The 525,563-nt window shown below is 41.9% G+C and overlaps 5 protein-coding genes across 12 annotated transcripts; 1 reads left to right on the top strand and 4 right to left on the bottom strand.

Moving 5' to 3' along the window:
• Nucleotides 1-4,723: 4,723 nt before the first annotated feature.
• CAP2 (cyclase associated actin cytoskeleton regulatory protein 2) lies at nucleotides 4,724-73,049 on the bottom strand. Of its 2 annotated transcripts, XM_082278007.1 has the most exons (14): nucleotides 72,891-72,971; nucleotides 64,111-64,182; nucleotides 61,026-61,150; nucleotides 57,310-57,410; nucleotides 40,175-40,252; nucleotides 27,820-27,963; nucleotides 27,542-27,627; nucleotides 25,713-25,818; nucleotides 13,230-13,419; nucleotides 12,192-12,367; nucleotides 10,847-10,970; nucleotides 10,541-10,623; nucleotides 7,832-7,972; nucleotides 4,724-6,260 (listed from the first exon to the last, which is right to left on the bottom strand). In XM_082278007.1, the coding sequence occupies exons 3-14, from the start codon at nucleotides 61,147-61,149 to the stop codon at nucleotides 6,177-6,179; spliced, it is 1,437 nt and encodes a 478-aa protein (XP_082134133.1). In that variant the 5' UTR covers nucleotide 61,150; nucleotides 64,111-64,182; nucleotides 72,891-72,971; the 3' UTR covers nucleotides 4,724-6,176. The 2 variants fall into 2 exon arrangements, with proteins under 2 accessions (XP_082134133.1, XP_082134132.1); XM_082278006.1 differs by lacking the exon at nucleotides 64,111-64,182 and having other exon boundaries at nucleotides 72,891-73,049.
• A 27,039-nt stretch (nucleotides 73,050-100,088) lies between these two features.
• RBM24 (RNA binding motif protein 24) lies at nucleotides 100,089-112,471 on the bottom strand. The gene is made up of 4 exons (XM_082292445.1): nucleotides 110,471-112,471; nucleotides 109,831-109,954; nucleotides 108,668-108,722; nucleotides 100,089-102,195 (listed from the first exon to the last, which is right to left on the bottom strand). Exons 1-4 carry the CDS (start codon nucleotides 110,636-110,638, stop codon nucleotides 101,865-101,867), a joined length of 678 nt encoding a protein of 225 aa, XP_082148571.1. The 5' UTR covers nucleotides 110,639-112,471; the 3' UTR covers nucleotides 100,089-101,864.
• Nucleotides 112,472-141,222: 28,751 nt separating this feature from the next.
• Nucleotides 141,223-148,690, bottom strand: STMND1 (stathmin domain containing 1; the record flags this gene model as incomplete). The annotated part of the gene is given in 4 exon segments (XM_082279638.1): nucleotides 141,223-141,357; nucleotides 145,257-145,295; nucleotides 145,299-145,405; nucleotides 148,570-148,690. Coding segments are annotated over 4 exon segments (402 nt in total).
• A 110,172-nt stretch (nucleotides 148,691-258,862) lies between these two features.
• On the top strand, nucleotides 258,863-481,089 carry ATXN1 (ataxin 1). Of its 7 annotated transcripts, none has more exons than XM_082291365.1 (7): nucleotides 258,863-259,040; nucleotides 265,414-265,532; nucleotides 287,469-287,567; nucleotides 319,591-319,713; nucleotides 388,593-388,716; nucleotides 463,157-465,197; nucleotides 472,583-481,089. In XM_082291365.1, the coding sequence occupies exons 6-7, from the start codon at nucleotides 463,317-463,319 to the stop codon at nucleotides 473,111-473,113; spliced, it is 2,412 nt and encodes an 803-aa protein (XP_082147491.1). In that variant the 5' UTR covers nucleotides 258,863-259,040; nucleotides 265,414-265,532; nucleotides 287,469-287,567; nucleotides 319,591-319,713; nucleotides 388,593-388,716; nucleotides 463,157-463,316; the 3' UTR covers nucleotides 473,114-481,089. The 7 variants fall into 7 exon arrangements, with proteins under 7 accessions (XP_082147491.1, XP_082147489.1, XP_082147492.1 ...); XM_082291364.1 differs by lacking the exons at nucleotides 258,863-259,040; nucleotides 287,469-287,567 and adding exons at nucleotides 260,006-260,097; nucleotides 369,184-369,287; XM_082291363.1 differs by lacking the exon at nucleotides 287,469-287,567.
• Nucleotides 481,090-481,352: 263 nt separating this feature from the next.
• Nucleotides 481,353-523,726, bottom strand: GMPR (guanosine monophosphate reductase). Its single transcript, XM_082291423.1, has 9 exons — nucleotides 523,339-523,726; nucleotides 519,222-519,341; nucleotides 518,554-518,637; nucleotides 516,767-516,940; nucleotides 509,026-509,107; nucleotides 506,635-506,741; nucleotides 501,043-501,085; nucleotides 494,783-494,942; nucleotides 481,353-486,255 (listed from the first exon to the last, which is right to left on the bottom strand). Exons 1-9 carry the CDS (start codon nucleotides 523,423-523,425, stop codon nucleotides 486,075-486,077), a joined length of 1,038 nt encoding a protein of 345 aa, XP_082147549.1. The 5' UTR covers nucleotides 523,426-523,726; the 3' UTR covers nucleotides 481,353-486,074.
• Nucleotides 523,727-525,563: the final 1,837 nt, after the last annotated feature.

Genomic DNA, 525,563 nt, shown 5'->3' with positions numbered 1-525,563 from the left:
GGGAGAGACTCTTGGGCAGCTCATTGTACCAGCTGATGAAAATAAGTCCTTTAATGCCTTGGCAGTAAAATATCCTCTTCCCTAGAAATGAGATTAGGCAAGAGGAAATGTTTTGAACTACATCAAAAGAAGAAGGTAAGCACCTAAAAGCTGGGATCTTAACAGTTAAGGTTTAAGGGGAATCTGGAATCCCACCTTAAGCTCTTTACGTATAGGTAATGCTGAAAAACCTCATCAGTCACTCTTGAGAGGGGAATCCTTCATAGTCAATAGGAAGTAACAGAACACCGGTGCACTGTAAATGTGGCTGCTGTACAGAGCTACAGACATGTATCTTTGCTCATTTTTGATATGCCTTCTAGCATCTTGTTTCAAGGATTTTAAGCCACTTTTAAAACTGAGGAATCACTGAGGTGTTGAAGTTCAGTTCTTTGCTTGTGGAATAACAGATCACATATCCTGCATCATGCTCAAATATTCTAATAATAGGAGCTCTTCTAAAGAGTCCTTGGATGAGAGTTGTTGGCCATTAATCAACAAGGTCTTGTCATTCCAAAGTGGTTAATTATTGTTGGGCCCAACAGCTACAATTCATGTTATTTAGACATTTGTATCGAGTATTTATGTTCATGTACAGAGTGAAATTAAATGCAAATGATGGTTAAAGAGATTCTTCATCACTGAAACTATTACAGAGTCACCGAAGAGTGAGAACCTTCCCCCTTGGGGCAAGCAGCCAGATACAGAACATGAAACTTGAGCAAAAAAACATATGTATGCACTTACATAACGACAATGTAAAACATTACACATTTACTGTGTGGAAAATGGTACAACTGTCTCCCAAATTAAATCAATTTAGCCTTTCACTCTGAAACTGATCTGTCACATCCATCTAAGGAATTTGAAGGAGAGATTGGTTCTAAAACCTTACACAGTTGACTGAGGCAACTTGTTTCTAATAGATGCAACTTCAAGTGTAATACAGAGAAAACAGAATCCTGGTGGTCACAGTTGATAAAAAGGTCATAGCAAATCAGCTGGAGAAAAAACCAAAAAACTTTTCCACTTTTATCTTAGGGTACACAAGTTTTTAGTGTGGCTGCCTGTTTATTCGTACTGTCTGGTTTAGGAGTTGTGCATAAACACCTTTATTTGCCTTTTACCTTGGCCTTGTTTGAAGGAAGATTAACAACAAAACAGCTTTACTCAGGAACGTGGCACTGGGAAGCCTTACCAGTTACCTAACTCCCTATCACATTCCCTTCTCTTCCCAGGGAGGAAATATGATGGTGCCTCTGCTGAAGCAGCAGTGCAATTAGGACTTTGGAGACTTAGAGTCTTTGGTGGTCAGTGGTGATCGGGTAGGGGCCTCAGCATGCAGCAAGACCTAGGGAAGAAAGGTTACGCCAAGGAAATTACCAGTGAGTTTTGGGTGGTGGAGTAGGGAATATTCTCTGTTCTTCTACAAAACTTTTGGCACACACAAAGATTTTTCAGCATCATTTCAACCATAAAGACAGAGCAGGTTCTTGTTTTCTGGTAGTCAGAACATTCCTTGGGGAGCATTATTTATGATTTTATCTAGGAACAGGGGGATTATATTGTAAGTCAGGGGCCTGTTTATAGGCATCTTCTGAGGGCAGCAGCTACTTCTGGACAATATTTTCACAGCATTTGGGCCCAGATCACCTCCAGAATGAAAACTGAATCTGCTTTCTGTGTACTTGGTAACTTCTGTGCTTGCTAGAATATCGTATAATTGACTGAACGTTACGTCCATTTGTCTGGAAGCAGCTGCTTCCACATTTTAGAAGCAGCCCAGTTGAACAGCACATCAGGAGAGTGCACTAAGGGCGCAGACTGAATTGACCCCCGGAAGGATTCCAAATGGACAAATGCTTAATCTCTTGGAAAGATATGTGAGGCACAGGGTGATGAACACATAGTGCAGTAATATTGAAGGAATTCATGCAGATCCAGATATGTTGAGGATTCAGGAAAGAGTAAGAACAAGAATGATTTGTCTGGAAAATAACTATGGCACTGGGAAGCCTTAGCAAGTTCCCAATTACCTAGCACATGGAAAAGATTTCTAGTTTTCAAACACAGATTTGAAATTACTTACTCCTTTACCTTCAATGGCTCTATTAAATATTACTTTTAAGTTCAATCAGGTATTTTTTTAAATGGAGATATGCTTAGCAGTGTTTAAAAAAAAAAAAAAAAGGGAAAAAAAAAAGAAAAACAACCCAAAAGATCAATTTAATGATTGGTAACAAGTAGTTATTTTTGATTCTTCCTTGTTCATCCCACTCAAACCTTTACCTTTTACCAAGACGATGTTTTAAGATCAAAGTAATATTAAGTGTTTTTACAGTAACTTTTAGAGGGCAGAATTCCCCAGCTGTTTGGCAAACAGCATCCACGTCCTTTGTAAACGCTGCAGTCCTGCAATTTATCATTAAAAGCTTGCGAAGGCCTGGCCTCGGCTGTTTCCTGCCATCTGGTGGGTACTTGGAGTCACTACCTCGATGTGTCTAATCTTCAATGGGTTCTTAGTGACCAATATTCTAAACAACTAAGCAAGTGTCACAGAACACAGAAGGGCTGAGGTTGGCAGGGACCTCTGCAGTCCACCTGGCCCCCTGCCCAAGCAGGGCCACCTAGGGCCGGTTGCGCAGGACCAGGCCCATGGGACTTCCGAATATCTCCAAGGATGGAGACTCCACCGCCTCTCTGAGCAACCTGTGTCCGTGCTGGTCACTTGCACATGAAAACAGCGCTTCCTGACGTACAAGGGAACCTCCTGTGTTGCAGTGTGTGCCCACTGTCTCTGGTGCTGTCACTGGATACCACTGCAGAGAGCCTGTCTCCCTCCTCTTTGCACCCTATTCTATTTAAGAAAGTATGGCATCCATTGAAGATTTTCACAGGAAAAAAAGCTCTTTACATTTAGACAAATTAAAAGCTCGCCTTCTCTTTTACATGTATTTTACTGGCTGATTGACAGCATCTGTACTAGTGAATATTTGACCCATGCAGGTTTATAGAAATGAATTGGCTAATTACACCATACACATTTTTTCCATATCAATATATGAACCAAATTCACTGTCTTCTGTTTTGACAGTGGCACTGATTTTAGGGCATGACCACAGTATTAGTGTAGCATAATGCAGAAATCCAGGGATATATCTTGTGTGACAGCATGCAGTAAAAAAAGGATCAATGGGACCTTAGAGGGATCCTCAGCACTTAGTAGTTCATTCCTTGCTGGAATCAACCATCAAACACAGATCAGTCTTGCTGCTGAAAACTTGGTGGATGCAACTGTTCATGGTTGAGATGATTCATCAAATCATCATTCTGCAGTTTGTGGACTATTTCTATCTTAAGATAAACTTGATTTTTCAAAAAATGAGGTTTTAACCTTTAATTGTACACAAATTCATGTAAAGTAGAAGAAGAACTTTGTTTATTTAGCACTCCTTTGTAATTCTGCATTTAATGACAGGTTGCAGGAAAAGAACAGTCCAACCTACCAGAAATGTGTAACAAGTATTTTTTATGATGACAAAACTGAACTGACAAAAGGTAGTTATAGATTTTTTGTAGTTGTTGTTATGTGGCTGACTAAGAGTACTGGATAAAACCTATTTTGGAAGTCTCTCTCCTACTTTTCTGGTGTCCAGCAATGCATTGACTTGGCATCCTTTTCTTCAGTTGAAGCAATTGCCTTGGGTCTGTCCATACAAGGCCTTCTTCCTTTGTCTTTAAACTTCTGCCCTCTGACAAAGGTCTGAGGTGAGCTCAGACTGCCAGGCATGAGCTGTTACTGCACAAGACCTTTTTCTGCTAAGAAACCAGTCAAAGCAATGTACTTGGGTCTTGCTTGTTGCAGGACCATGAATGCTAGGGTGAAGGTCTAGCCACAAAGGAGTTTGCCGTCCAATGTTTAAAAGAAGAATCAGATCAGCCTTTGTATTTGATGGGGGAGTTAAATCCCTCAGAAGAACTGTAAGAATTTGCCTGTGTACTGATTCAGAGCTGTCTCGCTGCTTTCTGCTTATCATCAAGATTTGATACTTGGTTTGTATCTTACCTCCAAAGCAGTAAGTGGCATCCTGCTGCTGCATAATGCCTTGTCCCCTCTTTGATGCTGTATGAAAGAAAGAGTCGGTATCTCAGGCCAGAATGCTCCAGAATGAGATTATTTTGTAGAACACATTATGATTATGATTTAAGGATTAAACAACCCTTCAATGATCCTTTTATCCTGACAAGTATGCGGAGGCCGTTTTTCAGAGATGAGGCACATCCAAGTGACATACAGAGTGGACCACCTGTGATCTGAAGCCATAAGAAGAAACAACAGGAAAAGCTAAAAATAGAAGGCAAACCTTACCAACTTGCACCAGGTCATGATCACCTCCCTAGACATAATCCCTGGAAGATACAGGTGTATCTAGAAGTGAGAATCATGAAAAGCTCAATTTGCTGGCTGTCACCAAAGTTATGTGCATGACACTTCAGGTTTTATCTTCTGGCATGCAGAATATCCTCTACTCACTGTCAGGTGGATTATGGCAGCAGAAGTGATAATACTTCAGTGAAATGGGACGAGGAGCTACTTTTTCTCACTCCAGCTTTTGAAACAGGGTTTAAGGAAGAGAAAGCCCTATAGGACAAGCAATGGAGCAAGCACAACTTTGTTTTTAAACAAGTATGTTTTCTTTTTTATTTCATAAGAAGTTTACTGTTGAAAAAATGATATATATTAAAGCAAACACATGATACACATAGGTTAAACACTGGATAGCAAAACCGTATGGAATGAGCACTACTGGTTATATTGTATAGGGTTTACAATCAAAGATATACTTAAAAACCCTTAAGAGTTAATATACTTTCAAGGTAAGTTAGGCACAAAATTTAGCTTGTAACTAGCTCTGCAAGCATCTCACTGTGATGTCACTGATACAAATTATTACAAGTGATCAAAAACACAAGCTTTTAAAATTTTTAGAATTTTATTTGCACTATGTGCTGAAATAATACAAATGTATATAATACTCCACTTTTGTTAAAAAAGCATGTAAAGTAGGGACTGTAAAGTAGAGTCACATGGCTAAACGGGAAATTACCCCTTTATTTGGGCTCAGAATCAGTATGGCATAAATCTATGGCTTTGCTTCGTGGACGTATTTGAAACTGAGTAAATCCTACAAATGTGGGGAAAACCTCCCAGGATGGTACTTCTAATGAGCATGATAAGCTACAGTACAAATATTTTAATGGAACTGTATTAGTAAGGAAAACTAGCTGGTACCACATGTATATGTCCTTGGTTTTCTGTATAAGATGCAAGATACAATGTGAAGTTTTAAAAGTGAGAGGTTGTGTCACCAAAAAAGACAAAAAGGAAAAAAAAATCCATGGAGTAAAAACCTTCAAGTCATTTCCAGCAAGGTTTTAGCATTGATGAGGCTCTAGCTTAGAACTACTGATTTGCAAGAAATCAGAGAGCAACAGCAAGTCTGTGAATCATAATAAAATCTTACCTCCCAGAAAACTGTGGGATCTTCTAAATATGCATATTAGAAAACATTTTTGATTAAATTGCCAGATTTTTTTTTAGATTTTCAGTTAGCAAAATGTATTGCAGTGCTGAGAGTTGTCCTTCTTTGCTTGTTTAAAACAAAACACATTATGATTGCCACAGAACTGCAAGAAACTGCATACTTTCTACGGATACATTTTTACTGCATCATACAGGAATTGCTTAATAGGCAAAAATAAACACCTTAACATCTCAATGCTGTTTTTGATTAGCAGAAACACAAAAAGGAATGCACTGAAGCAAGATGATAAAAAAAGAGTATCATGCAGTATGTTGGCTTAATGTATTTCAAACCAATGATGTGACGGGAGGGTGCGGGGTTTAACCTAATACATTCCCATTCATAATTAAAATTGTATGTGAAGGCAAACTGTGTGGAGATGTGACCAGTACCGGGATGCCTAACCAAACTGTTCCTAGCATGCAGAGCTAATGCCTGAAGGCCTATGACAGCAGCATGAACTCCTGCTACTTCTAGTTCTTTACATTACTGCTTTGCGTGTGCTGGCCACAGTCTGGCCGTGGTCAGCAAGTGCTCTATGGCGTGAGGAAGTCAACCCACAATCTCTGCAGGTTCAGTGACCAACTTAGATCCATCCCATGCTGTCTTGAACTGTTCAGGAACCGGAAATTCTTTCTGGTAGGAAACAAAAGCAACAATGATGGTTAAACAAACAGGGGATATCTCATGAAAACTGGTGGAGTACTATTAGTGCTACATGACTGCGAAAGCATTGATAGCTCAGACATGCCAGGATTAGAGAGAAGCCTTCTTCATTACCCTAGCAAGCTATTTTACAATGCCACACAGGAAAAAGCCTGATTGCTACCCAGTTTCAAATAGCCTTGGTATGGTACTACTTTGCAATAATCCCTCTCAACACCATTATCTGCATCAACTAAGTAAATAAGCCTCATGTCAGAAATGACTTCAGATTCCATTGGTGTCTGGGTTGGAAGACAGTAGAAAGGATTTAGATGCCGAGATTAAGCCAGGAGTCCAATTTTAAGGACAAAAGGAATATTATAATATGAAAGAATAAAATAAAATAAAAAAACCCCAATCATTTTAAGTGTGATACACTTCAAAATACTCAGTATCCTTTGTGGGGTACACAAAACAAAGCAGAACTTCAAGTAAGTGTCCTTCTATTCTACAAATTCAGTGAAATGATGGGAGATATTGTTGGTTGAGTGTTTCTCTGTACCCAGCAACAAAAACTATGTGAAAAGAAGGCCTTTTCATTCAGACCTCATAGAGGTATTTTGATAGCTAGTAATTTCTGATGTTATGGTGATTCTGAGGTGAGACTGACCAAAAGGACTCTTTTTCAAAAAGAAACAGGTGAATATGCACCCGCTGAAAATCATTCCCTTTTTAGTTATCTAAAGCTGGGCATCCAGCAGTCACTTTTGGAAATGTGGAGCACAAAAATTCTCATTACACATTTTATTTTAGAAAGCCTAAACCCCTGTAACAAATTCCAGCCCAAAAGAGTCACAAGAAATTTAAGTTCTGGCTATGGCCATGCACTGCAATTTCATTTCTGCTCTGTTGAGGACACCAGGGAACATGTTTTGCCTGCTTGTGTGAAGTGATCCCTTGGTTGTTTCTGAAGTGACAGAGCATGACTTTACTAGAAATGCCACTGGGCATAGTATGAAATTTTTTCTAGAACAGGAAAGGAACTGGGAAAATACACCTGTTTAAGTGGCTTTTAAGGACACAGCTTGAAAATACTAGAAGGTACTACAGCACCTACCCATGTATCAATAGCTTTAGAAAAAAAACAAGTATATTATACTGTATTATTTCACCTGTAGTAGTATTATATTTATCTTAGTTTCAGTCTCATCAGCTTCAGACTTAAGTGCACTTCTGTGCACTTAAGTGCAATTCTGTGAAGTGAATTTCTTTGGAAGATTATCTTTAGATATCAAAAAAGATCAAATGGACAGGAGATGAAGCCATTATCCATCAGAATGGAAAGAGAGAACATAATTTCTGATTTTTGAAATTACTTTGTGCCCCAGAAAATAAGGAATTCTCTCTCCTGAGATACAAGCACATAGAAATTCAATTGTTTTGGATAATTTTTTGGTGACACAAGGTGTGTTACGTCAGTTTCTTTCCTAGCAGCTCAAGTGCTATTAGCTGCCAAGACTAGTATGGAACAGAGAGGAAAACTTAAAAAATATCTCACTCACATAATCACCATCTTGGGGGATGAGAATGTTCATCTCAGATGACTTGGCACTCACGATCTCACAATCCAATGACTCCTCACTGAGGTAGACGTGGCAGCCTTCTGTTTTGTTAATAGAAATTGTTGGCACTTTCCCCATCACCTGCAAAATAAAACCTACTTAGCATCAAATCTTAAAAAGCAGAGATACCATTAAAAAAATCCTCATTGCCTTCCAGGTCTAATTTTGACCACCAGTATCTGATCTATGTGTCACCTGTCTGTATGATGCCATGATGCCTTAATTTGATTTGTTGGACACTGAAAATTCTTGGTGGTGGTAACAAAGACCTATACACAACAGCAAACCTGTAATATACAGCAAGCTTTTAATATACAGTTTGATGAAAGTACTTCTCGGATTCTCTCTAATTTCAGTTACACTTTTGTGCTGATATTTAGGCAGTGTTCACCTTGTTCATCAGTGAGAACTGGCTAAGAAATGAAACATGTCAACTTCAACACAGTAAGAGCAAAGGAAAGACCCCAGCATACAGTAGTACTCAGCAAGGGATTTGTAATATGCTCTGAAGACTTCAAAGCTCTTCCAGCATGCAACAGGAAAGGGTTTTTATCCCCTTCAGGCAAGCTACAGTTCTACATAAGTACTAAGATCAATTTAATTAAATCTCTAAAACTATTTCTTATGTCTCTTTAAAAGCAAGCACAGGATTTACTTGAGGCGAGAAAGGGAAATCTTCTCTTGTTTACAATTTTAAAGATTGAAAGATTTCTTGATGGCTAACAGTCTGACTCACTGGTTGTCAGTAAAAATTCCTCCTCCTGCCCTCTCTAGCAAGGACAGCAATATACTCTGGAAAATGCATCGAAACAGCAGAGACTATCCTGAGCCATAGAACAGTGACAGCATGTGACAGAGATGTACTTGTTAATGAGAGTTCTGCCATCACTTAATTAAAGAATATCTTTCAACTTCAGTTCCTTAAATGTGACAGTAAACAAACTGGTCTGTCCTTTTGCATCCCACCCTTATCCTGAAGTCTCATCTACACAGTGGATTAATGCATCTTAAAGTTCCTTTTCTTAAATGGGTTCATATGCAATGGAGAACAGAAGGAAGGGGTGTTTAAAAAATTTTGCCAACATCTGGCAAGAAAAAAAGATACTGAGATAAAGGAGAGCCAAGCAATATGGCACTGAAGTAACTATAGCAAAATCTCTAGTATTAATTTACTGAAATCTGTTGCATTAACATATCATGTATTTGGAAATTATGAACTCGGGTCTTCACGTTACTCAGAAAACGGAGGTGCTTAGCACTTGGCTACACCAGCTCTGCGGGAACGGCCTGATTCGAGCAGCATACTGCGTATAACCAGGCCCTGCCCTCTTAAGTGGATCCCCACTCTGCTCCATGACATGCATAGAAGCCTTATGCAATATTCATAGAACACGATTAATTTTGATTCTAACAATTTTGATTCTTCTAAAAGGTATTTCCACTTTATTTGAGTATTAGCAAGCCGTGGTTTTGATATTCATTACATACAAATTTTTCAGTTTTCATGAATAGTTTAAGAGGTAATGATTAAAAATAATATAATTATTTTAAAACTGCTCAAATAAATGCCTGGGATCCTTAACTAACTGCCTCTGCTGTAAAAATACATAGTGATCACAAATAAAACTGATTGTTACAGTTCAGAAGATGATGCACAGTTGGTAGCAATGTCAGTCACTTGCACAAGGTTCAAAATATAAAACCCCCATTTTGCTCCTATTCCCTGTGGTGGCTGTGACCATTATTTCTGAAGCATGGAGCAGGACTACCTATATTTAATGTCATACAGCAGGCACAGCCTTTTAAGCAAAAGACCTCACTTTGAAGAGTGGCACTTTAATATAATAGTTATCATTTCTTTTTCACTTAAAATAATACATCCTGAAGTCCATTCTTGAGATTACATTGTGTGTGTCAGACACAACCCAGTATTAGAGCCCGTAGTTAGACTTCTTTGGAATGGGATGCCTGAAGTGCTGAAAATATCAGGCAGACTGTATATTTTGAGCAGGACAAGTGTCCCCAATAGAGAGGGCAATGTATACATTTAAAATACATGTATTTTTTTTCATGAGAATCACAAGGAAGATGATCTCTGATGAAGCTTTTTGAAGGCAAATAAGTACATTACTTACTTATATAAAGTGTCACATCACTGGCCAGGGAGATTTTTTGAAATCCCAGCACCTACTTTTACATCATAGCATTTAGCTGTCCTTTTGACAGTCTTATTTGAACATTTCCATTGAGATGATAAGAAAAGAAAAAAATCTTTGCACTTGGAAATCAATTAGCTAACTGCTAGAGTTTGTTCTGTAAGCACCACTGAACTTTCAAGTGCTGGGAGCTGTTTAGCATGAAAGCAAGCAGATCAGGGACAGAAGTTAACAGTTCTGCCAGTGTACAGATCTCTCAGCTTCACCAGAACCAGAAGGCACTGGGCTATGGGAGGTTTGTTCAGTGATAGTAAATAGTTTTCACAGGCATTTTCTAAAAACATCAGCAGAATTTTAGTGCATATAAAGATCCATTTGGGTATTTCTTACTTTTGTTGTGCTTCTTGAGTTTTTAAAATCTCTTGTAGCTACATGTTGGGCTTCCCCCCGCCGCCCCTTGTTCTCTGTCTTTGTCTCTCAATTAGATATTTACCTGAATCTGAATATCCCTGGAGTTGATCACTTCCACGATTCCCACAACATTGTCAAACACAAGGCCAAACTTTTTACAGTTGTCTAAAATAAAAGCAATCATAAATAAGAAAGGCAAGACAAAAGCAAATACATGCACACCTGCTACATTAACTACGAAAATTCCCAGTCCTGCACTGCATAGCTGAGTGACTTTACTCACGTGATCAATCATTAAAGTGAATGGAATGATTCAGGTGCATTATTAATCACGTAAGTCAGTTTTTTCAAGATTGTCACTTAAAGCCCAGCTGAGCTACCCACTCACCAATAGTAATTGAGTTGATTTTTCCTTTTATCTGAAGTGTAGATTTGTTACACTTAAAAATGTAGGCCACTTGCTTGAGTTCAGTGTTGTTAATGACCAGGTCATTCTTATCCTCTTGATATTCCTGTTTCAAAAGAAAGTTTATTTAATTGGTTGTCTTTAACTAGCTAACAGTCAGACAGAGTTTAGTACAATTTATCCTCGAGTCATTGCATCTTCAGTTACAACAGACAATATCCTTCCTGTGGTTTAAAATCCTAATCTGCTTGATCAGATATCTCACCTAACTGACCCTTAGATGACACTGTATCTTTCAGAGCTGCAGAACTGAAGAAGTTAGCACAGACCATGATAAAATCCATTAATTTTGCAGCGAAAATATTACACTCACAACAATTTAAAAAGGCATTCACAAAACTGCTGTTTGGCTCCCATCTGATTCAGCCTGAAGAACGCAGCAGGTTTTCCTTCCCCAAATGTTATATAATGTTTGATACATCATATTGTGAACAGGCATTACCATATACAATAAAGATGTAATAGGCAAAGAAATTTCTTTCCATTAGGTGTGAAAGAAAAATTACACTCCATGGATGTCCAGGAAAGGCTACGGCTCCACAAGGAAAGTTCCAAGTAGTAGAACCATAAGGCAACATAACACAGGCAAATGGTGACTGCACCTTATGCAAACTGGACTCCACTGTAATAAACACTGACTGTGTATATAACCTTCTGCATGACTAAACTGCATATTCTTTCTGCTCTCTCTTAACTAACACAGTCACAAAAATTTTCATTCATAGATTCTTTGGTATATGCCTATATAAATTAACACCCAAACTTTAAACAAATCTCCTTTTTCCATCTGTAGACTGGGCAAAAGGAAAACACTCCTCTACTTTCAAGCATGGAAGACATGCTTGCATGGATGGGCAAAGAAAAATAAATGTGTAATTCCACTGGTTAGGGTAACAGGAGAAAGTGGTCTGTGATGACTGTTCTCTCTCATTTACGGGTCTGCAAAAAAGGATTTTAATAGGTCTTCTCTACTGGACTTGTTTCTGGGGCATTGTCTGATTTTGCAAGTACTTTACATGCTGGTTCTGATGTTCTCCAGTGAGATGAATTAGCAAGTGATTCTCAGAGACAAATGAATTAGCTTAAGATCCTGCAGAACAGTAAAAGTTGAACTGCAGCAATGCAGAGAAATGGAGGACTCCGCCCATTTTAGTTGCAACTTTGTTTTGTTGCATGTTAATGACAGACCTCCTTTTGCAAGATGTTTCAGTGCTCCACCTGGTTTGCAATGCGCAAGGTGCACTTCAGAGATGTGACTGGAACTCACCACTCTCCACTTCTTTCCCTCTAGCTCGAAGACAGGGGCATGGTTCTGCTGTGGGGAATTCTTGGGAGAGGTAGGACTTGGAGTATGGCTTTTTGTTGGAGAACGCACAGATGGACCTTGGGCACGTAGGCTGGGGTTCTTGTGAGTCTTCTGGTCATCAGAGACATGCCGAAGCCCTAAAAAAAAAGGATGCTTGTGAAGGAGACTCTATTTTCCAATCCTAAAAGTACTCATATTGAAGCATGAAAGGTTTGTTTTGTAATTGTGTTATCTTATTCTCGGAAATTACATTTTTTTATTTCCTCAAGGTTTTCCTGGGTAATGACCTAAAGTGTAACTTCTGACATACTTTTAGCAGCTCATATAAAACCTCTTCTACTGTGGATGGGCTATCTTAGTACCTTCAACAGAAAATACCACAATGTCTTCTAGGTCCCTCTCTGTCTGTAGCAAGCTCTGAGAGCTTGTTGTATAATGTTTTTCCATCCATAAAATAGGTTTCTTTTTCTAATTTAAGACAATATTTGACATATCCCTACAGCATTAAATGTAAATATATCAATCATATGTATTTAAATTCACAGACATACTTAAATTACAACTGTCCAATATTAATACAAAAAGCTTTATTATTGACTCCACACTGATCTATGAGCCATACCTTTTCACTGACATGTAACACATTTTGACACAGGTTTGTACACTCAATGTGAGTCAGAAAGAGGAATAAAACTTTATAGCAATTGCAACTTAAGAGGTCACCAGCTACTGAAGATATCCAGCTTGGCTGCTTTAAAATTAAAAGGATACCTCTAAATAAATGGTGTGGATGTCAGGTATGCTGAACTTCTTTGGGTGCTGTGGCTTCTAAAGGAGATTTTGGTATACACCCGTCTCCAAGGGACCACTGCAAGCCTCAGAAGGATCTGAGCTGCTAGAATGTAACTTTAAAATGCTGTGAAAGCTACATTAATACATGTAACAGCTCTTGATGTAGTTCCGAGTCATGGATCACAATTCGGTTTCTTTTCTCCTGACCTTTGGTAATTGCCTCTCCCTGGTTAAGCTGTGCAAAGAGGGCTGAGCGAGATGCAGTTCCTTCGTCCTTTGCGGTTTCCGTATCGAAGATTGGGGGCGGTCCCGGGGGCGGCGGCGGGGGAGGCGGCGGGGAAAGGCAGGAGCCGCTGGTTAGAACAGATCGCATGGACAAGGGGGATGCAACAGGACCCTGTTTGAGACAGAGGGAAAATATTTTACATATAGTGTTTCAAGGAACATTGTATCACAATAGTTCTTGTTTATTAATATCCTTGGATGCTGTTAGTTCGGGTGACTCTAGAAAACCACAGGCTAAGGAGAATTTCTGGCTCCATAATCGAATGCAATCCTATGAATCCTTCCCTGCACCTGAGCAAGCACAGCTGGAAAGACAGACAGCCCACACTGCTACCCCTACTGCAGAACTACTCCACCTAAAATATTTGTCTCAAAAACTTTTGAGGACTGATGTTAAAAGTCTTTAACAGTAACAATTCTGTAATTTATTCCAGTGTTCACTTTCATAAAAAGGAAAATGTCTCCTTTTGTTAATAGATACCAAATTCAGTTAACCATACCTCAGTGTGCATTCAGAAACATAAAGAAAATGTTTTGATACAACACAAATAACTGAGAGGGTAATGAACTGTCAGTTATACATAGGGAACATGATACATTGTATGCAAGATGTAAAATGCTATTCTTTGAACTGTTAAAGTTATCTGTAAAGATTCAAATACCACAGAATGTAAAACTATGGTGATTCAAGTCTCTTGACTCTGAAATTAAATTTTTGAGGTTTTAGTTCAATTTCTCACATTCTTTTTTCCTTTTTTTTTCAGTTGCAGGAGATCACAGCACACAAGTTATGAGTGAAGGGGGCCTTGGCAAAGTAAGTAACACAATCTTCCAGTTTGCACAATCAAAAGTACATGTTTTGGTCTGAATTATGATGCTAGCATAGAATATTATCAAACAGACAGAAAATACTAATAACAATCTGAATAAAATTTTATAATAATGCCCTAACATCCTAAAAATCGATGCTAGACAGAATCTGAGAATCACTTTTACTGTCCTGCCACTGAGTGTCACTCTGATCCTACCTCTCTGCAGCACAGAAGGGACTTTTAAAAGAACTATTGAGAAAATTAGATTGGTTCTGATGAGTTCAGCTAGCTACAGAGATACTGTGCATTGCAGCAGCAAATATTAACAGGTGGGCAGATACAACGGGAAAATTACAGCAACTTATGGAGTCACAGCTCCTCTAACTGTCTCCCATTGTTAAGAGATACAGGCTGTTAGTGCGCCCCTGGTAGTCCATACTGGAAACAGATACTGCTTAGCTGGCCTCTGAGGGTATTTTTAACCATTTATGGTACTACTCCTTCTGCATTCCACTAAACTGAAACAGCAAAGTATTGATCTGGTTCATGCATCTCATGGGAGTGAAAACTATAGCTATTTTTTTAAAAGTAAAACTTGTTCTGGCCTGTAATCCCAAACTGGTAACAGGAAAAGAGCTGAGGTCCACATGCTCCTTTTTTACTTACCCTTCAGATATACTTTAAAAACAAAATAAAAATCCAAGCTCTTTTAAGGGAATAAGCTCTCTTCTTAGCTATTAAAGCTATAAAATATTTTTGATTAAATGTAAACAAATGAGAAGATTCTCCTTTTGGAACTGATTAGCATTTATTGTCAAGATATACTGGAACTGACGTCGACTGCTTTTAGAGACATTCCATTGTTGCATGGATACATTTAACTCAGAGCTTCTGCTTACATACTTCCTCATCACAGGTTAGTGTTTTAGGCTGTGAACAACTTCTACACTGGGCCCTCAATTTATAGTGCCTGTTCCTTGCCTCTGTTAATGCCAGTGAAGTTACCTGCAGCAGTGTCAGCAGAACTGTGAATTATTGTAATTAAAAAAAAAAGTAAGTGGATTTAGTGGCACAATCAGTTATTGCTGCCTGAGGTGCAATTCAGATCTTCCCTTTCTGTTGCCTGCAACCATAGCAACTGAATCCACTATGCCCTGGTTATCCAGAATTATGAACATTGCATTTGCAGGGCTTTTTAAAATACTCAGATACCCAGAAATGGCACTCACCATTCACAGTGTGAACATCCAGTTATGAATTATGTATGCTTTATGAAAGGCAATTAATAGCAGCAGTGGTAGTGGCTAATAACTTTTAGTCTGAGATGAAAATCCACTTGCCAAATTCCAGACTGACATCTGATTTCTCAAAAAGAGCTACTGCTTCCACCTGCCTATCACTACAGTGCTGTGATTTTCCAGAAACTTGTGTAAGACTCACACATCCATTTAGAATTGACACCATCTAAATTGTGCAAAGGCTGCAAAGATGCATTAGAGAAAAAAGTTCTGGAAGTTATCTGTGTATTCTGCATACATCACAGAGTGGTGGGTCACTCTGGAAGTCTCTTCACCTCAAGTATCAAACTCGAGGCCATAACAGATCATGCAGGACAATCCTGGCTCGAATAATGCTGCTGAATAGTGCATCAAAGGCAGTTTCCCAAATGGCAGCTGAAGTATGGGAATATCCATGTAATGAGACGGAAGTAAAACTCAGAGGGGTTTATCTGTGGAAGTGGATAATCTCTCTCCCAGAACTCTGAAAGAATTATCTTGTCAAAGTACAGATAAAAGGAAGGATTTTAAATACACCACTTAAGTTTGGACATGGTTTTGTATGACTGGAGGTTGTTGTCATACTTTTCAAGAAAGAGAAGACGCAGGAAAGGATCTGGGAAACTAGGAGCTTTTTTCCTTCTAGAGCAGGAGTGATGAAAAAAACAAGTCTACTCAAAAATCTCAATTCTTGACCTGAGGAGCAAAGACATTCTAGTCCTTTAAGTGGGTTTCAAAAGTAAGAAAAAAATGTATTAATTGCACTCATGCAATGCCTCTTCTTTTTTTTACAAGCCTGGTCCCTCCACCAAAATCAGTGGTTATCTCCACTGAGCACAAAAGATTTTGACTTAGATCTAAGAACATAGAAGCTGTCACAAGGTGAAGATATCTGAGGTTCTGTCACCCTTCCCACTTTTCCTCTTAATTTTGTGCAGTCACAGAAATAAAATACAGACTGAACCCTGGTTGTCAACTTTTCTCCTGCATGGCAAATCTTGTCTCGTTTAAGACCTGAGTTACACCTACACAAGCTAACTGATATTGTAGCATGCTATTTTCAACATCCAGGGCCATTCTGGAAACTGCAAACAATTTTAATAATAAATTAGGCCAGGCAAAACTGAAGGACAAATCACAGGAATAAAGGTCACTAAAGTACAGGGCTTAATTGCTCCACTGTAGATCTCCCATCTTACAGCACGGACTCCTCCAGTAGGACCATCCCCCACTGAAATAAAATGGCATGGAAAAGAGAGACAAGTCTCACTAAGGAGAGGGCACACAGACCTGCTGGGAAGAGGGCTACAGTCTTACTCTGGCTACACTCTTGTTTTCTTTGCCATTTTGATGTACCCAACTGAAATCAAACAAACATTCAAGTGAGGTGAAATTCTTTGTGGGAGAGTGGCTCAGCGATACTCTCAAAAGGGGGCAAAAAGCACAAAAATGAACCGGAAATGCAGAAAACACATTTCACTGCTTGCATTCCCTGCATGCCAGGAAGATGGGACCTGTGCTGCACTCAAACACACTGACGTACAGCACAGCTTAAAAATCAGCCAAGCGAAGTAATTCCAGAAACTTTTTTAAAAATTCATTTTGCCATCTATTCATAAATAAACCTCCCAAGTTACCAACCTCAGTCACTGGCAATTACTTTGCTTTCCTTAGTTACTCTTCTAAGACCACTTGAATCCTCAGGCTCTAGAATATTTCTGAACCAGGCTCTTAAACTGTTCTGGTATCTGGTAATACTTGTGTATAGTCCTATCCAATTTCAACAAAGTGCCCTTCACAAAGTCCATTCATTTCTGTTCTGTATAGGGTGGTGTTTGTAAGAGCTGCTGGGAATAAAATAGCATGTTACATGCCCACAAAAGTTCATCTATCCTAAAGCAGCAGGTGCTCAGCAGCTTTGCTATTTGCAAACAACTCTTCAGATTAACTTCACGCAGATGTTAACAACAGTGTGTCTTTACACAAAGAGTATTAGGAGCCATTTGGACCAGTAAAGGCAGTTGTTTGCAAGCTGCCTTTCTTCCTCTTTAATTTCAGCTGTTTGCCTCGGCAACAGCTGCTGTTCTCAGTGCTGTGGTGTCTACAGACACCACGTCAAGTTATACTGATAGCTGACTGCCCCCATTAACATGTTGGTGTGGTCATTTTTCCACCATTTACAAATATGCCCCTAGTAAGAATTATCAGGGGAACAGATAGAGTCGTCCTTACTTCGTGAAAATGTAACACAAAAGTAAGCCATAACTTCTAACCTGTTAGCTTGCATCACAGTGAACTTGACGTGCTTTAAACTTGTTCCTGGAGCTTTTTGAAATGGAGGAAAATGTAGTTCTCTGAGTAAGGTCCTATCAGGAATAGGAGATGCAGGCTCTTTGACCATGTACTAAGAGCTCTGTAGGGGATAAAACATTCCTGAAATTTCCTCTTAAGGAAAAATAAATTGTCTTCAGCCTCCAACCATTGCTCTAAATGGGGTGACAGGAATGGGTCAGGATTTGCTCCTTGCTGGATAGCCCCAAGCCATGTGCAGAGAGGCCCAAGGGTCTCCCACTGACTGTAGCAGAGAAGCTTCTTCTAGTGACAGTGCCTGATGCTGCTGACAGCGCTCGGTCTGATAAATGCGTTGTCACTGTGCAAGGGTTTGCAGCACTGTGGCACAGCCTCAAAACATATTGTATTTCTACCTTCATCTTGTACAACTTGCAGAAGAGTGAGGTACACTTCTTTTTGTCACCTAACTGGCTCACTGGAAGAAAGAAATGTTGAGATAGCTGCCTTGTTGAAACTCCTCGATCTCAAATCTCATGTAATTCCCTGGAAATTACAGTAGAGCTGAGTGACGCTCTTTGCTTTTGAGAAGCTGGGCCTTGTTAAGCACATTTCTCCTAAAGGCTTCCTTTCCCCAGAGCACAGGGCAAAGCCAATCTTATTAGAGAAATAAAATGCTGTTCATATATAACACAAGTGCTCTGGATGCCATACTGTCACTAATTTTTGGTGGCCATGTGCAGTTTGATGTGTCTGAACCCAGCTACTGAGAGACAGTAAGAATTTCTTTTTATGCCTTATCGCAGATGTTACTATTTCCTGAGCTGTTCTTGCTGAACAGCTCCCTAGGTTAGCCTTCCATGTCACTGTTACTATATTTGTAGTACTGCAGCAGCAAGGAGCCCTAGTCAGAGGCTCCTATCTCTGGGGATATGAGGGGCTTATGTGCCAGACCCTGTACAAACACCCGTGACGTTCCTCTGTGTTTATCCAGCTTTCAGCTGATACAGTGCAGCATGGAAACTGAGAGGAACAAAGTTCTTGTGCTGGGAACCTGCTGTGGAGCATCTGAACAATGCATTTCTTGTAGCTGCAATGGTTGATTTTACTCAGAACCAGAAGATTATGAACATCTATATAATGCATATAAATAAATGATACATGCATGTGTATGATATATAGTACCTATTTCGTTAGTCATTCCTATTAAGAGGTAAGTATCTATTTGCAGCTGAAGCAACAGGTGGCTTAGAGATAGGTCATGAAATCCCTCCCTTAATTTATTGAAAAGCCTTCTTTTCATGGCAGCAGACAAACAGGAATCCTAATAGGGAATAATACATTCTTCTCCAACAAAAAAAAAAAAAAGAAAAAAAAAAAGGGAAGGATATCCCTGCTTTCTCCCCCTTTATAGTAATCTTAGTTTCACACCTAAAATGATTACAGCATTCTGCATTGTTCTTTCCATACATATGCACAGCCAAAGACAAGAATTGTGAAGCTCAGAATATCACATATCAACCTCTGGGAACAGGTGGACTGTGACTCAGGGGCACAGAGCTCTTGTTAAGGTGTTTTTGTGTAAAAGTAGCTTAGCACAACAGTTCTATTACCTACCCTGTTTAAGCCACCTGTCTTCAAGGGGTTATGCTGCCCTGAGAGCTGCAATTTACTGGATGAAACAGCTGACTTACAGGGCCTGTAATCTTTGTTAGTTAAAACACAAAACAACAAAAACCAGGCCAGGTTCTTTTCTTGTTACTGAGTCTCAGCAGAATTATTTATCTGTAGTTTTCAAGCTTTGCAGCCCCCTGTAATACACTTTTGCTGTTCATCACCTGTTCAGGATTTAAAAATGATGTTTACATCTTCAGAGTTACCCAACCAGAAATGTTTTACACAGCCATGGTCTTCTAAGTCATTTGAGAACTGTATGATAATGTAATTGCCAACAAGTAATGTGCTCTACCAGGCAGATTGGACCATCTTTTATTTATATAAAAAATCAGTTAAAAAGAAGACCAATCCCTTTAGGAAAATAGTAACATTTTAATAGATGTACCTTTCCTTTTCTCTCTCTTACTTTCAATTTTCTTTTTCCTTTCCCTTTTCCACTGGAACTAGGCTGCATGCCTCGCCCAGGTTTTCCCTTAATGTGTCTGAATGGTGCTTGGTCAAAATTAAGAGAACACTATCAATATATAGTAAAGACAAATATTTTCAGCCACTGTTGGAATAAGAGAGTAAAAATACTTTCTTTCAAAGGGACAGGGATGTAATTGAGGCAGTCTCCACCATGGAGGCAACTATTGTAGAGCTGCCAGGACGGCCAGTTTTTAAATTGATCCTGTACCAAAAACCAGAACATTGTCTATTCTCTGAGAGAGAAACACTTGCAACTAAAGGATGCAATTTTTTCCACAAAAAAGTATAAGGGAATAGGGAAGGGGAAGGATAGAGAAAGGAATGGAAGGTATACAGAAAAAGAGAGAAAAGGCTATCAGAGAAAAACTGAGCACTGTGGAAATGGCTACATCTTATCCAAGATACAGGCATTTAAATTGGTGTATCTATGCTGCCCTTGCTTCTATCTGAATAAGGCCTCTGGGATTGCAGTTGTGGCTGTGGCTGGAATTTGGCACTACAGTTTTGACCTTTAGCTTTAGTGAAGTGGCTCAGACGATGGCTGCTTGATAAGTAGGTCAAACTAAACACAGCATAGAAGAGATACTGGACAGATAATAGGAGGCTTTTGCCTGCAGAAGTTGGTCTTTGCAGCTCGTTCACATCAATATGTACAGAGATGATATACTACAGGAAAGTGCTTTGATAGAACAGGAGAGAGGCAGGGCCAAAATATCTGGAGTTTATTTTAGACTATAATAAAATGCCCAAAGTTTGCACTGAGACTAGTGTAATTGCACCCAATTAGGCAAATGTAGGAATTACGATGGTACTTCTCGATGTGGAGATTGCGGAGAATTTCAGCTTTTAAAGAATGTTTTTAGAGTACTATCGAAGGAGTAATGAATGTTTTCTAAAATGCTATTTCAGGGAAAAAAAAGAGACTTGAAGATACTGGCTTCAATGGAAACAGGATTTAAATAAACCTCAACTGCTTTTAAAGATGTACAGACTTCATCCTAAGTTGCTTTGATTTGTAAAGGGGGGGGAGGGAGGATTTCACTCATCACTTGAGTGAAGTTCTGTATTAGAAACTAAATACTGTAATGAAATTCAGTACTAGTTTGTAAATATTTCCTGTTTGTAAATCAACCTGCTGGTAAAATCTGTCCTAAAATACAATTGTACGCAAAGAACAAAAAGTTAAGTACGGATCCACCTGCAACTGAAACATTCAAGACAATTATTCTTGAGCAAGATTTGTGTCTTAACACTTATTTGATATATGGAAAACTACAGCACTTTCATTATTACTGGTTGTTTTCTTGCTGCAAGGTTAACCTGCAGAAACAGGAGCAGAAGTTTCACTTCCCCCGATTACTCATGCAGGCCTTGTAGCAAACAAACTTTTTATTAGGCATTCTTGTGAGCTTGTATTACAGCTGTTCATTTATTTGCATCACCAAAAAAAGTGGAGGGTAGGAAGAGGCATGCTTCAATAGAACCCCTTCTTTAAGAAAAAAAAAGGAAAAGAAGACACTTGCTCTTTATCAGAGAGAACTGAAAAAAGACAGGTCACTATTACAGCCATGGATTGCTTGTTAAAGACAGAAAACTGAGCAAGCAAAAATGACAATTACTGCATAGGTTAAATGCTACCCTGGGTATTAAAATATTTCATTGTAACAACAGCTTTTTCCTAGGAATCACTGACATCTGAGTGTCATCTCTGGTAGCAAATTAAAAAAAAAACTCCATTAGGCTGATAATTGCCATTGTTCCCATTGTCAAGATGGCTAAATTGAGATGCTTTGAGTATAGTGAACGGCCACTCACCACAGGGTGTAGGAGGCAGAATGATACTTTGCATTTAAGATAATGAACTACAAAATTACACTTTTAAGGAAATACTGCAGGTCCATCTGACTTGCACTGAAAAGCATATTTTCTCTGACATATGCACAGTCAATCAATGAAAATGACTATATCAGATCATGGTGAAAATACATGGAACTTTTTACTCTCTGGGATAATCCTGCTCACAAACATACATATTTTAAATACGTACTTTTCTTCTCTGAGCACATTACAACAAATATCCTAACCATATTCATCATGCCTTGAAATGCCCATTTACATAGTCCAGTCTAATTTTGTACCACCACTCCACATGAGTAGCAAAACGGGTTCACATGCACAAAATCTAAAGGTCCTTAACTACACTATTTCCTTCTAAGTGTATTCTTAAATACACAATATTCTTCACTATTTCCTTGGCTTTTTCCTCACACAGTCCCGCACATTTCAATAGGGTGCCCTTATGAAGTAAAATATTGTCACACATCTTGGCAGAACCAAAGTGAGTAAGAGAGAACTGTGTTAGATCCAAAAATCCATAAACATCTGTTTTCATCACAAACTTTTTAAAAAGCAGATAAAGATAACTGTTATTGTCAGAAATGACTGCTTGGACATTATTTCGACCTTTTTCACCTGTTTCTGTGTCTGTCTTCTAATTTATTACGACATTTCTTTCTCTTTGATCTGAAGTGTCTGCCTGTATGCTTGCTGCCAGAGTCAGGAACACTTTGCTGTATGCACTAGTGATCTGTTCCAAGGCTGGCTGCAGCTGCCCTGTGCAGCTTGATGGAAGGGTACAAGGGGCTCGAAATGGGACAACTTTGGGATATTGCATGGCCATAAATGTGCACACCACAGTATACAGCACCCATACCTTAGGGGCCAAGTGCCAACAAAAAAAACCTGTTCCCTTCTTTTTGGAAACCCAAGCATAGGAAACCCTCTGATCTAGGCTGATGCTCCTGGGGTTTTGTTGGAGTTCAAGCTATGAGCATACAGTTGGGAGAGAAGCAGTAGTTAAGATTCTTCCTGACTCTTCACTCTCGTTAGAAATATCCAAATGTGCTACTTAAGAGCTTTTTATAGAAACTTCATGCATTGCTTTGTTGATTTGTGCAGATATGAAGGGTAAATTATCGGTATAATACACTTTTAAATCTGTACTTACACGCCCCAAGACATTTCTCTCTTTCTCTCTCCCTCTATAATAAAACACCATTCCTACACCAATGTCTACCTTTCATAAATGTTCCACTTTGTTAACACCTTGCCAAACTACTGCTTTTTCCTTTTTTCCTTTTATGCATCTAAGTGGAAGCTGCTGTGTGCAAGGATTAACAACTGTGTCTGCAATACATCTACAGCTTTTATAGATATCCTATTTCTGTCTAGACCCTGATTCTGCAGACCTTTATGCTTAACTTCACACAACGTGAATCTGTGAGTTTCATTCTCACTTTAAAATGTATAACAAAAATGAAAATATCACTTGAGCAACTCATTGCTTTCTGGAATGTATTTGTTACCAAGCTTCATAGAAATATTTAAATAACATTTAAGCTATTTAAACAACCTGCTAACTTACTGGATTCTAATTTTCTTACATTCACATTTAGTAAAACTTAAAAAAATATATGCATCCATAAAAATAAGTTTACAATATAATCTCTCAGACTGATATCACATAAAGGATAATTTAAATGAGCCATACTTCCAAGACAACTTCCAGATATCAGCGATATCCAAAGTGAAATGAAATCAGTACTTCAGATGCAATGATGGGCTCATCACTCATTATGGAATGAGCACTGTTGGCAGGAAACTACGCTTAATATGAATAAACAAGTCACACCTAGATTTTAGCAATTTCTTGGACAGCTGAAGACAGAGAAATATAAATACATGATGGCTGAGTTACTGGTTTTAGGACCAGTCAAACATAATCTGCAACAGCTACACTTCTGAGTAAGATTACCAGTACTCACCAGCACTGACAGCCCTTCCTGGTTGATCAAATGGCTGTAACAAACCTTTACCTTATAACACCATTTCCATACTTGTGGAGTTCTATTAAAAGTGAAGATTTTTCTTTTTCTGTATTAACAGAACAAATTTTGTCCCAGATTCTCCGGCTAATTCAGCTAATGCAGTACTACAATTCCTTTTTGTTATGTAATAATAATTTTGAAATCATTAGCTCATCTCACATTCACTGATCATAACAGAATAGGATGCGGCAAGTGTGAAATTTTGTACTGCATAAAGGAATCATATTTAATGTTTAAAATTTTTTCTATAGAAACCTACAAAGTAGCAAATAATCACAGTCTTCTAATTGATCATGTTCAAACATTTTTGCACTGCTTCAGACTAAGAACTACGTGCAGATCATGGCTCTCTCCCGTGTTTGAGCTTGCACTTGAATACTTGAGGACTGAAAGGCCTGGTACGATGTCTCATGAAGGGTATGAAGAGAAAGCTGCAGTCTGTTGCTGAACACAAGTAACATACATTCTCTTACATGGTTATAACTTCCACAGAGGGAGAGACAAACCAACTTTTCCACATTCCATGGAATCACAGAAAGGTTTGTATTGGAAGGGACCTTAAAGATCATCCAGATCCAACCCTCTGCCATGGGCAGGGACAACTTTCATAGACCACACTGATGAGAGTCCCATGCAACCTGGCCTTCAACACCTCCAGGGATGGGGCATCTACAGCTTCTCTGGGCAACCTGTGCCAGTGTCTCATCACCCTCATAGTAAAGAATTTCTTCCTTATATTCAGTCTTTCAATTTAAAACTATTTCCCCCTCTCCTGTCACTACAAGCCTTAGTCATGTCTTTCTCAGTCTTTCTCACAAGCCCACTGTATATACTGGTAGGTTGCAAAAAGGTCTCTATCAAGCCTGCTCTTCTCCAGGCTGAAAAAATCCCAATGCTCTTAGCCTGTCCTCACAGGAAAGGTGTTCCAGCTCTTATTCCAAGTTAAACTACATTTCATAGAATCACAAAATGGTTTGGATTGGAAGGCCATTAATCTGAAAGTTCTCCGCCACTTCCCTGTGTTCCCAAGTTCTTAAAATTGTTTGTTTTGAGAACTAAATGGTGGCCTGTCTTAGTCCTCTGAATAGTCATTCAATTAAAAATAATGATATTTGTGTACACAGAAGAAATTATAAATTTGGCGTGAAAGACTGCATGTGCAAGTATATGGTAGGTTTAGGAGATGATCCCAGTAAAGAGCAGGCTGATTACATTTTTAGTATATTTCCGCAGTTCTCCTAATCCAATAATAAACATGAGCACATTATTAAAATAATACAGAACACTGCGTCAGTGTAGACAGTGGACATAAACTCTTACATTTATACCCAACAGAAAATTAATTGTTCGTGTTTATACCTCTCTTAGAGAAAAATATTCATTGCTATCATCTTTCTATGCATCTCAGATGTAACACACAGAAGCAGCTTATAAAAGCAGCATAAATAATTAGGCATGCAGCTATATTTGCTCTCTCTCTGTATTTCACAAGTTATTCCTGTATGTCTAATATAACAGCTTTATAAAGCTAGACATCTACGAAGTAATAAATTGTTATGAATCCCTTGTTTTTCTCTTTCCTGTTATTAAATCTCTCTCTTTGTTCAGATTCTTCCCACCATTCTTCTCCTTTCCATGCCATGTTCTCTCAGTTTTCCTTTAGTCTGACATGTCCTTCGATTTTTTGCATTTTGTCTTGTTCCTACCTTCTACAGGCATGGAGAATTGTGTCTGCCTCTCCTCACCATCTGCAGCCGAGGGTTATGGCTATAATCATCCCAAATAATTCTTCCCTCTTCCTCCAAACCTGTACCACAGTGGCCTGAACATCTCCACCTATATTTCAAACTTTTATTGGCTTGGTTGGGAAATCCATGGACCATGACTTCTGTTCCTGGCCTAGGTATATTTTTTTCTAAGCTAATGACCCGCATTAAAAGACAATCTGGTTACTGTCATTTTATGGTTCTTCCTGAAGAAAGAAAGAGTACTTACAGTTTTACTCCAGGTGAGACCTGTGGTGTGATGCTCTTTGATATAAGCTTGAAGCTCAGACCAGATGTTCAGATATGACTTCACCCAATCAACATGGCGTGTGTCACTGTAAAAACAGACAATGTTTATGTGTGAATGTACTTAGAAAGCACTGCTGCTCTTGCTTAAAGCAGGTAAAGCCCAATGTCTGCCTTAAAGCCATGGACAAATCAGTTAGCAGGCAGCCAACCAGTCCTGTGCTGCAAAGACTGAAGCCTACTACACTAGAAAGCTTCTAGATCCTTCCAGAGGACAAACAACGGCAAAGGATGCCTCTAGCAGAGCGTGCTTCCTGCTAGAAGTGTGTGTCACCATTCTGCTCAGGCTCAAAGTCATCTGAAGAAGCACTAAAGGCATATTGAGCTGTGCAGCAGGTACCCAGACTCAGTTTCAGGGTGCTGAACTTTAGAAAATTAAATATCCGTGGGTTCTGTAAGATATTCTGGCTGCCATGTTCAAATGTGGTCAGGGCAATACTGGATCATGTTACAGTCATCAGACTAAAATATTTATATATCAAGAATTTTTAAAGTACAAGTCACAAGTTGGCTTTAGAATTGTTATTGTTAGTCCTCCAATGGGACTATAAATGAAACCAGGAAATATGTAGAGAGAAGCTGCTTGTAAGATGAAGTCCTCAGTTATAATAAATTATTAGTGAATAGTGATGGCTATGGACTGGATGCTTACAAGGATTGCTGTGTCTACCTTCTGTTTATTTCCTTTGGAATTTGATCCTTAATAATGCGGAAGACCTGGGTCAACAGGTTTAATCCAATGCCTACTGAAGTCAAGGGAGAGCCTTCCATACTTTGGAAGACATTGTGGTCTGATTCAGTGAAAAATAAGAAAAGAATTCCTCATTAAAGGACGAAGTAAATACCTAAATAATGTACTCTGCTTAACCATCACATGAGACATTTCTTTCTCCAGTATAAATACTGATGCTGTGTTGTAAAAATCATCAGTTACCCCAGCATCAGTTACTACCTTCAGCAGGTAAACTAAGGCTTTTAGGAATAATATATAATATATATAAAATAACATATTATATATAGCATATAGTATGTATTTATACATGTACAAGAAATATAAATACATGCCAAAGGTTTTAATATTTAAAGCTTTCCTCACTAAAGAGGAAAAATTCAATAACGAATGCTGTTCTTCATTGGGATATAAAAACCAAGAGCGAAAATCTGGCCTTCAAAAGCACCAAATCAACAGGATTTATACATGACTTTTCAAAGAGGGCATAGGAAGGAGCTGTATGTTTTTCTCTTTCTCCATCAGTTCACAGATATCATTCAGGGAACTTTTATTGTGAATTCCTTGTGCTCTTTAAGAACAGTGCAGTGGTACAGAGAAAAATCAAATTAAGAGCTATGGAATTTGAAGCTGTATATATCTACCACCTAAATACACATTTTGAAGCCAAGAGCAAGAACAGCAACAGTATGAGAGCACAAAGGAGAGGAGGATGCACAGCAGCCAGCTAGCCACACGTTGCTATGTAAATAGGTATTTGCATATAAGCTCATGATGCTGGAATGCCAGAAAAATTAAAGATAATCTTAAAATGTGCATGGAGTGAAAACCAGCACTGCTAATGCTGCTGCCATTCTCACTGCAGCATGCTGCAGGTCAGAGGCGAGGAGGGGAAACTATACTACTGCAAGAAGGTTTTATTTTTAGTTTACAAAACACTTTCCTTGATAGCACTGTGAACCCTACTGGTATGGTTAATGCTCTGTTCTCTGGCCAGTGGATACTGGAGCTTGGCAACATACCTGTTCTTGTAGTCCTTTAATACCCTGTTAGTATAAAAGGTAGCAGCATCATTCATCTCCTTGACATAAGGGCCTGGTTTAGGAGACTAGGACCATCACCCCATGGTAGCAGGAAACAACAGAAGGAGAAAGGAAGTAAAACATTAGTCAGACACCTCCCCTGACATACTAGGTTTATTACCTTATTGGGTGTAGTACTGCAAGATTTGGAGCTATCCTGGCCTGCACCATCCAGAAACCTATTTACAGCCCTCCCAACCATTCCATGTGTCACTTACCACTGCTATCCACCCAAGGGCAGGGATGCTCTCACTGACGGCTGAGAGGTGGTTGAACATTTTACTTCCTCTGTTCCTTTCTCTGAAGTTCTGGATTTCCTGAATCTTGTCTGATATGGGCTTGAGAAGCATTGCCACCTCACTCTGGAAAAAAAAGGGGAATGAGAGGAGAGAGGAAGGGAGGGAAGGAAGAGGGAGAGGGAGAAGGAGAGGGAGAGGAGAGGAGACTGCTGTTAATACTGGGTGGCCCAAAAGCACCATATGGTTTAATATTGTCCTCCTTGCCTACTGACTTAACATCCAGAAAGAAAGGTCATCATAAATTTCTACATTACAGTACCGATTTAATTACCCTCCTATGGTTGCAGTGATAAAATGCACAGACATTGAATACTAATAATATGTTGTAGCAAAAATTGTTCTCAGCACTGGCAGCATTTTCACATGCTGCCCAGATTAAGAACCGTATCAACCCCATAGCTCAGAGTTAGCAGAATGCTTGTGATTTTCATCGGATATCCCTGGAACTTCTTCAGATGCTTGAGTTTTTCATGCTATTAACCAAGTTCTTCTTAAGAAACTATTGTTAGTGGCTTGTTATCATCTGGCAACAAGACTGAGAAAGTAATACACTGAAGGCAATATCAATTTTACCTTCCATTATTGGTACATTTTAATGTTTTGGCTGCAAGTAATGCAGGAAGATTTCATGGGAAACATACTGCCTGCAAGCCATGGTTTGGGGAAGTTCTTCTGGGCTAATCAGAAACGAGTGGTACCCAGGGGAATGACTGCTGAGTGGAAGGAATAGTGTCTGGAGTGAAGAGAAAAGCAAAATGAATTCAAAATCTATCCAAGCTCTTTCCTGTGCAAAGTGAATGCAAATCACACTGGTCCAGTGTCTCAGAAAAACTAATTTAGACCACTGATTCACTGGGAAAAATTCTTCCACTTAGAAAACAGCAGATTGAGGGACATGGAGTCATCATCTTACAAGCAAAACAACTGCGGTACCTTGCAACCCTGTAATATTGCAAAAGTAAGCTCACAGAACCCATACATGTCCCACCAAAGACAGTGCACCACTCTGATTCTCCCTGGCACTTCACTTGGAAATCACTGAGGATCAAGTAGGAGAACTCTGCATTTTTTCTCACCTTTTTCAGGTGAAGCACTTGTTATGTGCTTGCTGGAGACAACTAGCTCTCATGATCTTGAGGACTAATGCTGCCATGACACACACAAGATGATGGTCACATATGTCCTGCTTAATCTCTTTCATTTTAAAGTCTTTCTTTTCACCCTTCCAGAAGACCTCAGCATTACAGAATTTTATGTCACCTTAGAATAAGCACGTTTGCTACGGATCAACACAGGTCAAAAGACACTTCAAAAACATGTCAAAAAGAGATTCTGCATTTTGAAAAGAACTTTGACCCACCTATGGAGCCTCAACATTTTAGTGGTAGTGTAATTTTGAGAAAGGCCTATGCATCTGAAATACATGGGGATATGTGATCTTGCCCTACAACAAAACGGGTTGGGAGAAAACAAATATTTACAGTATTACTGGGAAATGAAAAGATTTTTTGTTGATGACTTAATGACCAGCGTAAGTCATTAAGCCTGAAAAAGCCCTGAAACCTCCATGATTTGTGGTTCTTAAAATATGATTTTGTTGCCATAACATGACAAAGTCTGCAGAAATTCTCCTTTCTAATTTTTGCTTGTTTACAACACGCTGCAGCTGGTTGGTTCTTTCTTATTTTTCAGGGAAATCTTTCAAGTATGACAGTAGTTAACAAAACTGAAATTTTAAAAAGTGCTTGTTCTGCTTTGATATTATGCCAGTTTTCCTCCCATAGTCTGAGGGATATTTACAGTCCTTAGCTTACTGTGAATCTTCATGGCCCAGTTCCAGCCAAAGAGAATATCAGGGCTAAAAATACAGCTCCATGGATGCCTGGTATATCTAGACAGCACTGGGAGGCAGCACATTTCTGTGGATAGGGCACAGAAGTGGGAGTCCTTAAATGGGGGTTCTCTTTGCAGCTCTCCCACCAAATTGTCATCAGGTTCCAGGAAAGCTGCGTTAGCTTTCTGTGCTTCGATTTCCTCCATATGAAATGATGTTAACATAGCTGTTTTATTTTGTAGAATACTTTGATATATATAGATAAGAAGGCAAAATTAGGGTCAAACATTTTTCTGAATGACCCACAGTGACCCACACCTCCTCCTATTCCTCCCAGAAAAGCTCCCAGCCACTTCTTTGAGGATCTTCTGTCAGTGGTACAAAGATTATTTCTGTCCCTCAGAACACAGGACTTAATCTATCCAATGAACAAATATTTATAAGAAATGTTTATAAAAATGTGGTGGATTTATTTAATTTCACAGAACCTGTGCAAGTTTTAAAGGTGAAGTATATACTGCTAAGGAAAGTTGCTCAAAGTAATCATTCCCTTGGCACTGCAATGTGGGCTTGAGGCTTTGCTCAGCTCTGTCCCATGTGAGAGGTCCTGGCAGAGAAGCACGGTCTGCCTTCCCTCCACTCTGCACTCATCCTGTTCTGCAATGGCTGCACAAAATGTGTGTTTGTGGAAGCTTCCTGTCATCTGGGTTTCTGTGTACAGGTTAGACACAGGAACACAAGCCTGCAAGGAGTCACTTAATTGAGTTCTGTCTCAGTTCTAAATCTTTAGTTAGTGATTAAATTGCAGATGAATTACAGTGTATATGGCATATGGGTATAGAATGGCTCATTAATTCTGGCAGTAATCAGTCTTGTTTGGCTTTACAATGCAGAAACAGTTGTGCTGAGGGTTCTAGAAGAATAATCTCTTTATTGCATTGAATATTAAAACAGCTGACTTAATAAAATTATTGTCTATATTGTACCTCTAAGAAAACTGAATTCCAGAAGACGAATCAGAACTGTTGGAAAAATCTTCAGCATGCCTTTGGCATGTGCTAGATAAAATTTCTTGTCATTCAAGACACAGAACAGTTGTTTAACAGAAATTTAAGAGTCTCTGTACAAATACCATTCCTATTATACTATCAGTTTTGCTGAAATGTTTAAAAATGCAACATGGGCACAACTGATGAAAATCAGAAGTAATTCCCAGTATCCTTTATTTCATTTTTAAATAATGATTAAAACCATATTGTCTTTTTAAATACAAATAACTAAACAACCAGCCAGTCTATAATATTTTATAATACTTATTAGAAAATCAAGAGTAGTAAGACTCTTGCCATGATTAGCCAAAACACTCCAAAAAAGTTCCAGCTTGCAACAAGAACTGCCTTAGGCTTTGGCTTCAGAGACTTAACAGTCTCAGCCGAGTCTCATAAAGTGGCCTGGAATACCAGTATTCCAACAGACCACACTGCACAGACTTTCTTCTCCTTCACATATTTGCATTACCCACACAAGAAATTCCCCAGATGACAGGCTTAATAGGACTGGGACACAGGGACACTCAGTTCAGGAGAATAGCAAAAGTTTTGGGTTTTGTGATGTTTAAAATTTGCCTGTAAAGTCACACTAAACTGAATGGCTTGCTTAAATTTTGGCTGCTCAAGTCAGTGATTACTTGAAATCTCAGCTTTAATTTTGAAAAATGGGTATTTTCTCAGGACCACTGTTGTCCAGAAACCTGCCAGCATGAACCACAAGGCACAAAACACAGCAGGTAAATAAAAATGTAGTTTTTAAAGGTCTTATGTATTTTTAAGCTAATCTTACATGGTTTTGAGGGGTGAGATTGTTTACTAAAGGATTTTTATGTTGATGGGTGGCAACACAATTCAGGCCTCACTATTACAGTGTTTAAATCAACCTGACCTATTATGAAAAAAACATGTCAAGAGAACAAATACCCTTTAAAGTTATGCAAAATGAGGGAATGGCAACCTTTGGTACAGGAGCAGTAAAAAAAACCTGAGAGAATTTGGGATTAACAGCCCCTTCATTTTACTCAGCTGCAACCTGAACAGCATGACTACAACCTCTGTTCCATGGTGTACAGTTTTGTTATTCTCTCCTTCATGATTACATAAAATCTCCATCATACTTACTTTGTATTTTTAAGAGGCAAGTTTGAAACATGGAGTTGATTCGAATCAGGTGTTTTTGTATGTGTTGGCAAGCAGTGCAGCCTAATAGGAGTGGTTCTGCAGAGCAAAAGAGCTGGTGCTGAGGCCCTGACATGCACTGTATACATGCTGGGGAGGGCTATTTTGGACTAGCTGTAAATTGTGGCTTAGAGGCTGTTTAGGAGTGTATCTTTCACTTCATCAGAAGGATACCCACTTTGTACACCTTAAGACTGCTCTATAATGTGAAATGTGACATAGTAAACAGGGCTGATTTGAAGGAGAAATACAGTCCCTCTGTGAGTTAAAATACTAATGTAGACACAGCCATTATCTCTGCAAGCAGCCTAGTACAGTCCCATTCCACATTTCATCCTTTCAAGGGATGAAAGATGTCATGGATAGCAACTGCTACACTCAGTTGTAACAATTTAACAGGCAGGCATCTGCCCTCAGCTGAGACTTGATTCCCTCTACTGTAAATGAAGAAAGAGATGTCCGTGAGGAATCTTTCCACATATTAATATATATTAGATGACTATATGTTAGAAGACATTAATAAATGTGAAGAAATGGACTCTAGAGGTGCTGGCCATTCCTGTAAAGACAGCCTAGAAGGACACCTTACACAACATTCCTACCTTGGCAGTTAAAAGCTGATGAGCAGGAAGCCCATCCTGTGTCTACAGGAATAAGATCACCAGTGAGATGCATTTCTGCTGTGAGTGGCTGTGATTCTAGAACTGAAGTAGTTTTTGATTAACTGTAATTTCCCACATTTTGTACTTTCAAAATCTGTAAAGAAGTGTTTAAAGTGTAAGGTTTCCCTTTTTTTTTTTTTGTGTATATGCAGTTTAAGAAAGGCCTTTTTTCTGTAACTGTTTATTCAAAGTCTGGATAGAATCAGTGCTCAGATTAGTCTGAGAAATAATCTCTTTATTTAAGAATATATAAAGTATAATTTTTTTACCCTGCACCTTAATCCAGTGTTTTCTCTGCAAGTATTTTCTGCTTGGCAGTAGAGACCATTAGTGAGATTTTTCTCTGATATCACTACATTTATGTCCCTCTAGTATTCTGATATTTTCAGGATTCAAACCTCTCCTCCTACCTAACTACAGAAAGACATTAATTTATTATGGCCTAGTTTTCTTAGACTGTAAATCTTCAACATAGTGGTGTAACAAGTATTTGGCCTGTTGGTCAACAGTATAGGTTTTGCCACTTCAACTCACTGCTGTGCAGCAGCAGAGCTATGACACAGAGAGACAAATCTGCAGAACTGTCTGGTCAGCTTCATCAGCACAGAAGCATAGACACATTTGTGTGCTTCCAAAATGAATTAATTGGTATTTGGCTTTTATTCCTCTTAGATAGCACAAAAATTTTCAATCTAACAGTCAATATGAGCTGTAGCAATTTTGTCCTTTGTGGGAAAAAAACCAGGGAATACCAAACCATAACTCCACATGACAAATTACTACTTTAGTCATTTGTGGGTTTATTTTTAAATGTAAACTCTGAGGCAGGACAAATGGAGAGGAATGTGAAAGACAAATCACTTCTAACCAGTGGAGAAATCCAGAGCCTGATATGAATTGCATGCATCAGTTTACAACAGTGCAGAATCACACCCACTGCCTTTGGCTGGGACTGGCTGGTTTTTAAATGGACTTGAATGTTCTATGTTTCGTATTCTTGTCCACTACAGCTTTCCGTGGGCAGTATTTTCAACAAGGAAGGGTTCTCCTGCTTTAGGCACAAATTAATCAACAAGAACAATTACACTAATAATCTGCTTTCAACCTTTTGATTTACTACTCCTCAAACCTGCTGCTGTGATTGTAGTCCATGTCAGTGGGGTCCAGGGCATTCCAGGTAGCAAGGTTCTGTCAGGAGATAGTGTTCTGTTAAGCCACAGTTGTTTTGTTCACAACATCTGAGATACCATGAATCTTTGCTAAGGGCAATTGCCTTTCACAGGCGCATGTCCCAGGAAAGGGATGTTAGATGTTGCAGGTTTCCATCCTTGGACAAACTGTAAGACTGCCAGGTTCATTGAGCAGTCCTGGAACTGACATAACTTTTGGAATTCACAAATCATTGGTTGTGACCTGATTTAGACCAACGTAAAATTTGTGGGGGGAAAAAAAAGAACAAACCTGTGAATCAAAAAGCCCTGCTTTTCAGTCACCTGTACCCCCCATGTTTTCCTTTTTAGAGGGTTATCTGCATAAATCTCAGGAAAGAATTGTGTAACACAGAGAAAGGAGAGTACTACTTTAGATTTGTGTTTAGCAGAAACAAAGAATATGGTACTTAATGGGAGAGGGAGTGTCCTATCAGCTTAGCTCAGTCGGGTCTCACATGGCACAGTTTGAATATACACATTGGTACAGGGACTGAAAACTAGCCTGGTGATTTTAGGACATTATGTTACAAACAGCAGAATTCCAGTGATGGGTTACAGATCCCCAGAATTGCTTAGCAGGTATGTCAAATGAGGATCTAGAGTACACAAGTACACTGGAGGTCACAAGTGCAAGAAGCCTCTGGTTGCTGGAGCCTGATTCTTGCACAGAATGTGAACTGCTGGCAAGTCCATGCCCAGGGATGTTGGTGTGAGCCAGCGTAGAGCTGCCACTGATGTGAATCTCTGCGTCTGTTCTGTACAGGTTGGGTGATGTTGAACTGATCACAGCCCTTCTGTATTCCCTGGATCCCTAAGTGTCTCTGGGCCTTCTTACTGCTGAGTGCACTGCCTCTGGGGCAGAAGTGAATCTCAAATGCATCCACCTTTTATTGACCTGTGAGTTTTGGCAAACACAAGTGAAGAAAGTGAAATGGTACAAGGATACCTAGAGAAGTTAACTAAAAGAAAGACACTGAGGTGGTGGAGTGTGTCCAGAGAAGGGCAATGAAGCTGGTGAAGGATCTAGAGAGTAAGTCCTATGAGTGGCCAATTAGGGAGCTGGGGGTGTTAAGCCTGGAAAAAAAGGAGCCTCAGGGAGACCTTACTGCTCTCTACCACTACCTGAAAGGAAGTTGTGGTGAGGTGAGGGTCAGTTTCCACACCCAGGTAACAAGTGACAGGACAAAAGAAAATGGCCTCAAGTTGCAACAGGGGAGGTTTAGATTGGAGCTTAGGAAAAATTTCTTCACTGAAAGGGTTGTCAAGTAATGGAACAACCTGCCCAGGGAAGTGGTTGAGCTACCATCCCTGAAGGTATTTAAAAGATGTATATGTGATGCTTAGAGACATGGTTTAGTGGTGGAGCTGGCAGTGCTGGGTTTATGATTGGACTTGACAACCTTAAAGATCTTTTCCAACCTAAACGATTCTATGAGCTGAAAGTATAATGACTATGAGGCTGATAAAATGTAGACGAGTGATTTTGAGACAGAATTATGAGATAACAGGTGTCAGGGGCTATCTGGATGTGAAACAGAGTTTGCAACAATATCCAAAAACAAGCCTGTGAACTCTGCACTGCAGCAGGTCAGCGACTGGAAACTGTTGGTCCATCCCTGCGGCTGTGACCACACGTCACATGCAGTTGTAGGCTTGCTGATAACAGAAATATGCCAACAGTTTGGCAAGATTTCAGAGAACAGGACTGGGGGAAGGGGTTCCCTTTCGAGCTCAGGATTCTCAGGCTCTGTCCATGTCACTCTTGGCACCTTCTGTGAGTTTGGGGCCTGAGGACCTTAAAAGGATTGAACCAAATTCTTCCATAAGCTATTTCTAGATACGGAGGACCAGGTTTGCAGCAGACAATCAGCTGAGAGAATGGCAGCAAAACTCAGCTCAAACTCTGTTGCATAAGAAAGTAATAAATTAACAAGGTGAGGAGCATCCTACTGTTCATATGTTTGGAAAACAGTAAGCATGATCCCAGTAAGCATGAGGAAAAGTAGGGGGAAATGGAATGACAAAAGCAAGTCAGGGTAATTAGAAAACAAATTCTGCTAGAATGCAGAGTAATAAGTCCCAGGAGTCCTGTTATTGAAGTACTGTAAAATAGAAAGAGAAAAAACCTAGCAATCCTGCACTGACAAAGGGTAGGGAACTGTAAATCTTCATCTTTTGATTTCTACATAAAAATTCTGAGAATGAGTCCTTTATTCAACCTTAATTCAAAGATTTTGCCACAACTATTCTAATCCTACAATAGATTTTTTTTTTTTTTTTTTTTTTTTTTTTTGTGACTTGGACATAAAAAATAAAAATGGAAGGATTTGTTCTCATGGCTCTAAGTCCAAATTCAAATACAGTTTCTTGGGTTTCTGTGAGATGGAGTGGGGAGGGGATGTCCCTTTTTTTAAAGGAAAGCTCTCCTTTACCTCTCACTTTTTTTCCACTCCTCTCCTCCCACCTGTGTGCAGGATCTGGATATTTAAGTTAGGTATTTAATTGGAATGTTTGTCTGCACAATGTTAGTAATTAAATCCATCAGCTTTGGCAGTCATATGAACTCAGCATTCTTTTCTAATGAGAAATTATGTAATCATTTATAGTCTGAACTGCATCTGTCACTTAAATCTGTAGTAGTATTTACCATGAACATGCTCATCCTGCATATGCTTATATTGATTCACAAAAATAATAATCTCATTAACTTGTTCTCAGTATAGGAACAATGGATCTCTCATGCCCTCAAATCAACTCTTAAAACTGTTTGAACTCTTAAAGTGAAATATAGTAATTCATAAAGAGAAGACAGTATATGAGTCACCACTCACAAAGAATTTAGTGCAGCGACTTTGAGCAGCGATTAGTATTCATGATCACAAATTTTAAAAAGTTGTTAAACAGATAAATTTGCTCAGGAACACTAATAACGAAATTATTATATAATGAAATAAAAAACAAGTTTCAGTCAGAACTGTATTTGGCTTAGACTGTGGGAAATAGAAAATTCAGATCCAAACTATTTCAGAATGCTTTGTGAAGGTTTATGTTAAAACCTGTCTTCTGAATTGCCAAGCAACATGCAAACATATGCTCTCAAAATACCTTTTTAAACAACTTCTCACAGATTACAGCAATATTCTAATTTATTTTCCCTTCTCCATCTTCTCTGTACTCACTTATACACTCTTCTATATTCTCTTACACTATTTATAGTAATAAACAATTTATAACAGACTTTTTTTGTTTTAATGCTTGAAGTTTGGCATCAGATAATTTCTAATAAGTGGATGAACTGAAAAATCCCATCTTACTGAATGAGTCTGTATCTAGCAACCATTAGCTGGGACATACACAAACAGGAATATCAACTGGTGGTTTTGTCATGTGATCTCTTCCACTGCACACACAAATATAGAACATGACCATAAAAAGTAACAGAACATGCTCTCTGCAAAGTAATTTATTGCAGTTGATGCTAGATTGGTATGCCAGCTGGAATTACCTTCCTGGCTCCTACTATTTTTGCATATACAGATAATAAAGGCTGTGTACTGCAACAGATTCCAAATGAAAAAAGTAACACTATTAACAAGAGGCAAAGCTCCAAAAAAGCAACTTTAGCACGCCTGACTGAAAATGTTTGCTAGTGACTCATAGCACGAGTTAAAGAGCTAAATGAATTTTAGGACTTCGCCATTTTCATAGAGAGAAAAAAATACCACTTTTTGTATGATATCTGTTTCTCTCTTTGCTGAGCACAAAAATATCCAAGGATCATTATAGATATAGGACCTTTCTTTTTGTTTTAATTCCTTATTCATTAGTTTGTAAGCTGCAAGAGCTGAGCTAATTTATTTTTCCAGCACATTTTCCTCTCCCTCTTTTTTTTTTTAAAGGCACCATGTATGACATCCCAACATGACAGGAACTCAGTAAATCCCCTCAGTCTCCACACCGCTGTCTCTGAATGTCTACAAAGCTACTATGCCATAATCGCAACTCACTGGCTCATTCACAGCTTTACATTATAAAGCAAACAGTCTAGACAGCTGAATGACAGAATTACTCTCTTTTCTCTTGCATTTATAGATATGCTGTCATCTTCATTTGCTTTTCTCTAGTCTGTGCATTCTGATACACTAATGATCAGCTTTCCTGTTTGGATTCCACACTGACTCCATGGCTCTAGGCTATAAATACAACCAGAGCCAAGATGACATCACATCAATAAGGTCCTGGGGGAGCAGGGGGCAGGACCCCTATTTCTTTCCTTCTCCTGGGTTAGCTGGTGATTACCAGCTTTTTCAAAATGGTTAACCAACATGACTTTACAACAGAAATTTTCTTCCTCATTGAGATGGAGATATAAAAAACCTAATGCCTGGAACCATCACTCCCTGCAGTGGGAAAAAAATATTCAATTTGTACAGATTAGGCAGCCTTCAATTATTTTCACATCTGTCCATATTATAATTGAGTGTATCTATGCAAAAAGTATATGCAAAAACCAGAAAAAGAATGAACAACAATATGTGTTTCGATGTCTATAAAAATGTGTAGCTAACAATCTTTAAAAAAACTTAAGTAACTGGACTGGGCTTGTTCTCACTGATAAAGAAACTTTAGTCTGTAACATTCCTGGTATTTTAACTTTGGAATGATGTGTACACACACATCATGTGGCACTTCCTCTGTGCTAAAAGACAGTTAAATGATAAAATTGTACTTTCTTGCCTTCAACAAGCTGCAGAAATCTATGCAAGCCTGATAATGTGCAACTAAGACATATGGATATGGATGGCCAGCTCTGGTGATATTTAAGACAAGGTTTTTATTACTTGTTGCTTTTCTTAATGCTTCTGTAACCATCATTCTGTATTGCTGGAGAATCTTTTCACCTCTACTCTCTTTTTTTTTGTTTTAGCGTGTCTCATTGACATTTTTACATGAAAATTTCTAAACCTTGCAGTTGAAAAAAAATCTCAAACTTGACCTCTGACCTGAGGTCAGAAGGTTGTAAGCATAAGAGTAGGGAGAAGTCACTGCCATTCTCACTGGAAAAGCAGAGAAAATCCTACTGAGAGCACATGAGCACAGGAGGCCAAACCAGGACCCACAGCTTATTCTTGTACCAGAGCTGGGACAATCCCAACACTTCAGAACACTGCATTACATTATGGGCCATTGGAAACTGTTCACTGGGGAATATTTTACCTATGAACATGCAGAATTTTGTGGGCCACTGGGTGCAATTGTATTCACAGCCAATATAAATGACTGCTTGAGGCCTGTACCAATGGGAATTTTGCCTGTTCTGTGTGAGCCATGACCCACTTTTACTCACTGAGATCAGGGACAGCTGGAAAAACAGCTGATCCCTTCTTGCTTGGAACTCTAGTCTCGCCTGGAATATCTATGCTTTTTTTTTCTTTTCCTTGAGTACCCTTGCCATTAAAACAAACTGATAAGAAAAACTTCTAATTTGTGTCTTTAAGAACAATAGTGACAGCAAAACTTCAGTAAATTCTACCATGTGCAGAGAGTTCTGATTTGCAAAAATGGGAGTTTAATGAATGCACTTTGGAGCAGAAACTAGTGGAAAAAGGCAGAACTGAAGGCCATGATGAGACACTGCAAGGGAAGACACCATTCTCTGCATACCCCGAGGAGGAAGGTTCAAGGGTGGTCCCACAGAAGAGCTATGTGATTGCTATTCCCAGGAATGATACAGTGCTATTGGCCCTGAGCCTTCTAGAAACTACAAATGAGATTCATAGCAACTCCACAGCTTCCCTGAGCTTTCTAGTGAGGGGAGGATTTAAATAGTTGTCACTAAAACAAGTATATAAATCAACTTGATAAAAGTTGATTTTTCATTTTCTTGACAAAATGCTTTGCCTTCCTTCCAGAATTGGCCTAACCTGGACCTCAGTTTGGGGAATACTGAGTGTATGGGCCAATTACAGTTTTCCTCTCACTAGCTTATATCCTGACTTCAATGTCTACCATGCAGCATCCCTGGGGGCCTGGCAAATAGCCATTCTATTCCATGGCATTTCCAGCTTCCAGAGAAAGACTGATCCCACTTACAGCTGTAAAGTGGAAACCTCCTTCGCTTTCTTTAATGATCTTATATGTATTAGTGCAGAAAAGGTTCTTAACCCTGGACCACGGCTTTCTGATTATTACAGCACCATGCTTATAAAAGTGAAAGCAAGCCTCTAAGTGCACTGTATACCTAAAGGAACAAACAAAAGCAAATGCAGGATCAATAACATATGGGAACACAGGCTTTTTCATACACTGCCTCTTGAAACTCCAGGTCACTTTCCTTACCTCTTGAGGCTCTTGACATTGAGATGCTAACACCAAGAAAGATCTCTGCGCTTGGAAAGCAGCACGTACCATCTCTGCCTGTAACAAAAGGAGGAATATAAATTAAACCTTAGCCTGTAACCTCCAATGCCCCTTCGTTGCAGCTGAAAGTCAAGTGTGAGAGCTCAAATCTTCCTTGCTGCTTCTCATCTAAATCACAGCAACACTGACTGGAAGAAATGTATTAAAGTACTAGCTTAGCCGTACTTTTTTTTTTACGCCTAAGGTTAAATTCCCTATCATCTTCAGAGAGGAAATAAAATGCGTTGTTAAGCAGGCTTTTAGTTATAATTCCTACGCTTAGTCACAGGAGGACTTAATTTTAACACTTCACAGAACATCTAGGCATTTTAATCGTGGGGCTTATACCCAAGAGCATGGCAAGAACTTATTACCCCTGGGAACAGCAACCTGCAAGCTTTGAGATGAACTGCAGCTTAGGCTGTGGTGATGTTTAGGATGAGTTGAGCTTGGCACATTTGCTGAGGGACTATGTTGTAATTCATTCCTTCCCTGTGATCTGTGGGCAGACTCTTAAGATCGATGGCCATGAGAGATGGTGGCTGAAGTTTTTTGGGCAGTTTTCCACTCACAGAGCTCTAGAATTTGGGTTAAAGCTGCACCTGACAGCACGCTGACATGTTACCAGTGTGGATGGGTGATAAATTTCTACACTCCTCGGTGTTTCCTAATGTTCAAATTTCTGGTCTTTTTTGTTTATCTGAACCCTACACATTTTCTGTACATTCTGAATGATATACATTGATTAGAATCGGTATTTCAGTGTCACCTCTACCTCCTCCAGGTGGATGAGTAGTGACTAAGAGAAAGCATTACTGGTATAGAAAATAATTATTCATAACCAGTATATATTGCTAAATAAAAAACAAACCAAACCAAATGCTGTTAAGTTAATCTAATATGAATAGGTACATTTATGATCACTTTGTGAAAGGGTGGGGAAGCTCACACTGGTTTTCCTTGAGGTTTTTTCAATCTAAAAAGAAAACAAGGAAATGATATATGCAGGTTTATGTGGATGCAACTTAAAATACATAAAAGTCAGGAAATTTTATGTTATAGCAAAGTAAACCAGCCAAATTGTGTTTATTCATCTTAAAATGTGATGGCACGAATAAAACATAATCTGTTAGGATGAAAGTCACTGCAAGGAAGATTGTAAAAGAGACCCAGCTTGGACAGTATTTGGGGAGAATGGGATAATATGGTCTGACAGGCTGAGATTTGGAAAGCTGTAATCATCTCTATAAATAGATAAAGAAATAAATAATAGGGGAAATTTAAATTTTCCAGAGACATAAATACCATCAATAATAGCAAGGTTTAGATATTCTCAGACATTTCAGATGACTGTTTTTTTGGTACAAAAATTCATAAGACAACAAAGTGTGGGTTATTTTAAGCTTAGGGGTTTTTTTGTGAGTGTGAGGAGAACCTTGTAAAACAGCTGAAAAAAACCTGATGTTCCTGAGGAGGAAGTGATTATGAATGAATTCAGTGCTTCTTAAATTGCAAGATGGAAGAAAATAGATCTGTAACTAAGGCTTGGTATAAGGCAAACTTTTAGAAAATAGAAAAATCAGTGAAAGAAGATGATTGGCCTAAGGAACTTAATGATCTGAATGCAGGAGAGAATGGACTTACATTGAGAATGGAAATAATCTGTGTGCACTGGGCAGGAGGGAGAAATTGTAGGAGAGGGTCAGAATCTCTAAATGAACAAATAATGAAAGCAATGTACTAAGAATAGGTACAAAACCCTCAAAGAGTGAGAGGAGGCCTGGATTATCAAGCAGAACTTCTTTTCGGGCCTTATAACACATACAAGTAACGGAATGATGGATAAAGGCTTTGTTGAACCGTACCTTGCACGGGAAAGTAAAACAAAGACATATTTTTTAGCTACTAGAATAACAAAGAAATAAAGCAATGAAGTGAGGCCCTGACACTGCTCTGAAGGGCAAGTAGGGCATATCTATACTATTTCTGATGTATAGATTATCTGTTGCTGAATAAAATGCTCTTCCCCAATTTCAAGGAAGTTGATGTACATGAAGATATCGAAAGGACAGCTAAGGAGAATGATGGCAAATCAATGGGAATTACATCATTTGAAAAGGAAGTCAAATACACGTAGCTCAGTGTGACAGAATCACTGGGTCCATATTATCTTTTTTCTAGACTACTGAAGATGCTGGCAGATGGAAGCACAAGCAGAAAAGATTTTAAATATATATCGTTTGGAGATAGTACTAGATGACAGAAATATGCAATGACAGATTGGGCAAATATGCCCAAGAAGAGGGAGGGAAGTTATGTCAACTGATATCACGACTGTTAGCTTGACTTCAGCACCATGAACATTTAAATGAGATTTGAAACAAGTGATTAAAACACATGAAAATTAAAACCAGAAGAAATTACAATGGGATTACCTGTGGTTGAAATCCTTACTTTGTTTCTTAGACAAGGATAATGTGCTGGATCTAGTATATTTGGGTATCATATAAAAATGCTTATTATGGGTCCTCACAGGAAACTCCTACTTTGAGTGGAAGTAACACAAACTAGTATTAAAATTCTTCAGTTGGATAAGAAGCTGGAAAAGCAGAAGCAATAATAAAGTATATTACAGATGGTGTTACTTGAGAGGAGGAAACTTGCTGGTTGTGTTTCTCAGAGATTAGTTTTAGGGGCAGTCAATAGGTTTATTTAGTATCATAAGAGCAAGAACTAGCTGTGCCCTCATAAATTTAATGGGCAACCAAAGTTAGGCGGTTTTAACATGATCAAGAAGGACTCATTCATCACTTGAGAAGAGTAAGACAATTTTGTTGGCACAGATAATATGGACTGGACAAAATTTTGCTGCTGCCCCTTTAAAACAATGCATAATTCTGGGTGAAACATGAAATTGATTAATTGGAAATGCTGAAGACTGAAAAATACAAGTATAAAAGCCAGGAAGGCAGCTTTTGAAAAGAGCTTATGCAGTTCTACAATGGATGTGGCAAAGTATTTTTAGTAGATCTACAGAAGTGTTAGTACCATTGGAGAGAACCTCCTCTGGAATTCTGTGCACAGAATTAACACGGTCACCTGTGTTAAAAAAGACGATCTTAAATCAGAGTTGATGCTGAGACAACCTACTTGGATTTTTAAAGCAATGAATATCTGTCCTACAAAGATAGAATTTGAGTTTCACTTATTTTTCTTAGCAAGACAGTGGCTGAGGAATATGACAATTCTTTCTCATAGACAATGCAAATAATAGAGAATGAAGAAAATGTAGTGTCAGCACATAATCACAGGTCTGAAAACTGGGCCAGGAGTAAACATGGTCTCAAATTTATAAGATTTCCAACAATCCAAAAAGTGAAGTTCAGAAGGAATCTTTCAAATTCCTCTAAAGAGGAAGCACTATTTTAAGACAAAGTTTTAAATGCTGATCAAACAGAGCACAAACATGAGCAAGAGTCCTTAGATACAGAAAGTTAAGATTGTTTATTGAGTTCTTGAACACATACTGAGCTGTAACAGCAACGAGGTTTGAAAAATGTGTCTGTCTGGCACTTTGTCTGCACTGCATTACATACACACTTTTGAGATCCCAGTGGTCACTATGGAGGCTGAAGAGGATTTTTTTCTCCACTCTGAGTACAAAGTAACAACTGGTTTCTTGTCTCATTGTTAACTTCTTTTTGATGAAGCACTGGAATTTGATCAGAGGTGGAGACAGACTGTTGGATGATACACACTGATGTTCCTAAAAGACTGACATTCCTTGACAATGCCTCATATGTGTGAGAAAACTGTTGTTGGATGTGGAGCCAGGATTCATTTCTCCTCCAGAATTGTATCACTCCTCCTTCTCTACTGCAGAGGGTGGCCAAGGCCACTTTCTCAAAATGTCTGGGAACTGTCTTTAAGAAATGTTGTGCTATTGAGGACACACAAGCCATAGGTAACATTCTTTTGAGTTACCTGTGCTACATTTAAACGGTGGATTTTTGCATTTTTTTATTATCCAAAATTTATTTCAAGATGTTTGAAATATTCAGTTGTCAGTGGACTATATATTGATGGCAAGGCTTGTGCTATGTGTCCAAAATTTATCCAGTCACAAAAGCTTTTAATTGTGTAGGGAGCAGAGCAGCCAGATCTCTCACCTTTGAATGTAAATCTCAATCAAAGGATTGTGCTAACACAGTATTTGCATTTTACAAGATGAATTTTATATGAATTCTGCCACAGTGACTTCCTTCTTTCTGCAACAGCATTAAAAGCAGCTTTCAGAGTTTTACTGCTTCTGAGCATGCCGTACTTCTTTCCCTGCACCCCTTCAAAGCAATAGAAGAGCTTCTTCTCATTAAGAATGCATTAGTTCAGTCTATCACCATTCCGATTTTTTCTTGTAGCCTTTCAAATGTGACACTTCCTTGTTACCTTCCTGTGCTTAGTAGTGAAGCTGTGTAACTAAGCAGGCAGCACTACACTTACAGAGACAAGTAACTCTTTCATGAGACCCCCCCCAAAACCAGTGAAGACTAATGAGTGAAAATGCACCAGAGGGGATCTTTCTCAACAACCTGCGCGGCTCAGACAAAAGACTATCATAGAACAAATCAGCTGAAACTCTTTCAGTTATATTCAATTATAGTAATGAAGCCTGAGTGTCAAAAATAGATAGGAATCCTGAGTAAATTTATCAGAGTAGAGTACACCACCAACTTGCACACATCTATCTGCAGACAAAACCATTTTGGAGCAACAAATAATTGACATCTAAAAACTTTGGGTAATCCTTTTGGCATTCTTGGGATTATACACAGACACATCAATCATCAGACAGGTTCCTCAGCTGAGGTGAATATTTTGAAGGAATCAGGTTCCTCAAAGTATTTCCTACTCTGCTTTTAGCAATTTGTTCTAGAGGCTGGAGGAGACGGCTGTGACTTCGGACCTGAATGCCAGGACCATGAGGCATTCCATTCACCACCCCAATTTCCCCACTGGTAAAATGTGGAACAAGGCATCTTAATCCTTCACCTCAGGCGTGTTTGACAGCTGACTCAGGTGACTGATATGGCTGGAAGAGCAGAAGTTTGACGTGTAATGCCACGACAGCCCAATTCCATGCTTGCGGAAACCCATGGCTGACTACAGTGAGTGACCTCTCTGTTACCACTGCAGTAACAGCATGGACTGGCCTCTTCTCAATTAAGCCTGCAGAAGTTAATGGAGGAATCATGTGTGTTTAGAAATAGTATTTTAAATAGCAACTGGTTTAACCTTCTCTGTCATAACATAATACCAACTTCTGATATTTGTCAGAAGCCACTGCTTCAAAAATTGCCAGAGGCTCTGTGAGAGATGTCTAATGAAGACAACGCTGCTGACCTGTGTGAAGGAGCATGAGTACAAATTCCACTCAAACTTGCACTGTTTCAAACTGAGTAGATGTAGATGAACTGGACCTGAATTTTAAACTACCAGTTTACTTTGGCAAAGTTCAGTTCTACAGAGCACATCTGGTTTTAGGATCTGCCTCGTTCTCATTTTAAATGTTCTGTTCAATCTAAGTTGACCATCACTCTGGTTTCCAAGTACCGATAAATGCAAACATTATTTATGTGCCAAGCAAGCTACAAGAACAAATAGGCATATGGACTCAGATCTCAAGTTACAAGTAAATTCACTAGTTGAAAAAAAATAATAAAACTAAATAGAAGTAAGAGAAACAAACATAGGATTTCCTAATGAAATTTAGTCACTAAAATTACCCTACTGACTTTATAATATTAAATTTGTAAAATGCTATTGTATTTAATACCATATTTCCTCAGAGTCATAACATTTAAAAGCACACTGTAAATATCAGAATCCACTGGACTTCTGTTGTTGGAGAATATTACTCATCTGCATATATATACATGCTAACATTAATAGAGATGATTAGCAAATCAAAATACACTTCTAGATAGTAAAGAGGACACAAGGGAAAAGAAATGGGATTTAGTGGTCCTGAGTTCAAAATGCAGTTTCTGCAGAAATAATTATGGGTCTCTTGTATCTAGCAAAAGACAAAATGACTGAAAGCAAATGACAACTACAGATGGAGCTTCATTGACCCCAACCTTTCTCTAAAATGGACAGCACTGCCAGAGGAAGAGACACAGTTTGTCTTTTACATATTGCTTTCAAAAGCCTCTTCAAAGTGAAGTGGTGAAGTGGCTGGTGGTTTGAAGGGAGAGGAAAGAAATGGAAAAAGAACGGAGTTTAAATTAAGATGGGGCTGCCATAGAAACTATCCAGGCCAGCTAAAGAGACAGTATTTATTTTGAACAGATAATTGGCTGATACAGATTTTTTAAAAACTGGACAACTGCTAAGGAGTCACTGGCAGTTGTCCAAATAAAGCACTTTTTATTCTGGAAAATGAAAAGTAAAAAAAGAAAAAAACTGTCACCTTCCTCTTACTGGTCCCTGAAGAAAACGGGGTTGAAATTCAAGTCAAAACTGAAGTCAGTGGGAGATTTGCCATTGGTTTTGACAGAACCAGACACCACCTGAGATATTTTCTTTTCTATTTTCAGACAGATACATTGACTACCACCAATCAGCTGTCCCCTATACTGGGGTTTTTTGGTGTTCTTCAGCCTTCATGGCTATGTCTATATTAGGGAATTTTTGTTAAAATTTCTCAGCATTGCTATTGCCTGTACAGTATCAACCAGTGCTATCAATTGTTTTGGTGCTGGTCTCTCTGGGTGTTTATATCTGCCAGTGTATTAAACACTGTGTCATGTAACTGTGCACAGTACTGGTCAATATTACTTGTCTCAGAGTAGCATCAGTATTTCAGTTCATTAACTTTACTTTTTAGTAAGCTTTGCTGTGACTGAAACCACTCAGAGCTCTTACCTCTGGTGGAGCTCAAACCATACTGTTCTTAAAGATCTTCCAGTGCTAATTAATGATGTAAGACAGATGGAATTGTTTAGGGTAAATTGTTGCTGCCATTTTATTTCTCCATTTGAAACACGAACTGTACAGATGAACTGGAGTAAAGGGAACTGGAGTAAAGCCACCACAGTTGTTTTCACACTAATTACAATATAGTTGCCTTGGGTGAAGAATATACATGTTCTGCACCTTTTGCATCAATAAAGTATGCTACAGTGTTCCAGAATTTCCTCTGAACGCTCTCAATTTTGAATGACATGTGTCTCTCTGACCGATTTCAAGGGACTGTTAACTTTAAAACCTAATGAATACTATTTAAATGTCAGATTTGTTAATTAATTATTAATATTAGCAGCAGAAACAGTCAATTATTTTGTTCATCTGTCACTGTTTCGAACAGATATAAATATTTTGCTTTATGACCATTGCAGCTACTTATTACTGCCAAGTGAAGCAATAGGAGATCATATTCTCCAAAAACGTCTCAAATAACCTTTGCCACCCATAAGAGAGGAAGAACAAGGCCAGATCAAAGCTGCTGACTAGGTGATGCTCTCCTAAAGCTCAGGCTGCCTTTTGTCTTCCAGATTCACAGATTCTTCAAGAACCTCCTTGACAACAGCCAAAAATCTGCAACTCTCTTGACGTCTGTTAATTTCAACATTTACACAGAATGTCCAAAAAGAGATGTAATGTACTGATAGTTAGTGATTCCAGAAGATTTGGCATAGAAAATGATGCAAATTGTGTGCAAAAATAAAAAGTCCACTCATTACTCCAGGTGTGGTCTATTTACAGATTAAAGTGTTAGGGGTTTTTCAACACCTTTTTTTTTTCTGAGCAGGTTTGAAAATGTTCAAGAATTCAAGTCTGCCATTCCCATTGCGGACAGCTGTCTTCTGCAAAGGGCCAAGTCACCTACTGGAGATTTCCAAGCCAGCTCACTGCACAGTACACAGTCATGATCTATATTTAAAGGCCTCCTCATCAGTAGAAGTTGCTGTTGTCACATTGCAGCACCTGATCTAGGTGTAATCACCTGATCCCTGGTGCTTCTCTATAGACTGGACACAGCCACAGAATTATTTATCAGCTGTGTGGGATTTGAGCTCTCATTCTCTGCCTCTGTAATATGCAATTAGTGATCATCACAGAAACAAACAATGGACAAAAAGAGCCAAACATTTTTAAAACAAGTATAATACCACCATAAGAAAAAATGGCTTCTCTCCAGTGCAGAGGAAACATCATTAAAATCTATACCAGGCCACCATTGTTGGCTGGAGCTTCTAATAACCAAGGACTATATTTTATGCACGTTAGGGTATGAGTAACAGCAATCAGTGATAAGCGGGATTTGACCTGCCTCAAACTTGTTAAATAACCTAGGACTCCTTAAGTAAAAGGCTTTTCCAGGGGGAATACATTTAAGTAAAAACATTACATGAATATTCTTTGTATCACATGTCAAAGGTTATGCCATAACAAAATGGCAATTTTTTTGGGTAACCTGCATTAGGGAGAGTAGACAGAAAGCACCCCAACCTGCATAGGGAGGAAGTTGGCCACAGAGTTCCTGAGAGAGCTCTTACAGCTCTTCATCCTGACTAGCCTACCAAAACAAGCAGGTTTTTCCAAAAGATATGGCAAAGGGAAAACAGCTCAGTTCAGGATTTCACTGAAGAACAGAAAGTGGGGTACATCGGAGTTTCGCAGCCCTTCGAAGCTTCTAGTTTCTTCTGTTACCTTGAGCTACATTATGCATCTCTGAAAATGTGCATTACTTCTTTAAATAAACAGGAACTACATACAAGGTCTGAAGTGATGAAGTCCTAACTTTGTTTTTATCAAGATGAACAGTTTTTAAAATTCAGGTGCCTTTTTTTTCCCCATGAACATCTGAGCTCAGAATCCTTTGGAGAACCCTCTTGCCAGTGTTGAAGAACTATTTGTGGAAAGACCTCACTTCCCTGAGGAAAAGCAAACCTTCATTTCCTCCATGGAACATATCCTGTAAGCCAGCACATGAGAGAACCGCAGAGATCTTGGGGCGTGCAGGTCTCATTGTGATCTGCACAAACATGCTTTTGCTGCGCTGGTTGCAGGCACTCTGCTTATTTCTCTGATGGACTGTTTTGCCCCTGAGGCTGCTGCTAAGCAGCCCCACTCTCTATCCACAGCTATTCTGTCAGAAGCCCTTCTCAGTGAAGGCGCAAATCCATACTAAGGAAATTTCAGGAAAGACTACAATTTCACAGGCCTTAGGATGTCATTCATGTGTCCCTGATTTAACAAATACAAGTTCTAGGAAGTTCAGAAGTTCCTCTCTGTAAACTAAAAAGGTTACAGCACTTCTTGAGGTATTACTTAATAAACATTCCTCTAGCAGTGTTCAATGACCACCCTTCTGAAGAACTGATTTCTTGACTTTCTCTGTCTGACAAATACCAAGTTGCCTAATAAAGACTGGAGACCCACTAATTTCTAAGAAATCTATCTTTAGAGAGAAAGCTTGGAAAAATAGGTTCTTTTATTGAAAAGAATTTTTGTATGTTCTGCCTCTCATGCGCTTCAAGACATTGCCCACATACCTCACTCTGCAAGTAGTCCCACTGAGCTCCCTGCAAGCAACTCAAAGGCTGAAAGTGAACTTGTCTCCTTGTAAATTCACTTCCACTTTTATCACCTTGAAAGAATCACAGGCCCCCAACCAAAATTTGCTAACATGGAAGTAAGTTCAAAACCTAAAGCTCAAACATCCATAATGATATTTAATATTTCTTCCCACCTGAACCATATTTTCCTTTTCAGAGGTGCTAAATAACAAAAGCCTACATGGACTTGGAGAGGGAGCCTCAGCCTCTCTGAAAGGCAAGGATATGATTGTAAAACAGATCTGAACTAAGATTCTGTTTTTTAAATAGAACATGTATTAAAGCAACATGAAAGAGGTATTTCAGCCCCAAAGTTCTACATAAAGATCCTAAATGAGTCTTTTTACTGTGTCTCTGGGATTTAAAGTAAAACACATAATTGAACTTATGAAACTATGCACCGATACTTAAACTGCTTTGCAGTTCAGATTAAATGTGGAAATATATAGTTCAATTTACGGGTGTCAGTAGACGAAAAGAAGTTAGCAGTGACAGTGACATGGTTTAATCTATCCTAATGGATTCTTCAGCATTCAGAAATGTGACCATATTGATCATGCAATTCATACTGGATAAAAAGAGGCAATGCACATTTGTGGCCACATTATACCCTCATCACTCCTGACAGCACTCCCAGCTTATTTAAAACAACATTCAAACCGCACACTGGTTTCCCTTGTGGCTTAATTCTCATTATTCACTGAACTCCTTTTTACTAGAAACTGACTGAAGAGCCAGATTCTGAGCTCATTGTTTGGTTTTTTGCTGACGACAATGAACGGCTTTCTCAGTTTCCAAGCCCAGCATTTCTATACACTCAAAACAGTTGCAACCACCAACTAGCAAAATAAAAGCAGGTCAGGGCTGGGGAGGCAGATGAGTGAAAAGAGTGTACACGTGCTCTTCAGAAAGAATGAGACGGAAAATTAATAAAAGACTTACTCATAGCCTGTACCAACAAATGACATCATTCAAGCATATGTCCCAAAACAGAAAAAAATGGGGAAAAAAAAAAGCTTTCATGGATGTCTATTTCTCAACTTGAAACAAATGGGTTTAAATTACGTTACTACTCCAACTCAGAATTTTCACCAGAGAAATAAGAACTACGAGCACCAGTAAAAAGAATTTTTGGTCACAAAAGGTTCATGCTGATGACAACAGCAAGGATGCTGTCTTGGTTTTTCTGATGGATCAAGATAGTGTAACTTGGCAGTGGTTCACTAGAAATTACTGCTGTGAGAACCACACACCTCACTGTTGCGAGGCTGAGTGCCTGAGATGACTGCCACCTATACCCTCTAGATCCTGGACTGCTTTAAAACAGAGAGAAAAGTCTGATTACCTTACCAAGGCTTCCTCATGGACCTCAGGTCTGTGCCAGCTCCGCATTTCCCTAACCCTCCCTAATAAGTTTTCTCCTGACTTTACACTAGCAAGTGTCCTAGGCAATGGCTTTGCAACAGGCTCGTGGAAACACGCTCACACTGTATTTGTGGCTGTGAGTGCAGGTGGTTCACACTCTAAAGCTATCAGTGATTTAGCTCGCTCTTTTAGCCATGTAATTTTATCACCTTATGATTTCTGGTTAAGCTGACGCAGTGGTTTTCAACTTGTGGAACACTTATGCCTCTGGTCTGTACACTGCTTCTCCTGGAAAACCACCAAGAAAAACTGTATTCCTGCCAGTTGACTCAAACACTCTCTTAAAGGGCTTCAATGAAAAAAATTTACAGAGGATAGCAAAATCAGCATGAGCTAAAGCATATGATCAGTTCTGACTTTGACTTCAAATGGCCAAAAATATAATGTATGCCTTGATTAATTGCTCCACTCATTAAGTAAATTGATTGGTAAAACATGGACCTTATATCTAGCCTGAACACTGAATATTATTCTGAATTCATCTGGTCAATTACAGAACCTTTTATGACCAGATATTTTTTTCTTAAGAGCAACTTATCTAACATTTTCTTGGGCAAACATGATGGATTTTTCTTTGTTTTTGCACTGCATATAAAGTTTCCCACTCAAATATTTCTGAAACCTTTTTCTAGCATCCTTGGGAGATCAGAAAAACCCGTTGTACTGGGTAACCATACACACATAATAGTCCTTTTTAGGGGGCAATAGTTTTAGACCTTGCTCTAAAATGGTCCATAATGGTCCCTGATCAGCTGCCCTACTTTGAAATCAACTGCTTATGGATTAAGTCAGGAACTACTCCATATGCAAAGAAATCCCATGAAAACTGGTTATGACTAACTCTTGACAGCCTTGAGTGTTTGTATTTCTGCTTTCTTATGTTTCTGAGGAAATGCCATAAGGAATGTTCTCATTATATATTCCCACCACCCTCCCTCCTAAATTTACAGGTGCATGTTTCTTGTGCCAGCAATACACAACTAAATGCCCAGTACTGGCCACCATGGCATTTATTTTTTGATACTGTCTGTTTGACTTTTGTCTCTTCCTTGCCTTTTTAAACAATAAGAAGAACAGGTGGTATATACTTCAATGTCAGTGTCAAGAAACTAACAGCCTGAACCAGGTCCCATCAAAATTATTGGAAAAACTTCCACTCCTTCAGGGGGTGTTGTTCTAGACAGGGAATGGACAGGTCCTTCATGCTCAGGAGCCATCTTTATTCCCAAACAGGTGTCTTACAGCCCAACAGGTGCAAACATGTCTGCACACCACTGCACCTGACTCAATAAATCCTTGTTTTGAAAGCCAGATTCACTCCCTAGCCCATATGGGAAGTTGTCCTCCGGAACAGAGCAATCAAAGATTGTAAAACTCTTAGAAATGTCAGGTTTTTTCTAAATTAACCTTCAAATTAGTCTCTTGGCTAGACTGTATATATTGCATTTCCATCTTTCTTCTCCTATTAAAGTGAACATTCTTTATTGCTTATGTTATGAAGTATCCTGTAGTACATATATAGGGTGAGAATCACAGCTGAATTAGCATTACAAAATCAACTTTAACATTGACAGATTTCCAAGGTTGATGATTTGATTTGATTTGATTTGAGTTGGCTTTCCCTTCTGATGGACAGCACTACCATTTTCTACACTTAAGACTCTTTCTCTCAGCTGAGTGCACTTTGTATGCTGTCAAAAATATCTGTCTTTTTATACTTTTTTATGTATTCCATTTTTCCCAGTCCTGCAGCAGCACCTTGGTTTGGTGTTTATTCCATGTGGCAGAAAATACCTCTCACAGAAATGCAAAGGCAGCCTGACAGCAAGCTTCTCTTTGGGCATGTTGACATCATCCTCCTCTCTGAGCTCTAATTCAACTTTCAACACAATGCCTAAAACCGCACAGCCTCTGAGCACAAAAGATGAACACGAGAATACACTTGTGGATTCTGTTGCCCTGTAAGCAAATTGCCTTGTTAATGAGGAATCAGTCAAATAATGGGTTTGATAGTCTGCATTTAGATTAGCTAAGATAAAGTGCAAAAGTGGTTTTTTTTGGTGTAGCACAGACAGCAGCACATCCTGTTCAAAGTTCAGGGCTATGAACATCATCGACTAATTCTTCAGCATCTCTTACACGAAAAGACAACATGCAGCTATTTCATGTGTCATAACTACTCTTTGGAAAAAAAAAGAGGAAGGCAGGATTTTTTAACTTCACTGACAGTCCAAACCAGAGTGGCACTTTGCAAAGCACATACATACCTCATAAAACATATCTCCTGCTTTCAGCTCTTTGTTTATATTTACGTGGACTTTACTGGGAAGAAGAAGAGAAGAATGTCACTGCTTTCATGTAATAGATAAGGAAAAGAAACTCTCTGAGTACATGCATACGACATTCATAGAGTGGACATTGCTTTCTCTGCTCACCATGATAAGAAACCAGTGCATGCACACAGAGAACTCCTGCAGATTGGATAACGTGCTGCGAATTACTTCTCTGTGCTACCTTGTTCATACAATCATACATGTAATGGATTGCATCTAAACTCTCTTCCAATAAGGAGCAAGTGAACCAACAACCACTTCATTTCTGAATGCTCCAAACTGTTTGAGACCCTGTCTTGAGCTCTGCATTTCAGCAGCTGGAAGCTGATGGAAGAGAGGAGGGAAAAGGCATCCATATTTTCATAGTTTTCCTTTCCAAGATAAATATCTTGGATGAGAGAAGAGGGAACATAAATGAATCACACAGACAATCTGTTCTTTCAACTGGCGGGGTTGGGAGGTTAAAAGATTTTTACAAATACACATTTTAAAAAAAGGCAAGTATTAGCTTATGTGTTTGACAGAAGGCTGTAATTATGCTCTGCTCTGTACCACATAAAATACTAAAATATGGAAATGTGAGGTTATCTATCCTTCTCTTGTAGAACCAGTACATTCTCTTCCTATCGTGATGTCTCATCTGGTACATTATTCAAACTCAAGCCAAAGTACTCCACCACTTGAGATAGCGCATAAACAAAAAAAACGTGAAAAAGCTCATAATAAACACATTACAAAAAGCTTGCTTCTTGGCCTTCTAAAGCCTTGCTTGTTTTGCTTTGACAAGGCAAAGAGCCCATCAAACCTGCCTGACCAGCTTCCTCACTGGGACACAATCTAAAGGTAGACTATGTCTTCCACAAGCAGCTCTTTGTCATCCTTAACACATTTTCTGCAGTGCTGGATTCATGGCCTATGCTGTAGAGTCACAATCTGTTTTATACTGATTTTGAATTTCCCTCATTCTGACAGAAGGATGGTTTGGTGTTGGCACATATCGTGAGTCAGCTTCAGGACTGCTATAACCTGTAATAGTTGGTGACAGCCTCCAAGACACTGGTATGTCAGGCCAAAGACAACTGGTCGGTAGCAGTCCTGGCCACACTCACTCTCTCCCTGACTTCACATGCTCTACAGTTATGACATGAACAGCAGAAACTGGTTTCATAAAATCTGTGCCTGTAGGGGACTTTGCATTTCATAGAAATATCCATATAATCACCAGATCTTTATTCCACAGAGACAGAACAGGGAAAAGATCTTAGCTTAGATGTTAAGGGTAATTTGTTTTAAATAGAGTATGTAAAAGTCTAACCATTCTCCCTGTCTTTTAAAAAGTGGTTCATTTCTTCAGTGCAGTTGACCTCAGAGATTCGCCATGATGTGTACTGTAATTTGAATGAGAAATATGTTGCTTTCAAGATTGAGCCTAAGCAGAACTCTGATAAACTAATCTTTGTAAAATCCACTGTGCTGCTGTGCTTAACAGAGCCAGAAGCTAGCTATTAGTTCTTTTTTATGGTTTGTTTTGTTCTCTTTCAACAGACTTTTTAGAGTACAGCATGCTGAAAAAATAGGAATGGGGCTGCCCAACAGATACCAGCTATGTCTGTATTCTTCCTTTTGCCAGGCACACAAACCACACAATCGTTACAGCCATCAGCACAAAACACATCATGTTAAATCCCTCATTTCTTTAGCATAATATGAAGTCTCTCCTTCTCTCATATTACCATTCTGGTCTGTCAGGTATGTGAGGTTTTTCAAGGCAGCAGGTGTTTTTTGAAATAAAATACAACCTTCCCTTCAGCTCGTTATGGGAAAGAGACAGCAGCTGCAAGTATAATGCTGAGGACACATGGTCTATAAGACACCCAGAAGAAAAATACTCCTTGTTCCACTTGTTAAGGTAAACCACAGATGTTGCTTCAGTGATAAGCATGAGCATAAGGTAACCACAGTCTGCTCCATGTTGTAAATTCAGAATCTAAGATTTCAGAATATTTAGTAGGCTGCAATCAGAATCACCAGTTTCTTTATGTAAGGAAAGCTAATGCAATGTCTAAGCTCATAGCACTAACAAATACTCAGTATCACAGCTTGCATTACGCTATCAACAATATGCTAGGGACTGTCCACAGACTGGGCTGACAAATTATTAATAATCTTTTATATGGGCTCAATTATGAGTATGAAATAGTGACAAATGCATAAATTAATACACTTACAGATTTAATTATTTAAACATTTACAGATAGTGTACATTAAAAAGGGTTTAGCAATTTAGAATGTTAAATGCAATCCCTTTCCCTGCTTAGTACTGGTAGCAAGGCTATTTTTGTATGACTCAGATCTAAAATGTTGAGAAGCCAGCTGCAAAATAATGATGCTTAATGAATGTAAAAACCAAGCTAGAATCAATCCAGGGAGCAATTCTCTGGTTAGGCTAGGTTCATAATTCTTCCTCCAACCCCCCGACATCCCATTTATTAATTTTCCCCTAGTTTCTCTGAAGAACAAAGTACATATATTGTAGCTTACAGTATAATTGTCTAGGCTTTTTCAAATAAAAAGGGAGTACAGCATTTCCTTAGAAACACAAAGATCCTCCAGAATTGCTTGGTCTCCTTACTCCCTCCTGTTTTCTAGGCCTAACTAGGTCAGAAACTGTGTCCTACAAACCAGAACATGTAACACCACAGAAAAAAACAAAGATCATGGAATAATCCAGTCATCTTTCTCTGTAAGTAGACTGGTTGCTTTGGTTGTCCTGAAGAATATTTATGTTGGCCTTGCAACATGAATCTCAGTAGCTTGTAGGACTGCATGTTTTTCTGGCTGCAGTGTTTGTTACATAGAGCAGCAATCAACTGGGAACCGTACACACAGAGGAAGGCCTGATGGCATGGAACTACTAGAAAAGTCAAATGCTTCACACTCCTTCAGATCCAGCCCACAGTGACCCCAGCTTTTTGTGTGGGGGATATGGTTTTGGTTTTTTCCCCCTAATGTATATTGGAAAGCTGTTGGCAAGATGAGTCCATACTTTGTCAATTCTATCACCACCCATTTTAGGGAAGACCGGCTTAAAAAAATAAAATGACACAAATAAGTTCTGATCACAAGGTTAAGATCATAAGGTTAGAAAGTATTGTCATCATGAAAATGTACTTCCTTGCTATAACATATGTTTTTCAAAAAGGAGCATTTAAATGGCTGAATCATTTTTTAGTTTGCTACATTGTTACAAATGAAAGAGACGTGAGTAATAAAAACAACCAATCAGAAAAAAAATCTCTATATTAATTGGAATGATGACACACTAGAAAACAACTACAGGAAGTTATCACTGCTTGGGCCCACCTGTTGTTTGCTACTAATTTGTTGGCACATGTTCTTAACTGTGTTCCTGTCCTGCAAAGAGCTCAGCAGCCAACAAAACTATTCAAATTACTTGTGAATGAGAATATTTATAGTTTGCATTCTATGGTGCTCAAATTTGGTGCTTAGAAGGCAGGCAATCTCTTCTTATGAATCCATACAACCTTGTGCCCTTCCCAAACCAACTGTACGCAGTGTGTTATGCCAGGCTATCACTACTACAAGATTCTCCTCTACTCAGAAATCAAGGCTGATCACACAGATTCCAAGAATTGTACACTGGTATCATCATGGGAAAATCTGAGTAAATACTTACATGTGTCTTCACATCACCTTCAAGAATTTTGCTGTACCTGAGAAACTCAGCAACACTTCCATTCAGCAGCCTATCAAAGGCTTCAACATACGGTGCTATGCCTGTAGAAGAAGAACATTCCATTATAATGGGTTCATAAAGTACATAATGCATAGGACATTCCTGTGTAGCAGATGGAGGAGACGTATCATAGAAACTAAGGAGATTGCTGTAACTTCATTTCTGATTTATGAATCAGTGAAAAGGATCTATAATTATTTTTGTCCTAGATAGAAAGAAAAGAAAAAAATCCTGCTCTTGGTAGAACTTGAATAGGAACTTGAAGAGAATTTCCTGTGTATAATGTAATGGGAAGCCTCTTTTGTCTTAAAATAACGTGCTAAAATGAATATCTCTCAGCCCTTCAAAGGAGTGACCTGAGAAGTCCAACTTTCTTAACAAAATTCCCCTGTTGTACCTTAACCAAATATTATCCCCTAAAAAGAACCTGCACTGTACTTAACAACTACTTTTATACTACCCACCCATTCCTGAAGATCTCTGTGTTGTTTGGTGGCTTTTAATAGTAACCAATTCCATTTTCAGTAAGAGACTCTTTGGAATGGGTTGACAGTAGATTTATTCAGCGAGATGTGGCTTTGTAATCTCCTCATTTTGTTGTCTCACCTTGTGAAACTGTCACTGGATAAAGAAAGCTCAAACAAGTGTTCCAGATGATGTATCCTATTGACTATATATATGATATACATTACAAAAGAGGAAATAAGCTGCTATTTTCTATATGGTACACAGAGAAGTTTCCTGATAAAGTGTACAATCAGAAAATGCAGGTGGGGCTCCGTTTCTTAAGGACCTGGCTTCTACATGGGTCTATGTGGTACCTGTTATGATAGGAAAAATAATCTTTCCTTGGATGCTTTCCAGCCCTCCCTTTACTCCATCATGTCTCGTCTATGCCTCAGAACCTTTGCCAGATCCAGCATGAATGACACATGTGAATCTATGACATATGTAGGATCTGAGAGAACAAGGTTAAAATTCTTTCCTGCCTCTCTCCCTCATTAATGAAGCCTGAGGATTGCTCTGAAAAGGTACCAGGCTTTCCCCAGAGAACTTGCTTTAACCTTTTGGCACTATATGACAATTGTGTCCAAATTCATAATCGTGAAAGCCCTCTTTGTTCCACAAGAGTCATCTGGCTCCATGACAGAAAAAGACAGGCTCTGGCAACTAGAGTTTGCAGTGGCCTATGTGGAAAAGAAAATTTAGTTAGTCAGCTAGGTGGGATTTCAAGGCTCCTTTTGTTCTCATGATACCATTCACCTATAATTCTGAGGAATTTCTGGGCTTTCTTCCATATTAAGTGTTTGTGTGTAAACCCCTCAAATGACCTAATGCACAAAAGGTCTTAGCTGTGGAGATGCTTTCCAAAGCCCATTTATGTTCTTTGTCAAAGTCTGTGTGTGTCTCCAAAAGAATCATTGTAACATTTTCCTTTAGAGCAGAGTTTTACATAACAGTTCACCAAATTGTCTTATGCAGAACTAGAAAGCAACTATGCTATTTTTTACTATTCAATGCAGCTCACTCCCAGGAGCATTTACTAGAATTTGCTGTGAGCGTGCAGAGCAACTGCACGATTTATTTGCAATCCTGCCATTGTAATGCCATTTAGGAAAATGGTAAAGGTACAGATCTCCCACACTCTTTGTCATTTTGTTGTTTCTGAAAATGTATTAATTGAAAAGCCAAGGTTGTTTTTTTTTTTTAATAATTATGGAATGGTCTTTTAGGGAGCAGGGGCCATGGTTGAAGAAAGCAATACACCTCCATTTTCACTGGAGATTTAAAAAAGGTCACACTGGCTCGAGCGTCAGTTTTAAAGGAGAAAAAGAAAGAAGAGATCGGTAAGACTGTTTCCTCTGCAGTGGCTGTGGCAGGTACGTGAACCTCTGCAGAGGTACAGTGACACAGGCACACAGTTTGGGGCACTGTAGGCATAACAGTCACACAAACTGAAGACCTTCCCAACTGCACCAGCAAAAGTGAATTCCTGAGTCCTTGTGTGAGACAGCTCTGCCTGGAGACGTCGTGCAGCCTGGCAAGCACCCCATGGTGCTGCTCATCTCAGCTTCTTACCGCAGTCTCCCAGTGGGTGTGTTTCATAATCACACTTCAACAAGACTTCTCAGTTGGTTTCTTCTAGGGATCTGTTGGGGCGTTAAAGCTCTGCTTCCCCGGAGGGTGAATCTTTTCACCTGACTGAGCTCTTAGATAAGGTCAAGAATAAAAAGAAGTTTTCATGGAAGTACCTGGCATGCTGCATTATCTCCTGCTCTGAAAGCAGCCCTGGTTCTGCAGTACCGTGCTCTGGATAAACAAGAGATTCATCTAAATGGACTCATTACAAGACTGAATTCTGTATCGTTGAGAATTGCACAGTTCCTAGTAGTGATTGATTTATTTGTCAGTTTGTACATGAATCGTACTTCTCCATGACTTTGCTATGGTTTACTAGCTGTCAAGGTTTTATCTGGACTGCAAGCACCTTTTTACTGAAGCTTCTGTGACCGGTTAACTCATCTGCCATGGAAGCCTGCTGGCAGATGCTCCCCTCCTGCCACAGAAACACACTGTTCTCAGTCAGCTGCTCCACAGCAGCTGCCAGTGTGCAGACCCAAGGCACACGGGAGTGCAGGGAAGGTCCCTTGCATGCGTTGTTGGTTCAGGGCTGGCAGAGCAGACAATACAGCAGCTCACACACTTCACTTGCTGCTGTGTCAGTAAAACAAGCTGCCTGCAACTTTCTGTGTGTCCTGCAGCTTCTGTACAGCAGCTGAGTCCATGCTGGGATGTGCTCTTCTCCGGAAAATGCAAGAAAGGGCAAGGAATACAGCAAAGAACATGAAACTAATAAAGAGATGTATGTTGGGGATCTGGATGAAAAAACAAGTTTTGGAGAAAGGAAAGGGCACTTCTGTTCAATCAGATTTAGAACTACCACATATATAAATTATTTACCTTGTAACTTTCAGGTGCTACAAAAATTAAGGCATGAAAAGATATGATTCGATGATATGATGCGAATAAATGAAGAATAGACTTTTTTTGGTATATTCTCCACTGTAGCGCTTCAGAGAGACACTTGAGCAAAGAGAGCTCAAGAGATAACAATGTAAGGCCATGGATATATAACAGTCCTTAGTGAGCAAATGCTTCCAAACAAACTCATATTTGATTAAGGGTGTTAAATAATTAAATTAAGTGGGTCTGCACTGTGAAATTCAGAGAGAGCTGGCAAATCAACAGTGTTTATATTGGTGACTTCTATAAGAATAATTATGCTGTACATTTAGGGGATGTCTCACTTCTTCTGCTAATTGGGCTCAAGCAGACACTTTCACCTGCTGAGTTATTTACAACAATATAAGTGATAAAATGGAAAGAGTGATAAAGCTTGAGACATGGACAGTATATTTAAGAAACATATACTTATATTTAAGTAAAATCTTGAATTTTCTAGGCCATATTAGTTTAGAATTGTATGTGCTACTAAGTTTGTCACGTGACATTTCTAAATAAATTTTAAAAAAAGATTTTGTTTTGATACAGAATTTGTAAGGGGTGGGATCGCATTCCTTCGTAGAAGATAAACATATACATTGCTTGTAATTTTTTAATAACAGAGAGATGGTACTTCAAAATAACATACTTACTTCCATTGACTCCATTGATGCCACCACATTCCATTTCACCAGATCTGTGTGAATCTGAAAATAACGATTCAAGTCGAGTCACTGCTTTCTCCAATCTCTCCATCAAGCCATGCGTCTCTGCCATTCTGAAAAAATCATTATGGACAGAAACAGTGTTAGACCCCTCTCAGTAAAGTCCTTGCTTCATGCTACAGTTCTGTTCACCCTGTGGCTTTGTCTTTTATGGTTAAAACTCTCATTTTTTAAGCATTGTCTTTCTGACACATAAGCAGTTGCAGCGAAGCGGCTGACATAGGTTAACTTGCTTCTTTGTCAGCAGGGAATCAGATCAGTACTCAGCTCTGGCTTTTCCTTCTAAGTAGCAGATTCCAACCACTGCTAGCGTAGCTTTTGATAGTCTGCATGTGAACAATTTACGACAAAATGTGTGAGTGTGCTCCCAATCAGATACTGAGATGACTGGAATAGTGATAGAAGTAATTGGTAAAATCTTATGCCTATGATGATTTGAATCAGCATTTACAGAGGCTAAAATACAGACCCAATTAATACTCTCTGATTTCTGAAAAGGTTCATTCTGAAATTTGCCTTGGTCTTTCATGCTTTGTAGTAGGACTCAGCCACCTGACTGAAGCCTACACAAAAATCAAAGAAGGTCTTCTGTTTATTCTTCTGATATGATTTACCATCACTTTTTTTCTTACAGAAGTACCTGACATGAACCAGTGTCTACCAAGCTTTTACAATCAAATACTAATTAACATTTTAATAGCAAAAAACATCCAGAGGCCGGCTTGTCCAGTACTGCTACAGTGGTTTTGATTTAAGATTAAATAGAAATTAGGTTACATTTTTAACAACTCACACATTGCCTTCTTTCCTCACAATGTGATTATCTGCTCTCTTACACATGAGGCAGTGTAGGCATTGACATTTTTGAATACTGGCCAACCTCTCAGGGAAAAAAAGTGCTATATACAATTCAGAATGAGGAAGAGTTATATAAGCAAAGGCAGAGCTATGTTTAAATCCCCTATCATTTAATAGAGCGAGTTTAATGTATATGTTCCTCACTTAAGGTTGTGAGTGTTTGATTCTGGTAAGTGACGTTTGGCAAGGGGCGTGTGTGATGATGATGGCTCTTGACCAACATGATCCCTGTGGCCAGTTCCAGCCCAGCCCCCACACTAGGCTGCCCAGCACTGGGGTGTGCAAAAACGGGAGCAACAGGGGGAATGCACACCCTCAGCTGGGGCAAGCATGGAGTCGGAGGCTCTCTGGGGCCGCCACCCTGTGGTGTTCTGCCACAAGACACTGATTCCTGTATGGCTTGTAGACTAGAATGGTTAGGCAGACATGGAACAAATGTGTAAATGCATTAGTTCCCAAAGAACAGCCTACTATTGAAGCCTAATAGTAGATTCCAATAAACTGTGCAACACTATGCAACAGCTAGCAACCAAACCAAACATTGCTGCTTCAGTGTCCCCACAGCCAGTGGAGAATGTCTAAATGTTATAATTAAAAAGTAAAGTAGCATGGAAAGAAATGCTTTAATTTACAAACTAGTACTACTAATTCTTATTAATATAATAATATTTTTCTTCTAAAAATTTAAGTGTGAGAGGAAATTAGCTACTAGGACTGTGGAAACACATGCAGAGAGCTCCTGTGCTCTGAGTCATGCGGCCTGTCAAACAAGGTGGGACCTTCAGACTTTACCCTATAAATGTAATGAGGTTTGTGTTTGACCTAAAAGTGAAACATAAGATTTTACAGTAAGAAACCCTTGGGAGAATCATTCTTGTGAGAAAGTTTTGTCTGGAATTTATGGGTTTTTCCTACTCACATGAAATAAAAAAGCAAACCCCCAAAACAGGATGACATTAGACAGCATGCATATGAACAGTGGAAAAATTCAGAGGTGCTCTCTTGTCTTATCACAGGATGGGTCAGGTTGGAAGAGACCTCAGAGAGGTCAACTGGCCCAACCTCCCTGCTCAAGCAGTGTCATCCCAGAACACATGGCACAGGATTGCATCTAGGTGGTTCCTGAATATCACCAGTGAAAGAGACTCCACGCCCTCTTTGGGCAACCAGTTCAGTGCTCAGCCACCTGCACAGTAAAGAAGTTCTTCCTCATTTTCTGGTGGAACTTCCTTTGCATCAGGCATCAGGTTCTGCCCATTGTCTCTTGTCCTATTGCTTGGTACCACCAAGAAGAGCCTGGGTCTGTCCTCTTGGCACCCTCCCTTCAGATATTGACAGACATTGATGAGGTGCCCTCTCAGTTGCCTCTTCTTGAGGCTGAACAGGCCCAGCTCCCTCAGCCTTTCCTCAAAAGAGAGAGGCTCCAGTCCCTTCATCAGCTTTGTGTCCCTCCACTGAACCTGCTCCAGGAGCTCCATGTCTCCCTTGTACTGAGGAACCCAGAGATGGACACAGCACTCCAGGGGCAGCCTCACCAGGACTAAGCAGAGGGATGGGATCACCTCCCTTGACCTGCTGGCAATGTACTTTCTGAAAATACACACTACTCGGTTTGGAAAATCAATTCACTTAAAAAAAACCCCACACCTTAAATTTTTTGTAAGGTTACAAATATCTTGGCAAGAATGAGATGAATGTATCAGGGGAGCTTCTAAAATATTCAGACTTTCAGAATATTAAACCTTTTCTTAAAACAAAACACTATTAATCTTAAAAAATATTATGAATACATTCTTTTCATATTTTACGCTACTTCATAGAAGCCTAAAATGGTGTCTATTTTAAAAGTTCTGTTTTCAACCAGACTGCTGAAGTCTAGTGTAACATAGCATACTAACAGTCAACTAATTTCATCAGTATTCTAAAACATATTTTCAGTAGAGTTCCTATTTGTCTTTATTTGAAGATACAGTCTAGTAGGCTGGGGTTTTTTTCATTTGCCTTAAAATTTTCCTTGATGATGTCATAAAATGCCACAAAAATTATGCACAAAATTCTATGGAAGACCTGTTACTTTTTAGCCTCTTCAGTCTGATTTTGTCTGTGAAAGAATCCAATTGTTTGATTACAAACTAAGTAATTTGAGTGCACATACCTGGAGGTCTGAGGAATCTCACAATGAGCAGACTGGTAATGTTCTACCCAATAACTTCCCTTCTGTAAGACACTAAGAATACATATTACAGTGTCAGAAGCTCAGGGGAATAACCCAGCTCAATAATCTGAAGGATCCTTTTATGCAACACTCTCCTGCTGCAACAGTCTTTTGCTCACTATATTCTTCACAGCTCTATTCTATTCCCATTAGTTGGAGATCTACAGTGTTGTTCTTATAAAAGCAGGCATCACCACCAATCACAGAATAATATATTGTTACAGTCTTTAAACAAAAGTAGAAACTATTTTTACCCTAAAATTAGGGATACCAGGTTTCCATTCTTTTTATATAGAACATTACACGTAATAATCATCATGTTTACACTATGTCTACCTTTTTATCTGTACATTTATATATCCATAAGTGCATGCTATTTTCATCTATAGATACATATATATTCGTACATGTACATCATGCACATAAGAATACACACAGTTATGCCTGTCATGTATGAATGAAGTGCAAGAACACTTCTGTGACTACTGTATGTCACACTAAAAGAGCAAATCAGTTGTACATATACTGACCTTACACTTACACCTCGCTTTACCATTAAATGACACTGTGTTATTTACCTTACAAACAACACAGAAATTAATGTTACTGTTCTGAACATTCCCCGAATAGCATGAAAACTCTCTTCATCCATTCTCAATCTAAACATTGGCATCTTTGCCTCTATATTGGGATTTACATATTTGGCTCATATCATGACAAACTTCAGCATTTTCTTGGCCTATATTCAGCTGTTTATCTGATTACTTTTTCCACACTGCACTCTGCATGGCCAAACAGATGCCACAAAGCCACAGTTCAAAAGGAGCCAGAACACAAATGGTACAGCTTGACTCTGTGAAGATATTATCTGCCATAATATAGCATCAGAGCTTATATTATAAATAAATAATGACTGGTCTACTTACAGTGTCCAATTAAATCTCTGCACGTTAATGAAAAGTAAAGAGGATGTAAATATGTCTATAGTGTACTTCCACTCCCATAAAGCATGTTTTTACATCGACAGACTCTCTATCTCACCTGTTAGGATTTTAATTAAAGCTTTGATCTTGAAATGATTATCAGGGTTAATCATGTATCTTTTCCTTAAGTTGATGCTGACCACCTATAAGGAGTTAAAAATAACGATGCTTCAACTCCCATGTAATCCTGTATCCAGTTGCTCTCTTGGTGGTGAAGTACACTGTCCTTCATTGAAAAAAGGGTCACCTATGAGTCAGGAAAGGTGTTAACACACATCTATCAACAAATAATTTAAACACTGACAGTGGTAACTGTCTCTTGTGCAAAAAATCAACACAGAGGATCCACAGCTCTGCCCTGTTTACTGTTAGTGGTATCTTTTTTGGGAGTGCTAAAGGCATGTGGTAATACTACCATCTGTCATTTCTTCCACAAAAGACGTAAAGTCAAAACCAGGTAGAACAAGGCATGCTGAAGCCAAAAAAGCAGATTTATTTTTACAGACAGGCCTTGGGACATCACTGCTTTTCTCCCCAGCTGTCTCAAAGCATCACTTATCTATTATCAAGGCAAAAAACTTGGCTGTAGACTAAAATGTCCTGATATACTGATCCCAAACAGCAAACTGTAAGCCAAAACACACCTGTGCTATTCTGGTTACTATTGTATGTGACTTATGACAGAGGACAATATTGCTCCATCCTCAAGAAGAAACAAGCTTTAATGAATGCACAGGGAAAAGCAGTACAGTAGCATAAGGGGGGAAATAAACATATGATGACCTATCAGGCATGTAAAAATGGGGGTTTTGAACACAGGAATGGTGCCACTTTGTAAAGTACAAAATGATTCTCACAAATATCAGCAAGAGATGGAGTACACAGTTCCACAGTTTACTTCCTAGCACTCTATTAATTTGAAAGGAAAAGAAATGACCTGTTAATTTATTTGCTTTCCTCCCCTGCCCCCACTCAGTACCAGTTCTTCCAAATTCATCTAGCATCTGAAAATTGATGCCAGGTCTCACTCATGCTCATCATCTGAGATGCTACATGTCAGATTTGGATTTCCCCTCTATGCCAAAAAAAGGCAGATGCCTAAACCAGAATACAGGCAGTAATGTAGTATTTAAATTGCATTTACCATTGCTGCACTGCTTGAAAAATCACCCTGCCACTAGAAGTACAGCACCTTGCACATGTGCTTTCTATCTCAGTCTTTTAATAAATTGCTATCAAGATATGAAATAAAATACACAAACCCTCAGATTGCCAGTTGGTACTATCAGAGAGCCAGTCATGAACATTTTATAGATCCAAAGCACTGTGTCCTCTTGAAAGTTCCTCTGTACAATATATGTCAACGTACATCAAGGGAGAAGAAATGCATACACATTCCTGAACATCGCTTCAAATTACAGAAGCATCTTACAGCACTTAATTTCTGAAAAAAACACAGCCTGGGTCTGAAACGGCTGGTTTTCCTGTATCACCATTCCAACACCTACAAATCCAAGCTGTGTTGAGCAAGCAGTCTCTTTGCCACCTTTGGCATGAGACCCAAATTCCTACTGCATCCCATTCTGGTTCAGACAGTAAAAACCCACTGGCTTGCGGCCTTGGGAGTTGCTCATTCCCAGACAGAGCTTGGAAGCAGCTCAGTACTGGCTGAGCGCTAAGGAGGAGCACCTGAAGCTCTTTGGGTTACTATCATAAAAGATTCTGGGTGGGGAACGCAAAACAGTGGTGAGAAGAAAGTATGTGTTGGTAGACCAATAGGAACATTACCTTGTATGGTTTGTGTTTGTTTTCCATTAGCTGTAGGGGAGGAATGTAAACAGAGGCTTCTCAAACTGATTTCAATTTGGATAAAACCAGAAGACCTCTCAGTAAGGCCCTGTGTGAGAAGAATGATTTGAGTTTCAAATCAGAGCCTTTTTCATTGTTTTTCCCCTAAATCTACTACGAGATCATTTGGGAGTAATTTATTCTTAGATATAGAGAATTATTTTACTTTTAAACCTAGTTAAAAGAGATAGTTTTGTATATCAAACAGTATTAGAATTTTGACTCCTTTTTTTTTTTTGTAAAGATGGAGAGTTATACCTGAAATAGCAAAAAGACAAAAATGTCTGTACAACTTCTGCTTTTTGTGGATGGATGTGCCATTTGGACTAATAAGTTGATCTGAAGTCTTGGCTGACTCTAGTATACTCATCATAAAATAGTTCTGTCTGTAGCTCAGTGTGTGTGTTAAACTAATATGCTATGAATGAGTCCCTTATGGCTGTGCATAAGAGTATGCTACCTCAATTATTGTGTGTGTGGACTTCTCTCCTTGGCATAACCTCTGTGTTTTTAAAGGGCTACTTTTTATAAGCAAAGAAAAAAATTGTGCAGAAGAGGTAAAAGCAGGTTCATGTTGAACCTCTTCCATTTCAACCCAAGTGTTTTCCTTTGTCTGGCCCTATGTTGTTGGTACCACAAAGCATACTTTTCTGTTTGCATCCTGGCTCCTCCTCTGCTTCTCTCCCTCTCTTTGTGATCAGGCTGCTGCCTACAAAAACACACAGAAAAAGAACAGAGGCCTTTTTTCATCCCACTGTTCAAAAAAACCTGTAAAATTTGCTTCGTAAAACAATCTCTATTTTGACAAATATGCCTAAGACTGTTGATGCATTTTAGATTTCTTGCCACATCTCAGTTTAATCCCATAATTATAGGTGAGCAATTCCACACATCAAGCTGTATGTCTACAAGTCAATGTAATAATAACATGGACTGCAATTAGGTCTCTGATAATTTAATATGAATTCTTTAAAACACGTCATGTGTTCATGTATGTGCTTAGTATCTCCTGGATATCAGTTCACTTTCTAATTATCTGGAAGTTCTGTGAAGAGCTTCTATCCCTTGCTGATTAATTTTGACTGTCATGAATTTTGTGATCACAAAGAGCAAGTTCATTATTTAATGATATACTGAAGCAGTCAAGAGTTGACAGTCTGTGTAAGCATGATTGACTTAAAATAACCAAGGCAACCCAGTTTCTAAGTACATTCTCCTATTCCTTTTATGCTCCCTTTTCATGTCACCACTGCTCATAATCTTTTGTCTTGGTTTTATTTTCTTCTCCCTCTCCAATGAAGTGTACGAGTTTTAGTATCTCTCCAATCAACAAAAATGCAGTGTTCTTAGCCACCTCATTTACTATAAATTAGTGTGGGGCTCTTCATGTAATCAAGCATCCTAAAGGCCTTACAAGCTATTTAATTACCTGTCACAAGTCCAATTACTGTATGCAAGCAGACTGCCTTGCTGAACCGAGAAAATACTGCATGCAGGCATTGATTTTATTAAAGTGCTTCAGTTCAGTTCATAATAACTGAACAGTAAAATCCTTCATGCTTTGGTTCCAAACAAATTGAATCGGAACTCTCTGAAAGGGTAAGTTCCACACAGTACAAATCCTTATGAAATGTTTCAATACTTCTGGGATGTGAAAGGAAAAAAGCAAAGGAGGAAGTTAAAACTCAGGGAAAAGTATTGCAAGCTCTTAAAACAGAAACTGTGAAATTACTTCTGAAGAAAAGATGAGACTAGAGTTATTCAGTACCAAGGTTAGTAACAGTTTTATTTGCTGTGCTGGTGGCCTTTCACGAGGCTTCCACACCCTACTTCTCATGCACATCCATATTATGCTGAAGCCTGAATGGTTGGGCTTGATTTCGGCCAAGTTAGCAAGCGTTCCTGTTCTTACCAGAACATCCTGCTGCAATCTGTGTCTGACGGTCTCAGGCTCATTGTGGCTGCTCTACTCAGCCTGCAGCCAGTGGCTCTTCCTCTAGCACAGCAGCAGCCAGGAAGGCTTAAGCAAACTTTCTGCCATATGAGTACTCCCTCTGCTCTGTAGTTGGATTGGGATCTTTACTGGTCACGAAAACTCAAGATCTTCATGCATCTCCCATTCTAAAATTCATCCCACTGACTCTGCCATACTGCTAGCATTGCAATGGGTTGTGCCTTTGCTTCTGATTCAGGATGAAATGGGCCACCTGCTACTAAAAAAGACCTATTTCCTGATATAACCTGGTTACTACTTAAGAGGTCCTAAGCTTTAATGATAATTCACGCAATTTGCTCACATAGAAGATCTCAGACATTTAATTATTTATCCCTCCTCTGTTTCAGTGTGAGGTCTTGAGAAACCCAGGGAAATCAAACTGGACCTACCCCAGAAGCATGTAAAAATTAGCCTTTTTGAGGATGGCTGTTGCTTTACAGGACCCAGAGCTGTTAAGTGAATCAGTCTGCTGTTTCTAAACAATGACGGATTACACACAGGAATGTATATGATTCTTTGCATTCCTTCCAAAAAGCAATTAATTAAATATTAAACTAATACAAAACATAGCTTAATGCTTAGGATCTGAGCATGTCTTCCTGTAAAAACGTGCCACTATTTAATTATATAATTGAGCATTTATATTTTTTTGTTTTGTTTTTTTTTATATAGGCTACAAAAGCATTAAGGCCTTAATTCCCAGCATACTATTACTGGTATTTTGAATTCTACAGACAATCTCTTTGGCTTGCTGTTCTCTGAAAAACTGTGGGTCAGACAAAGCATGGGTCAGACAAAGCAATTTCCATTAGCATATACTCAGGAAAGTAGTCTCAATGGGACCTTTTAAATAAGGAAAAAGTCCCTGAAATTGACAGTCAGAATACCTTAAGGACACAGCTGGAATTAAGACAGCAGTAGGCAGTATGTGTATAGACTATAGTGGTGTCTATGCCATAAAGCCTTGCAAAATGGTGACAGAGGTCACAAACACTTAAGAAGCCCCAAACTCCCGACTCTTGATGAAGCAACTGAATCAGCATCATCATTGCTATAGATGCAGCTGTGCTCATGCAAGCTTTTGTCACTTCAGTGTACAATGCTTAGTAAAGGTGTTGCTATTCTGGTATAGTTCTTAGCAGTGACACTCTGAAGACAAACCAAGTCTAATTTAGAGTTCGAAATATTTTGTATTATGTAAGCAACTGGAGTGGACTCTGCACCACATGAAAATTACAGGTTCCCAATTGTCCCCCTACTGCAAAAGACGCACCTAAATTTTTAGAAAAAGGAATTTAAATTATTTATATATATCAGGAGTGCTTCATCAAGCAAAATCTTTTAACCAGTTCATAACAAAGCGGCTGTCTGAGTAACTGTGAAAATGTATGCCTTATTTATTGTAAGTGTTTCTTTGGTTTTGTCCCAATAAGCACAATAAGCAAAGAATGTTCTCTTTCATGTAGTCAGGTGTTTCAGTAGGCAGCAACTGCAGCTACTGAGTTTGCTGCTGTTGCATGTGATGTTAGAACTCGTTAAGAACCACTAAGAATATTCTTTAACATATTTGGCAGTTCATCATTTCTCTCCCTAGAGTTCAAACCAACTGAAACCTTATTGCTACTGACAGGCCACAGATTAAAGCATAAATTATCTGACTTTGTCCAGGTGATGTTGAAAGTCAACATCCAGGTTGAGAGATGAATGCAACTCGTCTGGTTTCCAGCCCTCCTCACTCACTCTGTTTTTCCAGCACCTGCTAATTCAGATTACCATGAATTTTAGACCTGGGTAAATTTCAATTCCGTCTATTTTTTTTTTCTTTAACTTAGGGTGCCCAATGTATTTTGCATGGTTAATAAAAATTACACAGTGGGATCAGAAATTCTCATGATGAGAGGGGATTTAATACATGTAATCTTAGTACCCTTTCTCCTTATGGTATACCAAGAAGCACTTTTCTCCACTAAAGTGAGAGCCACAGCTGACAAAGAATAATGAAGACATGTCAGAAGTTGGTTCTACTGTAATAGTAAATAATGCACATCCTCCTCATTTTTATTTAATTGAGAAAACATATTTTATTCATTAAGTTTGGAGTTGTGCCTGTCCACCTTCCACATGTGAGCAGCATTCAAGGGGGAAGACACAAAGGAATCATGGGAGTATTCAGAAGACTTGCATTTTTGTTAAACCCAAAACCAAAAAGACCATTTTGTTGTATGTGACTGGCTTTGTTACAGAAGGTAGATTGCTTTTGTTCTCGCGCAAATTTGCTCAAAATAGAGCCGGTGTTATGAAATCCTGGTGCTGAAAATACATAAAACCAGAACAAAAAGTTCATTATCATTTTTATAAGAAGTAATTAAAAGGAAATGCTAGGATCAAATTTGCATAAGAATTAAGAGTATCTGGCTCACAGTAATGTCTTAAAAGGCCAGCTTTGAAAGTACTGTACTGAGTTCCAACTCATTTCATCTACCACTTTACTACTCTAAATAATTTTTAAAGTCACTTTTCTCAATATGTACGATGAGTTTTCTGATTACAATTTCACAAAGCAATGAAACACAGTAGTCCATAAACCACTGCCACTTTTGCCTGGCTTAGAAACAAATTGATAAAATCTGCAGGTTTATCCCACTCAGACCCCCTGCTAAACAGATCACGTCTAACTATTTCCTAACGGACTGGTCTCTGTGTAGGGCCTTTTTTCTGACATCTTCTATCACTCAGAAACAAACACATTTAGGTAAGGTATATAAAGAAAGCTCTCTTCCCCAGTTGTTAAGACTGCTCCTACACATTATGAAATCTGAAGTCTACTTGATAAAAATCCTCATTGTCGATGCTGTAATGCTAAGATAAAAATCTACAGCAATCCCCAAAGCAAAGGACAGACTGCACATTTTCAGGTGAGGTCATGACAAGTTCTCCTCGGCTTTGTGCTGGCTGCGTCTCTGGGGGAGTGTTCCTGATGTCAAGTTACTTCAAAATGCAGGACCTCGGCTTCACGGTTCTTCATTTCTGCTTTCCTCTTGCCCCTTCTGAAAGCTACCTTGTATTTGAAGTATCCTTTATATATTTTTATGTAAAGGTATGTATTATGCCTTAAGGTCGCACACCCTAAGATGCTATTTAACCCTTTCCTCTGGGCTAAACCTGCAGGCTCTTCTGCCACCTCCACCACACGTACACCTCCGGCTCCAAGGGCGGGGGGATCCAAGGACTCGGCTCCCCACTACCCACCGGCACTACAACCGCCTGCCTCAGAATTAGATCATCTTACGCTGATTAAGAGAGTTCCAAGACCGGCACCGCTTGACAGCCAGTCTGCACAAACAAGCCGAGGGCATTTTTAATAATCCCTCGGCTGCCGGAACCCGGGGCGGGGGCTGGGGCACAGCCGAAAGCACCCCCGGAGTCGCACCCGGCGCTGACGGGGGGCTCGGCGGAGATCTGGCTTCGGCCCCAAAGAGGATCCTTCGTCTGCCGTGGTATTTCGCTCGGGTCTCCCCTCTCCCAGCCCAGATTACTCCCTTCCCACTTAGCACTGTGGAGAAGGGAGGGAAGGAGAGAGGGGGAGGCTTTCGTGCGCAGCCCGGCGCAGGTGACAGGAGGGAAGTCGAGGGGCAGCGCGGGTCCCTGACCGAAATAGCTCCGGAGACCTGCCCGCCCAAGGAATAACTCTGCCGCCGTGCCGCCCCCGGCCGAGCCCGGAGTCGTCCCCTCATCACTTTCCCCCATCCCCAAGATGTCCGCTGTGGCTGCTCCTGCCGCCGCCGCCGCCGGCGGGAGCGCACCCACGGCCCCGGCCGCGCCTGCCCGGGGCCGGGGGGGTCGGGCCGCTCCTGGCATCCCGCCCCTCCCGCCGCCTCCTGCTCTTGAGTTACCTGTTTTGATGACCCGCGTAGCCTTTTTTTTCCCCCTTCCTCTCTGCAATGAAAATCCGCGGCCGGTCACTCGCTCCCCTCCTCCCTCGCCTCGCCGCTGCTCTCCTTCCTCCTCCTCCTCTTCCTCCTCCTTCTCCTCCTCCTCCTCAGCGGGAGCCGGTGTCAGTCAGTCACATCAGCTGCCCGGGCAGGCAGGGAGAGCAATGCCCAGCAGCTTCCGGGAGTGCCAAATAAAGACAAGTCCAGAAAGGGAGAGAGACGGTGGCAGAGATGGAGAAAGAAAGCAAAAAGTGGGTGGAGTGTGAAAATGGAGAGAGAGGGAGAGGGAGAGGTGTCTCACGGCAGCGGCTGGGAATCTGTGGGGAAATGGCAGTGGTGGAGCATCACAAAGGAGCAGGAGAGAGTGCAGGCAACCCAGGGTGAGGGCACCCATGGCCGCTGATATGGTGACCCCGCTTTTGCCCATCAGGCACAGCTTGGGAGAGTTGGAAGTGAGCACCCCGTGCCACACTGGCCTGGTCCACAGTGGGGAAGAAGAACAGGGCCCGTGTGGAAACCATCAGACCCCTCACCTCACATGGCAGGGAGCCTCGAGGGCAGCCTCATGTACACCCAGATACTTCATCGCCTACTCTGTGCTGGACTAAACTGTGCCAGCCTGACCACAGCTGTAGCTGGGCCCACGGTGGGGCTGCTGCCTTCATTCAGTGGCCATGAAATTAGGACTTCTCCCAGTGGGCAGACCCTCGTGCCTAGGCCTCATTTGTCAGGCTCTCTGGGCTTCACACCAGTCCGTACCCCATGCCAAATGGAATCATGAGTGTTCTGCAATTGTGTGGTGCTTGTCACCATAAGGTCCCAAGGGCCATCCACCTGAAGTCTGCTTCTCGTGCTTGTTTTAAATGAGCTGGCTTTCTGTACAGAAGTGTTGAGAGATGACCATGAATTCACAGCCTCTAGAGAAACAGTTGGCTCTTGAATGGAAAAAAGAAGGCATTAGATGGTGATAGTAAAAAAGACCACATATATTTTTCAAGTCAACCATGTAGTCATGCAAAAACTGGTAGCACATTTTTCTGTCAAATATATAGCTTATTTTAGAAGACTTTATGTTTCATTTCTGATGGTCTGACAACACTGCTATAAAACATAGAACATAAGGATTTGTTTTAATTGTGCAGCAGCTAAATGTGGGCTGAGGAAAATCATATTTTAACAAGAATGCCATGGTTAATAGCAGCTCACAGACCTCACATGCCTAAAGTCGGCATTAAGCAAAAGCAAGCAGACTGCAAGGATCTGTCTGGGATCCAAGCTCAGTAGTGCAGACAATGTAATTGGCATTGGAAATTGCAAAAAAATCACTGGCGCAGTTTCCTGTACAAAGTGAAACGAACTAGTTCTCCTTGGCATGTATAAGCAGCCAGCTGAAATCAACAGAACAGCACATGTTTTAAACCCGAGGGTCTTGCCAAACCTTCCAAAAGGGTAAAGGTAGTATGGAATTGAAGACCTGATTGAAAAAATGCACAGAACACAGAAACTGCTTAAGGGAAGAGAGAAACAAGCCCTGAAGATCTCCTTCTGGAAGGAAAACCCAGAATGATTAAGAAACAGTGAAACTACTATACTTAGAGTAAAGCTCCAGGTCTGTATTTCTTACAACTCAGAGAAAAAAAAAAATCTGAACACTTGTGCAGTATCATCATGATAAGTTGAAAGTTTAGGATGATAAATGCAATAGAATTTCTGTAGAATGTCAATTTAATTTGAGAAAATGTAGTTAAGAGATGAAAAGTTTTATAAGCTCTTATTGTAAGAGCTCAGTTGAGCACTTCACATCATCCTTTTACATAATAGGCATGCAGAAAAGGAGAACCTAGGAGGCATTTCCATGGAAAGTTTTATGAGGCTACCAAACCACCAGATGCCCTACATGTCTAAAACACATCTATAATGCATCTCTGCTCCTGTCTTCTATTGCTTTCTTCACAAAACAGTCAAGTTATTTTTTCTTATCCCAAGGAGAATTTTGGCAAACCTAAGAGGCCAAATCTAAGGTAAAAGGAACAACAAGAAGTAATAAATTTAGTAAGAAGAGAAAAAAGGGAGATTCAGTAAGTGTAAAGTGACCTCATAAAAGGCAGGAAACCCAATGGCAAGCAAAGATATAAGATGTTGTACCTGAAAATACTAGAGAAGAAAGCCTTGTGGTTTGTATAATAAATAAAGGTAACCTGAGAGGGCAGTTCTATTAAAGAACTTCATAGTTTTCAATTCAGGCTAAGCAACATCCACCTAAAACAAAGAAAGAGAGATGTGCAAATTTTGGACTTCGCAAAATTTTGTATGTGCAAAAATACTGACTAGATGACATGCATTTGTTCCATCCCATCAGGAAAAAGGCTTGGACAGCATTAAAGAGTTTTGAAAGTGGTATTGGAATTGGCATCAAGTGAAACACTGAGCAAGGAATGACTGGAATATCAGACCTTGGGGCTGAGCACTTTGCCCTCTATCTTACAATACATTCGGATATACAGAAAATACATTGATGCCTGTAATTGAAACATGAGCAGTTAAAGATTTTTACCTATGTACTTTTTATAGCGAGGACAGGGTCACCAACTTCTGGATCAAAACATTCCAAAAAAGCCCTAAAATTCCAACTTAGGCCATAGTCATCTTGAAATATTGAGGAGCTCTTCCTAAGCAAGAAGTGCAGTAATACCCCTCTTGCAGGAAGTTACCCAGTTAAAATGTAGCAGCTCATGGAATGTAGTGGATTGGATTTAATATAACTTTATGGTTATTTTTTCATTTTACTTACTGACTTTGCTGCTGCAGACAATCTGTGCCAAGCCTGGCATGTTTTATTCCCTTTTATAGAAGAGTATATTTCTAAAGTTGTACAGGGATCCCAAAGTACACATCAGAAGCTGTAGAGATAGGCTATCAAAATCTCTGTAGAATGACAGCATTGTAACCTACTTAAAAGAAAAAACTCTGGTGCATCTTTTATTTGCATACATGTTTTTTTCACAGAAGAAGACTTAAAAATGTTAATTTTTACTTTCCTAGTGTGTGTTGAAAATGGACTTTCAATGTATATGATAGTAAAATTTCTCTGTTGATGAAAGTTGCATCTAAATGGTTCATAGACAAGTCTGGAGAAAACCACAAATATTGTTGCTCATTGACTTGATTTCGTACAGTCTGTCTTTGTTGGGGCAATGCAGAAAATATGGATTAAAACTGCAGAAGCACTTACTGATGTGAAAATAAATTGGAATATCATGTCAAAATCTTGGTAGTGTGATTTTCTAGATCTGCTTAAATAATATTGGAGTGCATTCAGGACTTGTCAAGATGGCTTTTGCTTACCAAATCTTCTGTTTAGTCTACAGAATTTGAAAAAAAACATGTAGCTAATTAACAAAATGGATCTGTGAAGAGCCCTTTGTCTTCTACAGATCAAGTGTCCAAACATGCAGGAAGAAATAAAGGGAAGATTCTGCCAGAGAAGTGGACTGTTTTTCCTCTTTCAAACTGGGGTGAAATCTGTCATCATTCAAACTGTTCACCTGTAAAATATGCAGGCAGATTCAAGTTACATTTAATTTCATAGCTGTCACTCTACTGCTTTTTTATCTCTTCTCTGTGTTCTCTTTTATGCAGTAAGCTCTGGGGGTGCGGGCTCTCATAATTATACATTAATTAGTTGCATGTTTCTTTTTAGACATGGCAATGTAACAAGTTAAGTAATAAGCACGTGCTTATCATTAAGTATGTGAGTAATGGCATCCCTGTGTAGCAGAGCACTTAAGCATTTCCATTGTATTTAAGTAGCTTGTCACATAGGGATGGAATTACTCAGTTGTTTATAATTCAGTATATCTTTAAGGACTGTGCTGAATCCAAGGGGAGATTGTTCTGATCTCACAAATACTAATATTTGTGACTACTTTTACTAGTGGTGGTTCTGTGGTTTAATTCAGTTCTGTGGGGGTTTTGGGAAATCTCTTCAGTAGATCTGGTAGGCTTGGGCCTCAGTTCTGCTAAGTATTTACATTGCCTTGTCTGTTGATGATCATGGGATATAGGCTCATGTTGTGTTTTTGCTAAACAACCTGTTTTCTACAGTACTGCATTTTGATATGGACTTCAAGTGAAGTTTTGTGTTTTTCATTTAATTACAGGCAGAAATTTGCAAAGAACTTTTAGTGAGGATGATTTAATTTAGCAAATCTTCCAAGTATGTGAGTTTAGTGTTACTGTGCCACCTTGAACTACTCTCTTGCTGTGTATGAAACCTATGGAACCGGTAGTCAGAAGGATACTCATTGGTCAATGTTAGTTTTCCCATTTTAGAATCTTAGCATTTCTGTTTAAACTTCCTGGTTCTGTTTTCACCTTCCTTTCAATCTGGGATGCAGGGGCTCCTTTAAGAGACTGACAGTGTTCTCTAGTGAGACACCAGTATAACTAAACAAAGCAAGGTACTTCTTCCAGCTTAGTAGTTGAATGCACAGTTCTGCATTGACAGAGTTTCAGGACAGCTTTACCATGATGATGGCTTACTGTTCCAGACCCAGATGTGAGCTGTGAAGCATCTTAGTAGGATAATTGCAGCTGGTTAAATGTCCATGTTCAACACCTAGTCTTTGCCAGTGCTTTGTAATCCATCTGCAGCAGAGGAAAATGCAAGTGTACCCAAACACAGCCAGAAGTCAAAACCAACTGAAAGTGTTTCGTGGTCATCTTCATGCCACAGCTTCTTTGACTCATTCCAAGTGTCCCAACATCCTTGAAGCTCCAGTCACTTTCAGAATGTGCAAATGGGTCAGGCATGCAAGTCTGGTGTTTTAATCTGTGTATTCTTGCAGCTGCATTTTTTTCTTAGTAGGTGACATTTTTTTCCTTGTTGTCTTCTGCTGTGTTTCTTTCATCACCATGTGTATGATGGCATCACTGTCATGATCAGAGCTTATCAAGACTTGCTGTGTCTACATCATCAGTAAAATGCGTCAGTCTTCTTCATGTACTACTGGCAGTTAAAATCCGTCATTTAGTGATCAGTCAAAGTCATTTTTGCTTATTGCTGAGGAAGTTCTGACACGACTTCCTTTTTTTTCTCTCAGTAAATCCAGGCTGTAGTTTGTTGGTTTTTTTCTGTCTCCTAGAAGTAGAAAGCATAGAGTCGGCTCTAAACTTTTTCCTGGGAAGGCTTACAAATGATTCCCTGAGATCGATATTCTTGTTACATAGGAAAGCCCAGACAGCTTGGGCAGCAGAGGTACAGAAAAATCCAGACACACAGAAAATAAGATTTTTTCTCCTGAAAAGCTGGGGATATTTGAGATACTTTTTGTTCATGAATTCAAGGTTTACTATGCAAACCACTGGGCTAGAAACATTTTTTGTTTTGTTTTGTTTAAAATACAGAATCACCTATTCTAGGGAATGGTGCTTTACAGAAAACACCTAATTGTGCAAAATTTGTGGTAAAATCACACTACTTGATAACTTAGTAAGATTTTTTTACAGCGAGAACACTTCATAGGATATAATAAAATAGCAATGTGAGCAGATAACCAATCTGTGTTCTGAAAGTTATAAATTTAGTGTTGTTCCAGGAATTTAAATAGACTGTGGCCTTATTTAAAGTGGCTCCTAAGTAGTGTAAGCCCAGTTGTGGTCATTACAGGCCTAGTAAGTCAAAGAAAAAGCCCCTTAGAGACAGAATTCCTCTGTTCTTTCACAACAGTTAATAAGCTACCTGGTGACATTTGCTACCCCCTTCTCCCAATGCTGTACTTAGTTGGTTTTGTCCATCTCCAAGCTCCTTTGCACTATGTGGGTGAGGGGAAAGCAAGAAAAGCGCTTAGTCCCTGTTAGATCAGTTCACTCAGGCAGAAATAAAGACCTTTACCTCAACATAGTCATTGTGCTTGGTTTTCTCCTGTAAGAACCCATTTAGCTATTGACAGGTATCTTCTGTAAGTACACTTACTACCCCAATATAGAATAGAGGGGGCAAACCCACGAGTTTTGAATGTGAATCTTTGAAATACTTTACCTAGTTCTTGAAAGAATCTCAAGTGATTTATGCTTTTCCAATACAGAACTGGAATACCAGGCATGACAGCAACGTGAATTTTCTTCTGCTCTTTCAACCTCTCCCTCAACCAAGGACTTGAAGAGTAAGGATATCTGAGTTTTATATCCTCCTGCAAAATGACACCACTGGCAAGGATCCCTAGGTACAGTACATTACTTACATTATTATGCAGTTTTGTCAGCTTAAATTATTATTTTGCAATTTATGACTACCTAGATTAGGGACACAGAGCTGATCAGGCACAGTAGCACAGAGCCTAGAACAGTCATTTACTCCAACTTTTATATTCTTCATGGCAAACGGAGTGGCATCTTTTTATTTTTCAATATTCTGAGAGCTTTTTAATACCAGACACCTTTTCTGAAATCTGTCCTTCTCAATAAATGATTTCCCTATGTATCTGTGGCAGAAGTATTTCCTCTGTTGAATAAAGAAGGGTTTACTTCGGAAGTATAAAGCCAAAAAAGGTTTTAGGATTAATCAAGCCAGGAAATAGAATAGAATAGAATAGAATAGAATAGAATAGAATAGAATAGAATATTTCAGTTGGAAAGGACCTACAGCAGTCATCTAGTCCAAACAGCCACATTGCCATCCCATTTTTTTTTCCCCAAGAAAGGGAGAAGGAGCAAAGTAAAGTAACAAAACATAAAGAAAAGTAACAAAACATATTTAAATTTAATACCTAAAATGGATTGAAAGAACTATAAATATTTCACACTGATGGGATGTAATCCTGGTTCTTCTCAAGTTAGTGAGTGTTTTTTCACTGGCTAACAGGGTCAACATTTCCCCCTACATGTCTGAATGAATGTTTTCCTTGAATAAATGTAGTCCAATCATTTAGGTATCAGAAATAATATTTTTGTTTCAAACCCAGTAATTTATTTCATTCTTATTTTCTTGCTTCTCTTTGTAGCTACAAAGGCTCTGCATATACTGCACTGTATTTCTAAAAGCTATCATTTTCTTTAGAAAATAATATTGTTTGCTCTCTTGAATAATTCATCTTGGAGTTCTCTTTTAATCCCTCGTCAAATCTGCCATTCTTGTATTTTCATAAAGGAAAAAAAGGAAAACAACACTCCAAGGCTGATTTATGAATTAGACCATGAACATTAAAAATATATAAAGCCTTGGTATAAATAAGGACTTCAGTTTTGATTCTAATTCAGTTATATCAGTACCTCTGGAACAATACTATTGGTTATATACAGATTTCCATTATTATAACTGACTTACCAAAAAATATGAAAAAAATGAGCATGAAAGATAAATATGATGAAGATTTGATATTTAACCTTGAGCTAATAAGGCTAACAATATATGTAGGTTTTGAAAGGAAAAAGAAATACTTAGAGTACGATATAAATTAAACCGTGAATAGCATGCAATTTATAATATTTTTGAAACAAATCATTGATAAAAGGGCTTTTAATCCAAGCTCCTATATATCTCATTTGGTTGAAATATAAGTAGTTTAGATGCAAAGAAAAGAACCTAGAAGCACCTTCATAGACAGTCTGTGGCCTACAGATGGTTGTTACTAGATTACTGTTGTTCATTTGATGTGCACATCAGCTTAGCAAGAGACCTATCAGCATCCCAGTGAAGTTCAAGTCTATCTTGTCCCTCTGATCTATAGGAGATCATCTACCTCTACTGCCCAGCTGCTGAGCTGAGACATCTCCAACTCATTTCCCCAGTATAAGATAGACTCAGGCTCTGCAGATTGTAAAGTCTGTTTAAAGCATCAAAACTGTATCTTGTGGTATTTATAAAAGGTTAAATTGTTTCAATGCAAATAGTTGGGTATTGCCATGAAGAATGTATTTACAAAGTCAAACCAGTATTAAAGGCACTCATCTCTGCCGTGGCTTATAAAGGGTTGGTCCATGTATCTGAGCTGACCAATCCTGAAATGTCAGCCTCTTCCAGCCACCAGCTTCATTGAGCCCATAATAATCAGCTAAACCTGTTCTTCTTACCTGTGGTTGGCTGCCTCAGCGTGGTTGAGTGGTTTGTTTGTGGCTTCTGTCACCTCCTGTGTCTGTACCTTAGAGATGAGCAAAGTTAGGGGCTATGCTGGGGGACATCAAGGTCGGCAGCAGCAGGGACCAAATTGCTGAGAGTTCTTTTGCAAACCACTTAATAAAAAGAAAATAAAATGTGTCAGAGGAACAATGGAGTGAAATCTTTTGAGGAAGCAGAAGATAAGATGGTCCCCACATTAACATTCTTGGAACCACAGGCTGATCTACATCATCAGCTGTGGTGAACAACACATTGAATCCTTTTCCCAAGTCATTCATCAGCATTTATAAGGGTTCATCAGCATTAACATTATAAAATTTAAGAAGTTTAAATATTTCTGAAGTGCAACTTTTCCAGGAATCCCTGTGGTATTCATAACTTACCTTCCTTAAAATGTTCATTTTAGTGTTACTGAATGAATTTGGTAGAGAACCTGATGTGCTCCACATATGGAGTTGCTGGAGATTGATTATCCTGATTATTGTGTGATACAGATCCCAGCCTAAAGGTTGTATGTATATCTTCTGTGGTAATTTACTGTTCAATGAAGAAAAGCAGAATAGAAGGGACTATTGTTATTTTGCAATTTCTAGTTATTTTGATATTTCTTACTAGATTTTTCCACTTTCCTGTTGTCACTTTGGATGTCAGTTCTGTAACATAAATCTCAACCTTTTTAATGTTTTCATTTTCTGAAATGCAAATAGTAATTTTCAAGAATACAACCAAAACTCCAAAGTTACAATGTCACATTTCTGACTGTTGGCTGAGTGCTAACAAATAACAAGCATTAGACTCCTTTAGTATAGGTGAAAATACACTTATATATTCATGCTTCCTGATACTGTGCAGGAGGAGAATGATGAGCAAAAGGTCAGCTCCTCAGAGGTGTTTAGGTCTTCTACAAAAGTACATTTCAGTACAGAGACTTGATAGATGATGGGCAATGCATCTGTACATATCCAGGGGCTGTTTTTAGTAGTTGGAAGTTCATACTGGAGCCTTTCTGAGCTAAACACCTGCTGACTTTAGTCCATTTTTGTTTGAGGGAGAGCCTCAGGTTTAAAGGTTTGTTTGTTCCAGGGTGATTTAAGTCAGCACAAGTTTAGTCGTTGTTTTGAGAGAGCGGGTGGCAGCTCTTAGGGCTCCACTCCTGTTCCAGCCGAAGTCAACTTGAGTAGCTACCATTATTTAATAGAAGATAGCTCTAATTCAGGAAATAATGAGTAAAGTTGTCCTTAAACCCTTGTGCAGCTGAATCAGTTCACCTTTGAAAAAGCCTCTTTCCTTCAGATGGTAGGGCTATTGACAGGAACAGCAGTAGCAGCTGCTGTGTGGGAGTGTGTGTGTGTCTTGCCCGGCAACTTCATTCACTGACTGTGGATTTCACTTCCCACGCTCCACCTGCGAAGGCCATGACTACTCAGTTTCTATCCAGCAGCAGTGGATGCAGCCTGGTGTTAATACTTGGTTGGAAAGCAGTTGCAGTCTCCCTTTTTCAAAATTTTTGCATGCTGGAACTTCACATCCATCCCTCCACCAAGTGCAAATTCATGACCTTCAGAATAGGTGGAAAGGTGTGATTGCACGGAGAATGATAAATAGACAGGAACCAGCATTCTGCTGGGACTGGTTTGTCATGTATGTGTATGTATATGTGTATAGACACATACGAGTGATCTATTTGTATAAGGAATTGCAGTACTAACAGTCATGGTGGCTGCTCCTCTGTTGTCACTATACACATTGAATTGGAGACTGTGTTGTTAAAATACCCCATCAAGAACACAGAAACATCTATTTTTCTCTCTTACTTTTTTTTTTTTTGCTAATACTTCTTTAGTTTGTAACTTTAAGAAGAATGGTCCCATTAGCTTTTCTTTAATTTTATTCCGTTTTATTTGCATGATAGAATATATAAAATACAATGCATAATAATTACATAACATGTAATGAAAGTATAACATATTTAATATTCATTAATATTTATAAGTAGAATGAAATAGATGGTTTATGCAATTTATAAGGTATATAACATATAATATAAAAAAAATACCTATCAGAGAATAACAGATTTTTTTATGTTGGAAGGGACTTCTTGAGGTCATCTTATCCATTGGCCCATAAATTATCTTATTTTCCCAAAAAAAAGCAACTTTTTCATTCCAGCAAGAGTAGTTTCATACAGCTTCTTCTGTTTTATTTAAACCATTTATTTGATTCATCTTTTTAAAAAAGAAACCAAAGATAAGGATATAAATTATATAAAGTATAGAAGAGAAATGCACTTTTTAGAAAATTACAAATAATTTAATGTAGAAGAATGATCACAAAGTTCAGCAGTGTAAGCAGCTATTGCTCCTTTGGAATTAATAATAATATGATGATTTTTTAAAAGCATCTACAACTCCATATCTGACTTATTCTATGATTCTTTAAAATAATCATTCTAATTGTGGAGGTTTTACCTCTTTAAAAACTGGTTTGTTCATTCCATGTGTGAGCCACACCCTGAAAAGCCGAAAGCCTTTGCACATGCCTAACTTAAGATTTAGCCTAGTATCAGTGTTAAACCTGTTTCAGTCCATCATTCTCTTGCTTAAAATGCTGTGTAACTCAAGGGTTTCTATCTGCTCTTTTAGCAAATAAATTTATTATAATCTGCCATGGCTTACAACTTCATTCCTGCAGCCTAAGGTGCAAAGTGTTCTATTATTCCACTGAAAATAATTGGGGGAAAAATTCCCTGCCTTTTAATTTTGTTTTTCATTGCATTGAATGTAACAAGAAGACCCAGCTTGATAGCACTGTAAGCTAAACGCTCATAATTGTGCTCAGGGCAGACAACAGACAATCAGACCACCTCACACAGACACAGAAACCTTTGGCCTTTCACCTACGTGCAGCTGGTTTTGTGTGTTCTTACAGCACTTTTCAGCAATCTCTCAGTTGCTGATCACCAAGAACTGGAGTGGTATCACTCCTGATTGCTCCTGCTTCTGAAAAGATTTTGTGAGAATTTAAAAAACAAAAAAGGTTTATTAATTCATGTTGCTTTAGGCTAGCATGATGCTATAGTCTAAAAGATCCGTAGCTTTACAGCTGCAGAATCCCTGGGAAGTTCAGGAACCTGACTCTGCGGTGACCTTTTCTGAAAGAAAGGTCAGCGAGCCACAGGCAGACTTGCCAAGTCAACTGCTTTTCCCTGTAGTCTAAAGCTTTGTGGTCTTATCCGTGGATCTGTTAGGAAACTTGGCCAAGCTACTGCTTTTGTTGTCTCAGGCACAATAAGTGTGTCGAATGAAGTTTCATACTAAGTGAGAGTGATTTCAGTAAATGGAAGTAAATTTAGTGTTGAAAGAGCTCAAAATATATACTGTGGCTTCATATATGTTACTTCCAACTTATTACAGTTTTAATGATTTCCTAGATTCATTCACAGAATGTGTTTTTGTACAAATCTCACTCCTATTTTCATGCTTGTTTTTTTGTTCTCTCGAAGTTGAGAGGGATGGAACTTATTTGGCACATTAGGGAATAATCTTCCAACTGTTTGGATTATCTTGGGATGAAAAAATAAGCTCATTATTGCCACTGTCACCTCATTATTGTTAACTCATTGTTTCCTATGCCAAAGACCTTTTAAACACTGGAGTTTCATTCCTTTATTTTAGGGGATCTTTATAGGGATACAAAACCTGGACAGGCCATTACCAGTTATTTTAAACACAGTCATAGAAATGTTTTGACAGTTGGAGGTGGCTTGGGGTTGCAGTTTTGCTTTGACAGTGTCGTGGGGCTTTTTAGTTTTCACTGAAGATTAAATTTGGACTATGATGAATGTGTGATCTTCCCTCCTCTTCCTTCAAACTTTTTTTTGTGAGTAGTGGCCCTTAATACTGAAAAGGCTATAAAAGCTAAAGATTTTATTGTATTGAATCTCTCCAGTATAATATTTTCCCCTCTTTTACTTTATCTCTGTTCATTTGCATCTTAGATTAGGGTACCTGTTTAAGGCAAGAACTGTGTGTTCAAGTAGTATTAATTAGCCAATGTATCTTTGGAGACAAATTCAGTAAATTTTTCTATTAATATTTTAGAAGTGGACTCTTACCTATAACAGCTATTTTAAAGCTATTTGAAGCTATTACACTTCAGATTAGATGCTCAGTTCTTCTAGGTCCCCAGACCTTACAGAAAGCTCAGAGATCTGCTGGTTTATAGCCAATGCACATCTGACCCAGTGTCCATGCAGTTATTTCACTGAAATACAATCTGAAACTAGGAACATGTGTGCTGTTAAGGATTTAAAACTTTGTTTATGTGACAGGTGTAGCAAAAATATATGTCAATCAAAAGGGGCTTCTATATTGAATATTTTTAGGTCATTGTCCAGTCATGCCCACACAGACTCCCTAACAGACCTAGAATTCAGGTGGTGGGAAGTGGGAGCTCTGAAATGTTTACAGGGATCAGTGAATCATGGACTGATATCAGTCAAATATGTTACCTCTCTTAATTTTTTTATTAACCTTAGAAGCCTCAGTCAAGGTACCTATAGCAAAGTATGAATATGTCAAATTCCCGTGTGAGTCACAGACCAGATCCTGTGGCTCAAAAGCTCAGTGGCTGAACATTGCACTGGGCTTTATAAGAATAACTTGCACTCAAGAGTTCCAGTGATACTGTCAGTATCCAGTATACCAGTTCCTGTCACTGCTGCAGGGTCTGGGTTCAGCACAAATACGCTCACCTCGAATTTGTTATGTGCTCTAAGGAATAGCTTATCATCAAACCTGCATACCAGTAACTATATATGCAGTGAATAAAGATAGGTTGTTCCTGTCTATGGCAAAAGGCAGGGGGATATACGTCAGTTGGCAGTTTAGGGTTTTTATGATTCAGTTGGCTCAATTGACTCAAATCAAGTTTTATGATAATTTGCCCATCAAGTTCCATCTGTTTCAGAAGGATGACAGATCTGAATTTGTGGGACTCTGTCCTTTTGTATTATCAGGAGGACATAGTGACATATTTTGAGTCTGGCAGCACCACTGGCTATTTTGGCTGGTGTTGTGCAGGATGAGGTGGGATTGGCTATTACCAGCTCCATGTTGTAACAGCAAACATTTGGTTGGCTCTACGAGTTGTAACTACTGACACTAGACTTGTGATGCTGTCCAAAAAAGAGGAGAGATAGTAGTGGTAATGCATAAGATAATGCTCAAATTTATACAATCACTGTTTCAGTCATTGAGGGAATGTTGCATTTTATAGCATGTCCCTGATCAGTTCTGAAATTCTGATGCAGCTGTGTGAAGAAATGAAACTTTCTATTATAATTTTGCATATATGACACAGCTTTTTACACTTTTTCACAGCTTCTTAGCCCATCTTTTTAAAGTTATGGGTTTGCTATGACTACTTATTCATAAAATGCCTGCTACCTTCTTTTGTTTGAAGAGAAGTCATTTAACAAATAGACACATGGTATTGATTCACTGTCTTGGCTAGGTAGAAATGGCCATTCAAACCACAACTCCAGCTCAAATATTTTGAAATAACTTGTATAATCCCCCCTTCTCTTTTTAATGTTAAAAAAAAAAAAAAAAAGCTGCATTTTTCTAGCAGGGATTTTGTTTGGGTTTGTTTGTTTGTTTTTAACAACAGCCACAACAGAATGTCATAAGATAAACACGGGGAAAGCTACACAAGGACAAAACCTAGCCCATAGACACAGAGTTTATTTGAAATTCATGCACACAGTCATCTGAGGTATTTGTGTTTGCAGCTTTGTACCATCCCACCTGTGCTAGTTACCTGGCAAGCACATCTTTGGGGTTCCACATGTTGTCTGACTCTCAGTCCACATACAGATGCATGTGTGTTCACAGCGCAGTGAGCAAAAGTGATCAAACACAGCCGACACACTGAGCAACAAAACAAAGTAGAAATGTCGAGGAAAAGGCTACATAGAAAAGACTTCTGACTTTTACCCGACTGTGTTTGGCTATATCTGTGTAAGGGAAAACCAGCAACTTTGTGTCAGCAGTAAAATAATTTGTTGATCAAAAGAAAATAACCAATATCTAAAAAATACATGTTGTATGCTTAAAGTAAATGTGTTACATGAATGTTTGGTATTCCACAGCATACGTGAGATAAATTCAATATGCAATTATGAGATATTTATTACTATATTTGATTCATTCTTTCATACCTTACTATTTGAAGATAGGGATTCAAATCTGTGGCATCTGTTCTTAACTTACAGTCTGGCTTTTAGAGAATTACAAATGTTCATTTTCAAAAGCTACATGGAAATACATATCACATGTAATGTAAACATTGTGCAGCATCCCTGCTGTGACCGCTTTATTAACTAGATGCTGAACTAGTTTACTAGAATAACCAAATCAAAAATACAGTCCTCTCCAAGCACTTGGAGATCACTGTGCCCTTCCATTTGCTCTCATAAAAGAACATTTAATTGGACTACATACTTACAGAATTCTGGTATAATGATTTTCTTCCAGAGAAAACTTTGTTTCAAATGATGAAAAGTGTGGTGCTATATGTTCCTTCCATTTTCACATTTTTTTTTTCTATAAAGAACTGTGTACTGGAGACGCCACTTTTTGATATCATAGTTAAGGGTCTATCATGCTGATAGTGAGTTAACAGTAGAGTTGCTGTTGATAAAATACATTCATAATTTGTTGTGGTTTTGTATTGCTTTTATGATTGTCTTTAGGAACTGTCTTTAGGATTTAATTGAGTATTAATCAGAGAGACAAAGCTAGGCAATCCCTGTCTTGTATTTCTATTTGAAAAACAAAAAATCAGCAGAAAACCTTTTACATAGAGAAAATAACACTACAGAAGCAAAGCTTTACCTTAGATGAGCTAGTCCCCCTTGCATTCTTTTACAAGCAGGAGAAAGAGGTGCCTTCTGACAGTAATTCAAAGGATCTATGTGTCTCTTGACCATAGAGCAGGACTAGGGAGATTTTTTCTGGAGTAAAGTTAAGCCTGTGGAAATGACTCAATTTTTTCCATTTTTGTGCTTTGCACCAGACTACAGTACTCAGTGCTGATAAAATGTAAGATAGAGAATCATAGGATTTGGCATTATCTGCGAGTGCTTGTCTAATTAATGACAGGAACAGGAGGATGTATACTCTATTTGAATTTTTTTTGTTGGGTTTTTTTAAGAGGGAAAGTACTTAAACACATTCTTGTCATTTAATGATGCAGCCTAGATATAGAAAGTGATTCTGTGTTTTGTATACTGAATATGTAATCCCATTCTCATTTCTCACTGTCAAAGATATCTAGTGATCTCATGTGGAAAGTTCAGAGTGCTGTGTCATGGTCAGCATATTTGGTTTCTTTGGAACTAGGCAACCCCAACTTTGTCTATTCTAAATAACAACAGTTCTTATTGATAGGGTTCTTTTTAGAGTATTGATAGTACTTGGCAGGAAAATGGAGAACTGTGTGTGCTAGATGATGGCCTAGTTAATTGTGGAATTTGGTTCTCCTTTATTTCATGATCTGACTTGCAAATTCCTTCTCTTTGTACTAGAGAAGCATTTTGCAAGCATTAAAAACCAAACTGGGAAGGAACCTGGGATTTTTGTTGTTATGTCTGGTAACAATTTTATGTCTTATAAAGATCTCACAGCTCTTGTGACTTTAGAAGTGTTTAAAAAAAATCTGTTAATGCACTTTATTAAAACCATCTAATTTGAAGACAAGACCCAACACAAAGTCGTCTGAAGGTATCTGGAGAGCTCTCCATAATTTCACTGTGCTGTGGAGAAGACCACTAGACCTTTACAAGGAAAACTGTTTTCAGACAGCATGAAAATGTCTGTGTAGTGACCTAACTGGTTCTTAAAATCAAGCTGCGAGCTCCTCTTGTTTTTCAAGGCCTCATGATAAAGTTCCTTTCTCCCTTTAACAATGTTAGAATGAGCACACAGATCCAGAATTCCTTTTTCTCTTCCTGTGTGTCCTGGTTTTGGCTGGTTAGTCGCCAGTTAGGATTAAACTGTGGCGCTGTGCTACGAGTTTCAGAGAGGAGAATGGAAGAAGAAGAGCAGAGGATCCTTCCTCTGCAGTGGTAGAGGAGGGTTCCTTTCTCAGACACTTCCAAACATGTGCCTTGTTCTACAGCCTGGCACAATGTTTATAAATGGATTTTCTGAGTTCATGACCTATTTCAAAACAAGTGCTGGAAGCCAACACATTTTGTCCTGGCTCATCTGGGTATAGTGGGCACCTGTTGCACAGAAGATTCTTCACCCAGGCCTCTCCTGTGGCTAAATCTGAGCTTCTATCTGGATAAGAAAAGGTCTTGAATAAAAAGGAACAGCCCTGAGGGAATTACATAGAAACTTAAATGATGTGCAGATAAGATCTTTGGGATTTTTAAAATTATCATTATTTTCTGAACGTTCAAGCATGTTTATTCAAATGGCATTGCTAAAATCCAGTTAGGATTCCATAATTTCTAAGTGCCTCACATGACCAGATTTCATTTTACTTTTGCCCAAATATGGAAAAAAGGGAAGACAAATAGCTTTAAAATTTTATTTTGAGTAAATTTAATTAGATGGCAGTTAGAGTTCCCTATAACCATACAAGTTTGGGACAAAATTTTACAAACCATTCTACATGAAAGCACTACCTGCTTTTTAAAGTGCAAAAGAATGCATGATAATCACCACCAGGTGTGTCTAAACAGTCTCTTACGCAGTTAAGAGGAATCTGTGTATAAATTTTTTTCTTGACTATGAAAGTCAAAGGATTCACATGTACCAAATACGTTTCTTAAATACACATAGAGCCTTCTGCATGTCAGTTCCAGAGGCTGCAGTCTGCAGGAGTAGCGTAAGGATTTGGGATGCTGTTGGGTTAGTGATTCCAAATTGTGAGCTGAAATGACCTGAAATTTCTTCTAAATTCCAGAGGTGTTGCATACAGTGTGGGAGATTGGACAGGTTCTATGAGAAGAGAGAACCAAGATACATGAGATCTGTGAAACAGCAAGAGGTGAGATTTGATTTTCTGGTCATAGATCATTGTATTTTTACCACTTTGGTGATTTAGCACCATGCTCTCCTCCTCCTCCTCTCAGCTTCCCAGCATTCACCAACAGCAAAAAATAAAAATTTCAGTTTGGTGCATGAAAATCTCAAAAGGACTCAGATGAGATTCCTATTAGGGTGGAAATAAGTTTAGAAATCTGCTGTCATCCCATCAGCCCACAGAAACACTCCAAAATACCATATTCTGGGGGAGAGAATGGAAACTATCCAGAGCACCAAATGTGGCAGCTGGAAACAATTTTTAAAAAATTGGGTAGGCCAGTCGTGTTATGAGGGGTAAGAGAGGCAGCTGGGAGATTTAAAAGGGAAGGCCTGGGAGCAGCTGAAAGGTGCCAGTAGTCTGTTAGTGAGAGCATCTGAGAGCTAAATGGCTGCATGTGATGAGAAAACATGCCAAAATCATAAGAAAAACAGCTGGAGAAAAACAAAATTTCAAAGCCTCTGAAACAGGGATGGATATGCAAATTCTGCTAACTATTGAATCAGTAAATGAATTACTTGGGGTTTTTTTTCCTCTCTGCTCTCCTAAGTTCCTCTTGTTTTCACATATCTTTCTGCAGAATCTGCAGGTGGCCTTTTCTGCTGTTTCTTCTTCCTCTTGACCTTCTGATTCTTGGTTGTTTCTTCCACAGAAAATCAGTACTTCCGAACAATACTTTTCACTTGTTTGTAGTCTGTTAGGCCAGTATTTTAACTGCTCATTTTTCTATTTCTTCACCTTATTAAGACTTTCCCTGCCTATTATTCTGAATATGAAAACCTCTTGGTGGAACATCATTTTCTGTGAAGGAAATGCACAGGTAGCAGTTGATTTTAATAGCTCCAAGTGTCATTTTGGGTAGGACCTGTAAGATTTAGATAGCTTTGTATTACAGAGGTCTAGCTGGAGGAGTTGGCAGGCTTGACAGGTCTGATGAGTTGCCTCTAGAGTGTGGCAGGGTCTAAACCAAGTTTGAAGTGAGAACATGGTGACTTTTGAAAGTAAGCTCAAAAAATACACAGATTTCCAAGGTTTTATGCATTACACTTGCAAGTTTATTTTTGTATGTGTTTTACCATACATATAATTTATAATTTACTTGTATCTGATCACATATTTGAATCTAGTCTAGGTGTGTGCATCACTGATGTAAAGACATATGCCCATATCTGATACAATAGCATGTTCTTTACCTTTGAAACTGTGTCTGCTATTTTCAGCTGTGAAAGCAAGAGACAGTATGTGTGTACTTTCTCCCCATAGATCATAAGGAACAAAGAGCTCATGTGAGAAAAAGAGTGCAGGAGAAGATCTTAATAGATTCTGTCCCATCAAAAACTGAAATACAGCAACATGAAAAGAGCAAACATGCTGTCTAGCTTCTCTGAAGCTGTTTGCTAATGACCTCCAATGAACTAGAAAATGTTAGAGAGCATAGTCTCAGCTTGAAGCCTGAGAGGAGAAAAAATAACGGAGTGAGAGAAGAATGCAAAGCAAGTGAAAGAGAATGGAGATAGTTAATAATTATTTTACAACAACAAAGCCATAATCAGGCATCAAATTCTTGATATCTTTCATGCTGCCTGAATCATACTGTTGTGTCCAGGAAGAGCAGCAGCAGTTTTGGAGGCCATGAAAATAGACTCACAGAAGAATAAAATAATAGAGCAAATTGAAAGGGAGAGAGAGTATAAAACTGCATATTAAAATATACTAGAATGAGCCTTTTTTAAAGACATCTGAATTATTACCACCTATTACTGTTGAAATGTAATTCATTATGCACCTTATACTAAAATTTTAATTAAAGAAAATAATAGTTTCAGGTCAAAGGATTACAATCACATCCGATAAAATACTAAATGAGCTAGAAAGCACAGGAAGCACTTTTCCTTTTCCAGTTATGGAAAGTTATGCTTGTCTGGCAAAGAGAAAAATACTTGGACTGAGTGAAAAAACATGTTCATGGTGCAAATTAATTGTTTTCAAAGAAAGCATTTAAATTAAATTTTCAGTCACCTGAAAGCCTTTGAATGTGTCTTTTAAAATAAGATCTGTTGTTTTGGAAGCCTTTGACATTATATACCTCTAACAGGAACAATTAAACAAAGCATAAACTTGCAAGGAATTCTGTATGTAAGATGTGGTGTTGCATGTTTTATGCTTGTGTAAATTATTCTCTTGGAATAAGAAATTTCATCTTCCTTTTCTTATTTTCTCCATTATTAGAAGCAGACTGGGCAATTTATTATTCTCCATTCTGGTGCAAATAGGGATGGCCTCTGCTTTAAAAAAAAAAGAAGTTTGAGAAATGAGTGCAGGTGGGCATATCTGAAAAGAAGTGATAGTGGATTTGAGAAATAATGGGGGAGGCACTGTCCAGCTACGTTTTTTCAATGCATTGCTTTTGGTAGTTGAAATAACTGCCTTCTGCACATCCTGCTTTCCAGCCTGGAGCTTAAGAAGGTCTTTGTCAGTGGCTTGCACCACCTTGTGACTTATGAGAATTTCCCCCCCAGGAAAGCTACCCAGGGTCACATAGCTGTAGATCTTGAGAAAGAAGGATTCCAGGTACAGAAGGAAAAATGGTCTGGTCAGTTATATTTTTAATTAAAATGAGGCAGTGGTGGAGAGACTGAATTTGCAGGACCTCCTACAGCAGGAGCATGAACCTTTTTATCCAGACAAGCTGCTGTGAAATCTAAATTTTATGTGCTTAGGCAGCTCCATTTAAATGGATTACGATACTTCCATTTTGTAGTTGGCATGGCTCCCCCACATTCTGCTCTTTGAGTGATCTAACTCAAAACTTACTGTTTCTCTAACAATCCCAAGATGAGGTGCTTTCTACCACTCCTCAAGAACGAGAGCAGCATGTGAAAGTTCACCACTGATGATTTGCTTCAATCTCTGGGAAATAAACTGAGCATCACTTAAATGTTTCTTTTTCCACTCCTCTACACCAAGTCATTATCTGAAGAGGACCCAAAATTCATCACAAACATGAACATGTTCCTGCCTTTTTCTTCTTTCTAGCACATCAAATTGAACAGCAGAATTGTTCTTCCACTAAACCCACACAGGTGTTAAGAGTTGTTCCCATCCTACAAATTTGAGAGCCAGTCAGTGACTGGCAGAACACAGAGCTGCTTGAAGGGTTTACATGCAGCTTGCTCTGCTCAACAACAAGGCCTTCATGAGTTGTTCTCTGGAACAAATAGTCTGCAAACACCAATAATCTTCTGAATACCAGGATAAGTGAGAGTGCAGTTAAATAGTTCTTTTCTTGAGATCATTGCTAAATGAGGAATTAAAAGTCAGTATCATTAGATCTTTTGCCTGTGTGACTGACAGAACCTCAGACTTTGCAGGTAAACCTGCTTAGATTGAAGAACATCACACCAAGAAACAATTTCTTTTCATGTTGGCACATTTATGATTTTGCCCTCAGGGGTCAACAAATGGGCAATAACTACCCTTGTTCTCAGCCAGTTAAGACCTGGAGTATCTCCTCTTAGTTTTTAATCTCCAGACAATCATACCATCCTCATAATCACATTAAACACCACAATAAATGTTGAGAATCCATTAAAATCTTCTCATGTTTGCAATTAGTAGCACTTTCACCACCACCAAGCAGACTGTGCTTTTTACCCCTTTGGAGCAAAACTCTCTGGTCTCCTGCAGTTCTCTCAGGGCATATTCATGCAGTTCTGTTTTCAGTCTGGGCCCTGGCTGGATATCAAGCTCATCTTGATTGTGTCCAAAGCTTGCTATTCTATTCTCTCTGCAGCAATGGCTGTGGCAGTAAGCATCCCAGCTGTCCTGCTGAAACAAGGGATCATTAATACAATGCAGCCACATTTCAAATAAACTGTATCTTAAATGCAATAGAGACAGTGCCTGCTTCTGCCTAATACTGTCATTCCCCAGATTTAGGAAAGCTGGATTCCTTGAGGCTCCTCCACATAGTGTTTGTATCTCTGCCAACCTGTATTCTTAGAGGACTGCTGGCAAACACCACTGCCGTTGTCGGGATTAGGCCAAGGCGCTCCCTACAGTTTGCATTATTTTGAAGACAAGACACAAGATCTTTGAAGACAGCTTCATTCTTGAAGTTCTAGTGGGCACCAAGACCTTCTTCCCCAGAAAGATGCTACAGTGCTGCTTATTTTGCTCTTTGACTAACTTTAACTAAGCTAAACTGATGCACCCACTCAAAGAAAGCCTTTCAGCCATGGTGTGCCCTTCTCAGGTGCTCGCTCAGCTGAGCTACTGCAGCCACATCACAGGCAGCTCCCTGCTGACTCCAGCCCTCTGAAGGCTGGTGGGCACGCTTCTGTTTTCACACTCAGCTGCTGTTCTCAGAACTCTATGTTAGATTCTGATTTCTTTTGGCAAGATCCCAGGTGTTGTTAGAGTAGACAGGAAAATAGCCCTTCTTGATAAGGTCAGAGGAAAACCAGTTTCAAGACACAGTAGTGTACATGGAACTGATGACATTTATGGAAGAATAAAGCCTAGAGATCTCTTTACGTTCTCTTACATAAAAATGAGTATAAATGATGATGGCACTCAGGTTAGTGAAAGGATTCACTTTACAGAAAATGAGAAAAGAGTTTAGTTGATAAAGCAGTTCTCTAATGGAGAAAAAGCCAATACTGATGAAAATCAAGAAAATTGATGCATAAACTTACATACTGTGATGCCTTAGCCTTGGTTAATGAAGAACAGATTTTCCTTAAATAGTTCTCATAATATAAATCTATATAAAAGAATGCACACTACTCCATAACCATATATTGAAAAAGAAATTGCAAACATTCTTTATTCCACTAATTGTGCTACATCCAATGTGCAATGTGCTAATGTCCGTCTTCCAAGGCTAGGTAGAGAGCATACTGGACAAAGAGAGCAGCCCACTTTTAAGGTCCTTCATTGCTATTGTGATGAAGAAATTACATTTTAATCGAGACTGTTGATTAAAACCTTTGGCCATTATATGAAAAAAAACTTGTGCTTCAGCTTTGTTATGCTTGGGTTGCTCTTCCCCATGTTTACTTGTCTGCATAAAACAGTACGGTTAAACTTGCTGATCTTAAAATTTTTTACCTAACCTACCTGATTCTGTGATTCCCAAACTGTCCAACTACCCTCAGTGAAAACAAGGTTTTCCTCTAGATTTCCATTATTTCTATCTTCATTCAGAAATATTACTAGTGATCAAATTAGGAGATGAATTCCAGCGGTTTGAACAAGTAGCCAGGGAATCTCAATTTTTGGCAACATCATAGTATCCACAGCCTTGAGCAAGTAATCAGTCTTCCCTTTGAAGCAGTTGGAAAATGCAGTGGTGTGTTTTTTGAAAGCCGTTCAATTCTACTGGTTCTTGTCAGGAAAAAACAAAAACAATCTACTCTGTTACTTCTAAGTGCAGGGATATTTTGCTTTTAAGCAATTTATGATTTTTAAAAATAGGGGGGTTTAATAATCTAAAATGTTTTTTAAATTACCCAATTTTATTTTTCTGGGAGACAGTTTTGTTTACTGCAGGGTTTTAAACTTTAGCTTATTTTTGTCATCACTACAAATCCAAACAACAACAACAAATTCCAAATTTTTCACAGGGTGGCAAAATCCCTTACCTGCATTACTGGATAAAAATGTTTTCTGTTCTTAAAGTGTGTTGTAATGATTGATTAATGTCCTTGCAAGTGCAATGAAAAAACTCTTTTAACCTAGCCTAATGACAGGTGATGGATTCACTGAGCTTTGCTAATGACCTACCTCTTGTCAGTTTTGGTATTTTAACATCTTTTGCTCAGGTTCAAATGGAGTCATGAAATTCAGAAGAAGGTGAGCTGTAGATAGAAAGAGCTCTTTTATAAAGACTTTTGCATATTTTGTAAATTTTGAGGTGAAAGACAATGGGGGTTTCTTATTTTATCTAGTTTAAGTCTTAAGAAGGAAGTGAATGGGCAACTGCAAGAGCCCTTGCACTGTAAAGGAGTGGGGAGCACATCACCCACAATAGTCACACGTAGAGAACAGAGAAGAAGCAGGAGGCATAATGAAGTCTGGTCCAAAGATTAATGTGAGGATACTAAGCTAAGGATTATATATATGTCAGAGAACTGTCACCAATTAATTTGGATACCATCTTTCAGATGTTTGGTGATAAAACAGACTTTGGTGGGTTCCTCCCTATCCCCAGACTGTTTAGGTCAAAAATAATGATAGTGTAAGCTAGCCCAAATTCATGGCTTAACTCAGCAAAATTGGCACATAGAATTGGGAAACATTCCAGATCTAATTTACTTTATGTTGAGAAAAGCTCATAATTGCTCTGTGTGCACATCTGCCTGTTTGAATGCTGTCATGGCTGTAGTTTTCTCCTTATTCTTTGACACTATGTCAAACTTACTGTTTTTTCTCATAATTTTACCCTGCACTTTGGAGGGATAAAAGTATCTGCAAACAAGCCTCCAAGCCCAATCATCAGTCATAGTAAGCATTTTGTAAATTCACACATAACCATGTTATTTTTAAACATATGCAGGCTGTTTAGAACAAAACATAGGTTCAAAATAGAATGATTTTTCACACAAGGGTTTGAGCACAAGGGAATTGCTCAGTTTAAAATGGGTAAGCATCTGATGAACAAGACTAAGGGGTGCTTCGAGTGGTTGCATCATTATTTTCATCCTAGTGTAGTCCTTCTATGTGTTTGAAAAATCCAAGAAAAATTAGAACCAATGAAGTCTAGCAATGCCAAGTTATGTTCACTACTTAATAGGAAAATAAATATACTAGGAAAAACTGCAATTCTAGCAGCCAGGTCATCAATGTAACCTTTCAAGGTATTACACCTTTTTTAATCTACACATTCCTTAGCAATGTTTCCTAGTTTCAACTTCTCCCTCCCTCTGCAAGAAACTCAGCACTGGTCACTTTTCAGTATAGAAACTCTTCTTAAGATTTTGGAAACTCATCTGGAAATTGTACTGTGAGCAATTTCTTGCATATATGCCATCTCTCAAGTAAAATGCTAACATTTTTTCTGAGTATTCACATATTTCCTAATTATGTGCTGCTATTTCTCAGTTATTTTATTTTGGTCCTAGTAATGTGAACTGTTGGCATTTCATGTATGTGAGGTGCTACTGAGATGTATTTTATGTACAAAGGTCTGTTCAGCTACTCATTTATCAAAACAAGCATTAGTGTTCATGTTGTGTGCCCAAAGCTAAGTTTGGTAGTGGAGCTCACACATTTACGTTTTTGCTGACATTATTTCTTCTGTCAAGTTAGAGCCAGCATGCAATTGACCTTTATAAGCTGAGTCATAAACTTTTATTCTGTTCCCATAGTGGCTTACCACAACATAGACCCCTCCAGGGCAGCAAGCATTCCCCTTCACACCACTCCCTGGGGGTGTCTGTCACCTCCAGACCGAGGCAGGGGAAGGCCCAAGGACATTGTCAGGGGTGTCCATCAGTAGGGAAAAGATGCTTTCTTCATCCCTTATCAAATAGAAGGTTAGTGAGCCATCAGTGTGCTCTGCCTTTCTCTCTGAGGGACTTCTGGTTTTGATTCCTACTTGATACCATGTCTTGCAGGCAAGTCCCTTGGAACAAGACCAGGGTAAGGAAATAGAAGAACAGAGTAGAAAATGGCATTTATTGTTTTCTACTCACCTCCCTGCTGGGTGTTTACATGCTTCTTAGCAGAAAGAGCACTACAATGCGTTCTGCAAGGTCGCAGATCTTAAGGTCAGATCGCAAAAGGCAGTTCAGCAACACTTCTCAGCAGCCAGGCTCAAAGCACTTCTTAAGAACCATGACAGCATCAGGCCAGGATGTTAGTGAGTGTTCCAGTTCTGGAGTTTCATAATCATCCATAGTGAAATGAAGTCTGATCCCAAGACCAGGAAAAACATCTTTTCTATCACTTCAATTTCCCTACTCCCCTCTTTCGCAGAGGAAAAAGACCCTTTCTGTGGATGAAAGAGCAGCTCGAATTCTGCAGTCAAGCCTGTGCTTCTGCTGAAGTCACAGTAGGAGTGACAGCTGCAGTGGTGAACTTCAGTATGAAGATTATATGAACATCCTCCCATTCCTCTAAGAGCTAGCTAAGACTGCCATGCATTTCACAGTCTTCTTTCAGACATCAGGTAGCAACTCCTTTTGGTTGTTAGTGGCTTGAACTGACATTGAAATGTTAAGTAGTCCAAAAGATTACAAATCCATCATCAACAGCATCTGGGCAGCTACTTCACTGCTTCCCACTTCAATCACTATATTTGAAAAGGTGTCCTGGTCTTTAGGTTTTTAGTAACATCACTTTGCTTGTAGGAAGGGTTCAAGGACCAAAAAAACTTCCAGGTATGGAAGGGGATTGATTCAGGCACCTCTTGAGGAAGCTCAATCCACATAAACCTGATGGGCTGCACCCAAGGTTGTTGTCATTCTGAGGCTGCTTACTATCGTCACTGAAAGGTCATGGAGACTGGGGAGGTCTTCTGTGACTGCAGAAAGGCCGATGATGCACCCATCTTCAGAAAGGGCATGCAGGACAATCTAGGGAAATACTGAACAATCACGGAGTGAGCCATCTTGGCAGAAGTTTTCAGGCACATGAAGGAGAATGTGGTGATTTGGAACAGCCAGCATGGATTCACAAGAGTAAATCATGCCAGACCAACTTAATTGTCTCTTGTGATGAGGTGACTTTATCTGTCAAAGAGGCAAAACCAGACAATGTCATCTACCTTGAGTTTAGCAAGGCTTTCCATGTAGTCTCCCACAGAATCCTTGCATCCCAATAATGGATAGCTAGGGAGAAAAACTAACTGAATCATTGGTCAAAAGGGCTTATGCTCTGTCTCCACTGGTTACAGTGGAGTTTCTTTGGGGTCTGGCTGGTCTGATATCTTTATCAATGACTTGGACGAAGAGATAGGATGCAGTACTGTCAGGTCTGTGGACTGATTATACTTAATGGAGAGTGTACTTGATATGCTAGAGATCAGGCCTGCCATTCAGAGAGATTTACACTTGCCAGAGGACTAGGCCAACAGGAACATCATGAAGGTCAGTCAGGACAAACAGAGAGTTCTTTATCTCAGATGGACTAACCCCCATGGCTTAGTTAGCTACTTTGCTGAAAAGGACATGGGAGGTGTGGGGCAGGCTGAACAGGAGTCAGTGGTAAACTCTGGCAGCAGTGAGAGTGCATCAGACTATCAACAGGAGCACAGATGGCAGATCAAGGAGATTGATTATTCCATTTTACTCAGCACTCATTAGACCACAGCTGGCATAGTGGGTCCAGTCTAGAGGCTCCCAGTACATGACAGCTGCTGGCAGCTTTGAACGACTCCATTGGAGGGTCAGCAGGACGGATGGAGGTTGAAGCATGAGAACTGTGAGGAGAGGGTGAGGCATTGGGGTTTGTTCAGCCTATGGAAGAGAACAGCAATTTTCCAGTTCCTAAGAGAAGGTTACCGAGAAGATAGGGCTGGGCTTTCTGCCAAAGAATGAGAGACAAAGGCTGTAACACGCAGGGGAGGCGCTGGTTAGATAGAAGGGAGAAAAAAACGACACAACGGGAATAATTAGGTAGTGGAATAGATTACCCAGACGGGTTGTGCAGTTCTCCACATGGGGATTTTTTAAGACCTGACTGGACAAACACATAAGGGACCTCAGACCTCCCAAAGTCCCTTCCATTCTGAATTATTTTATGATAAACCTCAGAATGGGCCTTCTCCATCTCCTCTGCAGAATTTCCTCCATGTAATACAGTTCCATCTATCTGGGTATCTGAAGTCAGTGTATATGCAGCTATTCACCCCACAGAGCAGGAAAACTACATAAAAGGTTGCCCCTCTAGTTTTAACTAAACAAGAACTAAGACAATTTGGGCAAGAACAACACTAGACAGGATGAGACAACATTTTTTTATTGTTTAATACGAGTGACTAAAGAGATCTGAAATGCTGTAAAGCAATATACATACTGAATAAATAATATGCACAAGAGTCATGTCTACATTGTAACACTGGCTAGTATTCAGAATACTTCAAATAAATCCAGTGACATTGGATAAAGTCCATAAAAATGCTATCCTGTCTTCCCTTGTATGAAATTATTCAAGTATAAAAAAATCCAATACAGTGTAAAATATTAAATTCCATTTCGGTCAAGAATAAAAACTGCAAGTATTGTAGTTTCACAGGACAACGTAAAGCAGCATTTTCTAGCAAAGGGAAAAATAGTCAGTCTACATACAGATGAGTGAGAAAACAGCACTAATGTATTTGAGAAGTCTACATGAATAACTAGTAGAGGGAAAAAGAATGAACTAGCAATATTTTATGTAAAAACCTAAAAAAGTGTTAATTTAAGAGTACCCTCATACAGTGCACATACTGAATTTAAATAAATCCAAGTCAACATCCTTAGTTAATTAGGTTAATATTTAATATGCTACATCTAAGCCTACTAAATAATTTATACCATGAGATGAATACATAATTTTACAGTGTCACATCTAAAGTTGCTGTCTTTAGAGCGCAGCATAGTAAAACTTTCAAAATAAATATTTCTTTTTAAATAGCATAACAATTAAGGCACAGTATAAATCACATACCATTAACCCTTGAAGAACTGCAGTCTTGGTAACAAAAAGTCGCCTTGTGTATTGTATGTTTGCTAATAAATATTTTAAATATAATCCTGAAATAGATATTAAAATTGTACAAATGGTTTCAGAAAAGAAAATTCCCTTAAAACAGTTCTTAAAAGGTTTTAATTCATTAGGCTCCTTCCTGCCTTTATTCACAAGTTACGAACAGATGCAATAAATAGAAAGAGAAGGCTGTTGTAGTAAAGGGCTGATCCTATTTTAGAATCAGAATAGCTGACACCAGCAGTTAAAGTTTCCCAAAAGTGAAACGGGATGGGGCGAGGGATTAGGATGTGACAAGCTCATCATATGAGCATGAGTGATGTGTTCTGTCCAGAACTGTCTGTGTTATTGATTGTCTCTACAGCTGTTGCACCCCTTACTTCCACATCACTTGCTCCATAGTTCCACTCATCCAGAGGACAGAGAAGAAAATAACTTTGGTGCCTGTCCGCCATCTTACTAGCCAGCCATCTTCCTTGGGTTGTTCGGTGCCTGTCAGTGAGACAGTGACAAGGTCCTGTCTCACAAAGACAACTTCTGAAAGCTAGAAAGGACAATCAGTGCTTTAAGCTTGTTTCCTCTTAAAATGGATAAAGGTTACATATTGCTGACTCAAGTTTTTTCCCTGGTTCAAGCTTTTCAAATACCATTTTCTTACTTACAAAAGGCAGTTTTGCTTCCCTGATACTGTAGAAAGTACATCTTTGCTTTTTTTTGGTTCTTTTTTGTTTGTTTGAAAATATGAAGTCCCATTGCTACTGCTGCCACTCTTTCATGACAGTACAGTATTTTTCCCCCCATTTTCTTCTGGCTTGATACTCGAAACTAGACATGCCGCACTACCCTTCCCCTCTACCAACATGATTTGGATGTATACTGTATGAAGACAGTGGAATAAAAATCTTTAGTTTCGCAATAGCATCGCTTTCCTTAAAGCTCCTTAGTTACTATCAATTGTCTCTGTTAACTACTTATACTGGAAGGCTGAGAAGAGGAAGAGAGAGCGTGAGCTTCCTTCAGTAGTCCATCTGCTATTGCATGCGGTCTGTCTGCAGCTGTTGGGGCTGGTACTGGCCGAAAGCCGCCGCGGCCGCTGCGGCCGTGCCGGGTGCCGCTGCGGTGAGGGGCTGCTGCACGGCATAGCCGTAGCCCCCGGCTGCCACGTAGCCGGCGGCAGCAGCTGGTGAGGCGGCGTATGGGTACTGCTCATAGGCAGCCGCTGCCGCCGAGTACTGCGCGTACGCCGCTCCGGTGTAGTCGATGTAGGGTGTGGTGGAAGCAGCGGCTGCTGCGGGCTGCACGTGGGGAATTACCACTCCGGGCTGCACAAAAGCCTGTGGATAGACATAGTGAGCGGGTATCCTGTTGAAAGATGGGAGAGGGAGTTAGAGTTGGTACGCGAGTCAGCGCCTAAGTCTCATATCCATACTCCGAACTAAAACAAACTCAATTTAGTTGTTGTTATGTGCATAGGGTTGCCACAATAACTTGACTCAATGGACCAATTATCAGTTCACTGGCCCGAAGAGATGCATCACTCCAAAGCACAGTGTTGTAGCTGAGTTAAGTCAGGGTGTTCAGTGTTCCTTGAGGATATCTTTAATGCCATTCAAATCTTTAGAAGGACCAACATTACTGATGTCTGTCTTAAGACAACTCTGAAGGATTAAGCTTGATTATTCCATCTGGAAAATTGCACTACTTGTTTTTCAAATCACCTGTAAGTCATTTTTATTACCCCGCTTTGCTCTTAACTACTTGACTCTCAGTAAAATTATTTCCTGCAATACTTTTATTATTAGTAACTGAGCAGTTTGACAGCATCACTATACTGAGTTTGACAACAGCCAATAAGGCAATAAAATGGTTGAACCCTGACTTTATGTCAAGTCTTCCCAGGAAGGCGTGTTAAGCGCGTATTGTGGCAACCCTACTTAAGTTGCTATGCAGACTCAGCACACATTAATTTCTCTGCAACCTCAGTCACCCTTATTAAAAATAAGAAAAAAAACCAACACAGGCGACAAAGGAGTTTAAATAGAGTTCACAAGTGTGGTAAACACAGCAAGAATCACACTTTCCAAACGAACGATAGTGCAGCTCACTCCGTCACAAGAGGCCATTGAGGGGAAGCTACATAGATGCTATTAAAATCCATAACAGTGCCTCCTAAGTACATGTGCATCACACTTTTATAAAAGTTTGCAAGGACACAAGGGTCAAACCTGTTTGATTATCAGGTCACTGATGTCCTGTTTTGTGCCAGCTTGTTTATTTCTATGCAAGACATACAGCATAGAGTTTTTTGGGAGGTGGGCATAAGATTAAGTGTAAAGAGATCTGGTGCTTAACAAAAGCAAAAAACCCACAAATTTACAGTTTAAGAAATAACCTTTCTGAATGGATGAGTACACACTTTCCCATCTTCTCCAAGTCACAAAATCTGCTTTCTTGGCTTGTTTACTTAGCCCTTTAATTTTAAAAACTGGTCATATAATTGTCTTAGCACACAAGTGTACATACATGTTAATCTCATGGTTGGATTTTATCATATAATACGATTTTTAAAAAATACTCTGTATAATTCTCATTTTACATTCATAATCCTGTCTTGCATCTGAATTTCCAAAGAGAAGTCCTTCATGTATGCAACTCCTTCCCAGCCAGTGAATCTCTATAAATGCGTGAAAAACTTCTTGCGCAGATTCACTACTATTTCATACTGAACTTTACCTTTACAGACAACTCTAAAGACTGCACCAACCTTTTAACACGCTTTAAGCACAGAGAAAAATTGCAATGCTAAGAAGTGTCCTCTGTTCTCCAAATTCAAGATTTCAAGAAAAGGGTTTGCTGGGGTTTGTTTGTTTCATTTTTAAAATAGTTTTAAGATGTACTTAAGTGGTCAACAAGGAAACATTTGCAATCAGAAGGGACACTGTCAACTGGAATCATAGCAAAACATAGTTTAAAATAAGTGATAGACTTTAAAAAAGCTTAGTTTTCTTTTTCAGAAAAAAAGACATCAGTTGCTTGAATAGGAGTATTAGCAGAGAGAAATGTTCAGTTGCCGTGTTTAAGACATGAACACCACAATCATAAAAACCCAACATGTCACTGAAATTAATTTCCTACTGTGGGAAGGAAAAATGAAAAAACAATAACAAAAAAAAAAAGTGACAAATAGGGAGGGATTGGGAAGGGAAAGAAAACATAAAACAAAACCATAAGTTGGGTTTTTAACACTCACCTAATTTATGAAGTGATTAGCCAGAAGTGCATTTGAAGCATACTTAAGCTGGCTCTGTGCATTTAGATACACATCATTACCTGAGCTCTCCATATGCATGAGCATAAGCAAGCATTTTGTATTGGTCACGAACCAAGTACAATTCTAATAAACATAATACCGTATTTCTTAAGCATTTAAGGAAAAAGGTATAAAAACAAATTTGAAGTCACTGAGAGCCTCTTTTCCATCATGAAGAGTCCCTTTAACACCACATCAAAGGAATCTTTACATTCAGCACTTATGGAAGAGAGTAATTCTAACAGAAGAGACAGTAAGCAAGCTTATCAGGCTGCTTGTGTTGAGTTGAACTGACGTTACTAAGATTTTCTTGAAGACACTTGGACACTCGGCCATATCCTTGAACCAGACAGAAAGATACATGTGCTTCCACTTAAGCTCTTGTGACTTGGTTTATTCAAGCCAAGAAACTAACAGGTGGTGAAGTTATGAAACATTATCTGTTTGCCACATCTTACCCTACAATAAACATAAACCCTGTGCAGGCTCCTCTCCACCATGCCATTTAACACATGATGATTGACAGCATAAGCTGCAGTGGGGCTATTTTTGATCATCTGTCATGCTACAACTGTTTTGAGTCAAGTAAAATGGCTTTATATGGCCAAAGTAAATTTCTACCTACTGCAGAGGCCAGGACATGAAGATCTCAGCCATTCAGAACCCAACTGCTTTTCATGCTCTGCCAGGTCAAAAGCTGAAAAAGCAATTCCCAGTTACACTGGAAATCCTTTATATCCTTAATTTTAAATAAAAGCTGCTGCTGTACTTTTCGGAGTGATAGTGTAAGAAATGCATAGGATTTAAGCTCTCTTTCCTGGCAGAAGTTTTGAATGTGTATTTACTGTTTTACGCTTTTGCAATAAAGGACAATAGAAGGTGTGTTTAGCAGTAACTGTAGCTTTGAGATACTCAAAATTCAATGACCTACATCCCTGCCACGTGCCTTAAGACTTTCTCTGTTGTTATAACAGAAGATTTATGTTTAACTAAACACCTCAAAAATAATCCTATAGGCAACAATAAAGTGGCCGATAATTTCAAAGGAAAGAAGGGACTTTTCAGACTAATGCAGAGAGCTGTGGCATAGAGAAATTCAGCAGTAATAGTGCATCTTTAACTCTCAGCATTACATTCTCACAAAAGCAGGTATTTAACTTTAAACAAAATGTTTTGCTTCGGCCCTTGCATGGCATCGTCTGCTTTTGTAAGCATAATTGAAGAGGAGATTTTCACCAATGAACAGCTTTCCTTTTAACAGAAATAGGTTACATGAACATTAAACATACAAGACCCTTCCTATGTTTTCTTTTATCTGATAACCACTAAGGGGACATAACAGCAGGCTAACTTCTGACTGTTCCAGCTTCATTCCCTCTTTTCAGACTATCTGTAGTCTAGTATTATACAGGTCTTTTGATCACAAACTCAAGAGGGGGCTTTTCCTTCTCTCTTAAGAAAGGCAGATTTGCCTAACTCTTGGAAGATATCAAGCATGTAGTATCAGCTAACCATTTGATAATGGACTTAGTAACTTTGGATTTAACTCTGGTCTTACTGAAAACAGTGGGAATGTTTTCATTTTGATCGAAGTACAGGTTTCAGACAAAAAATAAAGAAAAAAATCTCCACACAACAGTTACGTCCTACATCAACACCTTTGTATAACCCCAAATTTTCCCACCAATATTAAAGAAGAAATTACATTAGCAAAACAAGGAAAGCTATCTTGGGAAGCAAAGTCATCTTCCCCCTCCATAAATTCCTGTTGAATTCAGAGACAGTATTTTAATAAACAATCCTGAAAACAACGCTGTATAAATAACCAGTCCTGTGATCAAACACCTTTCTACGAAACACACCAACAGTTAAGATAGATGCTGAATGTAAAAAGCAGGAAGAAATGTTATTTGGTGGATGAACTGATCTCTGCAGCACTGAATAAAAAAAACATTCCCTGCATTTTAATTGCATCATGCCTTGAAGTTAATCTAGTTTCTGTCTCCCTCCACCACAACAGTGTTGTACTTAAATCAGAATATTGAAGTTCTGCATCTTCTTGGTAAAAGTAATGTAACATAATCAAATTATTTTATGGGGAAACCATATGTTGTGGATGCCCCATCTCTGAAAATGTTCAAGGCCAGGTTGGATGGAGCTCTGAGCAACATGGTCTAGGGAAAGGTGTCCCTGTCCATGGCAGGGGTTGGAACAACATGATTTTTAAGGTCTCTTCCAACCCAGGCCATTCTATGATTCTGTGATTCCAAAACACAGCTGACCGTACCAAAATATGGCAGCACCTCACTGATATGCACTCTGTTAGGAAAAAACCCCCAAACCCAACCACAAAACATTTGAAGCTTTTGTGTATGGATTAGCTGAGTATTGGAGTGAATCACCACTACAGCCTGTTTCACACAGCGTATTAGTGAAGTGGATTTCCGAAGTGCAACTGCACAGGAAGAACAAAGCTTTAAGGTGACCATGTATTTCAGTGCAATCCATGCAGCAACCTCCTAAGAGTGAACTCTTCAACAGAAGGAGATTGAAATAAGCACTGAAACGTGTCCTCTTACTGTCAGTGATGTGAATGAAGATGTTCATTCATCCTAATGAATGCTGTTCTTCTTAATCTGAACTACATACTTTAGATAAAGGTACAGGTCACTGGAAATTTTGAGAAGGAAGCAGGATTAGTAATGTCCATTGTTTACACGTAGTAAAAGAAATGCAAGAGCCAAGGATGAAAAATTACCAATTTCATATATACATGACTACAACCAACACTTCTTCAGATTTATGTGCAATGCATTAGAAATACAACCTTATTCTTGCTGGAAGGATTTCCCTGACCTAAATATGGTTCATGTCATCTATAGTTGGCTCTGGGTAAGGAAAGCAAGAAAGACTCCTGCATTTGCACAGTCCTTTAAGCAAGGGACTGCCACAGGTCCTCCTTTTCTGTTGTGCTCAGCAAATACTCAGTCTCTCCACAGCTGATCCCTCCACAATTCAGTAGTTCCCTTTTCCACAAGTGTTTTAACAGCTCTGGAGACAAGGTGTTCTGCTTCCTGCCTACCTTATTGCAGGCATCATATACTGATCACCGCATACACACTCTGTCATCTCCTTACACTTCAAAGAAGCAAGCAAAATACAGTGAAGCATAATCATAAGAAGGTAAAAAAAGTTTTTTACAGCCTCCCCACTCTCAGAAGAATTAACATGCTCTTTTAAAATTACATGAAGTTTCTAGGAAAACTTTTTCCTGTGGTTTTCAGGATAGGAATTGTTTCCTTCCATTCTGTCAAATCAAATTACCAAGAAGCTATTGTTGCTTAATAACAGATAGGTATGATATTCTAAAGCTATTCCAATCAAATAAGCAAAATACATTTGTGACACATTTTCCCTACTTTATTGTTAGCTTATGCATTAGTTAGCAAAATGCACTATTTCACAATGAGTTTCTCAGTCAGTGTGCATTAGTGAAGTGACACTGTGGAAAGCTTAAAGCAGACTTCACCTCCTAATGATATGCCTATAAAAAGCAAGAGTTAGATCCACTTAGGAATAGTTTATACTCAAATTCAGGAGAAATGCACTACATATTAAAGACAGATTGAAGAAAATAACCCCTCAAATTAGAAAGCCCAAATGGACGCACATCGTTAATAAGGAGCTCCACACCCTTCCCAAGAACAACGCCCCCAAAAATTATGAACATGCAAGCAATATGTTGATTTACTTAAAAATCAAGAAGTCACACAATTTAGCACTCACTACAAAATATGGTTAAAAAAGTCACAGGCTACAGCTTGAAAGCAAGGAAAAAAAAAGGCCCTTTGCTCCCCATGGCAAAGTCACTCCTCAACAACAAAACCAAAATTAAAAAAACCCCCCCAAAAAACTTTCACTACAGCTCTTTCAATTAAATAAAAGCACACAGTTTAGCTATCAACACCACTTCATTACTGTAATAAATAAAAAAAAAAAGCACACGGAGGTCTATTGACTATATGAAAAAACATACATGCATCGTTAATCACCATTTTAGCTTGTTTGTGTTTGAGTCTACTGGTTACAGAGTTTAATTCCAAACAGAACTATTCCACCTCTTATCATCATATCCTTCTGATCAGTTATCTTAACTGTAAACGATCCCTGTCAGATTAGAAAGAGATAAATAACATTGAGTCAAGCTGAAAAAAGAGAAATGGGGCACAGCAATCTCGCATCAAGTCATACCTCCTTGTTTTACCATAGGGTCATGTGGGACTGGACTGCTTAGTCGGAAGGGCCATGTCCCACACAACTTGACTCAGCTGTGGCATTTAGAACATGACCGACAAGGTGAGTGCATTTATGGGTATACATTTATAAATCTGAGAGCTTCAGCATTGCTGGCCAGGTTTAAGGATGCTACTGCAAGAGGCCTTCAACGATCATACTTTTTCCTTTTTTTTTTTTTTAAAAACATTTTTTTCCTCCCCTGTTTGAGGTCCCATTGAACAGACTTACCCGAAAGGCCGCTGTATGAGAGCTGGATGAAGCTGCTGGACACCAAAGGCAAAACCTACCAACAAAAACACATCATGTTCTCTGTATGGGTGGTTTTTTGGCCACTTATTTATGCTATATATATATACACACACACACACACACAAAAAAAACGCAGAGTAAGAGCCTTCACTAACAGCCTGCAGTAACAACATCTCAAAGGCTGTAGAACCAAAAATTAGCAAAATGTATCAGTCCACACACACACACACACACACACACACAGAACTTAAACCAGTAAAGCACACACTTTCCTAGAGATGTTTAGGAAAATGACTTTTTCTAAACAAGCACAGGGTTTTCGTTCACAGTTTACATGGTGCTCCATTCTGATCCCTAATTTTAGCATCTGAAGGATTAGATGATACTTTCCATTCATCTGTGTATTTGTGTAATTTCTACAGACATAAAATTTCAGTCACCCCTACTCATGAGGACTTAGCACAGGGGGTCAAATCCCAACTTCATTTCTGTTCTTCAAACACCCTAGTATAAACCCTGTCTTTCCTTGGCAGGCAGTTAATTACTCACACAAGTGTTCATCAGGCTAAACAAGGGGGAATTCAGAATGGCCTCCTTTAGAGGACAAACGTGCACACACTCCACACTCCTCTCACTCTTGCTGCAAAGCAGCAGTCTGGGAAGTGGCTAGGACATCAGACTGTCTCAGATGTGGTCTTAGGAAGAGCCATTTCATTTTAAAATCTGCATAATAGCTCCCATCTGCTTGAGAAGTTTGCATTAAAATATTGTTTGTATTAATAAGACCGCACACATTGGAAGCAATTCACTCCTAGGCCAATCTTACCCTGCAACGATACTGTAAATGGTCAGCGCCACCACATTCCCAGCAGCAGGAATAACCAATGAAGTGTTTGAGCTGTGGAAGTCTTCCTGGGGAACTCCAGATTATTTTATCTCTGATCGCTTTTGTTTTTAAATAAGGCACATGTGCAAAATAGCCAGAAAGTTACTACACACTGCATTTAAAAATCAAAACGAAAGCACGCCCAACTGTATGCGTACTTCAGGAAGGTGGAGGGCAGCACTACCTTTTTTGAAGTTTTACTCTCTTCAGAAACCTGAGGTACGGACAGAAAAGCCATTCGGGGCTGCTTCCTCACCTGGCTGCATTATCCGCGGCTTGGCACCCAAGTACGCCAGGTTCACGTTGGCTTTCCTGCCATCGATGATGGGGTTGGGATCCTTACAAGCCCTTTCAGCAGCAGCTCTGTCAGCCATGGTGACCTTAACGGGCGATGCCGCGCATTAGATCCCTTTCCGCGGGGAACGAGAAGCCTCCCGCCCACAGCAGCCACCCGGCCGTACCCGCGGGCGGCGCCGGGGCGGCGAGGGGCCCCCGTCCGGACCCCGGCCCCGGCGCGCCCGCCGAGCGGAGCGGGGCGCCGGGAGCCGCGGCGGGCGCAGGGCGGAGGGCGCGGGCCGAGCTCCGCCGCCGGCAGATAAACCCCGCAGCGGCCGTATCAGCGAGCAACAGGCGCGCTGGCGGCGTGCGAGGAATTGGGCAATTCCCCCCTCAATCTCCTTTTTCAGTAATCCCCCCCCTCCTGCCTCTATCCAAACTCCCCAGCAGGGAGAGAGAAAAATAAAAACAGAGAGAAAAGCAGAAAGCCGGACGCCCGGCACCCCCTCCCGCCCCCTGAGCTCTCACAGCGGCCCCCGCGGAACTTTCCCCGCGATGTCCCCCCGCAGCCGCCCACCTGCCCCGCCGCCCCCCGCCCTGCCCCGCGCCCCGGCACTTACAAAGCCGTATCCCCGGGACTTGCCCGTCTGCCGGTCGGTGATGACCACCGCCTCCTCGATGTCCCCGAAGACCTCGAAGTACTTGCGCAGGCTGGAGTCGGTGGTGTGGTAGGGCAAACCCCCGACGAAGATCTTGGTGTAAGTGGTGTCTTTCTGCGTCGTGTGCATCTTCCGCCCAGCCCTGCGCGCCGCGCCGCGATCTGCACCCACGCGTGGCCGCCGGGGCGTGCGGGTCCTGGGCGGCGAAACCCGCTTCCAGACTCAGCCCCGCTCTTTTTTTCCCTTTTATTTATTTATTTTTTCTCCTCTCTTCCCCCGCCCCCCGTTTTCCCCCCGCCACCCAGCTACAATGCAATTCCCTTCTGCCTTTGCAGACCCAGCTTCCTCCTCCTTCAAGAGCGGAGCCTCGCAGCCTCCGGCGGTTTTGAGCTAGGTACCGGCAAAAGGAGGAGGGGAGGCCGGGCAGCAGCCAGCCTGGCGGCCGTAGCGCTGGAAACGAGCAGAAGCAGCAATTGGAAGAGGAGTGCAAGGCCTGGCCTCTAACAACTGAGTGGCCTCCCCCCCTAAAAGCCACCGGGTCGGGCACTCTCGGTTCCTCCTCCTCCTCGCAGGGGCGGGGACGGCGGCGGGGCGGACCCCGCACTCGGCCGCGGCGCAGCCGGGGCCGACACACAGCTGTTGCCAACAGCTGGATGCCCCCCGTGCGGCGGCAGCCGGGCCTCGGGGCCGCCAGGCAAAGGGGCGGCCTCAGAGGTGCCCCTCGGGGAGGTCCGGTGCCCTTCGAGGCAGGTTTGCTCCAAATAGCAAGTGCCAGGAGACAGGGTCCCGTGGGGTCAGCGGTGCCCGGCTGGCCAGAGAGCCCGCGGGCAGAGCCGGCTCACTGGTTGCTGGCGGTCCTCAAATGCTTGGATCCCTCCCGGAAGGCTTGTGGTCAAACCCCTGCAACCTTCACTTACTGCTCTCTCCAGGCTAGCAAAACTACGAAGCTGCAACACATCCATTTTTATTGTGGTGGTGCTGGTGGTTGTGGTTCTTGGTGTTCGTTTGGTCACAAGATGAAAAAAAATGGTAAAGCTGTTTCCCTTGTTTTTATCTTCTCTTGCTGCCTCTGCCCAATGCTGGGATTGGGAAGGATGAAGAGAAACATAAAGAAAGGAATGTCTGTGTGACATGAAGAGACGGAGGACTGTGGGAGTTGGGGGGAAGGGAGACTCACAGGGAGACCGGACGGATGGGAGGAAGGTTAAAGATTGGGGAAAACAGATGTGCATATGTGTATAGACTTCTAAACCATCCCCTTGCCATCCCAAGTTCTTGATAAGTACTGTATGTCTCTTTTTCCTCTTTCACTTTCTTCCTCTGTCTGCCAGGCTTTTCCCTATGAAGGCATCATTTGCAGGACAGACTTTCACAAAGTTCTTCAGCCCCTCAAGTACCAAACACTAACCATAATGAGAGCACTTAGCCCTAACCTCAGCCCCTGCTTGCCCATATCGAACCTTAGCTCCATTTGATTTTTTCATCAGTAGTTTTCCTAGTTCTAATGGCTTATACAATACTAAGCCATGCTGTCACTAAACCCTACTTGATCCTTCAGACTCTCCAGATTAAATTTGATTTAACATGTTAAGAATAACTCAGGTGAAATCTAGCAACCCCAGCAGGATGAGACATAAATGTTGCTTTTCAACTGGTATTATGACAAGCCCTTAACCTTCACCTGAATTCAGTTACACATCTAACTCTGTCCCCAAATGTCTTCCAGCTTGGCTTCATGTTGGTCTGAAACATTGTGTTAAACCTGACACTCCATCCACTTCTGTTCTGAGGGCTAATCGTAACTTTAAACTCTGGCCCAGTGACCTGAACTTAAATACTAGCCCAGCTAAGGGTGTCAGTGCTCAATGGAGCCTGCAGCTCCATTGCTCAATGGAGCTGCAGCACACAGCCCACTTAGGAGTGCATTTAACTTCTCAGACCCCTGTGGACCTGGAAGATGAACTTCACCTAAAACCAGATGTAGTCCACCCCATCACATTTCCTTTCCTTTGCTGTGCCCAGCACTCCTGAGTGTCTTGTGGTGTCTGCAGGAAGGGTGAATTAGCCTGGCTTTGCAGTCATTACACAAACTCCTGTATTAAGGCCAGAAAAGCAACACTTGGCTGTCCCAGAACTACTTGCAGATGTATTTAGGAGTTCACCTTTTCCAGCCCAAGTGGAAGACCAATGACTTTGACAGACCCAAACCCAAAACCTAGCTTTTTGGTCTAGCAGCAGCCTGGTCTAGCGGGTCTTCCAGGATTCAGAAAAAACCCTAACTTTCCACATCTATGTCTCAACAAAAGACAAATTTCTTGCATTTAGGTAGGTCATGCAGCCCTTGTTCATATTGCTGATTCAAAGTATCTGCAGTACAGTTTTCAACCTACTCTGACAGGCTAACATATCCTCTTTTGTAAAACCAGAAGTGACTCTGGCCATTAACAGATCAAAATATATCCTGTAAGCTATGTAGAACAACTGTTCTACTACTGTATTAGCACTCTCAATTTAAGATGGCAATCCCAGTAAAATTCAGGAATAAATGCAATTCTCCAGCTGAATTGTATGAACTGTATCTCTGAACTGTATCACTAACACTATCACAGGAAAACAACCCCTACTATTGAAGGATAACTCTTCAAAACTCAGTTTTACCTTATATCCCTTCGAGCATCAGACCTTTTCTGCTTTGGTGGTCCTGAGAGAATCTAGGGTATGATTTTCTGGCCTTAGGATTCCTAGGAATCCTTACCTAAATCCCAGAAAAGTGATACCTTGTCGCTTGCAACTTCCTCTAGTGCATTCAGTCCACTGTCAACACAAGCCTTTATTTTTGCGTGGCATAACCTCTGAAAAACAAACACAGGCCTCCAGCTCTTGGATTCATGATCTTATGCCCAAACTGTGGCTGATTTGATTCTACTAGTGACAGGCTATCTAATCCTTCAGCAGCCCTCAGAAATAAAAGTATTTCCAACTGTATCTCAGTCTTAATAATCACTTTAGGTTTATCCAAAGAGAAAGGTGACCTCTATCATATGGACATTAATTAAAGACCATTTGAACACTTTAGTGATCAGGAATATATTGTATACTTCTCTCCTATACCACATGTTAACTCCACATTTTGGGCTAATCTTAACCCAAAGGAGGTTACCACAAACAGCCTAGGAAGGGAGTTCTATCAGATGACACCCATTGTGAAAATGTGCTGGCCTGACTGGGGCTTGTGTCTTTGTGGAAACCTAGCTGGGGCTAGGTTTCCACAAAGCTTGAAGAGCGAGGTTCATCTATGGAACCTGTACGTACCACAGAAAACTGATGAGTCTGGATGAATTGAGATGAGGATTACCCTGGAGTTAGCTTGAGTTGATGGGGCAGTGTTTACCTGGCCATGCTGGATGTCTGGCTAAGTTTGCAGTCAGACTAAAGGATTTTTAGAATTAAAGGCATGGAATGTACAGCATTTACTGTGCTGAAGGGAAGTGCCATTTTCCCAGTTGCTTGAAATAATATGTATTTTGTGTTTTGAGATGGGTCAGCTGGATGACTTACTGCTAGGGATCTGATTGTGGCTTTGGAATGCAAGTGCAGCAGAAAGAAATGTATTCCTACATGCTGCAAATTTTGCAGGAGTGATGCCACTGGTGAAACTGTGACCATTCAGGCAAGAAGTGAGCACATGTGGAAAGAGGAGTGTATAGGTAGAGCACTCCTGGGAGAGATGTGAAACTAAGGTTCCTAAACGCATGGAAATTTGGTAATCGAACCAGGGTCACCCCTGTTCTGGTGAGTACCACAAACAGTAGATCACTGTAAAAGAGCAGTATTGGTCCTGTAGGCAGCTATTTTGGCCTTTTCAGGATCTCAGTTTTGAATCAAAGTAGAATATAGGCACCTAGGTCCTGCTGCAGTCTTTTACATTGCTGGGAATCTCTCCTAGGTTTGGAGGTATTGTTGCTGAAGGGTATTGTAGCTGACAATTACCTTCTATGTAATTTTAATGGCTTTAAAATATATATCTGATTCTATAAATGAGAAAGTGATCTAGTGTTTCATTTGGAACCTAATAATATGGCTTAATGGGAGGAAACCCCAAAGCTATCAGTCACAATTGATTGGTTTTACTCAGAGATTTTGTGTTTTTGCTGTCAAGGTAGGATAGAATAGACAGCTTTCCAGTTTACCAAATGTTGCCACTCAGTGGTATCAGCGTAACTGTAATATCACGCTTTTTATTTATTTACGAGCACCATATGCCTGTCATGTCGGAAACCAATGGATGTTATGTGTTCATTCATTAGGTTTCTGGAAACAACAAAGACCTCTGATTATATTGCACACCAGTCATTCTTCCTAGTGCTTTATTTCAGTAAATAATTGTGGTCTTCAGAACATTCACTCCACTGTCAATTAAATGCGTCTGGAATATCTCTATATATCAACATATACATATACTTACATGCACATTTTATTTGCTAACACTATTATTAGAGTGCCTGGGCCCTGAACCCCCATGATTTGTAAAGTAATTCTTTATCTGTTAACCTAGTGAGACCATCAGGTTGGTCAGTGAGATATTTCTGCTGAAGTTTCATAATGCCATAGCTCCATGAAAGCATTCAGCTAATAACATTAGGCACGGCTTTGTCTGCTAATCTGTGCACTTCCACCAACCACAGCCCATTACAGAGAGGAGGAGAATGTCTAACCTCTGCTCTGCTCAGTGTCTGTTACATGGGTGATAGTTTGGCTTTGTCTAGGGATGCATAAAGTAGGTATTACACTCATGTTCCAACAGATCACAGTGTGAGAAACTTGGAAACTTCATCATCTTCTCACTCTTCTTGCTGATCTACAATCTTTATCTAGGATAAGTTCTTAAATTGTGAATTTCTGCTAAAAGTTTCCTAACCGGGAAGCTTCCACCACCTCTCTCCTGATAGTGCCCCCATTATAACAGATTTCATCATAGGATTCTTTTTTCTCCCTGAAACCTATTAATATTGCCATATTCCAAAGTCCCTTTTGTTACAGTATCTGAGCTCTAAGCCACATGATCTTCTATGATCTTCTACTGTGATAATGTCCTTATTCCCAATTAAATCACCAAATATCGACCACCAGGGGTAGTTTCTGATGGGAGTATTTTTCCCTTTAAAGGGCGGTGGAAGAGGTGACACAGAATTTCAGCAATCCAGCAAACAAAATTCAAAGCTTGTGGAACTGTAAATTTAAGACACATTGCCTGTCTGTAGGAAAATAATAGGCGTGTCAGGTAAAGCAGGGGTGAATGATGAGTGAAGCCAGAAGGTTGAATGCATCCATAGAAGTTACAATGAGCGTGTCATATTGGTAGGAGAACACGAGGAAAAGGTATGTTAGAAAAAAACCCAAGGGAAAGGGTTTATGAATACCAAGTCATGAGTGCTATACTGAATAGTGCTGTCCAGTGCTAGAACAGGTCAGAAGGTAGAACGAGGCTGGTGCCTGGCATGAACTGAAGTTGTCCTATGATGCTGTGATGGAGGCAGCGCTGATGCCAGAGGCTGAACCTGCAAAATCACAAAGCTCTCACACCCACCACATGACACATTCAGGGTTAGAACAATGATTCTTAATGTTGACAACAAGCAAGGCAGTTGTGCCAGGGAGGGAATAAATCAGGATTTGCAGACTAGCTAAAGTTTAGAAATTGGAGTGTGAAACACCTGACTCTCATACTTACCTGCCCTGGTCACAGGCAACTAAGAGACAGACATTTAACAAATCTCCAAAATCCCACTGATGTTCTGTGTGGCATAACAGCTGAATGACTGTCTACAAAGCACACTCTGTGCATCTTTAAAATGTTGTACACCCACCCCACCACAATACCCAATGGGAAAACCAGTGCTTGGAGCTGTCTGCTGAGCCATATACACATAGCCTGGACTGATACAGCCACATAACTCATTACTTGTTTGTGTTTTGTATGCAAAACAAGAAGTCCTGGTACAAAGAATATTGTTGAGAAAAAATTCTCAACCAGTCTGAACTGGTGAAGCACTGCTAAAAACAGTGAAATTAAACCAAACTTCATCAGGTTTCATCTGACTGGCAGTCAAATAAGCTGCAAAAAAACTAAGGAAACAGAAATATGGGGATGGTGGTGAAAGACAGCCACTAAACCCTTGCCAGTTATTATTACAAGGGATTAAACTGGCAGTCGACAAGCTGTATGCCAGACATCAGCCTCATAGAACACTGCACATCTCTTAGCAGAAGTAGGTTAGTAGAAAAGTAATGTGGATACATGAATAGAAATGCAGAGAAGAGCTCATTCAAACACATTTCAGCCCCTTAGTCCTTAGTGAGAAACTGATGACATGAATACTGTAGTACTGCAGCTCTGGATTCAGGAATAGACATGTCAGTGGCCCTGTGCACTCTCAGCCCTCCAGAAGAGTGACTTGCACTTTCCTGTCAGAGAGCTGGAAGGTTTTAATTTATGGCCAGAAAATACCACATCCTCATTTGGTAAGTTCAACCCAACCCAATTTTTTTTTTTTAAGGACTTAGTCCTTCTTGTATTGCTTGTACTGGGGAAACTGAGTTTGCAAGAAAATCTGCTTTCACCTCACTGCTGAAGCAATTAGAGTCCAAAATATTCCCTTGACTACTTTTTCATTAAGAGAAAAAGAGAAGTTTCAGTGTTCCTCACCCCTCACCCAGGGGTATGTCTGCTAATCACAGCATGAGCAAAGAAGAGAGAGAACTGCTCCACAGAACTGTCCTCTCCTTTCCTTTGGAGGTATCTGGGGCACAAAGGCACATAGAGAAAAAGCAGATGAATTAAATTTGTACTCCATCTTCTTCTCACAGCATCTTTTGCTAGGGATGTGGAGGAGTTCTTCTTGTGACTTGGACAATCAGACTCGAGCTCGAGACTTTCTCTGCAAGGGCTAAAGAGAGGATTTAGGAGGAAAGATGGAATTTAGTCAGAGGCCATCGCATTTATGCACTGTCCTCTCTCTGGATAGACAGTGTATTGCCAGTCTCACCCATACTGTGCTCATTAGTTGTATTATAGGAGAATGTAGCTTGTTTACTAGCTCAACCATGTTTTCTGATCCAAAGATATCATGTTGCTGTCAAGTATTTTTAGTCTGAGCTTCTTACTATCCAGTTTACTTTGCAGTCTTGGTTTCTTCAACTAAAAATAGCCCCAATACAACAATAGCTTTTAGGTGGTTTCACTTGTTGGATTAGATGTGATTTGTTAAAAAAAAATAGCAGCATGTGATGGTTGTTCGGTGCCTTCATTCCAGAAGGACCTTGGAGAGATTTACTACCCTGAGCTGAGTCTCACCACCTGCTGCTGTGGTACAGACAGCGCTCCTCTGTAACACAGCATTCCTCCTCTTCAAGGACTGTCAGACCACATTATCTTTGCTGGTTCAGAGATATTTCTTTTCCTGTCGTGGTTGGTTTTTTTTTGTTTGTTTGGTTGGTTTTTTTCTTCTTCTTTTTTTTTCTTTTTTGGTAGGTAGAAACGAGGTAAGTTAGAATTTGGCCCAAACACTAAAGTGGAATAACCCTCCATCTGCAGAAGATCGTGGAGGCCTTCTTCACACCCTGCCAAAAGGTCAGGATCTCTGTAGTATGATCCCTTGGTAAGGTGACACACTGCTCCCATCTTCCTGTGATATGCAAGCAGAAGTGACTCAGAAGGGAGGAGCTCTACCTGCACTGAGTCACCATTGCTTTCTATATTTATCCTACAAATTTGAAAGTCAAATTCTGTCAAAAATTTACCTGTAAGTTTAACCTGTAAGATTCTAGCCCCAAGGGCTACAGCTTCAAAACTATGCAGCAGGTTGGTTTTTTTTTGTTTTGTTTTGCAGTACAAGTGGAAGTTTGAGCATGTTACCACTTGAGTAGCGGGAGTTTCATCAGTGTAGCATCTACATACTCATTGCTGCAACCCAGTAAGGTAATGTGGGGTTTCTAAGCATTCTTACAGCCTTTATTGTCCTCAGTTGGAAAAGGCATGACTTTTGCCTTTAAAAAGAAGTAAAAAAACCCAACCAACCAAACTCAGGCTTTGTCATGAGAATAAAAATAGTACTGTTTGGCTGGTTTGTCATGTTTGTCCCTTAGTCTTAAGTTTCACAGTTCATATAAGGTGTGAGGTTATGAAGTAGGACACAGAAAGCACGTTGTGCTCCAATGCCTCCATTTTCACCTCTAGAAAGGACCTTTGCTGGCAAAATACAGCCGTGAGTGTGTTAACAGTGCTGTAGAAAAGATACTACATTGTCCTTTGGTTAGTCATGTACAAGGATCAAATTGGATTTAATTCTACCATAGAATTCTTATGGCTTTTAAAAATGGACCCAGTCAACACAAAACAGTTAAAATTTCTATTAACTGCATGTAAGGATCAGGTATAGTGCTTGGATTTTTTAAGACACAAAATGTAGACTGTATTTTGTGACCTAAGATAAGCATCCTGCCTATCATTTGTCAAAGTCTGTTAATTTTCACTGAGGTTTATCAGTTTTTTAAAATTAGAGTCTGAGCAATAAATTTTCTGAGATTTGCTCAATTTACCAAGATCTATCATGGAGTACAACCAAGTGACATAAAGAGAATCAGCTCACTTGCTGACCTGATACTGCACATTGTCTTTTCACTGGGAGCTGCAAGTATCTTGCCATGCACTGTTTCCCTAGGGCATTTGGGAAAAGGTAAGAATATTGCATCTGCTGCAGGCGAGTGCCTGGGACCTCAGTTGAGCTGTGCAAAACTGACCTGCTGTCTGATCTGTACATATTCTACCATTTGAATAAGGCTAGACTAGGCAGGATTGCCTCACTTCAAAGCACATCAGTCATTTAGGGGCCTAAATGCAATATCATTAAATCAGAATTAGGAGAAATTGCATTCCTGCACATTGGTTTTACTATGCTGTCTTGCTGTCTACTCTCATACACAGATTGTCATGCATTCCATATTAAAAGCAGGTCTATTAAATGAAATAATGAGACACCAACACCTTCGTATTAAAGCATATTTTTTTAAGCTCCCTGGGAAAATTAGTGGTCATTTCAGTCTATCAGCTATTTTCTTGGTACTTATTTTTCTCTTTTCATCTTTGAAACTCAATAAGGAAATAAAATACCAACATAAATAAATGAAGAAGAAGGTTTCTCAACACCAATAAGCTAGACAAAAGAAACAGAACACTAGAGAATGTTTATTTATTCATGACATCTTCATGAATACCATACTTTGGAGGGAATGGGAGATTTTTGTCCATGTTTGACTCTCAAGCGTGTTAACAGGTTTTATTAAAATGGAGGGGTGGAGGGGAGGCAGCTGGCTTGAAAAAAATAGAGACCCTAAATGCAACCCGATTAGAAGTTCACGAGAAATACTAGTGAGTAAGAAGAATAATTTAAATTTGATATTATATGCAGAGGATAGGAAAATATTTTCATAGTCTTATTTAAATGGAGGAAATATTTATGAAAGGATGCATAGTTGTGTGGTGGAAATACAGTTGGTTCTGGAGGATTTGTTTTGTTCTCTTCCCTGTTCTGTAAAAGCATCCTTTGTAAGTTAAGTAGTTTTGTCTATGCTGTCATTCTAATAGGCATCTTCTGAAACATGTGAAAAGGTCCTTAGAAAATAACAGAGTTCCTTTTAATAAGTTCAGTATATGCATAAGTGTTTTCAAGATCTCAGAGTATCTCTGCGGTTGAGATCCATACCGCCTGTCTCTCTCTGTGACTGTTTTGAGTTAGCATGTAGCACAGGGAGTTCTGGCTTGGGGAGTCTCTGTACTGCTGTGACTCTGAATGTGTCAAGAAAACAGTCCTAAAAGTGAAATTCAGGAATTACATGATAGTTTTCTCATCTCACTAAGAATTGACAGCAAAGTATGAGAAGATAGAAGCAGGGAAAAATACCTCCTTGGACTAGCAAGGATATAAATTAAAATTTTGGATCAGTCCCCAAGACGTGAAATTTCTCAGAGCCCCATCTTTGCAATATATTGTGTAACTTCTCTTACCACAGAAGCTTAGGGACTCAGGTGGTGTCTAGCAACCTTAAAGTCTATGTGTAGCACAGCCACGCCTCACCTCAGATCAGATTCAAGAAAACAGTCACTAGAGTCTGTTTGCTGTTTGTATGGTCTAACGTCATTTCAAGTTATCTGATAGCAGTTCTTAAAATGCTGGCAGTTTCCATGCTCTTAGGCAAATGAGGCTTAGAAGAATTAACATATATATATGGTCAGTGACACAATACAGAGCAATATGCAAGCTTGTCATTAAGTGGTTTTTTTGTAAATATTTTTCTGTCCTCAGGATTCCTTTGCATTTATTTACATTTTCATTATTCTTTTTGAAACAGCATGTGCATTAGAAAACAAATGTCAGATCAGATAACCCTACATTGCAGTTGTCACCCCCCATTAACAAACAGCCACATTGAGGGTGGGGGTACCCTCTCAATGCAGACAAAAAGGACCTCAGATTTTCATTAATTCCTCACCCATGCACAGGGGGACATGAAGACATTCTTTAATATAGGACAAATCTAGTAGCATTTAATTTTACTAGGAATGTTTGCTTTAAGACACTGTATTAGTAAAGAAGATAAAATTATGCCAAAAATCCAGCTGCATGTTCCCAGAGAAGCCTGGGCTAATGCGCTGGTACTGCTGCCGTGGGTGCTAATGTGGGTGAGAGGTCATCAGTTTCCTTTGCTCTCTTTGCTGTGCCTAGAACGTGAGTTGTGTCAGGAGGGGCTTGAAAGCCAAAGATCAGAGGGAACGTAGTAATGTAAGCTCCAAGTATTTTGTTGGTGATTTTCTAAATACCTTATTTCAGCTATAGCTCCTTTGCTAGCGTGAATTTCCTGCATTGATGAAAGAGAAGGAAAACAAACACCAAAGTTTGCAAGTCAGAGGCTCATGGAGCATATCCTTTGCTCCAGCATCTCTGTATGGCGTTGCTGCTGTTTTGGTTGCGTGAAGGGTGTGGCTTGAACTTTACAAACCTAATGCCTCTCTTGCATAAATAGATTTCTCTTCTCCAAAATATCACATGATAATTATGATAAATAAATAAGTGAATAAATCTACATTGGAGAGTGACCTCAGTCTAAAACCTCTTGTCTGAGCTGGCACAGGTAACTGTGAAGAGGTATTTAAAGATGAATATTAACAATTTAACCACTGATGTAAGATTGGCAAGGTCAGGCACACTGGGAGTTACAAAGGCTGATTTCATAAGGAGCCATGATTTATATTGGTGTCTAAAAAGGCTGTCAGCTCCCACTGAACCTTCTGCCTTGAGCAGGGCAATCAGAAGCATGGGTACTCTTTTGCCTCTTGCCCCAGTGCTAACACAGATTCTTGCACAGCTGACAAGACAATGAACAAACTTTTCTGACAGTCATGGCATGGAAAAGATCACTTCTCTCTACCAAAGAACTGTTTTTGTGAAAGCTGTACAATCTTAATAATCTCTGAGGACTGACCTCCTTTGCTGCATTTGATTGACACTGCCAATGGATTTGGTGGTTTTTAAGCAAAGGAAGAAACAGCTGGACTGACTACATACCTTTGAGGACACTGTTTATAAAAAAACCCAGGAATGTAAAACCAGAGAGGAAATATACACCTCTCCTGGAAATGCCCTCTCATATGGCAATGGACAAGATTGGTGTTTGAAACTATTTTTGAAATGTTGTTTTATGTACTCAAGGGGAAAAAAAAAAAAAGAGCAAGCAAACTCAAACAATTCCTTGGTGTCTTTAAGCTCCACCAAAGTGCAGATAAGTTCACAAAGCCCTGAGATATCTACAACCTATCAAAGACTCAATCCACAAAGCATGAAATTTGCAAAACTCCAAGGAGGCTGTGGCCATGTTGGCAAGTTCAGAGACTATGCACAGACATGACCTGGACATTTCCAGCATGTACTGCATGTAGGGCCTAACTTTTGTGATTGACATGGCCAGAAGAATATTTTGCAGGTGGGGTCTGGTGAAGTGTGAGCACCTTTTATTTTCTGTTTTTGTTTAATATGGACACAGGAGTGAGCCAGCGCTGCCTGTTGGAAACAGCTATTTGGTTTGTGGCTTCATTTCTTTCTAACCTTGCTTTCAGCTGCTGTTGGTAGTGAAGGGATCACTTTAATATCTGAATTCAGAGTTGGAGCCTCTGAAATTTCTCAGTGTAGCAGAGGCTCACTCTGTACCAGGGAGGCCGGAGGGCAGTCAGAAAGTGGGAAAACAATTGATTCCCTTTTCAAGTTCCTAATAATTTTTTAACTAGTGTAAAATACTTCTGAAAAGGGACTTTCGTCTAAAATACTTCCATTTATTGTTTTACTCTGTAAGAACACATTTAATACAAACAGGCAAACAAGAAAAGCCTGACAACTTTTGCCATTGTTAGGAACATGGGGACGCCATTGCTGATTAGAAGCAAAACTACATCCAGAAAATATTTGTTGCCATGGTGACCATATTTCGATGAGTCCTTTTTCTGCTGTACAGATCTGATTTAATTATTTCAGATATTTATAAATAGCTTCCCATGGGGCCAAAACTAATGGCTACAAAGTAAAGTTGCACAGACATTGGATGTGCAGCTCAGTATGGTCAGATGGAGACCCCAATTCAGCAAAGCAGTCAATGCGAGCACATGGTTTTAGGCACTGCATCTCTTTCCAAAGAACTGCACGTGTGCTTAAAATCATACATGTGCTGAAATAGTCTGCTGCAGCTCACAGCAGATAGTGAACATTTCTATTTTAAACTGTGTGGTTTGTTTTGATTTAACTTTCATAAACTTCAGTAGAAATAAGTCCTTAAGTAGTTACATCATTAGTCATACCAGGAGTGGCCATTTGCTCACTCGGCTGTGAGCATTAGAGAAAATAAGGGCATATACATCTTTCATGGTTTCATGTTCCTTTCACTAATCCCCAGCCTCTGTGAATCGTCCTCTGCAGCTCTCTTCTCCTTATTTTTGTTTATACTAGTGCCAGGGAAATGGTTGAAACACATGCATTTTACAATTGCCTAAAAGGGAATTTTTCTGTAAGTGTGCAAGTTGAGTATGCAGTATGTGTAATCTCCAATAGTTCATGTCCCTTCAGGAGGAAATTCTCTTGAAAGCTTCATCATACTCAGGTGCCAAAAGTCTTGCAGCTACTCTTCATTGTTTGCTTAGAATATGAATTCCACATCCTTTGACCTTGTATTGTCTCAGGTGCTAATTCTGCCTTTTAAGTGCAATCACAGTCAGTTTGTGTGAGAAAGAGGAAAGAGGAAAAAGGTTAAACATTTACCTTTCCTGCTGCTTTTCAGAGGTTTCATCCCCTCCAGTAAAGCATGGCATATGCAACTGGTTCTCTCCACATTTGGCACATCACAGGGCATTAGCATGCAGTCCAGCAAAAGGATAGCAAGGGACAGCTGAACCTGGAGGAACAGAAACAGAAAATTCCAGAAGCAGCTTAAAAATTAAACTGACACAAATTGCCATCTGCGAAGACAAATAATCAGAAAACTAGTTAATGCCTCTAACATCATCTTTATCCATACTCCTTCCACATATTTTCAGAACATAGTTTGTATCAGACATTTGACACCTTTCCGAGCCTTCTGCACTCAGACTTTCCTAAAATATGCAAATTTGCATTGCAAATCTGTTTTTGTCAGAATCCAGGTGCCATCTTTGCAAAAAAAGTCAGGTTTGGTTTTTAGTTTTTAATGCTTCTCAGCTTCCCTGGGTGCCAGCTACACTTCCTCCCTCCAGAAGTTACATGGTCTTTGCAGTTTTTTTAGACTTACGAGGAGTCAGACTCCACGTCCCTCAGAATACATATAAAGAGAGGACCACATGTTCAGAATTCATTCTTTCACCTTCTCTGTTAATCCACAGGAAACAGTCAAGATATCCTGAGACAGTATCTGAAGACATCCCATGGCAACACCTGGTCTGCAACATCCCTCTTGAAGCTGTGCTGCTGGACAGGAGAAAGGTCTCCTCCTGTGACATTTATTTTGGAATATTCATCAGCTAAGGACGCCTGGTATCTACTTTCTGCACTTACCATGCGTATTTGTGGGCAGCTTGCCCTGTGTTTTACCCCGCTGAAATAGTCTAGGATGTGTTACTATGGTCCTTTTCCATGGAGTGGCTTTTCAGGAGGAACAGCAGTCTTCCCAGAGCTGGGGTTAAGGCTAGAAAGGAGTGCTACAGCTCTCAGTGTTCTGGTCCTTCTGTCTCATGAGATCAAGGGCAACAGTGTCTCCTACAGCAGTAGATTTCCTGGGATAATTAGTTGATAATTGTGAGCATTTCTGTTCAGCAGTTCTCACTGTAGTTTTGTCTCAGTACAACTGCATTGAACTTAGTGGGGGATTGTTCAAATAAATAGGAAGTGTCTCAGATTTTAAACCAGTAAGTTCCTGTTTTAGAGCAGTGATGTCATGACAAAGAGATGCTTTTGTTCTGATGCATATTTAGCAGAGGTTTGGAACTTTTACATCCCAAACATATGCAATTAGTGTGGAAAGGAAAAGCCCTCTTCTATGCATCTCACAACACCTCTGGGTGAGGAAGGGCCATTTTGTGTCAGAAGCTGAAATAGGCAGAATCAAGTAAAGGAGGCAGGGAGAGGCATTCCTCTGCCTTGGCAAAACCAGAAAAGGAGATGGGGGAGAACCCCTCGGAGGAGGACTCAGACAAGCACAGAAGGATTAGTCTGTGATATACTGTACAAGGTAACCAGAGCTGAGCCTGGCAACAGGCAGCCCTGTGAAGCACGGCCCCAGTGCTCTGTGTGCAAGGGGCTGTTGTCCATCAGCTCCAGCATGACCCTGTGCAGGCTGTTATCACAGCTGTTGGAAACTGTTATGTCAGTGTACCCTTTCAGTCTCCTCAGGAATAGAAGATGCTGTGCTCTTTTGGATTTCTTAATGCCCTGCTTAGTCTGGATCACAAGTTAGTGAGACATTGATAATTTTAACCATGTACTATACAAGCCTATATGTTTGTATTCCTGGGATGTGGTTTTTGTTTCCGGCGAGTATTTCCAAAGAAGTTTGTCCAGAAAGGAGCTGGAATAATTTCTCTTTCCTTACACCTTTATCTTTTTCTGCTAAACATTTTTTTAAAAGAAACTTCTCTGTATGAAGTTTCCTTTCGGCACTGTGTAATATTTTTTCCCAATAATTTTGTAAGGGACAGTGTCAGTTTGGGTTTTACCTTCATTAAAAATGCACTACAATTTGTGCTCTCAACTTTCACAAATACACTGTAATGCCAGCTTTACAATTGTATTCCCTGCTTTTCTATCCCTGCTGCTGCTTGATTTTCAGAGAGAAACAGAGAAGCTAAATATTTATACAAGGGAAATTGTATTTATATAATCAATACATGGAAAAAACAGAGAAATAATTCCACCTCTGCTCTTTAAGTTTCAGTAATGCTGCACATAGGCTGTTTCAAAAAGAAGTTGTACCCTTGTCCCAGCTTCAGCAGACATCCCTTTAACTGCTTGTACTCCTTTTAGCCTCCTTTGCATAAAAGAAAAACTCTCATTGTGTCTCAGAAATTCAATATGATATGGAAACCAGATAGGTTGGGTTGGTTTTTTTTTAAATAAATGTCTTCTGCCCAACTTTAGTATGGCAAGGAAATTTGATTATCACTTGTTGACAGGTATGCAGGTCATGTCAAGTGTTTCTGACATGTCTATTTTAAGTTAAGCCACAATTTGTATTTTGATTACGACAGAGTAAAAATACTTGGACAACAGATAGTCTTTCCCTGTGAATGAAAATTGCAACATGCAAGTTGTGGTCAGACAGGCTTCTGTTGGGGAGATGAGGCTTTGATTGGGTCACTGCCCAGAGGTGCTAATTAAAAATAAGGAAAGAAACAAAACTCCATACCACCCCCACTCTCTTTGAAACAGGAAAACATCAGAGCAACACAGGAGAAATAACATGAAATGACTTGTGAAAGGCAACTGGAGATTTTCTGCTTGCCCATTTTGGTCAAGTGATAAAGTATCCATCTCCTCCTGCTTAACTGTTTCATTCCACAAGCCTGCATTTCTGCAGCATTGCAAGATGTTTTAAGAGTGAAATACCCTCTGGGTCCTGGCTCTTTTGGCTCACAGCAGTGACTAACTCAGTCAGAGTCAGCAGCTGACACCCAGAAGGAAGCTGGTGTGAAGTCAGGAGCAGGGGTCCTAGCTGGCTTGTCAGCATGCTGGAATCAGTTGTCCCTTAGATGCCTTTGAGACTCAGTAGCAATAGGATCACTGCACAGCCCTCTGCAAGCCCCAGGTCTGAAACTATGGGTTGTGTCTCTGTGTGGGGTCTGTAATGTTAGGAGCAAAATAAAGAGCCCGGTTAGAGGCCATTTATCTATGCCAATATCTGGGGACACAGGCTCACAAGAAGTGGAGTCCCAACTTGGCTAACAAGGGCTCTAGACTTGAGAGTAGTCCTCAATAGAACAAACTTTAAGTGTTGCTTTCCAAGCAGTTGTCATGCAAAGTCTGGAAGCAAGGACTGTGTTGGTCAGCATTCAGCTCTCTCTTTGGAAGCAGACTGGTTCTTGGAAGAAAAAAGTTGTCAGAGGATGTGAATGTTTCTGAAGAGGGGGTTGCTGAAATTTTGCTGGATTCAGTGTCTGTTTGGTCTTTATCCAGCTCTGAGCTCAAAGGCAACACTTGTGATAATACATTTTCTTCACCATAGAGACAAATGCACCTCCTGAGGGAAAAAACACTTGCTTTGACATTTCAGCCTGGGAAACCTGTCCTTGACACATGCACAGGCCCTGATGCATGGTGTCTTGGCTTCGCATGCTTACGGCTGTCTGGGAGGTTGGCACCGTCCCTGTTCAAAGGCAATGGCATGCCAGCACTGCGGTGGCGAGGTCCCCAGTGGAGATGTTTGCACTGGCAAGGCAGCAGAGCATGGCAAATGCCATCTCTATCACAGGAGAGGAAGTTCTCTGCATTAGCCATGGCGTTGTGCACTTGCTCACCCGTGGTAACGTATTTATGTTAGCAAAAGCTCCAATGAGACAGGGGAGAAAAGAAATGGAGCTTATGTTATGTTGTGGCTGCCAGCAGTCACAAACTGCACTGTGGCAGGAAGCTGAGTGTAAGAATCAACTGTTTTCAGACTTTTTCTAGGAGCTGTACTCTTGATTTGCAGAGCTGCCAAAGACCCGCAGTGCTTATGCTTTCAGCTGGATGGGGAAGTCATTCTGGAAATCTGTCCAAGAGATTTAAAAATCAAGCCCCTGGATAGTAACAGCACTGCATGACTAAATACTGGTGTCCAAAGGAACAGATAGCACAGAAAAAGTGACTGGGCACAGAGGTGACCAGGCTGGAACATAAATCATTAATATGAGAGAAAAGGTGAAGCACAAATAAGGGGAATATTCGTATTCTACAGTATTGCTCCTGTGGTTCTGCAGCCATAGTCACCCTTTCATAACACTGGCTGGCCAAGGCTCTGTAAAAACTCAACCCAAACAAATGTACTCTTGGCTTCAGTGGTGAGGCTCTGATAGTTTTGGAGAGTTCAATAGAGCCAGCTTTACTGCCTGTTTGTGTTTCTTCACCACTGTAGTTCTTCAGCAGAATAAGTGCTTACTATCTGATTATAGAGTTGAGGTTATAGGCCCATAAAACTAGAGGACACTAAGAGATAATCTCTACGTGTGACAGCAAGATGAGCAATCACATCCAAACACAAACTATGCCATTAGTATTACTTACTTTTAAAGCACCATTATCCCTGCATTTTTCTCTCTCATTAACAATTAGTCATTCAGACTCTTGAGAACTTTAATATGATAATCCCTACAAGCTCATAAGGCAAATCTCACACGGTCGCGATGTTCCATGCAAGATTTATAAGATGGAACTGGCTGGATGCGAATGTGGGAGTAACGGTCCATAAGCAAATGTGACATAAAAAGAAGTCAGCCAGGAATGCTCCCTACTGAACTCAGAAAGCCTGGCTGTAGTGGGAGATGCTGTTATTTCAAAATGGCTTTCATCTATCGGGGTGGAAGGGAGTCATTTTATCATGGAGAAGAAGCAACTGCATAATGTCCATGGTATTTACACACTGGTCAGTGAAAGTCAGCCCCTGGTTTTGAAATTGTGTAGCTGTATGCATTTTCTATTTGAATGCTCTGTTAGGAGAGCCTGTGCTCCTCCACTCCCTCCCCCTTCTTTCCCTTCTTTTCAGCAAAAAGAGACCTCACCAACAAAGAGAAAATAGATTGAAAGCTCTTGCATCCAGACTCTTTCAAGCAAAGCTTGGGAGAGACTTTGGCACATAATGTCTCTAACATTATGTTCACTGCCCTTAGAAAGCAATAACCTAATACATTCTGCTGGCAGTTAGCAAGTGCAGCGATTTCAACACAGATGAGAGAAGAGAGGACAAAGAAAGAATATGCTTAGAGCATCCCTTTCACTATGAACCTAGGGGCCAGCTGGAGTGTTTACAAAGCTCTAAGGCCAGCCAGCAGGGAGTTGCAATAATCTAATTTTAATTATGTGACAAAAGCATGAAGAATCATTTCAAGGGCTAACAGAGGAAAATGGTTGCAGCCTGCCAATATTCCTTAGATGGTAAAAGAAGACAAGTTAACTCACAGAATTTAGTTGTTTCTCAAAAGACTAAGTGGGATCTATCACAACTCCCCGCCTGCTGTTGTTAGAGAACAAACTGGTTGCCAGAAAAAGGCTTTAGATGTCAAAGAAAGTTCCCAAGAGGCATGTAGGAAAAGCTGCAATACCTATGCTCCTCTTATTAAATAAAAGTTATACCCTACCAGCAGGAAAACAAAATCCCATAATCACGTTAAACTGGCTGATACAAAATGCTGTGTATACAAATACATGTATACTATACATATGTATAATAGGTATAAACTGATAGACCTGCAGTCTGAGTTCTCCAGGATCACACTAACAAAACAGCTGTTTTGCTGTCCTAAGAAAAGCACAGAAAAGAAAGGAGAGGGAAAGGAAAGGAGAGGGGAAGGGGAGGGGAGGGGAAGGGGGAAGAGGTAACGTGCAAGGGGGAAAGGGCAAGGCCCAAGTCTTCCTGCTTTGCACACATCCCAGCTTTTTGGCAGAAAGAGAGTGCTGTCTGTTGACAATAAGAGAACAGAGTTCACAGCAATGAGCCAAATAATTTTGACTCCACTGCACAGAGGGTCATAGTGACAATGTGGGGAAACCAGTAACATTTCATGCTAGCAGAAGATGAATCCATAGGTACTATTGTAGGATTTTCTTTCTGGATGAAGACTGAATCCAAACACTTAATACAAGATTATCCTTAATTTTATTTTTCAATAATACCTTACGCTCTCCTCATTCCCTTTAATCTGCTGTTGCATAGGGATTTCGTGCTTTGATTTTATTATTGCTTGAGACATCTAGTAGGGAACAAAATTTCAGTCTTTTGCAAAGGAATTATTGGAAATACTGCATTTTCAAGCAATTCACATTCAATAATTTAACAGTCACTGGGGCTTCATGGGAACTTTCACATAATGGCATAGCTTGTTTCAGAGCTTAGTGATGCGCTTGAGCTGTTCCCCTTGCCACAGCATCACTTTGATGACAATGATACACAGGATGCCAGAAAGTGCAGGTAGCCTGGTTTTGCTTCTACTCTTCATTGTCCCATTAAGTGGAATAACATGCTGCTAAATAAATGCCTGGCTTTCAAGTTCAAGAAATGTTTATAAATGGTAAAATCTTTAGTTAAAGTACCTTATTATAATTCAGAACAACTGTCATTTGAAATAGGAGCATACTGCAATAATACGTATATTTTAGGCAAATTCAGAGTACTCACTATTTTAGGATAGTCCTGTTTACATCTGGGTCTACAGTTTTGCAGAGACAGTGTATTGTCTCCTGTATAGCCAACAGAAAAGCACGTGAAAGTGATGCAATATTTATTGTGCATATCCTCAAAATCAGTGTGGTTCTCTCCATAGAATCAATTAGGTCTCTCTGTAGAGGGACTTTTATAATGAAGGCCTCTACACAAATACAAATGATGACTAATAAGGCATTATACAAATCCTCATTAATAAAGTAACAAACAAAACTAAAATTCTCTGCTAACATCCTATACTCTTTTCTTCTTTAAAACAGTCTCAGTGATAATCATTACTAAATTGAACCTCCAAGTAATTATTCACAGCAATCCTGCCAGCGGATATTGCCATGTGCAAATTACTTTTCCCCATTATGTGACAGTAATGTTCTTGTTCCTGATCAATATTGTCATTCATATTTGCATAACTTGAGGTCTTTTCCTGTCAATTTAGCCACTCTTGCTTGGGTTTTCCTTCCAACACCAAGTGCTTTTGGCTCAGGTTAATAGTGTCTTTTTGCATTTCTCAGGAGTAGGATTTTAAGGTGTGATTTAGCATTCCTTTGCTTATTTTCAGCCTTTTCCTGGCCCAGGTTTTAACGCTAACATCTTGCATACACTTTGAAAATAAGGGTGCTGTCACATGTTGACATGTTCTGCCATCACACCTTGAATCAGGACCAGCTTCAGGCACAGATAAAGCAGGCAATCTCCTGTCTCCAGTTGTCCATCCTCCTCAGTGACTGCCTGTGGTACCTGTGCTGGAGGAGATAAGAATGAGCCATTTGACCACTCTTTGCTGTTTGGGCATCAATTCTTGTTACCGGTGACTGAAGGGGAACAAGGTGAACAACACAGTAATTACTGTTTGTGTGGGCTGGGCTTGGCTCTCCCTTGCAGCTAAAGTCACTGATGCATCTCTTGAGAGGTGCTACTGAGGCTATTGAGAGATGTAGCAGGATGCTACATTGGGTCTTAAAATGTAAAATAAATTGTTTTTGCAGCTAAACAACAACCACTAGCCTGTCAATGCTTGAATTCAGCTAAATGCCAAGTTTACATGAGTAAATGAAACTTATTTTTGAGTCCTTCTAACCAAGCTGTAAGCTGTTCCTGCCTCCTTGGTGCACATCTTAGGCATTAAGTCGGATGGATGAATTCTGGGCAAATCATTGGATTCATTTAGGAAGCGCGTTAGAGAAGGGAAGAGTGGGGGAAAAAATTAGGAGAAGAATTCGGGGTTGTCATCAGCTTTCTGGTGATATAAATGTTTGTATAAAGGTTTATGACTAACTGCTGACATGAATAATTCTTCAAATAGCTCTCACGCAAACATGATATACTCTACTGTTATTTTCTTAGTAATCTGGTGAGGGACATCTGCAGTTTCTGGAAAACTGAAGTAATTTGCCATGAAACTGGCAAACTAGGGCAGGTTTTGATAAACAGTCCAGAGGGAAAAAAACAAGGACAGGTAAGGCCTTAAAACAATTGTTATTTTCAAAACAATCCATTTAACTTTTCATTTTAGAAGTGACCCTCTTTCATTTTTACAGTGAATTTTCAAATGTAGGGTCTTGAAGCTAGATTGAATAACTCCATATGCAACCCACAGGATTTTTTTTCTCTTATTTGATGCAGAGCCTGAAGTGAAAAGTCCATTATTCAATCAGTTCCAAAGGGTGTGAGTTTCAGAAGCCAGAACAGGTTACTGAGATGGGAGGGCAGGGCAGAGTGGAGGGAGTGATAAGCTCAACACTAGCTGTTGGTTGACATGACAAAGATTGTTTTTGTCAAGGGAAGAGGTGGAAATATTCCCTCCCCTTTTCTATTTTTTGTTCTTTAAAGAAAGCTGAAGTCCACACTGGCATTCCCAAATGCTTAAAAGCTATTCACTTTGGCATTCCTCTTTCCCTCCAAGTTACCCTAAGAATCATGAGACTGTTTCCTAACAATATGCTTTTTCCTTTCCAACAAGATAACTTTTTCTTCCACTGGGAAAATGCCTGAAACCCAGACCAGATGCCTTGTGAAAATTTCTCCCCCTTCATATACATTTTGAGTTGTCTAATGTTAGGGACACCCTATATTGGGAATCTTCAAACACCAAGGAAGACCAGAATCTTTGTGCACTCTCAGCTATGAAAAAGCTGTGATATTTTTGTAAGGCAGACAAGGTGTAATGCACTATGCATAATTAAAAAGGTCTGGTTTTGATTTTGTTGACTGAAGTCCTCAGCAGTCAAATGGTAAGTGGGATACTGTGGACTTACAGATCCTTAATGAAAAACTTCAAAAAGAATGCATATTAGTCAAAACTGTTAGACAAAGAATGTACAAAAATCTAAGAATATATCTAAGAATGTGGCCCCCAGTTATCCATCAGTATTAATTGCACTGAATCCAAAGAGCCATGTAATACAGCCCAATGTTTCAGCCCTACCCAAGGCACACTTGCGTCTTCACAAAGTACTGACCTGGCATCAGCTTGTCAGCTCAGATTCCAAGAGGGCTATCTGGTAACTTCATGGATTGAATGTAAGCAGGGAGAGAGTCCAGACGTTTACCCACTGCTCCATCTAGTGCTTGTTTTCAGTATCCTATAGGATCGTGAAATATCTTTTTCTTTTGAAGGCTGATATGGATATGCCTAGGAGCAGCTTAGTTGCTGGGGAGCACTTGTAGTCCACTGACTTCCTAGCTCATGAGGGCTATCCACCAGAAAGTTTTCTCTTTAGTGGCCTTTTTTTTTTTTTTTTTTTTTTTTTTTTTGCCTGTCAGCCAGCAAGTGTCCCCAAAGAATGCTTGAACTGCCTTTGCAAAGTGGTGATCTTCCAGGAACTCTTATGGGAAAAAGAATATGGTAAAGTATGACACTTACTGATAAATTGCTAGAGCTGGTGGTAACAACCAGTATTTGTGACAAGCAGACTGGGTACAGGTTAATGAGTTTCATATTTAATATGACTGTTTATTAACTAATGTAGCCTGTTTCTAACAGGTCAGTATTAAATCATGGGATAATTATAAGTATTTTGGTAGTATAGATCAAAGGCACATAATATAGAGGATAGAGGAAGGAGTACTACACTGGTCAGAAATGTGAGGAAAACATTGTTTCAGACAGATGGTGCTCACTCCAGTAATTTAAAGCGTCAAGGAAGATTTCTGAGGATTAACAAACTTGTCATGAGTTCAGTTGTCCGAACAGCCTCTGGAAGTTGTTACATTGGCCAGCTAGCACTGTCCCAACAGCTCCAAGGCACAATTCAGAAGATACTCTGGATCAAGGACCATTTAATAGGCTATATGTTGGCATTCCATGCCACTTGATCCCAGGAATGTTTAATTTCCCACTGTAGAGGAAGTCACAGTGTAACATAGTCTGTTACTGAGGATTGTGATCCCTTGTAGTCCCAGACTGAGAGCTTTGGCTCAGTAATTCCAACTCTAATAGCTCATTTTTTTAGCTCTAGGCATCCAGGGAGTGTAACAGGAAAGGTAATGGCTCTCAGAACTGAGACCACAACTTCAGATGGAAGTTTTTAGTTCCAGCTGGACTTTCTGCAGCAGGATCTTACTTGATTTTTAAGCATGACTCTAGTCTAAACAGCTCTCAGAGATGCCATCACCAATAACCATTACCTTCTATATCACCAGTTGGCTTTAGTATCTTCCAGAATATAAACAGAATGAAAATAATGGAAGCAGTCATATCAACATACTATAGTAGCCAGTCACTATGTATTGCCATAGCACACTAAATGCTCTCATGTGGAGGAGAGAGGTTTCCCAGTGCTGTCTTTGCAAATATTTTTCTGAATTTGTTTATGTTTACCTTATTAATTTTCTTTCCCCACTTTCCTCCAAAACAAAACAATTCTTATGCTAAAACTTCCAGAGAAGAAGAATAGATCTAGCACCTGCCAGAGATACTCAAATATTAAAAATAAAAGATGGCCTGTTAAACACAGAACAGAGAAGGAACAAGAGAAAACTGAATATAAGGGGAGTGGAAAAGTGGTGATAGTGGGCAAGTTTATTCTGCTATTTATATATCAGTCAGGTCTCTATTTCAGAACAAACCACTCCACAGAATTAAATCCCAGGCAGAAGGGTTAATGGGGTAGCTGTGAGTGAGGGCACACAGGGGTCACACACTTGGGTAGGACATTCTAACTCATCCCTGTCCTCACTCTCTTGGAGATAGTGTCAATCAGCTGGAAACACATCTCCAGAGCTGGCTGCTTCATGGTAAGGAGAGGCTGTGACCAGAGCTTATGTATGGTATCTTTGCAGGAGAGCTCTGTTAATATCTCTGACAGGATCTCTTTATCCTGTGCCTTCCTAATCTGCAAGTCAACAGGAAAAGAGAGGGAGTTCAATATGTTAAATTGAGTTCTTGCTGTGTGTGATTGATACTGGCTTTACTTTGTAAACTAAAGTTGCCTCTTTGTTTTATCAAAACTTTGTGTTTTGTTTTGTTTTCCTTTGTTTTTCAAAAGGAGGAGGGAAATACTTTTGGCATTGCCATTCTGGGACTTTTCTATCCTAAAGCACCCTGGTGCTTTCTATCCTAAACCACCCTCTCTCCTTATTAATCCTGCCCCTTCCCTATGCCCACTGCTCCCAAAGCTTCCCCTGCACATTAAGACCTGGGCGTCTTACACCAACTGGGATATTTTCAGTAATTGCTTCTACAGTCACTGAAGTCTCTTTTCAGTACTTGCTGACTCTGTGCTGGGAAAACATGGTTTCTCTTGATGTGCTGCCTGAAACAAGAACTTTTGGCTCCTCAAAGGAAACCAGCACTTCTGACAGAAGTTGAAAAGAGGACAAGTTGTTTTGAAATGTAAAGTTAACATTGAAAAACAAAGGGAGGTTGAAGGCTCCTGGTTAATTTTTTTTCATTTACAATCCTTCTGTACCCTTAGTACCTCAGTCTGTAATTAAATGTAAAGTTCTGTATATATAGGAAGTTATTACATTATTTACTGACCCTTTCTGGCATTAAGTTTCTTGAAATCATGCCAAAGCATCACATTGTGTAGCACAATTGTGCCTCCACCATTCAGTATTTTGGCTTGGTCTGAAGTGCACTGACAGAGGCAGGCAGCTAACGCAAAGCTCTAAGGAACAAATTTAGTTTCATCATTCTGGATAATATTAGAAGTGAGAACAGAGCAATTTAGGAAACAGTGCAGCTTCACAAGAGAGAGCTCCCGAGAGCTGCTGCAGCACACTGTCTCAGCACTACAGGCTGTTTATAAAACAGAGACTTACGCAACATAAAACCATTTGGATGTTGAGTTCAAATGCTTCAAAATGGGAGACAGTTCCTGCCAGCTACTCCAGTCTATTGAATATTAGGGACTTATTTAAGAATTTGGTCTAGGTGTGTATTTTATGTCTTCCCGAAGATGAAGGGCATAGTGGTCAACTGTGTCTTGCTTTTTGTGAGAAAAACGTTTGTTCTAGCTGTTCAGACATTGTTTTGAAATGGGAGGATTTTGGTGGTCCAGCAGCAAGGACTGATATTTTAAATGGAACATTTTTCTTCAATGTATAAAGAACTGCAGTGCAGCAAGGACAGGAAAAAGCCTAGTGGCTCCTCTGCATGCTGGAGAGAAGACAAACTGGGTCATAAGGAACAGTTATCAGAGGAACAGATGAACAAAAAGAGAAAGAGACAAAATCAATATGAGGGGAGAAGAAACACAGACTCACGAAGGGAGGAACTCTGACCATATCCCACAGGGACCTCCAGCAGCACTCGCACCTGCCCAGGAATGAGCTCGAGGGACAAACATGAATGTCAGGCTCAAGCAAAGGGGCCTGACCCTGCGAGCTCCCACCAGCACAGGATCCCGGCTATTGCCTTTCCTTCAGACAGATGCAAACCCCCATAAAAGCAAAACCAGCCCCGACCCACTGATTATTTTGAGTATTTATTTCCCTTCCTTTGAACTCTTCATTTCAGCATCACACAGAACATTTCCTTTCAGTAGAGGTGACTCTTGTAGGAAAAAGCTGTGAGGAGGATGGCTGGCATTGCTTCCTGTGGCAGAGTTGCCTCTGGAGTAAGAGAAAAAGCAAACTGATAGTACATGCATAATTTTACTTCCCTTGAACTTGTCTTTCTGTATTCTTGGAACTCTATTTTTTCTCCCGTTTTTCTTCCTGGTGACAGCATGAACGAATAGTTATTCACATCCTTCTTTTAGCCGGGTATCTTAGGAAACTGACTTTAAAGGGACGGCGGCATAAATACAGCACGCACGGAATATTCTCCCTTCCTGTTCAGAAACTCAGGGGGAGAAAAAAAAAAGCAGGAATAAACACCTGACCTCCCCAGTGGCAGTGCTGGGGCGGGGAGCGGCGCCGGGAGAGAGTTCCGTGGGGCAGGGTGACCCCTGCCGGGGGCGCTTTGTGCTGGAATTCCAGCGAAAATCCCAGCGCAGGAGCAGCAAGCTGCACTCAACCCTGTGCTCAGAGGAGCTTGACTACGTGTTACAGCATCGTGCACCGACCATTTCTTCGTCATGCAAGCAGGAGGCTCCAAAAGGCCTCCCCACACACATTACCTGAGGTAAGGGCTCGCTGCCTCTCACAGGGCGTCCGTGGTTTAGAGCAGACTGAGGGGTTATCCCCAAACAGCAGGGGTAGGAATCCTCTGGCCTGCACCTAAGCTGCGCACCAGTGATGCTGATGCACTCAAATATCTGTAGCTCCGACACTGTTCACCTGGTTGCTCAGCCAGTTCGAGTTCAGTCTCAGAAAGTTGGCTGCCCTCTGGTAAAGCTCAAGGGAGTAAATTCAGGCAAATTACTCCTATGGAAACAGGTCCAGGTTGTGTCTGAGGAGGGCGAGCCCTGGCATCTGCTCAAGTCACCCTTGCCTATACTTGTGTGTCTCCTTCCATTCACAGGTAGCAGAGAGAGATCACCACTGACAGGGAGACCAGTGCTCTCTTCCACAGTTGCTATGGTGGTGTGGGCTCCTATTGCTTAGCTGATGCCTTTTCAACCTGTCAAGGGACAGGGAGTAGTGCAAATGTGACTGTGACACAAGTCTGTGGTGCTTAGTCATGGGAGTTGTTGAACTGTGCCCTGAGGGTTTTGGTAAGACACCCAGCAGTCCAGCAGGAGAAAATTTAATACTTGAAGGCATTTTAAAAGCAGACACCTGGCACCCATTTGCTGTCCTGCTTTTTTTGTGCAGTTAGCCATGGCTAGGAGCCCTGCAGTTGTCAGCTACATCTCAGTGTAATTTTACACACAGGAATATTCACAATGTACTGTTCCTTTGAACTACGTCAAAACAGCAAGCTGTTTCTTTGCTCAGAAATGTAACTTAGTTCTCCCTGCTTAGCTACTCTCATAAGCATCAAGAGACAAGTCCAACATCCACTGAAAGTAATGGAAAGACATGGATGGTTTTCAGTGGGAGTTAGATCAGTATTCAGTTAAATACACAATTCAGTAAGACAGGCCTTAACTGCTTCTCTTATTAATAACACTAAAATTAGTTTACTCAACAGAGACATTTGGTCTTTATTTTAAAATTATTTCCAAATCCAGAAAATATTTAAACTGTGTGCTCAGCCAAGAGTTTGTATTTTCTGTTGAAGAAGGATGCTCAGAAACTTGTGTCAAAAAGCATGAAATTGTGGGTTTCAGCAGATCCTCCTAATAGAGGCAATAATTAAAGTTGTTGTAAAGATTGTAAAAGGATAAATCCATGCGCCTTTTTTTCTGAAGTTTCCTTCCACTACTTCTACACAATGTTCAGCCTCTTCCAAAAAGCATCCTAGAAAGCCTCAGAATGTTACTCCCCCTGGTCTAACGGGGTCAACAACCCCTTCACAAAGCATGTACCAGGCTACTGACCTTTAACACCCACCCTGCCCCATTCCAGATGCATGTGGAAGTTACCTACTCTGGGCTTAAGTTCTTGGATGTGCACAGGAGGAAGAATTGAGTGTTTCACTTCTGAAACAGATTTGTGCTCTCCCCAAGTAAAGCTGACAAGCTAGACAGCATCACTTCTCAGCCCACCAGCTGAACTACACTGTGCCCCAGCTTCATCTCAAATCTTTGATTCTAGGAAGTTTTTCTGGGGTAGACTGCTATTAGTCCTACACTTGCAAAGGCCCTCTTGTTTCTTGTTGCTTTTTTCAGGGCATCTTTGCGGCATGGTTGATTTGAGAGATTAACAATCACGTGTGGCACACAGATGAGCCAGGCAGAATCACATGAGTGGTCCTGTTACGAAAAGGCACCTTTCCTGATGCTGTGCTTTTCTCAGGGGTTTATCAGGCTTTGTGCTGCAGGGAGCTAAAATTCTTGCCCAGGAAATAATGGAAGAAATGGCATTGGCTGCAAACAGATGATCGTTTGCCCTTCTGAAACTATGAGAAGGTGCTGGGAGACTACTAGCACTCGAGTAACTTCATTGCCAGGGCAGGCAAATTACTCTAACTTGGTGGAACAGTCTATATGGATGCATGTATATACATATATCAGTTCTTATTCCACACCTGGCCAGGTAGCCTTAGCTGAAAGTGCCTAAGAAATAAAATTCAGGCAACAGCTTGGGTTTACCATAGTGAGAATGTACCCTCAGATCTCTTAATTTTCCTATTTGCCAGATTTGTTGGAAAATTTTGAACCAGCTGAGTAAAGTTTCTCTATTTTCTAAAGGGTTTTTTCTTACTTTCCTGTTTCTTCGTTGCTCTTTCCAGGCAACATAGGGTGATGTTCAGGTTTTCTTCTCTATTGCTAAAAGAATTTTTTTGCAAAACATGCCAACCGAACCAGGCCTGGAGGTAGGCTGAAAGAATAGGCTCTATCTTATGGGCTGCTTTTCTCAGCTTCTCAGGTGGGATCCCAGCTGCTTAGGAAACAAGATAATCTCTTGCTCCTCCCCTTAGTGATTTAGTACAAGTCTGTCAAGAGAAGAGAAGAGAAAGCAGGAAAGCTTTTTTTATTCCTGAGAGTGATAGGAGAACTGCCATAAAGCTGTAAAAATAGGGGCTGTCTTTTAATTTGTTCTGCAGTGCTTGGCCTGTGATTTGAGAGAAGAGTGGTCCTGTGCTGCAGCTGGATTTCCTTGGCTGGGAAAGTGGAAAGGAAGAATGTGTCACCTGTAGCTGGAGGTAAGAAAGTAAAAAGCCAGGCTAGGAGCAGAGGTGAGCATGGTGTGGGTTTAGTGAGGAAGGGAGGTGGGCAGGGCCAGTGGCCCAAATGGTAGTGGGTATGGACTAGGAGGTGGTGGCAGGGCTGATAGCAGGGAGACTGCAAATGAAACAGTTGCTTTACTTGTTTTTTGAAAGAGCTGGCAATGTTTTATGCCCATTGGAGGTAGGGCATAGAGGATGCCAAAGTCAGGAGACAGACCAGACACACAACTCTGTAACAGAAACAGTCATCTCCTTCCAGCTCACCTGTGCTTTGTATATCTCAGCCCATTTGTTGTTTTCTCCATTATACTTTTGGTACTTGTTCTGTCTTTCCCTCATATGCTCAATGCTTGTCAAAGAGATGTTCTTGGGGCCTGTTGTTGCCTTACTGTCTGAAGGTCTCACCTCTCTGCCAGTCTCTCTGCACAGTAAGTTAAAATTCTTAGGGTCCCAACATGTTCTTCTACTATCCTGAATGCCTGCTGCTCGCAGCTTTTTCCTTGAGTGCTCCTGCTTTTGTGTATTCCTCTGTGTATACAATGTGTTTCCAACCTCCTGATCCTTAGGGAAAGGGAATCTTTTCATTGAGCCATTAAAGAAGTTAGATAAATTTAATAATATAATAATAGTAAATTAAATTTGATAGAATAATGATAATGTGTGTGTGCTTGAATTTAGTGACTGGCTTGTTACTAATTTGCCTCTTCCTGGTTCCTCTCAGTTGTTTCTTCTAATTAATGTGTTGTTACACACAGATTAGATACCTTTTCCCAGGTGAGATAGGTACCAGCAAGGCTCAGCTGTGCCCTGCGATAAATCATTTACTTATGCCCTCAAGAAAGACATTTGCAGGGAACAGAGGAGTTCTTCATATTTGCAAGACAGATCCAGATCGATTCATAGATGCAGCTGTACGTTATCAAGAGTCAATGACAGAGTCCTCAGTATAATTGTTTGTGTGTCAACTGCAGTTGTTTTCCACAGCAGCACCCCTGGCTCAGCATCTAAAAGTAAGGGCTGAAGGTGTCTGTACCTCCTTGACTTTCAAAACCTGGGCAGTCCTTTTCAGTCTGTTTCCTTGTGGTTTGGTGAACAGTTTCTGGGGGGAAAAAATGATGTGATGTGTTGTGGCATTTTGTTCAGTTCCTCTTCTCTAACCTAGAACAAAACAACAAAATGAGCAATGCTCTGTAATGAGGGATGGAGGTAGGTATATGTCAAAAACATGCAGCAGTTCTTTCTGTCTTTTTATCCAAATGTAGTCAGAAGATTATCACTGAATTTAGTCAATTTGTTCTGGTGTCCATGGACTATGAATCTTTTGCTATAGGAACAAAAAAAGACTGCTCCAGAAGTTTCCTCTCTTACGAATATTTTTAGAGTAATCTTCCAGGCTTTCAGCAAAAATAAACCTGGACTTGCAACATCTATGAGATAAATATAAGAGCCACTGTACTGAAGTTAATCAGGTTTTGCTAGTAGGCTGTACACAAAGTGTCTGCATTGGCTTGATTTATAAGAAAGTAGAGGGTTTCGGGTGATAAAGCAAACACTGGAAAAATACACAGCAGAATTAGATGACCTGTTTCTTTCCTTCAGCAGAAGGCTTCATGTCCTTCACTGTAAAATGACCCACTTCCTCATTTCCAAACTGATTTTTTTCCAGCCTAGCTGGGGGTTTCTTCAGTGTCTTTTGCAGGACATCTTTCTAGATGTAGAAACATTAAAAGCTTTCAGCATGGTATATTTTATTGTTGGGATGACACATTGCTGCTTGCCTACTGCTTTTTTTTTTCTTCATGCATGGAGGTGATGGACTCCAATACCAGTGAAAGCCTAGAAATAATGATGTGCTAATAACCTCAGTGCTCACTCATGAGGGAGGGTTGTCTGCAGTGAGAATTCCCCTTTGCTGGTGAGTGATGTGTCTGTGAAGCTTGTGGTGTTGCTGTACACCCAGCAGACGTGGGGATTTGGTAATGAGGTCCTGAGGATTTAGAGAAGTTACTTTATTACTGCTGAAGAGATTTAAGAATGGTTTTGTTAAAGCTTCATAATCATAATACTGGTCTCTGCTGCATACAAATGAGAAGCCCAATCCTACAGCCCTGCTGCTGAGGGCGGCACTTAGTCCTGAAAGATGTGGTGATTATGTGATTAGCCAGGAGGCTGAATTCTGCCATTTCTATGTGAGGTTTAGCAGCGTTAAACCCACACTGAGGACCTAGGGTTGAGGTAATCACTATCCTGTTACCAGTTTCCTGAGTTATCTGCTCCTCAGCCTTTTATTGCCATAAATAACTCTAGAAGTCAGGCCTCACTGCCAGAAGTGTTAAGTGCTGCAAATAGTATAGAAGATGACTCATGAAGTGAGATGAAGGTGGAGCATGAATCAGTAGCAAGAAAACCGATATACAAAGGAGACATTCTGAATGCAGATGACACAAAAAATCTGAACAAAGAAATGTTCAATCATCATAAAAATGAATCAAAAGGGTTTTTTTTCCAAAAGAAAAAAGAAACTCTTCTATTTAATGAGAAAGACCATTCCAGCAAAAGCCCAAAGCACGAAGGTGTTGCATACTGACCATGCTATTCCTTAGCCAAGATAAACTGTGGACTGTATAGAAAGAGATGGTTGGGAAATTCTTCCTGGTTTGTCCAAACAAAGCAGAGCATTCAGCAAGCAGGTTGCTTTCCAGATTGTTCTGTGTCTATACAAGCTAAGAAAAGAACTTGTCTTTGAGCTAAACAGTTTTGGAGATTAAGAGTCCTCATAGCTTCAATGAACCCACACTGAAAGCTAACAGCAATAGAAACACTAAAATAACCTGAGTGCATTCCCTGTAAATGATAATGCATGATAAGAAGATAAAATTCCCACAGACTGTTCCATTTGAAATGACCACTTTTGGTCCTTTTGCTTACCCTCCAAAAGCTTGCACATGTAGGAGTGTCTTTAAAAGTAGACTTGGAAAAAAGGTACCTGATAGATGATGTCCTACAGCTGTTGGTACACTAATGAACTAAAGGGTCCTGTTCTGCCTGCAATTCAACTCCTGCTATTTCCTGGGAGGAGGGCTGTTTATTAGGAGTTTAATGTAACTCCTCAGAGGTTAAACATTTTCATGTTTGACATCAGCTACGATACTTTAGAAATTAGAAGAAGGTTCCTTGTTGAGGGGGTGGTCAGGCACTGGAACAGGCACCTCAGGGAAGTGGTCATGGCACTAGGCCCGTCAGAGTTTAGCAAGCATCTGAATGGCACTTAGTCATGTGGTCCAGTTTTTGGTAGTCCTGCGAAGAGCAGGAATCTGGACTCAAGGTTTCTTATGGGTCCCTTCCAACTTGAGATATCCCATGACATACAATCTCTTTGAAGCAATAAAGGGTAAAAGCAACTTCCAGCAGGTGCTAAAATGCAATAATGGAAAGAAGCCTACCTGTGTCTTAGGTGAAAGCTTTGTCCCTGCTACCATTTTTAGTAAGAGCCACTGTTAAAATTGTAGAGGCTGGTTTATCCCATGGTGTGTATGGCTCTTTCTTGGCTTTGTTATGCTAGGTGCATAAAATGTTGCTCTCAAAGGTACTGCTCCTTTAGAGCAGTAATCCTTAGAAACAAGTGTGACAAGACATCCTAACATGTACTGCTTTAAGTTCCTTCATTCAGGATAAAGTAAGGGATAGTCAGAAGACCGAACACTTCTAATGTAGCTGTTTCACAGTGTTGGCCATGGCAGGAAATCTGGAGAAGATGGGTAATGCTGCCAAGGCTTCAGGGACGCAGATACTTACGTGAAGCAGAACTATGCACAGGAAGGGAAAGCTCTAGCAAGGTTCTCTCTCTCTCCAATGTTACTGTAAAAATAATCTCAAACCTGGTTGTACTCATCTTTTATAGGGTTGTGAGGGACATGAGTTCATTTCTTCATTGAAGCTAGTGCTAGGAATGAAATTTGGCATAAATTCGTACTTATTCCTGGTCAGTTCCAAAATTTCAGATGTGAATTTACCTGTGTGTTAATGAGCAAAATCCAGAACTGCATGTTGTAATTTGCAATAAGTCTGGGTACTACACCTTTTCTACTGTTTCTGTGTTAAATGCATTTAATCTGTCGATTCATAGGAAATCTGCTGGATTTGAGCTTTAATGGAATAAGTTATCCTTAAGGAAAGAAGCACAGGCTGAGTTTTCTGTTGCTGCTAAGGGAGAGCTGATAGTTAACAGCTAGTGACAGATTTATGTTTTCACTTGTAGGCTATCCAGCAGTGGGCCCAGCTCAAATATAAAGTATCACTTGGAAAAGTTGGCTTTGTTAGTGAAAAATATGAGGTTCATTTAAAAATCTGTACTCATTTTAAGACTGAAAAAAAGTACCTTCTTCCTGTTGGGAGAATAGAAATTCTCTAAGGAGAAATAGCAGAGACTGAGTTTCTGTCAATAAAAGGATCTGTGTAATTTAATACCAGACAGCTTTTAAATACAATAGGAAAAAAAGAGCAGACGCTCGCCTGTGTTATGAAGGGGAAAAATACAAAAACCTGCCTGCAGTATGTTACCTAAACTTAGCCACAGAGGGGCCAATCCTCTTGGATACTCAAAAATCTGTCTGAAAGAATTAAGTAAAGGCTACAGAGAAGCTGTACTTGGAGACCCTCTATCCCCATTTTCCAAAGTGCTGGCAATAGGAAATGTGTTAGGCAGCACCAGTGGCCAGACTGTAAGGCAGCCCTTGCTTGTTTAGTCCTTCTTGCGCAGAATCACAGAATATGAAATTTTCTGTTTGATTTTTCAGTAACGTAAGTGGCTGAGGTCAGAGATGCATGAATGGCTTCCCTTTAAATGATAAAGCTACTCAGACATCCTTGGTTTGAGCTTGAATTGTTCAGGTGTTCAAGCAGTGGAGGGATCATGCTTTGGAAAATGCATATCCATAAACGTGTTAAACTTCTTACAGATGTCCTGCAGACCTCCTCCTTCCTGACATCTGTACTTGAAAGCCTTTATAGAACAGGCATCTGGTCCTTAACACAATGCTTGACAACAGAAGAAAAAACTTGAGTTCAGAAACTGAAATAAATCTCAGGTTATCATTCAGAATGCAAAGAAAATGGACACTAGCTTCTTAGTCAAATAGCAGTTCTATAATTTTTCATAGTTTTTTTACATCAATTTTGTAATGGTTTCTTAGGCTGAGATCAGATATGAATTGTAGACTTCTCAGCAGTGTCGATATCTGGGATTGCTGATGTCTTAATTTTAGTGTAATTTTAAGTCCTGACAGCAGCATTTCTTCTAGTTTCATGGGCCTGAGAAACAAATTTGTATCCCCTACTGGCACGCAACTTCCAGTGAGTTTTTCAAAGAGCAAGTTATTTCCTTTGTCCATATTTGAAACAAGCCCAGAAACGGTAAACAACTGGAAACCATTGCCAACTTCTATTGTATTAACACCCCTACAGTGCAGTTCTCTGTTGTTAAACAACTTGCTTCTAAAGTCTAAGAGGATGTATGCTTGGATGTTTATTGTGTACAGAAGCTGCATCTCAGGGTGCTCACAGCAGAGTCAGAGCTGTAGCAGGAGTCCTGTTTCATATGACACTTACCTTGTTCTCATATGCTTCTCCAGTTCTGGCAGTGGTACTTCAGCTCTTGATTATTCCCTGCATCCTTAGCTCTTCAAGAATGATGATTTTTGCCTCTGTTTCCTCTAAGGGTGATGATTTACTGATGAACTCATTGGTGAGCAGTGTGTCTTCAAAAGATGAAAACATTAAAACTTTATACTTGTACAGCACTTGGCATTCAAACAATGCTTCATTGATGTATTTCCAATGCCAGAGTTATTGTTTTAAGAGGTTACATACTGAGACTCTCCAGTGGAGAAGGGCCAGCTGGAGCCTCTCTTCACTGCTCAAAGTTTGCAGTAAACATTTTAGTGGCCTGAAGAATGGTGCAGGCACCTAGTCCAGTTACACCCAGAGGGGCACATTCAGGAAACCATGGAAGCATATGTTGAAGACCTGTGAAGTCAATTTTTGAGCATGTTCCCAAAGAGGGTCCATAGGAGCTCTTGATAATTTGAATTCTTAAGGGTTCTGTGATCTAGTTGGAGAAAGCCAGGCTAGGATGGTACAGTACAAGCCTACTAATGGCCATATTGTAAAGATCCCTATGTTCGTCTGTTAAATAAACCCAAACTTTCACGTGTTTGTGTGGTATGTGATTTTTTGTTGTAACAGCATTGCTACATTTGAGTCTGATCATAAGCATTTCAACAATTATATATTTATAAACAGCATTAGGACTAAAAACCAAGTTATTTGATAACTCTTCTGAGTGTCTGTTTAGTTTCCACATATTAGACATGAATAAACAATGAGCAGCTTTCAGGCCAAGACCCGTTGGGTTTTGCAGTCCTCAGCTGACAGTTCTACCATCTGCCCAATCTCTATTGGCAGAAGTGAGAGCTCTTGTATGAAAAATGCTTGGACCAAATCAAAATTGCAGATACTTGACATCTGCCAGTCTTCAAGAGCAGAGTGAGTATTACAATGTTGTCTTATTTTTCAGTTGTAAAACAAAAATACAGAACATCTACCACCCTGTAGCTGACTCCGTACTGCTCCTAAAATAACCGAACCAGTTACCCAAAAAGCACTGGGGTTCAGCTGTCAGTCAGAACATGCAAATGTCAGAAGCCAGTATACAGCAAAACACATCCTGGCAAAAAATAAAAGTAGGATGAGTGGGCAACACTGACAAGTGATGTGAATTTGTATTGGTTTCACTAATCCATTCAGGAGAAAAATGTAGTTGAAGTATCTTGGTATGATATGTCTTTTTTGGTCTTGAAAAAGAAGATTGAAGCATGATTTCAAAACTTTCTGTTCAGAAATTTCCTGTGAAGTTATCCTCTAGAAAGTGGGAAGAAAAGGAGCTTAAAATTAAATGAAACCATTTCAGAGCAAGCAAATAATTTTGTTCAATATGAACTGAAATCCTTTCATCACGTCCTTCTGTGGTATTGGGAGTTAAGTCCTCTTTAACAAATAGCAAACACCACTAATTACTATTTTTGCGTCCAATTCGAAATACTTTATTACAAGTCTAGTTTATTATAAAGAGTAAACAACCACTTTAGATATTCCACTTAGCATATTTGTTAAATGTAGTATGTTCACAGCACTTGAAAAATACAAGAGTTAAACTTTGAAGTTAGGGGGTTTAAATAAACCAAAAAATGGTGCTGCTTTTCCATTAGCAACTCGTACTGCAATGGTATCCTAAGATTATAGAAAAGTTTAAGTGCTCACTTGCACTTGAAAGAAAAAAAATTCTTCGCACACCTTTGCTTGTTGTCATGATGATTTCTGGAGTTTTTATCTTTTTTTTTCCATATTATAACTGGCCTTGCAACTTCTGGTTGCAAACGTGAAGAAATAACAGGGTATTGGGTGTTTACGTCCTATCTCTACTTGCTGCTTGTCAGGGCATTGTATTGACTGTGGTAAAAACTAGCTCATTGTAACACCAGACTGAGAGGCCTCCTGTGGGCAACCTCCCTTCCCAATGTACTGTAATCCCAGTTAGAGAGGGCTGCCCCTGGGGACAAGGCTGGGTTTGTTCTCTTGGTCTATTCCAGGCATCTGCCAAGGAAAGTATTGATCCTCCTTCCTCTTCTGGTAGTGAGGTTGAGTCATGCTGAAGAACATAATTATCAGCTACTCTGTGCTACTATGTCACAGTTTTAAACCAGTGCTAGGAGCTCAGTCTGTGTGGTGTCACAGCATGAACGTTTCTGAGTATGGAAACTGGCTGTAGCAGTAGACTTTCAAGATTATTTCCTCCTAGGTCTGTGTTTGTGGAGCTGTTGTGAACTTCAGTTATTGTTTACCTGTGCTTTGGGAGTTGCTGCTTATCTGAAAAGATGTAAAGCTTCATGGTGATTCCTTGGGGAAGATTTCCTCACTGGTCTCATCTTCAAGTTTGGCTCCATCCTTTGAAGTCCCTGTCGGTCAAGCTGCCCCAACCTGTGAAGGTCTGTCTCTCTTCCATCAATGCTGTCATTTCTAGTCTACAGCAAGATGAAGAAACAAATGAGAAAAGCTACTTGGGCTTCTAGACATTTAAAAGGCTGTCTAGAGTAGCCCTATAGAATTGGGAAGTTCAGAGTGCAGTGGAAGACAGGTATTCCTGATACTGTATCCATGTTCTATCACAGGTGGATGGTGAGTGAAGGTCTCTTGGACCATTTCAAAATTCTTTTTTCATTTTCCCTTTTCAAAACAAGGCAATAACTTTAAGGTTAAATGTGTCCATAATCCATTTGACTCTACTGGAGTATTGTTTCAGTACTCTAAGTGCCTTCTGTATGCAGAACATTTGTTAGAAATTTAAAACTGAGTTTTAAATTAGCACTTGGTAAGGTGTTAAACTGTGCACCTTCTAAACAATAGCTTTGAACCTCCACATAATACAGGATTAGAGCCTAGATGTATTCTTGTCTCTTCTCTGTATGTTTGGGCTTAAGCCAACTCAACTCTGTAAGCTTCACAAAGTGGCTTCGCATATATAATATTTATATGTATACAAGCCCCCTGCCTCAAAATAACTTTTTGAGGCAAAATCCACCTTGCTGCAGTGTTGTAATCCATCACTGGTGTGGGAGATGAGTGCCTATAATTGTCTTTAATGAGGCAAGTGGGACAGACTGTGAAAAGCAACTTCTCAGGTGCTGTGAAATCAGATCATGCATGTGGCCAAATGGTGAATCTGCCTCCCCTGTACCAGAAGGATTGTATTAAGCTGAATGAGTGATAGCCCTTCTCTTAAAGAGCTACCCCTAACATCAGCAAAACCATGTCTCTGTGTGTGTATGTCCTCCTGGTACACTCGTGTGCTAAGGCATCTCCTAACATACTTCAGACGGAGTCTGTGGGGAAGAGGTCACCACCTGGCTTTTAACTCCCTGGTTGTTCTGTAGCCGCTCAGAAGGCAGCTGTGCAACTGCAGCCTGGATAGAAATATTGCAGCCCATGGTGAAATTGTGAGCATCTGCTCCTTGCTGCAAGTCCAGGGAGCAGGAATGCCCAATTCTCTTCCTTGAGAGCTTGCTTATTTGTTATCACCAGGGAGTCTTAACTGTTGCCAGGGCCTGTTACTACAATAAATAACTCCACAGAAAGCTTTTTTCTTATGTCCTGGTGTACAGACATCATTGTCCTTGTCCAGACACTCTTCTCATAAGTTGAGAGGGAGTATGTTTCATCTGTGGAGCTGGGACGCTGGTCTGGGAGTACCAAGTCTGCATAGGCCATCCAGGGTGTTAGTGAACCTCCTGTGGGAACTCAAGCTGTTAGATGAACAAGATACTGTCATGTAAAATACACACATTTCAGTGTCTGGTTGAATTTGTTAAGTATACTTCAACACCATTAGCCATGGGAAAAGATCAGTTCTAAATCTGGAATTCCAGGCAGTAAGGCAAGCTTCTAAATGGGAGAAAATGTCATCAGGAGACAGGGACAGGCTGTGACTAGGGAAAATGTTTTAAGCATCCTTTGAGATCACTGTACAATTTCTTGATTGCTGTTTGAGTCTGTTCACATCCTTAGAAGTAGATGTCTGTAGGAGATTTTAAAAAAAGGAAAAAAAGCAGCCATAGCTTATACTTTCAAGAGGTTGTTATAAAAGATAGCAGAGAAATGTTAAGTCTGCTTTCAGTTGAAGATCATGTCTTGGGTCACTTGTGCTGACATCATCAGCTAGTTATAGTTAAAAGTAGATTTTCTTTTCCCCCCCAAAATATTTACATGAAACAGGCTCTTTGTATGAAATAAGGATTCAAAACCTTTTGAAGGAGAGAACAAGCTCGAGTAATTGTTAATAATGACGAGGATTTTTTTTTTTAAGTTGTTTTTTTTTAACTTCCTGAGACCCTGGTAACGAATGTCACTTTTCTGACCTTACCCTGACTTGTAGTGGCAACATTTCTTTAAAACTTGTCAAATTTTCTGTGTGTATATGAGAAACGGAGATGTTTACGTTACTAATGTCTCTTTTAAATAGTAAGACCAATGGCCTTTCAGAATCAAATGAACCCCACTGCTGAGACACTGTGACTCCAGCTTAAGCGATCGCTCTGGCTGGCTGGCTGCAGGCAGCCTCTTGCGTTCCTCTTGTGTCCAGTCCAAGCCCTCAGCTGGTCTGGTTGGAAAGCTGAATAAACTCATTCGCATGGCAGGGAGCCTAAAGCGATCTTCCCTGCCCCAGGGTGCCTTGCTTGACTGTGCAAGGCGCTGCCTTAAGGATCCTGTACGGCTTCCAGGTTCTCTCTAGTGAGTGCCTCTACCGAGCTCGGAGCGTGTGTGTGACTGTACCTACCCGTGCTGGCATCCTGGTGCTGCAAGGCACTATCAAATGTGCACCTGCTGTTTCTTGAGAAACAGCTGTCTTCCAAGACATCTTGTTCTTTTTTCATCCCTGATCAACAGGGACCTGACTCTTGTGTTCAGTCTGAATTCACACAGAATGCAAGTCAAGTAACCTTTCGGTGTGTGGGTATTTTGTTGTTGTTGTTCTGTTTTCTCTCTTTAGCAGATGTTTGCAGGTTGCATGTGGTAATGCTGAAATATGATTGATGCTTGATGTAGGGCAGAACAGGATGTACAGGTTGAGCTTCTTGTTTGTATTTTTGATTAAATGCTTACTGTGATGGTACAGTTCTAAAACTTGGTTTTAAGTAAACAATGAGTGAAATTTTAATCCTTTTCAAAGAGGTGATTTTTATTTGTTCCCTCAAACACACATAAGGTGATAAAATGGAAATAATGTCACTTATCAAAGCAAGGAAATTGATTAAATGTAAAATCATAGGCTTTAGCATAGTCAAAAACTAGGTAAGCTTTATGATTTATGCTTTACAAATTGATTATTGGCACATAAAAGACAAGACAAGTGATAGTTTGAAGAAATAAGAGTACATGGGATGTAACAAGTGGCATGAAATTGGCCTCCATTAATATTTATGGCAAAGAACTTTCTCGGATCTCAACAGGATTTGTGCACTTAGAGCCTGAACTTTTAATATCTGACGCACATGATTAAATTGACGTGGTGAACAGTATGTTTTTGAACAATCAGAGCTACAGGCTTTCAAGAGCAGACTGCTCTCATGCTGATGCTGACTGACGATAGAAAATCCTTTCTCTCATTTTAGCAGCTTTTCATTAATATGTAACATTAAAAATAAGCAAGTTTCAGTACAGTCAAGGCACCAGGATGTGTGGTATGTGAAAAAATAGAGGATTTTCATAAATACAAATTAAGATATTTGCCTTTAAGAAAACACATGGAATGGAGCTTATGTGAAGCACAACATGGAAACTAGAGAGAAAGAGGAGCTGTGAGAAGGCTAGTAATGGTGAAAAGAGGAAAAAATGCAGGTCTCTCTATGCCTTATCTTGTGAGAATGAAAACAAAAGCCAGTCACAGGGATGTGCATGCTGGGGAATAATCACTACAAAATCAGAAAGCTGTTTCTGTAATTGCTAGTGGTATGTGGAGGAAATTGAAATGTATGAGTATTTTAAAATGAGGAGAGTTGTTTTCAAAACTTCCAAATCTGAAGCTGTTTGATGGCTTGCAGGATGCTTGGCAAAATTAAATGGGAGGCAGGACATCTTGGTATCTGTGACCTTATCAGCTGTCTCTGATTTATACACCTAAATTAGTGAGCTGCTGCAGAGAGGGGAGAAAAGTACTATCCATGGAATGGCGTTTCTGCTATACAGCAAGGCTTTGCTGGTCCCGCTAAGTGACCGATTTCCATTTAGTATCACCACCCTGACATGTATGCAGATAAAAGGCATTCTCCTAAGGTTTGGAAGCTGACTGCAGTTATTAACAAAACAAAGCTTGGCTGATTTGAAAGGGAGAGGCAAATTTCTGACATTTTTAGTCTGGTAACAGTCCTGTTGGCTTCGAACAATAGAAAGTGATGGTGGATTTTTAAGGGACTCTGAGTCGCCATATTTCTCTTTGAAAACAGGACTGAATAGTCTGGTGGCTAAAGAGGAAATGCCCTGACAACTGGTGAGCACAGGGTAGTCATTTGGGGGGGGGGAAGGAGTTTGAAGCCAGAAAGACTGCAAGACTGCAGCCCATACTGTGCCTGAAGAAGGAAACGGGTACCCATTTTCGCTGTCTGCTAGACACATGGGTGATGGAGTGGAGGGGAAAAATCCACCCTGGGAGAGGGGGACTGCAGCTGGGACTGAGTCTGGAGGCTGGTGGGGGCAGTAGGCAAGAAATGAGCTGGCTCGTGGAATGGGCAGAAGGAAGGGACAGAGAAAGAGATGAGGAGGTGGGATGAGATAGGGTGACTGGAAACCAAAGGTGTTGGACATGGACCAAAACTAAGCATTTTTGCAACTGAAGTCAAAGCCTCTACAGACTGTACAAGAACTGCTGCACTTCAGTGACTGACTGCTTAGCTAAATCCAAACAGGCTTTCACACGCAGGCACTACATGATGTTTCTTGCCCTGCAGTTTTCTTCTGTTCTCAACTTGAAATCTTACCTGGGTAGTGGTAGATCAATTTGTGAGTGCTTCCATCTCTGTCTTGTTCATGTCATGTCAGGCTCCAGGTACTCCCAGGTGGACTAAACAGCTTGCAGAGCCTGAATTTTGACACATAGCTTAATATTTGTAAGACTGGGGTGATGGCTAAAATGGTGGCTGTAGTCAGTGGAGACCTGACTTGGTTGTGCTTTGCTAAACCAGCTCCATGGCTGGCACTCGTGTATGTGTGTTGTATTTCAGTGCTGTATGTCATCCAAATGCTGTACGTAATCTCTCCATGGTGACTGCACAGTATTTGTTTCTATTTAAGGAGAGAAAGAGGTCTGGGTTTTCTGCCAGAATTCCCACTCAGGTAATTACACTTCTGCCTGCAGAATTTCCCCATAGCTTCAATTGTAGTAGTTGTTCTTCGCTCCTGCTACTAATAAGTGTGACCATAGACCTGCTGCTGTGTTTTGGGAACACAGCAGTGGCTGCTTTGCTGAGGCAAGTGAAGTGACCCTGCTATGTATCCTTTATGCTAGACTTGTCCCTAGTAAAGACTGCTGCATCCAGTCATGCCACTCTGCAGCTCTCATCTTTCTGAGCCTGACTCTGGCATAACAAGTTGGTCTTGATAGTGAGACAGCCAGCTGGAAGCCAATGAAAAGATGATTAAGAGCCAAGAGAAAGCCATATGGAGAGAGAGAGGGATTTCTCTTTACAGAGTTATAAGTAAAAGTGTTTATGTCTTTGGATCCCTCTAGCTGTTTTTTTCCCTTATTTGCATCAGTTTTATGGGTGGGAAGTGGTTGCAGTTGATTAGCAAATTCTACCAAATCTCTTTAGCTAGAACAAATGTTGTAAACAGTAGATATTTCAGGCAGCTCTGTCAATACTAAAAATCAACACGCCAACATTGTAATGGTAATAGCACATATGTCATCATTATTATGCTACTGTTAACTACAATACTATATATGATACCAACATTATGAAAAAAGTATTGTTTTGCAAAATATAAGAGATATTGAATGAAGGGCCTCTTGCCTCAAATTTACCTGATGTAGAGATTTATTTTTTTCTGAACTTATGACAGCAGAGCTAATAAAGTCCAGCTCAGTCTGGAAAACTCTTCTGCAGATGCTTAATTATCTTTGAAGTCAAAGTAAACACAGACCTTGTTCACTTGGAGCCTTATGCAGAGATTTAAAACAGAGGATGTCCAACATTAAGAAGTTAAGACTCATCAAACATAGTGTAGATAGTAAACAGAACCAAGACAATTGAACCAAATTATTGATTCATGGAATTCATTCTTTCTGTTCACAGAATGTTCACATGCAGATTGTGTTCTCTTGAATGCAGTTCTTATTCAGATTTACTAAATGAATGTTATGGTGAGTGTGTGGGTTTAAAGAAAAAAAATTCTGTTAACTAATTCTGTATAGATCATATTCTCAAGATTCAAGCTGTTTCACATATGTTATTGTTTCACTTTCCCTGACTGACTGAATGCTATTCAAGTGAATAGCACTGAAACCTTGCTTGAATTGCTACTAGGAGTCGGGGTGCTCAGAGTGTTCTCTTTGGAGTTGCAAGCTTCTCATGAACATGGAATAGTTTAAGGAAAGTCTGGCAAATAGGAGATGGGAATTTCTGTTACCACTTGCTGTTTTCCTTCCTGTCCAGCAAGAAGAAGTTAATTCTGCTAATTACTAGTAGAGTCAAGAACTGCTGCTTAGTTGAGAGCAGGGGATGTGTGTGAGAGCAGTTTTCTTACTGTAATTTTCAAGGCAACTTTTGCGCAGTGCTCTCTTGAACAAGGATTCAGGCTAGCTTCTCATGATTTTAGTTGTAATATGGTGAAGTACTGATTGTGTGTGTGTGTAGATGAGGGACACACTGATTGTAAGTTTTGAAGGACTGATCTTCATAGTGTTCAGAACCTTTGTGTTGTGTCCCACCTTTGCATCCAATCCTCTGCAGAACATAGCTTGCCTGAGAGGTTCAAGACCTTTTTCTTTCCTATCCAACTAGAAAAAACATCATAAGCTGAAGGGTGGTGCTTATCTGAAGTGCATCTGCATCTCTCTTTATGCTTTTTCCCCCTCCCAAGCAACAGCAAAAACTTCCTGCTCCTCTCTCAAGTTGATCTCGGTGAAAGCTCCTTATGTCTGTTTTAGATCCTTTTGCTTTCAGTCCAAATACACCAGGCCTTTTCCATCTTGCTAAAATTGCCTATGAGTCTTTTGAGTATGTCTGCTGGGATCCTATCTGAATTGGTGGATGTCACTGTCTTCTGAGAAAGCTTGTGTTTCTGCCACCAAAGAGTCCTTGCAGACTTCATACCATGCAGGTATGAAATAACTCATAATGGCATCTGTTCTCCAGAAACAGTCAATGCACATTAATTGGGTGGGTTGGGAATAGTTCAGAAGTCTTGCATCACTTTGGACTGAGTTGGCCTTTTCCCCAGGCCTTTTCAGACCCATACCATTTTACCTGAACATGTGATGCCAGGTTTGATATGAGATTTTAAGCCAATGAGTAAGTTCTCAAGGTACAGTAGAAATTGCCAGGTTTTTCCTCCTAAGCTGTTGAACTGAGCTGAAATACACTTTCCTAAGGGAATACAGGAACCTGGAAGTGCAAACCCCTACAGAGAGGCAAACCAAAGCCCTGTCAGAATAGGGAACGCTCTTAGAATCATAGAATGTTAAGGTCTGGAGAGGACCTTAAAGATAATTTAGTCCAAATACATCTGCAATGGACAGGGACACCTCTCACTGGACCAGGTTGTCCAAGGCCTTAGCCAACCTGGTGTTGAACATTGCCAGAGTGGAGGTATCCACAGTTTCTCTGGGTAACCTGTTTCAGTATCTCACCATCCTCACAGTAAGGAATTTCTTCCTAATCTCTAACCTAAATTTCCCCTCTTTCAGTTTGTACCCATTAGTATTTGTCCTATTACTACAGTTCCTGACAAAGAGTCCCTCTTTGGTTTCCCTGTAGACCCACTTCAGATACTGGAAGGTTTCTATGAGGTATCCACACAACCTTCTCTTCTCTAGGCTGAACAGTCCCAACATTCTCAGCCTGTCTTCATAGGTTGCCTCTTACCAACTTTGCGGACTCGCTCCAACAGTTTCATGTCCTTATTATTTTGGGGACCCCAGAGCTGGATGCAGCACTCTGGGTGGGGCCTCACCAGAGCAGAGTACAGGGGCAGAATCCCCTCCCTTGCCCTGCTGGCCATGTTGCTTTGGATGCAGCCCAGGATTCCTTTGGATTTCTGGGCTGTGAGTGTGCACGGTGCTCATGTGGGTTTTTCATCAACCATCACCCCAAGTCTTTCTCTGCAGGGCTGCTCTCAATCACTTTTCTGGCCAACCTGCAGATGTGCCCACATGTGTGGTCAGAAGGATATGTAACAAGAGAATCACTTGGCAATATTTCTCCAGTCCTGGCTACAAGCTACAGGAGATGCTGTGCTAATGGAGGAGGACATGTGGATGTACAGATAGCTTCACCTTGAGATTCTGCTCATTGCTGGGATAAGACTGTGGTTAGGAGTAAGTTACTGTAAAGCGAATGAAATTGGCCTGTGATCCCAAGCACTTGTAGTTGCTGGAATGGACCAGGAATATTCTAGGCATCAGCCGTGCTTTGTTGTGAAGTGATGCTAGAGCTCCTTTTGTGGGACAGGACAGCTCTGCTCCTGGAAAAGTGCTGTCCCACGAGAGCACCACCTGGCTCTGAAGTGACCCAGGTTGGTGGACAGCTCTGAAGTGAAGCCTGGGTGAGCTGGTGTCCTTGGTTGTCCTGACTGCAGTTTGGGCTTTGTGGAAGGGCTCAAGAGAAATGCTGTTGTTTGGAATCTACATTATCTGGCATGCAGTCAAGTCAGTCTCCCTTTGTAACTTTCCTACACTAGGGGTGAAGGAGATTTGTGAAGTTAATTAGACTCCAGATTTGAACTTTCCTCATGGGTGTTGGAAACTGGCATTCTCCTTTCAACTGATATGCATATAGAGCTGCTACACATTGGACTTGGGATGCTCCTGGAATGAGAAATGGAGTGTATGACATATCTATCTGCTTTCCAGGGACTGCCTTGTCAGAGTCTGTGATTCAGCTCTTTGCCTTATGGATTAACTGGGAGTATTCATGTAGTTTTAAAATTTCTTTTAAAACATTTTGCTGAGATGAAGTCTGTGCAGTTAATTAGAGCTCTGCCACTGTTCACAGAATGCTGCCTGTGCTGAGCAAAGCTCTTCAAACACCTTTTTCCTGAATTTGAACAGGCAAAGCACTGGGCTCTCACGCTTTCTTGGCAGGCAGAAGTGGTGAGGTAAGGAGCTACTTGTTCCTGGTGGCATTTCTGTGCTGCTGGGAGCCTGGCTGTGCTGTGAGTGAGGTGGAGCCAGCACTCCTCATCTCCTGGGTCTGGTAGAAGCATGGGGCAGAGAGCGGCTTATTGCTTTGCCAAATGCAGTCTGTCCGTACTGGGAGCAACACATGAGAGATGTCCCTTTGGCACAGTGGTCAAATACCATTTTAGCAGATGTTTAATGCAAAATTGTCAGAGCTTCTAAGGATGCTGTGCCACAGCTTTGTTCCTCTGCTCAACAGAAAATTCCTTCGGACTCCCGGGCTCTTTTATCTGGTTCATAGTCCTGTATCCATATTTTAACTCTTTGTGATCACTTCTTCTATCCCTTGATTCAGCGTGTCCTTTCCCTTTGCCAGGGAGCATCCCTTCAGCTTCTGTCCTCCTCTGAGTGAGCGGACGTCATGCTTTGCCTATCCTTGCCCAGAGCCAATTCTGTTCAGAAATAGATTGATTCAGTTTTTCCATCTAAATGTGGAATGGTTCAGATTTGTATGTGAGAGCTGAGATCAAAAACTTGTTGTTTGCTTCTACTTAAACAAAATATGTTTTTTAAAAAAAATAATCTGAAGATGTTCCAAAATTTCTCCTGAAACATTTTTCACTTTCTTCTATTTCAAAAAAGATTAGCAGAAACATGGAACTGCTTTGGCAGTTGTGGAAATAAAATTAAAAAAACATGAGTTAAAATGCAACTGCTCAAGCTTGGGGGGGCGGAGGCCGAAGAGTGTTTACAAGAAACATACTTGCTGTGTGGCTGGGACAGCTTTTTGTTTGGGGAAATATTGCAAATCTATTCATTTTACATATGGGCAAGTGGTGATATATCAGTGTGCTGCGTATCGTGCATGTACCCCGAGTACAGAAATGCCTTGTTCTCAGGAAGCTTCCATCTCTGGAGTGAAAGGCAGCAGCTATTTATAGTAGTGTGCTGCAGCATTGCACAGGAGAGCACAGGATGATGCTGTTTCCCCAGCTCACTTCATGGATGACTTTACTAATTTACTAAGTGAGGACTGATGACAAATCAGTACCACCAGAGGAGCACAGACACAGCTTCATGCTTTTTTGAAAGAAGTCAGCAAGGTTGTGCTGGGGAGCACTCAAAACAACTAGAATTATTTCATTGGAGAAGAGCTCATAAAGCTATGCCCTGTAACTGTAAATGCTTCAAATTCCAGCTTTAGAAAAAAGCATTACAATGCAAACCTGGGCTGTTTCTGTCAGGTGCCCAGAAGAGTGGGCACAGAGATGTAGAAGCTGGTAGTCAGGATGGAAAATGTCCCCTGTGTAAAGAGACAGCAAGACACTTGAATCTTTACTCCTGCTCAAACCCCTTTCCTGGAGATTTAACAGATTCTTAGACTAGGTGCTGTCCCCTTTGTATGCATGAGATGTATGCTGCATTCCTAGGTGGTAGCAACAATCCCACACTTTTCTGACATGTGTGATCAACTGGAGATGAAATCCTAACATGAAACCTTACAATAAAAGGTTGCAGTGGGCTTATGCAGTCTTGTCAGGTTGCTGGAGTTCCAAAGTCAGCATTTTGCTTGGGTGATGACGCCAGGACCATCACATTTACTCTTCTGTTGACAGCTGCTCTGCTGATTTCCCTCTGCAAATGGCTTTGGGTTTTGCAAGTGTAACCAGTGAAGAGCCATGTGAGTGCAACAGAACCGTTTGTTACTGCAGTAGATGGAAAAAGCAAAATGCAAACACACAGAAGTCTTGCCTCCTGTATTTCAATTGCTCATTTTTTTAGAAAAACGGTGTGGCTGATGTTTGGTGGAATTTTAATACCTTTTCCTAGTGTGCATTTGTGTATTTCTTCACTCCAGACTAGCTTCATTATTGTAAAAAAGAAGTTAGTGTGCCCAAGAACCTGCTGTTGTTGAGGGTGATAACGTGGAATTTGATGAGTTAGCTACAACAGAACATTATTTCAGCAGTTATCAGAGATAGATACGTGAAATGTAAAACTGTTTAAACTTGGCAAGAGCATCCAAGATCTGCATTTTCCTGATTAGAAGTGCTAGAGTTATTGTAAAAGCAAAGCATAATTGCACCTTACTCTGCTGGCCTGTTTTTCTTCAAAACTGAAATATACAGAGAAAAACATTTGAAAATTAAGGATTTCAATGCAGTTTGAAGACCTGTGAAGAACCAGCCTTTATGAATTTTACAAAAGCCTTGCTGGGAATGTTTTAGCAATTTGTACTGGTGCATTTATAACAACGCATAGTGGTGCATAGTGGGAGTGGAAATCATGTTTTGCTGTGCATTTGTGAGCAAGGATTTTCAGTTGTATTCACTTTATAAAGATGAAAAACACTGATAAAGTAATTCAGTCATGTTCTGAGCTCTGGAACTTGCATTCTTGCAAAGGAATACTACAAATTGATTTCAGACCATTTGAGGCTGTGATTTGGTTTGTATTACCTGTCACCATAGATCTTCAGTGGTGTACACAGTTTAACATACAAGCAACATAATGGTACTAGTAATGTTTCTCTTCAGATTAAGTTAAGCAAATGTTCAGCCTTTAAATATCTATTATAATTTCTCCTGTTGTTTATAAGGGACTCCCATTGTGACCATTAAAGGAAAACATAAGGCTTATTGATACAATATCAGCTTCTCAAGGTATTTCACACTGTGCCTGTTCTAGAACTGACGGTTATCTGATATGCACTCTGGAAAAAATAGATGCCAAAACCAGTTCCCAGGTGAGAGCCTCACAGCCAGAAAGAAATAAAAAGTGCCCTCTGGCCTTCCACCATCAATTACCTCCCCTATCCCCATGCCTTTCTTCTAAGATATATTGATTTATATTTAGCTTCCTCTGAAAGGAATTTCAAGCTTTTAATGCAGTTTGTCATTTTATGCAAACCTTTACAACACAGTTTGCCTTTAGTTAGAGGGTGTCCATGCTGGGTGGTGAAAGAGTAAGCACTCTGTCCTTCATAAACTTCATGACAGCCTTTAAAATAATAGTGCTAGAATAAATTTCAAAGTGTGGCCTTAGTAGTTTTCTCTAAGAGCTCTGACAGGTAAGAACTGGCAGGGTTTGCTGTAATCTTTTATAGCCATATATTCTTGCATACAGCCTCATACTTTTGTCATAAGCTGCCTGTGAAGGCTACATAAAAGAGCAGTATTTTTCCATTCCTATTACAGGAGCAGTAACCTCTGGCTGAAAGCAAAGCGGAGAAGGAAGAGGGTGCAATTTGGATTTACCATGGCTAAATTCAGGAGTGCCTGTTTAACGGATTTTTAAACTTTTTGTTGGGTCATTCTGGATGTGTATGAATTTTTTGGTTTGTTTCTTTAATAGTTGCTGTCTCTAAATGCTCAGCATAATTCCGATTTGCTTACCTAAAGCAGAGTCTTCCTTCTGAAGTCCGGGAAGTTGTTGCAGTCTAATCCTGGCCTGAATCTGGAATCCATATTGGCATGCTTAATGGAAAATATCTCAGGGCTTCAATAACTAAACTGTAAAGATCTTCCTTCTTGTTACTCACTCTAATTTAAAAAAAAAAAAAAAAAAAAAAAAAAAAAGAAGAAGAAAAAAGGAAGAGCAACACATTGGTAGGGTTATACTGTATTTTATTGACATGGATATTCTGGTGTCAAAGCTGCTGTTTCATGTGATGAGGGGACCTCTTTTGTGTGGCTGGTTCAAACATACAAGTAGATGTGCCTGCCAGGGCTGCAGGCATTCTGGCACAGGTGATACAAGCCAGATGAATCATCAGCTCCAGCCCAGCTGCAGAACTGAAATGAAGTCCATGTGTGTCAACCACCAGTTTGTCGTGGTACAGCCTTGGCAGAAGGGCTGTGTTCTGTATCAGGGGAGCCCCAGCCTAGTGGTGTGGGGGTCACCTTGCTTAGCCTTTTGGACCAAATGATCATCAAAATCAGCCTTAAGACAGGATTCAGATGTTTTACTGAAGGAAAGAGGTTGGTTTTGTTTTGTTTGGGGTTGGGGGTTGTTGTTGTTTTGCTTGGTTTTTGGTGTATGGTGTTTTGTTTGGCTGCTTTTTTTAACGTCCTGCCTTACAGTCAGGTCAACACATGAGACCTGGAATGGTGCTAAGGTTCTGGACTGCTGGCAAGTAGTCTGCACCAAGGAAAAACAGTTTTCCAGAAGCGCTGGCTCTCCCAGGACCCAATCAAACTCTACTTTTGTTGCAGAGTACCTGCAATACAGCTTTGAGGGCTGGTTCCTGTAAAACTGTCAGACTCAGCTGAGGTTAGCAGAATGCAAACTTTTGTCTGTATTCCTGTTCCTGATCCAAGTCTGCCCTGAAGTGATCATATCTAGGGCTAGGAGAAGAGTTTAGCTTGTCCTGTCTTTAGTACATTCATCCTTGGAATACTCCTCTAGCTGTTCCAGCGTACTGCTGAATCTCTAGTACAGAGCTGGGCAACTGATCACCAAAGAAACCTGTGTGAGAGGTAAGCCTCAAGCCAAAGACAATCCCCTAGGTGTAGGGGTGGCCTTCCTTGCTTTGCCAGTCTTCACTGTTCTTGCCAAACCCGCCAGTGGCAAGCTGTGGGTTAAAAATGCTCACTTCTGGAAAGCCCCACTCACAGCCCAGCTGAGAAGCAGTTCAAAGATTGTTTTCATGCTTAGCATGTTTCACTCCTGCCTCTTCAGAGATCATGTTAATATTATCACCTCTCATCAAACATTAATCTGTACATCATTTGCCAATTGAAGCATGAGTAGGTTGCACAGATTTATTCAGCAAGCAGCAATTGCTGCCTAGACTCTGTGGTCTGGTTGTTAACAGCTGGCTGTTTGGGTTGTGTTTTTGTTAAGTGGGGAGTCTATTTATAGGCAGCAAAACACATGCACATCCTTGTCTGTGCTACTGCAGATCCTGGTTAATCTCCTCTGGTACAAAAGCCTAGTCTACCAGCTCGCATAATGTGTACTCAAATCAGCGTGGGAGACTTAGAGGTGTTGGTTTTTCTTGGTTTCTTTTCCTCTTTCTATCACTATCTTGAAGCTTTGGAGCAGACTGATAGCACAGGGGACAGGCTGCCTGAAAACTGGGGGCAAATGTTTCCCAAGATGCAGAGAAAGCAATCTATGGTGGTGTCTGACAGAAAATGTCATTAAAAATATTCTTGTGTCAAAGGATCTGATTTTAAACAAGGTATTTAATGTGTGTGTGTGTGTGTGTGTGTATCACACCCCATTCTTTACCCAGAGGAAGGCAAAGTTAGCTTTTGTTTGCTTCCTGAAAATTAGATGGCAGGCAAGGTATCTGTGGTGACAGGAGCCTGGGAGCTGTGTCATTCCTTCTCAAGGGCTGGAGCAGAAGAGGGTGTTGGCTAACACCCAGCAGAGGAAAACCTATCTGTGTCTGCACACTTGACACCATCAGTGGGATGGGGAGGTATGGCCTGGTGCTCCTGAGCACCCAGGAGTTTGTCTGTAGCACTCTGCTATTTAGAGGTGCTGCTTGCCTGAGTCACTCTTAAACACTGTTCATGCTGAAAATGAAACACTGTGATTCTAGCAGAGCACACAATGAACTGCTAATTACAAAACTGAAAACAAAGTTAAAGAGAAAAATGAGTACAGCATAATTTTACATCATGCTAAATAGTGTTTTTTTCCCCCCTTGGTTGCTTTAGTCTCCCTACTATGAGGTATTATGGCAGAGTGGGGAAACCTGGTTTCTCCCTGCAACACACTTGCGTCTTCCAGAGTTCACACACCTCAGAGCTGCTTTTCTCTCAATTTGTTCAAGAAGGATTTCCCATAATCTTGGACATCATTCTACTGCTCTCATCTTTCTGCAGTGCTCTCTTCCCAACTCATACTTCATATGTAGGAAGTAATATTTTAATTCCATCCCAGCAATTATCTATCTGTGTGGGAAAAAAAAGTCCACCAGCTGCTGTTCTGTATTGTGACGAACACACAGCAACCTGGTTTGTCTGTCCCTTCTCTCCCAGTCCCTTGTCACATGAGAGTTTGGAAATAGTTTCAATAGGTGCCTGTGAAGCAGGAGAATGAAGACTTCTGCAGGGCGCTGGAGTGAGCACAAGCACAGACTGGACTCGAGTTAGAATGATGAGTGTGCACTCCAGTCTGCACACTTGCTTCTCACAGTAAGGTCCTTAAGTGAGCAGCCTAAGAGACAAGTATGAACTTTTAAATTGTTTCAGACACTCATCTGTTTATACCTCTCCTCAGGGAGTAGGTACTTCGGTAAGTACTATATACATCCATCTGCATTTCATATTCAGGCACACAGGCATAAATACTGATGCACTAATTCAAATATAGATGAGTAGCATGCATGATGTCACAAGGATTTCTTTATAGCATCACAGTACAGCATCCCCCGAGCATCACCTATGAGGAACACAGGAATATACTGGTGGTGTGTTCTACCCTGACTGGCAATCCACTCCTAGCCAAGGATGCAAATGGATAGGCTCCAGTGCTTTCCGTAAGGAGCTGTGCCAGCATGATACAGATGATGGGAAGAGCTGAACAGATACTTAACATCTCTGTGTATATCCTCCCCATTCTGTCACAAGAGTACCTCATATAAATAAATAAAAGGGATGCTGTTAAGTCATGCCAGTCAAAAAAAAGTCTGAAGACAGACTCTGGCTGCCTGCCCGGTTGTGCTAGGTTTTCGAGGCTATGAAGCATACACTTGTGTCTGAGAAAGTATTTAACTGGTGATCCATGAACTGCTGGAGACTTAGGGTGATTTCTGAAGGAGACAATACATGTAAATAAGAGAAGAAAGACTCTTGTAATGGGACTTCAGTCTACTCTGCAGGAATCAGCACCTCAGTTAAAAAGTGCTGAGGTCTTGTAAGTTATAAAAAGTTGACACCTATTTTCTCATTTACATAAAACTTCAAGAATGCTGTAGGGCACTTGATGCCAAGGTAGCTCTGCCTTTTCTCTGTCACACTGATATTGGTGGGACTTTGGTTAGTAAACCTGCAGCTCCCACTGTCAGTTAGACTTGAGTTCAGTGTTTGGGTTTTCTTGGGGGGGGGGGGGGGGGATGTTCCTTTCTCTCCACCTAGGGCTAGTAACAGGTCACTATTTCCTCAGTTAAGTAACTTCCTGTGGTTGGGATTTGGAAATCAATAGAACTTTTTGTATTGCTTTATTCTGCTGTCCTTGAATCTCTTTGAGGAAGTCAGTGTCACTGAACCACCTCTAGAGTAATTGGAGGGCAAACATTCTGTGAGGTTTGTGCTTGTTTAAACAGTAAATTAAATTGCAGGGAAGCTGTACTCGCTCACGGATATGATGATTAGGATGTTAAAATGGTATTGGTAGGCCCACGCCTCCAGTGCCACGGGAGTCCTTAATGGGCTATAACATCACTGACCCTGTGCGATGCGACCTTGGGGTGATGCAGGGGAAACACCAAGCTGCTGCAACCTTCCCCCTCCCACACTCCAGTGTGGAGAGTTTCAGTGAAGAAGGCAAATGGTGCTAATTTTTGCTGAGGAGAAAGCACGGGCAAATCTGGGAATGTTTCTAGAGCAAAAGCAAGCACCTGACGGCTTTCAAATGTGTGTAATTTTAAAATGAAAATTAGAAATGAGCCCAAGCTGAATTTCAATTATCGTAAGATATAAATTAGAGTTGAAGCTTCAGATTAAAATGTTCATTTTTGACTATGTGGTTTCGACTTTGCTACATGAGCTTTTCTTGTGTTTTGATGTTGTCAAAATCACTTTACAGCAACAGATCCCAGTAGATTATAATAATATCTTGTAATATTTTAGTTTGTTAAATTAAAGGTTTATGGCAGCAGGATATGGTCTGAAAATCACGCTTCCACGAGTCTGGGAGCGGGGAGGAGGAACTGGGCTGTTGGTTCCCAGTGGTAAAGGAGGGGCAGGGCAGGGGTGTTGTGGTGTGTCTTATTGTCACATTCGGTGCCAGTCTGTGACTGGGAGCGGCGGCAGAAGCGCAGGACGGCGCAAATCCTGCTGGCGCTACAGCTGCAGCCCAGAAAACATTAATTCCCCCTTTCTGGGTGTGAATTCAAGCCATCCCAGGTGTGCAACATCTTCCCCTTCTCTGCTCCTCTGTCCTCACAGCCCATTATGCTTCGCTTCCCTTCTGACCACCCCTCTTTACCCTCGTCGGAGTTCGAACTCGGCACAGCGCGGGCTCTAAGGTGTTTTCCCCTTAGCCTCCGCCGTGGTTTGGGGAGGGGAGGACCGTCCATGGGACCGTTTGCTCTTTGACCACCTCCTCCTCCTCCTCCTCGCCAGGGCCGCGCCGGCTTAGTGCCGCTGCTGGCGGCCTGTGTTGGGTTTGTGCTGGGAGTCACTGCGGCTTTCCCGCTTCAGCCGCTCCGGCCCCGCTCGCCCCCAGTCGCGCGGCGGGTCCCGGGCTGTGGCGGTTGGGCGATGTCCTGTGCGGCCACCGCGCCAGGGCCGACAGCGCGTGCCCCGTCGCGTGCCCTGTCTCGCGCTATCTCTCGTGCAGGTGCGCGTGCCCTGTCTCGCGCTATCTCTCGTGCAGGTGCGCGTGCCCTGCCTCGTGCCCTGTCTCGCGCTATCTCTCGTGCAGGTGCGCGTGCCCTGCCTCGTGCCCTGTCTCGCGCTATCTCTCGTGCAGGTGCGCGTGCCCTGCCTCGTGCCCTGTCTCGCGCTCTGTCTCGCGCTATCTCTCGTGCAGGTGCGCGTGCCCTGCCTCGTGCCCTGTCTCGCGCTATCTCTCGTGCAGGTGCGCGTGCCCTGCCTCGTGCCCTGTCTCGTGCCCTGTCTCGCGCTATCTCTCGTGCAGGTGCACGTGCCCGGTCTCGCGCTCTTTCTCGTGCAGGTGCGCGTGCCCTGCCTCGCGCTCTGTCTCGCGCTCTTTCTCGTGCAGGTGCGCGTGCCCTGTCTCGCACCCTGTCTCGTGCCTGCCTCTCGCGCAAGTGCCCGGGCCTCGTGCCCCGTCACGTGGTGACTCTCGCGCAAGTGCGCATGCCCTGTCGCGTGGCCGAAGCTCGCGTGTTGTCTCGCGGCCGGATCTCGTGGCCGGTCTTGACCCATGTCTCGTGCCCTGTCACGTGCTATGTCTCGCTCAGGTGCGCGTGCCTTGTCACGTGCCTGGGCTCGTGCTGGTGCCTCGTGCCCTTTTGCGCGCCGAGTCTCGCGCGCGATCCTGCCGGTGCCGGTCACGGCCTCCAGGGGGCGCGCAGCTCCCGCCACCCACCCAGAGCTTCGCCGCGTGCCACAGGTCGCGGCTCTGAGGGGCTCAGGGAGCTCCCGGCACCACAGCGGACACATCCAGTGCAATCTCCTGCGTGTAATTCTAGATGAAGGTTAATTCAACCCCCCCAGTTTCTGTAGTTTTTAAAGCTGTTTTAACCTTTTCCCTACGCCCTTGACACGGTAGCGGGGAGCAGCGCCCCGTGTGCCATTCCCCGTTGGTCGGTTGCCCCGAGGCCCCCCTGCGCCGCTGCTCGCGGCGATCCGGCCGCGCGCTGCCGCTCGGGCCGGGGGCACGGGGGACAGATGCCGGCGACGGGGCGCGGAACGGGCGGGTTCCGGGCCGGCGCGCGGGCCCCCAGGGGCTGATGTGCCGCCGCAGCTGGGCCGCGCGAGAGGCCGGATCGCTGGATGGGGGCAATAAGGAGCCGGGCGGTAATTGCCTGTTTGACGTTTCCGAGATGCGAAGCGCGGCTGAACGGCAAGCCTGGAGTGCCCTTCAGGAGGTCATCCTCTACGTCACCAGCTTTTAGACAGGATCTGCACTTAACCTCTCTGAACAGAGGAGTTTCTAACTTAAGCTCCTCCAACGAGGAGGATACCACGATCCCCTGGATTCTACTGTGTAATATACCTACAGCTGGAAAGGCTCTCCTCCTAATATTTAACTCAATCCTCTCTACTGAAAATGGCATTCACGGTAGTATGTGTGCAAAGGGTCACATACAATCTGTTAGTATCTGAAAGCCCAACTTTTTACACTTTGGAAATCTATTATCATATTTCATCTCTTTTTTTCTTTGACTAAACAAACAAGTGTTTTAACCTTTCCTACTCATTAATGTTTTCCTAAACCTTTCAGTCTTTCTTCCTTTCCTTGTATTCTCTCCTGTTTAGCCACGTGTTCCGTAATTTGCCACACGAAAGTGAATGCAAGTACTGTGTAGTTGCCAACGTAACATGTAGTGATCACATCTACTCTGAGTGCCTGCAGTGTGCATTTATGAAATCTCTGGGAGCATTTCTACATTTATTGTAGCGTAGGGGGTTTTTTCTAGGCTGGAATCCTTACAGCAGTGGTTTGTATTGGAGGAAAAAATAGCTGAGCTTTTATCCCTAGGTAAAGCCTTTTCCTCAATCACCTGATTTTGAGTAACTAGCTAATAAAATTAAAGTGAATTTGTATCCTCCATGTGCCATGAAGCATTGCTTAGGGCTTGGACGAGGCTGTTTCTGTTTAATTAGTCTCTAGCATGTTAAAAAGGGAATTCTGAAATTTTTTTTTTTTGGTCCTGCATTAATAAAAGTTTCAGCAAGATTTCTCAAAGCGAAGGTTATAGCATCACATAACTTTGATGTGCTTGTTTCTTTGGAATTCACTTTGCTTGTAAGCAATGTGAGCCTTGGGTCTGATTGGGTTCCTCCTGGTTGTTCCCCCACTGTCCAGATTGAGGATTCAAAATACCTCTTAGAGATCCTTCAGTCCATTCCATTGATCATGTCTCTCACAAAGCAAAAGCATCCATGTGCTGTGAGGGGAATTAAATTCCCTCAGTCAGGGTTGGTGGATGTCAAGTTGGCATGTTTGCCTTGAAGGTCTACCTTGTCTTGCACAGTGAGGACGTTAATTGGGTTGTAACTGGACTTTAGGGTCCTCTGACAAGTGACTTCTGCTCTTCTAGGGCAGAACAAGCAGCCTGTGTAAATCTGTAATTGCTGAGAAGGGGAGGCTGACAGCTACAAATGTGATCTGCCACTTGGTTCCTCCTGCTCTTGGCTGCCCTGCATGCTCATTCTCTGTGAGAGGGTGGACCTTGTTTGCAAGCTGGACTTTAGCTCAGGCAGAGCCCCTTGATCCCTGGGAGCTCTTAAGGTTGAGCAGTGGGGAAGAACATTGGCACTAGACTGTGCTGAAGCCGGAGGGGATGGGAATACAAAATGCATCTGCCTCTTCAGCCTCCCAGGCTGGGTTAAACATTTCCTGGGGGCAGTTAAAAATGTGCTTTCTGGTCTGTCCCTTGAGTGTATAATGGAATTTCCCCCCGGTTCTGTGGCTGTGAGAGCGCTGCAGCAGGTGCAGCACAAAGCAATGCGCACGATCAGCCACGTGTTGCCTCCATGTGCACAAAAGGGATCACACGTGAACATGCACACAGCCCTTAACTGTGCTTTCTCTCTGGGTCCCCTGCTGGTATTTTGTGCTGCTTTGGCCACCTCTACCATCCCTCTGGCATTGGGCCTGGGCTGGTTGCGCCCAGGAGTGCACTGGCAGCATCTCTGATCACTCTGTGTCCAGGATGCTCTTTGGACTGCTGGTGGTTGATGTACAGAGTTAAGGTACTTGCCCTAAAGCGGGTCGGATGTGTCTCTGTATTTTTCTGGGAATTTTGTTTAGCATGTCCTTTTACTACATGCCAAGCCTTTCCTTGATGTTTGTAGCATCCCAGATGTTTGGATGATTTTTTTTTTCCTGTGGCATATTGCTGTGTAGCCCAGCAGGCGCAACACTTGATCTTCCTCTGCAGCTTAAAGTCTCTTGTCTTTGTAGACCTTCAGAGTAGTGACACATCTGCCTGTTATATTCTCTCACTACTTATACCTTGTGCTTTGCTTTGGGTTGCAGTATCTTATTTTAGCAAGCATAGATGCTGCAATGGGGAAATGGCTTGTTACTAGCAATGGATTTTATTCTGGCACTGCAGCTGGTTGGTTTGGTTATGTTTTTTTTTACTTAAGGAAAAGGGCTGGAATTTGCCCCTTAAAGGTGCTGTTTAGAGCAGCAGTGCTGTGCAGGGGAAGAGTGGAGATGAAAGAACAAAGAGAAATGGATGCTTGACAGTTCCCAAAGAGGGTTGTTTCCTGTAATGTCAAGTTCACTTTTTACCTGAATGTGTTCCTCAACCACAACATTTTAGGAAGTAATCCAGAGAGACAGGAAAGATTAAAAAAACCAAAACAAAACATATATGGGGGGGTGTGTGGGTATGTGTCCTGAGGCTCCATTTTTCCTGTTAGCTCTCTAAAGCATGAACTCTAAAACTCAGTTTGTTCAAGTTAATGGAAATCTGCAAACCACATTGGGTCATAGAATGGTTTGTGTTGGAAGGGGACCTAAAAGATCATCTCATTCCAGCCCCTCTGCCGTGGACAGGGACACCTCTCACTAGACCAGGTTGCTCCATGCCCCATCCAGCCTGGCCTTGAACACTGCCAGGGATGGGGCATCCACAGCTTCTCTGGGCAACCTGTTCTGGTGCCTCACCACCCTCACAGTAAAGAATTATGTGATTAAGTAAAGGTGTGAGACCTTGTACAGTTTTTAAGCTAACTAATTATATAAAATATGGTGTTGAAATTAATACATTGTGAATACAGCAGCAAAATCTCTTTGAGTAGTTTCAGAGAAAATCCTCAACTTTACCAATCCTGTACAGATTCTTGGTGTACATAATTAACCACTTAGAATGCTTTCCAAATAATTGAATGAACTATGTAGCATGTTTTTTCCTGAAAGTGCAACTTTCCCCTCTGATCTGTGTGGGAACCACATAACAGAATAAAGTACCTTACATGATCTTCTCGTTTGAGATGACAGTGAAACACAGAAAAATTCTCTGCTTGTTTCACCACAGAATGCACTTGAAGCACAGAGGTGCTTAGTGGATGACAGACTGAAAGATGTCTACTGAAGAGAAATTATTTGACTGTATGTGTGTCTATGTACATTGCTAATTTTGAGATTAAGTAGCTGGGTTGTGATGATGAACAGTTGTTGGCTACAGTTGTATGTGGTCAGCTTGTGATTTTTGCACAAAAATATGGACAGCATGAAATGTACCTGTTGTTATTACTTTTTTCAAAGGTAGTGTCTAATTAGCAGACTTAATTATTTTGCGTCTATTGAAAGCAACAGTAAGGCTTCCAATATATTGCCTTTGAGGTTTTTTCAGTAGTCATTACAGTGTTTCCTGGCATTCATCAACACTTCTAAATTACTGGGAAGAGTGTAATTAATCATTCACTTCCTTATGCTTCCTACTAGACAAACACAGATTATTGCAGGCAAGTTGAAGTAAGTAATTTCAGATTTTCAAAACATGCTGCAGCTAGTGGAATCTTGGGGTAAGCACCACTTTAAACACTCTTATCAACAGATTACAGCACAAAAGGTAGCTGAGTGCCTGACTGTAACAGGGTTTGATGACAAACTGTTTATGAGTTGTCTTTGAGGAAGGATTTCTCTGTCACTAAGTCAATAAAAATTCAAGGAAGAAGTTTATGGAATTCATTTTCAGTCCAGCCCAAGTACATCTCAAAGCAACTTGAGAAAATAGAGTTCAAGTGTTAGAAGCCTCAAATTCTGAGCCAAACCTTGTCAGCTGACAGTTTTTTCATTGGGATTAATTTAGGTTTGCTGTATTAAATCAGAAGTCATATACATAAAAGTTCTGTTTAGGCCAAAAAGGAAAAGTAAACCAAGTAGACAAGTTCAGACTACAAAGATCAGAGTTTTTATCTTTATTCTGCAAATATGGAACATTTGGAAAGCATTGCGTAAACGGAACTTATGCCAAGTTTTCTGAAATAGTTACCATCTGATTTGTCTGCATGATATTTACTTGGTAAAAATGCATATTGCTCTGTTTCTGGAAGTGAGAGCTTACCCAGGAACTGCAACCTGTAGCGACATAAAGTATGTTCTTAAGTGGTTTGTCAGCAAAAGTTTAAATCTGCTCCTGTCCCTACCCACCCAAGCTGCTTCCCAAACTCACATCACCGCTGGAATGAAAGCACTCGTGGCACTCGGAGAACAGCGGCCAAATGTGTTTAACGTGCTGCCCCGTGAGGCGGGGAGGGAACAAGCTGGCCAAGAACGAGTACAAGTACGTAGCCCAATTTCTTCTGAAAGAATGAAACAATCCTTTTATGTCCTTGTAGGAAAGTAACAGCTTTCTGTTCTCCCTCTGCAGGCTCTTTTTCTAGAAAACCGTTCTTCAAAAGAGCAGAGTGCAGCGGCATGCTTCAGCCTCCAAGATTCATACTGCTAGATTTAGGAAGTACAACTACTTTTGAATTATTGCTTAGATGAATGATAATAATAAAAGCTCACTAGCTTAAAGGAAAAAAAAAAGGACTTTTGAGCATTGTCATGTAACTAATGATAACAATGATTATTATGTTTATCTTGCCAGTTTTAACCTCATCATCAATTCCCACATTTCACCCTAGATTCCGGTCTCTAAGAAATCCATGCTACAATGAGCATTTGTTTCAGCGAAGCTTTCAACTGAATGTAAACCACAAAGGGTTTCTTTTAAGTTGGATATGAGTGGTGGTTTTTTTTTCTTCCTCCCTTCTTCTGAAGGGGAGAAGAGAAGTTCTGGAAGCCTGGTTCCTGGTCTAAAACATTAATAGCATGAAGCCTCTTCAGTGTTTTTGTGTTTAACGCTGTTTTAGAGCCTTTGCTACATAAGGGATTTAGTTGCTGAATACTTACCTAAGACCCATGTTCCCAGTTAAACATAAGAATTGACCTTACTATGTATGGAGTATATCAACAGCTTTGTTTGTTTATTTTGTTTTTTGTCTGATTAGTCTTGTCTTATTAATGCTTATTATACAGTGTGTTTAGGTTTTGGAGGGGTAAAACCTGCCATGGTAATGGAAGTAAAAGCAATCAGATAAAGGAGAGTGTCCTCGCCTGCAGACTGTGGGAAGCATTTGAGCCTGCTTCAGGCTGTGGTGCCTGGACTCCGCTTGTTGAAGGCGCTTGGCCAGAGACCGTCTCACACCTGCGCTGTGAAGGCTACAAAGGCTCGCCGGGGGAGTGACAGGACACGTAGGTGCTTCGTTTAGTCCTGTTACAGCTGTAGCCCAAGTATATTATTTTTATTCACCTTCCCCTTTAGAGTTAAATCTTGTTCCTTTATATACCTGGTAGTAAAGGAACTTAAGTGTTTTAAGTACTGCAAGAGTCCTAGAAGTAGATCCGAGTGGATTTCCATATGAGGGAATTACAAGGAGTGGGTCCTGTGGGCTTTTAGAAAGGGAAAGGAAAGAAGGGGGGGATGTAATTACCACACTGGCAATGATTCCAGTCCCTGGAGGAATGACTATTGTGTGAGGACTGCCTATCGGATGAAGTGAGTTTGTACTCTGTTTGTAGTGGCAAATTCTATGCTTGGCTCATTATGATACCTCAGTCTGAGTTAATTATAGTTTGGGATTGGGGGTGAGGAGAAAGACAGGAATGAAAGCCTCTCTCAGAAAACCTAATCCAAAGGAGAGCAGAGTGCAATTCAGTACCTTTTCTTCTGTCTGACACTTCAGCTGCTGAGAGCGCCGCACCCTTATTCACACAGACAGTGCCGTCTGTGGAAGGTCCTGTCATAAGAACCATGTGAAGCAGCCTATTGTTGGGTGCTGCTCTGAGCTGGGTACACTTCAGGGTTATAAATACTACTGAGATGTTCCAGCATTACTTATTTTCAGATCACTCTCATATTGATGCATTCCCTTGCATGTTTTCTGTTTGTGACCTATTTTTGATGCATTTCACATCTGCTTTAGCAGCTCTTTGACAACCAGAAAACAGGGCTGTTTACTGAGTTCACAGCTGCTGCTAATATCTGTATAACTAGCCAGAACTGACTGTTTTCTTGCTTAGCTCATCCTGTTGAATGAACCTCTCCGCAGGGTTTGTTACAAGTTTGTTTCAACTGGAATGCTATCAAAAGTTTCCACACATTTATGAAATTCTCATACTTCAGCCTTCCTAGAAACCCAGAAACATATGCACCCTCACTAATTCCAGTAACTTTCTTCTGTTTCCCATGGTTTAACTACATCAGCTTTTCACAGATAGTGAAAACAGCCTGTATAAATGGGATGAAATTCCTGCTGTCATTTGTTAACACTAGTGCTACTGACAGCTTTGCACTTGAACGGGGTCTTTAAGGACATGAGTCTTCTCATCTAGTTTAAGGACACTGTTACCTATCGCTTCATATTGCAGTGTTTCATTATGGTAGCTCAATTACCTTATTTTTCACATAGTTTTTTTGTATACAGATGACGTTTGAAGAGGGGTAGGAATGTAAATTAATCCTGCAGCATTTCCTCGTATCACCTTTAGCGAGTGGCTTGCTCACGGTGCATCATCTCTCAATGAGGCTGCATCCTGTAAGGCTGAATTCCTACCTGTGCCATCATCTGAGTGTTCATGAGTGGTTTGGTACTCTTGCAGTTCATTGTGCTATGGATTAGTTACCTTCAGGACACTTGTTCCCACCAAAGAAAGAGATTATTGGACCTTTGTGGTTTAGGTGCAAGAAGTCACAGCTGTGTGAGGTCTGAACAGTTTGCTTTTGTTGTTGTTTGGTCAATGCTTAGGCATTGATTAAACACACAATATTGCCAGCAGTCGGTGTGTGTGCTTCTGGAAGTGAACAGAGGTCCCAGTCTCCATGAAGCAATTAAGGTGGGGACACACTTCTTCAGTTCCAGCTGTTTGAGCCTTTCCTGATTTTAAAATACTGTTCAGAGCTGTTATTGATCATCTCCCAAGTGTTCACGTTTTTAATAATTGTGTTTCCTAAGCCACATCGTGGATCTCAACTTTCAAGCCTTTCTGTATCCTCGTGGGGTAAATGTTACCAGGTTAGCTGTGATCTGAATTACAGATGTGGATACAGAGGCACAAAGGGTATAAAAGATCTGCCAAAGTCATTTCAGTGCATCAGAGACAAAATTAGGCAAAAAGATTTCTGACTCCCACCTGTGTCCTACTCTTCCAAGCAATTTTCATGCTTCATTCAATTTTGGAGCTTTTGCTGTCACGGTATCTCACAGGTAGCTTTCATTTCTTAATGGTTTTGAAGATTGATTTTCACCACTCCCACCCCCAGTCCATTTCCAGTTGTTAATGAAGTATATATTGAATTTTCTTTGGTCCATTGTGAAGCTCCTGATGGTGACTCTGAAGTATTTTCAGATTCCTACGTGCTTGTTCTTAGACAATGACAGAAAATGTGGTGACGAGCCTCTACTCTCATTTTACCAGCTACAGCCAACAGGAGATACAAGACCATTTGTTTGGGCTCCTTGTAGATGCACTAAGATATTTAATTGCTGATAGGCTTTTCAGTGTGCGTTGTTCCCCTTCAGATGACCAGTGTTGTGGGGTAGCTTAAAAATATTTCTTGTGGTAGTTAACTAAACTTGGAAAATACTTGTTTGTAGTGTTGTGACAATGACAAGGTGACTGCCTATCATAAGAGCTCATAAACCAGTTTTTGGTACCTAGAAGTTGTTGTCCACTGATGTTAAAGGAAACCTAGATGCACAGCAACCTTCTCTGAACCTCTGTTTCTTTCACCTGTCTCAGATAGTCACTCTGGGAAGGGAAATCTTGGTTTTCTGAGATATCTGCTTGTTTTGATTTGTTCTAAGGGGAGCCTGGGTGAGTAGCTGATACTACGTACTTAAACTTGAGATGGCTAAATCTGTCCAACCAAAATCCCACCTTAGTTTAAGGCAAAACATAATAGTGGTGGCATAAATGGATTGAGAGTGGGCATTGTGCACTTGAAAGTGGGAAGTGAAGTGCCTTCTGTTATTTTACACAAGTCTCAGCATTGCTTTGCTGCACTGGGAGGTAGGGACTACCAGAAATTAATCCAGTCAACAAAGCTGTTTGTGGAGGTCATGGTAAGAACACAACTCGTTGACTCATAGATTCCTTGCCAAAACATCACCTCTTCTACATCTGTGAGTCTCCTCCAATCTTTCTGCATCAAACCTCATCTTTGTTCCTTTAGCTTTTTTTTGCTCTCTGTGAATTCATTCAGCTGGAGAGACGGCAGGTATTCATCAAGGCAGCTCCCTGCTTCCTACCCAGGTGATTCTGATGAACCCTTAGCACCCTTCCATATAGTCAGGAAAATTTCTTTCTAGGGCTTTGCTGATGTATCATTTTCCAGCTGCAGTAGGGCAGTGTATGGATTGGTAAGCTGACACCTGTGGACTTGACCTGTATAGGCTCATTAGGTCCCTGGGAGGTTCCTGGAGAAGACTGTGGAAAAGTGCAGGCAGAACAAATGCTAAAATACAGCAAACATATTCCTCCATGGAGAAATTCATCCAGTTGCGAAGTAGCTGAGGTGAAAAGAGACCACTGGAAATAGTCCACACCCAGTGCTCAGGTACCTTGTCCAGTCACGTTCTGTGCATCTTCAAAGATGGAGACTCCACACCCTCTCTGGGCAACCTGTGCCAGTGTCCAATCATGCCAGCAGTAAAAGTTTTATCTATAAAGGGCATTTAAATGGAGTTCCCTGTATTTCAAATTGTGCCCACCGCGATTCGAAAGGAAGAGGCAGTTGTGTAGGTGGGTTTTAGCAGAGTCAGGAGAAAGGAAACAAAGCATTAGACTGCGGTAAAACAGGGAATTCGGTAGCAAAAATGACGAATTTCCACGGCACAGTGCACATCAGCACATTCTAAAGATTGGAAGAGGGAAATCCTTCCAGCACCAACTGAGATAGATGAGGTAGTTCACACCTTTCAGAATTACAGTTTGAGGCAGCCTGAAACACGATGGAGAGTGAGCTATGTCAGCATATGCTTGGAGCATGTTCTCAATTTTATCTGTACATGTGAGCACAAGAAAATTCTCCTGTTTTTCAGAGCCGAGCAGGATTTCTCTAGCACAATTCTGTGGCAGTGGGCAAATTCCACAGGAAAGCTTTACAGCCACAGAACATATAAAGTCTGGAACATGGATAAACTGGTTAGGATAAAATAGAAACCAGCAAAACCCTCTGCCAAAATCTGAAGTGAAATGAATAGAGGTTCAAAAAAAGTTCATTCAGTATGCCTGGCTCCTTGTTTCCATAATTTAGGAATAATTACATTTTTGTCACTAACATTGTTTTTAAATGTCAATAGAAACCAGACAAGTATATTTGTAAACCCAGCCCTGTCACATTGAATATATTAGGTTTTCCAGTACCAGCCTCTTTTAAGTAAGAGGCTGAGGAAACATTAAAAGCTCTGTAACTCTCAAGTGTTAGGAAGCTATTGAAAGAGCTTGTTAGGCCTTATGACAAGCAGGTTGAAATATAGGCCTCGAGCTTTGTGAAGGAGCTGGAAAGCTGTGGTTGAAGAGAGGACAGTGTCCAAGAGTTTGTAGACCAGATGATTTGTGCAAAGGGGATATTGGAAGGTTCAAGGCAAGATACACAAATGGGGCTACCCAGAGGGACAGTGTTAAACTGAGACCAAAGTGCTTCCCTAGCTTGGTTTCTAAACATCAGTTAGTCTGTCTAACCAAAGAAGGCATTTTCAGTTAAAGTTTCTTCCTGTCCACGCTCAGGCCAAGGAGCCATTTTCTGTTACCTAATTGACTACATTTGTTCTGACCCAACTTCCCTTAGCCTTTTACTTAGTGAGACTGTGGGTCTTTCTGCTAATCCAGAACAGCACATGATTCTCTTCTGACAGTCCTAGATGGGTTTAGTTAACCCTGTCCTTCCCTCCTGGTTCTGTTCTTATCCCTCTGCTTTGGTATTGTGCTTAAATAGGCCACCTTCTTTACACCTACCATTCATTTTCTGGAGAAGCTTTTTGGTTCTGTCGTCTTCTACTAGACCAGCTTGGGTTCCTAGGAAATTTAAGTTAGCCTCTGGCAAGATAGATCCTACTAACAAAACATATATTTTCCATGTTCTTGGATCCACTGCCATGGCACAAGCAACAAGAAAAAATAAATGAATAAAGGTTGTTCCTAGCATTTATAGTTTTGAATGCAAATTTGAAGATGTGAGCTGAGCACAGTGATAACTTATGTGACTTGCAGGCCTCTTTGAGCTATAACTTGGAGGTGTGTACCTAGTCTTGTTCATATCACCATGGGATTGAGAGCTCCCCAGGAATATTCTTTTTAAAAAAACCCTTGATCTTCAATGAAGATGCATAGTAAAGAAAATGTAACTCTACAGAGACAGCTTGTAAGAATCACTGCATCCATTTCATGGGGTTTAATTGTATGTAATTCATAGTCCTGTCAAAATGTAACTGAGCTAAAGTTATCTGCCACTTTAAAACTAGGTTCTAGAGGCCCTCAGCATAGGTATCATCATTAGGCTATGTCAGCTCAAGAATGAGTTCCTCGAAAAGTGGATCAGGAAACTGTTACAGCTAAGCAGTTGTATGGCTGTTGACGGCTAGCTAGAGAATATTACATTACACTAACTCAATTTTTTTCCCAAAGGATAGGAATTTTTTACGCTTATTTCCTTTTTTACAGATATGACAGATCTGGGATATGTAAAACAGAAGAGAATAGGGAAGCAGGAACATTAAAAAAAACCCCCAGTGGTTTGAAATCCTAGCTTTCTAATACCTTTTTGAGTTATATATATGTTCTCTCTCTTTTACATAACATAGCTGGTTGGGAAAAAAAATCTTTCCAGTTAAGGTTGTAATCTGCCAGTATTTGTTGCTAAACTTTCCAGATCATCCCTTGTCAACCTAAGATTATTTTCCCTAATCCCTGCTGCACCTTAAACACATCACCAGGCATTCACCAAAGAAAGGTTAGTCCCAACTGCCTCTGCAAACACAACATCTCTGAGTCACTACAGACATTCTTCGTGTAATCCCATGGTCCCTGAGCAGTTCCAAACAGGCCACTCATTCCAGCCTTACCAACATATTTCTCACTGAGTCAGGAAGGACACAGAGCCTTTGCGTAACCCTGCTGTCATGCAGAAATGTCACTGTCTGTGAACAATACCAGATTACACCAGACAAAACCCAGTCTGAAGAGTGAAGTGAATTTCGTCATTAAAAACCAGAACAAAACTAAATGATAACACTCTCTACTCAGAGTACCTGACAGATACTGGGTATATAAACCTACATTCCTCCAAAGTCACATACTTGGGGGTGTATGGAACCATCCTGAGCAACAGTGCATGGCCACACCACAAAACAAGGGCAAATTTCTTCACTCCATGTTTATTTATATCACATCTCTTTGGACATTTTCCTCTTACTGAGTGCAGTAGCTGGAACCTGTTCTTCCAGCTTCATTATATGAAGGTAAAAGTCTCAGCTTTAGAAACCAGCATTGCTGGGCTTGAAAAACATTATCTTCTCCCATTTCATGGCTCAGGAATTCATACTCTGCTACTCACCAGCTCAATGACTTTCCTGTAGCTGAAGTTTTGTTACGGTAAGTTGAAGAATTCTGTGAAAATCTAGAATTATCTCTTCTTTTTCACATTATGTATTTTCTAGGGGTTCTTTATTTTACCAGAGGGATAATGAAGTAATCCCTGAAGAGCATCTTATTTGCTGATTGTGTTGTAATCATCATATGCCTAATACAAAGTGTGGATTCCTCATCTTAATAATATTCTCCTGGAGGGGAGGCTGGAGTCAGGGAAAACTCCTGTGTAGCTAACCTTGGCAGTATTCAGTGTGTCTAGCAGATGCCAAGTGCAATGTTCTGGAATAAATCATTGCTAGCTAAATCTTAGGTAATATAACAAGTTAAATATATGAATGTGTTATTTTAGCAAATGCATGCTGTCAGCTCTAATCCTGGGTTTCCAGCCTCTAAAAATGCAGGTGGTGCATATTAGTGATGAAGTGAACAGTTTGAGGAGGAAGGAATTTAAAAGTATCCTGAATTCAAATTACTTGATGTAGAAAGTTGAAACGCTTATATCCATGGGAAAATTTTCCTTTTTCCTTTTTTTTTGTAAACCACTCAAGTGCAGATACACTTCCTCTTTTACTACCACTTGTTTGCGGGGAGCAGGAGGTTTTGGAAATTTGAGAAAATAACTTGTAATTCTGTAGAACTTTCACTAGCTCTGTTTGGGCTGTAATTTGCAGCCTGAAAGACATAGATATAAAGAAAACACTACCAGGAAATAATGTGGCTTAGATTAATTGATGTTGCTGCACATGTTTAAGTCAATTACTCAGAGGAAACACAAAAATTCTTAACTGTTTATGGTACCTAAAACCAGTATAAATAAAGCACTGCTCTCCAAAACTTAGAGAATTTTTTATCTTAGGAGGATTAAGTGACTTCACTTATTTTCTTTAAAGAAAACAAAACTAGTATTCTGTCTCTTTTCTAATATTTTTCAGCATAATTTTTTTTCTTTATAAAAAGAAAATGAATGAACACAGTTGATACTAAAGATTAAAGTATCTTTCTACATTTGCTGAGCAGTAATTTGTTTATTTTTCACACTGATAAATTTTGAGGTAAAATTATTAATCTGTCCACTTTCTATTATTAGGTATATTCAACAGTAAAAAATGTAGTGGAAAGGACTTAAGAAAGGCTCGTGGGGGCAGATGGGAGAAAAAATTAAGTGAACTTTAAGGTCAGTGTCATAAAGTTACCAACCTAACCTGATTATTTTCTGCCCTCTGGAGAGGGGAGAATCTTACACAACTGCATTAAAGTTGAGAAAAATGAGAAGCTGAAGAGGAAATTGTATTACTCACTGAGGTAGATTATGTTGTACAGTTAACAAATGATGGCTAGTTAGATTCCTTAAAAAAAAGGCACTGAAGTCATGTAACTGAACAAAGAAAAGGTAACTATAAAAATCTTGCACCTTAGCTGTGAAAGTGAGGTGAATATCCCTTAGTATACACCTGGCTTCTCTTTTGTAGGCAGCCAAAGGCTTTCCACTAAGAGGAATACATTGTTTACAGGTTTGGAAAGGTCCATTCTGTATCCCAACAGTCATCTTTTTATGATGGCATGGCAAAATCTAGATAGTGTCCTACTGTTTTCACTGACTCTGCAGCTTCACTTTCCTGAGCCACCAAGGTTATTTCTAGGTGGAGGTGCGTTTCTGCAAAGAGAAATTGTGAGGGAACTGAAGAGCGGATCTCTCTCGTATGTACCCTGCATCATCCATGTGAGCTGCAGGGCTGTGTCAGTCAGGGGAGAAGAGCACTAGGGATGCTGTGACTCTGTCTTACTGGCTGGTGGCTCAGCCTGTGCCTTCCTGCTGTCAGGCAGTATGTAGACTTTTGGATTGGGGTGATGGGGTGCTGAGCACTGAGTGTTGGAAAATGGAAGAATCAAGGGAACGCACCTTCACCTGACCTTCGTCATGATGGCTAAGGACAAAGGGATCTCAACTCTTTGATTTTTCTGTGGTAATGGGCTTTTTAATCTTGAGTGGCCTACCTGTATGTGAAGCCTCTATCCTTGTACTTTATTCAGAAAGCACAAGATGTTTTTTGATTGATTCAAACTGAAGTGCTCACATTGAAAACATTTCCAGAGTTACACAGTCTAGAAGAAATACAAAATTAAAGTCCTTCAGTGTAGAAGTATACATGAAATGATGGATATTTCTGTAGCTTTGAAAACCGGGTTGTCCTTCAACTCCTACTTCAAATTCATTTTGGGAAACTTTTTCAGTAAATGAACACTGTTAAAACTCAGTCTCTTTTCTGGGTAGAAGGGCCAGCAACATTTTTACGAGCTGTCTCACAGATGAAATGTGCTTATTAACAGCACTTAAGTTGCTTGCCTGTTGCAAAGTAAAATTAGGTGCCTTTAATCAAACAATTTTTCATGCACTAAATGCCCTATTTTGACTTTTATCTATGCCTGGACTTCAAATGCAAAATTGTACAAGGTGCTAATTTTGGCACATTTATTTGAGAAATAGCATGTACATTTCTGATATGTACATTAAATTTTATGTCTATTAGTTAGTGTATATATTTTCCTTAGTTATTAGAGGGGCAGGCCAAGAGATATCCTGGACTCAGTAACATGGGTGCTAATGCTCTGATTGGGTGCACTGACAGAGTAATAATACTGTTGTATTTCTTGAAAGTGTTTTTGGTGCAGAGTACTTGAAAATAAATGGAATAGAAATATTACTGTACAACACACCATAATCTTTTAGCTAAGCCTGATATAAAGAGAAATGAGTTGTTTGCTGCACTGCTTTGAAATGCAAGAACTTAAAATAGAGGCATTGGTTTATTCTGCCTTTTGTTACACTCAGAGCTTTGGAAATGTGCAGAGCAGGGAACACAGACTTATTTTTTTCCCCCTCTTTTAACAACCGAGGGTTTAGAGTGGCTGCTGGCGCAGGAGGAAATGCCATTAGATAGATACAAGAAAAGCCAATATTCCGTGTTATTCGTGCAGACAACTAACATTTGAAACTTGCACGAACTGCTTCCACTTAAAAGCTGTCAGTCACATTGGTTATAAAAAGCCCAGAGCACTCAGGGACTGTCAATCAGTTCTTAGGAGAAAGAGCTGACATCTTAACATTTACTTTGCCAGTATTTACCAGATGCAGAAAACCAAAGGGTGAAAATTCAAATGAAAACACACATTCTCGCTGATCATATAATACAAGGGAAACATTTAGATCAGTTACTGTAGCTGCTCACCTAGGAGCCTCCAATCCCGAGAAGGTTTTTCTCTCTTGCTCTATGAATAGATCTGTTGCAGGCTGGCTCCGCAGTGTTGCAGGGAAAAGGCTTTTGCAGACACTGTCTGCGGAGGGCTGTCACGTCAGGTGAGGAAACAGTTTAACTCTGGCCCATTAAGTCTAGAGGAGTAGCATGAAATGTGCAGAGGACTTGGAAAGGGCACATAAAGGGCATCTACCTTGCTTTTTTTCTTATGGTAATAGGTATGTGGGTGTTGTAATTATCAGGCTGATGACATGTTCTCGTGCAAGAAGGGGATTGGCAAGGAAAGGAAGAGGAGGAACCAGTTAATTCAAATACGTCTTCTGATCTTTTTCTGTATGTTTCTAGATCTAGTTATCCCTGGATTACCCTGATATTTTAGATACTGATCCTGGTGCTTCAGTGGGCCTGCAGCTGTTCGTAGCACTGTGAATTCAGCAGCTGTGACCTCTAGTCAGAACCACTGTTGTTGTCACAGAGCAGGAGGTATAGGTGCAGCTGTGAGCAAGGTGCAGAGCTGGTGTTCACGTATTGCAAGCTTATACACGTGCTGCTCTACTGAAGGTAAAAGGAGTGTTGTCTCTGAGGGTGCCTCCAGCAGTTCCCTGGACCTGAGTGCCCAGTATTGCATTCCCACAGCTGCATGCATCTGAAGGCATCCATGGGACTCTTGGTCCATCTTTGACCAGACTGCCAGTCTAAGTTGGCATGGCCAAACACGACAACTATGGAAATGTTCAGAACCCTGCTTTAAATAAAGTCATTCATGTGGGTGCCTTTTTACCAGAGTCTTCTGGAAGCAAGCACCTTCCAGTGTTTATGTCTCTTGGAGTGGTGCAGCCAACATCTGCAGTGAGTTGTTCACCAATGATCCCAGAGGTTTTGTTCATGTGTGCATCTAAATGTTAAGTCTCACAATCCTAATGCAGTCTTTGGTTCTGTGGAGTCTTCCACATCTTCCATGTGGAATTCCTCCTGCCATATGGAGCAGAATTTTGTCCCAGATCAAACCTCTAGATAAGGTTTTTGGAAAACTATTGTAACTGTAGATACTTATGTATAAACAACTAGAACCAAAGTCATGTTCTCATTCAGTTTCCATTGTAGTCAATGGAAGTTAAATCAACTTATTATGGAATTAGTAAGTTTATGGAATCAAGTGATTTGGTTTACCTTGGAGTAGACACATCTCAGCTGTCAGCAGAATAGTCCTATAAACTTCATTGACTATATTGAGTAGATCTCCTTTGATGGTAGTAGGAATTCATACGCTTATTGCATATTAAGTGCCTTAATCTTGAACCAAATCCCACCCTTGCAGCCAGCTGCTTAAGTGACTCTGCCAATTGGGAGGACTTCCCTACTGGGATTATAGCCTTGTCTTGAAACTTGTGTTCCCACAAACATGGAGCTGCCATATTTTCTTTCATAGCAGGGCTGTCTGACATGATATATACACACTTTAACCTTTCAGTTGTCTTTAACTTGCATGCAGACAGCCCTACAGCTGTGGCAGCCCAAAGCCCACTGTGGCTAAGCAGACCAAGTATTTACCAGTTACTCCAGATCTTTCTCTGTGTATTTGTGTGTCAGGTTTATATATTAACCAGTGGTATGAAGAATACCAATTCAGGTTATAGAATATGGGTAAACTAATTACATGACAATTAACAAGGTCTTGCTGCTGTAAGTGTGTATAGGTGCAAGGAAACTATGTTATCTGTCACAGATTACTGTAGGGTTCAGGTAGTACAATAGGATCAAACAATGTGTTTGGGGACTTGATTGGAGATAAAAGCTTCCTCTTTTCCCCTTGGAAGGGGGGAAAAACTGGAGCAGTATACACCACTGCTTGTGACCTTTAGTTACCAAGGGAAAAAGCATTTTCCCATTGTTCCTTACATGTCTGTCTGTTTATACATGGGCCAGGCCTGTATTCTCTAGTGCTTTATTTTTGTGTTAGGAAGTTGTTTCTTCCCCTTGGGAGACTCTTCATCCTCCTTTTGAGGGTAAATAATGAATGCTATTCACCATAACAATAAGTCTAGAAAAGTAACAGAAAACAAAATGTCCCTGTATACATTTTGAATAGCTGAAAGTTGATTACATCAATGCTCTGTTAATCATCTTCAGATTTTAATGCCAGAAACCAGAAGGCTGTGATTTGTATGAACCAGAGGTTGGGACTAAGAGAAAGATCAATAGGTTAATGTAAGAAAATGTAGGCTGAATGTGTCTTGAGTAATTTCCTAATAGAAGTAACCGCTGGTATGCAGAACAGACTACTGTGGTCCACAGAGGATGTAAAATAAAATGTGTATTTTTTTTTTTATTTCTCAAAATACTACAGAAGTTATATGTGAAAAATACAGAGCAGAAGAAAGAACTTGTGTTATATCCTCATGTCCTCTGTGTCCTGTGGTCCATGTCCTAGGGGTCCTTTATTGTACAACATCTAAGATACAGAGCACATGGGGTCAGGAAAACAGTTAATGAACTCCTGTATGTACTGGTTATCCCTTTGCTCCCCTCCTCTGATGATGCAGAAAGTCAGAAAACTCTTGATGATGTAACCTGGAGCTCTACCAGACAAAGAGGAGATTGTAATAGAGAGAGTCTAAGACTTGCCTTCCTGGGCAAGATATGGCATTCCCAGAAGTGCCAATTCCTTGTCTGCAGATCATGAGCTGGAGACCTGTTCCCGTGCTGTGCAAGTTACTGCTACTGGCTGAATGCCAGCCTGTAGTATGGGGGATCCCCTTGTGAAATTTCTTCCAAGAACTAAATATAAATTCCGTTAATTCACTCTTACCTGAGAACATTGGAGTTAACTAGTTATGTGCATTAACTTTTAAAAATCCAGTCTGAGGTAGTTCAAAGAGCTCTTAACAGTGAAATAAAAATAAAGTCCTCTTCACCTCAAATATAGTGGTTTTAGGGTAAACTTCAGGTATTGAATCATCCCTTCCTTTGCAAAAGTGAATGATTCTAAATTGTTGGAGCAGTTTCCCTCTTTTCATCTAGTGATCATAGCAGCATACAAGAGGAATTCCATTAATATTATCCAGGTGAAGGAAAATAGGAACTGACCTAAAGTAATGTAATGTTGGGTAAATCATTGGCTAACAAGGCAGCATGTACTTCAGACGGCTTCTTTCTCTGAACAACATCCAGAATTTTAGACATAACTTTAAAGATAAGAAAATGGCTTCTGAAATGGTTGTTTTACTGGATGCTTGTTGAGAATGAACAGAGTTTTACACCTTTTGGAAGTCCCTTTTACTTAAAGCAGCTGTGACTGTCAGTCATTGGCAATGCTCATAATGTTTTGGGAAAAGTGATTATAATTCTTACATGTGCAGATATTAAAAGGAGGCAGAGTTTTCCCTGCTGTCAAAAGCTAATTTTGTTTTAAAGTGACAAATAAAATGAAATTCTAATACATGTGGGAATTTGAGAAAACCAAACATATTATTAAAAAATCGTCGGAAAAAGACACAAGGCAAATGTGAGTATTCCATTTGCAAATTTCAAATTACTTCTTAGACTGTTGCAGTAAAACAAAGTTAGTATTGCTAATGTAAAGGTATGACATGTTATGAGCTTGGCTTTTAAAAAAGTTGTGGTAATTTCTTGTTTTATGTTGCCTTTTGATTTCTCCGCTTTTTTTTAATCTCTGGACTTCACACTTTCAAGTTTTTTCCACAACAGCAAGGCCTGTGTATTTTATAAGAATTATATATGTATGTATATATTTGGTAAAATATATGATTATTGGAAAACTAAGTGACTTGAGGAAAAGGGCCTTCAAGAGAAACATCAAATACTCTGAGATTCATAATAAAGTCTTAGGAGCTGGCAGCATAAAATGAGGGAGTATTTGCAAAGGCTCTATAGCAGTGAATAGAGAGAAGGCCTCTGGGACAGTTAGGTTGGGCTTCTGTTTTGGATGACCTTGTTCTCCATTGGGGTCACTTCTCCACTGCCTGTAGAAAGAAACATGGTCTCACCAGGCTGGAGATGGCTTTTGTGAACAGCTCTTAAAGGGAACATGAAAGGAGACTTTTAATGTAACAAGCTGCACTTCTAATCCCACGTGTCTTGTAGTGATCTCAGGATACATGAGGGCTGTAATTCTGTCCTGAATGAGATGTGCTGGTCCAGCCTACTAGAGAGCTAACACCTACCGTGTGCATAGATCTGTACTGAATAGTTGCTGCTGGATACCTGCCGGAGTTTGGGAAAGGGTGATAAACATGTTTGTGACAGCCCGTTTGATACACTGTGACACTAATAGCTGGAAAGAGTGCTCGGTAGGTAGGGAACCGCTGTGTGGAATTAGTCAGTCACCAATCTGCTCACAGCGCCGTACCAGGAGTAGGCTGCGAATTTGAGCCAGACAGTTGGTGCTTTCCTGTAGGCATCCAGACAAGCCCGTTCCGAGATGACATTTGCTATGCTACAGATATGTCATGGATCATTTTTCACAGCCCTGTTGAAGTGGCTTATTTATTATCATCTGTTCTGGTGTTACATCCTGGACAAGGGAGAACTGTTTACCACAGTGCCAGGAATTACTTGTTACTGCAATCTGATTCCAGGAGAAGGCTTAGGATAAGGCTCATTGCTTTCCTCAAGGCTGCCACTGCTACTGCAAGGCACTCCAGACTGAACCACTGAGTCAAATCCCAGGAGTTACAGCTGGAATTAGTGGTTTGATATTTAAGTGAATGACCTCTAAGTGAAGAAGTACTGGATTCGTCATCATTCCACTTGCCTCAGCTTTAGAAATCAAATACCAAAATTGTTGCCAGCAGAAAAATTTGACCTTGGGGGTAGGCAGCTCTGTCCACTCAAGATTTGCTGAAGTCAAATTATCAAGAGCAGTGATTCTCAGCTATGCTTCACAGATTGCTAGCGGCTTGCAAAGCCATGCTGCCTTAAAAGGTTGGTGTTACAAGGCAGTGTGATAGCCCAGAGTGCATTCAGAAAGTTGACAGTGATCCATGAACAGGATGCCAAGGAATTGCTGCCATTACTGTGCTAGAGCATGGGGAGTTTTCAGTGTTGCTTTTCACAGGGAGAGGAGCTAATGACTTTCAGAAATGGTAACAGGACATGGTGGTTGTGTTTTCTAGACTTAGTGTGTTATTCTTACAATTTTCTTTCCTTGCCCTGTCTCAGAATAACACTTGCTACTGTTAAATACTGTAAAAACACATTTCTGGGCAAGTCACTCACTTTTCTCTGGGTCTGCTTGTCCAGTTTGATTTGTGTTGCTCTCCTAGAATATTATTTCCCAAAATTTCTACCATTATGGTTAATTAATTCATTGGCTAATACCTGTCATCCAAGATGACTCTGTTGTTATTAGGAAGGAATCAGATTGATCTTCATGGGAAGGAGGCTAGTGCAAATGGTAGTTACCGTGGGTAAAAGTGCGCTGCTGTATGTGCTGCAGGAAATCCCACTGAATCTACTGGAGAACACTTATATTCAGTGCACAGGTTTTAAAGCGACCCAGCATAAGAATGCCTTTTCTTCCAGTTGTTGTTATTGTTGTCTGTATGAGGGTGGGACTGGGAGACTCCAAACAATAACATGGCCCCATTGCACCAGGTGTTGGTGACCATTGGAAGAGTGTTATGATGGAAACAGCAGATAAAAGCAGTCATCTTCAGTCTGCAGCTGGAAGGTAGGATAGATGGTTTGCCTGAGACGGCATGGAGGTGAACCCACCCCTGTTTTCCTTAAGTACAGAGATTGAGCCATTTCCTTCTTCCTGTTACAGCCCAGCCTAGGACTGGAACAACACAAGATGGGACCTGCTGGGGAGGAAGCTTCCCATGAATTGCCTGCTGGCTTCCAACTGGTGAAATGAAGGGCCAGCAACCCACGTGATTAAGGACAGAAGGTGAGCAGGCTGCCTGGGGGAGTTTGTGTTCTTAGGAGCCCTGAGGTCAGACCAGGAGAGGGTGCCTGTTTGCCCCAGCAGCTGAGCACCTGCTGGGGTGTGACAGCACAAGTTCCCCCAGTTCACAGTTAGGAGAAGCTGCATGCCTGGGACTGGCTTCCCTGCTTTCACAGGAGACATCAGTGGTGCCCTGACCAGCAAGGTGGCTTTCAGGGCAAGTGAAGGTGCAGTCTGTTGTGTCAGGAGAGGGCTCATAAAGCTTTTTTTTAAACATCGTCACATCTTGGTTATCTGTTGGCAATAACAGGTTTTCCTGTCAGGACAGTCAATGCAGAGGTAGAAACAATAATTCAGCTAACTAGCTAGAATAAATGATCTGGGGCCTGTGGCAATGCAGTGGTATAAAGTGTTAAAAAATGGGCTGAAGACAACTTCTGAAGAAGTGTTGTCATTTACTGAGAAATTTACTTTGCCAGCTAGTTAAGTCCAAATATTAAACTTGTTAAGATTTTTATTTTTTTTAAAGCAACTGTAGCATGAAGGAAAAAATTATAGATGTTGAGACTTTGTTCTTTTTTTAAAATGGAGCCTTGTTACTGAGCCAGAACATGAAAAGTGTCTAGAAAGAGAACGCAAACAAATTAATCCGTTCTAATCCAATAGAATACAAAAGTAGGCATAAAACAATGGCTGAACAAAATGAACTCAGATTTATAATTCTTTTACTATAATGTAGCAGTAGTCAGTAACAAAGAAAATTCATTTTGCGTTGTTCACTTTGTGATGTTTGTTAGATTGGCAATGTCCTGTGAAAATGCTGTACCTCAGACAGCAGAATACAGCTTTTTCTAGGATATATATAAAAATATTCTTATTTTTTGTGTGCTTCTAAAAAGGGAAAATTAAGACATGCTATACTGTACTCCCAGTTCTAACCTGCTATTTCAGATGTTTTAATTTGCCAGACACAAGTGAGGACTCATTCAAAGATTTAATATGTGCTGCCCCCATCGTTTGTGATAAACATGCATTCTTGCCTGCTAGTCAGAGAATTGCAGTGCTTAGGTGGTGTGTATATGTCAGTCTGGTTTGGTGCTTCAGGTTATTTTTCACTGTTGCTAAGGTTAACTGGTGAATCAGAGTGATTCTGTGCTCACAGCTATATAACCAGAAGCATAAGTTGGCCCGTAAATAGTTGTTAACAGAGCAGGAACATGTTTATATATTTTTGTTAGACCTGCCTCCTAGTGAAAAAAGTCATTATGCATTAGGACAGATTGTATTAATTGTTTATCTCTCCTTCCACATGGTGAAACCAATCTTTCATGAACTCACAGAATGTTTCAATCAAATTTGACAGTGGCCTAGGCTTTATTTAAGTGTCTTAAGTTCTCAAAAGCAGGTGGTCAGGTGGAAGGGAGAAGGCAGCAAGAAGGTTTCCAGGCTTCAGGACTCAGAACTTGGATCCTATCAGACCTCTGAGTGCCCACGGTGGAAGGAAGCCCTGAGATGCAGGTGCTCGTGGAATCTGCTGCTCACAGAGCTACTTGTCTGTAAGGAAGACAAAAAGTGCTTACCAGTCCTGATAAATTCTGCTTCTGCTCATGATTCTAAATACTTTTACATTTTAAAAATATCTGCTGCTTTTGGTTAGAGGGAGAGAGAAAGAACACTTAGGACTTTGCACACACCAGTGCTATGGTTTTGTAAATGTCTGCGCTAACAATAGCAGTGTGCTATCCACAATGGGAAGTCCCCATTCCTGGCCTTCCCTCTGCTGCTTTCCACCACCCCTGTCCTGGCTGCAGCAAACTGTTTTCGTGTGAACTCTGGCTCTCAACACCTTTCCAACCTCTTTGTTTTATCTGGGCTCTTTTTTCTGCAGATTAGCGAGTTGAACCAGCACACAGAGATAGGAATCAGTGTCCTTACTACACACTTCCAATTTCACAGTCTGTTCCCAGTCCCCAGCATGGTAAGACATATGAATGTCTTAATTCAGACCCCTCTGCTGGCCTAGGAATGGGAAGCAGAAACAACCTAGTTGGGATATTGTAAGGTCTGGTTTTGCAGCTATGTCTCACAGTTAGTTTGAACAGAATCCAGCTGAACAGGAACTCTGAGGGTGTTTTCTTCGCTACCTCCTCATTCTTTAGCAATGATTGCTATAACCTGCAGCACTGGTGGAAATTACTCAGGTCCTCCAATGACCTCAGAAAGGGGACAGGGATTAACTGAAGCACTAACAGCTGAAATGGCTACTCCACCAAGCAGAAACAATAAGAGACATAGAAAATGACCTTGGTTTCTGTGTGCTCTGTGTCTCACAGCTTAAAAAGGATCTCAGTGCTGGTTGTAAGATGCTGAAGTAAGTAACAGTGCTATCTGCTGTGACCTCACAGGGGTTCTCAAACAAAACCTGGATGTACACATTTTGCTATTTGTGTGATGTCTGCATGCATGATAGTTGTCTTGGCAAAGCAGAGAATGCTTTCTTTAAATCTGTTACTTTTGAATTCATTTTTCAATTAATTGCCTTTGTGCAGCAAATTGCAGTACCTTTCTCTTGTATTCAGGGAGCAATATACTGCTTGTGGCTAATTTTAACATCTCTGTTCCCGTGCACAGAAAGCTGAAAGATTCTGCTTTCTTGGCAGAAAACAGCAGCAACTTCAAATCTTGTTAAATTGAGTCAGTAGAGTGATTTCTATTGCAATGGGAGAAGCATTCGGAGGTAGCAATTGTACCAAGCTCACACCTAAGGCAAAGAAAAAAGACTGGCTACTAAAAGATCCTGACTGAGACATTTTCAAAAGTGCCTTAATCTCCTGGGTGTCCAGCAAACACTGGGCATCTGCAAGTGAGGTCTTGACATGTGGAGCTCATTATAGCTTTGGGATGGGATGAAATTAAGTCTAGAGCTGCCGTTCAGCCCTTCAGCTCTGTATGTAGGGATGCCGAACCCATGGTCTGGGTGCCATATCTGCTGTCTGTACACAGCCTCCTGCTGTGTTTTTTGAGGGTCTCATAGGTCTGTCAGTGTCACCTTACGAGGAATTCTCTTGGTCCTGGTGACCCAACTACAGCAAGTGGCTTGTTTTGCAGCACCAGCCTTACCACCCAGTTTCCCACCCACCCTACCATCTTTCCAAGAGTGTGCCCACCATGTAGTTCACAGACAAAAAAGCTACAGTATCAACTGCAAGGACGTTTTAAGTAAACACTTGGCTTCACTAATGCAGAGTTTTGAACAATGTACACTGACAGTGCAAAGACTAGCCACCACAGCTGAAACTTGTGTACTTTGTCTTTTATCACTTTCTGCAGTGGCTCTAAGTAAGGTTGTTCTCACAGTCCTGCCTCAAAGCTTGTGTTTACTTCATAGGGCATGGAAGCATGTCACAAATTGATTTTGATGGAAATAAGGGGACAAAAAAGTACATGTTCTCATGTTGTATCTCTTTGCTCTGGCACTATGCTAATTCACTCACTTTTCCGTGCTTCTGTTTTGTAATGTATTCCCTGTCCTCTGTTTTCCTGGCTGGCCCACCTTTGTTAAACATCCATATTCAATCAACAAGTAAACCATCAAATGAGGAGTCCTGCAGTTCAAATATGAAACTCTGATTCATATGGGAAGTGGGTTTTTTGAATTTGCTTTAATGAAAGCAGTCTCAGCAGCTCACAGACACAAAAAAACCCCCACACATGGAAAATATGCGTAAGCTGTTATTGCTTCAGCTTTGAGGAAAATGTTTATGTTGTGCCGTGGTTAATACAAATTAAATTATTGTTGTTAAATCCCCAAATGATTTTGTTTTGTTTTGTTTGGGATAGGCCCATGCCTTTCTTTATTTGTAGGAACAAGCAGAAGACAGAAAATGATCTTACTGAAATGATTTATTGTTTTGGTTTACAGCCATGAAAGGGAATGGCATTTTCAAGGCTGTATGTGTGCCCAGCTGTTGGCAGCTCACATTTCTATGGTCAGAGGATAAGATTATTCACAGAAAAAAAATATTGATTTATCTTCTATCACACTTTAAATGCTCATTAGAAGTTAGCTCCCAGCACTACTAGTCAGGCTTTGTTGTTTTGCGAGTGTGAAAGTGGCTGAGGTGCACGTGCAACTTCTCTTTTCTAAAACCTGATCATCGTAAGCATACTTGAACACATTTCTGCCCTGTTTTCCATAAAGTTTCTAACATTTATGTTGAATTTCTGAGTGAACAGAATAAGAATCATACACAATTTAGTTTAAGTACGGTCTACCTGTATTGCTTCCAAAACTATTACTATTGCTTAAAAGAATAGCAGTTTCCAGATTTAAAACACTGACAGAGGTTGAAACATTAACATACCATTTTTCCCCTTTTGCTTTGTGAATTCCGAATTCAATTATGCTTTCTGGAGACTGAGTACAGTCACATTTTAAATTCAAAGGCACAAGTACAATTTATATGGGCTGACTGGTTGCTGATCGGAAGAGAAGGATACCATTTCTAAGTGTAGTTTTCATTTTATTCTTCACAGTTACTAGCTTCTACTGTGGCTTTGGAAAGAAAATGTTAGCAGCAGTATCAATATGAAAAATGGAGGAAATAGCATTATTGGGAACAGAGTAATCTGGTTTCCTTCCTACCTCTACTGTCCATCTGCCATGGGCTAGAAGAAATTATTGGTGATAAGGAAAATTATACCAAGAGAAATTTAAGTGCCTCTCTTTATGGGGCATATAGAAGTCAAGCTGAGTGCCAGGTCACTTCTAGATAAATAAAGAATGAATAAAACCTGCAATACTAAAGTGACAGTAGGAGCAAGCCTTGTCACTGTCCTTACCTTTTGCCATAAACATGTGTGAGTCAGGGGAGGTAGGTAAACTTCATAGCATGACCTGCAGGGTCTTTGGGGCCAGCATAGAATATTAGTTCTGAAACCATGGAAGAATCTCTCTGTAGCTACTTCTTTGTCCTTCATTTTGTAGCAGTTTGCTGAACAACAGCTCAAAAATCATGAGCTTTTCCTAAATTTTTCAGAATTGTGTGTATGTGTTAAAAAGTTACTTGTTTTGTTCTTTGTTACTTCTAGCTCTCAATTTCCTCTACAAACAGAAATAATAAAATTTTCCTTTTTAGTAAGGTCCCTGAAATTTTTCTATCAGTGCAGTAACTTATGATCTGGAAAAAATTTAGACTTGTTTAAAATTTCAGTTTTGCAAGAAACAGAAACAGACTCCTTAGACTTTGGGGTTTATTAATGTCAGAAAAAAAAAAATCAAAACTTCAGTTAGTGTTTTGGAAATATGTTTGATAGTGTTTGATTTTAAAAAAATCATTATTAAAATAAGCCATCGTTTTCAGGGCATGCAGGATTTTATAGTGTAATAATTTGAGAAATTAATTTGGGAAATTAATTTTCATTCCAGTGAAGTTTAAAATCAGCAATTAAGGGTTGAGCATACAAACTAAGCAACACCATGGAAAATATGGAAGGCTTACAATTTGCTTTGTATTATCTGCTGCACATGTGGAGCTAGGAGACTGCAGATCACAAGGGGTAGTGAATTCAGTTGTTGCTTCTAAAAAGGACTTCTGATTCTCTAAAGAGATGTGCTTTTGTCTGAGAGAACCCTTGGCATCTGCATGATGTACTGGAATGTATCGCCTTACTTGCAAAGCTGGAACTGTGTGTTATGTTCAAGAATTTATTTAATAATATTTTTTCCATGCTAGTTTTCTGGAAGCTTCAACTTTACATGTTTATTTACAGATTAATTGAAAATAGCCTTGTATACCTTTTCATCCATGTATCATCTCCTTCAGCGTTTTAAGGGAACTTAAGTATTCTTATTTGGTTTTATTATCTTTTTCCTTTTTTCCCCCTTTCTTTTTTGTTCTTTTCCTGGACTCAGGTAGTCTTTTCTTAAATGAGAAGAAAGTTGTTTTGATTTCCTCTGTTTTCTTTCCCTTCCTTCTCCCTGTCTATACCTCTCCATGGAATTTGACTAGCAGAACCAAGATTTTTGTCTCTGTAATCATACATTGTCAACAATGACAAGAGGTGTAATTAGGTTCATAACCAGATTTATATAATAGAATCACAATCTCTCAAATGTTTAATTCCATTGGCTGAGTGTCCAGACAGCTGACCATAATTGCCAAGTTACATAAATGTTTGCAGGTCTGTTACTGGTTGCCATAAACTTAAGTAAGACTGATTTGTAAAAAAAGTGATATTCTCCTGGCCTAGATTTTAAATAGACATCTTTCTATGGCAAAGATTCAGTCCTTCTAAAATCGTCATATATGCAAGTATCAGCCTCAGATTTCAATAGGGAAGGATTCTTAATTTTTAGACTTGTCCCGGGGTAAGTTCTCAGTCTGCAAAGTTAAAAGTTCTGTCACTTAAAAGGCAAGAGAGCATGGAGGAACATAGCTTACTGGACTCATCTGAACAAGGCTGAGTGGACTGGAGAAAGCCTAATGAATTAAACACGCTTTTGAAATCGCTGGTATTTTAAATAGCAACTTTGGGCCAGGTCACTTGCTCCAAAGACTTTAAGTGGTGTGGTAGGCCACTGTTGGAGGCTGTAGTTCTTAAGAGTTAGGGTGAAATGCGGGTGCCATGGAAATGAATAACAAAAGCCCCAGATCTCAGAAAGGGGCCATGATTTAACTCAGCATCCAGCTTTTTCCCCCTTGCCAAAGAAGACACTAAAATGCAAAGCAATTTCAAGAGAGAGCAAAGGAGAGGAGAAACTTTCCATGCAAACAGGCATTGATCAAGCAGGCCATTTTATAAAGAAAGACATATAATGAGGGCTTACTCACAGTTAAGGGAATTTTTATGTCCCAGGGTTTTTCCAGTTTTGCCAGATGGTAAGTCAAAAACAAGGCAGGAGCAAGAAGGTGGCCATAGAAAGAAATACTTTGGCTACTTGTACATTGCAGAGAATCAAGTTCTTGTGCTAGTTTTTAAGTATTATATGTCCAGAGGGGAATAGCAGAAAGAAACACAGAATTGTAATGAAAGTATAAGTAGACCCAGACCAACGGGAAGCTCAGTGTGACTCTGACAAGCTTTAATTTGCCAAAACGTTGCTTGTGCTGCAGTAGTTTCCCTTTATCCCCATAGTGCAGATGTCTTTAAGAGTAGGAGGCATGCTCCTCCCATTCCAGTTTCCTAGAAATGGATGAAAGCTTAAATATTTCCACATGCAGAGAGTTATTTATTTATTTATTTATTTATTTTCCTCACGCCAGCAGACCTATTTCTCAATCATAATTTTTCATTTCTCTCTCTTTGCCAAAGTCTTTTACAGTTCCTTGCCACTGGGGGCGATCCAACACAGATATTGCCGTGGCCAGTCCTTGTGCTTTGCAAGCACAGTCCTGGGGAGCTCGTGACAGTTCAACCAGCTAACTTGAAGAAAGAAATGAATACAGTCAGGCCACATAAAAACAACATCTACTGTGTTTCACTAGAAAATGAGATATTTATCTCTGAGGAAGAAGGAAAGATGATAGCGACTTTAAGATTTAAATTGATCCAAGTATATGATGCTAAAGATCCTAAATGGTTTCAAATTGCGGAAGATTATATTGTAATTTGTATATATTGCTTCCGTAGGCTGCTGAGGAAGCTAATTGCTATACATCCTGTGGTTAAGTTATCATCTTTCTCAATGACTGAAGATCATAATTTTATCTTTAGGTGAGTTTATTGCTATCTGTCTGTTATGTTCATTTGTATGCTGGAGCAGTGCTGACAAGCGTCCAGTTGTTCCCTGCACAATTTGTGTCAGCCAACCAGGTTAGTGAAAGAGTCACCTCTGGGAAACTGCTGTAGAGGAAATAAGCCCAGTCCCCTGAGAGAGCAAGTTTTCTTTTTCTTTTTTCTTTTTTTTTCCTCCCCTAGCAGGACCAGTGAGTAGAGGCTGAGGCTGGAAACAGGGTCTTGGGCTGGGTTCATGTGCATTCCAATCGAACTGACTGCACATTCACAAACAACAAAGTGTGCAATATCAAAGCAGGTGTTTAATAACTGTACAGCTGTAAGTGGAGATGAGATATCCCCGTGGTGTTGGAAGAAGCTGGTGGTTTTGTTGAGCAGCTTTCACCCTGATGTACAGTGACTCCATGATAAGATAGGATGAGTGCTGGGAAGATGGGATTGCTGTTTGCCCCCATTTGCCCTCACCTCAGCCATGGGAGTGCTGGCACCTGGAGGAGCAGTCACACACCACCAGCTTTGTTCAGTCTTATTTTTATTCTGTAACTGGTGTACTAAATGCAGATCAGAGAGACTGCTAAGGAAACTTTTGTTTCCTTAAGCAGAAAGGTAAATGAAACAGTGGAAGGATTTATTAATTGCCAAATGAATTTATTCTTGTGATACACAGCGTGAAAGACTATGCATGTGGAAAGAATTCTGCATGTGGAGCAGCCTGTTAAATGGTTGGGGACTGATGGTAGAGACAATAGGCTCTTTTGCTACCTTGTCTGCTTTTCCTTTTGAAATGTTCTCATAGTCTTCTTTTTCTAGCACAAATTTGGATCTCTTGCATGTAAGAGTCTTTTCTTAGCTTGCTAAAGAGAAAAGCACATTAAGAATGACAAAGGGAAGATGCACATAACTACGAAGAAAGGGTAGGAACATATGAATGCCAACTGTTAAAAAGACACATTGGTTTGCAAAAAAAACCCCAAAACCTAAACAGAAGACCACAATCAAACCCCAAGACAAAAAAGAGAATAAAGTAAATGTGTATCTTTGGTTTTTTGTATTTCTCATTGACCCAAATGAGACAATTCTTCAGAGAGTGCTCTGTAAGGAGTGAAATCTGAGGAAAAAATGCTAGAATAAAAAGAAAAACATATCTTAGCACTCTTGGGTGCAGAATCAGTTTACAGGGGAAGTGAAGTCAAACCCCTGCATCTGAGTACAGCCTCCAGAAATGTTAAGGAGTATTCAGTTTGGGTTTAGGCCTAACTTCAGATTAGATGAAACTCCAGGTTTTCTCCCAAAGTTTACCATTATTCATGATAATTAAAGGTAAATTCCAGGGGTTGTTGTCTGTATTCATCAAGACAAGATGAAGTGAAGGAAGCTCTTCTTGATGCTCTCCTTAAAGTCAATAATGAGATTTGATGTCAACACACTCAAGCAAATGTTGTATTTAGAGATTAGGGTGGGAACATAGCTGGGCATCAAGCTGTGGGAATTAGGCTGGATAAGAGGCAGTTTCCAGTGAAGGTGGCCAGATGTTTGGGCTGCTGGTTGAGGAGGTGTGGGCTGGAGATGGATGTGGGATAAAAAGAGGGGAGGTGACTTAAGAGGTGTTAATTCTTGGCACAGATAGTGGCTGGGCATGGCACCACTGTTGGACAGCTTGTTGATGGGAATCATGAGACATGTTGGGAGAAAAGATGTCAGATAAAACAACTGCTTATGTTTCTGAACCTCTGAATAGGTTTGGGGTTTTTATGAATGTTGATGGTGACTTGGCTCTACAACAATTCTTGCTTTTGAAACATTGAAATGTAAGACTGTGTCACTTTCTGCTAATACACTGAATTTTAAGTAACCTTTACAAATAAATAGGTATGCTAATATGTGTGTGAATAACAACTTCCCACACTGGCCAGCCCTCCAGGCAGAGAGAGGAAAGCATGGGAGAGACTGTCCGTCCTCACAGATGGGATTCAGTTAATGTAAATGGGTGACGCTGACAGACGTACATTAGTTTGGCTAAAACTTTGGAAGCTACCTCTGAAATCTGAGTGTCAAGGTTAATCCTGTGAAATGTGAGATATCTGCAAAAAACAGAAGCGAGCTGTTTCTCAGCCAATTTCTATCAATATTCACATCCTGGGCTGGATGGAATGGCTGCAGACAGATTTCTATCTAGTTGAAAAGTCTGGACAAGCTCGTGCATTCCAGCTCTGCTTGCCCTAGGAAGCTGTACAGCATTTTTCTACATGCACAGCATGGTAGCTGATCCAAGGAGTAACCAGAGCAGCTCCTGCGTTGATTAAACCAAAGGGTCCAAGGGCTTGCAAAGGCTTAAGCGAAACCTCACTGCACAATGTATTGGGATGGCAAAAACTTGGAGCCTTTCAGCTTTGGAATGAAAATGCTTCTGACGTGGCTGTCTTGCTCACTGGCTGTAGCAAGGAGCGGGTTGTTAGGTGCCCTCCTGCCTTTGCTGCGCCGTTTGGGTTGCGACACGCCTGGGCCGTGGTTGGAGGGGAAGGAAGCCGAGCGCCCTGTCTCTGACTTTGCACCACATGTTTCAGAGCGCGGTCGTTCACTCTCACATTTTACAAAATCAATTTCCATTCTGTCATGGTATTTCACACATTTGCGTTCTGAATAAGTTAGAGAATATTCTACAACTTACAAAAATAACTTCAGTTTTAATTTTTCCTGTTACATGAAGAAACCTATCCATACTTTATCTGTTACAGATGGAAAAACTACATATGGAGAAGTCAGATCTATTAATTAGTTTATAGGCACAAAGTCCCCTAAAGAGTGCCATGAATCCATGTGTTATTCTTAAGAGCTGTCTGAAGTACTTGCACTGAATAATTTATTTCAATTTAGCCCTGTTTCTGCTGTTAATTATCCAAGATCAGATTTTGCTTTTTGGAATTTTATTGTTTTGGGGTTTTTTTCTTAACAATTTTCCCCATTTACCTAAATTCACTGAAATGCTCTCTGAATATATTTCAGCCTACTGAGGTATTCAAGCCGTCAACACTCATTGAGTGTGTTGTTCTGTTTTTTCTAGTTCGTGATAGGATGATTATTAACTTCTGTTGTTTTTAATCTTTCAGCCATTATTTAAATCCTAGGAGAATGAAGAAAGGGTGAGGAAAGCAGAAGAATCGGAAAATCAGCCACATGAGAACTCCAAACTGTATTACTGTCTATTTCATCTTTGAGGACTCTTTCAGGACCCTAGCTAAGAATGTGGCTCTGTTGCTCTAGGAAAAGAGGGCCAAATAGCATCTTCCTAATGCTCTGTAGCTCTGTGGTGTTGGAGAGAGTTAGACTCAGGTAGGCAGGAGCATGTAGTGGGACCAGGAAGCACTTATTTCCATGCTCAGCCCTGATTACTGTTTCCTGAATTCAGCAACTTTAGGCTCCACTGTGAGATTCTTTCAGCATGAGAGACAAGAAGGGCCAGGGCAATAGGTTGGGAAAGAGTTGGGCAAAAAAGGGTGCAGTAGAAGAGTGGCAGTAGTTTGAGGGTTTTGGTTTTCGTTGTGGATTATTTTACATATGAGGTTTTACTTGGCCTGTTTATAAAATAAAACCAGCAAAATGTATGGCCTAGTTAAACCTTCATACAACAACATAACAGGGTAATGTAATCTGTACCCTCATTGAATTGCTGTTAATTTTGCTTGCTAAATTAGAATTATTCACGCACTCTGTGCAAAAATGCTTTTTCAGCATTTTTTGGTGCATCTGCTCTTGTGTGGTGTAGCTGTAGTAGCAGTAATGGAACAGCTATCCTGAAAAATTAGATTAAACTCTACTGAAATCTTTACCACTGTATCTTTTATTCTTCTAACATTGCCCTGTGAACACACCAGCAGCCCTGTGTTAGGTAATGTACATGGTGGGCACTCATCATCCCAGAGCACAGAGCCAGATCTGGTGAGGATCTGCAGACACTTGGAGATAGGATATATTTGCTATTGTTCTCAAGGGCAAAATGAAGTAACTGATGGGATTGGCAAGAGCACTGGTTGCAGCTTTAGCATCAGAATACCTTCTAAAACCTGTCCCTGATCCTAGATAGACAAGAACATCAAAGAGGACTGGAGAAAAATGTGTGTAACTGTGTCTTTCCCAGAGGACCTCAAAGGAGAAAGTAACTTCCCCAGAATTAGCCAGAGAATCTGAAGCAGTGTTGGACTTCGGACCCAGATCTTGCAGTATGTTGCCATAAACACAGAACATAGAAATGCTTTTGGACAGTGAATGGGGAAAAGGGTCAAAATTCAAAGTAGTTCACAACTGTGTCTGAGAAAATATTTGCAGATACATCCTCTTACTCATTCCTCTGTCAGTTAGTAGTAAGTGTTGCATTTGGGGCTCTGTAAGAGCTGAAAGATTTATTTGGCTGTATATGATTTATTTATTCAGGTAACTCCCTCTGGTACTATTTATGTAGTTGTGCATTTTCATATTCGAGTAACTTAGTGAAATGCAACGTGTTGATGTACAACTGGAATGTTAAGCAAATAAACAGTGTGTTGGGCCCCACTTTTGTTGATTAGGTCATGCTTTAATTAGGTTTTCTGTATGAATTCATATCTCTTGCTGGATATTAGGACAGGCAGCAGGCTCTTAATGCTGCCACAACTTGGCACTGGGACTTCTGGGTTACCGCCAGTCTTTGTACACAAAACCTGTGTTGATAGAATGGTGATAAGGGCTCGGGGGAGATAAGGGCTGTGTTTCGGCCCAATGGCTTGACCTTGCTCTTGTTGATCCAACAGCAAGAGTCCTATCGATTTCAGAGTGTTTGGGACACATGAATACATTTTCATTCTGGAGAGCTGCATGCAGGCAGATGGGAAGAACTGCTGGTGCTGATGCAGAGTGCAGTTTGTTGATACACAGGTGCCTGTTCTTGCGCGAATCAGTCCTTCCTTTGGCACGGCAGCTTTATGTATCCGTGTTTTGTGTGTGAACGCAATGTTTGTCAGGCACTTGTTTGGCAGTCCTGGAGACAGAAGTTCTCTGTGCGCTGGGTGTCTGCCTTGGTGGTGCTAATTCACAAGCTGTGTTGCAATGCATGCCTGGGTATCAGAAGGCAGGTCCGAGACACTGGTGACTGTTCACCAGGCCTGTTAACCCCATCAGGCTGTAGCCACACACTTGAGTTTGGTATTCTCATCACCTAAATTCCTAAATGTACTTCTAAGGCACACTCCCTTCTAACACAAGCTGCCCAAACATCTGTGGCGAGACTAAGGAAAACATGGAGAAAAAGACCCGAAGATGAATATTTCAGCAGAAACGTGGGAAGGAATGCAATGTAGCTCACGCAAAACCTTCTGTAGTGTATGCCATAAATTAACACAATATAAATTTATACATATTTACACCACATAGACTAAAATATATAAATCCTCAATACTCAGCCTTCTGTAGTAGGTGTAAGCAAGCAGTCCATATGTTTAGCTGATTTCTGAGGAGCTCTAGGGAACAAAATGTATCTTTGTGGAACTTGTGATATTAAGGAGATTATAAACTAGGGTAATCAGTGCAGTTCTCAAAAAGGGTTGGCTTTTCTGCAGGCTGAAAACAAGCAGCCATCTCCTGATTTGCTGTCTGAGGCTTTAATTCAGCCAGGTGCTAAAATACACATGGAATATTTAAATGCATGAACAGTCCTATTGATGTTGAAGGCCCAGAGATCAATCCCCACTCGCTGGATTTTCCTGGCTTTAGGCTGCATGAGTCCATTTTCCTCTTACATTTGTGTACTTTCATTGCAAATACAAGCTTTTAACATCTCATTAGGTACCAGGTGTTTCCTTTTCCACCATATCATACTGACTATTCTAAGCCAGTAACATATTAGCCCCCTTTTGTACAGCTGTGCAGCAGAGAACTGGTTATCTAACATTTGTTCTGTCTCTTGGTTTTTTAAACAAGAAGAGAAAAAATTTTGGTACGTTTAAGATATGACATCTGAAGTCTAAATGTCAGGATTTTCTTCCCAACTATACCTAGTTTCCAGGAATTAAGAGGAATCATGTGATTCATGAGTAATCTTTTGTGGTTTGTATGTCTGAAATGCTGGGAAACCCTCCTTTTAACAGGGAAGAGCGGGAGAATGCAGGAAAATGGGGCGAAGAAAATGGAGACATTGTCTGTAGGTTTTATGATAAACTGTCCTGCCACTTGTTCTTTAGCAGAGAGACAGGTTATTGGCAGCCTCTCACTTTGGCCACCTCCTCATACCAGTGCCTATGATAGCCTAGAAAGTCTCTAGAGATGGAAAGGAGCCCTTCCAAAGCACAGTTTTCTGGTGCTGCTGTACCAGCACAGTTTTCACCTTACACGAATGTTCTACTTCCCCATTAAAAAACGCCTCCAAAAGTATCTGATCAGGCCCAGCATCTCCAAGCCACACCACCAAGCTGGCGTTCTAGCAACACATGATAGTGTGCAAGGTATCAGCACAGAGGGGTGCAGCCAGGGCCTAGTGGGGATTAAGACTTCATGTATGTGCAATGACTGTGTCCTGCTTTGTGGCTCTGGTACTGGGAAAATCTCTTAGTAGAAATATGAGCAGATACCAGCAAAACTAGAAGAGGCTGGGTTCATGCCAGCTGCTGTATGATGCTAGTTTAAACTTCTAAAAATATCAAAAGCTATGTACATTAAAGAAAGTCTCAGAACCTAACCTGCACTGGGCCATTTCAAAAGGCACGTCAGTATTTCCTGCAGCTGTATACCTCCTTCGGCAGGGCTGCAGACAACAAGCTTCTCATCACCTGTGGCTCTCTGCAGTCAGGGATACGGATCCAAGACCCAGATATCCTTCTCAGTCACTTTGGGAATAGACGCAGACAGGGACCAAATGGAGGGGATGCTCTTCATAGGTCAGAGCATCCTGCCCTGCCTTTCTTTCCAGGCTGCGGAGAAACCGTGAAATGTGTGAGCAACAAAGACTGCCTTTCCAGCATACCACAGGAGTGCAGCCCTAGTGAGTGTCATAAGGTGTCATCTCCTCCTGATGGAAGGTAGGGTGATGGGAGAGAAGCAAAGGCAAGTGGACTTTGATGTGGATGATATTGCAAGGAGTACCTGGCAGTCAGAAGCTAAGCATCATTTAAATTTTGGGCCTTGAGGGAAAGAAGTAGTCCCTATTTTATTACAGAAGGTGAAAACCATGGCCAGTATGCTGAAGAGAATCACAAGCCTTTTTTTTTGCAAAGCACTAGGAGCCAGTGTCACTCTACATTACAACAAATCTAATTTTCTGTGTTGCTGATGGCCAGTCATAGGATATGTGACTGCAGCACTCAGCACTGCTCTGTCACCTCCCAAAATATCTTTTTTTTCCTTTTCCTATTTGTCTATATGTAAGAACATACCCCCCTATCCTTTGGCACATGTTCATGTACAGACCAGTTATTATGGCTGCACTGTCCACACAAACTGAGATGACTAAATGTGCTCTTCTGACTTTGAGGATTTGGACCTTGTTGGGACAAGGCTGATTATGCAGCAGAAGTGAAAAACTCCTTTTGCACAGACCTCTCTTCTCTTCCTTGCTTATATCCATTAGCTCAGTAAAGTACAAGACATTTCAACAGGGCTGGGAGAAATAAGGCTTCTAGTTGCTCTCTCCTTATGCCAGTGTTGAGTAAAAACACAAGTCATTTGCTCTTTCATAAATATATGGGCACACAACCTTTAATTGAATGCTTTGGTTCTCCTGGTCCTTTATGTGGACATAAGTGCTTTGCTTTAACTGGGAAGGAATCAACTAGATGGGTGAGAAGACCGTTCAGTCATTTGTTTACTTTAGGTCATCCTATCTGCAAAATTATATTGGGCCACCTTTGTGCTATCTGAACACTCCTAGTCTGGTGTCATCAGCCTTTGACCTCCAGTAGAACTGCTAGCAAAGATGGTCACGACTTGGAAATTATTGTGAGGCAGAGATTTTATCCCTGCCAGCTGGACTAATGTCAGCACCTGAATGAGGCGTGCTTGCTAACCTCTTTTGGTAAGAGTCTGACCGATAGAGATCAATAAAGTATGCTTATTTACCCATCATCTTATGAATCTGTGATAGGAGAGGATCAGTTTGATGCTTCATGTCTAAGTGGATGCAACCTCCTTGAAGAAAAGCAAGCAGCACCCAATGAAAATGCAAAAGAGAAGGCTAGTGTGGTATATCCTTTAAGGCATTAAGGCAAAGTAGTTAACTCTTTTTTTTTTTTTTTTTTTTTTTTTTTTTTTTTTTTTTTCCCCTCGAAGAAATATCTTTGGTGTCATTTCAGGGGTACTAATGGAGTCCCAGAGGCACTAATTTCAACCCTGCAGTCTCAAGAGTTGGGCTTCCAGCTGGCTGTGTACAGATATACTTAATCTAAGTGTTGTCCTTACTGGAACAAACTCCCCTTGGAGTGATTCCCATCTAGTCCATAGGGAGAACCCAACGTCCAAGTGTGTTCCCACAACATTGACCCAACATTAAGTGTCAAAAGATAAGACCCAGCAGTGTTCAGAAACTCTCACCCACACACATTTCCCTTCTGCTGCCCATCCCTTGCCAAAACCTAAGTGCTTCAGCATGATTCTGTTACCTGTGTTTAGTTATGATTTGCTGTTCTGTTCTGAGGGAGATTGGTAAGCAGCATGAGTTTACATGGAAAAAATGATTTTTTACATTTTTTTCCTTTAGCAGCGTTTCTCCCCTTTGTTCTGCTCTGTACAATTATTATGGTATTGTTTGATTACATTGCCCTTTTTTAATCCCTCTGTGCAGACCAAGCATGCTGAAAATGAAAGGGAGCATGTAACCTTCTGAAGTCACTAATTGTAGTGCTGCAGGTGAGTTGAATAACAGACTGGTAAATTTTGCTCTGAAGTTCTTTACTGAAGTTTAAATTGGACAACAGCAGGACAGAGAACAAAAGCTATTTCCTACCTGATGTTCTTGAAACCTGTTCCCAGTTCATCATGGAGGACTGCTGCTGTACTTGAATTTATTAAAATATGGACACATGAATGACACTGATACTCTGCAGTGGAAATAGCTGAGCCTTTTGTATTTTTACCATTGTATGAGACTTATGATAATCTGCTTCCGTCTCTAAATGGAAACCCTCCAGGGAAGTTTTGTGTACTCTAAATAGCATCTCTGTGTGATCAGAGACTTGGCTTCATGTGCATGTAATGCATAATAGATAAAGATACAACAATATAAATGCAGATTAGAGGTTATTCAGTCAAGGCAATCATGTTTTGGGGGTGGGAGGCAAATTATAAAAATGCCAAACAATACAGTATTGCTGCTATCCTTTCTGGCAAATCCTCATATTTTGCCAAAACGTTGTTATAATTCTTAGCAGCAAACAGGATCTATCTCATAAGTACATACGTCTAAACCACTTACTGTTTGTATGTGTACACTCAGCAGATAATCACATTGACTTTTCCCTAGCCTTGTTGCATTGAATATCATATAGCTATTTTGAAGTGATCTCAGTGCTGAAAATAGTCTACCAGCAGATATGGATATAAACTTTCATAAGAATATTTACATCCTTGAAACAATGCATAAACATCAGTTGATCAAACCCATTAGAAGCCCTGGAATATGAGTAAGTAGTATTAATCTGTTTTCTAGAGTCACACAGAGAAAAGGCCCCCAGCCGTCTCAGCACAAAGAGATAGGTCTCAGCTTTGACTTCAGCAGAGCCAGCAGCTTCTTAGTTGGGTAAATAAACTCCATTATTCTAGTTGTTCAAGAGATGATCAGAAAATTTTCTTTGCATTGGGGTTGTCTACATAAAAAAGTTAGTGTTTATGGTGCTCAGATGGAAACTGATAGCACATTAGCTGTGTGGACTAATTCTTTCTGTAAATTCAGTGATAACTCCCTTTTTAGTGGTAAGAAGGTGATCTCAAACTAATGCTCTTAGAGGAGCATCTCTGTCATCTTACTGCTATTTCTGTCTTTTTGTGAAAATGACTTTTTATCTCTGTAAACTGTATGATGGAAGAATCAATGATACACTTCACATATGGTCATACTGTAATGAGTATGGAGGAATAAAGGTAATTTCCTCTCCTTAGATGAAAATTATGGTACAGTTGCTAAAAAAAAAGATGAGGGAGAGAAGCTTGCTTATTACTATCCTTAAACACTTCCCTTTTGATCCAGTTGATGTTTTAGAGGGAATCAGTGGTTACAGCAAGAAACCACTTCCTATTTCTGGGTAGGAGGCTCTGTAATAGGAAAAGAAGTTGTTTTATGACCAATTGCAAGGGAACACACATCCATTCCTGCAGCAACAGCAGATAGACATGTTTTGTTTGACCCTAACTACATGATACAGATTCAGGCAAGAAGTGAACTTAACAGTATTCTCTAGGGATACCTCACACTAAGCTCCCATTATGATATCCTAGGCCTGGAAAAGTGTAAGTCCCAGCATTAAGTGTAACCAAGGACCTGCCTGTATGTGCACAGTGGACTGGCTATAGGGAGATAAGTAAGTGGCTGTGAGGTTTTGCTGTTTAAAAAACTTTTGTAGTTTGTAATCTCAAAAAATACACCTTTTTTTTTTTCCAGTTGAAATTCTTTTTGGCTTTGTTAGGGATCTTGCTGCAGAAGAAAACATAGGCACGTCGACCTCAAAGCTTTGTCCAAGTCAGGATCTCATCACAGGCTGAATTTCAGATTTTCTTCCATTCTGTAAAAGGCTTTGCATTCTTAGCTTTTTACCAATTCTACCATGCTATTAGGCATTGCTAGATGAAATGGTACATTATCTTTTTCAAATTTACATAAACAAACTTTAGTGGAACAAGAACAGAACGTTAAACACACATCCTTGGGCCACTGGCTCAGCTGTCATTTTCTGTGTTTCTTGCCCTTTAGCCCAAGAAGCAGTTAAATGTTTACAAGTAGCTAAAACAAGAGGCTTTACTAGAGCTTTGGATTCTGCTACTTAGAGCAGAGGCAGAAAAGTGAACTGGTGAGAGACTAAAGCAAGTTGATGGTTAGGGCTCTCCTCTGCTAGTGAATGTGTATTTGCACAAAGTAGAGGGGAGTTTGAGGGTACCCAGCACAGTGGCAACAGATGGTAGGTTAGTAGCAAAGGGATGCTCCCAAATAAGGAGTCTCCTGTTCTTAGGCAGAGAAATGAATTGTCCTAAGTGCTTGGGTATTTTATAAGTGGGGTAAGTATAAGTAACAGTTTTGTGAATAGTTTACTGAAATAGGATACCCATAGCTAGATGAAACTGCCTGATGAGCTCAGCATACATTTACATACAGTTTGCAATAATCCAAGCTACACTCATTGGCTAAATTTGTTATTTGCTGAATTTTGCGCCTAATTCATGTTTCACCCCACTTTATGGTAATTTTGTGTGTTGTAATATTTTGCCCTTCTCTGTCAAAGTCGTTTAAAAATGAAAGCAGGGATCCAGAATGGCTTTTAAAGCCCTTCATACATGCAGAGCCTACTTCCAGTGTATGTGGGGGGCCAAGTTCTGCCTTAAACCACAGGTTTTTTTCTGGCCTCTATAGGAGTCTAGGACTTTTATCTTGGAGGAGAATTTACCAGTGAATAACCACCTCAGTCATGCCCCCTGAGGTTGCAACAGGTGTGTGTAGTCACCACAACTTACAGCTTCGTGGGAAACCAGGAGCAGATAAATGAATGCAAGCCTGGTTTGCCACTTAGAGAGGCCAGACCAAGAGTAGGGTGAGTTTGAGTTAAGAGGCTCTTAGCACTAGGGCAACCTTGAATGTTAAAGATAATTACAAAAGCAGGGTTCATTCATGCGGGTGCAATTGCTGTGTGCTTAAATCAGTTTTGAAGGTGGAACTTTAGCTTCTAGATCTTGTCAGAAATTTTTGAAAGAACCTACCTCTCTGAGCTACTGCCAGTTTCCTATTGTGTGCATATACAAAAATCTCATTTTGAGTCTTGATAAGCTCTTGGCTTTAATAATGTCTCCAGACTGCAGGTTTCCTAGCTTATTTATCATGCACTGAGTAAAAAAAAATTCCTTTTGTTGTTGGTAAATTCACTGCCTTTCAGTTTCCTTGAGTATCAGCTTGCTTTGTATTGTCTGAGGAGATAAAGGGGAACACCCCACTTAACCTCTCAACATCATTCTCTGCTTCCTTTTCAAGTAATTTTTGTATGCCTGTAATACTGTATAACTTGTATAAATGCTACCTTTTAAAAGAAAATAATGAAATCTCTCCATATCCATATAATGAACTCTCTCTGTTACATTTCGCTCCCTAATAACATTGTGGTTTTTTCCATTGAGGGATGCCTTATTCAGTGGTTCTGACAAACTGCTGTTGTCTCGTAGCAAAATTGTTCAACATAGTGTTTTTACTGTTTTGTCAATAAGCAAAGGAAATAAAAACCTTATGGGATTTGAACAAGAACATTCACACTCCGTATGTGAGCTGCGTTTGAATTGGAGAGTGGTGGGAAAGCAGAGTATAGTATGCAACCTGTTTACTGAAGTGCATGCCAGCAAGTGAGATTTCATTCCCGTTTGCTAGGATCTCACTTTAGACCCATTTTCTCTCTCTTTTCCTTTGCACTGCTCCCTTACAATATCTGATGCTAGCTTTTTAAATTGCTAGTTTTGGACAAAAGTATTTAATTTTTTTTTTTTTAAGGGCTTATCCTTACACTGGACTTCCAAGATCAAATTATGCAGTATTGTTATTTGTTATGCTGTAACATGCTGTAACAAAATGATCTAGTAAGGCCTGCTGTTCCTCGGGGCATTATCAGTCAATTGGGAGCTCAGCAGCAGGACAGAGGTGGATGTATCTCTGAGCTGAGTACTTGAAATCTCTCTGAATTTAGGCCCTGTCTATAACTGAATTTCAGCTTTTTGATGATGAATTAACGAATGGTATAAAATTGTGAATTGGAACTATTCATATTTTTCTAATCACATGAGGGAAAGATTGAATGCGGGAAACCTGAAGTTGATTCAAGTGGCGCAGTATTATATAATATATATTAAGCCTGTGGAAGGCATTGCCATGAGCTATCCACAGATGCTTCTGAGCATATAAAGATCATCCAGAAGTGCCTTAGATAAGATTTAAACTGTTTCAGGGGACTGTGAGTTCAAAATGGAATAAGCCTTTCATCAATTATCTGCTGTTCCTATGTGCCAATTATTCATTAACTGACCACGTCAGGTAATATTACTTGCTTGTTTCTGGCCCCTCATTGGAAGCACGGAATCAAATGGAATAGATTTTATGCCAGTTGTCTGCTCTGATGCTGCAGTTTCTGTGTTTGCTATCAATCGTGAGTTTAGACAGGTTCAAATTATGTTAATTAGTCTATTTTGATGTCAGTGTTCCTTATCTGTTGAGACTGACACAGCTCCACCCACCTATTAATGAATATGTTAATTAACTCAGACACCTAAATATGGCTCTGGAGCCAGGGGAATAGTGACAGCTGATGGCCCTTCAGGGCATAAATGGTTTCTCACTACGATCAATATTCTCCACTGCTGAAAACGCTTCTTACTTTTTTGGACTTCCACTCACTTAAATCTCCCTCTGGCAGTTGTTTACAATACTGAAGTGCAACCAGGAGTTCAAGCAGAGTAGCCTTAAAAGCTGTCTTACTGACATCTATAGAAAAATCATCCAACTCAGCTTTCATCTTCAGACAGAAGGTCAGAGCTCACAGATTTTGTCATTTGGCTGCTTCCATTTTGACCCCCTTTCCCCCTCCCCACCCCATCTAGCCAGTGGGTTAAAAGGCTGCTTAAAACACCCAGTTTATTTCTTGGTGCATCAGAAGTCCCAGATACTCTGGAGATCAAGAAAGTACAAAAACAATGTTTTAGCGTTCTCAGTTCCAGATGGACCTGTTTGCTAAAGCTGTTTGCTTGGTTTCATGGGGAGGAACAAGCCCTGTTTGGAGCCGGTATTTATGCTTGGCTCAGAAAGGGACAGGCAGGATTTGGGGTTAAAGTGATTTCACCAAGAAGACTTCTGGGTGGGCTCTGGATTAGCTCACCACAGGTGTGGGCACAGACAGAAGGTGGGCTGTGCTTCAGGCTGCTGTCTCTCCAGGCATGTGGTCCTGTTTCTGCTGGGTACAGTGGTATTCCCTCTGACTGAAAGAAACCTGGAAAGGAGGCCATAGCACACATCTTGTTCCCTTTCCCCTACATCACAAAAGTACAGGAAAACAAATATAGCCAGGGCAAGGTGGGCATCATTCTGGCCAGAACCTGTGTGGGAATTTTTGCTGATTTGATTGAACTCTGGTGATCTCGTTGAAAAGTTTTCTGACGTATTTACATGTCTTGGACTCAGAATTTTTGTTTTCAGAGATGCATTAGGCATGATGGAGCTCAAGACCCACTGGACAGGGAGATATAGACTAAATTTTTATCCTTGTTGTTATACAGATCTGATTTTTCAAGAATGCTGCACGCACAATATCTAGCTCCAGAAACTTTAGCTGTAAGGATGCCTATGTAAAATCATATGCCATGTGCAGCAAACCAGCTATAGCTGTCCCACCTCTGGGTCCCAGAGTCCTTCTCTCTGCTTTGTGCTTCCTTTATGCAGTCAGTTCTTAGTATCTATTAAGACTCTAAATCCTTCATGTAACTGTAAAAAAGTCTGCGGAGCAACAGGACTCATTAGGGTATAACTGGGATATCCTGGCACAACTGTGATACAAATACCATCTTGGAGATACGTAGGAGATAAACAGTAGTTTTCCTGGATGTTTCTATACGGGAAAGTTATAGGACTGGCAGCACTGAGGTTATTTACTCATTACAAGCTACACTACTCAACTGTGTTTAGTGTAGCCTGAAGCAACTGCTCTGTCATGGGAAAAGAGGTGTTAATTCCCTTCCTGTGCCACAGCAGCCCAGGCTTTGAACAAAGACACTGTGTACACTGAACTGTGGAAACTTACGGACTTGTAATCATATGTTACACTATTGACAGTGATTTGGGGGGGGGGGGGGGGCAAGGGGGAGGTGCAGAAGGGGATGAGTGGGGGGTTTGTTATCTGGTTTGGATGAGGCAAACCTGTAAATATGAAAGTTAATTGGTAACTGAGAAAAGGACCCAGATATGTGAGTTTTTAAAGTCTGTCAGTGAACTTGATGGACACAGGAGTTTTGGTCATTTTGTGTGAAGCTGACCTTATGTCTGAACTGACAGCTAAAGGTGAAGGAGCTGCAGAACCATATAATGTGTAATAAGAAAGATGATTCATTCAGGACACTTGGAAGTCAAGGAGTGCCAGTAAAAGGAGCCAGGCTTTCTTGGCGGGTACAGGCGCATTAACCGAGGAATATGTGTTTGCTTTAGGGCATGACCAGTCAGACTTCAAGTAACACATGATTTCTCATTTGGAGGAAGAAGGAATAGCATTAAATGTTCTTCACAGAGGACAATGGAAACCCTTGTTCTTGTGTCAGACCACGGTGGTATTGTTTAGAGCAGGGAAATGTAAAGACATTTTTATATCTGTACACTCTTGACGTTAAGCTCTGGGGCGTTCTGTGTGGGAGTTGCTTTTGGTGCCAGGGAGCAGGCAGTGATTTCAAGATTTTGGCTAAATAGACCTATCTGGTGAAAAGAGACTGAAAAAGGACATAAGATGAGATGATTGCAGTACTAGGAGGAAGAGAGAGACTGTGAGTCCTGTGTGGATTACAGCAGAAGTAGGGCTTTCATAATCCAGTAAATATGTGGGCTGAGTATTTCTAGCAACAATTGTTTCTGCTTTGGTGCTTCCAGCAAAAATTTCAATACTTTGTGGTTAAAACAGCAAAGCAGAATGGAAGAAACCTGTATGCTGCTCTTTGGAGAAACTGATGGGATGGCATTGTTTCTCTGTGTACTGATCAGGTTTTGGCTTAAAAATGCCAGCAGTCAGAGCAAAAGGCATCAGTCACGCTGCAGCATTAAGTCAAGAAAGATGCAGCAGTCTGAATACCTGACCAAGGACACTAATGTTTGATCTTTCCTACAACAGAGGGAGAGAGTGAGTCAATATAGATCAGGTGGCCAAGCAGCACCCAAGCTTTGTCAAAGCCAAATTACACATAGTGAGGATCTACCTGGTAGAGAAAGACTGTAGAGCACTATTTGTACACAGCAGAGAGTCTCACAAAGGCAAATATTAATTCATTTAGTTATTTTTTTATTGTGACTAAGAAGTTCCAGACCAGCTGATGGCTTTGTTCAGAGAGTTTTACAATACCTCTGACCACATTTAAAGTTTTTGTAAAAGAATGCACATAAAATCCTAGAGACATGTCCCGTCTCCATGTGGGGTATGTAAAGCCGGAAGAGGGTGACATTTTAAAGACATTCCAAAATAAATAAAGAGCCTAGATATAAAAATATTCTGTAAAAGGATCTGTATTAACTTAGAATGTGAGAACTTCCATTTCTATCTATAAGGATGTGTGCATTATTCTTGATACCCAGTTCTCTGTGTCCTGTTGAATCAGCCGTATAGGCAGTTATAACTTGGAGGAGTTCTTTGTAATGCATTTCTCTTTGCAGCCAATCCTATATCCTTAATGAAGGCATCTAAAGGGGAAAGGAGAATTTGTGATGAAGTCAAAAATCTCCTCAGACTGGAAAGATATAAAAATCCTTTCTGTATAAAAACAAGTTTATAACATACTCTCTGTGTGTGGCTCATGCTTTAAAATAGAATGATTGTAAAAACTGTGTTTGCATCAGATAATCAGATAATCCACCTATTCTGAAAAGAGCTACTGTAAGGTTTTTAACAGAGATACTGGTATGAGTCTTGAAGAGAAAACTCAGGCAAAAGATTGTCAGATGCAGAGAGCACTTGCATTGAAAGCAAAATCTGTGTTTTGTATCTCTTTATTTTAGATTTGACCAAAAGTTTGGATGCATGCAAAACTGAAGATTTTTTATAAGTTTATCATCTTGAGTCTTGCAGATTCTGTTCAATGAATAGTCAGATTTACACGTGCATAGAGGTAGGTCAGAATAATTTTTTTGACTTCTTTTGAATGTGTCTGGGAATCAGGGTGAGATTCTTCAAAGTGCTTAAAGAAGTATTTGTTAGTAAGGAAAGTAGCAATTCCAAACAGAATGAATTATGCTCCATTTTTCTTTGTCTCCAGAAACCACTTCCTTTCCTGAAAGCATCAAAACAGCCAAAAGGCACTAGTGACCAAACAGCATAATTGCAAGTAGAACTAATTACACAAATTAATCTTCTGAGACCTATTGTAGACATGGGGAATACATATGAAGTTAAAATTTGTACTCCCAAAGTTTGGATATGTTTGAGTCTCTGGTTTTGGCATAGGCCTGTCCTACTTCCAACTAACTAGTTTGCTCATGTTTTCTTTGGATATTTTTCCCAAGTGTGCTTCTTCACTGTGACTCATGCAGGATAAAGCAGACAAGGTTGGAGTGTGTGAAAGCAAGCTTCCGGAAGAGTAACAAGTCACACTATAAAAATCCTACACATACGAAAATCCTGTTGTCTTTGCAAGCCCATAGAGACATTCTCTGGATGGAGCAATGCCTACAACTTACAATTGTTTGGGTGGATTTTGTTGGGTTTTTTTTCTTCTTCTTCTTTTGGGATCTCATTAGACAATTTATTCTGCATTGCAGAGAAGGGTGGCTTGGAAAAGAACTGAGAGAAATACAGTCCAGTGGTTAAAAACTAAATGAATCAGGAAGGTGGGAAAACTGGAAATTTTTTAATAACCCTCTTGAAACTATTATGTTTTTTTCTTTTTTTCAACTAGTAGGGGAAATTTATGGTGGCATGCAAAATAAGCCCATAACTGAACATTTTAATGGGCAACAAAATGGAATTTCATTGGCTTTTGATGCCTGGTTTTGATTTTGTGTTATTCTAAATGGTGAATGCCATATAAATTTTTTTTTGTATCTTTTAATTGTTAGGTAGTGATCAGATGTTTTATCAAGAAAATATTAGTGATATTTTAAATTTTCGTTTACAACTTAAGGAGCTGCAATGCTCCAATCCTGCTATAAGCATCTCTTAAATTCACCAATGACATCTTAAAACTTGGTGTCAAATTACATTTAGGTGCTGGGGTTTTGGGGAGGAAAAATGTGTATATTTTTATTAAAAGTATATTGATGTAGTGTTTGTGGCTAAGTAAAGCCTGTAAAAAACACTGGTGATTTTATCCTGTTCTACTGTACCAAATCCACCAATGACACAGCTATTAGACTACGAAGTTTTCCCTTTATTTTGAAAATACATCATGCCCTTCTCTCTCTCTCTGTGGGATAATCAGGTGTTACGGCTTCTGCATTTGTTGGTATTCCTATAATTTTGGGAGTGTCCTCCCACTTATTCGAATGCCTTCTAGCAGTACATGTCCAGTGGAAGAAGAAAACACAATTATTAGAAGTGATTCTTGAAGTCTTTGTTGCATTTTCCTTAAAGGTTGTACCATCTGGGATTGTGGGACCAAGGAAAAAGAGCAATGAATTAAAACTTGGGGGGGAAAAAGGCAGTTTTTAGTCCCTGTGATTCTGCTGAAAAAGCTGTGAAACTCTAATGCTTCAAAATGCAGGGGGCAAAAAAATCCACAACTCAAAAAAAGCCCCAAACTACTTCTGATTTAAACCAATCTCATTATTTGAGTCTGTGTGTAACTCGTGCTTGTTAAGTGCTTCAGATTACTGTTTCTGAGGTTTCCTAGGTTGTATTTTTCAGTTGTATTTATGCTATGAATTACTTTATAGCTTGTTGGGGTTTTTGGAGGTGGGAGGTTGTGTTGTTTACATTTGTGGATTGATTGAGAACAGTTTCCCAGAGAATATTCAATATCTGAAATCTCAGCTGGGTTGATTAGCTGTGAATGCTCACATATGTTGTGTGGCTTTGTTCCAGTTCCTGGATTCAATGAGCATAACAACTGTGGCAGTCTGGATTTTGAGAAGTACTGATGGTATCTGGAAGGCATCAGTTTTCTCCATTTTGCCCATTGGCAAAGACAGAGAGAGGGATAGGTCCCATTCTGGAACAGGACATAAGGACTCTAATGACACTTCCCTCTACTTTCCCAGGTAGCTGTATACACTCTCCCAAATACAGGCTCCTTTATGACCTTCAGCAGCAAAAGGGGTTGGTGCTGCCACTTGCTACTTTTTTTCCAAGGCTTACTCAGCTGTCAGAGATGAAGCTCCAAGACTGAATTTAAGCAGAAGCAAAGTGGGATGTAGTGGAACTAAGGAGAAATGCTGTAATGAACACAGATTTCTGCAGATAAAAATTATACTTCAAGCCCTTTAAGCACATGTTATTCTTTGAACATAAAGGGCTGTGTTTGTTAATTTTCTTTCTTTGACATGATTGGCAGCCTATCTATTGAGACAAGACAGAATAACAGCCAGGGAGAGGTTTGGTGGGTCAGAAGAGTAAGCAAGCAAATCTGTCCAGCATATGGAAATCTGAATGTTGCAGCACACAGCCTGGGCACTGGTCTCTTATCTTCCCAGAAATACAAAAATCAGTGCCATTCCTTCAGTCCAAAGGAAAAGACATTTGGCCTAAATGGGTGGGACCGAACAACAGTAATCAGACTTTTTGCGGGTGTATTTCCTTTTCTGAAGCTTACAAGCACAAGTGTTCATAAAGGGTCTAAATGGTAAGTAAGCATGTTCTAAGAGAGGGCAACCAAGAGCTTCGTATTAGAATCAGCAATGTTCGCCTTATTTCAGTGCAGAGCTAGTTGCATTTTCTTTTGTTCTTTCAACAGGTTAGTAATTACTGTTGCAGTAATTAGGCTTGATGGAGAGTATATAAGACAATAAATGGTTATTCTGTGCAGTAGTGGGGGATATTTGGTGCCAAGCTTATTATTTTCAGTCAAAGCTAATTATCTCTATTATAATACATGACTCTCTTCCTTGAATTATGAGTGGGAAACTGCTGAATAGATTTTATTTTTTTTTTCAAAGTGCCCTGAACCATGGAGAGAAATGAAAATTAAAAACAACGAAAAGCTTGTTAGACAATGAGACGACTCATCTATAAAGCTATTTCTGATAGTTTTTTTTCCCCCTTCTCTCTCATCTGCAGTTATATAAATATCAAATGCTTATCAGGAAACAAATTGTTGCATTACACGTGGTATGGGTATAAAAGTTTAGTTCAGACATCAGAGAAACCACTGTGGATTCAGTGGATGGCAGGCAGAGAGCTGCACGGCCGGTCGGGAGCGTTGGCACTGGCTGAGGGGAGCTGTGAGGTTGCCCCTGGAGCCAGATGTGCTGCCCTCAGCCTGGCCGGCCTCCGTGAGCAAGGGATTTGCAGATGTTCCTATCAAGCGCCTTTGAAAAAGACTGGCCGCCCAGAACTGGCGTTTGTTTTGGTTGTGTTTAGGGCCTGGCCTGGAAATCTGAGCAGGGAAGCAATGTCAGAAGGGATTATACCCTCTGGGTGGCTTACCTCGAGTGAAAAGGCCGGCAGAGAGCGTGACTTTGACTGGTAGAGTTTGTCTGCTCGGCACATGCTACTCTGTCATTGATTAATAATGCAGCCGTCCCTGCTCCCCTTACATCATGGTTTCAATTTGTAGCAGTGACAAGGCTGATCACCTTTCCAGTCTTAGCCGGCTTACAACATACCCTGGGTCTGCTTTGCCCCACACATCTGAACCATGCTGTAACTTGACTCCCTGACTGGTGAAACCCGTAGTAGAGCTGCAGCTCACTGGCAGCGCCGGCGGCCGCAGCTCAGCCAGCTCCCTTGCACCCCTGCTCCCAGCCCTTCCGACCGCGTGCCCGAATTGCCTTCCCGTGGGAATTGGGGAGCGAGTCTGAGTGGGAGGAGGCGATACACAACCACGCTTTGTCTGAATGCACTGACAGCCACCGATAGCGTGGACAGCTGGACCCAAGAGCTGGGAAGCGCTTCTGGGTTCTGCGTTCGCAAAGCAGTTATTGAAATACCCTCGTCAGGCTCTGTGGGGTGATTGATGGGGCAGTGGGAAAGGCAGCTGGTTGCTGTTGCTGTTTGCTGTTGAATGTAAATACTCTTGTGTTAAGAGGGCATGGGGCAGGGAAGTGTATGTATGTGTGTGTGTGCAGAGTGCTGCCATTTCCTGCTTTTCACACAAACTTTTCCTAATTTTAAAAATTTTGGTTTTAATTGAATTCCCTACAGAAGAGAATCAGTAAAGCTTTCCTGCAAATTTGCAAGGCATCTTTCCTTAGCAATTCTGTAGCATGCTTTTGCATGTGCTACACAACAGATGTTTGAAGCTGATCGGTGTCATGTGTTGCATTTTGCGGTACTTTAATACGTGCTTTTGAGAGACAAGCAGTACAAAGAGGAACTGAGACTCTAAGATGGATATAATTTTCACAGTGCTGTCTTTGGTTACTCCAGTAAAACCACATCAAACTATCACTGTGCTGCTCATCTGCAGTCTTGACTAAAAGCTGCTTGACACCTGTCAGAAATTTCATCCTTTACCTGCACACTAATTTTTCCAGCAGTCCCTTGCACCACACAAAAGCTCTGTTTATTGACTTCATAGATTTTCATACTTCTCATAAAACTGCAAATCAGACTTTCTCAGTTTTCTTTAGTAGTGCCATTATTAAACAGAGGTGATATCACTGGACTGCTGTTTTGATGATGTAGGTTTTAGTTATTTAAATTTATGGTGCAATACAAATTGTCTTTCTCAAATTAAACATGATCTTTTGACGTCTCTGCAGTGAACTTACGCAGAAGATTACTGTGTCTGATGTTCATCATTGCGCTACCCCAAATCTTAGTTCAGGTCAGTGATGGCATTTTGAGAGCTGCCTTTTAGGAGTGGCTAAGCTGAGCCATAGCAAAGATACCTTCCTAATTCGCTTTCTTGGTGTCACTGAATGTCCAGTTTGATGAAAATCAAAGGTGCTTACCACCAAACTGTTTACAGATCCTGTAAGGCTGTAGCCATACATTCAATAGGAGTGGCAGAGAATTAAAAAAGAATAATGAAAGCAGATGCTATTCAAAGGTGGTGCTTCAGTTTTTTTTCATAATGTCCCTATCAATTAACGTAGTCAGTGGGTGAGGAAGAATTCACATGTATTAGCATTCAATAATGCTTATTTATATGAAAGAGGGTTTTAAGATAGGGCCCTGGAGTGGCTAAAGGCTAATAGAGGCTGTGTAAGAGCTACTAAGAAAGCATTAGTATGTATAGTTAAGACAACACAGTCAGCTGTTCTTTAAGTTGCATCTAAATGGGGATATAAAATATTTATGTGAGATGCAAGAGAAGCGTAAGGCTCTTGACTTTCACAAGGCAAATGTATCTATAGCACAAACAGATGAAAATAGAGATAGTTTTCACATAATCAAATGTGTAGCACTCAGTCCTTCATTCCTTGGCCTGAGAATCCAAAATTTAGTAGCTAACAAGTAAATATTGTAAAACATAGTATTAGCTGATTAGATCTGGCAAGAAACAAAACTCCAGACTAGGAACCTGCAGTACCAGAGAAGAAGAAAATCCATTAAATATACACAACAGTAACTCATAATGATAATCTTGTGGAGATGTGTCTGCAAACTGTAACTCAGAAAGCCAAACTAACCCATTTATGGCTTCCGACACCTCAACAGAATACCCTTAGATGCTATTAGCCTATTTTTGTTTTATGTCTCTTTTGTGGTGGCAACTTAACTGTTTTAAAGTGTCTCTCTGTGGGAATTGATTTATTATGTGTGTTTTTGTACTATAAGAAAGAGGATGATCGATTTTGTTTATGCTTATGCTGGTTGTTGTTGTTTGGCTGTGAGACAAGGTTGCTATCAACAGAAGAGATGAAGCATGAGGTAATGACTACAGCTTAAATGAGAACACTTGTCTTACCTGCTTTTTGCTTGGACAACTGATCATCAGGTATCAGGGCATAGTCAAATGCCATGTCTGTTTTCTTCCATATTTACAAACTGGCAAGCTTAATGGCATTAATGACATTTCTTAACAGTTTTCTTTGCCCTTGAAATCCAAGCTACTAGTAGTGTGCTAAACTATTTAGGACCTGCTGAGAGTCAGTGGAACAGTTTATATGTCCAGTTTGCTTAAGTATTCCTTGACCTGATTCTCCTCTGCTAAGGGTGTATTTCCCTTGTTCAAGCCTTTCTCCATAGTCTCTAGGACCTGAGATTCCTGAAGGCCAGTCCTGCTATAAGATGAAGGCAGTGTTCGGTACTTTGGCCTTTTCCATATCCTGTGTCACTGGGTCCCCAGTCTTGCTGAATAATAGGCTCACATTTTCCCTAGCCTACCTTTTGTCACACATGTACTTATAGAAGCCCTTCTTGTTGTCTTTGATATCCTTCACCATATTCAATTAAATTTGGGTTTTGCTGTAACTAACTTTGTCCCTGGTACTCAGCCAATGTCTTCATATTCCTCCCAGGTTGTCTTCCACCCTCTGTATCCTTCGTTTTTGTGTTTGAGTTTGTCTAGGACTTATTCTTTCATCCATGCAGGCCTCCTGACATTTTTTGAAATTGTTGGGATGGACCTCTTTTGTTCTTGGAGGAGATGATCCTGTAATATTATCCAGCTTTCTTACACCTCTCTTCCCTCCAGTGCATTGTCTCGTGGGACTCTTCTGAGCAGATCTTCAAAGAGGACAAAGTCTGCTCTCCTGAAGTATCCAGTTGAGCTTGATTTTCACCCTCCTCTCTGCCCTCAGGATCCTGAACTCCCCCATCTCATGTTCTCTTCAGCCAAGGCTGACCTTAATCTTCACATTCCTGATGAATAGCTCCTTGTTGGTGGGCATGAGGTCCAGCAGAACATTTCTCCTCATTGGCTCTCTAGAAACGTCCTGGGTTGCTTACTGTCCTGCTGTGTTGTCCCTCCAGCAGATATTGGGGTGGTATAAGTCCCTCAGGAGGTCCAGGCCTGCAAATGTGATGATAAAGTTGCTTAAACTGTTAGGGCAATCCAGTGATGGAATGGAAAGAACCATACTGATGATAGAGAATATTTATGTTAGTGCAGAACCGTGGAAATACGTTCTGTCTTGCAAACCGCCAGATGAAAAGGTTACTACAGATATCCCTCTCTATACTGGAGACTTATTACCCACACTAGAGGTTACTGTCCCCTCTGACCTGTGGCTCAGTGTCATGAGGACCACTTAAACCTGTTCACATCAGAAAAAAACCTGAGTGAACTAAGACTAAATATTTAAACATTTTCAGCCAACTTCACTCATTTTGCCTGAAGCACACTTGCTCCCTAGCAGGTCAGCTTGCTGTAACCTCTGGCAAGGGTGAGAGGCAGCTGGGAGGATCATCATCTTCAGCTGGCATAGCTAGGTCTGTAAAAGGACTTCTATCTTTGGCTTTTCTCCACTCTAGACATACTCTGCATATGACTAATTTGTTTTTTAAAAGAAACCCACAGAACACTTACCCAGAGAATTCCGCTGCCACAGCATTCCTGCTGCGAGGCAGACTGAGCTATGGTCTTGTCTTGGTCTGGGAGGTGAGAATCTGATGGTCTTTGCAGTTATGGGTCTAACCTGGAGTGGAATGGCCAGTCAAGAATTATACAAAGAATGAGAGAAATGCTGCTCAGAAATGAGACCTTCAGCATTTACTTATACCCTTGAACCTGCCTGAGTGTTGAGCAGTGGAATCATGAGGAAGAGACACCATTTGAAGGAGATAGAAACTAAAAAAGAGAGAGAAAATACTGAATAAACTGGAGTCTGTCAAATGCAAACATGAGAACGCAAATGCTTTGCAAAAGGGTCTTAAACTTTTGCTCTTTTCTTTGACTGACAAGAAGTGCCACCATGACCTAAAAACTTTATTTCTTGACCCATGTGGACCAGAAGTTCTAGTTTCTTCTTCTAACTTCTTGGCTAGCTGCAGTTTGCTGGGTTTTGCCTAAAGTTCTTATAAATTGTATAAATTTTAATTTAGGAAAGAGTTGGACTCCATTGGTGCGACCACATCTCAAGAAGGATTGATAAAAATAGACTCAGCTACAGGAGAACTCCTTCTCATGTTTAAAGCAACACCTGGTACTGCTACACCAGTGGCTGGATGGACAGGGACTTCCTGAGGAGTCTGCAAAATCTGGTGTAAAGAGCTAAACTTCTCTGGCAGAGATCCACGACAAATTGCCAGAGATGAGAAGAGAACCACCTGGGTATGTTCAAGCTCTGCCCTCCAGGCAACTGAATACAGGGCTCTCGCTTCCAAAATGAACTATTGAAGAGGGAAAAAGTCCTTCAGCCTCTGACATCTGTGACAAACTAGGCACAGTCTGACATCCTAGCAGCCATACTCCCCCCTCTTTGCTCTTCTGCTTCATCTTTTGTGGATTGTGAATGCCACAGGCCTCAGAAGTTCACTTGCAGTTTCCATTGTGCTCCCACCACTGTCACCCCTACATCTTTCAAGGCTGAATGTTGTTTCAAGGTTTCCTGAAATTCTGTATTGTAAGTCAGAGACTGGTATGCTTTTTTTCATAATCCAAATTTTCCTAAGTTTCATAAGCAACTGGGTCTTAATTCCACACTGTAAGTCAAACATGCAGACTGGTAACAGTAGGTGAGGAGGTGCCTTAGCACACCCATTAGATGCAGAAATCAGATTATTTCAGAGTTGGAAGTTGCTTTTTAATAGATTCATGTGGTAGTACTAATGATGGATGTTGTTGCAGTTATTAAATACACATTCTATAATAATGGAAAATAAGCATAAACGGGGTCTGATGTGAACCCAAGAGCCAATGTCATTACAAGAGTGAGGAATAAAGGGAGAAGCAATGAGTATTAAGGACTTGTAATAACTCAAGCAACTGAGTTGTGCATTTCTGGATGTGTTGGAGATTTTCCACAGATATTTCCTATGGAAAGAATTTATGAATCAAAGCATAAGAGTTGTCCAGGGAAGATTGGTCCCACATGGATACTGTTGCTGTTTTAACTCATCCAAATCTTCAAAACTATTCACTATGAACAGATTGTATTCATAAGTACAGGAAGCATTTGCATTTAGCATAGCTAAATTAGCAGAAGCAGAAATGAACACACTCCATGTAATGTTTAACCAGAAAATAGAACAGTTGTATGGTCAGAGTGAGACATTTAGAGGGGGAAGATAGAGCAAGCCAAATTTTTCTCCTGGCTGGGGTTATCATAGGATTGCAGCAACATTGTTCATAGCAAAACATGGCTGGATTAATTTGCTTTCTACTTGCATTGGCATTCCTGCCAGTTATTATTTCCTACTTATGCAGAAGGGGAGCTGAAACCTCCATTTTTAGCATCATGGAAAATGGCTAAGACTATTTACTCTGAAGGGACCTATCTAGTATATATTTGAGGAAGGAGATAGATCATTTATCATATTTTACTTTAAATAATACTACCTGGGTAGCATTATGTATCATCAGTACATTTCCCTTCTGTCTTTCCTCTTCAAAAACACCAAAGCAATACCATTCTTAGAACAACTTTTGACTCAAGACTGTGAGGTTACGAATCACCTCGACTCTTGTAGAAGTAAGTAGGGTTAGAAAGGTTTGTGGATACCTTTGCATTCTCAGACAGTTAGCAATTCACATCACTCAAACTTGAGATTTAAAAAAAAGGCCCTGGAGTTCTCTTTTAATTATCTTTCCTGGAATAAAAATTTTGCAAGCAGCTTATCTGTATTAAAAAGGTTGTACATCTTTAAGTTTATTAGATAACACACCTACACTTGCAAGAAGATTAAGGATGGGCAGAAATATTACCAAAGTTTTATAATGCTTATGCAAATATTTTTCATCCAGAAATATCCTGAGTACTAGGATCCCTATTGCTTCCCAGCTTCATCCTGGACAGATTCAGTGAAGCACATCATATTTATGACCAAACCTTTGGAAATGCAAATATACTTCAGGTTAGAATTCTAGGAGTTAAACTAAACTTGTTTAGTTTGTTTGAATCAGTATTCCCATCATTACAAAGTTTACTGTTTGTTGTCAAGAGATGTAGAGAATTGCACTGAAAGGTTCAAAGTTGAAGTCTTCCTGGGGTAGAAGCAAATGTGGTTCTCTGATGCTGTTTAGCTCTGGTGGGTGTGTCAGTCACATTTTTAGTACACCATTTGTCCAACACTCAGGACTGAATATGCCACAGGCTTTTACTGGCCAGGTCATCTTGAACCGTCTGGAGCTATATGGATCTAAGCATATGCTAGTGTCACATTAGGAGGACTCAGGGGAGCATATCCCTGCCCTGGTTCCTCCCTTCCTACAATCCCTCTTGCACTGTGATTTTCATGCCCACCATGTGAGCTAGAAGAGAGTGGCAGTGCCCAGTTTCCCTTGATCTGGAAAACAAGGTGACTGGGACTGAAAAGAGCACTGCAGTGTGTGCTCCCACAGTCCACCACCTCGTGTTCAGAGTGGCTTTTCGCAGTGAAGTTCTTGCATGCTGACGCAGTGTCATGAAGTGTTTACTGCTGTTGCAATATGTTCTCTAAGACACAGGATATCATCCAGTTCCATGGGTTTGTCACTCCAGCATCTCTCCAAGAGGAAAACCTGAAAGTCTGATATGGCAGTATTCAATTATTCTTACTGTACAAGGTACAAGCAAAACATCTACTGTTAATCATGGATGTTTTAAAACCATAAACTCATTGTCCGTATTCTTTAACAGTTGGGGAAGGAAGTTGATCTTTCCTGAAAATATTGAAGCAGATGGGAGCGGTGTATATGCCAGAATAACCCTACAAATTCTACTAACAGGAAACCTTTTTGGACAGTTCAGAACATCTGGAGTGAATATGGGAGTGGGAAATGAAAAATTTCTTGAATGTACTTAAAGGCTGAAGTAGAATTACAGTGGCACAGACATGCAGAAACTGAATGAAATACACACATGGATATGGCAGAAGGCTTAAAAGGAAGTCAGCCTGCTAGGAGCTGAACTATTTTTAGTCTCCTAATGAAGAAAGCAGCTGTATTTGAGAAAGCTACTCACTGCTTGGAAAATCAGCTGGAACTCTTTCTGGGTCCTGGTGTTCTGGTTGTGAGAGGAAAATCTTATGTGTAAGCTCTTTCAGCCCTGGAGAGCCTTAAATGGCAGTCATCTTGGCTTTTGAAGCACAGTTGGGAGCTTCTTGGGAACAGATTCACAGACTTCTGTTGGAGCCCATGGTCACTTTGTGGTGTTCAACCATTCTTCATTCTTGGAATGAGTGTTCTTCAGGAGACAGCAAGGATATGGCAAAGTCCTCTGAGATGTGCACTGAATATAACATTGAATTCTGCCTTTTTTTTTTTTTTTTTTTCTGTGCTGTGCAGTTTGTTATACAACATTTATTTCCATTCTTAATTTCCCCAAAGCTTTGCTGGGGTGCAGCAGGCTGTCCAGTTTGTTGTAAAAGCCCAGTTTCCTTGTCTGTGTACTGCTTGCGTTAGGTATGGGAATGGAAGAGATCCACTTTATTTTACTGCTCTAGTGAAACTTGAATTGTGAAAAATTGTGTCTCTGATCTTAATGTACCATCTTCTTTGTATAGAATAAGCCCTTTTGTAAGGTTTCTTTGGTATAAAAGAGAGAGATGTCTTTTTCTGTTACATTGCTGAATTAAACAATCAAACTGAGTTGTGTGTGTCCTGGCTGTGACAAGAATGGACAATAGTTATCACCATGTCAAAACCATTGAATGTGCTTGCTGGAAGTAAAAGAGACAGCTTGATTTTTCTGCTGGCTTGAGGAACCATTTCTGAACTAGTTAAAGTAGATGCATCATAAAAGGAGGAATTGAGAGAAAAGGGATTTTTGCTTCAAGCCAGTGTCCGGGAAGCCTGACCAGAGCCATCTGCCTGAGATGGCCTGGCATTTTTCAATGAGAGGATGAGATTAGTGAGGAGGGCAGCATGGGTTTGGAAACCTACTTCTGCAAGTGATCAATCCATTTCAGTCAATGGTCACCTGCCCATTCCCACATCAGGATTTGAACAAGATCTTAAAGGTGGGAGGAAGGCAGGGTATGGAAGAAGAAATGCCATTGAGACGGAGCTGGGATCTGGGCTTCATGAGTATCCCAGCCCCTGGGCAGGTTTCCCAGGCTTCTTCAGTCCCTTTCAGCTCCCAGCCTTGCATTTGGTCTCTTTAGAAATATGATTTTTCTTGTCTGTCACATGCCTTAATACATGAAGTGTCTTATACAGTGGGGAATCATCATGTATGTAGGTACTTGAATCCTCAAAAATTGGAAGGAGAGAAGGGGTTGTATGCACCTGATCTTCTTTTATAGTAAGAAGATATAATAGTAAGAAGATATACTATGACCTGGGGAAGAAGTTGATGCTGTCCGCCTCTTCCCATTTGCTTATCACCTGCCACGTGTTTGCAGAAGACTATCCCTCTTTGATTTCCTAGCACAGTTTCTTGTGCCTAAATCTGTTTCTGCTTGAGCAATATAGTTTTAAAAAATAACCTCAAAGTATTGAAAAGCAGGAAGATCATCAACTGAATTGCATAAGGGGCAATTATATGGGTATTTATTCTGGCATCAATCAGGCAGCTTGGGGAAAGTGACCAGCAGCTAGAGAGGGAGCTGAAGCCTCCTTGCCTAACTCGAGGGCAGTCACTGCAGGTCTGACCACAGCCTTTGCTTTCTGACACAAATACCTGAAATTCTTAGATGGTTTCAGTAGAGCCTGTTTTGCATAAACCATTTCTATTTTCCCATTACTCATATGTCCCTTTGTTAATAACATAATGTAAATAATTCTGTGCTGGATTTGGCATTCATTTAAACAGGTGTAGCACTAAAGGAGTCGTAATTGGTTTCGGTGTTCCCAGCCTTCTCTCCGGCTGCAGTTTCCAAAGGAGTTTACTTGTTTTTGCTTTTGAAGGTTCATTATTACCATAATTCACTCATCAGTCTGCTGCTTTTCATGTTAATTCACTTTTATAACCTGGTAGGAGGCAAGATGAAATGTTTTAGGCTGCATTCTAAGGTTATTCTTTGAGTGGCCGGTGTTTTAAATGGTTGGGATGGGCATTGGCAAGAAGAGGTTTGTGGTATTTACAGTCTTCAAGAATCTGTGTAAAAGTAAAAAAAATGCTTATCCTGATTCTGTATTAATACCACATCCAAAGCACACCTGTCTTCTGACATGTGGGCCAGCTAATTGGTTTTTGATCTATTTTTACTGTTCTTAGCTGAAAGGCAGTTTTTTTGTTAAGTTTCACAGAAAGCTCTAGAGCTGTTTTAGGGGTTTGTTGCTGTGAAAAATAGCCATGGTTCTGTTTTTTTAAAAAGCATTCTCAATGAATAATTACAATGATTGAGAATGCTCCTTAGAAAAAAACAGAAGCATGTACATTTTTCATAGCTACACATCTCTAAATGTCTTTGTGGGTTTCTCCACATAGTCAGGAAACTTTTAAAAATAAAAAGGAGCAAATCTATCTCTGAGCTTGGCAACAGCTGAAGTTTATATTTCACAAGTATCTGAAAATGGGTTCCTCCCCATTTGCAGACACAGATGCCAAAGTTTTAAACTGACAGTGCAAAGTTTATATCGTCAGCTTTGTAAAGGCACAAAGCAGCATTTTTCTGCTCTGTGCCAGTCCTGCACTTATGCATGGCTGGGATGAGGCCTTGTTGGACAGTTATTATTATTATTATTGTTTATGAATTCCTAGCCTTGCAGTCGTGCAGAACAGCAAGTTGGCATTGTTGAATTGGGAACTGTAGACATGAAAATAGCAAAAAGATTGCCCCTGCTGCTAAACTTTTGGCACTATTTTGTATTCCATTCTTGTCTGTATTAAAACACAGAATGTAGTGAATGGGCCAAGCCCTGAAATCCTTATTTGGTTATTATGAAAAGAGAGAGAAAAGGCTGTGATTCATTAGGAGAGAGATGAATAAGAGACTGTAGAAAAGGTCTGTGCAAGGTAGCCCAGAAGCTTCATTTCCCTTGTGTTACAACCCAGCAACACAAGGGTTGTCTGAGCACAGCAAATAGTGGCTCTATCAGAAGTAATGCTTTAAATAGTCCTCATGCTGGGGCAAACAGAGGAGTGATGTAAGGAGATGCCTGCTCCTTATGTGATATGTCTAAGCATGTGTGTGCAGGGTCAGTTGGAAAAGCTGGGTAAATGCATGGCCCTGCAAAGATGTCTCAGGTGGAAACCATTGCATGGGATGCTCCTTCTACTTCGAAAGATTAATACAGAGATTTTTAAATTTTTTTTTTCTTTTTTTGTTACTGGGAGCACAAAATACCTGGGGTTACCTATTATCTCAAACAAAAGGGGTACTGGAAAGGGAGAAAAACCTGTTGTTCCAGCAGCAGAGCAGTTTCTAAGTGGCAGGTCACTAATCCCGCTTCAGTATATTGCTGGGAGCAGCAGGAGTTACAGATGTTTGATTGCATCATCACAGTATATTCTCTGATGATGGTGGTTTGGGTTGTTATAATCCCACTGAAATTATACTTTGGCTTCAATGCTTTGGCCTGCCTGAGCATGACTGATCGTTATCTGCTCTTCAAGATTAGCTGAAAGTGCCTAGCTAAATGCTCTGAACTTTGTGTCAGAAGAGCATGAATTTAGGGGCCAGGTCTGTGAAAATGTAGCACAAAAAAGGCTGCTGTGTTGACTCCCTTGTGCTCCCCAGCGTAAGTGGGAAAAGGAGAGCAGTGCAGAGCTCAGCCTGTCTGCTTGGGACACATTCAGCTACTTAACTCATGGCACAGGCCACTACAACCATGGTAGTCTGCATTTCAGCAAAGGCGAGAGGGTGTTGTAAATAATACTGGGATGTGAGGTTTTGTTCCTTTCTCCCCACTTTTTACGTCAGATGCTGAACGAATTGCACGTGCAGGCTTGTGAGAGGGGTGGCTCAGCTGCTCTGCCTCATGCTTCCCAGCCCTCCCTGATTTTGTGTCCCAGAGAATCTCAAAGATAATTTTAGTAAAAGGCTGTTCTGGGTGCCCTTTGGCTCATCTGTTTACAAAGTCACAAAGTCTCTTCTCATTATTTTTCAGGGATCAGAAGGGGCAAAAGTTTAAATATTAGCTCAGTTATTTAAACCCTGTGGCAATGCCAGTCTGCTTGGCACATAGTGTTGAATCTAGTGATAAGATATTCAGTCGACTGATGACCCTTGAAGCGCTGTAAGAAATATGCTGATTAATTTTCTGTGAGGGATAGGAGGGACAAAGCGTCTTCCATGTTTTATGACAATTGCTAATCAAAAAATCTGCCAAAAACGTGGGCTTAGAGATCTATGCTGTTGCCCTCCAGCAAACCCTGATTTCCCAGAGTCTTCTAGAGTGTTCCTAGATAAGCAGTACTGCAGATGAATAACGAAATAAAAAAAGAGTTCTCCAGTAAAAGCTTTGTGCTTCAAAATATTTTCTGGTATATGATTACATTTTTGTCCACTAGATGGCTTTTCTCTCCCTGCCTGCAACTTGATAGAGCAATTGGAATTAACTAAATGTAACCTATCTAAAATGGTATTACTTACAGCTGAATTCAGATATTTGTAGCACTTTGGTCAAAATTTTCTGTTTACATAGAGCATGCAGGGCATGTATATCCTGTGATGTAAATTTTCCTACGTGGAATAAATCTTCTGTTGGCACAGAGAAAAATGCAAGTTAAGATGTTTTACCAAATTGTTTGCCAACAAACATTGTTTGCTTATTATATGAAATTATTAAAGACCACAGGGCACATCCTGTGGTTATTAAGTCTCTAGCAGTGACACTGAAAAAATAATGTAAAATCTTCCAGACCTTGTTTTGGTTTGATTGGGGGTTTTTGGGAATCAGAAACAGAGGAGTTCCTCCCCTTACCCACCCAGTCTGTAGTATAATATTAATTAAGGATGTTCGGAAGCAAATTTAGGTTCTGCAATCATTATAATTAAGTAGGACAGATGGACAGAACTCTGCATTATGTGGCTTAAGCCAAGTCAAATGGCTTGCCAAAAAAAATTGTGCTATTTACATTGAGAAAAGTCTCAGTTTTAGTGATTGTGTGAGTTCCTCTGACCACTGATGAGATATTAGCCTTTCCTGTTGACTTTACTACATGGATGAGATAGTGGTCAAGAGAAGAGTACCCTGAATAAGTAAAATATGTGGTATTCAGGTTATGATAACAAAAATATAATAACACATCCCAACAAGCATTTTATTATTATTTTATAATATTTACTCTCTTAAAAAACATAACACGGTAAAATTAAAAGTAATCACCAGGCTGATGTTCACCATTTCATTGACGAAAATAAAAGAGAAGGTACAATTTTGTATTAAAAAATTGTTCTTAAGAAACATGCTTATACCAACAAGTCTGATGCAGGTAAACAAACTAGATGAAGACAAGTGAACCAGCACTTGGGATTTGGGGGATTTCTGCAAGAAAGTTACTGCAGGAGCCTGCTTGGAGATGCAGTTCTTCCTTTATAGCTAGTAAGTATTTGTTCAGTGGGAAACTCTCATTTTTAGCTGTTGAAGCAGAGCAGCTTGTTTTTTTTCCCTGTCAACTTCCTGATAGTCACGGGAGGAAAAAAGAAGTAGTGTTCTCATTTCAGCATCCCTAGCCCTCCTCCTTGCTTCTCTGGAAGATGAAGCAAGCAAGCTATTTCTGTTACTCATCTTTTCCTTCAGCATCCTTCCTTCAGGATCTTTCTCTCTTGTGAATCATTCCAGTGCCCATTCCTGTCCCCAAGTCTAGCTTTTTTAAGCTTCAGCTTAGGGGGCTGTTGGGTTTTCCCTGCACAGCATGGAGAATAGGCTGGGATCTTGGTAATCTCCATCAGTAGGTGCTGGTGGAGTCCAGTCCACTGGGATGGAGGAGCTGAACAACCACTGAAGTTATTTCTCTATGATTTGGGAAGCCAGTGTTGCTACAGTTTGCACTCAGTTTAAGCTTGGAAAGGCAGTTTTTGCTGCCATGAAGTTTGGTTTCTATTTCTCTTTTTCTTAACAAAAGCTTAGATTCTGTGAGAATCCATGACTGAGACCAGTGTACATACTTGCCAGGGAAATCTTGCAACTGCAAAGCATATGAGTGGATTTTTAAGCCCCATTTGACTAATACCAGAAGGATTGGTGTGCTATTTTATTTGATGCCAACACAAGAAAAATGCCATGTGCTTTAAACTGAAGGGTTACATTTACTTGGGTGGTGCTAAGCTAAGGTGAGTCACTGTGTTAAAAGCCCTGGTATGGTCATGGCCCTGGGTCATGGAGGTCTTCAGGCTGAGCCAGCTATTGTGCTACCTGTCATAAATGAACGAGGTGGAGGAGCAGCTCTTTGGGCTCGGGAGAGAGCTGACATTGTGAGTGCAGGAAGTGTGAAGCACTTGCTAATCCAGTGGAGGTTAGCTAAGCACTTTGGTCAGAAATGGTCGGGGTAACACACAAGCTTAGATCTTTGAGCCTCTAAGCTACCTTCTGACATCAGTTGCAGCAGTATAAACCCATTGACTTCCCTAGTATTACTGCACCAGGCTTACTCCAGTGCTCCCAACAGCAGAGTTGAGGCAACACTAGGGCGGAGAAAGAGGTGAACAGAACAAAACTGTGCTCTGCAATTTTGACTATGCACACTTTCAACCATTTGTCTTAGAAGAGGATGTTCTTTCTGGCCACCAAGAATGGTGAGGCCACAGTGAAGCCTCAGTAGCACTTCTTCAGGCTCATCAATGCTGACATGGAAACCCTTCTCTAGTGTGCGAGTATGTGCATGCTACTGAATATGCAATAGTAACAATCCCATTTTTTAGCTCCACCATACTCCAGTCTAGCTATCTGCTGATCATAGCCAGAAGAGACCATGTGAAATCCTTCAAGCCTAACTAAAACATTCCAGAAACCATATTAAAAGTAATTAAACAGTAGAAATGCTTTAGCTCCGTTTAAAAATTGTCTGGGAGGTGATGTGTGGTGTTCCTGTCCCTGACACAGTGGGTATCTGGAACGCTGTGAGGCCACAGCTTTTGCCAAGTGCAAAGGTAACTGGGAAGAGCCAGGTCATGCTAGTCTTCAGACTTACTGCAGCAGCAGATCCAAAAGGCAATAAATAATAGCTCAGTCTTACCTGTGCTGATCTTAGGGAACTTGGGATAAGGAAGCAAAGGTTGACTGAAGTCACCTTTAATCCATCTTCAATCTTAGCATTGCCCGAAGATTTCCTTTAACCAGCACCAGTCCATTAGAGTTCTGCAGCACTTGTTCCAAAAAAATCCCAAACTCTGTCAGCAAGTACTCAGCTGGAGGCAGGCAGGTCGTATACAAATCAGCTATGTTAGCTCACAGTTCTTCTGTGCCGCTGTGCACCTCTGTAAAGACCATGCTGAGGTCCTTTCAACTTCTTCACTGGGCCTTTGATCTCTGCTAGCTTTGTGCATTCCTCTCTCCATGTCAAAGAAAAATGGTTTTTATGACCGAGGAAATCTGTAAAAGAGATGTTACTAACTCAAACACCTCCACTCTGTGAAGGAAATGTAGATTTGATGACTTTTGTGCATCTGAAATGCTGTTGCCAAACCTGTGCTATGAAAAGTGAGGGAAAACATAGAAAGCTAATAAAAAATAATTGGTGTCACCCGAGCAAGAAGATGTGCATGTCACAGATAATAAATTTGGATCTACACTGAACATAAAAGGGGTTGCCAAAGGTTTTGTCTGTCTTTTCAATTCAGGCAAAGGTTTATGTTGAAAGTTGCCATCCAGGTTTGATCTCAGGTTGGCCTGAATGTGGAATAATGACTCTGCTGACCTGTCCAAGCACAGGAGCTTGGCTAGGCCTCAGGACTGATTTTTCTCTGACTAACCCAAGAGACCACCCCCCTCTTGACACAAAGATTTCAGATACACAGGACTTGCTGTGGCTGCCCTGCAGTATTGGATCAGCTTCCTCAACACAGTATCACCTTGCTGTTGTTTCCTTTTAAACCTGCAGAAAGATTACAGCGTTTGTTCTCTGGGTTTGATGTGATCTGGTTTTGCTTACACCCTAATGATCAACCATGAAAAAACTGAGTGACATATACTTGTTATGAATTAGTATATGCTGTTAGTTAAGCTTTTAAATGTGTGTTTAATTTTCAGGTGGATGCATAATTACTCTATGACCTGTTTAGTACTGGAGACTCATTCCTTTCAAAGACTGAAGAAAAAAAGAGGTTATATCCAAGCTAAAATGAAAAATATGAAGGACTTTTTTTCTGAATCACTTTTAAAAGATTTTCTTTCAAAGTAGTTTGCTCTCAGTCCTAAGATGACAACTGCCAGCAGCTGGCTGGGAAAAAGCACAAGTTAGTCTGAAAAGTAATAAAACTCACATGACCTGAAATTGTACAATACTGAGAGCATTTGTAACCACAGCTAGAGTTATTTGTCATTCTGGAAAAAACTGTGAAGTGTCTGGGGGTTTTCTTTGTTACAATTTTTCTTAAAAGGGATTTTCTTTTCCAGAGGCAGCAGCAGAAGGGATTTTTATTGGTTACTTTTTTTCCAAAGCTTAGTGATAACAAACAAGCAATGTGATTTTGGCAGGAAAGTATCGCATCCCGTGTTAGAGAATAAATTGTTCCCTTGATGATGTACTGAGTGATTACCCTTCTTGGATTTATGGATTTTTCTGTATATTTGCATAGAAAATCATGACAGCACCCTTTTAGCTGATAACAGTAGCACATTATGGCATGTTTCTGCATGTCTTAAAACTCCCTGGACAAGCTATTGATCAGGTAGGTCACTTCCGGTGGAGCAGTCAGTCATTCTGTGCACTCTTTCTTGGATGGGAGATAAGTCTTTTTGCTAGTCTTCAGGGTCCTGTCTCCCCTTTCTCTTTGCATAGAGTATGGTAGCTTCAGAAATCTCTCGTCCTTTTTGTTTAAGATTTCTAGTCTGACACATCACAGGGAAAGCAAGAGAAAAAGGAAAAAGCACAGTTTTTTAAATGGAGGAAGGTCAGGCCTCTTACTTGCCAGATTAAAAAAAAAAAGCAATGCTTGTCCAGCTCTGCTGCTTCAGTGTTGATTTCAGAGCTAAAAATGATGCATGCCTGTTATATTGGAGTGGATTTCTCCAGAGAGCATACTTTCATTCAGATTCATGTAACTATTGACCAGGAACAAGGTTAAATTGAGCCTGTTTAAAAATTAACCTGTTAACAAAAAAAAAAAAAAAAAAAAAATTACATAACGCAGTGGCGCTCTTCAGGCAATCCTTTAGCTTTCTAGCATCCAGTCATCTGTGTCATGGTGTGCAGGCTGTGTTTAAAGGCATTGCGTTCCCAGCACTTCCTATGCCTGGGAAGTTCTGTGCTGTTGCTTGAAACTGGTAATTCTCTGATGATTTTTATATTGTTATAGTGTGGAAACAAGTATGCACACTCATTTCTGCACTTATTTTCCTGGACACCATTTTTCAAAAATATACCTTTAAATGTGCCCGTTCCTAATTTCATGCCCCTAAAACAGCTCAAGCAAAGGATACAGGGAAATGCAGGAAACTGTAAATGCTTTAGGAATCCTCTCTGTCAACACAGCTACCTTCAAGGCTGTGTTTTGACTGTCAGAGCAGGGGCAGGTGACGGAAGCACATTAGGAAGCAGTAATCCAAAGCTCGTAGTAAATTTAAATCCCCTCGTTCAGAATTAGCTGATTCCTGCTGTCAGGAAAATAGAGCTCAGTAAAGGTTAGATCTCATCTCCTACTGTATTTTCATTCAGGTTAATGTTTAAGCCGTGCCAGTGGCTGTGTCCAGGGGAACAGTGGGTGCTTGTACAGCTGTAAATGGCGAGAGGCTGGGTGTGTGGGAGCCCGCCCGTCAGCTGTTTGAGCCCGGCGAGCACCTTGGCTGCAGCTGGCCCCAACCCTGGCATCCTGCGAGCGCTCGGCTCCCCGCTTTGCACCAGCTCGCTCATTGGTCGCAGCTATCGCCCTCCTCTCAGCCACTGCTGCTGACAGGGTATCTCTCTTCGGCTGAGATTACTGCGTATGACCTACTTTGAAAATGGTGTGAACCAAGGTTCACAAATTGTCTTGGAAGGGTGCCACGAGGTTGGTGTGCAAACATGCGCGGTCTGGGAGGCTTCTGGCGGAGCAGAACTGGCTGTCTCCGTGTCCTTCCAGATGCAGCGTGCGTTCCTTTGCCAGCCCTGGCTTCACAATCCATCTTTGTGCTCTTGAGTGCGGCATATTGATTTCCCAGGCAGGCCTGCTAGGTTAGAGAGCCTCTGGCCAATAAGTCCTCCATGCCTTTTTGCTCTCAAAACAGCTGAAGCAGTAATAAAGATGAATAAAGGGTTTCAGGCTGAGCTGTCAGCTGAAGCCTAGCAGTAGCAGTAGTAGTTGTAGTAAAAGAAGTAGTAGTGGTATCAGAATACAAGTCACAAAGGAGAGCTAAGCAGTGACATTTTATTTACACAGTTCATCTGTTTACTCTAATCCGATTGTTTATAGTATAATGTAAACTTACAATTACCAAAGCTGCTTTCCCTGCCAGATGAACAGTTTAACCTGTATGCCATTCCAAAATACTGATAGAGGAGAAAATTCCACAGAAAGGAACAGCCTGTAGAATTGCAGTCTGAAAGCTGTACAGGTCTGGGATTTTTTAAGATTGTGTTTTTTATTCATTGTCTGCCTTATATAAGCTCTGTGCTGCAGAGGAAAGTTTCCACAGACTTAGATCATATACAGTTGCAAATCTACTTGAAAGATAAGGCTTTTTTTTTTTTTTTTTTTTAATCCCCTTCCCAAGGCTGATATATTACATACCTACTCAGCACAGGGCTGCCTGTTATCTGATAAGATAATTAGCATCAGACACGAGAAGAAGCATACGTACTTTTAAAAGGAACATTACTGAATGTTCACAGAGAGTTAAAGAGCACACTTATCAGAGCTTTTCCATGCAGAAGACTTGTGCTAGTATTTGACTTTGGGTCAAGAAGTCCTTTAATAAATTAGCAATGCAAATGTGTTTTACTTTATACATGTGGAATTTAAGTGTTTGGGACAGCCACAATAGAGCACTTTGGGGCTTTTTACACATTTGACTGGGCCAAGAGTTCTAACTCAGACTCTGAGTATTTTTTGTTTGGTTTTTTTTTATCCTCTGTAAAGACATCTGTTCTACATGGCTCTCCACCTTGGCTGCAGTTCAATTTTCACTGGCTTCCATGAACTCCATTATGAAACCCAAGTGCAGTCCTCTCTTTGCACCAGGATCAGCCTGTGACTCCTGAACACAGATCTGGAGCTTACAGATGCCCTCAGCCACCTCTCCCAAAGCACATGGCTATGGTGAGCAGCCACCACCTTGAGGAAAGTACACCTCATCCTCTAGCTTGCCCCTCCCCTGCTGATTGAGTCACAAGCCCTTGAAGCCATGCTTTAGTACTTTAAATATAAAGGAAGCTGAGACAAAGATCTCTATCAGCTCTAAAAGCTGAACAACCACTGATGCTTACCTTATGTGAGGTGGTCTTTGCCAGTTGCTAAACAGCTAAAATGATCCATTGATCCATGGTGATTGAAAGGGAAGAGGCAGGACCTGAAATGAGAACCTGACATCTGACATTTGTTGGTCCTGTTTTTGAAGCAGCTGGCCCAAAGGCAGGAGCTCCTGTCTGAGCATGCCTGATTGATCTGCTGCAGCAAACCCTTCTGGCCTGACAGTAGTAATAATAAATCCCATAAATGAGCTGACATTTTGGCCTGGCAGGGCCTTTCATAAGCATCAGCTGGGAAAAATTATTTAATGAAAAATTTTAATAGATTAATAGTTTGCCATTGAGTTGTTACTTGTAGCATAGAAGGCACTGGGGTTTTTTTAGTGGTGGTTGTTTTAATAGCATATGTGGAGCTTTCTGGGGCATGTGGCAGTGTTCCTCACCTAAAAAGAGGGGATGGGACTCTGAAACATGTGTGGTGTAATTGTCACTTCCATCATTTGGTGTGACTGTGCAAGATGTGATGACACCAGGGGAAACTGCAGCCAAAACAGGGGTTCAGTTCTGGTCCCTGTGACAGGGCTGCTGGCGAAGGATAAGTGTTTTCAGCCTACCCCAAAGGAGGCACAGGTTGTAGCAGATAGGAACATCAACTGCATGGGAAATGCTTCTCCTCAGAATGTTTTTCCAATTAATTTCAAATGAAGAAATGGTCACTGATGCAGGGACAAGGAAAACCCTTCCTACCTGATAAGTCTCCTTAGTCTGATGGAAATACCTGATGCATCAGCTTGTCATGCTTTGCTGTCTAAGCTATCAGCCATTCTGTTGAAGAAGCAGATTGTAAAAAAGCATGTGATTGGAGTGGTACAAAGCAGGCCAACCCAACATTTCTTTTGTGCTGCCTATGGTTTTAGAAAACTTTTTTGGAATAAGAGAACATATCAGGGAGACAGAAATGCAGCTACTGCCAGGCATGCTCAGCCTTCAGCTCCTGCTCTTCTGTCTTCTCCCAGTTCATCCCAGAAATAAGGGAAGGCTTGAGCAGAAGACCTGAAAGACAGTCAGTGAGTACCAGTGGCAGAAATATTGCTTGACACAGACATAGATGCAAAGTACTGCAATGTACCTTGCCACTGCCAGAGGCCTACTCATCTGACATTGCAGAAGGAGCTTAATGTTGCTTTATTTACCTCGTCTGACACTACTCACTTTGTCACATCTTTTGTATGAAGTGGTTTTTTTCACAAAAATCATCGCTGTGAAACATCCCAGCCACTCAAGCTAAACTGGGAGAAGAAATGTAACACGGTCTTTCCAGGTTTGAGCAAATGGACATGGCAATGGGGTATTTGGGGCTTCAGTAAATGGAGGTTGTGATCTCCCCCTTTGACTTGCATCTTCCATCTAATCTTCCAGCTAATGTGTGGTCTGGTAAGATTCATTCATGGATCGGTCTTTCAAAGAGTGAGATCCTACAGCTACCTCCCAAACTTTAGCTATCCTCTGCTAATCAAGTTGACAAAAATTAATCTCTAACATCAGCAGTGAGGCAGCCAGTAACTTGATCCCCATTACTGAAGTTTCAAGGTAGCTCAGGGTACTGATACTGCCCTTGTAACTTTTGCCAGTGAAAAATGGTAGTGCATAATTTTTTGTTGGATCACTCTTGATATTTGATACTGTAGATCATCAAATGCTGCTAACATGTATGGAAGAACTGTGCATATAACTGGAAGCTCCTTGAAAGCATTCTGTTCCTTCTCCTAAGGTGGAGCCAGAGGAGTTACAAGAAGCAGTTGTTTTCCTGTCTCCAAACTCCTCATCTCTGGAAGCTGACAAGGCTTCTTCCATAAGCATGTGAAACCATTGGAGAGCTGAGGAGATCACATAGTGAACTACAGTGCCTGCTTTTCTGTAGATGTTATCTAAGTTTTCATATTCATTATTGCAAGCATAATTACTGCCTTCCTGTAACTATCTCAGTGGCTGCCTGAAACTGACATTGCACTGCAGAACAAGTGGCCAGAAGTGAACCAGACAAGTCAAAGATATCAGTTGTGTTAAACAGCTGTATCAGTGTTGCTTAAAAATCACATGTAAACCAAATTGATTTTACTAGATAAAGACCATCTTATTTGCAAATACAAAATCAATTCCTAAAAGATTTAAGCTTAAACCAAACCAGACATGGTTTAGCACTGAAATATGAGAATGTCCGTGTCTTCTACACTGGTTTAACCAAAATGGATTTAAAATTATGCCTTTAGAAAAACCAGGATACTTCTTCCTAGCAGTTTAGACCTAGATGATGACAGTAGAAGCAGAGGAGTGCTTTGAAATTCTTCCTTTCATAACTATTCCAGGTGCTGAGGGCCTTTGTTTGACATTTGTTGCACCTCTGTGAACTTTTGGGCTTTAGTATTTGCCTACGGACTATGCACCGAAATAGGAAGACTCCATCTCCATTTCACGAGGACTAGACTGTTGTCTTTGCTCTGATGGGTGCAGTGCAGCTGTGATGGTCCACATAAAATGATAACTGCATTTGCAATCACGTGCTTGGAAAACTGGAACAAATGGGAGCAGGCTGTCCATTTACCATGCACACATTGTCATGGGTCTGTTCATAAATATCTCCCCATTTTTTTCCTCCCTGCTAGGCATGGAGGTTCTGCTTCATTGCATGGAGTCCTGGGTAGGTTTTCAAATTTGATCCTGGAAGGCTTCCAAGGAAATGGCCTTCATTGTTTCTGAGACTGGGCCACCCTTTATGATCATGAGTGGATTTCACAGAAGCAATGAAACTGTCAAGCAAAAGAAGGAATCTTCTGGACACAGGACTTTTGAGAAGTTTTATCTAGACTGAATGATTTCTGCAAAGAGTAAGATGTCTGTAGACATCATCACTTCCCGAAAATGTCAAACTTGCTCTGTAAGTTACAGAAACACACAAGTGCAAGTGTAACCCCTACAGATTTAATCAAGCTCTTTCTCCTATGGGGTGCTAAGGAAGGAAAAGTGGGAGAAATTATTGTTGCTATTTTTACATGCTTGGGAGCTGCTAAGCGATTATAATAATGGGAGTCATAAATTACTTCACCAATGCATTTGGAGATGAGACAGTGAACTGACTCCTTGAAGGAATACAGGATATGTAATCTGAATGGCAGATGCTGCAAGGGAAAGGACTCAGGCACTGAGAAGGGAAAACTATGGGTGAAATTTGATTTCTGTTCTGTTCTGCTTTAATTAGTTTGTGTTGCAAGCAAAGCAGGCACTGCACTTGCAATCTGCAAGTTTAGTGAAAGCCTTTGCACCTGCTACCTGAAGGATGGTTCAGCAAAAGAAATTCAAAAGTTTATTCAGTGGATTCTTTTTTCCTTTTGCTGTTCCCAAAAAAGAAGCTCATTCATATGCACTTGACAGTGAGAGGTAAATTTTCTGTGCAGCACAAGGTGACTTAACCACATGATTCTCAGGAACAGTAGTGGGAATGCTGCAGCAAAAGCCTCATGCCAAGGCATGTGAAAACATCTGTAGATGAATCCACTGCCCTGTGGCAATGGGAATCCTTGTCAATGAATTTCGTTGTGAGTGCTGAAACAAATAAAGTCCATGACACAAATCTCCTGTCTGCAGCACTGTGATTCTCTGTCTTTGAGATTCTGTGCAGACTTCTTCCTGGTGCATTGCATTAATATTAAATTAACAACACGCTACTCACATGGAACTTACATTCTAAAAAAAGCTCACATTATGCTGTAAGCCTTTATTACAAAATAATAGCAGTCGTGAGGTTAAAGTTTGTTCATACAGTTTTCTATAGAACATCTGTACATTTTTTATGGAGGATAAAAGCTACGTTCCACGTGTAGCTTAGTCATATGAATATAGATAATGAGTAGTTTATTGAATTTCCTTTTAGATTTTACCAATCACTTATATTCGTATAAAGCATGCAAAACATACCAGATTTTCATAAGTGGTACTTGCTTTTCAGAAACTCAAATTTCTCTGTCAGTGTTCTGCAGAGGATGTGACCTGATATGAAAAGGACCTATTCCTGTAGGATTTAGCTTGTAGCTAGAGGCATAAATCAGAGATTCTCTGAAGTCTATTGTAATCCACACTGGAGAGAATAAAGAGGAATCACTAGGTCCATATGGAGCAGGACCTTGAAAAGCTTTATGAGGACCACATTCACTGGAACAGTTACCCAGCATCCAAACCATGGAAGCCCACACAGGCTTCAAAACCAAAATATTTCAGGGCTTTTGTGGCCTTCCATGATGCAGAAGCTGGACAGGATTTTTATTGAATCTGGCCTTAAATAAGCAAAAGAATTTTGTAATCAGTGCATGGTTTAACAGGAAGACAGAAAAATTCTTTTAATATTGGAATGATATGGTGGGAAAGCTTAGCCCTAGATACAGTCCTGGCTGCTGAGCTTAAAAAAAATTTGCCTGCAAGCAAAACTATCTGGGAGTACAGTAAACTCCTAATTAACCTGAATTGGAAAAGGTATGTATTGCAATGTTGGGTTTTTATTCATGTGTATATAAGCCATACCTTACTTTTCAAATGCTGACCCCTCACCCCACAAAAATGTTTTCAAGACCTTAAACAGACCTGATCCTTGAACCCTGATCACCCTTCTCTTTTTCCCATATTATAGAAGCACTTTCAATTATTGGTAGAGAACTCTGGATACAGTGCCAGAGCTCCTTAATGCCACTCCAGGTGTCAAACAGCAGGGACTATAAGAAAGCAATATGTAGCAATCCTCAGCCCTGATGGTGTTTCAGCATCGATCCTGAAGCAGTTGCTTGCTGTATTGCCAGAAGTCTTAAAATTTTGGTAGAATGCATGTGAAGCAGCAGATAAGTGACCACTGCATGATGACTGTAGATTCAAAAGGGATTACTACATTATGCTGTGCTGTGAACTTGAAATTATCCCAGTGTTCCCCAGTGAGACGTGTGCCATGGTGGAGCCAGCAGGAGGGACAGGTAGTCTAACTGTAATTGTTTTTTCTCACCTTGAAGTTCTGTTTTCATGTTACAGATGCAGAGATTTGGGTGGCATTCAAAAATGTCCAAAGGAACATTAACCAACATCTGAGAGCATTGTGGAGACTGAGATAAGTGGACAGGGCTCATTTGGGGTCTAGATGAGTGGATCTGAGCTCATTTCTTTAGCTTCAGAGTATACCTGTAAGTGATGATGATTTCACCTGGAGCAGCGTGTAAGCATTTCCATAAACAGGGTTTGCATTGTGTAGCAAAATCAAAGCTATACAGTAATGACTACCCTGCAGCTAAATGGATGCTTTTTCCACAGCTGAATCCTTAGAGGGATGATGTAGTTTTTAGTCATTCATTGCCATGTGACTTATTAAAACAATTAACAGTCCAAAAAAAGTGGTTCTTTTGAGTGGTTTGGCAAAGGCTATGCAGCATGAAGTTCAAGCAGAGTGAGTTTCTACCTCTGTTGGTAGCAGTGTGTGAAGTGGCCAGGGCTGTGGTTCTCTTCTTAGCTCACCCTCTAACTCACTGTTTGACCTTGGAAAAGTCTCCTGGCCACTTTGTGTTTTCAAGTCATTATGAGCTCAAAACTTGTATCAGCTTCTCTAAAAGATTTGCGGGCTCTCCAGGCAAGCCTGGTTCCAACTCCAGGTTTGGGCCTGATAGGTTTATGATCTGAGCCCTGTGTACACAAGGTTTGAGGTTTTGACATGTAACCAGATGAAACATAATGGTTTCAGCTGAGTTTTGCTTTGAATTCTTGGATTCAGCTGCACTCCTCACTTAAAAAGAAGGCCCAAACGTGGCAGACCTAAGTGAAGAAACTGTCCACTGAGGGCTTCTAGGAGACAACTGGATAGTTTCACTTAGTCTGATCTAAAATTAAAGCTCTAGGTGTGTAGTTAACTGTGGTTGTATATCCAGTGCAATCGCCTGTACCCTGTTCCAGGAGGAGATTATGACACACAGGTGCATAACATTTAAAACCCGCACAATGAAAGAACAGCAGAGAAACCTGGAAACCTTGTGAGTACAACACAGATTTTCCCTTTTTGAATTGCCTTGCCTTGCCTTGCCTCTATTTCTTCCCTCCCAACCATTCCAACAGTACTGTTCAAACGTAACTTGTGATTTTAACAGTGAGCTACCACCCTAGGACTTGGAGGATGAGTCTTTTAGATTTCTTGCAGGATGGTATATTGATCCTTTGTTAGTCTGGTCACAGCTTCACTCAAAATGCACCTCATGTCCATTGTCAAGGTTTCTGTGTTTAGATCCTACTTTGCTAGAGCTGTGTGTCTCTGTCTGGCCCTGTAGCTGTACTCTCGACCTGCAGATGTTTTTGAGATCTGTGAAGCCAGTGGAGCCTGACATCAGCTCTAGTTTGTCAGTGATTTAAACTCATTTCCATGCTGTAGTGCTGTGGACACTCCAGCTTATAGCCCACGCCTTGGCACACAGTTAATGTAGATAGCTAAATAATGCAGGCTTAGCAGAAGAGCTTTTCACAAACAATTGTTATTTTCTTAGGCAACATATTTCAAGGACATGAAGGCTGGGTGAGCTCTGGGTCACAATTTGCTCAGGCTGTATTTGCACCACAAGCATGGAATCAATTGCCAGTGCTAGATTTAGCTGGCCACACCATGGGCTGTGTCCCAGCTCAGAGGAAACTGGGGTACTTCCCCCTAGGCTCCCGTGCTGGAGGGACCCTCAAGGGCTGGGCTGGCTTGGGCTGGTGTCACAGCCCTGGTTCGCATAGCCACTGTGCAGGGGAAAGGAGCACGGGACCTTCAGGGCCAGCTGGCTCATGGGGATGTAGCTGCTCCCCAGCACTCAGGGGGAAACTTCAGAGGGCAGAGTCTGGCACTGCATTGTGTAACTTTATTTTAAAGAACTAACTGTGATTTTTATATGGAGTGCTTGTGTGCCAAAAATGCAGCTCTTTTTTATTTAGTGAAATATCGTTTGGAAAACTGTAAAATCATGACAGGTTTTTGTATTTATTTTACATTCAGTTCAGGATTATACACCATCAGCTTTAGGGCCTTGTAGGAGCCAAGAGAATATAAAGGTTGTCAGAAAATTGGAGGCTTTATACCAGGCTGTTCTGATTTAACTGGCAGACCATTTAAAGTTACTGAGATCTGAGGAGAAGCAGAGCTTTTCAGAATTGTCAGTCTTCTGAGTGCTGCAGTTTCTGACTGGCACCCACTCTCCAAAGTACTGACCTCAGCACCGACAGGAGAACGGCATCAGCATCTTTAAGCTGTATTTTGTTATTATTGTTCAGAAGTTTTGCTGTTTCTGAGTAGATAAGTTTCCCCTGGAGATGTAGTAGCATCTGGGCTTTCTTGCAGCTGAGTTTAAAGCTGCCTGTTCCCTGAAATGAAGTGACAGCTTTTAGTCTTCGACAGGAACGTGTGAATGTATTCGGGTTAATTTATAACACACAGAGAAGAAAATTTATATTAGGGGGGAAAAGAAGGAAAAAAAAAAAAAAAAACAACGAAAGAGAAAAAATCTTTGAGGGCTTCATCTGCCCAGGGAGGTAGTATAATGCATCCACATACTTCAGTCCATGTGAGCAGAGTAATAATGGGATACACACGCGCACACACACACACACACAAGCTGGGATCCTTTTCAGTCAGTCAAATTATTCTTTTGGTCAAAGGTATTTTCTTAGTTCTAATAATAAACACTGAAATCTTGGGTTAGTGCAACATACAAAGATAGACTTTAATATACACAATGCCTGTTACGTAGAACTGTTTCCAGTACACAATGGCCACATTGTTTCTCTTCTTTTTTTTTTGTTTCCACAAAAGTATAAAAGAGCATCATGCTACAGACAGCACATTTTAGTCTGAAGTGGAACTGGCAGAGGATTTCAATGGAAAGTTGATTTATTTCAAGGGATTATGGGAGTCCAGGGATAAAGCTGGCACCCGGCCACAGGGAGAGCCCTTGACCTAGAAGCAGGAACAGTTTTCAAAGCTGTACATGTACATAACTGAGCAGAACACTTTAATTTAGTGCAGAGCATAACCTGAATTCCTTCTCTGAGGGAAGATGAAAGAAAGAAATTTTACTTCTTAGTAGGACGTTGGAAGCTATATCCAAAGCTCTTTGCCTATTTTACATCTTATTCTGCAGCATTGCAGGAAGCAATTGTTTGTGACAAAAGGCCACTTTCTTCCCTGCTTAACTGGGAAAGCAAATTGAGCTGCCGCTCATAAAACCAACTGGATACAGAATTAATTTGCTTTTCCTGATAGATGAAACGGGTTAACAGACCACTACAGGTTACTCTCTAAATCAACATATGAAACATAATTTCATTGTCTTTCCTCCCCCCTTACTCCAGGCCTTGAGCAGTAATTATAAAGACTTTAAATCTCCCTAGTGATATCAGCTGGTTAAAAAATTTGGATCACAGGAATAATGTAACCCAGAGTCTGCTTTCAGCAGCGTTGTTCACACTCCAGAGAAGGCAATTCTATACAAAATACTCTTCCATAACTATGCTCTATTAATTTTAGTAGTAGTTTTCAGTAAGCTTCACATTGGGATCCACATCATCAGGCCTATTCCTTAGTCAGAAGGTACAAAGCATAACAGCAACAAGACTTTAAACGTGTCTTTAAAACACTACTTTGGAGCATTTTGTGAAGACTGTGTATTATATCAAACATGCCGTAGTAATTACATTTACTAAAACTTCCTAAGCGATAATAGGCTTCTAGCTTGGCTGCCCTTAGAATCTGTCATAAACTTCAGCCACCTAATTAAGTGCTTTATTCTGCAGCTTCCAGTCTGGCCAAACAACCACAGGCATCTGTAGGTATCTGACCTGAATCAAGGACTCTGCGTGTGAGCCCTGTGTTTCCAGACAGTGCGTCTGACTGATACTGCAAAACCACAAAATGCCAGATGGTTTCAACATATTACACAGCTCTCTGTATGGGCATCCAGCGACAGTGTGTGCCTTCCTGCAAAATTTCACATGCTGAAACAACTTCTTGCAGTGTGGAGACAACACTGTGCCTGAAAACAAAGATTTAACGACATTGGCATTGCTCAGCCTCTTGTCAACTTCTGGTCTGGGAAAAACTGTCAGCGGTTCTAAAATTAGAAGATGACATAACATTGGCTAGAATAGGGCATAGGCTAGGTAGGCTTCTTCATTATCAGCGTCCTTGTTGAACTTTAATCCTTATTTTATGACCCTTCTGCTTGTTTGGGTATAGCTTGCATCATGGGCACAAACTGCCCATCATGGCATATTTGCATAGTGAGTTTGTTCTGTGCATTAAGATGAGACTGGTCAGCTGTAACAAGTGGGGACTGAGAGGCTTTCCCACCATCCAAACTGTGGCTGGGTTGGATCCCACATTAGGAGGCCCTTTTGCTATGTTACCTAAAGCAATCTTCACTGAGACCACCAAATCCCCCTGCATGCTAACTAGTCTGCTGGTTTCCTCCTAACTTGCGAACAAATACCCTGGATCACTAGGGAGATGAGAAAGAACCATGGAGCCAGCTCTGTGCAACAGAGGGAGCCTCCTTCCTCAGTGTATACGTACACCCTTTTGTCAGGCTCTGGAGGGCAGGCCCTGACCCTTTGCATTTCCTGAGCTAAGTCTTTCAATGCTGTGAAGTTCTTTAAGCACGCAAAATATGCCTCTGGGTGTACTCTGAGCTGGCATCTGCAAAACTGATGGGGTTGGTGCTTCACTGCTTAATCTGTGAAGGAGGAAGAAGGCAAATTTGGCTCTCAGAGGAGAGAGGGACATTCAGCTAGTCCTGCTTCTTTAACACATGCTGTCAAGACGTAGATAAGGTACCCATGTGTACCTAGCTCCAGGTAAAAGGAATGCTTTATTTTTTGAACTTTAAAAAAAAAAAAAAATCTTTGTGCATTGAATGCTTCTTGCAGCCAGGTTACCAGGGACATTCTGTGAAGAAAACTATGCTTAAACTAATTTTCAGCTTATGTTGTAACACCTCTCCTTGGCATTAGTACCAGTAAGTTTATAATCAGATACATGGCAGCTGCACCACTGGGCCATCAAGGTCACTTTTAATTCACAGTCCTGTCTGTGGTTTGGTGGAGAAAAAATAATTATGAAATCCCTTGGGAAAGGGCTGTCTTGATGTGGCCAGGCACATACCAGTAGTAAGCATTTCTATAGCATCTTTTCTACTGATAGTAATTAACAAAAAGGAAGAGCAGAAACATTTTATGTAGCTTTTCCATAGCAAGAAAACATGTAACTGATTTTATTGTGTGTTGCTTATAATTACGCTCTTTCGTATCTACCAATTACAGCAAAAAACAGGAGAACTCTAATGACAGTAATGTTAACTGAATAAAATTTTAGTTACTTTAGCTTTAGTGAATAATTTGTCTTCCTCAACCTGATTTACTAATATCTTAGTTGACAAGGCTCCCCATTCTGTGTATTCATTTTGTAGTTAGAGAGGGATTGTTTATAATTTACAGTTTAAGTCTGAGTGCTGTTATTTTGCACTGTCAAAGAGCATCTGTTACAGTAGATAGCTCTTCATATGCTAGTGCCACAAAAAATAAAGCATACCAGCCATGTTAGCAGCCAGTTTATGAGCACCCAGTAATGTTCAGCTGTGTAAAGGGGAATTTCTTTTGAAAGGGCAGAAAATAGAATTGCATAAGTGAATTCTGTGCAGAAATCTACAGTGGGATGAGCTTGTGCAGGACTCATTCACACCAGCTGTGTGATCCAGGTTCAACACTCTGGTTCTCTTTGTGGGGTAAAATCCAGCTAAAATTTGTTTGTAGGCATTTGATTGTTACCTGATCATCCCTACAGACTTCCCAGTGTTTTAACCACAAGTTTTCCAGAAGATAGCCTACATACTTCCTGATTCTGTAAGGAGAATGTATCTAGAAGATCTGATTTAGCTACAACCATACACAGGCAAATTCTAGCATAGTTTTCATGGTTGGCTTTGTCAGTACAGACAAAGTAATTCCATAGCACATTGGAATTAATGCCGTTTGCCTTGTGACAAAACCCCAAACCTTTTCAATGAACCCTAGCAAGAGACTTGTATTTAGGGCTGGTTATGAAGCTTTACTTCTTTTAAACTTGATTATATGTCTTTATTTCTGTCTGTTTGTTTTCCTGCAGAGAAAAGTAAATGCTGTAGTTTATGAGGCTTCTTTGTACTGTACCTTGGTGAAGGCAAGCAAGGGCTCTCGACAGTGAGCTGGCAGCTCTCATCTCATTTGCCCAAATGGTACTATACAAGGTTTGACCACTGCTGATAAGATCCTAACCCTTGTTCAGTCGTGCTTTGAACTCATAGATCATACCATCACCACAAGTATTATTCTTCTCTCTACAGAAGCCTTAGTTGTGACTTCATAGATCAAATCAAACCATATAGTGATTATAAGTGCAAAACTGTGTTTACTATGGGCTTCCTGTGCACCTAAAATTTCAGCCTAGCCAGCTTTAATGGAGCTCTTTATTTCAGAGTAAAGTTGATCATCTAAAGCCCAGAATATGAGTAGCCCATCTCGATCTCGGCTGTGGTTGTGGATCCTCACAATTTTATGAAATCAGGTCTCACGTTACCTGTTAGAGACCACACAGCCAGTCAGTGACATGTGTTGTACTTTTTCCAGCTACTCATAGGCTCATGAAAGTATGAGGTTTAAAAGAACATGAAAAAATGTCTTCAAATGTAATAACAACAAAGAATTGCACATTGCTAGTTACATCAAGCACTTATTGTTCCCCTCTACCTTATGTTTCCTTTGATCTGCTTTAAAGTAATTGCAAACTTTGTTAAAATCCAAATTCCACAATCTTTCCCCCTGCCCCCCAAAGTGTCCTTTTGCCTTGGACTCATATTTTGAGAAGCCTACTTCTTTTGTGTTACTAAAATGCCAAGATTGTAATGGAATGCTTTATTAGGTTTCCAAATGCTTCTGGCCAATAACAAGCAAAGTTCAGCTCAGTAGTTTTAATCTCACAAACATCAAATCTGTTTTCCCTGCATGTGAGAAGAGCCATGCAGCTCTTAAGAAGATTACAGCTATAAATTCTAACATTACAAGGGCCAATACTTTCACAGTCCAGATCAGGATGGGTTATTTTATGCAAGTTTGTCCTCATGTGAATTTCTAATACTATTCCTTGAGTTTTGACTAGGCTTCCCCCTCTTCTTATCCTGCTGTATACTAAGGTATGCTACTTGTAGAAGGTGAATATATTTCTTTTTCTTTTATTCTGCCTTTCTACTTTATTTTAATGTTAAGAGGCAAATTATATCATTTGCATTATCAATGCAGCTCAGAAAACCATCTGTTGCTCAAAGACATCAGGATCATCAGTCAGCCATCCTCAAAGTAAGCAGCTGTAAATCCAGAGTGACTATACTTTCTAAATGCAGAGAGGCTTTTACATTAATCTCCTGGACTTGCTGAGTAGCTGGTACAGTGCCCAAACGCAAGTAAACTCCATTAGTAAAAATAGACATGATGTGGCACTTCAATATACGGCATTTAAATGTGTTCTACAGAGCAGAAGTACTCGGTTCAAGTCCCAGATACGCTGTTGTTCTGTTCTGCACATATGATTCAGTTATTTTCCTGGTTGTCAAATACCTTGTAAAAAGCAATAGCAGTGTTTTATTTTCACAAAGATGCAGTACTGCTGTCATTTACACAGGTGTAGATCAGGAGAAACTCAGTTGACTTGTTAGGACTCTGGAAGTTCAGCAACTCTGAAAAATTACACTTTACACCTGTCACTGGAAAGCTACTGTGCAAACCAGCTGTAATGTTCATGTGTTTTGTATGTGCAGAATTACATGAAGCATACTATTACAAGCAGATAAACGTTTGCAAGAAACATACTTTTTGGAGCTTTGCTCTTCATAACAGGGTGCGTCTAGGTACATTAATTTGCAGCCTAAGACTATGGGCAAGTTTCCTTCTTTACCTCCTTTAGCAATATAGCAGGCTGCACCTCTTTTTTTATGGCAAGCTGATCAAAGTCAATTTATTCAAGTGCAAGTTCTCTAAGATCCCTGTGCTCCACTGTGTAACAGAAGGGCTTAGATCTGGGTGTGGTGTTCTTGACCTTCTAGTCTTTTGTCTTTCCAGCCTGTTTTGCTTCCTCTGTCTGCCCAGTTTTAGCCAGGAGAGTGATCTAAAGAGACCCTGTTTGTTTTCTGTGCACATTATGATAGGCTGCCATTGTATAACGACATACAGTATGCAGGATAAACCACCCTGCTTATTATAGTGTAGTTAAAAGGCCTGTCACTATTTCCATTTCAAATTCCTATTTTCAGGAGTTTACTACTGAGCCGTAACAAATTGCAGGCAGTAAACTTGGCAGTCACATTCCCAGCCTAAGAGCAAATGCTTTTACCAAGTTTAAATAAATAAATTAATTAATATTAATGGCATGTGCTTCCAGCATGCAAAATAAAGGAGGTTTTGTTATTGTTTTGTTTGTTTTATCCTTGAAACAAAAGATGATAATTAAGAAGAGTATTTACATACCAACCACCGTTACACAAGAGTGATACACCAGACCAGGAGCAGTGTTACCAAATGATGGAGATGAGTATCTAGTGGTCATTCCTAACTCTCCTAAAAGGAATACCAATGAGGAAGGGCTATTAATCAGTGCATAAAAGGTATTAATTCTTGGGAAGAGCAAAAGAGAGTTGTATATCATAAATACTTAAAATGCTAACAAACCACAGCTTGATACCCATGGTGGGTGAGAGTGAAATTCTTTGGGGTTAGCTTAAAAGGAAAAAACATCAAAGAAAACAAAATAGTAACACTGCAGAGTTGAAGAGTTTGAAGTAGAATAACCAACAGGTGAAACATTTTAAGGGTAAATGTATTTTCAGTATATTTTAACAATCCAGATTTTAATTATACAGCCAGATATTCAGAATTCGAAGTCTTGAAATAATTAAAAACCAATTTTTGGTCTGTTGTCCAGACAGCAGGGATTTCAAGCTGGGAAATTCTTCACACTTATCTTTCTGTTCATTGAAGATTTGAGTACTAGAGGGAATCTAGGAACTAGTGACCATAAACTACACTAATTCAATGTGCTACTAAAGGAAAGTGCCACTTTAAGAGTAACAGATTCAGACAAAGCAATATACTGGAACTTAAGTCATCCATTACTTGGCTAGTAAGACGCATTAAAAATGTGAACATGTAGAAGGCAAATCCTCAGAAAGCAAAATAAAGAGGGAGTAGCAGATTCTTCAAGAGTAAAAGTGGCTTGGTGGTTGTTGGAATTTTTTGTTTTGTTTTGTTTTCAGGAAATTATAATTTTTGTAGGTTGAAATAAGAAAACACTGTTATTTCACCTTTGGAGAAATCCACCTTTTTGCCCCACTTATTGTTTGCCATTTCTGAAAAATCAGCTGGCCTCAAAACCGCAGTCTTTTCTCAGAACGTAACTGTTCTGAGAGATATATCACATAATGGAGTATTTCACTGCATCATTTACTCCAGACAGCATAACCTGTGTGCCTGTGCTGTAAACTGCCTGGGGACTTGAGCCTCTAGTTTGAACAGGAAAGGGGTGCTGATCCTCATTTAGGGATCTGAGGGATTATTAGAATATAAAATAAAAAATATTTTAGAAAATCACCAAAGGAAAAACTTTCATTTCCAGCTACAAGGAGATTTTGTGATCTCATTGGAGAGACCTTAAATGTGTGCAAGGTTGAGATAAATGGGTCTTGGTTCACATAAATGTTTGTGGAGGCCAGACAGTGACTCTTGTACAAGTTGAGCCTTTTAGGGCTTTAGTTGTAGAGCCTGCAAGCTCCTCTTCTGCAATTTTCAGGATGATTGCTACAAGGGACTCGAAGAAACTGTTCAACTTGGCAGTGACTCATGCTGAGCTTAAAGCTTCTGGGAATGTTCCTGGGAACCTCTGATACTCTGAAGAGACTCTAGCAAGAGACAACACTGGTGCTGGGATGCTTGCCCAGATGATAAACTATACAGGAATTTCTGTACAGCTGATAAACTCTGCTCAGGACCCTATGAAGTATATATGTTGTGTAACAATACCTGTAGGCTCTCAGAAATACCCTTGGGGGCAGCAGCCACTGGTATTCAGTACTCACAAGGTCTGTCCCCTCTGCTGCCTCCTCCCAAAGTGGGTACCTGGTTTGACTCAGAATTGTTTGAGGAATTGCTTGCCGTTTCCTACCCTCCCTGCTCCCCCCTGTTATGCATTTTTAACCAGCAGGGGGAAACAGGAGGGTTCAAGAATTAGAGGACTTATATATATGTGACACATGATGAAGACACTGCAAAGAATATATCCTGTCATATAAACATGAAAAAAAAAGGCTGAAGTCATAACGCAAGAGTGGCAAGGTCTTTTAAATATGACTTCAGTTTGGAAGATTCTGGGGTATGGTTTGAGCTCTGTCTGGAGATGGATCACTTTGGAGATGAAGGAGGTGGTGGTGCCTCTATATGCAACCATCATGTTTACTTCAAAAGGAGCAGCATTCAGGGAATAGCAGGAAGAGCAGAAGTGATCCTGGCTGAGTCTCTCTCCGGACTAACTAGCTTTGCATTTACCAGCAGGCAAAGGGTGTTCATCTGTGCAGTTATTGCAGAGTAGCTGGTGTCCTGTAAATCCACGCCCTTGAATGCCTCACTATAACATGTTCATGAGGCCATGCCCTCAAGCACAAAGCTCACTTTAAATGTATGATTCAGAACCATTATGAGGATGGGACAACTTGTACACCTTAAATTAGACACCAAGTTTACACACCTAGCTGAAGATGGGCCAAGTAAGGGAGGGAAATGACTTAATATATATGTCCTAAGAAATGAGATATATCATGGAAAAGGGAGAGACAGATTAAATGGCAGGAAAGCCATCTGGTACTCCCACTTTTATAACATGTCATATTTTTCAGACCTGTTATGTATATACGTGTGTGAAATAATCTGAGATTGGTGGGAGATGTCCCATCAATTCTGATTTTTTACACTGGAATGGACTGGTTGACAGAGGTAGTTTACAAAATGGGAAGGGTTTTAGTCAGTCTGTGTTGCTAAACAAGTATGAAGAAAATGTAGATAGAACCATGGGTTTCTTTTTGTTTACACTGATACTGTTTTCTCTTGTCCTTGATATGTGGAATTGTTGCTTTTCTGAGTCCTTGGGTAAGCCTTGGGAAAAGACAGCCCTCTGTATTGCTTTTATAGTAATAATACTTGTAGTTCACTGTCTCACCACTGTTCTGTGGAATAAAAGGACAATTTTTACTATTGCTTTTCTACAGGCAGAAGAACAGAGGGAGTGAACATGTCTCAGGACTAAGACCAAGACAGAGGGACTCAAAACCAGGTAAGAATTGCAGCAGAAGCAATGAAGACTCTAACAGACTGGTTTTGGAACATTTCCAGCTTGGAAGAAGGGGGAATATGATAGATGGCTGCAAAGATCAATGTAGCATTGAGAGTATGGGTAGGGACTGGCCATTCCCTGTCTCAGTGCAGGAGCTAGGAACACTGAATGAAGCAGGCAGGATGAGGGGATTCTTCCTGCATCAGGGACTCGACCTGTGCAACGTGACCTAGCACATAGCTACAATTCACACATGCTGGTGGAGAAGACTGTACAAATCTTGGGAGATAAATCCATTGAGGGTCACTAAATGGGCAGAAACCACATTCTGCTCAGGAGGTACCTTAAGCTGAATATAGTGGGAGCCTGGAAAGTATGTGGAGAAAGTAGTATATAATGCCCATGTCTCCCTAAGCATTTGCTTATGACCACTGTTGTCCTATGGCCACTGTGTGGCCATTCTTATGTCCTCTTGCACAAAGATGATGAGAAGACTCCCAAGACAAGAAGAAATGGCTTCAAGTTGCACCAGGGGAGGTTTAGAATTGGACATTAGGAAAGATTTTTTTCCTGAAAGTGTTGAAAGAATTGGAACAGACTGCCAAGGGATGTGGTGCAGTCACTATAGCTGGAAAGCATTCAAAAAATGTATGGCTATGGCATTGAGGACATGGTTTAATGGTGAACATGGTGGTGGTGCTGGGCTGATGATTTGGACTTGATGATCTTAAAAGTCTTTTCCAACCTTAATGATTCTATGAGAGTATAAATTGTGAAAACTCTATAGTGAGATATGTTTCAGAACTAGGGTCTCTTGAGTAGGAAAGCTGGTCGTGAGATGGTCCCTAGGTGTCCACTCCATTCTCTTGGCTATACTTGACCCCATGACAAAACAGTCCATGCATGAGCAAATCTATCCATGTGATAGAACCTACACTTCACAAGAGTTTGAATTTTATGATCTTTGAAGAGGCCCTGAGGCAAAAACCCACCCACTTTAGGAGAAGACTAGAGATGGGCTTTCAGCAGACAGGTGTTTCTGGTCTACCTGGTTGCCCAGGTAAGTTCCTTTTGATAAAACTTCTTTCATACTGTTGCGTTTTGCTTGTAATTGCTGTGTCTCAGGGCTGCTAGAGCTTTGAATGGGTATCCTTCATTACCTTAAATATAAATAAATTGATAATATCATATGAGGATGATATGAGAGCAGACCAATGACAGATAAAGCAGAGTAAGACAGGCATAAATGGGAGCTCTTCTGTGGAAAAACTGGGTAGGGTGAAAGAGAGAGACATGATATGACATCTCAGTCAATATGAGAACCTTTATTGCCGTTAGTAGAAAGGACTCTGCTGAAGGGTAAAGAGAGAACATGAGGATCTGGCAGATCTCTGAGGGAAAGATGCTGCCTCTGTGCAGTAAGAAGTCAAAAGTTATGCCAGTCTAGTTATAAAATGGCCTGCACAAGCTGAAATAACTCTGATTTAAAGTAATATCCTCCCTCAGGCCTCCTGTGACTTTTCCCAGGACATTTTATTTTAAACTATGTATTCTTAGGGTTCTGTATGCATATACCTGTCACCTTGCAGAAGAAACATGAAAATACCCTCCCAGCTTTTAATTGGATGAATTAAAGGTTAAATGTTTACCATGCTCACTTAGGTTGTTGGTCAAAGCCTTGCAGGCTGAGGACTTCCTACCCTCCAGGCAATACCCTGTGATGCCTGTTGTCCATCTCTGCCTGGTGATTTCCCAACTATGAGTCAAATATAAGGGGATACAGCAATTATTTCATACCAAAATTATCCCATTTAAATTTTTGTTTGATGTTCAGGAACCGTTCAAAGTCTTCATTCCTGTGCATCAGGTGACTGCATTTTTTTTGCTGTGTAATATCTTTTGAAAACAAAGAAATACATCTCTTTCCTGTGTGAATGATGCCTATATTTCAGAACCGTTACTATCTTTCTGGTTAATACTGTATTAGTTATTAGTTTTCTTTTTGAAGAAAATATAGATACAAACTAACTTTGGTCTTGAACATTAAGCAGCTTGCACTTCTCACTGTCTTGAAACCGAGGCATGCACCCAAACTTACCCATATTGGATGACTTTGGTAAACCAGACTTCTGAATTTGCATGACAGCTTTGGGGCAAAGGCCCATGTGTATATATTTTGTGAAGAGGTAGAGACAGTGAGAGTAGAAAATAGCTGTCATTCATAAGCTGTGCCTTTTCTCAACACAACATGGAAGATTTTTAGCATGTGAACAAAAAGAGCAGACTTGGCAGCAGGATTGAGCACAGTGGCTTGGGAGGTTTGGTAGGTCAGTGATCCACGAGGTAGGAGGGATTCATTCAGTAGACCAGAAAAGCTCAGCTGGGGCCATTAAAGGATTTAGGAGTCAAAAATCCATGTTTTCAATTTCTATGTCTGTTCAAACAGGTAACCAGTCCATTCTAGCTCATTCCCCTCCTCCCATAAAAACTCACTGCACTTATCAAAGCTTGTATAGCATTGATCAGAGAGACTAAGAGGTTTTGGGAACCACACTGCCTTATATGCAGGTAAGATGTTTTAAGAAAGGTCAAGAGATATTTCCCAACTCTAAGTGTTTACAGAGTAGATGCTAATCTAATCTGTCTAGACCATAACGCCCTTAAGAGACAGAAAAAACCCTGGTAAGTGAACTCCCAGGTAAGTCTCAGTACCAGGTATGATTTTAAGGGACAGGACAACATGTGTCTCTTACAAGGGCATGTGGTCTCTGGCTGCTCCCTGCTAGCACCTGAGAGCCCTCTCCCAGACAATGGCTGGCAAATTCTCCTGAGGCTGGTTGAATGTTAATTCTTGTTAACCGCACTGCCTTGACATGCCTGGAAACAAAGCATTTCTGCAGTGCAGAGCTTCCCTTCTGTGCTCTGCTGGTGTACTTTAACCCCAAGATGAAGTGATCACTTCTAGGAATAAGACAGTTTAGTTTCCCTTTGTGCTTGGCCCTTCTGTTCACACCAGCAATGTGGGTAGCTGCAATGTCAGGGGAGATACATGGAAGCCAGGACACAGATTGAGACCTCAGATGGATGAAGAACACTGGCCATAAAGCACCTAACAGGATATAATAATTATTATGTGATAGGTGTCTAGACCAGTTAAGCACACCTAGAGAAGGGCTGAGCACTTTTATTTTCCACTGGTTGCAACATCTTGGGGCTAGCTGTGGCTGTGGTCCATCCTGGTGTGGTCACTGGTAGGTTAACTGATCTTTCCTTCTGAGCAGTGACTTGTAACTGACTGACCTCTTATTCAAAAGACTAAATCAGGCTCGATTTTAAGACTTTAGAAGAGTGTTCTGTTTTCTTAATTCCCCGATGAATTGCTTTGCCCAGTTTTAAGAAAGCAACAACAAAAAGACAGCATCTCATTTCAGATCTCCATCTAAGGACCTATTGTTACTTTAAAGCCATTGAAGCTATTGTTATTTAAAGAGAACTTGATTGCTCTTTGAAAAAATCAAGACAATGATAAGGTAAACATTTTTTTAACCTAAATATCCCATTACCTAAACAGTAAGGCATGACCAATAATGATTTTTTCATCACTCGACAACACCTACCTAGCCACAGTGTGGTAAAATAAAAAATTTAAGGGCAGCCTTTCCTTTGAATTCACTTGCAAAGAACCACCATTTTAGACGATAAGATTTTTCTCTTTAAATCACAGTGTAGTACTACATACTTGCTTGGTTTTCATGAATGCTTTGCTTTCCTTTCACTAAATGTTAATTTGCATTAGATACTTGTGGTTTTAAAGAGACAGCATTGGCTCTCTGTGTCTACCAATCTAAATTCCTTGCATTTGAAGACAATCACAGAGTTTGAAGACAATCACAGAGAGAACATCATCAACAGCTCTGTTTTGACAGGGGGTACACTCATTTCTATGTGAATACACAAAAATTAAAGACATTAGTCATATTTTGTTACGTTCACACAAGTGGCACTTAAAGAATATAATCCAAACACATTATTGTTCAGATCGTGTATATTTTTAACTTTTCTAAGGAAAGCATACCTTAATTAGCCAGCTGTAATCCAAATTATAGTTTCTCATTTGTTAAAGCTGTTAAAATACCTTAAATCAGCTGCATATGTCTGAAATAATAATGAAAATAACTGCATTAGCAAAAATTTTCTGAATGTGAGAGGGCTATAAATAGATAGGAGGTGAATTGGACAGTCGGCGGATTCTGAGTTGGATTAAAAACATCTTACTTAAGCCAAAAACATGGCAACCAATATTTTCTGTTATAAAAATATTTGAGATTAATTTAGTTTTATGAAAGCTGTCAGAAGCTGAAATGAATAGCAGAACTTCTCTGTGTATTTACAAGCCAATGCTAATACCTGAAGTGTAAAGCAAGGCACCTTACGAGCAATGACAGCAAACCTATGATTGTATTCAAAATTCCTTTTTGCTGGTGGATAAGAATGAACTGGATGTTCATGTTCTCTCGGAGTAACCTCTGCCTTGATAATGCTTGTCATTAGAGCAAATAGTATGACAGGTCTCTGAGGTGGATTACTACTGTCCACTAGAGGCTGTAATGAGACCAACAATGTCATTTTATGACAGATTGAAGACTTGAAATGTAACAATCAATAATTGTGAGATTACTTTTCACACTCAATACACTGTCAATCACTGCATTTCCCTGAATGCTAGTGTTTTACAAAAAAAAAAAAAAAAAAAAAAAAAAAAAAAAATCCAACTTATTATGCCTCTTATTCTCCCATTTTTTATAGATACTATTAATTGTATAAAACATGCTGGGTAGATGGCACATTACAACTAGTGAATTGAAAACCAGCTTCTTCTAGACAGTGTGCATCTTGCACGTCAAATTGTTTAGTATCTTTTGGTCAGTACTATATTCTCCTGGGAGTCCTATCACTTTCAGCACATCACCAGCAGTAAATAAAAACGCTTGAGTCTGTGTAGGTTCTTGTGTCCCACTCACTTGCCTTCATCATCACCTTGATGTTTTGTGGAATCCTTTGTGGAGGGAATATATTGAGGCCCAGTGTAGGCGCTTGGCAGGGGAGCTGCAGAAGCACAAGGATGTCTTATGACATGGTTGTATATCCCGTGTGTTAGGCCATGTTCATAGAGGCATGGTCCCCTCATCCCTCATGTGTTAATGCAACCAACATGTATTAAGTCAGAACAGAGGTGAGAGTGGCTCATGAACCTGACATGGCTGGTGGCAGTTGTGGCACTTCCCAGAGCCGTGGGTTAAGTGCCTGCTGGCTCAGGAAAGCACTGTTGCTTTAATTTACAATGGACTTACATTTTGTGGGTCTCTTTTCTACTCTGAAGCAGAAACACAGACAAAGATATAAAAGCCTAGAGCATGGAGTGTGGCAAAAAATGAGGGCCCTGAGGCAAACACCATAGCCACAGAGTGGAGCAACACACAAGCCTCTTACATGAGCCTGCTGCAGAAGGGAAAGTTGCCCAAAGCTTGCTTCGGCATGAATGTGGCTTCTCTTTCTCTTCGTGTGCCACACCTCTTGGCAAGGTGAATGTTTGAGAAGGAAAGATTCCTTTCTTCTGAGGTAACACTCTGTACTACTGGAATAAAAAGGGTGGCAGACAGAATGCCTTGTACTCTGAATTGAACCTTGATGATGGGCTTTCAGCTTCTCCAGGGCTTTCACTTGATTTTCAGTAATCTCCAGACTTTTTCCTCTTGGTTCCTTTTATTAAATCAATGAACCTTACATTAGCTGGGTGAATATAATTTTGCTATCCGCTTTGCTGCTGTAGATTCACTCTCTCGTAGTACTGAGCGGCATGTTTGTCCAGATATCTTGGCTTGTTGCTGCTTCTGTCTCCACATCACTGCTAGAACAGAAAATCATACTGATTTTCATAGTGAAGCCAAACTAAAGATACAGGAGGTGCTGTGGTAAAAGATCCTTGTGTTTCATAAAGCTAGTCTGTATTACAGTATCAACTCTAAATCCAGAACACTGCAGCTTACAAGGTTATTACTATGTTCTTTAGCAATTACAGTGAGCTAGTACAGTCCTTTATAGAAGGGACTACTTTGCTGATCTTCATTACAGCAGGTTGAGTCCTAGGGTACTTGGCATCTAGACTCTGAAATTTGCAGCTAAAGCCCAATGCTAATATATAACAGACACACAGGAGGTATACCTGCTAGAAACCTGGTACCTTGGAGCTTACTGTTATGGCAAATTGGTACAAGCTGCAATAAACAGATTGATCTGGATGGCCATGTTACATGGAGCGCACATCTCAGGCCTTTCTGAGGCCAGGGACCCCACAGTGTCCAGCTCCTTGGAGCTGGCATGTAACAGGCTTTGGTATTTATGCAACATTTTTTTGCAATGTCCTTGGGGTGGGGAGAGGCCTTCTCTGTGCTCTACTTCTCTTCCTGATGCCAAAGCAGAGAGTGAATGGCTTCTCATGGACCACTGACGGGTTGCATGCAAACATACCATCCCCCTATCCTTTGGCTGCATTCATCCCATTCATTGCTTTCATAATTCGTTTCATTTCTCTAAATTGTACCTTATGTACCTAATTGTACCCAATTATTTTTGGGGGTATGGGGGGCTTGTTTGTTTGTTTTAAAAATTTTTTTAACATGAAGACCAGACTGAGACATTCCAGAAGGAGGATATTTTCTCTGGTCTCTGTTCTGCATCTGTGCTTGTTACTTGCCCATCACTGCAGTTTATGGCACTTGCAGACACCTGCGCTGAGAGAAGTAAGAGAGTAACACACTGACGCTGGAGTGCCAGGGAAGTGTAAGTTGCCATAGTTGGTGGGGGGTGAGGGGGGGGGAAGTTCGGGAGAAGTGGTCTGCATACAACTGGGAGAGATGCAAAGGGATCTTTGATGAAACCAGTGCTGAGGAATCCAGAGGGAGTTAGTACCCAAACATGCGTGGTTCAGCCCTGCCTGTCTTGTAGTTCAGTGACGGTATGAGTCAGAGCCTCTTTGGTCTGAATGAAGTGGAAGGTACTTTCTACAAAGCAGCTCAAGCATATGCCAAGGATCCGGATAAATAAAACTAATTCAGAAAAAGGGAGTGGGATGCAGGCTCTTGCTCTAAATCACTTCACAGTTCTCCTCAGCGAAATGCAATATGGCATCTTAAATAAAATCACCCTCTTCTGACTCTCGCAGAGGCTGCTTCAGAGCATTCCCTGGTTTCCAGCACAGTTTTATTTCCTCCCTTAGAGAGACAGACCAGCCTTGACTGAGCAACTGATTTTCATGCATCCTTTAAACCAGCATTCCCTGCCATTTCTGAAGGACAGCACACGTCGCTAGCTGTTTCTTCCCCCTTAAACAATATAGGTTTGGGGTTGGGTTGTTTTTTTTTTTTTTTTTTCTTTTTCCCCTCCCCATCTCATTTCTTTCCGCCTGCAAAGTGATTTGAGAGCCCCGCGACGCAGCCTGCTACAGGAGCGGGGATTTCTCTGGAACATTGGCGTGCGCAGGGATTAATCCCACCGTAGAGAGCCAGCCTGGCCTTTGAAGTGTTACAAGGGGACGGAGGAGGTAAGTGTCGAGGCGAGCCCCCAGCCCCCCTCCCCGCCCCCGGGCAGCGTGCGGCGGCCCGCAAAGGGTTAAAGGCCGCCTTGGCCCGGCGGTGCCGTGCGTATGCAATAATCTGTGTGGCTCTCTTGGCCGACTGCCAGAGTGTTGCCTTGCCTCCTCCTCCTCCTCCTCCCTTCTCTCCCCCCCCTCCCCCCCCGCCTTTTGCATGAAGTAGGATCCTTGAGCTGTTACAGAGGCAGCCAACTGCTCCATATTTGGCTTCTATTACCCATTTACATGCTGGAGAGCGGAGAGGGAGCGAGCGCTGTACCGCAGACATCATTTCTACTACAGTGGTGGAGACATCCCGGACCTGTGTCACTGCAGGGGGAAGGAAAAAAGCCAAACAAACAAAAAGCAGACCCAAGCCCCGTGATCAGCTAGGAAGACATTTGTGTGCGAGTCTCTCTCTGACCCCCCACCCCCGCCAACCCCACCTCCACTGACACTTTACAGTAAGTGGTTTTTTTTTTCCTCCTCTGCTTTCTGCCTCCCCCCCCACCCGCCCCCGGCTTCTTCCCTTGTTTAGACTGAAAACCGCCGGCGATTTCCAGCTGGAAAAACACGGGGCTGAGGGGGAAGGGGAGCACTCTGCCCACCCCGCCACGGGGCTGCAGCCCGTTTCGCTGTGGCCGCCCCCGGCCCGCCGCGGGCCCGGCCCTGAGGGGAGAGGGAGGCAGGGAGGGAGAAGGGGGCGGCCGCGAAATGGCCGAGGGCGCCGCTCAGGGAGCGGAGTGGGGATGCGGGGACACGGGAGGGAGCGGGGGGCCGGGGCGGCCCCGCGGCGGGAGCCGCTCGTACAGCCCTACCCCCCCCTGCCCCGCTCCTTCCTCCTTCCTCACCCCCCCTCCCGCTTCCCCCTGGCCCAGGCGGGGTGTGGGTGGCCGCGGGGACGGTGGACATTTTGCGAGTCGCAGCTGCCCCCGGTGCGGCGGCGGCCTCGGGGTGTGTGAGACTGCGCGTGTGCTTGTGTATGCGGGGGGGGGGGGGGGGGGGGGTGCGGTGCCGGTGCGTGTGTGGTGTGTAGGGTGTGTGTGTGCGTGGGGGCTGCGGTGCGTGCGTGTTTGCGTGCGTGTGTGCGGTGCCGGTGCGTGTGTGTGGGTACCGTGCCGTGCCGTGCCGTGTGTGTGTGTGTGCGTGCGGGGGGTGCGAGGCCGGTGCGGTGCGTGTGTGTGGGTACCGTGCCGTGTGTCTGTGGCGGAGGGTGCGGTGCCGGTGCGGTGCCGTGTGTGTGCGTGCGCGGTCGGCGCGGCGCGGTGCGGGGGGGCCGTGCGGGGCGCGTACGCCGGGCGGACCCGGCGGGGCGCAGCGCGGGGCCGGTCACCGGCAGGGCCGGTCGCCGCCGCCGCACGGCGTATGTAGTACGGGGCTGGGCGGCTGCCGGAGGGTGAATGAAGCGAGGAGGAGGCGGCGGCGGCGGCGGCGGGGGAGGCGGCGCTGGCGCTGGGATGTGCCCGGCAGCAGCCCCGCTCCGCTTTACTCAGGGCCCAGACCGGCTGCAGACGCCACCCGGTACTGCCGGGAGGGACGGGGCGGGAGGGATGGGGGAAGGGGGCGCCGGGGCGCCGCCGCCCCACTGCCCGCCCGCGACTGTGGGGTCCGGCCGGCGGCGTCCCGAGGGGAAGCGGGGCTGGAGTTCCCCGCCGCCGCCGCCCCGGGGCTTCGTTCGTCTCCAGCGGCGGCCGCTGCCCTCCTGCCGCTCACCGATCCCCCGTCGCCTCCGGGTTTGCTTGGGTCGGCTGGGGGTGGTTGGGTTGCGGGGGGTTTGGGGTTGGTTGGTTGTGGTTTGGTTTTTTTCTTGGTTTTTTTTTTTTGGTTTTTTTTTTTTCTTTTTTTTTTTGTACCCTAAGGCATCGTAATTTACCGGTAGAAAAACAAATAAATGACCCCGTGTACGGTTGTGGGTGCTGAATCCGTCAATGTGATTCCTGAGAATATTAAAGTCTAAATTAAAGCGTGCTGGAAAAGCGTTAGCTCCCACTGTAATAGTAATAGCGATAATAATAAAATGACAGAATTGGGAGCGATTTACATGTTATTGAAGAGGAGGAATTACTGAAGAGTAATAATAGAAAAGAAAACAAGTCGGAAGCCCGTTATATAATGCACTGTGTAGACAACGAGAGCGACGGGCTATTTTTATTTTGTTTACCGTATGCTGTGTAATAGGGTCTCCTCCGAGCAGCATCTCTCCCCTATAAGCCCGAACTCCAGATAGAATTGGGGAAAAATTTTAAGCATTTCTTTCACGACCAGACGAAGAAATCTAGGTTTGTAAAACCTTCCTTTTTACATATGATTTCTGTGTACAGATCGGGAAGGGTGTGCAGGTAGATGACCTTTGCCGGAGACCTTTTCCCTTTCATATGGTAAAGAAATTCATATTTTGTAACACAGCTTACACTTTAACCTTTAACGCTCATGGTTATGTATTTTATGCAGTAATGGTTACTTTACGTGTCAGATACGGTCAGGCATAGTGAGTTACTCTGCTGACACACTGGTAAGTCAAGGACTTTTAATTTCAGTTTCGAATGAAACCGTCCCCTAAAGGAAAATCCTGGTTTCATGTTAATCTCTTTCTGTTAGGGTGATAGAGACGGTGCAGTTTTGTCATATGGAGCAATGGTTATGAATGGGGGAGAGGGAAATTGAGAATGGCCAGGGAAAATATTGCGCCGTAGTTATTTTTGTGATGCTGCAAGATAATAGTAGTAATTGTACGTTATGGCACCTAATGTATTCGTGAAACTGGCCCGGTATTTTACGGGCAGCAGCTATTTTGAAAGGGTGGCTGTAATCTCCTCACTTTTTACGTAAGGCAGAGGTCGATAGGTTTTCCTCCGTGCTCGGCTGTCTGTCTGTCTCTCTCATCATGTAGCGACATGTCAGCGGTGCGGGCTTTCAGCGCGCTTACTCCAGCCCTGATCAGTCATGTAATTAGATCAGGCTGCCATGGTAACAGACGGGATTCACCGTATTCACCGGCCAGCCAGGTGCGTGAGTGGCTGGCGGGCGACCCCGCGGGCTACCGCCAGCCCTGCGTGTGCCGCGTTGGTGGCGTACGGCCGGCGCGGCCACCGCCTCGAGCTTTCCGAAAATTGAAAAATGCCGATGGTGGGTTCCTAATGGCCGAACTTCTCGGGAAGGGGTTTTTTTCCCCACTGGAGTGTCAGGCAGATGGGATTGTACGTGGCACACTTAGCAGGTCAGCCAAATCGTCAATTCCACTTGCGTGTATTATTAGCAAATTAATGAAGGTGTGGTACTTTGTAAAAATCCTTTTGGCTTATACAAGCTTGCATGAAAGTTTCTTCAGAGTTTGCCTTCCCCCCCCCCCCTTCCCCCCCGCCGTCTGTCTGATTTAACTGTTTGGTGGCTGTGGCAGTGTTTGTTAACAGTTGGCATTCCAGCATTTTCACTATAGGCCACAGGCTTGTCACTCTCCACCCCTGTACTGTACTTTACACCCTCTGTCTGGTAAGATGAAAATCGGTGATACTTTATGTCAGTATTGTCGCTCTAGGTTTGCTAAGCCTCCTCATAGTTCTTAGCAAGGTCTAGGCCCTTTTGTGTGGTAGGTGAAAGCTGACTGCAGTTTCTCATGATAAAATCCTAAGTATATACTATTCAAAACGAATTTTGCCTCAGCAAACACTTTGTTTCTGGTGTAAGTGGTTCTTTTGCATTCATGCTCATCAAAATATTATAGCCACAGAGCAGAAGACTTTCTAACACAGTTTATAATACTGTCAAAGGATATGCAATATAATTAGCTTTGAACTGCATGTTGCTCTTAAAAACATGTTTCACCAAGCAATGTATATTTGTCTTCATTCTCAGTGTTTGGACATCACTCTTTTTAGTCACTCTGCCACAAATGTAGGTATAATTTTTTAAAACCACCAGATTTGTCACTGTGTTTTAATGTCATAAATCTGGAGCAACTCTAGGGGATGGGATTGTGAGCCACTTACATGGGTGTATATCTTGAATAACTCCATTTATTGGACTTAATCCAGGCATGTAGTAGAGTAACTGAGCTCAGAAAGTGATCTGCTGCGTATCACTGTTATGTTCTGTATATTGCTTCTCATGGCAAAAAGCACTGTGAGCTTAAATAGGATTTTTGCCTGATTAACGAGCTGCATTAAGTATCTCTAGAAGTGGGTAACACCCCTATTCCAGTCACTAATCTTGGGTGCACTTACACTAATATTGAACTTGGCCCGGAGGATTTTGTGTCTCAGTGATGAGAAATCATCAGCACCCACCGCTCCTGAGTGTTTGTAGTACCAGGCTGGAACATAAAGCAATCCAGAAATATCTCAGTAAAATAGATATTTTAATCACTCTGATGGTAAAGCACTGGAGCTGGAGGAGGAGGCAGTGAGAAATGTCTGTTGGTGGTTCAGCTCTTGTGGTGACAGGCAGCTGGCGGTCTTGGGTTTGGTGTGATGAGTTTGCAGGTCTCAGCCTGCCTGTCGAGCAGGAGTGTTTCTTCTTGGAGGGATGAGGGGACAGGGTATTTGCAGGCAATTTCCTGCATTGAAGTGCAACTTCTCAGTGCCTCAACTAGCTTGCCCTTCTGGTTAGGAGAGAATATCCTCCACTCAGTTTTGGGCCTCCAATTCTGAGGAGGTGGCTTGAAATAGAAGAGCTTGTTAGGAGGTCTGGCTGGAGAGAGTGGAATAGTCACGAGCAGGATGACTCCTGTAGTGTGAGCCTTTGTGTGCCACATGCTGCTTATACATATTTTATTGTAAGACAAATTACCTGTGTGACTAAGAGTGTTAGAAAGTAATTATTTTCAAAAAGGCCATATATACATAGTTAAAAAAACTTTTCTGAAAAAACCCCAGTGTAACTTTGCTTTTCTAGCCTGATTGAATTTATTTAGAAAGATTGAAAAAAACTAGTTTTGTTTTAAAAGACATTTACAAGACACCTGGAATTTCACTTAACAAATTTTTTTTATGTAATAGATCCAGTGGCCTAGTTTCCCATTAATTAAGAAAATAGACACTTGAATGCAGTCACCTGAAAAGCAACTAAGGATTTAAACATTAGAATTTAAAAATAATTGTGTTAGTAATGTGGCTAGTAAAACAAAATCAAGGCCTAATTTTCGCCTTGCTGAAGTTTAGTAGCACATCTTAGCAGATGACAGTCAGGATTATCATTGTCATTGTTCATACGCACACTGCTTTTGTTGTGGTGTACTAATTGAGGGGGAAATGCAATAAAGAAGTATGGCAGGCTGTAAAGGAAGTGCTTGTCAGGATTGCATAGATGGTCTGAAGCACTGGCTGGCTGCAAACCTACTCCAGCGTGCGAGGCAGCTGACGCTGGTGATGCTTGAGAGAAGCTGGGCTGTGTGACAGCCTCAGCTATAACCACACAGGTTGTGAGTGATTTGGCTGTTCTGGAGAACTGTATGGGTATGATGTGTACAATTCAGAGAGTGCAGATAACAGATTTAGTTGTAGGTCTCTTCTGAGACTGCTGTAACCAACTCTGCGTTAAAGATAAAATTAGAACAAGGAACAGAAATATGGCAGGCTTGGCACAGGTAAATATTTCATTGCAAAGAAGAACTGACTTGCTATACTCCAGTGACTTCAATAGCCTAAGTTTTGCAAATTGAAAATCCTCACTTATCCTTTCATTTTACTTTTAAGCAAGACTCTAAGTGTGATAAATAAATAAATAGGTATTTGGATGAAGACACTGTATTTTGAAGTCTTATTCAGTGGTTTACATTCCTTATATGAGAAAGTTGAAGATTTTTACATGGTTTTGGCTGAGGTGATGCATGACTAACATTTTAAAATGTAAGAAACTTTGTAGGTTCCTGATTTTTGCAAAAAGACAAAAACTAGATCCATGACCATAACTCCTTTTTGATCTCAGTGCATGCATTGAGAATGTAATGCTTCATGGTTTTTTTTTTCCTCTCAAAGCTGTAGTCTGAAGTGGTTGTACAACACAAGCAAATCTGTATGTGTGCATTGGTCCCAGTCTGCAGAGTTACTTTAGTACGTGTCCCAGTGAGGGTTTTGCTGAATGAGAATTGATTAAAGAACCTATCTAGAGTTAAGTATGCGTGTAAATCCTTGCCTAAATAGGAACAAGTAAGTATGCTCATAAACTGAAACAACAGAAATTATTCTCAGTGAGGGAGAAATGGTCCCACTAAATCCTTTTATTGTACCAAGAGTGATAAAAATATTTGGTGAGATTCCAAGTGAAAAACCCAAACGTATTTTGTTTAATAGGTGATGTCAGCAGAAGTTCAGTGCTGGCTCGTCATGATTTTGCTGAGAAAAACTACAGAAATAATTTAAAAACCACATTGGTAGAGTTCTTCTTTGTTTATATTATTTGGGAATTTACAGTAATAGGCATTGACTGTAGCATGCCACCTTTAGCAATAAAATAGTGTACAAGGTAAAGTCACATTCCAATAGGTGAATTTTTTTCACCTAGTAGTAGTAGTTGCAGCACTATATTTTCAGGATGCTATTGCTTCTCAAATAAAATATGTTCTGTTGACAGTGAAGACAGTCATCTCCACTCACTTATGATTCTTCACCTCATTAAGATCACATTTAGGAAAGGAACACTGAATAAATGGGCTCTGCTCTCTACTGTATGAGCTCTGTCTACGGGATTAAATCTATAGTTTATTTGTGCTTGAGTAATAGTAAAAGCAGCCTCTCTCAGTCTTCATTGGGATGTCTTAGTGTGTTGTAAATGGTTTGACTCTTAACTGTGTTTTTTCTCTCTTTATTTTGGTTTCCATCTCCTCAACACCTGAACCAACAGTCACATTGCAGGCCAAGCCAGATGGGCAAGCAATACAAGCTGTGAATTTATTCTGACCCCATAGGACAGTGACCACCGTCATTTTTGTCTTCACCGTACAGTTATGCACTGCCAATAAGGTGAGAATGCAATGCTTTTTATTTCCTTCAGCAAGTGTATACTGTCTGCTCCAGGCTTTAGGCAAAGTGGACACCTTCCCAGTGTCTGTGTGATTCCTTACCCGTGATAGGTTTGTACTTCCCTTGCCTGGCAGTAGAGGTCCTTGAGAAACTCTGCTCAGAAAAATTCCTTTAACTCTGGTGACTCAGTTTGGTGACTTAGAGAACAAGTGTGTTCCACGTGAGTGGTTTTATGCTCACCTGAGGTCAGAGTATATTCAGTTACTGGAATATGTTAGTATGAATGGAAAAGTTGGCAGACGTTGATTTTTGTTACAAAATGCCATGTGTAAAATGGTATAAACGCTTCCTTCACTTCTATGAACATTTTCAGGATACTTGTTGCTTGCTGCTGGCTTGGCTTTTCCACTGTCTCGAGTTTCTTCTGCACATTAAACTTTGTATGGCATTAGAATAGTTCTCAGGATAATTAGTCACTACTGTGTGTCTTTTGCACTGTTTTGAAGAATACTTTCAGTTCTTCCGATTTTCCTCCCTGAAATGCTGTGGCCAGACAAGATGTAAAAGTGCACGTGTATCAGTCTGCTGCTGTCCATTTCCTCTCTCTCTCCTCCTCATATGGTTGTGGAAAATAACTTGAAAAGAACAAGTCCCAAGACTCAACAATCATACTGCCAATAAAAAGAACATAAATTTTTATTTTATTTCTTTAATCTGATTGTCATTAAGCCAGCCTGTTTTTTTGGACCTGTTCTATGATTTTTAAGTGCTTGGGATTGGCAATACTGATAATGCTTTAAGAAAAAAAAGATAAAGGGTCATAATAAAATTGCATGTGTCTTTAAATAAAAGAAAATGAAATATAATGATTGCTTGCAGAAAATCAAAGGGTTGGTTTCTTTTTTAAATTTACAATCAGAAAGCTTAATTTATGCAGGGTTGATCAGAAAGTCTCCATTGCAGAATAACTTTTTAATGTATACAGCATGTAATAGAAAAGTATGCAGCACATCATTTGCATTTTTTTGTGGCTGTGGGGTAGGGTCCTGTGTTTTAGAGGGAGGTTGCCCAGGCAAGTAGTTACATGCAAGGACATGCCTGTTACAGTCTCCAAATGAGCTTGAATGGTGGGGGTGGATGGTAACCACTGTAACTTCAGAGCAGTAAGAGTTTCTTGAGAGTGAAAAACCACACAAAGTGCCCGTGCGCTGACACACTTCGGCTTTCCGTTTTGGAAGAAAACTGACTTGGTAGCAGCTATTGGCTTGGGACATTGAATAGAAGGAATTTTTTTGCTATGACACTATCATTTCCAGAAAGCACTTAATTTTTTTCAGGATTAGCTTGGGTTGTATGAAAATGTGGTTATTTGAAGAAGTGATTACTGCTGGAAAAGCTTATATCTCTTAATTAGAAGAAGTAATTGTTTATAGGGCATTGATCAAATCCTATGAATAATCAGATTGTGTTGCCCACAATGTATTGCTAAGTCACTTTGGATATTTTAGCATCTGGTATTTTCTGCAATTACATGAGAGAGAATATATTCGATGTTAAGCAAACACTGGATAAAAAATGTAACCTAGTTAAGTCTGGTGCAGAAGCATGACAGGAATATAGTACTAAAATGCTGTTTTTTCTATACCAGCTCAGCTTGAAGTATAGTATTGTATTTGTGGGCGTTAGATTAGGTTAGATTTGGTTTAACTTCTTGTTGTTGGACATTTTAGTCACTGAGTTGGGGGTACCTCTGTTGGTCTCATTAGTTAGTTCTCATTTTCTCTATGGAACAATCAAAATCAGGCCAACTGTATAACTAAATAAGTTAAATAAAAGTTATTGGGCTAGACACTGCGTGCTTACAAATGTTCTCTGTCACTGTAGGAAACAGACAGAAGCTCACAGTAGTAACACGTGAAAGAAACATGACCTGGCACTGTGCAGGGAGCAGCCACAGATAGAGCACTTCATACTCACACCCATCGTCTTTCTGGCTTTTGCATTTGTTTCGGGGTGAAGGTGGCAACAGCCCTGCTCCATTCTAGGCAGACCTGGGTTATGACCCTGGAGTCCGTCAGAGGGACGGAACATGGGACATGTTTGAAGGCATCCAAAATGGATCTCAGAAACTGTACTTGAGGCCTAATGTCCCTACATGTGCATTCATGCCTTCACTTGTGTGAGGAATTGGGTGACTTCAGCGGGTGACATCTCTGTTGTGTCAGCTCTCCAGGTGCTTACCCTTCCAATTCAAGCAGCGTTTTCTGCAGAGCCTGCTAAGCATCTTGCCTGGATAAGGACATCGGTATTAGTAAAACTAAAATGAAAATAAATAAATAGATACAGCTTTTCTTTCTTTCTTTCTTTTTTATTTTTAGTTAATTTTAGCCTGCTCTCCAAAACATAGAGTTATTGTTATTTGTTCAGAGTGTGCACTGCCTCCTTCCACGTAGGCAAATGACTCAATGCTTTCTTTTATACAGTTGTCTTGAGAGGATTTTGCATGAGATACTGGACATTTTAACAATTAAAGAGTTCTTTTTAATATTTTCTGCTGTTGAATCACTTGATATTTATTAATCATCTTATAGTACTGGGATGAATTTACAGCTGCAGCCCATTTGTAAGAAATTTTTTTTGGCTGAATTTTCAGTAAGTATGTCTGTATACTACCTAATATAGCTTATCTTTTATGTAAGAAATAATTTCTGGTTTATGCAGACTTCTGGCTACTGCTCTCTGTAAACAGGCAAAAGTCTGCCCTTTTAAAATACTTAATAGTGAACATAAAAATAACTAATCTGTCTCTGTATTACTGTGTGCAGTGGTAGGTTTTTGGCTGTCATATCAGTGTCCTTTTATCGTAGCTGGTTTTATTTCTTCCCTCATGCTGTTTATGAAGGTTTACAATAGCTGCAGGGCTAAAAGAAGGTAGGCAATGGAGACTTCTAATATGTTAACAGCACAAGTGAAACGGAGCTGTGAACTAGGTATAATTGGATAGTAATTAGGAATTATTTTAATTTTTTGAATTGTTTATGTATGAGCAACTAAAAGGTAAATTAAATTACATGATGTGAGTGCTGACATGTGTCTTAAAAATGAGGCTTTGTGGTCCCCTCACCTCAGCCATAACCTTTCATGTTTTTGCTCTGTTGTTCCTCCAGCGGATGCTGAAGATCTGCTGTCTTTCTGCTAGAAAGTTTCATAACACGGTCTGAAGTGTAAATGGAGTTGAGCGTAGCGGTATGCCTACATAAAAACACAAGGCTGACATTCATAATGTGATATAAGGCACTATCTGAGGTTTGATTCACCTTCCAACTTGGTGTTTTTAAAAAGTGTATCTGCTAATGGAATGAGACTTGGTGTCCCACGCACTGCAACTTGTTAGCATTCCTTTAAAAGTGTGGGCTTTTGGATGTTAGTGTGAGTATGAGTAGATGGAGAACTTCCGTGTGCTGGGGGCCGAGAAGTGCTGAGATGCCTGGATGTGATGTGCAGTTGTGTGCAAGCCTGAGCATCTGTGTGTACCCTCCTGCTGACCTCTCCTTTGGCTGTGTGTGTTGGGCAGGGGTGTGCTGGTGAGGTTTGCTTTGCCTTGAAACCAGGGCTGTGCTTTTGAAAGAAAGTTAGCCCTCATTACCAGGGGTATAATTTTGGTCTGAAGTTAGCCCAGGTGGCAGCATCTGTATTTAAATGTGTTGGCTGAGGGGTTTCTCATGGTGAGACACTGTGATGGAGGCAAACCCCAAATTTGATAATTGCCTCTTTATTTTCTCATCAGTTACTTATTTTGGAACTAGCTGTAAACCTGACTTTAGGATTTATTGAGTTACTCCTTGCTCTATGAAAAGTACAAATGTCAAAGTCTTTCTCACCTGTATTGGAGTGTGGTTGTGACTGTTACCACATTATTGTTTGTCAGGTCCCCACGTGTGAAGGCCTTTGTAGTTTTGTACAGATAATATTTCTGTGAGGCCAGCTACTTGAAAGAAAGTCAGGCTTTAATGGTAAAGGATAATTATGAAAAGCAGGCTTAATCCTCCTTTACGGTGCTCAGAATTTTTGTGCTACTGAATATTTTCTCATTGGTGTGGTTCCTTTTCAGTGGCATATGTAGCAGCTGACTGGAAAGTGATATTTTCAAATGTACATAATAGTAAATGCATTTCGCCTCTTCTGTAGCCCCTGAACATATTTGCTGCTTGGTACTGTGCTGTATTCAGAGCTTTCTCAAGGTAGTCTGACAGCAAGTAGATCCAGACTGGTTTGAAAATTCAATATATTTTAGGGAAAAAAAATCCCAGTAGGTTATTATGGTAGAAGAAGTTGTAACTTTATTCTGCGTGTACCACTAGCAGTTAAAAACCCATTGCACTAATCATATGTACTGAAATTTTATTTACAGATTAGTTGGCTCTACTTTGACATATGACTAGCAGGGAAGCCCCTCCCTTTAACAGTTGTATGTCATCTGCTTCAGAGAACTAATTACTTGGCAATTCCCATTTGATAATTCCCTCTTTATTTTCTGATGAGTTACTTAACAGTGATGAGCTTGTTGAGCAGAATACCGTGCTTAATCTGTGCTTCAGAAACTACAGCGTGGGCCTGGGGATATAATTGTTTTTGAAATGCTGTTTAGCCTTGCCATAGGAGCATTGAAACCACACGAAGGTACGTGAACGGTTCACAGTTAACGAAAAGCTGAATGTGAGTGATGCACAGCATTTGCCAAAAAATAAAAGAAGGGTTTAGATTACTGTTGCACTGCAAGCAGAATGTTAAATACATAATTTCTCAAAAAACCCCCAAACATGAAACCTAATGTAATTTAGATGCGCAGAAGCTTGTGTCAGAGATATACCTTCTATATATCATTGCTCCTCTCCACTGAAATAATCAATTTAATCGACTTTTTTTTCTAAAAAACCCCAGTGTTTATTGTAATACCTATTTGACAGTTCAGCTGATTCCTGGTGGTTGTTGTGCTCTTTTAATACGAGATACTTTAGTAAGTTTTTACTGTGTTTTCTTTGCTGTTACCTGTCTTATTCATTCTTCTCCACTCCCTTTTCACATTCTTTTACTCTAGTGGCCACAGCAACCCTTGTTCCTGGCTGGGGAATGCATTACAAGTCTAACTGCTAATTACAGCATCGCAGTGTTTCTAGAGGGGGTACCTAAGTTCAGCAGTGCTTAGCTACAGCACCAGGAGAGGGAATTTATGGGGTGAAACGACATCAGCCTGCTCATGGCAGTCATGGTAAGGTCAAAGTGAGTCTCTCTTGCAGATCAGGAGTCAGATGGGTCCTGTTAAGTCTCACTGTCTCTGAAATTCAACCGAATAAAATTTTTTTACTGGTTTCAGTAGAGAAAGGTTTGTGAATCATCTACAGTCACTTTAGACTAGATGGTGGCATTATTCCACTGATACTGATACCTGAAGATTTCCATTGTAGCTGAGCCAGTGCTATAAGCTTAGAATTGGGCTATATTTTCCTTTACTGGAATAAAAAGTACAGTATTTTGTGTATTAGCTCACATGATGTTACATTATCAGGTTTGCTGATTTATTAGATATTCACAATGATATCTCTTGCCCAGTACTGGAAGCTGTGTAACAGGATTGTTTTATCAATGAGAAAAACTCATACATAGTTTGAGTTACATGTGTTTTTGTAAAATTAATCAGAGGAACAGTAATTTTATGAAACATATAATTCAGAACAGATTAATCTACTTTGTGTTTGTGAAGTACACCAGCTATAAAATCTTTTGAAAGGAATATTAATCAAGTTGATCAAAGGTGGTTTGAAGTACAGAATTCAAATATGAACACAATTACAGCAAATATACAGACAGATAGAAAGTAGCTTGGGAGATTATTCTTTAAAAATTTAATAGAAAAATAAGTCCTATTTTCCTTTTTGGATTTATTTTTTAAGAATATGTCATGTTTTAGAAGCAAAGATAAAGAAGAAAAAACAAACACAATTTGAGATTTTATAAAATGCAGTGAATAGGCATTTTAAATAGCATAACAACACAAGGAGTCAAAACCTCACAAAAGGTCATTAAATCATATTTCAATTTTTTAAAACCTATTTTTTATCCTATTTAAGTTTTTAATGACTCACGGTGTCTCAGGTAGTGCTATATAGGCATTGGCGAAAATAGGAATCCTCTGTAAGGATCAGAAAAGAAATATGACTTTCTTAGGGTGCCCCACCTGTGATATGAAAAGTTTGCTTACACTGACAGGACCTGTCCCTTGAGAAGTCCTTCTACAAACCATTACAGCCGCATCCTGACCCATGGTATCATATTTATTTTTCCAGAGGCGGCCAAAGAGTTATTTGATGTTGATTTAGACAGATCTTTATCTGCCTGCTTCAGAGGTGTCTAAGATTGAACTTTAAAGTGTTTGGCCCCAGACACACTGATGCACACCAATACTATTTCTATCAATAGTTATGCAAGTAAAACATCAACATACGAATATTGTGAACATGATCTTCAGTTAACACAAGATTTTAATTGCATGCTAATGTATTAAGATTGGACTCTGGTTGAAAACAAAGAAAACCCAACTCACTAACGTACAGTGGAGATTTCTCTCTTGACCACTGCTGTTCTCTCCCTGGCACCCAAAAGAAATGGTACCTTCCATCTTCTAATTTATTACAATTGAGAAACTGATACATTCCTAGATACTGTGTTTCTTTCCTCTGGATCCTCTTTGCTCTTTTCCCGCCATCTACCCTCGTAGCATCACTCTTCTGTGAGTAATACTTGCTGATGGACTAGCCAAGGATGACCTGGTTGATCTGGTCAAACAATTTGTGTTTGCAGCTTCTTGTTTACAGAACTGAGAAGCTGCTGCACCTCTCTGCTTAGGACTTGTCTGCCTTTCGTTGAATCAGGGTTGAGTTTCATGTTTCCTTCTTGCCACTCTTGCTAAGCTTTCTTGGATCTCTGCTGTGATCTGGCCTGATATTTTTGTTGTTAATGACAGTCTTGGAAATCACTTGTGATTTCCTTTGTGAACCTGACAGTTGATTAATTAAACTGGGGGAGGTAAGTACCATGTCAGTATATGTAACACATCTGTGTCTTATTTTACAAGGAAGGAGGATGATGGTGGAACTCACAGACCAATAATCTATAGTTTAAAATTGTACTATATGTATGTTTGGATAGCTCACAAATGCATTAGATAGTGTCATAAAACAGATGTGATACTGCAATATTGGAAGGACTGACGGACTAAAAGTCTGCATTTTGTTCCATATTTGCACAAGATGACAGAATAACTCATTCTTGGTTTATGGTCTTCAGGTGTGAGAGTGACGCAAACCAGCACATGTGCATCCTGCCATTTGTTTGTCACCACTGGTTTATTTTGATTGCACTTCAGTAGGATATTCAGAGGGAATATGGTGTGTACTGACTGAGCAAATTAAAGTAATTCCTGAGTGAAAGCATGACATTTGTTACATGAGGCTACTATCCAGATGTTGTTATTTGTCAGTGTACAGTGAGAAAGAGCCCTAAGGAAAATTGAGATGGGGTAGAAGGCAAGCATCTGAAATACATTAAACATCAGCAGTCAAGTGCACCCCTGTTACCTAAGGAGTCAGTCTTGGTGAATGTCATGTTGGCTGTATGGAATGGGAGAAATGCAAACTAAGACACACTTCTGCTGTGTGTGCAGCTCTGCTATGAAGTGCGCTCATCTGAGCTGTCAGCTGGCTGGCTGCAGTGTTTGGTGCTGTTTATACAGCTCAGCCAGAGTGTCTTTATGAAACCAGTAGTGCTGTGCAACCTAAGCTGCAGCAACCAGTGGTTTTATGCTGCTCTTCTTATTTAACATGAAATGTGTTGCACATTGCACCAGGGTGCTCAGCCAAAGGCTGTGGTGAAATAAGGGGTCAGGTTCCCGCTTCTGTTACTTGGATGGTTTCAATGGAGCCACGTGGGTGTAAATGTGGTGTGATAGAGTCTGGGGCCATTGGGGTGTGTCTGGGCCCTCTGGGCTCAGAGCTGTCGAAGACAGCTCAGCACTGCTGATCAGATAATGTTTGTTTGATGGGAGTAGAGCAGTCACTTGGCTTTTCCTTCAAGTGGAGAGGGAGTGAAAGTTGTTCCTCAGTCAAATGTCATCAGTCTTTTTTCCTTCCCATGCTTCAGGTGGATGTGTTAGTGAATAAGACTAATCTTTCTTTACATAGTGTTTTGCCTTTTTATCCTTCTGTCCTGTTTTAACTATTTCCAGACTTCTTTCTCTTGTTGCTGGCCAATTAGTTTTTCTCCTCACTGCCTTCTCTACCAAGATTCTCATGTGCTCAGCAGTTCTTGCTGCTGCGTATCTGACCTACTTGTACACAGCTCCCTCACTGGCTTTGTTACCTGCACAGTACTTAGATTTTATGTAGACCCTTTCTTTTGTTTGAATTGTGTATGTTTCTATGTGTCTCAAATGCACTTCTGCTTAGAGTGTTTCAATACCTCAGTAGTTTTCCGCAGAAATGCAAATTTGAATGTTGTTTCATCTACCTCTCTTCCTTCCTAATTAGTCATAGCTGGATTCTGAGCTTTGCAACCCCAATGATCTGCCTGGACAAGCCTTTCACTCCATGCAGCCTTCCGCTTCTAGCCATGGGAAAAGACCATTATTTCTTCTCTGAAGCTTCTCTGTGGGTACCTGTTTCCCTCACTGAATGTTGGATTTTCAGTCCGTGTGCCCCTGCCAGTCTTCCCTGGCTTCCAGCTGCAGTGTATCTTCAGCAGACGTCTTGCTTTTTAGGCTTGTCAGCTGATCTCTAACAAATCAGTAGCATATATTTGTTTGTAAAATGTTACATGCTGGCATTTTTAAAAATACAAAAACAATGATAGACCACAAACCCAAAACTCATTCAGTTATTTTCTCTGTACCTGAGCATGAACTAGGAGCCATACTCTTTGGGTCATTTGCTCATAAAATAAAGGAGTCACTATTACTTTATTATCGTATTGTGTGATCTTCTAATCAAAGGATTTTTTTACTGTATTAATAGCAGTAATTCAAATTGTTAATGTAAATTTGAAAAAATACAGTACCATTTTCACGTGTCATACTGATGGGACAAAAGTAGCAGCTTGGGCACTTTTCTTTGGGCTTCTTCATCATCACTTCTTCTCATACCATGACTCTGCTCCAGTGATAAAGTTCTATAGTAATAGGTTGCAAAATGTAGCTTAAACCCAAAAAGAATTTTTGAAAAGCACTTCATTCAGAAAAAGAAAATAAATTTGACATAGTATGCATTTTGAATAAGGTTCTTCAGAGAGGGAAAAATTCCTGGACTGCTATGGAGAAGTACAGGAATGAAGCACCCACCAAATGAGTGAAGTTCACTTAAGGTGTGAAGTGGAAATATGTAAGAGGGTTTTTTAAAATTTTTTTTTTGTGTGTATCAGCATGCTTTTGCCAAGAACTGACTATTGGAATGATATTGTGGTTGTAGTAGATTTAAAAAAACCCAAACAATTTAATAAGTATTTTGGTTGGTAATTCTGGAGTTGGTATGTTTTCTCAAAAAGGAGGCTTTTGACTAAACAGAAAACCATCAAAAATAATTCCTAGCTGGAAATTGAGGACCCTTCTTGTTATAAGTAACAACAAAAAGATACAGACTAAGGGATTAGAGGAAAATACACATTTTCCATATTGATTTACTCAGTGAATTTAACAATAGCTTGAGTATAGTTAATTTCACTTTTCCTGTATGTAGGCAGTTTTTCGAGGTGAGAGAAACATCTGAAAAAAACCCCCAGCCACATGGTTTTAAGATTATAAAAACTGGTGCAGGGAGCTTGGAGGTGTGAGTTACTACTTTTAAAGTCCTCTGTTAAAAACAAGGCTAGACTCCATATTGATGGAGTGCTTTTAAAGGCAGTGCCCTTTTAATCAGCAAACAGGTCCTCTGTGCATCAAATAATTAAAAATAGAGCAAAGTTTCTGAACAAGGCGTCTGGCAGAAGCGTCTGTACTTCCATCTGTGCATGATTAGCAGAATGTTTCATGATATTTAAATAGCACAAGCTTTGCTCTCTTTTTTATTATTTGTTGTGCTGAAGACCTGTTTGCTTGTTAAGTGGTCTTTTTTGAATAGTTACTGGCAAGGAATCAGGAAAGTGTATGAAGACATCTTGTACACACTGCAAATGCCAAATTGTCCCTTTTTTCAGAGACACTGCCCTGACTATTTTTTTTGATTGGAGTTTTACTACGTCCCTCACTTGGTGTTCAAATTTTCTTAAGGACCAGTTCATTTCAGAGGGAGTTGAGCATGTATTCATGGTGGCTGCCTGGAGACTGCAGTCTCACTGCTCATGGCTGTTATTTCCAGGGCAGTGGCCCTTGGAGACGCGTTGCCGTGTGAGTACACACCAGGGTGCACTTGCAGAGTACGTGTGTCGGCTCAGCTCTGCAGCTCCTGCTGGCACTGCTGGGAGCCCTGCTCTAATCTGCTGTGCACACTGCTCTGGAGCCTTACCCTTTCATGGGGACGTAATCAGCCAGGCAACAGCTTTCCAAGCGCTTTTGAGGCCTTAAGCTGGGACTCCTCCTTGCTGGCAGTCTTTCAGCATTGGACTGCGTGCTCTTCATCTCTGGCTAGCAACACGGCGCTTTGCAATTGTAGCCACTGATTTCCCTCCATACTAGTAAAGTTTTTGTGTGTGTGTTTTACAAAGGTTGTACAAGAAGGTATGGAATGAAAAGAAGCCACTGTCTGGATGCTAAGTGCATTGCTGTAGCTGGCTGAGGGCAGTTCTGTTATGTGCAAGTGCCCTGTTGTTGGGAGCCGGCAGGTTGGCAGGGAGCTGAGACACTCGGATGGGCCCAGAGGTCCTTTGTGGAGAGCCAGTGTTCAGTCTTAGGACAATCTGTGGTCTTGGATGGGCATGGAAAATAAGAGCTTTTGTGGTGTGTGTAAGTGGTGTTTACTCTGTAGCTGGGCTTTTTGTTGCTGGGTTTTTCTTCTTGTGTTTGAGAAAAGCTGTGGTGTGTGATGTGTGAATACTGACCTGGGTCATCTCTTAGCTTCAGCTAAAAACTTCAAAAGAAATTGTGGTTACTACTGAGAGCAAAGCTGCTAACCTGTCAACATAAATGTATAAACTCTGTGTGTTTGCACCTTAGAAAAAACCACTGAAACACCTTGGTTGTGAAGAAAGAGCGTGCTGTAAGCCTCCACACAGTGTTCACCTCACCTTACCTGGTTAGTGCTGTGTTACTGGTGTCCATCAAGCTGTTTCTGGCCCAGGTTCTGCAGACCAGAGTGCTCTGCAGTCACAGAGCAAGTTCTCTTCAGCAGGTTTATATCTTATGTGCTGAAGTTGTTGAAATTCAGGGGGGCAGTGGTAGGACCACTTTGCAAATACCTCGCATCATTCGGTGTCTGGTTCAGGGAAGATGAGTGAGTAGATACAGAGAAGTCCTGGAAAGGCAAGAGAAGGAACAAACACGTTTCTCTGTAAAAATCGAGGGTAACATGTATGCCCTTCAGCTAAATCTCTCAACTAATGCATGAAGCAGTTGCACTCACATTTTACCCACATTGCTCTTAAAAATCAGTTCCCTTAATAATTGATTTCTTCAGAAATAATTACTTCTAGAATTGATTCTTGATCAGTGCAGCTTGGTAGGCCTAATATTAACATCGTTCCAGGAGCAGGAAGGAGCGAAATGACTCGGGTTCATTTTAGAAAGATTAATGAAATTGTGTTGGTAGGTTGGTTAAACTAAGCCAAGTTTTGTGTTTTGCTCCTAGTATTTGTTCTCAAAATACACCATAATGCTTTTTTGGAATAGTGTCAGCTTATGTTGTGAATGTGAATTAATTAACGTCAGTATGAATTTCATATTGTCCAAGAGAATTTTTCTGTGTCTTCTGTCATGCTCAAGGTGCTTCAAGCACTTTAAAATAATGAGTTCAGTTATAACAGTGCTGAGGCTCTGTATACAAACAGCCATTCTTCTGAGTGCAAGGAGATCAAATTCAAGGATGGTTTTTTTGGTAGGAATGGGAAGAATACTGCTTGTGATGCTAGTATTACCCCTGGTATTTTTTCAAAAGCATTTGTGACAGGCTCCTTATTTTGGTAGACCAGATTTTGCTTTTTATTACTAGATTTATAATTCTCAATGCACTGCAAACAAAGTGAAGAAGAATTTCAGGGCACAGTATTCAGAAGCTGTTGTTCAAACCTAATTGTTGCATTTCTAGCCCTGATTATTTGACGTGATGACATACTACATGAAAAATCTGGTAGCCCTTGATTTCCTGAAACAAAACCAAAGCTTCCTTTTATAGCCCTGCAAAAGTACATTGTATCAAAGCAGGTAAACTGGAATTCAGCCTAAGATGGTAGGATCCTCTTGATTTGTGTGAAAAATTATGGTTCTGTTAGTTGTCTGCAGGTCTCTGGAGGAGAGGGAGGGCCTTGTATCACTAAAAAACAATTCCTTTCGGCTGGCTGGAGAGAAGTATGGATAGCATCCAACGTACAGACATCTCCAAGTACAAAGATTATAATAGACATGTTGATGACCAGTCAGTATTGATATATTAGGAAGTATTTACATAACTCAGAGTTGCTGACTACTGTAGAAATGTTGTTTCAGGCCCTGTTCCCACTGGCGTTCCTCCTGTTGACTTTTGGAGTGTTAAGATCAGACCCCTTTAGCTCAAATTTGGAGTGAATTAAGACTGAAGGAAGCATGCATGTCCTGTAGTTGCCTTCCACTTTTGGAGGGGAGAATGGAGGAAATAACTGACCTGTGCAATGGTACCAAAGTACTTTATGGCATCATCAAGCCATACACTGAAAATAAAGCTTTCCTTAAGCTATTTGAGATATTTCATTTTCATCTATAGCCTAAAGTGTTCCCTGTTAATGGAAGGCTTGATGTGGTTTTTATGCTTTCCTCCTGAAGCTGTTCTTTGACAAGGAGAAGAATGTATCTAATTAACATGCACCTTTCTGTATGTGGATTATTATGCATTTATTATTTTAAGTTGGTGCTATTATATGAAAGTTTCTCCAGAACTCTGGCACCTTGGTAGAAAGGAGTGACAGTTTAGTGCATTCTCAGCTGTGCAGCTCTAAAATATGTTGGCTTTTAAAGGCACCTAAGTGTTACAATAAAAATACCCTTATAGCCAAAGATCTGTGACCACAGTCTAGGTAACTGCAAAAGAAAGAGATTCAACTAAATACTGAAACGGGGGGGGGGGGGGGAAAAGGCAAAAATTTTTTTAAGAGCAGTAGAAATGATGAAAGACAGAATTATTATTCTCTAAATATTACCCCTCCCAACCCCCAAAACCCCAAAAAGCTCAAGAGTTCCTTATATGTAAAAGCCCCTATCAGTTAGGGAATATATGTGGAATGAAAGTCTGAAATACTAAATTCTATACATTTGATTGATATTCAGGGCTCAGTTGTACTCAAGAAAAAGACTAAATGTGTATCTTTGCTAGAAACAACAAAAGACAACTTGGGGAAATGCAGAAGTACTGCTAGAAAAGCTGAATGATACATTTCTATGTAAAATGCCATGTGACTAGTATAAGTGCTGTTCTGTCCCAGATAGGGCTGCTGAAATTGTAAGCAGGTAGCAAAAATTTACTGTTACATATTTCATAGATAATAATTGTTCTGAATGCTTTAAATAGTACAGGAAATGTAGTGTCACAAACTTGACATTTGAATATTAATATTGATACTGAAACAGTTCACCACAAAGAGTGCCAGGGCTGCAGGAGGAAGGATAGCATTTTGATCAGATAAAGACAGAAAAGCTCTAAAACCCTTCATTATACATTGAAGAAAAGGCCTTGTGAAAACTGAGACAAAATTACATTTCAGGATTGGACATTTTATATTCTGTTTTGGTAATACCTCTGCAGGTAAAGTTGGAAGCAAAGGGATGTCTTTGCCATTTCTGTCTTCCCCCTTCCTCCCCCACTTGCAGTTTGATGAAGACTGTTTCAAAAAAGGGAAGAGCACAGGGCTGTGAAGTGTTTTGGACTCACTTCTACAAATACATGCGTGGATGTGGGCTCAAGAAAAGACAAATGGGCATGTGACTGGTGGCCAGTCTCAAACTTGCTTGAGATGCACTGTAAGTTATCCTCTGTAAAGCTGAGATTTGACAACTTTAACAGGTTGTCAAAGTGACAGGTTACTTTATTGAAGAGAGACTCTTCTTTTCTAAACATAAAGCAGTGCTGACAGTCCCTTTTTTTTAACAGGCAAGCTTGGTCTCCCACATCTGTGTGCACATGGGTGTGTGCACAATCCCTTACTATGAATGTGTTAATGGCTTGCTCAATTTTTGTAGTTATGTGTGGTGAGACCAGGAGAATATGGCCCTTCATGTACAAGTACACAGTAAGTTTCAGCCTACCTACATGATGGGGCCCAAGGACTGTGTCCTCTTTTCCTTCACAGTGGAACAAACATCCCTCAAAGAGGATGCAAAATAAAGATGTAGACTGGTGAAAAACTGGTGATACTTTGCAAGCAGAAGAGGCCAGCCCAAGCCAAGCCCCCTGAAGGAAAAGGAATGTTTCTGTTCTGTCGCTCTCTGCAGTGCAGTGCTGGTGTGGATGTGCCCCATTGTTGATAAATCTCTTAGTGGCTTTTGGCAATTGTTGTTATGTAGATAATTTGGTAAGTCACTTAGCTGGTGGTAGTACTGATAGGTACATTGCTTTCCAAAATTCCTTGTCAGTGGAGTATGTAGAGTACATTTTTGGCTTTGTACTGGTAGTACAGGTTGCACCAGTTTGATTTTAACTGTTTAGCTATATGCAAACTAGTTAAAGGAGTTTTATTTTTTGGGACAGGAAGGAAAAGTTTGTCAGCCTCCTTTCTGAAAGTGTTTTGGTAGCTGTGACCGCTTTTTCCATTCAAAAATATATCTTGTGCTTTCAGACTCTCTTTTTTTTCAGGTGTGATTAATGGAAATTTTTATCTTTAGAATGCAAATGGAATTTTAGCATACTTTTGCACTGTATAATGCTTCTTTCTGCAAAAACTGCTTACCAGACAAATTATAAGGACAGGTATGTATTTAAAAACCAACCAACCAAAACCAAAGTGCACTTTACCTTCTGAAGTATTTATATACTTGTAGTTGTAGGTGCTGCAACCTATTACACCAAAGTGACACCATTCTGCTTTGCCAAGTGTGAGCAGCTCCCTTTAGCTGCGTGTTGCCACTGTAGGCAGGAGGAAATGTTGGGCAGTTCGCTGGAATGACAAAAGCCTTTGTGTCTCAGTGGGTGTAACCTACATGGGAGCAACCCCTCTGAGGTACCTTTTGCACGGGGATGTTGGGGAATCACAGATCCCTGGCAGTCCTTGGCATTCCTGTAAAAAGGGTGGAACAACAGCACTTATATTAAGAAATGCAGATCCCCTGCTGCCATGTACAAACTCGGCAGACTCCTGACCCCTGGGTGATGCCAATGGCATTTTAGCCTGCCCCAGTGAGTTGTTAAATTTGTTAGGCACAATCTCATTTTCACGAAGGAGACCTGGACTAAGATAGTAATGCATTGGAGATCTTACTCTCCAGGGCTGTGCTGTTTGTAAGGTGAATTCACAGCATGTACAGAGGGAATGGAAAATGTTGTCTTGGAAGCATTCCAGTGTGTTCTTATTTCAAAGTCATTTTGCCCAGGCACAAATGTGGGTGATTGTATGGGAGCCTCTAGAGCTACAGGGTGGAAGGTGTACCTAGTTAGGTATATAACTAGTTAGGCTATAACTAGTAAATGATATTTTATTCTGTGGCCAGCTATTCACCTGACTATTCAGACCTCTGTTCTAAATAAAACCCAAGAAAATAAAATACTTGTGAGACTTTGGCCGGTTACAAGATGAGTTGCTGCTGCAGATGGTTATATAGATCTATTTTATTGGCTGCTCCCCATGCCAAAATGTAGAAAAGTGTCTTGATTTTGAACTGCCCAGAAAGACAGCCCAAAATGAGAGTAATCATAATGAAACAAATTACTTTTTTTACACCCTATATTTCCTCTATTTCTTCAGCTGTTTCCCAGAATATTGGCTACTTCTACTGCCAGTGATAGAATAATAGGTTAAATTAATTTAAAAAAAATTATAGTATAGTTGCTCAAAGGAACACAGAAGTAAATTGCTAAGATAGCATTTATCTTCTGATTTAGTGTCTGAACCTGCTTCCTTGATGTTAGTGCAAATTAATGAAATTAGGATCATACCTTTAAAGAAATAAGAAAAATAAAAAACCCCTAAACCCCAAGAGTAGTATGTTTGAGCTGATCAACACAAAAGTGTGACTGAAAAATTGTGACATAAGCCTAAATGTCAGCTAATTGTCATGGTGAATGGAATAATCCTCCATGGAGCTGTGAGTGGCCAACATGTTATTGTGCATGAGGGCCCTATTAATCCATAGATTATTGACAGAGCATATGGTAACTGCTCCAAAGCATGCCATGTATGACATGCTTTTTGTATTGTTGTTTAAACTGCATTCTAATGTATAACTGGGGGAAAAGGTACTCTTAAAAAAAACCATTTTGCATGGTGGTATTTGCTAGCAATATGGTATATGGCCAGGACGTTCAGTAGATAACTCAAATTCAGTATGCTGCAGAATTTCTGATTTTGCATTTTAAAATACTTATCATTTCTGGAAGTACCCTGGGGTGTAATTGACCACAACCTTCCTCTTCTAGATAATTATTAAATGTTTGCTTTCAAAGATGAATCTTTAGCCCTTTGGAGTGTGAATTTCATAGCTAGTGATTTTAAAATCTTATAGTCAGGACTGTGACCCAGAATATTTTTTTACCATTCTTACTGTCCTGTTGATTAATATATGTGAAGTACCAAAGCCCATTACCTGAATGCTGTGTCCCCTTGAGTGCAGTTCATTACCCTGCCTTTTGGAAAAATTGAGGAACAGCTAGGAAGAGACGCAGGCAGGACCAGAGAGCCTTATGCAGTTCAATCCAGAGATAATTTCACCTGGCATCACTTGGCTAAGGAGAGAGAAATTGCTCATGCCTCTGGTCAGAGCTGTGTAGTTACATATGAACCCTTGGGAGTAGGGAATTCAAACCTGGCAGATGTCTTTCCTGGGAGGACATTTTGGAGGCTCTGGGGGTAGATTATGGGAGTGCTGGGGCTCTTTAACCTCAAACTGTGGAAGCTAGGGCCTGTATGCTGTTCGGAGATGGGCAACTGCCTGGGTGCAGGTGACCAGATTTTAATTTTTCCCATCTGCCCCTGCAGCAGCTGCTCTTCGTGGGTTTTTTTTCTGCTGCTCTGTGCTGCTGCAGGGTCAGTTTTATCCTGAGAGCATATGCTTGTGGGTGCTCCATGCCAGTGGTGCAGCTGGGGCCTGGGGCTGAAAGAGGAGTGAGGGATGTGGGGACTGCCTGTGAGCCTGATCACCTTCTCCACAGTTTCAGGAGACCTGGAAAATAAGGCAGTTAATTGCTAAGCCCGGCGTTTGTTTAAATACAACTCAAATGTTGCATAATGTCTATTACCTAAACTTTTCTATCCTTTTGGAAAGTTGCCCCTTAGGGATAACCGGATACAAGAGTGTTGCACTGCGTGTGCATAAAGGCGGGAATGTTCCTTCAGGATGTTGCGGCCCTCACTGGAGGTTGTGAGCAGCAGAGTGTTCGTTTGCAGTGTACTTGTGGTTTTTAGTTTGTACTCTGTGGTGGCAGTAGTGACCATGACTGTGGTCTGTGAACCTGTTGACTTGGAGCCTGCCTCTGAAGAGCAGGGACTCAGGAAAGCAAAGCTGGCTGTCAGCTGGTGCAGTTGTTCTATGGTGGGCTTCACTTTTATCAGAAAAATCTTAAGGGCCTTGCAAGTGGAAGAAGATTGAAAGCTTGCTTGGCCTTTCTGCAGGTGAAGAGAGATCATAAAAGTTATCTTTTCGGTACGCCAATTGTTTTTTAGAATATTAATTATATTTTTTCATTTTAGTGTCATTTTCCTTGTTTTTTCCCCTGCCCATTTTGAGTCAGTTAGCGCCGCTTTCTCTTTGACTATATGTGCAGTTGTTGATAGCCAAAATTCCTTACTGATCCAATAAAGTAGTTAAATGAGCTGCCTTTGAAAACACAGCAGGATAGATAAGTAAATCTATATAAAAATTAATGTTTAACAGAGAGCATCTTTGATAAAGTTACCAAACATTCTGCAGGCAGTGTTATAGTTATGGCTGTTTTCAAAGAACTTGAAAGCTTTCTGGAAAACTCATCCTTTGGAGTAAAATGTTTTCTGCTTGTTTCTGTTATGAAAGGGAATAAAGTGTTACTGTTGGTATTTGTCAGAATCCATTCATTTCTTGTACCTTGTAGTAAATGATAACACTCCCTTCCTATTTTTGAGATACTGAAGCATGGAAGTGAAAAATGCCTTATTTCATTATTTTAGATATAGGCAAATAATCCTTTTTTTTTCCCCCTTCTCTTGAACTATTTCTGACTGCTCTTTAAAACTTCCATTGTACTCCTGGTAGATGGGCCTGAAACGGGAGAAACCATTCCTGAAAGTTCAGCCTCGTTCATATCTGAGCATGCTGCTTCTCTTGCTTCATTGTGAATCCACATCAGCCCACTGGTGTGATAACAGGGAATGAGCTGCAGAGTCATCCATACCTTTGCTTCATCTTGAGCAGTCAGGCTGGCAAGACAGTGGAAAATGCTCCTCAGCAGCAGGTTTGATGCTTAGAAAACCTGATTTGGGAGTAAATTCTGGCTCAGATGGGGACAGCCTTGCTCCTGTCCTGTGCTATTGGTGCCGTGGTACAGGGTGACAGAGGAGGAGCAGCAGGCCGTGCCAGGCTGGGTGCCACTGGCATGGGCCTTGCCCACATGTGGTTGCAGGGAGGGGCCTGACAGGGGGTTTGCTCAGGCAGAGCTCTTCATGCTGGGACTCATGGAACCTTGCTGGAATTCAACTGAACAGTATAATTACTATCATTTTAGCTCCCAGTCAGCTGTAATAGGTACCAGAAAGCTGTTTCTCTTTGCATAACTTATTAGAAAAGATACTTTACTTTCCTACATGTATGCCTTATATGGAAGAACAGGCGGTGTGGTGTTTTGTCAGGAGACAGCATGAACTCTATTTTCCGGTGTCACAACTGGCAACTGTGAAATCTGCATCAAAATGCTTTTACCAAAGCATCCTTTAGGCCAGGGAAAAATACTGCTGGGTGCCCAGGGTGCTCATACCTGAGCTCAGGGCAGATGCCTACTCTGGTCCTCACTGGCATCAAGGGAGTTAGTGGTTGAACTGGGGAAGCTGATCTGGGCAATCTTCCAGCCTGAAGGATGCGAGGCAGAAACGGATGGGAGGAACTGTAAGTGATATAAGGGAAGCAGTAGGCTAGAAGAAGAAGGGTCCAATAAAATCAAGTAATAAAACATATCCATAAAACGGCAAGACTTGAAGTTTGAAACAGTAGCTCTATGCTTACATGCCTGGCACAACTTTCATTTCTAATTTGTCTGCTTCCTTCAGGCTTCCTCTTGCCAGAGAGGTGGTCTGTGTGCTCACTGTCTGCAGCTGGAGAGTCCCTGGTCTGCTCATGCCAGTGGTGGTAGAGTACCACAGGTAGATAGGAGTTTTCCCTGTAGCAGTCGTTGCTCTTGGGTGGGTGTGCTTGGCTGGTTTTCCAGATCATAGACTTCAGGCAGTAAGGCATTAGAAATATTATAGTCTATTAAATATACTGTGGAGCATTTGGCTGCACTAACTGCTGCTTTTAATAGAGTTCAGATCTGACATTTTTGGGACTGAGAGGGTTTGGACGTAAACTTTGTTAAATTGGTTTTGAAAAAGGAAGTTCTTTCATGCTTTGAAGGCAAAAAAAATATGAAGACAGAACTGCAAGTCTCTTCCTTAAATCAAAGTTTTCTGCCTGAAACGGGAACAGCTCAGCAGAACAGTTTGAGTAAACATGGCTATAACTGCTTATCTGAGACATTGGCATCCTCTCTTCTTACTGTGTTACTTTTTTGTGGTATCCTGACATCCCTCAGTCACTGATGTGTTTGTTCTCACAGCACCTCCTTTGTAGGCATATACTTTTGTGTCCATTTGATAGTTGCCACCAAGATTTGAGGCTTTATCTGAAGAGCTTGCTCCAGGAGTTTCTACACCTCTGCAGATGAGATTTTGGAATTGCTGTCTGAAAAGTCCTTCCTGCCTCCAGCTCTGAATTTCTCTCTGTCTCTGTTGTGGCTTCTTTACTTATTAAGTGGGGAAAAACCAGAGGCAACTGTTTCTGAGTCATCCCAAGTCAGTGTTCAGCCCAGAACAGGATAAAATCTAGGCCAGTGATGGCTGGTGTATAGTTGTAGCCTATGTGGGGGGGTCAGTGAATGTATTATAAACACTGGGAGATTTCCTGAAAATCACATATGTATGTGAGAGTGCAAGGAATTAGGTACCATACTCTAAAGCTGGTGCCTGAGTACGGGATTGTGATTCTTCTCCTAGGTAGGAAAGATGCACCATATTGCGAGAATGACTTACTGATACCTAACATTACAGCTTGGGTGAGTTTTGCCTGTGTGTGTTCAAATAATGTAGACTCACACTGGGTCTTTTATCCAGGAAGCATTGCCACATGCAAGTAACTTTTGTGCACTTCAAGTGCTTCCACTGTACATTGCTTGAAACTTCATTATTAAAATTAATTTTTAAGTTAATACTTTGCTCTTAAGGCCAGCTTCTAAAGAAACAAATATAATTTGTACATGAACAACAAGAAAAATATTTTAGTTATTGAATGTAGGATTGTAATGTATTTGATAGGTCTAGTAAAGTAAAAAATTTAGTGATGTTTCATAGAGTACTTCTGTGTGTTCTATAACATGTTCTTCAAAGTAATGGAAGAATAAGAAATGAGAAGTGAGAGAAGCTTCTTGTTTTTTCATGGGAATTAGTGTGTCTGTAGATTTTTTAGGCTCTAGTATATGTTCTTCCTCATTTTGGTTAGGTTACGAGGAATAAAATCAATTAAAAGATGAAAAAGAGAAAAAGAAGACTGTGTCTTTCTTGCTAGTTTTGTTGTGATTCAGGCAACAGTGCATCAGGACATGGGAAGTGATCTCAGCCATATTTTTAGTTATAGTTTAAAAATGATGAAATAGTGTCCAGAATTTTAAAGCTAGTGCACATGCAGATGTAAGTATATTCCACTGCCTGTGCCAATCTAGTACATAAAGAGCTTCACCACTGTTTGGATCTGCTCTTCTTTCCTAATGGGCTGCAACTTGTTTACTAATGCTTGAAAGCATGTACACATCAAATAAATCTCTGGTATTTGGGCCATAGTGTACCAGCATTATGCAAAGGGAAGATTAACCACACTCAGTATTAAGCTACGATCCACTTCACTCTTGATTCCTCGCCATAGTAAATCAACCAAACCATCAAAGAACAGAATTAGTGGAAGGGTTCCTCGGACAATAGATTTATTTCCATGTTTATTTGTGTTATTGTTAAGAAAAGGGAAATCAGCAGAGCAAATCTGCCTGGGGCTCAGGGCATTACAAATTAATCCAAAGACATGAAGTGAGCTTTTGGGTGTGGAAAACCAGCACCAGATGCAAATGCTACATAGCTGCATCATATGGTGTGTATGGTGTTGCTGCAACAGCTGAGAGGCAACACGCCTGCTTTGACTGCTGCTGCTCTTAATAGGTAGTCTTTAGCAAGCAGTATATTGACAAATCTGACATAGAGTGAATTTGCAACATTGACTCAGAAGACTTTTCCTAACATGAAGCATCTTTAATGCGTATCATTTTAGCTCTTTCCTGTTTTTACTCTGCTCTCTTTCAGTGAAAAGGTCAAGAAAAGCAGTAGCTCAGTGGCTGAATTTTTCTGAAGTGCTTTACAGCAGGGAAAGTGGGGAAACCTCTTAAAGTGGTGTCTTACTCAGTAAGTTAAGCCTTTTTTCCTTCAGTTAATTAATTTATTTTTCTTTGATTTTTTAAAAATCTTATGTGTCAGAATAATTATAGTGACTTAGAAGGTATCCCCAGGCAAGTGTGAAGCTCCTCATCCCCACCTTGGCTTTCCCCCTCCCCCAGAAGTAGTCTTTGCCATATGAAACCTGTTAGCCCACTTTGGCAGATGTGGAAGTGCGCAGCTGACTCAAACACTACCTTAACATGGCTGTTCCTCTGCCCCAACTGGGGCTGGCTGCTGCACTCATGTTCAGAGATCTACGCTGCAGAGTGCACGCCTCTTTCTTCAGCACTTGCCCTGCATGTGTGTGTGTGTGCACCCACACACTTCAACAATGCCCCCCCTTTGTCTTTGCACTCGGAAAGCCACCAGCTGCATTAATGAGAGATTTTTCAGAGACCAAGAAGGGAACTTTTTGGGTTTTCCCCTACAGCAGTAGGATAGGTATATTTGATATTGCTATCACTATCACTTTAAGGAATAAAAGAGAGAGGACTGTATCAATTTCTTTACAATAACAGATATGGGAACTCGGGAAGATTTTCTTTAACATAAGTAGAGGTTCAGTTAGTGCTGCTGCCTTATGTTGATTGCAATAGAAGGTCAGAGCTGTAAAAAGTTAAGTGTTGAATATTCAAATTTAATTTGTAGCATCAATTTAGGATGGCTTCTAAGTTTAATTAGTCTTAAGCGTGCTAAGTACTTCCAGCTGAGGCCAGAAGGACTTTCAGCTGGTCAGCAGTTCTTGTGATTTGGCCTGATACTACTTACTATCATTTTCTTGCACACCTGATACTTCAGCATTTTTTGCAGGTATGAGTTTCTTTGCTCACATCCTTTTATGCCTCATTTGCTAGCTCTTCTGTTCTGGAAAATTGGCAGGATGACAGCAAGCAACTCCCTCATCCTTTTGTGTTAGGACTAATCCTCAGGGTCCTTTCTGATGTGTCTCCAGAAATACGTATTCAGCTTAGGCTGAATGCTGATTTGATTTGTAATACTAAAATGTGAACAGTGCAGATCACTTTCTGTCTCTTAAAAAAAAAAAGAGATCCTGGTTGAGGTGTACATGAACAGTTCCAGAGTTTTAAACTCAGTCACATAAAATATGTTTCTAAAATACAGATGTACTTTGGCACATGGCAGAGTACTTTGCTGAATCTGTATGTTTGTTTTGTAAACTTGGAACTTTACAATTAACAATTAGATGACCGATCACTTAACAGGTTATAGTATTTTATGCTCTGAATTGTGCTTTGGCATGATAGATGGATTTTTATTTTGATTTCAGATTATATGTCTTGTTTTTACTTTTTTTTGCTTAACATATGATTTAATTAAAGTTTTGTTGCAGTGATTGACAGTTGCTTTATTTGATACCTGTTTATAGACATTTATTCATTACTTTTTCAGTGTACTGATATTTGTCAGAAGAGAATAGTATTATTTCTTTTGTCAATGATAATGAGGCTATAAATTACTGTAATTTTGGGATACTTTTCTGGTATGAGCAAACAGTATTCCCTTGGTGAGTTTTCTGCTGTGGAAAACTAGGTTATGCATGATGTATTTTAGAAAAGACCTGTATTCCTCTGAAGATGAATGGCATTATGTAACTCCTGGAAACAGAGAAGAATCTAAATGTATGTATATTCTTACTCAAAGTACGGCAGCATCTGCAGTGTTGTTCCTCCTTGTCCATCGGGGGGACAAGAAATGATTGGTTGTGGGTTCTGTTTGTGATTTTATTTATTTATTTTTTAACCCCTCTTTTGTAGGACATGGGATGAAGGGTTCAGCTGGAACACCTCAGTGCAGTCACCTGCCAGGTTCTTCCCAGAGCCACCCTGCGCTTGCCACTGGTGCAGCTTTGTTAGGTCCCAAGGTGACAATACCCACAGTCACCAAAGATCAAAATGAAAGTCACACAGATGTGTGGCTTTGTATTTTACTGACACGTACAAGAGGATTTTGCAACATTACGGCTCCAGTAAGCTGTGGGAGTAGGGAGGATATGATGTATTCTTCCCTGCTAAAATCAGTGTTAACATTCTTGGCACTGTAACTGAACTCCGCAGTAACTTGTGGTGTACATTTTAAAAATGCACCAAACAGCACACACTGTTTAATTCTGTGTTCTGTTACGCAACAGAGTGCGATTGCCTCAGTGAAGCACATCTGCATTGCGAGAGTAAACTCTCCTGGGAAGCAAGCGCATCTTCCACAGAAGTAGGAGTGAGGCGTGGGCTGGGCATTGCTATTTTGGCAAGCAGAGGGAGCCAGCGTTGGAAAGCTGCCTCACCTTTCACTTTCCATGGAACTTACCCTTTCTCCCCGTTTCAGGCACCAGCCACTGCCACTTGCTTCTCCTAGTGGTGGCACGGGGCTGGGGATGTTTTCTGTGGTTGATTAAAGCATTTATCAGGGTTTTGGGAACCATGGTCTTTGTTATCTGTCTGGTTTGTTTGTGATCTCTGAGCAGAATAGGCTGTTAGGGAGCAGTAAACAATGCAATTTGAAAAAACATCTGGAAGAGCTAAGAAAATGTTTTGGTTTTACTAAAAAAGCCAAACTAAACCACACCTGTGTGATAGTATTTTCTTTAACAGTTAAGTCGTCAGCAGTTGATGGAAGGCACAAAATTCCTGTAATTTTTATACTGCGTTTCAGTTTGCTTCTTCAAGTCTTTCCTTTGCTGGAAGCTAAGTGAGGCTCCTGCTGTCTCAGTTCTGGTGAAGTTCTTCCTGTCATCCTAAAGGTTGGTTATCAACCCTCCTTTTCCTCTTATCAGCATGCATTACATTTTTATGGCAGTGCTTAGCAAAGACTTTCCAGCGGTGCCTATGACAGTGTAATTGGACCCCTCTGTCTGACAGAAATTACTCCCTCTTTGATGGGGGGCTCTGGCTGCTTTTTAACACAGCATTCTTTGAGGCAGGCTGGGTGTGTAGTTAGCTGGCCTGTAATGTGGGTGCACAGCATTTCACCAGGCACTAGTCAAAGTAGTTATTCATGGTTTGCTGTAAACTTCAAGACGGGAGTGAGTGAGATTCCCCAGGGGTCTGTCCTGGCTTTGGTAATACTCACTGTTTTCATTATTGAAATGATTGATGGAGCAGAGAGAGCAGTTGTTAAATTTACATAGGATAAGAAGTGTGAAGGGGGGCTGCAGGCTTGCTGGAAGGCAGGATGAAAGTTTTGAGCTGCCCTAGCTAACTGGAGGAATAGTTTGGGAAAAAAAACCTGAAAAACAGCTAGGATACAAACATAAAAGTGCTATAGAGAGGTAGAAATATCCAGTTGCATGAGACAGAATGGGGCTGACTCAGTAATGGTTCTACAGAAGAAGGTCTGTGAGCTGGTATTGGGCCGTGTTGGAGTTGCAGTTTGGCCTGGTTTGGTTGAATAGGGTGGTAAAAAAATCACAGCTGGTTCCCAGACTACCAAGAAAACCAATCTGTGATGTGTCCTTCTCTCTTCTCCCCTGGGACCTGGGCTGCCTGTGCTCTTCTGAGTGGGCAGCTTTTTTTTTTGATCCCCTGCCCACTTTGGTTCTGACCCTGAGATGGTGACCATGCCTGTAGGGAAGTGTCCCAGCTCAGATCCTCCCAGGCTGTGTGCGCAGGACAGTGCATCTGAGAGGGAAAGGGATCGCAGACCTGAGACCGTAGGTGTCATGCAGTCATACAAGGAACAAGGGTTCCCCATCCATGTTCCTCAAAAAAGCACTGTCTTAGGGTGTGTAAAGAAAAGGCACAAAATAACCCGCCCACTCCACTCAGTGTTTGAAATGGCTTAATACCTAGTTTGGGGCACAGCACACTCAAGAGCCAGCTGGATGGTGTCCAGGGAGAAGGCAGGAAAAATGATGAAAGATTTGGAAAACATGACCTGGGAAAGAAGATGAAAGAATGGGGATTGTTTAGTCTACAGGGGACAAGGCCAGTAACAGACATGATAGTAGTGTTCAAGTATGTGGAAGGTTCCTACGAGGAGGAGGGGAATAAACTGTATTGCCTGACTGCTTGGGTTACAACTAAAAGAAATGAGCTGAATATGAAGGTGGCAAGACTTAGGTAAACATTTAAGAAGGCTTTGAAATTATAAGGGTATTTTGGTGCTGCAGTTATTTGCCTTTGAGAAAGCTGTGGAAGCATCATCACTGGAGGTTTTTATAAAACAGACAAACCTCCTACAGGAATATTTTGGGCATTGCTTTGGGTAAGGAGGTGGAATACATGCTTCTGAAGGTCGTTTCCCAGGAAATAATGAAGAATTTTTTTTTTTTTTTTTTTTTTTGATTCCCTGAACTTAGGTAATCTAATAACCTAGCAAATACCCCACAAGATAGTGGCAATTCATTATTGCAACATACCAGTGGTAAATAGACAGCTGATTTATGCACAAAACCCAATGATGATGATACCCTTCTGTTCTCTGTTCTAGTTTAAAAAAAAAATCTGAGTAAGCTAATTTTACTGGAGCGTTTCAAAAGGCTGTTCCTGTAAATATCTTACTCTGTACAGAAATAGAGGAAGTGATGTTGGTTGGCTTTGCTTATTGAAATAGCGTGCAAACACTATCAGTACCTGTTATTGATTGTACATAGCATGGCCATAGTAAAGCCAGCAGTACTCTGTGAGGCACGGGAGTTTTACAGTGGAGCATGATGTTGTGTTTTCAGTCTTGATGTTTGTGCACTTGTGTGCTTCTTTCATGTGGAGTAGGGAGCAAGCTGGGAAGAACTAAGCTTTAATTACCTCATTGCTGTCTATATCCGAGTTACTCTCCGTTGTCTTGTTACATTGAGTGCCTTGAGAAATGGATTTTGGTGTCCCCATGGACACTTTAATCCTTTTTTTCCTCACTGGAGGATCACTTCTATGACTTTGAAAGTTTCTGCAGGTCCCCTGAAGTCTTTCAACTCTGCTTCTGCTATAGAACAAAAATGTACTTTTCTTTTTGAAACACAGCTTCCCCTGTTCTTGTCGCTATGCATGACAGGGAAGAGGAGGTCTCATGTGGTGCTATAATCCATGAGAACAAGCTGGGTTGATGGAGTTGTTACAGGACACCCTTAGGAGAGCTCCCCGAGTTGTGAGAGCCGGTTTGCCTCCAGATGAGAGCAGCCAAGCTCCTTGTGTCCTGCTCAGCGCAGCCTCTGGCTTGACAGCCCTGAGGGATGTTTTGTCACCCTCATCCTGGGCCTAGGAGCACTGACAGAGGACAGTGCAGAGTCACCATGTGCCCAGCATGGATTTAGCAAGGCTTATTGTAATCCGGGCAGTATCCACACTAACCCCGAGCGGTCAGACATCACCACGCATTCATGTCCCCGGCCCTGCAGCTCTGGCCTTGCACTGCTGTGCATATGCCAAGAGGACCTGCTGCTGAGCCACTCCTGGTGCTCCTGCCACCTGGAAGGGCTGCCCTGAGCACTCAAGAATTGCTGCTCCTTTACCTCTTGGCAAAAGCTTCCTCTTCCTAGTCTGCTGCTATGCAGGTCTGTGTCCTGATCGAGTGTGATAACAAAATGAGGACATGTATTCACATGTGCACATACGTGCATATATTTTAGTCTCTTGCCTTTTTAAAATACAGAATAGTAGTGTGCACTTGTCTTTGTCCCAGCGTATCTGCTTTGCATCAGAAAACTAACGTTCTTCATGATCTTGAGTGTCCCATCTCATGAGAAACAAATCAGCACTGCTCTTCCTGTGGAAGTTCTTCAGGGGATTTAAATTGCTGATTTCAATTGTGACTAAAATCAGCAATCAGGAGAGCTTTACAGAAATCATCAGCTTCTAAATCTTGCTTTGCATTTACTCTTTTTGGTTATAGTCCTTAAACAAGAGAATGCTTTCAGTACTTGAAATTATTTCATATATCTTTTTTTAAACTTGTACTACATTTTATTTCTACAGATGTTCTACCAGTAATCTGCTCCAACATAGATTTATGTGGGCCTCTAATTTTTCTATTTTTTTTTTTAATCAGTGGTGTGCGAATTTCTGTTCACTGTTTACTAGATTAGATTTTTGCATGCAACTTGTATCAGGCTATATTCACATTAAAATAAACCTTCAGCAAAAATGCCCTAAAAGGAGATTCTGAAACATTTCTGTCAAACTTAACTGAATGCTTCCTTAAAATAGGAGGGGAGAAGAGAAAAAAATTCAACTTGTTTTGCCTTAAAATTAAGTAATTTTTAAAAGGAACAGTTAATTGTAGTTATTAAGTCAAATTTGGTTTTTTGGTCACAGTATCTTAGATAAGAGTTTTGGGAATCATAGATCTTGAACTCTTGCATATCACTACTGTTAAGAAATTATTTTAACTCCTATTTTCTTACATGTACAACTTCCAGTTTCTTTCTTTTGTTTGAGCCAGCTGTGTAACTCCGCCTGCTTAATGAAAGGCATGACAGATACCCTCCCTGGCCTGGCAGAAGACTCTGCTGCTGCAAGCTTCTGCAGGCTGTCTGGCAGTCCTGGTTTAAAAAGTGTAGTCAGTAACTGATAGCAGTTTTGAGGTTTGACTTTCTTTGTGACTTCAGCAGGAAACACAGCCTTCTCTAAATGTTGCTCGAACAACAACCCCGAATTCTAACAGTTTCAATAGATAAAGCATTTGAATGTAATATACATTTTCATAACCTAGTTTAGAATATGTCTTAATTTACATACATAAATGCATGAGAAAGAAATCACTTACATATATTAGCCTGTATGCAGAAGGTGGTGACCCATCTCCACTGTGCCCAGAGGGGGAGAAGAGGGTTGTGTAGCAGACTGAGGAGAACAGAGCTTGAGGCTTTGCTGTTATGTTCCCAGTCATATTCTTGGATCTTGCAAAGGTGACTCTGTCTTTCAGATTCATCCAGCTGTAAATGAGGAACTGAGGCTGAGGATTGTTGAGAGATTTTAGGAATAAAGTTAGTAATTTTGTTTTCTGATATGCTACATAATCTCTTTCAGGAAAAGGCAGTGATGGCTGTTGGTCCCATGGGGGGCAGCGAGCTCAAGGCACATATGGATCAAGTGTGATAACACTGATCACTTGTGGAATCTGGCAGTTTTGTTCTCGGAGAGCTTTGCAAATACCAGCTGGAAGTAAAGATACTGGAAAAACTAATTTTCTTTCTCTAGTGTGTATAGGAAAGTCAGTTCTTGGAAACTGGGGAAGGAATCAACAATGTGGTGCTGAGATAAATCTTAAGAGATGGGCATGGGGGGAGGATTGGGTGACTGCCTCTCTTCTAATCTCCCTTAGCCATGATTTGGCTGCACACTCATCCCAGCATTGCTCCTGGTCAGAGTTCACACATGGGAAGAAGTTGCTGCTCCTGGCATGTACTGTGCTGGTTAACTCTTAGCATCATAAGCTCTGTGCTCCCTCACTTGTACCTTTCCCTTCTCTTCTCCTAGCTTGGTGCTCATCCTCAGCTCCCTCTGATGCAGGGACCCTTGCCTAACTGCGTCTTGCAGCTCAGCTTAGAGGGATGAGTGCATCTGATGGGTCCTTTAGAAAGGCGATGCTCAGAAGTGTGTGTATTGCCAGGGGCTGTGGCTGAGAGATGAGGAACCTTTTTGCAGAACTCTGTCATGATTTGTCATCCATTTGTCACTGTTGAGCAGTTTCTGCACTGGGGGCCTGAGAGCCCTGTGGTGGGAGTTACATAGGTGCAGCACTGTCTGCAGGCTGAGGACAAGGGAGTCCTCACTGAGTCTGCATCTGAGTTCTGATCACGGTTTGTCACTAACTGTGATGAGGTTAGTCGACACTGTATGTCCACATGCAAATGGCACACTGATTTCAGGAACCATCTGCAGAATAAATAGAAGCACTTGCATCATGAGTTCAAAGCAGATCAGTAAGTGTGAAACCCAGCAGTGCAATGTGCATGAGGGTGTTTCAGCATGGCCAAGACCCTTCAAGGGGTAATGGAAAGACTAAACTGGGGGAAAAACTGTGCATCAGCTTCCATGAATCCTGTGCATTTATCTTTTGGTTTTGGGGGTTTTTTTGCCTTTTTTTTTTTTAGCAGATTGCCAGTGGATGCTATAATCAGGAGTATGTTTGTTTGTAGACTTACAAGGGGAAGGCCAACACAACAATTTGTGGTTGCAGACTGATTCACTGGCTGCTACAGCCTTCGAATGGTGGGCAGGGCAGGGTGGATTCCAGGAGCACAGACACTTAACTGCAGGCCACTAAGGGGGACCTTCTGTGAGTGAGTAACAAAAGGAATTTCACTGCACGCAGGCCAGAAAAATATCAGCTAATGAAGCTTCTAAGATAAGATTTAAACTGACAGGAAATGAAAACTAACTTTACTATTTTTCATACAGGCTGACCACCCTCCCCCTTCACTAATGCTCCTGATGACTGTAGGGGAGCAGTTCCTCTACCTACTTCTTGGAATACACACACTTGGGTTAGAAAAGTGCATGACCAAAGTGCATAGCCAAGCTCTGCTGTCAGTGGGGCTGCAGTGAGCCTTGGCTCTCAGTCCAGCTGTATTTTAGACAAGTCCTTGCTGTCGTTATCTCCATAAAGCTGCATTTGAAAGCAAGGACGTCTGTAAAGAAGGAAAGTACAACACTTTCCTGTCTCTCTCTCTCTCTGCCTGTAATCTGTTACAACAGATCTGTTGCTGTGGCAGAGTGTGTTCGGCTCAGCAACTGCTCTTCCTTGGTGTACCTGCCAAATTTTGAAATCTATAAATAAGGATGTTTGGAGCAGGGGGAATAGACACACCTTCTAACTCCATTGAAATGCTTGGACATAACATGCTTATTTTGGCAGAACAGATTGGGAAAAACAATCTCTCTCTCTCTCTCTCTCTCTATATATATATATATAGCTAAAATATAGGGACTATCCCAAATAAAACAGCTGGTGTATCTATGTGGCTAAAGCAGATTTCCTTAGATTTATGCTAGTCATGCTATGAGCTGCACTAAAAGAAAATTATATGTCATGTTTCACCCCCTTCAGCTGCAGACCTTTGCCAAAGTTTGTTTCTTAGAAATTAGATGAACCTGATGAAGCAGGACCTTGTGTCTAAAAATAGAGCATTTTACTTTCCATCTTGCCCCTTACAGGCAGGGTATAATTTTACTTCATCCAAGAAGTGAGATGAGAGGTGATTTGAGCTTTGCCTTATGTCTTTATCCTCTTCTGAGCTTGTGACAGAGGACCTTCATCTTTCCTGGCCAGGTTCAGAAGTGGAAGGATCCTGACAGTGAGGAACCACCATTGCAGGTTGTTTATGTGGTCAGGGCAGCATTTGCATTTTGCAGGTAATGTGGCCTTGCATATGACTGTATGGCTTTTGCTGCTCATGAACGTGGGGCTAAGTGTTCTGCTCTTGCAGCAAAACAGGGTTTGCAACCCTGAACAAAAGGATGGAGCTTTAAACCCGAGTTTTGCCACCCGAGCTGGAGTGTAGCTCTGCAAATAGCCCCGGCTGCCCTTTCAGCTTCTTGAGACACGTACGAGCTGTGCAGCTGCAGCTGCCTCCGGGCTCTGCGGGTGCATGCAGGGGAGCCGGAACCGGGCTGGGGGGGATACTGCAGCCGCCTGCCCTCGGCACCTACCAGGAAGGCCAAGTCTGACAAGCAGGGATGGAAAAGCTGGCTGTCGGCCAGGTTGAATGCCATGATCCCAGCGACAGCTTCCTTCCCCTCTTCTCTTCCTCCCCACCCCGCTGCCTGAGTGGTTTGGAGGGTGGTGTCCCAGGCACTCATAAGGGTGTGTGAGTGCTGGGGCGGTGCTGTTGCTTTGCTTTCTGTGCTTTTTTTTGCATGTGGATCTGTCTGCAGCTGTTTGCCTGCTGCTTTTCTAACCATGCGTGGCGTTCTTTGATTCACAGGATCGCAAGTGTATGAGCCAGCGTGTGGCAGCTTGGCACCACCGTTTCATTAGAGGAAAGAAGGTCTGTGTCCTGCAGGGTGGTTTTAGTAAAGACATGTCCCATCTGCTGCTTCTTATCACCCTTTTTATCGGTGCTGCTGACTCATTCAGTGTGGTCTTCTCAGCTCTCCACTGCAGTCACATCACACTTTGAGTTACCTTTACTATGAGTCACGTTTGCTTTTTCACGCAATGGCAAGTGTTAAGCTAAAAACAACCCAGTCTTGTCCCTTTCTTGTGTATTGTGTCCTTTTCCTACCCTTTACCTCCAAGTCTTGTCTCTCTGTGATCTTCTCCTTTCCCTCAAGTGAAATATTTGTACCTAATTTTTAAGCTGTGTAATTTTGTCTTTCATAGCATCTCTGCACTGTGCACCTCAGGCTAGTGAGATTGCCAGCCTGTGCTACAATATGGTAGTTCGTCTAAGTTGCCATCACAGTTATGTTTGGTGGAGAATATTTTTTTGTTTCCTCTGTTTAAAGAAAAAGCATGTTTATTGGTGTTTTGGTGTGAAATTTTGCACTGGGATGTGTGCATCTTTGTATTTTGATATGTAGCGTATGCACGTGGATCCAAAACCCCTTGACTCCAATTTTTGTGTGCACTTTCAAGCCTCTGTGTTGAGCTAATGAGACCATAGCTTGAAACAACTTGTGCTGAGGTTTCCCTTGCTTGCTTTTGGCCTATACTTTCAGAGCCAGCTTGTAGACCAAGGTGTGCATCCTGTGTGGGCATCGGTAACTCAATTTCACCTAGCTTGAAATCCCCATTTAAAGTGCTAGTGCACTGTTTCCAGGCTAAAAAGAATGACTGAGTAGTGCTACCGAAGACTTGGTATTTCCTTGTTTCAGTTGAGGGGAATTTTGCCAGTGATTTCTTTGTGGACAGATTTGTGTGCATTTGGCCCTTTTCAGCGCTGGGATCCCTGAATCTGTTTCAAAGGAGAGCTTGGTCCATGTTTCACTGAGGACAGATGATTGGCAGAGGTTGCTGTACAGTTTAACTGATGCTGAGTTCTGTATCTTACTGTCCTGAGTCCTTGGTCATACCAAACTTCTGCAAAACTGGCAATCTGGTTGAGGTCTGCCCTGAATAAACCTTGGAGAGTTGTGCTTTTATAGTGCTGTTGTGATAACTACTTGGATATCATAAAAATTGGCCTAGAAATGAAAGAGAGATATTCTTGGAAGAAGTTTTAGAACAGGAAGGGAGGGTAATGCAAGACTTTTTATTTAAAAGAAAAAAAGTTGTCCTCATATTCTTCTAGCAAATACGAGGCAGGTTTAGATTGCTGTGCCAGATTTTCTTTTCTAGGAACAAAGTTAGACTTCTTTTTTACTTCAGGGTGCATGCAACAGATGAGAACACACGTCTGTCTCTTTTAGACTTGTGCATAGAAAACGTTTTTTTTCAGTGTTAAACAGGCAACGCTTGTTATAGACCAAGCTGCTTAAAACTATTGCAAAGGCTAAGTGATTTATCTGTGCCAGTGGACATAGTCTTTGAAGCAGCACCACCTGATCAGTCTCTCTAGTCCCATTTCAGCCCTCTGAGATGGAGACAAGTCCTTTCCGTACCCAATCAGCAGGGTTAAAGACTTGGTAGCTCCTTCCTGTGGAAGGCACCAGACTGTGTTTCAACATTTCCTTCATAGTGTGTGTGCTAAACAATGTCTTGGATAGAGTGGGGCCTTTGCTGCTATCAGTTTAGCTTGAAAATACCAGGGGATATGTGGTAAGTGCAGGAGCTTTACCTTTCCAAGATTATGGGATAGCCAGCTTCTGTCTTTGGGCAAGTATGTCATGTCCTCTCCAGTTCCCATCTCTCTTTCCTGTTTAGCTTGAAAACTTCATGATTCTTTGAATTTGCTGTCGCTGGGTGTCCCTGGCAGTGTGCTGCCAAGCTTTGTTGGTCCCTGGTGTAAATAAACAGGGCTAATGATGATCACAAGCGAAAATATTCCATTGTTTCTGAGAAGCATCTCGTTCTCTTGTAAGCCTAAACTCATGCACTCCATTAACTCCAAACCATGAATGTAGGGCCCTCCTGCTCAGCATGTGGCATCTGACTAGGAGACAGGCATTGCTCATGGGAGTCCTTGACCCTTGGAGATTTTGCTTTTCAAAGCCCATGACCACGGATTTTATATATATACATGGTGCTGTCCCTGACTTGCTGCTAATGGTGCTGAGGTATGTCATGGGCACACGATATGGAGCAAAGAAAATCAGTGCTTATTGACAGGGATTCTTGTGCCTCACAGACATAGGCTGCACCCTTGGGAAGATGGTGGCATGTAGAAATGTCTCTGTGTTCTGTTTTCCCTCGTGGTGGGAGGAGGAAAGCGTGGGTCTGCACATGGCCAGTGCTGAGCCCTCCTGCTCACTACTGCAGGGCGGCTCTCCCTCAGCAGGAGCAGGGCAGTGCTTCCTGCCTTGGGACACAGGCTTAGGTTCACTTTGCGGCTCGTTTTACCCATGTGCAAAATAGATGTGTAATGATACCTGCCTTTGATGTGGAAGCCAGTCTTAATTAATTAATTAATTGATGTTCCCTAAATGCCTTGAGATCTGAGAATCGCTGTATATGCTCCAGAGCAGCAACAGTACTTGTAGGTTGGAGAACCATCTTTGCTCCCATGATGAGGTTTCCCAACAGGAGAGACTCCAGCCCCTCCTTTCCCAGCTCCTCTCCTGGTTTTTTTTTTTGGATGAAGTGATACTGTGCTGTGCATTAATTGTATGGCTTGCTCCCTCTGACATCTGCCTAAATAAATAAATAAATAAACTGATGTGCTGAATGCAGTCAGCACGTAGGGTGCTTGCCAAAGAATTTCACAAAGCAGCAGAGCTGGGTTGCCAAATGTCATGTCTTTTATATAAAGCATTCTTCAGGAAGCAAAGTTGCGCAGGGGAAAAAAAAAAAAAAGAAGAAAATGTTATAAAAACTCTTACTGCTGTAAGAAACATTGTCTTCCCCCACAGGGAGAATGTCTGGGCCATGTCATGGTGGGATCAAGGGATCCTATTTTTATTTCCTCTCAAAGGCCCCTCTCTCATTTCTTTTCTGCACTCCCCCTCCCAAAGAGTAGCTCTTTACTGTGCTGGCTGGGGCAAGTGGATTTCAATTAGCATTCAAAAGCAGGGTTATGGGATGGTCAGCTTATATGTGGATTTTGCCAGTGGATTTTGGGTGGAGAAGAAGTTGTTTAAACAGTGTCACTGTCAGAATATTTATTAGTATAATATGATTAATGATTGAAGAAAGCCAACGGAAATTTTTTAAAATATTTTATTTCAGGGAGCGTGGGGGAGGTAACAAAACTTCAACATCAAAACATAAGGCTGTATGTTGTAAATGCACGCAGATCTGTTTTTACTGAGAAAGCTTATATGTACCATTGATATGTTTAGTTGTCTGTGTTTAGGAGTGCATTGTGTCACCTCAGCAAGTGTGAGCTGCAGCGATTTGACCCTGGGTTTTCCCTGACAGGTGGAGTTTGCTGTGGGATCTGCTACAAGAGGGATCAAACCCCTCTTGTAGTGCAACCCATAATTTGCTGTGGGCTTGTGAGAGCCAAAGGTGCCCTGGGGTGAGGCAGCACTTACTGTGTTTTTCCAGAGGTAAAGGATGCCAGAGGGTGCGAGTGGGTGACAAGCTGGATTGGGCATTTTGGGGGTCAACATTGTGTCCCATGGGCTGTGGACTGGGCGTGGATGTCCTGGGTAGCTGGGCTGAGCAGGGAGCAGGGTTTTGCCCTGTTTTGGGGCCCTGTAGGGGTCCCTGACAGCAACTGGCTGCTGCTGCTCAGCTCTCCCGGCTGCTTTTTGGTAAAGATGTGGGAGGATGAGTTTTGGAAATCACTCTGTGTAGGCTCATAGCATTGCTTCTGCTTATTTGTGTACTCCCAGTTCCCATCTCTGGGTGGTTCTTACAACTCCAGAGGCCAGTATTTTTTCCTCTAAATTAAAGCTTTGTTTTGGCAATGTGTTGTCTGTAAGTGTCTGCGGGTCCTCCGGTGCTCTCAGTGTTGTGCACTCACTGGTTGACTTCTTAAGACTGGTGTGGATTTGCAATATAAATTTGGTCCACTGAATTGGTATCAGTAACAGAGAGTTAGAGCTGTACTGAAGTTTACAAAACAGGGTTGAAATTGATTTTCTGAACTTCAGTCCTCTACAGTGTTTTATCTCACAGGAGTATTTAATCTGGTAGCATAATGTGTGATCATTTAGGCAGTAGTGCAGCCTTGCAACTCAGTTCTCCCATGCTGTAGCTGCGAACGACTGAATGCAAATTTAAGCTATATATACTACTGTTTGCTTCTGTATCTGTCACAATTCCTTTGAACTTCCATCAGGGTTACTACATGGCACTGCCGAATAATTAACGCAGTATGCATTAGCAGTATGTTCATTTGTCCTATATTTTGTAAGGAACAAATCAGCACCAATAATACATGATAGGCAGCAAGAGGTTCTGCTTTTGGATTCTTAATGCCTGTATCGAAATAATGCAGTAAGTCAATGGTAATGAGTCTTTTTCAGTTAGTAGAGTTAAATAATTTTAAAATGTTGTAAAAAACCCATCTGTACTCCTTCTCCTTCATTTTTCCAGGAGGAAAACTGAAATTCTGTGTGATGAAAAATCCATATCTCTGGGTATGGTGTCAGTAGGGAAGTCCTCACGATACAATTAATTGTGACAAGTGCTTCTTCTGAGATGTGCTGTGTCAGAAACAGGGACTCTTTCAATTGTGCTTCTTTCTTCCTGTAGTTACACAGTTCTGCAGTCCTGCTTCTCTCCCTGGGTTGCAAGCACTGAAATTTTCACTGCTTCTGAGTCCTCTGCCACGTGTCTTGTGTTATGTGTGATCTTACAATGAGGGAAAGAAGACCAATTAATAGGCTAGTGCTCAATTTTACAAATTTTTTACAAAAGCCTTTACATTTAGGGTGCAAGTGTTGTAACATAATTCCCAGATAGGAGAAAAGCATTCTGAATAACAGTTGTTGTATGTGTTTGTGTGACTAGTGCAGTAAGCTTGTGAATTAATATGGTATGTATTATATAGGCATAATTTTAGATTAATTTCTGAATGAATAAGTTATATAGTCCTTGGAATACATGAAAGTGAAAATGATATTTGCATGAAGAAAGAGAGCATGATAGATAACCCTTCTATTTATACTTAAGCATAGATGGTACAGTATGGTGATGAGAATGAGAAGAGCCTGCATCGGTTTGAGTTATACTGACCTAAGTTTGCCATGTGCCCTTCCCTCTCACATTCCCTCTAGATTTTTTTTACATTCTTTCTTTTTCATCAGGGAATTATCTCTCTTCTTCTCTCTTCTTCTCTCTTCTTCTCTCTTCTTCTCTCTTCTTCTCTCTTCTTCTCTCTTCTTCTCTCTTCTTCTCTCTTCTTCTCTCTTCTTCTCTCTTCTTCTCTCTTCTTCTCTCTTCTTCTCTCTTCTTCTCTCTTCTTCTCTCTTCTTCTCTCTTCTTCTCTCTTCTTCTCTCTTCTTCTCTCTTCTTCTCTCTTCTTCTCTCTTCTTCTCTCTTCTTCTCTCTTCTTCTCTCTTCTTCTCTCTTCTTCTCTCTTCTTCTCTCTTCTTCTCTCTTCTTCTCTCTTCTTCTCTCTTCTTCTCTCTTCTTCTCTCTTCTTCTCTCTTCTTCTCTCTTCTTCTCTCTTCTTCTCTCTTCTTCTCTCTTCTTCTCTCTTCTTCTCTCTTCTTCTCTCTTCTTCTCTCTTCTTCTCTCTTCATTGTCAATATAGCAGTGTTTGTTCAGGAGAGGTATTTAATTTTGCAGCTGACATTTATTTACAGGGTCATCCTCTAGTCCCTGTGTTGGATTTCCATTCCTTGGTGAGCAACATTTCACGGGCAACGTAACCTACTGTCTAAGAGATTCCATAGAAAACCATCTCTTTCTCTGAGTCCCCAGTAAAAGGCAGATGAAGGCATGCTTTGGGCATTATGTTAACACTTTGTGGGAGCTTATATTGTTCTTTGAGACATAATAAGCCTCCAAGATCACACCAGGTCAAAGGGTTTCTAGCAGTGTACTACTGCTGCCAAAGCCTGTAGCTCAGTTTGTGTGGATAATTTTTGAATGGTCGGGTTTCAGCAACATAATCCAGTGAAGATGTCTCTGCACATGGCAGGGGAGATTCTGTGATTCTATTGATCTCTGGGAAGTTTCTGCTTTTATTCTTCTCCAGTGCAATGATCATTTCTGCATTTTCTCAGCAGTTACTCCTTTACTACTAGGAGCAGAGGGTACTCTGTCTTTGAATGTTTTGACACTCGCTGCTTTAGTTCTTGACTCACAACTTACGTAAGTCTCTTGAGTAGGTTTCAGGTTGCTATTTAGAGGTGATGATATTCTTGTGGAGAAAGCATGGAGGCGAGGAGCCTTTAGACAATTGTCTTGCTTTCCTTGTCCTTTTCTCATGATTTTTGGTATGTTTTTTGGTTTGTATGAATAGTCAGGGAAGACAAAAAGGAAGAAAATAGTTTCTTGGAAAACATGTGTCTTTAAATGCAGATGTAGGCATGTAAATATTTATAAGCAGATTTTAAATTTTGCTGGTTATTGGGGAGATTAAAAGAGAACAGAGAAATCAGTAGGCTTCTCTGGGTGAGTGGCCCCTTGAATATGAGACCATTGCTGTTAAGGTGCTCAAATATGAGTATAGAAAATACAAGTTCAGGTATTCAGGTTTGAACACTCTACCATTATAGAAATAGGAAGTGGAAAGAGGAAGCGTTGGAAGGTAAGGAACAAATAGTACAGTGACTTGTGGAGAAGCCTCAGATATTCAAAAACTGTTACTCTAAGGTTAAACATTTTCAGCTTTTAAAAATCAACTTTCTGCACCAATTTATTTGACTTTTTTTCTTAATCTTCACATTTCGCCTCTTTTTTTTTTTTTTGCAGCTCTCTGAGCTAGAAACCTAACTGAAGCAGGGAGGGGAGAGAGGGCAAGAGAAGACAGTGAGCATGACTTTGAGTCTCACATTATCAAGAATGTGGTGGGAGGGGGGATAAGATAAATCTGTGAATAATACCAAGCAAACAAGTTCAGAACGTGGAACCTCTCCAGACCATGAATGATTCTGTGAAATTTCATGCCTTGTTTGTGTAAGATGGTCAGAAAGTTATTCTTGTCTCTGAAAGAAAGCTGGCTCCAGACCTTCTTGAAATCTTGTGGGATTTGCTAAAAATCATGGGAATCGGTAGCAAAAGTCAGGGTGAATATAGCAGTTAACTCTATATAGATGATTATTTTGGCTCTTGGTCTTCATACTTCTAGCCTTACTTGCATTAAAATGCTTGTTGTTAGACTTATAAAATGTCTTTAGAGTCTTAATAAGATTTCTTGAAATTATCTGCAGGAGAAATACTAGGACAATGTTCTTGAAAATTTTTTAGATCCTTTAGAGTGTATAAACTGTGTGTATGCGTATATATATTTTTTTCATTAGAAGGATAAAACCACTTCTCATCATGAGTATTTTGCTTTGCTCAGTAGCTTTCTTGTCAGATAGGAAAGTGGATTTGAGATATACTGTGACTTTATCCTGATATTCTATGCATGGTTGTGCACCTGTACAATACTTGTTTGACTTGTGAGTGAAATGCTGTATATGGTTGTAGGAGAACATATATTCAGCATTTTAAGGACCCTGTAACATACAAACCTGAACTTCAGCATATAGTTTCTTACTGTTTGCTGTGGTGGAGGCATTGCCCCGTGGTATTAGAACAACTTTCAGTTTTTTGGTAGTAGTAGTGATCTTTGCTTGCCTTGCTACAAATACGCTGAGTTGGCTTTTGAGGGATGAGATTTACTGCTTACTTTAGCAAGTTCTGCAAACAATATCTGACTTAATAATTTTGCTTTCTGCTTGTAATTACACATCCTTCTTTTTCTGGTAATGCCTTCAAAACTTCTCAGTTCATTATAAACTCTCAGATCATAATTTTAGGAATAATGCATATCCTGACTGGTCATAACGAGTCTGAAATTCCATCTTGGGCTTCTGGTGTCATCACAGAACCGGGATGAAATTACAGCTTTAATTTATGTACTATGTGGGATACATTATTTATTACTGTGCATTAGAAAATGATTAATCTCTGCTTATGTTGCAAGGCTACCCTACTGCTCTGAGTCCCCAGGAAGTGCTGAGACATTGTAGAATTTCTTGTGTGGATTACATACAGTTTTATGAAGCTTCCAGAAAGGCCATTGCATTATTCAAAAGCTGCTAGAGGTGATGAAAATTTAGGAAACCACTATGGGTTTTTTCCTAACTAGTAGAATTCCTACAGGGCTTTCGTTTGCTAAACCTGAGCATTTCCTTACCTTTAGTTGCTTTCAAGTGTTTTGTTTCACATAAAGCCGTGATCAGATAACTGGATTGAGGAGCACTGTGTTTTGGGGACCCTCGTTCATTAAAGCACTTTAACCACAGTCAAGCTCTATTGAAGATAATGGAAATGAATCATGTGCTTCATTGGGCTGCTGAATTTGTTCTTTAATTTCTACTTCTTTGTAGAAGTTCATAAAACTTCTTTTGTTCATAAAACCTATTTTCTTCTTTTTCTTCACTTCACCAAATTGTGTGTGTGTATGTGTGCATGTACATGCATGTGTCCATGAATACATTGAACTGCAGTGGAACAACATGAGCTAATGGAAAACTGCCATAAAATTAACCCATTTGTCCATATTTAATTTCAGTGACTTCTAAAAAATGTTTTAATGCTCTCATAACATTCCATTTTTATGAGCATTTTCAGTACTAGGAAAGTCAGTAATCAAGTTCTGGTATGTAATTATTAGTACTGTGCAACTAGTTGTAATGTCCACAGCTATGGCTGTGATGAGTTTGAGTCACAGCATTCCTTCACAGCTAGTTTTCATTGGAGTTTAGCCTTTCTATGCTAGCTGAGAATTTGTCTGGTTTTGTTTTCTAGCCTGTGGACATGTGTTTGTACATACCTAGTACCAGCCACTACACCATACAGCTGTTACCAAGTAACATAACGAATCTGCCACTTCATAAAAAGAATTTGGTGTCTGGGGGAGGTGATTGGAATTTTGCATTTACAATGCTGTGTCCTGGTTTGGAGGGGGAAAAAAAGGCAAAACAAACAAACAAGAAACAACAAAAGCTAAACAATCCCCTCACCCACCCCAAGCAAAAACCCTCACCAAACCCAACCTCCAATGGTTTCTAGGAATTCTAATTAATAAGCCCTGGCAAATTGTCTTCAAAGTACTCAGCACTATTAGATCTGAGAAAAAGAATTAGATATTTGTAAAATATCAAACAGATACAAATACCTTAAGAAAAGAAGTCACTGATTTAACTTAAGTGAATGCTTTATACTAGTACAAAAGTATTATAAAAAATTAAATACTCCCACTTTCTGAGGTGGGATTTTTATCTTTTAAGGCTTTGATGGCATGTATAAACCACTCAAGTTTCAGTCTTGTGGGTTATATTGTCACCAGAAGCTCTGACTAATGATACAGTAAAGTCTTACAAATGACAGGTGGTATAGTATGACTATAAATTACCTTTTTTGGATTGTTTTATTATTGTCATTTGCTAAAAAAAAAAGTTGCAGTGCCTACTGATTAATTGAACTTAGTGGGGAAGTGTTACCCTCGATTTAATTTGGGTGGCCATATTATAAATCACAGATGTGGAATCTAAAACCCAGTGACAAAGCTGATAATCCTTGAGGTGTAAGAATCTTGAAGCTGGTGTAGGGAAAGGCGTGCGAAACATGCCAGCAGCTCTACCCCACGCAAAATTAAAATGATTGTCATTTTTGCAGGGAACACCATGAGAATCAGAATTAGAGACATCCACCCCTCTTCAGTTTGAAAGCTGAAGAGATGGCTGCAGTTTCTGTGCAGAGTTTCAGCCCGCTAGAGCTGTATAAATAGATCTCCGGTGCTGTGCAGATCTGTGCGGGACCAATCGCTCTTCCCTTCCACATCACGAGGAGATGCAGGGAGCAGTCCTCTGCAGCTACCTGTGTCATGCCAGTCATACTGACCACTGGCTGGGACTTTTGAGGATGGAAGGGCTAGCTCAGATGATGTTCTCTGCTCTGAAGAAGTAAGGAATGATGTTTATGTAGATTTAGGCTGATCTTTTAAAACATCATTTGGATTTTAAATGGGACATGGCGTTTGTGCTAGGTTTTTGAATGAGCTGCAGCCTTGGGCGAATCAGTATCATGTGAATCAACACAGTGTATCACATCAACAGAGAGGAAACCAGCTGTTTAGCATTGGGGGAGTTTTAATTGTGCTATGATAGATACATGAGACTGGAAATAAATACAGCAGCATGAATTTCATACAGACACTGTAATTTCTTTCTTTCCTGCCTTCTAGTTCACTATAAATATTATTGCCAATTTTGTGTGGGGAGGGGCTTTAAGTGTGATAAAGGTGGAAAGGAGGACCAATGTAAAAGTTGAAGGGTAGATTTCTCAAGGGTCTTTAGCTACCTGTGAATCCTGGTTCATAGGGCAAATTCTGTTGAGCTGTCACAATCCAAAAGAGTTGGAGCCTACTGCTGCGATGTACAGTTCTGCACGTATGCAAAGGACTGAATAATCACATGGAGGACCATAAAAGCACAAAAGAAAATTGGAGGAGAGAGAGAAGAAAGAATGACAGTAGGTTTTCACATAGGATTGAGATCCACTTCTTGGCACAGATGTCCAGCTCTGGGAAATGAATCTTAAGGTAGAATAGTTACACATGTAGGAAGGTGTGCCAGTCACTCCTTCCTCTGCAAGTGCTTCCCTCTCACCTTGCCTGCAGAGACAGAGTGGAAAGGCATGGCTCTGATCACTCTGGTGAATGGGTTAGAGCCAGTCCAAGCTTTGTTCTTCAGAACGTGGGCTTATTTATTGCCCAAGTTTTCGTTTAGGATCAATAAAGTTTGGGTAGTCTGGTTGTGCTGTGCTGGCACTTGGGGCTGGGTCATGCCTGCCTTGGTGCACTGCGGGAGTTAAACTTGCCGAGTTGTGTAATTGCACATTTACTGTCATACCACGAATGACTGATGGCATAATTTGTATTTTCAAAATACATAAGCAGCTCAGCCTAATCAGGTGGTGTGGTAAATATTTCCAGGAGATAAAAACAAAGTATTAGGACAGGGAACAGAGTTACAAACTTTCTTTAATGAGCTGCATATTATTTGATTGTGGTTTTTTTCATATACATGAGCTTCTACATGCCATATTCTAGTAATCACTGGCAGCTGCTTCACAGTCCTGGAGAAATAATACTGTAAACACTGGAAACAGTAAAAATGACTGGATGTGTCAGTTTCCTTTCAGACTCCTGTGACTAACAGGTGATTAGTACAAATAGCAGAAGGCCCTTTTATCTTTCATCTTGCTTCTGGAAATAAAAAGAAAGGGAAAGCTGGTGGACAGAGGGAACAAATTCAGCTCCTCCAGACAGTTAACAGTGGTGCTGCTGACTGGCTTGGATTACAGTTCTGGCTGGGTGGGTGTTTAACTTGTAAATATGAGTAGTTCTGCTCACTTCCTGGAGCCCCTAAAGTTAAGTGCATAAATGTTTTGGGACCTGAAAGAGCCTCTTTGGCTTATTCTGGAGAGTTTGCTGCAAAATCTTATGATGCAGGAAAACCCCCAAATCTGAAGTCTTTTCCCACTTCTAATGAGTAGCTCATAGTGTCGATAGGATGTGGAGGGATTCCTTTTCTATTTTTTTATGCATACCAATCTTCAGTGCTTCAAAAAGATGCAAAAAATGAATATATCATGTTTTTGTGTGCTGATCAGCTGCTGTTATTTTTCAAAGGCACAAATTTTAAATAACAAATGCTAATTTAAGGAACTTGTTAACATATGTGGAAAGCACTCCTGAAAAAATACTGAAGTTAGAGTGAAGGGTATTTTTTTTTTTTTTTAATGAAACATTTTTCTCTAATACAAACGTGTCAGTGCTTGGTGACAGTCACACTCACTGGAACTTGGGACAGCAGGGGGAACAGCTCACTCTTTCACAATGAAGAACGGTTTGTTTTTAATAATAATGAGAAGATCCTGGTGATAACTGTGAAAAGACTTAGGAAAGTAGTCCATTCACAGGGGGATGAAATATTTCTGTAGAGTTTAGATGTCTTTCTGAAAATACTACACAGCAAATTTCTAAGCTTGATGCTACTCACTTGCATGAAATGGAAGGTGGTTTCCCACTGTGGGTGGGATTTTAACCTCAAATTATATGCCCTGTCATATGATTATCATAAGCCTAAAGGAGCATAATTGTCCTTGCTGACTTTCAAAGTCTCTTTAATTTTTTTTTTGAGCCTTAAATTGATTAATCTAGTGTAGATTGCATTTAAATATATACCTATATGTTGAGGCATATGCATTTTAGCATAAAATATGAGTCAGGGAACTAGTACAAGGAAGTGTGTTTGTAGCTTTTTAAACTTACTTTAAAGCAATTACATAATAATCATTGCCTTTTTCTTTTAGTAATATACCAGCTACTGAAAGCAGGTTGTTGTCTATTTCAGCCCATTTGAAAGAAAGTTGAGCAGTTGGTTTCCTTGCAAATGTCACTCATCCTGCAGAGACTGGCTGAAGGGTTACTTTCATTTTCTCCACGACAGTGGTGACAGGAAAGTTATGTGGTGGTGTAGTTACTAGCTGTAGACACCAGAGAGAAACCCTAGGTGTAAAGTCAAGGAATTGTTGGAAAAGACAGTATAATGTTAAAACTGACACTGGCTGGTGCTAGAAAATGAAACTGTTGAGTGCTAGCTTTGTCGTGACAAATATATGCAGGTTGAAAGCAGTTTTGTCCTAGGTATGAATAAACACTGGAGAGATTAGACTGCACTGCAGCCCACATTAGTACATGTACATGTATGTAAAGAAGTACAATATCCAGAATAAACTAGGCTGTAAATAATTTTTCTGGTTACAAACTCTGTTCACCAAAATTAATAAGACACATGTAGCCATATGCAACATTGTGAATGTTCCATAAATTTAGCTTTGTTTCTAACAATATCTGTCTTATATTATGAATCATGTAAAGGAAAAATAGCTTATTTTGATCCTCCAGGGGAAAAACCCTTTTATTATCTCACCTCCCCTCAAAAAGCCCAGACATCTACTTGTCCTCTGTCATTTGAAGCAGATTTGAATCTGTTATCTCTATGTACATCTACAGATACACTTTTCCTGTCTTTCATAGGAACAAAATGTTGTCCTACTTTCTGTAATTGGAATTTAGTAAATCACAGAGAAGTTACAGTAGTAAACTGAATGTGTTAAAGAAATGGAACAGAGGACAGATTACAATTTAATTTCCCAGAAGATAGACCTAATATTATTCATAAACAGAATGCAGTTCACAGTAAGTACAAGTAAAGCTGTGTTTCAAACCAGCATAAGTAAAATAAACCTCCCTGGGCAAGACAATGCTTTGTTTTGTTACTGGTGAATCTTACAGAACTGGCATTGCAGTTCTGAGTTTCAACATCAGATCCATTGGTTTACCTTTCTTGCCGGTTCAACATCATTTTTCTCAGGCCAAGATGGATATTTTAGTTTGTTTTCCTTGTGGAGTGTACTATCTTCCTATCTCCCCGAATCTTTGCAGTAAGGTTGGAGTCCACTGGCCAGCTCCAACTAAATTTACCAGGCAGGTTGAACTCTGAGCAGTTTTGTGAAACAAGGAGTTGAGTACAGAACAACAACAGGAATGCGTGACCTTTCACGAAGGAAAGGCTCGCCTGTGTTACCACAGATGTGAGAGTGCGATGGGGTGTGAGCCATTGCTCAGGGTTAGCTTTGGTCAGAGCCTGCATCTCACTGTGCATGGGGTCATGGAGAGGCAAAGCCACAGGGAACCAGCCCTCATGGACTCCACTGCTTATGGAACTACTTGGTCTTTTAAGGAGGGAGAATATCCCAAATCTTTTTACTTCTCCCACGCTTTATTGGTAAATATATGATTTTAAGTTTTCAGCTTTCCTCTACTCTAAACCAACAGCACCTTCACTCATTTCACATGTTCTATATGAGTCAAATCAAGCCCGGGACAGAGGCACAAAGTGATATGACCAGGGCTGTGCGACAGATGGACAAGTCTGTGCAGCTGAGCTGGGAGGTTAGAGCCCAACCCACTTTTTCTGTCCTATGCATAAAATCACCAGTGAACGCAGTTTAAACACAGAGATCACTTATTGAAGGTCCCAAACTTTCTCAGACAGCTCTTGAAAATGCAGGATAAGGAGTTAGGCCCAAAGCTGCGCTGTTAAAAATTAACCATCTTAGAAACCATGTCCCTGGCTGGTTTAATACATAGAAACAATTGCCTTTGCAGGAAACTAACGCAGATCCACAATGCTTTGAAGGGAAAGGACAAACAGCATGGTAGCAGCTGTGACAGGGCCCAGCTTCCCCTACTGACTTTGCCTTTTTCATTCATGAAAATGGACAGTGGTGGTGAAGTTGACTGTGGATTTTACACACACTTCCTCTGTGCTTGGGCTTCGTGCTGCAGTGAGCTCAGAGTCATCTCCTGCGTGGAAGGCATGTGAAGGAAGAGAGAAGCTTTCAAGAAGGATTTGAGTACTAGGAGAGCATTTCACTTGGCCCCAGCCAGGTTCTCAGCACGGTGGTCAATTTGCTCACAAATTTGCTGTCAGATCCAGAACTGTTTAACAAAAGCTGAACAGATGGATCAGCGAGGTTTAGTTGGTTTCCTGCACCTGGAACGCAAGGAGGTTTCTATCGCAAGGTATTTTGTAGCAACTTCCAGTGAAACTCTGGAGTGTATGCTCTTGTTACTGCTAGGGACAAACAGCTTATGAGGAAAATAAACAAGTATGGGGGATTGTGTAGACAGGTGTCTTTCAGCCAGTGGCCTGAAAACCTCCACAGACTCAGCAGGTACTTTTTAAAGGGTGGCAAAAAGTAAAGCTAGACATCATGTCATAGAATTCTTGGCCTTTCATGCACTGAAAAAAGATGTGATGACTGTCTTACTAATTGAATTAGTTATGGTAAGTGTCAAGATTTTGAGGGTCTGTTTAATGACACTTTCAAAGAGAACAAAAGATCCACTGTGAGGACAAAGTACCAGAGGACATTTAACATAAGCTCAGATGACAACACATTAAAAAAGCACTGCTGCCTAAAATTTTCTGCTGGCAATTTTTACAACTAATGCCAAAATTTTTATTATTATGCCTAATGTTTATTATTTTTCATGGGGTTTAATGGTGGAAAGGTAGTACTTTTTTTGGTCTTTTTATCCAGTGTGGTTTACTTTTTTCCCTTCCATAATAATTCTTTACTATTTTGGTGCAAGACGAAGAGAAAATACTTAAGTTTGTTTTACTTTTTCCCTTCTGTAATTGTTTTTTTTATTATTTTGGTGCAGGACAAAGAAAAAATACTTTAAAGAGTAGAAGAACTCATTGTAAAACTACAGAAATTAGGCTATTGTCGCTGAAACTACTTTGATCTGTTCTTTACGTTGTTCACTTCAAGATGCTCTTGCTGCTGTCAGTATTACACTGTTGCAACATTAGAGTCGAATATACTACCACCATCTTTTTATTTGGTGGCATAAAGATGAGTGACAGAAGAATATTTGATTTTTATGATTATGCCTTCATGAACAAGTAGTGTGGACCAACTGGAGAGAGTATCTGCGAAAACTGTGCTGGGATGCTGAGGTTTGCACCAGGCGTGTTTTGGGGTTGCTTTTGCTTCCGAGCAGTCTGGTGCTGCTGGCTGCTCACGCTGGGGAACGTGATGCTTCTAGTTAATTCCTCCCAAGAGGGATTTGTTCATGTGCTGCAGGACCACCCCACAGTACAAGTGAAAGCCCAGGCAGCATGGATTATCTGGAGACTTGCTTCAAAAGCTGCATGCCTGATCTAACAAAAGCAGAAGGTAGTTTTGCTCTATAGGGATGTAGTGGGATGAAGGCACGGAAAGAAAGGCATATTTCAGTGATCTGACTGTGTATAGTTGTGCCAGTTAGTTAAACACATTTGATAATTTTTCTTTCTTCGTGTTCTTTCTTCCCTTTTCTTTGTAATTATTACTGAAAGGGGAAGGTTGATGTGAGTAGGCTTCTGAGAAGGAAGCCTGTTTTGAGAAGTTAGAAAGAAGAAATCTTCTACTGAAAGGATTGTATCTTCTTTAAGGAGCTTATACAATGCCAAGTGCACATTAGATGCTTAACCAGTAATGACCCATGTCTAGCGGCTGGTACTTGACCTGCTGATGTGAGCATGTGCTCATGTGGGGACAGTGCTTGTAACCTTCAGGTACAGAAGGTGCTCAAACAGACACTGCAGTGAACTGAGGCTGTCAGCCATCCTAAGACACTGGCTGGGCATCCTTCATTTAAAGGTGTATAGCCTCTTCTTGGTGTGTGTAATGTCATATTATTGCTAGCATGACTTGGAAAAATACATTATGTTACCTGAGAGAGCAGGTGTGAGAGCTGGTCTGGCAGATATGACAGTCCTGCACTCTGGATCTGACAGTTGGCAGCCCGGGGAGCCTACCAGGGAGCCAGCCTGGCATTTGCTGAAATGCTCCTGTTACGGTTTGTGCTGAAGAAAAGGAAGTAGAAGTAGAGGTGACAGAAGTAGTAGTACAGTGTTGGGATTTTTTTTACAAAAGACAAGTTTAGAAGTAGACTTACAGAAAAGCTTTGTCTTTCTCAGTGTCCTGTCTCTTCTTGATTAAAAGTGTAGGTTTGACTACAAAAAAACCAACCAATTTTTGTAGTCAACCAACTCACTGAATCCAGGTAGATGGGGCAATGTTTCTTCCTCTGCCTGGAAGATTTTAGTTGCTGGCCAAGCTGCCAGCATACCCCTGCTACTCTCAAAAAGTAAGACCAAACCACAGTAGCTGGTTGTGGCTTAGTCAAATTTCTGTTCTAAAAACAGCTTATGGTCAGGCCTCCAAAGTTTCCTGCAACAAAGGTCATCACAGGTTTCTTCTGAAGTGTCCTGAATGTGTCCTGTACTCTCTGTCACTGGACATACATGATTGTATAAGGAATATTTATTGTTCAGATCTTTCTATATAGCAGCGAGCAACTAGATTCCAAAAGACAACCTCATATAGCTAGAAGGTAGGTGAGATGAGTAAGTAAAGCAGAAGGCAATAGGAAAAAAATACGACACCCATCTGTTCCAAACAACATGGAATTTCTATTGTTTTTTTAGAGCCCTTCATTTGAAGAACCCAGAATGTATCTGCACATTGAATATCATGGCATATTTCATTTTCTTAACATCTCTTTCTAAACTATACATGCTGTTTAGCAGAGGCACGCTTGCCTGCTGCTTTCTGTGGGCAACACACTAAACTTTTACAGGAGGTTGTGTGTTACTGTATAGAGCAGCTTGGCCAGTGAAAGAGTGGGTGGAGGGTATTCAGCTCTTCATCCACTGGCATTCCTTGTTTTCAGAGGTTGTGAGCCAAGGAGGGTTTCAGAGGTTTCAGAGGTCTTGAGCACAGGCAGTTGTATGGCAGGGTCGCTGCTAAGGGATGAAACCACTGACTTGTGATGCAGTCTGTCTCTCTCAGACCTTCCTGCTGGGATAAAGGAGGCAGTTAGGGTGCCAGGGAGAGCCTGAGGTCAGCACCCGATGAGACTGGGGCTTTGAAAAGACATGACACGCCTCAGGGTAAGTGGGGGAGAGCATGGCTCTGTGTCACCTTGTAATGATAAACAGGTGGCATCAAGGCATGGGGGCAGTGAGCGTGGGCTGGTGGTTCTAGTCCAAAAATCATGCAATAAAGTCACTTTGGCTGTTAAGAAAATATGGGAGTTCATGGTGTTTGTGCTTATGAGCAGAAGGTAAGAAAAGGAATAAATAGCATGTAAGAACATGTGCCTGAGCCTGCCAGACCTTCGGCAGAGGCAAGGGAGAGTAGTAGGTCCACTTGATGGCATCACATTCCTGTGAGATTTGGGGGGAAGAGTTCCTGTCCCCATGGTGAGAGGTGTGCAGAGAGCGTGGTCCTGTCATTTCTCCATCCCTCATAGCTCATCCCAAAATGAGATCGTATTTTAGCAATCCACTCTGTTCTCAACTGGCCTTGGCTCTGTCCTGTCACGTGCAATAGTACTACTTTTGCCCAGGCCCACTCCAGAACTGCTTGCCCCGGGGATGGCAAGGGAGGCTGGCAGTCCTGTCTGCCCCCCAGGCTTGGAGGTAGGAAAGCCTGCCCAAATCCAGAAATAAGAGCTGAGTCTTTCTCTGTCGCTGTCTTGGGGTTTCATTTCTCTCTTTACTTGAGTCTTTGTTTCCATTGCTGTGGTTTTTCATCAGTTTAGGTCACAGTCAAGTCATGCTGACAGAGCAAATGTGCAAGTTACCTAGAATGGAAAATCATCTCAGTCCATTCAGCTCCATTGGCCTTTTGAGAGAGGCCCCACTGTGAAATGAAGGAAGACTGGGGGAAAAGAGGTGTCCTAGTGCTGGTATTTTGTCAGGCTGCTACTTTCTTGGTATTTTCTTAAAGTCCCAAGCTGCCAAAGCAAGGGATACTGCCTGTCTCAGCTTTCACTGAAAAGCTAAATATTTCTGCCTTCTGAGTGCAGAGCAGCACAGCACCTGTTGTGTTCCTGGGGCTCTAGAAGCCAGAAGGCAGAGAAACTGACCCTGTAACTTTTGTCCAATCTCATTGCTTTTGAGGGAAGTACTGTGTTTTGGGGAGATGTGTGCTGATCGACCGTCACTAAATTCTTGGGGGTTAGTACAGCATGCTGCAGCTGTGACAGGCTGCTGAACAGCCCTGGCTGAATTCGGTGGCTTTGCAGCTGGCAGGGTTAATGCTGTGTATGGGAGGAGGAAGGAGGATTTGTACTTCAGAGCTGCCTCTGCTGGGGGCTAGAGAAGCCAAGCACCGCCTCAATTCTTGCACTGGGAAGAGTGAAGGAGCTGACAAAATATTCCTTTGATTTGTTTGAAGCTGCATTCATTTCTCCAGAAGGGGGAGAGTGGAGTAGTCAAATGCTAAGAGGAATGTGCCTAATTCAGGACTGTCCTTTTTCCCTGACTCCACAGACACTACAGAGAAAAATCAAGACATGGAGAAAGGGGCTGTCAGATCGACTCACATGTTTTGCAAAGTCCAGAATTATCTGGCTGTTGAGTAAGTCTTTGTAAGTGTGACCCAATAATTCTGTTTTAAGAGTTCACTCTTGGTTTTGATACCAGTTCGGTTACTGAGCAAATATCAGAAATGCATAGAGGTGCAAGCCATGAATAGACAGGGACCGCAGGAAGAGCACATGTGTATGGCTGGCCTGATGCTCCTTTCTGATGGTGAAATTTGTATTTGGCTCACAGATATTATGATGTAGCAAAAAAAAAAAAAAAAAAAAAAAAAAGGGAGGGCAGAATGTATTTAAAGTATTTTTGTTACACTGAATTTTTAGTGCTTTATCCTCTGCTATATAAATTGTTACTTTTGGGGTTTTTTTTAAAACCAGACCATTTTCTCCATCACAGTTAAATCTATTTTCTTTTGAAAAACGCTGATTTGTTGCTCCTGTTTCTGTAAGGATCAGATGGGTAGTGGAAGCTGTACAGCAACTTTCATGTATGCTTCTCGAGATAGTAAAATGCAGGCCTACAATAGGCCTTTTTTAAGCAGCTGTAAAGCTGTTGTGTGAATACAGTGAATCCATTCAATGTCCCCCATGCTTGCTGGGAGCACCCTGGAGAAGAGAGTTGTACTAGTGAGATGACTATCCAGCAAAACGGTTTCAGAGGGACAGGCTGATGACTCACTCCTTATTTTAGTTTGCAGCGTCTTTTTCTGGGTATGTGAAGTTTCAGCCTGAGTTCAGAGACCTATAACTTTCTCCATGTTTCCAGATTATCCACTAAATCAGCATGGGTATTGTGTTCCTTGCATCAGCCCTCTGAGATGGGGGAATACTCTTATTTTTGCTGTAGAGACAGGGGAAACTGAGGTAGGGGAAAATTTGGGTTAAGTGACAAATGTGCATTAGGAGCCAAACTCTCATGCTGCAGTTGTACTATAGAAGCTCAAGTGTCACTCAGAGCTGTTTCAGCCCTTCAGGAAGTGTCACACAGCATTTGCCCACAGGTCATGCAGAAAAGCCTGGAGGATAGCTGGGAATCTGTCCATCAAACAGCTTTATTTGACTCTTTTAAACAGAGCATTAAAAAAGAAAGTATATAAAGTGAGAACAGGAGGACTTTATGCTGATTTTGATCTTTGGCCACCTTGTATTTGAGTTGGGGAAAAAATGAGAGGCAGAACCTAGTTGATCTGGCAGGGTGACACTCTGTAAGATAATCCCTTTAACACTTTTTCTTAAATTAAGAATGGTTTCTAGGTGGCATGAGTCATGGACAGACTGTCCTCATTTCACTTTGAACTTGCAGCCTTTTCTGGATTTGTGTCACAGATTTAGAGGGCTTTGTCCGCTTCCTGCAAGTGGTAGGTTTGGCTGTTGCAGCCTTGACTGGTGTTGAGTGAGGGCAGGCTCCTTGAAGAAAGAGGCAACACCATATCAGCATGAAAAAGCACGGTGGAGTAGGGGAGCAGGGTAATTTAAGCAGAGTATTTTGTACCATGAGCAGCTCTGGAGAGTGGTGACATAGGCACAGCCTTTGTACAGTTGTCAAGGTCACCCTTATTTGTGTATTGTGGTCTTCTTGGAGTTTTGGGTTGTTTTCCTCCAGGGTGTGTGGGGGAATAAACTGTGGTGTAGAAAGCTGTACTTTTTGAATTTTTGACCCCTTTTGGAAAAGCTGTCTTTTTTGATGTATATACAGCCACAAAAGTCTGTGGATATTGTCTTCATTTCTTAATTAAAAGTAAGGGAAACATTATTCAGACCTGTCTGTCTGTTCTAGCCAAGGAAGAAAATCGAAGTGGTCTGGCTTACATGCACACAAGGTCAAATCCTCTTATTGTCGTGTTGTGTAAATTTGTTGGCTTCAGTGGGGATAGCCACAGGTGTAACCCTGGGAACAGTTTCTTTCAGGCTTTTTACAGAGCAAAAATGCATGTGGTTGTTGGTCCTAAAAATTGTTTGTACAGAAATAGCTGGGATGCTTGTAATCCAGAGAGGCTGTGCAAATGCAAGACCACGCTCTCAGAGGGAACGTGAACTCTGCTCTGGCTGGCAGTGTTTTCCTGCTGACAGAGCCTGGTTTGGAGTCTTACGTACTCAGCCGGCTCCTGGCCAAGCCTTGCTGCAGGTATGGGAGAGGGAGGAGGGTGAAACGGGGTGGTGAGAAAGTGTTCTGGTAGCAGCACTCGCTGAAAATTCAAAACCTTCAGACCTTTTTTGGTGATGGTGGAGAATGTCAAAATTGATTGTATTCGAGACCTGCCAGTTACTCTTAACTCATTTGCTTTGTCGCTCCTCCTCCCTTCCTTCCTCTCTCGACAGCTGGGCTGGGTTTTGTAGTGCTAATGCTGTGTTGCTTCTCCAGCACGGCTACTACTTCCCCCACGCTGCTACTACAGAAATACTACAGTAACTCAGTGAAGACTGAGGGAGCTGGCCATATATCAGTGATAATAACAGTGATAGTAATAATAAAAATGTGTAGCAGTTTGATACTTTATGTAATGATTTTTCTTCTGGTTTGTGTCCTGGGTTTTCTTCCTTTTTCACAGTCATAAATTTGTGGAGCCTGGTAGATCCTGGATTGTACTTTAAATTAATACTTTGTAGTATACTATCTTACAGATTTTTTTAAATGCCATGTTTTTGAGTGGTCTAAACCAGTATTTTGTGGGGTTTTTTGTTCAGTTGGGTCTTTTTCTTTCTTTTTTTTTTAAAGTACAGCCCACAGAAGAGCTGCTGCTGGAGGAAGTTACCACACTTGCTTTAGATAATGAAATATACATTGAAAAAAGGTCAGGGATTTCCCCTGAGCCACTCATCAATTGCTTGGGATGACATTTTCATTCTGAGTGTTTCTTTTTTTTGTTTTTGTTTAAGATCCTGGAGCACAGGAAAAGAGTTTTAATGCAAAATACCAGAAAAAAAAGTCTGCAACATCTCCTGTGAGAGGGTGAAGAAAAGGAGATTAACAATTGCATCTTTAAACACTCAAAATTTGAGGTAAGTGATTGGAGGGTCTTGTCAAAAGTTTACAGTTAGTTTGTAATTAAATTAATCATTATGTACCTCAGAGTGTCATGATATTGTTGTTGAAGGCAATAAAAACAGGCAGGAGAGGGAAGGAGAGAACTGTAATGGCAAACCCAGAAACAGCAGTAAAAATATGTATGTAATATTTGTAGTAGTAATGTGTTTATCTTTTTGAAAATGGGCCCCATGAGTTCCAGTCCCACAAAAGGGCAATCACTCTGACATTTATAAGGGTTAAACCCTGTTTAAATCAATGAGGCTATTCTCCCTGAAAGTTAGGCATAAGCCTAAATATTTTCTAGTTTGGAATCTGTATCATACGGGAACTCACTAGAAGAAAGCTATTGAAGAACATACACAATGCACAGCCAGAAAAATGCATATACAGATCTCTTACTGTTGGTGATAATGTCATGAGTAATCTGATTTTACAGCATTCTTAAGTGATATTTTTATATTAAATACATAGTTCTCATTTTTATGTTTAAACACCTAATTGAAATACCAAACGTCTTAGCAGAGCCTGTGAATTCTACACCACCTTTAATAATATGTCTGCCTTAATTGCTTCATCAATGTGTCTTTGAACAAATGGAGTTAAATGTATAAAGAAAATAATGTCCCCTTTCATAACTAGAGTTGCAAATTGCACTTGGATATTTGAATAGCAACTGAACTAAGAGTTTCCTGACTGAGGCTGAATTGTGTTGCCCAGAGTTAATTTTTTTTAATAAAGACAATGATGAAGCACAGGGAAAAGCTCACCTTTTCCCCCTAGTCTTCTTTTCTGTTTTCATTTCTTATTAGAAAAGATTCATACCTGAGTCTAGTAAGGAGAAAACACTACAGCTGTAAAACTTTTAACCACTGAAAATGTTGCATGAATGAACACTAAAAACCACAGCATCTTCCTTAAATAAAATTTTTAAGTTATTTACTATGTTCTGCCCCACAATTGTGCTGAAAGAGACAAAATTGCTGTAAGGAATCTGCAGAATCAAAAAGACACATATAACCTGGAAGAAGCAGGGTATACATTCCCACAAAAGTGCAGAGAATCAAAACCCTTTGGCAAGTGGCATTTGCAGACATATGCTGCCTACCAGATTTCAGAAGAGAGGAGAGCATAGCCAACCCCTGGTGATTGCTCTGTATTTGCTTTGTAGGAATAGAGCTAGTAAGTTTCTTCTGAAATCAACAGGCCCACTGCAGGGAGCTAAATATTTCCTTTCTGGTCAGTAGACTAGAGCCATGGCTTGGGGAAATTTGTAGTGGTCCTGTAGGTATTGGTACTGATTTTTCTGAAAAGGTCAAAATTTTTGCAAATCAGTGTAGCCAACTCCTTTTTATGTGCAGGTCTTGCACTAGAGACTGTGAGCCCAAACAGAAATACAGGCCTCTTTCAGCAGGAGTCCAAGGCAATTTGTGTAGTTGTGAAATGAGGCATTAATGCAAAGCTGTTTGAAGGCTGAGGTGCGGAAATGCCTTGCTCTCTGGGGCAAGCCCTGTTTCAGTGTAGGTGACTGTCTTGGCCAAATCAGTGAGAAAGAAGTGCTCTGTAGTGACTGTTGTGTGATCACCCTCAGGCCACCTTTGCTTTCTGTCCATCCCACTCTCTTGGAGGGAGGCATTCCTTGGTTCTGTGGAGCATAAATCAAAATTCTTTTCTTGCTGTCTTCTTTTCATTGACATCAGGCCAGGATAACGTGTATGATTTTCCTTTCACAATTGCATTCTTATTGCTTTCTGAAGAAGCGCGTGTTGAAGTTCAGGAAAAGGTATTTTGTAGCATCTGTGTGGCCTTTATAATAATTTTATCAGCTCTATGTTACACTCAGAAAATCATTGAGCTTGTTTTTAGCTTTCTTTGTATCGCAGAGTGCAGGAGCTCATTGTCAGAGTATTGGAGGGTGCCAAAAGATCCATTTTAGGATATATTAAATTGTACCGCTATTCTTCTCCTTTCTTATTTTTTTCAACATGTGAAGAAATAATGCACCCATTTGTGCGCCTGGAGAAGGTCCTGTGGTGTGTGCCAGGGAGTTATGTGGGTGCTGAGCTGAGCAGGAAGAGAGACTGACTCTTTCCTGCTTTGTATTTTTCACTGAGCGTGAACACAGGGGACCAAGCCTGCCCAGATGAAACACATGCCTTTTTTGTTTTGCTCTTCGTTCAGCTGTCAGCATGCCATGTTCAGATGGCAATGATCAGTCACAAATTGTCCCCTGCCCATGCTCTTCAGCTCTCCTAAACCATTAGTTTTGTGGAGCTTTTCAACAAAGATGCCACTGGTTCGATTTCCCCACCCCCTGCCCTGGCTAATGGAAGATGATTTTGTTTGTTTGTTTATATTTTCCCCTCTAATCAGGTGCATTAGATCCCAAGGCAACCTGTGTTAAGTGGAAATGAGGCTTTGATAATATGTGTGCTTGCTAGAGACTTCTTTAGATTTTTTTTTTTCACCTCTTGTATATGGGTCTTTTCAATGGGGCACCACTATTGTGAATCAGAAGGAAAGTGCACAGCCTGCCAGGCACATAATGGAATTATTCTTCTGTTTCATTATTTGTGTGTGAGCCTTTGTAAAGAGGAGGTGGTTGGGACAGAGAATGGAGACCTTCACTGCAGGGAGGCAGGAGAGTGCAGTGGCACAGTGCAGGGCAGCACTGTGGTGAGACAAGGCCCTGCCTGTGCCAGTTCCACCATGCCTGTTCTGCTCGGCTCTGGTGGGCACTGCCTGGGACTCACACTGTCACACTGCATGTCCCAGGAAAATGGGTGAAGCTTGCACAGCCATTCACTGTGCTGACTGTAAACCACGTAAGGCAAAATATTTGAAAGCTGTAATGTTTCCAGTGCTTTCCCTAAACTTTCAAAAGAATGATGTGAAAATGAACCATGCCAATACTGTCCTTCTCCATTGTGAGGCTATTTATTATAAAGGATGTATGGTATAAGGCATTTTAGTATGGAGTACATAAGAGCTTGAACCAAAGCCTTGGATCCAAGCCCCCCAGCAGCTTTGCAAAAGGCAGGATCCAGATCTGAAGTCAGTGGTTCACACAGTTTCTAGCACAGAGGGGTTTTAAGTTACTTTGAGAAATGGGATTTGCCAGAAATTTTAAACTGAGGCTTTTAAACAAGTTTTTGGCTTTTTCTCACCCACCATTCTCCTCTGCCTTAGAAGGTTATTGCAAAAGCATTGCAGCTGTTTTCTCCTAGCCACTGTGGCCAGGACACAGCAACTCAGGAAAAGGAGAAAGGTGTCTGTGGTGGTGACTGTTATACAGCCATATGCTTTCTTTTCCGAGTATTTTTTTCTTCTTAGGAGTTAGACCTCTCTTCTGGATGGAGGTCTTTGAAATCGCTGTGGAGGCTTTGGAGGTAGGACCTTGACATTTCAAAGACATGAAGAAATGGTTGACCAGCCTGGCATGGAACAAATCAGGCTACAGTGGCTGGACTCCCACCTCCTGAAAAGTCCTCTCTTGAGATACCATAGCTGAATTACAGACATGAAAAATTACAGCACTGTATAAAAGAAATACATAAGGCGTAAATTTTTCTTTTCTTGCTAGATATGTGGTTCTGTTTTTATTCTCTCCCTTTTCCTTTGCCCTTGGACACAACGTTTTTAGGGCTTTTCAGTCTCTAGCTGTGCATTTACTAGAGGCATCTGGTTATGTGTTACTTGACACATCTGTTACGTATGTCAGAGAGTCAAATCCAGCACCCAGAGACTTTATGCGTATTTGCAGTACTCCCTGTGGGACTTCAAATCCTTAATCCAGTGGATTGCTTATGAGGATACAAAAATGCAGTATTTCAATCTACTGCATATATTACTGCAGTTTATTGCATATATATTGCACATATATACACCACAGTCTCCTTTGTATTTGGCAGAGAAAATCTAGTGTGGGAAAGACGAGAAGTGCAAGTGAACTGGGAAGTTTTTAGATATGGTGGTTAACTTGCTCCCTCCTGAAAACATAGTATCTCTGGTTGGCTGCATGAGAAATAGTTTTCATCATGATTTGAATATCTCTAAAAGGTAGTTCCCCAACAGTGTTTGTGTATTTCCAACTTAACTACAGGCTTGTTGGACTGTGGGGAGAGGCCAAATACCTGAGGCAGCATTGGTAGCTGAGGCAAAGCTTAGGCTTTGCAGTTTTGTCTGGAGAATCTGTACTACTTGCAGGCTGTATGTCTTGACCCCAGCTGATAACCAAGTACTATGCAGCCACTCACTCCCCATACCCCCACAGTGGGATGGGTAAGAGAATTGGAAACAAAGTAGGTAAAACCCATGTTTTGAGATAAGAACAATTTAATAATTGTATAACAACAGGAACAATAATAACAATAATAGTGGTAATGATAATAATGATGATGATGTAATGAAAAGGGAGGCAACCAGAAGAGAAAGAGAAATAAAACCTGAGAAAGACAAGTGATACACAACACAGTTGCTCACCACCTGCTGATACACAGCCTGTCCCTGAGCAGCCATCAGCCCCTCCTGGGCAACTCCCCCAGCTGATACATTGAGCAGGATGCTCTATTGTATGGAATATCCCTTTGGCCAGTTTGGGCCAGCTGCCCTGGTCATGCTCCCTCCCAGCTTCTTGTGCACCTCCTTGCTGGCAGAACATGGGAAACTGGAAAGTCCTAGACTTAGGATAAGTCCTTGACTACTGGGAAACTAAAACATCGCTGTGTTATTAACATTATTCTCATGCTAAATCCAAACCCCACAAAACCTACAAGCTACTGGGAAGAAAATTAACTCTATCTCAGCTGAAACCAGAATAGTGTATTAGTTCAGATTTCTGCTTTGCTTTTCCTCTGGAAAGTTCTGCAAGTGCATTAAGTTTGCAGAAAACATGTGGCTTCTTAGATGGTCTTTCTTTAAGATCCATGTAGAGCCCAAATGTGGTAGGTGTTATTTCTACAAATACCAAGTTAGGGCTATTCATTTGTGTGCAGTGCATGCCAGTGAGCACACGGACTTACCTGTTGCTTTTTGGGGTTTTCTGTTTGCTCTGGTGGGACTGCCCTCTGTGCTGGCCATCCTTGGATACAGCAGTCGACAAAAGCGTCGCTGATAAACTTGTGTGCACGTTGTCTCCCCTTTTGTGGATCGGTAGTGGAGCGACTGCTCACCATCTGGGGAGGCGAATGGTAGCCATCAAAATGGCAAGGTATGCCAGTCCCTGCTTTGGGAGCCTCTGGCTAGGTCATTGTTAAAACCTGTTGGCTGGGTGTTAAAGGGGCCTGGGTAACACAGGCATTAGTGCAGGGGAGCTGGGATGGGGGAGATTTTACTGAACCCAAAACAATGTGAAAATGCAGATTTGGCAGAAGGCACACAACAGCAAGAGGGAGAGTGCAGAGCGAACATCATGATTCCCTTCTGCTGGAGGGCTCAGCAGCTGGTGCCCATGTGGGAGCATTTTGCTGCCGAGCAGTGGTCCTTTGTGCTCTGATGGAGTGGAGCTGTGGGTGTGAGGAGAAGGCATCCCAAGGGTTCACCAACCCTGTGGCCCATTCCCCTTCTGCAGTGGGGAGTCCTTTGGCAGCCCTCTCCTCCCCTGGCTCTCTGAGACATGGCTGCTGTGAGTAGGGTGCTGCAGCTGCTTATTTGAAATGATAATATTTTACGCTGTTACCGTGGAATACTGCAGTATTTTTTGTAATTGTGGGCTGCAGGCCAGTAATGTACAATAACATTTTGCTCTTCCTGTGCTGTTGCTACTGTAGGCATTCGTTCCAATTTGGGCTGCATTTGCAGTACATGGTTGTTTTTTTTTTTTTTTTTTTTTGTTTCTAGACACTGCCTGTTATCTATTGTGGATATTTTTGGAGTATTCATTTCTACCCACGTCTGTCCATATAAATCTATCTCAGAAAGCACTTCAGAGAGTAGCAGTCTCTGTTGAACAAGCAATTGTTGTGGCTTTCACGGAATTACATATTTTTTAAAGTATGAGGCAAGAATGAGATGAAAATTGCTTTTTAAGTTTAAAAACGGTTATGGTTTTAAAAAATGTTTGAGGCAGATAGAAGGCAAAGCCTTTCTTTGACCAATGGTGAGCATATTTAGCACTGAAGTCCCGGTCTGCATCAAGCTGTAGGTGACTGAAACCTCTGGGATGGCAGAATTCAGGAGGCAGAGCCTGTAATGAGTCTCTGCAGTTTTGATTTTAACTATTTTTTTTTTTAAATTATTTTCACAGGAAAGTAATCATAACTTGGAAGAGGGTCAGTAGTGTTCCAGCCAATGATTGTTTATTAATGTTGTCATGGTCTGGAGATGAAACTTTTGTGAAAGGGAAACTCAAGTCCTAGACATCAGAGCTCACAACTAGTCAGCCTGCACAAAGTTAGTTTCTTTCTGGAAGGTAGAGGTTGAATCTAAAGGAAACGAAGAACATACAACACAAAGGAGACAATTAATTTGTATTCGGGTAAATTTGGAATAAAATACAGTGTGCTATACAAAAAGGATTGCGCTTTTCTCACATGTAATTTTAGTGTCCTATTACTGTGCTGACTCACTAAATGACTTCAGTTTCAATCTACATTTGGTTTAAATTACTTCAGAGGCCTGCATTTGTATGCTGCTCTAAAGTAATTGTCATCTGTAGTCCAGATTTTTTTCCTTTTGTTTGGCACTTCAACTGGCTTGTCTCCTTTCATTTTCCAGGTCTCTGTTTTACTAACATTTGAAACCAATCTCTCTGTGTGCCTGCTTGGGCCCTGCAATTGGCAAAAGCCATTTTTCAGCAACAGATAGAACAAGGAATGAATCATTGCTTTTTGCCTTTCCATTAAATTACCTAAAACACTACTCGTAAATATTGCTTTATGTATGTTACAGCAGCATGATTATCTCACTGCATTGATGGAACAGTGCTGAAGTGAATATAATTTTTCTTCTATTACATCTTTAATGAGCTTCAATTAAAAATAGTGTGTTGGCATGCCAGAGTAGATGTGTTATTCTCAGAAATTTATTGAAACCGTTTTGCCTGTTAGATTTGGTTGACATCATGTTGTTCTGAAAAACATGGTGGACATGATGTGGTTGATTTAAACAACAGAAAACCAAAAAAAATCTGCTTTGCTAGGTGAAAGTTGACAAGACAGTAAAATCTGGTGACTGGGAAGATTCAGGTCTGTACTGAGTGGAAAAGCCTGCTTTTTGTCTGTCTTTGAGGGTGAATTTTTTAACATATAGTTAAAAAAATAATCACAAAGCAGCAGGTTTCTGCAGAGCTCCAGTTTAAGTCCCTGATCACTTGACACCTGTGGCAGCAGGTCTGAGTCACAGATAGCAAAAAGCTTTGAAGCCTAATACTCTCAGTATTCAAAAACACACCTACGTAGAAGTTTAATTTCAAGTATCTCTTTTAGCTCTGGGTTCCCCCCCCCCCAACAAATTTTAAGAGTCATTCTTAGAATTTTGCAGAGAAAAATTTTCCCAGCACTTGTGGCTTTGTGAAGTATTGACATCACTTAGAGATCAGAAAATAGCTCTGTCAATTTTAGCTTGACGGCATTCCATTCTCTGCTCCAAAAACCTGATGAATTACAATGGATGAGTCAAAGTTTTCTTGGAATTTTCTTCCCTCCCCTCCCCCCCCCCCGCCTTGTGCAATTCCATTGCCATTTTTAGCACTGAGGGCAGCTCTCCAAAGAATGTCTGTGTGCTTGAACTGTGATTTCTTGAAAGTCCAGAACAAAATACAGTTGTGTCAGATGACAAAAATCATTCTATGTTTCTATGCATTTTTGTAACATTATGTGAGCGTTATTGAAAAATGCACAACAACAGGCAGGAGATGTCTGATAGAGAGGTGTTGCATCTTCACTTCAGCAGCATGAATATCTCACTATCATGCTGCTTCATTATGCTGTGATGAGTTTTTGCTTAATTATTTCTGTGTTTTATCAGCTGTTCTCAGGGAAGTTGCCTGACAAAACAAATTATCATTGATTTGGGGGACTTGGACCAGCTTGAAGCACTTGTTGAACCACAGCATCCTTCTGCTTTTGCCTCAGTTTTAAAACCAAGGATTATGTATTTAATGTATTTTAGCAGGATGTTGAGAGTAGAAATACTAAGGACAAAGAGTTGTGGGGGTACTACTGTTACCTAAGTGATGTGGTATGTTTAGGATAAACAGTGTTGTCAGCTGTTCTTGGCAAAATCCCTGGGGTTACGATGAGTGAAATTTTAACTCTGAACGAGTTTGGTTTTTTTTAACTTGAGGAAGTAGCCTGTATCATGCATATTCTAATGTGTCAGAGTGAATGTGTGAAATATGAAACTGCTGAAAAGAAATGTGAGGGGGAAGACAGGTTAAAGTGGTTGTAAATGGAAGATCTGTGTATTTTATTTCTGCACTAGATAAGTATGTTACTTAAAATTGGCCGGAAAAAAAAAAAGAGAAAAGAAAAACATGCAAGTGTCCCCTTAAGAGCTGCTGTGTCAAATTTGAAGAATGATTTGAATTGAGTCATTAAAGTGTGAAATGGAGGGATTTTAGTTCTGCTTTAAATTATGCATCTCAAATTAACCTTAGCTGTGGAGTCTCTGCTGACGCCCCCATAATGACACATTATTGGTACTAATGGCTTCTTTGTGACTTGAGATACAAACAGACATCCTAGACAGAAACATTTCAGCTTTGAACTAAATAAGACACACGGTGTGCATTTCTACCTTGGGTTTCAGTTGCAAAGCCCTGCTCTCCTGGTGCCTGGTGCTCATGAGCTCTTTTCAGCTTCTAGGCACTGCTCCCTGTCCTGGCAGGCGAGGGCAGTTGAATGAAAACCTGCTTCACAAGCTTTGAAGAGCAGGAGAGCAATAAATCTGGAGTGAATGTGAAGCCTGTCCAGACACTGAGCACTGTAGGGAGCCAGAACAAAGACTGGGATGTGGGCAGTGGTCCGGGAGGGGGAACTTCAGTAGATGATAATCTTGGGAGGAAAAGGCCCCAGGATTGTGAGGGAAATGGAGAAGAGATGCCAGGGTTTAAGGAGGAAGTTGCTAAATAAGGGAGGGGTGAGATTCATACATAAAATAAGCAGTAGAGGTTAGTCAGCCCTTTATGTGCCCTGCTTACGTAAAAAGGGGCTGTATCTGTGCAGCTCTGTGCACTCTTTTGAAGCTCGTTATTATAATTTGAAAAAAAAAATTCCACCTCTATGCAGAATCACTCATGGGCTTTGCAGCTTCCTTTGTGCTACTGGTGTCTCTCCTGGGACAAGTATGTTAGTTACTACTTCAGCGTAGCTACTGGGTGGGTAGAGTGAGCCTGGCTGTGAATGAGTGAGAATGGCATTGTCTGGAGTGGTGTGTACAGAAGATGCACAGAATTTTACATGTTGATGAAAGAGGAGGAAGGGCTTGGCCAGGCAGGCCCAGAATTTAGACCCTGACTTCCCTTCCAAAAGATATTAACTAGCTCATTGTTTCATCCTCGTTTTCTCAGTGGAATGTCAGTATACACGATTGCCTCCCCTTTCAAGATGCAGTTCTGGGAATTTACTTGTTGGCTATGTCAGGAGTGATGGAGAGATACTTTTGCCCCGTGGTTGTGTTGTGTGGTATTGTTACAAGGCTTGTGACATTATGTGACTTTCTCTGTAGATCTGCTCTCAGCAGAGAGTGCTTTGGAGTAAGTAAACTTGTGGTATTCTGGATCCAAAGCAGGACAGCATTTGACTGTGTAGAATCAAATACTAAAAAAAGTATTCAGATGCCTTCTTTGGACTTCTACAAGGAACCACATTCCTGAATTGGGACCCAATAATTAAAAAAAAAAAGTAGGTATGTGATACCTCACATTTACTAATGCATTAGAGATATTTATATGAATAATTAAAACACCATTTAGAATTGCCACAGTAATAGAACAAAATATGTTTTGTCACTTTTCTGTTCCGTTTAGTTGATTGATTAATTTATTGATTTCTTCCATAATTTAGAGTAGGTATCCTAAACATTACTGTAAATTAGCAAGACTGTGCTTTATGTTAATAACCTGTTGAAAGCACTAATGGAATGAAAAGAAGTCAGAATTTGGTAATAAAGATCTGAAAAACAGAGACCTAGAACACATATCTAGTGTTTTGCATCAAATAGATTTGTAAAATATTAGAGCCTTTGTTTGTTGTAATTGTTAATTTAAAAAAAAAAGTATTTAATATTCATTATGAATAGCCTAATAGCACATCAGAAAAAAGGGAAAAATTAGGCAACAAGCTGCTTTAGATTTTCCATTGTGTTTATAGTTAACTTCAAGCTGGTTGGAGTCAGTGGGAACATGTGTGGGATGGAGGACAGAACTTCACTGTTAAAGAGACCACAGTCCTTCTGAAACTATACGTGAAAAAAGTAGTAAACTTCTGAAACTGAGGTCTGGAAAACAGACAGGTGTTATCCAAGATACCAAGAATTGGAAATAGTATTAAATTTCACACACATATGCACATAAAATATTTTTGTATTTCTTAGCTCAGATTTCTTCTGGTTTATGTCTTTGATTTTTCCTTATTATTTACATTTAATTTATTTACCTGTTTTGTCATACTTTTTCCTACCTTCAAAATGACCTGCTTTATGAATATGCTAGAATGTATGCTTAACAGTAAGGCTTAACAATTTTTAAGTCAGTATTGTTCTGATCCCTTTTCAGGGCTGTGTTTCTCTGTTTTCCAGCTACAATGGACAATTTGTTGTAACACTTGGATTAGTGTCATATGTTTTGTTTGGTACTGTTGTTCTAGCCATGCTTGGAATGTGTGTTTTCATATGTTTTTTAAGGCAGTTTTAGATGCCATCAGAGGGTTGTGCTTTTGCTTCCCATCCACTGGTGATGTCCAAACTTCACTGAGGAGAAAGAGGTGGTCTGGCAGGAGTCATGGCCTGTTAGCCTGGGTTTTAGCCCTGGTTTGAGGGAACGGTTACCTCTCCAGGCTTAACTGGAGGTGCCTTACTCTGTTGCCCTAATACAAAGTAAGTGATAGAAACTGTCTGCTGCATAAGGGGATACAGAATATCTCAATATGGAAAGTGCTGCATGAAATTCTTCCACTTACTGTTACTGGTTGTCACACCAACAGTCACTATAAATGAAGAATATTAGAGGGGAAAAAAATCATTTCAGTTAGTTTATTTTGTGCATATTTGACAGCCCTCTGTGTATAGTCAGTTACATGATTTCCTGGGATAGCTAGATTTCTCTTTATTTGTGTGTGGGTCTTCAGCTATAGGGAAAAGAAAATACTTTAAGGATCAGAAAATGCGTTTGTAAAGCCAGGAGAAATTGTCTGCAACCTCAAGAAGATATCTAAGAGCATTTAACTGCTTTTTACTCATCTTCCAAAAGGAGCTCAGTTCCGGAATAACAGTGTCCTTTTGGGCTATATTTCAAGATGGTATGATTATTCTTAGGCAAGAATTACAAGGATCGATCGCAAACCCAACACATCCTTTCTTTTCATGACAGATTCACTGATCATGCCATTATATATTATTTTTACAGCATTAATAGTGCACTGGTCAGCATAAACACCAGAGACAGTAATCATGGATTTTTGTCTCCATCTTAACATGTATTTAAGGTTACGCAGTTTGTTGTGATGGGTTTGCACCCACAGTTCACGAGGAAGGAGAATTGTTTTATCTGTTCACCTTCCCTTCTGTTTTGCTTTTATGCTTCCTCTTTGAGTTGGGGCTGGGCTGTTTGATGTCTCTCCAGGGATAGAGCAGGGCAGGGAGAGCATGCCTAGCAAAAAAGAAGAGAAAGGTCATTTTGAGATACCAGTGGTTTACAAGGTGCGGGTTTTCCTTGCATATCCTACTTATGAGGTAGTAAAGACCAAGATTTGCCCTGGGTGTGTGTCCGGAGCCCTTCTGCACTGGGATTGTGGTAGAGCTGAGTGCAGGCTTGCTTTTCGTCAGTGGAGGGCCCTGCACTTTTGCTGTGTTTTGGCAGCTTGACATGGCAGCAGCTAGGTAACCTGTGTGCATGGTTTTTGGTTTTGGTTTTTATTTTTTTGGTTTTTTTATCCGCCATCCTCAATTTACTGAAGCTCTGTGACTTTTTGACCTGCTGTCTGTAGGCCGTTGTTTTACAAGCTCATTAAGGTGGCCAGGATAGCAATGGCAGCGATCCTGCCCCCCCATGGGTACTCATTAGATGGCTTCCTTGTGCTGACATAAGCGTTGTGTAGTCATGTTCTGAGCCAGGTCTGGGAAAGGATCCAAGTTAAAAATAATCCCTAAAAAAAAAAAAGGTAAGTTTCCAGCAGGATCTGTTCCTGGATCTAGCTTGCCATCATTCTCACACTGGCCTGGAAAGTGTGAGGGTTTGTACTGGCATAGAGGGAGCTGAAGAGGAGCAGCTGAGGCAAGGTGGTCAGTGTACTGCTGGCAGCAGGGATGCTGCCTGCTTGTATGATGTCAGCCTGAGGAGGTGAAGCTCTTGTGAGTGTGCTGCCTGTGTTTCCCTAAGTGCAATGGCCCAGTAACTTCCAAAGTTGTGAGGCAGTTCTGGCCAAATTTGCCTGAAAAGCAGTGTTGAAGGGGTCAAGGTCCCCATAGCTCAGCAATTTATGGTGGCTGATAGGCACACCCAAATCAGCTCTCTCAAGTGGTCAAAAGTTATCATCTGGGGCTCAGCTGCTGACCTTGTCAGGCCTCCTCTTGTGGCACAGTCCTGCTGCCCCAGTTTGGTTTGAATTGTGCCTCTTTTGCCGTGGGCCAACTGTTGAACAGCTGACGGGAGAAGAGCACAAAGTGCTCTCTGGGAGTGACTATTCATTTCAAAGGGCAGGGATGGTTCATCTCCTGGATCCTGACTGCACAGGGAGCTGCATTTCCAGTTGTGGGGTGGTTTTTAAATTTGTTTCCTGTGTTGGATTTTTTTAATTCTCTCTTGGTATCAAAAATTTCTGGAAGCTGGGAGAGTTGGGAGGCAAGACTCCCTTCAGTTTCTTTTGTGTGGCCAACTGTTTAACCCTGAGGTCAAACAAGTCTTTTTAGCTGCACCTCTACATAGCTTCTCTTGACTATTTGGCAGCATCTTTGTGCCCTGCTCAATCCAGGTTGTGTCCCCATAAGGCTGTGCTCCTCTTTGGTGGGTGTGCCTGTGTTTCACCTGCCCAGCCTGCCCTGCTGCACGGGCAGCCGTGCTCTGCACCACACTGAGGAGCTAATATGAAGACACACATTGTGGTTTCCTGCTGTTTTGCTTTGTAACCAGTCCACTGGTAAATATAGCTTGTGTGTGGTTATAAATTCATTCTCTCATTATGTGTGGTTGTTGTGCAATAATTATGTAGAAATTACAACTGAGGATTGTTGTGGATGTTTTTTTGTTTAGTTTATTTATTTATTTGTGCGCTGAATATGCCCTGCAGTGAGAAGAGCAGGCTTTGGTTTCCGCCCTAACAAAGACAAGGCTACAAGCAGGTGTCAGCCTTTGGCATGGACACAGGCACTATCTAGCAGGCTGCTGACTTTTATGTGGCTCCCTTTGTGTGGTGAGACAAGCACTACAAGGGAAATCGGGACCTGTGCTATTTGGGCACTTTTTTATTTTTTCTTGCTTTACTCTGTGGGCAGACAGGCTGTCCTTCCCTGCAGGTTTGGTACCGTACATGTGTTTATTCTGAAATGAACCCATCCTGTCTCTTTGGAGGTGCTGGTTGTACATTTCCTGAAGCCCTTGTATCTCTGGCAGCTTCCAGCCCTACTCTGGGCAGTCCTCCTGGTCCTGCTGCCTGGCTGAGGCCATGGGGCTTGGAGTCTCTGCCTCCTGCAGAAGTGCTCAGGTTCTGCTCCCTGGAGATCTTCCCTGCATATGTGGGGCCCCTCTTGTGATCCCTCCTTCTGTTCAGATGTGGAATTAAAATAAGTGTGGGGGTTTTGTGTTTCTTTATTTAAAATTCCAGTCAAGCAGATCCAGAACAGTGCTTGTCCCTGCTGCGTTCTCATTTTCCTCTCATCCCTCCTTTAATTTTACATTATTCCCTGCACTGTGTTTGCAGGCCATATGTGTCCTTTGAACTCTGAAGAAGCTGTGCCAAAAGGAAGCCGCCTTGTCCTCCCCTCCTCCCATCGTGGAGCCGCTCTTAGATAATTGCAATTAGTACACAATGCGGAGTGAACTCAAATGTGAAGTTCATGGGTGAGCGTCTGCAAATTTCCTGAGAGCTTCAGAAACACTTGTGCTTGGTCTCTGCTTTTGCCCTTTAACCCTGCAGCAGTTCCTTGTCCGAAACAGCCGCTCCTGCTCTGGGAGGTGTTTGTGACCCGCATTTTCCTACTGGCGTTCCTGGCGTGGCACAGCCACTGCTGAAGCCTTGGCGGAATGCCGTGGCCCAGCCAGGGATTCTGCGCGGAGGAAGGTGGAGCTGCCTGTCATTGTGTTACGACACGGGGGAATAAGTGGCTTCAGGAGTGTTCTGTAGTAGGAGAGGCCCTTCAGCTGTGCTCCCGGGGAGAGGTGGGTAGGTTGCCTGCCGCAAGCTGACAGGAGTGGGCAAAGTAAAATTCACCCTGTTAAACAAAATGTGGGAGAATTGCTTCTTGTCATTCATGAGGTGCGGAGCAGAGGGACGTGCTGCTGGGCCAGCTGCTGGTCAGGGGGCTCAGCATCAGCTGCTGGCTTGGCCAGAGGGATCGCTGTCAGGTTGGGCTTTAGTGTTCAAGGGGGATGTCCTCTGTGGAGAAGGGTGACGAGTGGTGCCTTTTGTGTCCCTTCCCCCTTTAGTCTCTGGGAGGTGTCTTCTGTGTTAAACCAGGTTTCTGACCTCATTTCTCAAAGGAGTTTTAAATGGGGAGAAATAGGAGTATTAATTAGTGCCTCGTAAAGTACTTGTAGTCAAGTATGGTAATTTTCTTGAAAGGATAATGTATTAGATGAATAAAAATACTCTCCATTAAAAAATGAATACAAAGTAATTTTAAACCACAAAGATTATTGTACATTTCTGAAAAATTAATGTGATTAAAGCAAAATATATTTAATAAATTAAAAAGACCCTGTAAGGCTATTTAACTTGTTGGTCTCATATTAATTATTTTCAAATCTACTGCTACAGAACTTCAGCCTTACCTGCAGGGATGGGAAGTGATTTCTTCCCTCACTTCATTTTTTGGCTTGTAATTTTTAGGTCTGAGTTGTGGGTGTGGTGATTTGATTTTTCCCTTGGGTGGTTGTTGTTGTTTGTTTGTTTGTTTGTTTTAGTGTTGTGTGTGTTTTTTGCTTTTCTGATGTCTTTCTCAGAGATTGGCCACAGTGAAAAATCAGACTCTATACAGTGATCAGAAATTATATGGAGATTTCCTTGATGGATTTAGTTAATGTGACCTACTCATGCCCTGCTGTCTGGTTTTGGAGCTGAGAATACATATTTTTCAAGGATGTTTCCTCCTGTTTGGTTTGTCTGTGATGTGGTATAGATTGTGTCTGCTAGGATCACACAGGCTTCCTTCAGTTACTTCATGTGACTTTATACAAATTATATTAATTTTTTCTAGACATAGTTTGCCCCTTAGATTAGTTTTGGGTTAGGAATTTCCTTAACTCTCTACTGAGCTGTTACATGTTCAGCTATTTAATGAGAATTGCTCTGTATGTTGTGGAAGACAATAAAGTAAATGGAGCTGGAGATCCATGGGTTTGCCTGGTCATTTATGAAGTTTATGTATTGACTTAGGGAGGACATAAAAATCTCAGTGTAAAACTGGGTTTAAATAGTAGCATGTTTAAAAAAACTCCGGGTTTTGTGGCATTAGGAATGAAGGCACTTCCTCACCAGTCTCATCACAAATGTTGCAAGGATTTTATCCCCTCTTGCTTGGCATGTTCTCTTACTAGGGGTATCTACAGGGCAGGTATTTGATACTTGATTCCCCCCAAACTCTTGTTCCCTGTAACAGGTCTGTGGTACAGATTCAGAGAATGCTAGAAGTCAGTTCTCAAGTTCTCAAGGTTTCCTAACTTACAGTTTGTTATGGTTTAGGTACCTGACCTTTTGAAAACATTTTTCCAACAGACGGAAAAATAGAGGGGAATTTGGATACCATAAAATGTTCTCTCAGATGCCTTCTGAACTTTCAGGCTATTTAATGATGGTGACTGCCAGTTTTTTTTTGTCTTTAGGGCACATCTTTAAGTATTCTCTCTCTCTTAAGAAGACAGCTTTTGCATCTGATTCTCCAGCCTTGTATTTTACTTTCAGCTTTTCTCTTCTTGTCCTGTTGCAGCTTTGACAAGCTTATGCAACTGAGGTGATGATAGCTGCCTTGATTTCTGTTATATCTAAAGGTGCTTCTCTCAGCAGAGCCCTTACAGACTAAACATGTGAACAAGAGAAAGAGATTGATTTTACTTGTCTTTGGGACACTAGCAGAGCCTGTAATGGTTGGATAATTGACTGTTGAAAGCCTTGAGACATTTCTTCTTTTGTTTAAGAAGGTAGTGGTGGCCAGGGCTCCTTGGTGGTGTAGGAAAATAGCAGGAATTCAAGGAGAGTGTTAAATGCTCACATAAATGTATGGGAGTTGTTAGCTGTTGTTACTATACCAAGTGTCTCCCAAGATGAATGGTCTGTACTGCCATAATGTTTCAAAGTATAATTATTAGTCTTTTCTAGCCTTAAATGATACCAAATCTCTCCACTGAAAATGACCTTGAAAATCCTCTTAGTACAAACGATCTTATTTTCAAAGCCACCTCCTCAGGTTACAACTAAACTAAGCACCCAACTGGCTGCGGTTAGGGCAGTGCCACGGCTGCTGTAATGACATCCCCAGGTGTGGCCATGTGGATGTCCCTGTGCACAGTCCATTTTGTGTGGCTCCCAACATGCTGGTTGGCTTCCCTTGTTGTTTGTGTGTGTTTTCCCCACCACTCACAGAGGACACAGTCAGACTTTTTCTTTTTTTTTTTTTAAATATTGTGACACCGCAGCTATAAATCTGTCAAAATTGCAAGGGCATAACAAAGAGTGGATCTGACCGATGGCACTATTATCTTTTACTTAGCATTTCCCTGGAATTCTAGCTGACAGCAGCCCTTAATATAAATTCGTTATTTGCAAGGAGCTCTGTTTAAGCTAGCAAATTATTATACCAATGTGTGACACTAACCATACTGCAGAATAAAGAGCGGTGAAGCATTTATGATGCTAAAATAATTTCAGGTCATGTCTTTTTTTTTTTCTTTGTGTAGTTTTGCTTTTATTACTAGTGCTGAAATGGTTCTTGCAGTGCAAATGAGAAAACCAGACTGAACCTCCTGTTTTTTTGTTGGGCTCCCAGCTGGAAATCCCTCCCTCCATTTTCCATTGATAAAAGTGTCACAAAGGGAATCCAGAGCAGAGGAATAGGCGGAAATAGAACAATGCAAAGTCTTGGACTTGAATCACAAAGAAAGTTAACTAATGTAGATACAGTACTGGATGAGCTGCTGCTCCTTTTATGACCAGGTTCATTTACCTGTGGTCTTAGCATTTGTGGCTGCCCTCAAAGCCATGTAACAAATCAGCTATTTATTCTCTCTTTGCTGTGGAGGCTCTTTAAAAGGATATGGCAGAGCATTTTCTTCTCTCCCTTCCTATGGACTGCTTTATTTGACCTTCAAGAATTCAGAGTCTCAACAGGGGCTAGAAAACTCACATACAAGAATGCTTTTATTGTTAATATATAAAATATGTCTTTCACTAATGAAATAAAGATGTGACATTTATAGAGCTCTGATAAGGAACATGGCAGTGGAAAAGGCCCAGGTCTCCTGCTGTTCAAATTAAGGGCTGCTGATTTCAGTGAGAGAAGAACCAGGCTTGTTAAATGTGCATTTTAACACGTGCACTCAGGTGTTCCCATAATGCTCAAGAAACTTACAGAAGTATTTTGCAAGAATTGAGAAGTAACACCATAGAGAACTTTGTTCATTTAAGTGACTGAAGGTACTTAGTGCTCCTTCAGAGCTTATTGAGAGGGAAGATTACTTGAGTTTTGTTTCATGAGTTAGGTGGTTAAGTTTATACTTTTTCTGGACTTTCTTAGCATTGTATCACTAAAACAATGGCTTCTGTATTGCCGCTGTGTTTGACCTTTGTATCAGGGTCAAAGAGCTGACATCATGATGTTTGCCCCAGTGTCTCTGTGGTCACCTGCCTGTCATGTGCTGTAGGCGAGGGTCTGCATGCAATGGTGTGAGGAAGCGGCTTGGAAGCCCCTGGGGAAGACAACTGCTGCACGTCTTGTGCTGGGTGCAGCAGGGAGTGTGATGGTCTGTGACACAGGAAGCTCAGTCCTGAGTGAGGCAGTGACCTGCTTTGCTGCAGTGGGAGCAGCAGGTGCTCAGCACCCCACACCAGTGCTCAGCACGTGGCTTGTTGCAGACCTGGATCTCTCGAGCTTTGCTGAGAAGCACTGGCATACCTTCCCATGTGAAAGACTAAGTCCTGCTCTTGTCTTTCCCTTTTGTTCTCCTCCACTCTTTTTTCTCCCTCTTCCTCTTTTCCTTTCTTAAACCTGCTAAAATGCCACACAGCCACACACTGAAGTCTTGTCTCCTTGTTCTGATGGTTTATTGTGATGGGGTAACAAGAACATGCACAGCTATTGAAGTATGGAATGATAATATAGCAGGAATTGGTTATGCAATGAACCAGTAAGCAGGATGTACTTGGCCTATCCATATGTTATTCAAGGGTACAAAGGAAAATATGCCGAATAGTGAGTGAATGAGAAGGATGACTGGAAATAGTGTTTGGATTTATTGGACATTTCAAATCTCTTCCTCTGACCCCATAAATCAAAGCGGTTGTATTTTGTGCTGGGTTTGGTTTTTTTAATTTGATTATTATTGGGCCACTCTTAAAGCCAAAAAAGGAAATGCAGCAGGCAAAACCACTTTAAGGTGAAAACCAAGTAAGAATAAATCTTAGTGTGCTACCTTAATAATGCTATTAAAAAATTGCTTTCCAGTGAAGCATACTGAAACTTAGGAGTAGTAACTGCTTTAAGTGATACAATTTTTCTAGCATTTTGACAATGCAGGAGTTTTTTCTTCTTGCCAGTGTAAGAGTCAGTAAAGTAGGGTTTCTTACTACCTCCACTCTGCCCAACATGCTATTTCCATGCAGAGATGGACTCTTCATGCCTGTGCCTTTTCATCATAATGAGAATACATGAGAGATATGTACTCTGTGTATGAGTAAATACAAAAACCCAGGCCAGTTATTTTCATCACTATTTTTCATAATAGGCATGCAAATGTTATATACAGCAGAGGAAGATGCTTAAGAGCCAATTCTTACTAGATCCGAAATGGGATACTGGTTGGTGAATGATTACAAATAAAGCTACCCCACACTGTCCTTAAGAGACTCAGATTTGGAAAAGGCATGTTATCTGTAATAGTGGGCAGAGCATCCACTGAATCAGAGTGTTTTTGTTTAAGAACAGGCTGCCAAACATTGAAGGCAGGGAAAGCAGTATTGTTTTTTCATGCTCTTGGTGCCAAAGAAGCAAAATAAGGTAACAGAAGAAAGGGGTAACATTCTGAAGGCACTTTGTTTTTTTTCTGTTACAAATAAAAAATTAGATGTTTATAAGAAATTAGGGCAATTGAGTTGAGTGTTCTGCTTTGGACAGTTGTAACACTAATAGGATGGAAGCAGTATAAACAGTTGCTACAATTATAGCTGCAGTTACTAAGAGAAATCCATGTTCTGTTATTTGAATGAAGCATTCACTGTGTGGCTGAAAAGCAGCAGTATCTTAAAGAGACTGGGAAGAGAAGGAAAATTATCCTCTTTTTTGTTTTGTTTTGTTTATTTTATTATCCACATACTTTTTTTGAGAAAGCCTGTGCATGTGATTCATCCAAGAGTTCAAATCCAGTCTTTCCTTTGCACCCAGTTTAAACAGTTTGAAAAAGAGAGTACATGTGCATTTAAAAAGTATATATGTATGCATATAAAAATGAAAGTATCTACAAGAGAGCAGAAAATGGAATGATCGAGTTTGTATTCCCTGTAGCCCACTGAAACTTATGGGTCATGCACAAATTATTCAAAGGGTACTTTCCCTTCCATTTTCATCAGGTTTCTTAGTATTGTGAGCCATTATTTGCTTCTTTCCAGTGATGTGTCAACAAACATTACTTTTCTTTGTGGATGCAGCTGAATTTTGTTCATTAGAGAGATTACAACACATGAACAATTGTGCCTTTAGAGCACTAGCATTTAAGCAGTTTATAAGGAGTATGTTTATGCTTTGGATGGAGATCAGTTGGTGCTGGTGTTAGTCGAATTAAGGCTGAAGTCATGGAAATCTTGACTTTTTGCCCACTTCATGTATCTTTGACAATTTAGCATGTATGGTGGGCAGTTTCCAAATGCAAACCATTGGTGTGCTCATAAACACCAGGACACAGAGGGGTGTTATTAATACTGGGCTTGTCTCTTTATAAATGAAGGAGGCAGATCAATGGCTGGTATAAATTAGCATCTTCCTGTCAAGTAAAGTTATGCCAACAAAGATGGAATGAGAATCTGTCTTCCTGGCCACTGTTTTTAAACACAATGCTGGAAACTGCTCATGTAGTTGTCTCTGTGTGTGTGTCTCTATTCCCTTACACCATCTCTGTGGCAAAATGTGTTCTCTAGTCATGCTTTTTTTTTTTTTTTTTTCCCCAGATGACCAAACACAGTTTTTCAGCAGGTCTCAGACTCTTTTCCTTCTTTAAATGGCTCTTATTCATGTTTTCCCCATTTTCCAGTTTTGAATATGAAAGTAACTTCTTGCATCCCTATGCTTCCAGTTGTATCAACAGAATAGGATGTCTTTGCTCCTCTCCTTTCCTGCTTTTCCCATCCCTGTGGATTCCCACATCCTGAGGAACTGCTTCAACTCTTGTCTTGCAAAAAATAGTATTGCTCTGAGCTGGAAAGTGTTAGTCACACTTGTATAGTGCAGAGTGATTCACGAAGTTAGTGCAGGTTGTGCTGGGGTTTGCTGTGTGACTACATGGATGCTTTGCAAATCCTGCTGTGCTGGCTTGCAGCTGGCTCTGGACTTCCCAGTGGGTAACACTGAACCAAATTGGATGAGCCGTTCCCATTCAAAATGTCAAATTTGTGTTCTTAATTTCCAGTGAGGATGTAACGTGATAGCAAAATCATTCTGTAAAGGGTCATACGCTGTGTTACTGTCAGTTTGTGAGGCTCAGACAGAAGGAAATGATCAAAAACACTCGATGCTCATTATTTATTAATTGAGTTCTGGCAGAGCCTTGCTACATTCTGGCTTTTTGTTTGTTTCTTTGTTTACAAACAAAAAAAGACAAGCACAGTTCACAAAATAAACGAAACGGGAAATTTGTTAACAAAGGTTTCTGACAAGGAAGAAGTGAGGTTTGGGGGCATTTGAGTGGAGGTGCCTTGGAATACAGGGAGAGCAACTTGGCATTGTGTCACCCTCTCCGAGTGTTGCTCCTGAAAGAGAAGGATATTTTAGAGAACAGCAGACCATGAATCTTCTATGCTGGCATGCTGGGTTACCAGAAAATATTTACCCTGGTAAGTTCTGTGGTGGGGATATTTTAAGTGCTTGCACTTTGCTGCTTGTATGGATTTACTTTCTTAAGAAAAAAAAAAAAAGGTCAAACTAACAAGAAGCTCCAACTGTTTTCTTGCTTTTCTGTATCTCTGCCTTGTTTCTGTACATATTCAGGTAAAGAACAGTACCTTGAAGTAATTGCATATTTCTTTACTAACTGTGGTTTCTTGACTTCTAAAGTCCCAAAGCTGCTTAGAGATTTTCTTCTGCAGTGAACCCTATGCAGACATATCCTTCCATAGCTGCTGAGGCCCATGTGGAGCTGTGGCAAAGCCTGGGGTGTGAAGTTTACATTGATGAAAGGTCTGAAGATTCAGCTGCTGGTCTCCCCCACCCAAGATTAAAAAGTAACCAAGTATAGGTGAGTTTTTCACAGGGATAGCTGAGAACACATCTCTGATCAGCATAATCCCTCTGCCAAATTTCCGGACTTGCTCCAGAGCCTGAAGTCATTTTTATATCTCAGTAAATTAGCAACAACAGCAGCAGAAGTAAATTTAACAGTCAGCAATACATTCTTATTTGCCTGCTCTCTTTCTCCAAAATGGCTAATTTTTTCCTGCAACTTTCCCTCAAAAGGTCAGTCTGAGGCAGATACTAGAAGATTTTAATTAAAATATTTTAAAATATATTTTATGTTTATATTAAGCATCTTTTATTAAAATATTAATTCACTTGCCAGAGTTGTAAAAAGCTAAAACCAAGGCTCTTGAGGAAGACAGTTGAATAGTCTTCAGCGTCATGGTTGCTGTGAGAATTGCTTTCCTTGGGCTGCTGGTCTAAAGGTGTTGCGTTCAGCTGCAATTCTGTATACTCTGTCCTTGAGATACCCATTTCTCTGCCTTTCACTTTCCTCTACAGCTGCTCTGTGGAGTGGTAGAAAAAAATGGTGCAGGAGATCATTCTTTCCAGGTCACTTAGATCATTGTTTCAGCTCTCCTTTTCTTGTCTGCTTCTTTGACTTCACAAATATTTCTGTCCTCCCTTTGGATTAGAGCTGGAGCTTTAAAAAGGCAAAATACACAGTGAGACCTGCTGGACTTGTGCTCTGGCCCTGTCCTCATCAGCTGAGCCCCAGGGGTTCTGCAATTTACTCAGTAAACAAGAAGCCAGTGTCAGCTGCTGAAGCTCCTGTGGTTTTTCTCTGCTTTTACCCCATCAGTGCTTTTTGGACAGTAGTGGTACTCAGCAGGGGTCTGTTGCAGTCCCTCTTGCCTGGTTAAGTGGCTGTGGTGGCTTTTCTTGAACCATGTCAAAACCAGGACCTGGGAGGTGCTGCACGGTGCACCCATGTCTGCACAACTGCCTTGTTGAATTTGGCAGCATAACCAGTCAGGATGCAGAATATGTTTGCTCATCTGGGTCTCCTGAAGAGAACAGGCAGGTCTAGGAAGCTGGGCAGGGCTATTGAAAGCGCTTGTAGACATGCAAGATTCCAGCTCTCCCTGGCTGTGAGCTGGCTCCCTGAAGCACTGCTAAAAATCCCCCTCGCTGTTCCTCTGTGCTCGAATCAATCCCAGTTGAAGCTGGGAGTAATGTTTGCATACCTCACTGGTTGTTCAGGCTAAATTAATATTAGTATAGCACACTGTGTTCCCCATATTGAAAGGACTACATGAACACTGCTGTTTCTAGGCAGCTACATCCCGTGCTTGAATGCTGTAAATGTATTTAGACAGGACAGACAAGATTCATTGCATTTGTTTAGAGAAACCCCGTCAGTCCCTCAGTATATGTATGAATGCATTTTTTTACATAGATGGTGTGTTTAGTGTTAAGCTGAAACCCTCCTCTGTTGGAATAGCCCTGTTTCAAAGGTTGGGGTTTGTGTTCATTTGCCGGTTTTGATTCTGCTTGCTGCTGCATTGCATGCTGGGGGGAGTATTATGTATTTTTTTCAGGGTCTTTCCCTGCTTACAGAAACCTTCCAGTGCATGCATAAATCCCCTAGCAATGCTTTTTCTTAAGCTGAGAACATAAATAGAGTAGATTATTGTCTGGTAAAGCTGATTGGTATTCCTTAAATCTTGATCTCATCCCTTACTTATTCACACATCATCTGCACAGAAGATATTTCTGCTGTCTTCTGAACTCTGTTTCACACAGTCCAGTGAGATGTTAAAAAATAATTATTTTATAAATCTTTGCTAAACCAAATTAAAGCATTAAATGAAATCTGGAGGAAAAAAATGAAATCTGAAAAAATAATTAATTCAGGCTAATAAATGTTCTTCTGGTCATAGATTATCAAAATTCTCCTGCAGTGTGTGAAAGAGGGTGATTTCTCCAAAGGTCCTGCTTGCAGAGCATCTGCTGGCGATGACAGCATTAGGAAAAATAGAACAAGCAGTGGCATCAGTGCTGTTGCACAGTCAACATCGTGGCCTGCAAGAGCAAAGCAGCACCGTCTCCTGCAGGAAAACCTGGGCTTGTAGCTCTCAGCACACAGGATTCTACTTGTTGTATCATGCTGCCATAAATCCTGAGCAGCTCCATTGAAATGAGGGAATTACTCCAGATTTATGCCAGTTTCGGTGAAAAGAGGCTTTCTGCTGAATGGATTGGGGCAGCCACTCGCCAGGTGGAAGGGAAAGAAGTGACTCAGCTTTCAGCAGTTGTTGGCTTTTGCCAAGCGCAGTCATAAATTTCCTTTTTTATCCCCCTTCTTCTTCTCCCTGCCCCCTCTTTTTTTTTTTTTCCCGCTGGGTGAGTGACTGCCTTGTGCACCACGCAGAAAAGAGGACTTAATTTCTAAGGGAAGAAGGGATCTAGTGGAAGGATGAACCAGCCTGAGTCCTTGCTGTGAGCAAGGAGCTTGTGGAGGAGCAGATCACCCTCGCTAGAAGCATTTGGCCCCTCATTTCAGAGTGTGCAGTATTGGCTTCTGCTTCTTGCCCTTAGGAGACAAACGTTTGTAAGAGGGAGTTCTCTGCGTGGCTGCCCTCGAATTTCTGTGTGCACGGCAATAACCCGCTAAGGGCAGTGACAGCAGCTCCTCCCGCGGGGCATACAAGGGAGCAAAGCCTGCACCAGAGCAGAGGGAGCTGCAGCTGGGTGCTGCCTCTTACTTCCCCCCCCATCCCCCCAGCTGTAGTTACCCTGCTGTGCCTCCCCAGCAAGCTCACGAGCCAACAGCAGTGGCCATTACCTGCACCCAAAAAAAAAGGAGCGAAGGGGGAGAAAAACCCCATAGTTAGGTTCTAGGGCCATGTGCTAGCTGAGTAAATATTGGGGTTTATTGTGGCCTACCCAATAAGAGTACTCCAAGTTTAGAAATGGTGTTAAATTACTGCAATGAAAAATGGAATTTAAAAACTCTAAGTGGAGAAGACAATAGCGTACTGTAGATCTCTGAAAAACATGGGTTGTTGAACTGAAGCTCCCTGAATGTTTCAGCCCATCTGTCTTGATAGTTTCTGTGTCTTAATCACGGATTTCATGAAGTGTCTAATTTTCCTTTTTTAGCTTTCTGTCTTCCTCTTGTACAAAAGTTAAGACAGGGAAATCATCTGAGCTGGATTTACTTTTGCATTTGAGAGAAAAGCAGTCTATAAAAAGAAGTGAGTGGTGTGTGTGCTGGGAAACCAAGTTTGTCTGCTTTGGGTTTGCGGGAGCAAGATTTTCCCACCCTCACTTCTGCTAATGCGGTGGTTATTGGGACAGCTGGGGAGTGCAAGTATAGGTGCCTACCCCGTAACTACCAGTGCTTTTGATTTTCTGGTTCTGGTCCATGGTTGTCTACACAATGTGGACTGGCTCTACTGAAGTCACTGGCAAAACTCCTTCACTGCCCCTCCCACTGCTGCCACTGTTCCTGGCAGCTGTCAAGTTGCACTGGGAAATCCCTGAGCCCTCTTGCACCTCGGGAAGTCTGCAACAACTCTTCTGAACTGGAGAATTGCTTCCTATTCATCACTGTGGGATGAAAAGCACAAGTCAACCAACATAAATGTTCCCCCCAGTCAGAGCATTTTAATTGACCCCTCTCAGGAGGGTCATTAAAGGAGGGTTGTGCATCTCCAGATTCTTCCCGTATGAATCCATCACATAAAGCATACTCAATTTCTAGGAAGAGTGAAAATTTTTGCCCCTGCCCTGCGCAGAGCACAGATAAGGCCATGCACGTTTGCAATGTGTACTCTGCAGAAGATGCTGATTGACATTAATTAGGAGTGGGAGGTGTGAAAGTGTAAAAATAAAATTCCTTTCTGTCAGGTTTACTATTAGAAGTGAAGTACATGGTGTGACACTGAGTGCATGTGAGCGTGCACGTGTGAGTGTGTGTGGAGTGCAGGGTGTGTAACTCAGCATTTAGAACAATAGTAGGAGTGAAACATTGCAGGTTTGAACATCTGTAAAAGTCTGCGATTACAGCCTTTTACTTGGGAGCTGCTCAGTGAAATGTGCTTAAAAATGGTCTCTTTTCCATTGCTAGTTCAAAATGCCATGCTAAAAGCACACAGTGCCAGAGGTTGCAACTTGTGTCAGTTTAGCTGCCTCTGCCCGGCTTTGTGCTGCTACAGTGACTGTTGTGAGAAGCAATCAGAAGGGACAGTATTTTTGGTAAATTTTAGCAAGAGCAGTACTTGGAAATTAAATGGATCTCTATTTAACAAGCCTCAGTATTGCTCCACTTAGTAATGGTTATTAATTCCTTCTCTGTGTGTGTACTAAAAATAAGAAGCAAAAAGTGAATTCTGCTGTGTTAATGGTTCGAGAAGTATGTTGTTGAATGTGCCTGGCCTCCTCTTACAAAATAAATGGACAATCATCTGTGTAACTTAAAAAGCATATTCTTTGGATCTTAACTGCATTAGAATATCTGAGCTCGAGAACTATTGCTTATGAAATTTCTTCAGTATCTGTGTTTTATGTGGGTGATACTGCCAGAGGGTTATCTGTGGAGCTTTTAATAGCTGCCTGACTGTCCATCTGCTCTATGTGACTGTTTATATTTATCCTTCATACGAGAAAGTTCAAAACACGGACACTCTGTCAGCCTAATTCATCTGTCACTGAAGTGGGTGGCACTGACTGAAGACCTCTTCCCCAGTGGTTGAGACCTTGCCATGCAGAACTGCAAGTTTGTGTTTGGTCTTCGTTACATATAGCTGAAGGACAAATCTCCTTTTTCTGTTGCACCTCTGAAATGATAAGTGTTACCCTAATTTTTGCTTGTATTAGTGAGCTGCTTTAAAGTGGGCCCCTTTTTATTATTATTGCCCAGTGGTTCGATGGAAATGAGTTGCTAATATCTTCATTTCCTAGCAGAATTTTTCTCTGTTGACAAACTGACCATTTGCTGAGGGAGAGGGTGGGAATGACAACTCTCCAGGTCTGCAGGGTACCGATAATACATGCTACAGGCACTGTGAGTTGTGGCTGCTTGTGCTGGGCCTATGATTGAGATACAGAGCTGTTACTTAGGCCTGCTGGTTAAATATCATTTTCTGTCCATTACTGAAAGTAGATTTAATGTTTCGGACATTAAGTCAAGATACTCTCATCCTCCTAGAAGGAAAGCATCAAAGCTGACAGCACGATTTTGCACTGGCCTCACTAACACTGGTGCTGTTGCTTTAGCATCATAATATGGAAGAACTGACTCAACACCACCCCTCCCCCACCCTCCAAAACCAAACGAAACAAGAAAAAATCCCCAACACTGGCCCAGGAAACTCAACCCTGGCTTGCTGATGTTGATCCTTCTTCTTAGGGGATGATACTTTGGGTGAGGTGTCACATGTTGCTGAGAAGGGGCACATGGCTTCAGCTAGGAGAGGGTGCTGACTGTGGGAACATGGAGCTAAGGGTAGTGCTGGTGGATATTTTCCAGCCAGCTTTGGTATCAAGTTTACAGAGTGCATGTGGTACAGAGCTTCCCATACTGTGTCACAAAGACTGGAGTTTAGAGGTTTCTCCAAATGCGTACCAAAGGCCCCTCTTGGTTAACTGAGCTGCATGTGTTTGTTTGTGTAGGGGTGGGTAGGTCATAGGGAAGATGCTCCCTGCGCTGCCCCTGGGTGAGCCATGGGCACACCCAGTCTGCCACAGCTTGGATAATGTGCATGGAGAAATGTTTGAATTAACTACAGAAGCACCAAAACCAGTTCACAGGTACACAAACACTGAGGTTTCCCCTTGAGGAGAAAGATGCTGTAGTTTAGTTAGGGAAACCACAAGGAGGTCGATTTCTGGGTTTTGGTTTTATTTGCCATATATAACAGCTTACTTGTGTTTGAAAGGGTTAAGCAGAGATAAGTTCATGGTTGAAGCTGCAGTGGTGGGCACAGAATGCATAGCATATCTGGTGTCAAAGTAGTTTTTTGTACGTGTAGATAAAAATGTATTGAGTTTTCAGCACTGTTTTTTTCTTGGCTGTAACTGTGATGTTACTAGCAATTAATGACAACTGGATTTCTCGACTGTGTTTTCTTGCTGTAAGCCTCAATTCAGTGAATCAAGCAAATGTATGTGACCTGTGAAGGAAAAAGAAAGGGGAAAAAAAAAAAGAGGAGGGCAGAGTAAAAAGACCATGTGTGAAATCATCCTCAGACTGTTTCTGTGTTTAAGGCCTGATCAAGTAGTGTTCTTGGGAGAATTATTCAGAGCTCATAGAGTTCAATGCATATTCAGTGTCTTCTAGAATGAGATCTCTACTTATTGAAGAACCATTTGGTCTTTGGGCCTATATCTATAAATATAGATATTTTCCTTCTTAGGGACTGTAACTGCTGAAGTCAAACCCACCAGTATTTTGGGTTTGACCCACCCACAAGGTTTGATCTTCATACACATAAAGGCCACTTTACACTCTTGAGGCAAGTAATAAGATCTTGAAAAACATGTAAATCATATAGTTCATTTTGCCTTCTTCCTCTTTTCATACTGATTAATATATTAGGCTGTCTAAACATAAAATACACAAGTAAAACGTGTGTGGGAAAACACTGAGTAGGTACATAGCCTTCAATGATCGGGTAGCTATTTGTAAGCTTGAATTAATTAGTTGGGCTGACGTGCAATCCGTTCAGTTTTGTGGGGGCTGGACAGTTTGTGGGCAAGCAGGAGGGAAATCCTTTGAGGGATGTGTCATTGTAGGACATTCTCATACTAAAGTTCTTTTGGAGTGGGGGAAAGAAAAGTGCTATTATAATGTCTGCTCATGATTCTCCATGCCATGAACACAGTTTAAAACCAGAGCTTGTGTTTCGAATGGTTCTTCAGTTGTCATCATGTTTTTCAATTCTGTGTTACAAAAAAAAAGCATTAAATTATTTTTAACACGCTTAGAGACAGTGCTTGAAATAGTTTGTAGTCAGCTAGACCAAGTCCTGGATGGTGCTTTCCTGTTAGTGTTTATAGAAGAAAATAGTGTTTGCACAGTTCAAATGCTTTTCATGTCAGCACTGATCACATTTGTTTGCAGTCTATGAAAACAGAACATTAGATTTCACCTCAAAGCTATTCTAAGAAAACTTTTTAATAATCATTGATTATATTTCAGAAACATGGCAGTACTGAAAATGTTACCGTAGCTATAGCCATGAAGTTAGAACAGCTATTATTTTTGGAGTGTATCTAAATCAGTATTTTTTTCAAGTGGAAAGATTGGCAGAATTTCATTGTGCTTGTCAAAGTTACTCACTTCCTTCCAATTCCTCCAGTTTTACTTATCTGTTTGGTGAAAGCAGAACACAGAAATGCAGGATACGCTTTCCAGAGCCCACGTTGGGAGCCTGTGTGCAGCATGTCAATAACTACCTGATGCCTCTCAGGCTTCCCTGTGTCCGTCCCGACTGTGCTGCCCTCAGTGGTGCCTCCACTGCTCAGATTGCAGAGTCAAGCCTGCAGGTAGGCCTGTGGCCCAAAGGGCAGCATGGCAGAGAGCTGAGGCTGCACCTCCCAAGTCCCACTGAAGGACTCTTGGCACTGCATCATCCTTCCTCTCTCTGCAGTTTAAAGACATGTTTAATACTGAGCGATGGTTGTAAATGTGCTTTTCAATGCCATCGACTTGCATGAGTGTAGTGCTGGGAAAGGATGCTGTGAAGCTGCCAACACAGCTCGTCCAGGAGTTTTCTTTTCTGAGGAGTGTTAAAGTGGCATTAAAGTTTTCCTTTTGCTGGGGTGCTTTTCCTTCTGTGTGCATCAGTGATGCTTGGGCGGGTGTGTTCCTTTTTTCAGACTGAGATTTGGAGCTGTGCTTTTCCTTCTTCACTTGCACTTAAATAGTAAACCAATGTTTCATAACACCAGTGTTTTCAAATTCTGTGATAACTGAAGTGTCCAAATGATTATTTATTGGGAGTAGAAGTTTATCATTGTATTATCTTTGCTCTAAATTGGAAGGATAGTGCTTCAAGCATTTTTTAACAGAAAAAAATGATAATAACTTGACATTCCACAGCATACATAAATTGATGAAAGTCAAAAGATCATTTGCTTTGAGGCTGTGCATAATGATCTTATTTGTTATTATGTGGTCTGCACAGGCTACTCTCAAGACATGTAGGATTTCTTCCTTTCTAACGTTTCTACGTCATGATGATAGAGATAAATACTTCATAGATATGTGGCCATCTGGTTCTCCTAATTCCACTAAATTTACCAGAAGAAAAAGAGATGTATTATGCCTTTCTAAATATAGTTCTTTTTCCATGATTGAAAATTGAATCACTTATTCTGTGGAAAACTCTGATATTCTGTAGTTTCCTTTGTTCCAACTTGAATATTCTTAGGGAAAGTAAACCCTTGATTTCTTCATATAAGTATTGTGGGTTTTTTTGAAATTTTTCTTCTTTTGCTGTCATTTTCGGATCCAGATGTTCTCCAACCATACAAACCAAGTAAAGGTATTAGTGACCTCTTTTGTTCCTCAGATTATAGCAAAAATAAAGATCTTAAAATGCCTTAGAAGGAAAGGAAGGCAGTGTAAAAGAAAGCTAGCCTTCTGGGAGGAATAATTTAAGAAAGAAATTTGAAGCACTTCTGTAATAAATCCCAAACTTAATAAAACTCTTTGTTACTGGGGTTTGGTCTTGAAATTGTATTTCTAGTTTGGAGACTTCCACTGGCACAATGTCTTCTAAGATGGTTTGGTGTATGTTTTTGGGTTAATATGAGTGGTTTCAGTTGCTGAAGCAGTTGTAGGAAGCATGTTAGAGGCAGTTCAGACCTCGCTGTGAAGCTGTACAGCAATGTCAGTGAGTGAATATGAATGCAGCGATCTTGGTGCCACTAGGAAAAAGAGTGGTATTAATAACAATGAGAAGAAGAGGGACCAGCACTTGATGTGATGACAGTTTCTGTTTGCTAGCCAAGTAAATGTGTCAGAAGGTCACCAAGGAGTATCTATGGCAACCAAAGGAGGAGGATGGCTCTGCTGGGTCAGTGTTGCTTGTTGGGTAGAACCCCAGGCAGTGAACTGTGATACGACCTGATTAGGACTAAGCTACTGACTGAAATTGATAGTATTTATCAGCCACAGTCTTCAAAATTCAATGAAAAGCAGAAAGAAAAAAATAGTGGAAAGCAGAAAAAACAAGGACCAAGAAAGTTTGTCTGATATCTTTCCAATTAAAAATCTCAAACTATTCAGTACACACAAAAGTGTGGTAAGCCTGATCTCTGGAAAAAGTTACTTGTAATTTCTGCTAGGAATGTTTTTACTCTGCAATTTCTTCTTTTTTTTTTTTTTTTTTTTTTTTTTATTTATTTACTTTTTTTAAAGAACCAGGGTTTGTCAGGAATCTTACATACCAACACCAGACTTGCCATAAATTTTGTCAAGTGACATTTCTTACGTGATTTTAAAAACTAAAAATAAATGAAAAATCACCAAGTCTTTTAAGCCTTTGATGGAAATCCAGCAGCTTAAATATTGTTGAAATCCAGTCTGTAGGGTGGGTTAACTGAATTCCCAGTGTAGTAGCACTGTTAAAGCAACTGTCTTAGATAATAAATGGCAATATGCTCTATGACTCACTTGAGGGGTCATTATTTTTGGCTGGCCTGAAAGACGGTGTTTGCTGGGCTGCAGTGAGGAAGGTGTCAGCTTGTGCCATGTATGTGATCAAAGTGACACAGTGGAAGAGCGAGGGCAAGTTTCCTCAGAGACCACTTGGGATGAAGGTTGGGGCGAGGAGATGGATTCCCTGCTGTTTCTTTCGCCTGTAACCCACAGTATTAAAATCTGTAATGAAAGTGCTGTGTGTTCCTTTCTTTTCACCATCCTCCATTTTGTACTGCAGCGTGGAAGCCTAGGGAGTAGTACTGCATGTGGTACTTCAGGATCTGAAGGTCTATGGAGTTACATTATTGAGGGGATTAATAATCTCTGGGACACATTGTAATTTGCTTTATATTAATGAACATGCACGTAAATAATGTAGTAAAGATCTAAACATAAAATGGTGAAAATCTGCAGTTTGCCTGGGTGTTCTTTTTTTTTTCCACGGATGTGCTGTATCTTTTATAATCCAAAGCTTTGCATCTGAAGCACTTCTTGCTGCTGAGATGGTCTTCTCTAGCATGACCCCATGCTCTGATCCTTAGTTTGCTCAGAGCCTACCTCAGACCAGCTGCCTTGTGAGCACTGCCTGCTCCTCTCAAACCCTCGTTTTAGTTTTCATGTTCCTACGTTTTGTCAGGTGCCAGCTGGCACCGCAGCTGTGCTGGTGGCACTCAGAGGAGCCCGGGGTCACTGTGAGCTCAGCAGGGTACTGGCTGCTGCAGGGATGGCACCAGCAACCACAGGGAAGCTGGGAGGCGTTTGTCACATTGCTCTTGAGGTGATTCCACTGCATACTCATGGAGCAACACGAAGAGACTTCTAGTTCTTCTGTATCTCTGCCAAGGAGAACATTACTACAGAGCACTGTCATTCAGCTGGAATAAAGGGAAATAAAGGACGAAAATGTTTGTAGGATTGCAGAACTGTTGACTCTTTCAAACTCCTACAAAAGTAAATGATTGAACAAGTCTACAGCTTGGGTTCAGCTGTGGATGTGCAGCTCAAGCTGTAATTTTCTATTCCGAGATAAACTCTAGTTATTATTTAATGAAATAGAAAGTCAAGGCTTTAAATTGCAAGCAATTCAGATGTTTTTCTTCCATAAGATTGTGTAGCATTTTTTGTTTTGTTTTCCGTCTTCTTGTGTCAATATCTAAAAGTTTACCGTGATAAGTCCAAGTGGCAGAGAACATGGTTTGTTCTGGCACGAAGAGAAGGCCAGGCAGTGTTTATCCAGGTTCAGAAAGCCTGAAAGGAGGAGAGAAGTGAGTCAGACTGATGAGTTTGAAACAATTTCTTACTGATGCTTCTAGTGCTGTTTGCATCCATGCTTTCAATGTCTGTGTAATGCATTACAATGGTGATTCTTAAAACCCCAACAAATTCTGTTCCTCTTAGTACACAGAAACTGCCCTAGAATTTTCCTTGTTATCTGTTTTTGGATCCTGTTTTGTTGGCAGCATGGTACAAGCTATAGCTGGCACCCGCATGATGCAGTGCTAGGCTTTGTGTAAAAATACACTAGAGTGTATGTGGGCAGGGCCGTAGCCTCTGCAGTTGCTCTATTTGTAGCACAGCTCCTTCATCTTTTGCATGTTTCTGTATGTGATATTTGGGCAGATTTTAACAAACCTGGCTTAGGGTCTGAAATAACAACCAGCATCATATCAAAGCACTTAGCGTATTATGAAAGGAACATGCTTATACAGCATTTATTATGTATTTATAGCTAGCCCTTTAGACTGATGTAAGGAAGAGATATTCTGAAAGTATTTGAAATATCTACAGATTTTTATTTTTATGTTTCAAAATGCAGTGCTTAGAAATCTCACCCTGAAAGCCTATATTGATAAAAACAGCTTCCCCCTTGGTTTCTGGGGATACTTGTGACTTGAAGGCCATTATGATCAGTTGCTTTCACACTGTGTTGTTGTTGGACTACAATGAACAGTCCATGGATATGGTATGTTCATCAGGATCTGGTGCAGAGGGTCTACCCTTTGTAACAGCATGTAGTTTTTTAGGGAAGACAGATTAAGTGTTTCACTAGATAGCTGAAACTCATGCAATGTCACCAAACCTCATCTTCTGCTAAAGTGGACAAAACTGTTTGAAGAAGTAACCTGGTTTTTCTCATACCTAAGCACTTGAAATATTAGGGAAAATAAAAGTGGATTTTATTCCTCTAAGTGCAAAAGAGCCGTTGGAAATACTTTAATACAGGCAAACTTATAGATTAAAAAATGTGTAGCAAATTTATCACAAACAAGGCATGTTTATTTCCTCACTCATTTGCTTCAGAGACACTTTAAACTAGCTTGTTTTCTGAGATCATAAGTTGCAGACATTGAAGAGGAGAAAGCAGAAGACTAATAGCACTGATGGCAGAAACACCACTTAACTGCTTATTAAATAAAAACTGTTTTGCTTCCAAGTTCTTAAGTGCTATACTTATTTAATCTGGTTTGCCCAACCTCTCTTTTTAAGTAATTTGTTCTGCTCAAAATTGCAAAGAAATTTTTTGTCAGAACACTTTGTTGGTTTAGATAATAACTTTTTTTTTTGGTTGCTTTTGTTCAACACATGAAATAAAACGTTTTCAGATCGAGGGTTGGCCCTCATTAATTGGAGTTTCAGGAAGCAGAAAATGGGAATGCTAACAGAGTATCTTCAAATAAATCATGATTAATTGCACGTAGAAATAGTCTGACTTCATTTGTGTATGCTTAACAAGCCTTTACTGACTACTACAGTTTCTGCTGTTCAAGAATAAAACTGAGAGTATGTAGCTTCAGTATCTGTTTGAATATACCCCTGCGCCTGCTTTCACTGCTAGAAAGCACAAGCACTGGTTCTGCTGCATTTTGCTGTTGGCAACTATGAAGAGCTGTCGATGAGAGCAAACTGGATCCCAAAACTGGACATTCTCTGTGTACAACATGGATACAGATCTTCTCCAGAACCAGTTAGCATCAGTCTCTTGACAGATGTCCTGGGGATTCTGCTTTGTTCACTTTTGTCTCCCCGCTGAGTGCCATTTTCCCTGCTTTTTCTTTTAAAAAAGGCCTTTTCCAGTCCCCTACCCATTGCACAAAAGTTTTCACAGCATTATTTGGCCATCTGTGAGTTTCTTGTTGCCATCAGAGCAGCCTGCAGGATACATCTTTCTGTGCTGTTGAACTTGGTTGTAATATTTCTGTCTGTGCCCTGCCACACTTGGGACTTTGGAGGCCCAGCCATTTTGCAAGGCAAATTTCTTTTCCTGCTCACTGCTACTGGTCTGCAATTCTGGTTTGCCCAAGGTCCTTCTTTCAAAAGTCACTCTTGCCATGTTCACAAGTGGAAGGTGCTCATCTGATGGGGAGGGGGAGGATAAAGGGTCAAAACAGTAATTTTCATGCTCAAAGCTGCTATAATTGAAGTGGTGCAACACACTTGCTGTATCAGCCATCAGTTAAGCTGCTACACCACTTTACTGTTCATCAGCTTCATCAGTGTGTTCAGCATTTGGTGATGAAGGTTATCCAGGGAGAGGAGATTGCGATTTGTGGAGATGCAGTCATGTGAAAGTGGTGGCCAGAGGAGCCCAACTCCCCAGCCTCAACAGAAAATGCATCCACAGAGAACAGTTCCCCTGGCCCCGATATATAGCATTTTTCTTCAACCAAGGTTAAGTCAGAAAGCACAGCTGCCTTCTGTTGCTTTGGTTTTATAAATTTGATCTGTGCCTTTGATGATATTTTTCATGTCTTTCCTTCTAAAGGAGGTAAAGGCAAAGACAATGCTTTGATCTGTTATCAGTTCCATGGATTCCTATAAAGGTTTTTTGAGTTTTTGGTACTAGGAAAAAACAAATCTCAAGGCCTGTTTTTAAAAACAGATTATCAGCAGAGGGAAGGCGCAGTGGGATGGTTACCAGTGTTGGGAAGATAAATAGGAAAGCTGAGTAACATGGGAAGGAGCTACAGGTTGAGGCTTGGGTTGGGAAGATACTGTAGATGGGAGCTGGAGCATCAGTGAAGTGTGTACAAGGTAACTGAAAATGTCAGATCGGAAAGAGTGAGAGGGGAGAGAGTGGAAAGCAAGTGTATTGGAGGATGCTGGCACTGGATTTGAGAAGCAGGAGTCTCTGTTGCTGTATATAATACTTCAGCAGTATAAAAGACTGGAGTTTATTCTTGTTGATGTGCTAATAAGAGCTCTGGGGGTTATATCTTACCTCTCTGGAAACTGAGTAGCTGCATAGTGAAGAGATCTGCCACAGCAGACATAAACCAGTTGTTGGAAAGGTCTCACCTTCAGTCCCTTTTGTGCAGTCAAGGGACTTGTAAAGCAGTGTGAGCATTCAGAGTTGTATGCAATTCCTGTTCTAACCCTTGTCCTATGCTATTCTTTTGAGTTTTCTTAAGCTTAACTAGCTAATGCTCCAGTGGCAAAATACAAATACTATCATCCATGTTGCTAGGAAAAATGATGGTATTTTTAAGTGTGTTCATGGGAATCCAGAGGTGAGGTGCTTCAGGATAAAGGTTTAATTCTCAGTTTATTCCCCCTCAGTTGTGCTCATGCAGATTGCCTTTCAGTAACAGAAGAAATAATGATCAGTTTTTTCACTCTTTCCTGCATTTTTTCTTAAATTAGCTATTGGCTACCTAGAAACACATTTTGGGAGGAAAAGATTATTTTTCTTGGAATTTCTTGTGATGTCTGAGACTAAGGTATCTCACTAGTAATTAAGAATTAGATTTCTTTTTCATAACCATATTGTACTTCTTTTTGTGCCATATATACATCCCTTCCCCACCTTTATCATCTAGCAACTTTTCATGCATTCAAGCTTAATTTAATATTAGTTGCATGCTTTTATATAGTCATTCTAATCTTAGTTTTTTTCAAAAGGGCAAATTACAGAAACAACTTTTGTGAGATACAAGCTCCTAGATGATGATACCAATTTGCTTTTCACAGTTAGGCACAATAAATTACTTTTCATTGCAGGTGAAATGAGCTGCACTGACGTGTTTCTTCTTCCACAGAATGCAGTTGGGTTCTGGGACAGGGATGAAGAGCTAGCAGTCATAATACTGAAGGAGCATATAAGTTTTTATTTAAATTCATAGTTATCTGCTTGATAAGCTACATGGAAAGCTGTACGGAAAAGTTATTTTCCTATTGTCTTTTAATTTCCTATTACCTGTAAGGAATTTGCACTTAACTTTGTAATGAACCTAGAATCCTACAGACATTGCTTTTTCAAAAATTCCTAATGTGAAAAAAAGAGTATTTCTGTATAGGAAACAAGGAAAAGAAATCTCTTGAGTCAACTACATTTTTGATAAAGCAGATTATATTTTTTTATGGCCTAATTCAGTATTAGATTATTGCAGTCTCATTCCATCTTAATTTCATCCATCAGCGGAGTTATTTCAGCATACATATGGTAAAACGGATGTCAGAATTAGCCTCTCTGTGTGTAATTATCCTTTAGTCTGCAAGGGTAAGAAGTACCTTCTAGAGGCCAGCAGTACTGCCCTGTTAAATCTGCTGCAAATGTGGTCTGAGGCTTTGAATACTGAACTTCAAGTACTTTAAACAAAACTTTGAAAGTAATTTTTTTTTTTTTTACTGCAAATACACCAAGGATCTGTTGCAAGAGAAAGGGTCTAATGCCCTTAGCCTGTAATGAGCCCCACAGAGGCAAATCTTGCCTCTCTACTCCAAAGCGAGGGAGTTTGCCTGCCTCTTGGTGAGAGATATATGAGTAGGCCCTATCAGAAAAACACAGTTATTAACTACCTTGCCCTAACCTGAAATAAAACCTTCTTCTTTAAGGTGAGTATGCTGTGCTTTCTTCTCTGATGTCATGCTTTTACTGACTTCTTGTGTTAAAGACAACCATGCTGTGTCTCTGTATTTATAGGGAGGAGACAGAGTGATAGGCACTAAATATCCACTGTGTGTATCTGACAGTAGAAGACAGAGAAGGTTGTCTGTCTGTCAGGCAGCCTACATTCTGCAAAATCAAGTGTTTGAAAAGCCAGCATTTTAAATGGCCAAGTCAGTTTTTGCCCTTACAGGTGCTACAGGACATGTAGCTGCAGTGTATGTATTTACAAGATTCAACATTTAATTCATGTTTTAGAAACCTTGTATTATTTTCCTGCTGGTGCTAGTATTGTCTATGTTTTACAACTATATCTGTTAAGGTCAGAGCTATCAAATCTGGTTAGTCCCAGCCTGATTTTCAGAGCACACAAGTCTCCTGCAACTCTCCACTTCATTTGAATGGGCCTCTGGGCGCACACAGCACTACTGTGAAGGAGGCCAGCTATGTAGGTCCCAAAATATGGACTGGTACCTAATTTAGTGTATCCAGGGGTGAAAATGTTGGCTTAGTATTCTCTCTCCCTGGGACTCATACTCCGTGTATTGCTTCTTGTATTTGAGATGAGAGCTGTCATTCACTGTAAGCCAAGTAGGTCAGTGCCTGTAGGTATGGCTGTATTTTATACATCCACCCCCATGGGTGCGTGACCACCCTCTGTTGAATCTTACTCTAGGTACTTTGTTGAAACATTTTAGTGGGGTTCTGCTCAGGTTACCCTGGTCCTGAGGGCTGCTTGAGCCCTGAATGAGCAAAGTGAGCAAAGCAAGCTCCTCCTCTTCATCAGGTTCCTGTAAAGGAGATGGAGGGAGTTGCCCCTTCTTGAAGACTTGAGCCAGAAGAGGCATAGTGGCAAAAGCAGCCAGAAGACAAATTGTGAGTTCAAACTGCATATAAATCTCTACCCTAAGCTGATTTGTGGTTTGGTCCAGCTTTCCTCTCTTCCCTGAGCCTCTTCCACTCAACTTCACTTTTAGCTTGATCATCTTTATCCACTTTCTGTGGGCCTTCCTTCATGCTCCTTTCATTCAGCTGGTCTCTTCCTCACAGAATGCAGAACCCCACGTTTCACTTCCAAACCACCTGCAGGGGGGCAGAACACCTAAGCATGCACACATCTTCCACTGAGACACAGGAGCTTGCTGCTTGCTTGCTCTAGGTCTCTTTCAAGGCAGAGGGAACTAAAATAGCTTAAAACACTTATTGCTGTTGAAGATGAACATGTGACTGCCTCAAACTGCATCGCCACTAAAGGCTTAAAAATAACGTGGTCTGCTGCCATCTGCTTACACATCTTTCCTCCACCCTCCATTGCTCTTGTCACTTCAGGCTGCTGTAAGCTCTTCAAAGCAAAGACAATCTTCTCTGCCTTTGCAAAAGGCATGTCACTGTGGCACCTTCCCTACCCCATCTTTGCTTAGCTCCCAGCTTGCACTGTACTACAAATAAGAGGGTTGATATTTTTATAATTTAGTCTTAATGGGGATGTGGATTGAAGCAAACAGGAGTTTCATTTTGTGGTATCTGCCCGGTTGTAACTCATCCCTAACATGAATTTGTTGGTCACACTAAGATCTCAGGTATTGATCAATGATGTAATTGCCATCCTATAGTAGGACAGATGATGTAATTCTTACCCAGTTACTGAAGACAATGACCTTGAGACAAATCAGATGGCTGAGTAGCATAGATGGTTCACTGATTATAAAATGCTCTTGTTTTAAAACTAAACTGTCATCTGTTAATTGTTGGGGAGGAACAACTACAACAAAATGCCAGCATGTCACAAAAAGATACAGCATATCTTGATTTTTACCAGCGTATTCCTGTTCTGACAGGTGACTTTTGATGGTTTTGTTGCTTTTTTGCTTTGGCTGTCATTTCAGTTTACATTAAGATAGCATAAAACCTGACTTCTGTGAGTCGAAGGAAAAGAAGAAGTAAAGGTTTATGTGATAGGAGAAATTCTGGTAGATGGTAAGAGGATATATGGTGAAGTTTTGCCAATGGGAAAGCCTAGTTCCTCCCTGCCCAAGTAGAGATGGCTTAAATATACATCTGAGTAAGAGGTAGCATCACTTTTCATTTGAATACTTAATAAAAGAGAAAAGTGACAAGCACTGACCACCAGCTGTTGCATCTAGATAAACAGTAGGCAAAACTCAAGAAAGTCACAAAGATAAAAGAAATAAAACCACTTGCTATGGTTGTTAATAACATGGTAGGGAGAAAGACATATGAAAGACATATGACATCTCTCAGTGAAAAGAGGTTCTGAGAGACCCCAGTACAAGCATAAGAAACATTCAGTTATGAGAAGCATGAATCCTAAGAAGAAACAACATGTTTGAAAAGACAAATGGTTGAAGAGCTATTTTTGGTTCTACTGTTGGTATTTTCTTCTTAACGACTAATGTTCTTCTGGCCTAACATTTGCTGTTTTGTGTCAGAATTTTTTTTTATTCTTTTGTTCCTCTCTTCTTAGTCAACTGGCACATTTGCAAGGTAAGTATTAAACTGAAGAACTTACCAAAGACAACTTCTCAAGCAGATCATTACTAAAAGTAGTGGAAGAAATTTGCATGGATTTGTGACCTAATAAAGAAGACTATAAAAGAGTGATCTGACTAATTAATTACTGCAATGAATTGATCTTAGGAAGTCATAGAGACATAGCTCAATCAGAATCTCAATCAGAATCCCCTTTTCTCTGAGCCAGACTTTCCTCTGGTAGCTTGTGTTTGAAACTAATGAATATTATGGGCAAGAATTTAATTTTGAGTTCTATGAGCATGTACTTTCTATTGTTGAAATACACTTCCCTGTTCTATAGACTTTTCAGGTCTTCTGTTTTCCCACAGTATTTGCTTAATATAACATTGTCGAATGTCTAGGGGACTCCTAATGTGTAAGATCTTACAGTCTGCTAAAAGCAGTTAAGATGTCTAGTTCTTTATGTTTAAAGGACCTTGTGCTTGAAAATCCTTCATACTGTGTCTTAGTGAGAATTTCACATTTCAGAGGGATGAAATAAGAACTCTGATGGATGTGGTCCCTTCAGTAGTATTTCTTTTCTAAATGGGCAATAAATCTAGATGTGGATAGTTGAAATTGTGAGAAAGTCATGAAAAGGAGGAAATTACTTTAATTCTGTAATGCCAAAGGAACCAGAAAACCTCTCATTCACACTCTGCCTCAGGGATTAAGCATGGGTCTTCATTTTTTAGCAAGCTTCTGTAGAGGGGTGCAACCACTTCAAAGATTAAGTTTCTTTGGCAGGCAGAGGTTCCAGTTGTGTGGGGAACCCTTCTTCACTGATCCGTGAGACCAGCTGCTGAGTGTTCTGCTCTCCTCTATGGTTTCATTACCACAGCTTTGCATGAGGTGGGCAACTGCCCTCACTCATGTTTAGAATAACAGAATTGTTACTGTTGGAAAGGAACTTCAAAATAATTGAGTCCAACTGTTAACCTAACCTACTCCACCACTAAACCATGTTCTTAAGTGCCACATCTGCATGTTTTTTAAATACCTCTGGGGATGGTGACTCAACCACTTCCCTAGGCAGACTGCTCCCATGCTTGGTAACTCCTTCCATGAAGAAATTTTTCCTAATATCCAATCTGAACCTCCCCTGGCACAGCTTGATGTCTTTTCCTTGTCCTGTCACTTGTTATCTGGGAGAAGAGGTCAGCCCCCACCTGGCTACAGCCTCCTTTCAGGCAATTGTAGAGAGTGATAAGGTCCCCACTGAGCCTCCTTTTCTCCAGGCTAAACAATTCCACCTTCCTCGGTCTCGTCAGACTTGAGCTCCAGACCCTTCCCCAGCTCTGTTTCCATTCGCTGGACAGTCTCCGGCACCTCCATGTCTTTCTTGGAGTAAGGAGCCCAAAACCGAACACAGGGTTTGAGGTGTGGCCTCACCAGGGCTGAGTCCACAGGGACAATCACTGCCCTGGTCCTGCTGGCCACACTATTTCTGATACAGGCCAGGATGCCATTGGGTTTATTGGCCACCAGGGCACACCTGGGCACACACTGGCCGTTGTTCAGCCAGCTGCTGGCCAGCACACCCAGGTCCTTTTCCGCTGGGCAGCTTTCCAGCCACTCTGTCCCAGGCCAGTCACATTGCATGGGGTTATTGTGACCCAAGTGCAGGATCCGGCACTTTGCTTGTTGAACCTTTTAAAACCGGCCTCAGCCCATTGATTCAGCCTGTCCAGATCGCTCTGCAGAGGCTTTCTACCCTCCAGCAGATTGATACTCCCACCCAACTTGGTGTTGTCTACAAATTGACTGAGGGTGCACTCAGTCCCCTTGTCCAGATCATCGACAAAGACATTACACAGAACTGGCCCCAACAGATGAACCATTACCATCCTTGTTGTTCGGTTCCACTTGGATAGCCCTATTCCAGTTATGCCAGGACACCTGGGAAGGTGGGGCAGTCACATAGGGAATGCACGTGCTGTGCCAGGCAGGAGCTTGTCAGCATTGCCCCCTGTCCCTTATGTCACTGTGTTCAGCCAGGCAGAGAGAGGAGAGGGAATCTTCTGTATCATGTATCCTGACTGCCTGCTGGGCCTGTCCCAGGGAAGGTAGGTAGGGTGGAGTTTCAGTATTCTATCTCTCTTGCTGATGGTCCTCAAACTACTCCTCCTTGAGCTCTCTCACTAAGTGGAGGAGTTCCTCTACCTGGGCACACCTCCTACAGCTGTTCTCACTGCTGCTGGCTGCTACTGGCATAATTTTGCAGATGAGGTACAGAAAGGCTGAAAGGACAGGCTCATAAGAGAGCAGTGATGCTGAGGGTTGATTTCATAAACTTGCCAAATAATTTGCAACTGTTTTATCCTGTAGGTCACCCTTCTGCTTGCATCCTGTTCCTCATTGTTTTCAATTTTGCTCTTTCATTCTTTTGTCATTGATTTGCTCTCTCTGCTCCCATTTTTTCAGTGTGGTCACAGCTCAGTTACCTCAGCTAACTCGCATCTTTGACTTGGAGCCTTTGTGCATTCAGAGACAGTGGCACATCACTGAACACTTTCTCCCTCTATAGTACTGCTTCAGAGAGTGAAATTTACCCTGGGGCTCTAGAGCAGACTTCAGTCTGTGTATCAGCCCCTAAAGTCCAACTGTTTAAGCTGCAGCGCACCCCCTGCATTTTGCTCCTGCACTTAGTTGTTGTTTCAAAACAAAATGAAGTGACAGTGCTTGTCCATGAAGCTTTCACTTGATGCGAATTCCTTTTTATTTTCTCATTTCTCTGTCAGCTACTGTCTTGCCCTCCAAGTTTAGATAGCAGTTGTCAGGAGATTTAGACCTTCAGATGACTCTTTATGTTAACTATTTTTCTCTTTTCTCTCTCTTTGCCGGCTAGGTTGTCTAAAAAAACCACAAACCTCTAGCAAAGTCATGGGTAATAAATCAAGCCATTTGTCCCAAATCTCTCTCCTCTCTACAGCTTTTAAAAGCTGTTTTACAGCATGGAAGTGAAGGTTAAATCCTGGGCTGTTTTTCCTGCACAGGGAGTTTGTACATGGCTCTTCTCACCTGTGTTCTGTGTATTAGTAGAGACCTTCTTCTTCTTGTTCAAGATTTTCCACATGATCTGGGAGAGGGGAAGATCCCAGACCTCTACTGTATTGCATCCAGTGTGATCTCAAGCTCAAGGATGCTTTTTCCAGATGCTCACACACCCTTGCTCCAGGAAACCTCCCTTTTCTTTAGAGCCCTTTGCTCCCCTGTGAGTGTTCCAGACATGCTGGGTAGACTGTCCCTGGAGGTGTCCTGTTCCAAACTTACTGATGTTTTAGGGTGTCTGTTGTGGCAGATCTGTAACCATCTGAACCTTAAATAATTGTGGTTCTTTAGATACTGGGAGGGACTTTCTTATCTGATGTAAGTTGCTATAGCTCTTCAACCTAGAAAAACTGTAGGTTTGCACCAAATTATGGTGATGGAAATCTTCCTCACACCCCTTGGTAGACCACGTTTTTCATGTTGCAGCTGGGGAACTGGGTCTCTGAAATCAAAGCGTGTATCCTCTGCTTCCTAACATTCTTCTTCATAAAACTGTGAAGAGGTCTGGACACAGTCCAGTTAATTCTGGTTTATTTTCTTGCCCTGAATTTCTTCACTAGTGAGTGAGTTTTTTTCCACATCTGTTCACTGCTCTGCTAGCCAAAGTGGAACATTACGGGGACTTGTTGCGTAGTCCAGAGAGTGATGAATTGTAAGGATGAGAGATCTGTATATCTGATTTTCCTGGAAGACTCAAAGGAAAATCAGGATGATTTTTAAAACATGGAGATTAAGTTGTTACTGCTTACCTGCCTCAACCTCTGATTTCAGTGCCTGACACAAAGGGATGTGGATGTTATTAGATTGGGTATCCAAAACTCATGTGAGTCAGAATTAACTCCTGTATGCTCCATGAAATAAAAATCAGGCTGTACACATCTCTGTCTTGTCTTGTGATCTGAGCAGTTACACATTTTCAGAAAATAAGCATGTATTTGGATGTGATATACTGCTTCTTGCAGCAGTTCTGCTTGAAAGTGAGAGAATTTGGCTGAACCCTTTGCTCAGCCTGGCACTCACACCAGGTTGCAGCTACATTCTCTTGTACCATATTACTCTTTCTCTAGTCAAGATAAATTCACCAGGAGGAAGGGAGCTCTCCAGCCAGAGCACTCACCATGAGAGTAGTAGAACATTCTGGCTTAGTTTCATTTCATCTCCACTTGGAAGAAGGTTTCAATTTTCCTTGCCTAACTCTTTAGGTTTGCCATGAAAGCCTGATACTGATACATGCATTTTGGTTTTTCCCCATATATATTTACCTGTTCAGAGGAAAAAAAGTTCACCTTGATCCACATAATAGACCTATGTAGTAGGTGAATGCAGAAGACAAGACAGTGATGTTTGCAAAGCTTGGGTTTTTTTGATTCAGAGAGGTGAGAGCCAGGAAGTCCAACTTAATACAGAAGTCAGCGACTTAGAGCTCTGTCTGTATGGAATAAACAAAACCAGCCAGGCTTTCTTTATGCTACAGCTCTTATCATGGTTACGAAGATATGGCAGTAATGCTTCAGACTCTCCCAGTGTAGATGTAGTTTATTATGGGCAGTAAAAGTCAGGTGTTTCTATACTTACTGCTGGAAATATGTGGGGTTTGTGGTGTGTGAACAGGACAGAGTTTGTGTCATACAGTGTGATGGGGTTAGATCCCTGACTTTTATCTTAGGAGGTTTTCAGAAAGACTCAGCAGTAAGTCCCTTTGAAGACCTGTTCCCAGCTCCCTGGTTTCCAGTGGAGCACCTGAGAGATCAGCCCATCTGTAGCTTCACTCCACCCCTGTATTTGGGGGCTGCCTGCCTGCTGCTCTTTAAGACTCTTCTGTTTTTTAAATCACCCCTGCAAACCTGTGCTTAGCCTCTCATTTTGGGGAGGAGAGTAAGGAGGAAGCACCAAGGCCTGCAAGTCAAGTTTGTCTTTACAGGAAGGTCTCATCCAATAAAGGGAAAGATCCCATCTAAGTGGGACCTATTTTGCAGGGTTTTTTTCTTCCTCTGATCGTATGTCTTAAAATCTGAGACGTTTAGCATCAGTGTTGAAAAGATGCTCTGCAAAGCCCAGATCTGGAACGTTTCATGGTAGAATCCACCTGCCTGCCTCTCTTTCAGTAAAATTATAAAGTTAGACTTCTTGCCTCTATTTCAAAAGAGTTACTCAAGGAGACAGTGACTTTACAGCTCCTCTCTGTCATGCCATAAAACTGGGTGGTAGTCATCTTTGAGGAAAAAACATTTCATACCCTATTGCTCTTTCCTTGTGAGGCTCAGCAGCTGTGGTGGTTCCCTTTGCAGAGGGTTCAGGAGTGTAGCTGGCACCCTCGAAAATGAAAAACACTTGAGTCATTTGCATAGTGGATCAGAATCCAGCCCACCTGGCTGCCAGAGCAAAAAACCACAAACTTTCACATTTGAGTCATCTGCTGAAAAGCTACGTATTTTTATGAAGAAAGAACTAAATGTTTGGTTTAAAGTAATTTTATTTGCTTTCTTGTAGCCAAGTCACCTGACTCTTAGATGGTGAAGGTTATATATCAACAAGATTTTCTTGCCATCTTTCTTTGTCTGCTGAACTACAGTGATCATAGATTGACCTTGCTTTCAGACATAAGAACAGTTGTTGGATTCAAGTGTTAATATCAGTGTTTGTGTCTATAGAAACCAATCAACGTTTCCTCCTAATTTTTGTAAATAGCCTGTGACCATGACACTTAGATTTCCTGTCTCTTGCATATCTGAATCAAAAATTCACTGCACACACTGATGTCTTGTCTTCTGTGTTAGCTATCTCTTGCCTCACTAATAGGCATCTTTATTATAGTCTGTAGTTCTCCTGTTGAGATAAGTCCAGACATCATTGGAGCCTATAATCTTTCATTTTTATTCTACATCATGGATTTGTTTGAGGGACTTTCTCAGCAATAGCTGTAGGAAATTGCAAGTAACATAAGAAAAGCAGGTTGAACTGCCTACCGTCAGCATTTGCACAACATTCAGGATTTTTCCAGGATAACCTTTTAAAATTACTTTTTTCCAAAAGCAGTGGCAGTTTAGTGATGATTTTTCTTTTTTTTTACATTTCAGCATGAATGATTCAGGTTGTCTTGAGAACAAGATACAAAACTCTGCATTTTTGTACCTTTTTAAAAAATAGGTCAGCTGTTTCATTTGAGTACCTGTGTAGCACCGTCACATTTGGGGGTGAGTATTTGAAATCTGGCTGTAGAGTTGCCCCAATATTAGGGATTTGCCTTCTCATCTGCAGCAAAACTTGTCCATAATCAGTCAGTATATAAACTCTGAGATCTCTCATCTTGTTCCCACACAGCAGGAGCTCATTCAGTAGCACTGAGTATGCTGTATTTTAAAGCTGAAGAACTTTCTTTGATATTTCTGCTTTGGTCTCCTGAGGAGTGCTTTGGTCCTAGGCATATAGGAGGCAAAAGAAAGGAGATTGTCCTCCCATGTTTTCATCAAAGCTGTTGTTTGCCCAGACAGGGTGCAAGAGAAGGAAAGGATGGAAAGAGAACACAAGCTGTGGAGGATGTGCTCAGGAGTAGTACTGAGGAACATGGGACTGAACCAGGAGATGGAGGGGCAGTTAAGACTAAAAGCACCAAGTGTGGGGATAGCATTTTGGAGCTGGTGTGACTGTCAGGGATGGACTGTGTGATGCGATCGGGATTAAGATGAGGAACTGGGAGGAAACTGGTGTAAAGAGTCTGAGGATGGAAGCAGCAGAACTGAAGCCACAGAAAAGGGAAATCTCTGTTTTGTACATTGGTATGGATTTTGTGATTACCTGAGGGTGCATTTGGATGCTGCTTGTCCTGTCTGGTGTGAAGATACAGGATCATTTCACCTATGGTTTGTTGTAGTCCAAGTGCTTGATGCAGCCTCATAGGCCTACTGAGACAGCAGACTGACTCATGAAATCCTGTCCCTCTGCATCAGTGCAAAAACCCTGATGTGCAAATGCACAGTTCAGCTTAAACCACTGCAAAGTCTGTTCAAAATGTCTAAGTTCACACTTGAAGTGGATGAGCAGCATTCATACAGTTTGTTTGAGCAGCTTGGTGGTGGAGAAGCAATCTCCATCAAGAGCATACAAGTGTCTTGCTGGCAATAGTACCTCATGTGAATGCATCTCTTTCCACCTGCTCCTACACCTTAATCTTGCTGTCCCTGTGCCTGTGCTGTCAGCATGAATCTGTGAATGCAAACTGGGTGTCTTATCACTACAGCTTTGGTTCACGTGAGATCCTTGACAGCTTGCAGTTACCTCTGTTCCTCCAATAGAAGAGGACTGTTTTCATTTAAAAGTTTCAGCCCTGGTAATGACTTTGACCAGCGTAGATGCCCTCTTTTGGGTCTGCCTCTGTCAGCACGAGCTTCCCACATGCTCACTGCACCTCCCCTTGGAAAGGACCCTCTTTGGTGAGTGCTTCCCAGCTGGTTGGAGGCAGAACTGGGTTAGCATAAAAGAGCCCAAAGAGTAGTTTGTAGCTGCTCCAGTTTATTTTCACCATAACGGATTACAAAACGCTTTTACACCAGACTGTTAGCACTTCTGAAGGGAGACAGTCAGCACAGGAAGAGGGGCAGCTGGTGCCGAGCACATGTGTGGGAGGAAAATCTCATCAAGCAGCATAACTGGGTTTGGAAGGGACCTTTGTCCACAGTCTCAGTCTCTCTGAGTCTCAGTTCTGTCTCTGTGATGGGGGAAAAAACCCTCCTCACTGGGGTGTTGTGAACATGTGCTAATTTTAGTAAATCAGGCAGTTAGGTAATATGGTGACAGCCAGAAAATAACCTAGAAGGAAATAGTTGTTCTGTCTTTAAAGCAAAGCGTTTAGGGCCATTTTTAATACTGAGAATGAAGCAAACTACTGAGGATTGCTTATTTAGTAATACCAGCTTTACTATACCACGAATGGCACCATTTCCTGTGGGAAAAAAATCCCTGGGTGATTGCTAAATTAAATAAAGGTTAAATGTTACGCAATTGGCCACATTTCTGGTATTTCCTTGCCTTTTAGATCCTGGCTTAACATTTCTGACATGTCTGTATATGTTGTATGTGTAATGAACTATCTGTGACCAAGCTCACAGTTGCTCATACTTTTTATCCTAAGGTGTTAAGCACTTTAAAGAGGGCTTAGAGGACATTGAAGCGTCTTACACTCTTGCCATAATGTGTCTTTATGCACATTCCTGTCTCCAAAAGTGCTTACCTCTGGTTCTTAAAAATGATTGCAACTTTAAGTGAAGGAGATGAGAGGGGGAAATGTTCTTCTAAATCTGATAGAAAATCACGGTTGGTCATTTTTTGCAAATCTCCCTGATAAATCACTTCTCTGAATTTGTAAGTCCTTGCTTTGCAACAGGTGAGCGAGAGGTACAAAAACCTAAAGTTATGAAGCTATAGGTGTTGTCAGAAGGAAACAGATCCAGGTTGACTCTCATAACTAGGCTTAAATAATTTTGAAAATGACACTATTTGAAATTAACTTACTTGCACAGAATTGGGTATCTTACTGTATAACAGAGGAAACAGGTACACTGATAAGTAAAAAAAAAAAAAAAAAAAACAACAGAATACTGGCTACTGAGTATGCATCACTCCAGCTGATTTCATTTGAGTTAGGAGGATTAACTGGGAAAACCAAACATGCAAAGTCTAAGGTGCAAAAGTAAGTTGCTGTGAAAAAGTGTTCATCTTGGCAAGTTTGTTTGCCACAGAGTAAACGACACGTGAACTCCATGTGTGAGAGCAATCCCTGAGTAACTGCCCTTGGCTGCGGTCTCAGGCCAGGGTGCCTTGCTGTAAACAAGAGGTGGCTCACTGCCCTGCCTGGAAGGAGTTGCCCTCCCTCGTGTACTCGGCTGCCTGTTGGCACACGCCCTTCTGTGTGCCCAGCTGCCATGTTTGTCACACTAGCTCAACACTGGCTCTGGCTTCACAAGGTCACTCCTGTCTGCAGTATGGGTAGAATTAGAACAGTGATGGGAGGTGGCTTGGGCTTTTTTTCTATCTTGAGGAGGTAAAAGATGTTGAGCCTTGTCCAAGGCAGCCTGTTTTTTGAACAACGTTGGGGCTTTTGTTGCTGGGGCTAGGGTGTTTAATAGTTTGACTTTGCTGCTATTCTGTTTGTTTTATTCAGCCAGGGACATATCACAGATCTATTTTTTGATCAGGCAGCATTCCTGTACTATAATAATTCAGAAGCAGAATTCACACACTAGTTGTGTGAAACGCCTGTTGATTACTTCTCTACATGTGCTTCTTGCCCTTGTCTTCCCTTAGGTACAGTTTACTCTGCAAGTTGTAAACTCCATGGAGCAGGTGTTTGTACAGTGCATAGCACAGCAGGACCCAGGTTTCATCGTGGTGTCTGGACATGCTCTTATGTAAGTAAGGGTACTCTGTCTTGCTGAGCAATTAGAATAGTTCACATTAGCAGAACTTGTAGAGTTTCCTGTGTGCAGGCTGATGAGAAAAGGGATTTTTCTTTCCAGGCTGAGAGGGGCTTTGGAAATGTTCTCCAAATCACAGCGGCAGCTGGCTCTTTGGGCACTGGACAAAGACATGATTTGGAAATAGCTTCAAAGTTTAGAGATGGCCCTTCACATACTAATGCTCCCAGATGAGTTAAGTGGGGGAAGTTCACACCTCCTGTGGTGCTTTTGTTTCAGTCTGCCAAGCTGCAGACTCAGCACGAGTGCAGCATGCAGGTTTTCATAGTGAGAGCTTTTGTCGCTCCCAGAAGTGCTAGAAACTTAATTGCTTTCAAAGGCAAGCATGGAATCTGGAGGACCCGGTACAACCTGCTGAGAGAACATAAATCACGAGATACTATCACGTTTCTGTGCTTGGGCTTGCGTGGAGTGAGTTTGCTTTGGGAGTGAATGCCTTTGGAATACACTGGTGGTTTTTTTGTTGATTCTTAGACATAGCAGTAATTGTTGTTGGCTTTGTTAACAGGCGTCTATGTTCTGTTCTGAAATTACTGTTCATGTCTTCTAAAAAGTGTGCAGACAAAAAGAAATATTTGTCCTGCCTTGAAATCATAAAAGCATTTCTGCATTTAAATGCACTGATAGCCTTGATCAGGGTTGTTCCCAGTTGTCATCCCTTCAAATAGGTATGGAAAGAGACCTGGTCAGTTGTCATTTGGCCACTGCTTTTTATCTTTGCCTATAGACACGCTTAAAATGCCAGTGTTTACTTGTTCCTTTTTTTTCGCGCTAGTTTGCCAGCTACTTTTGTCCCTAAGCAAATGAACCATGATGGCAACTGAGAAGAAACTGCCTTTTGTAGATAAGGAGTGGAATTTTCAAATGGCCTTATATAGTATGCTTCTCTAGGTTCTAATTTCCAAAGTAGTCCTTGTGAAAACTTGTGGAGCAGGTCCTTCAGTTGGTCAGGGAGGTTTTTGGCATATTTACCCACAACCAGTTTTAAATGTAGTTTTCCTCATCTCCTTAAATAATTAGTTGATAGGCTCTCTGTTCATAGGAATACTGTTTTGGTCTATTTTGCATGGAAACTAAAGCAGGAAAAGGTTTTAAGGTAAGCCAACCAAATAATCTAGGATCTTTTGATCAGTTTCCATTAGTATTAAACCAGTAATCTGCCCTATTAGATTTTACAAAGGAAGCTCAGTGTTTAAAGAAGATAAACATGCCAATTGACATTCAATATATCTTCTCAAGTCACCAGAAGAAACCTTGTTGAACCTTGTTGGCAGAGGTGCTTTCTGCAAGGGTTTCTAAAAACACCTCCCCAGCTCTTGGCTTAGTTTCTGAAATGCTCTGGCACTGCAGTGGGTCTGGTGCCAGTGCTGAAGGCTTGGTCTGGCTCCAATTGGAGCTGAGGAAAGGCTGAGTTTTAAGACCTCTAGGATGCCTTCAGGTCCAGAAGAAACTGAGCACTGGAATAATGTGTCATCCAAACTGTGGTGTATTCCTAGAAATTGATGAATATGCTGTTTTAATTTGGTGAGTTTATATAGTTGAAGTTACTGAGATCTTAATGCTTAGAAGAGAGAATTCTGCAGCTCTTTAAGATTGCCTGGCACACAAACAAGCAAAGATCTAAATTGCTTTGAGCTGCTGACAGTTATCACAGCTTTGTGCAGACACACCTTTGCTGGTACTGACAAAACACAAATACCAGTTTCACATCACTGTACTCTCCTTGGCTGGCATATATCTTAAAACATGTACTGTACCTTCACAACTTTGGCACAGAAAATGGAAAGAAGGGGTCAACAGCAACAGTAGCCTCTTATCAAACAGTTGGTTTAAAATGCTCTGAGTAAAGACAGAATTTTAAAACAAAACTTGATCAGTTGTTTGAAAACTGGACATTTAATGCATTACATCACTCTGATCCCAGTCCACTCTGCTGAAGTCACACTGGATGCAAGAACAGGCTTTGGTCTGTTAGGTGGACGGTAGCAAGGGAAGGAAAAACATCATTTTCTTTCTACAACACTGAGTTCCTCCAAACGTCCTAGCTAACTGAAAAGTCTGTTTTCAAAACATCTCTGACCCGATATGCAAATAAAATTTCTGTGATTTTGGCTTTTACTAGAAATCATGTCTGTTATGTATCTGTGTGACAAGGCACTGGTATATTAGTACTAAATGCTTCCTAAAGAAACTCATTGGAAATCCAGGGTGAAAAGTAAAGAGGCATTGAAAATTCCCCTAATCTATATCATGGCCCACCATATATTTCACACAACTGTCAGTAACCTGTAACAGCCTGCCTGCTGATGCAAGTTTCAGATAAAGAGTGTATTGACAGATTTAAATGTATTTAGTCTCCTAAGACTGTAGATTGACATTATGGTGGCTGTTGGCCACTTCCGTGAGCCCTTGCCTTCAAGTATGGAGTTAGAAATGAACAGGCAGACTCTGGCTGGTATCACTGGTGTGGCAGTGTGGGTGTATTAACTTTACTAATTTGTTGGGAAAAGAAATGTCACAATTTGACACTCCAGTGGCAAATCTATCAGTGTTCTCAGCTGCTGTTAGTGCTGGATTTATGCTCAGTACTTTTGCCATCTGCTATGAAAGCATTGCAGGCTACTAGAGGAGTGGGAGACTACACTGGCTTTGGGAAGCTTTCAGCAGAGCTGAGCAGATTCTTTGATTTGCTATGATCAAACATCCTGATTGACAGAGTGTAACTTGAGTTCCATTTCTGACTCAGTGACTGAAGTTTGTTGTGAATTCTTCTAATGATGTGGCATGCAACCTTCTTGAATTAAAAATTACAATGCCTGTGCTCCCCAGGTGCTGCAGAGGTGTCACAACAGCAGCACTGACCGAAGTCTCTGCTGTGGGTGCACGTTTGCTGCCTTTCTGCTGGACATTGCCCCTGCTCTTAAGGGCAGCAAGGCAGGCCTCACAGCAGGCACTCAGCATAACTAACACCTTTGTCAGCTGGAACATTTTCTCTGATTCTTTATTATGTTTCTGTCACAATGTACAAGGTGATTTGGGTTACTTTTTTTAGCCTGTGACCTGTATTTCTACCATTGTAGGCTCTGAACAGTTTTGTCAGCTCTGGATTGCTTTGTGGCTCTCCTGGGATAGGTGATGGTCTCCTGTACCTTCATCATGCACTAACCTCACAGGCATTGCTTGGTAAATGATTCCAATGCAAGGTAAACTTGCCTTGCTGCTGTTAAAATTCTCAGTCTTCTGAAAAGCCAGTAGATGGGGTGTGTGCAATTCCTGTGCAAAATCACTGTACTTCTCAACCCAAAGATCCAACTGTAGTTTCTACATTTTTATTGCAGAGACTGTTGTTGTTGTTGTTTTTAGCAATGGCTCCCCACATGAATCACAAATTTAAGCAACTGAGTGGAAGCACCAAAAATTCTTGATTGATATTTTTGCATGAAGTACTCTGAGCATGATCTACTGTGCACCTGCCAACACTGTTAGGTCTTTGAAATCTGGGTATGAATTTTTATCATAAGCTTTTCTTTTTCTTTTTTTTTTTTTTTAATGAAAGTATTCATGAACTAGAAAGGTATTGGATAACTGAAAACACACTGGGTTACCACAGACTTCTGCTTAATTTGAGATTGCAGTATTAGGTGTAGATGCCATGGGGACAGCTAAGAAATACATCATGTTTTGTGTCTCCAAGCCCAGCATGTAAGAATAAACATCTATTTGTAGACATGAATCTGTTGATCATAGATGTGAAAATTGAATTTGCTAGCAGTGTAAATTAAAATATTTTCCTCTTGTTAATAATGATAATGTAAATAATCATGCTAATATAAAGTACAGAAAAGATCACTAATCACATCCCAGAGTGGTTTCATGCCTATAGGTCAGTTATGGTAGACTTGAAATGGGAAGGAATCTAAAACAGGAGACAAGTGACTTTGGGACAGATGGGTCGCTGAGTTGTTTACCTTAGAGGTCACAGCAGAGCAGAGCATGAACCAACATGGAAATAAGGTGGCCCAAGGTAATTTGTGCCATTCAAAATGAAACTGTCTAGAGATGGAGTCCTGTTAGGTAGGTCGTAGTTGCTTATACCTGATTGGCGATGGAGAAACCTTGAAATGATTTGGTATTACTTAACCAAGGGAACTCCACAATCCATGTCTGACAGGTATGACCTCAAGGTGGAAGTATCTTACCAAGAAATAAGTTAGAATTAGAATACTATATTGAAGTTATCTTACGAGAAGAAGCGTAAATGCTTATGGCAAAGATGCACAGCTGAAGTTCCCTGAGATATATTTGGGAAGAAATGTTGTGCTATGCACATACACTCTGCTCCAAGCTATTAATGCAATTATGGGAAGGTAAAAATCTTCAAATAGCAGAGTAGCTTCAGTTAATTCAAAAGAAAAGTTTAATAGTGGAATATGACAGAGTCCTGAAGGCACCGGTCTGTGATGAAAGGGGCAAATAACGTGAACCTGTTACCTGTTACACTGCCTTTCGGAAGAGAACTGCCAGAGCTGTGTTTTAATCTGGTGTGGTTAAGTGTGTCCAAAATACTCCGAGTGTTTTAACAGTTGCACAAATGATTCACTTTTCTAGCAGTCTGATTTTGGATTATAATCTGTTTCCCTTCTGTCTTTAATGTGCAATTCTGCTGAGCATGCAGTTCACATTGGCTGCCTCGGGCAGACTGCAGGTCAGCTTTTGAATGTAGGAGAATTCATGAAATATAAGTATTTTGTGTACAGTTAATAGCAGTTGCACAAGTACAAAGGCTTTGCTTTATCAGCAGATGTGGTCTAGGTTTACATTTATGTCCACATTCAATCCTTACATTTATTGCAGTCGAGAGAAAAAAATCAGAAGCTTGGTGAAGTCTTTAACAATCTGCTTTGGTAGCTGGCCAGTCCACTTACCCTTGAGTGAAGCACATGGTAGGGTGGTTCTTTCTTCCATTAACTCTTTGATGCTTGGAAACGGGGATGATTCACATGAGTGACAGGGAAGGGGAAATTACTGTAAGTGCAAGATTAGCAAAAACTTCGTACTCACCTTGTGCCAAGCCAGGAAGGGATTCGTGTACTATGGGAATGATTAGATGGCAATGTTTGCTGGACTGCTGTGGCAGACAAAGGATATTTGAGAAGGCGATCCAGCTCTGCTGGAGTCTGCGTGGTAAGTGGAGGACAGCCTTTCCACTTGGAAACTAGTATTGGGTTGGGCACTTTCTGGTTAAGTCAAAAGGGTTGCTGTTGTTTGCAGTAGCTCAGCTGTTTCCCTTGTGACATGGCTGTGTTTCCTCACTTCTTGCCTGAGCTGGTGCCGGAGTTTGGAGTTGAAGGCTCTTTGCCATCATTGCTCCTCTCTGGTTAAGGGGTTTTTTTGTTAGTTTGGGAAGACATGAGGAGAAATCAAATCCATGCATGGAGAAATGGTAATGAGTAGAGTGCAGAGGGAAGGCCACATATCCCTCCTTCCCAAGTGCAGAAATAACCAGTGCCGATGCGGGAGCTTGTTTGTAGCACCTCAGCTTGGCCCAGCCAAGCGTCCATCATGTGGTGAGCAAAGAGTGGGGTGGGACTTCCTTGCAAGGTGATCAGTGTGATTTCCTAATGCTATGGAGGGAAGTCATTCCTGAGCAACAGTAGGAACTTTTTTTCTCAGGGTTAAGTACTGTGCCGTCCTCCTTTAAACCAGTGAGATGGCAGTCTGGGAGAAGGATATGAAAAATAGATGGGCTTAAATTGAAACCTGGCATCTGGAGCAGCTTTGGCAGACCTCGAGATAATACTTCAAAGTTGTTCAGCCCCACAAGGTACAGTATTATTTTCTGCTTGGTGAAGTATTACTTGGGAACTGGAGTCATTCTTGGGGTTTCCTTATGCTGGGCACTGTCACACTGGGTAGAAAACAGCTCCTGACTGAGCTGAGTCTGAGCCTGCACGTTCTGAGCTGCTTACTCGCCTATTCTCTGTCTCCCCAAGTATTTAGCAGTAAACCTTTACCCTGAATTAGTTTTTCCACACTGAGCAACAGTGTAAATATACCTGAGCATTACTGAATCTGCTTTTACTCTACTGAAATGATAGTCCGTATTTTAAAATCATTAAAGCTGAAGCAACATAAATATTCTGTGTTTCATGACAGCATGAAAGGAGCATGGCCTCCTAATTACCCTGGTATTCAAATGTGTGCAGGGGCACTTGGAAAGTGCAAGGCTCCCTCAACTCCCTGCAGTTTGGCAGGTATCTGTCTCCTTACAGAATTGAGTTTGGACACTGAAGAGAAATTTAGCACATTGGCTTATCTATGAATTTAGCATTCTGGCACTGATGGGGTGATTCCCAGAGTTTAGTAATCAGAGGCAGAGAACATCCTTCCACAAGCAGTTAGTGCCCATAATTCTCACTGTCTGTGAAATCTGGACCTGCTTTCACTTTTGGTGGTTTACAAGGAAGAAAGCAAGTCAACCTAGTTCAGTTGTTTTAGCCACGTGTGTTTGGAGATCATTCTGAAATATGATTAACACATGCCTCCACGTAGGTCGGATTTCAGGTTGTAAGGTTATTAATTGGTTTTTATGCTGTTTGCTGCTTGAATGTTGGTGATTCTTTTATCTAAGGTAAAAAGAACATAATTATTCTTAACTTATAGCAACCCCCCCATTTTCTCTTAAATGTCTTGATATGAAGAATTTTAAACTAAATTTCTGCACAGATACTTTCTAAGAGATTGGCTGTCACATACAATAAAAAACCTGCACTTTTGCAGGGACCCAATGAGACTTTGCAAATTTAGATTTATTCTCAATGTTAAATGTAGTTGAAGATGTCATTTCTTAAACAGCACTTTTAGAAGTAGTTAGCTTAAAAGTATAGCAATTCAAAGCACAGAGGGAATGATTTTGAAGCGTAAAGTCTTGAAACACAATGCAGAGGTTGACAGTTTCACTGCAATTAGAAGCAAGGCAGGCACAACTCCCACTTCTGAAAACTTTCCTATCGCTCTGCTTCCTCTCTTGGCCTAGAAAACCTAAAAAAACCCATGTTGACTGGCTTTGCTTATTGACTTAACATAGTTATACTCAATAGCATTAGGAGACAGAGCAGAAAGGGCTGCCAAATGTGTCTGTAAAGAATAATCTTTACAGAAAGCTTCACAGAGGTATTTTTTTCCACATGCTTTCAATCTCCTGAGAATGCTGGTTTTTTGAGGAAAGCAAGTGTTAGGGTGGTTTGGTTTTTTTCTTTTTTTCTTTTTTTTTTTTTTTTTTTTTTTTTAACAAGGCTTGTTTTGTTAGGAAACCACTCCCTTCTGCTGCTGCATTTAGACTCGCTGCTAATTGCCTTTTGGTCTAAGACATTTTCCATGAATTGCCACATTCCCCCACACTGTTACAACTTCACACTGATTATGCTATGTTAGCGGCACTTCTGCCTGCTGCCTTTGGGAGGAGTGGCTGAGAGAAGGATCTGGTGTAGCTGGGAAATTGTGAGGTTTACTGGAACTGAGGTTTGTAGCTGCTAAAACACAGCAGCGGCTGTTCCTCCCAGACTAAAGTGGTATAAGGAGGGCATCCTCCTAACTGTGGTGGTATATGCACTGCTCTGTTGTGAGCCACTGCTGAGGATTTTGCATAAGAAGTCATGGCAAAGTGATGTGTGGCGTGTTAGGCTTATATTTTTCACCCTAGTCACACACTGTAGGGGGAAGCCAACCTCAAACTCTGGTGCCAGAGAGGGTGTGGGAGGGGGTGATCTTCAAGAACACTGCTGGCTCACTGAGCTCTTTGGGGTGCCCACCGAGCCCAACCTCCATGCTTGTCTTTCTCCTATAGCCTGGAGACAGCATAAGCTTCTCCTTAACCCAGCTCTGTCCTCTGCAGCAAAACCTCCTGGATCAGCTGTATAAAAGATCACTGCTCACGGAAGCTCGCGCACTGGGTAGGAGAACTGGATGTAGCAGAGTTGTTCAGCACACCTAATCCACTTAAACTATGGAGCTCATCTACTGATCTGCAGGCATGGCAGTGCTCTTAGGTGTGATAGCTAAAGAGGCTTTGGCTTGAGCTACAGTTTCAGGGCAGTCAAAACCTGCAGCTCGGGCTCAGGATCTGGTTACACCAAGTTGGCCCTGACCCAACCAAACATGGTTAAAAGTGAGAAGTTGTGAGAGATAAACCCCTCTACTTAAGCCTTGTCCTAGCTCGGGAGCTGATCAGTGTGTTCAAGTGCTTTTCCAGTCTTAACTGCTTTGATGAAAGGCAGGGCTTACTTGGTGTGTGAACAGGGATGAGCTTTGCCAGTAAAAGCCCTCTTTTTAACTAGGATAATTGCATCCACAGGGCTAGTAGTTAACGTTTCTGCTTTAATTGTATCACTGTGCATGAGAGTACAGATCTTTTACAGGTAAAACTCCTTTAATTCCTAATGTAGTAAGCGTGGTTGGGTCCCACCTACACTGTGGCTGTTGGTCATGGTGCAGGAGGAACAACTGGTGTTGTAACAGGATCTCTGACTACATTAATCTGTTGTCCAGCCTGTGACGTATGAGGGTTTTCACCTCAAAGAGGTGGTTTAACAGTTCAGGTCAATCCAATACGCCAGTGCTGGCTGCAGGCAAGCCCAGTGTGGAATTTTCTGCCATGTGACAGTTGGCAGGGGTGGCTGCAGCCCACAGGAGCTGGCAGTGGGCACTGCTCCTGCCCTGCCATCATTTATCTGGGATGAAACCTGTACCCTTTTTTGCTGTTTAGGGGAAGAGAGGGGGGAAGGGAAGTATGAGGAGCAGTGTGTGGTACACTGCTGAGTCCTCTACTGTCCTCCTTGCAGTACTAGAAGATATCCAGGGAAGCTAAAACTTGGTAGTCTTTTGTGAAAAAGGCTTTTAACATTCCTGTTACCAAATTATTAGTACATTATTATAGACCAAGTATAGATCAAATAATTTTCTGCAGCTAATCCTTGCTTACCACAGGAAGGTAGAAAAAGGAGTGCTGCAAGTCTTTTGATGCTGGTCCCACCACAGGCAATGCAGCCAGGAACCACTCTCACAGCACCCATGTACCACTCATACTGCTGGGTACAGAGACCTGCTCCCTGCTTTCATTCAGCAGCAGAAAGAGGCAGAAATGAAGGCAGAACTCTAACTCTGAGTTTCAGGAAAGGGTGCAACTGGTCTGTTGGCATAGAGAGAACCAGGAAACAGGAACACCTGTGTTGCATAGCTTTGGGCAGGTCAATTATCCCATCTCCAGTGAAATTCTCTTTTGCATAAGGTATGAATAACAATACTCAATTTACCTTGCAGGGGTGTTAGAGAGTTACAGTTAATTTTTTTTTACAGTGTTTGTGGTACGTAAAACCCTAAATGAGTGCAAAGCATTATTGCGATTTAATTTTATTGAGGGTTAAGTATTGGTGACTGTGCCCAGCTGAGCACTTGGTGGCAGTGAGCGAGGCAAGTGACCAGCAGCAACCATGTTTGGCAGCAAGCAATGGACAAAGAAGGAAAACGGCGCTAACTTATTCCAGTCATACCTATTCTTTTTCATTTCTTACCACTGTACATTTCCCGTTAAGCAGATGAAGGTGCTCAAAATATCAAATTGGAACTCTGTGGTTTAATAGACTTACATTTTACTGTTTAAAAGGCAACTAAAGGTTAATGACATAAAAATTTGTCTTGTAGGAGAATGAGAGAGTGGAAGTGCCTCCAAAAATGCCCTGAATGGTCCTTAAATAATATCTTTCAGAAACAGACCATACCTGATTAGTTAGGTGGCAAATTTTTCACTGGGTTAGTAACATGCCAAGGCTGCTGGTTCCTCCACGTTCCATGCTACTGCTGTTGAGGGTTTTGCACTGGATTAAAAACATGGATGAAAATTACTTGGACGTGGTTGGTACCTCACGGCAGCAGCATGAGCCAGGGGATGAGCAGGGGGTTGTGTGCATGTGTTGGGGGATGCTCCCAAGTTCAAAACATGAATCAGTGCCAGACTACAACGTGTGTCTGTGTTAGAGCCGCCGAGTGTAAGAGAGGGACAGACAGCGTGTGTGATTTCTCTGCCTTGCTCTAATTTCGTGGGAAATTGGGGCTTCCTAGCAGTGGGGTTACTCTTAAGTGCCAGCGCTCCAGTGGGTTTCACGTTGCACCTCGGCGTCCCAGGGATTTTGTTACTGCCTGCTCACTCTCTTCCTTTTTATTAGGTGCGAAATGCAGACGCTTGTTCTAATTACCACTGGTAGATGATAGCACAATTGAATAACAGTCTTCTGGTAATCTGGGATAAGTTCTGCCCTCAGAAAATTGCACTCCAGGTGTACTGGAGACAGCGTATTCCTGGTAGAGAGGAAGGATTTGACCCACGCTTTCTCCGTATTTGTTAATTCAATGTCTTTTCTCTGTGAGAGTCCTGAGAGACAGGTCCAGAGGTCAGCAAAGCAGGAAAGGATCTTTCCAGTGTCTTCTTTTAAGCTTTGGGTCAAAGTCTGCATTGTACCCTTGTTCTTGTTGCATATGAAAACATTGTTTAGCCCTGGATTTTTTCAGGTTTTTTTCCCTTTCTTCCCCAGTGCTAAAAGCTGCCATGGTCACTTACCCAAACACAGTGATAGCATCAGCTCCACAGTTAACTTCTCATTTAGTGGTGTTTCTGAAAATAACAATTGCTGCAAGAAAACAAATGGTAGACATGTAGCATATGCTAAACATAATGTTAATTTATTGCCTTTTTTGAAAAAAAAGTTGCAGTATGAAATTTAGGGGGCAAGTCTCAAATCCTGTGAAATTCATGGCACAATGCCAGTTTATTTGAGAGAAGCTTACATTTGTCCCTAAATCCTACAAGTCCTTAACTACATTTTGCTTTCTCACATGCCACTCACCTTTAAGATGATACTCCTTTTTTGGCATTATTAATTATCATTATTTTTGTTGCTGTTATTATTCCAGGAAATCTGTATGGGAGGAACGCTGAAATCTGCTTTAAAAATAGCATTTTCATGTCCTCCTACTCACTGTACTTCGTGCATAGAATGCCTTTTATAAATGCAGACTTGCTGCTTGGCTAGATAAAAGAAACTGTCACTTGATTTCCATAACGAAGTCATTCCCAGGAGGATTTCATTGTTTTAGCAATAAAATTTTTCTAAAAAGGACTTTTATTTTGCCTGAGAAAGATAACAGAAATGAACTTCTGAGTGGTTATTCCACAAAACAATTAGAAGAAAGCAAGACTGTCTTGATTTGATGTGAGATTTGTATGTGTGTGAATTCCCTTTCATATAAGATGAGAATAAATTCCCAACTGAAAATCAAGTTTGAAACACCCCCCCCCCACACAACCTTACACAAGCCACTTTTTCCCCCCCTTGCTCACAGAGATGACAGACATCTTTATCAGCACTCTCCTGCATAAATTTGGTCATATCCTTGATTTCAGCCCTATTTCAAAAGGTACTTGCATAACTTCTGATTCAGATACTTTCCTGAATTAGAGGCAGTCATGGATAATCATTGCCAATTATTACAGTGCATTAATTTCATTACCAGGTATGTTCGTATTCGTGGGGAGGAATGATCTCTGCACGCTGTACTAAGGCTGAGTGCTCCCTGAAGCAAGGACGGTGCTTCAGCTGTGGGTGCTTCAGCTGTCGACCACAGTGCAGGCACAGTCCCTCCTTGCTCACATGCACCATGCTGCCCTGACCTCTCTCACCACTTCTCCAGTATTTCTCACCCCTTTTCTCAGCTGCTCTGTGTTTCATGACAGCGTGACGTTCCTTTTCTCTGAATGCTGAACATGCTAAAGCTTGTCAGAATTACAGCATCAAAAAAAATGTAGGAAGCATATACAGTAAGTGAAAGGTCCTGCTGCTTGTATTTGGTTTTTTTGGTTGGTTTTGTTTGTTTGTTTGTTTGTTTTTTAGGGGCTGGGGGCCTATCTCTCGTTTGGACTTTTTTTGAGCCCTGCTTGCATTTTCCTAAGTGTGAATCAAGGCAATTACCATTTCAGGTACTGTAGACAGCATACTCCTGTAGGTAGATACATGCAGTTAAGCAAAAGGGAAGAGGAGAAAAAACATTTTCTTTGTAGTCAGGAAAGCCTTTATGGATTTGGCATCATACTTAAAATTGCATTGTATTAAAGAAATGCAACAATTTCGGAAATTATTATTTATAGGAAGATTTGTGAATTCAGGATGTGATATTCTGACTCACCCGACAGCAAACATGTTTGCGCTCCGGCTGGTATGACTCACACTGACATTTGTCTTAAGCGTGGCAATTGTTTTAGCCCTCTGCTTGGTGCAGGATGAATGAAAAGGCTCCCCTGTTGCAGGTTTACTACGTGCAGCCACCCTGGTAAATTGCAGGCTCAGCTGTGGAGTATTTCCTGTCTCACACACACATAAACACATGCACACACACATGCACAAACATACACGTGCACACACCCCCCCAGTGATGCTTTACTGTTAAATACTAGATTCACAGAAAGGAAATGCATAATTACAGCGCTGCCTTTTGCACCACATAAAGCAGCCCACATCAAAAGACATTTGTCATTAATGTTTCAACAGGTAATCTGTGGAATTACTGCCAAACCATGTTCCTGTTGCTTTGTGCTCAGTGTTGAAATCGTTGAAATCTTTGTTGTAAGCCAGCATAGTCATCTTAATCCTGCAAAAAAGTTAGTCAATAGTGCCTTTGTTTTCCAGCTTTGTGTTTCACATTGCATCAGCAGTGCAGAAGATGTGGCAGCACTGCAAGCGGGAAGAAGGTTAAGGGTGCGTTCTGGGCTGACTTCCTAAGGAAGCGAAGCTCACGTGGTGGCGTTGTTTGTGCCTGCGCCCGTGTGTGTCCCCCCCAGCCTGGCAACTGGTGTAATTCGGGTCCCCCTCAACCCAGCATTCTGCACAGGTAGAGGTGATGGGGAAGCTGCTTCCTGAAAACTTTGTGTAAGTTGCAGATGAATAGCTGTGGGCACCTGTGGCTGAACCCAGTGAGGCAAAGGCCATGGCCCAAACTCAAATCTTACTGGCACCAGGGAGTTGGTACCGTGGGCATCTGCTGGAATTACTGCTGCCACCAGAGATCAAGCCTCTTCTCTGGTTCTTTGGGTTGTAGCATTAACAGTTTTCTTCAGGAGGTTTTGTCTCTGGCTACTTAAAGTACTGCAATTAAACAGAATCTCTGCCATTGCTTTTGGTGCCGCTACTGTTTGCGACTTACAGCATTTGGATTCCCCCTTCAACACCATCTTTGCAGGAGAGCTGTGGCCATTGTATGACAGGTGTCTGTACTTGTAATGAAGGCCCTTGAGCTTGTTCTCATCTGTAGCAAGTTAATAGGGTGCTGCAGTTCTTCAAATACGCAGGAGGCTCATTGTCTCCACTCAGGGCTGAGCTGCATTTTTTGCATAATAGCTTCCATAAAAGTAAAAGAGAAATATTTATGTCATATAGCAGAAGCATCCAGAGTAGTTATTTTTATTGCTTATATCTGTTCAGCATTGCTGGCTTGCAGCCTGAATTATTATGGACCATTTGCATTCTTTTCTCAATCTTTTCTGCTCAGAAGACCTGTAGAAATGACTGTGTTACAAACACACAGGCAATAGAGTTGTTTTTACTTTAAATCTCTGTATGAGAATGAAGAAAGTTGGCATCCTAGGAGAAATGTAGATCTGTGTTGAAATTCCCCCCCCTCCCTACCAGTATTCCTGCTTTGATAGCCATGAAACAGTGGCAAATAGGGGGTGCTGATGTGAATAAGGTGATGGATTTTTATTAAAAAGTATATCACTGGCATCAGATAGGAGGTATTTATAAGGTATTTTTCTTCTTAGGGGTCTGTACTGTTGCTGCTTAGAGAAAACAATGTGGACAAGCTCCTCTTAGTTTTCTTTTCACCTGGTGGCATTGTGTGTTGCACCCATAGCCCACCTCTTGACTTAATATTTTAATACCTTATGCTCCACTCTTTCTGAGGGAAGATCACATGGAACTTAGAAACTAAGCTCACTAAGAGAAGCACAAGGCTAAGCACAGTCTAACCTCAAGTCTTTTTGGAAAAACTGGGTATTAGTGGAATACAAATAAGGAGTATGGTTGTGATGGCTGTTATTTGTGTAAAAGTGATGTCTCTTAGATCCTAGTCAGATTTGTGTTTGTACTGTTATTAGGCATCATGTAAATGGAGAATGTGAGTTTGAGCTGTTCTGCATTTTTTCGTGAGTACGACAGCAGTGATGAACCTGTGTCTGTTTTCCCGTTGTTGTTGAGGTTAGGGAATGGATAACAAGAGCAGTGGAGCTGGCTTCAAGAGCAAAGTTGCTTCCGTGGTTTGCAGATGAAAAGGTTTGGAAGGGCAGATGAGTCCAGTGAGTAGGTCTGAAAACTCTCAGTCTGTTTGTTTACCTGAGCCTTAAGTAGTGAAAAATACCTGCTGTGGGTGAAGCAATGATGAATAATGGTCTTTAGATTAAATCTAGCGACAGGAATTTCTAGATGACTCACAGCTAACATTAGTTGTGCACAATCAGTGGCCATCTTCAGTAGTGGCTCCTGCACTGGAGGGTGTGAGCTGCAGCCTTGCCCTTTCAGCCTCATGTGCTGGTCCTGTCTCTCTACTGTTCGCAGATAGATGTTCCCATCCTGCATTTTCCCTTTGGATGAGTACTCACGTTGGAAATGCACTCACAGGAAAGATGTGCTGGGCTGGGATGCCTCATGTTCACCGAGCTGGGGAAGGCAACATAGGTCCTCTGCTACAAATTGGGGGGCAGATGGATTGCTTCCTTGTCTGAGCCGCATGATCTGCATGCTGTTTTTCTGGTTTAGGACCTGCAGGATATGCAAAGTGCTGACAACTTGTTTTACTGCTCTCATGCACCCAGATACAGTTATTCACCCTGGACAAAGTGGGTGTAACACCTTGTGAAGTTGGGCATTTCACCGTGGACCGCATGGAAAGCCATGGGAAATGTTTGTTTACATGACAAAGCCATGTCATTTAAAGGATCAAGCTTCAGATGAGGAATGGATGCCAAACAGAAATCAGGGATGCCACCTGTTTTATGCATAGTAAACTTCTGTTGTCCTAGGGTGACATTGCTTGACCATAGCATAAAAGTAGGCATAACTAGGATTTAAGTAATTTTTATACTAGCAGAACATCAGCAGCAGCCTTTGTACACTAGACAAAATGTCAGAAGATTTTCAGATGGGCAAATTTTGGCATGGCTGGTGTAGAGAAGCTTTTATTAACTTGAACTCTAAAAGACAGTAAATTCTTGTTTGGCTTGTGGTTTTGGGGTTTTTTCTTGTTTGGGTTTTTTGGTTTTGTTTTTTTTTTATTTCCATTAGAATCTTTTCTCCTTGTGTAAAGTCAGCTAAACCTGTTGAAAATAATTTAGAAGTTTTTTCCTGACGTGATAGATGATACACACATTAGGTAATTGAAATCACGCACGCTCCAGGAAGATAAAACCTCGCCTTTCCCATTTGCGGTGAGGCAGGATTGAACCTGTCTAAAACTATTTCATGTAGAGAGAGAATAAAGCAGGAAATGAATTATGGTTTTATTTGAGTTGAAGGATTAGTTGTGGGATAATAGTGAACAATGGAACAACTTGGACGCAAGGCTGCCGTCTCTTTAACAGTTTTATTAGCTTATGCTGATTTGTGAATTAGGGAAACCAAATTATATCATGCAAGAGGGCAAGGGATGACAATTAAAAACCTGCAGGAAAGGACTAGTAAAATGGTAATCTCTCACTGCCTGATCTTCAAAGCAAGATGGGAGAGCGTGACCTTTTCTTGGAATAAGTACAGGATGTTGCATGTAGCCAACTTTTGGTTTTCAGGTGTTGCCAATTTGCAGTTGCTCACTTGTAGTACAGTCCTTATTTGTTGATTGCCCTGGGGTCCAATTTTAGTCTCTAAATACTCCCAAGAAGTACTTCCATGTTCTTTGATTTGAGATCTATTCATGTCTCAATTACACTTCTAATCTGTCAGCACAGTGTCCTTTTTAGCTCTCAAAGACAGGGCTATGCTGTGGTATTTGAGTAACCATAGTGCTATGGGACCATGGAAAGCAGCTTCCTTGGTAACACTTCCCATTGATAGCAGCAATGTGATCGGTAACCATGTATGTGGTAATGATTTGTTGATCATGTTGAAACTTCAGTCGCAAAGTCTGGTTAAGACCTAATTGTACTGCAAACCATCTTTCTCTGCTGCTCCCTTCAAGTTATGACTGTTTTACATGTTCCACGAAGAGCATGTCATCATAGCCCATCAGATCTGCAGAGCAGAAAGATTGTCCCAGTTAAGGACTGAGTCCTCTGTTCTTCAGGTGAGAGTTGGGCTTCAAGACGCAGTATCTGTCTGTGCATTCTGAATTTTGTGCTATGTTGTCTTTAAATCTTAAGCATAAGAGTGCCTGGGAGCATTTGCAGGCAGAGTGAAGTGCCTATGGGTAACGTGCCTATGGGTAAGGTCAAGCGAGCAAGTTGTAGCAAATTAAACTAGCTTGTGAATTTATAGTGCATCATCTGCTCCACAGTAACTGGCTGTGTGCATGGTACAAAGGCCCTGTGGTAAATACAAGGTCTCTTGCCCCTTTTTTTGCCTTAGGTGTAGGCTACCTTGCTTCGTGTCATCTTTCCCATGAAAGATCTCCCATCTTTCCGGGGAGAAGGTATCTGCCCTGGAGTGCCACCACTGCACTGTGTTGCACAGGTGCTGCTTGTGGCCTGTCCTCTGTCCCTGTGCTGGCAGGGGTCTGCAAGACACATTCCAGGCTGACAGCAAGATCCCTGCATAGCTTAGCAAGTGGCCTCTCTCCTGATTCAGTGATCAAAGCCCTGGTTTGGGCAATCATAGCCTTATTTAACTCAAACAGAATCAAAATCCTGATCCCACTTGTTGAAGTTAGTGGAAGGACTTAGTTACTGAGTGTGGTGGGTGTCAGCCCAGGGTTATGCACAGCTGACTCTCCAGGGAGGCTCACAGGAGTCTATCCAAGCAGGAGTTTGCAAGAAGTAAACTTCCCTGCTCTTACTAAAAATAATTGGAAGACATCTATTTTTGCTGGAAATGTTAAATATTTTCTCATAGTCATTTGGATGCCATTTGCAGGTTCCCTTGAATGCTGAATGACAAGAAGTAAAGATTAAAAATTGCAACTTTTAGGGTTGCCAAATTATTGGGGGAAAAACCCTCATAAATAACTTGCAAATGCTGAAATGTTTTCTTTTAACACTTAGAAACAAAATGTTTTGAGTATTTTGAGCACAAGTGGAGTTTTTTACTAGTGAGTTTCACATAATTTAAAGAAAAATAAATGGCTTGAAAATAAATTGGTTTGTGTTTCAGCAAGGTTTCAAGGTTGTTTTTTTTTTTTTAAATATGTCTGCATTATTTTTCTCTCTTTGGTCTGCTTTCTAAAGTTAAAAATCTTGTGAGACTATGTCTGATGGTGTGTTTCTCTGCCAGATAAGTAGCAGAGTCCCACTTCAGCAGAGGAGAGAAGCTGTTGACTAAAGTCCTGGAAGTGTAGTCAGGGCTTGGGTCCTTCAGATGAAGGCTCTTGATGTAGTGGTGCCTCTGTTACACAGGAGTTGTAGTTCTTAAGAAACTACTGTGTCTTAAACTGGGGAGATCTTTGTAATAGGTATCTTGCTTTGCTACAGTCCGTCAGGGAGAGAACAAAGACGCATGTACCTTGAGACTAGTGGTCACCACCATCATCATTGCCAGGTGCCTGCCCAAGTCCCAACCAGCTGGATGCTGGTTTACAGACACTGCCCTATGAGGGCTTAGCCTTAGCCAGTAAACCCAGGAGTAGTCTTAAACCAAAGCTGGATCAGCTGGGCAGATACTGCTTTGGCCTTTGGAAGGTTTTATTGTTGTTGCTTTGTATGTTCAACTGAAACAAACTGTCGTAGGTGTAAACTTTTTTTGAATAGCAACTTTTTTTATCATTGCATTGCCTTCCCTCTGCTCTTCACCCATGAACTGCACTTGTCCATCTGTCTGACTTGTTTCCTGCCTTCACATAGTGTGAGATTCATCTGCATTCATCTGTAGCCATCTAATCTGAGCTCAGTGTCTAGACTCACTTTATGGAGAGAACCAGACCTTTCTAGAGTGATTCATTCTGTCCTAAAGCAGATGCTTAAGATAGGTCAAATGAATAATTTTCTAGATTGCCTCGTTTCCTCCAACAAGTGAAGAGAGTTTGCACTGTCTAAGGCGTAGACTTTTGTCCTGCACATGTTATGGGTTCGAGGACATGGATTCCACCATAAGGCTGATAGGATGGGATCCATGTGCACAAATCCTGAAATTAGACGTGAAATGTCTGAGGAGCCTTAAATTAAGGAGATAGGAAAAGTTTGTGGCACAAAATGAAACTAAGAATTTAGGAAGCACAAGAAGACTGTGGGAACCTGGCTCAAGGAAAAAATGTTCAATTTGGCGCAGGTGGAAATATACGCTCTATTTTAAGCATTCTATGTGGGGTTCACATAAAAATGAAGCCCAGCAGTTTCCTCAGACCCCAGTAAAAAGGCTGAGGAGAGTCTGATACCTTGTATAGTAGGTAAAAAGAAATAAAGAATTGGTCCACAAAGAAATTTTGTCAAAAAAATTAATGAAAGAACCATAATATTAAAAATCTCAATTATGAAAAATACTTCCTACTGAGGAACAGCAAGAGTGAGTGTGTGTATTTTTGGTTTCAGTACTCCTCTGTTACAATATTGCAGATAACCATGGAAATAGATAGGTGTTTACCTTCCCTTAGAGGAGTTCGTCGAGGACAAAAATCTTCCTGTGTGGATCTCTCTGTACATTGTGGACTTTGTTTGCAGACACTTTTCTAAACAGCAGCTCCAAGTAGTTTTTTCTTTCTCTTGTTACAGCAGCAGAAGTATCTAAGAATTATTTTAATTATGTATCTGCTTCAGCAATTCTGAACTGGGGTTTAATTTTTTCTAATAATATGTACGGGGCAAATTACTCTTCCTATCCTAGATCAGTGTTTGCCATAAACTCACTCCATACTGGAATCTCCATCTTGGGAGCTCATTAAAAACGCATTTGCTTCAAGGAGATGTAGGAGTCAATTGTTCATTTGTTAAACAGTTCTATGGATTTTCCTCTTTTTATTCCTTGCTTTCCTTTCTTATTTGGTTTTGCTTTTGTTTTACAGCTCTACCTTACTTTATTTGAAAGAGGAAAGCCAGTGAGGACCTGTGAACAATCCAGCAGCTTCTGAAAAATCTTCATGCTAAAGGATAATCCAGAATTCCCTGAAGAAGAACATAGTGAATGCTGTGAGTTCCTAGCAGTGATAACAAGTACTTCCAATTATGTCTTTTGGGAGGTGGTATCTGCCCTGTCGTGTTTGGTCTCTTCCCTGTGATGCACTGAGCACCAAAGGCAGGTGTGTTTGGGTTGAGCTGCAAAGATAGGCTTGAATTTCTCTCCCTCTTACTTTTTTTTCTTTCTTTTAATGGGTTTAAGGGCAGACTAGTGTTATCTAAGAAAAGATGGTGGGTTTCTTTTCCTTGGACTGCTACAGTTATTTGTCATATTGCTATTGCTTTTTAGTTAAATATGTGAGCCTGCATTGGAAGGCCATGTGACTCTGTAGCCTAACAAGAGTGAGAAATAGTATGGATAACAGTTCATGAGTCTACAGGTTAGGTTCAGGAGTTTTATACATGCTTATACAATGGTTGAAATTATTTGACCACTTTCAAATTATAGGAATGCAAATGTGGTTATTTCTGCCTGGTACTCCAAACTCCTGTTGGTCAGTTTGTTATATTAGATAGAGTATTTCCAATACAAATGCTCCTCTAAGGCGTTTGTGTTCATAGGAGTCGGAGTAGCACACCTTCCAGAGGGAAACACAGTCAGTCAACTGAGACCTTGATTCAGTTGTGGTATTAATAAAAGAAACTGTTCCCATGAGGGATGGCTAAAGAGAAGGCATAAATATTTTTATGTTCATTGTTTTTCTTATGAAGCCCACTGCTTTTCTGGGTTGAAATGGGCAAACATGCAGATCAAATGTAAACATTCTCACAAAAAGAGGAAAACAAGAGTTCTCTGCCTGCCAGGTTTTAGAATAATCCTTATTTTTCTCTTAAGAAAGAACTATGGGGATTTCCAAGTTAGGCAGGTTAGTATTTAAATTCTTATGTCCAAAGTGTACAGTGGTCCTTCAAGATATTAGTCATGATAAAACAAGCTGCAGATTCTTCTGGTTTGAGCAAACTAGTTTGTGCACTTTCCATGAATGTAGTAAATAAATATATTTCCTGGCATGCCTTCTAGCTCCTTCAGAGTTGGATGCCCTCCTTTGCGCTGCTTTTCCCTTTGGGTTCAGGCTTCGGGAAGCAGATTCAGACAGAGTCTAAGCAGTGCTGCCTTCCCAAGAACCAGATGCAAAATAAATATTAGAGAGGACACTGAAAATTTTTTGCCATCTCTTGCCTTTCCCTCCTGCTTTGATCTACAGTGAAATAGTTAACAAAACTGACATTTGGAATTGTTACTTACTAGTTACCACTAAGCTGCCAAGTTAGTGGCTCATTAAGAGACCTCAGAGACCTGGAGCTTCTCACTGTCTATGTATCCAAGCAGACGTGGCTGTATCAGCTTATTCCCACACTTCGAAAGACCACAAGAGCTTACTTTGCATGCTGGCATCCTAGAGCAGGAGAGGACAGCCTTAAAAAAACAAAAAACCAAAAAAAACCCAAAACCGTCCCAGCATGCAGAGCTGTTGGGATAACAGGACATGTTCATTCAAGATGTTGCAATCACCTCCACTGACTGCAACAGCAGCATCACCTCACGTGAAGAAGAGCATTCCCTGGGTCCTGTAAGGTGTTCCAGATGAGCCAGATAAACTGAAGGAGGCAATCATCAGCCATTACAGGGGGCAGAATATCTGTTGAAGATGCTGTCATTGTGATCCTTACATTCTGCCCTGTCCTAAACGATTTAAAATCAGCCCACTTTAAGAACAGTGTGATGTTCTGCTATTGTGGTGCCAAAACCCTGAATTACACTCAGGAGGCCTGGGTTTGTGCAGAAAAAGCAGCACTCTTCTCACCAGGTATGGATGGGAGAAAGTGTTCTTGAGAATGCCTCTTACCCTAGCATCCAGGACTGGTTCCTTTTGAGGAATCATTTGTAGGTGATGGAGAGCTTTTTAGCAGTTTCTTGAGAGTGTATTTTGTCACCTGGCTTCTGCTTGGAGGGCACTGCTGCAAGAAGGAGGCAGTCAGCCAGGCTCCTCCTCTCCTCTTTCCTTTAACCTCTTAGGGAGACAAGAATACCAAAGGTGAGGAGGTACAGTGTTTCTCCTGAAAGGAAATCCTGGCATACAGTGATTTTACTGAAAAATATTTCTCTCTCTTCCCTGTGTGCAGAGTGTTGTCATGTTAAGATGTGAGGAAAACGATCAAACCTTTCCCACTGCAAGCAGTAGCTGTTTTCTTCCCTTTCTGCTGCCTCCTCCTGCCACCCAGGCAAATTTCAGAGGAAGGGGAGTGTGACGAGGGAGGGGTGCAGTAAATTGGGACCAGTGTCTTGCATCCACCTAGAAACTGCCTGTTTACTAAACAGTACAAATTTCTTGCTTCCTTTTCCCTGCTCTCTTCATTTGGATGAAATGCATTTCTGGAATAGCAGTGCTTGTACAAATCAAGTCCATATTCCACTTCTGGGGAGAAAAAAAGGGCTGTCAGGAGGGTTCATTAAGGAGGAACGTTTATTTTAGCAAGGGTAAGAATGAAGCAAGACAAGGCTCCTTTGCTCTTGCTGGAGGGTGCCTTGTGTATTCCAGCATACAGTTTTATAACTTTCTGGTAGGATGTAGGTATCCTGAGGGGTTTTTTTCCATCCTGAAAACATATGCCACAGCTTTTTTGGAGTGCTAGCCACACAAGCACAAACACATTCTAACAGGAGCAAGGAATAAACTCTTCATGTTCCTCACTCGCAGGCATTTCTTCACATTCTTTTTTTTTTTCTGTGCTTATGTGAGAACCTCTGGCACGGTTTGTGGGAAATGGAAAATAAATCGCTAAATCCAGTATGTGTCAATAACAGAAACGTGTTTAGTTGATCTCATATCTATAACTGTTATTTTGGGCAAACTGCAGATGGTAGGATAGTAAACATCCCCATTTCTAGCCCAGACAGGCTTTCTATGCCCTGCCTTCAGTGGGAACCTGCTGCTGTAAGGGCTGACTCCGGAGAGGGTCCTGGGGGACTGCAGTCGCACATGGCTTAGCCCCAGTTCCATTCCATTTTTGAGCTGCTGCCTTCTTTCTCTGTTCCTTGGCCCTCCTTGCTTCCTTTACCCTGGGTCCTATCTCCCATGTACTCCCCCTCTGGCTGCCGGCTGTTTTTCCTGGCACGTGGAGCTGTGACGGGTCTGGGAGCAACAGCTCCTGTAGCTGATGTCAGTGCTGCTTCCTGAGCAGCCTGGCCAGGCTGGCTGCAGCCCAGGCACACCCTCTCCCCAGAGCATCACCTTCTCTGCCTGCCTGTCCTGCTGCTGCGGCAGCCCTCAGGGAAGAGGCTTGTGCAAGGATGGAAATTGAATGTTAGCGAGCCTTTTGCAGCAGGTTTCTGTGAGCGGCCATCTCCCACGCCTGGAGCCTCAACGCCAGGTTGGAAGTGATGCCTGGTTTCTGTTCTGAGCTGTACACACCTTGGAAGAGCGATGGGAAGCTTTGACACATGCAGTCTTAAAGTTTCTGGATGTCTTTGCTTTTGTGTCACTTTGGTATCTGTATGCTAAATCAATTCATGTTTTTTTATGGAAGTTACCAGGCTGCTGAGAAAAGAGCAGAGCTGCATGGGTCCATTCTTCCAAACAACAGCCCAGTACATGCCACTCGGTATTTATAGTGAGAGGGAAAAAGGGAAGAATCATGTTAATCTGAGAAATGTCTCTCAGAAACAGCAGTAATTTATTCCTAGGCATTATTCTTCATTAAGAGCTACAGACAGCTGCAGCTTCCCTTTAAATAGAAATTGCTCTCTGCAGGCATGCTATACATAGGGCTTCAGGTTTCTTCCACTTCTCTGCCAAAAAATGAGAAGTATTTCTCACCAAATAAATGTTTATTCAGAAAGTCGTATTTCCTGGCTTTTATTTCACGTCACGGGCTTCCGGCAGCCAGGCAAGAACAGCTCAAGGCTATCATTTGGGAAAGGAAGCTGAAACAGTTTGAGTCTCTCGTGGGGCTTCCAAAAAAAGTTTCTGGCCATAACTCTGGGCCTTCAGTTTACTTTAGCTGTTGAACATTGGATTAAAATGGATGTTGCAGAAATCCTGCAGGGCAAGTGTGTCTGTGCAAATGTAAAGTGGGTGGTGGTAGGTGTTTCTGCTCATCAGGCCAGCTCACCCCCTCTCCTGGCCTTGAAGCCACCACCGTCCTCAGACTGCATGGGTGGCAAACTGGCCTTGGGAGCTGGCAGCAGCTGGGCTGTTTTGTTGGTGGGGTCAGTGTGTGGACACCTAAGGAACAGCAGGCAAGAGCTGGGCTGTGCCTGCTTGCACCTGCCACCCAGCAGAGAGGTGGCCAGGGTGGCTTCAAGTTCTGCAGAAGGACATGCAGCGATGAAGCTGTAAGCCACCAGTGCTCCTCAGGACCAAATGCCTTTTTATTCATATCTGTGCAGCTTCCTTGGATTTACCTTTCTCTTGTCTGCATTCCTGCTGGCTGGCTCCTCAACTCATGATTTCCTAAGTTGTCTTTTCCCCACTATCTTTTCCAGACTGAACTGCTGAGCTTCCTCTCCTGTCTCCAGGGCTTATCTGCTGGACCCATTCTTTCCATTCAGTGTGCCAGCCCCTACCACTCCAATAGGTGACTTTGCTGTTGTTGAAGCCTCAACTGGTTGTCTTTCGTCATCTGTGGCTATGGTGTTCCTGTCAATACATGATGTTTTTCTTTTCCACGTCTTCTTCCAGTTCTCCTTGCACACCTAAGTTTATGGCTTATGGTATGCAGTCCATGTATTAAAATAACTTTTAGTTAGGTCATTCATTACTGTCTTGCTTTCCTCTCGGCCAGTATAGGTTCCAGAGAAGTGAGAAGGTGTAATTTCTCAAGGGCTAAAATCCAAGTCTTGGATAGGCAGGCATGATGCCTGGGCCCACTACATGTTGCTACTGGTTGTCAGCTTTGTAAAACTTACCCTGCAGAGCAAAGAAATCTGGGCACAAAGATTGTTCTCTTCTCTATGGTGGCAAGCTGTAGTTTCCCAGTCTGTTCTGCCTTCCCTTCATTGTCTTCCAAGCAAATGGCTGTAAGATTATGACTCCCATGTTTGGACTGAGAACAGCTTTTGCCTGAGCAAACAGATTTCTCTTTGGCAGTCACTTTAACTGCTGCCCCAGCTTTTTGCTGTCAGCTTTGTTTCATGATTTGGCATTAGAGAAGTCCAGGCGGTCCTAGTGCACAGTGCATTGGAGCGAGTAAACGCAGCAAGGCAGGCAGGTGAATAATGCCTTTGTTAATGATTACAATACCAGTGGTGGTGCATGAAACCACAAAAAGCATCTCTTGTAGTTCAGCATTGTAGCTTATGGTTGCTTATTTTTAACTTGGTGGTTCCAACTGGAGAAATGTCTGGTCTTTGCTGGCAGCACTGCTTGGTCCAAGAGACGTCCAGTGAAACCGAGAAGAAGCACTGGGAACCAAGCCCAGCCTTCACAGGTTTATAGCATGGAGTGAAAGCTGCCCTACTATTTGTAGGTTGTGTCTGGTGTGAAGCTGATTGAAACACAGGTATCTCATGCCTGTGAGAATATTTTTTCCACTTTTCTTACACTTCTTGTGTTTCCCTGCTGCTTTCTTGTGCTGCTGCGATACTTAGCATCACTGGTGAGCTGGTTTGCTGTGCCCATGATGACCCTAACAGTATATCATAACCTGCCAATGCTTCTCTCAAAGCTGATAATGTTTGTGGCAGCAGCAGCGGCAAGAAGAGAATATAAATTAAGCTCTCCTACAGAGGAGGTTTTTTTCCATTTTCTGTTTGGAGTGCACATTCAAAAGGAAAGGCTGCTGATAGTGGTAGGTTAGTTAAGAGGAATCATGAGCCCTTTGTAGCAAAGTATTATTCTGAACAACTTGTTCATTCATATTTATTTTAGGTTTGTTTGCAGTCTCCTGGGCATGTTGACCCTGGATGCATATTTTGGGAAGGAGTATCAGATACTTTTATTCAAACTGGCTGTATTGATGCTATCAGTGTTCCTTCTCAGTGAGTTTTATGTTTCTTGTTGTTAATCAGCTTTGCTGTTTCAAGCATCACACTGATGAATGTTTCAGAGGCACCTGATGCCACAAAGTTCAAGAGGAAGATAAGCAACTTGACAGGATTGCCTTTAGCTTCTTTTCCTGTTGAGGTATCAGAACTAGAGACAGACTAAGGAAACCGGAGATACTTTTTTTTTATTTATTTCCAAAGAGTTTTCCTGGCAGCTTTTTAAATGAAAGAAAAACCCTCCCCACTATGGCAAATAAAGTTTATTGCAGTAGTGCAACTTCCTACCAAGTTATTGCACTAGTAATAGAAGAAATCTGTTTGGGGAGTGAGGGCTGCATTAGATGAGGGGAGGAACATTATTTGTGGTTTTCTATGCCAGGCAACCTTCAGTCAGAATTGGGGTGGTGATTTATAAATTCCCTTTGTCTCACTTCCAGCGTTTGGACTGCAGTAAATCCTGCTAAAGCATTACAAAAGCTGTGTCAGTTGAAAGAAGCTGGGCAACATGTGGGTTGGCTTCCCGGACCGGGGTACATTTGTGAACAGAGCTATGGAGATTCCTTGCAGCAGAAGTGTCCTTAATGGAGGCAGTGGGCAAATTGTGCTTTAAGCCTTCAGCTCACAGGAATTTGTCTCTCTGGCAGACAAAACTTGTCTTCTCAGCAGCTTGATTTATCATTTCTGATGCAAATAGCTGACAAAAAGAAACTTCAGGTAGCATGAACTTCTGGTGAAGTAAAAGGGAGTTTGATACTCGGTAGAGCAGCAGGAAGAGCACTGGAGGAGCTGACACTTTTCATATTCACAGTTAAAATGTTTTGCGCCTATTTTACATTTTTTGAAAGGAGTATTTTTTGTTTGTGCTTTTGTAAAGCTGTGCTCTGCAAGTGACTTTGTGAAAGAATCAGCTTCTTATAGGGAAAAGAGAAAAAATAATGTCTCTTTGTCATCAGTCATGTACTGCTGCCTTTTGAAATGGGAAGGTCCTTGTAAGATATTTCTGAGTTAAGACATGTCTGTTAATTCCATAGTGCAAATTACCAGGATCCTTTTTACTTTTACCCGAACCATTAAAATGTTCGTATAACTATCTTTATTCAACCTGAGGGATAGCCTGCAGAGCAGTCAAGGAGATATAAGTACAAGCACTTCCTTCTTGTTATCATTGACCAGTCAAACCAGTTCAGCTGAAGTGATTTGGCTTAGTGAGCAGTTCTGTTGCTCCTGATGGCATCTGTAGAAAGAGTGAGTGAGCTGTAGAGCTTTATAAGTCTTCATTATAGGGTGAAGTCTCTTCTTAAATTAAATGAAGCTGTCAGGCTTCATTAGCTCCGGGTTTTCTTGTTGTTATTATTCTAATGTAATTATCACTTTTCTTCAGTCAGCCTTCTGCTTGCCTACTTCCAAATAAACTCTTTCCATCTGGAGAGTATTTTGAGATGGGGAAGGTACATTGAAGTAGTGAAACTATTCTCAGCATTGTGTTCTTCCTCTCCTTTTCAACTACCTTGAATGCTATACAAGGAAATAGAAATAAACAAATACTCAGCAACCATAAGAGGATCCTCTTATCCTCTTCTCTCAAAAAAGATCATGCAGAGGAAGACTGTTGAGTGTCTGTCTGAGCACATGCCATGGGAGAAAGCATCATACATTGATATATAAGATCCCTGCAGTTCTTTGCTTCAAAAAAGCAGCATTAAGAACTCAGGAATCACCCCATTCTGCTCTCACATGACAAGACACGTGGCTTCAGCAGTAAGTAGTTCTTGGGCATAATGAAATACCTGCTGACTGCAGGGAGTAAGAAAGGCTCAGTCACGATGGGTACATCTATTTGTGCATCTGAGCCCTGTGTAGAGATTCCCAAGCTGACAAGGTGCTTTGCTCTGGCTAATTAGCCCTGCTTCTCTCCTTACATCTTCTCTGATTATGCTAATTAGACTGAGCAGAGTGCTGCCTGACCCTGGTGAGAGTCAAGCAAGTGTGTCTGTACAGCCTTGCCCTGCAGTGTAGCCTCTCAATGCCTGAGCCCGCTCGGCACAAACCCACGAGTGTGTGCCAGTGGCTGTGCAGCCAGCACAGGTATTGCCTGCAGTTTTACTGTACATGCTGTCAGGCGTCACTCAGCCCTGGGTGGCTTGCTGGGACTGCAGTGATGGTACTAAGTGGTAGGAAAGATCTTGAACAGCTCATAGCCTGTAGCCTCCTTGCTCTCAGAAAAACACATCCTGCTGGGTGTCTTCGGTCCTGTTTGTTCTGTTGCACGTGAATGACTTTCCTGGTTCTGGAGGTGGTGCCCTGGAGCCCCGAGGGGGACAGAAGTACCAAGCCAGACAACCAGAAATGGTGAAACTGAGGAATAAAAGTATGAAGAGGTTGGACTTTCTGCTTTTTATCCTATTTGCGTGTGCCGGACTGGCCGAAAAATGGGCTGGCATATTGAATTAGATCATGAAACCTTGCTAATTAGCTGTTCTTTTCCCACTCCAGCTCTCCCTTCTTCCTTCCCAGGTGGGGTTTTTGTAGAATGAAATGAGTGCAGGGATGGGTGACTTGCATAATTTGGTATTTTAACATTCAATTCCAGCTAAGTTTGCTATCAAATATTTTTTCAAAGACATTGAGTAAGCTTACAAAAGACCGGTTTTAGAAGAAACAATCAAAAAAGACCTCTTGACAACCCCAAAATGCCAACAAATAAAACTGTTTTCGCTCATTATAGTAGAAGTGGCTTTTTACTCCCTGACTGTTCTTCCTCTGACTGACACTTTCCTGGGAGATGCAGTTGAGAACGAATGTGTATGTATACACACATACACGCATGCCTATCTATATATATATATTGATCTGAGTGAGCCTGGGAATGGAAAAGCAAGTGCAAAAACATATGCTGGGTTTGGCAAGTTGGTCCTTTTAGTTGCACAGTTTCCTGATTTTCTTCGTTTAAAAGGTGCGTTAATGTTCTGTGTATGATGTTCTGAAGTGTGATGCTTAGATCTTGTCAAAAGACGGATGTTCATGTTTCATTCCATTTCGTGAAATAGTAGCCCTCAAAATATCAAGCTACGAATAAATAGCTGTGCTGTATTATTTTGGGAAGCTGCAGTTTCTAAGACAGTCAGTATAATCACATCCATTAAGTGAATAGAAAGTGTTTTGAAAGAGTAGAAGGAGCTTTGTTGACTGAAATGGCTGGGTCAGAACTGAAAAGGAAGAGTTTGCTGTTTTAAAACATAGCAGACATTTTAGACATTCTTATCAGGATGCTTCAGTAACGCAGTTGTGCAAAAGACTGATAAGGGAATGTGCAATAGCAGCCCTCATCATTTAAAGTGCCCAAACTTGGCACATTCTGTGGCAATGTAAAATAGCAATAAATATAAATCTCGTGTTCTGGAATTCCCAGGTCTCCTTATTAGCAGATCAGTGTGTAAACGCTGGCTCAGTGTGTCTAGTACTAGAAGGATGTGTTTTGTTCCTGGAAATGGATGTGTGCTGGCTCTGAAGCCCTGGCGCATGCAGAAGACAGAGTAGATTCAGAATGAGCTGTACTCGGCATTTTCTAGAGGAAGTCTGTTTTGTACAAACCACACATGAAAACAGTAAGTTCATAATTTTTCACTGCAGTGCAGGTATTTCACCAATTTTAAATCATGACTTAGTTACTGGTTTTAGTCGAGCTGCCTAGTAAGATCTTGCCAGGAGCATCGTAACAGGACAGCTCAATCAAAATTCCAGATTTAATGTTGCTCCTTGGTCAGGTTGGGACTGGCAGTTTTCATTTTCCTTCCAGATCTGCACCAATTAAATGCCTAAAAATGGTTTGAAAGAGCAGGAAGAGTTTTATTCACTGAAATGGACAGTGGGGAGCAACAGGAGAAAGAGCACTGGACTACTAGAGGCAGGGGACGAATCCCAGTGTTTGCACCCCATGGGCCCCATTGTAGACCTGAAGCAGCTGTTTTTCTCTTACAAGCTTGAGCCCTGAGACTGCTTGTTAACCTGTGCATGCTTTTAAGGCTGTCTGGCCTATGAGGGCTGGAACCTTGAAGCAGTAGGGAATGGTGTTTATCCTTGGTCAAAGAGGGAAACCACCACGCCAACACAAAGCCTGTTGTCTGATGAGACCAGTGCTAAAGGTAACATGTAAAAGCTCTCCTGATTGCTTCTTTGGGACAGCAATTGGAAGTAGGATAAGTGGTCCTTAATTGAATTATGATTGGCATTTTAAGGCTTATGACAGTGCACTTAAGCTCAATGAAAGCATTTCTATTTACGTGTTCCTTCAGGACTTCAAAATGTTGCAAAGAGCACAACAAACTATTTGATTGTGATTGTGCAAAGCTGGTACAGTATTAGTGTAGCTGAAACTGAAATTGCGCTCAGGTGGGGTTCAGTCTCAGTGCCTGTATTGTGCTGGAAAACCCAAGTGATTTGGTTTAGAAAAGATTTGTCATATTTAAGCATCTCTTCTTGGTTCTATGGGGTTTTTTTTTGTACTTTCCATTTCTGTTTTGGCAAAGATGATGTGGGGGATGAGGAGTTGCAGATTGATGATTGTTTGTCTGTAAACCATCTTACTGGAACAGAGACTGTAGGAGGCTTTCTCATGGCTCTTAGTCAGACCACTGCCTTATCTAAACAATATGTGACCCTTGAAGATGCTACATGTGGCTCTGACCCAGTCTACCTGCCTGATCAGAATGGATATGGACATGTTAGTAGAGTGAGAGAAGCCCTAATTTGGGGAAACGTTCCCATGTATCAAACAACTGTGTTCTTAAGTCTTTCCTTTCTGACAGCATCCTTTCACTTGATTTATTTAATCCAGTTCAAAGGTGGTCCAGGAAGTAGAATTTGATACCTCAAGAGAGGAGGTCACAAAATGAGGGCAAGGCTGTGTCCTGACATCACAACATGGTACTTGTTTTGACATTGCATTAATATGCAATAATTTGCAGTGGTAGCAATGCAGCAACTCAGAACAAGCACTGCAAAAACTTTCATCTCAGGCAGTGGTTGTCACTAGAAATGCAATTGCCTGTGAGGACCATCATTCTTAAGACTAGTCATAGCAGCAGTGTGGGACAGTTTATGGAATACAGTTTGAGGCATTTCCAGCCCACAGATGTCAGACAGGATGACAGCAGGTAGGAGACTGATGGCAGAGGTCAAGACTTGCTGGGCATTACTTGACTTCAGTTTTACGGTGGAATAGGGAAGAAATTGTATCCTTGCTCTTTACCTGAAAACAGTGAGAAAGGAGGAGATACAGAGAAGGATATGCAATTAGAGAAAGAAACCAACAGTTAGTGCTGCACTTTCATATCACTTCTTGGAGTAAAAAGTAAATTCAATAATTCCTATCTACTTATTTTCTAATTTTTTTTAAATTCATCTTATAATGATAGGAACATTCTTCCCTTGGTAAGAATTAATTCTGACATGAATTTGAAACCTAAGGGATAAGATAAGGGAAATTTTAAAAATAAATAAGGAATCATTGAAATTATTTTTGAGCAAGTACTAATTACTTTATCCTTTTACATGCAAAGGGAACAAAGGAAAATGGTAAAAATTTGGCTTTGGTAAGGTTTGGTTTACTAGTGCTAAGCATGGCTGAATTTGAAGAGCAGAGGAAACATTATGGATTTTTTAAGAGTGGGGCCCCCAGGAGTTTGAGAAGACACCTGATCAGAAAGCTGGAGTTCCAGATCCTACCTTCTCTCTTGCACAGTCTCCTTTGGGATTCTGCTTTGTTCTTAATTTAAGCAATCACACAGTCAATTTTGTCTTGTGCTACCTTTTCATTAAATGCATCTGCAATTCAAGTGCACCAAACCTGTAAGAGGCAGGTCTTGCCTTTTGGACAGAGAATTGAATTTCGTGGTTTTTATCACGTCTTTATAATTTTTTCCTCTCTGGCCTGTCTGCAAAGGGAATAGCTGGTGTTTTGATACCAGTATATTAACTCCTAGAGCCCTTTCCTGCTGTGCAGCCTGTGGTTTGGGATGACTCCACTGGTAAGGCACTTGCAGTCAGGAGACACAGTGGCAGAGCCAGAAAGAACTGTTAATCTGATGGGCGACTTGAGGCATGTCATGGCCAGTCAGTGGTGCAGCCATAAAATGCAGATAATGATACTGATATTACTCCTTGGTAAAGCATTATGAAATGTTTTCATGAATATTTCTGCTCCAGAGCCTGGGTGCTTTTAGTCTGGATTCCAAGGACATGAGGTGTGTGTGGTGGTGATGATGCCTGTCTAATTGTCCATCGCCATTTCCCACCCCCCTCCCATAACAGTGTCTTGGCTAATTCCCACCAAATCCTGCAGGAAGTAAAAGTCTCAAAGACAATTAAATTCCTACAATTAATTTGTTGTTGTTGTTGTTGTTGTTAAATTCAACAGGCAGGGGAGGTGAGAGCTGTGAGCTGTTGCCGTCATTGAGGGGAAAGAGACAGCCAAGCTCTGCCCTTGGTAGCTCTCCTTGATGGTGGCTGGCAGTGAGTCCCACCTCTGCATCCAGAGCACTGTGGCAGCCCTTGCCCAGGTGCAGGCCAGCATGGCAGGATGTGGAGAAAAGCTGGGCTGTTGTCTGGAGGGTCACCAGAGGGAAGGTGGTGCAGGGGTGGAAAAATGCAGAAGGATGGTAGAGCACAAATCCTACTCTGTTCTTTGGGATGTGTTGTTAGAAAGGCTCTGGCTGAATTTGCCATTCAAAACCCTGGAGGTGTTTTTGTTTCTGGCTGCTTGAAACACGACTTTCTCATGTTCCTGGGATGTTTTCACTCTTCTGCACAGTGCTGGGTTCCTCTGCCACAAGGATTCTCTGAATCTTTCCTGGAACCTTTGGCAAAGCTCTTGTGCTCCTTCCCCTTCACGCTGTTCACATTTTACTTCTGCAGTGAATGCAAATTGAGAGCTGCCCTCTTTCCTTGTAACCGTGAGTCTTCTCCCCATGTATACCAAGTGCAAGAGCTTTTCTGTTCTCATGAAAAATTCTCTCTTTGTCCTCAATATACGCATTTAATGTCTAGCAGGCCCTGTTTTCAGTGATTGCTGAGTTTCTTCCTTGCATAGCTCTGTTTGTGCCTGTAGAGTGCTGGCCTTTTTCTGCACAAGGCCTCTCACTTACTTGGCACAGCTGCTGGTTTTGTATTGTTCTGTACATTGAAGGCAGCTACATGGTAGTAGTAAATTCACAGGGATGCAAATTTATTATCTCTTGTTTAGCAACTCAGTGGGGCACATGTTTATCTTGTTCACTTGAGTGCTGTTTTTAAATAGTACTGTATATACAGTAGATAGATTTAAAGTTGACTAACCAAGAAAACATCATCAAGGCTGAAAGAATAAGAGTGAAAGATATGCAAGAGTTGCAGGCCGGTTTTTAGCACTGCTTTGTGTCTGGTGAGCTGACGCATGTGGCTGTAGCAGTTAAGATGTCTCATTTACGTACCCAGGTAAAGCCAGGCGAGTTTAAAGCAATCAGATTAATCTTGTGTCTTGGAAGAACAAGTTCATCCTTTGCAAGAGAGAAGAGATTTTCAGATTGTTGGTGTTTAGGGTTTTTTTAATAAGGAATGTTTGCATAAGCATCCCTTCAGTGGGAAGAAGGCACAGGTCAACAAGTAGCCAATTGACCACAGGCTCTGTGGCTTCTACAAAGGCAATTTACAGGAAGACCAAGACTCTTAAGCTACCTTCAGGTCAGTTGTTTTCAACAATGTTAGTTTAGGTAGGTTAAGAGTTCAGTTGCTTTGAAATAGAGAAGCCATAACCAGGAAGGAACGTGATTGGAAAAGCATCAGTCATGGAAAAATACTGCAGCCTAAAGTCAGCTTTCAAGTCTCCAAGTTGTTTTATTGACTCAATAGACTTAAGGTTAGGCTTTCAGTAAAGAAAGTCAAGATCAGATGTGTCTCTGAAATAATTTTCAGGGGTTATTTAAATGTGTGGTATGTACTTCTTTGCCATTTTAATAAGAATCTCTTGTGTCGAACTTATTATTACTATTGTGGCTTTAGGTTTGTAGTCAAAGCCCATTTTGGCTAGGCATTTGAATACATAAATGTAACAAAAGGACTCTCCAAACCAAAGAAGTCATAATGTGCATGTGTATGTTTGTGTGAAGAATGGAGAGTTCAGACAATGTGTACGTTGGCTTCCAAATCCACCTATCTTTCCAGTCATTTTGTGGAGAGTAGCCTGGGCTGTTGTACAGTGAATAGACAAATTAGTTCAGGAAGAACACCTCTAACTTCTGGTTGAAAATCCCATCTTTGAATCAAAGGGAGTTTACAGCCTGCAAATAGTGTATGAATCTGTTTCAGATCTTTGTCTATTAGCTTGTCTTTTATTATTTTTGCTTTATTTTCATGTGCCTCCTGTTTGCATTGAAGTAAGAGGTGCAGAAGACCTATTTATGTGCTTCTTGCCATGTCTGTTTTCCTGACAGGATGGGATGGGTCACTGCAATGCATTTTTAAGGCATTTGCCCTATTAAGTTCTCAGTGTCCAGACCTCATGGCTTCTTCCACTTGCCTCAAGGAGTTGTTAATAAGTCTTACAACATTCAGCCTAATTTTCACTTTTTAAAAATTCCCTTAAGTTAGTCTTAAGTTGCCCAAGACACAATCTTACATAATTCTGTCTAACTCACTTGTGATGTTGGATATAACACTAGGGCTGGAATCAGCAGTAATGGGATACTGTTAATTGACTGTTCCTTCAGTACATGCTTGGAGATTCTCCTGAGGAGCTGCCCACATGATATGTCAAACCCAAAAGCAGAGAAAATGTGCTCTGGACAGGCACTGAAACTCTGAGATGTTTGGGTTTATCTGAAGCAACGTGACTGAGCCTTTTTAATATTGGCTGATTGAAGTGGTGTTGCTGCACTTCAGAATTTCTGAAGGACTCATTTCATCACTCTGCCTTTAATTTCCTTCTACTGCTTTCAGTTAGTTCTTATTTTACTGTCAGTCCTGTATGCTCTCGCAACACTAAGTTTTCATTTCTTCCTTTTTATTTCCACAGTAGATGGTGTAGTCACATCCCACATGGCTCTGCCATCTGGAACAGCTTCCCTGACTCATATTCCTTTCAAGTTACAACTTCATCCTTGGCCTCTATGTGATAATCTTCCTTCTAATAAAACAATCACATCTTATGCCCAGAGGCTTTCAGTTCTTCTCTGTTCAGTCTTCTTCCTCAAGACATGTAGCTCTTGCTACCCTTTGATACACAATGTATATTGTGATCTGTACTTATTATTAGACATGAAAGACCTATTTTAGAGACACCTAATACATAGTTGTGTCTAATTCTTGTTCAGGACAACACTTCAGGGCACACTTACCTTATAAACACCCTTTTATCCTTTTAATTGCAGTCAGCTTGACTGATTGAAAGTTAGGTACACGTCTAAGTATTGTGAATATGATAAATCCTCAACTGTGAAACATGGTTTTTTGATTTTAATTTTTTAAAAATTCAACTAAAGCATACTGCAGTCTGAAAATAATAAAAGATTCAACAGAGAGGATTTCAAATCTGATACTACATCTCCTTAAGTCTCATCCTGAAAACATCAAACATGCTGTAAATTCAAACAAAAATCTACTTCTCAGTCTGTTGACTCAAAACATTTTCTGCTGCACACCAAGATTTTCAGTAGTTGACATAGTATGCAGTTTTTCTAAATTAAGGAAGTCTCATACTTTGTAGGATTCTGTAGTACAACTGCTGAGCTGCAATACTTGCATAAAAAATGGATGTTAGTTTATTGAGTGGGTGGACACAACTTGCAATGCTACTGCTTTTCACCTAGTGGCTCCCTTAAAGCTTCCATGAGATGAGGGGAAAATACAGCTAACAGTGGCTGTGCCTGGGCACCACACAGTCCTGGCTTTGTGCAGAGCACAGCTTTGGCATCTGGAGTGGGAGCACAGTGCATGTTAGCAGCAGTACATTCACTGACAGGAATTGCTGTAGGAGTAGTGGAGGGGCTCAGGTGTGTGTTTCGTGAGCGCTGGACGTGGTCTACCTCAGACTCACCGTGAGATCATGGAAGATCTGCTTGAACTCGTGTCTCAGATTGTAAAGCTTGGGTGTGGGGCACTGCAGACAAATAACCGCTCGCCTCTGAAATAAATGAAGGTTCACTTGCAGGGTCCTACCCATTTTTCCCCATCACTACCCCTTTCTTAATATTTCTTACATCTTTCCAGGCAGAAGGTCTGTCCACAGAGGACACACAGGAACACACATCCTTCCTAATTCATAAAAAGTGAGGAGCAGGGAACAATGCCTAGCTTAATAATGGCTCTTTAAATAAGGCTCATTTAGAGTCCAGCAGGCATTGAAATTGGCTGTCCTTAGGGAGAATGCCTCACCTTCAGTGTGTCTCCCACCAAAACCAAGAAGGGGAAATGCAATGCATTCCTGCTCACCCCTAGGAGTAAAGCTGCCCTTGAGTGTCTAAATTGCACCTTAGAAAGTCACAAAGCAGGGTGGCTCAGGCTGCTCTTGCAGCTCGCAAAAGCAAAGCTACCAATTAATTTATTATGGAAACCTGCATGGGTTCGCCCTGGCCTAACTCTGGGCAAATCACTATGAGGAAGAGAGTAGTAGCATAGCCTGCAGAGTGTTTCTGTAGGCTTCTCAAGGGTTTTTTGTTTGTTTTCATTTGGTTTAGTTTTTTTACTTGGTTTGCTGTCCCTACCTAAGCATTCAGTTACAGTTCTTGCTGTTCCAACAATCCTCTCCTTGCTCTGGATCACTGGGAAGTTATGCAGTGACTTCTCATTTGCTTCTCGAGTGATGACACTGGCAGTGTTGTAACATGAGAATGTTTTTGAAGCCTGAGTGTGGGCATATGATTGTCAAAGTTGAGGGGTTTTTAATATAGAACTTGAACCACACTGCTTCATTTATGAGAGATTTGCTTTGTCCTCTGTAAAATGAGGAAAGTAGTCAAAGACTTGTGTGATACTTGGTTCCTTGTGAATCATGGGGATTGCACAGCCAAAAGTCCTTCTAAAATGCATTGCTTCTGTGCCTTTCACATACTCCCCTGTCCAGACTTGCATGAATTTGTATTTTTCACCTCTCTTAAATGCTTGGTGGATGTGAAAAACCTTCCTCTGTGTGGCAGTGGAAATACCAATGCATGTAAAAAAGATTCATGTGTTCCTTTTCCCATCCATCACAGTTCTTGGAGATTTTTGTGGAAAATTCACCCCTGAGGACCAAACTAAACCTAGATTATGGGATTAAGCCAGCCTGAAGCACTGTTTTGGGGAATTTCTGAAAAGTCCGTTGTTCCCAGTGAAATCTCTTTTTTACTCTGCTTCCCATTTTGCAGAAAGTATATTCCTCACACCAGTGTTGCCATGCTCGTCAGTTCAGCAAATGTTTCCTTGGCATTGCACTTGTTGTTTTTGAACCACGAAATGCTTTTAGGTAAAGCTATCATAATATAAACTGAAAATTGACAGGCTGAATAGTTGTGGTTAGTATGTGCTATAGTGGTGATGACACGGGAAAATATGTTGTTTTTCTCCAAATGACTGTTTGAGGTTAGTTCTAGACCATTTTGTTCATGATGTGCCAGCTAAAATTAAGAGAGCATGGCTTTGAAGTAAGCAGGTTAATTTGATTTTTTTTTTTTAAGCCTGATAAAGGCCTGTTGTCAAACAATGGATGTTGTTATTTTGGGAAATAAAAAGAACAGAACCAGCCATAAAAAGGAGTAAGAGGTTAAAAGGACTAAATTCCCCTTCCAAGAAGTTTGTCTTGCTGCATAAGCTAATCAAAAGTGTCTCACTCACAGTTCTAGCAAGGGCATAGCGTGGCCTGCAGGGTGAAAAGTCGACAGTTCAGAAGCTTCTTCTTCAGCAGAAAGTGGCAATGTGAAAGGGGGATGGGTAGCAGCAGCAAAGTTGGTGCTTTCTGCTGCCAGCAGGAACAGCATTTCACAGACCTGTTCCTTATGTACGCTTCTGGTATTAACAACTAGAGTGGTGCAGCATCCTGCCAGGATGGCAGCTCAGCAGAGCCATGGGTGGCACCTTACACACTTCATCAGTGTGGGACAATCTACACGCACCACGAAATGTCACAGTGCTGAGTCAAGCAGGCAGTGCTCTAAAGGACTACAGAAATATGTGCCCTGTTCATAAGGTAGAAGCAAAAAAAGGAGCTATTGGCAGGAGGGGATGTTTGATGTCTTCATATCTAATGAGAAAAACAAAGGTGACTCAAATGTCACTTTCTTCCCAAACAGAAGTCTTTTTGGTGTGGGCTGCCAGTTCGTTTCAGGAGTGATATGCAAAACACACAGAATTTGTGTGTGGCTAAATCACAGATTCTTTTTCTTTCATCTGCCTCTGTGTCACTTTGTGTTGCAAGGTTGCAGCTGCATGTAAAAGGCTTGACATATTTAATCAAACCCTGAAGCAGCTCCAATGAACTGCTGCAGAAAGAGAAGCAGAGGAAGCTAGAAGGTTAGCAGAAGACTCATTAAGCAAACTCGCATTTTGAAAAAAACTGTAGTTTGGAAAAGACCTAACTCCATCTGCTACACCAGTGTGTGAGTTTGGTTTAAACTTGCTCCGAGGTCTTTGTAGTGTTTGGGCACAGAGAGACAAGTTAGCTGTGGAGGAGCGGCAGCCTTAAAGGTGAGTGTGCTTGCTTTCACCCCAGCTGAAATGCAGGGCTGAAATAAGGCTGTTAGGGCAGTCCACTCAAGTGAATATTTTTCTGATGTTTCTATCTTTTCTTTGCATATATGGGCTAATTGCAGCTCTTTTTGGGGTGTGAGGAAGACTGGGGAGTGGAGCATGTTTGCTGGTATCTCCCCTGCCCCTGAGCTGAGGAGCCTCTGAGGCTTCTTGAAAGTTAGACCATGCTGACTTTTGTGTGGTGCCCTATAGCCCCAGCAAACACTAAGAGCGTACGGTGTGGACGGCTTGTTTCTAAAACACTAAGAGCCAGAGGAGGAGATGGTCTGCTAATGTTAATATTAATATTCTCCTAATTCTGACAGTCTTCTAATGACTCCTGAAGGCACCGTTCCCTTTCTCAACAATTCTTTTTTCACTCCTTTGTGTACTTAGTGCTGGCCAGTATTCTGAGTAGTTTAAGGCCCCAACTCAGAAAAGCTCCCATTTTCCCTACTTCTGATGAAATATTGTAAAATATTTGAATCTGTTCCAGATAAAATGATGAGAGCATATTGATTAGTCTGACCAGTACAGTTGTTCAATGAGGTTAAGCGTATCAAATATAAATAAAAAGGCCAATTTAGACAAGGACAATCAGTTGTTATGATCATCCAAATGGTGACCTTTCAGGCTTGGCATTTGTACATCCAGCAGTGAAGGCAGGTGGAACAGCTAGCTGCTTTTCTTAGGCAGATATCCTTCAGGGGGTACTTCAGAGTTCACTGCAAGGAAAAAATGTGTTGTTGCACTTTGTGTATCTAAATGAGAGGTGAGATTTTGACAATTCCCTGGATCAGTTACTGACTTGTATATTTTTTCTTTTCTGGGGCCTTTTACCCCACATGGGATTCTTTTCATTCGTTGAATGAGGGTCCTGTTTATAAGATAGAGGCAAGAAAACACAGCAGTAGATAAGAGGGCTTGCTTGTGTTGATGTGTTTAATAGTAAAAACCAAAGTGACTCAACAGTCACTTTCTTCAAAAATAGGAATGTTTTTGGTGGGGGCTGCCAGTGAATGGTAGGATGTGGTGGCTTTATGCATCTACATCACTTGTACCTCCTATTTCCATGGCGTCGTTCCCTGTCTTTGGGGCAAACACTTGCATAACAGTTTGGTCAAACCACTACTCAGGGATGGGGCCTTTGCCTCGAAATTATGCTGGGAGGATATTCACACACACACAGTGGGACGCCGAGCACAGTGGGATTCTGATCCTGACTGGGGCCTCTGGGCACAATGCTGTCCTAAATTTTAAGTAATGTATGCAAAAAGTTAAATAAATGTGTCAAGTTAATTTTATGCTCCCCTCCCCTCAGGCAAATTAGCATAAGTTGAATTTTCTAATAATTAGCCCAAGTTATCACCGAATAGATATACCTGGTTTCTGTGAATTGTGCTAATACCTGGATGACAGGTTCTGCAAGGAGCAGAGAGGCTCCAAGACTTGACCTGTCAGGATCAGCTCTAGTTGTACAGATACTGTATGACTGCATTTGCCATTAACTGGGTTAGTTATAGGCTACATGTGTATTGCCATACAGTTTAGATTTTGGTCACTTACATTTACAGCTTTACAAAATAATACACTGAACTGTGTGCACTGGGCTTGTTAAACTGTTGTAATAAGGCATTTTACAATTCCAGGCGGCCCTTCCCAAACGTATTGTAGAGCCTATTAACAACCACCTGTCAAGTTCAATTGAAATGTCTGAGTGGTCTGATCTAGTGTCTGCTGCCGTGCCAGAGAAAGCAGGGCCCGCACAGTGCCAGCCACGCCAAGCAGTGTGCCCAGGGATGGGGTATTTGGGAGCTCAAAATGGGGGCTTCAAAGAGCTCGTGGCTAGCCTGTCAACCTGGTGGATGTTGGCAGTAAGTAGTGAGGAAGAAAGAAGGAAAAAATAGGTATGTGTAAGTCAAAGAACGTCTCTGTTCCCTGTCACTCAGCTGTGACATCAGTCTCAGAGCATTTCAAGCTTTTCATTCTCTTGCTTCTTTCTCCGTTTGTTCAAGTGAAGATACAGAAGTGTAAACAGATCTTTTTCTCTGCTGCTGACTTTAATGAGGGCTGGCCCCTGCTACACTTGTGAAAATTTCTTGGCTAGGAAGTATCTAGTGTTCGTTGTATCATAGCTTTGGATATAAAGTCCAAACTCCCTATTTGCTTCCCTTGACAGAGTGCTACTTACATGCATTCGCTTCCAGAGACTGAGCCTACAAAAGAGGAGAGATGGAAAATTAGCCCAATAGCATTTCAGAAATGTTTGTACAGGGTTATTTGTTTTGTGTTTGGGGATTTTTTTTCCTTCTTTCTTTTTTTTTTTTTTTTTTTTTTAAATCATGAATGCGGAATCCAAGGAGGCTCAGCAATCAGCGTGTTTGAATGCCAGCCAAGACACTAAACTGGCAGCCATCCATTCTGATATCAGTGTGAGTGAAATGTGTACTCAGTAACTGGATTCAGGCCCTTCATAGTTTGCAAGCAAATAGTTCTGCTTTTGCAGATCAGATAAAAAGCAGAAAAAACTGTGCAGCTCTTGCATGTAAGAGAGGGGGAGAGTCTGCACCTTTGAGAAGGGGCGTTAACATTTCTGTATCCCAGTCAAAGTTCTGTGCCTTATGTCATCAAGTTGAAGGCTATGTTCTATTTCCAAAAGGCATTTAATTATCTCTTTTAATGTTTTAACCACTGAATCTGCCTTGCATAAAAGCTGTGAGTACCTCACACTGATAATAAGCTGTAGGAAAGTGAAGTAAATTGGCATTTTGCAAAAAAGGTTGTACAAATGCAGTGGAAAGCTATGCAAATCAGCTATGATACAGCCAGATTTGCATTTTGTCTTGGGTTTAGTGATGATATGCACAGCATGACTTTGGCAGGCTTGCCTCTTGGAATGATGCATGCACTGGTGGTGTGACCCTGTAGGGTGAATTTAACAACCGTAACGTTGTGATTTTCCATGCAGTTTCTTTGAACCATCGAGTAATGTGCAGCAATAAATAGTGTCAGAGGAAATAGATTTTTAAGAGTAAATGCATTCAGTAGGAGGAGAAAGTGTTATACAAATCTTCTGCTTTGCCAAAAGAACATTAGCAGTTTTGTTTGGTGCTGCTCAGCTTTCCAAAGTAACTCCCTTCTGCTGTCTTACTTCATTCTTTGTTACTCTTTGATTGAGGAAATGTCAGGATTTGGAGGTGATACAGAGTTCTTGTGCTCAGATCATTAGAGCAATAGACAGGGGAGGGTGACATGCTGCAGGCAGCTGACGGTGCAGTTTCACAGCCTTTTGAGTTCACTGAACCAATAGTAGCTCTTAAGACCTGTTGTTTTGCCCAGCTGAGAAGGAAGGAACATACTTGAGGTTTCTGGTGATATTGGAGCTATTCTAGGGAGGACGACGTACAAATGAACTTTCAGAGCCCTTTGCAATCTGTTTTATGTTCGGAGAGCCAGGCATGCTTTTTAGGTGTTGCTATAAGGTGCCTCTGAAATTACCTTACCTGCCTTTCTCCTCATGTAGTTTTGGTTCACTTCAGGAATTCATTCCATATGTGAAACTGAAAAAAACAACCAAAACGCTATGTGAAATTAATTGGAATTTTCTGGCACTGGCCTTCACATGCTGCATATTCTCTCCAGACAGCTGTTTGAACACAAACTTATTATCCTTTCTCCTCTGAAAATGGACCAAATTAAAAATTCTGTACATGATTTACTTGCGCAAGAGTAAATTTGCTGCAGCATCCCTTCCCCATTCATTGGAGCTGTATGACAGCTCCATCCTGAAGGGTGCTGGGCACCCAAAGAAGTGCAGGGTGTTTTAATTTCCTGTGCCATGGCCCTGCAGCCCTTGAAGTGAATGAAATGTCAGCCTTTAACCTGCAGTAGAGTTTGGGCTGGAGTCCTACCAGGGCTGCTCAGGAGCAGCCTGACAGAAATACCTCTCTTTAAGGCAGTATTTAAGCAGCATCTTTTTTTAAGGCAGGGCTTAAGCTGGAGTTCCGCACATTTTGGTCAAAGCACCTGGTAAAAGGCTGTCCTGAATTCAAGCACAACCTTAAGTACTCCCTTCTTGTGACCTCAGTGCCCTGTTAGTTTGCCTTTCAGAAGCAGAAGGGAGTTTGGCTGCTTTCAAATAAAGTCTGCCAAAAAAAAAACAATCAAAAAAACCCAACAGCCCAGCAAGCATCTTCTTCTTTTTTTTTTTTTTTTCCCCTTGGCTTCTCTATAAATAGTCAAAACATTTTTCAGAGCAAGTTTAGTTAATGTTTTGCAGTGGTGAATGAACACTGCAATGCTCCAATATGTTTCATGCTCCTGAATCTCAGATTCTTGAGTGTAATTTAATTTAAATGAGAGGAAAAAAGAAGCTATGAAGTCCTGTCTGAATTTTGTCATTGACTTCATGAGGAGTCCTTTGAGTGCATTTGGGAACAGTTTGGCTTCATTGGATGCACACTGAAAGTTTTCTTTTCTTATCCTTACCACACAGACAATCACATCATTGTTGAAACTAATGCTGTTTTTGCTGTCCGCATGCAAGAAAGTATGTGAACATCTGTGTAAGCTGCAACACAGAAGGCGGCAAATTCTTGGTAGCATAGCCCTTTCATACCCCTGTCTGCAGAGGGTCTGTGTGCAGCCGTCACCCTTGATCTTGCACCACACACAGTCAGTTTCATGTTCCACCACTTCCGTACTAATTACAACTAGTAGGGGTTTATCTTGTAGGGGGTTTTTTTCTCTCCTTTTTGTTTGAGCACCAAATGTATAGTTTCATTTTGGCAGGGTTTTATCAAGCAAATGGTATCAGACTCGTGGGATTTTGTGAGTCATTAGGAGAAATACTGCAGTGGGTGGACTAACCCCTTAAAAGAGCGTTTCCGGGGTGGTAAGGTGCAGGGAAAAATAGGGTCATGCCTGTGATTTTTTTTGCCTGCACCTTTGGGAATACCCTCTGCAAGGGCAATATCCTTGTTGCATTGGGAGCTCTCTGCTGTTTCTTACAGACACTAGAAGGAAGAAAGGTGATGCTGCTCAGTCTCCCTGCAAACAGAGCGTTTCTCATGGCTGTCCCTGCATGACAGGATACTGAAGCACAAAACACAGGTGTTTTGGTTGCAGGGCTGTGTGACACAAGCCTGTGGTGTGATAAGCCAGGGCAGCAACACTTCCAGAAGCACCCAGAAGAGCACACTTAGGTGTCTGTGCTTTAGGTGTCAAGGCTTTCAAATCAGCATCACTGGCTGGGTTTATTTCAGTTGCAGATACCAACACTTCTTCCTAAAGTGTTACGGCCTCTCTACCTACAAAATGCAGTCCTGTTTCCATCTGAAACCTTGTTGGAGAACACCTTCCTGAAAGTAAGTGCTGTTCCCTCACTTTTCCTGGCACAGCCCATCCCTGTGTATCTGGGCTGTCACCATCAGCCTGGTCTCACAGGAGCAACACATATTCCCAGGAACAGCCCCTTAGTGGGACACTTGTAGAAACATTTGTTGGTCTCATTACGTGTGCAGACTTCTCATCAAGGAAACTATTCAGGAATAACATGCAAGACTTCTTTGGAGTCCTGCTGCCTTCCTAACAGAATTACAGGTCTTCAGAGGCCAGCACCAGGAGCTGCAGCTCTGAGCCTATGCTGCCAGGACCCAAAGCACATGGCGTTTGCATTAGCACATCCCACTGCCAGTGTGTTTTCTCTCTGACAAGGTACTGAGGAGAGAGATGTGCACGTTTGATTTTGTGTGCTTCATCCAAGATTTAGCAGAGAAGTTTCTTACCAGAAGCACATTTGTGTAGGGTAGGGGTTTTCCTGTTAAGTCCTAAAGTATCATCCTGTTCTGTGCACTAAAAAAAATATTTCCCTTTCCAAGAGACAATGTGAGAAGAATGATGAAACTGGAGAGGGGTTGAAGGGGAGGAGCAGCAGAGACCTCTCTCCTTCCAGTGTCCAGTTAATGCTTCTGTTGAAGTGTAGTGCAATGCTCTGACACACAGCAAAACCCTGCTTTGATGAGTGATAGCTTGTTGGGCCTGTTGCTCTCCTAAGCATAATTTATGACAAATAAATATGCGATAGCCTTCTCTGGTTCTTCCTATTGCTTGGCTGCTCTTTCTGTTTCCTCACTTTGAGAATGTCAGAGAAAAATGAGTAGTGTTGTTATTTCAGGCCAACTCCCGGAGCCTGGGGGAGCCATGGGAGGAGCAGGGTGGCTGCTCTCCTGTCTTCCTGTGTGCATGCAAAGTGCAACTTTCTCCTTGAAAAGTCACCCGGGTGGGCACTGCTGACCCCTCGGCTGGTCTCTCTGGACAGAGCTGCACTGAAGGCTGCAGAGCTGTAAGGAGCAGTGTAAGGAGTAGTGACCATCAGTGGTGGAGATGAGCCAGGGAAGAGCACCTGGCCAGCATGTCAGCTGCCTCCTCCTGAGCAAGGTGGGCAATCTACAGCCCTTTGTCCGACACATGTGCGTGCCCATAAAGAGGTTACTTGATAAGGTTGAAGAGTATCTAAATGTGCTGTACTGCAGTCCCCATGAAGCAAAAGAGCGATAGCTGTGGGTCCAAACTGGAGCAAGGGAAGGAGGCATCCCTGGTGGTGAGATGGATTCTCCCCTCCACACTTGGGCAGACATCATCCCATGCACAAATCTCCCACATGCACCATGTCAACCTGCTGCTCAGTGTATCAGAGAAAGACCAGACTCTTACCCCTGCACCACCCTTGTAGCCCCATTATGCTTCTGGCAGGTCACTTGTGCTGTGGGAAGGGCAGGGTGGGACTGCAAAGCGAATCCTGTTGCAGCATGCAGAGGGAATGTGGTGGATACACTTTGTACCCAGCTCCCATTCCTCCCATGCACCATGAGAGGAACCGAGACACAGCATGAGGAGTCACAGAAGGAGTATCTCCTTGGTGTGCTGCTGGAGCTCAATAGCTTTGGCTGCTTCACCAGGTGAGGTTTTCTGCGGCTGTACCCAGCAGCAGTGGCAAGGCAGCAGTTTGGCATTTCTCCCCTGCCTTGATGCAAGTGGCAGCAAGATGTGGCTGCTGTTGATGGGTGGGGGGAGCAGCTGCCAGTCTGCAAAGATTAAAAATGCATTTTCAACGAGCCACTGGAGCAGGTGTGGGGATTAGCCTGCCATGGCATGGCTGCAAAGCGAGCTTGGCTGCAGCCTGCTGGGGCTCCTGTGGGTGAGGAGGAGGTGGTGATTGTCTGCATGACTGTGCCTAAGATCTGGGAACAGTGTTTGCAAACTAAAGATCAATGAGATAAATCCTCCAGTACCATCCTGACTGTGGAGAGCTTGCACACTGAGGCCTGGGGCAGCACCAGCTCTGGGAATATGGTGTGGCAGAGAAGTGGTGGTCCATGTGGTTGCTGTGGGAGAAATTTTGAAATGACAGCAAATTGCAGCTTCTTCAGGATGCTGGAGGCAGGGCTGGGCCAGGTGTCATCCTGGTCATGGTGGAAACTAGACCTTTGTGGAGTACTGTCTTATCCCTTGTGGTTCCATGAGGTTTATGTAGAACTTCCATAAATATATTTCTCCAGGCATAGTTTCCTTCCCCCTTCCCTTCCCATCTAGAGATTGAACCTGCTTGGAATCTGAGGCATTTTTTTAGAAAATAAAATACTAACAATAACAGTAATAATTATGCTTTTTTTTTTCTTTGTGGATTTTGTGCCTCTGGTGGCTCAGTTCAGGATATTGTACAGTGTCTGAAACTGTGAATTCAGATGTGACAGTATGAGCCTTTCCCCCTCACAGGTACAGACTAACTGAATGGTGTGTATGTCTTGTAGACCTGGTTTGTGACATTTTTTTCTAATCCAAAGGAAAGATGTGATCCTGCATGCTCATAAGGAAGGCACATACATGCACACACCTTACGTGGCATGTCCTGAGTAGAAATAGGACAGCCCCAGAGCAGTGAGTCTCTTCACTGAGTTCGACACCACTCTGTTCTGCAGCCAGGAGCTTCTCTGATCAGCCGTAGGGAGAACATCTCTTGGTCTTACAGCAAGGCATTCCTGGTCCCTGATGCAGAACAGCATTTTATGCACATGCAGACGTGTGTTGTCATGTTGCCTTTTGAGTCAGTGCCCTGTTGTAGGGTGGAATATTGCTGCTGTGTTTGAATATTATTTTAACAGGATAGTCAGTTGCTTCGTGCTCAGACACACAAATGCACATGTGAACGATTTGCAGAGGCAGGTGGTAGCCTGTATTTTTCTTCTGTTTGCAGTTTTTAAATAAAAAAGAAATCTTTTCAAGTTCTACACTGTCAAGAATGTGGGTGTCTGGCTGAATGAAAGAAAAATAAAATAAACTTGCATAATAAATACACTAGTAAATTTGAATTTCCCCAAACTGTTAGCATAAATACAACTACTTTGGGGGGGTTGGTTTGCTTAGTTGCTTATCTGAGGAAGAGGAGCAGCTTTTGAAGAAAGTTTCCCAGAATGTCTTTCCTTACTATAATTATGTTAATTACTAGCAATGTACGAACTCCAGTTACAGCATGAAGTGCTACTTTCTGACAAAATCACATCTTTCTTTTTCATCACGTCATACGTCAAGTATGGAACAAGACTCCAAAGGCCTTGAGAATATCTGTGTGTGGGGTTTTTTATATTTATTATTTATTTAATAAGACTACTTTTTTGTTCTTCAGCATTTTAAAAGTTGACTGCCTAGAGGTAGGCACCTGGATTTATATTTAGAGACTGAAATAAGCGGGATGGCTTTCAAAGGTCCTGCATACCTGCGCTCTCTCAATTAATTAAAGGCAGATGTTCTTTTTGGCAAGTTTAACAGAAACAAGTAGGAGGTGCTGGGTGCCCAGCACCTTTGAAACACTAGCAGCTTATTCAGATGCCTAAAGATGGAGTTAGGCGGTTGAATTTAGGCACCCAAGTTGGAAAGGTTTTGGCCCCGTAATCATAACAATCGCTGTCCCCTCTGTCCTGAAGTGCTGTAGCAGAGATTCATCCAAGAAGCCAGAGTTTCATATGTGGGAGTGAGCGGGGACAAAGTCTGTGTCTCGCTGCGGTGGAAGCGAGCTCGGCTGCCTGCCTTGTAGCACATGCAAATGAGGGTCAGATGGCTTGACAGTTGGTTATGAAACTAAATAGAAATTATGCAAAATGGGATTGATTTTGCACCTATTTTTAGGTTTTGTCTTTTAGGAGCTCGAATCTTTAATTAAAATACCAAAGACAAGAAAAAAAAGTACAGGCGGCAACTGTTATGTTTCACATATATGCTGGATGTAAAGTAATAGCCTGCTATGCTCTTTTTAGGGATCATTTTTATCCCATTGAAACTGAGAATATAAAGCCATCTTACGACTTGCCAGAAGTGACACCTGCTTTCATACTCAATAATTACTTTAGCTTTGACAGAAAGTACTTGGCAGGGTGCATACAAATTATGACTTGCTTCAAGGTATAAATAATGTCATAATGACTTTAAGAGTTTCTCTTTATGCTCAGGATATTTGCATGTACATGTTTTGTTGGTATGAAACAAGTGAGTAGAGTGAGTTTTGGGTGGCTTCTTAATGTGTATCAGATAGTGTAAACCTACAAATAGACTAAAAAAGGGAAATAGTCTGGTTTTCAGTGGCTATTTGAGCATGTTTGGGGTTTTGGCTTTTTTTTGCAACTCTCTGTTATAAAAATGCCCTAGACATTTGTAAGAAAGAAAATTACTTCTAATGCTAGATACTCATAGTGGTCTTACTAGAGGAAAGAACTTGCCTGCAGGTAAGTGGCATCAACCTGCTAAGACTTCTCTCCCTCTTGCCTGCCTTGCAGTCAATGAATGTTCATTTTAAAGTGCATTTGGATGTCATATGCACTCTTTTACCCATTTTTTCCTTATTCTTGCTGCAATTAAGTAGAACTTAAAATCACATGAAGTCACATCTGACAGCAAAATCAAGGTCTTGTATATCTGACCCCAAACCATAGCTAGATTAGTCTTCTGCAATGGTTGTTAGTTACTGAATAGCCTTTAAAGTATTCAGGGTTAAATGCTTTAAAGTATATATTCTATATAAAAGCCCCTTCTGGGAGAAGGTAGCAGATGCACAGAGATCAGTGATATATTTGCCCAAAGTCAGCCCAGGATCTCTGGTGGAGCACAGGTGCACTTCCACATCAGGGTGGCAAGAGTTTTACTCTGGGTCCCAAAGGAAATTCTGCCTTCTCTGCATTGTTTTGTGGTTCACCAGCAACTTGAAGTTGAGGATGTTGGGGATCATCAAAAAGGGGATGTTGAATTGGATTTCTCTATCCTGTCTGTGACCTGTCTCCCTGACCACATTTTTTTATCAAGAAGTAGGCAAAGGAGAGAGAGCGAGGGGCAGGTAAAGGTTGCTGTTAAGCAGCTCGCACTGAACTGTTCCTGAAGGGGAGATGAATGATTTCTGAAAACCAGAACATGATGTTTTAATGTGAGATTCCTTAAAGAACTGGAAGAGGTAGGCATCGATAGATACGCAGCTTTTGCAAGGCGGAATGAGCAATTGTGGAAAGCACTTGGGAGTCAGGCAGTTTCTTATCTGAAAAAAAAGTACACTGTGTGACTTTTTCACCTCTGTTAGGGAACTTAAAAAGACAAATGCCTTTTGCTTCCTGTCTGAAAGAAGTTAAGCTCTTTCTATAAAAAGAATGAATTTGAAAAATGTCTGGTGTGTTTCTGTGTGTGTGCATATTAGTTCCATGTCTTTTATCAGGCAGCACTTTAAGAAATACAAACTTCATATGTGTGTGGGTCTTCCATTACCAGAAAGACTTCGGCAAATTGCAGGGAATTCAGACAGCTGCAACAAAAGTGATTAATGGACTAGAGAGGAGAAGAAAGATTAAGAAGTAAATACGTATGGTTTGTGTGAGTGAGAAACAAAGAGGGTGAAGGAATAGGGTGATGTTAAAACTACCAGTGCTGCACCTGAGGGGTTATAAATATCCAAATTTGAAAAATTGTTTTGGGTGGTCCAAGGTCTTATGACTAGGAGTAGTGGGATAAATTTTAGTGCAGAAAATACAGGCTGAAATCCAGAAACACTTCCATCTAGTAAGATCTGTTAGACTGTGGAATAGTCTCTGGTGGGAAGGGGTGGAAGCCACATCACTTGAGTCATTTGATCTACACCAAACAAAGGCACAGAGGTCCTGCGTTGGACAGGGGTCTGAGCATCACCTTTGAGGCATCTCTCCCTCCTCCCTGTGCTGTCTGTGGGCGGTGCCGACACTGACAATGTCTGGAAATCACACGGGGATTTCTAAGAGCACTGTATTTTAGCGTATATTTGAATAGGGATTTCCTTGCGGAAACACAAAAATCCCTCTCTGTTCAGCTTTCTGCCCTGCAACTGTCTCTGCTTGTTGTACAAAACCCCAAAAAAACTAATGAAAGAGAGCAGAAGTTGCCTTACTGTAAAACTACCTAGTGATAAACTTTTTTGTACTTCACTTGGAATGGGCTCATCAGGCTGTTCTCCGCGGCTGAGGAAGAGCTGTTGGCAAGCTGCATACAGCCATTACAAGTGAGAATGACTGAGCAGAACAGGCCTGTTTTACTCATTCACTTTTCTGCTGTATCCAAGCAAGTCATAAGTTCTTAAATTCCGCTTTTCATGTAGGGGCTTGGTCTCCATAGTTATGTCTCTTGTTTTTTTGGCCATAAAGCTAATTTTCCAGTGCATGGCTAGAAAGCTGCAATACGTATGATGAAAACTAGGGACTGTATTTTTTTATTAATAAGCCTACTGAGTTTTTTCTGTCACGTGTGTTTGCAGCACAATATCCTTCACAGTTTTTACTTGCCATTAGGTTCTCTTGAAAAGAATAGCATAGAAATGTTTATCTCCCCCTCCCCAGGCTGCTGTGGGATTTTGGATTGCTGATTCTTTGTTCTCTTTGCCAATCCATGGAGAATCTAAGGAGAAAAACCTTCCACTTCCTTCATCTCAAGTCTGTGCTGTGAAGTTTTAGAGAGAGGAAAGTCTGTGGCTGAGATGGCTGTTCACCTGAAGCTTGCACAGGTTGCATTCTCAGATGCTTCCTGAGGAGAAGGTCAGGGAGTGGGCACACATCCCTGCATGGTGTTCCCAATGCAGAGTCCTGCTATGGTGTGTGGACCAGGCTGTCAGCATCCTGCATCTGCAGCTGGTGTTTCAGTACTGTGTTTTCATCTTTTCAAGAGCTCCCCAAGTGAGGAAGAGAATTTGTGTGGCTTCATACAGGCTTAGATGCTACAGCTGGGTTTTGTACTTTTCCAGGTCTCAGAAAAGAAAGGTTAATGATTTCCTGCTGCCAGTGAAATACCAGGACAAGGATGGGGTGCAAGGCAGAAATATATATCAAGGCGTTGTCAAAACATTTATTTCCTTAGCAGGAAGTATCGATCCTGAAAACTATATTCTATTATAATGACTTTATTTCTCCTATATTAAATGACTGATAACGGACTGTATTTAATCAATTTGTGTGATGGATGGTGGCGAACCAGTGTAGCAGTTGGTCACTGTGCACATCATCTGCTGCTGCTGGCTGGCTGGCTGCTTTCAACAACCCAAAACAGGGTTTGCCTACAGATCAAGGTTTTCAAGGTTTATTTTGTCACTTAGTAATACACTGGGCTTTGGTTGCCTGATTTACTCATTTTTTTATCTGCGTTGATCAACACTGAGTAATGCCTGCAAATAATGAACCATGCTTCTGCTTGTTAATGTGCTTTTGTTGTTTTCATTGTTTGTAAGCCTGTTTCAAAGGAGCAGTCAGGGTCATCTCTCAGACAGCATTGTATCTTCCTAAATGTATGCTTGTAGAAAACAAAGATGGTTCAAAATGGTTGTGAACCTTTTGAATTAAAGCCCATGCTTGAGATCTGCAAGGAAAGTAGTGATTTTTTAGCCATATTTGTGAGGTGTTCTTTGCCTTCTATTTGTTTTTTAATTTCATTTTACAATCAAGAAGCAGCTGAATCACTGGTTTCTGCTAAGTCCTGTAGAATTCAAAAGAAAGTATGATCCTCCCTAAATAATCTTTGAGCTTTTCTGTAAGTAGACCTGCTAGACTCAGATTTTGAGATATTTTCGAAATGGTCCTGTCTGTCATTACAGTTAGATCTCAGAAGAGTTGTGCTGGTTTGGCTGGGATAGAGTTAAATTTCTTCACAGAGGCTCATACGAAGCTGTGTTTTGGATTTGTGCTGAACACAGGGTTGGTAACTCAGGGATGTTTTCATTACTGCTGAGCAGGGCTTGCACAGTGTCAAGGCCTCTTCTGCTCCTCACACCCCCCCCCCCACCAGCGAGTGGGCTGGGGGTGCACAAGGCATTGGGAGGTGACACAGCCAGGACAGCCAACCCCAGCTGACCCAAGGGATATTCCAGACCATATGCTCAACAAATAAAGCTGGGGGAAGAAGAGGGAAGGGAGGGGGGCATTCAGAGTGATGGCATTTGTCTTTCCAAGACAACGTTATGTATGATGGAGCCCTGCTTTCTTGGCTGAACACATGCCTGCGGATGGGAAGTGGTGAATGAATTCCTTGTTGCACTTGGCTTGTGTGCCTGGCTTTTGCTTTACCTGTTAAACTGTCTTTATCTCAACCCTCAAGTTTTCTCACTTTTATCCTTCCAATTTTCTCCCCTATCCCACTGGGGGAAAGAGAGCGAGCAGCTCTGTGATGCTTAGTTGCCAGCTGAAGTTAAACCACAACAGAATATTCTCTGAAATGCCTGTTGTCCCCATCCTTTGGTGCATTAATTTTAATCTAATGACTCAACTGCACTGCTGCCATCCTCAGCAACCATTTCTGTGGCTCATGCTTAACTTTCTCTTTGGAAGCCAACCTGTTTGCCTCTGAATGAGTGAATTTTTTAGGGTATGGCAAGACTTTTGTTTGCTCAGTGAAACTAATTTCTCAGGTGGAGAAATCATTTAACTGGAAAGAGTGGTTTTGAAGGATTGTGGGGTAGTAGCTACCTGTTACTACTGCCCTTCTTTCTCCGCTAGTGCCACTTCCTTCTTATGGAATCATATGAGGGTTTCAGCATTGCTGACAGCAGAACTGGAAGGCCAAGATCCTGATTTTTTCCCCTTCAAGGGCTAAAGAGAGTCTTGTCCTGCCCCAGAGGGGGAGTTAGAAGTGAGATGCTCACTCCCACCAGCTGTCTTGGTTGTGTGGGCACAATTCAGCCAGGGACATTTTGCTAGTGTGTGTGCTTGGACTGACTGCTGGGAAGGCTCCACCTGGCCCTGCCCAGCAGCAGAAGACTCTGTATTTTCTGGCTCCCTGTGGCTCTCTGCTGAAGCCTTTCTACATAGGCACATTGTCTAGGACTGCCTCTGTTCATCATCCGTGGAGGTATGGGACTGTACAGTAGAGAGCAACCTCTTTACCAGTGTGACTTACCCTGCTTGATCTAGGGATTTGAGTCTTGCCCTTCAAAGGGATTTGTGTGGACAGGTTGGGTCTTGTACCTGCCCAACAGCACATCAGTTTGGTGAACAGAGACTTTTCAACAACTAAGGCAAACTGAAAGAGGATGCAGTTTTGAAGAGGATAGAGGGTTCACCTTTAACTTCTCATAGAGGAAAGGAGCTGTTCTTGGTTCCTCTCTCTGAAATACCTTGGTCTCCAGAGCAGTCAGTCTGACCTTCTTCTCAGCTGAAAGTTACTTAAAATAGATAAGAATAAAGGAGCGAGAAAGACGCTTGGAGAAAAATTGCTTACGTTTTGCTAACAAACCACAATGTGCAAGGGATTAGTTTATAGATCAGGGTAAGCACACAAAAATTAAGAAGCACCAGAAAAATTTCAGCGGCTCAGCAGAATATTCAGAGATTCCCTCGCAGATCTAAGAGGCAGAGGAAGTGAGCAACAGACAACTCAGAGCTCGTCCTGACATTTGTGGGCGGCGCATCAGTGGGTCTGGGTTGTAACTGTAAAGGTAAATGGGACACTGATACGGGTGAGGTGGCACTAAGTGTAGAGCAAATCAGCCTCACATGGCAGCAGCTCCCTTTAGGGCTCATCAGGTGTGCCAAGTGTGAGACACGCATCTTGGATGAGATATAAATGGCTCAGCCGTACGTGTATTTCAGGAGTAAAGAGCAGGCACCAAAAGGTTATAGGAAAGTCAGGCAGAAACAGAAGGAGCCGAGGGATGATCATGAGGGTCAGAATTGTGCAGCAGAGGGAGAACCCTGCACACCAGCCTCAAGAGGAATAAAAACACATCTCTGTGTATGAGAAACAGTCTTTGCCTTTTACGTGTGCTCATAGTAACACATCTGTAATTACCAGCAGACTAACCTCAAGGAAGGCGGTGTTACTCTTTACTTTCCCATCACATTTGAGTATTTGCATTTGTGAGATGAGCTGAGGATTTCTTTAGTGTTTCCTGACACAGGTGTGTACTGAAGACTGCTTTAGCTGGTCTCTCCATCCTTCCACCTCCCAGTAGTATAACTGTGCACACCTGGGGACAGACTTCTTTCCCTGTATGAATGACTTTTCTAGTAGAAAACTTTGCATGTGTTCTTATGTAAGAGTGGATGTGTGAGGGAAATATTGTCAAACCTGAAAATTACTTTTTATTCTTTTTCAGCAAGTTTCAGAATTAATTTTTAAAGCTTCAGTGCACATTGGAAAGATGTTAAAATAGAAAGTTTCAAAACTGTGGATTTTGGATGTGTTTTTCTTGTTTTTTTTTCTTTTTGTCTTAACCCAGTGAAAAAAGCCCTGCATCATATTTTTCTGTAGGAAAAAGAATAATTCATTCCTGTGTTTACTTCAGAAAAGAAGCAAAGGCTTCTGAACGTGGCATGTGCAGTTCTTTTTTTCATTCTGAGAGGGAGCTTTTTCAAGCATTTAAAAAGTTGGAGGTGACATGATTAATGTAGGCACCATCTCGTAACTGTGACATCAGCAGACCTCCTCTTTTAGTATCACTAGGAGCTTGTTTGATGCAGTATGAAGGCGAGAGTAGTGTTGTGCAAGTGATTTTCACAGAAAAGGGGATGATCTGCATAGTGCATCCCAGCTCAGTCCTGCCTGGGTTCAGTAGCAGCAAAAATCAGCAGAGTTTGATGTCTGTTTCTTTGTGGGCTTTATTCTGGGTCTGTTTCCAGGTGGTTTTTACTGGTTTGAGTGTTACTGGAGTTGCTTTCCAGTATGGAAGGGGGAGGGCAAGGAGCATGCCCACCCTCATATATGCTGCCAAAGTGAGTAGAAAAGGCTTTTGGTGTATTGTGATAAACTGAACCAGACCAGCATCTCTGCCTTCCTACCTGGGGCAGCACTACAAAAAAGAGTAACAAACAATCTGTCCCAATCTATTCTCTCACAGGAGCACAGTCCAGAGCCCCCAACAGGGGAAAAAAAAAAATCACCTGGTTGAACAGAGCCAGTGCCAGCATGACCTATCCACGTGATAGGGAAAAATGCCTCAGGAGTGAGAGGAGGGAGCATGTTTTACCCCTGACTGCAGTTTAAAATCATTTATCTCTGGCTCAAATGTAAACTGAGTAATCCTCATGGTTTGGCCGCCTGTCCTGCAGCCTCTGTGCATGTGTTGGAGCAGGGAGGGAGGAAATTTGCTCGCTCTTCCTGCGTTTAGCAGAGCCGCCTGGGAGACGTCTGCCTACTGCACAGCCGAGGGTTAGTGCCTGGTGCTGGGTGTGCAGCCCTGCACGGTGGTGTGCCCTTGTGCACCCTTCTGCTGCTTCTGCTGGCTTCTTGGGGGATACTGGGGAAGGGAGCAGGGAGCAGAGGTGTGCAAATCCACGTCTGCTTCAAAGCAAAACCCAGTGCTTGGTTGCATTTCATGACAGGTTGTATTCTGGGCAGTTTCATGTATTGTAGTTGCACGCCGGGGAGGTAGAGTACCCTTCAGGCTTGCTGGACTGAGTTGCACTTGTCCGCTTTGTGCAGAGTTGCCAGTTTGTTAGCTTCAGATTAGAGACAAAAGCTTTTACAATTAGTTTTTTAATGGGAGAGAAGAGGAGTGACATTGTGACCCGCTTACAAATGTGGTTGACATCGTCTGGATTTCAGCCCACACTGGGGAGAGTGAAGTCCTGTTTCCTGGGGATTAGTGCAGAAAACTACCCCTTGTTATCAGTTCTCACCATTTCACAAACCCAAGTGAGCACGTTCTGGTATTCCCAGGTATTCAGTAAGTGTACACCTTCCAGTTGCCCAACTAAAAAAATTCCAGATAGCCCGGGGATCGTTTCAGAGTCTGATAAAGCTGAGATTTCCTAAGCACAGTATTTACAAGCCCTCCTGCTAGAGAAGTGGAGGAAGGAGCTTCTTTCCAAGAAAAATGTAGGCTGGGTAATCTGACATCACTCAGAGTCACATCACCCAACACCCACCAGAATTCAAAGATAGAATGGAAATGGCATAATCTGTTCTCACGGTAACACTAATAGTACTGCTCCCGCAGTTCATTGTGCGCTGTCCCCACCCGCCATTGCCACAATTAACATTTCTTGCAGTGACTTTGAAAAGTGTTGCCATAACAAGGTTGCTGATCAGCAACTACAAAAATCTTAACGAGGTACCTAATGGAGCTTTTTGTTTCCATTATTTCTGCTTAATATATTCTGAAAAAGTCAGGAGGTTTTAACCTTGCCTTCAGCTGCAGTATCGTGGCACGTTTAATAGAATACCACTTCATTTGTACTGAAGCTAGTGTACACTAAAAGGGTTTGGAGACCCCTCTAATGTAGTCAGTCAAATTGGTGCCTGAAGCCAAAGAAAACGTATATCTGAACACATGTTTTCAGTCTCGAGCTAAAAAAAAATGCACTTCAATGTTGAATAGCCTTCTCCAAGTGCCGCAGTTAATAAGCCATGTTGTGTTTTTACTGGAAAAGTATGCTTCTAGCCAAGCATTCTTTGCATTTTTCCCAGGATTTAGTCATAAAATCACTTTAGACATATTGCAAGTATGAAATGTGTGCACATCAGATAAAGGGCAGCAATTTTTGTTCTGCAGTAAAGCTCCATGGAAACATTTTTATCACCATCAAGTGCATTATCCCAAGAAGTCTGGTCCCTTTCTTTAGTGTTAACATCTCTCTGTGTAAGAAAACACTGAACCACAGAGACCCTGCTAACAAACTGCTTGGGGATCGAACACACAGCACCATCTCCGTGAGTCTGGTGGTACCAGGATCTGACTGCTTTTGCACACAGATATTCAGGTATCCAGCGCTAATAGCCAACCAGCATGCAGATGTACATCTCCAATCCTGGCTGCCTAATTCTGCATGCATAAAAAAGAGAGGAACCTGAAGACTTGCTGCACTATTTTAGGCATTATTATTTCAAGAAATGGTTTACGCAAGCGAGAAAAGCCTCTAGCACAGTCGGCAGCCTCAGCCCTTTGAGGCTGTTGCATCTCACAGCACACTCTCGCAGCCCCCTCTGGCTGATGCTCGCAGCATCGTTGCTCCACTCTGGAGCCAGCCTCACAGTCCTGCTGGTGGCTGGAGTGAAAACCTTCCCAGGGGCGAGTGGGGCAGCGAGGAGTGAGATTCCTGGAGGGAACCTCTGTGACAGTAAGCAGCAGCGAGGTTTTAAAAGAACAAGTGTATACGCGGTTTTATGTATTGGAATAGAGTGATCTAGCTATCAAACATATGTTCACACATACAGAGTATACAGAGTAATGTGTATATACCACCTCGACGAGCCAATCTGTGTTCTGAAGAGAAGAGATATTTAAAGCAGCTCTGCAAACTTTGTAGCACGGGGAGAGACTAGCTGGGCTTGTCTCTGCAGGGATTTGCAGCAAAGCTGGTCCAATCTGCATTTCTTTATGTATACAATTTGAGTATCTCTTCATGGGTAGCTATCTAAATGCTAAGAAACAGGCACGCGTATGAGGAATATAGAGGAAAGGGAAAAGTCCAAGGGAGAAAGAGAGTTACCCAGCCCAAAATCTAAGTTGAACCCTATGAAGATGTCATGGAACAATGAAGTGTGGAAGGAGGTCATTTCAAAGCCATCCCATGGGCCAAGAGAGCACTGTGGGCACTGAATCATCACCATCTCACATCTTCTTTGAGACCATCATTTTTCTGCTCACTTCCTGTGACAGGCAGCTGTCTGCCCAGTTTGAAGAGCCAGCAAGAGCCAGGAGAAAGGCAGGACTGTCTGTGCCATGCTTGGTCTTTGCATGGACAGGCAGAGTGGAGGTAGTAGGGGGACATCTCCTTGTTTGGAGTCAGGAAGCCCTACTGTGTACCAGTTGTGGTGTACAGAGCTCACCACCTGCCCATGGTGAGTCATACTTTTTGACAGATGAGTAAAACTTCAGTGCTGTGTTACTCGTTCTTAATCATCTTGGGAAAAGATTAGCTGATAGGTTTGGAGCCTTTTGCAACTAGCACATTTGGTGGTGAAATTTTTACTACAGTGCAATACATCAGGGCAAATTTTACAGATGTCTGTGGATCCAGGTAACATATCACCTGGTTCAGCGGTCTGTGATGGAAAAGTCCACAAAATGTTGTTGAGTGTGTGGGATTCATACAGCACACAACAGAAATGTTGGTCCTAATCGATTCCTTCTGCTGTGGGAGCACCCTTTGAAGAAGTTGCCTCTGTGGTTTTCAGCTGGCCAACAGGACTGCCTTCCTCTACCCTTGTCTTCCTAGGAAAAAGCTGTTTTCTAAGCCTAGATTGCCTGAAACAGCCCTAAAGGGGAAGAAATGGGACATGGATCATCAGAGATCAGAGAGAAGGCTGGTTCACTTCAGTCATTTCTGCTCCCTGGCACCCTGTCCAGGATGTGTCTGCTGGAGCCTTCTGAAGGAGTGCAGCTCTCCAGGGAAGATCTCTTTCTGCTGGCCAGCCTACACCCCATGGGAGCAAAGTACTAGCAGAAGTCAGAATAAGATCCTGAAGGCAAATGCCACAATTATAGTGCGAGTAGTTGGGTGCTCCTTCATGAGGTGATATGCTAGAGATACAGTTGTAGGTTTGTGTGTGTGCTTCACCAGAGATATCATGCTGCATTCATTCTGGATCAGACAGGGCTGAGGTTTGTCCCATTATAAACAAATCTCTGAGCATCTGAAATATTTGAACATTTTGCCTTTTTTTGACTACTCGGTGATTTTTTGCTTGCATGCACTGTAGCAGCATTCATAGAGGAGGAGCTTTATTTCACTGCTGTCTTTCCAAACGCCCTTTTTTTTATTGTACCTAATCAATCTTGCTGTGTTACTAAGAGCAACATTCCCGTCGGCCAGTCAAAAAGCTGGAAGTCTTACATGGCCTGGTGTGTAGCTGGGCACAAAGCTCCCTTTCATGGCTTCGGCTGGCTGCATTACCAGCCGTGCCGAGATCACAGTCCCGATAAAATGGTGTTGAAAGCACTGAGAGTTTCAGGCTTCGTGCTCTCTGCTGAAGGGATAATTTTAGAATGTTCTTCCCCTTGATAATAGTAATTTTACAGCAATGTAACTGTTGGATTTTAGAGTTAGATCAGTATAAATGAAGGCAGAACAGATCATTTCTTCTGAGGCAAAGAATAAAACTCTTCACATCAGCAGTTATAAATGTATAAAAAAATCCAAATGTGCATACACACACACAAAAATCTACATCCTCTTAAGGCAAGACTGTAAATAATTAATATAATACTCCGCTTACTAATTCAGTCTTGGTATATTAAGTTAGTCAAGACATTTCAGATTAGTCCTCTTCTTTTTTATCTTGTTTTGCTTCCTATACTTCCATAAATACGGGTAGTTTCCACCTGCATGAAGAACAAGCAAGCATTTCTCCTTCTCGTTTGAGAGCTGCATGTTCAAAAGGACATTATACCCTTTTTCTGGGTTTCCCAACATGTGTTTCTGTGGCTTTTTTTTTTTGTTTGTTTGTTTTTCTATTCAGATTTTTCAGTGTTTCCAGAAAAATAAAATGTGAAACCTTGTATCCATATTCCTAGGGGCAATTTTTGCAGCTCTGCAAATAAAGCGCTTTAAGGCATCCTGGAAAGTGATTGTACTAAACAAATGTAGTAAATAATCCTGAAATTGCAATGCACCTCATTTACACTTGAATGGAATTACTTAAATCTGGGATGTCGCTGGTACAAGTGGCTCCAAGTAGCTGTTCAGTTTTGTGTTCACTAATACAGGCAGCTTTATCACTTACTTGTATAAAAAGCATGACACTTTGAAAAGGATTTGAATCTCACTTGACTTTGCTGTTCCACTGGTGATTGAAGTTATGGACCTAAATAAAGCTGGTCCAATACTCAAAGGTGCTGAACAACTGCATCCTCTCTATAAGTAACAAGTAGATGCAGCTGCCTGGCACATCTGAAAATCAAGTATTTTTCAGGTTCCTAAAAATGGATTTAGAAGCCTGACTTAAGTTTAGAGGCTCAAAAATGCTGGTCCACACAAAGTACATTTTTGGCAATGAACTGAGCAGAGACACAGATGTACTCTGATGTTTGTTCAAAGCTACCTGTAGGCTCTTCAGGGAGTACTGCAGAACAGAAAAGGCCTTTTTCAAAATGCTGAATATCAGAGTTATGAAAATTCATCAGGGGATTTGAGGACCATCAGTACACAAAACCGTTTTGTTTCTTGCAAACAGAGATCACAAGGTAGAATCCCGAAGTTCTGGTCATGGTTTTCCTTCTTCAGAATGTAATGGTTGCTTCTCCCAAGCACCCTTTTGCATCCTGGCTTGCTTATCAGGGTCATCTTATCAGGGGTGTACAGACAGAACATAGCTACTGCCAGCTGTAGTTTAGGTAAAGAAACCAGGTTGAATTAGGCCTCCTGTACCATGATGTGGATGCAGGATCTAAAAAACCCTTGCCACAGTTTACTGTCTGTAAAGGCTTAGCAATTTCTCAGTAGTTGATTTCTTTTTCCTTATTTCTGTTTTTTCTTTCAGTAGATGAAGGTACAGTAATACAGTACCCTAAAACTTCCCTCTCATGGGCAATTCAATGAGTGTCTCAGAAGGCACTGTATATCTTTGCATATGAGCTGTGGGAGTAACATGTTTGCCAGAAACAAGGTGAGCCAGCTGTCGAGCTGTCTTTGCAATCTAGAGAGGTGTTAGATCTGGCAGTGCAGTGGCAAAACCTTCTGCTGTGTCGGGGATGTCCACCTCATTCCCTGCTCCTGCCAGAGGCTTGCCTCGGGCTGGGGACTGTTCCATATGCATTAAGGCAAGAGCGCTGAGTCCTCCAAAAAGTAAGTTTACTAGAGACCATTTATGTTTAAAGGGAGAAGAACAGTGACTCCTGCTTGCAGCTACTTGTCAGGCAGCCCTCTGAACTTGTGTTAGATTTATTGCACTTATCTGCGAGCAAACCCTATGCACTAGTGACAGCAGCATTTATGTGCCATTTGCACAGCAGTGAAGTATGAGACAACATGACACTTAAATTAGCATTCTGCTCATTGATAGGTAAGGACAGATGCTGTAGTGTGCAGTAAACCCTTCCTGCATCTGCTGTGTTGTAGGATGCTGTGTGTAGTGTAGTGATACCGCTGAAGGACCTGTAAAGTCATACCAGATAAATTTGGTTAATAGCAGTGGCATAGCCCACCGTTCCTTTGGGTGTGTGTCATGTTAGACAGTATTTCCGGAGGGAGGCCAGCAGGCTTAGATCCAGTGGGTGCAGGGATGGACTTTGGGGATGAGTGTATGACACTGACTGATTTTGGGGAAAAGGTCCCCTGGGGATTGGATAAGTCATCATGCAGTTAAGAGATCACTGCTATCACCTGTGTGTTTCTGAATAATGGAGCAGAAGTGCTCTTGGTCATGCAGGTGGACAGGTTCTCAAGCACCTGCTGCCAGTGTGTTGACATGGGTAAGTTATGCTGGCGCAGCTGACATTGACTTATGATCCTGTATTATGGTGAAAGTCTTCTTGCTTCAGTATTCCCAGAGGTAGTTCATACCTCCCTTGCTTTTGCCCTTATTATGTCCTTTTTTGAAATTCACACCCACTTGTGCAGTTGAGTTAAGACAGGGTAAAATGTCCTCAGATCATAGTTAGATTGCGAGGAAAAAATAAACACAAAGTTGCATGCACAGCTTCATTTTAATTTTAGGAAAAGAGTTTGGAAGATCTGAGAGTAAAATTTAGTGCAGAATGTTTAGGTTAAAAAAAATATATATTCTTTGCTTGACTTGCCTTTGAGCATTTTGTTAAAAGTACTAAAAGAACTCTTTTAATGAAGCATAAAAATTGATTGTTTCTTGCCTGGAGGGATCATCTTCAATCTTCAGATACTAAAGACTTCATGAGAACCACAAGACGAATATCTTCTTGAATCATTTACATTTTTCCCCTTTTGCAGGCTTATGTAACCATGCAGAAAATCTAATAATAAGTGTGCTATTAGTATCCAGTGTGGCACCTTCTGGAAAGTGAGGTGTCATGTTATTGCAAATAATGGTGCAGAAATGTTGTAAATGCGGAGAGCTTCCGTATGTGGCTTATTTGAGTAATCTTTATCAAAAAAGATCTTGGGCTAATTGAATCAGTCTTTGCCTCTGATTTACTATTCTATTTTATTGTTCGAGGGAGGAAGAGCCTGGCTGCTTGCTTTTGTTTCTGTGAAGTCTGGCATGCTATTAATGGTGTTGGAAGGAATAGGCTAGTAGCAGTATTGAGAAACCAGGTGTCTTGCGGTCTTTTATTTTTACATACACACCCACCCCTTCTTTGTTCACCCACCCACAGGCTTTGGAGGTTTAAACCTGACCTGCAAGCATCCCTTTCAGTTCTGATCTCAAGTCCCTTGAGCAGGGATTGTCAGCCTTGATGAACTCTCTCAGAGGGAAGGCTACCAGGCTGATGAGCTTATACAACCTTTACTGCTGGTGAGTTCAAACTCAGCTTGGCTTCACAGTCCTCACTGATGGGACTGTAGGCTTAGCTTGAATATGGGCAGGCTAGTCAGCAGCAGCAAGCAACCTGCAGGGTCTTTCCTTCTATTGCAAGTGACTCTGTCTTTTCTATTGCAGGCAACTCCTTTATTTATTTAGGTTTTTTTTTTTGGGGGGGGGGGGGGGCGGGAGGGAGGGGCTGTTCCTGTCACCCTCGCCCTCTGCAAGCAGCGATACCTACACCTAGAGCCTCACCCCCTTTTGCATTGACCGCAGAGTGATTGCTCCATAGGCATTTCCCTACCTGCTGGCATCTGTTCACCTGGTTTTGTGCAAATTGCACACTTAGTTGTTTCTCCAGGTAAATACTTAGAGCATAAGTCCTTTCCTCTGTGATTGTTACCATGTGCCTTGAAGACACTACGAAAAACAATAGTGAAGAAAAGCATGATGCTACTTTTGTGTAAATGCCTCTCTAACCTGATCCATGGAAGAAGGGAGAGCATAAGAATGCTGTTGATGGCGTAGCCCTACTCCTGGAGTGCCACTGTGCTTTTCTTACAAAAAAATGATGTAGAATGTTGCCCTAGACACCAAAAGAAACTCCTGAAACCTCTAGGTATGTCACATGTCAGTGTCCACAGATGCTTAACTTCCGGCCCTCTGTTGTTCACTCCGGGATGCAGTCACTCATGAATATCCATCCTGTGTTTGCTCAGCAGTGCTGCCTGACACAGCTCCGTGTCAACCTCCCCCTCCTGGCTGCAGCCTCCTCACTCAGAGACGGCTGCCAAGGGGCATGGGCCATGCCAGGGGCTTGAGTCTTGCCAGTGAATGAGGCACTACCTTGGGAGCCCTGCTGTGGTCATCCCATAGCCTGTCTCACTCAGTCACAAGCATTTATTCTTAAGAAGCTGACAGTCCCAGGTTTAACAACATGTTTAAATGTTAGTGTGGCCCAAGGAACAAGGGATGTAACCACAACCTCACCAATATTGTCCCACTGCAGTTCAGAGTAACCAGTACTTTGGATGTTCAGGCTTTGCAAGGTGGTGATTGATAAGGGATGATTTGGAATAGGAGGCAACCCAACTGTTGCCATCAATGACTTTCATAAGCAATAAGTCACTGAAAAAAAGGGGTAACCCCCCACCCCAAAGCACACAAGAAAAAGCCTGGTTGTTTGCTGTAATCTAGCATGAAACAGCTAAGGTAGTGCATTTTCCAAAAGCATTCAGTACCCTGTATCAGCATAAGAATTCCAGCTTGGGATTTTGAATGTATCTGTTATTGTAACAGCTGATAGAGTTCAGTTATGTGTAAAAGATTGTGCACAGTGTAACTCTTCAGGGTTGTTTTACTGTTGTTTCCTCCTGTGTGTTTTCTTAGCCAGTTTAGTGCTTTGTGGTAGGGACCTAATCCTGCAAGTTACTGAGCACCATGAAATCCCATTAAAGCCAGTGCATTCAGCTCCTTGACAAATTGTAACTTTATTTGTTGCAGGTTGTGATGGTGCTTTGGCAATAGAAATAAAGCTATTTTTAAAGGTTGCTGTGTTGTAAGCTTTTATAAAGCTGTACTCACATAATGGATCTTTCTTAAATCTGTACTTCTCCCTGCTAATCCTGGAGACTTATTTCTTTCCCCTTTGGTGTTCTTGCTTTGATTTTTTCTTTTTCCTTAATAATGTATTTTCTTTCATGGCTTCTCTTAGTTCCTTTGCTTTGCAGCCCTTCTCCTACTTGGGTGGGTCTTTTTATGTCTTTGTTAGCTGGGAATTGTTTTCCAGCAATGGTAGCTATAGGACTCCTGAGGTCTCTGCCACTTGAAATGCTCATTCAGAACCATATTGGATAATTTCCTGGCCCATTTCCCTTCTGTTTTACTTCTAAACAGGCGATAAGTTTGTTTACAGAAGCTGGGGCGGTTGATGCCAGCCTAAAGGAGGGCTGTATTCACAGGCCAGTAACACGGTGGGAGGGCTGAGCTGAGTGACCGTGAAGCTCTATGCTCACACTAACGCAGAGGGAAGCTGTTAAAGTCTTCAGATCTAGAGCCCAGTCCAATCTTGAACCCTTCTTGAGAAAGCTTGGATTTTTCTGTTTAGGAGCCATTTAGCATAAGGTATTTGTACTATTGTACAATATGTTTCATTTCACTTTGTTTTCATGAGAAGCGTAGCAACTTTACCTCAAAACTATCCTTCAGGAGTCATTTAGAGGCTTTTCCAAGGCACTTCTTTGAGAAGAAAGCTGATTGTGAAAGCTAGGCAATAGAAATTGTTCTGCTGAACTGGCAAAGCTGTTCTTCAGTGTCCAGTCTTTGTAAAACTGTCTTTTTAGGGAAATCTGTAGGGATAGCAGTGCAGCCCTTTCCTGTGGTTGTGAGGTACAGGCCTATATATTGCAGATGCATGGCTGTGTGTGTGTTTGTGCCATGGAGAGCTTGGTGGCAGAAGTGAACAGTGGTACTTTGGCAAGGGAAGAGCCCAGCCCCTTGAATGCTGGAGGGAAAACATGGCACTCCATCATATTTCTTCTGTGCTTGGGTTTTTGTCCTTTTTGCTCCATAGACAGGCTTTATTGGCAAGAGGAGCATGAGGTCAAGACTGTGCTGTTTATTTTGCTTCTCAGCTAACTGAAAAAATCAGCCTTGTCCCTCTGCAGCCTGCCAGGGACCAAACTTAATGGTCAGTGTTTTAATTTAAGTGACACCAGCCATTAGGCGAGCGGCGTAAAGGGTATGGTCGGTCAGCCCTTCCTTGCAGCAGTTTGCTGTACATCCAAGGCTATTGACCCCTTGCTCACAGACATGACATGGCTGGCCAGCGGCCAGAGGGGAGCTCTGTGCCAGGAGACCTCAGACTTAGCTGTGCATCCACGCCCATTGTGGGCGTGTGGTGTGGGGATTCTGTGTTGTGTTTTCTGAAGACATGAAGGCCCGTCCATGTGACTCTGGGAAAGGCTGGTGGCACTGATTTAGGTTCAAGGCTGTTTTTCTGAAAACAGAAGTACAAGAACTTTGATTCTACGTCAGAAACAGAGGCATCTCAGAAAGCTTTTGTCTTTTAACCCAGTTGTGTTTCTGTGTTGACAAGATGGCGTGAGACCTGCCATGTGATGGTGCAATGAGCGACACTGTGCGCCGGGAGCTCATGATCGCTGCTTGGAAGCTGTAGGGAGGAGCAGCAGGCTCCTTGCCTTCATGGCTTTCACAAATAAGAGCTTTTTTGGTACTTGGTGATCATCACATTCCCTCTCCCGTGACAGGGAAGGAGGCTGCTCCCCTTTCAGCCTCTCCCACTCGTAAGCTGTTTATTCACATTAAGTGGTGAGGAGGCTGGATCAGCCATACTTCTCTGGTGTCCTTAGTTAACACAAGGCTTTGACAATTGTATCTCTGATTATTCCCTCACCATTCCTACGTTTTAAAAATATTTTTCTTTAATTGCTGCTTTGTTGGCTGTGTAATACTGTACTGGGATCCAAAGGTGCATTTTAAATAAGGGATTTGAAGCTGCAGGGGATTGAGCTGATCATTATGAGTCTGAGAATGGGACTTGTGATGCATGTTTTCTGAGGCCTTTGTGGATAGTTGAATTAAATTAATGGTTTTGTGATAAACTTTTCTTTCAAACTAATCAATTGTGTGAAAGCAGGGAGTAAACTGTAGCAAGCTGAATGGTGAGGGCTGGAAAGATACAGCTTTTGCCTCTTTCCATTGCAATGCCATTAATGTGCAGTTAAAGACTATATCCCAGTCCAGTGTTTCTAGATCCTTTGCTTTGTTTCATTGCCCTTGCTTAAAGGTGGCTCAGAAAAGAGGCCAATAGGCAGAAGGCATCAGGAAAATAGAGCTGGGAAGCAATGCTGTGCAGCTGTGCCAAGATGTTGTGGGGCTGCCATCAGCCTTCCCAAATTGCTTGCTCAGTGGAGGTGGTCTGTAAGGGAAAGAAGTTGTAGGAAAGGGGTGGAGAGTGACAAGGCTGCAGTATGAACTGCAGCTCCTGCCAAAAAGTGGTGTAAGAGCTGTTGTGCCTGCAAAAGACCGTTTCCTTTGAGCGTCTTTTCTTTCGTCTTCTGTAAGGGGTGGGTCAATTGATAGGGATTGATGCAATGCTCTAGCAGACTGAAAATGGCTCATCAGACCTGTGCTTTCCCTGCAAATTACACTCTGGATCTTCTTGTGGGAAGCAGGTACAGCCATAGCTGTGAATCAGCATAGGCTGTTGGATGCCACACAGAGTCAAATGGTGACTCTGGGGCTTATAGACCACACTTCCTCTGTGCACCAGGCTGAGACGGCAGGACAGGCAGAGCAGCTGATAGAGGAGCAGGGAGCCCTGCTCCAACAACACTGAGTTCCTGCCTTGTTTGCTCTAGTAGTTATTTTTCCAAAGACCTGTAAAAGCTGAATTCCCTTTTAGTTTTGCTTGATCATTCTCTGTGCTTTAGAAAATAAAAAGTTGTTTTAGTGCCACCTCAGGTGAGGAACAGCTTGAGCTGTGCCCTCCCAGACCAACCTTGGCCTGTACAAGCACAGTCAGAGGGACGGTGTTAGGCAATTGCCTCTCTATGCAACAGGATGGGCACATCCATAGATGTCTGCTGGGCTTTAGGAGGTGAGTTTTAGATAGGAAACAGGTGAGAAGGAGACAAATTTGGAAGAAGTCTTGAGCAGTAGAAGACAGCAGAGGTTTTCCCTGATCTCCTGCAAAGACATCAGGTGCGGTGAGCTTTACATTACTCACTGACCATCATCAGCAGTGTGAGCCTAAGAGGAAGAGACCTGGCTAGGGGATAGAAATGGTGAAGTGGGATATATAGTACTGCCCTGAGAGTGTGAAGGTGGTCTCATCAGCCAAGGACCAATCGGCTGCACAGAGACCTAATTTCATTGACTCCTTGCATCAGGGCAAGTAGTATTTGTACTGCCTCACTGGTGGGAGGTTACGGTTAAGGCTGATCCTTGCCTTGTTTTCCTGAAGCACTATGAACTACCCCTTTGCAAAGGGAGGGGGAACAATGAGCAGGGCTGTGGGAATGCTTTCTTCACCAGTGCACTTTGCAGGACAAAAATGTTATCCCTGTGTGAGGTCTGGACTCCCCAGCAGCTGCAGAGGATGTCATGGGTGATAACACTTCCTACATCTATTCTGTATTGCTAATGGCCACAGTTCCATCATGCACAGGCATGACCCCTCTGGGGCAATAAAAAGCTAGTCTTCTGTCCCTTTAGCTGTCAGCAGTGGGTTTTTTTTTTTTAATTTTTGGTTTGCTTTATCATTGTTTTCTCCATGAATGCAGAAAATGCAGGCCTTCTCCACTCTATTCCCTGTACACTTGGTGTGTGAGGTGCATAAGTATGTTGTCTGGTTATCTCTCTCTTGCATCAGTAATTTAGAGCAGGGACAGGTTTGTGGCACAACTATGTGAATTCAAGGGGGATGAAAATAGTGCTACTTGCCTCATGTTTTCCATTTTAATTCTGCACTGCTTAGCCAAGACTTTTATGTGACCAGAGTGGTAGAGTCTGATGAATGAAAACATGTGTTGATAAGATCACAGCAAAGTTTGAATTGACACCTTTTTCACCTTCTAGAAATCTTCCAGCCATGAGGGAAAGGTTCCAGGAACACAGTTTCTTCTATCTGTACATAAAACTGAGAAGCCCTGAGATAAATGAGCATAGAGCATTTTACCTCCATCATCTCCCCTTTTCTCACTTGGTATGGCTTGGAAGTGGCAGCTGTGGTCAGGCTAAAAGATAAAAGGTTTTGTGCCTTGTGCATGAGCCTGATTTCTGTCCATGGGTTCATGATCTGAGCTCCTTTTTTCTTGCTACAGAAGTAGACCTTTTTTTTCCGCTGTGTGTGGATCCAGAACTATCCAGAGGAAAAATACAGTTGTTGGGACATGTCACCCCATGGCTGTTAGCTCTGCAAGATATGTCTTTGCTACTCATTGCTCGATGATGAGCAGAGGGAGTGTTTGACAGTACTTCATCTCACTTCCCAGGAAATCAATTTGACTTGCTATTTTGAATTCTTAAATCTGAAACAATAAACAGCTCCTGCCTTCTGCTGAATAGTGAGGGGAGTGAGCGTCTCATCCATGTGGAGATGCAGGAGGTGATCAACAGAGGGACGACCTCAGCCAGGCAGTCTGGAGGCAGCGCATTTAATTTATTTTCTTCCCTGATCTGTGAACCCTCTTGGTCACCAGAGCATTGAGACCTTCAGCTGTAGAGTGTGCTGGGTGTGGCCTTGAACACTTCCCGTGACTGTATGACCCCCAGGGCTTCTCTCCTCACTTACCCAAGTGCCTGTGGTCCTGCACCTCGGCTGTCCCCAGAAGCAGCTCTGTAGCTTCAAAAGGTGACAGCTGCAAAGCTGGGATCTCCATAATTTATGCTCCCCACGCAAACAAACATGCATATGCCATTCACACTCCCGGTGTATTAATAGTGACAGAGCAACATGTGTTTTCCACAAGAGCAGGGCACCTGTTGAGGTTGTTCAGGGTCACGGAGCGCTGCAGTGATGCTTTACTGCTTTCTGCAGGCTCCAGCATTTGTTGAGGAGAGAGGAAATGGTTTTTATTAGGCCAAAAGGAGCTACCAAAAGGGGAATTATTCAGACATCCAGACATGGCAAGTCCTCTCACTGGATTCATGTGTGCAGCCCAAGGAGGGCAGCTCAAGGAGCTGAGGTTGTTACCTGTTTTAGTCTAAATCTGGCATTTGTGATAAGGTAAATGAAAAGTCTCCTGGCAGCTGAGGTCAGCATTTGTCCTGTGGTGTGTATAGTACTCTCCTGTGAGGTGCTGCGCTGATAAATATATTTTGTCCCACAGGGACCTGATCTGCAAGTCTGAAGCCACTGTTGCAGTCACTCTCATTTTATAGGCTAGAAATGGATTTTAATTAAAAATCCTCTGATATTGTTTAAAAACAACCAGATCCTCAGTCACCAGACAAGTAGCTCAAGGGCACAAAGGCTGCCCTTGGCTGCATCATGTGAAATGACGTGAACCAAACTTTGCCTGATATTAAGAGGCCCTGAAAGCAGCCCTTAGTACATCTAAGCAGTTTACATGGCCTCCTTCAGTGGCATTTGGGCCTCATCCTTTGGGTCTCAGATGTTCTTAGATGCGGGTTTCACATACATGATCCTTCATGTATTCCCTTTTTGCAGAGCAGTCTAGAGCCCCTAGAGAAACAGCTGTGGGCTGACCTTGCAGAATAGAGGAGAAGCAATGTCCCTTTTGTTTTACCTGGGCACTGTAGCAGTAGCTGTAAACTGGAAAGCCATTTATTTCTGAAACACAACTGGGAAGGAGCCTCATACATGCCTCCTGGATGTGATTCACCACCTAAAGGAACCAGAGCACTTGTGAGGGGCTAGATAGAAAAGCGAGAGCAGGATATGCAGCCAACTTCTTCCCACAAGACAGCAATATTTGGAGCTCTGTCTGTTTAGGATACTGGGCCAGGTAAGATGTGAAGAAACTGAGAGAAAGTTACTTGGTACACTCCACCTGCTAATGCATAGAGTTTTGGAGAATTTTAACCAGGAATTTATGGTGATCCTATTGGCAGTGCCATCAATGACACCCTGGTCCTTGCAGATGTGCACAAAGGGAAAGGCATGGCCAGTGAAGGACAGGCAACAGGCTGAGGGAGTGGAAATTTTCTCCAGGATCTATAAATTTCCTGAGAGACTCAAGCTTTCACTTATAATTAAGGGCTTCTGCTGAAGGGCTGAGAGCTCTCAGGTCCCTAAGTAGGCTCTCTTAGCCTTTTTATTTGATTGGTTTTGTTTGGGTTTGTTTGTTTGTTTTTCCTTAACTTTATTATACTGGGAGGGACAAGATTTGACCTACAGAAGTTCCATTGTTTTAAGGTAATAGTCCAGGCCTTGCAGAAAATTTTGATGATAGTGTTTAGCAATTTATAAATGCATATCATCTTTTAGTTCTCCACAGACTGAATTATACAAATGAAAACTTTACTGCTAAACAAAAGGGAAACTAACCAGATAAACCCAAGAGAAAGAATTAAGAAACCAGATTAAGAGAATAACATTCTTTGTCATTTCCATTCTTAACTCATGGGCCCATTAGAATGAGCACAGAATACATCCTTTATATCCCAAAATGTTCAGCCTGGAGTAACTTCGAAAGGATAGGTGTGGGCACAAATATATGCCCTGTATTCCTCATTGTACTTTCCATTGTGGCAATCCCTGCTGGTGTTTTCTGTTCCTGAGTTTTATCAATCTGAGCAGGTCTGTTCCTGAGGCTCTGCTGAAAGTCAGAAGGGTGAAAGAACGTTATGTCTGCGGAAGTGTCAGAAGAATTTCCAGCGTGCTGTGGATCATTAATTTGGCTTCAAAGATGTGTTTTGTGCTTTGGGATTTTACAAAGTAGGTACATGGAGGATTTTTTGCTATGGGCAGGGCATGTTCCCCACAAGGTAGCCTTGTAAAGCATTTTCCCCGCTAACAGGATGGCAGACAAATAGTTTCTTGCTTTTATCCTCCTCTTTTATCTCTGCTCTCCCCAAGAATCCCTCTTAATTCTTTGGTTGTTCTTTGGGGTGACCTAAGGACAGTGAACCTGAAGTGGGAGATGAGAGAAAAGCAGTGTTAAAACAAACCAAAGCTGGAATGATTTGCCAGGACTGGGGAGATAACCCATGCGACTGGGGTAATTTCACAAACATCAGGGAACAAGGTTCAGGAGTAAAATCTGTTGTTAATGAATCTGAAAGACAGCATTGCCCTGAGTCGATTGGAAACTGCTGGAGTTTTCTACTGAGTGAGTTTTCAGTGGCATCATCACCAGTATTATGAAAAAACAGAATATCAGAAATTATTTCTCCGTTTTAGGGATTTAAAATACTTTGTTTTCCTGATAAAGTCAATTGAATAATGACATAGAATGGTGTGCAAGGGAACACTTCCTTTAAAAGATGGTTTTTGATGATGGATGACAATTAACTCTTTCTGTTACTTTACATAAAGGTGTGGGTTTGGGGTTTTTTTGTTTGTGTGGGTTTTTTTTTTTTTTTTTTGGTTGGTTGGTTGGGGGTTTTTTGTTTGTTTGTTTGTTTGCTTGTTTGTTTCCTTCTGGATGGGTCATGCCAGTGCACTGAAAAGCTTGCAAGAACATTAAATAGAATAGTGATGAGGGTATTGACTGAAGTTCACTGCTGGTAACTGAAATGGTAGCAGCTTCCAGCTGTCCACACCCCAACTCCTTCCTATCCCGTCAGCCTGTTTTGCTGGTGTTTCAAAGAGGATATGTGCCTTTTCCTCAACCCAACAGTTTTCAGTGTGACCTTTTAATGCAGCCTGCTGCCAGTCCCAGTTTGCAGCATCCCCTGAAGAACTCAAAGTATTTGTTCCCATCTGTGAAGTGAAAGTCATAAAAAGAGTTCTTACTCTGCTGGTGCGCAGTGAGGTCAAGTCATTAAAATTTGGAATAGATTTCTTGTGATTTAAAGATATGTATACATGTTGTTGCCCTGTGAGCAAATGGAGAGTTGGAAACAGGATTTGAGAGTCCACAGTCTAACCACTGAGTCATTCCTTCCCAGGAGAAATGATTTCAAGTGCAGGGATTAAATTAAAGAAGAATGGATACATGCTTGACAAGATAAATATCAATAGCAAATACCAGAAAATAAAGCAAAACCTATCCGCTAGAGATACCAAGGTTCTGTAAAGATTTTCATTCAGTTCTGCCCTTTCTCTGGAAAGGTTGGTTTTCTCTGAAAACCCAATTTGCAGTAGTGCATCGTATGAAGTAGTTACGGAAAAGAAGTATTTGTTGTGTATGTTTGTTCACTTAAAAAAACCAACCAACCAAAATGTGCTCTTTCCAGCAAGTTTACAACATGCACCAGTCACAACCTCTCTTGCTTCCCAGGAAATGGGCCTGTAGTAATGCACAGTGTACCTAACTTGGGCTCCCGCATGGATAAAGTTGCTTGGTTGCCCAGAGATCAGTTAACAAGTTCATTGCAGTGAACTCACTCACTGCAAAGCACTGGATTCACTGTCTCTGTCCGTTTAAATGCTATTTTTGCCTCCTCTCTCCCTCAGCTGTGGCTTAGCACAGCGGCAACCAGGTCTGGAGTCTCAGTGGCCCAGTTCATCAGAGAATGTAAGCCTGCCTTCCCAACAAAGTTACTTAATGTTCTCAGTGATTGGACTTTAAGCAGAGTGGCTTCCCATGTCTTCACGTTAATAGGCTAGAGTGGAATTTTAGGTCCATATCTAGAGAAACAGTGGCTTTGATTGCTACTCAAATGAGCTAAAGTCACTGGGTCAGCTATTTTGTGCACAGAGATACCCAGTGACTGGATCTGTATTAAAAACATTGCGTTTTGGCACTGGTGAAGGTAGCTACTAAGGAAAAAAAATCATTGCTAGATAAGGAAACTATGTAAAAATTAAAGTTGAGTGTTTATACTTCTGAGGGCTGCTATTTACTTTTATAGATTTGTTTATACGAGTTTTGAGGACAACTGCATTTTTATCATATGAATCTACCCAACTCCCGACAAACTCCCCTAGAAAAATTCCTAAGAGTTTTGCTTAGGGCTGTTAAAAAAAGAAATAATAATTTTTAAAAAAGACAGGGTCGAGCAGTTTTAAAGGTGGTATGGCTGTGCAAGGTTTTGTTTACTTTTCCACCAAAGATTAAGTAGTAGTAAATTATGCTGTATATAGGGAACAAACATAACCAGTGCTATGAAACAGGGATATATCCATGTTTTGGACAGTTTTAAATAAGACACACAGAAGTTACTGCCCCCTGCATGTGCTATTAACACACAGACTTTCTTCTTTGTACAGTTGTTTCCCACATGTAAGTTTAAGTTACTCTCTATAAAATACCATATTCCATGCAGTTTTCTTTTGGACAGTGGATTTCCATCTGTTATATTATTCCTAGGACCAACATAAATGGTATCCTGATCATAAGATACAGAGATGTAGTTTATATGTAAAAGTGTTACACTCTCCTGGAAGACCATGTTTGTGGCCTGGCAGCTGGTAATGTCTTGATGCTGTGAAAGAAAAGCTTTTTCTGGGGGTAAAACCTCCCAGGGTATCGTCAGATGACTTCCCTTTGCGTAGCAGTATTGGTAGCAGTAGCCAGATGGCATGTGTCAAAATCCTAAACCTGATAAATTTCACAGAAGTTTTACCTTTCCTTCCTCTGGGGGTAGGATTTCATACGTGTTTCCAAATCCCACAAAGCTGTGCAGTCCTGGGGAGGATAGGAGCTTGGTTATGGAAGGTGACGACTGACTGCAACTTCTGGTCTCCCAGTGTGTCTTCTCTTAACTGCAAAACAAGGATAACTGGAAAAAGGGTCTGAACTGGGTCTCCATGCCACCGTTCTCAAGTGTTATGCGTTCAGTAGCATAAGGCAAATGATTTCACAGAAACAACAGATGTAAAAAAAAAGGTTGTAAGCAGGAATAAGTGCCTTCCCCTCAGCAAGAGTTGTGTGTACATTACACACTACAGCCCCACTGTGTTCATACTCGGATCTTAAGTGGCGCTGGCGCAGCTGCCACTCATGTGAGCAATGCAACTCAGCAGTGAGGAGTAGAAACTGCAGAGGTCAGATGAAGTCTGTTTTTCTGTTGCTTTACACTGTTTATGGGTGCCTAGTTGCATTATTATTATTATTACTTTCATAGTTCCTGCTTTTCTGTGAGGTACTGGGTGTTGCCCACTGCCAGCAGCCTGGGAAGCCAATGTGGTGGTATTGTTGTGTGAGCACTTCATGAAGTGACCAAGAAATGGGTTCACTTTGTTTTGCTAGAGGTGTGCAGAATGACAGCCAGATCACTCCCATCAAATGCTTACAGTCTGAACGGATAGAACAAGAAAAGGAAGCCAAAACTGATGCAACATAAGGCTGCAGGGAAAATGTGCTAGGTTCATAAACTTGTGGACCCATGTCTCCTTCAGTCTTCAAATAAAACTCTTTGTAGAATTGGTAAAAAAGCTGTTTGTCTCAGTAGTTCTTCATTTGACATCAGAAAATGGAAATAGATACATGAGAGGTACTAAGGATTTCATCCTCATTGCATGTATTCATATACCTTCATTCATTTCTTATTGCATTTCTTTGTGGTTTAAAATTTAGACAAAAAAAATCATGCTACTAGCTCATCTGTGCAGCAAGTATTTAGTCATGTTTCTGCCATTGATGAAGAACTGAATTCACCTCTGCAAAGATGTTTCAGGGAAAAAGTGGTTGGTCAAAGGTGGGTAACTACAGTAACTACAGTAGTGAGATCATGATAATCTGAAAAGAAATACCTTTGGGAATCCAAATACATTGTCTAAATAAAATGTAGGTAGAATTGTCAGGAAAAGATTAAATTGGTTTAATCTGACTGTATTGTTTCTAAGCTGATGCTATCCTAACTCCTGGGAGAGAAGGAAGCATAAATGTGAAGGCGTTGTGCACAGCCAGCTGTGGTGACAGGACTTCATTAAAGCATGGAGGCCCACGGCAGGGCCAGTGTGAGTTCTTGTTTTTCCTAGATCAGACTTTGATCTTGGCTGGCCTGGAAGAAGACACATCCCTGGAAGAGGACAGTGAGACTTCTGCAGCTCCCACACAGTCAGGCTTAGTGAAGACCTAGAGAGCTTTTAATGCAACAAAATAAATAACCTTTACCCTAAGAGGCTGTTTTGAAAGTCTTACGATGGATGTGTTCAGCCCATTAAAATGGCCAGGTGGCTGGGAGTATGGCTTCTTTTCTTGCATTAATTAGATGAGAAAGTGTGTTTGTAGAAGGTAACTATAATTTTTAATCATAGCGGTTTACCCTTCCAGTTCCCAGTGGCACACATCCAGGGTCTGATGGCTGGGAAATGCAGTTGTAGCCAAGGACTCCTCTTCAGCACATTGGAAAGGCTGGCTCTTTGCTCTGCTCTCTGTTTCTCCAAACTGGTTACATGAGTGATCAGTGTGTGCTTAATGCAGTGACGCAAGTGAGAAGAGGACTTGGGAAAGGTGGTGTTGGAAGGATGCTGAGTATCAGCTTTGCTTGGAGATACAAGATTGTTCCCACATAACAATGTGAAAAGCTAGGTTAACATCTCAGTGCTGTGCTCAGGTCACTCAGGCTTCAGGCCCTGGGCTGGAAAGCCGGCTCCAGCTGGAGGTCATTGTACTTGGCTGGAGTTAAATCTTTGTGATGTTAAAAGCAGTCCTGGAAAGCACTGGAATAACATCTGGTCAACAGGGTACGATGCAAATTACAAAGACTGGTTGGACTGGCCTGGACCTCCTCTAGCTCCCGGACGCAGGAGTGCGTCAGAGCGTGAGGTCCCTGAATGCTTATCAGCATCCACCACTTGCGCATGAAAGAAGGAAGCGAGAAGTGATTCAGTTTGCTTCCGGGCCCTGCAAGTGGCCTGTGCTGCTGCTTGATCTGCCCTCCTCCCGGTTCCTGCTTCCCCTGCTCTGCCTACAATGATCGTCCCCCTCTGCTGGAGAGACACCCTGCCTTCATTTTGTTCTGCAAGCACTTAGTCCAGCCCAGGAAGCGGGGCATGTTTAATGAAAACCAACCTGCACACACAACCCCCAGCAGCCTTTTCCTGCCTGCCTGCCAGGCACGAGGAGAGTCACTGCTTGGGTGTGGACAGAGCCACAAAACCCATCAGCAGGTGACAGAGTCACGCTCACCTCTGGAGGCCAGTGGGCAGCCTGGGATTGGGGGGATGCTGGGGAAGGGAGTGCTCCGGTTTCATCGTGTGTGGATGGTGGGGCTGTGGGCAAGGACCGTCGGCTCCATCTCGCCAGCTGGCTCGCTCAGCAGTTTCTTCAGGAAGTGTGAAGAGAACACATTTTATGGGAGATATTTATCATTACCCTGTATGGCTTAAATATAGTCTGTGTAGCAGGTTAGAGCTTGTTAGGCTTTTATCTTCTCAAGTTGGAGGGTGATGAATTAATCTATGAGTGTTGCAGCCTCGAGTGAATTATAGAAAGTCATCCCCAATGAGTAAAGATAAATGACATTTGGAAATTAACCCATTAGATAGTCTCTTCCAAGAAAGTGCTTACTGAAATATTAAATTGTAAATGAAGATGCTTCACGTCTCATTTGAAAGTCAGAAAGACACTTATTTGTAATTCCACTACTGGTTTCTTTTTTTTTTCTTCTCAGAGGTTTCATTTCTCCTGAAAGGTTTGGGGCTGACAGCCCCAGAGGACAAAGTCTCCATTAATCTGCAGAGCCGGCACAGAAGCTACAATGCAAGCTGCTCTGCCCTGTTAATGTGCTGCAGCCTCTGCCAGGAAAGGGGCAGTCCCAAGGGATAGGGTGTTGGTTTACACTTTGCAGCATCCAGCCTTCAAAAAAAGAAGAGTTGTTCAGCTCTTCATTGACCTGCACCTGCATTATTTTAACTGGGTTTGACTGTTTGTTTAGCTGGATTTAAGGAGACCTGCTGGGCAACACGAACCCACTATAAACTTTTCAGCCAGTGTAGGTCCTCTAGATTCAGCCTGACCCAGGATGCACCTTGAAGCTGAGCCTTGCTCAGGTGTTTTTTAAATGAACAGTAATACTAAGATGCACATTCAGCCATCAGTGTTACTAAAGGCTTGGCAGACCTTGTGGTCCCTGGGTTTGCTGCCCCTCACCAAAGTAACAGGGTTGCACAGGGGTAGAAATACCCCTGTTGCTGCAAGGCAAGTTGTTCTAGTTTTAAAGTGGTATAAAATGCATGCAAGTTTCATACAGTCACCGTTGGTGAGATGTGCTTTGGCGTAAATATTCCTGTATAAATATCCTCATTCCAGCCTAGGATCTATTTGCACGCTAACAAAAAGTCAGAGACAAAATGTTTTCAAGAATTTCCATCTCCAGCACAGCCCATTGCTGTGGTGACAGGTTTTATTCTATGAATGTGGAACTGGACCAAGCCTAAGAGCACCAACTCACTTCAGAGAGGCACCCAGCAGGAATGACTTTCACTTCCAACCTGAGCTGGCTCCAAACCAAGGACCCAGAGGGCAGAACCTCTCCTTCCCATTATCAGTTGGCATTAGAGCCAATTTCCTATTTTCTTTTAGTGCTAGCAGCTTGATGATAACAGAAAATTATTAAAGCCATATACTATTAAATGTGATGGTAATTAGATAATCTTCTATAACTGATTTTTAAAGACTGTTGATCTTCACTGGCTTTTTGTTTCTGATGGCACAGGACAGACTTTGTCTTGTATGTTTTGCAAGCACTGCCATGCATGAATATAGCCTATGCTTATGGAGGGAGTTTGTGCTCATTTAATTGTGATTTGGCTTCTTAATAAATTCCTAGTATAAGGAGGACTGATATTGTTCCCATAGCCATAAACAAATTTTAGCAGTAAAGAAGCAAATCTTTAGGTAATAACTATCAAAAAGTGTTCTATTAGTTTTATGACCAGAATGATCCTGATTGTGTTACCTCCTCTGCATCCAGTGTCTTCAGGCCACATTCTGCAGGTAGGAAATGAAGAAAACAGAGAGGTTGTCTTGTATCAACTCCTCTCTTTAAAGATTATAATTTGTGCCATTAAATCCAAACCAAATGGCAATTCACAAGCATATTTAACATTGTTTAATGCCTGTTTGAGATCAGTAGTTTGAGTTTTTACAGAAATTTTGTACTGACCTGCCTGTGAAGTGTGGATTCTCTGCAGTGAATGTGGACAGAATAAACCCCCCTGGCAAGGGTATGAGAAAGCCCCCTCAGGAAAGTTTCTTCACCACTGGTTTATGTTGTTAAAATGGGAGTGATGAAAAAAACTCATCCTTAAGAACACATTGACATATGAATTAATGCCCATATGAGCCTGCCAACCCTCTCAATGTTTTTTTCTTAGGCTTAAAGTTGGGGGATGGAAAAAGGACAGAGTGGAAAATTTTTGTAGAGAGAGTGACACAATAAGCACTTCATAGTAATTGTATACATACTGTACTAGTGCAATTCTTCTGTTCTGGGCATCAGTGAGAGGGGATGTAATTCACAGTACTTTTTCTGGCTTTTAGTAATTTTTTCCTAGAGTCAGAAGTGAGTGAGTGCGCAGTCTCAGTTCTGACTCAGTGTCATGCTGTTAGTGATAGTGGCATTTTAACTGATACTGAAGCAAGGACAGAAACTAACTTCTAAGAGGAAGCAAGAATGACAGAAATGCTAAGATGAGAGAATAAAGAAAAATGCTAAAATGGTAGTTCAGAAAAGAACAGAGTGTGGAGGGAAATAATTTTGCACCAGAGCTGTAGAAAGAGTACTTGACCACAGACTGAAAATTGGTAAAGCCGCTATTTCTTGTCAGACCAGCTTGATTTTCAGTCTAAGCTTCTGAGCGACAATTTTCCTCTATTCTGATCCTGTGTCTTTTAATTAACCGGGGTTGTCATCGACATCTTTGAGATTCTGATGGGAGCCGCAGCTCATCTCTGTTGATTTGCTCAACACTCTGCATGCAGAAAGCAGCAGCTGCTGCTGGTGATCCCAGGGCTGATTTATCTGCATGTTCCACTGGAAATATTTGCCTAAATGAAATAAGCTGTATGAGGAGGCACCTAGTCTAAATGGAGCATTAGGTCTATGCAGTAGGTGGTATGCAGGTGGTTTTTTGCTGGTTTTCTGTCAGCTGGTAATTTATCTGTGACACATACGGGGTTTTGATGGATGTAGGTAGTGCAACTGCATGGAAGAGCCATTATGTGCTGGTACACTGTGGCTGTGCTGTGGCTTGCAGTGTTTTCAGAGTGCTTTGCTCCCCTTGGGCTCTCACACTTTGAGTAGCAGATGCCATGGACCTCTGCAGGGGTCCTGGGCAAGGCCTTGACCTGAGTGGTACAGATAACTCAGTTGTGTTACTCCCACCTTTGCAGCTCCTCATTGGAGTGGTTTCAGCTGTGCTGAGTGGTAACACAAAGCATAGCCATCAAAATCATCTGCTAAAATCTAATTTTTGAGAGTCTTCCAACACTTTCAGTGGATAGGTGTAACAAGCATATTCCCATCCTTGCCAGCAGCCCACTAGTGAACTGGGATTGCACAGGGTTTCACTGGTAGAGCTGTAGCAATGCAGCCCATGGGAGATTATTATCCCCCACTATTACTAGATTATTTTTTAGAGATTATCATAAACTCATTCTGCGGTGCCCGTTGTATTAGTCATGCAGGCAACTTTCCACAGCAGCTGAGGCAACAGATGTGTAAAAGACATCTCCTTTCTCCTTCCTTCCCCACTGAATGGAATGGACCAGCTTCTGAAATGCTACAGCTCCTTCAACCTCAATTTACCAGACAGGCCAGTATTTCCCTTTCCTCTCTTTCTTCTTTTCCTTCTCATTAATCCAGTGTGGTAGCTGTCAGCTCAGCCTGGCTGTACATCAGAGAGAATTGTGCTGTTTTGGCAGCAATTTGAACCGAAAGGAAAGATTTTGCAGGCAGAATTGGACCTTTGGGAGGTGAGCTGAATGACATTGTCACAGAAGAAGAAAGACGCTTTTTCCATTGTAGCTCATGGTTTTTGCCAGGCAAGAGCAACAATGTGAATTTTCATATATATGGGTAATCAACCTGGCAATGTTTCAGAATGCTTGGGTAGGTCTTGCCTCAGCTAGGAAAGATTTAAATCTAATTAGAAATCAGAGATATGAGGAAATAGTGTTTCTGCCCATGAGAATTTCCAAGATCTCAGAAAAACATTTCTTGCTCTAACGGGAGGAAAACTTAAAAAGCTGAAATACAGTGAAAATCAGGCAATAGGTGAAAATGTTTGACAAAATGGTACAACAAAGCCTATAGCCCTGTATTCCAGCTAGAGGGTGGTTTCATTTTAAACCAAATGTCTCTTGTAGTTACAGCATTTTTTCATTACACCTTTTTTAAATGTTTCGTTTTGGGACCAGCAAATAGGTTTTAATTTTTTAAATATTACTGGAAAAATATTTACAAAGAAGTTCCAGCAGATTTTCCCAGCTGTAAATGTATTCAAACATTTTTGCCTCCAATAGATTCATATTTGAAAAGAAACATTTCCTAATGTAATTTTTCCTTGAAAAAATCCTGCCGTTTCTATTAGACAGCATTAGTTCTTACTTAATTTTAGCCGAAGGGCAACAGTGACTTGTGTACCTTATTTCGGTTTAAATTTCTCTAACCTTACAGCAGTGTTGTCAAGGCTTTTTCTCCTTAGGAGCTGGATAAATTCTGACCAATTATGTTGTTGTTTTAGTCATCCTGGTTGTATGATCTCATGATTATTCCATGTTTTTATAATATGCCCATTGTACCTGTGATTATATATCACCCATTGCAGTAGTTATTTCATGTATCTAAGAAAATATTACATTTCGTCCATAAGCACAAGAACAAAAGGCAGAAGAAACAGCATTTTATTTCATATTTACCACAAGGAGTCTGCAAGTCACTAACCACATATGAAAAAGAAACCAAACAAGATTAACAGATGTAAAATCATTATACATTCAGAAGAAACAGAGTAGGCAGAGAGAGAAAGTGGCAAGCAGATCAGAAGCTGGAGAATCATTTGGTCCAGAACTAAACAGGCGTAAATAAAACCAGGAAAATATCTGTTTTCCTTTTTGCTGTAGGAATGGCGATGGTGGGTAATGCTGTTGCGGCTGCAGGGGAAGCTGTGGAGCAGCGGGATGCATCAAATCTAAACACAGTTATTGCTTCTGAAGTTCTCAAGTCAGACCCAGGGTGCCTCCATGATCAGACCTGTCTGGCTGTCGGTGTTCCCTGTTTGTCCTGGTTGGAGTGGACGTCTTAGTGAGATGAGGCAGTGTGTCTTCTTCCACGAAAGTTTCCACATTGGGTTCTGCTTTGCAGTAGGAGGATCTGAGCCTATTTTAACTATTTTCTTCTCTGGGAGAACAGCACTTAAATGCTGGCTTGAAGAAGAATGTACAGAGGTTTTGAGCACTGAGATCCTGGGCTGAATCTCTTTCCTTCCCCTAATTTAGTTAGAGTGCTTCTGAGAGGTCCTTAACTGTTGTGGAAACTGAAATCTGGTCATTAGTGAGTTATCCTTGGTTAGAGAAGAAGTTTTCATACTAGGTTTTGCCTTAGCCCCAGCCAGGGGGTAGCACTTCAGAGCCCTGTGGGTAGTACCCATTGAAGCTCCTTGGCAAACCTTGATGGGATGTGTGTGTCGCTACAAAAGAGCTAACACAGGTTTGCTGGGCCCTGTGCAAAAGGCTGTAGTTGGTAGGAGAGCTCTGTCAATAGAGGATGCACAGTCCTGAGCTGGATTTGATGGCATGGGTCCAAGGAGTGCCAATAAAATCTGGAACTACACCATCACTTATTTGTGTATGAGAGGAGCTGTACAGCAAGTGGTACCAGCCATGTATAATGTGATATAATGAATTTTAAAGGTCAATATTGCAGCCCACTAGTGTTCAAAATAAAACTTCAGGAAGGTGAATTTCTGTGCTTAGAAAGTTGTGGAGTCTCCCTTTGTAGCTGAGTTGCCAGACAACAGACTTTAAATGAACCACTAACTTTGATTGCCTTTGCTCCACTTTCTAGTTGAGACCACTGGATACAGCTAAAGCCACCAGCTTTGATGAAGAAGGAAATCAACATTTCTCTTTCAGGCTTTGTTTGTATAAACAGGCAGCTGCTTGAGTATGCTGAAGTGTAAGGAATGTGAGCAGAGAAACAGCAAAAGTGAGTGGAAATCTCTAAGAAATACCACTAATATACTGGACTGCAGTTCAGCACTTTGTTAAGGGCATCATTTGTATTTATACTGTCAACACAGGGTGGGTGAATGGAGCTACGATAAATGAAACATACAGTTCGAATTTTTCAGTGTGCTTGAGACATGATTCTGTTTCTCCAACAAAAAAAGATGATGTACTTCTGCCATTTCAGGGATTAGGTAAATTCCCATGAGTGATGACAACAGACAGAAGTAGGGCTTGCAGAAGTACAGAATGGAAAATATACTTGACACTTGTGAGAAGTGAACTCTGAGCTGGTAGTGTGGTTAGACACGCAAGCCTCATTTCACAGTGCTGAAATATTGCCTTCTCCTTCTCCTATCTTGAATCATGAAATCCCACATTCTTCTAATGATTTTTTCAGAGGGAGAACTGAAATTTTTCATATAAAGAACCAGAATCGCTCAAACCCTTTTATTTACCAAACTACAACTTCTGCCAAAGTCTGGATTGTTTGGGATAAAATTCTCAGTGTTCCCAGGTTGGTTTTCTTCTCCTGCTCTTTCATGTTCCTGACCTCCTCCTGACAGCCTGCTTTAAAAGCTACAGCGTGTAGCTATTTCTGGTGTCAGAAGTCACCTTGCTGGGTGCTCCCATGTATGGAGCATGATGCATGGAGGAGAGGCTCAGGAGGAGGAATTTCAGGTGATTTGTTGCCCTTATGCCGGGAAAGGAGCCTGCTGCAGTGAAGAAGGCTTGAGCAGCTTTCAAGCAGGACAGGGGAAGTTAGGCCTGGGCAGAGGAGGAAGGATTTGCACTGTGTCTTGAATGTGTTTTGAATTGTGTCAGGGCTGCAAGAGAAGGGAGATGAAGTGAAAAGGAGCCTCCAAGTTTTGGACCCCATTTGGAGAATGGTTAGAGGTGGGGGCAAAAGTAATGAAAGAGCCACAGTGCTTAAGAGCTTAGATAATTGAAAGGCCCTTAGCTCAAGACTGAACTTCAGCGAAGGAGGCTGACTTCAGTGTAGAGTACTTAGAGACTGGCTGATGTCCTACACACTTTGGAATGCAGAAGGCCCAGGACTAAGAAACAGGTTGCCTTCAGACACCTTTGCATCTCTTTCTCTTTTTAAATTCTATTAATGCAGTAAAAGCATCCTGAGTAGTTTTTTTCTTATAGTCAGCAAATCCATCATGCTGTTGTGTAGCAAAGGAGTGATGCTGCAATGTGTAAATCTCACCTGTAGCCCTTAGACATTTCAACAGCTGGTTCCTCAGAAGCTGTGTGTTCGCTTGTCTTCTAGTTACTTGGGTGCTCTTCAGTACTATCCACCTACAGAGAACTTCAGGAAGGGATCCTGGAGTTAACCATGGGCTTCTGTGGTATGGTCAAAAGAGGAGTCAGTATCAGAGTAACAGGTGTTGGTTTGGGGTCTTTTAAATGCTTTTGCTAAGTGCATCTGAACTGCAGACCTTTATCTAAGTGTTGGCCTTACATTAATAACCCTTCTTGAAAGTCTTTGTCTAATTTGCCATTTGTATCATGGTTTGTGGTGGTGGCTATAGAAGATTTCTGGGGGTTTTTTTTATCTGAAGAGAAACAGTGACTTCTAGGCTATCTAGAGAAGAGGTACTTGAAGTTCATACAGAAAATATTTGTGCTCTCTGTGATAACAGAGCATGGAGGGTTATAAGATCTGATTTGCATCACTGGGGGAAGGTGGGGAGTGTAGATGGTCTTGAGCCATGTCAGCCAGGTCTGTGGCTGAAGATTTGCACCAGGATATATAGTTTTCATTATATAACCATAAACACTATTTTGAAAAAGTCTAAAGTGCTTTATATTTCCATGTTACTTTTATGGGCTTGCTCAGAGTAATCTGCCATCTGGTATTTTTTTCACACAGGGCAGAATGAGGTAAGGGGGGAGAGATGCTGACTGCTTCCATGCTGTTGCTCAGCTTCCGCTGTGGGAAATGTAACACCTTTCCCCTTTCTTTAATGCCCAGCCTGGCTCGTCTCATGAAGCTCTTCACAGTAAAGTCAGAGCTGACTCTCAAGGCCTGCTTTTTGGAATAGTTAAGAAGCAGCTTCCTTGTAGTGTGCTGGGAAAAAAAATGCAGTGAAAGTCATTCTGATGACAGCTAGAGGGAAGTAATAACATTCTTTGCAGACTTACATGCAAAGACTAAGAAAAATAAGTGCAAGAACTGTACAAGGGAGGGGATTGTATTCAATGCTTGAGTGCTACATGCCTGTAGGAAGTCTTACATTTATAAATACAGGGGTCAAACAGATTTCCATTACCAATTGCTTTTAACATTAGCTGAGTGGTGATTCCCTTCTTTTTTCTTTTTTTTTTTTTCTTTTTTCTTTTTTTTTCTTTTTTCTTCTTTTTTCTTTTTTCCTTTTTCATTTAACCCTGTTTCTGTTCTGCTTTGCTCTCTTCTGTCTGGACTAAGCTGTGCAACGTATGTGGTAAGTGCAGAAGAAAGGGGGGAGCAACCTTGCAGCAAAATGAGTTGAGTTGATCCTGACACAATTCCTATTTTTCCCCCTAAATAATCAAATTAATTAATTAGTCATTGCTCTGGGGAAGTTCTCAGCTTCCTGCTGGCTGTACTGACTTACAGGGCTGCTCTTGATTCCGCAGTCTCCAGCGCCAGCGTCTGACCTCAGCACAGCTCCCAAGCCTTTCGTGCTCTTGGGGAGGCCGTGGCAAAGATGCATTTGTGCCTGGGCTGCATGCAAAGCTAAAGCCCTGTACAGAGCTTGAGGAATGTTAGATTACCCTTTTTCTTCCAGCCCCAGTGGCTGATGTGAGCATGCTCCGTGCATGCATGGCACTGGCTATTTGCCAGGTTTAGAGTAATTTTTTTTTTTTTGAATGAGTGAGTGAATGAATGAATGAATACCTGATTAAGTTAATGAAGCTGAGCCAATGGTGGGAGGGAGCGACTTGGCTGCTGCCTGCTCTAAGAGATCTGGCAGCACATTAGACTTGCATAACGCTTTATAGCTCCATGCTGCGCTCCATATGAGCCACAGGAGAGGGCTGCAATAATTACTCGGCTCTCCGATTGAAACCAGCTGCAGGTAGCTAGTCATCCTTTTGTCCATTTCACTGGTGTCGGGAGTCACTTGTCTTGTGCCGTGGATTTCCAGGGGCAGATGGGTAAGGTGCTTTCACAGAAGTGATCACAGCGGTGAGAAAGCATGTTCGTGGCTCAGTGGCTTTTACAAAAGGTCCATTCAGGTTTCCAAGCTGTGGTTCACTGGACCCACAGGTTCAATGCAGGAATTATCTTAGTTCCTGAGTTCAAAACTTCTATATAAATAACCTTGATGGGAGCTGTGTGATTTTTTGTTTTCTTGTTCTGTCTTCACTTGGCTGGGAAAAATAGAGCAAAAGGTTTTCTTGTATCTGTTTTTTTGTAAGTAAAGTAATTTTTAAATCCTCAGAGTTCTTTTTGATTGTTGTTTAAAGCAAGTTTTTTCTGGCAGCCCAGGATGGTACATACCTTTGTTTCTCACATACTTAATTTAAGAGTACTGGCACTGCCTGTTAGCACACCGCCTTCATTTGTCAACGTTCCCTGCTTGAGAGCAACGATGATGGTTTGCAATCCTAGTTGGAACGGGTGGGTTTTTTAATTGCAACTGGAGCTTGTGACTGTGGAACCTGCTATGTTTGTATAATCCTGCATTATTTCATTTTCTTTTGATTGTTTTCTGTGTTGCTTAATCAGAACAGTTGGGGCAATCTCACTCTCGCCATGCTGGCCTCAGTCAAGTGACACTGGTGATGGATTTGGGCTCTGTGCCCATTTTGTCTGCTTGCCATGCTCCCCATTAAGCAGGAGGGAGGCTCCCTACAACACTGAGTCAGGAAGAGAAACTAGTCACTTGGTTTTGTGGGCTGCAGGGCCTGGGGAGACATTTCAGGGAGAGAGGAGGTGCAGAAGAGTTGATCTGACTTTTTCTTGCCTGTGTGTATTCCTACATACACTGACCCCTACAACATTGCCTGTACTGAGATGGTCAGCTCAGGGTCTGTGCAGGATGAGAGGGCAGTGCTGCAGGCCACGCCTGAATGTACCTGACCTGAACAAAGAAGAAAAAAAATAAAGAATTAGAGAAAAAATAGGTGCCTGAGGGGGGATGTTTAACTCGCTCTCTGTCTGCAGCACTGGGGGTATGTGCTGTGTGCCTCGAGACCAGTGTGAGCTGCTGGCTTTTCTGTTTTGTCAGTAGTGATGGTCAGTCATCCTGATTTGGGAGGGCACCAAGTGTGTGCTGAGGCAGTGACCAAGGGCTGGTGCAAAATGGCTTCAAGTTAAAGCTTTGCTGAATGAAGTCTGAGAGAAGGCAAGGTGCTGGAATCCATTTCAAGGGGAATTTAACATCAGTTCATGTTTCACACTTTACAGATGGACTAATTATAGTCTAATTTGCTAGCACGTGGAATCTACCAGAGTAGCAGTCTGCAGGGAGGACTTCCAAGGAAAGGCACTGAGCATGCAGATGTCTTTTCCAAATCTGCCCCTAAAGCCATGCTCTCACACCATCCCCTTATCAGCCAGGCTTAAAGGCACACTCCTCCCCGTGAGCGCCTGTGCTTATCTGTAAAATGGCTGCTCTGAGTTGGCTGCTGCTTGCTGGTGTTTTTGGCTGGATCTTCAAAGGGGTGAAACGCCCCCGGTTTCTGTAATTTTTCGTGGGGGTCTTACTCAAGTCTCCTGGCAGCGAAGCCAGGCGTCTCTCTTAATTTGTTTTGCAGAAGATGGAGAGAATGTTGCAAGCATTTTCAGACACATGGAAGGAGACCTGTGTGACATATCTGCAGTACAAATGTGTTCATACAGGCATGACAGTTTCTGTCACACGTTAAAATGAGTGGCAAGTGGGTGTCGCTACGTTTATAGTCACTCGTGAAATTTTCAATGGAAAATTGTGTAGGCAGCTCCATTGTAGCTGCATTGTAGGCACATTTTAGATAAATGAAAAATATCAACAAAGTAATTTCTGTATTAGCCTTGTTTATGAATGAACTCTATTCACTCATTTAAACTGCAGAAGCGCCTCTAGGGGATGGGTGTGAGAGTAAAGGGTGTCACTGAGCACTGTCAGATGTCCTGCAGAGCAGGAGATAAAAGGTTGGATGCTGCGCTGGCCACTTGTGGAGTTGCATAGGTGGGATTGCCCTTTCCATCCTGGTGTCGGTGGGGTTGAAGGAGCACTTTAATATACGTGTTTTCTCCACGGCTTTTGTGCTGCCACTACAGACTCTGGGTATGTGTGAAGTGGAATGCTGACTTGCCGAACATCTTGGGTTGGTGCTCCTCATGTCCTGGCACAGAGGACTCCGAGGCCTGGGAAACAGGACTTCGGAGGGGTTTGGCAGGCCTCTGTCAGGCTGTAAAGGCTTCAATGTGGCATGGTGGTAAATCATCAAGCTGTTGGAACAAGCTCCAGCACCACAGCTGGATCAGCCCTGCATGTGGACCTATGCAGCTTGCAGTCAGCCTGAGCTGAGACCCCCCAGCTTGAGCAGCCCCAGAACTTTCCTTTGTGGCTGCAGATGGAGCTGCTTCTCTTAGGGTCATCTGAGGTGCACTTTCTGCTGCGCAGCTGAGAGAGAAAGCTGTGCATCAAGCTTTACACCCTCAAATGGCTTTGCCCCAGGGCTCAGACCCTCACTTAGCAGTTATGTCCTTTCCCTTCCTCCATAGAGGCAGAAAGCTCTGGAGTCCACCATTTCACCCTCAAAAAAACCTCACTATAATCAGCACTGTCAGCTCATGCATTTTTATCTGTGGATATCTGATGCTATTTCACAAAACTCCGGTTCCTGGTGTCACATGATGAGATGGGAAATTCCATGTTTAGCTAAACTAGTAAACTTGCAGGGAAAAGCTAGAGACCTTGAGCCTGAAAGACCTCATGCAGCAGAAGGGCAAGTTAAAAAAAGAAGTAATAATAATATTTGCCTTTATAATTTCAATAAATCTTCTATTTGTGAACCAGTATCGTGTGTTTCAGAGCCAAGAAGCAGGGCCTGACTTCCTGATACCTTAGTGCCCAGGTTTGGCACTGCAAGGTGGGGGATTTCGGTGCCAGGGAGAGAGGGTGCTGCCCATGGGGTGGACTTGGGAGGGTGGCAGGATGACCAGTACACCCAGCACTCCAATGGCAGCCCTGCCGTGGGATCAGCTTGCAGCTCTCGGAGGAAATGCTTCCTTGCTTCCAGCCTCCTTGACATCTTGTACTTCGTCCTCTGGTACCACCTCTCTGCAAAGCATGCTGGAAGAGGAGGGATCACCTTTGCTAAAAGCTTTTTTCTGTATAAACAAAGGATGTAGGCAGCCGTGAATCTGCTTAAATCACCTGTAGTACTCACAGTCCTGCAAGGCTTATGTGTAGGTGCATTGCTGTGTGTGTGCACAGAAAGGACAGAAAGGTCTGCTGCATGGCCAGAGCACAGAGTGACTTTTACACATGCTGAAAATAAGGGCATCTCTTGTGTTGCAGAACAAAGGGATGGCACCCAGATGATCTGATGGCAGAAACCTGCAAACTTCTGAAAGTTAATTCCAACTCTTCATTCAGCAGTTAGCTTAACTAAAACCAAAGAAAATTCTAGCACCATGTTCCTGTGCAGTTCACCAGCACCTTCCAGGCAAAATAACTACGTGTCCCTAAGCACATTCTAACCACAGTAAAACAGGAGGCATGTGCCTGGCTTAGAACATGTACATCTCTCCTTATCCTCAGAATTCAGGGTAAGTAGCAGAAACAGACATCTAATGACTGGAGTAGCTTTCTAAGGATCAGTTTGTATCACCCGTGTTTGTGAATGGCTGTCCTGGGACTCCATAGTCTGTCCGTCATTTTGGGAATATGTTTTACACTGTTTTTTCCTTCTAAACATTCTTTTCTCAACTGTGGTACCTACCATGAAATTCATGGGAATGTTGAGCCTTTGGGCATCTCACATCTGATGATGTGCTCACTGGGGTTTGCTCATATCTCTTGGTTTTTGTCTTGTGTGGAGTCTGTCTCATCTGACTGGGGAGAGGAAGGACGTGCAGAACCGCTGCTCACTGTGCCGAAACCTGTAGCAATTTGCTGTGGCAGATTCCCAGAGGTGTAATGAGAGCTAACACTGCAGTGGACAGTCTGTCTTGTGGATGCGGTGTTATCAGGAATCCTTTCTTTTTTGGGAGGAGAATTTCAAATTTTATTAGAGGTTTTCATGTTTCTTATTAATGGATCTCTGCAGTTGGCCCTCCCGGGAATTCTGCCAGGGAGCTGTAAAATTGGTCGGGTTGGACAATAAACTCCTATAGCTGTTGTTGGCGTTCGCTGGGCTGCACATGGCAAGGCTAATGGAATCTGCAGCAGTTACAACCATGAATATGTAGCTGGCAGCGGGCAGGCTGTAGAGCGGGGGGGAGAAAGCTGGCGTACAGATCTGAGAGCCAGAATGCAGCTGCGGAGCCCTCTGCAGTGTGTCTGTCTTTTCGTCTCTGTATCTGATCCTGCAAGATGCCAGCCTCCTTGGAGGGGAGGGGAGAGGTGGGATGAAGTGCCTCCCTTCTCACTCATTTCCAGCGCTGCCGAAATTACTCACTCGTGATAGGATGGGCGGGTGATTTGGGGCGGGAGCATCAGACTGCGCTGCTGCATCTGCCCGGTAACACCCCAGACGCAGAGCCGCGTATCAGGCTCCACTCTGCGAATGTTGCATTAACATGTACATGCCAGGCAGGGCATGTATGTCGGATGGAGGAGAGACCCAATTTTTTTAGTGCACAGATAAATGTGAGAGTTTGCTGGTCGTACCTGGAGCTGGAAAGTGGAAGTTGAAAAGTCATAGTACTCTGTGTGTTTACTAGGGTTTGGGATCAAAGGAGCCTTTTGACAATAAGTGACTCGTTTTATTGAATATCCCTGAAGTTGGAAGCTGACGAGTGCCCCCCTTGAGTGTTTGCTTCTTGCACCAGTCCTTCCTCCTGGTGGCACATGATGGTGTGAGCTTGTTGGCAACTGCAGAAAAGTCAGGAACCAGAGAAGGATGAGGGACCAGATTTTCGAAGGAGGTTTAGAGACCCAAAAAAGGCTGTTAGCTGCACCAGGGGACAGAGAAAGTGCCTGATTTCTCAAGGCAGTGAAAGTCCCGCCGTTTGCATAGCCAGGTGCTGCTGTGGCTTGTGGTCCTGGCCCCAACTTCTCTGCACCCCAGGACTCAGTCCTGAGTGGTGGAACACAGCATGTCACTGTGTGTTGGGACACTTGCGTTGCTGGTTTTACCTTTGCTGCAGTGAACTCCAGATAAATAAAGAAGGTCAGTATCTGAAGCTAAAATCCAATATCCTGTCCTGAGTTTTAAATTTATTAGATGAAATAAGTAGAAAAATGCTGTTTTGGGAAACAGAGAGAGGTTTAAAGTGCCTTGCAAAGAGACACTGGAGTTCGGCATGAAAATGCACATCCCGAGCTCCAGTGAGCATTCCCTCTGGGACCAGAGCAAGCCCAGATGGTGACTCCTCCAAGTGATTATTTTTCTGCCTTAAGCCTTTCCAGGAATTTGAGTGTGGGCAGACTGCCAGCGGACACTGGCTGTCCAGACAGTTTAGCAATGTTCCATGTGTACTCACTGCCAGAGATACCAAAGTCCAGCTGCTCTCCCTGATCTCTTTGTCCCTTTTACCTTCCCAGCCATAATTACACATGCCTGCACGCACGCACGCACGCACTTGTGTCACACACAGGAGCAAAAAATCACCTGGTGTTTCCTGCTCATTTGCATATCTTACATATAGTGACTGACAGCTCTAAAGTTAAAGAGAAGGCAAGGCTTCAGAGTCAGGAAAAAAAAAAGAGCATACAATTAACAAACCCTGCGGCACACCACAGAAGGCAGACATTCATCTTTCTAGGACAGCCAGCAAAAAACTGTTTAACCGGGTCTTGTATCTCTTGCCTCTGAGACATTCTTGTTTGGGTTGTCTCCCTTTCATTGCTTCCCAAGCAAAATCAGTCCTGTCTTATCTTTACTGTTGCTGGAACTTGAATTATGATGAAAAGTTACCGTTTTACTTTTAGGTCTTGAAATAGAAGTAGGCTGTTTTGTGCTGCACATTTGCATTTTTTGCAAATCCAGTCCTATGTTTGTTAAGAGTTCAAAGTCTCACTGTGAAATGCTTGGGCTTGGAAAAGTGGGGCAGTATTCACTGCTCTGTGGCTGTCTCATCCCTTGTCTCCATTAAATTTATTCATTCCTCCTGTGTTCTTCAGGAGATTTTGGGCAGCCCTTTTGTTACTGGTAAAAATGAAGTCAGCCATCTGAAAGATTTACACAAAGAAAACCAAAATGCAAGACCCAAAAGAGTTAGTATTTGGTATTTTTGGAGGATGTTAGGTTTGGCATAGGAGACCACCCAAACCTCAGTGGTTCGATGTTTTTTAGCAGAACAAAATCTTTGCTTCAACTCCTGCATAATGAAACTTCACCGCATTTCACAGAGCTTCATAGCTTCACTTTCGATGCAGAGAAGCTGAACCCAGATGCCTCGAACTTTTGGAACCACTGCTTTTGGGGAGCCTAGTTTACTCATCGCAGCAAAAGAGCCTGTCCCTATTTGGTCCCATGTATAAGCTCTCTGCTCTGTTACAGGCAGGGAAGCCAGCCCTCTGCTCCCAGCTTTTCCCCGTGGGAGCGTATTTAAATTCTGGATTTGCAGTTCATGTTCCAGGGGAGATTAGAGGATGGTCCAAGTCCAGCACAAGCTCCCTGTGGCAAGGGGAGCAGGATGAGCACCCCATGTTGAAGACATCCCCCCCTGGGCAACTGCCTCAGCCAGGATCTGCTGACTTATCTACCCAAGCCGACTGCCCAGGGCAGAAGGCTACAGAGAGCTAAAGTTAACCAAGGATGACTGCGCAAATGTGAGCTCGGCGGTTTTATTTTTAGTTGAACTTAAAAAGAAAAATCTGTAAGTCATGTGTAATATAATAATTTTAGCTGTTGCCAAGACACACTGAGCAACTGTTAGGAGGAGGGGAAGGCCCATGCTGATTTAGCAGGGACCCTGTCTCCTGGCTGCCCTCATCACTGCGGTCGCAGTGCTGAGGTGATGGCTGACAGACCAGGGCAGGTCAGGATAGTGCCTGCGCTGCTGCACCATAGGTGTCACCAGCCCTTGCACATCCGAAGCTGCCCTGAGTTCTTTCATCCTCCCTATCTCCTCAAAGCCAGGGAATCTACACTGAAACAGTGCTTTACCCCCCTCCCCCAGCTCTCGCTATTGGTGTTTCGTTACTGTTTATCAATATTTAAAGAATGGAATAATTAACTTAAGACTGATTGTATCAAACCATTAGAAGGTTTGGACTTTTCCTGCAGGCTTACAGTAGCTTGGAGGACCATAAATGTAAAGAGTGCTCTTAAAGATAGGTTTAATCTGAGTCTAGTGTGTCTTCAAAGTACTTCATACGCATATAAACATCAGGCTTATTGTTCATTAGAAGTGAGGGAGCAGGGAAAGAAATCCCCCAAAGGAATATTACTTGCCATAAGATAAGTATCATTACTGCTGCTCAGCATTCCCTTTAAAGTGGGCTATATCCTATTTCCATCTTCTTTCACATCGACTCTTAGTTCTTTCTCTCTCTATTCTTCTTACATGTAATGCATGCTTTTTTTGTTGAGCTGCTGCTCATGCAAGGTGCACAGTTTCTCATCACGCATTCTTGCACAATTTTCAAAACAGCCAGAAATGCAGATGACAGGTGGTGGCTGGACAGGGGCTGAAGAAAAGTTTCACTCTCCATGAAGTTTGATTAGGCAAGGCTAGGTAAGTATCAGGAAGTTAGCAAATGTTTTTTAGTTACAATATTTTCCTTAGCAGGTAATAGAAGAGTTAGGGAGACTTTGTTGCCTTTGGGTGAATTAGGTGATGTGGAGGAAGCAACTGTTTTGCTCCAATAGTAAAATCTGTGAGTTTTTACAGTGGTGGGGGGCTCATGATTTGGATCAGGAAACTCAAACGTGCTTTTCCAAGCAGTTCTGGTGTTCCCAAGGCTGAGTTTGCTCAGTGTTTGGACCTGTGGCCATGGCTGTGAGTGTGGTACCCACAACCTCTGTGGTGCGGCAGTGACTAAGAAACAGTGGGGTTGGATCCTGCCGGAGATGGATATGGTGCCAGCATCCGGCTGTGGCCTACCTGCGTGTGGCAGGGAGCATCTTCCAGCAGAGAGTCCTGCCTGGACACCTGAATGTGAGGTGTCAGTAGCAGAGGGAGTTCAAAGCACTAGGTCAAAAAAACCCCACCAGACATCAGAAACCTGGCTCCGATCCATCCCTGGCTCTGTGCTGCTGCTGCTGTAAATAGATTGCGTGGCGGAGGTTCATTGCCAGACTGGGAGATGGAGGGCACGTGTGCCTGTAATGAGCTGTGGTGTGGAGCGGGGACAGGAGGCAGCTGCTGCCTCCACAGCCCTGCATGGTGTCACATGAAGTCACCCTGTGGGTGTCTCTGGGGTTCAGGAGTTACCCACCACCTTCCCTCTGCACCACTCACAGTGACTTGTTGCTAATGTAAATATTTTGTGTGTGCCTGTTCCTCAAGGCTCCCTGCTGTGCTCCCATTTTTTTTAGGACACGGTAGGGTGAAGGTAATGTCATCATTGCAGAGGAAGAGGAGGCTGGAAGAACAAACTGGGCACCATAGACACATGGAGGGTTTTCATACAGGAAGGAGAACAGGCCTTGGGAAACAAATGACTGCTGCTAAATGTGGCAGGTTATGACCAGATTGTTTCTGATATGCCTAAATTTTAAAATGTTTTCCTGATGCGTTAGAAAACATGCCCAGGATTTTTCTGCTGTTTACAGCACAGCTGTCAACTGTTCCTTGACATGAGAGGGGCAATGCCTGACCATTTAATTTTTTTTCCCAGAGGTCTTCTTCCCATTTGCTGATTCGAGGTATCTGCTTATTTGTTTTCATTTCTCATTGCTGACGATATGACTCCTGTCTCCCTTGCCCACTGTTTCGTTGCAGAATCCAGAGGAGCTGTTGGAGGATCGTGCTCACAGGGAGATGATTCCTCATGAAGTCACTGGATCCCCTGCAGAAATCAAATGTGACTTTCCATTTATCAGACTGAAATCAGAGCCAGCCAGACAGTGAAGCAAGCACAGTGGAGGGGGGACGGCGAAAGATGAAATCCAACCAAGAGCGGAGCAATGAATGCCTGCCACCTAAGAAGCGAGAAATCCCTGCCACCAGCCTGCCTTCAGAGGTGAAGCCGGTCCTGCCAAACGAAAACCACCGTGCAGATAACCTGGCATGGCTCCCCAGCACACCCAGTGGCCAGGGTGGCCTGGGGGGCCGGCACCGGCCCGGGGCCACCTCCTCGGTGGATGGAGGCTTGCAGCAGGGTTTGCACAAGTCACTATCTGCAGGGCTGGACTATTCCCCGCCGAGTGCGCCCAGGTCTGTTCCAGCCTCTACCACTCTTCCCACGGTGTACTCGCCTGCCCTCTCCCAGTCAGGGACCCCCGTTTCCCCTGTGCAGTACACTCACCTGCAGCACACCTTCCAGTTCGTTGGGCCCCAGTACAGTGGATCGTACACCGGATTCATCCCCTCACAGCTGATTTCCCCAACAGCCAATTCTGCGACCGGTGCCGTGGCGGCGGCCACAGCCGTTGCGAGCACTCCATCCCAGCGCTCCCAGCTGGAGGCTTATTCCACTTTGCTGGCCAGCATGAGCGGCTTAAGCCAGCAGGGGCACAAAGTTGAGCCGCACCTGGTCAGGACGCCTGGACTGATTGCTGCTGGGTCTCCTCCACCCGCCCAGCAGAACCAGTACGTCCACATTTCCAGCTCTTCCCAGAGCACTGTCAGAAATGTCTCTCCTCCAACCATCCCGGTCCCCCTGCACCCGCATCAGACAGTGATCCCACACACCCTCACCCTCGGCCCTTCCTCCCAAGTGGTGGTGCAGTACACTGACTCGGGGGGCCACTTTGTCACCAGAGATCCCCCCAAGAAACCCGAGAGCAGCCGGCTGCAGGCGATGCAGGCCAAGGAGGTACTGAATGGCGAGATAGAGAAGAGCCGGAGGTACGGCATTTCACCTTCAGCTGACATGGGTCTTGTCAAAGCAGGCAATAAACCAGCCCCCCATCATTACGAGACCAGGCATGTAGTGGTCCACTCGAGCCCTGCCGAGTACGGCGTGCGGGATTCCTCAGGTGTCCGAGCCTCCGTCATGGTGGTCCCCAACAGCAGCACGCCCACGGCAGACATGGAGGTGCAGCAGGCCACCAACCGTGAGACCTCTCCTTCAGCCCTCAATGACAAGGGAAGTTTGCACTTAGGAAAGCCAACCCACCGGTCCTATGCCTTGTCTCCGCAGCAGGCTCTGGGCCATGAGGGGGTGAAGGCAGTGGCCACGCTGTCCCCTCACACTGTCATTCAGACCACCCACAGCGCCTCTGAGCAACTCCCTGTGGGGCTGCCGGCGACGGCTTTCTACACTGGGACCCAACCGCCGGTGATTGGCTACCTGAGCGGCCAGCAGCAAGCCATCGGGTACCCCAGCAGCCTGTCGCAGCACCTGGTGATCCCGGGCACCCAGTCGCTGCTGATACCGGTCGGCAGTGCGGACGTCGAGCCGTCAGGAGTCACGCCTGCGATCGTCACGTCGTCGCCTCAGTTTGCAGCAGTGCCTCACACGTTCGTCACCACCGCCGTTCCCAAGAGTGAGAACTTCAGCGCGGAGCCCCTCACCACCCAACCTGCCTACCAGGCCACCATGGTGCAGGCGCAGATCCACCTGCCTGTGGTGCAGTCCATTGCCTCCCCTGCCGCTGCGCCCCCCACGCTGCCCCCTTACTTCATGAAGGGGTCGATCATCCAGCTGGCCAACGGGGAGCTGAAGAAAGTAGAGGACTTGAAAACAGAAGACTTCATACAGAGCGCGGAAATTAGCAACGACCTGAAAATAGACTCCAGCACTGTGGAGAGGATTGAAGACAGCCATAGCCCAGGCATTGCCGTCATACAGTTTGCGGTGGGGGAGCATCGAGCACAGGTAATGGCAATGCATGGTGGGCCGGGGGGGTTGGACTGGGGTGCATGCTCTGGACCCCCAGGCCACAGCACAGCTCACTTGCTTTGGATCCACTTGGGGTTGGTTCTTCATCCATCTGTGATTCAAACTGTAGACCAAAAATCATCACCCTCACTGTGCTGGGGGAACTAGATCACACTGGTAATGAACTCTTGCATATAAAAAGGGTCTCTTTTATAGCTGGAGAACTCACAGGAAGACTTATGTGATTTTCGTAGGTTTTGATTAAAATACAAGATGATGTAAGGAGTATGAAAGGTTACATTTTTCAGTTTGATAGGTGATTTTACCATTCACACTAGAAAGGTCATGCTAGAATCAGATCAAAGCCTACCCTAAAGAGATAGGTAAATCACAAGGCAGTGAATATCCATGCCTTGAAAACTTGGAGCTGCCTGGGAATGGTTCTCATGCACGTAAGTTACCGAAATGCACTAGAGAATTTTATTGAGGCTTCGCTTGAAGGTGGTTTTAATGCTGCATGGCTCACGTAAACTCTGTGGTCAAGTGAAATTTGGAAGAAAAAACCATCTAGGTGTCTGGGCAGGCTGTGCTTCTGACCTTTGTTTCTCTGTTTGCAAAGCAGGAAGAAAACCTGTAACTTTCCAGAGGTGTTTTTAGGTTGAGAATGAGTGCATATTGATTTTAAAGCGTTATCCTGTTGCTGTCCATTTTCTGAGCAATTTAGATTCTGTTAGTTGATGCTGGAAAGTTCGGATGTACTGTGTAGCATTTGTCTTCCTGGAGGTACTCGGTTTAGATAATCCTGTTGGAAATCTTTTTGGTTTGGTGTGAACTCTACCATCTGCACCACTGATGCTGCAGCCTCAGCTCTGGAGAAGCAGAATGAGAGAGAGGGAGAACGAGAGGAACTGGACACAGACACAGTTAGTAACACACTTCAGGCTGATGGTTTGGAGGAGAAAAGCAAACAGTGATGGTACCGAGGAGCAGATCACACAGAAAATTTCTTACAGTCTCAGCAGCCTGTGGCCTGTACTTCCCCAAGTGCACATACACGGTAAATCGCTTCATGTGGCAAGTCCTCCTTCTTAAGTCAAACATGCAGATTCCCTGTGTGGGTTTGTTCATGTATGTGTCTGCATCTGCACAGCTGATTGAAGTCAGGCCTCTGGTGCTTTCGGTATAGAGACTCAATTTTTTCCCCCGCTGCTTAACTGTATTTTGCTGCATCTCAGGCATCATTGTTAGAGGAGCTGTTCTTGGATCAGGACCAGTTACTATAATTTGCTGTGGTGCCTTGAATAATGAATTTCAAAAGTAGCAATATCCATTCTGCAATTTTCGTCTTGCTCACATTCCTCTGCCTACAGCCAGGCCACCGGTCTCTGCACAGCAGAAGAGGTACAAATGAGCAGGTAGCATTTTGTGTTGTGTCTTGGTCACAGCCCTGTCAAGGCAGGCAATGGCCTGTAGCCCTGGGAAGAGCTGTGCCTTTGCAGGGGATGGAGTGCCATCCTCTGGCAGGAAGGAAGAGAGTCCGAGGCTGTACAAATCCAGGGCCTGGCACACGGCTCTCACCCAGCAAAGTGTCACCTTACAGAGAAGCCTATCGGGAGTGGGCTGACATCATCACAGCCAAAATACTCCCCAGCTGTGTTTCCCACCGGGGATGCTTCCAGAATGGAGAGCGAGTCACGTAGAGATATGATTAGAACCGGGGGTTTAATTTAGGTTTCCTGCAGATTCCAGGACTTGGGTCTCTTCCCAGATCAGCTGTGTCCCTGCTTAGCAGGGATGACTGCCGGTTTTCCTTCACCTTGGAGTGGGGGGAGAGAGAGAGATAGAGTGCGTTTCCACATGCTTGAAGTCTCTGTGGCCTCACCCTCAGCCTGCCGTGGCTCTCTGGAAGTATTCAGCCTTAATTGCAGGTGTGCAGTAGTCATTACTCTGTAGAAAATTGCCTGTATGAAGAGGCTTAGTCTTCTCACTGAAAGAGCAGTACTTGGTCGCGCTGCTCTGAGCCCTGGCACTGTGGTGCTGCCGCACTGAAATAGAGCTCTTGACTCCAGAGTTCAGGGGCACAGAGCTGTGTGTGTAGTGCAGCTCCACAAAGTATTTCATTACAACTGAGTTTCAGTTGCATAAATGCTTCTGCAAAGAGGGAGCTTTTCGAGTGGTATTACCAAGGGAGTGTAAGTTGTAAAGAGTAAGCACCATACAAAAATAGTGTTGTTATCATTAGCTTTGGCTCACTTACTTACTCCTCCCAGGGATCTCTGGGAAGTCATTATAATATTGATGAATCTGTATTTTCAGGCTCTGTGCAAACATTAGCTAATTTTCTCAGCAATTGAGGGACAGAGGTAGGAGGTTATTTTCAGCTGAGCATATACTGCTGTAATGTAAACAGGGAGGCACCGGGCAGCTGCTGTTGTATCGTGTCACTGCAAGCCCACAGCTGGCCCTCCCCAGCACAGCACTTAGGCAAAAAGGGGGCAACTTTTCCAGTCCTCTAGTCACCTGGAAAAGCCATCCCTCTTCCAGGTATGGAAACGTAGAGGAAAATCAATGCACCTAAAAGCCTTCATAACTGAAATAACTGAACTGTCTTTACCCCTGGAGAGATGCTAGGTTTCCATTTCACAGCATCCCTGCTCTGGATTAAGAAGTCAAGTATCAACTAGGCAAGAACCCACAGTCGAGCTGCTACTCCTGTGCATTCAAGGTGCCTAGAAGAGAAGACCTGTGGATCTACATCTCTTTGCAATTCCACATATTATTCTTGTAATAAGACTTTCATTGTTATTACCTGTCTGTCCTTTTGCTGCCAGGAGAATGCAGAAGCTAATAATGCAACTCCTGTGAAGTTAAGGTCAAAACACACAAGCAATGCAGAATAAATTCTCTGAAATGCTACATTTCAGTTTGTAATAATTTCTAAAGTATAGATTAAATGGAAAAGATGAGCATACAGTTCCTAATTTTTCTTTTTTAAAAACAAAACCAAACCAGAATCATAACCTCTTAGAGATGGAAAAGTCCCATTACTACATCCAGTTAGTAGCCCTAAATATGTTTTTAGACCATCATCTAGTTTAGTTTTCCCCTTACATCTTCCCATGCAGGCACAAACTGGTTACTTTTTCTTTGAGCTCCCCTTTTCATTATCTTTGGCACCATAACAGACACAGAAAGAGATGTTGACTCATTTCACTGCTGCAGATGGAGATCTCTCCTGGCCTTCCCCTCATGTGATCTCTGTGTCCCCTGGTCACGGGACAGTAAGTCCTTTTGTCTCCAAGTGATGGGTAGCTGTGGTCTGTCCTCACATTACTGAGTTCTGGGAGTGCAGCAGATGACACAGCTCATGTGATGAAGTCGGCAGCCTGTGGTCTGCTGGACAAGAGGTGGCTTCTCTTGAGAAATTACAGGATTGCGTGACTGCGGAGAGCAGCAGCCCCTGATGTTCCAGCCCTGCCCGCCTTTGCTATAGTAACAGTGGACTGAATTGGGGTAGATGCAGCCCTGGGGGGGTGCCCAGTCAGACCATGTTGTGGAGACTGGTTCCCATGGCATGAGGTGCTGCCTACAGCCCCAGAAATCTCTTAAAGGAAATCCACCCTTGTGAAGGCATCGGAGTGCAGGGGGAACATCAGCAGTCCCAAAGTTTCGGAACAGGGGAGGTTGTGTGGGAGCATGGGACTGCAGAGGCTTCTCTCTGTGAGAAGGAGAGCTTCTATTCTGTGAATCCACCCAGTTGTTTTTTGGGCCTGAGGAGTCTTTCAGCACCCACAGCAAGGCCTTCAGTGGAGAGCTCTGCTGCTTGATTGCGCATTGTTTCCAGAGCTGTTTCCTTCTCTTTGTTTCCAGCCTTCCACTCCTAGTTTCATCACATTTTAATAGTATTATGAGGAAAAACACTTAATTGGAAAATGTATGTTTACATTTATTGAAATATGGTTCACATGAACCACTTTCATTAGGCACCTTTTGCTTTAGTGCTTGTTATTTTGGTTGCAGCATGAGTCGCAAGACTAAAGTTGTTGTGTTTCTAAATGATGGGAAGGGTGTTTCCTGGGCATCAGATCTGCCAGCCCCTAGTATCTGTGTTGCAGCTCCAGCTGGGGTTTCTTAAGCTGTCTTAATCCTGTCTTGCCTACTAAGTTTGGCTGTGAAATAAAAAAACAATGGGTTATAGAAAGTTGCAGATTTCAGTGGCTGCACTGAAGAGTTTTGGGTATTTTCACTAGTCAGTGTTAAATAGGAATATAAATGTAGCCTGCAGTAGGGGCTCAGTATGCTTCGAGAGGAACCAACATGTTTGTTTCTTGCTTTATCCTCTTAGTAGTGGATAGACAAGTTCCAAATTTCCTTCTCTCCTACAATAATTATGGCAAGATACTGGGAGGGCAGTGGGGGAAGGTTTTAAAATAAGGTTTTTTGTGTTTCAGTGCAGTGGTCAGAAAAAAATTTCATGGGGGTGTTTTTACTCAATTTTCACACTTCAAAGTTCTTAAACTACTATTGCTTTTAGAAGATGGTTGCCTCAAATCCCCCTTAGCTGAATCCAAAAGCAGCCAGCTAAAACAGGGCTTGATAACCCATGAGGGAACCCATTTCAAATCAACAGTGGTACATTCACAGTGTGACCAGATCGTGGAGATTCCAGCATTCCACCATCTTTGGCATGACCACCACCAATTCCGGCATTTGTTTCAGTGATCAACACTTCAGGCAAGTGTTTTGGGCACTACATTGAGAAAAAAAAAGCATAATGTTTTGTGGAAGTGTGTTGACATCAAGAGGAACTTGTGTGTCGGTGAGGATGATGCACACAAGCAAGTATGATTCCCACAGATACAAATAGCTTTTGACAAGGATGGAAAAGTAGAAGAAGAAGGAAAAAGAAAATGCAGCAGGCAGGCAGGCAGAAAGAAGAGGTGAGAAAAAGCAATATAAAGGAGAAAGCTGTGTCCACCAGATGATCCATGCCTGGAGAAAGCCTACAGTTCTTGTGCAGACAGCAGTTTCCATGTCAGTCCATGAGAGATGCTGGATACTCAGTACTTCTCCCAGTTAGATTCCAGACTGAGATGCATATGTATGGAGTAGAATCCCAAGCTCTGGGCAAATATTTCTGCAAATTCTGGTGCTGGAGTGTTTTTATCCAGCAACATGAAGGGATGGGGCTTTCATGGTTACCTCACCCCACTTTCTCCATAGTTCAGAGCTTAAACCAGGGCTAGAGTTGGGTGCCTTTCCACTGCTGCAGTGTGTGTAGTTTGACTGTTGGCAGACAGTTCTGGTTGGAAAAGGTTTAGTATGACAAAAATTGATGTAGTATCTTACGCCTCTAAACTGCTCCTCTTGAAATTCCTTGTACAGTGGCATACTATGTTGGGCAGGTGGAGTGGCAGGATAATAGATGCGGTGTTATCCGCTGGCCTAGTTGCAGAAGTACATAGCATGTATTTATAGACTCAGTAAGGTTTTTCCGAGCAGAATCAATCATCTCATAAACAGCAGTTGGCTGCTAGTGCATGGCATGCACTTAGTCAGAGGCACTGTCAACATCCGGTGGGATTCATTGGTTTCCTGGTTCTGGAGCATCTATCTCTGAGCTCTAGGACATTCCTGAGCAAGTCTTCTTGCCCTAAAGGGCTGTGGAGCTGGTGGAGTGTGAGGGGCCCTACCAGGGGCCCTGCTTGCAGAGAGGGCAGCTCTGGGGGTAGCAGTGCTAGCAGGGAAGTGGCAGGGCTGCCGGAGGCAGTACTTCCATAGAGTCCAGCCTCCTCTGGGAGACAGACCATGCAACTTCCTCCCAAGGTTCACACTTAATATTGTGAACAAATGTGTTGGAACACTGGAGTGCAGTGTGCAGCTCAAACTGCTTCTGTGTTGAAATGCATTTTTAATGATACAAAGCCATGCTGAGTGTGACAGCATTACTCATTCCCAAAGGTGAGAGGTGGTCTCGCAAGCCTGCTGTGATGTTCCTTTTAAGTGAGTCCATGGTCCTGGAGAGGGAAGGCTCTCCAGCAGCTGGTATACTCCATGCCTGCTGAACAGCTCAGAAATGAGGTGAGCACGTGTATTCAGGTGTTCTTCTACCCTTCTGCCCCTACCAAATAAGGGTTACACCATCAGAGTGGGATCCTGTCCCCATGCCTGAGAAGATCTCCAGAGGACATGAGGACCTTGGGAGCAGAGCAGTGGATGTCTGTCTTCAGCATAAGCCAGCCTCTTGCAGTTGCAGACCTCTCCAGTGTGCCAGGCAGCAGTTAAAAACACGTGCCAAGTTTTAAAGAAGTATTAGTCAGAATTTCCTGCTCTCTTTGTAGTGTGCTGGGGTGGGAGGGAATCAGCTCCATGGGTTGAGTCACATGAGTCCACATCAAGTGTTTGAGCCTGCAGTAACTGCTGGACTGCTACCACATGCAAAGAAAAGTGGGTATTTCGGTGTTCTATCATGTTGGGACCTCAAGGCCCAGCATTTGCAAAGTCAAGGAGCAGGGGTCACCCGCTGTTGGTCTGTTCTAGCTATGGCGGCTCCCTGTAAGATGGTTAGGTAGGATTCCTAACAAGATGTGTCTTTAAAGTGGAGTGAAGCACCGGGGAAAGGGGACATGGTACAGAAAAGGAGACATGGTGCAGGAACCACAGGAGGAGGAGGGATGACCACCTCCCTGAGGAAGTGCAGGAGGTAAACTCAGCAGCAGAGTGGAAGACCAGGTGTGAGAAGGGAAGAAAGTGGACTAGTAACAGACTGCTGGGGGAAAGCTGGCTCTCACTTGCTGCTCTTATGGCTACAACTCCCACTTGCTGCTCTTATGGCTACAGCTCTGTACGTGCTCATGGCCTTCCCCTGGCAATCAGAGTGCCTTCACCCTTCTACGCTGCTAAGTGAATGCTTGTTTGGACAGAGATCAGGATGACATTCCCATGATCATTTAGGAAATCGTGTGTCAGAACTGAGAGCTTCTCTTGAGCCATCCTCTGGTTGGAAAGGGTCTTCAGATTTGAATTACAGGTTCTAGGTACCACAAGGGGATGGTGGGAAACAGGTTGCCAGACACCGAAGCTGTTTTAGCTCTTGTGCCTGTCTGAGTGGCTGGATAAAAGTAAAGCTTGATTCCTGCTGAGTTTTGTGCTATGAAATGCTGAGCTCAGAGAAAGCGTTAACAGCTGGGTGACAAGGGCAGGCGTGAAGTCTGGTGACCAGTGTTCTGATTTTGCAGAAACTGAGTATCACCTTTGCAATTCCAGCTTTATTCCTCTCCCCTGTGGCAAGCACTGCACATGTGTGAGGGCTCATGGAGTGATCTCATTCTCTCCCTTCTCTCTCCCTCTGTCTCCCTGTGTTGTCCCCTCTCTTTCTGCAGGTCAGCGTGGAAGTCTTGGTAGAATACCCTTTTTTTGTATTTGGACAAGGCTGGTCATCCTGCTGCCCTGAGAGAACCAGCCAGCTCTTTGATTTGCCATGCTCCAAACTCTCAGTGGGGGACGTCTGCATATCGCTCACGCTCAAGAACCTGAAGAATGGCTCTATTAAAAAGGGCCAGCCCATGGACTCAGCTAGTATCTTGCTGAAGCATTCAAAGAATGACAGTCTAGCTGGAAGTAGACACAGGTATGCGGAGCAGGAAAACGGGATTAATCAGGGAAGTGCACAGATGTTAGCTGAGAACGGTGAACTGAAGTTTCCGGACAAAATAGGATTGCCTGCAGCACCTTTGCTCACCAAAACAGAACCCAGCAAGCCCCCAGCAACGAGGAAGAGGAGGTGGTCAGCCCCTGAAACGCGAAAACTAGAGAAATCAGAAGAGGAGCCACCTTTGACTCTTCCCAAGCCTTCTTTTATTCCTCAGGAGGTTAAGATTTGCATTGAAGGTCGATCCAACCTAGGAAAGTAAAAGTTGTTTGGGGAAAGGAAATTAGGCTATCCCTTGTCATTTTTATCCAGATTACTGTACTGTAGACTAAATAACCCAGTATTTACATGTTATCATCTTATTTTAGGTTTATGTTATAACCTTGTTGTTATAGTTGCAGCTGGTATTATGCAGGAGACTGGTGCATATGTTTTTCCACAAGTGTTTGTCAGTGACTAGGTTTATCGAGAGCTACAGAAGGGGCAGTATCTGCTTCACACACCCTTAGTGGAAATGAATGTGTTGTCATGGCTCCTGTTTTCTAACACCTCGTGTAGGACAGGGTCCAGCTGTGATTTTGTTTTCTTTTCGTCGCTGTTTTTTTTTTGTGTTTGTTTTGTTGTTTTGGTTCCTGTTCCAGTTTTTTTGGGGAAAGGTGAGGAGAAGGGAACTGTAGCAGAGGTGTGCGTCAAACATGGGATGCGTGTGTGGGTGTGTGTGAGTGTGTGTGCGTGGGTGCATGCCAATCCCCGGGGCGGGACGGCTGCTCTCTGGCGGGTTGGCGATGAGGTTTCCTCACCCCAGGTGGATGCTGAGGACACAACCCTTGGGTGTGTTACTGAAAAGAATCAGACAGTCTCTGATGTTTTCAACAACAAGCCAACTCTTACTCAAGGCTCTACTATACATATATATATATATATATATTTGTGTGTGTGTATATGTATATATATATTTTTCCCCCATGGGGTCTGACTGCACTGATTTTTATTCCTAAAGCAAACTGCCACACCACATTTCCTTTCTGCTTGCTAGTGCAGTTCCATTGCCCGGAGTCAGCGATGGGGAGGCTGTATGGACTCCTGCGCCGGTCGCCCTGCAGGGTTTTCCTTGACGGCGGGGGGGGATGGGTGTGTGCATGTGGCGTGGGTGTGCGTGGGTGTGTGAGGAGGCCTCTGGCTCTGTGGATGCGCCTGGCTCAGGCTCACTCCTGTTTCTGTGCAGTGTTAGACAAATCGACCGGGTTACGCCATTGACATTTGCTTCCACAAGGTAGATGCAGACTGCCCCTTTGAGATCACAGGCATCCATCGTTTGCAGTTAGGTTGCAGATTTTTAACTCTAGTACTGGTTTTAGTTCATGGTTATGGACAACTGGTGCCACTTCTTTCAAATTGCGGTGTGTTGACACAGGAATCCGCTGTTGAAGATGAACCTAGAATGTCTTTAAGCACTTAAAATGCTGTTCACACTTTATTGCTGAGCATCCTGGTCTAACACTCAGTACGTACTGTATATCACTTTAATCTGCTCGGAAAGCAACAACAACAAACAAACAAATCTCTTCAACACTGTAACTACATGCAACTGTGTAAAGTTTTCTCACAGGCAAGATGCTGAAAGTTTTAATGTGGTTTCAAAGGGATGAATGTGAATTATTGAACTAGTATGTGACAGTCATTGTCCACAAAGGACTACTTAATAGGAGGCACTTTTTAAACTTTAATGCTTGAGAAAGAGTTAAAGGCATATGCGAGCTGACATAATAAAAAAAAAAAATAAGAGAAAGGAAAAAGGAAAGAGGAAAAAAAATCATTGTCCAGTGTTTTTGAAAAAGATGGACTTTAAAGAATCTTGCAATTTGCACATCTTGAGTTTATCATTTGTGTGGTATTCCTGCAGTTTTTACCTAATAATGTTGTGGGGTGGGGGGGTCTGAAAGAGCATAAACAAATGTAGCAATTACTCACTAACCTGCCTACGCTCTAGGCCATTTCATAGGGTTACGTTCCTTTTGGAGTTCATTTTTGGTCTTTCTACCGTATCGGCCACACAGAACCAGGTCCTACCGGGACACCTCTGAGAATTTTTCTTCAGACTTGCTGAGAGAATTTTCCACAAAAAAACCCATTTCTATAAGTAAGCAAGGTGTTTGTTTGTTTTGAAAACAAACCTATTGTTATTTTATTATTATTATTATTATTTGTTATTTTAATGGCATCGTTTTCTATTGGAAAGGCGACATTTCAAGAGTTTGGTACAAACCAAGTAGGAGGGGGGGATTCATGCGTTCAGTCTTTTCTTTCCCCAGGTAGGGCCGGATCCTCTGAGGTGCTGTGCACCCAGCCTCCTGCACAAGCCTCGGGGAGGTGTGAGTATGAAGTATGTCGGGGCTGAGTGCTAAAGCCTGTCGCTGCCTCTTGAAAGATCCCAGTGGGATTTCAGTGGGATTGCACTCGGGCCCTCCGTGAGCAAGTGTTTGTGTCGTCGTTTTTGGTTGGCGAGTTCACATCCTTCAAGTAGTTTTGAAGAAGCTGTACTCACAGGGAGAACAGGATATCAAAGTCCATCATTAGAAACACGGTAACCTAAAGTGAACAAATGTACTTAGTCTTGTTTTCCCTCTCCCCTGAAATACAGTGCTTTTCTTTAAGAGAAGAAATGTTAACCCCAAACCCCATCTTTGACTCTTGTTACTTGTTACTTGAAATTTAGCTCACACCAGACCTAATTGTTTTTATACCATATTCTGGGGTGCACCAAAAAGTTGAAATATGTTTAAAATAGCTTGAAACTTTTTTTGAATTTCCTTGAATTTTATTAACCTCTCGGCAGCCTACCAAATAGCTGAGTGGGTTTCTTCTCACAATCACACAGCTTAGTTAGTGCTTATTTGTTAATATTTCTGCTCAGAGAAGTTGCTTAATCTTCCATATACTCTGCTCAGGGCACTTGCAATTTATTGTTTTGTTTTGTTTCCTGGTTTTTTTTAAGCTTTGATGGTAAAGGAATAGAAAGAATTACAGATTTTAATTCACAGTCGTACCACTATTTCTGTACTTCATGTGTACTTGGAAAAAAAAGAAATCTCAAGTAAAACCATACACATACACATTTGTGGTTAATAAGGAAGCAGGGGCTATTAAACTGACTGGATCTATTCAACTAACACTAAAAAAAAAGAAAAATTAATAATAATAAAAAATACATTTGGAGCAATAGGAATGTATTAGTTCTGTGCTTGTATTTCAGACTGAGGAATTCTTTCCAAACAATTGTCCCCTTCCATGCTTTGGCTTTTGTAGGATGTGCAATACTTTACGTGCCAACTTAGACTCACCTGTGCGGTGTTAGCTAGATCTCATACCCACTTCTGATTTCCCCTGGTTTTGTCTCTTTGGAATTCTTTCTTTCTACCTGTCCCCTCCCACAACCCTGTTAATAAGTCCCTCCCTGTCCTCCCCCCTCCAAAAAACCCACACCATATTAAGGGTAGAAGATCCCTTGCCCCAGGAAACACAAACCTATTTTGTATTTGATGTTTAAAAAGATCCAGGAAGAAAAAAAAGCAAAAAAAAGAGATGTATTCATGTCTACATGGCAGCCAGGCAGAGGGTGGCATGCCACCATATGGCCAAGCTCCACCTTCCACCTGGACACACGCACACAGGAGCTGGCTCCCACTGGGGCCAAGTCTTTGCAAGGCGGGGCTTTGCCTCTCCCTCTGGCACTGAGCATCCCTTGGGCATCCCCAGACCCAGGAGTGCCATCGATCCCCAGGGCAGGGGCACAATACCACTCGCAAGCACGGGGATGCTGAGGTGAAGCTGAAGGAGGAGGCTCAGCGTCTGCTTCTGCGTGGCGGCCGCTTCACAATAGTAACTAACAGTAGTTTTCTTTCTGTCTGTTTCTTTCTTTCTTTTTGTAGCAGGCCTTTAGTTTACAACAAAATGCATACAATCACCAAGAAATTAGTCAGGGCAAAGAAAAATAAAACAAGAACCTCTTTATAGGGATTTCTAAAAAAAAAAAAATCTGTCTGTCTGTCTATCTATCTATCAATCTATCTATCAATCTATCATCTATCTATATATCTATATATATAAAGTGACTGTTCCTTATAGCGTTCAACTTAGGCATTGTTTCAGTTTGTCTGGGCCACATCGTGGGGAATTTGAGTTTGATGTCACTTACCTCGAGTCCTGTGGTCGAGACCCGAATCGGAGTCGCTGTTGACCTATTTTACCATTTTGTACCTTGCCCTTAGGCTTGCTTTCCCTCGAAGATGCAGACCTCGGGAGGAGGGGAGGGACACACGTTCCTTTTTTCATTCCTTTAATTCCTTCATCCCACTGTCGCTTCGTTCGACCTGTCGTTCCTGTCATTTTCTCAGCATGGGGAAGTGACATCACTACTCTCGTTTCCCTTAAATCAAGGAACATTTAGAAACCTTTCACACCTTTTACTCAGGGATGGGGCTGGCGTATGTGTGGTACACTGATGTGACCAGAAGCAGCACTTTTACTGCTCCGGAGTAGGGATGTACAATGTTACAGACAAGTTTGGATTTCCTGCATCTCATGGTTTAAACTTTGTAGATCTCACTTAGATTGCAATACAAAAGCAGCAGGCTCAGCATGAACTGTAGCTGTTGGTTATCATGAAAATACACTCTCTGCAGAGATTTATATTACTTTAAAGTGTGTTGCCAGTAGTAAAAAGGAAATAGTGAAATTCTGTTAATTCTTGCAACTGCTTAAAAAAGAAAAAAGCTTGTGTCAAGGAGAGCGAATTCTCAATCTTTTTAAACACTAATAGTGTTATTTCAGAGTGGCTCTTGGCGCAATGCTCTGCATGTCCTGGGACCCAGTTCTGCAAACACTTATACATGTGCCCATGGGAGGTCTGGGCTGGCCACCCAAGGCTGCTCAGGGGCTTGCTATAAAGCACATGTATAAATCTTTGTGAAATTGAAGTGTAGTTCAGTCAGGGCCAGATCCTGATTTTAATCAGGCACCTGGAAAAATATCAAGGTTCACCAGGGCAAAAGCCTTGGGCAGGTGGAGGGGATGTGGCCCATTGAAACACTTTTGCTGTCCCAGAAATTTGACAAATGGCAGAATGGGACATGCAGTCATACAGTTTCCATTTCTTCCCTCCTCATCATCACAGGTAGCAGCAGAGTCCACTGTGAGCTCTGGCCAGTGCTGATGTGAAAAGCAAGGGGAATGAACGTACCACGGGAGTGGAGGCAGTAATTTCCTTTTCTCTGGTTTTTCCAACCCTCCCACTCCCCCAAATCCTGTAATATATAGCAAAATGAGAATTTGTTGATGCAGATATGCATATGTGCACACACACCCCCAGGCAGAAGTGTCTGTTTGCACACAAAGAAGTTACGTGTGCATTTTTTTTTACGTGTATGCCTACATGTCCACTTGATTCCCTGTCCTGAGGACAGCCTTGCTTTGTGCCCATAGGGAAATTCCAAACGCGTTGCACACCTCTACTCCAGAGTTCAATTTCTTTTACATAGACGACCTCGCTTCAGATGTGTTACCTTTACTGATAGGATCTTTTCTTGTAGCACTATACCTTGTGGGAATATTTTTTGATGTAAACCTAATTTGAGAAGCTTATTAAAAATAGAAACTTTTTTTGAAGCACTCACATTGAGGAGTACAGGTAATGTTTTAAAAAATTGCACAAAAGAAAAATGAATGTTGGAATGATTCATTCAGTGTTTGAAAAAGAGATGGCTCTGTTTGAACAGTGAGTTTCATACCTTGTTTGTAAAAAAAAAAAAAAGTTTTTAAATACAAAAGCAGAGAAAGGTTGAAAGTTACATGTTTTTTGTATATAGAATATGTCATGTCTAGATGATCTGATTTGTATTGGCTCTGGCCAGGAAGAATTACTACTTAAAAGGCTCTTAAAGAACAACTGTGCTTAATTTTCTGTTCGTATGACATGGGTCCCATTTCTGGGGAATGGAGTCACACTGTTTATTCCTGTGCTGAAAATACACCTTGGAGCAGCAATTCTTGAGTGCAGCTACCAGGCACTTCGAAGGGTGGCTACTGTGCAGAACTAGAGTCTCACTCTCCAGTTGTATTTTGGCTTTAAGTCTCTTCCACCTGCGCTGAGGGAGCCCCTGGCAGCCCAGAGGTCAAGGCCAGTTTTGAGGGAGGCCTTGGCCGTGCCCTGGGCAGGCATGGCCCGGCTGGCCCGAGTGTGGGGACTCTGCTGGTGCTGGCAGCCCTCGGGTTGAGAGCTGCTGCCAGCTGAGCACAACATGCATAGTTTCCACCTGAGGCCTTTTGGTCCCATTCTCTTCTCTCTCTGGGGATGCTGTTCCACGTTTTTTCAGCACTTCCTGTTCCAGACGAAATCCAAAGAGTATAACCCTGAGCGAGAAGTGCTTGTAACAAGGTATTCTTGCCCAGCACTAGCAGCAGAATGGTACCCGAGGCTACCTGGCCTTCCAGCCCCTGTCACTGCCCCTCTCCCCCACCACTGCTGCCAGAGCGCCAGGAGCAGCTGGTCACACAGAGCATGTTTCCAGTAATGGTCTTGACCAATGGCAAGACTGATGTTTTTCAGAAGCCAAAAGGAGAGGATCCTGAAGCAGTTTCTGAAGAGAGGATCCTTTTCCTGTCCAAAGATTGAGCTGGGCAGCTGGGAGCTGGTGGCAGGGTGGAGAAGGCAAAGTTTCAGGGTGCTCCCATCCCCCTCCCCAGAGGTGACCCAAGCTTCGGCTCTTGCAGGCACATGGGGCAGGAATGCTTGCCCTGTGCGAGTGACCCCCGGGCACTCAGAAACCAGCCCCAGTTGTGTTACGGTGAAGTGCATTCAGCCAACAGGTAGTATTTATACAATAACTGTCTCTAAGGTTTCTGTAGGTTTTTTTCTTGTTGTTACCTGAAAGGACTCAAGTCTTCCACTGAGGATTTTATGGAGGCTTCATCCAAGGTTGTTTCTTTTTTGTTAGTTTCTACTTTGAGCAGTTAAAGCTCCTGTGCCCTTTCCCTCGACCACGCAGCAGGTGTGCATTGGAAGTGTTGTTTGCAGCGAACAGAGTCACTTGTTGAAGCTGTCCTTGCTGTACTGTGAGATTGGTGATGGGCAGAAATTTCAGGGCCCAGATCCTTGGCCAGGGTGGAGCCAGGGTGGGACCACTGGCTCTGCGGGCAGTGTAGCTCTGCCCCTTCACACCCGCTGGTGAGGGGATCCCACCCTAGCATTTGCTTTAGAAGTCCAGGACCCAGGTACTCTCCCATTGAACAAGCTCTGCAGAATTTTTGTTCCAGTCCATCGGGTTTGGATCTGGGCAGCCGAGGGGAAAAACGGGCCAGGGGTGGCTGCGGGTGGCTTGGTCTGTGTGTTTGGCCTGGCTGTCAGGCCGGGCGCTTCGCAAAGTTACTAATCTGGTAAGGCATAGATGCAACTCTTCACGACAGTCAGCTAATGTTGAAACTCACTAATGTATGTATTTGCTCCTTTTTTTTTTTTTTTAATAATATATTAACTTGTTGAACACTGTTCTTTTCGCAGTGTTACAAAAGTGGGGGAGGGGGAATTTCCCAACCTTTTTCAGTTTGGGTGAGCTACTGAAAACCATTTTGTACTAGCTATGTCACCGCTCCCGGCAGCAGCTGGCAGCGGCGCTTGGCCGAGCCGGGGTCAGGTCCAACCATTCGACATCAGTAGTTTTTAAAGTAATTCTTTTTTTTTTTGTCTGGTATTACTAATGAGGGTTATTGCAAATCACACTTCCAGTGTAGTTCCTAGTGTAGGCCCAGTAAAAGGGATATCGCAGCTTTGTGTTGGGGAGAAATTGAGCTGACATGGCCAGTACAAAGGAGAAATAGGGAGGGAATAACGTTTTGCACCTTATTGAAAAGAGGAGAAGATTTTAAGTGCATACAGACATAGTTAAGAGCTTTTATTGTGACAGGAGAACTTTTTTCCATATGCGTGCATACTCTCTGTAATTCCAGTGTAAAATATTGTACTTGCACTAGCTTTTTTAAAACAAATATTAAAAAAAATGGAAGAATTCATATTCTATTTTCTAATGGTGGTGTGTCTATTTGTAGGATACACTCGCGTCTGTTTATTGAATTTTATGGTCCCTTTCTTTGATGGTGCTTGCAGGTTTTCTAGGTAGAAATTATTTCATTATTATAATAAAACAATGTTTGATTCAAAATTTGAACAAAATTGTTTTAAAGAAATTGTCTGTATACCAGTACAAGTTTATTGTTTCAGTATACTCGTACTAATAAAATAACAGTGCCAATTGCAAAAGTGTGTTTTGTCTTTTATGACTGAAGGGGAGAGAGCCTTCCTAGGGACATAACTTGCCCAATTTATTTCCCTGTCCCGTCCTCCCCCAGCCCCGCCCTGGCAATGCATTTGAGTGTTTGCTTTTATTTGCAACGATGCCGAAAGGCACCTGTACCTTCTCACCTGTGGCCATAAAATGCTCTGCAGACTGTCAGAGTGAAGCTCTTTATTGTGTAACAAAAACCTTGGAGCAGTTGGGATGATTGGGCCGCACGCACGCGGATGCCACAGCAGAGGGAAGGGGGGCAGTGCTCTCATCACCATCTCAGCAAGGCTGAGCAGGGCAGCAAAACACCGAAAGCCCATCAGCTTTTTGGCCAATTGCACAGAAGCGCTTCACAGTTATCGCAGGCAATGCCAGGGAGTTCTGAACTGCTGATTTATGTATGAAAACTTCAGCCAGTAAACATTGGGTCAAATAAATGTTGTGGAGGGCTTGCTTAAGCATCTGGGTGACCACAAATGAAGTGAAGGCTGCAGGGGGTGGTCTGTCCTGTGTCAGGGGTGCAGAGCTGTGCCAGCATCCACTCAAGACATGCTTCAACCCCACCACCCCTGGCAGCTCCCAGCCTGCAGGGAAGAGCTGGCCCACTCCCACATGCTGGCCTGGCTTCTGCAGAAGGCAAACTGCTGTTCTTGGGCCTTGGCTTTTTTTTCCCCCTCTCTTCTACACAAGGCAAAACCTGGCACTGGTTGCAAAAGCCCTCCTGGCTCCAAAAAAGAATTTTTGGTATAAAACTGGTATTAGCAACTAAACAGCACCATCCCTTAGTGGGGGATGTGAGATGGTGATGGATAGACACCGTACATACACTGGCAGAAAGCTGTAGCAACAAGTCTGTCACAAGAGTGGAGTTCAATAGGTACAAAGTAGGGAGTGCTTGGTTCAGAAAAGCTTTAAACTCTCATCTTGTCCTTGACTGAAAGCACCTGTCCCAACACAGTGGGGCTTGGCCAACAGCTGCTGCATTTCTTCCTTATTCCCATCCTTTCTACCCCTGCTATTGACTAGCTGAAAGGAAGAGACAGGCGCATTTTGTATGGGAAAAGCTCCTCCAAAGGCAAACAGAGGCTTCTTCTGACCCTGCTTACAACTCTCCACATTTACAGGGTGTCCCCATCCTACATTCATCCCCACTATGCCCTAAGGGAGAGGAAAGCTGCGTGGAAGCACAGCCAAAGCCCCTGCCCCATGGCCGATGGGGACTGTCTGTTCCAATGAGCAGATGGAATGTGTTTCTTCCAGAGAAAGGAGACCTGTGTGGCTTGTTTTGCATGTCACAATGCTGGCTCGAGGCCCAGCCCTTTAACAACTGCTCACACCTACAAGGAGGTGTCCACGTGCACTCCTCGAAGCCACCACAGTCACCGGGGAGCGAGCAAGGATGCTCCTGTGGCAAGCCCTTCCCTCCCAAGGAGAGTTCCAGTAAGCCAGGCTGTGCGGGCAGGAGCCCACCCTGCAAAATGTGCTGCAAGGCAACCCCAGAGCAGGACTGGGAGTGCCAGGGATGTTAGAGGTGTCCTTATGTTTCAAGAAGCCACAGGCAGACACGCTCCGCAGCGATTGCTTAATGATGTAACGCTGCCCTTTTCAGCATCCCCACTTGTAGGTCTTTGGTGTGTTAAACTGCACCCCTGTGGAGCCCGTGGGCCGAACCTCAGCATTGCCCTTGGGAGCTCAACAATTGCCTGTCTGGGGGAAGCAGGCATGGCCCTGGCCTACAGCACAGGCTGTGACATGCACAGCATTCCTCTGGACAGGATGGGGTTGGGGTGTAGGGGTAGAGAATACCTGGTTATGCAGAATAACTCAACATCAAGCATTATTAAGCACTTACAAATTTCATTTCCCACAGAAGAACACCAAATAACAAAAAACCCAGTTAGATGTGCAGGTGAGGTAGATCCACAAATGGTATATGGCATTTGTCAGTGGTTGTGGTCTTGACTTGGACCATCCTGCCAGACAAAGTGTGTTCCCAGCTCCCTCTGCCTCAGTTCCTTGTGGGAGTGGCAGCAGGCTTGAGCAGGGTACAGGCCCTGGAGCTAAGTGAAGATAAGGGCAACTACTGCAGCACAGGAATAGGTGTTAAATGGGGACTCAAGCGTTTGCTTTTTTTTGTAAAATTTCCAGCCTGTCTCAGAGCTGCACATGTACAGTGTCAATGGTGAGCACTGACATAACTGAGGGTTTTCCTGAACAAAATTCACATATAACTGGGCGAGATGCAGACATGCCAGGTCAGCCTTCATGTGTCTCATTTTTCTCTCCTGCTCACTTTCGGAGAGGAGAAAATGAAAGAAATCATTGCTTCTTATCAAAACAATGGGAAGACCTGCTATGCAGAAAACCAAATACCTGACATCAAAACTTTATCAGTCACTATTCATGGGATCAATATCATTCACAGCCTGAAGAATTTGGGGGACAACTTAAGATTAGCCTGTCCCTCTCGTATTAGTGACTGATCAGAGGTATGTGCAGGAGGGGAAGGGAAGGAAAGCAGGTATAAGAATGGCCCCATTTTCCACAGTTGTGGAGAGGCTGCCTCCCCTTGCCCCCAGCACCTGCCCTTTGGAAAAGAAACTGTTCTGAGGACATCATGGAGCTGCTCGGTTTGGTGTGCGTGTGATCTTTTAAAAAAAATGTTTACAAATATATATATTTTTATATTCATATGTATTTCTTAAATTCCACTTAGAAATGTAGCTAAGAAAAGTAGAAAAGCGCTAGCAAGAGTGGGCATGAGACCAGCAGAGTGCTGCACTTCCCACGTGTGAAGGCACCAGTGTGGAGACACACCTGTGGTCAGGCCTGGGCCAGGGCAGTCTCACCCCACTCCTGTCAGAAGTGTCTGTTTGCTTCTGTACCCCCTCCCCCTCCCATGACACAAACCGAGGAGCAGGGCTGTCCCACAGCCATACTGATGCAGAGAGGTCACACTGCCCATGCTCTGGGCCCAGTGCAGCTGAGAGCAGTAGGTGGCCTACGCTGCCTTTTTGTGGTGAAGAAGCCTGGCATTTTCTTAACATGATGCTTCCAGGCTGGAGGGAACAGAGATCAGCACCTGGATTCACAGGGCCTGCTTCTCATCTGCATTCATGTTTCTTTATGATAAGTGGGCAGGACAAATGGGCCTTGCAGCCAGCACAAGCATAACCTGTGCTCACATCAAGCCCTTATCCACTTCCAAAGCAGAGGAAGGAGTCATCCCACAATTAAGAAGTATGCCCTGCATGTTAAATGGAAGACATTTAAAATACCAGGCAATTTAGAAGATATCCTGTGCTTTTTCTAATGTGCACAACACACTTCAAAATCACCAGGGATCAGCTTGTGGCCTGGATTTGCTTCTCAGCATGGACAATTGTACCAATCCTTGTGCATGGCTTTTTGAGCAGTCCAGCGTATAATTCTAGAGTTTCTCTTTGCTATTCCTTTTCCTACAGATCACTTTTTTGCTTTTCAAAGGAAGCCTGCCTCTTTCCACAGATGTCTACAGGAGGGGAAAATAAGACTCTGAAGTAACATCAGCCGCATTATGATCTCAGCAGCAGTTTAAAGTAAGTGGCCAAGCATTATTAATTCATTGGTGCTAACTTTTACATCATTTATCATATTGAGCTACTGTGGTATTCATGTGGATGCAACCTGTATTTCCAAAGAAATTTTCATTGTGATTTATCAATTAATTAGCAGGCCATTACACTTTATTGAAGTGTTACCCAGAGTCTCCATTATTGCCTTTAGAGCAAATGTTTTAACTTCATCTCAGCCTGACAGTGTCTTGCAATCAATCAGGCTGTTCTGCCAAAAGCTCTCTCTTGCTTTGCATGGTGTCAAGGACTGCAAAGGAGTGGTACCACATAACCAGCAGGCAATTTGATCCGACTGGCCTCCTCCACCTGGCCACAGACAATGCACTGCACAGCATTTTTATGTCTTTGCTAAATGGATGTGAGCAGGCAAGGGAACAAGGAGGACTGCAAGAACCGTCCCCCCCTTGTCAGGGTTACAACTTCAATGTCTTAAAAACCTGTTCCCAGAGACCAGGTAAAAGTAGGAACCCAGGTAATTCAATAACTGCACTCATGATAAAGCAGGCAAGCTCTGAAAAGTGTTCACGTGAATGATCTCCTCAGATGGGGGCAGGGGGGCCAGCACGGTTTTGCTACATTCAGTGCCAGCTTCTCTGAAGGAGCAAGTCCATTGAATAGGGAGATTTAAGTAAGAACAGCAATAACAGCCCTGTGAACTGAGAGTGACAGAGATCTGGCATTTTTAGCATCACATGTCACCAGCAGCCAGGCCTCATCTACCATCCACCTCTGACATTTTGCAGGCTGGCAGCTGTGCCGTAACATCCATTCTTTGGCCAGAAAAAAAGACTAAGAGAATTTGCTTTTTTATTTCTCCATGTAATTTCTTGCATCTTTTCCAGCCTGCAATTTCTGAAAGGTGCACTGCCAGAAAGTGGTGGTAGCTGACAGGTCAGTCTTAAAAAAGGGAATGTGTGAATGTGTGCAGGCGTTAACAGCCATGTCTGTACAAGCAAATTCCTTGTTAACTGAGGTTTCAGCAGCTATTTATCAGAGGGGGGAAAAAAACAGGTTAAGAAATATTAATTAAAAAATAAAATAGGCACAACAATAAAAGATGAGGCTATTGCATTTTGAATCAATGGCACTGTGTTAATAGCATGACCTTCCCCTTCCAAATCCCAGCTATAGCCGCCTCAAAGGCTACGACACTGCCATTCTGAGAGAGAGAGGGAAGTTTGCCACTAACACAACATGGAGGAGAAAGCAAAGGAAAAGAGCAGCCCTTCCTGCTCTTCTCCCCCACCCCGCTCTCCAGCCCCCCAGGCCTAGGCTAAGAGAAGACCTCGTTGTGCTGCTGGGTGACCCGGATGAACGTCGTTCTCTTGCTCAGCTCCTTGAGTTTGGCAGCTCCCACGTAGGTGCAGGTGGAGCGCAGCCCCCCGAGGATGTCCAGGATGGTGTGTTCCACATCCCCCTTGTATGGTACCTCCACAGTCTTGCCCTCCGAAGCCCTGGAGAAGAGATCAGTAACATGAGTGTGTTTACTGGAGCAATGTGGAGCTTAATACTCTGCAGGCTGCAGTTTACAAATGTGCCCCCAGCTTTACTGCTTGCTGCTTTTGCTGCTTGTTGCTCTCAAGCACTGAAACTCCTCAGTTCTACTCACCACCAACACTGAGAACTAGAAGCAGACAGATCTTGCAGATGCTCCAATATCCCATGAGTTTATTTACAGATCTGCCCCTTCCTCCCCTCTACCATCTGCCTACAAGCAAGTAAAACTTCCAGCCTTATTGAAAGGTAAATTTGACTGTGAGAGCTGCAAGTTTTAAAGTGTAAGGAACGGCCAGACTCAAACAGAGAAATGTTGGAGCTGGTTCTCAGCAGGCACCACCCAGCACAGCTCTACAGAGGCTTCACAGCCCCTGGGCTATGTCCCACATCACCGATCAGACACAGATGGAAGTGCTCTGGCTGTCTCCTACCAGTGTGATTCTCCAGAGCTCAGAGAGATAGAGTGGGAAACCTGTTACAGAAACCTGCTGCACAGCTGTCCCTTGGAGCTAAAAGGTGATCTAGCATAATTCAGATCCAGGCAAAAAGGCCAAAAAAATAGCAGTGCTGTGAATACTCTCAAGTGCTGATGCATGCCAGCACAGAGTGCACTGTTCCCAAAAAGCACATCCAAAGATTTACATGATGGAAGAATCCAGGCAAATAACTTGCACTCCTCTTCCAGCTTTCTCCAGCCCCATGTTCAGCAATCCCTCCTGTAGCAGAGACCCTTAATCAGCAGCTGATCTCACTAGGCTTTAGAGCGAGCTCGTTCTGCCTGGCACACTGGTTCCTCTGGACAGGCAAGCCTTGGGAAGGGAGGGTCTAAGACAAATGTGGAGGGAAAAGGAGACACTTTCCTTCTGCCCTACAAAATGGAGGCAGAAATCATAGCAGGTGTCTGTCATTGTTCTCAATGTGGCTTTATTTCCTTCTTTCTTAAAAAAATTTCCAGGAGACAGTACAAGAAAGGGCATGCCTGTTTGGAGGTTCCATTTGTGAATCATTAACAACAGCAACAGCTGCTGTGTGGAGTACTTCAGTGTGAGCCTGGCTGTATTTCACCCTGTTAGTTTAAATTCGAGGTCACAGCCCTAGGCAGACAATAAAGGCGAAGTGTTGATATGCCACATAAGGAGCCATGATTAATCACTCTACATCTGATGAGTAATTGACTCTTTCTTGAAACTCTGAAATAAACACTGCAGTGAGTGGCCAATGGAAGATGGATATGCCACTGGCATCTCGCAGACTGCACAGGGCTTAGGGCTCTGTTGTATGGCCTGCACTGCTGGGAGTTCCCAGGCTTTCATTTTCAGCTCCAGTGCCAGCAGGAAGAGGCCAGACCCACAAAATGACACTCATGCCCCTATTCCTGACTTTTGGCCATACCCACCTCTTCCAGTCAGAGTTGGGAGATTGAGCTCAGGTTCCAGGGAAACCTGCAAGATTGTGAGAGACAGTGCATGTCTCTCACAGGGATTTGTGGAAACCAATGCAAATTCTACCACATCCTGCCATCAGAAGAGCTCTGCATGCTGTGCTGGGTAAGGAGTGCAGGGTTTACTGCATTCATGCATGACTGCCCATTCAGTTCATTACCTGATGCACGAATGCACCACCAGTTCAAATGTAAGTTCCCTGTTAATACGTGCTTGAGCATCCTGTGGGTCATAAGTTGCACATTGCTCCTACGAGCATGAACACTTGGTGGTCCTTTTTTCAGTGCAAAATTTCAGAAATGGGTGACAGTTACAGCCACTACCCCGGGAGATGTCCCTGCAGTGGCTACAGTGGTGTTAGGAAGCTGGAGCCTGTGGATTGCCACTTCAGGCTTTGGAGACCAGAATCTACAAAAGTGGTGAACACCTAACGACACAGCCCCGAAGCTCTGACAGCTGAACACGTGCTAGTGCTCCTCCAAGTGTCACCTGATGAGCTGGGGGATGTCCTGTTGATCAAGGAGTAACCTGCAGATACCGTACTGGGGGAAGCACGCTAGAAGAGAAGTGTGAGATCAGCTCTGTAGTCTTGTCCATAGGGATAAGGGGATGAAATTTGTCATTAATATATACTTAAGCTGTGCTAACATTAACCCCAATCTCTTGTCCCCAGAGGAAAGGGGTTTTTAAGAGATAATGCGTTGCACACACCAAGCCAAGGAGTCATCTGGTCCCCAGGGAAGTGTGGGTGGAATTCTACTATGTGTATGCACACATTGGTGCACTATTATCTGCTGTAGTCTGGCCCAGGGGTGAGATCTGTATCCACATGGGTCTAAAATTGTGATGATAACTTTTTTAACACAGTGCTCAGGATGGAGGAGAGACATTTTAGTAAGTGTACTGCTATAGTATTAATCCCTACTGGCTGGTCCAAAGAGAGGAAAAGTGGAGTTTTTAACTTATGTACATTAAGACTGTGATGATGATATCAAAAGAGTTCACACTGGATTAATGTTCCAAGAGTTCCTCGATATGTGCTTTGCCGAGGAGAGGAGTGACGTATAGGCCATAGATTGCTGGGCTTGCTGTGTTCTTGTGTGAGTGCCAAATTAGTTCATGCATGAGCACTAAATAAATTAATGCATGAGTGCCCAATTAATTCATGCATGAATGGACAGTAATTTTTGCATAAGCATTCAATCAGTTCATGCATGCATGCATGCCCAAATTATTTATGTCCAAACACCCTGTTAGTACACTCATGAGTGCCCCATATGATGAGCACCCAGCTGATTTCCACAAGCACCCACATGGGTGGAGTGCTGGGCAAACATGGCAGGGTTCAGGCGACATGGGTGGCCAGTGTGACCTGTGTGGGAGAAGGCCATGACCTGCATCATGCCACAGATGGCTCTACCTGGCTCCAAAAATGGTGTGAGCCACCAAACTTTCAGCTAGTCAGGGGAGCACATGACACCTCTGCTCAAGTCTATATAAGAAACAGCAGCAGCCCCTGGGAGAGGAGACACACCTGGACATGCCTGAGGAGAGGTGCAGCTGGAGGCACCCTTGAAAGGAGGTGCTCCATGCTACAGATGTGCACTCCCAAAGGGACTGCAGTTCCTGTGTGACTCATGCCAGAACAGGGGCAGCTGTAAAGAGACTGTGTCCTGTGGACACCCCTCAGCAGAGCAGGCACAAAAAGAAGGAGTAGCAGAGAGAAACTATTACACACATGACTACAATGTCCTGTGCTACCCCCTTCTCACTGAAGGAGCTCAGACTGACTGAGTGTGGCCTGTGGTGAAAGTAAGGGGAGTTGAGACACGGCAGGGTGAAGAAAGTGAAGTGAAGTCTGGAAAAGGGGGAGGAAAGGTGTTTACTTACCTGTTTGGTTAATTACGCAGCAGAGACTAGAAGTTTGCAGTAGTTGGTAATAAAGAAAACAAAGTAAAAAATTCTCAAGTAGAGACTCTTGCCAGCAACAAATGCCTACACACAGGCCACGCATGGATGTCCTGGGCTTCAGCTAAAATGCAGTTCATTTTTTTCCTAGTAGCTGGTACAGTGCTGTGTTTTGGATTTAGGATGGAAATAATGTTGGTAATACACCAATGTTTTAGTTACTGCCAAGCAGTGCTTACTGCAAGTCAAGGACTTTCCTCTTCCTCACACCACCCCACCAGCAAGTAGGCTGGGGGGGAACAAGAAGCTGGGACAGGACACAGCCAGGACAGCTGGGCCAAACTGGCCAAAGGGATACTTCATACCCTGTGGGACCATGCTCAGTATATAAACTAGGGTGGAAAGCTGCCTGGGGCCACTGCTCAGGAACTGGCTGGGCATTGGTTGGCAAGTGGTGAAAAATTGTGTATCACTTGTTTTGTATATTATTAATGCTCTTGTTATTATTATCATCCCTTCCTTTCTGTCCTACTAAACTGTCTTTAGCTCAACCCATGAATTTTGGGTTTTTTTCCCCCAATTCTCTCTCCCATCCCACTGGGGAGTGGAGTGAGCGAGTGCCTGTGTGGTGTTTAGCTGCCTGCCGGGATAAACCATGACAATGGATTACACGGGCTGTCACAAAAGCTGGCACACTTGGCAGAGAGCTGCAAAAGCAAGTCAGCAGGAACTGCTGTGGGTTTTGCAGCTCTGACATCTCTCCTGGAGTTATGACCCAAAAGTAACCCCTTCTCAGAAAGAAAGGTGATGACAGAGCAATTGAGGCTCTGTCATCAGCTGCTGGAAAAGGTGTGCTCAGGTGCTCTCAGCAGTGACTCTGACTCTTGCCAGCCACTGAATAGAAAGGGAGAACCATTTGCTTCAGACTTTTTTCTCAGGGTCCAGTCTGCGGTGCCCCACCTGGCCAGCTGAAGGCTGCTGCATGGAGGGATGTGTGTGGTGGGTGGGAATCCTGGCAGGCAGGACGTGATGGTGCTCTGTCAGCCCAGCAAAACGTGGGTCAGAATAAAGGGGTGAGGCTGCCCTGTCATGAGGCAATCTTTTGAGTGGGGCATATAAGAAATGGAGGAACTGTGGGTAGGTCTTCCAGGCTATCATTTGGGATACACAACAAGATGGTAAGCAGCAGCCAGCAGTTGGTGCTATTCTGTCTCTGTGGCCAAAATTTCACCCTGCAGTTAATATGAAGTGCCCAAACCCAGCTTAGTAGCAGCTGTGAATTGCTGAGTGGCCACCATAGAACTGCAGCGTTCACACAAAACCTATGAAATCTCAAAAGGGTTAACAAAAGCAAATTGGCTCGAACTGAACAATACCGCATGCAGCCTCAGTCCCTGCTTGCCTTATTTCTCTTCTCCCACAAAAGAAACATAAAAACTGCCTTTCAGAAATCCCCAGCTCTGATCCATATTCCTCATGGAAGGAGGTGAAAATGTAAAAATAAGCCAATATATAAATTACATAAGAGTAATGAAACTGCGTACACAGATTAAATGGGATCAGCTTGACATATTCATTACAAAACCAATTACTCTCATGACTTTATCCCCTGCTACAGCCATCTCACCTTACCTGTCAGTTTTAATGTAACTGCTGCAGGCTCAGGTTCTCCAGCCATCACGTGTAATTTTGAGAAGATGAAGTTAAGTGACAAGCAGTCTGATTCTGCAGGGGACGGAGCACACTGAGCTCCCCACTGCTAGAATAACAGGCTGTGGGTGCTCAGGCTCTTTTAAAGACAAAACAGCTTATTTGGGTCACCAATACAGACTTACAGCTGGGCTTTTTAAATGCATATAAAGGAACCCCACTGACTTGACCTGTCTGGGTCAAGTTTGAGGTTTCCAGCATTTAAAATGCTGACTAAGAACCCTTTTGGTTCAAGCTTGCCATAAGCTTAACTAGGAAGTGATTAAACTTCCTGTAACTTTTACTGTAAGAGAAATTCAAAGCAAAGCCTTATGCTGTTTCAAATCCCCCTTCAATGCCCAGCACATTTACAGTGCTGGATTTAGCAGCTGCTATTTTTAAACCACAGTGACACTCATGCTGGGACAGGCCAAGGAAGACTGAGACCAAGGCTGGTAAAGGTAGCAAGTGCTGTGTCACGGCTGTAGAGTGAAGATGGGTATCAGCACTTTCACAGTTAAGAGCCAAGGGTCACAGGTTTACTGTTTGGAGCTGTTGTATCTAGCAGTAGACTGGGAGACTCCTTCTATGCTACCCATTAATGGCACAGAAATGCAGTATCTCAACAGGGACTGAAAACTTCCGATTGTGCTCCTGCTCCCTTGCTGCTGAGAGAGTTTCAGAACTTGGTCCCCAGGGAATTCTTAAATTGAGGATGCAAATCAAAATACAGCTATGGATCAAGCCAAATCTGTATAGCATTGCCCATAATGACTTCAAAGGGTCTGTCTAGACTGAGCCAAATACAGCTCAGTGTAGAGGGATTCCTTATGGAACAAGGGCATATGATACCCCTGGAAAGATTGGACAACCCACGGTTGCTGAGGAAAAGCCCCTGAACTGGCCCCTGGCTGCAGGCAGGCCTGAAAAGCACCTGGCTGCAGGCAGGCCTGAAGGTCCTTGGCAAAGCAATACACTGGTCGGCTCTCCTGTGGATTAGAGGCCATCTAGAGGGACTGGGTGTGAATCTTTGCAAAAGTAGATATGAGCTTGTATAGTTAAACAATAAAGGGAGAACGATGCCCAAATCGTATCGGTGTATGTGTCGTTACTCTGGCTAGCTCTTCAGACTCGGTCCCTAAAGCTCCGTACATTTCTGTACATCCTTTGCTCCTACAAGATAGAATACTTGCACTTTATCTCATTTTTAAGAGGGACCAGTGTCAATTAGTTCTCCTGCTGGCAATAAATTTTGTTACCAGATCACACACACCTAACTAGGTGGAACAGAATTTAAGAGCTGCCTTAGTCCTTCGTCCCCCTAGTACAGCCAGCTTTCTCAAAGTTTTCCTGCAACTTTCAACCACCTCTGTGGAAGCCAGGCCCTAATGACAGTGCTGCACTGAGATCCATGCAGCACGCTTGGGCTGCTCTGTGACCTCTCAGGGAGCTGCCATTAACTAAATGCCTGATCAGCACCAGGCCTTTCCCACACTCCAGCTGACTCAAACACAGGGTAGCACAGGACAGGAAATGATCATTCAGGTAAAAGCTTGCCAGCACCACCATGCAAATGGCAGCTGCCACTTTTATACTGTGAGACACTTATTAGTGCTGTCCACTCAGAGCATTTGTTCAGAGGCTTTGATGACAAGCAGATTTTTGGGGGACAAAAAAAAAAAATAAAAAAGAGGCCCCAAACTGTGCACTGCTTCTGGGAAATGGCATATGAACCCAAAGTGAATCAAAGCTCAGGAATTTGCAAGCACATCTTTCTGGTGCATCATTTCAGGTCGTCTCAGATGCAGATGGCCTCCTGTGCAGCTCTTCTGCAAATAAACAGTCGTGTTTGAAATCAAAAACACTGAACAGGTTTCCCAGAGACACGGTGGATGCCCCATCCCTGGAAACATTCAAGGCCAAGTTGGATGGGGCTCTGAGCAACCTGATCTAGTTGAAGATGCGCCTGCTCATTGTACTGGAGGTTGGACTAGATGAACCTTAAAGGTCCCTTCCAACCCAAATGATTTTGTGATGCCATGATTTAGGCCAAAGGACATGGGTGTAAATACTCTGAAGGAGGCTGTGTTCTACCACTTTGCACTTCACAACATGCTATGTGAACTAATGCACAATTTTATGGTGCAGACCACAACCACCACAGGAGTCAATGCTGGGGTGGAGGACAGGAGGTGGGATCAAAGATCCTTCCATGTAGCATGACATCTGGGACTGCTATCTATCAGCTTGTCTCTGTGTCAAAGCATGAATTCCATTTTGTTTTGTGGATCCCATTCTGCTTTACATTCTGTGCTGTCACCTTCACAGAGCTGCAACTCTTACCCATGGTAGCAGCTGGACATGTTGGGAAAAACCTGTATGCTGGAGTGGTTGTAGCAGACAAGGCCAACAAAACCCATCAGTCCTGAGTGTCTGGCTGGAACAGCAGGTAAGGTCACTGTGTCTGAGACTCTTGCAAACAGCAGTTTACCAGATGGGACCAGAGCCTGAATCTACGCCAGCAGAGAAGAATCAAAAGGGACCCCTCAATAAACCAGTGTTTACTGTAAGGAGTCATTCTCTAACAAAGTATGTAAGAATCCTGTTGTCTGAGGGTAGTGACTATGACTGCCACTCGTAAGAGAAAAGACACAGAGGTTTTCTGGTGTCATCTGCTTTTTCAAAAACTCAAAATTCTCAGCACTTTCTGGAGTAAAATAGCAGTGGACAACGGATTCCTCTGCAAAATCCATCTTCCTTTCTTCTCCCCTGAGGATTTTAGCTCAAAAATTAAGCTGCTGCATTCTGCATTATTTGAGGCTACTCTGGTGCTCTGTTACAAAAAGAGGGGTGGGAAAACTGTACAGCAGGCTTCTGCTGCCTAAGAAGACTGCCCAACAAATGCAGAAGGGAGTCCTGGGGCTGCTGCTGGTGATTGAGTGCCTTGGAGGTCCTGGGCCCTTATCTCCATACTGGGGAAACCCCAGCTGAGCTTCACCAGTTCACCAGCACCCACTTTCTGCAAACAGAAGGGAGCATGTGGGTTAGCTGGGAATCCCTACACCAACAGGACCCAACGTGGACAAGCAGAGGCACAGAAACTGCAGCCTTTTATGCCATGTTCCAGCATTTAGTTCATACACATCCTGAGGGACCAGTAAAGTCAGAAAAGTGCCTAATGACTTCCCAGACCACACAGCTGGTGCTGCAGTGACAGCACACTGCACCAGCTGCAGACAAGTGAACATCACTGCTCTCAGCTAGCCAACTCTAGCTCTTTGTCTCCCTCAGGATGTCATCCCTCCCTCAGATCTGCTGTCATAAGTGTAGGCAACAGCTTCTTCAATGGGAGTAGCAGCATAGGCCTGTTTCCTTTTGCACAATTCTGCTCCAGAAGTTCCTGGATGGATGGCTCACTGCAATTGCTCCTGTGTGGAATTCATACCTGTATTCAGCAACCCCTCCTGCATGCTTCATCATGGCTGTATCAGAGCTCATTCCATAGAATAGTTTCACCTTCTTGCCATTCTTTTCTATAATGTCTCCAGCACTCTGGTCATGGCCTGCAAACATTCCTCCAATCATGACAAAGTCAGCACCAGCTCCTGTGATCAGCAAAGGGACATGTCAGAAAGCAGGGAAAGGAGAAGAAGGTGAAAGACAAAGCAAGAACACAGTGATCTCCAGAAACAATAACCAGCATTTAAAAGTTTGGTACAGAGTCCCCTCCTGTAACAGTCACAGCAAACTTGGAAGAAAAGCTTTACTGCAGAACTGACACAGGCTGAATTGTATTTCTTTGGTACTTGAAATGGAAAAAATACTTTTCTGTTACAATGACAAAGATATAGATTATTCTACTCTACCCGACAGTCTTTTATTTTCAAATTCAGTTTTAACCCTTTACTTTGTGATAGTATCTGAGCACGATTCCTTATTAACTGTGACTGCAGCAATCAGAAGTCCTAAACACAGGGCTGGGACCTGTTGAGCTCAATGCTGTACAGAGAAGTGGATGGTTCCTACTTCAAGAGCTTTCTAGGCCACAAGCTGTGAGTGGGGATGTACTCTGAAGGAAAGCAGACTCATGAATGTAATGTACTCCTCCCAACAATGACATAAAACAAGCAGATTTTTAATTGAAATTATGGATTTTTCAAGTCCATCAGCCATATGTGTTCAGTGTTGTTCTGGATGATCCCTAGTCAAAGAGATCTGGATGGGTTTGCATTTGGTTCCTGTTTAAAAATCCTGGGCCAAGGACCACCACACCTGGGTTCTCAGCATGCACCACAAAGGAGGTCTAACCCATAACTACAACTCCTAAATATGTTCCAGGTACTGAATAGCAACACTGAATACTCAGTCATGACTGTTCAGTCTGTCTATCTCCTCTGGCTTTATAAATAATGAAATTGGCTCCACTGGAAGTAAGATCAGGAAGAAGGTTTTTGGAATCCTTCTTAGTTTTCTACTGTGATCTCCAATATTTCCAGCTGGGCTGGAACTATTCCACCAGCAGCTCCTCCTGTGATACTTTGGCATATCTAGTTGTGCTTGGAAGAGTTTGTCTTTTAGTCTTTTATAAGCCTGTGGTGACCCACCCCTGAAACAAAGCATTTTACTGTTCATACTTTCTGCTTCTTCAACATGTATGTGTCAGAACAGGTCTCCTCACTGCTCAGCTTCTTCCCAGAACTGGCAAAAGAACTGAGCTATAAACCTCACTTCACAGAAAGCAGATGAGCTTGAACTACACACATCCTGTTAAGAACAATTCCAAACTCTGGGGAGATCCCAGACTAGGTAAGTCTGGCATTAGGATTTTCTCTGATCTCTGTCACTAGCCAAACAATAGCACCAGACCTTGAAATCTGAAAAGTAAGTGAAATCACTATCAAATCTGCTCAGCTTCTGCTAAACCTGAATTTGGGTATATTTGATCTTAGAACACATGACAGGGTGAAGTGTGCCAGTTCCTCCCTCCACCCATTTGCCAAAGAGCAGAGCTGGCAGCAATGCCTGGGGGCAGAGCACCCAGCTGCTCTGCTGACCTCACCTCCCCTTCCCTGGTGGCTGCTTGAAAGGAACACCATGACCATGGTAAAGGGATATTAAAAATGAGGCTTGGGCAAAGCACATCACAAGCAATATTTATAGCCAGGCACATTCAGGTGTCCTACCATGTCAGCTACCTGGCAGATTTCTCCTGAGCTCTCTTGTTTCAGATGGCTGAGTTTTGAAGTCTTGGCTCAACTCATGGCTGCTACTACTATTAACCTGCCAAAAACAAAGGGAATACTCATCTTTTAATTGCTGGTGGCAAATTCCTGTTGCTACCTGGCACAACCTTGCTCCATCTTTGCAAAAAATAAGCACCCTGGAAAGTCTAGTTTATGTCTTCTTCATGGGTGGAAGAAAACATGAGGAAGGAGGGACAGACTTGAGGTCAAGGTTCCAAAGAGGGCATTTAAACAAGTCAAAAGCCTGCCAAAAGACATTCTGGATTCTTTGCCTTGTCAAGACTATCTCCTGATGCCCAATTCTACTGCCATTTCTGGTTGTGGGTCTTACAACCTTCAAATTATTAATGCAAAAGCCACATGAAATCTACACTTCAGAATCACAGAATTGTGGTTCCTGTGCACTTCAGTATCTATTTATTATTTTCCTTTTGGCTGCATATTTTTGGGAGGGAAGCAAATATGTTTGAATTACAGGATTGAAACTCATCCAACTTGAGTAACTTTTGCAAACTACAACATAATTCATCAAGCTCTCCCAGAAGAGAGGAGCTATGTTAGAGCAGATGCAGCACGTCTAAACATTGAAACGACACATGCTTGCTGCCCTGCTGCTTCAGAAATGACAAGCCCATATTTAATATACTTCTCTGATGTTCTCCAGAACTTTCCACTGTGCTTCAGCGTTGCAAAGATATCTGAAAGTTTCAAGTCTGTTCCTTTATGTTTCTACCAGTTAATATCTGATCAAGAGGTTGTAGTTTTTAGCATGGTCTTCAACTTATGAATGTTTTTCTTGTATAACTACCAGAAGCTCTGGTGATATTTGCAACATCCATATGCAGTCTTTTGTTTTCAAGTACAGATTGACAGTGTGCCATTATTTCAGGTTGTGGGGGACTGGGAACAGCTGGCAACAACCCCCTAGATAACACAGGATGTGATGGGGTATGTTGCACACAAGCATCCCAGTAGCTCACCCAGAGCTGGCCAGACTAGTCCTGTTTTTACACAACGCCGCTTTCGTGCACTGACTTTCCCCTTGAGGCCTGTGCTGTATCTGGGCTGATTTTACTCATTCACATTTCACAGTGCCTCCTCTTTCAAGCCATTACAGAACAGCAGTGCTGATGCCAGCCCAAGCTTGCAGCACTTACACAGTTCTGCTGGATCTGGACAGAGTCCCTCAGATGTCTTCTGTATGTCTGATTATACAAGTCACTGATAACCAGATTGGCTCTGCACAAATTCAGCTGGAGTCGGCCTGGATTTGTGGGCTGGGCAGCCCTCCAGGCAGATGCAGTGTAAGTTTGCCTGGACCAGAACTTGCCCTGGAATCAACATTCACCTGTGCTCCAGCTGAGCCAGTGAGCTTTGCAACACGAGGTACACACAGAGCTATTAAAAACAGGAGAAAAAGCCAGTGCAATCTGGTGTAATCTGGAACTAGTGTATGTCCCCAGTTGACTTTTCTATATGATTTTTCCTTCCTTTTCCTTCCCTGCTCCTGCATCTCTTCTCATCACTGCTGGAAGGAACAGCAGTAATGTGTTAAAGATGCTGGCACAGGATTCAAAAAGCACACTCTTCTGGCTGTGTCACAAAAATATATGTGACCTCAGGCAATTGAACTTACTATTTCTGTGCTTTGACTTCTCATCATTAAAAAAGGAGACAGTAGTGCCTCCCTAGAGCATTCTGAGAAATGTGTTCATGTTATCAGCCTTTCCAAGGGTTCAGTTATATGAACCATCTGAGACCCCAGCATAAAGTTCTTTCATGCTTTCTCTCATTCCTGCATCAAAACAGCTCTTTTCTTTCCTATCAACCTACATATTTTTCATTATAATCTCTAATACCCAGATGGCAGTGACATCTTCAGTTTACCAAATCCATACCAGGTTCCCATTCAGCAGTTCCAGAATTTCAGCATCTCTCCCAAAGTATGTCTCTCCCAGCATTTTTGTCCCTCACCTTCAGTGCTTCCCTGTTCCTTGTGTTTTTAAATAAGCTTCTACCTTGTTTCCCCTCTGTCAAAATGCCCAATCTGCCTCTGAGACCTGGCACCAGTAAGTGGTGTCAACTTAAAGCTTCTCAACATCTACTTCTTGGTTCTTCACAATTCTCTCACTCAATCCACTCTACTCTTCCTGTTTCCAAGTACTTGGCTCCTCCAGTCACACCTTTAGCCACTTGTCAGTGCTAGTCTTCACGTTTGGGACTCCCTCACACTTCCCATGATTCAAATGGATGCTTTGTCACTGCTTTACAGTGAATTATCCCATCCCATGAAGATTTTACAGTGATCCACTAAAAAGAGATAGCAGAATTACTTTAACCAAAAGTCCTCTTCATGTCTTTTGCCCATGCTTTGTCCCGGCCTTCATCCCTAGATGAAGCTGTACATATCTGTGTTTTATCACCTGGTCTTTGCTATCCAATACATTCATGTGACTCAAGCGCAGAGGTCTGCGCTCGACAATTCAGTGTCAAGGCTTTGACTTGTAAATGCTGGGCATGGTGGCTACGAGCTATGAGGCTCAGATAGCCAATCACTTCAGCAGCATTCAATAAACACTGGTAGTAATAATGTTATCTCAAAGCTTATTTTGCCACATACTTTTGACAAATGCACCCCTGGGCCCAGCTCATCAGATGTTCACAGTGTGTCTACCTCAACTGTACATAACCAGATACAGTAAGTATCAGGGTCATCTCCATCATTTCCAGCTCTGTAGCTGCAACACACATCCAGTCTGATCTACCTGGGCTACTATCAAGAGTGTAACTACTGCCTGTAAAATGTCAGCTTTCTGATGCTCCTCTGTCCAAGGAAAAATTCAGGCATGTACCACTGTGAATCCCAGCACCTCTTGACAAACAAGAAAGCCAGAAGCTGTCTCTTCACAGGCTTCAAGCAGGTTTAGGTTCAGTTAGCCCAAAGAGACTACAAGGATCTTTCAGACTTGTTATAAACACCACAAAGAAAAACATTTGAAACACTCTGAAGTTGCTTCCTGTTGTTCTAACTTCTGGAAATGCTCTTGTTGAAGAAAGTTTCTGTGCAGACAGCTGGGAATACAGTGAAGTCACAGTCTCAGTTCACAAGCTCCCAAGGACCACACCACCAGGAAGAACTTGGTGAGCTGTGAAGCCAGAGAAAGGCAGAACAAAGACCTCACTGCAGGCAGCATGTCAGAGTGAGGGCTGAGCAGAGGTCTGGCATTATTTAATATAATCTTGTCTAAGAGGGTGGATGCTGCTGTTCAGCTATGTTGGAATCACCCAACTGGAATTCTCTATTCCCTGCATCACATCACCACTGGGTAACACAAGGGTTATGTGAAATCCTCTGACCAAGCACATTCATTGCTGGTAGCAATCACTCCACAGCTGTGCTTTGAATTCTCTAATTAAGTCTTCCTTGTCATCTGACCTGTCTCAAAACAGGAGCTGTCTGCAAACTTAGAAGACAGATTTTGGTTTCAACCTTTCCAGGAGGCCTAGAGCTTTTCTTGACAGGTCTGTAAGCTGAGTTTAGGCGTGCCTCTATTTCCAAACTTGCAAATCTTCTGCAAAGCAGACATTCTGTATTATAATGTGCTATCTCTTATTTTCATACCACCCTGAAATCCCAGTGAGAGACTGTGCTGTCCCACTGTATTCCAGGCATTACCCTACTTGACACCTACAAAGAGTCTGGCATTTTGGGAGGTGGGGGAGTACCTTTAAATGTCTTGTCATCTCAGGATGCATTTAGTGCCTGCTTCCCATATGCTGCTGTAACAAGGTTATGGCTAAGTGACAATCATGAGTTTGACCCCCCATACCAACATAACTTTCATGCCCAACAGAGAGTGCTTTCAGATTAAATCCTCTATTCTATCACTAAGAGCTGGTGCAGTTCACTGAACTTGCTGGCATGAAATCAAAATCTGTTAATTATTAACTTAGATGTTTTAGACATCTGCCTAGCTCTAGGGGATACAGTATAAATAAAATCTCATCTCTTCAAGTGGACAGCTGATCCTGAGAATATCTGCAGGGATCTGGCCCGCCTTTTTGTTTTGTTCTTCTGTCCAACATGCATTCCACCAGTTCTTCTTCCACTCAGGGCTCAAGTCGGCCAGATCTGGCAATGTTACAGGCATGTCTGAACCCTACTCAGAAGAAACTCTTACCAGTTTTCTTTGTATTACTCTCCCAGTGGCTGTATCTCATACACACCTGGCAGATAATTTCTAAATAGCACTTCGACCACTCTATGTTTTGCACTGCAGAATTTGGACTGTCTGTTCCAAAGAGCGAATTCACGCCTGGTGCATTAATTTCACTGGAGTCACCCGCAGGGACGAATGTAACCTCCTGCTAATTGATTACACATTCAGGGTCAAACCGATTCCTGCATCTCTGCTGCCAGGGGTGCTAGGAACACGTGGGGGTGCCACAACAATGTCCTTACCAAACGCTTTGGCGACATCTCCTGGGCAGTTGCACCCTCCGTCCTGCACAAAGAAAAGACAACAGTGAGTGGCAGCGAGGTCACCCAGGGACCCAGTGAGCACTGGAGCTCTGCGACCTGCAACACTGTGGCCCCTGCTCAGGAACAGCATGTCAAGAGAGCTGACTGTGCACTTGGTATGTATCATCTTGGCTAAGTTTTCAGGGAATCCAGGTGATCCTTTCCACTGCTTACCTCTTTTAGGCTCACCTACTCTACTGTACAGTCTACTGATAATACCACTGGTAACAGCAGCAATGCAAATTCCTGACTGCAAGTTCCCAAATTCCAGAAACCAGAAAACAAAACCTCCTCTGATAATCTGAATCATCCCCTGCCATTTTAATCAAAGGCTGTGTGATGCAGAAGTACCACAAGCCTCTACCTTAAACCACCGAAGACATTTAAAATAACTTTCTCAGCAGTTTACAATACATTAAAAGGTCACAGTGGGAGGGGTGAGGGAATACACCATCAACTATGTTGGATTTTTATCTGCTAATCTCTAAGAAACCTGGTTAATATAATCTTTGGTAAATGAAAATGAACCTCTCATCCTACTCCTTTACTGTTTGCTATGGGCTCGGTAAGGAAACAACAGCACTCTGGATCTCCAGCATTTTAAACCTACGCATTTCAGTTTCAGTGCAAAGCAGTGGCTGATGAAGGGGTTTCAGCTGAGGACAGGGAGGCTGTGTATGTGTGATAGAGCTGTAAAAAAGGAATGGCACACAGCAGAGCTCATCATGAGATATGGTTCTTTAGGATTTGTAAAGGTCTGAGCACCAGATGAAAGATCCTTTACACAGTCATTGTACCAGGAGAGCTCCCCATTCCTTTGATGATCTGGATCCGTTGCAGACTGCCAACATCTTTCCTGCTTTTGAAGTAACCCCCTAGACTGGCCGGTTACCTCACGCTGTTTCACCTCCCTGCTGGCAGAAATGCGTGGCTGGGCATGACCTGCGGCAGAGCACAGCCAGACACGCCCCCCATCAGCCACATTAGAGCTGGCTTTGATGGGCAGCTGGAAGCAGCGCTGTGGGTTAGAAACTCTGTGTATCCAGGAAAGGATTCAGACACAAACTGAGAAGGTGGATCCAAAAGTGAGTGGCTTCTCAAAGGACACCCCACTGCAAACAGTGCCTGGTAGAACTTTAAGGGTTTTCATTCAATTTGCTGTTAACCTCTAGCACAATTTTGCCTTTTGTTGAGCTTAGAGACCCTTGCTGTCAGATCCAGGAATGAGTGCTGGGCTGACAGCTGAATCTCTCTCTCTCTCCTTTTAAGGGCTCTGCTTGTGCAATTCTTTCCCTCTAACAAATCTGACATAGCCTGGAGGAGGGTGTGAGTGCATGTGCATGTGTCAGGGGAGGAAGAGCCAGGGTAGAAAGAAGGGTCTAATAATCTTCAAAGAACAGTTTTAGGACTTACTGTCTGAGAGACACTGGCTGTGAATGCTCTCTTGTAGGTGGGTTGCAGCCACTGTTGTTGGGTGGCTCAGTGTCTGACTTTTATCACCAACCCAGTAGTGGCAGAGATGAAGGTTTTATGCTTTTGAAAGTACCAAGAGGATGGGGGGGCCTTACTGTGTAACCCTTAATCACTGTCTTCAAAAGATATCACTTTGAATGTTACCAAATTACAAAATGCTGAGCAGCTTAAGAGACTTGCCCAAAAGCTCACCAGTTACCATTTAAGATAAAAGGAACCGACAATGATGATTCACAGCCCTTCTTTATCTGTAGATGACTCCAGTTACTTCAGATAAGCAGGTAAATTTAGCGATTCACAGAAAGGGAAACGAAAAGGGAACATCCTAAGCACTTATGTCAGAAGATGCTATATAATAAAACTATATGCAATAAAGCCCTTCATTCCATGTGAAATATCAGGCACTCTGTTTACCAAGTAAGACTGTTCTGCTGCTGCATCGGAAGCTTCCCCTTGAAATTCAGCTTGTCACAACAGGGCCCTGGGTCTGGGTTCAAAATTACTTGTAGATGGCTGGGCTTGAGTTACAGAGCTTGCTGCAGGCTCAGCCTCTACCTCAGAACCCTGGGGAAATTCATCTGTAAAAATCTGCCCCTGAATTCAGGAGAACTGGCATAATTCCAAAGTAAGACTGATGGAAAGGGTTATGGTCATGGAACCTGTAGAAAACATGAGTCTGAGCCAAGTGGGTGCTAGAACAAGGAGAGGGGAAAGCAGCTTTCCAGTCAACAGAATTACTTTAGTGTGGCTGAAGTAATGTTATTGTCCCCAGTCTTGTTCTCCAGATAGACAAGCCATTTAACAGCAACAAAATTTAGCCCAAGGAAAAAAAAAATACAGCATGGAAAACCAGTATGCACTGGCTGAACATTTAGTATTATATGCAATTTATAATGAGTTTATAACTATGATTTATGTTTCAAGCAACCTTTATAATAAACTGCATAACCAGTGCTTTCTACAGTATCAGCAATCAGACAGCTATTATGCAGAAAATATATAAGTATGTGGCATATACAGCAGTAAAAACAATACATATGGTGCTTTATTCTGAACTACATATACTGGGTATATTTCTGTGTGGAAAAAGAGACAGTATGGCAGTAGCTGGGTGAAGAAGCCCTTAGTCATTCTTTTCACTGAATGCTGGTGACCCATCACCCAGGCGGGGTGAAGGGGAAACAGGGATCTCTGTCAAATGATAGCCACATGAGAGAGGACACATGCAAGGCTGCTTTCCATTCCCCACATTGCTGGCTTACTAGAATATGTGACTGCCTCTCTGTCCAGCAGAGGAGTTCTCTGACCTACAAGAAACAGAAACTTTATCTCAAGCAGGCCCCCTCCTGTAACTCACTGCAGCACTTTCTCAAGGCCAATGGATTAGCAAGAATGAAAATTGAGACTACTGGCTCCCAGACAAACAGCATGGGACAGAAACTGTGTCTGTATCCTAGGGAGGGTTTCCTCTCTGCTTTCAGTGAGTCATGAAAGATTCATTTCTGAGGTGAGCTCTGAGTCTTACAGATAATTTAGCATGAGGAAAGCAACTGGTGCAATTTTACCTCCTACTTCTCTGTGTAAATGACTACACAGACACCAGGTGTTCACTTGGACTATCATGTTTGACTGAAAATTGTCACTTTCTTTGTCAACGTATCAGCTCCAAAAATCATACATGACAACTTCAGTAATAGGAATGCTTAAAATCCCAGATAGTGCTCCCATTCTAGCAGAGCTCCTTAAGATCAGGGTTCAGTTGTGCTGTGCTCCCTGCAGTGCCTATACTGTGCTCAGCACCACCACTTCCTCATTCTGACAGCATCTTTTCCTTCATATGGAAGTTGTACCAGCATAACAAAAACAAGGAGCAATTTGATGAAGGTACTGGACAAGACAGAAGTGGAGACAAGAAAGTGCCCCAAGGGACTAACCCATATCACACCATTAGCTATAATCTACACAAAGCTAGGTGGTAGGCTTCGAATCTTTTCATATGCTTCCTGCTAGTTCCATATCAATATAACAAAAAATAGCCAGACACATTTTCTCCTGGGGAATTGACATAGACAGCTGTGGTAATACTCTGCCTGTAGGGATTTCTTTTGGCTCAGGTAGGGTGTGCCCCTTCTTCAATCCCCAGAAAGACAGCAGTGAGACATTTTGAGGGATACCATGTATACTTGTCGCCACCAGACCCAATTCTATACTTAGAATTGCTGCCATATGGTGTTTTTCTGTCATGAGGACACCTCTCTTCCATGATATTCTTGCCAGAGCTCTGGCAACAACCATGCAGTCCAGCCTTTTCTTTCGCTAATAAATACACCAATACCCATCTGAATGCTCTAGAATTCAGGCATAATATCTTTACCCTTGCTTTACTCTTCTTAGATTGGGTGTCAGAGTTGAGCTGAAGTGATGTTAGAGACCCCAGCTGCAGCTGAAGATATTTCTCTTGGCCTAGATGTTGGTAGTAGAAAGGTATCAAATTGCCCTCCTATATTCCCCCATAACATCTAGGGGGCTGATAGGTGTGGGATCACTGAAACCTGAGCAAGTCAAGAACTGATCCATTCCCAAAGCAGGAAAGGAGATACAATACAGAACCATCTAATTTTTCAGCAGTCTAAGTACACACTTCCCGTTTTCTTGTAAAATCAGGATAACAGCATTCTTCTGAGGGCTGCTAGCAGAAAATGATTATTGCAGAACTAAGATGGGTCTCTGAGCATCACTGCCAGGATGACACCTATACTTATCCAGCCTTCATAGTGAGGCTTTCATGCTCTATTGCACACATGTTCTACTGTCTGTTATAGACAGAAACATTTGCAATACTGCCCAAGTCATAAAAATCACAGACTGCTTTTCTTTTTTTCTGCAAAATTCATGTAGAGGAGCCATGGAGAGGAGGGAATGCATATTCATTAACAATAAAGAGCAAGAGAGATCTGACTGTAACACGTGTTCCTGCTCCATTACACTCCAAGAGACCCAATCAAACCCTTTGCCCATCCCCAATCACTTTGTTTTCCTCTCACCTCCTTTCTCAACAACACAACACAACACAACATTCCTCCTTCCTCACATGGATACTAGTCCCAACTGGATCGAAGAAACTAGGGCTTTCCAATGATTTCGCTTGGCAGTAGATCTAAAATCCAGTGTGTGATCTCTCCTATGGCAGCTGAGGGAGGCTGCTGACTGTGAGCACAGCACACAGGTGAACCCTTGTGCCCTCCCCATGAGGGGCTGCCTCACAGGCAGCCTGCAGAGGCTGTGCCAGCCTGACATGGCCAGGGTGTGGTGCCTGCCTGTGTATGCCCAAGCACACAGGACCTTTGGGTGCTGCAGGCTGCACGCTAGCTCAGTCTGGGGCCATGCTTGCCAATTTCCTTTCTCTGTGTGAGGTGAAGCTGGTCTTGCTGATAAGAGCGGAAACTGCCATTAGCACGCAATACACAGATGCTCTTTTTCTCCACAGGCTTGTTATTTCCCCAGAGTTTGGCGAGAACATAAGTGGCTCACATGCCAGCTGTGCTCAAAAGAGCCACCTCGAACACTCCTGCCCCTGCGCAGAGAGCTCTGTGACAATGCTGTCTGGATCAATCCAACTAGGGCACAGACGGGCTTGCATCATTTTACCTTGTACTCACCTCTACTGCCTGCCCGCCCCTCAGTCACACTCTCTGAGGAAAGCCATGTTTACGTTCCACTCCTTTTTCAGAAGTCTTTCATAGGAATTACTGTTTGCTTCAATAGTGAAAACACTATCAAGCTTCCTATTCTGTTTACATAACAGCTTACTCCATTCAGGGAGCAAGAAGCAGATTTCCAAAGGCATTAACAGAAGTGAGGTGCCCATGTCTTTTTAATGTTAGAGAGAGTTGGTTTCTTTACATCTGGATCTCCACTGACTGTCCTAGGTGCTAATACAGGAGTCAACTGAGATGACAGAAGGCCAGGCTTCAACATGCAGGGTACTAGACTGCTTGATTCTCCTATTCCACAATGATTTGCACAGTGGGAATCTGAGAGTGGATGATAGTTACTTACAGAGATGATATGTCCTTTCAAGCCATGTGCTGAGTCTGCACACTCAATAACAGCACTTAGCTGGGGATAGCCCACCCCTGTCTTAATCCGAGTGGTACACACAGAACCTAGACAAGAGAATGAGAGGAAAAAACATAGCCCATTAGGATGACAGAAATGATACAAAAAGAAGTGTTTCTATCAGCACTATTTTTCTCTCAAGAAGTCTCTATTGCCAATGGTAGCTTCTCAGAGATAAAAGGAACACATAGGAACTTGAGTTTTTAAATGCTCTCACACAACTTCATGGGAGCTATGGCTGAGGAGACTAATGTCCCCCCTTTCTTCTCCAGGGCAAGTCCCAGTTTAAGGTCTCATCAGTAATACTTCTCAGTGAAGGAATTACTGCATCACAAGAAAGGCAATCTGACTGAGATGCCTGAAGGGAAGGGACAACAGGACTAGAATCACAACCTGTGAGACTTAGCAGTAGCAGTTATTACCTGAACATTTCTTCTAATAAATATTTCTATCTCTTTTCTGCATGTTTAAAGAAATAATTCTGTGGTAAAATCAGTAACTTTTTTTTTTTGTAACAATTTTCCCATCATTTGTTTAATATTGAAGGCAGAAATATTTGGTTGACTGCAGTTTTGGGGAATATAAAAAAATCAGCACATAGCATTTAAAAAGCGAGATAAGTAATCATCTGAAAGCTGTATAGTGCAACACCAAGGGAAATATGTAAACTATATCTAATAATTGAACTATATTATTTATACACATACATTGTGCATGCATGTGCAGATAAAAATAAACATATATATATACACACACACACATAAACCAATTTAATTATAGTTCAACATAGCAACATGGCTATAGACCTTCTGGAATACCTTCTCTATTTTTTCCTCAAATTAAGAGTCAAAATGAGGATTGCTTTTTGCCAGTCTAGGTCCTATAATTTAGGATACAGATGTAAAAGGTCTGCATGATAACAAGAATTTCAAAACAGATTCTAAACCAAATGCAGTGAAATCTGGATCCTGTCACTCAGCTGATATCCAGGTATATTCAAGCTACCAGTAAAGCAAAATTTACCAAAGATCCTTCAAAGAACTGACAAAGTGAAAACACTGAGAAGAATTCTTGCAAAATAGTAACAAAATTAGTTTTAATATAATTTCCACACGGCTTGTACTTTATAGTGTATGTAATGCTTTATAATAAATCATTGCCATTTTCCACAGGATGGATCATTATCTGGAAAAGAACCTGAAGACCTGAGGGAGGAACCTGTGGGTTTGCGTGGTCAATTTGTACAGATCTGTTCAGGAAGATCTCCAGGGAGGATTATACAGCATTTACTCGTATTTCCATGTTTGAGGCTACAAACTATAATTATTCTTCTTTTAAATCTGAATTTTCCTGTGATAATTACACTATGACATCTCTGTTGTTTATTCTTCATGTATTTTGCAATATTTATTGTTTGACATCTTCCTGGGCACAACTGCAATGTTTATTACATCATTTTCTCTGCTCCAGTTATCCATTCATGGATTGTAACTATTTGGCACTGCAGAGTAAACAATCTGCCTGCACTGCACTGGCTGATCACAGCTATACTGTCAGTGGCATTTGTGCTAGCCACTTTAAAATCTAGCCCACATATGGTGACTCCAGCTGCAGTCTAAGAAGAAAATAGCAAGAGAAGGAATATGTGAAGGAAGGCACAAAGAGAGAGGGGGGAAAAAAAGACCGATTATGGCAGTGTATGCCAGACAACAATATTAGGGAAGACAGGAAAAACACTGTAAGAAGTTTAGAGTTCTCTCATTTATCCATGGAAACGTTAGAGTGATAGCATGTAAGTGCATTAATGTAAATTTTAGCTCCCAGGCAATAGTAACAGCTAGAGGCAAAGTTACCCATATTTTGCAATTACCACAATTGCATCTGTGAGGACATTGACAAGGATAACCTCAGCTTCACAGAACACAAATCATAAAGCTATTCAGAAACCCATCTTTCCTTGACAGAAGTGGACACCTGAACACAGTATCCTTTGAGCTTTAGCTTGGATGACTCATCCTCTTTTCAACAGGCTAGAAAAGTGTTCCCAAACACAACATGTTATCAGTGATAATGTCAGGAACTCAGGCAGTCCAGTGCTTCCAATAACAGGCATCTTCACCGACTGAAGGAGCAATATGCAACTCTGTGCACTATGAAACACTAGCACCCTGCCTGTGTATTTCTTAAATACACTGTGTGCTAGGTCACTGGTACTTTATTGACCTGAGTGGATCTTGGCATTCTAACAGGCAAGAAAACAGCATTATACACTGGTTCCATCTGGACAACTCCTCCACCAGTGGTACCAAAAGCCACCCTTATTTGACTTACCTGGTCCAATACCCACTTTAATAATATCTGCTCCAGAAATAATAAGTTCTTCTACCATCTCTCCTGTCACCACATTGCCTGCCTAGACAAAAAGAACAATATCACATGTACAGGAGACTTCAAGACTACTGCAGTAATGATGATAATGTAAAGTCTTATCCAGAGCTTTTACAAGTTGAACTATACAGAGTATGGGAAAATATAGTTCACCATACTGTTCAATGCATGTGCCACCAAGATTAAATCAGTCATACAGGTACATTCTCAAGTCAAATGAATTTAACGATTAGTCCAGTAAACCCTGATCCTTAGCATCCCATCAGGAGATCTGCTTCATCATCCATCCCCCTACTCCTCACCCAGAGGCTCTCAACCACATCATCCCTAACCATAAGGGCTATTCTTCTCTCTAATATACAGTGAACTCCTCCACCTCTCCTACCTAGAGACCTCCACACCTTTTGCGTAACTCACTTTGCAGGAAGATGTTCAGATCTTGTTTAAAACTCTGGAAAATATCTTTTTCCTTTAGGATTCAGCATTTTGCCCACTGAAAGAGTAACTAAGGTACTATTCTTCTAATTTTGTACATGGGTGCCAAAATTGGTATGTACATCCAGACTATATAAATCTGAGCATTCATACAATTTGGTTGTGGTGATACCAGTGGTTAAAAACAGGGGTTTGGTTCCCTCTGCATGACCGTTGCAGAGATACAGAGAGCATGCTGTTTAGGGTGACATCTTCTTTGAAAGAAGTTCTGAATTGGTTTGTGTTCTTTACCGTATTTTTCCTTGCACTTCAATAGCTCTTTTCCTCCTTTTGGCTACATTGTTATCTTTGTTGAAAGTGAAGGCAGCTCTCTCAGCCTTCATCTTCTGTCTTCTAGAAATCTTCTTCTATTGGCTCTCCACACCCCTAATAATTGCTTTGTCTCTGTTTGCCTTCACAGACTTCCTTGAAGTCATACCAGACAGATGTTTCTTGAGCCTGAGGAATGCAAACTATTCACAGTGGTACAGGCGAGTTCTCACCAAGTCTTTGCACAACACTTGCCTTTTCTGGAAATATCTTGCCTGACACACAAGAATGCATTTGCCTGGCTCACAGTCACCTTGTGATCTACTCATGCCTCCAGGACCATTTACCTACTCCAAACTGTAGCAGAAACTTGTAGCACTTCCCCTGACATTGGGTTACCTGATACTAGAGTATGGTTTTTCACACGTGGTTTATTGAGGTAGGGGCTCTCTTCTGACACAGCCTCAGCTGGCATGGAGTATGGGGCCTGTTGTAGTAACATACCATGAGATACAGATTTTTCTGGTCCATGGATGCTGTGAATGCCAGTGTGATGAAATTACCGATACTTTTAATAAAAGAAACTACAAAACAACCTTCTAGCACGCACTTGATAATTGGCTTGCAAAACTGGTGCAGTAACTGCAGAGAGCTGCCAGTCTATGTCTACTCAGTTAAAGAAACATTTTGATACAAGCTCAGCGTGACAAGACAGGCCCTTGCGTGTGTCTAAATGTGGATCTGATGGATCAGCCATCAGTGTGAAGCTAGAGATTAATTCCCTTGCCAGGAGTGTCCACTGTCCAGATGACTTTTGGAGAAAAGACAGTCTTCAAAGAACAAAGATTTCAAATGACATTTGAATCCTATTCAAAGGAGATTTATGAGCTAAAACCTATCCTTTGAGTTACATTTGAAAACAAACTGTTAGCCAGTGCATTTTCAGACCACGCTTTCCTCTCTGCAAAGGGCTGCACAAGGCAAATGAACGCTGACATAGCACATGCTGAACCAACTCACTATAGGCTGTACTAATTGCATTCCCATACTCTGGGGGAATATTGTACAGGAATGCAATCCTATAAATTGCACTCCACAATTGAAGAAGAACGTGAAGGTCTTCGAATGTGCCAGAAGAAGGTAGCAAAGTTGGTGATGGGCCTGAAAGGCAGGTATTGGGGGGAGTGGCCAAGGCACCGGGTTTGTCTAGCTTGGAGAGAAGGTGGCCAAGGGGTGACCTCATTGCTCACTACAGCTTCCTGAAGAGGGGAAGTGGAGAGGGAGATGCCGCGTTCTCTCTGGGATCCAGTGACAGGATGCATATGAATGACTCAAAGCTGTGTCCCTCAGGGAGGTTCAGACCTGACGTGAGGAATCAATTCTTAAGCGAGAGGTTGGACAAACCCTAGAACAGGCTTCCTAGAGAGGTGGCCAATGCCCTATGCCTCTCAGTGTTTAGTTTCCCAGGTCTTTCCTCATACCCTTCTCATAAACTGGAGTAACACTGTCTCACCTTCTGTCAGCAGGAATCTCCCCACACTCTCAAGACCTTTGATAAGAGATGAGAGGGGTCTTGCTAGCTCCTTCAGTACTCTGGGACATTTACAAGCCAATTTTGTTTTTATTTCAGCTCTGTGGCTTGTCTCATGTGTACAGAATGTTCCTAACTAGAAAAACTGCACAAGATAAACCCCCAGTTTTCCAAATCACCTGTTTTGCACTAGTACCAAGATGGGCTATTAATTTGTGGAGATCTAAATTTATATCTAGAGATGTTCAGAAAATCTCTTACATAATGATATTGCAGGACTTAGCAAGTGTTTGTAGCCATACTGATATGGGCAGAGGAGGAGGCAAATTCTAAAATCCTTACTTAGTATTTTCTTAGCTTTTATGCAAACATAACTACTGCTGAAGTCAACAGAAGGGCACCTGGGGAATACTGGGCAAGGCCTGTTCTCCACTTACTGATTTCTGACTCCTATTTCACCATTTATTTATTTTTATTGAATTTTGCTTCCTCCTTTTATTAGCTTGAAACAGCTGACAAGCCACCACCTGACGCACTTATAAAAACAATGATAATACAAAGCAGCAATTTGTGGTCTATTATACAGGACCACTTAACTTTGCTCAAAAGAGCATGATATTGATTAAAAATAAAATAGAACAGTCAGGAAATAAAGAATATATAATAGGTGCAGTGTTTCAGCAAAGTGCTGCTTCCTTTCTGCTCAGCAGTAGTTTGTTATACTAAGTGCTGTACATTCCAAGGTGGGGTGATGGAGAATGTGCCACTTAGGACATGAAGGAAGCAGTTTACCTCTGGAAGGCAGAAGACCACCTGTGCTGTATGACACACACCACACTACAACTTGGTGAAATACTGGAATACATGCAAAAGATGCATTAAAATCAGTGGTTCCATGAGATTTGGGACCAAATATGTATTTAACTTAAACAGCAGTGTCTCCTTATTAGCAGAGCATAGAGGGTTGTCAAACTGTCTCTTCAGAAATGCTAACCAGACGTTTACTGTTAAGTTACTGCTAGAAAATGTTGGAACTGCATATGTTGATTCAAAATGCTCATCCTAGCAGGGAAAAGCACTTATGTCCCCAGCATACATTTTTTCCTGGAATGCATGTACACACATCAGTGATTTCTGTCTTTCTGAATCTGCAGATCCTTAACAAATTTTCAAGGAAGACGCAGAGCTCTACATAGCAGACTTCAACCTGCCAATGAGAGGCCTGCTTCTTTTAGGTACCTTTTGCAGACCTCAGAGAGCACAAAAAAAACACTATGAGAGAGGCACAGCTATCTGTATGTGAAGAGACCCCACTGTCACGCAGAAGGGAAATCTGTGTTCTCACATCCAGCTGAACTCTGCCTTACTGAAACCAATGCTTTGTCTTACCATTGATACCAGTAGGACAGCTGAATAGAAGCAAAAGGGTTTTTGAAGTCCCCACTGGTATGGTAAAGCCAGAATACTTCAACTCAAAAAAAAAAATCTGAAAAGGTCAATATAGAAAGACTAAGACTACAGAAATGAAACCCTCTTAAAATTAACTTGAAAGAATGGAACGCAATTGGAACCTGCACAGTGAAGTCACTACAGAGAATACATGTTATAGTGTGTTTACACAAGTAGTCAGGGAACACAGCAATTAGTGCAAGTATTGTGATGTACCATCACTCAGCATGAGGCTTCAACTGAGCATCACCCTGGGTCATACCAGCACTATCCAGGATGACTGAACTGTGGGTCAGTCCTGAGGAAAATCTTGGCCTCAGAGAAGTCAAAGGAAGCTTCCCTACTGACTTTAATGAGATCAGGATTTTACCTAACAGGATTATAAAGACTATGGCTTCTCTGACAGATACAAAATTAGTGAGCACAGTAGGGCAGTGCCTCTGAATTTCAGTCAGGCATTTGATACTGTGCCTCATGAAAGCCTGCTATAAATATCAACTCATACTGCCTAAGACAGGAACACTGCTGCACTGATTGAAAGCTGCTGGCAAATGGCAATGGATCGAGCTGGGGAGAAGTGTCTATGACAACAGTTCTCAAACTTTCTTCTTGTATCCTAGAGGAAAGCACAGTCTGTGCCTCCACATTATCAGGAAGACGGCCAAAGGACACTTCCCACCCACCAAAGCAAGGGGTGCTTAACCATGAGATGGAGGGAGATGCCCTCTCCAAGGCTGAGCCATACCCAGTGGGTGTTTGCACTCAGTACTTTGCCTGACCTGAGATGGGCTCGGCAGCATCACCGTCTACTATCCTGGGATCCTGCCTGGCTCCTGTTCTGAGACCTCAGCCCTGGTGGACACGCCATGACTGCATTTACTCTGGTGTGTGTTCCAGGGATGAACTGGGAGCATTCTGCATTGCTTTCTCTGACTCCTGCCTCCAGCTAAGGCCCAGAAAAGTTCTGCTACTGACTCCAAGGAAGAGCAACAGTTTCTGGCTCCTGCTGTTTCCCTCTGCTTCTGCTTTGCAGTTCTGCTTGTCTCCTTCTCTGGCCCGCATTTGTGGCTGCTACAGTATCTCCAAGTGCATTCCTGCCTCAGTTTTCTTCCTGCCACACTCCCTGCTCCCCCCTCAGGGTTGCTCCTGTATCATGAACAGACGAATTCTATGAAAAGAAAAATTCAGGATAAAAACTTGGCAAATCTTGCTAGCAAAGATAACTTAGCTTGCAAACAGACTTTCAGGGTGATGGAATAACCCTAATGTCTACAATTAAACTAATAAATAAGGACTATGTAACCTGTAATATAAAGGCTCTGATCCTCCATCATGAACATTGACTAAAGGTTTTCTTTAGCAAGCAAGCCCAATGGATGCACATAACGCTGTGCAACAGCAAAAGAGCCCAAAGGGTGATCCTCCTCAGGATCTTCCTGGTCCCGGGAGGCACTTGTGAGACATTCAGAAGACTTAAATACTCCTTCTTCCCCCATTCCCAACCTGATGAGTGATTTAAGACAAGTCATGTACCTTTGTGCCTGTTTGTCTTCCCTACCCTTGGTGTTCCATGGAGAAACTGATCTTCTTTGTAAATGAATACAAAACGCAGGAGTGAAAAAACCTTGTGTCAGAACCAGGCAGAAGAAAATAAGGTAATGTGATTATAGAAGCAAGTATTTAAAAAGACAAAAACATGCATTTGAAAGGCTGTTACACAAGAGACATCCTCCATCTGCATGGGAGTATTGGCCACAGAGAGTACTACACTAACCACAGTTGCTTTGCACATCCCCTTTCAACCTCAGAGCTGAACCCATTACATGGCCCCTGGGAACACACATTCCCCGAGATCCACAGTTGGTTTACTGTTATGTATTGCACTGCAGCTGACTGTGGAATGAATAGTCATGCTGAGGAAAGCAAACAAGACAGCCTGCAAGGTCCTGGAGATCACTTTCAGCCATGAGAAAGCTTCTTTATTTTTATACCTCCTATTTAACTGCTAGCCCTTTTGTTTGAAAGCCACAACACCAGAGAACATATTGCAGGCATAGCAAACACATCAAAGCAGTCAGAACAGGTAGCAGCAGGACATGTCTTCCAGATAACCATTAAAAGGAGCCTCGACCAGCTCCTGCATTTCAGCCAGGAACAGCTTCAAAAGGCCATTTTGGCACAGAGTGTGCACTCACTTGGAAGCGGGGTAGAGGTGGGTGTCTCTAGTTGAATCAGACACCTTCAGGACTGAACAGACTCTGGAGGCTTTGGAAAACTGAAGGTTTTTGAACACCCCGAGTTTATTAGCATGTTTTTAGGAATGGAAATTATCACTGTGCAGAGATGAAAAACACAAGCCATATTAAGCCACATTCAGAGAAAGGAGCTACAACCAGAGAAGGTAACTGAACAGATCAGGGCTGTAAATGTGTTCAAGCAGGTGGTGCTGTCAGGACAATGAGGCCTAAAGTAACAATAACCTTAGCCACAAAAGCAGAGATACCAGGAAGACAGCTGAACAGTCATGGAAGGCAGATGAGACTGGCCTAAGAACCCTGGACTAAAATCTGGGCTTGATATCTGACTTTGACATTGACCTTCTCTGCCTCCTGGGCAATTCATCTTGGTTGAGTTCCCTCCTCACTCAGAAAAGTCAGCAATCTGTGGGGAGGTGGAGGAGGGCATAACACACAATTTTCTTTTCACTCCTGATAGAGATGATCTTTGGCTTTAACTATGTGATTTAAGCTCCCTCCCACAACTCTTCAAAGACAAAGACACTGGAGTAATCATGTCACTAGGGTCAATACTTCAGATCCAAAGCAAGGAAACAGCTTCTTCTCTCACTGCAGTGAACATGAAGCAAAAAGCTCAAAAGGTCCACATTTATAATTTCATAGTTTGAAAACCTCTCTCCAAAGCCATGGGAAGTATGACCATACCAAGATGGTTCTCATGTCTCCTGGTAGCTGTTGAAGAATGCCTATTCATCAGCCTATGATAACCCAGAATCCAACAACGATTCCAGCCCACTTCAATTTTCCATCATTCAGAAGCAAGAACACTGCCTTCCTCCAACATGGGAGAAGGGAATGCATCCTCCCCTGAGCTGTTTGAACATGTTATTCTCTATTGAACAAAGGCAGAATGTGCATTTAGGAACATTTTTACTTCACATTTACTTTACATGCATGAAGCTTTATCTCTGGCATAGAAAAGTAGGCACTAAACACATGATTTTTTTTCTGCACTGGCTTGAAGAAAGGCTGGTAGCCTCATTATAGATCTGCTTCTTGTTTGAGGATTTCTGCTATTCTCATGGAAACAATTCAGACATTTCTTCAAGAGCCCCAGGAAAGCAGCAGTAGCGCTCTGCTGCAGGAGTTACATGTCCATGCAAACATCCTACCCTTGGTGCACAAGGGCTGAAGGAAGCATGGAATTAGCACTCTTGAGATGGGATAGTAACATCACAGAAAGCACCAGCATTGACCATTTTGCTCCCTGATAATGCTGTCCTCAACACCCCTGTCATTCTTATCATGGGCAAGGACCAGTGCATTGAGCTGTCTTTGAGAGATCTAACAGTCATTGACCTCAACTGGCCAGAAATGTTGGCACATTCCCACAGCAAACGTCTGCTTGGAATCACCAAAATAAACCCATACACGTAACGATTAGAGGTCTCATCTAGAGTGGGAAGGAGGACATGAGTAGGAAAAGAACTGGATCCACCCAGTCCTCCATGCCAACTTCAATCAAAAAGCTGTGTCAGAGCACACACTAAACATTCCCACAGAAATCATCAGCAATGGAAGATGGACAATGCCAAATTGTTACTAAACATCCTTCCTTGCTTCCCTTCTTTTGCTAGCTTCTGATGCCTACCAATCAATCTCTGGGTCCTGTTCCTGGACAGAATTCTCACACACACACCCTCCACCCTTTCTATGCACTTACCATAATGGTGTGATGTGGGAACAGGGCACGGACAGACTTCACAAACTCCACAAAATACTCTGAATAGCCGTTTGCCACATCCAGGCAGATGAATTTGATAGCTGGAATGGCCTCTAGAATCCTTGTTAACTTGTTCAAATCATCTTGTCCACTACCTGAGCTTGCTGCTACATGCTAAAAAAATAGAGAGAACAAAACAGAGTAGTAGGTTGCAAAAACTGACATAAACACACACACAATTTGTATGTCTTTTCCTGCATAATCTTGGCAGGACTTGTGCTGGTAACCAGTGAAAAATCACACTATGTAATATGAAATAAATACCTTCCTGGGAAAATCAGTGTGCTATTTCTGTCTTGTTTAAATGATATAAAAGAGAGGGAAATTAGCATTTTAGCATTCATTCACAAGTGGATTGTCACAGGCAAATATAATCACCTGAGATCAATCAAGGTTCAGCCATACTCATCTTAACACAAACATAGATGAAGGCCTAACTTGGTATATTTCCAGCAAGTTAGAGTGGAAAATCTGGGGCACTGTCAGAGAGTAAAATTTAGGTCTTTAAGTTCACCAAGCACTCCTGTGATCTACAGAATCACAGAATAATTTTGTTTGGAAGGGTCCTCTGGCGATTTTGTAGTCCAATCCCCTTTCTCAAGCAGGGTCAGCTACCATTGAAAACAAGCAGATTGCTTCTTCATCTTCCAATAAGTTCTTTCCAAAAGAAAAATAGTTTCCACAGTTGTTGGCCTACAAAACCTCTGCAGAAATCCAAGGTCACAGTGCAAGCCAGTATTTAATCACTAGGAGGTCCTATTCCAGTCATGTACCACAAATAAGTTAAGTTTAAAAGTGTTCAGACACAGGACACTCTGGGGACCACTTTCTACCCTGTGGTGGCATGTAAGTAATCCTGACTGGCCTAAGTGCTAGGCTCACTTTCAGACAACTCTGTAATCAATAGCCTTTATAATATAGTTCTAAAATGTGCCATAGGTAAAGATCCAATACAGCTGTGTGGTATTTTTTTCCATGCAGAGAAAAATCAAAAACGGCACGGAACTTTGAGCAGAAGGGGAGATAGCCAGGAACACTTACAGTGCCTCTCCTGGTACAGGGGCCTGCCAGAAGAAAAGAAGGAATCTGAATGTGGAAAAGTCAGAACTTAAGTCAATGTTTAAATTTACTAAATATAATGAGGCTAGGACCCTGTGAACAAGTGGGGCAGCACAGCCAGGAATAGCTCAAAGTGAGCTCTATTGCAGGAGAGCAAGTGGAAGACACACAAGCTCTGACAACTGCCAATGCTCATTCCTGCCTAGGCCCAGCACCTGGGCCACTCCATCCTGCAGACTCCAGATCCACCTGCACACCTGATGGCAAAGACTCTGCCCAGCACAAGGGTGTGCAGGGCCAGCCTGTGGTTGGGTTACTTGAAATTATTCACATCTGTGCACTACCACAGCTCCCAACAGCAACAGAAGCACAGTACTCACACCTACTCCCAAGTATTTCCTCCTTCTTTGTTCAGGATACTTCTCTGTTTCCATTCCAGGCATATATAAACTTTGCTTTTTTGCATTTTAATATAAACACTTTTGTAATGGACTCACATAGCTGTTGTTTTAAACCAGGACAAGCCACTTCCCTTGATGAATTTAAGAATAGCAAATATCTTCATTCCCCAAAACCTCACTTGACAACAGTTTTCCCAAGAGACTCCCAGTGCATGTGAGTTCAGAACAAAGCAATAAACCATAATAATTTACAGTAGAAAAATGTACCTCAAGGCATTCTGGGTGATTGGCAGCAAACAGTTTCCATTCTTCCAGAGAATAATGCTTGTGAATTGCAGTGAACATTGCATGCTAGCAAAAAACCAAGAGAACTGATATTAATGTCCACATTAGTAATTTTTCCCTCAGCTGCAAAATAAGACATTAGAAAATCCGCTTTTAAGTATAGGCTCATCCTGCTTGGAAGAAACAGTAGCAGCAAACAACAGACCAGGCAACCGTAAACAGCTCTTCAGAAGGCTGGCATACTTAGCCAACCTTTCAGGACCAGGTTTATGATATGTTCCATTAAGCTACTGTCAGTATTTTGAATGTGACAGAGCCTCATTAACGTAGAAATTGCTGCAGCTTTATCCCATAAGCTACACTTTCAAAACTTGTCAGCTAATATTTCTTTTCTGGCAGGGAACACAAAGGGACCTCAAAAACTAAGCTCTAGAAGCTCCACCTGAAGCTGAGCTACACCCAAGATGGAAGCTTCCAAGTATGGAAGCATCTCCACTGAAACTTGCTTATATCAGGAGCCCTGTTTTTGTTCTGGAGTTTTAAATTCATGTTCTCCTGTTCTCCAACAAACTTAGATAAAAATTAACAAAGGCTGCTCACTGTCACCCAGCAGTTTCCCAACTGTTGTAGAAATGAGAGTTGAGACTTACTTTTGCCATAACCACAGCCATTTCAAACGTCCCCACGGTGTCCATGTTTGCCACTATAATGGGAATTCCTGTGTATGTCTGCTTGGAGTTACGGAAGGTGAAGGTGCGCGTGAGGTCGACCTGCAATGAACAGACACACATTCTTTTAAATAACTGATTGTAATAGAACACAAGTTTTTGCCGCAGATTTCAGATACAGCACGTTTAGACAGAGCTTCTTGATTTTCCTCACATTTCCTGTTCCTTTTGTTTCACTATTACATCCTTAATTTTTTTTACAACTTCTGCCTTCCAAACAAGAAAAAAAATTTAAAAGAATGTTTTCTGCATTAAATAGAGCTCTTACTTAAGAAAAAGAATCAAAATAAAATTTTAAAAAGGAGAAAGAACAAGGCAGAAGGACTTGGAAAGAAATGACAATGAGGATCCTGGGTTATTGCATACAGAAGTAATCTCAGCTGTTTGTATGGCTGCCTGAGAAACTCAAGCTTAAGTCCTAACTCCACAGAAGTCAGAATTGCAGCTTGCTCCATCTCCAGGGCTTAGAGGACTTTGTCTCTATTTAGGGTAAATGACAATATAATAAAGTATGCTCTTTTGGTCATGGTTACCGGCACTCTTGCCATACACTATGAACAATCATACCTTGCCTTGCTAAACCAAGCAGCTGCTAGTTTCTAAGTTAATGTCTTAAAACTGTATCCGCCTTCACCTTCAAAGTTATTTCTTCTTCAGCACCTTCAAATGATCATGGTAACATCAGGCATTTTTTTTCCTTACATCTGCAAGAGGTATTATCAAATTAGATCGGTTCCCACTGGCCTACCTAGGATCTTCCTATCTAGGAGAAAAAAGCTCAAAAGGAGAAAAAAAAGAAATGCACAACTGTAAGATATTAGTTTAGTCTCTAGCCACAATGAAGGCTCCTTCACTTTTCATTAATCCTCACTGCAACTTTAACCCAGTAACATTTGGAGACCTGAAGTAAACTGAAATCCATCACCAAAAAGAAAGCAACAGAAAAAATATAGGATTTTTTTACTATTTATTTAAAACACACTTTGAGCACTGCCAAATTGCAGGCTAGATTCTGATTAATATTGTGAGGGATTTATTACTGGTTTGTATAAGAGAAAGAACTTTGTGCCTCAGTGATAAACTGTGAATCAGGTTCTCATATAAGCTCATAAGTGAAGGGTCACTTTCGTGAACAATCTAAGATATATCTTAATGGAGACTCTCCTTTCTCCCATTTACTATCAGAGGTCTAATTCTCCAGCCATCGTGGATGACAAACCATTCTTACAAGAAATTTAGTTGCAGCTAACATTAGAAAATAATACAAAGAAGATAGGTATGAAACAAGTATGAAAGTTTGATTTACTTTACTCCCTCTTAATACAATGTATTAACTAGAACCATGGAGGAGGGGGAGAGAGAGGGGAAACAAGAGTATCCCACAACCAGTTCCACACAGATACCAGCACCAGAACCACTGCCTTACAGTTTTACAAAGGAAAAACATCTCTTTCCAAAGGAGAAGAGCTGTGTTTCAGAAAAGACATCAAAATATTCCAAAATAGACACTCACAAGACAAGGCAAGAACTTGCCTTGTAATTTTTTTAGTCCTTCACACCTTTAGCATCTCCAATATCCCACAGCAGTAAGACAAATTATACGTTGCATAAAAACTACAACCTTTGCCCGGTAATTACATTCAGTGCTTCTTCTTGTTTTATGAGAGACAATTAACAACCGGTGCTCAGTTTCACCTTTTCCATTCCACTCCTCATTTCATGGACTTTTAGCATATCCTCCACAGCTGACTCTTCTCCGTATCAAATTATCCTAGTATGTTTAGGTTTCTCCTCATGTGGAAATCAGTCAACACTACTGATCATGCTGGCTGCCATTCTCTCTACCTATTTTAGCAATTTGTGCTGTTCTTGTGGACTTATTTAAATTTACAAAATTTAAATTAACGACTTCCTACAGGACACTTGTCTGGTGAACTTGTAATGGACAGAGTGCATGAGTAAGCCCAGTCAAGGCAAGAACAGGCTATGTGAGTACCAAGACCTCACAGACAGATAATGTTGCTCCCACTCCCATCCTTGCTCTAACAAATTTTGATATTTGAATTCAAGCATCACATTTTTCTGATATCTTTCCAAAAGGAGAAAGCAACCATGGAAAACAAAGACAGAGCAAGGAATCAGAAACAAATATCAACATAGCAAACCTACAAGAAGATCTGCAAACATCCCAAACTGTCTCTCTAAGAAGCTGACTTAACTCTAGTCACTGCATAAAAAGCTATCCTTGCGCAAAACGAGGCATTCACACCAGAGAAGCAGATGCTTGCTGATATAAGCTTCAAAGCAGCAGCTTGCTGGGTAACAGGCACTGTAGTATGCTGCCTCTGTTCCTCTGCCAGAACTATTTATTTATATTCTTGTTTTGAAGCAGACTGGGGCTGTCCATTTCAGATCTGGCTCTCACAGACTCTGTTTATCCCTGTTGCCACAGCCTCAGTGATGGTGTCCAATTTCTTAACCTTCATCGGTTTTCACTGACCCCCTCACGACACGCACTTTTTCTCATCTGCAACGTTTTAACAGTTCATCACAGCTACCCGTTACAACCCTGCCATATCAGCTCATGTTCCTCCTATCGTTTTCCCTTCCCAGCAGCCCTTCTTTCCACAGCCTGCACGCTGCTAAATATACAAAACACTGCACTTGAAGGAGCCATGTGTCTGCCACTCACTCGGTGGAGCACAGCTCCACCTGTTTGCCAGGCCGGCACAGTGAATTTTAAGGAGAGATCCATAGGTCCCCAAGCAAATGGCTCAAAAGTGCCCACAGGCTCTATGTGCAGCAATGGCATACGATGAGGAGTTACTTGGCTGGGACACTGTTCATCGTAAATTAAAAATTACTTGCCAGAAATCAACTTTCTACTGAGAGGGCCTCTCTGATCTTACACCTCATGATGGCAAAGTTGTTCGTTGTTATCCTCAAAATCCCTGGCCATAGGCACATAGTAAACACGGCCTCCCTGCTTCCCTTTCCCTTTCTACCTCAGTCTCTCTAACAACTCCATGTCCCCTGGAGAAAGCCTTAATCCTCTTTTCATCCCCCAATACAACATAATTCCTTCTTTAGTCAAACTAAATCCTTTGTTAACCTTGGGGTTATGTGGGGTAAACGAGAAGGCACCTTCGATCCTGAAGCAGCCATCTTTTTTTGTGGTGGCAATCGATCCTCATGGGATTGATTTCCTGGGGTCTTTCCCGATCCCTGATGAGAGAGAACTACAGCACTGTTCCGGCTAACGGTGGCCCTGGGCCAGCAGGGACACAGAGCCCCAGGGGGACCCCAGTGCTCCACACACGCAGGTCACAAGTGGCTTAAACCCAAGCGAGGGTGAAACGCACCCATCGCCCCAGGTTTGATGGGATTTCCCTTAGTACTCCCCATGATGGGGTTCCAGCCCGGGGCACCCTGCGCACTGGGAAGCGCTCCCCAGCGTCTTCGCGGGGTTTGTTTTGCAATTATTTTTTTAAAGAGCACATCAACTCCTCCGTATCAGCACCGCCCACAGCCCCCGAGGCTGAGGGCAATGCTGCCTGTCAGGTGGCATCACCGGCTTCAGCCGGCCCAAGCTGCGGGGCGGGTAACCGGACACCCCTGTCCTGCAGCGCTGCCGCTTCGCCGCCGACGCCCCCTCCGAAACCGGAGGTCAGCCTCCGCTCAGCCCCGCAGAGGCACCTGTTAGGGGCAAGCAATCCCCCACCGCCCCCCTTATATTTTAGCTTGAGGAGCGAGGGAGGCCAGCGCGGCACCGGCTTGCGGCACCGGCTTGCGGCACCCGCCGCCCCCCGCTCCGCCGGGGCCGCGGGGGACACGCCACGGGCTCCGCAACCCCGGCCACGTCCTCCCCTCCTGGCAGCAGCGGCATCCCCCCGCCACGCAAAGGGCGTCCCGATCGGGGAGGGCATTGCTGCTATAGACCGGGAAACAAAAATAAAGCAGGGGAGGAAGGCGGGTTAAGGAAGTTAAGCGTTGGGGGGGACGGGGGGGGGGAAAGCATGCTGGGTTTGGATGTCCCCACCTCTGATCTGCTTTTGAGGCTGCTCCTTTTAGGTCTGACCAGGACATCTTTAAAGTCCAGTTTGAGGTCTGCGTCTACCCGGGGCATCTCGCTGGGGTGTCGGGGTGCGGGGGCCGGGGCTGTCCTGGCGGCGGCAGTGGCGGCCCTGCTGTGCTGGCTGCACCGCCCCGCCCGCAGAGCCGAGCCGAGCCGAGCCGAGCCGCGCCGGCCAAAGCCCGCCAGCCGCGCACCGAGCGTATTTATAGGGCGCGGGCACCGGGCCCCATCGCTTTATTAGGCGAGAGCTGTTTTTAGCTGAGCGGCCGGCCGGGGCCGGCCTCTGCCCCTTCCCCCGCCGCAGCTACCCCCGCCTCTCCGCCGGGCAGCGTGCGGTGGGGGGCAGACGGGGACGCGTCGCCCGCCCGCAACCGCCCCGTGCGGGGCGAGGCACCGGCGGCACCGCGGCGGCCTTAAGGGCAAAGCAAGGGCAGAGGAAATGGCGCCTCCATGTGACCGAGCGAGCCCCGGCGCCGCCGGTACCGGGTGCGGGAGCCCGGCCGTGCTGGCTGTCTGCTGCAGGGCTGAACGAACATCTTGGCCTCCCTCTACCTTCCACCGAACAGGCGGGGGCTGGCGGCGCTCCCCAACGCTGTTAGGGCTGCTGCAGCACGGCCCAAAATGCTGTGCCTCCAGCCACAGAAAAAACACAGCACTTAGTGTAGCTGGGCTTTCGTGGGAATCCCGCTTCCCGGGTGCTCTGCTCTGAGCCCAAACTCGGCCCCCTCCCTGCCCGGCATCTGGTAATACTGGGGCAGAGCTCGGCTCCCAGTCGCACTGCAGAGGGCCAGAGTGTGGTTTTGGCGTTAGAGACGTTGAGAAATGTGCAGCTGGTTGGTCATAGAGTGGTCAGAGCACCAGCCACCTGCAGCTGCCTCAGTAATTTCCTATTTCACTGCACTTAGAGAAGCAACAGGGAGCTTTTCTGTTTGGTTGGGTTTGTTTTTTTTTTTTTTTCCGAGCATACATGAGGCTGATTTGTGACTATTTCCTCCATTTTCAATGGTGCTAGCCACGGTTCAACACACAGTCACAAACCACTCATAGCAGCAGGATTGCACGTGCTGAGTCCATCTACATCTGCTGCCAGAGGGATCAATACAGGGTTGCCAGATACTACATGAGATGACTTCCACAGGAGCTTTGAGCCTTAAAGTCTATTTAATTATGAAGTCAGTGGGTAGTAAGATTTGGACTTCTTTGAAAGACACATGAGCTAAGCCTTGTTAGTGACTGGAAACTGAAGCCTGGGACAGTTCCTCGGACACATTGCAGGAGGAGGTAGCACTCTCTCCTTTATCTGAAAGTTACATTCGTCTAGTCAACACCCTGCCTCCCGCAGAGCTCTTTTACACCTCTTTGCCCAAGTGTCCCAGATAGTCCAGTATGACCAAGCATGAGCCTGGGGCTTTACACAGAAGGCAGGGCATTTGAGTGCTTGCAGTTTTGATTGTCCAGGTTGAGAGGCCTTGAATCTGGGACTTTAGGACTTCAGATGATGTTCCAGGAGAGCCTTGCCATTGTAGGTATTTCCCACAGAGATATTCAGGGAAGAGGACTCTATAATTAGTCTCATCTGCATAACAGAGGCCACTCATTTGGTGTTTTCTCCACAATATAACAGAACTATTAAAACATGTTTTTCAGACAGACGTATGTGCCACCATTTACTGCTAAGTAATAGGAGTACTTATGAGAATGGGTCCTTTGGAAGTGGCATGTCTGTAGCAGAGGACTGAGAATGGAAAAAACCAAATGCCTTCTGTCTGTGCCTAGCACCATGTCTTCCATTTGCCCTCATGGCAGGCATGTGATGCTGAGAAGAAAGAAAGAAGCCACTGCACTGTGAGTGCAAAAGGTCAGCACTGTTGTTAAGAGTAGGAGATTGAGGCTACAGTGATATGTGTGAGCCACAGAAAATGCATGCCTGATACTGTTTATAATTTCCAGTATTTTAGTGTCCACTCACAGAGCTCACAGTGCTATTTTCCTGCAGATCACAGTATCTTCTAATATCCAGTAATTCCCCATATACACATACTAACAGACTAGTTAGGTGTCTCAGATCAGCTTGAGTGTTCTTTAAAGTTTACAAATTCTCCAGTTTCTTACTTCAAGATGTATTTTCTGTAATCAAAATTACGTTTTCTTGCTGAACCACCTCTGTTTTTTTCATTGTCCTTTCTGAA

This window comes from Coloeus monedula, assembly GCF_965178545.1.
Source record: "Coloeus monedula genome assembly, chromosome: 1".
NCBI classification, from domain to species: Eukaryota; Metazoa; Chordata; class Aves; order Passeriformes; family Corvidae; genus Coloeus; species Coloeus monedula.
The sequence above is the reverse complement of the archived record's forward strand: the minus strand, read 5'-3'. Positions and strand labels throughout refer to the sequence as shown.

Coding starts and splice junctions, on each gene's coding strand:
- RBM24 (XM_082292445.1), bottom strand. CDS start 110,638: ATGCACACGACGCAGAAAGACACCACTTACACCAAGATCTTCGTCGGG. Junction 109,955..110,470: donor AGTCCCGGGGATACGGCTTT/GTAAGTGCCGGG, acceptor TCGCCCGTTAAG/GTCACCATGGCTGACAGAGC. Junction 108,723..109,830: donor GCCGCGGATAATGCAGCCAG/GTGAGGAAGCAG, acceptor TTTTGTTGGTAG/GTTTTGCCTTTGGTGTCCAG.
- CAP2 (XM_082278006.1), bottom strand. CDS start 61,149: ATGGCAGAGACGCATGGCTTGATGGAGAGATTGGAGAAAGCAGTGACT. Junction 25,819..27,541: donor TTAAAGGACTACAAGAACAG/GTATGTTGCCAA, acceptor CTGTTTTTACAG/TGACACACGCCATGTTGATT. Junction 10,624..10,846: donor AATCAACTCAATTACTATTG/GTGAGTGGGTAG, acceptor CTTTTATTTTAG/ACAACTGTAAAAAGTTTGGC.
- ATXN1 (XM_082291366.1), top strand. CDS start 463,317: ATGAAATCCAACCAAGAGCGGAGCAATGAATGCCTGCCACCTAAGAAG. Junction 465,198..472,582: donor TGGGGGAGCATCGAGCACAG/GTAATGGCAATG, acceptor CTCTTTCTGCAG/GTCAGCGTGGAAGTCTTGGT.
- GMPR (XM_082291423.1), bottom strand. CDS start 523,425: ATGCCCCGGGTAGACGCAGACCTCAAACTGGACTTTAAAGATGTCCTG. Junction 506,742..509,025: donor TAAAGTGGGTATTGGACCAG/GTAAGTCAAATA, acceptor TCTCTTGTCTAG/GTTCTGTGTGTACCACTCGG. Junction 494,943..501,042: donor AGATGTCGCCAAAGCGTTTG/GTAAGGACATTG, acceptor TGCTGATCACAG/GAGCTGGTGCTGACTTTGTC.